The sequence below is a fragment of the Gorilla gorilla genome, chromosome 15, assembly GCF_029281585.2.
Source record: "Gorilla gorilla gorilla isolate KB3781 chromosome 15, NHGRI_mGorGor1-v2.1_pri, whole genome shotgun sequence".
NCBI classification, from domain to species: domain Eukaryota; kingdom Metazoa; phylum Chordata; class Mammalia; order Primates; family Hominidae; genus Gorilla; species Gorilla gorilla.
The window spans coordinates 117,246,181-117,814,159 of NC_073239.2; the positions used below are offsets into that span (position 1 = coordinate 117,246,181).

The 567,979-nt window shown below is 51.6% G+C and overlaps 6 protein-coding genes, 1 long non-coding RNA gene, 1 other non-coding gene and 2 pseudogenes across 43 annotated transcripts; 7 read left to right on the forward strand and 3 right to left on the reverse strand.

Annotated features, from left to right (window-relative positions):
- Positions 1-1,796: 1,796 nt before the first annotated feature.
- On the reverse strand, positions 1,797-17,281 carry SLC25A29 (solute carrier family 25 member 29). 17 transcript variants are annotated; one of them, XM_055361552.2, is made up of 6 exons: positions 16,936-17,277; positions 15,873-16,059; positions 6,499-9,569; positions 6,305-6,376; positions 3,972-4,055; positions 1,797-3,710 (listed from the first exon to the last, which is right to left on the reverse strand). In XM_055361552.2, the coding sequence occupies exon 6, from the start codon at positions 3,672-3,674 to the stop codon at positions 2,961-2,963; it is 714 nt and encodes a 237-aa protein (XP_055217527.1). In that variant the 5' UTR covers positions 3,675-3,710; positions 3,972-4,055; positions 6,305-6,376; positions 6,499-9,569; positions 15,873-16,059; positions 16,936-17,277; the 3' UTR covers positions 1,797-2,960. The 17 variants fall into 17 exon arrangements, with proteins under 17 accessions (XP_055217527.1, XP_055217522.1, XP_055217521.1 ...); XM_055361547.2 differs by having other exon boundaries at positions 3,972-5,814; XM_055361546.2 differs by having other exon boundaries at positions 5,596-6,376.
- Positions 17,282-18,606: 1,325 nt separating this feature from the next.
- On the forward strand, positions 18,607-18,716 carry MIR345 (microRNA mir-345). Its single transcript, NR_106420.1, has one exon. It is a non-coding gene; the product is annotated as a microRNA mir-345 (primary transcript).
- A 15,430-nt stretch (positions 18,717-34,146) lies between these two features.
- Positions 34,147-41,256, forward strand: SLC25A47 (solute carrier family 25 member 47). Its single transcript, XM_004055692.5, has 6 exons — positions 34,147-34,250; positions 36,617-36,660; positions 36,985-37,056; positions 38,064-38,246; positions 39,600-39,924; positions 40,246-41,256. Exons 1-6 carry the CDS (start codon positions 34,223-34,225, stop codon positions 40,524-40,526), a joined length of 933 nt encoding a protein of 310 aa, XP_004055740.1. The 5' UTR covers positions 34,147-34,222; the 3' UTR covers positions 40,527-41,256.
- A 3,396-nt stretch (positions 41,257-44,652) lies between these two features.
- WARS1 (tryptophanyl-tRNA synthetase 1) lies at positions 44,653-87,408 on the reverse strand. Of its 4 annotated transcripts, none has more exons than XM_004055685.5 (11): positions 87,267-87,408; positions 80,153-80,317; positions 71,044-71,257; positions 69,892-70,000; positions 63,785-63,904; positions 63,024-63,206; positions 55,973-56,073; positions 54,140-54,252; positions 53,260-53,433; positions 47,930-48,070; positions 44,653-45,899 (listed from the first exon to the last, which is right to left on the reverse strand). In XM_004055685.5, the coding sequence occupies exons 2-11, from the start codon at positions 80,249-80,251 to the stop codon at positions 45,738-45,740; spliced, it is 1,416 nt and encodes a 471-aa protein (XP_004055733.2). In that variant the 5' UTR covers positions 80,252-80,317; positions 87,267-87,408; the 3' UTR covers positions 44,653-45,737. The 4 variants fall into 4 exon arrangements, with proteins under 4 accessions (XP_004055733.2, XP_004055732.2, XP_063554254.1 ...); XM_004055684.5 differs by having other exon boundaries at positions 86,298-87,298; XM_063698184.1 differs by having other exon boundaries at positions 86,520-87,281.
- Positions 77,728-78,147, forward strand: LOC109023236 (NADH dehydrogenase [ubiquinone] 1 beta subcomplex subunit 3-like; annotated as a pseudogene).
- Positions 87,409-87,412: 4 nt separating the features above from the next.
- WDR25 (WD repeat domain 25) lies at positions 87,413-251,305 on the forward strand. Of its 5 annotated transcripts, none has more exons than XM_019009629.4 (7): positions 87,413-87,511; positions 91,588-92,424; positions 179,398-179,545; positions 195,384-195,514; positions 235,618-235,788; positions 239,879-240,019; positions 240,631-241,105. In XM_019009629.4, exons 2-7 carry the CDS (start codon positions 91,603-91,605, stop codon positions 240,850-240,852), a joined length of 1,635 nt encoding a protein of 544 aa, XP_018865174.2. In that variant the 5' UTR covers positions 87,413-87,511; positions 91,588-91,602; the 3' UTR covers positions 240,853-241,105. The 5 variants fall into 5 exon arrangements, with proteins under 5 accessions (XP_018865174.2, XP_018865172.2, XP_055217544.1 ...); XM_019009627.4 differs by having other exon boundaries at positions 87,414-87,502; XM_055361569.2 differs by lacking the exon at positions 240,631-241,105 and adding an exon at positions 250,933-251,305 and having other exon boundaries at positions 87,489-87,816.
- Positions 192,360-193,027, forward strand: LOC109023128 (non-histone chromosomal protein HMG-14-like; annotated as a pseudogene).
- On the reverse strand, positions 247,959-298,946 carry BEGAIN (brain enriched guanylate kinase associated). 13 transcript variants are annotated; one of them, XM_055361556.2, is made up of 8 exons: positions 298,729-298,946; positions 279,162-279,190; positions 261,223-261,312; positions 257,264-257,425; positions 255,799-255,865; positions 254,653-254,760; positions 251,299-251,382; positions 247,959-250,109 (listed from the first exon to the last, which is right to left on the reverse strand). In XM_055361556.2, exons 1-8 carry the CDS (start codon positions 298,768-298,770, stop codon positions 248,781-248,783), a joined length of 1,911 nt encoding a protein of 636 aa, XP_055217531.1. In that variant the 5' UTR covers positions 298,771-298,946; the 3' UTR covers positions 247,959-248,780. The 13 variants fall into 13 exon arrangements, with proteins under 13 accessions (XP_055217531.1, XP_055217530.1, XP_055217532.1 ...); XM_055361555.2 differs by having other exon boundaries at positions 247,959-250,127; positions 298,729-298,945; XM_055361557.2 differs by lacking the exon at positions 298,729-298,946 and adding an exon at positions 280,150-280,229 and having other exon boundaries at positions 247,959-250,127.
- LOC109023281 (uncharacterized) lies at positions 286,595-291,408 on the forward strand. Its single transcript, XR_002002680.4, has 3 exons — positions 286,595-286,641; positions 290,137-290,300; positions 291,087-291,408. It is a non-coding gene; the product is annotated as an uncharacterized lncRNA (long non-coding RNA).
- A 141,748-nt stretch (positions 298,947-440,694) lies between the features above and the next one.
- DLK1 (delta like non-canonical Notch ligand 1) lies at positions 440,695-448,958 on the forward strand. The gene is made up of 5 exons (XM_004055696.4): positions 440,695-440,981; positions 442,245-442,308; positions 442,790-442,920; positions 445,889-446,030; positions 447,989-448,958. The coding sequence occupies exons 1-5, from the start codon at positions 440,915-440,917 to the stop codon at positions 448,734-448,736; spliced, it is 1,152 nt and encodes a 383-aa protein (XP_004055744.1). The 5' UTR covers positions 440,695-440,914; the 3' UTR covers positions 448,737-448,958.
- Positions 448,959-567,979: the final 119,021 nt, after the last annotated feature.

A 567,979-nucleotide genomic window follows, 5' to 3' on the forward strand; every position in this document is an offset into this window, starting at 1 on the left:
AGGACCTCGGCCACACTTTGTAGGGGGTGCAGATGTCCTTCCGCCGCTCCATGCTGGCACTTGCCCAAGATGTGTTGGATGCCCTCCGGGAACTGGAGACTGTCCTCGACTCAGGAGGAGAGGCTGGCCCCTGGGAGGTGGAAGGAGGTTTTCCTCTTCACTGCACAAGCCTGGGTTCTGGTAGTATTTTTAGTTTTTAGCACCTTCATATATCACTTATTCCAAATAAATTCAAATCAGAGGCCGGGCGCAGTGGCTCACACCTGCAATCCCAGCACTTTGGGAGGCTGAGGCGGGTGGATCACTTGAGGTCAGGAGTTTGAGACCAGCCTGGTCAAGATGGTGAAACCCTGTCTCTAATAAAAATAGAAACATTAGCCAGGTGTGGTGGTGCACGCCTGTAATCCCAGTTACTTGGAGGCTGAGGCAGAAGAATCACTTGAACCCGGGAGGTAGAGGTTGCAGTGAGCTGAAAGAGCACCACTGCACTCCAGCCTGGGCAACAGAGCAAGACTCCATCTCAAAAAAAAAAAAAAGTTCAAATCAGGGAGAAAAGAAAATGTAAAATAAATTCATTAAAAACAACAACTCCACTCCCTGCCTGGCAGATGTGTTGGTCATGTGAGGCCGCTGAACTGGGAAGTGGGAGGGAGCTGGAAGCCCCCCGCCCCTTCACCTTGCTCCTTGCCGCACCACTCCTCACTTCTGAAGGGCTGGCCTGTCTGTGTGCTGTCCCCAGAGGGCAGGCAGCCGCAGGGTTCGTGGAGAAGCCCCAGGGTGAGCAGGGCTCAAATCAGTTCCTGACAAGGGTCACGTTGGGGCCTTTCTAGAGAGTGCAGATGTGTGGAGAGATCCAGGGTGATGGGCACCACAGCCACGGGCCACACTCAAGCTGCCCTGAGAGATTCAGCCACCCAGGCCTAGACAGGCAAAGGGGCTGCCAAAGCTGGACATGGAGGAGCTAGGGAAGGGGCCCCTCTCTGTGCCCATGGCCAGGGTGTGTCCCCCACCCCTGGGAGCTTCCCCTGGTTTATTTCAGAGTAAAGAGAAGCGAGAGAGGCCAGGAGACCCCAGGGGTCAACAGCCAGCTTCCTCCCCGCCTCCTGCCTCCCTGTAAAGCCCAACTTCCCAGGCTAGCACTAGGGTTAAACAGGCACAGGAACTGGGGCCCCTCCCCGACTCCCCCTTGTCAGTGGGCAGAGCTTCTTGGCTCAGCACTTGGGAGGGAAAGCCTCCAGGGCTGGTGGCTGCAGAGGCTCAGGATGCCAAGGGCTGACTCCAGGAGGCTGAACAGAACTGCAGGTGAGGTGGGCAGTGAGACTCCCACACCACACCTTTGGCAAAGCTCCAGGATGCCCTCTTCCAGGAAGCCCTCTCTGACCTCCTAGGCTGGGTTAAGTACAGTTGTGCCCAAGTTGCCCGGGTGGCTGAAATGGTCAGCTCCACTCAGACCTCCCCTCTTCCAGGAAGCTGTTTTGGGGACACGCCCTGCCCCTGCTGCCCCGCCCGCCAGTGCCCCTCACCACAGGCCTCTCTCTCTCATTGCTGGGATGATGATAGCAGAGGGGCATCTGCTGAATGGCCAGGCTGCACCAGCGTGTTCACGCCCTTCATTAGCTTGCCTTGCAGATGAGAAAACAGCCTCTCAGATGTATCCACAACTGCCCAGGTCACATGGCCAAGGCTGCTGTCAGGGTCCAAGGGCACACGCACCCCTGAGCTGGCCCCTTCGACTCCAGGGCAAGGGTGCTGAATGAAGCCCTTTCCTCCACCATATGCAAAGGCAGCCTCGCCACTTAAAAAACAAAGAACACTTTATTCCCTTGACAGTTTCTGTACAGCGACACCAGGCTGTGCAAAGCCCAGTGTCGTCTTCACTGAGCACATTCCCCAGGACGCCTGGTGCAGCCCTCTTCTGCCCCAGGCCCCAACTAGCCACCCCTGTGCCCACTAGCGGGCCCTGTGCCTTCACAGGGATGAAGCCCTGGCACTGAGAATGCCTGGGAGGCACCGTTTGCTGGGGAGCAGAGGGACTGACCTTTGGCTTCTTTGTGGCTGGAGGTGTTCCAGGCCTGGTGAGGGGGTCCCATACTGTTCTCTGCTGAGCCCTCTGAACGCTTTGGGGGATCCTGGCTGGCGGTGGTAGGTGGGCCGGAGACTCAGTTGTCCGTCAGCTGGCCATGTCCCCATTTTATGGACAGGCAGCCTGAGGCCCAGAGGCGGAAGGATTTCTCCTTGCCACAGCTGCATCACACTTGGTCTAGACCTCCACCGCTGGCCTGTTTGCTCCCCACCCTAGTCCCGCAGGCTGATATGGTGCCTCCAGCAGACTCCATGGCTTCCCGGAGGGTGCAGGGTCCCCAGTTCACCCTCCAGCAGGAGTGGCAGCAGCTGGGGTACCCCTAGCAGTGGCATGTGGAGAAGCTGGGGTATGCAGAGGATCCAGTTCTGTGACACCAGGAGGCACACCAAGTTTTCCTCTGTCCCTAACACAGACCAGAGGGGTGGCCCACCACCCCCCCGGCTGGAGGATGTGTGGAGTTAGCAGGTCCCTGGGTGGCCCCTTGGTTGGCCATCAGAGACCCCTGGGAGCCAGTCTGCAGGGCAGGAGCACAATGACGTGGCCAGGATCCCAGAAAGGGGCTGGAGTGTCTGCCTCAGTTTCCAGGATAACGGTGCAATGGCCTCAGCCAGGCCAGGTGCTGGCTGCTGCTGGGAATAATCTCTGACCTTCGTGACTCTACATTGTGGGTGTGAGGGTCCTTATTTCATAGACGAGAATACTGAGGCAAGTGCAGTTCTCGGCCAAAACTACCCAGCTGATCAGCAAAATTCAGCCCACGTCTGATAGACTCCACAGCCCGCAGCATCCGAGCAGGAAGCAGGGCAATCGACTCAGGGGCCAATTTATGTCCCAGGTTTCTGAGAAGGAGCCCTGGGGAAGGAGGGCGGGGTGAGCGTCACAGGCTGGAGGGCTGCGCCAGGGCAGGCCCCGCAGGGGCGGCGGGCACAGCCTCGCCCTCGGGCCCGGCCTCCTCGCCGCGCGCGTAGGTGAGCACCACCGTGACGGTGGCGAAGGTGGCAGCGTTGACGGGGAAGGCGCGCAGTAGCGTGGACGCCAGCCCCCGTGTGAAGACGCGCCAGCCCTCGGCGCGGTAGCTCTGGTGCACGCAGTCCAGGATGCCGCGGTAGCGTGGGGCGCCCCGCAGTCCGTCCGCCTGCAGCCGCGACTTGACCACGTCCACAGGGTAGGTGGAGAGCCAGGACACGATGCCCGACGTACCGCCCGCCAACAGCAGCTTGGGCACCAGCAGGCGGTCGCCCGGCTCGCAGCCCAGCGCCCGCGTGAGAGCGTCATAGGTGAGGAAGTAGACGCCGAAGCTGGGCGTCTCACGCAGCAGCGTGGACACCATGCCCCGGTTGACGCCACGCAGACCCTCGTGCCCGTAGATCTGCGCGAGGCAGTCCAGCGAGCCCTTGTAGGTGCGCGCTGGGCCCGCGTCCTGCAGCTGCAGCCGCGTCTTGGCCAGCTCCATGGGGCAGCAGATGACGCACTGGATGGCGCCCGCCGCCGCACCTGCCAGGAACTGGTTGAGGGGAGAGTCGTGGCCCAGGGCCCGGAGGGTGTTGCCCTGCACCCCGAACACCAGCGCGTTGATGAAGGTGAGCCCCATGAGTGGCGAGCCCAGGCCCTTGTACAGGCCCAGCACCTGCGGGGACAGAGATGCCATCAGAGCCGGCAACGCGCACCTCCCGGGCCCTCCACGCGGAAGGGGGTCGGGGGATGGCAGCCCCAGCCCACCCCAGGGGCTCCTGAGGACCAAGCAGAATTTCGTTAGAACCTAGGTCCTGATTGGCCTCCTGGTCGTCCTGACACCTTCCTTCCTGGCTCTCTGGTCTGGGGTGGTGGCAGCCCGGAGGCTAGTTCCCCATCCTGTGCCTCCCGAGCCCCACCAGCCCAGGCCACTCACGCTCTCTTGCTTGATGATGGACTTGAAGCAGTGCAACGTCCCGCGGTACTGAGGCTTCTCCACGCTCTGGACCTGAAGCCGCACCTGGAAGGAGAGGGTCCAGTGAGAAGCAGGCAGGCAGGACCAGAGCACCCAGCTCCCGGGTCTGGTGCTTAGGCTGCCTGGGAGGGTCTCCCAAGGAGGCCGGGCACTCAGGCACAGTCTAAGACTTTTGTAATTCCAGGGCAGGGTGGGCCGGGTATCTATGCCTTCTCAGGATGGGGTGCCAGTAGGCCAACAGCTACAGGGACAGGCTGCTGGAGACAGGGTAGGGGGTCCCCGAGATCTCAGACCAGTTTAGGTTAAGCCTCTTGTTTACACTATGGCTGCACAGTGCACTGCCGGTGGGGCATGAACGACCTCCTGAGACCGGCCCGTTCTCCAGGTGATGCTTGTCATACTGCTGAGTGAGCGGCCCATGTCCCAGACTAGGCTGAAGGGCCCCTGCCCTAATGTCCCATCAGAGACTGGCTTCGAGGCAATAGGCACAAAAAGTGATGAGCCTGGCCAGGTGCAGTGGCTCACGCCTCTAATCCCAACACTTTGGGAGGCTGAGGCGGGTGGATCACTTGAGGTCAGGAGTTCAAGACCAGCCTGGCCAACGTGGCGAAATTGTGTCTGTAAAAAAAATTAGCCTAGTGTGGTGGCATACGCCTGTAATCCCTGCTACTCAGGAGGCTGAGGTGGGAGAATTGCTTGAACCCGTGAGGCAGAGGATGCAGTGAGGTCATGCCACTGCACTCCAGCCTGGGCGAGAAAGGAAGACTCCGTCTCAATCAATAAATAAATAAAAATAAAAGCAATGACCTTGGCTCCGGGAGCTCCTGCCTGGTCTCTGCCAGTAGCCTCTCGTGAGAACAGCAGTTATGAGTTAATAAAGTGGTGGCAAGAGAACAGCCAACAACCTCCTTGGGGACCCACGTCAGCAGCTCTGGGGCCTGGGACGCTGGTCAGGCCCCGCTGCCTCCGAGCCCAGTGGCCCAGAACCTCTTCCATGTCAAAGCGCTCTTTGTTGCCTATGAGCTTATCTTTGTTCAATGGGAGGCTCAGAGTTGCAGAGCGGGCGGTGGGAGTAAACTAGGTCAAGTCACATTCTCAGGGGCTGGTTCCCTAGGTCTGACTCAGAAATGATCATTCTTAACAGCCAGGGCCACAGAGCAAGTGCCTTCGGTACTAGGCAGCATGGGACAGGGGAGGGCTTCACACTCAATTATCTCAGCATTGGGACAACTGCCCCCATTTCCAAGATGGGAAGACAGGCTCAGAGATGTTTAACAACTTGGCCAAAGCTGTCCTCTCCAGGGACATGAGCAGCTGTGTTGCTCAGAGTGAGGGTGGGAGGGAGTGCTGGCAAGGGAGAGCCCTCACCGGGAACAGCCAGGCTTCTGCCCGGATTCTGGAACCTTTTCCAATTCTCTCCACCAGAATAGGTGGGCCCTCTATTGGTGAATGCACTTACAAAAAATGTTTTGTTAGGAAACAAGTACCATTTCAGTACCCCCAGGACTTCAACAGCTGGAAGCCAATGCTTCAAGATTGGCCCGAAGCACCCTCCCACCCTGGAGGCCCAGTTCTTGGCCAGCACCTTGATGCGAGGTTTGCTGCTCTCCCTTCAATGTTCTGGGGCCTCTGGGGGGATCTCTGTTCCTCCTGCAGCCCCAACACTGGCACTAAGAGGGCTGTGTGAGTAGAACTGATGTGACATGGAGCTGTCCCTTCCCAGGTTGGATACTCAGTGCCACCTGGGTAGTGTTGTGAAGTCTTTGCAGGTCACAGACACTGGTGAATGCCCAAGTCCAGCCGGCTGGGGAATGTCAGGCTTAGGTCAACTCAGCTTCTCCCACCAATGTGGGCAGAGGCCTCTCCCCACTTTGTTTCTGACCCCTCAGTACCCCTCAGTCTGTGACGAGGCCTTGCTCTCTGGGAGAGGAACTGTGGCCCAGTGTCCCAAGTCTTGTCATTTACAGCTCAGGCTCTTAAAATCTTGGGGTGCCAGGCTCTCCTTTGAGGATTGATGGGAACGGACCCACCCCTGGGAAACTAGTCATTTGGACACAAGTTTAGGAAGCTCCCAGCTCCCCATAGGGCCGAGAGACCCCCACGTGAGGACCCCCAATCCAGAGGGGGCTGGTTTTTTTTGGCCAGCCCGAGCCCCCACCCCAGGACCTGTGCTGAGCCCAAGCTTGCCTCACACCCTCCCTGTCCCCTGCTACGGAGGGAACTCTGGGGTTGGGGAGATGGGCATGACAGGGTGGGGTCCAGGCTGGGATCTGGTTCACCTGGTCTGTACTTACTAGCGCTCTCCAGGGTGAGGCTTACGCCCATCTACAACAAAGTTACACTTTTGCTATGGATGGAGACAGCCCCTAGCTCAGAAAGTAAAGGCGGTTAAAGCAACACAAAATTTCAACATCACATCCAGGCGCGGAGCCCCCACAGCCAGCCCCCACCCACCCTCCCCATCCCATGCCCAGGGATGGCCGGTCACCCCCTCATCATAGGTCAAGACGACTGCTCCCTGATTATTGCTGTGTCCAAGGAAGCAGGACAGAAAACTCCCTTCATGCAGAAACACGTGTGAAGGCCGTGTGCTTCAGGACGGCGGCTGTGGTTCTGGGCGCTATAGAGGAGATCCAGATCTTGGATTCTTTCAGTCCCAAGGGCCTGGGGGAATAGACTGTGACTGTCCCAGCCATGAGATAGTCTGTGGCCATGTGACAGTACAGACTGACACAGACGTGGGTGGCCCCTGATGATCCTAGGGTACAGCTGCAATTATATTTAACCAGGCAAAAGGGACCCGTGGTGTTGGAAGTGAGGACAGTGGGTCAGGCCTGTCATCCCAGCACTTTGGAAGGCCAAGGCAGGAGGATCACTTGAGCCCAGGAGTTTGAGACCAGCTGGGCAACATATCAAGACCCCATCTCTACTAATAACTTCAAAAAAAAATGAGCTAGGCATGGTGGTGTGTGCCTGTAGTTTCAGCTACTTGAGAGGCTGCGGTGGGAGGATTGCTTGAGCCTGGGAAATCAAGGCTGCAGCGGGCTATGATTGCACCACTGCACTCCACCTGGGGTGACAGAGCAAGACCATATCTCAAAAAAAAAGAAGGAAGTTAGGCCAGTGGAAGCCTCAGAAGAAGGGGAGGGAGGAGTTGATAGGAGCAGGAGGGAAGACTTCCAGAGGGCTGGCCATGTTCTGTTTCTCCTGGGTGGCAGCTCCCCACGCATGTGTTTTGCGATGACTTGTACACCTAGGATGTGTGCACTTTCCTTCTTTTTTCTTTTTTGAGACGGAGTCTCATTCCGTTGCCCAGGCTGGAGTGCAGTGACGCGATCTTGGCTCACTGCAAGCTCCGCCTCCCAGATTCACGCCATTCTCCTGCCTCAGCCTCCCGAGTAGCTGGGACTACAGGTACCCGCCACCACGCCCGGCTAATTTTTTGTATGTTTAGTAGAGACAGAGTTTCACCGTGTTAGCCAGGATGGTCTTGATCTCCTGACCTTGTGATCCGCCCACCTCAGCCTCCAGAAGTGCTGGGATTACAGGCATGAGCTACTCGCCTGGCCAGGATGTGTGCACTTTCTATATGTGCTGGACCTCAACTAAAAACAAACAGTAGCCAGGCGTGCTGGCACATGCCTGTAATCCCAGCTACCCAGGGGGTTGGGGGGGGGAACTGAGGCGGGAGAATCACTTGAACCCAGGAGGAGGAAGTTGCAGTGAGCCAAGGTTGTGCCACTGCACTCCAAACTGAGTGACAGACACAGACTCCATCTCAAAGAAAAGAAGTTCAGCTTTTTAAGGTAGGTATGTCCAGATGTGATGCTGCTGGAGCCACAGAGTGGCAAAAACAAAAACAAAACAAAACAAAAGGATCACATATAGATCTTCTCAAAGACCACCCTCCAGACGCCAGTGAAGTAGGGTCTGGGGAGTAAAATCTCATGGGCTGGAGAAACTCCTGTCCCTGAGTCACTTCAGGGGTGCTGCTCGCGGGCTCAGTGGCTCAGGACAGCAAAGCACCAGAACGAAAGTGCTCCCAGGCCTGCCAGGGGCTGCCTGAGGGGGCCAGGCAGGAGCCCAGCAGGTCTGGCCAATTCATAGCTCAGAGAGCCCAGGCCTCCACGGAGCTGGAAAGAGGAAGTGAATATGAAGCACTTCTTGGCTGCGAGAGGCGTTCACAACACATGACCACGAGACATAAACACAGTGCAACGTGGACACTGCCAGGCTGTCCTGGGCTGCTCCGGCCTGGGGGAGGCTTCACGGGTGGCCTGGCTAGGCAGCGCGTGGGCATGGCTGGGGCCGGGGGCTGTGTGGGCAGGCTCTGCACAGCCTCACTCTCGGCAGGCCGGTGCAGCAAACGTGGGGCCACTGCCTGCCAAGAAAGCCTGGCCCTTCAGCATCCTCCCCAAATTGGCCTACAGTAGATAGAAGAGTTGTGCTTTTCAGAGCTAGCATTTAATCCAACATAAATTATGCTGTTGAGCACTGGCACGACGACAACATTTGAGCCCAAAGATACAGGGACCTGCCCAAGGTCATGCAGAAAACCGGCTGGCAGAGGGGCCCGGACCTGCACAAGGCCCAAGGACAGAGCTTTTTAAGGTCACAGCCAATGCAAAGGCCAGGCCCTCACTCTTGTGCTGGATGCAATCCACCCCTTATGGTAAGTCACTGTCTCTGCCAACACACACCTGGGCTCACCGGAAAAGGAGACCAGAAGTCTCCCGCAAACCCAGCTCAGGGTGCGCATCCTGCCTTGCCGTCAGCTGTGCCTTCCCTCAGTGGGAAGAGGGGCCACGTGTAGCGCTGCCAGCAAGCACAAGGCTGGTCTGGTGCCTGCCACTCACAGCTTGCCCTGGGGCCAAGGAAAAAGAGCGAGGAAGGGCCCCACTGGGCTACTTTCAGAACACACAGCCCAACTGCAAGTGGAGGGTGGGGGGTTTATTGGGGAATTTCCAGCTGGAGGACATAGATTTCCTTGGTTTCCGTTCTAGGGGTCTGAGAACCTGGAACTCCGGTTCATGGAGGTGTGGGGTGTTATCAAGGAACCGGCTAACAGGGCCCCTCCTCAGGCCTCTGGCACGTGGGAAACCATCACTCGGATTCTCTGTAAGGATGATCACCACTCCGTGAAGATCATGTTCATGGGAGATACGAGTTTTGTTTTTTTTGTATTTTCTCTCTGAACTTTTCTTTCTTTCAAGGAACTGTTTGGGAGAGTTCTGCATGGGAACATGTGGGTGCCCTTGCTCTGGGTGGGAGAAAACCTCAGCACCTCGGTTCCAGCTGGCCAAGCCCAGGATGGACTTGGCCATGAACCCAGCATGCGGATCAGCCCCAGCTGGGAGATGCCAGGACAAAGCAGTGAGGAAGGTTCAACCCGGCCTGGTGTAAAAGCAGCTGCCCACCTGGGGCTGTACACGGAAACAGGCTTCCAGCCACCCCAACCCTGTGAGCCTCTCTCCAATGTACGCGCTGAGGAAAAAAAAGCAGCGATGAGACTCACCTTGACCGTGTCAAACGGGTGTCCCACAAGCACGCCTGCCACACCTGGAGGAGGAGAGGGGGGACTTGTGACCCACATACCTCAGAAACGCAGTGCAGGGTGCTGGGCAGGAGGGGGTTCTGACAAGGAAGACTGGCAGGAGCTGCTGCCGGGGAAAGGACATTGACCAAGCACCTGTGGGTGCAGCAGGCAGATCCCATGAGCCCCTGGAATCCTCACGTCCAGTGGGAGGGTATGCATGTGACATCCCAAGGCCAAGCCAGCACCTGTCCCACTCAGCACTGGTGTCCCATCTGCGGGCTGCTGCTCTCCACGGCTGACTGGTCTGGGTGGCTGACAGCAGAAGTTGTCCCCTGGGAGGCTGCACACACTATTTCTGGGATGTCCCATTAATCCAAACACCTGACATGGGCAGGAGGCTCCAGAGATGTTGGACTTTGGGGTCAGACCCTCCCCAGATTTGAATATTCCCCCTGCCGCTCATCAGCCTGGCGTGCTCACAAATGACTCTGTCTCTCGGCCTCACTCTGGGCCTTACCTGTAAAGGTTTACCTCCCTCCCCCAGAGTGGCCATGGAGACTGAACAGGGTAATGGCCCCTTGGGAGTGACGACCCCAGGTCCTGATGCACTGGCTGATACCTCCGTCCCCTTCCCTCAGTGGGAGCCACCTTGAGCCCAGGGAGACAGCTTGTGACTGTGCGGTCATCCTTGGTTCTTCAGGTCCTGCCAAAAATCCAGCCCCTCTTGAAGGACAAAGGTTCACCCCTCCAAAATGGCTCACAAACACTTCTCAAGAGTCCTAAACGCTGTGCAGGTGGTAACCATCTCTGAGTCTTGCCACCACTGTGAGTAAGCAGCCTCATTACCCATTTCACAGGAGAAACAGGCTCAGTGAGGTCAGGTAACTGACTCTGACTCCCATGCTCCTCTCCCTGGAGTTTCACGTGGACATCTGTTCAAGCTCTCCCTTTACTGCCAGTAGCATTTATGTATAATTAAAACAGCTGGCATCTGCTGAGTAACAAACTAACACTATGACCCATTCTCACTCTTCCACTGGATGCCTGTGGAAGTTACTATGCATCTCCACAAACTGAACTTTGCATCTTTACCTATAACGTCCTCTCCATCCTTTAATACTTTGGACCTGGCCAGGTGTGGTGGCTCACGCCTGTAATCCCAGCACTTTGGGAGGCCAAGGTGGGCAGATCACTTGAGGTCAGGAGTTCAAAACCAGCCTGGCCAACATGGTGAAACCCCGTTTCTACTAAAAATACAAAAATTAGCCAGGTGTGGTGGCAGGTGCCTGTAGTCCCAGCTACTCAGGAGGCTGAGGTGGGAGAATTGCTTGAATCCAGGAGGCAGAAGTTGCAGTGAGCTGAGATCGCGCTATTGCACTCCAGCGACCCACAGAGCAAGACTCCGTTTCAAAAAAAAAAAAAAAAGTAATGGACCCTAAAACCCACTTGATACTAACTTTAACTTTGCCAATTCTGCTTTCTCTTTGGTTACATGGGACTGGTATGGTTTTGTCCAACTTGTAATTTTGGTGTTTTTGTTTTTTGAGACAAGATCTCACTCTGTCACCCAAACTGGAGTGCAGTGGCATAATCTTGGCTCACTGCAACCTCCACCTCTTGGGCTCAATCGACCCTCCTGCCTTAGCCTCCCAAGTAGCTGAGACAACAGGCATGAGCCACCACACCCAGCTAATTTTTGTAATTTTGGCAGGACGGGTCTTGCCATGCTGCCCAGGCTGTGTTCAAGAAAACTCCTGACTTCAAAAAAAGCCAAGCCTCCCAAAGTGCTGGGATTACAGACATGAGCCACTGTGCCCAATGTGTAGTTTTGAACCTTTTCTACTATCTTGTTTTGGATGTTTGTTGTAAACAACTATATCTGGATTTTGTTTTCTAACCCAGTCTAAAGCAGTCTGATTTTGCTGGAACAACCGAGGGATCTGACATTTTTATGCCACTTTATTTTAGGTAAATGGTTTATTTTACTCCTTTTTCCATACTTTTTGATGGTTTGGGAAAATTACTACTTATTCCCTTTCTTTTATTTATTTTTTATTTTTTGAGACAGAGTCTCGCTCTGTCGCCCAGGCTGGAGTGTAGTGTTGCGGTCTCGGCTCACTGCAAACTCCACCTCCCGGGTTCATGCCATTCTCCTGCCTCAGCCTCCCGAGTAGCTGAGACTACAGGCGCCCGCCACCACGCCCGGCTAATTTTTTGTATTTTTAGGGGTTTCACCGTGTTAGCCAGGATGGTGTCGATCTCCTGACCTTGTGACCCGCCCGCTTTGGCCTCCCAAAGTGCTGGGATTACAGACTTTAGCCACCACGCCCAGCCTATTCCCTTTCTTTTTTTGAGAGTCTTGCTGTGTCACTCAGGCTGGAGTGCAGTTGCACGATCTGGGCTGACTGCAACCTCTGCCTCCCAGGTTCAAGTGATTCTCCTGCCTCAGCAGGACTACAGGCCCGCCCCACCACACCCGGTTAATTTTTGTATTTTTAGTAGAGAAGGGGTTTTGCCATGTTGGCCAGGCTGGTCTAAAACTCATGACCTCATTGATCTACCTGCCTCGTCCTCCCAAAGTGCTGGAATTACAGGCGTGAGCCACCACGCCCAGCTATTTATTCCCTTTCTAATTGTTAATTTGTAATTTCAGCAAAGGTTTACTTCCTGCTTTTTATTTTTATTTATTTATTTTTTGAGACAGAGTCTTGCTCTGTTGCCTAAGCTGGAGTGCAGTGGCACGATCTCTACTCACTGCAAGCTCCGCCTCCCAGGTTCACGCCATTCTCCTGCCTCAGCCTCCTGAGTAGATGGGAATACAGGCGCCTGCCACCACGCCCGGCTAATTTTTTGTATATTTAGTAGAGACGGGGTTTCACCTTTGTTAGCCAGGATGGTCTCTATCTCCTATCTCCTGATCCACCCGCCTCGGCCACCCAAAGTGCTGGGATTACAGGTGTGAGCCACCGCGCCCGGCACTTCCTGCTTCTAATAAGTCTAATCATTATATAGAAACAGGGTAAGCACCGCCTCCCCCACGACTCTCTGCCTCCTTCTGCCCCACCTACCCCAGTAAGAGCTACCCAAAGAAGACTCCCATCCCTGCCACCTTCCACTGACATTTTCCTCATTGAGACCGTGAGACTTAATGCAGAACGATGCCCTCTCCTTCAATCTTGGGGTCTCTACTCATCAACTGCCATTCCATTAGAGCATTTCTTTTTTTTTTTGAGACAGAGTCTCACTCTGTCGCCCAGGCTGGAATGCAATGGCGCAATCTCAGTTCACTGAAACCTCCACCTCCCAGGTTCAAGTGATTTTTGTGTTTCAGCCTCCCGAATAGCTGGAATTACAGGCTCCTGCCACCACACCCGGCTGATTTTTGTATTTTTAGTAGAGGCGGGGTTTTGCCATGTTGGCCAGGCTGGTCTTGAACTCCTGACCTCAAGTAAGCCACCTGCCTCAGCCTCCCAAAGTGCTGGGATTACAGGCTTGAGCCACCAAGCTCGGCCCAAAATCTCTTTCTTTCTTTTTTTTTTTTGAGATAGTCTTGCTCTGTCACCCAGGCCGGAGTGCAATGGCGCGATCTCCGCTCACTGCAACCTCTGTCTCCCGGGTTTAAGTGATTCTCCTGCCTCAGCCTCCTGTGTAGCTGGGACTACAGGTGTGTGCCACCACACCCAGTTAATTTTTATATTTTTAGAGACGGGGTTTCACCATGTTGGCTAGGAGGGTCTCAATCTCTTGACCTCGTGATCCACCCATCTCAGCCTCCCGAAGTGCTGGGATTACAGGTGTAAGCCACTGAGCCCGGCTCAAAATCTATTTCTTAATCTGGTTGGGGAACAGTATGAATGCTTTGGGTGAGAATCCTGGGCCCAGGCCAGCCTTGGTCCTCTGGCTTTCAGTGCTGCAGATGAGAAATCTGCTGCCAATGTTTTTTTTTTTTTTTTCCTCCTTTGTCAATGATTTATTTATTCTGTGGGAGGTCGCTGAGATTTTATCTGTGGATTTCAAAAATGTCACCAGGAGATGCCAAGGGTGTGTCTTTTTCTTTAAAGTAACCCTGCCTGGAGCTCTACCAACACTTTCACTGTGCAGACTCATGCCCTCTTCTGATCAGGGAAAATTTCCACTATTATTTATTCATCATATTAATCATCTCCAGACCTGTTCCTTCTTCTTTCAGAGCCTCTAACATTCACAGGTGAATGAAGAAGCAACCACCAAGCCTATCTTTTCTTTCATGACTTCCATTTGGGTTTCTGGTTTTCTGGGAGGCCTTTGTATCCTGGAAACAGGAAATCCATCCTCTTTTCCACTTCAGCTTTTTAATTTTCTAAAGCTGAAAATCCTCATTCTAGAACCTCTTTTCTTGGGAAGTATCTGGATTTCCCTGGGTTTTGGAAACTGAACACCTGCCCAGGATGTGCCACTGGACTTTACTTCTCCCTCCAGCAGGGGGCCCCTCGAGGCCCCTCCATGTCCCTTGAAGCTAGGTCCAGCTGTGGGGTCCCCTTCCTGTGGGTGCATGGTCACGCCTCTGGCCCCAGACCTGCCCAGGTGACAGCAACAGCAGCAAGGCATGGGAGGGAGAGAGCAGAAAGACCCTCACGCCACTTGCCTCTGTTGGGAGGCCCCACTCCCACAAGGCCCCACTCAAGTCTCCCAGGAGAGGCACTGGTTCCCACTTTCTCTTCTGACTTGTTTCAGTACCCTTCAGCGAGGGGCTTGGTCTCCTTCACCCAGAAGAACCCATCCTCAGGAACAGCGTGGGCTGTGGGGACGGCCTCCATTGGAGGAGCCTCCTCACCACCTTTCTGAGCGCACGAGGAGGCCTCCAGTCACACCAGCAGAAGCGGAACCCTGTCTCCCAACTCCAAAGCCTACTGTCTACTGTCCTCCCTAAGCTGGGCTCCGGGGGCAATCCCCACCCAATAGTCCTCAGGGCTGGGCGGGGTGGGGAGGAACCACTGTCCTGGGGATGGCTGGTAGCAGAGGTGGTGGAAGAGGCAACCTTCCCTCTCGGGGTTTACCTCTCCTCCCGGGTTCTCCCACCCCTGGCTGAGCTTTTCTCTCTGTGCCTGCTTCTGTCCATCCAGAGCCCAGTGTCTATGTGGCCTCAAGATTCGGGTTGATCCCCCAGTAGGGGAGACGGGGAAGCATTCCAAACCTTCCACCACGCAAGGCCTCAAGGATGCTGTCAGTCAAGATGCTGGCCCCGCCTCCCTGAGAAGTTGAAACACGTGACCCACGCTAAGCGAATAGTAGAGGGTGGACAGTGCCCCTCCCCAGCCACCAAGGAGAAGCACTGGCATTATCTGCCCTGAGCCTGTAGGTTGGGGGCACCCCAAGAAGGAGCCAGGCAGGGGCTGCTGGGGTACAGGTCCCAAGGTGGGGTGCCTCTGGGCAGGCTGTCAGTGTGACCCCAGCTGTGCCAGGGACCTGGAGCCTGGGACACAGTCAGTTCACTGTCCTGAGGGGCCACCCCAGCACCCTGGAGGAAGGGGGAGAGGAGAGGACTGCAGGCTCACCCTGGCCATCAGAGGAGCATGTGGTGTGACTTTGCTCTAGTACCCCCACCTCTCTGGGCCTAGGTTTCTCCGATGAGACCAGGAGTGAGTCCCCAGGTGACTTCTGTCCTTGTCCACCTGGGAAGCTCAGGCTTACGCTTGTAGAGCCTTAGCTGGGCGTCCATTATGTGCCTGGGGGTTGCACGAAAAGCAGGGCCTGGGGGCAGGGGGGTGGCCTGTGGCCCAGTGCTACAGCACCAGACAGTGCCAGTGCTTCACCCACAAACCTGGGGCAGGGGGCATGGATATGATCTCTCCCAGGTGGGCCTATGAGGATGGGCAGCGAAGGACATTCCAGGCAAGGAGGCTGCGCGAGCGACGTGCAGAGAAGACCACGGATGTGCCGGGAGGCGCCAAGCAGGCCTGCCTTCAGAGGAAGTGTTCCTGCCCCAAACCCTGGTGTTTCCAGGAGAGCAGCACCGACCGTAGCGCCACTGCAGAAGGAACTCTGCCCATCCGGGGAAAGAATCCCCACTCCCCAAAGCCTGGAAGGAGGTGTTGGCCTGGGGACAGCCCTTCACCCCCACCCGCTGGAGCTGATATTGGGTGGGGAGCAAGGGTGGAGCAAACAGCGAGATCAGAAGCGGGAGGGGAAGGTGAGAATGGAATCCGCAGAGGACACGCCCCCTCTGTCCCCAGGGCACCCAGCGCTAGGGACAAACCCCCCAGCGATTAGCAGCAAACTCCGGGCTTTGTGCCCCGCAGCTTCCCACTGGGTAACCAACCGGGAAGTTCTAACTCCCCTCAGCGCACATCACCTCCCCAACACACTCCCTTTTCAACGAGTCTCTCGCCCAAGAAGCAGGCTCCGACGCCACAGGTTTAATACTTAAGGCCACCGCTAGCCACTCTTCCGCCAGGGCTCTCAGCGCTGGCCGGGAGCTGAGGGTTTATTCGAGCCAAATCCAAGTAGATGAAGAGCGGTGAACAAGGGCAGGTGCTGGGAGAAAAGTGGGACCAAACAGGGATAAGCGGCCGGCCCTCTCTGCAACTCCCGCCGCCAACCACCCTCCCCCGCCCCCGACATCTAAGTCCTGGTGAATAAATTAACCCTCAAGGTAAAAGCAGAGAAGCCACAGGCCCAACAGGGAAGTGCCGTGCCCGACGCCCACGGTCGGGGCATGGGAGAGCCTGGACTGCACGCCCGCCCGGGCCCTCCCGGGGACAACTGCATGGGAGGAACCCCAGAGCCGCGACCGCGCCTCGGAGAAGGTGCCCCACACCGGCTCGCCCGACCCACCCACCACCCCCCTTCCGCCCCCAACAGCTCACAAAACCGCGTAGGAAGGGGCGGCGTTCCAAGGCGTGACTCGGCGCCAGAGCGGTTCAGTGCCCTCCAAGGCCAGCCGAGTAGGGGGGTCGGCCCCGTAGCCCCAACCCCGCTGGACGGCTGCGCGGGACGGGGTGGAGTCACTCCCGAAATATACGGCCGGGGAGGGGGCCCTGCTCCCAGTGCGCAACGGATGGGGATGGGGGAGGGGAAGGAGATGAGCCCGGGACCTCGGCGCGGGGGGCAGTGGGGCATCCTCCCGGCAGTCCTGGCCTCCGCTCAGCCACGGTGCTGCCCCGGCGCCCCAGACCTCCCGTCCGAGCGTGACCAGAGAGAATAAAGACACCTGCCCTCGCGGACAGCCCGGGCCTGAAGTCAATTTACGCCCACGAGACCCGCCCGAGGCAAGAGAACTGTGGTCCCCATTCACAGACGCGGCGACCCCTGCCAGCGGGAAGCCGCGAGGCCAGGGCTTGCTGGTGGGCCGACCTCCCTCCCCGGACGCCTCGCCCCGGCCCGGCCCGGCCCGGCCCGCCGCCTCCTTACCCCCCGCGCATCCAGCCAAGAAGTCCAGCGCCATGGCCGGGTCCCCGGCGAGGCCGCCTTTCCTCCTCGTCCTCCCCCTGAGGCCCCTCGCCGGGCTGGGCGCCGTCGGGGTCCCCGAGCTTGCGGTGCCGGGGCTGGGCCTGGCTGCTCCTCCTGGCGCGGAGCCCGGGCAGGCGCGGTCAGGGATGGTGGGGATGGCGGCAGCGGCGAGACCCGCGCTGGTCCCTCGGCGGCGGCTGACTCGCTGGATCCCCTCGGGCCCGCGGTCCCTCACCTCGGGCCGCGCGCCCCGCCCCTTGTGCCTGCCGGCAGGGCCCGGGCGGGGGCGCCGAGCGAGGCCAATGGGCGGGCACGGCGCGGACAACACCCCGGGCACTGCGCTTCGCCGCCGCGCCTCATTGGCCGGGCGTGCGCGGGAGGCGGGGCGCGGGGGACGTGGTGGGCGCGCGGGCGGGGCGCGGGGGCGCATCAGACAAAGAGCGCGCTGGGTGCGCTGGGTGCGCAGGTCCGGCGGGAGGGGACGCGCGGGGTGGCGGGGTTGAGCCGAGGATCCCCCCATCTCGGAGTACGCGGGGTGGCTCTGGTCTGGACCGGGCCGGGAACCGGACCCTGGGTTCGGAGTCCGGCGCCGCCGCAGAACCTCAGCGCCCTAGTCTGTGCCGTGCGGACCCTGCGGCGATAACGGCCGTGGAGCGCCGGGACCTTCCGAGGCCCGCAGGCTGGGACGCCGCTAGTTGCGAAACTCCGCGAGCGGGAATCGCCCGTGGGGAGCCTCTGCCCGTCCCGCCTGCGCTCCCGCGGCGGCGGTGGCCTCCGGGGCTTCCGGCCTCCTGGCCGAACCCGCCGAGTTCTGGGGGTCGGACGCGCACGGGCGCTTCCTGCGGGGCCTGAGGCTGGGATTCGGGCGGAGAGCAGGGAACCTTAAAAGGGAAAGGGGCCATGGGGCAAAGGGCGCACCAGGCCTTCGGGCCACAGCTCCTTCCCGAGGACTGCGGGTCGCGGGAGCCACGGAAGGTTGTGGAGAGAGGGAGGTTCCTGGACTGGGCTGCGGAGTGGAGTCGGGCCAGATCGCAGCGCCTCCGTCAGCGGCGGCCGGACGGGGCGAGACCGGAGGGGCTCGGTAGGGGCCGCGCTCAGGCGCTGAAGTCGGAGGGCGCTTGGCTCTGGGTCACCAGGGTATCCATGGGCTGCGGGGATGAATGAGAGCCGAGTCTGACTCGGCCCCCCCAGGAGTCCCTGACATTCGCAGTGGCAATGGACTGCCCTGGTCCCTGTGGAGGATCCCATTCGGTGACTTCCCACCAGCCCTTCCCCAGCGCCTCTGGAGGTCCAGACTGTCAGGTTGGAGCCTGGGAGCAGGGACGGGCCAGGCGCTTTCTCTTCGCTGTAGGAGTCAGATCACAGCCTTAGGCCGGGCCCAGCTTCCTTCTTCAGGGCCTGCAGGCAGGCAGGGCCACACCGTGTGCCACGTTTCCAGGTTTAGGGTCACATGGTTCTTTTATCCAAATTCCAGTGGGTACCTACCTCCTGGAGGTGCAGGTCGAAAGGTTCTGTGTGTTTGGTACTAGGACACACAGGTAGGTGTTGTCAGTAGTGCAGCCTGGTGCTAGGGGCAGGGGTCCCCAGTGCTCATGTTAGTTTCCTTTTAGAGTCTAAGTAGAATGTTAAGCAGAGACCCAAACCCTAGGTCTGCTGACTCCTAGTCCAGGGCTCGTGATGGCTGGTGGGCCCTGAACGAGGGGTCTGGAGGCCTGGGTTTGAATATCGCCAGCCTCTCTGACCCACCTGGTTGCCTCAGGGAGGCAGGTGTGGGGATGGGGGAGAGTGGCCCATGGGCCAGAAAAGCAGTGGTATGGGGGCCCCAAGAGAAGCCCAGACCCAAAAGGGCAGGAGCTGGCTGTGGGGCTACTCAGGTGGCTGGAGGCCTCCTGCAGACACGGTGATTACACTGGACTACCTACATGTAGTCACTTACCTTAGGAACAGGGTGTCCTTGGGATGCTGGAGGGCTCATGAGGTAAAGCACAAATCCCTGCACATACATTCCTGGTTGAGGAGGTTTGGGAGGAAAATCCAGTACCTTAACAGCATGTGGCAGTAGTGAGAAAATGATGGAAACCGATAAGGAGACAAGCATGACCTGTTTTGCTTTGTTATTGAGAGAATGCACATGCCTTGAAAGTTATGCTTGGGGCAGGTTGCACTGATCTCTCAGTCCCTGGGGTCCTTGGGAAGGGGCCTAGTAGCCTGGTAAACAGTAGGTATTCCATAGTTGAGCTTCAGAAACCTCCTTGAGGCTGGGTTCAGTGGCTCATGCCTGTAATCCAGGCACTTTGGGAGGCTGAGGCAGGAGGATCGCTCGAAGCCAGGAGTTTGAGGCCAGCCTGGGCAACATAGTGAGGCCCCATCTCTAAAAAAAAAAAAATCGGCAGGATGTGGTGGTGCATGCCTGCAGGCCTGTAGTCCTAGCTACTCAGGAGGCTGAGGCAGGAGGGTCACTTGAGCCCAGGAGGTCAAGGCTGCAATGAGCTATGATCGAACCATTGTGCTCCAGCCTGGATGACAGAGCAAGACCCTATTTCAAAAAGAAAAACCTCCTTGCAGGGAGGGTCCTTTGGTGAGAGAGCTGAGGCAGGCTGTGTGAGGGCAGCAGTGGGATCGTGCCAGGCCTGGGAGATGAGGAGTGCGGGCCCTTAGCTGTGCACTTTGCAAGGAGAGGGCAGGGTTCTGGGTGTGTGTGTGTGGTCGGGGGAGGGCTGTTGGATTTGGGGACTAAGGTCAACATGTGGGGGACAGTGGAGGACTGGGCTCTGGGACAGATCTGCCTGACCTGACCCGCCAAGGGAGCCTCAGCTCCCTTGTGGGTGCCGGGGGGCTGCCTTCAGCTGGAAGTACCCTGGGGGCAGGTCCCAGGTCTGTCCCCTTCATCTTGGTGTGCCCAGGGCTGTCCCCTTCATCTTGGTGTGCCCAGGGCCTGCACAGTTGACACTGGGTGGGGGACATTGGGGAGGGGGTGAGGACAGGCACTGGAAAGGGATGGGGTCACACGGGTGTGCTGCTGGGTTACTAAACTTTGCAAAGCCACGTCTTCCTGAGCACCCTGTTTCCCTGCTGCCTGGGAATCATGCACTCAGTCGGCGCACTGCCCTGTGCCCTGTGCTGGGGACAAGACAGACACAAATCCCTGACCTCCATGTCAGGGCTGAGGAGAGACCAGAAAGGAGGAGTGAAAAAGTTGGTGCCAAGTAAATGAATCCCTATGCCTACATCTTGGACACTTGGGTTCAGTGTCTATTGTTTTATTTCATTGCCTGAGGAGAAGGTTACAGCGCAGAATGTGCTTTCTCAAACTGCCATGTTCCACAGAGCCCTGGACCTCCCATCCCAGAGGAGGGAGGGCTCTGTGCAGCCCTGAGGACCCCAGCCTTTTAAGGGACAGGGCAGGCCCAAGGCCAGCACAGGAGGACAGCAAGGCCGGAGGGACTGTCACGGGGCACCGAGGGTCAAGCCAGCTCACTGGAAAGGGTGTGTTGGAGTTTTCCCTGTGTGCAGCTTTTATTCTCACACAAGACAGGTTCAGTGTGGAGAAATCAGAAACGCCAGAAAGTAAAAAGGAAACGCAAGTCTGTGTCCCCACCCTGGAATCTTGGAGCTGAATGACCCCCTGCAGGAGCTGTTTGGGCCAGGATTGGGGGGGCGGGTGGCTGCAACTCAGGCTGCCAGAGGGCACGTTGAGGGGGAGAGGATGAGGCACCAGCTGTGTAGACCTTCCCAGGAGTTAGGCTGTGCAGGGGAGAGTGCACAGAAGGGCTCTGTCAGCAAGCACAGGTGTAGACTCGGGATGGGAGCCACCTGAGCAGGTTGCAAACTCCTGGCCAAAGATTGGTGGGGCCGGCACGCTGTCAGTCGCCTCCTGTCTCATACTGGAATACTCGAGCTAGCTCAGTGCCATGGTGTGAGGCCCAGGGTAACCAGACTACAACCTCACCTCCTACCTTTCATGCCCTCTGGCCCTCTTATTGGAGCCCACCCTCTAAGCTTGTGCCCCTCTCAGGGCCTTGGCACTGGCAGCTCCTCGGAGTCCCTGGGGTCCTTGGGAAGGGGCCTAGTAGCCTGGGATTACAGGCACCCGACACCATGCCTGGCCAATTTTCTGTATTTTTAGTAGAGATGGGGTTTTGCCATGTTGGAAGCTTCTGCCTGTCCTGGCGTCGTTACCTCTAGAACTTGGGTTCCAGCCGGGCGTGGTGGCTCACGCCTGTAATCCCAGCACTTTGGGAGGCCGAGGCGGGTGGATCATGAGGTCAGGAGTTCAAGACGAGCCTGGCCAAGATGCTGAAACCCCGTCTCTGCTAAAAATACAAAAAAATTAGGCGTGGTGGCAGGCACCTATAATCCCACCTACTCGGGAGGCTGAGGCAGGAGAATCGCTTGAACTCAGGTGGCGGAGGTTGCAGTGAGCCGAGATCTTGCCACTGCACTCCAGCCTGGGCGACAAGAGTAAGACTCCATCTCAAAAAAAAAAAAAAAATACAAAAATTAGCTGGGCGTGGTGGTGCATGCCTGTAATCCCAGCTAATTGGGAGGCTGAGGCAGGAGAATTGCTTGAACCTGGGAGTCAGAGGTTGCAGTGAGCCGAGATCACGCCACTGCCCTCCAGCCTGGCAACAGAGGGAGACTCTGTCTCAAAATAAATAACTAAATAAACAAACAAACAGGATTTGGGTTTCTGCTCAATGTTTACCTCTTCAGAAGGGGCTTGGCTGACTGCCATGGTCTGAACGTGTGTGTCCCCCCCCAAATTCATATGTTGAAGTCCTTTTTTTTAACTTTTAAGTTGAGGGGTACATGTGCAGGTTTGTCGTATAGGTAAACCCATGTCATGGGGGTGTGTTGTGCAGATTATTTTGTCATCTAGGTATTAAGCCTAATGCCCACTGATCCTCTCTCTCCTCCCCTCCACCCTCAGGTAGGCCCCAGTGTGTTTTGTTCCTCATATGCTGAAGTCTTAACTCCGGAGGTGATGGTGTTAGAAGCAGGGCCTTTGGGAGGTGATTAGGTTATGAGGGAATGGGATTGGTGCCGTGTGTGTGTGTGTGTGTGTGTGTGTGTGAGAGAGAGAGAGAGAGAGAGAGAGAGAGACAGGGTCTCTCTCTGTTGCCCAGCCAGAGTACAGTGGTGCAGTCACAGCTCACAGCTGCCTCAACCTCCTGGGCTCAAGCCATCCTCCCACCTCAGCCTCTTGAATAGCTGGAACCACAGGGGGCAGGTCGCCACGCCCTGCCCCACCAGTTTGCCTCCTCCCAACCCGAGCAAGGGTGGAGCAGGCAGCCTTGGAGCCCAGCCTGGTGAGAGGACCCAGACTCTGCTCTGTCCTGCTGTGTGGCCTTGGCCACAGGTTTTCCCTCTCTAGACCTCTGGGGTTGGAGTTGGCCAGTGGGTCCCTGTGGGGCTGAGTTGCCACCACCTTGGCAAACAGCTAGGAAGGCAGATTTCGAGGCCCTGCCCCAGACCTAAGAAGTCAGCCCCAGGGAGCAGGTAGAGACAAAAGCTGCGTTTAAACCAGGCTCTTTAGTGGTTCTGAGGTGGCTGTGAAACTGTGGGTTGAGACCATCTCTAAGGATAGATTCAGGAAGATCCAACTTGAAGGGGTGGGTTGCCCCTCCACACCTATGGGTGTTTCTCGTTAGGTGGAACGAGAGACTTGGAAAAGAAAGAGACACAGAGACAAAGTATAGAGAAAGAAAAAAAGGGGGCCCAGGGGACCGGCGTTCAGCATACGGAGAATCCCGCCGGCCTCTGAGTTCCCTTAGTATTTATTGATCATTATTGGGTGTTTCTCGGAGAGGGGGATGTGGCGGGGTCATAGGATAACAGTGGAGAGAAGGTCAGCAGGTAAACACGTGAACAAAGGTCTCTGCATCATGAACAAGGTAAAGAATTAAGTGCTGTGCTTTAGATATGTATACACGTAAACATCTCAATGCCTTACAGAGCAGTATTGCTGCCCGCATGTCCCACCTCCAGCCCTAAGGCGGTTTTCCCCTATCTCAGTAGATGGAACATACAATCGGGTTTTACACCCAGACATTCCATTGCCCAGGGACGAGCAGGAGACAGATGCCTTCCTCTTGTCTCAACTGCAAAGAGGCATGCTTTCCTCTTTTACTAATCCTCCTCAGCACAGACCCTTTACGGGTGTCCGGCTGGGGGACGGTCAGGTCTTTCCCTTCACACGAGGCCGTATCTCAGGCTATCACATGGGGAGAAACCTTGGACAATATCTGGCTTTCCTAGGCGGAGGTCCCTGCGGCCTTCCGCGGTGTTTTGTGTCCCTGGGTACTTGAGATTAGGGAGTGGTGATGACTCTTAACAAGCATGCTGCCTTCAAGCATTTGTTTAACAAAGCACACCTTGCACGGCCCTGAATCCATTTAACCCTGAGTGGACATAGCACATGTTTCTGTGAGCACAGGGTTGGGGGTGGGGTTACAGGTTAACAGCATCTCAAGGCAGAAGAATTTGTCTTAGTACAGAACAAAATGGAGTCGCCTATGTCTACTTCTTTCTACGCAGACACAGTAACAATCTGATCTCTCTCTCTTTTCCCCACACCAACTCAGATAGTTCTGCTTTTGAGTCTCAGCTGGGACTCCTCCTGGCTGCGCTGACTCATGAGCCTTCCTGCCTCAGGTTTGTCATCTGTGAACCGGGCTGGGGAGAATTCTAGGGGCTGGTCTATGCACGTGGGGGCCTCACACCAAGCTGGCACAGAGCAGGGAGAGTGTCTGCCGTGCTGTTCTAGGGCAAGATGCTCTGGCTCTCTGCCCACAACTGTCCACACCTTTGCAGGAAGTGGAAGATAAGTGTGAATGTAATTAATCAGCTGAAGTCCTGAAGGCTTCCTAAGGGCATCTTCAACGGTCTGGATGGGTTGGGGGAAATCGGGGCCCCCGCAGTGAGGCTCCTGGCCCCAGCTAGCAAAGGTCCCAAACAGCTGCTGAAGACCCAGGAACAGGTCAGGTGGCGTTGTGGCCAGGGGCTGGGGCCCGAGCTGTTGGTTTGAGGCCTGGCACTGGCGAGTCATGACTCTGCCCAACTGGTCTCTTTCTTGCTGTGAATAAACATTTGCCGTCTGGATAAATCTCCAGCTCTCAGCCACTCAGTGGGAGTGACCCCTCTTTGCCAGGGGGTGCCCTCTGGGCCTCAGAGGGTGAAGGGCTTGGGGCCTCTTGGCACAACACATTCAGTGCCACAGTTGCCACCAAGGTGTGTGGGTTTCTTGTATTGCCATTGGTTGCAAACATTTAGTTTCCCAGGGCTACTGTTCAGGCGAGCTGTGGGCTCTGGGCAGGCTGGGTGCCATTCAGAACCCACTTGGCCTTCAAGGGGGCCACGAAGCCTGAGGAGGCTTGGGCCAGATTATGAGAGGACCAGAAACTCAAGATGGGAAGTGACATAAATAAATAACACATGGCGAGTGCTTCTTGGATAAAAATAGAGCTGAAGGGGGCAGGAGTGGGGGCGGGGTATGCTCCAGAGGCAGAAGGCCAGAGGGATGGTGCGGCCACCTGGTCAGGACACAGAGGGGCCGGCAAGAGGAGCTCAGCCAGGCGTCTGTGGAGACAGCGTGGGCTTGCGGCCCTTGGCCTTCCTACATTGCCCAGGGCTCACAGAATTTAGCCTCGGGGGCAGCCCTGGGACGCTGCGGGGGCCTGGCTGTGCCCTCTCTCAGGTTCCCATTGTCACAGTGGGTATGGCTGGGTGAGCAGGCAGTCCCAGGCCTCCAGTCAGGGCAAACTGGGTTGGAGTGGTAGGGTGAGCTGGAGATGGCACCTGGAGGCAGGAGTGGGCGGGAGAGGGCGGGGAGGCTGGCAGAGAAGACAACGTGTACTGAGCCCGAGGTGTGTTGGGACCAGTTACCTGCCCAGCACGTGCTGGCATCGGGCAGGGCTGCGTCTTCCTGGGGCAGCTGCGTAGGGCTCTGCTACCTGCCCCTGCTTCGGGCTCTGTCCTCTGGAGTTCCCACCGCAGCCCCATTATTGAGCTCCTCTGCCGCTTGGCCCTCCAGTGTCTGCGCCACACGTGAGAGCGTGAAGGCCAGCTGGGAGCCGGGTTCACCTCCAAAGTCACTCCTTCACAGGCCTTGCTGTCCAAACGGAGGGTGGCAGGCAGCTTCCCGTTCACCCTGTCCATGTGTGGATTTTTTTCTTTTCCTTTTTTTTTTTTTGTTTTAGAGACAGAGTCTCTGTCACCCAGGCTGGAGTTCCGAGGCCGCAATCACGGCTCACTTCAACTCTGACTTCCTGGGCTCAAGGATCCTCCTACCCTAGCCTTTCAAGTAATTGGGGCTACAGCATGCACTACCATGCCCAGCTATTTTTTCTTTTTCTTTTTCTTTCTTTTTTTTTTTTTTAGAGACAGAGTCTTGCTAAGTTGCCCAGGCTGGTCTCGACCTCCTTGACCTCAAAGCAATCCTCATGCCTTGGCCTCCCAAAGTGCCAAGATTACAGGTGTGAGCCACTGTGCCCATGCGTTTACTGAGCATCTTTGTGTGCCAGGCGTGGCTAGCAGGGGCTCCTGGTGAGCCTGCCTGCAGGAGGCTTCCCTTCGAAGCTGCCTCTCTTTTCCCCTCCAAGGCACCTCCTGCCTGGCATTCTGTCCTGTCTCCCCTCCTTCATCTGCCACTGCCCCACCAGGCTCACTGCCTTCCCTGGATGTGCTGTGCTGCTCCAGCCTGGGAGCTCCAAGCCCTTCCCAGTCCTTGCTGGCCTGCCAGCCTCACCCCAGCCACTCCCTGCCAAGCACGTCCAGGCCGGTGTGCCCATTAGGCATGCACTCCTACTGCTGCCTGCGAGGATGTCTCCATCTGCTTTCCAGAGGGCTCATCTCTCTTCTCTTTGCTGAAACCTCCACAACAGCCAAGACTGAGACAGGCTTCTGGGGTCCTTGCAGGGGCCTGCCACATTCATCTGTTTCCATTACTGGCTCTTTGTGGTGGCTTGAAAATATGTCCACAAGTCTTTAGTGCTCCCCCATTTCAAGAGGCGAAACCTCACTTCCCTCCCAGCAAGTGTGGGCTGGACTTAGTGACTCGCTTCCAGTGAATAGAAAATGGTGGCAAAGACAATGCATTGCCTCTGAAACTGGGTCCTAAAAGGCACTACAGCCCCTCCTTGCTCTCCTGGATCACTCGTGCTGGGGGACATTGGTGCCATGTTGTGAGGGTGCCCAAGCAGTGCTGTGGGGAGGTCGGCAGTGTGGTGAGGAGCTGAAGCATCCAGCCCACAGCCGTGTGAGTGGGTCACTTCGGCAGGGCTCCTCCCAACCTAGCCTAGCCTCCAGATGACTGCAGCCTCATGAGAGCCCCTCATCCAGAGCCACCCAGCCAGTTTATTCCTGGCTTCTGGACCCTCAGGAGTTATGAGATCATAAATGTCGATTTTTGTTGTTTTGTTTTTGTTTGTTTGTTTGTTTTGTTTTGTTTTTTAGAAGGAGTCTCGCTCTGTCGCCCAGGCTGGAGTGTAGTGTTGCGGTCTCGGCTCACTGCAAGCTCCACCTCCCGGGTTCATGCCATTCTCCTGCCTCAGCCTCCCGAGTAGCTGGGACTACAGGCGCCCGCCACCACGCCCGGCTAATTTTTTTGTATTTTTAGTAGAGACGGGGTTTCACCATGATGGCCAGGATGGTCTCGATCTCCTGACCTCGTGATCTGCCCGCCTTGGCCTCCCAAAGTGCTGGGATTACAGGCGTGAGCCACGACGCCCTGCCAATGTCTGATGTTTAAAGCAGCTAAATTTTGGGGCAATTTGTTGCGCAGTAATAGATTACACACTCTCCAGCCAGGCTGGGGCCACAGGTGGACGGAGGTGGCATCTCTGTCTCCCCTGCCCAGCGTGGGGCCTGGCATGAGAAGGTGCACACGAGTGAATGAATGAAGGAATAACAGACAGAAGTCAATCCCTTCCTTTGCCCACATGAGCTGATATGATAGGCCCCAGGCCCTGCTCTGGAGAGGGCCTCCCTTTCCTCAGTCCAACCTCCCTGTGCCTTGGATCCAGGTGAGAACCCTGAGGTCCAGGACAAGTGGCCTTCTCAGCCCTTGCAGCCAGTGGACTCCAGGTCTAAGGATGCCTCCTGGTCAGGGCACAAAGGGCTGGAAAGCAGGGAGAAATGTGGGCAGCAGGAGGTGCTGCAAGAAGCAGCCCCCCAAAAGGCTTACGGGTCTGGGGACTCTGAAGGGACAGAGCCAAGGTGTGGTGGGGGCTCAGGAACGCCAGCAGCAGGGCCTGACCTGACCTGCGTGGTCAGCCCTCTGACTTCACTTCTGCCTCTGATTACTAATACCTGTTAACCCTGCTGCAGCTGGCTGTTGTCCCTGTTCACAGATAGGGAAACCGAGGCACAGGAGTTAAGTCCATTGGCTACGGTGTCATCTGTGGCAGAGCTGGGCCTGAAATTCCAGGTCTTTTCTTGGACCTTTTTTTTTTTTTTTTTTTTTTGAGAGTCTCACTCTGTTGCCCAGGCTGGTGTGCAGCAGTGTGAACTAGGCTTGCTGCAACCTCCACCTCCTGGTTCAAGAGATTCTCCTGCCTCAGCCTCCCAAGTAGCTAGGATTACAGGCACCCGCCACCATGCTCAGCTGTTTTTTTGTGTTTTCAGTTGAGACAGGGTTTATGTTGGCCAGGCTGGTCTTGAACTCCTGACCTCGTGATCTGCCGACCCCGGCCTCCCAAAGTGCTGGGATTACAGGCTTGAGCCACCGCGCCTGGCCATTTTTTTTTTTTTTTCCAGACAGAGTCTCGCTCTGTTGGCCAGGCTGGAGTACAGTGGCACCATCTCATCTCACTGCAACCTCGGTCTCCCAGGCTCAAGCAATTCTCCTACCTCAGCCTCCCAAGTAGCTGGGATTACAGGTGGGTGCCACCACGCCCGGCTAATTTTTGTATTCTTAGTAGAGACGAGGTTTCACCATGTTGGCCAGGCTGGTCTTGAACTCCTGATCTCAGGTGATCCGCCTGCCTCGGCCTCCCAAAGTGGTGGGATTACAGGTGTGAGCCACTGTGCCCACCCTTTTCCCGAACTCTCATCAGCTGCTTCTGTCTGGGCTGTGGTGTCCTTATCGGTAACAGGAGCAGTGGCAGTGGGCCCACGGGGTGGGGTTTGACACCTGTGATGAGCTCAGTGGGAAAGGTAGCAGCTAGTGCCTCTTCCTGCAGGAGTGGGAGCTGGAGTTGGGAGGCAGCCCTACCTCTACACCCTGTTTCCAGGGAGGGGAGGCAGCACAAATGCCCTGTGATAGGCTTTGTAGCTTGAAGGTCTGTCCCAGGGGCCGCACAGGCTCAGAGACCCCAGGCCCAGGGCCCTAGCTTTCAGGATTTCAGAGGGAGGCTAGAGTGTCTGGGAGGACTGAGCGGGGGCTCATCCCGCTCCACACACCAATCTCACCCCAAAGGCACACCCACTCCCTTCCAGAGTGGGTGAGACTGCACCCACCCACTGCCTGGGGTCGTGTGGTCTGCAGCAGCCAGCTGGGCATTGTATACACCCAAACAGACACGGGCCAAGCCTGGAGCATATAGGCTCTCATATCCTGGGCACAGGGCTGGCTTGTTTCATTTTACTTATTTATTTTGGGGATCAAGGTCTCACTGTTGGCAGACTGGAGTGCAGTGGTGTGATCATGGCTAGGGTCCTGGGCCTGGGGTGAGAAAATGCCTATATTTCTCAGAGATTTTGGGAGGCTGACGCAGGTGGATCACCCGAAGTCAGGAGTTCAAAACCAGCCTGGCCAACATGGTGAAACCCCGTCTCCACTAAAAATACAAAAATTACCTGGGCGTGTTGGTGGGCGCCTGTAATCCCAGCTACTCAGGAGGCTGAGGCAGGAGAATCGCTTGAAACCGGAAGGCGGAGTTTGCAGTGAGCCCGAGATAGCACCACTGCACTCCCGCCTGGGCAACAGATCGAGACTGTCTCAAAAAAAAGAAAGAGGAAGATAAAGGAAAGGCTAGTGCTGGCCGGATCGCTGCAGGCGGGTCCTCAGGCTGGGTGGTGAGACTTTCACTTTCCATGCTGGTTCCATCAGTTCTGTGTGGGTTAAAAATAATCATAACCTGTAGTTATTCCTTTCGTTATAAAAATAAAAAGGTATTTTAGAATGTGTGGCCCGGCCAGCAGGGCCTGCAAGCTCCCTCCCGAAGCCCTCTGCGGTGCCCGGGTTGGTTGCTTGGGCAACGTCTGCCGCCCCCTAGGGGACAACGCAGCCTTCCCGCAAGGGCAGCCCGGGCAGCGCACAGCGTGGGCTCGGGCACCGGTGGAGGAGGCCTGAAGGCAGCCTGGATCTCCTAGCAGTCACCCTGCCTGTCGGAGGGGCAGCCGGCTGGCTCCAGTGGACTCTCCCAGGCTCTGCCTCCTGCCGTCCGCAGAAGACCCCAGGTCCATCGCCTGCTGGAAAAATCAAGACCCGGAGAGGTCACGCCACCAGCCCAGGGTAGCACAGCTGGGAGAGGCAGAGCCCCGGGCCAGACCCTAGGCTGAGGGCTCCTCCCCTCGAACAGGCAGGAACGATGAGGCCTGGAAGGAGGCTGGACAGGGTACAAACAGCTTCATTCCTGTTCACTGTTCTTTTACTACTTTTTTTTTTTTCCAATGAGACCTAGGCTGGAGTGCAGTGGCATGATCTCAGCTCACTGCAACCTCCGCCTCCTGGCTTCAAGCGATTCTCATGCCTCAGCCTCCTGAGTAGCTGGGATTACAGACACCCGCCACCACACCCAGCTAATTTTTGTATTTTTAGTAGAGATGGGGTTTCACCATGTTGGCCAGCCTGGTCTCAAACTCCTGACCTTAGGTGATCCGCCCACCTCAGCCTCCCAAAGTGCTGGGATTATAGGCATGACCCACCACCCTTGGCCCTTTTACTACTTTTTAAATTTTTTTAGGTGGGGTCTCACTCGCCATGTTGCCCAGGCTGGAGTGCGGTGGCTATTCACAGGCATAATCCCACTACTGATTGGCACAGGAGTTTTGCCTTGCTCCATTTCCAGCCTGGGCGGGTTCACCCCTCCTTAAGCAACCTGGTGGTCTCCCACTCCTGGGAGGTCACTGTATGGATGCTGACTGTAGTGTATTGGACAATCAGCACAGTACGCTACAGCCCAGAACTCCCGGGCTCAAGTCGTCCTCTCACCCCAGACTCCTGAATAGCTGGGACTACAGGCATGCGCCACCACACCCGGCTACTCCTTTTTATCACGGACTACGACAAATGCCATATACTCATCATCTTTCTCCTTTTCTTCCTTTCTTTTTTTGCCAGACAATGTTAAAGTAAATTTCAGCTATCGTGCCATTTCACCACCCTGTACTTCTGTTTGTATCTCTAAGAAATATAGGCATTTTCTCACAGAACTTTGGTGTCATTATTGCACCTAACAAGAATAATAATGATTGTTTAAAGTCGTCTAATGCCACTGGGTGCGGTGGCTCATTCCTGTAATTCTAGCACTTTGGGAGGCTGAGATGGGTGGATCACTTGAGGTCAGGAGTTTGAGAGCAGCCTAGCCAACATGGTGAAACCCCATCTCTACCAAAAATACAACAAAATTAGCTGGGCATGGTAGCACGTGCCTGTAATCCCAGCTACTCAGGAAGCAACTCACTGCAACCTCCACCTCCTTGGTTCAAGGAGAATCGCTTGAACCCAGGAGATGGAGGTTGCAGTGAGCCAAGATTGCACCACTGTACTCCAGCCTGAGCGACAGAACGAGACTCCATCTAAAACAATAAAAATTAAAAATAAAAAAGTAAATAAAGTGATCTAATGCCATTGGCTATCTCCAGCTGAGGACACCCAGGAGGGCAGGGCCTCCAGGTGCACACCTTCAGGGAGGAGAAGGTGCTCGGTGGAAAGGATGGATGGGGTGATGCGGGCCGGTGAGTGACATCCTTTTGAGGTCCCTTTGATCATTAGGGCCCAGCACAGTGTGGGTGCTGAGGATGTGGACTGACTGACGGCCTGTCTCAGATTCTGCAACACTGTCTCACCCCTTTCTTGTGGGGCCCCTGCCATCCTTCCATCCATCTTTCTGTCCATGCCTTCATCGCTCTACCCCTTCATCCATCCACTCGTCCCTCCATCCATCATCCACTCATCCATCCGTCTGTCCAGCCCTCCTCCCATCCATCCATTTGTCCACCTGCCCATCTCTCCCTCCTCCGTTTGTCTTCCATACATCCATCTGTCTGCCCAGCCCTCCTCCATCCGTCCCTCCATCCCTCTGTCCATCCATCCATCCTTCCATCTGTTCACTGACTCATTTTCTCACATACTTATTTACGTGGCCTCCCCAGGGTGCCAGCCTATTCTGGGTGCCATGGGTGTGGAGACAAACCCAGCACCACCCTGCCTGCCTGAAGCCCACAGCTGAGTGGGGGAATGTTTAGACCTGCACGAAGCAGCCTAAATGGTGGGGTGGCCTGTTTTCTATTTCTGCCTCAGAGAAGAGGGTCAAGTTAGGGCATGTTTGTTCAGGAGACAAAGGGCAGGTAAAACTTGGCTGCGATGACTGAGAACATGCTTGTCTCAAATGTCACCTTCTGGGGCCTCCCTAACACCTCCTGCAAGTCTCCCTCTCCCCGACACCTTATTTCTCTCCTGGCACTTGCCGCCATTGCGGGTACTCTGTATTTTGGCTATTCATCTGTTGGCTGGCTGTCCTCCTCCCTGAACATAATTATGGTCCACCAGGGCAAGGGCTTTTTTTTTTTTGGAGACAGAGTCTCGGTCTGTCTCCCAGGCTGGAGTGCAGTGGCCCAATCTCGGCTCACTGCAACCTCAGCCTCCCGGGTTCAAGCAATTCTCCTGCCTCAGCCTCCCAAGTAGCCGAGACTACAGGTGTCCACCACCACGCCTGGCTAATTTTTGTATTTTTAGTAGAGACAGGGTTTCACCATGTTGGCCAGGCTGGTCTCGAACTCCTGACCTTGTGATCTGCCCGCCTCAGCCTCCCAAAGTGCCGGGATTACAGGCGTGAGCCACTGCGCCCAGCCCAGGGCAAGGGCTTTTATCCGTTGTGTTTACTGATGTGTCCCAGTGCCTAAAACTCGACAGGCAGCCTTGGTTTCATGAGTAGAGGGCATGGGCGGGGCGGGCTGCAGTCCATGGGATGATGACACGGCTGGGGCCGTGCAGATGGACAGTGGTGAAGGGATCTGAACGTGAATTTAAGAGGTTGACACACAGGACTGGGGACTCTGGATGTGGGGTGGAGAGAGAGAGGTGACCAGGGCAATTCCTGGGCTTCTGGCTCAGGGTGCTATGGGTGGGTGGCACTTGCTGCATTGGATGCTCTACAGGAAACATGGATCTGAATGGTCCCTGTTCTTTCAGTTAGACACAGTGCTTCAAACTGCCTCAGCACCCAAGGTACTGGCTTCTTGAGTGCAGCATCAGCAATCGAACCCAAGTCTCAGCTGTATTTGCCCTGCCCAGAACAGGCCAGCCACCTCCTTCCTTCCAGACTCTATGCTTCTGTTAATGCAGCCTTAGCATTTAGCTGGCCACTCTCACAGGGACACGCCTGGACTTTGCCCTGCGTGGTCGCAGATATGAGGCAGGTGCTCTCTTCATTTCATGGACGCAGAAGCGGAGGCACAGAGTGGTCAACGGGCTGACCCACGGTCTCAGCTGTGAGTGGCAGAGCTGGGCTTTAAAGGCAGGCAGCCAGCTTCTAACCAGATGCTAAGCTTCATCCCCTTGAGGGCCAGGACTAGCATTGGGACTGGCCTTGGATGGGCCACTTCCCGCCCTTTGCCCTCTGCCGTGGCAGCTGGCACTGCTCATCCTGTGTCTCCCACTTGCCTATAAATAGCCGGGCTGGCAGGGGGGCTGTCCCTCCATCGGCTCTCAGCCTGCTCAAGGCCAGCCTGCAGGTCCGGCCATTAGAGGACAGGAAAACAGGTAGACAAACAGCCTCCTGGCCTTGCCACCTGTCCCGAGGGCTGCCCAGACCGGCTGCCTGGGCCTCATGCATCAACGCCTGCCCCTCCCCTATCCTGCTGGCATTCCAGTCTGTGAGGCACTCACTTAGATTCTGTTGCTCAGCAGCTGTGTGGCCGAGGTACCTGCACAGCCTCCCTGAGCCTTGGTGTCTCCCGTGGAGATCTCACAGGGCTGCAGTGCAGGTCACATGGGGCATGCACTGAGTCCCCTTGAGAGCCCTCTGGGGCCTCCCCAGGCGGGCCTGGATATCCCAGAGGTTGGGTTGTATGAGAGCGTCTGGGGATCACATCCAGCCCTGCCGCCCTCGTGGCCTTGGACAAGCCCCCTTTCTGGGCCTCAATGGCCCCATCTGTGAAATGGGGAGCACTAACGCTGCGCTGTCTCCCTCCCGGGGCGGTGAGGAGGATCCTAGAGCCTGAGAGTGAGGGGAGCTTGGTGAACTGTAAGGTGGGGTGCACGGGCAAGGAGGTCCCTGTTTTTACAGTGCCCAGCAGACAGAAGTAGCGTCTTAGTGGACAGGTCTCCCCTTCAGGAGGGCCCCAGCCGCTGGTTCAGAGGCTGAATCGGCAGCCTCTGTCCCTGGTTCATGTGGGCAGAGGGACTTGGTGGAGGCAGCCCTGGCCTTGGCCTCTGGGTCCAGGGAGACGCATTCCCATGGAGCAGAGAGCAGGGAACCAGGGCAGCAGGAAGGGTGAGAGCAGATGGTGGGTGATGTTCCTGGGTTCAGGCCTGTCCTCGCCACCCCCTCCCTCCCTGCCAACTGGAGCACCTTGAGGACAGGGACTGGCTCTCATTTGCCTGGGTGTAGCATCAGCAAAGTAAGTGTTTTTTGAGTGAGTAAGAGAGGAAGCTTTGCAGGTTTCCCAGGCAGGGGTCCTGAGCAAATCCAGGGGAGTCGGGAAAGCCCAGGGGACACAGTGAAGGCCTGAGCTTGGACCTGGAGGGCGAGAGCTGTCACAGCCCCATCTCTGGACCTCCCCAGGAGGTGTTTGGATGTGATGGGGGCAGTGCCCCTGCCCTCTGGTGCCTGCCACCTCCTCTGCTCTCTCCTGTGTTTTCCTGACACCTGGGTCCCGAGGGCACTGGGACAAGGGTCCCGGGGGCAGGGAGGGAGTCCAGCTGTGTGCCGCGTGGCCTCAGCAGGCTCTGCTTCCGGTCCCCTCCCCTGCCGCAGGTATTTAAGGTCTGAGAGGGGCCTGCTGGGAGCTGTTGAGGCCACCCTGGTGGCACCAAAGCCCTCTCAGGCAGGCAGACCCAGGGCCTCCCCGCCACACCTTGTTCATGGATTTTGTCGCTGGAGCCATCGGAGGTAACAGACAGGATGGTGGGCTGTGCAGACACTGCTGCTCCTGGGGGTAACAGGAGGAACTGAGGTCCAGGAAGGTGCTGGGCAGCAGGGGGGGCTTTGAGGAGCCCCTCACTCCCCAGGATCTGCCAGGAGCAGAGAGCGGGTTCCTGGGAGGCTAAGGCTGGGTGAGGGGTGCTGCAGGGCCTGGGGGGCTGCACTGGCCTGGTAGGCTCAGACAGGAGGCTGAGGGCAGGCTGGGGATGGGGCTGTGGTCTAGGCATGGGGGCCGCCCGAGAGGCAGAGTCAGGGAGGCTGGGAGTCCTTGGTGTGGGGAGGGGTGATTGAGTCACTGGAAGGGAAAGAAGACCCCAGGAGAGGATCGGGAGGGTGGGGAGATGGGTAGGGAAAATGGGGCCTGGTCCTGCAGCAGGGACTGGAAGGGGCGGGCAGAGGACGGTAAGGGGCCTGGCGAGGTGGCTCCACCTGCCCTGCTGGGTGTGTGCACCTGGCTAGGCCTCCAGAACCTGCTTCTCAGGCCAGACTCTGCTGGAGAAACCGTTCTCCCTCCTGGGGAAGGGCTCCTGGTGAAAGACTGATTCAGGGAGATAACCAGGCCCTGGGACACGGGCTCAGCTCCATCCCGTGGGCTGTGGGGGCTGTTCTGAGTGGGCACTCCTGGCCTTGCTGGTCTTGTGAAACATCAGTGGGTGGCGTCAGTACTTCTGGAAACAGCATGGGGGTTGGGAGAACGGCCCAGCTCTGGCCCTGGGAGAAGGCAGAGTACCTGCCCCATTAACAGGCTTTTTCTTTTTTTTTTCCTTGAGATGAAGTCTTGTTCTGTCGCCTAGGCTGAAATGCACTGGCGTGATCTTGGCTCACTGCAACCTCTGCCTCCTGGGTTCAAGTGATTCTCCTGCCTCAGCTGCCCAAGTAGCTGGGATTACAGACATGCACCACAATGTCTGGCTAATTTTTGGGTTTTTAGTAGAGGCAGGGTTTTACCATGTTGATCAGGCTGGTCTCAAACTCTTGACCTCAAGCGATCTGCCCGCCTCAGCATCCCAAAGTGCTGGGATTATAGGCGTGAGCCACTGCGCCCGGCCTCCATTAGCAGGCTTTCTCAGCCCCAGCTAGGTGCCAGCCTGAGGCCAGCCGCTCCCTTCCTCAGGGAAGCTACTGGACTTGCCTGACGTCACACAGCTGGAAAGGGCTCCTGAGTCTGGCATCTTTCCTCTGGAGCCATGAGGAGGCCTAGGTAAAGGGCTCTCACTCTGTGCCTGGCCCTGGGTCATGGGGTGTCGGCCCTGGGTCATGGGGTGTCAGCCCTGGGCCGTGTCCTTGGAGAACTCCAGTTCTGGAGGTGGCGGTGGCATAAAACAGCAAGGCCATATGACAAGGGCTCTGCTCAACATGTTCCAGGCGCAGAGGCAGCCCAGAGTACAGAGGCCAGAGAGGGCTCCAGAGAGGAGGTAGTGTCGTGGCAGGGCTTTGATGGATGAGTAGGAGCCTGGTGAGGTGTGTGAGGTGTATGGGAGCGTTAAGAAGGGTCGTTCTCTCCAAGCCACTTGGTCTTTTGCCTTACATTTATTCACTTCCTTCTTTCATCCCACATATTTACTGAGTCCTGGGCTACAGTGAATAGGGTACAGTCCCCATGTGCCTATTGTCTTCCATTGGCCTTTACCACCTCCCCTCAGGGGAGAGAATGGTCCTCCCAGGGACCACCCTGTTTCCTCTCTGACTTTCCTGTGGCAGTGCTGGGGCTTGGATGTTGAGGCCTGGCACCCGAGGCCTCTCTGCAAGGTGTGGACTCCCGGCCCTCTCTCTTCCACACACACTTGTGGTTCCAGGCAGTCCTGGCTCTTCACGAACCCCGGTTTCGGCTTCGGCTTCCCTCCTCCTGGCCTTTGCCCAGGCTGTGCCTCCCCCTCCTTCCACCCACTCAGCCAAAACACAGTTACCGCCTGGCTCACAGGCAAACTCTCCATGGGCTGACGGCTTGAGGGCAAGGTCTGCCTGGCTCAGAGACAGGGCCCAGCTAGGGTAGGATCAAACGTTCTCTCAGAGCATGACGCCTGTGGGGAGGCAGGGGAATGTCGGCATGTCTTTAGCCCAAGGCAGCGAGGACGAGGCAGTCCCAGGCCAGGACTCAGGGAAGGGGAACTCGCTTGCAAAGGGTAGAAGTCACTCGGAGGCTCAGTTTCCTCATCTCTAAAACGGGGGTGCCCTCAGGATTGATGAGACGTGGTGCAGACCAGAAGGGCCAAATGTGGGTCTGCCCTTGGGGAAGCCCAGTCAGCGTGCACTCTGCTTCTGCTTCCCTGCAATGGGGTTGAACTGCTCGCCGGCCCCACTCTTCTCACCGTGGGCCTCTTCTTTCCTTGCAGGTGTCTGCGGTGTTGCTGTGGGCTACCCCCTGGACACGGTGAAGGTGCGGCAATAGCCAGCCCCCCAACCATCCTAAGGCCCCTGCACCTGTCCATGGCCAGGAGACTTTCTAGAATGCTAAACAGACCCACCCCTTTCCTGCTCAAATGCCTTCAATGGCTCCCCATAGCCCCTGGGACTATGTCAGTCCCACTTTCTCACCCCTGTGCCCCAGGTTTCTCGTCTAACACAAGGCTCCCTGTCCCTGCTGTGCCACCATCCAGCATGGCTGGGACAATCAAGAGTGTGACTCTGCCCCTTCCCCAGGGCCTGCTGGCCTTGCCCTAGGCCTGGAGCCGCTCGTGCCTGAAGCCCACTTCTCCTGCAGGTCAGGATCCAGACGGAGCCAAAGTACACAGGTCTCTGGCACTGCGTCCGGGATACGTATCACCGAGAGCGCGTAGGTCTGGGGCCAGGGGCTGGGTAGGGAGACAGGGAGGGGATGCTGGGCCTGCCTCTGCTGCCCAGCAGGTGATGCCAGGCTCCCCGCTGGGTCTCAGCTCTCTCACCTTCCACATGGGAATAGTTCTGCCAATCTCATGGGTTCCTCTGAGGTCTGGAGCCAGGACATTTGGCAGCTAGAGGGGCCTCAGAAGGAGGTTCCCACCTCCAGCAGAGGGTCTAGAGGTAGCGTTCAGGTCTTTGAAAGTCGGAGGAGGGACCCATGCACTGCATTTCTGTCTCCTCCAGGCCAGGCACCCCTTGAAGGCGGTGTTGGGTGGAGTCTTTAGGGTCTAGCTCAGAGACCTGTCCGGAGCAGTACTTGGCGACATTCTCCTATGTGGACTTGGGGCTTGGTGCAGGCCAGGGGCTAGTTTGTGAAAGCAGCAGTGGCAGAACATGCTGTTACTAGTTCATTGTCAGGCCAGGCGCGGTGGCTTACGCCTGTAATCCCAGCACTTTGGGAGGCCGAAGCAGGCGGATCACCTGTGGTCAGGAGTTCGAGACAAGCCTTGCCAACATGGTGAAGCCCTGTCTCTACTAAAAATACAAAAATTAGCTGGAGGTGGTGGCAGGCACCTGTAATCACAGTGGCTCAGGAGGCTGAGGCAGGAGAATCGCTTGAACCTGGGATGCGGAGGTTGCAGTGAGTTAAGATCGTGCCACTGCACTCCAGTCTGGGCAAAAGAGCGAGAGCAAGAGTCTATCTCCAAAAAAAAAAAAAAAAAAAAAAAAAAAAAAAGTTCATCCTCATCAAGCAGCTGGGCTGGGTTGGGCCTGGTCCTCTGGCTCTTCAGGTCCCCCCTTGTGACCTCCATCTTACAGCAGAGGAAACTGAGGCCCTGAGGCCGTGAATGACCTTCCCGAGGTCCGACAGCGGAGTGCGGAGCAGGGCTGAGTGTGGGCTCCCTCGGGTGGCTCCTCCTCCTGGCGGGGCCCTGGCCTGACCTGGATCCTGTCTGTTAGGTGTGGGGCTTCTACCGGGGCCTCTCGCTGCCCGTGTGCACGGTGTCCCTGGTATCTTCCGTGTCTTTTGGCACCTACCGCCACTGCCTGGCGCACATCTGCCAGCTCCGGTACGGCAGCCCTGACGCCAAGCCCGCCAAGGCCGACATCACGCTCTCGGGATGCGCCTCCGGCCTCGTCCGTGTGAGTAGGGGCAGCCAGGGTGGGGAAGGCCCAAGAGAGACTGCGGGGTCTGAGAGGTTATCCATCCTGACAGGTGGGGAAACTGAGGCTTGATGAGGGCAGACACTGGAGGCCATGCATGGAGCCAGGGGCCGTGGGAGAAGAACTCGCATCCCGCCTAGGCTGGGCCTGGAACCCCTCAGCAGCACACAGATGAGGGGGTCGCTGCTGTCCTGCCCAGCACGGCCCCCTCAGGAAAGGGGCTGTGACCAAAGGGACTCTCCCTGTCACGGTCAGAAGGTCACCTAGAAGCCACCACGGGGAGCTGAATAGGCAGGCCCCGGGCACTCATGGCTCCAGGCACGGAGATGCCTGAACACAGTCGGCCATTGCTGGATGCAGGCATTTCTCCATCCTCAACTGTGCATGGAGCACCTGCAGTGCCCGCCTGCCCTCAGGGAGCCCTTGCTCCCGCAGGGGAGACAGATTTCCGCACTTGGTGACAGCACGGAGCCAGCTGGAGCAGCCCAGCAGCTGAAGGCCTGGCCCAGGGGTCCAGACCACCAGGCCCAGCTCTCAGCTCTGACTCTCATGAGCTGAGCAACCTTGGGCAAGCAAGGGAGACTCTTGGAGCTTCTGTCTCTCCATCTGTAAGAGCCATGATGAGAATTTAGTGAAATCATGAGGGTAAAGCCCCCAGCGCACATATGTGGAGTCCGACATGAATGAGTACCCACAAAGTGGCAGCCAGTATGTCTAGTGATTTTTTTTTTTTTTTTGAGACAGAGTCTTGCTCGGTTACCAGGCCAGTGTTTAGTGGCACCATCTCCGCTCACTACAACCTCTGCGTCCCAGGTTCAAGCAATTCTCCTGCCTCAGCCTCCTGAGTAGCTGGGACTACAGGCGCGCGCCACCAAGCCCGGCTAATTTTTGTATTTTTAGTAGAGATGGGGTTTCACCCATATTGGCCAGGCTGGTCTCAAACTCCTGATCTCGTGATCCGCCTGCCTTGACCTCCCAAAGTGCTGGGATTACAGGCATGAGCTGCTGCGCCTGGCCATGGTATTATTTTATTGCTGATATGTTATTAAATACGTTCTTGAACCTGGGTCATGGAAATTTTCTTACACGTCCCAGGAGAAGCCTGGCAGGCTGGCCTGGGAGAGATGTGGCTGCCGAGGAAGCATGGGCTTTGGCATTGGGTGGGCGGAGCTGGCTTTGGGCCCCGTGGCCCCCCAGCCCTGGGCCAGCCTGCAGGGTCTCGGGGCCCAACCTCCTGAGGTCACCGTGAGCAACATGAGGCCGGTGGGAGGCCAGGTCCAGGCTGTGGGCAGAGCCACAGGTGGCTGACCCCTGCTTCCTTCTCTGCTCCAGGTGTTCCTGACGTCGCCCACTGAGGTGGCCAAAGTCCGCTTGCAGACACAGACGCAGACACAGGCGCAGAAGCAGCAGCGGCGGCTCTCGGCCTCGGGGCCGTCGGCTGTGCCCCCCATGTGTCCTGCGCCCCCAGCCTGCCCAGAGCCTAAGTACCGCGGGCCACTGCACTGCCTGGCCACGGTAGCCCGTGAGGAGGGGCTGCGCGGCCTCTACAAGGGCAGCTCGGCCCTGCTCTTAAGGGACGGCCACTCCTTTGCCACCTACTTCCTTTCCTACGCTGTCCTCTGCGAGTGGCTCAGCTCCGCTGGCCACAGCCGGCCAGGTGAGCAGGGGCTGGAACCTGGCAGGGCGGGGAGCCCAGAAGGATGAGGAGGCCAAGGTGAGGTCGTGCTGCCTGCCAGTACCCGAGTGGGGGGCTTGAACTTGGCCTCCTGCCTCCCAGAGTGGGCTCCTCAGTTCTCCCAACACCAAGAGTCAGGACAGACTTGCTGTGTCACAGAGTCAGTGTGTGGTCGTGGACAAGTCCCGTTCCCCTCTCCCAAGCCTGTTGCAAATGAGGAAGGGCCGGAAGAGTGAGTCCAGGGCGCACTGCCCTGGGCGCCCCGATCGGGCTCCCAGTCAAGGCACTGTGGTCTCTCTGCAGATGTCCTGGGCGTGCTGGTGGCCGGGGGCTGTGCAGGAGTCCTGGCCTGGGCTGTGGCCACCCCCATGGACGTGATCAAGTCGAGACTGCAGGCAGACGGGCAGGGCCAGAGGCGCTACCGGGGTCTCCTGCACTGTATGGTGACCAGCGTGCGAGAGGAGGGACCCCGGGTCCTTTTCAAGGGGCTGGTGCTCAATTGCTGCCGCGCCTTCCCTGTCAACATGGTGGTCTTTGTCGCCTATGAGGCAGTGCTGAGGCTCACCCGGGGTCTGCTCACATAGCCGGTCCCCACGCCCAGCGGCCCACCCACCGGCAGCTGCTGGAGGTTGTAGTGGCTGGAGGAGGCAAGGGGTAGTGTGGCTGGGTTCGGGACCCCACAGGGCCGTTGCCCAGGAAAATGAGGAGCCTCCCTGCAGTGTTGTCGGCCAAGGCCTGAGCTCGCCCTGCCCAGCTACTGACCTCAGGTCGAGGGGCCTGCCAGCCATCAGCCAGGGTTGGCCTAGGGTGGCAGGAGCCAGGGAGGAGTGGGTGTCTTTGATGAGAGCGTTGAGTCGCATGGAGTCAGTTGTTCATCCCAGCTTCCCCATGGCCCTCGCCTCCCATGTCTTTGAAGCACCCCTCCAGGGAGTCAGGTGTGTGCTCAGCCACCCTCTGCCCCATTCCTAGACCCTCGCCTCCACCACTGTTCCTGTGTCTTCACGAGCCGTCCCTTACAGGCAGGGGCTTCCCACAGGCTGGGGGCCTCGGGCGGGGAGCTTGAGCTGGGCTGGCACCACGACTGAGGGCTCCCGGCCCGGCTTCTTCCCCACAGTAGGCTGCTCAGAGGGGGTGCTGCCGGGACTGCCATGCCCACCTGACAGGGGCCCGGGGTGGCCGTCCTCGCCCGGTTAGGGAATTTGGGGTGAGGTTCCTCAGGAGCCCTCACTCTGCCTGTGGACGCTGCACCTGCCACTTAAAGACCCCAAAGACTCTGTTGGGAACTGTTGTCAATAAAATGTTTCTGAGGATGTTCAGGGCTGTGGCTCCATGGCCGTGGGCTGACTGTTCCCTGCCCCCAGCAGCTTTGCACCCCGTGAGGCCTGCCCACCCGTCCTGGGAGGTGCGGGGCTGTGGCCCTGTCCCGCTCCCTTCCTGCTGGATGAGCCCTCGAAACCTGAGCTGCTGGTGCTCCCACTGTGCAGATGGCCACACTGAAACCCCGCCTGGCACTCTGGCGGGCTCCACTCTTGGCCTTCTGGGCTGTGGGGCCTAGCCTATGGTGCTGAGTCTGGCCGCAGGGGGCTGTTTAGCAGGGTACTTACTGTCCTCACCACCCTATCCCAAACCCACCCGCTTTCTGAGCGAAAGCTGGTTCCAGCCAGGCCCTCCCACCTGCCCTGAATGTGAGCTCCCCTTCCAGAGGGGGCTGCCCGTGGGAGGGCGCCGGGTGCCTTGCACAGCTCACCACAGCCACCTGACAGCTCCAAGAGGGAGGGGGCCTTGCCTGCAGTCACGCATCAGGGAGGGGTGGGTGGACTGCAGCCAGTGCTTCTGAGGCTCCAGCACCCCTCTCCTGGCATCATGTGGCTTCCAATGATGGGGGCTATCAGGGGCTAGGGCTGGCAGGTCCAGCGTGAAGCCACCGGGTCTCCACCACAGCAGCCCTCTGGCAGGGCCAGAGGCCACCTGCATTGACTATATTCACTCATGGACACTGACCTTGACTGTGTCTGTGGACTGAACGCTGTCCTGTGTTCTGCCGAACAAAATTCTTCTGCTCCCAGAGTAAGGGGTGGAACCCCTCTTGTTACGCCAGTCCCCATATGTGTGGTGCTGTGGGCACCTGACCTTATGCCCTGTGCCCTCTGCCAGGAACACCCTCCCACTGCTCTGCCTGGCTGGCTCCACACCCCAGGCGCCACCTCCTCCAGGAAGCTCTCCTTGCCTGACCACTGGGCTGCTCCCAAGCATCTCTTGCTCTGCTCCCTTGGGGACCTGGTTGGGTGTGTGGTCACTCATCTGCCTCTCCCCGGCCACAAGAGCCTGCGGGCTGCGCAAGGACTCCATCTAGCTCCAGGGCTGCTGCACAGTAGGGGGTGTGGGATGAATGAGCGAGTGAATGAATGAATAAGTCCTGCAGTAGATTCCGGGAAGTGTGTCCAGCTTAGGAGTTGCAGAGGCTGAGATGTTGTGGCCAAATGCTGGGAAAGGGCAGGCGCTAACAGGTTTCCATGGCTCATCAAACACTGACCCCGGGACCATTTTTGTCGAGAAGACCCCACCTGTCCGGCCTTGGCAGGAGGGTTCCTGGCAGCACTCCTGGCCCGGCTCTGGCAGTGGCTGCACTCTGGGAGGTGGGGGCCTTTGGCTCTCCCTGAGCCTGTGTCACTGAGCAGCTGGCTCTGCGTGTCACTGGGGAGGGGTTTGCAGGAAAGGCTTCTGTCCTCACTGTTTTTTTTTTTTTTTTTTTTTGAGACGGAGTCTCGCTCTGTTGCCCAGGCTGGAGTGCAGTGGCGCGATCTCGGCTTGGCTCACTGCAAGCTCCGCCTCCTGTGTTCACGCCATTCTCCTGTCTCAGCCTCCCGAGTAGCTGGGACTACGGGTGCCCACCACCACGCCCAGCTAATTTCTTTTTGTATTTTTAGTAGAGATGGGGTTTCGCCGTGTTAGCCAGGATGGTCTCGATCTCCTGACCTCGTGATCTGCCCGCCTCAGCTTGGGATTACAGGTGTGAGCCACCGCGTCTGGCTGTCCTGTCTTTACAACCTCTATGGTAATGACCAGAGAGTCCTGGGCCTCAAGGCCCAGCCAGTGTGACCCTGGGGAGGGCACATCTGCTGGTGCTGCAGGCGGGCACTGGGGGCCAGAGGCAGGCCTGTTGCTTGCCAAGTGCCGTCCTGGAGCAACGAGCTGTTCCATAGCCACCCGTGTGCTCAGCCACCCTCCTTCCTGTCCCTGCTTCCCCACCCAGTGCTGTTTTGTGTGCTTCTCAGGCACCATCTCCTTTCAGGCAGGCTCAGCTGGTCTCTCCTCCAGGCTGGGGGCCACGGGACAGAGAGACTGAGCTGGGTTGGCCCCACATCTGCCTGACAAGTGGACATTACCAGCCAGAGCAGGAGTGCTCTTCTGGCAGAGCCTTTGGCACCACGGTGGTGCAGGCACCCGGCCTCATGCCTCATCCCCAAACACCCATGGGGCCACTGCAACCTGTCCATCCTAATCCAGACACCCATGTCTTTCAGGGAACATTTCTCTCAGAAACCACTGGTTTTTAGCAAAATCGGGGAGGCTTGGGAGACATGTGGCTCCCCTGTGTCCTGACCAGCAGTGGCCTTGGGCAAGTCACCTGAGTATTGGACCCAGGGCACCCCTCCTAAGACCCTAAACAGGAGGCATCACTGCTTTTTACAGGGGAGGAGATGGAGGTCCTGGGAGGTTAAGTGACCTGGCCAGAGTCACACAGCCGGTGAGGGGAGAAGCTGCTTGGTGTTGGCTCACTCCTCCCTGGGGCCAGGGTCTCACCAGGGCCTTGCCAATAGATGCTGTGGCTGGGTGGACAATGACAGCAGCAGCTGTCACTGACTCCATTTGTCACCCCTCATTGCACTTGTGTCACAGGTGCAGTAGAGCTACAAGGAGTCATATTAGTTGCCCAAGGCAACAGGCTAGTGAGCTACGTGGCCTCTGTGGGTGGCTCACCCCCACTGGCCATAGCCAGCCAGGTGAGCAGGGGAGGGCAGGGGTGGGGCCCAGGCCAGCAGGAGTCGAGACCGGGAGAGGAAGCCTATTTGAGGTCATGGTGCACACGGGTACCTGAGTGGGACTCGAGCCCAGGCCTCCAGCCTCCAGGGTGGGAACCGTAGTTCCCTCATTTGTAAAATGGTCCCTCTGTATGTTTGTGGAAAGCACCAAGAGTCAGGACAGACTCGCTGTATCAGAGTCACCCTATGGCCTCGGACAAGTCATGTTCTCCTCTCCTAAGCCTCAGTTTCCCTACTTGCAAAATGAGGATGGGCCGGTAGAATGAGCCCAGGGCTCCCTTGCAGCTTGGCCTCTGCCCTGGGCCTCATGTGAATGGGGCCCGACCTGGCTCCCAGCCTGTGCTCCCCATCACTACATAGCACCACTAAGCACCCCACGGCCAGCCCCTCCTCTGAAAAGCGAGGACAACCTCTGCTTGCGTTCTCCATCAGCTGCTGGAAATGAGAAATGTGGTGTGAGAGGGAGCCCGCACCAGGATGCTGCTAAGGGCTCTCCCAGCACAAGCCCATTCCTGGGAGCTGTGGCACAACACCATGGGGTTCCTGGGACTGTGCGCTTTCATCCCCAAATTTTGACTCCAGCAGACTCAAGGTCATCCACAGAAGGGTGAGGGAAGGGGTCTCTGCTCCCTCCTCAGACCTCCCAGACAGAGCACAATGACAAGAGCAGGAGCCAAGGAAGTTTATTTACTCTACTGGGTGACAGGAGGGCAGAGTGCTCCAGAAGAGACCCAGATACATCAACCAAGGGCTTCCCTGAGATCTGGCTTTGCTCTTCCAGGCCTGCACATGCTGCGTGATGAAATGAGGCCTGCCTAGACATCTGTGAGGGCCTCCAGGGCTGCTGCCTGGACTTTCTCCCTAGCTAAGTCCACCCGTCCAGGGACACAGCCAGGGCACTGCTCTGTGCTGACTTCCACTGCAGCCAAGGGTCAAAATGAAGCATCTGTGTAGGCCAGGACTCCTTGGCATCGGACACGGTCAGGGGAAAAGCCACCCTGACTCTGCAGGACAGAGGGTCTAGGGTCATTTGGCGGGAGAACACTGGTGTGCCAAGGGAAGCGAGCATGATTTCTGGAGTGGACTACATGCATGGTCTGGAGTTCAGTAAACTGGAAAGCTTCACCCCCAAGTCTTAATTTAATCAAAACTGCCGAACTCTGTTCAATCTTCATTGTTAAAAGCAGCTTTAAAGCTGGGTAATTTCTTAGTCAAATGTATAACAAAGCTTTTACTTATCAATTTCTTTTTGGGAGGGGGCATGGGCTGAAATACATCTTGTGCTCAATAAACCTCCCCACATCAATATTTCAAAGCACTTTCTAGGTTACAATAATGACATTTCAATTCCATATATGCATACATAGAATATATATTTTTAAACAGAGTGGGTCTTAAGAGTATACTTGGAACCCTCGGACTCCTCCACGGACCAGAACAGGGTGGCCCATGGACTTCCAGCCAAAGGTTCCACTCTGGGGCTGCCTTGGGGAGAGACTCACAGCTGGACTTCTCTATCCGACCATGCAATGTTAGCCAGCACCAATTACCCACAATGCTTTGCCCATAAGAGATAGAAATAATGGAACTCACAGGAAGAAACAGTATTGATAACATACACAGGCTTACAGAGGCCAGGCCCAGTAATTACCATGAGACAGAAGCCTACAGGTGGCGGTGCTTTGACTGGGCTGGGATTATTGATACATTACTGATACATCACTTCTTTTATAAGCATATGTAAAACGAGTGCTACTGAAAGTCGAAGGACAGCTTCCGGGGAGTCATGAACTCTTTCACTATCTCATCCGTGACCTCCTTGCGCCGGGCCTGGTGCTCTGCGATCAAGGGCTGCAGAACCTCTATGAGTGCCTTCTTGAGCTCACCGGTGAGCATGGCTCCGCTGGTGTAATCCTGCCCGGAGGGAGAGAGCCACGTGAGAGATGGCTCCACATGTCCTGAGCGGCTCCTTCCTGCCTCGGGCACCAGCTCAGCCCACACCACCCATGCAGAGCCTGGCACGTGGGTGGCACTCAGAAGTGAGATCTGTTGTTACCACAACAATAACCTATACCTTCAGCTACACTTTTCCTAAAACGGCTAGAAACCTGGCTCTGACAGTAGCCATGACTTGGCCTCTCACAGTGAAAGGGCCAATGGGGAGGGCAGTCCCCACCCCTATCGATGCTAGGGGCCATTCCCCCAGGCACTAAACAACAACAATTCCTGGCAGCCCCTTATGGCTTCTGTAAAATCTTGCTAATTTTTTTTTTTTGAGACGGAGTCTCACTCTGTTGCCAGGTTGGAGTGCAGTGGCACGATCTTGGCTCACTGCAACCTCCGCCTCCCAGGTTCAAGTGATTCTCCTGCCTCAGCCTCCTGAGTAGCTGGGATTACAGGTGCCTGCCACCACGCCTGGCTAATTTTTGTATTTTTAGTAGAGATGGGATTTCACCATATTGGCCAGGCTGGTCTTGATCTCCTGACCTCGTGATCCACCCCCCCCACCCGCCTCGGCCTCCCAAAGTGCTAGGATTACAGGCGTGAGCCACTGCGCCCAGCCAAATCTTGCTAATTTTTTCTTTTTCTGATTGTACTGCATGCTCATTAAGCAAATTTAATAAAGTACCCAAACCACAAAGCAGCAGCAAAGTAAAGAAAAATCACCTACAAATTGCCCGCCTAAAAAATGCCCAGAGGTGGGGTCTGCCACTAACATTTGGTAAATTTTCTTTACATTTCTTTCCCTGTGCATTTCATTTAAACATAGTTAACTCCTCCCTGAGTTTTCATTTGGTATCCTTTTTTCACTATCATAGGCATATTTTCCTGTGTCACTAAAACTTTTTTTTTTTTTTAAAGAAATGAGGGTCTTGGCTGGACGCGGTGGTCACACCTGTAATCCAAGCACTTTGGGAGGCCAAGGCGGGTGGATCACGAGGTCGGGAGATCGAGACCATCTTGACTAAGACGGTGAAACCCTGTCTCTACTAAAAATACAAAAAAATTAGCCGGGCGTGGTGGCGGGCGCCTGTAGTCCCAGCTACTCGGGAGGCTGAGGCAGGAGAATGGCATGAATCCGGAAGGCAGAGCCTGCAGTGAGCCGAGATCGCGCCACTGCACTCCAGCCTGGGTGACAGGGCAGGACTCTGTCTCAAAAAAAAAAAAAAAAAAAAAAGAAATGAGGGTCTTGCTATGTCGCCCAGGCTGGATTTGAACTCCCGGGCTCAAGGGATCCTCCTGTCTCAGCTTCCCAAGTAGCAGGGGCTACAGATGTGTGCCACCATGCCCTGCATATGAACACTTAAAATAGTTCATGCCTGCATAATAATCCACCCTGTAACAATTCTAATTTAACGTTTCCTCTGCTGTACTGAGTCTGTGTTGAACTTTTTGCTATTATCATTTTTAACATCTTTGTGTGGAAAGCTTTCTCTTACTCAGGATTATTTCCTTGGAAAAAATCTAAGAATGAGAAAACCTGAGGAGAAGCTCTGAACATTTTTGGGCTCTTTGTACCCAGTACCAAACTGCTTCCTGAGGCTGTGCTGATAAACACTCTGCTCACTTGAGTGTGCCTTGAAGCGTCTGCTTCATAATCACTGAAAATAGTCAATGGCAACACAAAAGCCCCTGCTAATTCTATACTCAACTGTCTTAGTTTTGATCACATTAACTTATATTTCTCTGATGACTAATAAAGCAAGACTGTTTTGTGTGGCTTCTAAATGAATAGTGATTTGTGTCTGCTCTTTCGTGATTTGTTCATGAGGCTTCTGAGCCCAGGTCTAAAAACCATGAGGGCGACTCTACTCAGTTTTCACCTTGTTTCAGTTGAGCACCTCCGACCAAGCCTTCATGCCTGGCTGTTGGAGCCTTCTAGGCCCCATGGGCAGGAGTGGGTGGCTGGAGGCGGCTGTGGGCCCTTGGGGTTCCCTGCTCACCTTCCTGATCTGCTCGAGCTTGTCGTCGTCCTCGAGGAAGAAGGTCAGGTACATGAAAGACACGTCCACATCACAGTTGCCCCCAAACTGCCTGTGCTCCTCGATGGTGTCTCTCCCTCCAGAAAACGCATGCTTATTGACCTGCACCAGAAGAGGACACAGACACGCTCCTCAGTCCTGCTCATCCTGTGCCTGGACACTGGCTAGAAGCCCAAGTGTGGAAGTCAAAGGTGTGAGTGCTGTCAGATTCTGGACCAGGGAAAGGCCAAGGCGCACAGCCGGTGGGGGGCGCACAGCCGGTGGGGGGCGCACAGCCGGTGGGGGACCCACTGCTGTTCTTCCTGTGAGGCTTGGGTGTGAGCTACCGTGGGGCTCACTGCAGGAGAGGTGGGGGCAGATGAGCTTTGAACACCCCATCCTCGGAGACACAGGAGAATAGAGTTGGGAAAGCCAAGGCACTGATTGAACTGAAACCTGGGACAGACAAGTTCCTCAGGTGACAAGCTTCAGAAAAAGGAGGGGTAAGGCCAGACATGGTAGCTTGTGCCAGTAATCTCAGCATTTTGGGAGGCTGAGGGGGGAGGATCGATTGAGGCCAGGAGGTCAAGACCAGTCTGGGTAACTTAGTGAGCCCTCCTCTCTGCCAAAAAAAAAAAAAAAAAAAAAGGGAATTAGCTGGTGTGGTGACGTGCGCCTGTAGTCCTAGCGACTCGGGAGGCTGAGGTGGAAGGATCGCTCAGACTCAGGAGTTTGAGGTTATAGTGGACTGTGATTGCATCACTGCATGCCAGCCTCGGCGACAGAGCAAGACCTTGTTTCTAAAATAATAAAAACTAAAAAAATAAATAAATAAAAGAAAAAGGATGAGTAAGTCATCCTCAGAGTAAGGGAGATGGCAGGAAGGGCAGCCTCTCTTAGGGATAGGTACTGCAGTGTTAACGGGGACAGGAAAGCAGTGGCCAGCTCCACACAGAAAGCATAACAAGAAGGCACAGGGTAAGGCAGTAAGGGAAGGCAAACCCACGAGAAGTGCGCAGGGAGAGGGGCCTGCAGGCAGGTCTTCACTTACAAACAGGCAACACTGTCAGAGCTGAAAAACTCAGAAACACAATGACTTTTAGGAATTGTTAAAGATAATCACGGGGTAATTAAGGCTAATAAAAGCCAGAACAAATAGGCGAAACTCCTTCAACATTCTTTCAGTGAGCATCTGAGAAAATGTCACCCTAATTTTTTTTTTTTAGATAGGATCTCTAGTCTGTTGCCCAGGCTGAAGTGCAGTGGTGTGATCATGGCTCACTGCAGCCTTGACCTCCTGGTCTCAGGTTACCTTCCTGCCTCAGCCTCCTGAGTAGCTAGGAGTACAGGTGTGTGCCACCAGCCTGGCTAATTTTTTGGTATCTTTTGTAGAGACCAGGTTTTGTCATGTAGCCCATTCTGGTCTTGAACTCCTGGGCTCTAGTGATCTGCCTGCCTTGGCCTCCCGAAGTGCTGGGATTACAGGTGTGAGTCACTGTGCTTGGCCCCTTAACTTTTTTTTTGCCACCATGCCTGGCTAATTTTGTATTTTTAGTAGAGACAGGGTTTCACCATGTTGGCCAGGCTGGTCTTGAACTCCCAGCCTCAGGTGATTCGCCTGCCTTGGCCTCCCAAAGTGCTGGAACTGCAGGCATGAGCCACTGTGCCCAGTCTTAACTTTTTTTTAATGGGAAAAAAGGTGGGCAGAGTCAATAAATTCTAAGTTGTTATGTTTAGTAAGTCTCCTTAAAAGAATTCCAGAGCAGCCGGGTGCAGTGGCTCACACCTGTAATCCCAGCACTTTGGGAGGCTGAGGCAGGCAGATCACCGGAGGTAAGGAGTTTGAGACCAGCCTGACCAACATGAAGAAACCCCATCTCTACTGAAAATACAAAATTAGCTGGGCGTGGTGTCATGTGCCTGTAATCCCAGCTATTTGGGAGGTTGAGGCAGGAGAATCGCTTGAACCCGGGAGGCGGAGGTTGCGGTGAGCCGAGATTGTGCAGCCTGGGCAACAAGAGTGAAACTCCATCACACACACACACACACACACACACACACACACACACACACACAATTCTAGAGCAGAGTCCTAACTAGATAAGTTGGGATCGTGCAAAAGGAGCAGATGAGTGTTGGGGCAAAGGCGCCCGTCTCCATTTTGGCAGGGCATTGCTGAGAGGCTGGGCAGGGAAAGCAGCAGTCACACGAGAGGCTCAGGCAAGGCCCATGCGAGGGGCTGGCACAGTGGCTCACGCCTGTAATCCCAGCACTTTGGGAGGCCAAGGCGGGCGGATTACGAGGTCAGGAGACCAAGACCATCCTGGCTAACACGGTGAAACCCCGTCTCTACTAAAATACAAAAAATTAGCTGGGCGTGGTGGCGGGCGCCTGTAGGCCCAGCTACTCGGGATACTGAGGCAGGAGAATGGCGTGAACCTGGGAGGCAGAGCTTGCAGTGAGCAGAGACTGCGCCACTGCACTCCAGCCTGGGCGACAGAGTGAGACTCCGTCTCAAAAAAAAAAAAAAAAAAAGGAAAAAAAAGTTATAGAATGAAAAACTATGGAAAATACCAATAAACAGGAGGAAGAAAAAAACCACCTAGTAGTGGTGTCTCCTAGTATCTAAGTGATGGAGTCACTGCTATGTGGAGGCCATAGCCCTCCCTGCTGGGCCTTGGGGAAGAAGCTTCAGTGTCAGGAAGAAAGTCTGAGAACACAGGTCCTGGGTTCCAGGGGCAGTTTGAAGAGGATATTGAAAGGCCAGTTCCCAGACCTTTATCTGAGAGGAGAACAAGGAAACTGGTGTCTGCTGCATGTTTTTCAAGATGTGCTGGCGTCACCACCACCTGCACACTCCCCTTCCCCAGGCTTTTCCCACAGTAGGCACACAGCAGATGTGCCATCCGTGGAGGCTGTTAGGGTTGTGACATACATTTTATCCCCAACAACCCAATAACCTCTGTAGTGCTGTCTCTATCTTACAGGTGAAGGAAATCAGGCCCAGAGTGTCAGGAACCTGCCATATGTGACAGGGATTGGCAGGACCAGGCTGGCTCCTGGGACACCAGGCTTCTGGGTGGAGCTCGAGAACTGAGGGGCTCAGTTCTGCCTCCTTGACGTGATCGGTCCTCAGTGATGCAGGAACCAGCCTACCAGGCCTGACTTACAGGAAAACAGATGGAGGGCTGACTTGGGAGTGGGTATGGAGCACTGCTGCCAGCAACTAAGATGATGGAAGTGGGTGACCAGTGCGACTCTGTGTGACAGGAAATGATGCCGAATGGACACAGCCGGCTAGGGTGGTAGTTGGGATAAAGTTAGATAACTCAGGCTTACTGTGTGCAGGTGGCAGGTACTCACTCAGCAAAGCCACCTGAGTCGTCAGCACTGTGCTACTATTTTGATTTTTTTAATTTGAGAGATGGGGCCTCACTGTGCCACCCCAGCTGGGGTGCAGTGGCTATTCACAGGCACAATAGTAGCTCACTGCAGCCTTGAATCCCTGGGCTCAAGCCATCCTCCTGAGTAGCTGGGACTACAGGCATGTGCCCCTGCCCTGCCTGAACCTGTTATTTTTAGGAGGCTGGAGCAGATGTGCCCTTTCTTTTCTAGTGTGGAGATTCTGATTTTGGAGCTGAAGTCGGGCACGGGGATTTAGAGTGAGGGCCTGGGCGGGCCCTGTTCTGCCCCACAAGAAGCCTGTAGGCCCAGTGACCGTCTGTAGGCCTCTGTTTTTCCTGACCTCATGCTAACTGCTCACCTCGAGGGCTCTACTGGTCCCTAAGTGAATGATAAATGTCCCAGATCCATAAACAAGTTTTTCTTTTCTTTTTTTTTTTTTTTTGAGCTGGAGTCTCACTCTGTTGCCCAGGCTGGAGAACAGTGGTGCGATCTCGGCTCACTGCAACCTCTGTCTTCCAGGGTCAAACAATTCTCCTGCCTCAGCCTCCCGAGTAGCTGGGATTATAGGTGCCTGCCACCAAGCCTGGTTAAGTTTTGTATTTTTAGTAGAGACAGGGGTTTCACCATGTTGGCCAGGCTGGTCTCGAACTCCTGACCTCAGGTGATCCACCTGCCTCGGCCTCTCAAAGTGCTAGAATTATAGGTGTGAGCTATCGCACCTGGCCATAAACAACTTTTTCCAAACAACTTCTCAGAAGCAAAATAAAACAGTGGACTTTTCCAATGGCACTTCCCTCCCCACTCTGCACCCTGTGCTCCGGAAGTTTTGGCCAGAAGTGAAAGGGAAAGAAAAGTCTTCAATTATACCAGCTTCCAACTGAGTGGGGAGAGTTGGTGGAGGGCATGTCTTAGGAAGTTTTGATATGAAAGGCTTCCCCATTGTCAACCAGAACCTGCTTGGGACTTTCCAGAACGGTCAGGGGCAGTGACTCAGAGGGCATGTGACATGCCTCAAATACAGTTCCCAGCATTCCCACTGCAATCTTCTAGCCTGCAAACACACACTTGATTCCAAAGAAAATGTCAACTGCTTTGTGTAACAGTGAGGCAATTATATATACACTGGCTGTTGAGGAACCAGGCAACAGAACTGGGGCCATGCAAAATAAGGAAGCTCAAACTAACGTCTCCTTTTAGTTTCTCTAGTGATTTGTCAAATGTTTGCTGAATGCCTGCTGCATGCATCCCTCCTGGGGCCAGCAGGACTGTCCCATGGATGGACGTTTCTCAGTTCTGTGTCTCTCAGTGAGAACGCTCTCTGGGAGAAAACCAGCTCATAACCCCTGCTTGGTAATGGCTGCTCAGGGCCAGGAGAGCAGTGCTGCTGATTCCTGGTGGTGGAAACTTGGTCAAGTGGCTGGGCTTCTCTAAGCCTCATCATCTCATCTTTAAAGGGAATAGCACCACCACCTCCCAGTGAGAATGAAACATGAGAAAACATAAATAAGGCACCGGGTCCAGCCCCTGGAACACAGCTGATGATGAGAAATATACACAAATCTTTTCCATTATTTAATAACATCCACACTAATTATAACTTTAAGGAAATTGCCATGACTTTGCCTGCAGAACAGTGCTGGTAAGAAAAGCAGAAAAGGAAAAAAAGAAAAAAAAATTCAAAATTTTACCTAAATGAAAGGACACAAAACAAATTCACCTGATTCATGTGGGAAGGACAGGCTGCCTGAGTTCTGCAGGGAGCAAAGTTGGCAATCCTGGAGTTTAGCGTTGCTACGGTGGCTGGGTGGCTGAGGCCCAAAGCACTGCGCAGTGGTGTGTGTGTGCATGTGCCCCCCAGGGCATGTTTCTGATCCCGCTGGCTGCCCTCTGCCTGGGCCACTGCTCACCTTGGTTTTGATCTGCTTGGCCGTGTCGGTGAGGAAGATGGAGGAGTTGGGGTCGCTGGCACTCATTTTGGTCTGGGCGCCCTGCAGGGCGGGGAAGAAGGTGGAGTGCAGCAGGGCTGGTTTAGGATAGCCGATCCTGGGGGCGACGTCCCTTGTCATTCTAAAGTAAGGATCCTGTGGGGAGAGTAAGGACCCTGATGAGGGCGGCCAGAAAACATGCCAGCTTTCAGCCATGAGCAGTCCCTGTGAGTATCTTCCCAGAAGGCTCTCATGCTTCCAACCAAAGAAATTCACTCCCTCCTCCCTTTCCTATCTTTTCCTTTTTTTTTTTAAATTTTACTTCCAGTTCTGGGATACATGTACAGAACATGCAGGTTTGTTACATAGGTATACATGTGCCATGGTGGTTTGCTGCACCCATCAACCCGTCATCTAGGTTTTAAGCCCCGCGTGCATTAGGTATTTGTCCTAATGCTCTCCCTCCCCTTGCCCCCCAATCCCCAACTTTCTTTCCTTTTTTCTGAGACAGAGCCTTGCTCTGTCGCCCAGGCTGGAGTGCAGTGATGCGCTCTCGCTGCAACCTCCGCCTCTGGGGTTCAAGCGAGGCGAGTAGCTGGGATTACAGGCGGCTGCCACCACATCTGGCTAAATTTTGTATTTTTAGTAGAGACGGGGTTTCGCCATGTTGGCCAGGCTGGTCTTGAACTCCTGGCCTCAAGTGATCCGCCTGCCTTGGCCTCCCAGAGTGCTGGTATTACAGGCGTGAGCCACCCTGCCTGGCTGCCCATCATATCTTTCAATACCTCTCCCCGCTGAAGAGTAAGAGGAACCTGCTGTCAATGCCCCAGACTTAGAGAGCCTTGCTTTTCTGCCTGCTGACCTGGTCAATGGCACATGGGATAAGGCACTGGATATCCGTCCTGTCTCGGAAGATCTGTGGGAATGAGTTGCTGAAGGAGGGAGCAGCCTGGATGGCAGGAAAACTGATCTTCCCTGAAAATGAGAAAAAGTATTTTTACACGTGAGATGAGTTCCTGTTCTGCTTAGTTAATAAAGCAATGAACAAAAACAGGTTTTCTCCCATTATAAAACAATCATTAAAATAAATCTAAAAAACACAGAAAAGTAGAAAGAACATGCTGTACAGCTGCAATGTGTCTCATTTCATCCATTTTCTTTATATATTTTACTCTATGCATTTTTGTTGTGATTACACTATATTTGGTCTTTCCTTGGCTTTTTCTTTTCCTTTTTTTTTTTTCTCAGAAGGAGTCTCGCTTTGTTGCCAGGCTGGAGTGTGGTGGCTCGATCTCAGCTCACCGCTACCTCCGCCTCCTGGAGTTCAAGTGATTCTCCTGCCTCAGGCTCCTGAGTAGCTGGGACTACAGGTGCGTACCACACCCAGCTGATTTTTGTATTTTTAGTAGAGATGAGGTTTCATCATGTTGGCCAGCATGGTCTCAATCTCTTGACCTCGTGATCTGCCCACCTCGGCCTCCCAAAGTGCTGGGATTACAGGCGTGAGCCACCGCGCCCGGCCTTCCTTGCCTTTTTCATTGTAATGACTACCCATGTTGTTACTAAGTATATTCTATCCTGTCAATGTATCATATTATTTAACCATTCTCTAGCCACCTTCCACCTTTAATTATCAGAAGTTATGATGAATGTATTTTGATATTTAAAAGTGTTTAGTGTTTTGGATGTTGTTGCTGTTATTACTGTCATTAGTATTTGCTTAGACCTGCAGAAGCAGAACTTTTGACCTCTCTATGGCCCCTGACAGGTGGTGCCACGCCAGCCCCCACCAAGTGGCGGCACCCAGACCCTTGGGTGAGCTCAGATGTTTCCGGGCCCTGGGCACGCGGCTGGCCCAGTGTGACCCCGACGCCGTGGAGCACACGCCGCTGCGGCTCTGGCTCCAAGCAGGGTGAATGCTCCTCATGGAGAGCCCCGGCAGCACATCCCAGGGAGCTGGCTTGGCTGGCAGCTGACTGAAGGCCTCAGGGGCCTGCTAGGCCTGAAGCCATGCACCAAACATCAAGTAGAGGAGGGGATCAGAAGGCCCAGCCACAAGTCTCAAGGACCAAAAGTCTAAAAGTGTACGAAGCCAATGCATCTGAAAGACACATGGAAATTTATGGAGAGGGCCATGAAGGCATGCAGGTGGGAGGCAAACCATTTGCACATCTGCTGGGGTGGAGCCATGGAAGGAGAGCAGGGCAGGGGTGGGAAGGCTCCAGAAGACCTCAAGTCAAGCCCCTCATCTTACATGTGGAGACACTGAGGCCCAGGGAGACAAAGACTCAAAGGCCCTCTCATGGACAGCAGACCCAGCTGTTCTTCTTCATCACCCCTGGGTTCCATCCAAGGCCACCCTACACTGACTGGGGTCCCACCAGAGCTGTTGGAACTCCAAAGTCATCCTTAGATTTTTCTTTCTTCTAAACCTTAAGACGGGTGACAAGAGAGGGACAGACTCACATCCTGAAGTGCAGCTTCACCCAACCCAGAGAAGCTGCTCAATGCATTACACTAGCTAGTCAGATTCCAGGACAACGATGACCCACCCACGCCTGGGCGTCCTACTTAAAGAGACAGTTGCAAACGCTAACATCTCAGAGATATTTAAACCAGGCATGTGTCTCCTCCAGAACTCTGCTCCTTTTTGAAGGGTGCAGGGAGTGGTCCACAGCAGCAGTGGGCCCCTTACCAATGCAGTCGCTGTCAGTGAAGCCGAAAATGCCTTTCACTTGGTTGAAGGTAACATGCTTTTGAATCTTCACCACATTTTTGTAGAAACCTGAGCTCATCCTGCAAAGACAATGAGAATGAAATCCCAAACGGGAGGGCGGCCTTCACTGAAGGCAAAGTCACAGTTATTAAAATTGGATGCCAATGAGTAGTGGCATGGGCCAGACTCGGGGCCACATTGTGGTCAACACATAAGCACCGGGAAGGTACCAGGAAGTCATCTGTAGGCAAAGATACCTTCATCAGGCAAAGCAGACACACGTTTACCTGTGGAGTTGACTGGGAAAGGCAGAAACCAGTGTGAAACCAACGTGAAGCAGACATACAAACAAGGCAAGAACACAAGCAGATTCAGAGACTTGCAGCTAGCATGAAAAATTTAAATTCTGCCAGGGTCAGCAGTTCAGTGGGCTGTGGAGCTCAAGTCTGGGAGCCCCCAGGAGCTTCTTAGTTGAGAAATACTGTGTTGTGGGAGACCATCTGCTTGTTGTCGGATGAGCGTATGGATAGAAACCCACGGCCCGAGAAGGAGGAAGGCCTGTTTCAGTGCAGCTGGTCCTCCTAGTCTCTGGCCACTGCTCCCCACTGCTGTTTGGGCAGAACTGACCCTATCCACAGCAACAGGGCTAGGCCACAGTGGCTGATTCAAGCAACCCAACTCTCTCTTCTGGATGGTGAGGGGTGTGGGTACCAGGCCTGAATCTGTGGCAGCCATTCCGCTACCAGAAGGAACTAGGCTGAAGAAGAAGCAAACACAGTGGGGTGTAGGGGTTTGGCAGAACCCAGAGTGGCTTCTTTTTTTTTGTTTTGAGACAGAGTCTCACTCTGTAGCCCAGGCTGGAGTGCAGTGGCATGATCTTGACTCACTGCAACCTCCATCTCTTGGGTTCAAGCAATTCTCCTGCCTCAGCCTCCTGAGTAGCTGGGATTACAGCTGCTCACCACCATGCCTGGCTAATTTTTGTATTTTTAGTAGAGATGGGGTTTCACCATGTTGTCCAGGCTGGTCTCAAACTCCTGACCTCAGGTGATCCACCTGCCTTGGCCTCCCAAAGTGCTGGGATTACAGGTGTGAGCCATCACGCCCAGCCAAGTGGCTTCTTATATTTCAAGTGGCTTCTTATATTGCATCTTTGTATTACTATATTCAGTAGTTTTTTCTCTAGGCCCTACCATGTGTTAGACACTACGAGGGAAAAGGGGGAAGGCTGGTGTCTTTTAAGTGTTTGCACCATGTGGCAGGAGCTGTGCTAGATGCTGCATATGTGTCAATACTCCTAAAATCCCCTTCAAAGTAGTAGCATTGCCTCCACCTTACAGTTAAAGACTAGGCTCAAAGAAGTTCAGGGTCATAGTCACAGGCCCAGTGAGTACAGGGGCTGGGATCCCAACACAGATTCACCTGGCCCCAAAGCCTATGCTTTTCTCACCACATCTTATCCTTTAGAAGAGTTTAGACTTTTGGGGCAGGGCGGAGAACTACTGAATGTCTTTGTGCAGGTGGGGTGGGGTGTCAGGAGTGCAGGGACACTGGCCGTTTGTGCTGGGCGAAGCACAATGCTGGGAGGCCTGTAACGGTCAAGGTCAGTGCCAAGGTCTGTCCAGGTTGAGCAGAGGCAGCACAGGAGGGATGGACTGTGTCTTTCACCTAGCAGCCGGCTGAGTTTCAGGCCCTGGGGGGCACTGGAGAGGGCGGGCGCAGTACTGTGAAGGGGCATGCCAGGAGAACCCAGCATCTGTGTCACCCACTCAGCACAATGGAAACAACAGAGAGCAAGAGCACAGCCAACAGCAGCACTGCCTGGGAAGATGCGGCCTTTGTCCTCCTGCCAAGCAAGCCAAGAATACCGCAGGCAGGGAGGGTCCCTCCTCGGCACCGCAGCAGGCCTCACAGCCAGTAAGGACAGCAGCTGTCTGTCACCTGGGGAGATGGGCTGCAGCAAAGACTTGATGCGCCCTTGGGATTGAGGCACCTGGGACACCCTAACCCCTACAAGGAGGGAAAGTCTCCAGTACCCCCAAACTGTGGCAGGACTGTAGCTTTGCGGCGTCTGACTGGTATTTCTGAGTTAGAGCACGCTGCCCTTTCTTAGAAGACTGGTCATTACTTGCTGCAAGCTGCTGCCACTGTGCTGGCTGCAGGGTGAATGCAGGTGCTGCACCGTGAGCACGCGTGATCCTCCCCTCAAGGGACGGCTGTCCCCCTGCACAGCTGGGACGGACCCATCACGCAAAGCAGCCATGCCAGTGCCGGCACATGGAGGCTTCTCACTGGCTGCAGTGAACACACTTAACTGTATATCACATGTGGCTGAACCACCAGTTACCCCAGGGAGGGCACCTGCTTTTCACTCTCAGACAGGGTTTAAAGTGGGAAGAGATTTTAGATTACAACATTTACTGAGCACTCCCCAGGTGCCAGGCGTGGCTTGAAGCACTTTACATGCAGTGCAGGCACTATCATCTCCTGACCACAGTCTTCTCTACCCCTGCCCTTTGTCCCTATTATCACCATAGAACTTATTATCACCTGATTGATCACCTGTTAGCTGATTCTCCCCATTAGAAGAGAGGCTTTACACAGCTGCTGAGATAATGGTTTTGCTCCCTGCTGTACCCCCAGCATGAGTCTGGCATATAGCAGATGTCCAATAAATATTTGTAGAACAAAGGAGCAGAGTGGAGAAAGCAGGCAGACAGGAGCTCCTCCCATGCCCGGGCCACACAGTGGATGGCTCCTCCCATGCCCGGGCCACACAGTGGACGGCTCCTCCCATGCCCGGGCCACACAGTGGACGGCTCCTCCCATGCCCGGGCCACACAGTGGACGGCCATCAAGCAGAGCACTTGCAACCTCTGCTATGCTGCCCCCCACTAGCACCCAGCTCCCTTCCTCACAGGAACATGGAAGCTCAGAGATTTAAGGACTTGCCCAAGGGAACAAGACCAGGCAGGGGCAGAGCTGGGTCTGGAACACAAGTTTTCAGACTCCCAGCTCAGTGCCTTTGCATCCCTCAGGGCCCTGGGCAGGAAGGCCGTTCTGGGGCCATGTGCAATGTGCAGGGGGAACTGCACTGGCCTCCTCCCTCATGGAGGCCTCACCACCTCCCTCCCACTCAAAAGAGGGCGATGGCTGGCTTTGTTGAATTTCCAGCTCCTAAACACCAGGAAGGAGCTTTATTAAGCCAAAGATACAGATTTTGAGTTAAATTCAAGAAAGAAAAGTAAAATGCTCAAATGTTTAGAAGAAACTCTTAAAGTAAAATGTTTGAATAGAGGATTTACCCTTTAAAATGTCTCTCCTCACTTTAGGTTCAATATAAAATGCCTTTCAAGAAAAGATATCATCGACTCTTTTGTTGACATACTGTGTGGGTTCCATCTTTACTCCATGTTTGTAAAGAAAAAGGAAGTTCCTGACCAGGTGCAGTGGCTCACGCATCCCAGCACTTTGGGTGGTCGAGGCGGGTGGATCACTTGAGGTCAGGAGTTGGAGACCAGCCTGGCCAACATGGTGAAACTCCGTTTCTACTAAAAATACAAAAATTAGCTGGGTGTGGTGGCGGGCGCCTGTAATCCCAGCTACTCAGGAGGCTGAGGCATGAGAATTGCTTGAACCCAGGAGGCAGATATTGCAGTAAGCCGAGATCATGCCACTGCTCTCCAGTTTGGGCGACAGAGCAAGACTCCATCTCAAAAAAAAAAAAAAAAAAAAAAAAAGGAAGTTCTTATTTAGCAAAGGTGGAGGCTGGTCAGGAGCTGCAACCGCAGTTGCCAAAGAGACAGCACGGGGAACGGCGGCCTCACTCCACGTTCAGAGAGCGCTGAAAGTGGGGTTGCTCAGGTGGTGGTCTTTTCACATGGACTGTTCAAAAGTTCATCTACCCTATCGTGCATCTATTGGCTGAATCAGCTTCATGGACTATTATAGGCACTTGCTCTTGTCTCACCACCAGCATTTATATCTATCGACGAAGGGGCTCAGCTTTGCTTCTGCTGTGTCTGTGGGGCCCAGGAGGGGATGGGCCACAGACAGCACAAATTCAGGAACTATGTGTCTTACTCAGCTAGTGGGGAGAGGGCCACACTGTACCAGATGTGGCAGAGGTAAGGCCCAGTGTGATGGAGGACCAGAGAGGGGCATCGAAATTTGGCTGTGGGGAGGGAAAGCTCCTAGGAAAAGGTGATGCTTGATCATGCCTTTGGAAGAAAGTGTAGGAATTAGCTAAGCTGGGAGTGGCAGGGTCAGGAGAGTGGGTGGGAATTCTGGGCAGCACAGAGCATGTACAAAGGAGAAGGATGTGGAACTGCAAGCTGTTCCACTGAGCTGGAGGTAGCAGTGACGCTGGAGAGGAACACAGGGCCGATCACGAAAGGGCTCGTGTGCCAAGTGAAAGGTGAGAATTCTCAATGTCATCTAAGGAGGAGAACTGGGAAAGACCCGCAAGTGGAAGATGAGATTAGCTCTGAGTTTTAGGGAGATCACTGGCTGGTGGGGGCAGTGGTGGTGTGGGAAGAGGATAGCAGCTACTGAGCAATGCCAGCAGCACTGCCTGACTGGAAAAGGAGAAGCAGAACCCACAGTTGTCTCTGCAGAGGTTCAATCAGTTGAATCATTGTATGGAATGGGGTGAGAATAAGGAAATAAAGTGCCATGAAAATTATACTAACAAGGCTGGGCATGGTGGCTCACACCTGTAATTGCAGCACTTAGGGAGGCTGAGGCGGGGAGGATCACTTGAGGTCAGGAGTTCAAGACCAGCCTGGCCAACATGGCAAAACCCATGAGTGAGACTCTGTCTCAAAAAAAAAAAAAAAAAAAAAAAAAAGAAAATTATGCTAATGATGACATCTATGTTCTTGTTTGATCCCATTTCATGGACACGGCTGCTATGACACACAGCCACTAAACCCAGGTGCCAGGATCTGGATCCATGTCTATTTTCCTTCCTTCAAGGATGCCACAGGGCCTCCATGCTCACATGGCTGAACCAAGAGAAGTAATTTTAAAAGATCTAATAGGTGCTGGGCGTGGTGGCTCATGCCTGTAATCCCAGTGCTTTGGGAGGCTGAGGCAGGCAGATCACGAGGTCAGAAGATCGAGACCATCCTGGCTAACACAGTGAAACCCCGTCTCTACTAAAAATACAAAAAATTAGCCAGACATGGTGGCGGGCACCTGTAGTCCCAGCTACTTGGGAGGCTGAGGCAAGAGAATGGTGTGAACCTGAGAGGCGGAGCTTGCAGTGAGCCGAGATTGCGCCACTGCACTCCAGCCTGGGTGACAGAGCGAGACTCCATCTCAAAAACAAAAAGAAAAAGAAAAAACTAACAGTTTTACTGGCTGATAGAAGGGCGAGATTTCCTATCAGGGTATACATTGCTCTCAATGGATATAAAACCACTACTCAGTTTTTTTTTTTTTTTTTTTTTTTTTTTTTTTTTTTTTTTGAGACAGAGTCTCACCCTGTTGCCCAGGCTGGAATGCAGTGGCACGATCTCGGCTCACTGCAACCTCCGCCTCCCAGGTTCAAGCGATTCTTCTGCCTTAGCCTCCCAAGTAGCTGCAACTACAGGAGCACGCCACCACACCCGGCTAATTCTTGTGTTTTTAGTAGAGATGGGGTTTCACCATATTGGCCAGGCTGGTCTCGAACTCCTGACCTCCTGACCTTTTGATCCACCCACCTCAGCCTCCCAAAGTGCTGGGATTACAGGCATGAGCCACCACGCCTGGCTGCCACTACTCAGTTTTAAGGTCTTATAAGAGGGAACATTCTGGGGATGCGGCTCTAAGCAAGTCCTCCTGTGCTCACTGCTCACCTGCCCCTTTAGTGTCCCTCTTATCCTGCCTCGGCATGGTCCCTGATGGTGAGCTAACATGGGAGGGCCTGCTCAGAGCCCAACCTGGGCTGCAGGGGCATAGCAATGAACCCACTCCTCCTGGGGAATCACTTTAGGGGAGGAGTAACACGTCTTTGGGGAGTGGAGTAACACGCCTTAGGGGAGTACCATGCCTTAGGAGAGACCACGCCTTAGGGAAGTACTATGACTTAGAAGAGTATCTCACCTTAGGGGAGTACCACAACTCAGGTGCTCAAGAAATATTTGTTGAGCTAGATAGTATCCTTCTTGTGATGGTTGACCAAAGTCTTATTTTTCTAACACATTTCTTGGTAATCATTTGGGATGAAACTTGAAGGATTTTCAGAATGAAATATTTTGGTTTATTAAATGGCTGATTAAAAGAACTAGACTGAGGAAACTGTGTAACCACTGAGTCTTTTCTCTGTGAGGAAAAGGTGTGTTGAAAAGGAGGAAGACATAACTCTGGAAGACTGACTATCCTTGGTGAGAAACTGCAAGGCAGGACTTCCTGGCACAGCTGAGGATGAAAATCTGAGATGCCATCATGCTGTGGCTGAGCCCATATTTTAAATTTCTGTAAATGTAATTATGGAGACAATAATCGAGTCTTTAAGATACTGATATCACTTAATCCTTTCTATGTACATACACAGCTTTTCACTTTCAAAATTATTGGTAAATAAAACCAATAAACCAGCTCATAGCATTTTTTTTTTCCTTTTTGAGATGGAGTCTTGCTCTGTTGCCCAGGCTGGAGTGCAATGGCACGATCTCAAGTCACTGTAACCTCCACCTCCGGGGTTCAAGCTATTCTCCTGCTTCAGCCTCCTGAGTAGCTGGGCTTATAGGTGCGCACCACCACACCCAACTAATTTTTGTATTTTCAATACAGATGGGGTTTCACCATGTTGGTCAGGCTGGTCTTGAACTCCTGATCTCGTGACCCGCCCACCTTGGCCTCCCAAAGTGCTGGCATTACAGGTGTGAGCCACCATGGCTGGCCACTCATAGCATTTAATAAAGGAAGAAGAACATTTACTAGGCCTTAAGACCATTTCAGTTGTTTCGAATTTAGCTGTGGTCATGACAACTTGACATCCTCCTCTACCTATTGAAAAGGCAGCCAGACGTTTTCTCCTTACCCCATGTAGTCCAGGTCAGAGAATATGAAAGTCTTGTTGATGTCAAAGCCACAGGCGATGATGTCCTTGGCATTCTCCACAGCATAGCTATAGGCCTGGTCCAGGGTCAGGTCCTTCCACAGATACTTCTCGTCATCCGTCATCTGGATGACCAAGGGCACGTTAAATACATCCTGGAGCCACCTAAAGAAACACAGGGGGAGAAAGCTGACGTCTCATCTCCCCTGTGGAGGAACGCCATCGTGCATCTGAAAACACAGCTCCTACTTACAATGCATGTTAAAACTTCCTTGCCTACAAAATCACAATTTGAATTGTGATATGAATTTGACTATGGATAATGATAAGGTCTACTACCATTTATTGACCAAGATGGCCCTGTGTGCTCTGTGTTAGCTGCTCTACACACTTTGTTTTGAAGCTTTACGGTAGTTTTATGAGGTAGGTATCTTCACTCTCATCTTGCAGATGTGGAAACTTAGGCTCAGAGAAGTAGCCGGCCCATGGCCATGCGGACGGGGAGCGGGATGAGAAGAGGAGCAGGCCTGGCTGACTCCAAAGCTGCGCTCTCCCCATCACTCCATGGTCCTCTAAAGTGAGCCCAGGAACAAAGTGAATGGAAGCCAAAAAAGTGCCAACTCTTGACATCTTGGTTGCTCAGCAAATGAACTAGCATGATCTTGTCAGTTCTAAACATGGTTTATAAGCAACATTCTCAATTCACTAAGAGAGTAAGAAAAGCCATAAGATCCAATACTTACTTTGTGAAAATAAATGGAATGAGGTGACCTACATGCATTGCTTCAGAAGAGGGGCCCCGGCCCGTGTACAGATAAAATGGCTTCTTATTTTCATAGGCATCAAGAACCTGATTCATATCTCTAAAGGAAAAAGAAGAGGAAGAGTATGATTTTCTGAGAAAAATATCAAGGCACTAATGCACTTTTGGAAATGAAAAATATAGACAGAGACGAAACAACATGGATAATAACTAGAATTTGTTACCTTTGGTGCTTATGATATAAATATAGACAGGAAACTTCTACTGAAATGGTTTCTCCTGTGAGTGTTTTAAAAGACAAGATGTGTAGGTTTGGAATAATGTGTTTAAAAGATGGATCCAGCTGTGCAGTTACTGGGACTCTTGGAATCCCTCCAAACATCAGTGCCGACATACTGTGAGCTTGGTACACTTCCCTGGGGATACCAGGCCAACGCCATATGATCCTTGCTCAGAATCACCCAGCCCCGAGGACTCTCAGACCAATACCAGGCAAACTGCATGGGACCAGACAGTCCTGGCTTGGCAGGGAAAGTAAGAATTGTCCTCTGGGAGTTCAGAGGTCAAGTCCCCAGTTGGAGATCTATCTGGGCCCCTCAGCCAGCTTGGGACTAGGTATCTTCATCTGCAAGTCACTCTAGAGTCATCCCCCTCCCTACCAGGCTGCTTCCAATCACAGCTGCCTGCGCCCCACCTCCAGAGACTGATTCAATGGATCTGAGGCGCTCTCTGGGAATGTGTTTGTTTGTTTGTTTATTTATTTATTTCTTTTTGAGACAGAGTCTCACTCTGTCACCCAGGCTGGAGTGCAGTGGTGTGATCTCTGCTCACTGCAACCTCCGCCTCCTGGGTTCAAGCGATTCTCCTGCCTCAGCCTCCCGAGTAGCTGGGCATAGTAGGCACCTGCCACTACGCCCAGCTAATTTTTTGTGTTTTTAATAGAGACGGGGTTTCACCATGTTGGCCAGGCTAGTCTCGAACTCCTGACTGCGTGATTTGCCTGCCTCGGCCTCCCAAAGTGCTGGGATTACAGGTGTGAGCCACTGCGCCTGGCCGGGAATTTGTATTTTTAAAAAGCTCCGTGAGGAGTTCCAATGTTCAGCAGGGTGGGAAACCAACACTCCAGGATGAATGTCCTTTGTTTCTGGGTAAAGTGTCCCCAAATACAAGAGGAATAACTACCTTTTCCAGAGGTCTGGATAGGAGAATCTAGAGAACAGTATTCTGAAAGTAACTTCTCCTTATATTCCCCAAGCCAAGGGTCAACATTGCTTATCTCTGGACAGATACAATTGTGGGTGTTCTGGTTTTTGGGCTTAGTTTTCATTTTTTTTCCCCATGAAATGCTCACATACTGCTTTTGAAATAAGGAAAGAAAATAACCCATAATTTTGGAAGGAAAGAATCCTTCTTTGGTTCTCACAACTAACCATATGGGCTTACAGAAGAGAAAAAAATGTAACTGTGCCACGAGCTGCTTTTCTTGTGTTTATATGGAGCATCTGAGAACTCACTGTGTGCTTGGTCCTGGGGTGAGGTGCTCCTGACAAGCGTGCAGAAATTTACTGGGTTCCAATTTTGAGATCATGTTTTATGAGGATGGATTCCAGCAGAGACTCATTCAGCTACTAAGGGAACTCAGTTACCTGCCCACCACTTGAAGCTTGACTGTGCATAGTAGATCTCATTTAATCCCCAATTTTACAGATGACAAAATTAGACAGAGGGGCAGTTTGAAATCTGAGAATGGGCAAATGACTCAGGTCCTATGCTTTCCTAAGCCAAGAGGCTACAGGATTACTATACTGCAGTTAATAAATAAGTCACAAAGGCAGTGAGAAGAACCATGCCATGCTAAGATAAAAAATGCTGACTACAAACCAATAAAATTAGTAAACTTTGAACCAAAGTGACTGGGTGTGTGTGTGTGGGGGGGGGGGGGGTGGGTGGAATAAAAGAGAAGACTCAAATGGCCAAAATCAGGAATATAAGAGGGGGTATTACTACTGACCTTATAGGAATAAAAAGGATTACTACATAAGGGAATACTATGAATAACTGTATACCAATACATTAGATAACCTTGATGAAATAGACAAATTCCTAGAAACAAACTACTGAAACGAACCCAAGAAGAAACAGAAAATATACACAGATCTGGAACAAACAAAAAGACTGAATTAGTAATCAAAAAACTTCCTACAAAGAAAAGCCCAAAACCCCATTTTCACTGGTAAAGTCTATCAAATGTTCAAAAAAGAATACCAATCCTTCCCAAGCTTTTCCAAAAAAAATTGAATAAGAAATACTTCCCAACTCATTCTATGAGGCCAGTATTACCCTGATACCAAACCAAAGACATTAAAAGAAAACTATAGACCAATATCCTTTATGAACACAGATGTAAAAATCCTCAGCAACTCACAAACCAAATCCAGCAACATATAAAAAAGATTATACACCATGATTGAAAATAAATTGATTTTCAACACCATGATTAAGCAGAATTTGTTGCAGGAATGCAAGGTTGATTAAACACACAAAAACCTATCAATGTGATACACCATACTAATAAAATAGAGGCCAAAACCCACATGATCATATCAATAAACACAGAAAATGCATTTGATAAAATCTAACATCTTTTCATAATAAAAACACATGTTGAAGGGTATATAGAAAGCTCACAGCTAACATTATACTAAATGGTGTATATTCAGTCTTTACTGAAAGTTTTTCCCCTAAGATCAGGAATAAGACAAGGATGCTCACTTTCACCACTACTATTCAACATCCTATTGAAAGTTGAAGTCAGAGAAATTAGGAACGAAAAAAAAATCCAAATTGGAAAGGAGGAAGTAAAACTGTCTCTAATCATAGGAGATACAATCCTATATGTAGGAAATCCTATCAAATCTGCAAAAAGAAAAAAAGCATTAGAGCTAATAAACTCAGCAAAATTTCAGGATATAAGATTAATACACAAACATCAACTGTATTTTTTTTTTTTTTTTTGAGACGGAGTTTTGCTCTTGTTGCCCAGGCTGGAGTGCAATGGCACGATCTCGGGTCACTGCCACCTCTGCCTCCTGGGTTCAAGTGATTCTCCTGCCTCAGCCTCTTGGGTAGCTGGGATTACAGGCGCCCGCCACCATGCCTGCCCAATTTTGTATTTTTAGTAGAGACGGGGTTTCACCATGTTGGTCAGGCTGGTCTTGAACTCCTGACCTCAAGTGATCCACCTGCCTCAGCCTTCCAAAGTGTTGGGATTACAGGTGTAAGCCACCGTGCCTGGCCATCAGTTGTATTTCTATATAGTAGCAATGAACAATCAAAATGAGATTAAGAAAATGCCATTTACAATAGCATTAAAAAGATAAAATTCTAATGAATAAATCTAAGCAAAGAAGTGCAAAACCTATACACTGAAAATTACAAAACATCAATCAAAGAAATCAAAGAAGTGAAAAGACATCCCATGTTCATGGATTAGATGAATTAATATTTTAAGATGGCAATACTCCACAAATGAATCTACAGATCCAGTGCAATCCCTATCAAAATCCCAGCTGCTGCTTTTGCAGAAATGGAAAAGCCGAAATTCATATGGAAATGCAAGGGGCCCAGAATACCTAAACAATCTTGAAAAAAAACCATGTTTGAGTACTCACATTTTCTTATTTTTTTTTGAGACGGAGTCTCGCTGTCACCCAGGCTGGAGTGCAGTGGTGCGATCTCGGCTCACTGCAAGCTCCGCCTCCCGGGTTCACGCCATTCTCCTGCCTCAGCCTCCCGAGTAGCTGGGACTACAGGCGCCCATCACCACACCTGGCTAATTTTTTGTATTTTTAGTAGAGATGGGGTTTCACCGTGTTAGCCAGGGTGGTCTCGATCTCCTGACCTCGTGATCCGCCCGCCTTGGCCTCCCAAAGTGCTGGGATTACAGGTGTGAGCCACTGCGCCCAGCCAAGAATAGTCTTTTCAAAAAACAGTGCTGGGACAATTGGATACCCACAAGCAAAAGAATGAAGTTGGAGCTGTACCTCACAAATATACAAAAATTAACTCAAAAAGGATCAGAAACTGAAATGTAAGAGCTAAAACCACAAAACTCTGAGAAGAAACCATAGGTGTAAATCTTCACAACCTTCGATTAGTCAGTGGTTTCTCAGATATGACACCAAAAACACAATCAATCAAAGATAAAATAAACTGGACTTCATCAAAATTAAAAACTTTCATACTTCAAAGGACTATCAGTAGAGTGAAGAGACAACCTATATAATGGGAGCAAATATTTGCAAGTAATATTTGAATAAGAAACTAGTATCCAGAATATAGAAAGAACTATTATAACTAACAATAAAAAGACAACCCAATTAAAAAGTAGGCAAAGGATCTGAATAGACATTTCTCTAAAGATATAAAAATTGTTAATAAGCACATGAAAAGATTCTCAACATCCTTGTCATTAGGGAAATACAATCAAAACCACAATGAGATACTACTTCACACCTATTAGGATGGCTATAAAACACAACAACATGGAAAATAACAAGAGTGGGTGAAGATGTGGAGAAATGGGAAGCTTCCTATGTTGCTGGTGGGAAAGTAAAATGATACAGTTCCTGTAGAAAAGTCTGTCAGTTCCTCAAAGAGTTAAACATGGAATTACTATATAAGCCATTAATTCTATTTCGAGGTATATGCCCAAGAGAATTGAAAACATATATCCACCCAAAAACTTGTATACAAATGGTCAGAGCAGCATTGTTGATAACCAAAAAGTGAAAATAACTCAAACGTCCATCAACTAATGAATGAATAAACAAAATGTGAGGTATATCCATTCAATGGAATATTATTTGGCAATAAAAAGGAATCCAGTATGGATACATGCTACAACATGGAGGAACCTTGAAAATGTTATGCCAAGTAAAAGAAGCCAGACACAAAAGGCCACATGTTACATGATCCCATTTATATAAAATGCCTAAATCTAGATATAGAGAAAGCAGACTAATGGTTGCCAGTGGGGAGGGAGAAATGGGGGATGACTGTTAACCCATTTATGCCTACTGTTCCAAAATTGGAATGCTAAACTTGTGGGAGTTATTGATATCTTACTGCTCAAGGTGATCGCCAAGGTCTGATTTTTCACAAAAAATTTTTACAACTTCTGGCATAAATGGGTTAATGGGTAGAAGTTTCCTTTTGGGGTGATGAAATGTTTTGGAATTAGATAGTCATGATGGTCTCACAACCTTGTGAATATACTAAAACCCACTTAACTGTACACTTAAAAAAAAAAAGTTTTATAGTATGTGAATTAAGGAAAATTTTTTATTATATTCCGCCCAGAAAGTGGGTTGAGCAAGGCCTGGAGTTCTTTGCAGGTAGAATTTGAAGTGTTTGGGCAGACTGCTGGGCTCTGTCCTGGGGTTGTTCTCCTGTAACCGTGAAGTGCCAGTAGAACGGTACAACCCTACATCAGATCATAAATTCCATGGACACAGCTTCAAAAATGGGGCTGCCTCAGCCCAGATAACTGTAGGTTGGGAGAGGCAGAAACTCTTTCAGAACCTGCCCATATCTTGATGTTATCTGCATGGAATTTACGGCCTAAGGTACAGATAATCTGTTCCATGCATTCTCTGTTGGTTTGTCTGTTGGTATTGTTTATGAGCAAGTCAATACAATAGGAGGAAGAGGGTTTGGAATCTCAGGAAGCCTACTGTTTGTCGGGTGGGAAATGCTGATCTTGGATATATTATTCTCTTTTGTTTTCATGACATTTTATAATTTATTTACAGCCTGTAATCTGGGAAGAATCTCACCTGCTATTAATATGATTCCCACCTTGTGAGGTGGGCAGTCTACAAATGAAAAAACTAAGAGCCTGAGGGTGATGGACAAGCATGATCCCACAGTGGGTTACTGACAGGACAGAGGATGGATCTCAGTCTTCCGACAGCTGGCCATCACTTTTCCCACAGTACCAGGTGGCTTATGAAGACAGTGTCTTATGATTTTTTTGAACTGAAAGAAGAGGACAGGTGAGAAGGCCTGTGGTGAAGAGCCCCTGACCTGTGTGAGAAGAAGATGCCTCTGCGCAGGAAGTGGTGTGGTCTTTGGCCGGTGGCTCTCTCTATTCGGTTTATTAGCTCTTTGTCAATTTTACTACTTCCAAACCGAACTGGAAAAAAAGAAGAGATGACTTTCTTAGGTGGCAGGAGGTTTAGTGATCAGATATTACTGAAATGAAGGTGAAAAGTGAGTGATCCATGCACAATCTTAATGAACACAAACCTCTTTAGGCCTTCTGCTAAAGGTCCTTACCCCCAACATGAAGTAAAAGGTCTTTGGATTAAAACAACAGCTGAGATCAACACAACCAACAAAACAGGAAATAAATTACAACACAAAATGCTGTTTTGCCTGAGACTGGGTTCTGATGGGAAACATATTCAGAATGCGGTCCAGCTAGCAACTTTCGACAATAAAATATAAACATATACATATATAAATATGTATATATATATATTTGTTTATTAAGGTAAAATTTATATTCATTGACAACCATGATTTCTCACATTCTTTATTTGTTGAACTGAATTAATGTCTGTCTTCAAGTGAATTTTCCCTCATTGATAGTCTATACTGAAATCATGGAAAATGGCTTTGACTTAGATGAAAACATTTTAGTTCTGTTTCTTCTCTGATAATTAGCAATGATCTCAGAGTAAAGACTTCAATGGAATGGCAACAGTCTTTCCTGAGCAGGAAGGCCTTCAAGGAAGGGCATGACAGTAAGAACTTGCCCGATGTAAGAAGTCACTGCTCTTAAGCTGACTTCCAGCCTTCTAGGTCCGTAGTCAGTATCACTGGAGGTGAAACCTAAGTAATCTATGATTGACTTGTAGCCACTAAATGTTATAAACGGCCATTTCAATAGACCTTTCCCAAGTTCTGAAGTGCTCAAAAAAAGGGAAAAGCTTCTATTAAGCTGTCTACTATAGATCATTATTTTGAAATATATTTTATATTGTTATTTTATTTTAAAATAATCCTCTGGGAATATAATGCACAACCAAAAGATTTTAGTATCCATTTTTTCTTGGCATTGAAGCTTCACTGAATTTATGATTAATTCAAAATTTAAAAACATCAATGGAATCAACTCAATGGGACCACTTCTAAAAGTTGCAGCTTTTTCTGGGAAGAAAGCAGAGGACGTACCAATGAGCTTATCGTAGTCTATGCCTTTTGCACTGCTTGTCTGTACTGTCCATGGGTCCACAAAATCCTCTTCAGCTTCTGTGGCATCTGGGCCATGATTACTGGTAGGTGCTGGGTTCCCTGGAGGACAGTCAGCCTTGTAATCCTCCCCCGTGGCAGCTTTGTAGCTCATTTTTAACGACACCAACATCTTTACTGCAGAATCAATTTCATCCTGAGAGAGGAAATAAAAGTGATGGCTAAAAGTATTACTAATAGCTGATATTTGCTGAATGCCTATTCTGTGGCAGGCACTATGTTAAATGCTTTTACACGTGTTACCTTAGTTAGTGTCACAACCCTATAAGGCAGGCATTGTTGTCACTGTCCTTTTCCAGCTCAAGAATCTGAGACTCAGAGAGGTAGAGGAGCTTACCCATAGAATCACAGCAAGTCATTGGCTCGAAAACACTTCATTTTTATCTGTTATTCTAGTGCTACCATGAACACTTTGGGACAGTAGCAGTGACACAATATACACTGTCATTTATGACAAAGTTCGTATGCTAAAGATTTCTCAAAGACCACTGATGACAGAGAACGTGTGTGACAAGCTCCTTTAATTGAGATTCCTGGAGTTCTGCGTTGGAACTAGTTTTTACATACCACACAGGTTGAGATGAATATTTACGTTAACTTAACCAATGATGCCACTAAGGATAGTAAGAGCAACTAAAACAGATAAAAGCAAGGACAAAAAATGTAGGCTCTCAGGTTATAAATTAAAGAGGGATTCATTGGGAAATAGTTACATCATCACATTTTGGAGTCTTATCAAACTATCTTGGAGAAAAAAAAAAAACAAGGTAAAATGTACCCTTGGGTAGTCTGGAAATGTATTAAAGACTCTTTTGCAGGAGTCCATAGCGGCCACCCCTGGAAGCCTGGTGTTTAGAAAAGCAGGCCTAATTAAGCTGATTAGTCATGCTATGCCCTAAAGCTCTATTCTGGTAATTGGCCTTGCTGGATTAGATCGCAAACAAAGAATAGACACAGCCCAATTTGCTTACCAAGGGAAATACAAACATTTCCACTTACAGTTTATACAGAACATTCTTTCTTTTAAATCTCCTTAAATTCCTTTTACCATATACAGAATGTTCTATAAACACCAACCTCCATTCAGAGATAACTGTTCCATCAGATATAGCACTTGGGCCATAAAGGACTGCAATTCTGGAGTGATCTCTGTTTCAAACTACAAAATTATCTGAGACTCATCATTAAAATAAGCCAGATTTGTGGAATCAGTAACCCAATGGATACGATTCATAGATGAGATGTTTGCCCAGGTTAGATAGTTAAGTATGTTCCACCCATCTCATTTCTGTAGTACCTAGGCTCAGTACTTGCAAAAAATAACAGTTTAGTACGTATAATCTATCCAATTATCTATGGGAAGGCTTACCTTGCTTTGAAGTACACTGCAGTCAATATCACTTAATAACTAGCTTTGTTGACATTTCATACTCTATCTGGTCTAATTCTGCTTGTAACTAGGAGGCTCTGCGAAAGTCAAACATTTAACCAATGTCCCTGCTCAAGGACCATCTGCATTTTGGAACAGCACCAAAATAAGACAAGCAGGCTTACCTTGTCTATTTTCTTATAATCAGTCTTAATCAGTGTCTGAACCAGGACACTGAAACAGGATTCAAAAGCTGATGTTAGCTGGGTGCAGTGGCTCACACCTGTAATCCCAGCACTTTGGGAGGCCAAGGCGGGCGGATCGCCTGAGCTCATGAGTTCGAGACCACCCTAGGCAACATGGCAAAACCCTGTCTCTACCAAAAATAGAAAAAATTAGCCAGGTGTGGTGGCACACACCTGTGTTCCTAGCTCATCGGGAGGCTGAAGTGAGAGGATTGCTTGAGCCAGGGAGGCAGAGGTTGCAGTGAGCCGAGATTGCGCCACTGCACTCCAACCTGGGTGATGAAGTGAGATCCCCACCCCACAAAAAACCCAGAACATCAGTTTTTTTTAGACAGGGTCTCACTTCAGTCTCCTGAGTAGCTGGGACTGCAGGTGTGTGCCACCATGTCTGGCTAATTTTTAAATTTTTTGTAGAGACAGGGTCTCACTATGTTATCCAGGCTGGTCCCAAACTCTTGGCCTCAAGCGATCCTCCTGCCTTGGCCTCCTAAGTGCTGGGATTATAGGCATGAGCCACGGAGCCTAGCCAAAAGCTGATGTTCAGAAAAAAAAGCCAGACACAAGACTGTATACTACCTGATTACATACAGTTCAAACCCAGGTAGAGCTACCCCTGGTGGGAGGAGTCATGGCAGAGGCTGAGGGGCATGAGGGTGGCTTCTAGGTGCTCTCTGCTTGCTCTTGATTTGGGTGCTGGTTACACAGGTGTGGTCATTTTGTGAAAATTCAGTGAGGTGCCTGCTTGTGCTTATGATCAGCATGTTTTTCTATATGAATGGTATATTTTGATTTTAGAAGTTACTTAAACAAAAAGGAGAAGAAGAAAAAGGCTCTGCTCTCTTTCTTAATACCTAAGACCTAGCATTGCTTCTTCAGTCCTGCTCAAACTATTTCCCCTCACAGCCCTCAGATTCTGACTTATTTCCCCCTAGGAAACTTGCCGCTTTAATGAGCTGCTGCTACTGAAGGATGTGGATCTTATTCTTTAGATACATTGGAGCAGAAAAGACCTTCAAGGTCCATGGCCTAGATAAATGGCAGGAGAAGAAAGAGCTCAAGGTGCCCTCTCTTAGAACTGGCGCTCCCAATGTGGTTCAAACTATTTTGCTAAAAGTTAATTTTTAAAATTTCCAAAACATCAAGTGCTTCTACTACCAAGACATTTCAGGGTCAGATACAAATGTACTTCTGAATTTTTCACCACTTAACTCTGGTCTCATTGTGCAACCTCTGATGTCTTCAACGTGTGCCAGCCAATTGCATTAGTCAAATAATACACTTGGAAGAGTTATTATAAAATGTATTAAGTTGACTAAAATAATGAACATAACTGCAGTGACTAAGAATTACTAACTAAAAACATTTACTAAATGTCATTCAAATTTAATATTAAATGGACAAAAATACCACTGTCAACTTCCCAAAATGATGGGCTTATATAACCCCACTGGCTCTTTTATTTATTTTATAATTTTGTTTTAAAACAACTTGGTTTAATCGTTTGAGCCCTACCTGGTGAGTAAATCTCTTTCTGTAAAAAAGTAACTTTTTTTTTTTTGACATTACTTTCTTTCAGTACTATTTATTTCCTTTAAAATATGAGCTGGGTGCAGTGGCTTGTATAATTCCAGCAACTTGGTAGGCTAAGGTGGGAGCCCAGGAGTTTGAGGGTGCACTGAGCTAGGATTGCACCACTGCACTCCAACGTGGAAAGAGCGAGACCCTGTCTCAAAAAATACACACACACACACACACACACACACACACACACACACACACAAATAATGGTTTAAATCAGGGTCCCAAATAGTCAAAGTAAACTACTGGGGAATGTGAGATGGTTGACACCATCTGGTGACAAGCAAGGTGTTTGAAAAGATAACAGATAACAGGAGTTAAAAGTGTCGGAAGTTGGGCCGGGCGTGGTGGCTCACACCTGTCATCCCAGTACTTTGGGAGGCTGAGGCGCGCGGATCACCTGAGATCAGGAGTTCAAGATTAGCCTGGCCAACATGGCGAGACCCCCTCTCTACTAAAAATACAAAAATTAGCCAGGTGTGGTGGCGGGCGCCTGTAGTCCCAGCTACTTACGAGGCCAGGGCAGGAGAATTGCTTGAACTCAGGAGGCAGAGGTTGCAGTGAGCCAAGACTGTGCCAGTGCACTCCAGCCTGGGCGACAGAGTGAGACTCAGCCTCAAAAAAAAAAAAAAAAAAGTGATGGAAGTCATGGAGAAGCTGGAGTGGAGTCACCCCAGAAGGAAATGAAATGCTTATGTTCTAGTTAAAGATGCGTATTGATGATGATATTTCTGAAATCTACTACAACAAAAGCAGAGATCTCCTTTTTTTTTTTTTTTAAAGCATAATCCCACAAGGACAAAGGAAACAAGAAGAGGATGACAGCAACAAGGTTTCAGAAGCCAGAAAGCTGATGAATGATCAGTGCCTAACAGCATGAGAGAAAAACAAATGCTAAGACATCGTGGAAATACTGGAAAGTGACCGAGTGTACACTGTTATGGAATCACCCAAAGGTTCAGGCCTTAGTGACCTTGGGCACTTACAGGAGTGGGGGCAGGAAAGCGGGTTATGAAAACAGGAGCGCTGGTTGAAGTCTCTTCAAGAAGCAGTTATTGAGAATCCCTCTCCCCTCGGCCAAGGGAGTGTCACAGTTTCCCCTCCATTCCAAGGTTTCATGTCAAGAGAGGACAGAGTTACAGGTGCCTAGACTGGGGGCAATCTGCACAGTTGGGGCACTGGCAGCACACAGAGAATAGGGAGCTTCGGGGAAGGATCCCACAGCCCAGCCCTTCTCTCCCACTCAGCCGTAGAACTCTGGCAGCGGGACTCACCCCCTCTGAACAGTGGACTGGGGGAGCTTTCTCTGGGGAATCTCACTTAACTTTAAAGAAAAGATCTTCTCCCTCTCCGTCTCCCTCTCCGTCTCCCTCTCCGTCTCCCTCTCCCTCTCCCTCTCCCCACAGTCTCCCTCTCCGTCTCCCTCTCCGTCTCCGTCTCCCTCTCCCTCTCCCTCTCCCTCTCCCCACAGTCTCCCTCTGATGCCCAGCCGAAGCTGGACGGTACTGCTGCCATCTCAGCTCACTGCAACCTCCCTGCCTGACTCTCCTGCCTCAGCCTGCCGAGTTCCTGCGATTGCAGGCGCGCGCCGCCACGCCTGACTGGTTTTCGTATTTTTTTGGTGGAGACGGGGTTTCGCTGTGTTGGCCAGGCTGGTCTCCAGCTCCTAACCGCGAGTGATCGGCCAGCCTCGGCCTCCCGAGGTGCCGGGATTGCAGACGGAGTCTCGTTCACTCGGTGCTCAATGGTGCCCAGGCTGGAGTGCAGTGGCGTGATCTCGGCCCGCTACAACCACCTCCCAGCCGCCTGCCTTGGCCTCCCAAAATGCCGAGATTGCAGCCTCTGCCCGGCTGCCGCCCTGTCTGGGAAGTGAGGAGCGTCTCCGCCTGGCCGCCCATCGTCCGGGATGTGAGGAGCCCCTCTGCCTGGCTGCCCAGTCTGGAAAGTGAGGAGCGTCTCTTCCCGGCCGCCATCACATCTGGGAAGTGAGGAGCGTCTCTGCCCAGCCGCCCATCGTCTGAGATGTGGGGAGCACCTCTGCCCTGCCACCCCGTCCGGGATGTGAGGAGCGTCTCTGCCCGGCTGCCCCGTCTGAGAAGTGAGGAGCCCCTCCGCCTGGCAGCCGCCCCGCCCGAGAAGTGAGGAGCCCCTCCGCCCAGCAGCCACCCTGTCTGGGAAGTGAGGAGCGTCTCCGCCCGGCAGCCACCTCGTTCGGGAGGGAGGTGGGGGGGTCAGCCCCCCGCCCGGCCGGCCGCCCTGTCCGGGAGGGAGGTGGGGGGGTCAGCCCCCTGCCTGGCCAGCCGCCCTGTCCGGGAGGTGAGGGGCGCCTCTGCCCGGCCGCCCCTACTGGGAAGTGAGGAGCCCCTCTGCCCGGCCAGCCGCTCCGTCCGGGAGGGAGGTGGGGGGGTCAGCCCCCTGCCCGGCCAGCCACCCCGTCCGGGAGGTGAGGGGCGCCTCTGCCCGGCCGCCCCTGCTGGGAAGTGAGGAGCCCCTCAGCCCGGCCAGCCGCCCCGTCCGCGAGGGAGGTGGGGGGGTTAGCCCACCGCCCAGCCTGCCGCCCTGTCCGGGAGGGAGGTGGGGGGTCAGCCCCCCGCCTGGCCAGCCGCCCCGTCCGGGAGGGAGGTGGGGGGGTCAGCCCCCCGCCGGCCAGCCGCCCCGTCCGGGAGGGAGGTGGGGGTTCAGCCCCCCACCTGGCCAGCCGCTTCATCCGGGAGGTGAGGGGCGCCTCTGCCCGGCCACCCCTACTGGGAAGTGAGGAGCCCCTCTGCCCGGCCACCACCCAGTCTGGGAGGTGTACCCAACAGCTCATTGAGAACGGGCCATGATGACAATGGCGGTTTTGTGGAATAGAAAGGGGGGAAAGGTGGGGAAAAGATTGAGAAATCGGATGGTTGCCGTGTCTGTGTAGAAAGAGGTAGACATGGGAGACTTTTCATTTTGATCTGTACTAAGAAAAAATTCTTCTGCCTTGGGATCCTGTTGATCTGTGACCCTACCCCCAACCCTGTGCTCTCTGAAACATGTGCTGTATCCACTCAGGGTTGAATGGATTAAGGGCGTTGCAAGATGTGCTTTGTTAAACAGATGCTTGAAGGCAAAAAAAAAAAAAAAAAAAAAGAAAAGATCTAAAGACCTTGACACGAAAGATTCCCCAACAAAAGGGGAGCAGCCTGGTCGCTCTCCAGGAAGTGGAACCTATGTTGATAAGCTCCTCCCCAATGAAGAGTGCATCCAGCAGCTTTTAGTGCACCCCCCAAAACACCAGCAAATAGCCAAGAAACACCAAACAGTTGAGAATTGCCTCTAATATGAAAGGCAGGTAGAAAACAAATTAAGATGGAAGAAACTGAGATTATAAAGGATGTAGAGGACATATGGAAAACTACCATTAAGATCTCAGAGAGAGAGAGTTGAGTGTCCTGAGAGGTCAGATTGCTGTCAGACATGGCCCATGGACATGGACATGGGCATGGACATCGTAAAATGGAACTTCTAGATTACAGACAATGGAAGATAGAAGGGACACCATTAGAAACTATCTAGAAGAAGCTGGATGCAAAAGGGCTAAGGGATCCGTGGGGCCACAGTGAAGCTTGGAGATACATGGGCGGCTTTGCAAAGAGTGTTTCCTTTTTTGATGTATTGTTTAAAGGATTCAAATGGGGATTTGCTGCATTTGTGGTAGCTGTAGGAGCTGAATATTACCTGGAGTCCCTGAATAAAGATAACAAGCATCACTGAAGATAATACCTGGAAGTATCATAGTGGTTTCTTAACTCTCCAAAATAAGATTTCTTCACTGTAGCCTACTCGTCTGGTTTGTCCCTTACAGAATATTAGTAAGATTTAATACAGTAAAATAAAATTAAAAAAAAAATCTCAGAGAGAAAAGGGTGGTACTGTACCTATGAGTCAGGGCAGAGTGCTGTGAGGAAACTTCAGGGAGCATACATGCTCCTGGAAGTTAAAAATGATAGCAGAAATGGAAAACAATAGGAGGGTTAGAAAATCAGAGAACCAGTCTCTGAATTAAAAAAAAAAAAAAGTCTGTGAAGAGAGAAAACAGAAGAGATCAAAGAAATCATGATTTCTGAGAATTAACGGTCATGAGTTTCTAGTCTAAAAGGCAGGCTGAGTGTGGTGGCTCACGTCTGTAATCCCAGCACTTTCGGAGGCCGAGGCGGGCAGATCACGAGGTCAGGAGTTTGAGATCAGCCTGGCTAATATAGTGAAACCCCGTCTCTACTAAAAATACAAAAATTAGCCGGGTATGGTGGCGGATGCCTGTAATCCCAGCTACTTGGGAGGCTAAGACAAGAGAACTGCTTGAACCCAGGAGGCGGAGGTTGCGGTGAGTCGAGATTGTGCCACCGCACTCCAGCCTAGGTGAAAGAGCGAGATTCCATCTCGGGGGGCGGGGGCGGGGTGGCAAAAAAAAAAAAAAAGGCATACTGAACCCGCATCCCATGAAATTTCAGAACACTGGAACAAAGAAGATCCTGCTAACTTCCAAAAAGAAAAAACAAAGGAATGGCAACTGACTTCTCTGCAGCAAGCCCAGAAGCTAGGTGCCAATAGAGCAGTGGCTTCAGCATTTCCAGGGGAAATCACTTCCATGCTAGAACTCTACACCCAGCCTGGCTATCAATCATGTTTTAGGTAAAATAAATACGCTTTCAGATGGGCAAGATCCCCCTAGAAATATTTCCTTTGCAATATTTTTTTCAGAAACAATTGGAATATTTGCTCTGCCCAAAGAGTAAAGCAAAGAGGAATAAGACGCAGGAGCAGGAAACGGGGCACCCAATCGACAGGGGTGAAAGAACCCCTTGGGTCGACAGTGAAGAAAGACGCCAAGATGGGCAGTGTAGGAAGCAAGAGCCCCCAGTTCAGAGGGAAGCAGGCAGAAGGTTTTGGGAGAGATCGCCTCAAGAAGATGAACTTGATAGACTAGCTGATGTGTGTTGAAAGGAGATTCACTGGACAGGGAAAGGGCTTGGAGATACATTATCATTAGTATCATTGACATAAAAAAGTCAAGCAAACAGATATTAAGACAAATATTAACTCCAGAGAAAACAAAAGCTGGGCGAGAAAGTTAGAGTACTCATTCTGTCCGTGATGGTTCAGCCGTCCACGTCTATTTCCATGGTCATAATAATGTCAGTGTACAGATACTGACCTAACTACAACTGCAATACAGACGGGGAGACTGCCTGGATGGGAAGTGGTTGTGAAGGTACGAATGCTTCATTTCCACCTGAAAGACCCCAACTTGAAAATCAACAAGGAACAATATGATAAGCAGAATATTTACAGATATGGGGAGTACATAACCAAAAGATCGGCTAAAAGAATTGAGCAGGAAATAGGGAGAGGTGGGCTGGAGGGCCACTGTATTTCACAAAGGCTTTGAGAACCCCTGACTCTTTAGACCACAGGCATCCCAATGTTGATAATCCCAGCACTTTGGGAGGCCAAGGTGGACAGATCACCTGAGGTCAGGGGTTTGAGACCAGCCTGACCAACATGGTGAAACCCCCATCTCTACTAAAAATACAAAATTAGCTGGGTGTGGTGGTGCATGCCTGTAATCCCAGCTACTTGGGAGGCTGAGGCAGGAGAGTCACTTGAACCCGGGAGGCAGAGGTTGCAGCAAGCTTAGATTGCACCATTGCACTCCAGCCTGGGAAACAAGAGTGAAATTCCCTCTCAAAAAAAAAAAAATTATAACCAAAACACCTCAGTCATTGAGGAAACCATCTATTCTAGAGGAACACAACCCTACAGACTTGGGAGGCTCAGCTGCCTTCGTGGAGAACCCAGCAAAATCATGTACCTTTGACGCACTTCCCGCTTTGAGGGACCTCACGAGCTCCCCTTGTGTGGCGATGCTGTTGAACAGCTCCAGCAGAGATGCGGGCTCACTGTTGGGCATGTTTGCTATCTCTCAGGAACACAGCCGGCCTGAGGTCAGAGGCTTTGTTCAGCAGACGAGTCAAGACTGGGGTGGGGGCGGGGAAGGAGAGAGAGGAAAAACCAGAGGTTAACACAACATCGCAGCTGTTTTTCCTTTCCTGTATTGAGTCCTTTTTTCCGAAAAGGTTGTGAGGTGAGTTAGATAAAGGACATAGATAATATAATAAAAAGAGAACAAGAAATCTGGGGCCATGAAGAAGAGGAAAACCATCAAATGCCAGTGATGAAGACTAAAGGAGTGGCTAGGATTTACTGACTTAAGGTGTGAATCTACTTGACTAGGAGGGGCCCTCCTAGTCAAGATCAAGTTTGCATCTGGTGATGCCCCTGTGCCCCCACCCAGTGCCCAGAACACAGGAGGACTCCTGTTTGCTCAGGGTATAAATACCAATGTGTTTTAATGAACCTAAGTTCATTGCTAAAAACTTTTGGCAAATTACTATTTGATTTTTTTTTTTTTTTGAGATGGAGTCTCGCTCTGCCACCCAGGCTGGAGTGCAATGGTGTGATCTTGGCTCACTGCAACCTCCACCTCTGGGGTTCAAGCGATTCTTCTGTCTCAGCCTCCTGAGGCTGCCTGCCACCATGCCCAGCGAATTTTTGTATTTTTAGTAGAGGGAGGGTTTCACCATGTTGTCCAGGCTGGTCTTGAACTTCTGACCTCAGGCGATCCTCCCACTTCAGCCTCCCGAAAGTGTTGGGAATATAGGTGTGAGCCAAGGCACCCATCCGCTATTTGTGGTTTATCTTAATTGCCTTGGGGATGAATTCTTGGGCTTTTGCAGCCATAACTAATATATTGCTGAGCAAATGTCTTCCACTGCTGGTCAGCTGCTCTCAAGTGAGCTCTGGGGTGGAGGACAGGGCCTTACCTGTCCTAGGTTCCACATGAGGTAAGGACTGTCTCCAGTCTGTCCATTCCACGTGCTGCCTTATTTAACTACAAGCCTTTGGAGAAGGTGTGTCTGCACCTCCTATTAGTCATGATTCACTATAACCCTTGCAGAAAGTGCGGACATGGCAGACAGAGACTGTACCGCCATCAAACCCTTCTTGGCTCAATCACTTCCTCTTTCTAAGAGTCAAGTTTCCTAACCTATAAAATGGCGCCGCCAGGAACTTCATCTACCCCAGGCTCTTATGAGAACAAAATGAGAAAAAAAAGGCATGGTAGCACTTTGTAAACTGTAAAGCAAGATGTAACTACGTTATGAGTGCTGTTATTAAATTTCTTGTGTTTCTTAGGATTCCAAAGATTGGCTGAACTCCAGCTTCATTTTAACTTGCTGTAAAACCTTGGAGAAGGAAAATGACAAGGCTAGTGCCTGAGCTGCTAACTTTGAACACTTCTGTACCTGTTATTGTTCTAAGCACCGTATATGTATCAATTCACTTAAGCCTTGCAGCAGTCCTGTGAAATAGATTTGTTATCTCCATTTTATAGATGAGGCACAGAGGGGTTAAAAAAAACTTGCCCATGGCTGGGCATGGTGGCTCATACCTGCAACCCTGGCACTTTGGGCAGTATAGTGAGACTCTACAAAAAAATGAAAAAAAAAAAAAAAAAATTAGCTGGGCATGGTGGTGGGCCTGTAATCCCAGCTACTTGGGAGGCTATAGTGGGAAGATCACTTGAGCCCAGGAGTTCGAGGCTTCAGTGAGCTATGTTTGCGCCACTGTACTCCAGCCTGGGTGACAGAGTAAGACCCTGTCTCTAAAAATAAACATAAAATAAAATAAAACTTGCCCACGTTAACATCACAAGGAAACGGCAGGAAATGCGCTATAGACTCTAGTAGTTTGACTCTAGAGCCTACACTTTCAACCATTATCTTACAAATGACTTATCTTTATGAACCAAACATATATATTTGTGGTTTCATTTATTTTACTCTATCCTATCCATTTGTTAAATATTTGCTTTAAAAGTATGTAAATTGGCTGGGTGTGGTGGCTCACGCCTATAATCCCAGCACTTTGGGAGGTTGAGGTGGGTGGATCACCTGAGGTCAGGAGTTTGTGACCAGCCTGGCCAATGTGGTGAAACCCCGTCTCAACTAAAAATAGAGAAAAATTAGCTGGCCATGGTGGCGCACACCTGTAGTTCCAAATACTTGGGAGGCTGAGGTGGGAGAATTGCTTGAAACCAGGAGGTGGAGGTTTCAGTGAGCTGAGATCATGCCACTGCACCCCAGCCTGGGTGACAGAAAGGTTCTGTCTCAAAAAAAAAAAAAAAAAAAAAAAAAAAAAAAAGTAGGCCAGGTGTGGTGACTCATGCCTGTAATCCCAGCACTTTGGGAGGCCAAGGAGGGTGGATCACTTGAGGTCAGGAGTTCAAGACCAGCCTGGCCCACATGGTGAAACCCCATCTTTACTAAAAATACAAAAATTAGCCGGGCATGGTGGCATGTACCTGTAGTCCCAGCTACTTGGGAGGCTGAGGCATGAGAATCACTTGAACCTGGGAGGCAGAGGTTGCAGTGAGCTGAGACCATGCCACTGCACTCCAACCTGGGCAACAGAGAGAGACTCTGTCTCAAAACAAAAAAAATTCCAAAAAGTATGTAAATCACGGGTGCTGTAAGCGGTGGCTCACAACTGCAGTCCAGGTGCTTTGGGAAGCAGAGGCGACTGCTTGAGCTCAGGAGTTCAAGAGCAGCTTGGGTAATGTCAGGCCTCTGAGCCCAAGCTAAGTCATCATATCCCCTGTGACCTGCACGTACACATCCAGATGGCCTTAACTGATGACATTCCTTCATAAAAGAAGTGAAAATGGCCTGTTCCTGCCTTAACTGATGACATTCCCTTGTGAAATTCCTTCTCCTTGCTCATTCTGGCTCAAAAGCTCCCCTGCTGAGCACCTTGTAACCCCTGCCACCTGCCCGCCAGAGAACAACCCCCTTTGACTATAATCATCCTTTACCTACCCAAATCCTATAAAACGGCCCCACTCCTATCTCCCTTCCATGACTCTCTTTTTGGACTCAGCCCGCCTGCAGCCAGGTGAAATAAACAAACTTGTTGCTCACACAAACCCTGTTTGGTGGTCTCTTCACACGGACACGAGTGACACGAGTGAAAGGTAACATGGATAGTGAGACCCTGTCTCTCCAAAAAATTTTTATAAAATAAAAAAACAAAAATTGAAAAAAAAGTATGTAAATCAAAATTTATTTAATTCAATGAAACTATAATACTGAAAAATGGGACAGGACAGCAGCCAGTTTCTTTCTCCTCCTTGATGAGAACCACCTCAGTTCCCAGAAAGGGAGGTTTGGTGAGATAACTGACTCAGATAAGAAAGCATCCAGTTTAGGGAGGAATGCCGGAGTACCCTCTGCCTAGGGCTAGAGAGAACTCTCAGGCTCTCCCATTCCCTCCCCAGCAAGAAGCTGAGCAAATTAGTCGAAATCCATTTCTCTCTAAGGTCTTTGCCCATATCAAATAACGATCAAACTCATGAAAATTACTTCAAGCCACAAATCATCAATCATCATGTCCAGAAACCTATCCTGAATTCTCCCAACTCTCAAAGCTGGGTGTTACTCTATGTGCCCTGCAATAGCAGACAAGAGGCTGACGGCTCCATTACCAGGGAGTAGCTAAGCCAGAATCTGATTCCCAAGCCCCCTTGCTCATGTGCTCTCTCAGAATCCCTGCTGCTCCCTGCTGCCTGCCTGCCTGCCTGAAATGTCTCACACCCTTCTCTGCCTGAACTCTGCTGATTGATTATCTTTCCAATTTGAACCTCAGCTCTTCACAGCCTCTCCTGACACCTATGCTTCTGGGAACAAGTTGGTTGCTCCATCCTCTGTGATCCCCAAACACTCCTTTAGTAACTTCATGAAAGCACTCACACTGCAGTTTAGTTATTCATGTCTTCCCCAGCAGACAGCAAAGGTAAGCACTGGGTTTATTCTTCCATGTACCTCTAGTACCTGGCACACAGCTTATCAAAAAATATTTACCTAATGAATGAATCTCCTTAGTCATCTAATTCAACTTTTTCCTCTAAGGTTTATCCTTAAAATGTCTTTACTTGTTCCAGTTGAAGACTGATTCCCCCAGCTGGACTTTAGATGGCCTCTTGTTTAATGTCCTGGTACTGAGTTGAGCTTTCCCAGATCTGCGGAGAGCCAGGCTAGTCTCCTGGGGTCTTCTCCAGGTCTCCCAACCTTAGTCTGGTTTCTTCACCCTCTGCTAACATCTGCCCACCATCCTGGTCACTATTTTTGGAATTCCTTTTGGTTTACCCTGTCCTTCCAAAAAATGTGGTGCCCAGCGTGAAGGCAACAAGGCAGCAGCAGTAAACCCCAGGACAGCCAATCTCCCACTGCAATAGAATAGATAACTGTTTCTTTGCTAGAGGATCAGCTAGATAAACAGGACTTGCATTTAGGGTCCATGTTGCAGGGAAAAACATGTGTCTATAAATATCAGAACTCCATTTAAGAAGCACATGGGAATGAAATTAGACTGAGGAAATAGCAGATGATCATGATCACAAGGCATATACTTTGCGTGGGAATCATCCACACTATTGAAATCTTGTGTGTGTGTGTGTGTGTGTGTGTGTGTGTGTGTGTGTATGATGCAACTTTCTGTGTGGTCAGAGACAAGGAGAATGGAACTACCATCTTCCTCATTTCACGCATTTATGAGTTTACCCCATTTCTTGTGTAAATGTTCTTCTTCCCCCTACCTATTGACATCCTCCTTTATTTCTTTGTTGACTTTCAGAATTGAGTTGAACTTCAGAGGTTTTTCAACTTGGAGTTCAGGAACATCTGAAATTACATTAATGCTTGCAAGTACATAGGTATGTGCATGATTTTGAGCAGTCTCCTGGCTTTCTTACCTTTCGAAAGGAGGCTGAGATGCCAAAAGGTTAAGGACCATTGTCTTCAGTGTTTACCACATAAATTGCAAATAGGACATTGAGACTTTGTTAAGAGAAGTAGATTCACCTGTTTAACAAATACTACACTCTGAAACAAAGAAATGCAGTTATAACCAGTGAAGTACTCTATTATCTTCCCTAAACAAAAGTACTGGGCGTGTAAAGAGCAAAACTGCCTACTCCACAGCAGCTCACAGCAGACCTTCAAGGAGAAAGCTAAAAAGGCTCTTGAAAATTAACCCCCAGTTCCCCCTTTTCAAGAACTTGAATTTTGTGCTCATTCTGAAAGTTTCCACTGTTGTGGAGGAGCATAATAGGCACTTAAAGAAACTGGGTATTGTATTGGGATGAGGAGTGGAAAGAATTATAGAACTGTTTAACAGAACAACATGATAAAGACTTGGGTTGCATCAAAATCATCTCACAGAGATCAGGACACACTGATTCTGCAATCTGGGGAAGGGTGGCATCAAGACAGCCAATTCTGGAGCAGCTGAGAAGAGAATGTGGCCCAGGAGTGTTTCTGGATCCCTGGAGTACCACCAGGAGGTAGAATACCATCCTTTCTATCTTGGCCCCAGAGTGTAGGTGACAATACCTTTGGACTGGCAAGTTCCCAGAGGACAAGAAAAGGACTTCTTTAGAGCAAGGATTTCTTGACACATTTTGGGACCCATCATGTTCCATTTTTTTTAAACACTAAAAGAAAGATTGCTTTCCCTGCCAAATAACAGAATGAACATTATCTTAAAAGGCAAAGACATTAATTTACATGAAGCCAGGCACGAGACACTTTTGGGTGTCACAATAAGAATGACAATACGTTCTGATGTTGAGCACAGAAGGAGGGTGCATCAGTGAAAATTATGACAGACAGCATGACGGTGCTGAGAGGCAAGCTACGGATCCAAGCCCGCGACTGCTCAGCCAGGATCTCTGTCCCCTATGGGAGCAGTGAATCACCTGAACTTTGGGTCAATGGAAGAAGTAAAATGCATAACACCCTAATCCTAAGACACAAGTCCTGACCCCCTAAACCAAGGTTTTCAGCACTTTGGTAAAAACACTAACAAGCTCTAAGCCTGGCAAAGATGGCAATACATACCCAGGAAGACACTGCAGAGGTGGCCACTGGTCACGCTGGGCAGTTGAGCTGCTGAGAGTGCCCTGCCCAGCCAGAAATGGTCTTTAATACTCTTCCCCTCTTTCTTTCAGTTTCCCTTCTGAATAAAGATGCTTTTGTCTTTCGTTCTCCCCACCCTGCATTCAGCTAAGGGTTTCTTATAAATCACCCAGATTCTCAGAAACACTTGAGCTCTTGACCAACCTTCTTGATGAGACTGTCCAATCAGGGGTGGGTTGCCTGGGGCCAGGTTGAGACCAATGAAACCCTCTTGAGAATCGAGCCATTAGCTGGTCATTGCATCAGCCACCCCTCAACCCCCGCTGGCCTCCAAATAACCTCCCCACCCTCTTCCCGTTCCCCACCCTCAGCGTCAGTGTGACTGATTTTGTGTAGTCGTGGGCGGTGGAAAGAGAAACTGTAAATTCCCCGCATCTGTTCACCGAGGCGGCACAGTGTAGTGGAAAGATCAGGAGTTCTGGGGTCACAGACGCCTGGGTTTCAATCCCAGCTTGGACTTATTCGAAACCTTGGGCAAGGGTCGCATTACTTTTCTGCTTCCCCTTCGGTTTCCTCATCTGTGGAATGGGCATGGAGAAGCCTGCTAACATTACGGTTGAGGGGACTAAGTGCAACACTACGCAAAGCCTCTGGCACATGGCAGGCGCTAAATAAAAATGGGGGCCTCTCTCCTCGGGAAAAGCGAACAGGTGGAGACGATGAAGGGTGCCAGTGGGAAAGGGAGACGGGGTGGGTCGGCGGCGCTCAGAGGAAAGGGGCGAGGGGTCGGTGGCAGGCTCCGCGCCTCACAGTGCCAGAACGCGGCGGGCAGCAAGCCGGGCTCTAAGGCTACTCCCGGGAGGGCCAGGCCACTGGGCGCCGCGCCAGCGTCCCTCCATCACTCCCTCCCTTGTTTCCTCACTCCGCCCCGGCCTTACTCCCCTCGCTTACCCTGCCCAGCCGGGCCCGTCAGCGCTCCCGGCTCAGCAACGGGTTGTCTCCTGGGCGTCCGTGGAAACGCCGTCCGGACGGAACAACTTCCGGCCCGACGGCGCCGTCATTGGCTGTTCGCGCGGGGGCGGGGCAGAGGCCGCCACTGATTGGCTGGCGGCCGCGGCGTCGCGTCGGAACGTGACTGGACGGTAGTGTGCTGGCCGGTCTGCCTCCGGGAGAACCGAGCGCTTCCGGTGCGTGTGGTGAGCGGCGGGCCCCGGGCTGGAGGGGCCGGGACTGGGCAGCGCCCAAAGCGCCCCGTGCCTCTTAACGCGGTCTCTCATAGCCGCTCGCCTTCCTTTCACTTCCTTTTCCTTCAGAAAGCGCTGTGCCTTGGACCAACCTTACTTCTTACTATTGACAGCTCAGCTAACTCCTATTCATCCTTCAAAACCCATCTCTGGTCGTATCTTGTTTGTTGCTTTCATCGCTCTGGGGCCTCCGGGGGGACCTGTGTTTTGTGTTTGATTTCCACCCACACCAGACCCAGCATAGGGCTTGACAAAGAGTACGTAATCAGGAAATGTTTGTTGAATGGGAATATCCTATTTCTTTTACTTCCTAGCATCTCCCCCTCCCACCCGTTTGCATTCCAGAAATATTTTTAGACGCTGGGCATTGAATAGTGAACAAAACACAGAAAGTCCTATCCTCATGGGGCTGACATGCTGATAGTGACTGTCAGAGTCACTCGCTCCTTCCTTAGACTCTTCTCCAGTGTCCCTGCCTTCCCTTCCATCTTACTGTCTGTTCCTCTTCGTTTAATCCCTCATCTCCTTCCAGAAGGAGCACGGGCACCCTGGTGGTAGGAATCTGGGTGCATGGTGGGTGGTGCCTGGGCAGAGGAGTTGAGAGTGGCCTCGGGACCAGGCTTAGCATTTAGAGAACAGAAATGCCAAATTATTTGCAGTGCACGGTTCCATTAGTTTATAATTAGTCTTTCATATTATATTAGTTCCATTGGAGATGAGCTGGCTGGCTGGCTTTAGAAGTTGTTGTTGTTGTTGTTTTTTGAGACGAAGTCTCGCTCTGTAGCCCAGGCTGGAGTGCAGTGGCGTGATCTCCACTCACCGCAACCTCCGCCTCCCGGGTTCAAGCAATTCTGCGGCCTCAGCCTCCAGAGTAGCTGGGATTACAGGCGCGCGCCACTGCGCCCGGCTAAATTTTTTTTTTTTTTTTTTTTTTTTTTTGTATTTTTAGTAGAGACGGGGTTTCACCATGTTGGCCAGGCTGGTCTTGAACTCCCGACCTCAGGTAATCCGCCCTCCTCGGCCTCCTACAGTGCTAGGATTACAGGCGTGAGCCACCGCGCCCGGTCGTTTTATTTAAACTCTGGCTTTGCGTGTGGAAGTTGTTACCTGCCTGGAATGGGCTGCGAACGGGGGCGGCATTACTAGAGGAGGCTGACTACAGACATTTATGGAATGATGACCTGACTTGTAGACCAGTGGAACCCTCAGGCGAATGGTGCCACTTGGGGGAAAGGTGTGGAAGAGGTTGGGTGGTTGATTCCAGGGGACATAGAAACCCATTATCTAGAAGAAGAGATGGGTAATAGGCTGTCTGGAATGACTTAGAAAAGGACTTGGAGGGAATCTGTTGATGCTGACCTGACTCCACCCGTTGGGGGATGGAGGCGGAGCTTGGCGTGTTTGATTAAGGTTGGGTGCACTGGGTTTTCTTGGAAGTTGGTCTATTGCCTGAGCGTTCTGTGCTGTTCCACCGCGCCCTCTGCTGTCCTAGGAGTGCCTAGCACCCTTCTTTTTCTCTGGATTGTGCTTGGTGCTAACAGCACAGAAGTAAAAAATTACCAAAGCACTTCTTTCTGGGAACTAATTGATAACCATGCATTGTGTATGATGGTTCAGAATTTCAGAAAGAATTTTTTTTTTTTGAGACGAAGTTTCACTCTTGTCGCCCAGGCTGGGGTGCAATGGCGCGATCTTGGCTCACTGCAACCTCTGCCTCCCGGGTTTAAATGATTCTCCTGCCTCAGCCTCCCGAGTAGCTGGGATTACAGGCGTGTGCCACCACGCCTGGCTAATTTTTGTATTTTAGTAGAGACAGGGTTTCACCATGTTGGCCAGGCTGGTCTCGAACTCGACCTCAGGTGATCCGCCCACCTCGGCCTCCCAAAGTGCTGGGATTACAGGCATGAGCCACTATGCCCTGCCCAGAAAGAATTTTTTTTAACAAGTAGAAATTCATTGCAGCGTGAATCTGTGTGTTGGGAGTGAAACAGGTGGATTTGGATCATGCCCTCAGAATTGCTCCCTGCACACTTGGGTAGACGGACACCTCAGGACCTTAGCCTTGTGCTATGGGCCTGTCTGTCCAGCTGGCTGCTACAGAGATGGGATATCTGGGGGAAGAATGTTCCAGGCAGAGAGAAAAGAGGGAAGGGCTGGAGCACAGGGAAAGGCTGCAGGGGAAAGTGGCAGGCCTTTCCCACCATGGATCCTGGACATCTTTTGATTTCAGTATTTTCAGACCTAACCTCGTTCATGATGATGAGCATATGTTCTCACTTGTTGCTAATAAGCAGTGCGGCAGGTTTTCTTTATACATTTATCTTCATGGATTTATACATCTAGCAAACATATGCTAGTATTTGTGTAGGATAGAGTTCTACAGTGGGGTTGCTGGGGTGAAAATGATGTTTAAACTTGTAACACATATGACCAAAATGGACCTTCCAAAGGCATTTTTAAAGTCCTGTCTCTTTCTCTGTAGGCATTGTCTCTTCAGGTCTTTTTTTTTTTTTGAGATGGAGTCTTGCTCTGTCACTCAGGCTAGAGTGCAGTGGCATGATCTCAGCTCACTGCAACCTCCACCTCCCGGGAAGCAATTCTTCTGTCTCAGCCTCTCGAGTAGCTGGGACTACAGGTGCCTGCCACCATGTCCAGCTAATTTTTGTATTTTTAGTAGAGACGGGGCTTTGCCATATTGGTCAGGCTAGTCTTGAACTCCTGACCTCAGGTGATCCACCAACCTTGGCCTTCCAAAGTGCTGGGATTTCAGGTGTGAGCCATCACGCCCAGCCTAGGTCTTCTTTTATGTCCTTCAATAAAAGTTTTAGTTTTCTTTCCTTTTTTTTTTTTTTTTAATTTTACTTTTTTGAGACAGAGTCTCACTCTGTCACCTAGTCTGGAGTGCAGTGGCACAATCTCGGTTCACTGCAACTTCCGCCTCCTGGGTTCAAGTGATTCTCCTGCTTCAGCCTCCCGAGTAGCTGGGACTACAGGTGCATGCCACCACGCCTGGCTAATTTTTGTATTTTTAGTAGAGATGGGCTTTCACTATGTTGGCCAGGCTGCTCTTGAGCTCCTGACCTTGTGATCCCCCCCGCCTTGGCCTCCCAAAGTGCTGGGATTACAGGCATGAGCCACCGCACCCAGTGCTTTTTTCTTTTCTTTTCTTTTCTTTTTTTGAGATGGAGTCTCCCTCTGTCACCCAGGCTGGAGTGCAGTGGTGCAATCTCAGGTCATTGCAACCTCCACCTCCCGAGTTCAAGAGATTCTCCTGCCTCAGCCTCCCAAGTAGCTGGGATTACAGTTGTGTGCCACCAGGCCTGGCTAATTTTTGTATTTTTACTTAAGATGGGGTGTCACTATGTTGGCCAGGCTGGTCTCGAACTCCTCACCTCAAGTGATCCGCCCACCTCAGCCTCCCAAGATGCTGGGATTACAGGTGTGAACCACTGCACCCAGACTTACTACAAGTCTTCATGTAGGTCTTGCTTATTTTTTACAGATTTACCCCCAGCTATTCCATAGTTTTAATTTCAAAAATTTTATCTTCTAACTAATTGGGCCTGTTATATAGAAAAGCCTTTTTTTTTTGTATTTATTCTTTTTCTTTCTCTTTTTTTTTTTTTTTTTGAGTCAGAGTCTCGCTCTTGTTGACCAGGCTGGAGTGCAGTGGCACAATTTCTGCTCACTGCAACCTCCGCCTCCCAGGTTCAAGTGATCTCCTGCCTCAGCCTCCCGAGTAGCTGGGACTACAGGTGCCTGCCACCCTGCCTCGCTACTTTTTGTATTTTTAGTAGAGACGGGGTTTCACCATGTCGGCCAGGCTGGTCTCGAACTCCTGATCTCAGGTTATCCACCCACCTCAGCCTCCTGAAGTGCTGGGATTACAGGCGTGAGCCACCACGCCTGGCCTGTGTTTATTCTTATGAGTGTTGAGTTATTGGATTTCCTAGGTGACATGGTTTCTTATAACTACATACATATTCTTCCATGCACATTTTCTGACGGTTGACTTTGTTTGATCTTAGGTGGTTTGGCCTTGAATGACAGCAAGAACTCTGTCTTTAATGGCTTCATTGGTAGCGTATGATGATTCGGACTCGGAGGCTGAGACAGAGCATGCAGGAAGTTTTAATGCCACCGGCCAGCAGAAAGACACTTCTGGTGTGGCCAGACCACCTGGGCAGGATTTTGCATCTGGTACACTGGATGTGCCCAAAGCAGGGGCACAGCCCACAAAGCATGGCTCCTGTGAACACCCAGGGGGCCATCGCCTTCCATTGGCTCAGCTTGGGAGAAGCGATCGGGGATCTTGCCCCAGCCAGAGGCTACAGTGGCCCGGGAAGGAGCCTCAAGTCACCTTCCCCATCAAAGAGCCTTCTTGTTCTTCTCTGTGGACGAGCCATGTTCCAGCCATCCACATGCCCCTGGCAGCTGCCCGCTTGAAGCAAGTAAAACTCTCCAGGACCTTTCCCAAGTCATCTTTCCGTGCTCAAAGTGAGTCTGAAACCGTAGGTAAAAATGGCAGCTCTTTTCAGAAGAAAAAATGTGAGGACTGTGTGGTACCCTATACTCCCAGAAGACTAAGACAGCGGCAGGCATTAAGCACGGAGACAGGCAAGGGTAAAGAGTTGGAGCCGCAGGGGCCCCCTGCAGGGCGTGCCCCAGCCCCTCTCTACGTGGGCCCGGGAGTGTCTGAGTTCATTCAGCCGTATTTGAATAGCCATTATAAAGAAACCACAGTTCCCCGGAAAGTGCTTTTCCACCTGAGAGGCCACAGGGGCCCTGTCAACACCATTCAGTGGTGTCCAGTCCTTTCTAAGAGCCACATGCTTCTCTCCACTTCTATGGATAAAACTTTCAAGGTAAGACTTGAATGAAAACTTCTGCTTTCAGATGCTCTTAGGAATACACTGCTGGAATAATAGTGAAGTGGAGGGAGGTTACAGGCTGAACTTTTTTGTGTGTGCAGATTTCTGTAATTCTCTTTGTTGCATTCGAGAAAGGGTCATCTGTGGTCAGCTCCGGGTTGTGGGTTCCTTCTGCCCCAACCCTTCCCTGATGCTGCCTTGCTCAGGTTACCAGAGGATACTGTTCCTTATCCCTCTCGGAGGCCGTGAGGGAGGAGGTGAGAGTGATTAGTGGGAGAAGAAAAGCAGGCCCAGGACCAAGCCCTGGGGACTGGGGACATCCTCGGTGACCCTGTGGAGCATTGAGCCATGCCAGCTCTGTGCCTGGTGCTGTGCTGGTTTCAAGGGCTGTTGGGAGAGGTAGGCAGACCCAGCCCCTGGTGTCAGGGCTTGCACAGTGAGGTGGGAGCCGTGGACAAGTACACAGACTCAACCCTGAGCTGTGAGGACGGCCCCCAGTAGGACATACAGGTGCTCTGGGAGCCCAGCGGGAGGGTTACCAGCCCAGCCCCGCAGGGCTCGGCGAAGGCCTCATGAGGAAGGGGAAGGTTCGCTTGGGGATGGGGGCAGAAGGGCGTGCTTGGCTGCAGGAGCCCTGTGTATGTGCTGGCTCCAAGCATGAGGGCCTGGGAGCTGGCTTCAAGCATGTGTGGGTGAGGGACTTGAGGCTGGGGAAGCAAGGTCAGGGAAGGTTGCACGTGCCTTTCTGGGGACTTCTGGTTTTACATGGAAACTCTTTTTTGCATTGTCTTATTTATTTTACAGGCTACTGAAGTGATAGTAATGCAGTCCCCCAGTATGCAGGTACAGTGTGATAGGTCGTTGTGCCCACCTGGGACCTGTCTCCAGCCCTTCGAGCTGTGCACTGCATCCCTCCTCTCTCTCCTCGCAGCTAGCAAAGCACCTGATATGTAGCGGGTGCCAACTAAATGCTAGCTGAACAGAAAGCTCTTGGAAAGGAAATAACTTCAAGGGACCTGGCTTCACATCCAGCTTTGCTGCAGAGTAGCTAGCTGGTCGACCACTGGCCGCCTGCCTTCCTGTGGAGTCTAGTGTCTCATTTGTAAAAGGGCAAAATCATACCTGGGTCATGTGCTCATGTGAGAAAAATGCTGAAAAAGTGCCTTGCACAGAGCCAGGTACCTCATAGGCGCTCAGTAAATGGTGGTTCCCTTGCCCTTGTTTCCTCAGAGTTCTGGAACCAACTTTCCTACATCTTTTCTCTTGCAAATTACATTTTGAGCTTTTCTCCCTCGGAAACATCTTCTTAAGTGAAGAAAGGAAGCTCCAAGTATAGAGATGTCTTTGAAATGAGCTGAATTGATGGGTGGCATTTTTAAGTGGCGAACTGAAGTCCTGAAGTGGCTTGTCTGTGCTCTTTTCTAGCAAGACTCAGAGTCCTGTGGGAGAGAACGTCATATTCTCTCTTCAGCCTGGAGTTTCAGGATTTTCCACTTAGGTCTTTGGTGCTTTTCCTGCCATTCCGGGGGTTGTGAAGTGTGCGCGGAGGCTTCTGGCATCCCTGGCGTGGATCACAGCATGCTGGGATTGATCCTGTGGCCCCGGGGCTTCTCCGCTCTCCTTCCCAAGTCTGCGCTGCAAGGGCTGGAGGGTGGGAAGCCCATCTGGAGGGTTGCTGGTGGGCCTGGGCAGTGTCTGGCTGGCCCTGGAGTTCAAGTGGTGGCCCTTGTCCTCCCTGTGCTCACCTTCCTGTTGAGGCCTTCTTTCCTCCATGCTTTTCTCACGCCCCACCCTCTCGAGGGTCCCCTCCCTTTGCTTTCCTGCCTGTTAGGTTCCTGACAGCCGAGGCCCAGCCTGGAAAGTCTGAAAAGCTCCCTGTTGGGTCCACTGAATACATGTTTAGTGGGCTCTAGCTTTGTGCAACGTCCTGTTTTAGGGGCTAGAGAAATAGCATTGATCAAGACACACAGATCCCCCCACTTGAGAAGCTGGCAGGTTGGCAGGGTGTCTTCATGTCCAGCCTCTCACCTCTGGGCATCCCCCATGACTGTCTGCTGTTTGAATGTTCTGCTCCCCACTGCTGCCCGGGGGCCCTGGGAGCAGGGCCAGGGGCCTCCCGCCCTTGTCTCTTGTTGTAGGGGTGACTGCAGCCTCGCTTCCTGGGGCAGTGCCATGGTGCAGCGGACGGGCTGGAGTTGGGGTGAACAGTGGCGTCCAAGGCACCCAGTCTAGGGGCTGGCACGTGGCAGGGGCTTTGTGGAAGATAGCCCTGGCTGTGGGGTGAGTCACTTGAGGGGCACAGGCAATCCTCTCTGAGGGACCCGGAGGGAGAGAGAGGGCAGCCTGGCTGAAGGCAGCACAGGCTGGAGGAGGAGAGGGATGCTATGGGCAGAGATGGGCAGCGTGCCCTTCAGTCAGGGCACTGGCTCCTGGAGAGATGTGGGGGCAGCAGGTGTGTCCTGGTGTATGCCTACCTGCCCGCTCACCTCTGGAGTTCTCTCTCCTGATGGTGAGGGGCAGACCTGGGGCCCTGCGGGACTGGCCTTCGCCTGGTGGCGTGAAGTGCTCCCTGGGCCCTGCTGGCAGAGTGGCAGCTTGGGTCACTTTTGCCTGGGAAATTTAGATTTCCTAAACAGAAGCATCCCCATGTTAGTTTTTGAGCAGAGAGCACCTGAGTAGAGGCATTGATTTCCGGCCTTGTGGAGTAGACAAATGTGCCAGGCACGGTGCCACTGGGGACGTGGGGGGAGAGATGTTTCTGCTCCCATGGAGGGGAAACTGTGAGCAGCCAACGAACTGTGACACCTCATGACCAGAAGAGGGCGCAGTGGGCCCAGCTTGGAATGGCAGTGAGGGTGGCTCAGACTGAGGGACTGTGGTAGGAATGCCCTGCTCCTGGGCGATTCAGAGACCTGGGTCCAGGTCTGTGGGGCTGCCCTGGGTGGGGCCAGGCACCGCAGCTGTGCCCGCCTGTCCTGAGGAGCCTGTGTGTGCTGGAGGTGATGACACTGGCACGGGCCCCTTGGGCTGCCAGGCAGCTTCTGGGGAGCCCCACCCACTGCACTGTGCACCCTGGGTTCCTTCCCAGGGCAGAGCACATTTGCTGTCATGAGGTTGGGCCAGGGTCAGCATGGCTGCTAGGGTTGGCATCTCCTGACCCTCTTTTTTTACTGTGGTGTCGTGAACATTAGGTCTTTTATAAGCCATAGATACAAATGGTGGGCCAGGGCCCTCTCTGTTTTAAGATATTTGTCAGTTTTCAGTGATGGGGTTATTTGGCAAATTGGTTTTGGGCAAACTGACTTTGAACAACTTTTCAGTGTGAAGAGTGTATGGCAGGGGCTGGAGGAGCCAGGATGGGAAGACAGATTGGGAACCGGCGGGGAGCCAGGCAGGAGCTGTGGCCAGAAGTCCCGGCTGAGGCCTCAGGCTTGCTGGGCCACCAGGTTTGTGCGTGGCCTGGCTGGGAGGCACGTGGTGTTCTTTTCCCTCCTTGGTGTCAGAGGTGGGGCAGCATGGCAGATCTTGGGGACCTGGTGATCTGGGGAAGGCAGTGTGTGGGTGTGGGTGGTGGGTCTGGAGTGGGGATAGGGCCTCGGGCACAGGCAGGAGTCCCGGCTGGCTGCAGCCCAGTCCCTGGAGGAGAGGAAATGGTGGGTGCAGCATGGAATGAGCTCAAAGAGGCGGGTGCAGCAGTGTACCCTTCCCAGGGTGCTTTCCCCCTGCTTTTTGGTTAAAATCTGCCAGTGTCTTCTGGGCCCCTGCTGGATCAGGAAGGAGGGAAGAGCTTGAGGGCTGGGTGACAAGACCTGCTTGGGTCCTTCCTCTACGGCCAGCCCCTTGGTTGCGTGGTCTCTGGCAAGTTACGTCACTTCTGAGCCTTCATTTGAGTTATCTATAAAGTGGAGAGAATTAAACATGCCTCGCTGGGTTTTTGTGAAAAGTAAACGATATTAGTTGTGAATGACCAAGTGCAGTGCCTGGCATATAGCAGGCACTTAGTGTGTGCTCGAGTTCCTGCTTTTCCCCAAGAATTTTCTCCTTTCCTTGACTTGTGCTCATGTCTTATTTTACGTAAGTAGCCATGGAAGCATATCAGCTTCACCTAGCTAGACTTTAAGCTTCCTGAGCCAGAACCCATTTTTATATTCCCCAGCATCTGGCACAAAATTGTGTACATGTTAAGTGATCGATAAAGATTAAAACAAATTTTTTGGATTTTATCGCAAGCCTTTGGGAAGGGATTGTCTTTTGAGTGGATAAATCATATTCGCCACTAGGGGGCACAGTAAGACTTAATATAAGCAGCTCATCCAAGCTTCTAGAATGTGGAAGAATCCTTGATTCAAGGTAACATTTACTGAAAAATGATTTCTTTCTGATCAGGAGAAAAACAACACAGTCCAACTTATTAATCTAAAGAACATGGAGTGCCAGTTCCTTCATATCCTTAAAACGTAGCTTCGGAATTCATACATTTCAATTGGACACATTACAGTGGAAAGATACTTATTTTAATATGTTCTAAATGTTCTGTGAGCTGTAAAATATGCTTTTATTAGTTTTGAAAAATTTACAGCTAGAGAAATTAAGTAAAATAAAACAATGACTCATAATTCTGCACCGCTGCTCTTTCCTGACGATCCCTTCCTCCCCTTGTCTGTGAACGTACTTGTTTTTTTCATAGCTGTGATCCCAGCACGGATACCCTTTTATATACTCTTTTCATCTCCCAGTGAACTCGTTTGGCTTAACGTGTTTGAACACCCACTGCACGTAAAGGTAAAAATTCAGACTTTGATGCCTTTTTTTGAAGGAAAACATGTACGTGGCCTGCTTTAACCAAAAACACAACCAGCCTTTATTGAATGCTCCCATGTACAGAACCCTCTGCCAGGCACTGAGAGGGAGTCCCAAAGGAATAAGACCTTTGGGTGGGTGACAGAAGACCCACCAGGGACCTTCTGTACCTGTATGAAAACCTGCAGTTCTGAAACACAGAAGGTTTTTAAAGAAAATGTATGAATTAGATGTTGTTTATTTGCTTTACAGAATAATTTGCTCTAGAAATTCTTTCAGTAACAAGCTTCCTTAAAATACTTTGAAAAAAAACCTTTTAATTTTTGACCATGAATGTAACAGATGCTTATTGTGAAAAACTTTAATGATGCAGGAAATATGAAGTATGAAGGAGAAACAGAAATCATTGATAACTCCCAACCCCAAGTCAGTGCCTCATTAACATGAGGGGCCTCCCTGGTCTGGGGCCCTACATTCCTATCTGTTTACATAATTGGGCTTATTGCATAGTATGTGCAGTTTTGAATTCTTCCTCTGCTGCCCAATCTTCTGTAACGTGTAAGGGGAATTTTTCTACCTTATTAAAAACTTTTCCCCAAATATATTTTTATAACTGTCTCAAGTTTCATACTTTGCTTCATCATTTCCATGTTGTTTCCTATAATTTCCTGCTTTTGTTTAAAAAAAATCAGTATTACAGTGAATATGGCTATACATAAATGTTGTCTTTTTTTGCTGCCTTAATGCAGTTAAGATGGGCTTTGAGGCCGGGCGCGGTGGCTCATGCCTGTAATCCCAGCACTTTGGGAGGCCGAGGCAGGCGGATCACGAGGTCAGGAGATTGAGACCATCCTGGCTAACACGGTGAAACCCCGTCTCTACTAAAAATACAAAAAATTAGCCGGGCGCGGTGGCGGGCGGCTGTAGTCCCAGCTGCTCGGGAGGCTGAGGCAGGAGAATGGCATGAACCCAGGAGGCGGAGCTTGCAGTGAGCCGAGATCGCACCACTGCACTCCAGCCTGGGTGAAAGAGCGAGACTCCGTCTCAGAAAAAAAAAGAAAAAGATGGGCTTTGATTTACACCCAGGCATTAGCTAAAGCCCTTGTGTGTGGTGAGAGTGGGACCTGATTAGATTGGCAAACCTTCAGTACCACTGTTGTACTCCTTGGCTCCCATGCCAAATCTTCTTCTTGGAGCTGTGTGACTTTGGGAAAATCTCTTAGCCTCTCTGATCCCCTAGTTCCTCACTGGTAAAATGGGGATAATTGGTAAATGGCCACCAATTAAGGTTGTTGCTGTAGAGCTGAAATGAGAAGATCCAGCCTAGTGCCTGACAAGGGAGAGGCTGAGGAAGCATGTTTCCGATTCCCCTGTACCTGTCTTGATTAGTTATAAAACAAAGTGTAGAAAAGACAAATCACCCAGAATTCTCCAACTTACTGTAACTCTTGTTTTTTGTGAATCTTTTCATTGCCTCTATGCACACGTTTTTAAAGCGTTTCAATCTCAGTGTTCTTGAGATAAATACTTTTAGAATCTAAAGAGTTTGAGGATTGTCTGTGCCAAGCCATTCATGCACTCCCTTTTCATGTACTGAACACTTGGCAGGTCCATGTTGGAGAGCTGGGTCCCTGTCCCCAAAGTGGTCACATTTAAAGCATGGATGAGAGGATGGAGAGAGCTAGCCATTGCTGAGCCCTTACCATGTACTAGGTATGTTCTAAACGCTCTGTCTCCTCTTCATTACAGGCCTGAGAGGCCACTTCTGTCCTCATTCCCATTTTACAGATGAGGAAATTGAGGCACAGAGAGGAGAGACTTGTCCGTGGTCACACAGCTAGTAAATGATAGAGGCAAGCAGGGAAGCTTCAGACTCAGAGCCTGAGCAGAAAGAGCTACCACCACTCACGCTGCCCTCCCGCCTCTGAGAATAAGGGATGGAAAAGCGCATCCCCTTCACCCAGGTGGTGTCCAAGCTCTATCCCAGCTTCCAAATTTTGTGGTTCTGTTAAGGGACATACAGAGAAGAGATGATTTCTGGGGTGGTTTGGATTTGCATTTTTATGTATTACAGGATCCTGTTGATTTATCATTGTTAGTGAATCTGATTACATTAAGGTATCTTAGATGTGCTTTGTAGAAAGTGATCTATTTCACATTCAAAGACAAGGGATTCATGGCTCTAAGTGCCAGAGTGAGGGTTTATTTCAGTTTTGAAAGAATTATTCTTGATGGATTTTACAAAATGAGATTGAGAAATGATTTGATGTGTGGAGTGAGGAGTCGTGGAGCATTATGCGGATGATTGGCAATTTATTCTAAGCACGAGGCAAATCTATTGGCAATGAGAGGCGCAGCTCTCATTGGGAAGGAGGTTTGGGTGGTGCTAGTGGGCCTTTGGTATTTGGGGAGTGAATGATTAACAGTGCATCCAGGGTAATTAGATGAAGGTGAGGAGAGAATGGGTGATGTGTGTGTGCGCATGTGCGTGCATGCATAGTGTTCATCTGGTTCATTTGATAGAGGCCCATAGAGGGGAAGACACTTGCCCGAGGACACACAATAGGTGTTTGGATGCTTCCTAGCCTGGACACTATATTTGCTTCTCTTCTTTCCCACCTTCCAGAGGACTTTCAGAATCATCTGAATTACCCCAGGATTGGGAGTGTGGGGCTTTAGACTGGTTGGCAGCAGGGCTGCCGAGCCTCTGGGAAGAGCCATGAGATTCTGAGCTGGAATCTTCTCTTCGTGGGAAGTGAAGTTTTTTTGACACTCCTCCTCCCCCGTGTGAAAGCCGCGACATTTCTGAGGCCAACAAATGAGACATTTCCCAGTTCCAGTTGCCTTACAATCTTGTATCTTACAGAAAAAACCTTGGGTTGAAGAGGAATAAGAAAAGGAAAGTGTAGCAGAACCCAAGCTGTGTTTTCTGCTTTTTAATAACTTCATTCCATTTAACTTAAACAGTTCAGTGTACCAAGGGCAGGGCCTTGTGCTCGCCAGATGCTGACAGGAAGAAAACAGCCGTGTGAAGGTGCAGCCTCTGTCCTCGAGAAGCAAGCCTCATTCACTCTCACCCTATGTCATTAAGGGAAGGATAGAGCAATTTGGAAAAATGCTTTTAATGTAATTGAAAAATGCAGATTGCAAAATTGGCGCACTTAGGAGTCGAGACAGTCTAGTAAATTATTTCTTGTTGCTTTTAAAACTCGGAGACAGTAGACTCTTAAAGGTGCCTGTCTAATGCCCAGTGATGGCCTGTGTCCAAATGAGTTGTTGTAGATTTAATTTGTTTTATCATAAAAGTGGTAAAATTTTGGAAAAAAATGCAAGAAAATGGCAGAAATTAAAAGATAAACCATAGACCCTTCATTCAAGCCTAATGACCATGAACATTTTGCAAGCAGCGTTTCCTTCTAGTCTTTTTTCCCTGTATATATCAACTAGTTTTAATCATATGGTAGGTACTTTGTTTTTGTAGCCTGCATTTAAAATCATAGGGTGGTCATTTCTCCCCCAGATTGTTAGTATTTTTTCCTCTTAAGAGAAGGGTTAGGTAAGTCATTCCAACCTTTTAAGGTTTCCTTCTAGCTTCTGCTGTTTCTTGTCAGGTGTTTTCTTTTGTCTATTCTCCCAGATGAACACAGCTCTCATGCAGACCCCTCATATACTGGGGGGAGTGGAGCAAGCCGGGGGACAGAAGCACTGAGGGGCAGTCAGAAGGTACATGTGAGTGAGACCAACTGTGTCAGCCCAGGATACCTGGAAGCCTGCCTTCACCTGGCTTCCCCTCTGGCAAGCTTCCTGAAGTTTCCTGAACTTGGCAGAGGACAGCGTACCTTGATCTTCTACGTGGAATACTGTGATACTGGCTGAAATGCAGGGAGGACCAGAAGGGCTTTAGAAACCTACAACCAAAGCCGCCCTAGAACTCTGCTTTGCCAGGGCTTGTGGGGCTGTTCCAGGCCTGCCTTTCCTCGCCAGGATTGGGGCACTGGGGAGCTCGGCCCCCCCATAGAACGAGGGCCATACAGAGATGTGCGGCACCCCCTGGGGCTGCTGCTGCTGAAGGTCGTTGACTTTGCGACTCTGATTGCTTGGGCATCCTGGATGTCCCTGGATTGAGCGTCTCGGTTTCTCCTCTTTATTTCTTGGCCTTTCTGTTTTATTTTTCTGGGGAATTTCTTCCACTTTATCTGTCTTTCAATGCTTTTTTTGAATTTGTACTTCTGCTGTCTTAAACTTTTAAATTGAAGAATAATATATATTCAGGGAAGTGTTCTGTCATGTTTTTACATTCCAAGAGCTGTTTCGTATTTTCTGAATGTTCCTTTTTTTAATATAGCATATTGTTTTTTATTGTATATTTACAAGGTCTTTTCTTAGCTCTTTGAGTTCTTTGAAAGTTTTCCTGTTTTCTGAAATGTTTGTCTCTTTCTTATCTCCTTTGGTCTTTTTTTGTTTTGGTGTCTGTGTTCCATGTTAGAGATTTCCTGCTGCTCATTCCAATTAGAGAGGGAGGACCTAAAAAGCTGACCTGACCAAAAGCTGTGTCTGTGTGTGTGTGTGTGTGTGTGTGTGTGTGTGTGTGCATGCACGCGCCCTTGTGTGGGGACAAAGGGACTTTGTTTGCAGTGGGCCGGATGTAGGGTTATGAGGCAGCAGGCTGGCGCTCATCATAGGAACCCACTTGTGATTATTTTTATGTATTTCCTTGAGCCTGGTCAGCTTCTCAGGGAGGTGTCTTCTCTGGGTGGGCTCTTGGCCTGCTGCCAGCCTTCCGGCATCTGAGCTGGGGAAGAGGGTCAAGGTCTCTGTGTTTAGTGTGCAGACTGCACTCTCCATCCTGTCCTCCAGCTTGGTTTTCTCACTGTCCAGCATGTCTTTTCCCACCAGTGTGCAGATCTGTGCCGCTCTTTTTGGGGGCTGTGTAGCGCTCAGTGTCTGACACACACCATCATTTATGTGTAAAAGTGGCTGTGTCTTCTCACCCTCCACAGCGGCAGAATTATTACCTTTTGAAAATGTCTGCTAATTTAATGGTGTCTTGTTTGAGAACCAAGTGAGTTCATTTACGTACAGCTCTTTTAGAACGGGCCCGGCACTTCGTTCATTCTAAACAAGCATTTGTTATCCTGGTTCTTGTCCATTCATCTCCTGTAGTCTTAGCGTTTCTCTTATCTGGGCAATTTACATACTAACAATATTGACCTTTCATCATATTTCACCTTCTTCTCCCCCAAGGGTGTTGTGTGATGTTGAGTTTTGGTATTTCATGTATTTTTTTTAACAGAGAAAACCTGACATTTTTCGCCGTCAAGTCTCTGGCCCTTTCCCTTTGTAATTGTCCGTGGCTCTAGAGCATGGCTTGTCCTCCCCCACCCTGAGAACTGATAAATCCTCACCTATATTTGACCTTCATCTAGTAGTGATTAGCTTGAGCCAGTTTCAATTCTCGTCAGTGGGTCCGAGGCAGGCCCTGCGCCACCATGATGAATGTGTGCGTGGTGCCAGGGATCGATGGGCATATTAAGGAGCAGCGCCGCGGTCCCCGGCAGCCAGTTTCGTGATGCTCTCCCACACTGACGCTGGCTATTCATGATTTAAAATGACCTTCTTCCCATCCGGCTTATTCCGCAGGGCATGGGTACGCCACAGCTTCCTCAACCTTTCCTCAAAAAAGAAATGTTGTTTTTGACCATAAAAGAAATGCAATCTGGAAAGAACAGAAAGGTATAAAGAAGAAACAAATTACCCATTTTCTCTCCGCCCAGAGGCAATGACTGCAGACTTTTTGGTATATTTTCATCCAGCCTTAAAAAAAAAAGATTCAACATAGTTGAGCTCCAACTATACATCTAATTTAAACCCTTCTTTCCCTCCACATACTGCAGTAGCAGTTTTTAATGCTGTAATTTATTGCTTTGGTTTTTAGTGTGGTCTCCAAATCCCGGGGGGGCCTCAAGACCCTTTCAGGGGGTCAAAACTATTTTCGTAATAATACCTAGGAGTTATTTGCCTTTTCCATTCTCCTTCTCTCCTGAGTGTACATGGAGTTTTCCAGAGGCTATGGGGCGTGTGCTTTTGCAGTGGATTAAATACAGACACAGCTTTGAGGACCCAGCTGTCTTGTATTAAGCCAGACATTAATGAGATCTGCAAAAATGTAAACAATGCCTTCTTACTAATTTTTCTTGGTCTTGGAAAATAGAGTTATTTTTATAAGAATGTGCTATTTCTGTTAACGTGGTGGGTTTGTTACTGTTACTTTTACATAAATTAATACATATTTTTAAATTTCCTCAGTTTTCACTTCTAATATGCTAAGTACCCATAGCTATAATCCGAAAAAACAACAGCTCTTTGGGGTCCTCAGTCATTTTAGACAGTGTAATTGAGGACCACAGTTTTCTTTACATCTGTAATTACATTTTGGGGGATCTCACTATTGTGTTGGTAAAAACGTCAGCACATCCCAGCTCTGGGATAAGTGAGTGGGTTCTTTTCCAGCCACGTCTCTGTCTTCTTCTGCTTGGTTAGCTCTCCAAACTGTGTGATGAAAACGTGATCCCAGGGGTCCAAGCCTCTGTCACCCTCTTGCCCCTTCTCCTCTGCCCTTCCTTTGGCCCTTTGTGGAGATGACTCAGCAGCATTACAAAACCATAAGCAAAATCCACCAACTCGACCATACACTGAAATTATCATTATCCTTTGAACACCCTCGCATCCATTTCTGGTCCATACGGGCTGTGTTTGTCAGAGTGTGCGTGCAGCTCTGCAGCCTGTCTTTCCATTTAACATTCTCTCCCAGCCCTGCCCGCGCCACACTGTGCCACCAGCCGCCTCTGCGTCTTTGGAGGGCCGTCAATTTTCACTGGTTCCATGACGCTCTATCGAGTTGATTAACTGTAATTTACTTAGCCGCCCTTGGACACTTAGGTGGTTTCTAATTTTTGCTATTATAGATAATGCTGAAGTGGTTATCTTCATGCATGAAACCCTTTTCTGTTGGATTATTTCTTTCGGATTGATTCCCAGAAGTGGGACTGCTGGGTCAAAGGGTTGTACATTTTCATGGGTCCAGATACGTCTCTTGTCAGATTGCTTTCCAAAAGGATTATACCAATTTGCACTGCTACCGCAAAGCTTGCGGTGTTGGTAATAACCAAGTATTTTGCTTAACTATCGTGCCTAGAATTTTCCCTTGAAGCCCCAAGGGGGCAAAGGCCCTTATCTAAGTGAATGTGATCTATAATTATTTAGACTAACACCAAAATTGCTTTCAGAACATTCTTAACCTGCTGAGTTTAGAATTCTAATTCGCATACATGCTAGCATTAAAAGTTTCACAAGTAGCAATTTCTCTCTCCCTACTCACAGTGTGTTTACACAGCCTGACAACTGTACGGAAAATGAAAGAGATTTTATAAACAGAAGTGCTCTCTTTCTGAACTAGTTGAAATGTTATTTTGAAAGGTACAAAAACACAAATTAAAACAGATTTTCATAGTCACCTTTGCTTAGAAAAGTTGTTTGTTTTCATCCTGGGCTTCTTTTCATGTTCTTTTCTCTCATTCAAGTGTGTTCTGATATGGTTCTGATACGGTTCCGGTACCTGGGTGTCCTGCTGTGTTGCTGTTAGCCTGGGGGCGGAGGATTGGTGGCTGTCATCAGGTGCTGGCAGGGCTGCTGTGGGAGGGGAACGAGGTGTAAGGTGTATTTGGGTTTGCTCCCAGGGCAGAAGTAGGACAGATGGTGGAAGGTGTGTCTGTGGGGGGAAGAGGTCAGCACATGGTGAAGAACTTTCCGGTGCTCAGAGCTGGGCAACTTGGGCAGTAGACTACTTGGAAAGGGAGCGAGGGCTGTTTTGCCTGGAGGGGTGTAGTGCAGGTTGGAGCCCATGTTGCTGGAGGGCTGGGAAGTAGATGCAGGCATTGGGTCAGCCACTCAGGCCTCGGGCTCCAAGGCCGTTAATGGCTTGAGTGTCCTGTGGTCAGGGCCAAGATGGTGGCTGTGAGCTGCTCTACCCTGAAATACTGCACGTGGGTCCCCGCCTGAGCGGAGCACAGCGCTCCACACACTGTGTATTCAAAAGAGAGTCAGGCACATTCCTCCTCTAATTTCTCTGAGCTTCAGCATTCTCATCTGTGAAATAATTATCTTGCAGGGCTGTGAGGATCAGAGGAGGTTAGATGTGTGAAACCACTCTGTAAATGATAACGCTCTTACAAACGGAAGGTATTATCAAGAACTCCAAGCCGGGGTTTATTCTGTGATTGCCTCCTAAGCCGTGTTCCTAAGCGTGTGAGGCTTGCAATCCAATTTGCCTCCAGTTGCCTTGATTCGTTGATCAAATAATCCGGTGCGCACCCAGTGACCCCAGCAGACTCTTGAGGAGCTCAGGTCCCTCTAGGTGTGGCTTCTTGTCTTCCAGTCCAGCAGTGTGACATGGCTGGCAGTGGTTGAGGTGGTGGACTTGCGGGATGGCTCAGCTGATGGGCCTTGTGACGTCTCCATGAGCCAGGCTTCTGGACTTGCTGCTGTGTGGCCTGTGAATTCCTCGGGCCTTGCTTTATGCTGTCTCTGCTGTGAGCAGAGAAGGCGCTCAGTGTCAGTGTCAGCAGGGCTGTTCCTCACTTCTTTCTTCATTTGGTCATCTGTATGGCTGTCCAGCCATCAGTTAAATTCTGGCTCTTTGCCAGTCCCTGGGATCAGAGGGGACCAGACCCACTCTTGCTGATAAAAGGTGAATGAGGCACAGACATCAAAGCAGACTTGAGAGGGATGATGAGAAAGGCCCTCCAGAGCTATCTGTGCTGGGAACAGGAATATACGGGAGAGTGTGCTAGGTCTGTCAGTGCTGGAGGCAGAGGACGAGAAAAGCCTCAGGGAAGGGGAAGGATGAGTTGGGTCTTAGAAGATGAGGAGCCAGGATTTCGGGGCCAGCCTGGACAAAATAGGGAGGCCTATCTCCACAAAAAATTAAAAAATTGTCTGGGTATGGTGGCACATGCCTGTAGTCCCAGCTACTTGGGAGGCTGAGGCAGGAGGATTGCTTGAGCCCAGGAAGTTAAGGCCACAGTGAGCCATGATTGTGCCACTGCACTCAAGCCTGTATCTCAAAAAAAAACAACAACAATGAAATCGATGAGGGGCAGCCAGGTGGGTGGGGAGGACAGCCCTGTACTGTGCATGCTGTGGGGCGGGGACAGTGAGGACGGCCAGGTGAAGTGCTTGGGCTGGTCATCAGCTTTAGCCCTGGATGGTCAGTGGCCCAAGGCCAGATGGCGCTTCCTGTACTTGTGCTGGGTCAGGCACCACACAGGGGTTTACATCTCATTTGCCCTCAGCTGGGTAATCATCAGAGCTCAGGGAGTCTTATTTCGGGGTTCAGTCCCAGCCCCTGTGCTTTCTGTGTGGCTTAGGGTAAGTTACTTAACTCTCTGGACCTTAGTTTCCCCATCGTAAGTCAAGGACAATAACAGCATCCACCTCAGTCTTCTGAGGATTAAACAAGAGAACCCACGGCAGACTCTCAGGAGAGTACCAGGCGTATGGCAGGCACTCCATAATGCAAGCTGGCAGCAGCATCAGCATCCGTATGCCCCCTTTACAGATGACAAAACTGAGGAACAGAGGGGCGTATTGAAGGACATGTAGCTCCTAAGCACGGGGCTGGCATTTGAACTCACCTTTGCTGCCTCTGCTTTCTGGGATTGTTCTAGTCACTTCCCTGCTTGGGGGCTCCAAAAGGGTAGTTGTGTAACTGTGGCAAGGCCTTTAATCTTTTTGTGTCTTAATGAGCTCGTCTGTAAAATGGCAGGAGCTCTGATATAAGTTCCATGAGGGCAGGGAATTTGTTTTCTTCCCTTGTTTTATCTCCAGTTTGAATGAATAGCACCTGCTCAGTCGACCATGCTCTTTGCGGGCCTACTTGAATTTTGGGATGTAGAGAATCTTGGAGGGGTCCAACTGCACTCCCCCACCCACCCCTCACCTCCAGTCTGTGCAGGAGGCATCCCTGTGGGGGATTCGGGATTGGTTAAACGTGGCCAGGTTTGTGAAAGGGCTTTGGAAACTTTGCTGGGAGCTAAATCAAAGTGATGATTGTTCCACATCTGTGAAATGTTTTTTGTTTTTTTTTTTTTTTGAGACGGAGTCTCGCTCTGTCGCCCAGGTTGGAGTGCAGTGGTGCAATCTCGACTCACTGCAAGCTCCGCCTTCCGGGTTCACGCCATTCTCCTGCCTCAGCCTCCCGAGGAGCTGGGACTACAGGCGCCCACCACCACGCCCGGCTAATTTGTTGTATTTGTAGTAGAGATGGGGTTTCACCATGTTAGCCAGGATGGTCTCGATCTCCTGACCTCGTGATCCACCTGCCTCAGCCTCCCAAAGTGCTGGGATTACAGGCGTGAACCACTGCGCCCGGCCGAAATGTTTGTATTTACACTGTCAGGTAATGGTCATGGGCTTGCAGCTTGTACGTTTGTTTATTATTTATTTATAAATCTTAAATTCAGAAAGGACTTGAGGAAGCCTACAATAAAAGATACAAACACAGTGAAGCTATTAAAGCAAGACAGACCATGAAAAGCCACCCCAAAAGGAGAAGGAAGCCTGTCAATCAAGCGCAGAGCTGACCGCTGTTCCCAGCTGGTGCCTTGCGTCTTGTTCTGTGTGCTGTGTTCTCGCAGACCCAAGGCAGGTGGCACAAGGTTGCCCAGTTCTTGCTGTCCAAGAGAAGCCAACACAAGTGGCCTCACAAAGGCATGTGGGATGGCAGGACAGTAGTGCTCAGAGGAAAGGCAGTTAGCTTCTTGTCTCAGCTGCCCAGGGAGGAGATGAAGATCATAGGAGAGGCCAGGGGAAATCTCTGTCCGAATCAAGCTAAGGAGAGGTCACATGTTCTTTCTAGGGTGGGCTGTGGCAGGGCCACAGGTCCCTGGGCCAGACTGCCAGAGTTGTTTTGCTCTTTTCTGTGCTTTGGTTTCTCTCCTGCCAAGTGGCTGTAACAATACCTATCTCACAGACCTGTTGTGAGGATAAATGTTGTGGTTTTGGCCAGGGACCTGGACCTTGCAAAGTGCTTTTGTTAACCTGACCTGTATGGTCTGTGTTTCTCATGGTGAATGTTGTATTTCTCAAATGGCTCAAGTCCTTCAACTCAGGTCCCCGAGTTCAGAGGAGGTGCTGCTGGAGGGGTGGCAAGGTGGGGTCTCCCCTCATGCCCTTGGCTCTGTCCATACTGACGTTGTCAAGTGTGACCTGTTTGTTATTGCCTAAAAACACTTAACGAGTTCAAAGCAAAGGGAACATACTTTTTAATTATTTCTCTGCTTGTCTCCAGCAATGCTGTTGTCAAGGAAACCAAAACCTTTGGAAAGCTTTTCAGCTTCTCGGTCGGAAGAGGATACTTGTACAGTGCTTATATTGTCGGTGGAAATGGACCTGTCGTTCTGTAACAAAATCTGTTTCTTTTAAAAGGGCTTACTTCCTTCACTTCTTACAAATGGACTCTTTTTGGCCTTTTAACAGAAGATGGAAAGTTGTTACTGGTATTTTCTCTTTTAAAGAATTGCCTGCATTCTTGACATAGTATTTCATTCATTCAACATCTGTTGTGAGACTTGGGTGCTAGGGATGGGAGTGTGATACAGAGATGAATATAGCCTTTCTGGAAAGGCTCCTGGCTCATTGAAAGAAACAGGTGGACAGATCATTATAGCGCAGCATCATGACTGCTCAGAAGGGTGTTGGGTAAGGTGCTCTGGGGCATAAAGAACAGCCTGGGAGGGGCAGTGTCAGCAAGTCACAGGAGTCCTAGAGGATGGGTAGCCATTGCTCAGCAGCAAAGCGATAGAAGAGCATTCCAGGCCAAGGGAACAGAGTGTGCAAAGGCAGGGAGGTGTACAAGAGCATGCTGCCATCAGCAAACTGCAAGGTAGCTGGACGAGGCTGGGCATTGGATGCATAAGGCATGAGGAGCAAGACAGGCTGGAGAAAACTTTTTTTGTTTTTGAGACGGAGTCTTGCTCTGTCGCCTAGGCTGGAGTGCAGTGGTGTGGTCTTGGCTCACTGCAACCTCTGCCTCGCAGGCTCAAGCAATTCTCCTGCCTCAGCCTCCTGAGTAGCTGGGATTACAGGTGTGCACCACCACACCTGGCTGATTTTTGTATTTTTGGTAGAGACAGGGTTTCACCATGTTGGCCAGGCTGTCTCCAACTCCTTACCTCAAGTGATCCACCCGCCTTGGCCTCCCAAAGTGCTGGGATTACAGGCATGAACCACCACGCCCGGCCTGGAGAAGACTTCTGATCAGGAGTGGGGAGTGTGAAGAGGTTGCAATGCATGCTCTTCGAAGTGCATTCCATTTCCGCCTGACAGAGCCTTGCTTCTTGACATGCAGAGGCATGTCACTCCTTTTGTTCTTGCTTCAGAGGGAAGGGACACTGCTAACACGCTGGAGTTTAATAATTTACTTTTGCTGCAGGAGTATGGCCTTCCCTGTAATGTTTCAGCCAGCATTCCAGTAAAATTTTATGATAGTTAAGCCCTATCGGAGCATTGGTTTTATATGAAAAAGATAAATCATTGTTAGAAAAACAGGAGTCTTAACTTTTAAACACTCCTTGTTATTTTTCTTGTAAAACTTAAAATAATTTCAGATTTATGGAAGAGTTATAAAAATAATACAGAGAGTTCCTATGTACCCTTCACCCAACTTCTTCGAATGGTAACATCTTGCATAACCTGGTGCATTTATCAAACTAAGAAATTAACATTGGTACAACTCTGTTAATTAAACTATGGACTTTATTTGCATTTCACCAGGTTTTCCACTAATGTCCTTTTTCTGTTTCAGGGTCCAATCTAGGATGCCATATTGCATTTAGAGAGCTCTTGCTATTTAATAAGTAATTTGTTTTTTTGGGGGGTGGACTGGGCAGTAAGGAATGGACTGGAGCTTGTCCTGGCCACTAATTTTGAGTTCCCTGTTCTGAGCAAACCCTGCACATCCTGGCTGATGTCCCATATCAGACCAGAGCCTTGAAGCTACAGTTAAGCTCGTACTGGATGTCTTTTGGTTTTCAAGACTTGCTTCCTAGTTCGATCATGAACAAGACAAGCAGAAGGTTTGCACCTTAATGAGGCTTAAAGAGCACTCACTTATAAAGTGCCATTAGTGACTTGTCCTTAATGGTAGCTGTTTAGTGATAACAGGTTTCTCATTCCTTTTTTCTTTTTTTTTTTTCTTCCTTTTTTCCTCCTTCTGGATTTAACCCAGCCAGCCTTTTGGGCTAATGTTGACATTAGCTAGAATTCGAATTTAGACTGCTTACCACATTGATGTTTTTACACAACCTTCCTGTGGTTTATCGGATAATTGAGTGTGTCTTGAGGCAGTAACTGAGTTGAAATGTGTTGCATTTAATGAGTGAAACTAGAGCATTCTTTGCATACCGATAGATGCACATCTGTAGGTGATTTTTCCGACAAAAGTCCCAGCTTAGGATGTTTCCTTCCATTCCTTTCCCTTCCTTCTCTTGCATTTCCCCCCTTTTCCTTTCTCTCTCATCCTTTCTCTCATGTCTTTTTCGGTACTTTTTTCACTATGCTCTCCTTTGGCCTTGCACCTGGTCCTGTCTCTGCCTGCCTTTTCTCCTTTGCATTTCCTCCTTTCCGTCCCCCTGTGCCCCTCTCGCTCTCTCTTGCCAATTCCCATCTTCTATGCCTTTCCCTGCAACAGGCCAGTGAAACTGTTGCCACGGAAACAGAAGCCCAGCAGAAGCTCTGTTCTGCTTTCCGGATGCTTCTAATGATGATGACGCAGATAATATTGATTTCTAGAATCAGCTAAGCCCTGGCCTGTGGCCTCTGGAGTCCCTTCATTTTCCAAAGGCCAAGCTGATGCCACAGCTCATCATTCTGTTCAGTAGATGGTCATTTTTGATTTCAAAATTGAAACTTCAAAATTTTGAGTAATCTACTTCCCTGTGGCTCCAGAAGACTGGTTGCAACCATGTGAAAAAGACTTACTTGAATTTACTTATATTAACTGAGGGAAAAATACCAGATGAGGAGGGTACAGGTGCTGCAGGTTCCAGGAATAACTTAAGTTACACATGGGAGAGGGTTAGATGCATTTGTTGAATTACTGGGCTGAATGACTGCTTTTAAAGGACTTGGGGGAAAGAGAAGTACAGTTGAGGCCTTAAAAAAGATACTTAATTCAATGAATGTTCAGTGAGGACTGGCCATTTCTGAGACATGGGGTCAGGTGCTGTGGGGCACCAGGAGTGTGAAAAGCACATTTCCTCCTCTGGAGGAGTGACTTTTTAAGTGACAGAGCTGGGGCATGTGTGTCCTGTACCGCAGTGACATTCCTTGATACTTGTCATGGTGATCCAGTGAGTGCAGCTGTTGTCAGTTCTGCCGTACTACCCACATGCCTGCACATTAACTGGGCTTTGTGGTCCCCTCGGAGGGCTGTTGGTGCCTGGTCCTCAGTGGAGCTGGTTTATGATGGTGGCAGCCTTGCTGCTCCTTTCCGGGTTTGACTCAGGCCCAGCTTGTTGGCATTAGCTAGGATTTGGAGTTTTGCCATTCAGCCAGCACCAGCTAATAGCCCAGCAAGGAAGAGTTAGTTCATGGATTATATTTAAGTTAGTACTTATTCCCAAAGGTAACTTTGTTTAATAAAAACCTTAAGCCCTTATTACTGTGCTTCTGGGTATCCTGGCTCCAGTGTGTAAAAATAAGACTTATAAAATTCAAACATTATTTGTGAAAATGCAAAAACATTTTCATTAATATAGGGCATGATAAAAAGCAAAAGGCACTTTCCATCTGTGGCTAAGTGGTCTTTCTGCACTCGGGTCTTTTTGTTTTCATAATCACTTTGCGCTTATTTAAATATTGCCCTTTCAGTCGTGAATTTTAAAGGGAGGAAGCTTTGGTGTGTGAATAACTTTACAACTACCCACAGTATTTCCATCCAGTTTCTATGACTTAAGTTGATAATGGACCCCACACAGTAGACACTAATGGATGATAATCTAGGAGTGTTTTTGTTATTGTTTTTATTTTAGAAGAAAGGTTTGAAATTAGCATAGTAAATCTCTGTGGGATCTTTGCAAATAAAAGAATGTTCACGTTAAAAACAATTTTCAAGAAAGATGTATGGTAATGAATAAAACATCAGTGAGTGAAAATAAGCGTGTTTAATTATTCAAGTAGAAGTAGTAATTTAAACTAATTATTGCTTGCGGATTTCATAATTCAGTTTTTGTCTCACAATAATATTTCCTCTGGGCCTCCGGGGCGCGTCGGCGGCTGCTCGCTGTTCCTGGGGCGGGAGAGACCTCCCTCTCCCCGTGGCTGCAGCCTCTGCCCCACCGAGCCAGAGCCAGAGAGGCCCAGTTTCTGCTTCTGCCGGTCTCCTCGTGGTCTCAGTCCACATCGATCCCCCTTGCACTGCCTCATTAGGCATTTCCTTGCTTATCACCTTCTCTGGTTGATTCGGGCATTTCAGACCAGTTCTGTCCATTGAGGTCTGAGTGTCGTGGGGGCTGGTCCCCTGTCTCCTCCCCAGTGTCTTAGACTTCCTTGGCAGGGGTGGCCCTGAGCACCCTGCCCATGTCCCCAGGAGGCAAGTCCTTGCCGTTCAGGGCTGCCTCAGGTTGGATCCCCTCCGGAGGCTCCCCTGCCTGGGGATTGATCACTTTTTCCTCCCCAGTGCTTTGTACCAGCAGGTTCTGGTGGTAGTAAGAGAATTACAGAGAGAATTTGTTGGTTGACATTTTTCTTTTTTGGGCTTCTTTTTACTTTGTTTCTGATCCTAAAGGAAGAAAAACATATTCATACAGAGGAATGGAAAAGTACCAGAGAGCCTGAGAGGCAGTGGGGAGGACACTTCATCCCCTGGAACTTGCACCTGGCTTCTCTGCTCCTGGGTGGCTCTGCACGTGTCTTAGTTCTGCTCGTTCTATGTATGCAGGCACTTGCCATTTTCTCTGTGGAATTTGAGGGCTTGGATGTGATTTTTAGCATGGACACTTTGGAGGGGCTCAGTTACATTCTCCTTGGTGCACCTCCTGGGGTACAACTGGCATTAGCAGGTGCTGATGAAGGAGTAGGAAGTGCTGAAAAGCACTTTTGCTCAATCGTGCGAGGCTTTTAAAACCCAGTTATTACTGCTACTCCCATGAATGCCCATAATGGCACAGGAGGTTTTCTGAACCTTTCTTTATTGCACAAATGCTTCTGGAACAGATCTTGACAATTCAGGTGAATTATTATTCTACCCCTCAGAAGGTAAAGGGAAAGCTTTCTGTTTGTAACTTTTTCTTCCCAAGTGTCCTCTGTCAAAAGGTAGTGACATCTTCTCTCCTGATATGTGACGTCCATTATTACCTCGGTATAATCATAAAGCTCACACCCAAAAGCTTTCCATCCAGCACGTCAGAGGGACAATCTTTATTTAAGACACACTCCCCCACTTTTCTTTGTTATTGCTTTCTCCTAAAAAAAAAAAAAAACAAAACCAAAAAATCAAAAAATTCCCTTGGCTTTAAAGGCATGATCTGGGCTAGGAGTGACTCATTCTTTTGCAAGGTTATTGTCGTAGGCAGGAACAAGACAGGTGGGACATGGGGGTGGACAGAGTGATGCGCTGTCAGCCAGGGGCCAGGGGTCCAAATGGGGTTCTGTCATTTTCCAGCTGAGCCCTCGGCAGGCCAGGCAATTTCTGGGTGTTGGTTTTCTCTCTTGGCAAACATAGAGGCTCAACTGTGTTCTCTGAGGCCCTTTTAAGCTCAGTAGTTTTGTGATCTCCAAACTAACTGTAGCTAAATGAGGTAATGAGAGAATTACAGGTGTCCCCCAAACTCTTCCTGCAGAGTAGTTGAAATGAGCATTCATGATTCTGAATCGGTTTTCTCTCCCTGTGAGCTCCAGAGGAAGTCATTAAGCAGAGAAATTACTAACACCTCGTGACCACCGTGGAGCAGAGCCAGGGGCACGAAATAAAATGCCATAGGGATGAGACCCGTGCAGCCAGCCAGCACTTAGGGAGATCTGCTAGGAGGACACCCTTAGGTTGTCCTCCTGAGGGTCCAGCCCTCTCTGAGGGGTTGACAGCTGAGCTTCATTACGTTCTTGACCCTGTCTCGCTGACCTCAGGGCTTCTGTATTAGCAGTGTCCAACAAATGGTTGTTGGGGTGAATTAAATTTTCTCTTACAGATAGTGTCCTATTCTTTCTACCAAGTAAGCTTCCTCTCGGGGAAGAGACCATTCTTCTTTATTTCTTTGAAAACTGATTTTTTAATAATAGAAATACAAACTGGTATTTGACGTACAGAGAAAAATGAGTCGTCCTCCCATGCTCTGGATCTGGAGAGGCCACATCTGGCTCATCTCTGGATCCTAGGGAGCATCAGCCTTGCTGTGGGAAGCAAAGCGGGCCTGGGCTGCCTTGAATTAGAATGACCTGGCTGCCTTTCCAACCAAAGCACATATGGCCAAATGTTGGGGGAGTGAATTGGAGGCAAAAGCCTTTGGAATTATTGGGATCGTTGGGACTCCTGGGAAGGAACTGGGCAGACTTGTGTTTGAGCCATGGCTCTTTCTACCCTAGGTCTGGGGAAGGTCCTCTGCTTCTCCCCCACTGTTTCTTGTAAAGTGGTGCTGGCATGCTTAGCCTGCAGGGCTGTTGTGTATGGTCAGGAGATAGCAGCCCTGAGTAGTGCCCAGAGCTTAGCACAGACACAGCAACTCTGGTTCCTTTGAAGATGGAAAATGAATATGTATCATTTTGCAATGATAATGTAAAATCAATGTGGAGGTGTGATTCCATTAATAGATTGCTGATGAACTCAACTTTTTAGGAGCCCGTTTGTTGCTTAAAGTGAAGCTGGCTGGAATGAGGCAGAATTAGAATGACAGGCCCACTCTTCTAATTGAAATGCACATGAGGTGCTTGGCCCTCAGACTTCCATCGAGATGATTGCAGTGATCAATATTCCAGTTTGCTTGGCTGGCAGCTTCCGGGGAATAAGAATGGATGATGGACCCAGGGAAAGTACTGCCAAACAGAGCATTAAGTTAATTCCTGTTTGCCTGGGTTCTGGCCTGCCTGATGAAGTGCCTTGAGTAGGATGAGGCAATGTTGGTGCGGACTTTATCATGGGCTGTACCCAGTATCACAAGAGCTCAAGGCGGCTGCTCCCTGACATTCACTTTTGGTAGCAATTAGAACTTCCATTTGCTGAGATCCTACCATGTGTCCAGCCCAGTGCTGGGCCCCATACGCACATGATTGGTCCCCCTGAAACCTCTGAGGTGCCGATGGCATGCCCCAACCTGCGTCCAAGGACCTGGGGCTGAGAGGGCCTCAGGGCACGGTGCTGCAAGGTGCGGAGCTGGGAATGGAGTCCAGGGCTGTTTGCTCCCAAAGTCTACGTTCGTTCCACTCTCCCACGCCAGCCCGTAAGTGTAAAGCAGATGTTTGGAACCTGGGTTCTCATTTTCCTGTAGAATCAGTGTTATTCATGGCAGTGAGGGCCTGGTCCCAAAAGCTGGGTTTACCACTGACAGTGTCATTTCTCATGTGGTTTTCACCTTGACCTTACCACCGTGGGAGGCAGAGCGCACACCCCTCTGGTGTTCCTGGCTGGGAAACAGGGGCCCCTACCTGTGGGCTGCGTGGGCCAGGAGGGTCAGCAGGCCCTTGGTGGAAGTGCAAATGCATCCTTATCTCTGTAGTGCTTCCTCTCAGGCATAGGGTCCGCTGGAGGCCTGGCGTTCCCATGGGGCTCATTGTGTGTGCAAATGTTCTGTCCCAGTTCAGTCTGCTGACTGGGAGATGCTGACCTGACTCTGTTTCTCTAGGGCCATGATCCTGACTCTGAAATGCCAAGTGTACACCCCTCCCTCCTCCTGCCTGCATTCTCCCTCTGCTGTTACATGGGGGCATGCACCCCTCTCCCCTGCAGCTCTGGCCTCTGCTGGGCCCATCCCTCCTGTGAGTGACATGGTTATTCCTTGTATCATTGTCTGAACTTGGCACTGGTGTGTTTGGGCCCTTCCTCTTAACCCTCCTACCTTGTGTCCCCATGCTAGTTCTGTCTTTCCTGTGCTCGCAGAATCTGTCTGTCCTCTTGCCCCCACCTCAGAGGCTTCTTCCAGTCTCACCCCCTCATTCTCAGAATTGAATTTTTTATCTGTGGAAGGTGGCAGCTGGCAGCCAAACCAGGAGCCTAAGTCTTGGGCAAAGCTTCAACAAGGATGCTGAGCTCAGGGGCCTAGGAATCCTCTCCCTGCCCCATCTTTTTTTTTTTTTTTTGAGATGGAGTTTTGCTCTTGTTACCCGGGCTGGAGTGCAATGGTATGATCTCAGCTCACCGCAGCCTCTGCCTCCCGGGTTCAAAGGATTCTCCTGCCTCAGCCTCCCGAGTAGCTGGGATTACAGGCATGCACCACCACGCCTGGCTAATTTTGTATTTTTAGTAGAGACGGGGTTTGCCCATGTAGGCCAGGCTGGTCTCCAACTCCCGACCTCAGGTGATCCACCCGCCTCAGCCTCCCAAAGTGCTGGGATTACAGGCATGAGCCACCGTGCCTGGCCTCTCTGCCCCATCTTATAGGCACCCTGGGGCCTAGGATGGGGCTGGGGTGCAGGGGATGGGGAGGGAGGCTGGGCCCCCTGGAGGATCAGTAACTCTGTTATATGTCTTCACTATAATCTCATTTTGGGCTGCACTCTGCTTTTGTTTTCGTTTGGGAGCCTGCTTGGAGGCCAGCACTAACAGAAACATGCAAGGGCAGAAGCAGAGCTGGCCATCGGGAGGTGGGTGGCCTGCAGGGCCTAGCTCTGTGGCGCATGGATTGGTGTGTCAGTCGCCCTTCCTGGCAGCAGCTCTCAGTGACTAGGCTTGGAGGAGCCTTGGCTTTAAGTTCTCTTTGGGGAAGGGTGGATATTAGTGCTTAAGAAACGCCACTCCTGAGGAAACCCACCTGGATGTTTTTCTCTGTAACTGGCCATTTGGAGACAGGGCCAGGCTGTGCATAGGCTTTTGAGTTTCTCAGGTGCTTACATGGGGCTCAAAATGATGATGCAATCAATCTGTTTCTTGACTTTTGGGCCTGGGTCCAGCTCAGAATGGAGGTGTGCTCCATGGGCTTGCCTTCAGAGAAGATGGTTAGCAGGGCTGTGGGAAGGGATGTGTGGTGGACAGAGGTACAGGCTCCCCAAGGCTTAGAGGCTTCAGAAGCCCATGTCAGGCACGTGGGGCCCAGGTTCAAAGCAGAGGATGGAGAAGGGAGGGTTAAAGCCTTCCTTCTGACGTTGATATGTGTGTCTCAGCACTGGGACCTGAAGCAGTTGGCTTCGGAGGCCCATTGGACTGTTGAATATTGATGGTGTGGGTTTGGCTGAGGAGCATAGGCAGGTGTGTTTGCCATTCTTATGTACTCAGGAGGGGTATGAAGGGCAAGTCAGTGGCACAATTCAAGCAAAGTGCTGCTGTTACCCGAGCATTTGCTGTGTGCCAGGATCTTCACACGGACAGCCTCAGTTTTCATAGGAGTTACTTTTAGGCATTTTATCTCCATTTTGCAGTTGAAGCAATTGATACTTAAGATGGTAGTATCTTTGTTTAGTGTGAAGAGCCAGGAATTGAGTGGGGAATGCCCTTATGGCAGCAAGACAGTGGCACCAAGTCCTGCCTAGGTGGCTTGTCCAAGGATCAGAGTCCAAGGCCACATTGCTACCAAGTGGCAGAGCTGGAATCAGTGCTACCCAGCCTCACACATTTTGCTCCCTGTGCCTCCTCAGAACTTCGGCCTGTCACATGTGTGCAGCTGTGGGAGCCCAGATTGTGAGTTGGTCAAGGTCAGGGCCACACCCTGCACTTCCTGCCTGACACAGAGCACACCCCGCGCTTCCTGCCTGACACAGAGTAGGTGCTGGACAGACATTTGTGTCATGAAAGAGTGAGTGAGTGAATGAAAGACACACCATGGGGATAGAAAAATAAGGGGCAGGCCCCAGGGCGGTTGGCAGATATGAAATGTGGTTTAAAGACTTGGCAGTAAATCTGTGGCTAGGCCCCCCTTCTCCTTTCATTCCCTTCTTCCTTCCTTCTTGGGATTCAGAATTGCTCTCTGGGCGGAGGGCTGCGGAGCAGGAGCGAGGCTGCAGGTGTGAGAAGGACCCCGCCGTGCCAGGGCAGCCTCAAGGAGCTGTTGAGCGAGTTGAGCCCAGAAGACAAAGGTTGCTGAAGTCCTTCCAGGAGAAGAAGATCAATGCCTGGGCTGAGCCTGCGGTTAACATCTTAATAGTAACCGGAGAGTTTCTGAGAGATTAGGTGATGATATATACTCAGAGCTCAGACAGTTAATTTGCATTGTGTCCTATATTCCTGAAAAGTTGCTTTCAGATTCTTATTGATGTGCTCACATTTTTTGGGGTAATTGTCCTCCTTTGACATTAATAACCTCCCTGTTTACTCTCAGGCTCACATTACCTCTCAGAGTCCAGGAGGCAGTGAGGGAAAGCTTTTAATTCAAAGCCCTATCCATCTTCCCAACTTAGGTGAGATGGGGACTAGAAAGTCGGTCTGGCTGAAGCTAAGTGAGGCCAGCCTTCTGGGTGTTGGGTATCAGGTTCTGGATGGGGCTGGCAGTTATGTATGGGGCTCATGGATGGTTTTAGGCTCTTCTGCCCCCTTTGTCAGTGTGCCCTTGTGGGAAGCCGGTGCGTTTCCAGGGGAGCTGCTGGAGGCTTCTTATGGCATGCAGATCAAGGAAGACCTGTAGACTACATGCACCCTGGTGCTCTGGGTATGTTGTTTCTGCAGGTTTGGGAGGCAGCTGTCCCCCAAAGCATACAATTATTAAGAGCAGGGACCATAGTTTCACACTTCAGTGCCTAAACAGGCCCTGACACCCAGTTTGGCTAGGTTGAGTCTGGGTGCCAGAGATTAGAGCTGGGATTGGAGATGTAGCCCGTCCCCGCTCAGGAGCCTCTCACGTGTATTGCCTCTCACGTGTATTGTCTGTGAGTGTGCTAGGCTCCCAGACACATATGTCACGGTGAGCTGTGGGAATGACCCTTGACTCCTATCCTGATGGGAGTGGGAGAGGGTGCAAGAACTGGCCCTGGAGACAGGGGAGGGGTTGTGAGAGCCAGAGCACAGATGCCTGCACACCAGGTACTGGGGGCGGGGGTTGGGATGGAGAGTGTGGTGATGGTAATGGCCTATAGTCGTGGGGGCTTGGGGACTTCTGAGGGATGTGGGTAAATCTGGAGTTTTTCCCATAGGAACGGGGAGCCATGGAACGTGCGTGAAGCGGTGTGCAAAATTGGAGAGAAAAACCCTAAGGAGACCTCATCGGACGTTCCTGTGATAATCTAGGCCTCAGGACAGGCAGACTGGGATGCTTGTCTTACCCCTAACTTTAGATTACTCTCCCACTGCTCCCCTCCTTCACTGTAGATTCCCACAATTTCAGTATCAATGTAATTACAATTTAGGGGCTTAGAAACTCCTGTATTTATTGAGAACCCACTTAATTTACATATATTGAGTTTCAATATTGCACAACTCTGTGTGGAGGGGTTAGGGTGGAGGAGACCTGAGATGACAGAAGGCCATGTTCTCTAGGGATGGTCTGCAGCCCTCAGTGCTGTCTCTTTTCCCTCCCCCGCCCCCTCCGTGCCCCCCTCCAATCCCTGCTCCCCCCAGTCTCTATAGCTGAAGGCTAGGACGAACTGTGGGGTTGTGAATATTTACGCAGGCAGGCATAGGACTCGGTGACGCAGCTGAGAGCCACGCAAGTGTTTGGTGACTCATCAGACCTTCTCCAAACGCTTGTGATATTTTTCTCCTCTGAAGGGCCGAAAGCAATTTGCAGTTAATGATAGTATATGACGCCAGAAGAGTACGCAAACCTTCCGGCTCATCTTTTCTGTGCCTTGGGTGTTTTGTTTTTGAAAAAACCTATGTGAATTATTTTCCCTTTAGTAATGTTTATTTTATTCTGATTATTAAAATAATGTATGCTCATTGTAGAAAATACATAAATGCATTAAATAGGAAATAAAATGCATGAATTATTTTTCCATTACAGAGTTATTAGGAATGTTTGGCCTGTGCAAAGGAGATTTGGAGCGCTAGACTTATTTTATTTGACGTGCTTGTCGAGATAACTGAGATCAGTGGGTTGCAGCCTGTGCTCTGGGGACTCCAAGGGCTTCATAGAAATTTCTAGAGGCTGCCTCCAGGGTGGGGGATCCGGGGAGCTTGAGACCCACTCCCAGGTTCCTCCCTCCAAACAACTCTGCCGTTTTCTGTCTCATGACTGGGCCTTCTCACATGGCTGCCTTTGAGCTTATCAAATTGGAGACCCAGTGATCCGGCTCCAGCCTCTCATTTTACAAGTGAGGAGTTGCAGGCCACTGGTTAAGCGTGTCTGGCGCAAGGTGATGTGGTAGCTTAGGGCTAGTCTTCATGCTTTGTAGGCCTGCATTGCCTTTTAGTATATGAATCAGTTAGAAATATTGGCATTTTAACTTTAATGCCATTGTCACAAGCTATGTCACCATGCAGAGGACCCCCCCCCCCCATCCCAGGAAGCTGATCAAGGGTCTTTAAAGGGCTCTCTTTTGAGGGAAGGGGACACCTCAGAGCAGCTGGCACTTGAAAAGATGAAAAGTGAAAGCCCCATCATTGCTGTTAGGCACACAAAGGAGGAGAAATTGCTGTGGGTGATCCCTGGTTGTATGAATATTGAGAAGAAATTAAGTAAAGGCTGTGTTTCCTGACACTGATGTATTAGAACATGGAGTAACTTTCTACAGGAAATTGGAACAGGGATCCCTTTAAATTGAATTTGAAGCTGTGAATAGCAAACCTGCACTTGGCCCTGTGTGTCCTAATGCAAGTTAAGTAAGCAGTTTCCTGGGTAAGAGTTAAGTACTTTAGGGATATGGGTTAATGTTGAGGCCAATGTGGCTCAAGTTAATAAATTGCCTCTCGCGTGTATTGTCTGTGAAGATGCAGAAGAGTAATTTGCTTCCTGCAGAGCTGCTCCAGAATTCTCATACTTAATTTATTAGATTTTTGGCCCAATACATTTGTTCCCTCTCATTGGTTTTGTTGATAATAATTACTCACCCCCTTCCATCTCTCTATGGATTTCTCTTGGTTTTAATTGTTTTCAGTAGCCACAAAAGTTTACCATTTCAGAAAATAAGTGTTTTAAAATAAGAACAGTCTTGGCCAAACCCCATCTGAGTTTCCAGAGGGAGATAGTCAAAGCTCTATTGTTAAAGTGATTCTGGGGGCAGTGGCCACTGAGATTAGGAAAAAGCCAGTGCTCCCTTCGTCAAACACGTCAGTGCTCGTCCCTGGCCTAGGGAGCTCTCTGGGAACTGGCTTCCTGAGGTTTACGTATGCTCTGGAATCTGGAGTGAGGGTGTATGTGGCAAGGGCCTCCCAGGGAGACGGTGGAGGATACAGAGGACCGGCTTCCCCATGCTGCTGGTGTTTGGTTCTTGACCCTGTGGGCTCAGGGGGCAGAGAGAACATCGAGAATTGTACCCACCACTAGGCACCATGTGAGGGGCCAGCAATACCTAGCTCACAGTCTAATAAATCAGTTAATTAACAGGGTAATTATAAGTTGCACAGTGGTATTTCCTGGGAAATGGAGAAAAATGGCTGGGTACGTAGGGGAGAAGACAGCATGCAAGCTGAGGTTGGAAGCCTGAGGAAGACATGGGTCCGTCCTTGCACAGAGGACAGCCCGTGCCGAGGCTGAGAAGAGCTTGGTGTGTGGCAGGAGGTGGAATGCAAGGCAAGATTTGTCTTCAGATTATTCCTTATAAAGAGAGTGTTGACTTTATACTTGAGTCTTTTAGAATTTTCTTAAACTACAGGACACTCACTTTTGGATGCGAAGTTTAAGCAGATTTTTTTTTTTTTTTTGATACAGAGTCTCACGCTGTCGCCCACACTGGAGTGCAGTGGTGCAATCATGGCTCACTGCAGTCTCTACCTCCTGGGCTCAAGCGATCCTCCTACCTTAGCCTCCTGAGTAGCTGGGACTACAGGTGTGCACCACCACGCCTGGCTAATTTTTGTATTTTTGGTAGCAATGGAGTCTCGTCATGTTGCCCAGGCTGGTGTGGAACTCCTGAGCTCAAGCAATCCGCCCGCCTCAGCTTCCCAAAGTACTGGGATTATAGGTGTGAGCCACCCTGCCTGGCAAAGCAGGTCTTTTGATACTTTGTCCAGAACATAATTGGTTTCAAATATTTACCCATCACACATTTAAATAGTCTCTGGTAAGCCATTTAATGGTAGATCCATTCCTGAAGGCCATGTTGCTTTGTGCTAGGCTCAGACCCCAGCTTCCTAGCTCTGTGATGCTGGGCAAGCAACCCCAAGGTGCCTCTGTTTCCCCATGTGTAAAACAGAGAAAATAGTACAGAGGGTCTCATGCTCTTGGGTCACAATTCCCTTAGTGCCACTGTCACATTTTTCACAGCACTCCTAGGCCAAAACAAACAACTTAATTAACAGTCCTGTTTACTAAGGAGTGAGGACCAAACAACTTAAATACTTATGTTGTAACAACACCTGTTGGTTCTCAAACATTGGAAGTAGGTTGGATGCTGCCACCCTCATGGTCTGTTCCACATTGATTTTCACTTGCTTTTTGCTTTTTTTTTTTTTTTTCTCGAGATAGAGTCTTGCTCTGTCACCCAGGCTGGAGTGCAATGGTGCAGTCTTGGCTCACTGCAACTGCTGCCTCCCAGGTTCAAGCCATTCTCCTACCTCAGCCTCCCTAGTAGCTGGGACTACAGGCGCCTGCCACCACACCCAGCAAATTTTTGTATTTTTAGTAAGACAGGGTTTCACCATGTTGGCCAGGCTGGTCTCAAACTCCGGACCTCAGGTGATCCACTCGCCTTGGCCTCCCAAAGTGTTGGGATTACAGGTGTGAGCCACCATGCCCTGCCTGGTTTTTGCTTTTTATCACGGCAACTATTGAAAACTCAGCTTTGCAGAGATATGATGTCATCTAAAGAAATGCAAAAAGATCTAATGTTGAATGTAATGTTGAAACCTCAGCTAGCAGTCTGCATGTTGTCTAGCAGATATTGCTGTTTCCCTTAAAATGTTAAAATATCCCAGTCTGGGCAACATGGGTGAAACCCCATCTCTACAAAAAATAGAAAAAATTTGCCTGGTGTGGTTGTGGGCTCCTGTAGTCTCAGTTACTCAGGAGGCTGAGGTGGGAGGATCACTCGAGTCCAGGAGTTCAAGGCTGCAGTGAGCCTTGATTTTGCCATCGCACTCCAGCCTGGGTGACAGAGTGAGACCCTGTCTCACACACACACACACACAAAAAAAAAAGGTAAACTATCCCTTGGTGCATTATTCGGGAACTGTGGTGATAGTATTGACGTGTTTGGTTTAGTGAAGATGAAGGAAATGGTGCACGGAAAGTGCTGAGGGCAGTGCTCGGTATTAGGTGCTCAGGAATCATTGTTGCCCTCAATCTCAAGGGTTCCCTTTAGTAGACCTAGGAACGTGTCTTTAGGAGTGATGAAAACACGGCTCTTGGAGATGTCTAGGGAGAGGTGCATTTAGTTGCTTCATGAGATGACAGTGGAAATATACAGTATTTCTGCGTTTTGTAGTAAGTGATTGTAAGTATGCATGTGCATCTACGTTAATAAGTTAAACATAAATACAGACATCCAGTTGTTTCTTCAACATCTCTACATGTATATGTGTTTAGGTATTTGTCTCTAACCTTTCAGTTGTGTTTTTAATCTTCTTGTTGGGAAAATGGGTAACGTCTCTGTGGTTTGCCTTATATTTGGGATATTAGCAAAGGGGAGAGTGTTTTGAGATGGGGTTGATGCTACAGGCAAGCCAGATCACGAAAGGCCCTTGTAGGACACAATAAGCCTTAAGGTTTTATTCAGAATGAAATGGAAAGCTGCTGAATGGTTTTGTTGTTGTCGTTTTTGAGACAGTCTTGCTCTGTTGCCCAGGCTGGAGTACAGTGGCGCGATCGTGGCTCACTGCAACCTCCACCTCCTGAGTTCAAGTGAACCTCCTGCCTCAGCTTCCCAAGTAGCTGGGATTACAGGCACCCACCACCAGGCCCGGCTAATTTTTGTATTTTTGGTAGAGACGGAGTTTCACCATTTTGGCCAGGCTGGTCTCAGACTCCTAACCTCAAGTGATCCCCCCGCCTTGGCCTCCCAAAGTTCTGGGATTACAGGCATGAGTCACCACAACTGGCCTGAATGTTTTTAATTTTTAAAAAGGTAAATTAACTCTATGGAGATATAACTTACAATAAAATGCAGCCCTTTAAGTACACTGTCAGATGAGTTTTGACAAACCTGTATACTTATGCAACCATCGCTCCAATCAAGGCACAGAACCTTTCCCCTGGCCCACAGTGTTCTGGGTATCCTTTATCAGCCCATCTTTTAGTTCCACCCTCAACCTCAGCCCCAGGCAACCACAGATCTGCTTCTCTCATTGTAGGTTGGTACAAAAGTAATTGCGGTTTTTGCCATTACTTTTTTTTTTTTTTTTTGAGACGGAGTCTCGCTCTGTCGCCCAGGCTGGAGTGCAGTGCCACGATCTTGGCTCACTGCGACCTCCGCCTCCTGGGTTTACGCCAGTCTCCTGCCTCAGCCTCCTGAGTAGCTGGGACTACAGGCGCCCACCACCACGCCCAGCTAATTTTTTGTATTTTTAGTAGAGATGGGGTTTCACCGTGTTAGCCAGGATGGTCTCGATCTCCTGACCTCGTGATCCGCCCACCTCGGCCTCCCAAAGTGTTGGGGTTACAGGCGTGAGCCACCGCGCCTGGCCTTGCCATTACTTTGAATGGCAAAAACCGCAATTACTTTTGCACCAACCCAATAGTTTTTCGTGTTCTAGAATGAAATCTATAAATGGAATCATGCAGGGCGTAGCCTTTAGTGTCTGACTTCTTTCACTTAACAGAATGTTTTTGAGATTCATCCACGTTCAGCCATTTATCCCTTTTTATTGCTGAGTAGTATTCCATTGTATGAAAATACCAGAATTTGTTTATCCATTCTTCTGTTGATGGACACATTTGATTTGTTTCTAGTGAGCCGTTAGAGGTAGTTCATTTTTTTTTTTTTTTGAGATAGAGTCTCACTCTGTCACTCAGGCTGGAGTGCAGTGGCGCAATCTTGGCTCACTGCAATCTCTGCCTCCTGGGTTCAAGTGATTCTTCTGCCTCAGCCTCCCTAGTAGCTGGGACTACAGGTGTGCACCACCATGCCTGGCTAATATTTTTGTATTTTTAGTAGAGATTTCACTATGTTGGCCAGGCTCGTCTTGAACTCCTGACCTCGTGATCCGCCTGCCTTGGCCTCCCAAAGTGCTAGGATTACAGGCATGAGCCACCGCGCCCAGCCTAGAGGTAGTTCTTTTTTTTTTTTTTTTTTTTTGGAGACAGAGTCTTGCTCTGTCACCCAGGCTGGAGTGCAGTGGTGCAATCTCGGCTCACTGCAACCTCCGCCTCCCAGGCTCAAGCAATTCTCCTGTCTCAGCCTCCCGAGTAGCTGGGATTATAGACGTATGCCACCATGCCCGGCTAATTTTTGTATTTTTGGTAGAGATAGGGTTTCCCCATGTTGGCCAGGCTGGTCTCGAACTCCTGACCTCAGGTAATCTGCCCGCCTTGGCCTCCCAAAGTGCTGGAATTACAGGCATGAGCCACCGCACCCGGCCGCCTAGAGGTAGTTCTTAAATGAACGTTGGTGTGGACTGGACATGTTTTCATCTCTCTTAGGTACATATTTGGGAGTGGAACTGCAGGCTCATATGGTAATTGTGTATTCAGCTTTGTAAGAAACCACCTGCTTTGAGCAACGGGGTGACACCATCTTATTTACATCTTTAAAAGTTCCCTTTATTGAGGCTGAGGCAGGAGAATCGCGTGAACCCGGGAGGCGGAGCTTGCAGTGAGCCAAGATCGCGCCACTGCACTCCAGCCTGGGTGACAGAGCAAGACTCCGTCTCAAAAAAAAAAAAAGAAAAAAAAAGGTCCCTTTATTTCTAGATGGAGAATGGGTCACGAGGGGCTGGGGTGAGAGCAGGGAGAGCAGCAAGAGGGCAGAGGCAGCTGTCAGGTGAGCAAGGCCAGTGCTTGCTGAGGATGATGGGGACAGTGAAGGGGCTAGCTCTCATGGCTGGTTGGGGACAGGATGACTGAAGCTTGGTGATGAACTGGATGATGTTGGGAGTCAAAGATGATTTCAGGTTTTGGCTTAAGCTACTAAGGATGAGATGGTGCTACTCACGGAAAAGAGAAGACCCAGGAAGCTTTGAGCATGTTAACTTAATTTCTCTGAGGCTCACTTCTATTCTGTCCAGCAAGACAGGCAAAGAAATATTAGTTTTATTCCTAAACTAACCAGAGAAGGGGAGGAAATGGCTCAGATGGGCAATAGGCAGTCTAAAGTCATACGCGTATGGGAGGTACGTAGGCATGCTGGTCGTATGTGCACAGTACCTGCACAATTCTCCATGGGTCTGTCATATTTCTGCACAGTCTTCTGAGCAAGCCACGAACAGCTGATTTGCTCTGGCCTGTCTTTTCAAGGATGTTTGAATAGCAAGCAGCCTTGGAGAGTAGAGATAGCATCTCTATCTGGAACAGATTTATTTATATTCCAGGTTAACAAAGACAATGTCTCCCTTAGGAGCAGAGGTTGGGCAGGTTTACCAGCAGCTGCTTATATAAGATTGGGGCATCCTAATGTCAGGACTCCTCTCTGTAATGCATCCCACTGTGTGTACAGGTAACACCTTGCCTTCATGGGATCGCTATGGGAACTGGGGCTTAGGGAACTGGTGCAGCAGTGTTACCCGTGGCTACTACTACTGCTGTGAGTAATAAAATGTTTTCAGTCTCTGATCCAGGGATCTCATGCCTTCTGCTAGTATGTATGAAGCTGTGGCAGGCTAACTTGGTAGTTTGCTAGCAGAGTACTGTCTCAAAGCCCACACGGTTCATGACAGTGCCTCTGGTTGCCAAGCACAATTGGCACAGCTGGTGTCCTCCCTGCTCTGCCGCTGTCCTTCTTTTCTTCTGCATCTCTGTCAGTGCACTGCCACCTGAATCTTTACTGAGCACCTAGTAGGTGTCAGGTCCAGGGGCAGCAGATAGAGTGGGAAGCCAGATATGGTTCTAGCCCTCACAGAGCACATGTCATTCAGCCTCTGCTGTCCAATCAGCCACTGAGTTGTGACTTCTCTACTTAGAGGTAGTTCTTTATCAAATTCACCTCATTCCTTGCTGCCGTTTGGTTTCTCCCTGTGAAGGGTATTCATTTTCATGGTTGTTTTAAGAGTAAGAGGCAGTACAAGGGAAGTGCCTGGTATAGTTCCTGGTAAATAGTAGATGCCCAAATTGTGACTACTGCTGTTGTAATTTCTATTATTACTTATTCTCAACTCTGATTGTCATTCCTTAATGTAAAAACTTTGCTGTTTGCCCTCATACTACAATACAGGTTGCAGCCCAAACAGTACGGGATGCAAACCAACCCATGTCACCGGCCCATTCACCCTGCCCCGATTTCTGTTCCTATCACAAACTGCCTGCTGTGTGCCTTGAATTCTTTCCAGCTCTTTCCCAAACATGACACACCCTTTTAGGCCTTTTCCCTTTCCTTGCTTCTTTTCAGGCAAAGGCTTCCTTATCCCCCTGGACTTGGCTCAAGGGTCCCCTTCTCTCTGTACCCATTCCTTGAGGTTGCCTTTCTCCCTTGTCTCCAGACTGCATAAATGGCAGTGTGGCCTGTGTTGCTGTAGCACCATGTGCACCTGGGCTGTGCCCCGGCAGTGTTCTGTCTTTGGGCTCACTGGGGAGGGAGCACTGGACCATCGTCCCCAGATGCCCAGGGAGAAGCTTGGTGCTCGTTACTGACTGTAGGGTACTTTTCTGTAGCAGGCACTTGGGGCTCACTTATGGGACCCAGTAACTTCACAGTCATGAGGTACTTGATTTGAACTGAGGAGAAAATGTGTCAATACCTTTCCCAGGGAGAGTCACCCTCACAAACCTTGGTCTGGAAGGCCCATCTTAGCCCAGGGGTGAGATCTTGGGTGGATGATTCAGAAGTCACAGTATTCCCGAAAACTAGTGACTCAACAGAATTATATGGCTTTGGGAGAAAGAGTCCCTCCAGGGGCAATCCAACTACCACAGGCCAGGGGCCAAGCTTTGGTGAGCCGAGCCTGGGCCCTGCCCCTCCCTTCTCCATGGGCCTAGGGTTGCTGTGCTGTGTGTGGCATGGCCAGAGTCCTCCTCTCATCTCCTCACCATCTGTTACTTGTGCGTGTCTCCTGTGCCAGGCCTGGTGCTGACACTAGCTCAGGGAGAGAGGCAGCCATACCTGGAGGAGCTGCTTAGTAGGACACTTGGCACATGCCACATGCTTTGCAGACTTCTCAGTCTCCCAGCCACTCAGGGATTTGTGGGACTGAGTATCTCAGGTCCAAGGTGGTCAGGCGAGGGCGCAGGGAGATGGAGCCATGTGTGGGGCCAGGCTCTTTCCCATGACCTAGGTGCCCCTTCCAACCCCCACCATCCTGTTAAGACCCTGAGCAGCCAGGCTGATTGCTCCAGCCACTCTTCCCTGGTGGCTCCCTTTTCCAGTTCTGAGGCTACTGCGAGTCACCTTCCTCCTCCAGGGAGGGAGAGAGCTGCCTGAGCATTACCTCTGCTTGCGGATGGGGGTGCTAGAGACCAAACCTTTTCCTTGTTGTCTCTGCCAGTGAGGCTCTGGAGAGTGAGTCAGGAATACAGCTGCACAAATTGCCCTTTGATACTGTGTGATTGGTCTGCAAGACAGACACAGGGCTGACATCGCATTTTCTGCCTGACTTATTCCTGGCTGCAGTGACCCTGAGCTGTTCCTAGCCTTCCATCGTTTCTGTTGTGGACAGGCGTGTCATGCTGCCCCTGTTCCTCCTGCCCTGGCCTGGCTACTTAGGCTCTTGTGCATGTGCTTATAGTTCTCATGAAGGTTGTTCTTAGTTTTCTTATGTCTTTTTCTTTTTTTATTATTTTTTTTGAGATGGAGGCTCGCTCTGTCACCCAGGCTGGAGTGCAGTGGCACCATCTCGGCTCACTGCAACCTCTGCCTCCTGGGTTCAAGCAATTCTCTTGCTTCAGCCTCCTGAGTAGCTGGGATTACAGGCACCAACCACCACGCCTGGCTAATTTTTGTACTTTTAGTAGAGATGTGGTTTCACCATGTTGATCAGACTGCTTTTGAACTCCTGACCTCGTGATCCACACCCCCCACTCAGCCTCCCAAAGTGCTGGGATTACAGGCATGAGCCACTGCGCCCTGCCTTCTTACGTCTTATATCCACACTGCCTGTGATTTTGTACATGATACACACAATCTCACCTAGCACTGGCCTTTCTGACTTTCATGCAACTATTGAAAGTGAAAAATTTGGCCAGGCACCGTGGCTCACGCCTGTAATCCCAGCACTTTGGGAGGCCGAGGTGGGCGGATCACGAGGTCAAGAGATGGAGACCATCCTGGCCAACATGGTGAAACCCCTTCTCTACTAAAAATACAAAAATTAGCTGGGCGTGGTGGTGCACACCTGTACAAGTCCCAGCTACTTTTGGGAGGCTGAGGCAGGAGAATCGCTTGAACCTGGGAGGTAGAAGTTGCAGTGAGCCAAGATCGTGCCACTGCACTCTAGCCTGGCGACTGAGCGAGACTCCGTCTCAAAAAAAAAAAAAAAAAAAAAGTGAAAAATTTGCGCAACAGCACAGTAGTGCAGCCTGCCAGTCTCAGCCACAACGGTCAGGGTCTATATGCTAAGGTGAGTTTATGGGACATCCCTGGGAGTTTGGGGTGGCGGTGGGGGGGGTGGTCCTACTCAGGCCACACCTACTCCGGGAGGGACCTGGCATTGGACTCAGGTTGCCAGGCAGGGGTGTGGAGTGGTCCCTACACCCACAATTCCTGTGACTCCCATTGTCTCACCTGAGACCCTGGCCTTGAAATGATGGGCTCTAAGAAAGTTCTATTTCTAGGCCGGGCGTGGTGGCTCACGCCTGTAATCCTAGCACTTTGGGAGTCCAAGGCGGGCGATCACCTGATGTCAGGAGTTTGAGACCAGTCTGGCGAACATGGGGAAACCCCATCTCTACTAAAAATACAAAAAAATTAGCTGGGTGTGGTGGTGCACACCTGTAATCACAGCTACTTGGGAGGCTGAGGCAGGATAATCGCTTGAACTCTGGAGGCGGAGATTGCAGTGAGCCGAGATCACACCACTGCACTCCATCCTGGGCGACAGAACAAGACTCCATCACAAAAAAAAAAAAAAAAAAAATTTATTTCCCGCCTCCACAGGGGTCTCTCTGCGGCTTCCTGGGGCCTCGCTCCTTCCGCCTACCTCTTTCTTCCTTCTCCTGCTGTCTACCCTGTGATGTGATAGCTTTCTCGGGGAGTGTTCAGATGAACAGTGTTTAGAATTGTTGAATGCTCTGTTGGAAAACAGAAAAGGCTATTTCATGAGCAGATGATGACCTTATTAACTATAATTAGGCAATTCACAGAGGCTTCCAATATAGTCCAGCATCTTTTCTTGTTGAAATGGGGGGAAAATGCTATGGTAATGTCTTTGGAGATGCAATAGTCTTTATCACATTACTAGCTTAAATTATTCTAGAAGGTTTGGCAGCCTGGTGTTTTCATTTAGAAAGCCGAGGTATAGTTTTACAGTTAGCCACATTAATATAATAATTATAATTTTGAGCAAGTAATTTCAGACACTGACATCGAGTTGTTTTTATAGCAGAGAAAGATCACAGGTAGGGAGGTGGAACCTCACGTCTAATCTATCTAATCTGTCACAAATAGGATGACGTTGTGAACACAGGCAGTTCGTGCCCCTGGCCCATGCTTTATATTATGGGACAGAGATGCAAATGCTTAGAAACTCCCCCTGTATTAAACCCTCAGAGAACACGCACATTTGAAATTAATGGGAAATTGTCTTTTCTAAAGAATTTGGTATGCAGGAGCACATGATCTAGAATTTCCCCTGGGTTCTTTGTATCAGGTTGCCCCATTGCCTTGGGCTTGTGTGAGAGTGGACCTGGGAGTGAACGGGTGCTTGCAGGGCCCACCTGGTGGTCAGTCTGTAACTGTGGCTATGAGCAGCCTCCCACCCTGTAGGCCCCTCACAAGGCCTAGTTGCCTGGATCTCCAGGGGCATCTGGAAGCCTGGAAGCTGCTGTCTCCTGGGCAAGGAGGCCTTCACTGCCTCCACAGCCCCAATCTGCACATGGGCCGCAGGCCCTGGCAACCCCTTCCCCCACTTCCCTCCACTGGCTTGGACCTCCAGGCCCACAGCAAGTAACTTTTGGTTTGTGTTTTACCTTTCACTTGTGAACACATTTTTTTTTTATCGTTCTATAGGGATTTTTCATATATCATTTTGGATCCTGTTTTTAAAGCTCAGTATCCCTGTTTTTACAGCCTTCAGGATAGTCATCTTCTATCATGTGGTTGTACCACAATTTTCTAGTTGTATCCCTGTTGCTGAACATTGAGCTTTTTATTTCAGCAGGTTTTTTATTGTTGTTTTATAGGCAGTGCTGCAGTGATCATCTTTATGTACATAATATTTAGCTTCTGTGCAGTTAGTTTCTTAGGCTCTGTTGCTAGGGTTGGAATTGCTAGCCAAGACTAAGAACAACTTTTTAAAAATATATTAAAATCTTCTTATAGTAATAATATTTGAAGAACAGAAAAAGGTAGAAAAAGGAAAATAAAGATGCCCAGCTGTCCCATCATGCGGTGTTCACCACTGTATTAGCTAGGAGTGTATGAGGCTGCAGATAACAGGAAACCCAACTCGAGTGGCTTCAACAGGTGGAGAGAGACTCATTTGTCTCAGGGAACAGGAGGCTTGAGAGAGAGTCCAGGGCTGGACCCAGGTGAAGCCATGCTGTGAGCGACCCTGGCTGTTTGCATCTTTCTGTCCCACTGTCCTGGATGTTGTTGGCCTTTGTCTACGCTATGCTTTCCTCATCTCAGTCTTCCTTTCTTACCTCTGGCTGGATGAGTCTTTTTATTTCTGTCTGCTGAAACAGTGTATCTCCTGCATTTGGGTCATTATAAGAAGAAATATGATTATTTTTCCTGCATGTCCCTCGTCTGCAACTGCCTGTGTTTGTGACATTCCATTCGGCCAAAACTGGAATTTTAACAGTGTCCAGACAGAGAAGAGGAAGAGTATGCATCAGGACTAGGAAAGAGCTCCTCTTTCTTATTAATGGGATAGTCTTTCATCCCTGTGTTTCAAGTTCGCAGAGTCCCTTGGGTTAGAAAATATCCTTTGCTCTCTCCTTGATTCCTATGAACCGGAGAAGGGGACAGAATCTTCCTGGGCTTATTGGTCCCCCAGTCAGTCTTGCAAAGGGAGGTTTATTGAGCACTTACCGTATGCAGCAGGGGGTTGTGAGCCACAGTCGTGGCCTTCGGGAAGCTCACAGAAGAGGGGAGGAAGCAGGCTGACTTACCCCTGCCCTATCACACTGTTACCCTTGTGTCAACCAAGCTGAACCTTGGCTGAGTAGAAATGAGTGATTTGTGACCTATGTTAATCCTACAGAAAAGAACAAAAAAAAAAAAAATAAACTTCCATAGATGCACCACCAGGTTTTAGTTATTAGCATTTTTCCGTATTTATACTGGGTACCTCTTTTTTGTTTTGTAAGGAATGAAATACGGCAGATAGAGCTAAAACCCTACTTCATTCCCTTTCCATTAGTGGCCACTCTCCTGACGTTGGTGGGCATGCTTTTAAATGTTTCCTGCATATGTTATGAATGACATAAATCATATGTAATACTTTTGTATTTTAAAGGTTTATGTACATGTTATTACACTCTGTGGTTTTTTGCAATTTGCAAAACAGTCAACATTATGTTTTCTGTTATCTCTCTATGCATCCATCCATCTATCCATCTGGTTCATTCAATTTTCATTGGTGTGTGGGATTCCACTGTATAAATAAGCTGAAGTTTATTTATTCATTCTCCTACTCCTGGAAGGTTGTTTTTACTTTTTGTCTCTTGCATACAATATTGTAGTGAACGTGCGTTCCAGTTTTTTATTGCTGTTTAATAAGCCACCTCTAAACTTAGTAGCTTAAAACAATAATGTTTATTTTGCTTCTGAATCTGCAGTTTGGGCAGGGCTTGGTGTGAGCAGCTCATCTCTGCTCCACTTGGTATCACGTGGGGCAGCTCAAAGGCTAGAAATGGAAGCATCTGCAGGTCTGTTCGCTCAGCATCCGATGAGTGATTCTGGCTGTCTGCTGGGACCCTGGCTGTGCTGTTTGCTGGAGTATTGCGTGTGGCCTCTCCATGTGGCCTGGGCTTCCTCATCCCATGGCAGCTGGGTTCTAGGGGCTAGTGTCCTGAGAGGTCCCTATACTGAAACCAGATTGCTCTGTGACCCAGCCTCAAAGGCAGGCAGCATCTGTTGACTTCATTCTGTTCTTTGGAAGCAAGTCATTGAGGCTGCCTCCCATTCAGGGCAAGGGAGATTGGACTCCACCTTCAATGGGACGAGCCTCACAGAGTTGGTAGACCTGTTTTCATACCGGCATTTATAGATGTACATCCTTGTACACCCCTGTGAAAGCTTCTGGGGCTGGGACCCCTCATGGTGACTTGATGGGCCTTCATGATGGCCCTCTTTGACGCGACCACATGTTGCCAGCTTCCCCTCCTGAGTATTTGTTCCGTGGACGCCCACCAGTGTACTGAGCATTCCCATTTCTTCACACCCTCTCCATCATTTGCTGTTAGGGATTTTGATTTTTTGCCCCTCTGGTGGGTGTGAAATAGGATCTTATTGTTTTAATTTGCCTGCCCACTGGCGAGGCCAGGCCCTGTGCTCCATCCTGGGGGTGGTGTTTTATTTCCTTTCCCAGCTGGGTGCCCTAAAGAAGACAGAAACGTCAAAGTGCTATTTTTTGGCTTATGATGTCAATTTTTCAGGATTGAAGTGGCGAGCATCCCACAGAGTTTATTGCAAACTATTATGAAGGTCTTGGAGTTACTGTTGGTATGACTCATTTATGAAAAAAATATGATTTCAGTAACTGCAGGCTGTATTTGTAATGTGATAGATTTTCATTTAATCTCTCACCTCTCTATAATTTGCCCAATTTAAAAATGCCCTGAAGCTTGCTTTCTCTTTGTCTGGGAGCCCTGTTCTTAGTATGTGTTATTACAATAATAGTAATAAGAAATGGTGCCAATATGTGTCTCTCTTCCAGCTCTTGCTGTCTCCTTGGTCATTTAATTACTTCTGGTACTGATTTCCCCCAGCCTGATCTCCCCTGTTATAGTAGCGTGGGCATGAAGCTTCTGTGGAGAATGCCACTGAGGATGGAAGCTGTCGGTGGTTGGCAGGCCCCAGTGTGGGCATACCTGGACCCACGGGCTGGCTGTGGGCTTCCTCCTTGGGCCACATAGCACCCCATTAGTCAGACACACCTTATTCCGATCATACTGTGAGGTTGTAGAGGAAAGTCGCTTCAGATCCTGGCACAAAGGCTGGCACTGGGGAGTGTTTAGGAGACGTGTTGAACCAAATAATTCAAAATGTTCGGTTATTATAATGATCAAGGTAACCTGCTGACTTCTCTCAAAAACATCTGGAAAATAGCCATGTCAGATCAAGAATTTTATGATGAATTTCCTCGAAAACGGAACTTTTGACTACTTTTAATTTAATCTGGTTCCATCTGAACACTCTGAACACTATTTGCAGCGTGCTGGAGAACATTATCTTCTCTGCTTCCCTCCTAAGGGGCGTTTGGATTCTTATCTGTTTTGAGAACCAGAGCCTGTGCTGCGGAAATGAGATCTTGTCTGTGCACTGAGAGTCAGCCCAGGTCTTTTGCAGGCACTCACGAAGCAGCATCTGCATCTTGGGCTACTTTTCTGGATTGTGTGGGTGCAGCGTGTCCTGAAAACATCACTGGGCACTGCTGTCCATACCTTATGATGGGGCACGGGCCACTCCAGGAGTCTCAGGTGGCACAGCTGCCCAGGATGGGCTTGGTGCTGGTCCCAGGGAGGCAGATGACACGTGTTGCCTCTCAGAACAGTGGGGACAGCCAGGTGTGCCACAGGCCATCTCACAGGGCCTCCCTGTACCAACCAGACTGGGTATAAAGAAGGCATTAATTACCTGTTGTTTTAAGGGGAGGAAGGCACCACGGGCGAGGCCTCCCAGGCTGGCTGGGTGAGTGTTCCTGAGCCCAGGCACTTCGATGCCCACACTGCTTCCAGGGAGCTGAGTTTCAGAGCCTGTGGCGTTTTCACACCACGTTCTAGGTGCCAGCAGAAGTCTAACAAGGGGCAGGGCATTAGCCTCTGTTTCCATGACAGACTGTTCACAGCCTCACAGTTTGCATCCCGTGTAAACAAACATCAGCACCTGTTATCCTAATTAAACCTCAGACCTTGTTTGCATGTTAAGAGTTAGCAGGACAATGCTTTGCTACTGGGGACCCACCACTGACCCCAGGGCTTTCTTGTATCAAGAGGAACAAAATGGCATGAGGTTGGGACCTGGGAGCAGGCCCCACACCAGGTGTGACATGCCTGTGCTCAGCCAAGGGGTTTAACTGCCTGTGGAGTCTGGGGCCTGGGGCCCTGCTGCCTGTCCAGTGTTTGGGTGGGAATGTCTTGGGCCTGGGGATCTAGAGCCCAGGTTCTGGGACCAGCCCTTCCTGCCCTGGTGTCTTGGTTTCCTAGAATCTTGGTGCGATTCGGTAGTTAGGCTGATCTCAGGGTTCCTTTCAGCAGCAGTGGCACCCGTGACCACCTACTATGGACCAGCTTCTGCCAGGTACCCTGTAGTCTAGCAGAGTAAGTTTGATCATTCCATTCCACTGACAGGGAAACTCAGGCTCAACAAGGTGATGCCTTTCCCAGGACACGTGCTCCTGTTGCCCTGCCCCTCCTGGCATAATATCCCACTTCCTGCTTGGTGGCTCAGGCCTGTCAGTCACACAGCTCGTGGCTTCCCCATGAAGCATCTCTTGGGTCTGTCTGTTTCTCTCTTCATCCACACCTTCCTGGCCCAGGCTACCATCATATCTTGCCAAGACAAGTGCAGCAGCCTCAGAAATGTTCTCCCCTGCCTCCCCTTCATGCCCCCAGGCAGCCAGGATTTTTCTAAAAACTGTGCACCTGGGTGTGTCCCTTGCTGGCCCCATGGCCTGCAGGGCTCAGGATCAAGTTCCTCTTCCTTGATGTGGGTCCTGGGTCCTTGGAGGCTGGTTGTGTCAGCCCTTCTCCATCCTACCTCCCTTAATGTGCACATCCTGTCACCCCATGGGCCTAAGCTATGACGGGGCAGGGCTGTCACTTGCACTGACTCATTCCAGTGCCTAGCACAGGGGTGGCACACACCCAGGAGTAGCTGTTGGGTGGATATACAAATGTTGCCATAGGTTGCAGAGCTAAAAATTAGGGAGGCTAGGATTTGGACCTACATTTGCTATATTCCAAAGCCCCTGCTCTTTCTACTCCTCCCCCTAGACTGTGAAATATGTTTGATGGGGAAAGATACCCGGGACAGAACCCGACTTTTGCACATTACAGTAGAGGTCCCTGGCAGCCCAGCTCTCCTAAACATGAAGCTCATCAGGCAGCACTGTCGGACGCTGATGGTGGGGGCCGGGCCCTGTGCTGACACAGGCTCAGCAGGCTGTTGATGAGGTCCTGACAAGCTTTCGTTTTGAAGGAGTTCTCGAAAATGACAGGTTTTATTTCAAGGGTCTTTGTTAATCTAATAGTGTTCCCTGGCTGAAATTTGGGGACTGTTTACCAAAGCTATGGCATGTGATGACCTAGGAACAGAATAAAAGCAATTTCAGCTTGGTTTCAGGCACAGATATGCAGCCAGGGAAATCATCTGGGGCAAGCTGACCCTCAACATGAGGCAAGGGGTATTCAGTGGGGCCAGGGCGAGACCCTGGGCCTTGCGAGGACGCCGTCCTGACATTTCCACCCCAAATGGGATTTGCATAAGCCCAGATGAGTGCAGGGTTATTCTCCGCACGCCGTCATCGTGAATATGCATTCCACAGCTTCACATGGGGTAGTTTAAAAAATTAATAGATATGTCCTTTATTTCTCTCTCTACAAGCCAAAGCTTGGAATTAATTTTTTCTGGCCCACTAACTCTTGTGGTTAAAAGTACAAATTAAGTTTTCTGGGATAATCCATCACAAAATTATTGAAAAGTCAGTGTAGAGAAGATAATGGGCTCTATATTGGGTTATGTCTATAGGGTTATTGTTTTCTGCAATTACACTTTTCTTTGTTTTTCTTTTTTTGTGCTTTGGGAAATCAACCTGAGAATGGGCTTCCAACTCGGAAGAGTTATTGGCTGCTTTTCCCAAATGGGATTGCCCTTCCAAAGAACTGTGGGCATCTGTTTGACAACAAGTTATAAATTTGTGCTCCAAGTTCTCTGAAGAAAGCATGAATCTTCGACAATGGCACTGTGGCACTGTATTTCAGGCAGGTGTGTAGAGCTGTCAAAAGTCAATAAAGTACTCAGACGCCTGCTTGCGCCTAGCCCACATTTGTCAAGTGTTCTCCGCGTATTTTGCGCAGGATTGGAAGGCGGATTAGAGCCGAGTTCTCCAGAGCTCTTCACTCTGCCCCTTCCCTGGGCCCCACAGCTATCCTAGAATGGGATCTGTCGGAGCCTCTGGAGCAAGTTTCCTGGTCCCAGAGTCCGGCTGTCCATCTTTCCCATGGAAGAGGAAGACTGCTGCCCCCCAGCCCCACCCCATTTACTGAGAACCTGCTAGGTGCCAGGCATTGTGCAAGGCAACCGGGCACACAGAAGCAAAAGATACGCCCCTGCCCCAGCAATGCCGCCTGGTGTGGGTGCTGCCCTGCCATTAGCTATCCCAGCCCTAGGAAACTGCCAGCTGGGGTCCAGTGTCTATTACTTGTGTGGTGGTCTCTCTAGTGGCAGCTAGTGAAATCACAGGCAGAGGGGTTTCATACATGAGCTGATCACTCGGGGGCTTGCTTAAAACCCTTCAGCAACTCCCCCTTGGTCTCCAGATAAAAGCCCGGTCCATCAGTGTGTTTTCCAAGGCCTTCTGGAACCTGTCCCTGCCACCTTGGGGCCCTCCTCCTCCTCTCTGCTGCTCTGGCTATGTGGAGCCGTGCTGTCCTTCACCCTGCCTGGCCGGCCTTCACCTGTGCCTGTCCTCTGCCTGGGACATTCCTTCCTCCTACTCTCTTCTTCAGCTTCATTCTTCCTGACTTTGTGAGACAGCCCTTTTCCCACGAAGCCCTCCATGCCCTCCAGCTGCATTAGATGCGTCCACCAGTGTGTTCCCACTGCCTCTTAGTCTCCTCTCTTGCAGCACTTATCTGTCCCGCTCCAAATGTATCCCGTTCACCATGGGGCAGGGGCCTTTGTGTCTTGCTCACTGCATTGTATCCCCAGCTTGATCACAGTCAGCAGGGTGCCGTAGGCACTTTGAAACATTTGCAAAGTGACACACGGTGCCTTGGAGGAAGGTGCCATCTCTGTGAGGCAAGAGTCCCGGTGCCGAGTAGGTGCTGGCCTTGGAGGCCACCAGTGTGCTAATGGCAGGTGTCCAGGCAGGAGCCGGGGGTGACGTGTGGGTGAAGGATGTGCTGTGGGGTCCCGTCATCACTTGCTTTATTAAGCTGGTTGTATCACTTGACATCTTTCACCACTGAAGGAAAAAGAGTTTGTTTTAAGGTACAAATTCAGGGGTGTCTGGGCTGTGAGAGAAATAGCTTCTGGCAGGAGTGCTGGGTTGATGGGCACCTTTGCCACCACCCCACCCATTGCCCAGGCAGGGACAGGAGGCCAGAGCTGGGGAGGGGGCTGGAGCCCTGGCCTCCTGGCTCTCAGTGGCTCTCAGTGTCAGGAGATGACTCCCTCTGCACCCCTGCTGTTTCTCCTGGTGATATGGTGCTGGAGTGGGTTTCTCTGGCCAGGTCAGCCAGTGGAGGCCTTGCAGCGACTGCCGTGCCCTCAGGCTGAGGCTCCTTCTACGAGGCTGGAAGCCTTTTCCTCCTGAGACCCTAACACGCTCCCTTTCCTTTCCTTTTTGAGGGAAGCCAGGTTCCCTGCAGCAGGGCCTCATCACAATTCCCCTTGGAGCATTCACGCAAGGTCACTTTTCCCATCTGAGGAAACGTTTGTCGTGTGCTCCGACCGAAGCATAGGCACTGACACGTCTAGAATTCTGTGTGCGGAGTGGAGGTGAGATGCTGAGGCTGTGCCTCAGCCTATCTTAGGTCCCCCTCTGCCTACAGGCAGTGAGTGTGGCCTGGGAGGCAGGTGGCCCTGTGGGGTGACTGAGCTGGGCATTGTCCTTTCCTCTTCCTGGTGTGTGTAGCGAGCCTGGTCAGAGCATGGCGTCTGGAGTCAGGCGGCCTGGCTACGGGTCTTGGGTCTGCCACTCACCAGCCTGGTGTGGGCAGCCATTTTAGCCTTTCTGGGCCTCAGCGTCCTCCTCTGTGGATGCGGGACAGTGCCTGAGCTCCGGGGGCTGCACACAGTGCCTGTCTCTCTGCGTTCTTAGTGGAGGTGGCCCTTGTGGTGGTCCCTGTTGATGCCGACCTGCTAGGCTCCTGCTCCGTGCTGTCCAGGAGAGTACTGGGGCCTTGCCAGTGGAGCCCCCTCTTCCCTGGTCTTATCCCTTGGAGGTGCTCTGCTGAGAGCTGCCCCTGTGAGGGGCCATTTCACTTCTTTCTTCAAGTGGATGTATTTTTGAACATTTGATACCTTCTTTCAAAAGTGCTGTACCTTCGCTTTTATTCTACTTTGAATGTAATTTAGTTGCACATTCATATTTAAAATCTCATATGAATTAATTTCATGAAATTGGTTTGTTTTTCTTCTTCCATTTCATGAAGCAATATCACTCAAGCTCCTCTTGCGTCTTTGGCACCAGAGGCGTCATCCCCCGAGCCACTCTGAGTCATCTAATATGGTTTCCCGAGCGTGTCAGCTTCACTTCACATAAGTCATTTCAGATCCTGCACTTATTGAATCAGTGCATACTGCTGTCACTGGGAAGTTTCCACTGTGCCGTAGATACTCGTTTGTAACATTTTAGAACATTTTCTTCCATTTGGCACTTTGTGTTTTGTCCCCCAGGTTTTGATCTAGGCTGCAGAACAGGACCTGTCCTGACTCCGTGCTCAAAGTGCTGAGTGACCCTGTGCTCCACTGAAGTTGCTCCATCCACCTTCTAGAACTCTGACTCCAGCTTGTCATCAGCTTCTCCTTTCCTTGGGAGATGGGGTGGTGCAGCAGAGGCCAGCCTGCCGTGGGGAGGTGGGCTGTGTGTGCTCCCATCCCTATGGGGCTAACAGGAGACTTACCTATAAGCAGGCATGCAGGACCTGGAGTGAAAGAAAGAGGAGAAGAAGTTGCCTCCTTGGGCCAAGGGGCTGAGGTGGTTCAGGATATGTCTGTTCATCTTATATCGGAGCCCACTGTTCATCTGCCCTGAGGCCTTTAATAAACAAGACCCCAGTGGCTGGGGGAAGGCCTAGGCAGTCCTATACATACAGCTTCTGAGAACTTCAGAAAATCAAGGATTCAACCCCATAATGTAGGTGACACTGCTTGTCTTAGTCTGCTTGGACTGCCATAACAAAATACTCTAGACTGAGTGGCCCACACAGTAGATAGTTTATATTCTCCCAGTTCTGTAGACTGGAAGTCCAAGGTCCAGGATCAGCCAGCAGCATTGGTGTCAGGTGTGGGCTTTCCCCTTGGGTTGCACACAGCCACCTTCTCCACTATGTGCACACATGGCCTTTCCTTGGTGTGTGCATGCTGCTGGGGTGGGGCGGTGGGGGCAGGGAATTGGGGCAGGGAGAGAGAGGGCTCTTATGTCTCTTCCTGTAAAGATATTAATCCTGTTGAATCAGGGCCTAACTTATATGACCTCATTTAGCCTTCCTTCCTTCCTTAGAAGTCCCATCTCCAAGTGCAGCCACCTGGGGAGTTAGGGCTTCAACATATGAATTTTGGGGAAGACACATCCATGACACCCCTAGTATGCTGCCTGACACATGGCAAGTGCTCAGTGAATGTTTGTTATATTTGAATCTGAAAGGTTCCAGAAAGATGAGATGGACTTGGCCCCAGAGGCTCTAGGCAAATCTTGCAGACCAAGGGGGCCTGGTGTGTGCACGCGCGTGTGTGTGTGTGTTTGTGTGTGTGTGTGTGTGTGTGTGTGTGTGTGTTCCCGGGAAGGCACATCCTAAGCTTGGCCTGCTGGCTCTGGCTGGTATGTTGGGTATAGACTGGAGATGAGCTCCACCTCTGCCCAGCCAGTCAGAGTCACCTCCGGACCTCCTGCTTCCTGATCTCCTCAGCCCTTTGGGGAAATGGAGGAATTGTGACATTTGCCCTAGGTGATGGGGTGCTGCTACTGGGGCCATATACCATGAAGCTGAAATTCCTAGTCTGCTTATTCATAATAATACCTTATAGCTGAGTAATGAAAGCTGCATGAGAGCAGGGAGAGTGTTTTATCATCAGCACGTCAGATGGCGCCTGGCACAAAGTAGGTGCTCACTCATTGGGTGTTGGATTTAATTAAAATAATGGCTAGTCTTGATGTGCAAAATGGCTTCATGTACTGATAACCTTGTACCTTATGCCAGGCAGGACTATGGTCCCTGTTTGCAGATGAGGACACTGAGGCACAGTGGGAACCAGCGGCTGTTATAGGTGACCCAGTGAGGGAGGCTGCATCTCGATAGGCTGTGGGGAAGGGATGGTGGAGATGCAGGAGGCCCATGCTGACGTGCCGAGTGGGCCTGCACAGATGAGGCTTGCTCCGTGCTCCCCAACCTGGCAACCTGGACATTTCTGGCTGTCGAGAAGGGGCCTAAGAGGTGCCCACTCCCCTCCTTGTGGGTCATTTCATCCATCAACTCCTGCGGTGCCAGAGGTGTCCTCTGGCCTCAGCCTGCAGGAATAAATCGCTGGTGAAGGGCTTCCTTCTGGCCTCATCGTTGGCTTCTATGTGGCCGGCCTTCAGTAGGTGTTTCCTGAGTGAGTCGATGGAAGGACACATTAACCACACTTACAGATTGAAATCAATGCCCTTTCTGCTCAGCTAGCTAACCTATCACTCTCTTTGGCCCCTGACATTTATTATGAAGTGTGTTCTTATTTTATTAGTATGGCTAATTAATGGATGACATTAAAATATTGACATGAATTGATTTGAGTATCTGTATCCTTGGAGCTTCAGTTAATAAAATAACTTTTGATAAGACTAGTGGTTTTAGAACATTGAGACTTAATTATATTTTCTAAAGGATTTCTCTAGAATCATATAACTGCTTGGCAAGGTACTTTAATTCCCTAGTTAACCGAAAGAAATTGGTTTTTCGTTTGATTTTGCTAAATACAAATTAAAAGTAATATACATTTGATAAAAGCAGTTAAAGGATTATTTATAAAAGCCTCCTTCTTTATATATTGGGAAATAATCCATAAGAGCTGAATTAATATTGAGGATGATATGCAGAGAATATGACAGTTGGAGAGCCTATTTGGCCTAGAGAAATACGCATGCATTTCTGTTGGTAATTTCTTTTTTTTTTTTTTTTTGAGACAGAGTCTTGCTCTGTTGCTCAGGCTGGAGTGCAATGGGACGATCTCTGCTCACTGCAACCTCCGACTCTGGGGTTCAAGTGATTCTCCTGCCTTAGCCTCCCAAGTAGCTGGGATTACAGGTGCCTGCCACCATGCCCAACTAATTTTTTTTTTTTTTTGAGATGGAGTCTTGCTCTGTTGCCCAGGCTGGAGTGCAGTGGCATGATCTCGGCTCACTGCAACCTCTGCCTCCCAAGTTCAAGTGATTCTCTTGCCTCAGCCTCCTGAGTAGCTGGGATTACAGGTGCCCGCCACCAAGCCCAGCTAATTTTTGTATTTTTAGTAGAGATGGGGTTTCACCAGATTGATCAGGCTGGTCTCCAACTACTGACCTCAGGTGATCCACCCGCCTCAGCCTCCCAAAGTGCTGGGATTACAGGCGTGAGCCACCGCACCCAGCCTTGTTGGTAACTTATTTTGCCATTCTTCCTCAAAGATGAGTGCCTTTCTTCCTTGGGTTTCTTCTGTGCAGTTGATGTGTTACACTTGTACATCCCAGTTTCAGCATCAGCAAGTTGTGAATTATGACAATGGTTGAAATAGGAGCACTAAGGAGAATTCAGGTGTTTCATTCTCATCTTACTTAGGTTAGGAAGTCTGCCAAAGCTAGCAATTTGAAAAGAAAGAAAATAAACAAAATGAAAGGAAGATATCTTGCAGAAACACTCACTATAAAAATATAATAAGTCAATGGGTATTATCCCACTTGTAAGAGAGTCAACTCCTTTCATTCGTTATTTTTAGAAAGCTTACTGTCACGATGCCTGAATCTTCCAAAAATGTAGCATGCTGAAAGAGACCTTGCAAATAACTCCATCAAGTTTACTAGCCTACAAAAAATCCATCTTCTCACCTTTCTTCCCCTTTTAAAAAATGTTGATGTAATTTCAGGCTTACGGAAGAGTTGCAAGAACAGTATCAAGAATCCCCAGACACCCTTCACCCAGTTTCTCCAAATGTTAACATCATTTTATAACCCATTCCACATATATAAGCATGCATATATACATATTTTTTGGTACCATATAAGAGTAAGACTGATAGTCCTTTACTCCCAAATATTTCAGTGTGTGTTTCCTAAAACAAGAAATTCTCTTATATAGTCACAGTGTAATCGTCAACATCAGGAAAATAACATTGAAGCACTAGTCATGTGTTGCTTAACAATGGAGATATGTTCTGAGAAATGCGTTGTTAGACGGTGTTGTGGTGGGAACATATAGTGTACCTACATGAACCTAGATGGTACAGCCTACTACACACCCAGGCTATATGGTATAACCCATTGCTCCTAGGCTACACAGCTGTACAGCATGTGGCTGTGCTGAATACTGTAGGCAATTGGAACACAATGGGGCATATCTGAACTTAGAAGAGGTACAGTAAAAATACAGTCTAATCTTATGGGACCACTGCCGTGCATGTGGATCGTCATTGACTGAAATGTTGTTATGCAGCACATGACCGTATTATCTACTGTACATACCTTATTGATATTTTGTCAACTGTCCCAAAAATATCCTTTATAGCAAAAGAGAATTCATGGTCATGTGTTCCCTTCATCATTCTATCTCTTTAGTCTCCGTTAGTTTGAAACAGTTCCTCAGTTTCACAACACTCACATTTAGAGTACAAGCCAGTTATTTTGTAGACTTTCAATGTAGGTCTGTCTAGTCTTTCCTTGTGATTAGGTTCAGGTGATGCCCTTTGGCAGGAGTGTTCCAGGTGATGCTGTGTCTCTCAGTGCTTCCTACCAGGAGGCACATGTTGTTGGTTAGTCCTGTTGCTGGCAGTGTTAACTTTGATCACTTGGCTAAGATGCCAGGTTTCTTCAGTGTAGTTAATATTTTGCCTTTTGCAATTAAAAAATATAATATGGAGAGGCACTTCGAGACAACATAAATATCCTGTTATTCCTCAACCTCTCATCAACTCGTTTTAGCATCCATCCATGATTCTTACCTGAGTCAGTCCCTATGATCACGCTTATCAATTTCTCATCCTAACTAGAAAGAAGAGTTTTCATTCCCCCCCCATTAGTCTGTTTATTTTGTATCCATGTGGACTCATGGACTCCTAGTTTCTTAGTTTAACAGTAAGTTATAATAATACATTTTTATCATTTGATAAGAGAAATCTCTTCACGCTAGCTCCTGTCTCCATATTCTTTGAACATGACTTGACTTTTTGGCACAGCAAGATATTCTGGGCTCACTTATTCTTTTCCTGCCCCAGGACTAGAATCAGCCATCTCCAAGGAGCTCTGGTTCCTTTTAGTGGAGAAAGGCATTTAGAAACCAAGATTTTGGCCAGGCATAGTGGCTCATGCCTATAATCCCAGTGTTTTGGGAGGCTGAGGCAGGAGGGTCACGTGAGGCCGGGAGTTTGAGACCAGCCTGGGCAACATAGTGAAAAGCCGTTTCTACAAACAAACAAACAAACAAACAAAAAAACCAGAGAGAGAAACCAAGATTTGGGATTTGAGTATTAGATGTGCTCATTGCTTCATTGCTACTGGGGGTCACTGCTTCTCAGAAGACAGATCTTGGCGATAGATGTCTGCTTATACATGCACACATGCCTCTATTCAGTTATTTCCAGGAGAACCCGTGAGTTTACACTGATGTCTCTAATCCTGATCTAGTGCTGTGGGGTTCATTCTGCCCTTTTCCATTTCTATATTTGTCACTCCCCCCTCCAACAGTGAAACCTGGCTTCCTGGTTTTCACAATGTATTTATGTATTTGCTCAATTCTAGAATGTCAGAAAGTAGTTTCAAAATTGCTAACCTCGCAAAAGAGGTCTAGTGATTAGAATTCAGTATTAGAGCTCTTTTCGACTTTAGACTGAGAGCATATAGTCCACATTTCAGGTGTTTTTTGGGTTTGTTCCCTGCTGCCCCCTTTCAGTGTGGTTATGTCATTCATTTGAAATACAATTTGGTTCCTTTGTTTCTCTTTGTATTCTATTTGAGAGATTTCCCCAATCTTAGGGATTTTCTCTTCCCTCCCTTTTGTGTGAACCACGGACATTTCCAAAAGGCAGGTCTGTACAAAAAGTTCTATTCAGAGAGGTGCTCCCCCTCCTTTCCACTCCAATCCCTTTTTCCTCTCTACCCAGCTCCCACCCTGCCCTGTAGGGAACCAGTTTCATTAGTCTGTGTTTTTTCCTTCTATGTTTCTTTTTGCTTTAATGGGTAGTTTCTTATTCCGCTCTTTTTCTTCATAAAAAGTAGAATATTCTGAATCCTCTTTCACAGTTTGCTGTTTCTCATTTAACTGTGCGCCTGAGCAGGCTACATTAGTCCTGAGGGGTCCCTGATCCTTCCTTCTGCTCCTGAGGGGTCTGTTGTGGTCTCCATTTTGGCTGTTATGTAGGTGCATGAGAACTGTGCAGTGTGCGTCTAGGTGCTAATGACAGCACAGCCCCCACCAGGCGTTGTGTCTTTTCCACCTGACTCTGGAAGAGTGGTAACGTGGGCAGAGGAGGAAACTGAGGCTCAAAGTAGTCCCATGACCACACGTCACACAGATGTGAGCTGGTCCTAGAGGTTGAGGCCAGACTGTCTGGTGCCAGAACTGAAACTTGTGAATGACGGGTGTACTTGCTCCTCCTGCTGGGGTTCATTGCATGCCTGAGATGCCAAGAGCAGGGCTCGCATCACCCTGGGTGCTAAGTAAAAAGGCCCCAGGGAGGGAAGGATAACCCAGGAGAAAGGAGGAGCTATTCCCCTTATAATTGCTTTCCTTATCATTCTTTTAAAATTTGTTGTGTGTACATGTTTTGTAATGAGTATAACACATCAATAGAATAGGGTTTATGTACTCAAAGTTGTGTGCTCAGAAAAATTTTAAAAAATGATAGTGATATGTGATCAAAAAAGTTTGGAGATCACGGAAAGAGAAGCTCACTCAGCTGTCTTGAAGTGGAGAGAGCCCTGGCCTGGCCTTAACATCCAGAGATGAGGGCTTGTGATCCCACCTGCTCCTGCTATGGGGGCAACAAGACATTCATTCACTCACTCATTCATTCATTCATTCATTCATTCATTCATTCAGTATGGCTGAGCAGTGAGGTTAACACAGTGAGCAGGAGGGTGCTGTCCTGACTTCGGAGAGCATCTGCAAGTCCAGACAGGGATCTTCATGGCTGGAAGGACAGTGAGGCCTGTCAGGGAAGGACACGGTGCTGTGGATCACCTAGGAGGGGCTTGTAAGTGAGGTTTGGGGGTTAGATGTGACTTCCAGGGAGAAGAGTGACGCCTAAGTGTGTATGAGAGTCCTCTGGTGTAAGGCTTGGAGGGGAGGGAGTGTAGCTGCTGGCCAGCACTGTGGAAGAGTTGACTCTGAGGAAATCATTAATCTTTTTGGGCCTTAATTGTCTTCTCTGTAATGGGGAAGGATAGTACCACTGGCCTCTCCAGCAAGTTCTTTGCATCTGCTGAGGCCAGATTCAGGTGTCAAATTCTCAGCTCTTCTGTTGACTAGCCACGTGTCTTTGGGGTGTGTTATGTCTGGAGCTTTGCTAACAAAGCTTTCTCACCTTATCTCATTGAATCCTCCCATCCAGCATTTTCCATATGAGTGCTTTGAGTTTCAGAGAAGTGAAGCGCTTATGGAGGGTCCCACAAGCAGTGGGAGCCGGGACGCAGGGCTGACTGCTACACCTGGGCCCACCTTTTCACCACAGACTGTGTGTGCTTGTCATACTTAGACTTTGCTTGTACTTGGGAAAGGAGTTCAGTTTGCTTTAATGTCACTTTAATGCTTTTTAGAATTCATTTCCTTTGTTTATTTTGCAGCGGTATAATTTGCAATGAAATAGTTTCACATTGAGCTTACATGTTTTGATGGCATCTTAATGTTGGCTCCATGGATTTGCAGCCAGATACTTTTGTCATTCTAACTTTCCTATATGATGGCACTATGTGGCAGTGTGGCCATGAACTATGGCCTGGGTTTCCCTTTAGGCCGGCCAGGTAGCCTCTGAGTCAGGTGTTCGGTGTCTCTTGGGTCGTGGAGGACTCTGCATACTGGGGACAAGTGTCCTGTGTGTCAGTCTCCTGTGTAGCTTGGTTTTACTTTGCCATGTCATTGGGTCCTTCCTGGGGTTGGGTTTCACCTAGGAACATCTGGCTGGGCATCATATGTGCAGAAGAGAGCGTCTCTTCCCTCTCGCCCCCTGAGCTGTGGAGGGCACGTGCACACCCCAGAAGCAAAAGCTCTGGCTCCCAGAGGGCCTTGGTTTGCTAGGTTGGCCCTGCTTTCAGTTGCTGTCCTTGTGCCACAGCATATGCTGAGCCATCTGTTCTGCCTTTTTGTTTTGGAAAATGTGGCACAACAGTTAGAGTCTTGCCTAGAAGAGCACTGAAGGCCTTTTAGCACTGGGGCTGTGCCTTAGCCATTTGGGTCCCTGCAGTGCTTGGTGAGGGGCTGGAGCTGGAGTAAGGGCCTGGTACTTGTGTGTTGAATGCTTGTATGCATGTTTGATTATTGTGGCTGAGGGCTCAGGAGAGTGGCAGGAAAGGAGGAGGTGGAGCCCAGAGCAGGGACTTCTTTCCAGGGCCCAGCCCACACGTTGGTCTTGCTCCTGGAAGAGCACCTGCCTGTAGAAAGCAGGTCCCTTCTGCCCAGCCCCCCACGGCCCAGCCTTAGCCCCATCCTCTCCTCAAGAGACCCCACAGCTTGGCTTTAGCAAGACCCAGACCCACATCTGAGATTCCAGTCTGAGCCCGCTGAGTGTTGAGTCTCACTGTTTCAGCTCTTGGGTTTCAGTGCCCAAGAAGTGGTACTATAGTGGCATAAAAAAGCCACCCGAAGCTGGGCTCATACCTTAGCTTTGGCACTTACTAGCTGTGTGGCCTTGGGCAAGGTGGGTTGCTTAACTTCTGGCAGCCTTGATTTCCTTACTGTGAAGCAGAGACATACCTCTAAGCAGAGAGTGGTTGTAGGGATTTGGGATGACATGTGTCCAGCACCCAGACACTTGGGCATTGGTTGCCATTATTATTATTAGTATTATTACTAGTATTATTAGTATTAGTAGTATTACTGTTACTACTACTGATGTTACTGTCACCACCACTGTTAACCCCCTTTCTCTCCCTCTACCTCTCCTACCCTACGTTCACCCACAGCACTGGTGTTATACGCCCCCTTAGTGAAGAAGAGAAGACAGGAGCCGGCTCAGAGCATTTATCTGCCCAGCTGCTATGAGCCCTGAGCTGACCACCAAGGATGCTAAGGGGTTCAAGGAGGACTGCACCTCCCTCTGTCCTTGCCTTCTCATCCTTTTTTCTCCTGACACACCATTGTTTTCGCAAAAGAAAGAAGTAGTTGGAGTCTGGGAAAGAAATCCCCAGGGCCCTGTTTCAGATGATTGTCCCATTTCTAAACTTGAGTTAATAAGAGTAAACAAAGTAGTAGGTAGATTTGCACAGGAGAATATTATTATTCTCATGATTATGTAAATATTTATCTGTTCTGGCTTTCTTATTTTGTTGCTGGTGTCTAGTTTCCAAGTCTTGTAATGAAGTGTAATTTGGAGAAGATTTGCAAAGACAGGCACGTAGCGAAATAATTTGATTTGTTCAGTAAACTTGGTTTCAGTTATTCCTTTTCATGAGTTGTTTTAGAACCCCTTCAAGTTCTTTGTGATTTGACAACAGCTTTCAGCCCAGTGAAGATATGACTCTTAGGCATTGCCAGGAATTCAGAATTGGTTTATAATATTGTCGCTTAATAAGAAAATGCGTTCATTGGCAGGATATAAAATTTATGGGCTTCAAATGGATTTCTGTTTGTAGTTTTAGCCCTCTGTGCTCCTGCCATTCTCGAGGCTATGAGTAAGGTTTTTTAATTAAGTCAAATTGAATTGAATGAGCTTTTATTGAACGCCCACTCTGTGCCAGACACCGGCTCCTTAACCCTTGCACTGCCCTGTAGGTGGCTGTGGGGAGCTGAGCCAGAGGAGGTTTTGCCCCATGCTCATGATCATTCAGCTGGCAAACCTGGGAGGTGGGATTTGAAGTTAGGTTTGATTATCTGGCTTTTTCATCCAAAGCTGATTATAGGCAGACTTGATTAAGGAGAAGAGAGAGGTTGAGTGGCTTTCATGTTATTTCATTGAATCTTGTTTAGTCTTCTCAGCCACCCTGTGAGGTTCATTACATTTTCCCTATTGTATATCTGAGGAAAGTAAGGCTCAGAGAGGTACAGTGATATGCTCAGGATCACACAGCTGGTAAGAGGCAGAGCTGGGATTTGAACTCAGAACTGCCTGGCTGCAAGGCCAGAGTTCCTTCTAGAACCCCTCTAGGGGTCTGCACTTCCTTTAGCACATGGCCAATTGACCACCTGCCCACAAGAAATGGCCTGGCCCTGGTGGCTAGGGCACCCTCCTGCAGATGGAGGCAAGGAGCAGTGGGGAGTGGGGCTGGGCATCAGTTTCCCAGGTACTTCCTAGCTCTATGCCCTGGGCAAGTGAAGTCCTCCTTTCTGACCCTCCCTGCACCCACTGGTGACTGGTGGCAGAATACCCTCCTGGGTTATTGTTAGGATCACAGACAACATGTGTGAGGCACCTGGCACTTGGTGGGCACTCAGGAAGTGAAGGACCCTGCCCTTTGGCATCTGTTGCTTGTCAGAATGCGTGGTGGATGGCTCTGGCCTCGGTGACGAAGCTGCTGTTGCTTCAGCCCCCGGACTCCTGTGCATCACAGAGCTGATTCAGTGCAGACAGGTGACTCATCTGATGGCATTTTGTGTGGCGTTGTGCAGTTCAGCCTGGTACAGCACGGCCCGCCCACAGCAGGTATTCAAGAGCCATTAGTGTTTATGAAGGTGATAAAATTGGCTAGATGGAGGGAAGCCGTCAAAATAAGAGCCTTTGCCTGTCTTGTGAAAGTTAACTTGCAAACCTAATGCCTGTGGGGCTTCTGGAAAAGCGTCACCTGGATTTCTCCTTGGAGACAGAACTCTCTGGAAGGACAGCTGGGCAGCCCCTGATTGCCATGTAGGGGTGGACGCTTTTTATGTGACAGTGAGTTGGAGAAACTAACAGTGGTCTTCAAGGCATTGTGCTCAGCTTAACTCTTTGAATTGCCATAGCTTTAAAATGAATACTAGAAACAGTTATATATTTTTCACACTCTCCATATTTTCTCCATTCAATATAATAAATGTTATCTTGAATGTTTGAGGGTTTTATAGCAAAAATTCCTCCCATTTGTAAAGCATGCTGCAGTGGATGGGAGTGAACTAGCTGGCAGCGCTCTCGTGCGATGTGGCAGAGGCTGAGGGAGTTGCCCAAACCCCACTTCCAGTTGGAGGAAGCCTGGACCCTGACTTCCAGTGCATGTTCAGGTCCACTTGTCAAGGAAAGGATCCATTGTTAAGAAACAAACATGGGAAACTGTCATGTGAGCGTCCCTAAAAGCAGCATAGTCATTTTCGAGTCACTCTCTGATAAAGATAGAACACTTCATTTAGGCACATTTCAGGATTTCAGAACATTTGGAGTAGTCCTGGGGTGGAAAGCAGCGTTTTCCTTTTTCAATTTCAACCTGCCTCCATTCCTCTCTTTATGTGTGTCAGTCATAGCAGGGGAGTGTTTTCCTCTTGGATGCGTTTGCACCTGGCAAATGAATGTGCAGGAATTCCTTGATTGCAAAATAGCTACTCTCAAAATGCAGACAGGCAGCCACACTCAGGGAGCCCTTCGGCCACGGCAGCGGGGTGGCGCCAGACACCTGGCTTTGAGTCCCGTGGAGGCATGCCACTTAGTCTGTTCTGAGCGGCTGTTTACAGGCGGATAGAAAGGGCTGTAGGATGGGACCCTCAAGGTTTTGGGGCGTGGGAGGGGCTGGCCGTCATGATTCAGTATGCTAGCTCTCTGGGGGCTGTGCTGAGCACTGAGGGACACTGGGAGAAAAACACAGGCCCCTGCTTTGTCCATGTGGAAGGAGCCCAGGCTGCCCTGGCTGCTATACGCATCCTTCCAGGCAACCTTCACCTTCTGGTCTATTTAGTCTCATTCCCTGTTTTTATTCCCTTCTTTTATTTAGGGAGAGCCAGAGCAGCAGTTCTCAGGTCAGGATTATTTGGGAGATCCATATTACTTCTGATTATTTACGAAGGGACAGGCCGGGGGAGGTAACTAACTCGATAAATTCGTCAGCGAGGCAGCTGGAGGGATGTGTGACAAACAGACCAGGCTGTCATTTGGCCAGAGATTGTCTGCACTGGGATTGTTCCCCCAGGATAGTCCTGATGACAAATGTAATTGACATTTTTTATTAACCCTGAAATGATTAAAGATGCTGCTGCTGAATTTGTGTCAAAGTACCCGGTCCCTGGCATTTTGAGAAAGGGATTCTCTGTGGAGCCAATAAACAGCCTGTGTTTTCTTCCTGTTCATCACTTTAATCAACTAAGACATACAGAGCCCTGTCTGGTTTGGTCTTGAAACTGGGCCAGGGAGATAAGACTCTGCTTCCTGGCTTAGGTTTCCAGAACACTCTGGTATGGACATCATGAGGGACACATAGGAGGCACTCTGTTCATTTACCACGTAGTCATCAAACGTTTGCTGAGCTCCTTCTGTGTGCCAGGTCTTGTGTGTGATATTGGGCGCTGTCTCCTTGAAGGGTGGTCGCTGTAGAATGGGGGCTAGAAAGATGTTTATGGGGATGATTGTGAGAACTGAGCATTGTAGGGGAAGACTGGGCCGCCCTCACTGCCCAGGGGGTGGGGTGGGGCAGGGAAGGCAGTGCAGGGGGTGGTTTGCGTCTTACAGGAAGGGAGTCTCCTCTCCAGACAGGTCTTACCTCTGGAGCTTTCCAGGCAGATGCTGGAAGTGGCAGTGCCCAGAGTGTGTGGGTCTTGGAGTGCCAGAGTGTGGGAACACAGAGGGGCAGCAGGGGAGGGTGGAAGACACACAGGAGAGCTTGGCTGGGCCCTGCAGACGGGCTGGGGGCCACATAGAGCTCAGCGTGGACTTTGCTGCTTCCTAGCCTGCCTGCTGAGTTACTGAAGCTCTTGGTCTTGGTTTCCTTATCTGTGAAATGGGACAATCCTACTTTCGCTTCTGTCATAGGGCTGCTGCAGGATGAAATGACAGTAGGAGGAAAGCCCCTGATTGGTGCTTGGCATACAGAGCCTAGTCAACAAGCCTCTGCCATGGTGATGGGATGGAGGAAGCAGAGGGAGGTTCCTTCCTAGATGCAGTCTCAGTAGCAGTGGCCAGGTATTGAGCACCTACTGCATGCCAAGCGCTGGGCTGAAGGCCTTGCACTGACTCTCTGTTAGGTATTTTTATTCCCATTTTATAGCTGAGAAACTTCTTAGAGGGTAAAGCAGTTGCTCAGGGTCACACATAGAGAGAGGCAGAGAGAAGATCTGACACCAGGCTGTTGCTCCCAAGGGCTTCCTTTCAGCAGTGCAGGGGCTGGGAGGTGCCAGGAGGAGCAGGAACATGGGGAGGGCCAGCTTTGACTGTGGCCAGAGCCATGCTTGAGCTCTTCTTTTGGAGGGATGGGCTTGGGTTGCAGAGGGTCTTACAGGGAGAGTGTGCTTGTCACACTGCTCCTGGATGGACTGATGAATTGAACACTTCCTGAGCACCTGTTTTGTGGCTAGCCCTCTGCTGAGGGTGCACACATTCCCTCAGCCACAAAGCCAGTATTTAGTGAGCACCTACTGCATGCCATGTGGTCCACCAGGCCTTGGGTAGATGGTGGTGTACCAGAGGCAGGGGTCTTCACCCTGGGGGAGCTCCCAGGCTGGCAGGGAAAGAAGGAAAGAAAAAGATCACACATCTAGCATTGTGGATAAGCAACATTTCAGCAGTGAAATAGTGGGTCTATGTTATTAACATTTTATATGCTAGGCTCTCCCACACAAAACCAGATCAGAACCCTCTCTCTTGCCCCTGAACTGCATAGGTTTCAAAGGTGATCTGTCCCCTTGTATCTCGACCTGTTGCTCAGGAACCATTCCCATCAGTTTAATTTCTTTTTCCTTTTAATCCTGTGGCTGGCAGGATGTTGCAGGGGCAGTAATTTAATAAAAGTATGCAGTTTGTAAAGCAGCTGCTATTCTGTGTACTAAGCACATTTGCCAACCTTTTCAGGGAAACCTCCAAGCTGTTCTTGGAACTTAGCGATATTGCAGGAAAAAAAACGTTCTATTTAATAACATTTCATCCTTTGGATTCTGCAGCTAATAGAAGCATAAATGGAGGCCATGTCTGAAAGCCATTTCTTTATGTGATTCAGAGAATCAGGACATAGCAATTACACAGTGTATGGGATTTATGGAAACATTCATGCCTAACAAGAAGAAAACAGCTCAGTAAGTTATTTAATTTGAAGTCACAGGCCTGCTGGCTGGTTCCCCACCCAGACCTACCGCACTGCTCAGCAGGCCCCAGGTGCTCGCACACAGGTGCCCACTGCTCCCTGTCTCTCTGAGTCCTGCCCAGCTGCAGGTGGAAACCTGGGCCTGCTCTGTGGGGTGTGTTCACACCTTAGGCCAGGGCCAGGTGGAGCTGGGTTTGAATCTTGCTCTTCTGACTCCAAGCCTGTCTTTCCTCACCACTGCATATAACAGCCTCGTTAGGTTTGTAATACGTGGCAGCTGCATGATCTGCTGGGTAAGAGACACACATTTAGAAAAATTTATGTGCCACATGCTTTTCCTTTCTTTATTTCTCTTTCCCCTGAACTGAGATAAAAAGGAGAGTCACACACAAGCAGATGTCAGAATGACTGCCTTGCTTCGCCCCATCTACTGGAAAAGCCACCGAATGAATTCTTCCTAACACCGTTTCTGTTTATGGCAGATATAGGGTGGGGGTGGGGGGCAGGGCCCTCCATTCTCTGCTTTCCGCGCTAGCCGAAGCCTTAATTCAAAAACAAATTGAGTCCTTCAGCTGTCACTCGATTGTTCCCTCTGATTTTGGGGGATAAATATCATTGCTGCAGCCTCATGTCTCCTCTCTCTCCTTTTCCCCAAAGCTTTTCCCCTTTTATTTTCTCTCTCTGCCCAGAACTCAACATATCTCTGACAAAAGCATGCATTATTTAGAGCCTGTCGCCTCTTGAAGTTCTTTAATTACAGAATTAAACCAAAGTAATGACAGTTTAATTTGTTCTTTCATTAATTGGGAGCGCTCCGGGCTGATGTGAAATGAGCGCATTTGGAAGGCATGAGGAATATGTGCTGAGTGATTGGAGCATGAGTAATAATAATTGCTGTCGTTTAGTGCCGGGTGCTGGCTAGGTGCTCCTCATGCGTATTCTCTGTTAATGCTCCCCGCAACCTTGAGGAGGAGATACCACCTTCTCTGTTTTGCGGCTTAGGATCTTGAGGCTCAGAGAGGTGAACCAACAGCCACCTGTCAGCCAGAGGAAGAGCCAGGCCTAGACACCAGGAGCCCAGCCCCAGAGCCCTGTCCTGTCCATAGCCCCACTTGGCCTTGAGACCACCAGCTGTGGCCTCAGGATTCTGCAAGGGGTGGCCCACAGGAAGATGGGCACACCTGGCGGGGCATGCCTGAGAAGGACTAAGTTGTGTCTGGCTGAATTTGAGGCTGAGAGGAAACATTTGAACCCGTGAAAATGGAAGGAAATTGGCGGTCAGAGGGAGCTGAAGCCTCACTGGTGCTGATGGAAATTTTGCTACTTCAAAGGTAGCAGTTTGTCCTCCCGGGAGCCGTGCAGCCACTGAGGGGCATGCCTGCGAGCGCATCCGTGCCACTTAGTTGTGGGTCAGGGAGGCTGCTGCAGGGCACCGCAGGATGGACATCTCTAAAGCATGTAGTGAAGGGTAGAATCCAGGTGTATGGGGCCCCGTCAGGCCTGCTGGTCCCCCTTACCCTAGCTAAGGCCCATGCCAGAGCTGCTACCTTTCCATGGACATGTCTGGGTCCAGGTGACTTCCTTCTTGCACTGGCCCCAGGCCCCACCGTACCTGGCAGATGAAGTGCCTCTGATGCCCCTCCATGGCCTGCAGAAGTTCTGGGTTGGGCCTTTGGTTTCAGGCCCCTGGGACTATACAGAGGGTGGATGGTTGGTGCATTCACAGTACTAGTGGCTCATCTGGAGGGCTGTGTCTAGAAGGAGGCAGCGGCGAAACAGCTCATCGTCCTCCTCACGTCCCTAGGGACTTGAGCCTGATGTGTACCGACACTGCGCTCTCTTGGCAGCAGGCAGTGAGGGACAGGAGAAGAACCAAAGTTGATAGTGCCTTCTGTGGCACCTTCTACTTCGTCACTTTAATTCCCTTTAAGCTTCCCCACCACTCTGGAAAGTGGGAAGATTAGCCCCATTTTCTAGCTGTTGAAATGAAAGCTCAGAGACAATGGTCATTTACCCAGGCCACATGGATTGAAGGGGCAGAACAGAGTTAGGATTCAGGGGTGTCTGACCCTGAAGTCCCCCATAGAACTGGGCCTCCGTGTTCTTGCTGTCACCCCATATCCCCACCAGGCACCCTCTCACTCACTCTGTTCACATCTCCCAGCAACCTCAGAGTTTTACCCTATGAGTTTTCAGACAAAACTTTAAAATTTATTATCAATGCATTTCTCTGCAGCAAAGTCTGGATGAATTTAAGATTAGAGGATTCGGTTACACTTTATTACTGTTTGTCATTAAAAATCATGCAAATAAGCCATGGAATAAAGTAACTTGTGTTGTTTTGGACACCAGATTTACATGTTTACTGGAAGAAAAATGATGCTGAACTCCTTCAAGGTGGTAATAAAATTTTGCCTCAGAGCCTTAGCTTTGTTGGTCTTTTTCTATAATTTACTCCACAACTTCCAAAAAATATTTTAAACCAGTTTATCATAAAAACTCACACCAAGGGTTTCAAAACATCCTTTTGTAAAGGTGAAAAGAAGACTGAGAAGCTGCATAGGCTGCAGACTGGGAGTGGAGAAGGAAAGACCTGCTGCAGCCATGTGACTCAGGGGCCTGAGAGGTGAATCAAAGCCTCCTTGTTGCCAGGGCTGAGAGGGGGACAGGATGGCTTCTAGGCTTCCTGTCTTTGGATTTTAGTAGGAAGTTTCCAGGCTTTTGTTCTGAAACCCCCAGGTTGCTTCATTTAGCTTCCGACCTCCCTGTAGGAGGAGGTGGGCACAGAACCTGTTCGGAAGCGTCTGGGAGAGTAAGGACCAGGCTAGAAAGAACCTTTGTTATACCCTGACTCAGGCATCGGCTATCCTGTTGGAGCCCATTTCCACCACAGTTGGAAGAAGTAGTTGGGGTTTAGAACCCTGTGATTCCAACCCACGCTGCCCCTCCAAGAAGACACGGGGCGAGGCCCGGCCATACCAGTGTTGAGGTAAAGGATCTGAGGCTGGCCATCCTGGTAGATGAAAAGAGGGTTCAACCCAGGATGACCCCAAGCCTTTGGGTTAACTGCTGAGTTTGGTGTTTGCCCCAGATATTATACCCCCTGACTGTTTCAGTGCTGTGCTCCACCTTCCTCCTGGCGTGGTGGGGAAGGGTAGCCATGAAGCTCAGTTGGAGTATAGAGGAGGAGCCTTCTGGCTTTGTGAGCTCCTGCCCCTGGGGTCCTGAGGTGGTGGTCACAAGTGACACAGAGCCATGACAAGTAGCATTGTTGATGTTGGTGATCAGAATTAGTAAAAATGGGCTGGTCGTGGTGGCTCATGCCTGTAATCCTAGCACTTTGGGAGGCCAAGGCAGGTGGATCACTTGAGGTCAGGAGTTTGAGACCAGCCTGGCCCACATGGTTAGGCCATCTACTAAAAATACAAAAATTAGCCAGGCATGGTGGTGGGTGCCTGTAATCGCAGCTACTTGGGAGGCTGTGGCAGGAGAATCACTTGAACCTGGGAAGCAGAGGTTACAGTGAGCTGAGATCATGCCACTGCACTCTAGCCTGGGTGACAGAGGAAGACTCCGTCTCAAAAAAAAAAAAAAAAAAAAGTAAAAATGTATAAATCACAACACATGGTAAGCAACAAAATACCAATCATAATTCACTTCAAAAACAGCAGCTTGAAATTAATCAGCAGTTGTGTTGTTTCTTAGAAATATCAGAAGCCACACGCTGTGTCTGAAAGCTTGTGAGTAAGAATGAGGAGAAGTGACAGGCAGATCAGCCAACGGATAGAGGGGCTTCTGTGATCTGGGCAGGTGTCGCTGGTCACTCCTGGCTCTGTGGGCGTGGTTATGTCCTAACCCTGTGAGTTCTTGCTGCTGTCAGCACCGCATGGATGCAGTGATTCCTGGCTGTTAGTTACATGGCCAAGCAGCTTCTGAAAATTATCGGCTGTGGCCACAGAAATCCTTGACTAAGTGCTACAGAGTCATCATTATTATCCCATCACATTATTCTTCTTAATCCTTTAGAATCACTTGTTAAGCTTTAATAGGTAAGATAATTTCATGCTCATTGAAGTAATGTAATTATACAGACTAATTCAACGCTATTAGAAAATTTCTGGGCTCCATTTATAATAACAGCTAATGCATTCTAAGTACAGTTTGTTAGGGAACCTTGCATATTCAACCCAAAAGAACCCCAGGTTCGCGCGTGAGCTTGGATGCCGAGCAGTGTTGAGTGAACTGGAGCCTACTGGAAGCTGTTCCGTTTGTCCTTAGGTGGCTTTTTTAGAAGTGATTAGACTTGGGGATTGTTTCTCAGAAATGGACTGGAGACCCATAAATCTACTCCGATTTTATTTTTGGACACCAACCTGGAGCCCACAAAGACAACTTCCCGCGAGTTAGCAGCAGTGCTGGGCAGTAGGGGGGCACGTGTGCTGAGGCGTGGGCGTGCCAGCCTTGCAGTGGAGGAGGGGCTGCTCTTTGCCACGTGTCTGCAGCTCTCTTCCGGTCTCTGGCTTGAACAGACTGGGGAGCCTGAGGTCACATTTTACTTGTCTTTTGGGAGGGAGGTTGGGGTAATCTGGGCCAAGGGGCTCAGCCAGCTGCCACCCAGACTTGAGTGCTCTGTTTGGTGGCACCAGACATGGTGAGGTGGGTGGTATTGAGCAGGGTGGGGGAGGCAGCAAAAGCCAGGCCTACAGAATTACACTTCTGTGGCCTAATGATTTTCAAAAACCATTTGCGAGATTGAGGTAATGTATTTCCCAGGCTTAAGCAATTTACTCCTTCCCACCGTGCCGAATCAGGCTGTTAAATCCTCTTGCTGTGTGCGTAGAGCTATTGGCACCAGGGAAAAATGGTCAAGTTCAAGGCCCCTGCCAAATCTGTGCTCTTTTCTTTGGAAAGTGATGAGTAACTGCACTTTAAAAAAAACGGACTGGGCGTGGTGGCTCACGCCTGTAATCCCAGCACTTTGGGAGGCCGAGGTGGGTGAATCACCTAAGGTCGGGAGTTCGAGACCAGCCTGACCAACATGGAGAAACCCTGTCTCTACTGAAAATACAAAAAATTAACCAGGCGTGGTGGCATTTGCCTGTAATCCCAGCTACTCTGGAGGCTGAGGCAGGAGAATCACTTGAACCAGGGAGGTGGAGGTTGTGGTGAGCCGAGATCGTGCCATTGCACTCCAGCCTGGAAAACGAGCAAAACTCCATCTCAAAAAAAAAAAAAAAAAAAAGAAGATTTTAGGAACATTGGAAAATGTTAAGTGAAGAAAGCAGGATGCCAGATTGTACATTCAGTAGGATCTCAGGAGAAACAATGTCTGCATAGAAAAATACTGTGGAAACTGCCAGCAGGTTGCAGGGCTTACCTGTGCTTGAGTGCAAGGATTAGATCCAGTGTCCCCTCTGTTCCTTTTCAGCATCTTACCCGTTGCCCAGGGTGGTGACACCTGGGCCCCAGGTGAGAAGCGCCCCAGAAAGAGAAGCACATGCATGCTGGCCGTGAGTCATGGGCCTGCTAACTTGCTTGTTGTGTAACCTTGGGCAACTTCCTTCCTACTGGGAGCCCCAGTCTCTTCATCTGTATAGTGGCCCAGTTACAGTATCTCAGAGGACTGAGGGGCACTGCCAGGACTCCGTCACCTGCGTAAACACCTGGCAATGTGGGCATGTGGCAGTCTAGATAAACCATAGCCTTGTGGTGGTGATGGGGTCATTATAAAAATGCATTGTTTCTTTCACAACCAGAAAAACATTACACATAAAAGAACAGGGCAATGACTGGAGGTGGAAAAACAACGCAGCCTACCTAGCTGCATGGAGACCTATGGGAACATCCACTGGACCTTAACTTGGCTTATGGGAGTCAGGAGGGCTTCCTGGAGGAAGGAGTGTCTCGTGGGAGACAGGAGTGAAGAGTAGGAGCCAACCAGGTGGAGACAGAGGAATGTACTTCAAACAGAGAGAAGGCATATGTAAGGCTGGAGGTTCAAGGAACAGAGTGAGTTTGGGAAACGCGCCTAGAAAGTGGCGTGCAAGGAAGATCGTGATGGGAGATGAGGCTGGGCAGGTGAGTGGGGCCTCCGGAGTCAGCCACCGACTTTCCCACTGTAGCTGTTTACAACCCCCCTAAGCCCCTGGGATGTGCTTGGCAAGATAAGGCCTTATGGCTAGAAGGCTTGGAGAGCATCCTTTACTGGGCTTCTGGATGGAATTTCTGGAGCAAAGGGTTAGTACTCATTTTTACGCAAATTGAGAAATCTTGATGAAAATGATCACTTCCATCCCAGCCCCATCAGGGAGGGCCAGGGAGAACTGTGGCTTCGATAGTGGTATGGGCCTGTTGGAGCCTGGCTACAGGGCTGCCCCGGGAGGCCTCCTTTGGGAGCAGAGACAGCCTGGCGCTGGCCAGTGGCGGTTGCCATGGCAGCAGGACATGAGCAACCTGACTTTCTGAGAGTGGTCACCTCTATTCCGGGGCCCTGCCCTTGCTGGCTATTGCATTGGGGTGGGAGAGGCTGTCTCAGCTGGGTCTCTGGAAAAGCTGAGGTCAGGAGGCCTGTGCCCTGGGACATGGCTATGTATGACAGCCAGGACACTCTGCCTCCACCCAGACTGGGCCTTCAGAAGGAATTAAGTTGGAGGCCATTAAAACTAAATCACATGATGCTTCCAGGAGCCCCCACTCAGTAACTGCTGAGAGCATCCCTGAGTCCCCGCACGTGCATGAAGCAGACGGAGTGATTTTAGCGCAGCTCCTTGTCCTGGCTTAGGTGACGCCTGCCCTCACTTGTAGAGGTGGCACCATCATGCGGTCATAGGATGAGACGTCCCAGGTTCTGGCTCTCCCTGCCTCTGCTATGGTGTGATCAGAAGGGGGCTGTCTCCTGCTGTTACGCCATGTGCCACGACACCCTGCCTTCTCCCCTGCTCCCCTTCTGCCTCACTCCCCTCTAATCTACCTGTAAGTCCCAGTGATTCTTCTCTAAACTGGGCATTCAGTGCGTCCACAGTCCGGCGGCCCAGGCCTGCTCTCTCCCCTCTGCACACCCTCTTCACTTGTCTCCTTGTGTTATTCTGGCCTTTCCTATAGCAGCTGGTATGCTCTTTAAAAACAAAAATCTGCTTATCACTTTGCTCCAATGCTTAAAAAACCATCCATTTTACACGGAGGGAAAAATTCCAAACTTTTGCAAGTGTCTGCCGAGCCCTGGGTAATCTGCGTTTTGCCCACTCTTGTTGCTCTCCTCCTTCACGTAGGGCTCCAGCCACACTGGCCGCCAGTCCCCCAGGCTGTGTGACTATGCCTTGCTCAGGCCCCCCCCACCTCACCCCTTCCTCTGGAGAAGGCTGCTGACCTCCCCAGTGGAAATCAAGGTGAATCCGTTCCACCTGCTGTTGTCATCTCCTAGAGCCAGTTCTGTTCTCTTCACAGCACTGATCTGAGTGAGAAGAGCTGTTTGTTGCTTAATATCTTTCTCTTCCACTAGACTCTCATGAGCTATTTTGTTCTCTAGCAGTTCCAGCAGTGAGCAAATTTCTTGGCAGATAGCAGACTGGCGTAAATATCTGTTGAACAAACCCAGCGAGTGAATGAGAGTCACCCAGTCACTCCAAGCCTCTCTTTGCCCATCTGTAAAATGGAGATGACAGTTTCCCTGACAACCTTGTGGGCTTGTGTGAGGGGCACATGAATGTGGAAAGTGATACACAAAAATAAAGGTATAACATTATTACTACTCATTCTAACCAGGTCACAACCTCTTCTTCCCCGCAGTTATTGAGAGGGAGTATGTCTTAGGATAAGAGAGTAGGAGCAGTCCAGAGCCCCTCTTACTGTGTGCAGATTAAGCACACTGAGGAGGGAAGAGGCCTGTGGCTTGAGGAAAGATGTGACATGCAACCCCAAAAGCACTTCACAGTCCCTACAGGTGGGGCAGGTGTGAAAGAGCATCTAACAACGTCAAAGCAGCTTAGGCTTTAGACCTCGGGTTCCAGCTGTGCGGGTCCACAAGAGAGTGCTGAGAAATTACAGAGAATGGGAGGGAGCTGGGAGACTAGAGGTGCCCAAGTGGAAAACCCATTTTCCAAGAGTGAAAAAAGGTAGTTTTGGAAGCCCCATGTACCATAGTGACTGAGTCAGGGAGGCACGCTTATACTAGAGAAAGAGAAAATAGACGCCAGGCAGGCAGTAGAATTCATGGCCTTGCAGGATTAAAAGACAGACATGCTTGCCAGGAGCCAGCGTTCATTCGCCAAAGCATTCTTTTTTTTTTTTTTTTTTTTTTGAGACAAGGTCTCACTTTGTCACCCAGCCTGGAGTGCAGTGGTGCAATCATGGCTTACTGCAGCCTCGACTTCCTGGGCTCAGGTGATCCTCCCACCTCAGACACCCAAGTAGCTGGGTCTAGAGTTGTGTGCCACCGTAGTAGAGACAGGGTTTCTCCATGTTGCCCCAGGCTGGTCTCGAACTCCTGGGCTCAAACGATCTGCCCGCGTCAGCCACCCAAAGTATTGGGATTACAGGCATCAGCCGCCTTGCCTGGCTCATTCATTCTTACGTGAGCTGTTAGACTTATAGGATCTGTGTGTGTTGAGGCCAGAGGCTGAGTGTGTCTTGATTTGGAAAGGGGCTGACATTCAGAGCCTCAGGCCTTTAGAGCCTTGGTGATTCCATCCCATCCTTGTTTTACAGAAGAGCAGGAACCAGCCTAAGGTTCTTGTGGTGCCAGAGAGGTTCAGACTGTTCTTGAGAAGGTAAGAGAGATAAAGAGGTATCTACCAGGTCATACAGTCCAACTGGATGACCTATGGCTTGTTGAACAAGAGCACTCAACTCTGAGAATTAATTATTTACTCTCAGAATGGAGGAGGTCTCTCATGACTAAAGGGTACTATACTTAGCATTCTTTTCCACAGCCTAATAATAAATAAATTGGGTAATGTTACAGAAGGGAGGTCCGCTTTCCAATCTGCTGATGACCCAAAGCTAGGATAGCCATTCTTTTGTCCACATGTTTGTCCATCTGTCCTTCTGTCTGTCTGTCCATCATCCATCCAACCATCCATCCTCCATTAATCACCCATCCCTCCATCTCATTCATTTATCCATCTATTTCATTCCATTCATTCATCCATCCATCCGTCTATCATCCATTCATAACCCATCCCTCCATGCCATTCATTCATTCATCCATTCCATTCTGTTCCATTCCATTCATTCATGTATCCATGCATTCCATCCATCCATCCATCCATCCATTTATTCTATCTATGCCATCACTCACTCAAGAGACATTGGGCTTCTAGTATATGCCAGACTCTGTTCAAGACACTGGGGGATATAGAAGCGAACAAAACAGATAATGAAGAGATAGTGTCCTTACCCCCATGGAACTTACATTTTAGTGGGAGAAATAAACAACAAATAAGCAAATAAATAAATATGTTAGGAAGTAACATAATGCTTTGAAGAAAAGTAGAGCTGGCTAAGATGAAGGGGAGTGATGAGAGCAGTGTTTAGATTGTGTGGTTCAGGGAACATCTTTCTGAGTAGAGACTTGAGGGAACCCAGCAGCTGGGTAGAGAAGAGCACCTGGACAGAGGAGTAGCAGGTGTCCAGGCCTTGAGGGGGAAGATGCTGGAGTGTGAGAGGCCAGGAGGCCAGTGCTGTTACAGTGGAGTCAGGGCAGGTGACACAAGATTTATTCCAGGTGTGATGGGAAGCCACTGGATAGTTTGTGGGGTGGGGGGCTATAACTTGACTCTGATGCAGAGGTCCCGTCTGGCTGCTGTGTGGCAGTAGATTGTAGGGCAAGAGTGGAAGCTGAGATACCAGTTTTTTGTTTTTTTCTAAAATGTTTTTACTGTGGTAAAATACACATAAAATGTACCATCTTAGACATTTTCAGCATACGGTTGAGTGGTATTAGATACATTCATAGTGTTGTGTGGCCATCACCACCATCCTCTCCATAATGCTTTCATCCTGTGAAACTTGAGACGTCGGTTTTGAGGCTGTTGCAGTGGTGCTGGGGAGAGAGGATGGTGCTCAGAGGATGGAGCCACAGAGGCGAGGAGAAGTGGTTGGGTTGACAGAGCTGACGAGTGAGGGGGAAGGGCATAAAGGAGGACCTCAGCACTTTGGACCGTCAAATTAGGAGACAGGGATTCAGTGGAGAACTCACCACGAGACAACCTAAAGGCTGGCAGTAGGAAGAGGGGTTAGTCTGGCTTTGCATTGTATTTCTCCGGAGTGCAGGACTAGGGCAGTGGGTTGGACCTTGAGGGGTATTGCAGGTGGGAGGTAGAAGACCACTAGTGGTGCTGAAACCTGCACACTCTCGAGCCAGAGTGCCTTGGTCCAGGTGCCTGCCCCACCTCTCACAGTATGGCCTGGGACAGGCAACCTCTCTATGCTTCAGTTTCCTCATCTGTAAAACAGACCTAATTTTCTACTTCATAGGGCTGTGGTGAGGATTGAGTTAATTCAGTTAACTCAGTTCACTCAACTAACTCAATTGTAAAGTGCTGAAAAGCATGTGTGGCATGTAGTAACATGCTCAATACATGATTATTGCTACCTGGAGGCGGTCCCAGAATAATGCCCTGGATTATGATGCTTTCAAATGTCCTGGATATGAAGTTCCAGATTATGATGCTTTCAAAAGGTGCACTGGCTCCTCCTGAGACCATTGTACTCCCACCATTGGACAGGCTGTGCACCTGCTGGGGGACTGGGCAGGCTGTGGAGGGATCTTCCCACTCTGCGAAACGGGTGTAGCTGATGGCCCCCAGAAGCCCCAGCCTCCAGCTCTCCACACTCTCTTCAGCCCCCTCTGTGATATGTCTCGCTCTTAATCCTTTTTGCTTTAAGAAAACTCTTCTTTGCCCTTTTACATCTTCTGTTGACATTTAAAATTCCTTCCCTTTGTTCTGACCTTATTGAATAGAGAGAATAATTTCTTGGAATTCTCTGTATAATGAATGTTCATGTACTTGCAGATGCTGATCGAGTTTCTCCTCAACCTTTCCTTCCAGAGACCTTGCATCATTTGGTGTAGAAACACTTTAGGAAGCACTTAGGAAGATGGTGTAAAATGAAAATGCTGCTGCTGTTCTTGCTATTGCTGCAAATGTGAGCCCTTTGTAACCCAGATATCAGCTTGGGTACCCTGCCGTTAGAGATGCAAATGAAATTGGCTCAAACTCCCATACCATGTATCCTACAAACCCTGAAGTGTTCCCAGGTTCTCTGCAAATTTTTGTGAAGCTGGTGGTGGTGGTGTTCAGTGGCTCACCCATAGAATAAATACTCTGATCCCCTCACTCTCCTAAACATTCCTACCAGAAGGCTGGGTGTGGAGAAGATTTTGACTGAGGTAATGGGGTAATGGAGTATGTGTATGGCAGGTGTGAGGGTGGAGGTGAGGAGGTGGGGTGAAGTGTTACTTTTTAATTACTGCAAAACAGATGCTTAAAATTGAAAATTATGTTTGGCTTCCAGTAATGAAGCATTAGTTCTGGCAGACTAACCCTCCCACAGCTAACAACTATAAACTGTACAACAGCAACAACAACAAAACTACCTGAAGGTATTGGAGAGCAAAAAAAAGCAGGCAGAGACTGGACAGAAGTCTACCCTCCAAAGAAGGAAATGGTACTGGATGAGTTTCTGACTTTTATGATTTTGTCTGTTTGTTTTGCCTAAGCATAGGCTCCAGTCTGTGCCAGACAGGCTGCTAAAAATTTGTATAGAAAATCTGTAGTGTTACTGGCTTGAAGAACCAGAGGACAGAGTTTGGGGTAACCACAGCAGCTGGGAAGTGTCTATAAACTCTACCCAAATCTTTGAATGCAGACTCTAAGCAGCTCAACTAAGGCAAAGAGAACTGAATAGAAATTTCTGCTGCTGCACACCGCAAGGGAAACAGAGTTTGAAATTTGAGTAGAGCCAGGTTAGCTGCGTGTTTTTTTTTTTTTAAATCAATATTCTTCAGAGGAGCATAAAAAAATTTAGAGATAACATACATTTTGTAATGTTCAGTATTCCACCCAAAATTCCTAGATAAAGCAAAAAGCAGGAAGAGGGGGCCTATATTCAAGAGAAAGGCCATCAAAGGAGCTTATTGCCAAGATGATCCCAATGTTGAAATTAGCAGACAAGTATTTTAAAACAGTTATTATAGATGTGCTGAAGGACACAAAGGAAAATATCCTTGCAACAAGTAAAACAACGGGGAATCTCAGTAGAGAAATAGAAGCTACAAGAAAAACAAGTGTTAAATTCTGGAACTGAAAAATACAGTATCTGAAATGAATAATTCACCATTTCGATTCCATAACAGAGGGAAATGACAGAGCCAGTGAACTTGGAGATAGATCAACAGAAAGTATTCAGCCTTAAAACAGAAAAATGATGGAGGAGAAGAAGGACAGATACTCAGAGAACTGTGGACAATATCAGAAAATCTATTATACAAGTAATTGAGCTCCAGAGGAGAGGAGGGAGAGAATGGGGAAGAAAAAAATATTTTCAATAAATAATATCAGGAAATGCCCCATATTTGGTGAGTTTCTTTTTTAAAAGAAAAAAAAATCCCAAACATGTAAATTGCAAACAGGACAAATACAAAGAAAACCACACCTAGGCATATGGTAGTCAAACCAAAGATGAAGAGAAAATCTTGAAAGCAGTCGGAGAAAAATGAGTGTCATGTGGAGGAGAATAATCATATGAAAAACTACTCACTCTTCACCAGAAATAGTGGAGTCTAGAGACAATGGAGTGGTATCTTTAAAGATAGAAAACTAAAAATGGTATCTTTAAAGTTCATACTTATAGTGAATGAGATCAGTTTGTAGATCACTGCTGGCCTTCTTGTTATCTATGACACAGTGGCTCACCCACAAAACAAATATTCGGGTCTCCTCACTCTCCTAAATATTCCTATCAGGAGGCTGGGTGTGGGGAAGATTTGACTGAAATGGAGTAATGGAGTATGTGTATGGCAGGTGTGAGGTGGAGGTGAGGAGGTGGGGTATCTTTGATGGCATCTTTAAAGATTGGAAACTAGGAACATGTCAACTCATGATTCTGTATCCTTCAAGAATGAATGTGAAGCCAGGCATGGTGGTGCATGCCTGTAATCCCAGCTACTTGCGAGGGTGAGGTGGGAGGATCACTTGAAGCCAGGAGTTCAAGACCAGTCTGGGCAATGTAGTGAGACCTTGTCTCAAAAAATTAGGTAGGCATGGTGACATGCACCTGTAGTCCCAGCCACTCAGGCTGAGACGGGAGGATTGCTTGAGCCCAGGAGTTCAAGGCTGCAGTGAGCTGTGATTGTGCCACCCAGGCTGGAGTACTCAGCCTCCTGAATTTACTGTGTCTAGTATCCAAATAAAGATTACAAAACATGCAAAGAAGTAAAAAAAATATGAACCATGATGAGAAGAAAAATCAGTCAATAGATACAGATCCAGAAATGGCACAGATGATACAATTAGTAGACAAGAACTATTCAACCAACTATTATAAACATATTACATATGTGCAAAAAGGTAGAGACTAGCATGAGCTTATTAAGAAGAGACATGGGCGATACAAAAAAGATCCAAACTGGACTTCTAGAGATGAAACAAAGTCTTCAGTGAAAAACACAGTACATGGAATTAACAGCAGATCAGAAACTATAAAAGAGGTTAGCGAACTTGAAGTCATAGAAGCTATCCAAAGTGAAATACAGGGAGCAAAAAGCTTGGGGGAAAAATGAACAGATCATCAGTGAGCTGTGGGACAACTTCAGGTTCACCCAATATATGTGAAAGTGGAGTCCTCAAAGAAGGGGAGAACAGAAAAAATATTTAAAGAAATAATGGCTGAAAGTTTTCTAAATTTGATGAAAATCATAAACCCATAGATTCAAGAATCTCAGTGAACCCCTGGCACAGGAAACATGAAGAAAAAAGTTCACCAAGGTATATTACAATGAAGTTTCTTTTCTTTTCTTTTCTTTTTTTTTGAGACGGAGTCACACTCTGTTGCCCAGGCTGAAATGCAGTGGTGTGATCTCGGGTCACTGCAACCTCCGCCTCCCAGATTCAAGCAAATCTTCTGCCTAAGCCCCCAGGTAGCTGGGATTACAGTTGCCTGTCACCACGCCTAGCTAATTTGTATTTTTAATAGAGACGGGGTTTCACCATATAGGCCAGGCTGGTCTCGAACCTCTGACTTCAAGTGATACACCCACCTTGGCCTCCCAAAGTGCTGGGATTACAGGCGTGAGTCACCGCACTTGGCCTGAAATTTCTTATAACTACTGTTAAGGGGAAAAAAAACTTAAAAGTAACCAGAAGGGGGAACAAGGCACATTACATACAGAGGAGCAAAGATGAGAGTGACCTGAACTTCTCATTGGAAATACTGCCAGAAGACAGTGGAACACCATTTGAAAGTACTGAAAGGAAAAGCCAAAACCAAAACCACTGTCAACCCCAAATTTAATATCCAGTGAAATATCTTTTAAAAAAGAAAGGCAGATTACTTTTTCAGGCATTTTAAAACCGAAGTGATTCGCCGTCAGCAAACTTGTGCTATAAGACATGTTAATAAAGGGAGTCCTTGACACAGAAGGAAAATGATGCTAGAGAGAAATCTACATTTGCAGAGAGGAATAATGAGCACTAGAAATGGTAAATATGTGGGAAAATGTAAGATGTTTTTTGTTCTTATTTAAAAATCACTTTCAATGATGATTGACTGTTTAGAGTAAAAACATAATAATGTGCCGTTTGTAACATATGTAGATGTAAAATACACAATAACAATAACACAAAGGCTAGGATGGAGGAGATTGTGTATATTATTGTTACAGTTCTTATAGGGGAAGTGATAATATTACTTGCAAGTAGTCTGTGATAAGCTAAAGATGTACGCTGTAAACCTTAAAGCAACTAGTAATAAAACAAAACAGATTTATGGTTATAAGTCTAACAATGGGAGATAAAATGACAAAAGATATTCAATGCAAAAGAAGGCAAAAAAATTAGGAAAGAGGGAACAAGGTACAGATGGGATAAAAACAAATAACAAGATTTAAACCCAAACCATATCAATTATGGATGAAATGGTCTACCCATCCCATTTGAAAGACAAAGATTGTTAGGTTGGATAAAAAGTCAAGACTCAGTGCCTATAAGAAACCCACTTTATAAAGACACAAAAAGGTTAAATATAAAGGGATAGAAAAAGATATATCATACTAATAGTAATAAAAGAAAGCTGGAGTTAGCATAGACAAGAGCAGATTTCAGAGCAAAGAATAGTACCAGGATAAAGAGACTCATAACAACAAGGGGGTCAGTTCATCAAAGGACATAACATTAGGTGTGTAATGTCAGCTGCTTAAACATTAGGTGCATATTTATATAAATAATAAGCGAGCTCTAAAATACATGAAGCAATACTGACAGAAGCTGAATGGAGAAATAGTAAAATCCACAATTATAGTTGGAGATTTCAACACCCTGCTCTCAATAATCAATAGATCAAGTAGACAGAAAACCAGTTAAGATTTATAAGACTGGGACAACACTGTCACCCAATTTGGCTTAATTGACGTTTATGGAACACTCCATGTAACAACAGCAGAATATACATTCTTTTCAATTGCCCATGGAATGTCCACCAAGAGAGACCATATAAAACAAGTCTCAGTATATCTAAAAAGATTGGAATCATTCAAAGTATATTCTCTGACTACTATGGGATTAAATTAAAAATCAGTAACAAAAATATATGGACAATTTCTAAATATTTGGAAACTAGCACACTTCTAAATAGCCCGTGGGTCAATGAAGAAACAGATAGAGACATTAGAAAGTATTTGGAATGGAATGCAAATGAAAACACAATATAAAAAATTTGTGCAGTGTTACTAGAAGAGTTCTCAGATAGTAATTTATAGCACTAAATATCTATATTAGTTGGGAAGAAATTTTCAAATCTGTGATCTCAGCTTCTACTGTAAGACACCAGAAAAAGAAAAGCAAATTCAACCCAAATAAGCCAATAAAAATAAGAGCAGAAATAACTGAAATAGCAAATAGAAAAATAGTAGAGGAAAATCAGTGAAACAAAAAGTTGGTTCTTTGAGACCAATGAAAGGTATATTTAGCCCGACTCATGGGAGATAACAGAGAAAAATTGCAAATTACTAATATTAGGAATGAGAGAAGTGACCTAATTATAGATACTGCAGACATTTGAAAGACACTAAGGTAATGTTATGACCACCTTTATGCCAATGAATTCTACAACTTAGATGATATGGAAAAATTCCTTGAAAGACGCAAACAATAAAAGCTCATTCAAGAAGAAATAGATAACCCCCAAAGCCTCATGTTTATTTAAAAAATTGAATTCATGATTAAAAATTTTCCCACAAAGAAAAGTCCAGTTGAATACTCGCTAGTGAATTGTACCACTTAAAGAAGAAATTATACCAATTTATCATGGGATGAATTGTACCTACCCCAACTCCAAATTTATATTTTGAAATCTTAACCCCCAGTGCCTCAAAATGTAGCTTTATTTGGAGATGGGGTCATGACTGAGGTAATCAAGTTAAAATGAGGTCATTAGGGGTGCATCCTATCCAATTCTCCCTCTATGCATATCTATCTCCGAATCTCCCCTTTCTATAAGGGAGAAGCTATGTGAATACAAAGACAGCCATCTACAAGTCAAGGAGAGAGGTCTGGAACAGATTCTTCCTTCAGAGCCCTCAGAAGGAACCAACCCTGCCAACAGCTTGATTTCAGACTTCTAGCTTCTGGAACTGTGAGACAACAAAATTCTGTTGTTTAAGGCACTCAGTTTATGGTACTCTAGTTATGGCAGCCCTGGGAAACGGATATATATATATCCGTATATATATATATACATGTATATATATATACACACACACATATACACACAAACTCTTCTAGAATAGCAAAGAAGGGGGACACTTCCCAACTCATTCTATGAGGCCATTATTACCCTGGTATCAAACCAAGAAAAGGACATCATAAGAGAAGAAAGCAAGAGACCAATATCTCTCATGAACATAGATACAACATTTTTTTTTTTTTTTTTTGAGACAGAGTCTCGCTCTGTCGCCCAGGCTGGAGTGCAGTGGCGCGATCTCGGCTCACTGCAAGCTCCACCTCCTGGGTTCATGCCATTCTCCTGCCTCAGCCTCCTGAGTAACTGGGACTACAGGCGCCCGCCACCACGCCCTGCTAATTTTTTGTATTTTTAGTAGAGACGGGGTTTCATTGCGTTAGCCAGGATGGTCTTGATCTCCTGACCACATGATCTGCCTGCCTCGGCCTCCCAAAGTGCTGGGATTACAGGTGTGAGCCACCACACCCGGCTGATACAAAATTTTTAAATAAAATTTTAGCAAATCAATCCAACTACATATATGTGCATATCATGACCAAGTAGGATTTGTCCCAGGAATGTAAGCTTGCCTTAACATTTGAAAATCAATGTAACTCAGCATTAATGACTGAACTATAATATTAATGACTAATTATGAAAGAAAAACCATATGAACATTTCAATAGATGCCAAAAGAGCTTTTGACAATATCCAACATTCATTAGTGATTAAAAAAAAAAAAACTTCCAGCAAACTAGAAATAGAAGAGAACTCCTTTAAACTGATAAGAGGCACCAAAGAAAACATTAGCTCTAATGTCGTTCTTAACTGTGTAAGACTGACCACCTTCCCAGTGAGATCAGGAATAGGCAAGGGTGTCACGGAGAGTTATTTAGCATTCTACTGGAGATTGCCAGTGTGATAAGACAAGACAAGAAAAGGATCCAGATTGGAAAGGAGGAAGTAACACTGCCTCTATGTGCAGATAACATGATCATCTATATGCAATTCCAGGCTGCGCACAGTGGCTCATGCTGTAATCCAGCCTTTGGGAAGCTGTAGCTGGAGGATCATTTGAGGCCAGGAGTTTGAGACCAGCTTGGGCAACATAGTGAGACCCCAGCTCTACAAAAATAAAAATAAAAACATTTAGAAGGGTGATGTGTGCCTGCAGTCCCAGCTCCTCGGAAGGCTGAGGTGGGAGGATTGTTTGAGCCCAGGAGTTCAAAAGTTTTACAGTGAACTATGATCGCACCACTTCACTCCAGCCTGGGTAACAGAGCGAGACCCTGACTTGGAAAGAAAAGAAAAGAAAAGAAAATTCCACTGTGTCTATTTTAAAAAGCTTCTAGTACTAAAAAGTGAGTTTAGTAAGGTTGCGGAATCCAAGGTCAATATACAAAATTAATTGTATTTCTACATACGAGAAATCAACAATCTGAAAATAAAAGTTAAAAATACCATTTATATTATCAAACTATGAAATAATTAGAGATAAATTTGACAAAAGACATTCAAGATCTTTTCATTTAAAAAACCACAAACTGTTCCTTAGGGAAATTAAAGAAGACCTAAATAAATGGAGAGAGACATCCTGTTCATGGATTGGGAGACTCAATATTATTAAGGTGTTTCCCCAAATATTTTAGAATCAGTGCAACTCCAGCTGTAGAACACAAACATCATGAAGGGCTTCTCAAGGATTTGGCAAATGGGCTGATCCCATCCGTTTGGTAAAGGGTTAGGCACCGGTTGCACAGGCTTGTGCTGAGCTGTGTGAGTTTGAGAATGGTCTCTAAAATTATTTTCTGGGGCAACAGGGACTGTCAAGAGGTGGGATGAGGCCAGGAACCAGGCCTGACTAGGAGGGTCTCCGAGATAAGAGTGAGTAGGATAGGGCCACGAGGGAGGCAAAGGCTTGCCCAGAAGTTTGACAGCCAGGTGATGGGGTTATGGATGACTCTTATTTTCGTTGTATTTTTCTGGTTTTTGTTTTGTTTTGTTTTGTTTGCTTTTTTTTTTTTGGGCAGAGCACACATATTTCCAATGAAATCAGAGAAACAACAATCCTATAGCTGTTTCCTTTGGGATTTTGTTTTTGCACTTCTGTATAGTTTGAATAATTTACAAGAAGACTGTATTTTTTGTAACCAAAAACGAAAGGCAGGCAGGCAGAAAGAACATGACCTGTGGCTAGATCAATACTTGTTCAATCTTTGGAGACTGTGAGGAACTCCTGGTGGGGCCATGTCTTGGTAACGAGGACACAGAAACTGTGGTAAATATGGCACCGACAAGTGACTGCACCATATTTTACTTGTCATATTCTTTTCAAATCTGTTACTTTTGTCGGACACAAAGAATGTCTCTAGTTAATACATGAAATCATCTTGGAACATTTGACAGAAGATTTAACTCCTTAATTCTATGAAGGCAGTTTGGGATCTCTGATTACTTAATTGAAAAAAGCACGCGCTTCAGTCTGCTGCAATGTTGGGGAATTAATCTTTAAAACCTGACAGTGAACATTAAATTCAATTAAGGAGACCAATTGGCAAAGATTCTTCCCTCCTTCACCCTGGATAGCTTTGAGAGGTAGCTGACTGGTCTGCATTGATTCAGATGCTGTCATTGTCTGTGCATCTACTAGGAGAGCCGAGTGTGCATTTTTCACTTCAGGGGGAACTTGTCAGACGATTTACAGATTGATGGATCTCCTTACATGTTTCCGTGGCTGATTCGGGAGTTCCCCTGGACAAGAATTCAAACATTCCAGTTTGCTGCTTTTGGCCTTGGACTTCATAGAGTTCAAGTTTTTTGTAATTTCTTCTTTCTTGCATGACTACCATGTTCTTCCTCCTCCCTCCGTCCTCTCCTCCTCTCCATCCTCTCTTCCCCTCCCTTCTCTTCTCTTCTTCCCCCTTCCTCTCTGCCCCCCTTCCTTTTTCCCTTCTCTTTCCCTCTCCCCGCTTTCTCTCCCCCTGCTCCTTCCTTTTTCCCTTCTCCCCTTCTCTTCTGCTCTCCCCTCTTCCTCTCCCCCTTGCTCCTTCCTTTTTCCCTTCTCTTCTTCTTTCACCCCTTCCTCTCCCCCTGCTCCTTCTTTCCTTTTTCCCTTCTCTTTTCCTCCCTTTCCGTTTCCCATGCTGTGTTTCTTTTTTCTCTCCTCTCCCCAATTCCTCCATCACTCCTTCTCTCCCTTCCTTTTTTCTTCTGCTCCTCCTCCTCTCCGTCTTGGTTAATTTAACTTTTTATTTTAAATATGAAGTGTTTTAAACATACTCAAAATTGTAGAAGGTAACAGATACCTATACACCTGTCACTGAGACTGTCAAATCCCCAGGTGTGTCTGTTCTCATTCTCAGCAGACCCACCCATCAGCATTTGACATGGTGACCAGTCTCTTTGTCAAAACACTCTCTTCTCTATGCTTCCAGGACTTTCCTCTTCTGTTTTTTTCCCACACTTCACTGGCCTCTTCTTAGACTCCTTTCTGGTTTCTCCCTCTCCTCCCCTGGCTCCCAGCCTGTGAAACTTGGAGGCCTGGGGCTGAGATGTGGGACTCCTCTCTGTCCTGTCTGCACTTGCTCCCCAGGAGAGCTCATCCAGCTCAAGGCTGCGGCACCATTTCCACAATGGCATCCACAGCTCAGCCTCTGCCCTGGGCCTCTCTTTTGAACATCACACTGGTACGGGAATGAGTCTTTATACTGTCTGCTGTCTGTCATTCAAAACTGAGCTCCAGGTCCTCCTTCCCTCAAACTTACCCCTTCTGCAGGCTGACCCATCCCTGCAACTCCACCCCTTTCAGTGCTTGGGCCAGGAACTGCGAATGTGTCCTGGGCTTTTCCCTTGTCCTCATATCCTACCTCCAGTCCAGGGAAGTCCTGTTGGTTCTACCCTCCAAGGCAGGCCACTTCTCTACTGCCTCCCACTGGTCCAAGCCATTTCCTCTCTCCCTGGATTCTTGCAGAAGCCTCCTGATTGTCTTCCTTCATCTCTCTTGCCCTTCATTCACCTCCCTGCATGGCAGCTGGAGTGGTCCTACTGGAGTGGAACCAGCCCTCATTCCCCTCCGTTCCACATGCAGAACCCTGGGATGCCCCAACAGCTTGTGGTTTTCCGACTTCGTCCCTTTCTTACCACCTCCCTGCCAACCCCCAGCCTTGTTCACTTCTCTAGCTGCAGTGGCCCTTCTTGCTGTTGCTTGACCATGCCAGGCATACTCCTGTCACTGCCTGGAAGCTTCTTCCCTCAATTTCTACGTAGCTGGCTTTCTCACCCCTTCAGGACTTCCTCCAAAGTCACCTCCTCAGAGAGGTCCTCCTTGGCCACCATTTCAGCCCCTTCCCTTGACCTTATAGAGCCCTTTCCTGGTTACTTTTTAATACTTCAGTCTTCACCTCTGCCTTAAGGACTGTGGATTTTTATTTGTTCAGTGTCTGTCTCCCTCACTAGAGTATAAACTCTTTGAAGGCAGAGATTTTTGTCTTATTTGTTTCCTGTTACACAATGCCTGGCTAATAGCAGGTCCTCAGGAAATCTTTGTTGAATGAATGAATAAATGAATGAGTTTCAGAGGAAACATTTGGGCATGTTTTCTTCGGAGCATTTTCCATCTCTCCCTCTCCTCATCTCCCACACCCCATTGCATCACCCCAGTGCATTTCATCTCCCCCACCCCATCTCATCTCCCCTACCTCATCTCCCCTCCCCTCCCCATCTCATCCTCCCCTACCCCATCTCATCTCCCCTACTCCATCTCATCTCATCTCATCTCATCTCATCTCATCTCATCTCATCTTCTTTTACCCCATCTGCTCTCCCCTATGCCATCTACTCTTTCCTACCCCATCTACTCTCCCCTACCCCATCTCATCTCCTTTACCTCATTTCATCTCCTCTACTGATCTGCTCTCCTCTACCCCATCTCAAGTCCCCTACTCCATCTCCTCTCCCCTACCCCATCTTATCTCCCCTGCCTTATCTACTCTCCCCTACATGCTCCACCCTCTCTTTGGAAGAGCTCCTGCTTAGTGTTCATAGCTTTTCCCTCTAGCCCTGCCCCTTTCCCTCCCTTCCTAGGAGTGATGGCCCTCCTCATGCATGTTTTTATAGCCTGGCTACAAATTCATGTATAAATGAGATCTGCTTTTTTTTTTTTTTTTTTTTTTTGGTGTGTGTGTGTGTGTGTGTATTTTTAAAAACTGTGGCAGAATAATACACAGCATAAAATTGACCATCTTCACCGTTATTAAGCATACAGGTCAGTGGCATTAAGCACATTCACAGTGTTGTGCAGTCTGCACCCCATCTGTCTGCAGAACTCTTTATCTTGGAAAACTGAAACTCTGTCCCCATTAAACAACTCCCCATTCCCCCTCCCCCAGCCCTGGCCACCACCATTCTATTTTGTATCTATCTCTATGATTTTGACTACTCTGGGTACCTCATATAAGTGCAGTTATATAGTATTTGTCCTTATGTGTCTGGCTTATTTTACTTAGCATAATATCTTCAAGTTTCATCCATGTTGTAGCAAGTGCCAAGATTTCTTTCCATTCTAAGGCTGAATACTATTCCACTGTGTGGATAGAACACATTTTTACAATTCATTCATCCATCCATAGACACTTGGATTACTCCCCTCTTTTGGCTATTATTAATAATGCTGCTATGAACATGGATGTACAGTATCTTTTTGAGACCCTGGTTTCAGCTTTTTGGGCATTTATCCAGAAGTGGAATGGCTGGATCATGTCGTAATTCTACATTTAATTTTTTGAGGAACCATCATGCTGTTTTTCACAGTGGCTGCACCATTTGACATGCCCACCAGCAGTGGACAGGGGTTCCAGTTTTTCCACATCCTTGTCAATGCTTGTTATTTTCTGTTTTTTGATAGCAGCCATCCTAATGGGTACAAGGTGGTGTTTCATGTAAAAACTTAAATGGCATTGTACTTTGTATATGCAGCTTGACTTATGTACTTAATATTAACTTTTTTACCATTTAACCATGTAAGCCCTGTAGATCTCGTTTATTTTACTATTTAAATAAAATTAAACTCATATTCATACATATTTTTGGAAAACAGCAGTTCCCTGTGCCCCGTCTCCCTCCCGTGAATTCTTATTCCACTTTGAAGTCTTCTGGCTGTGTCTTCTGGCTGTGTCGTGTTTCTAAATGTAAATACTGCTGTTTCTTGATTTTTTCAGTTTGAGACCCCAGCTATTGACCCTTAGTGAGGAAGAAAGGAACTGAGCTCTCTTCACATTTTTTGAAGGCTACTCTTGACCTTTTGTTTTCTTAAGTGTAGACATTTACATAAACCCAGGAAACAAGGTTTCAGAGCTCTGATCCTTTGCATTCTGAGAACATTCGGGACTTGGCAGGTTGAATTTTCTTGTCTTTAATGAGAAGGTTATCCCTGGGATCAGGTTGGTAGAAGTGCATGGGTGTACTTTGTTTGGGTTTTTCTTTTATTAAAGAAAATGAAGCTTGGTTTTCCTAATGGAACAGGTCTGGAATCCACATCCAGTTGTGTGCCAGCCATTATGCCATGTGCTGTGTAGCCATTACCTCCTCAGCCTTCACCACTGCCCTCGGGGTGACGCTCTTCTTATTCCCACTTCAGGGAGGAGAGGACTGAGGCCCAGAGAGGCAAAGCCACTCAGCCAAGGCCCGAGGCCTGCCAGCAGCCGTATCAGGTGGGAGGCACTCCGTGCTGACTCCCACGCGCTGGCTGCAAGTGCTCCTCTGCTTCTCTGGTTCAGCCTCTGAGCCACCTGCGTGGTAGGTGAGAGCACTGCCCTCATCCTGCAGTGACAAGAAGGTAGGGGACTAGCACTGCTGAGTACCTCTGTGTGTCAGGCCCTGGGCCTACCCTGACATATTCCAAACTCTCTGGCTGTTTCCCTGGGCTGCACGGTGTGTTTGGCGGCATTTGCTGGGAGAGCTGGTGGAAAGCTAAGCTCAGGGGCTCTCACGTGGTGTGGCCCTGGCTCTGGGAATGTGCAGTTTTATACTTGATATCTTAGATCATTTTTCAGAAGTCATTGAGTGTAACAGGGTTTTCTCTCATGAGCCTCATACCCTCATGAAAGGCCAGCGTGGAAAGGAGGGAAAGCACCTTCTCTCCTCCAACAAAAGGACAGCTGCCCCTACGGCAGATATTTGTACTTTGACTGGTTGTAAATACGAGTGTAGCACATTCCTTTTTGGATCTCAGTCTTACAGCAGAACCCATGAAAGTAGCCTGGACTTGGGCAGTGTCCATGGCAGGACAGATGCCAGGGATGCAGGTGAGCCTGGGATAAGATGCCAGGGATGCAGGCGAGCCTGGGATAAGATGCCAGGGATGCAGGCGAGCCTGGGATAAGATGCCAGGGACGCAGGTGAGCCTGGGATAGGGTTGTGAATGCTGAGGGCGCAGGACTCCCACCCGGCTTCAGGGATGAAGCAGGTGTGAAGGGCTGGGTAGGTGACCGGCAGACACAGGAATGCTGTTTTCTTTTTTCTTTTATTTTGAGACAGTCTCGCTGTGTCACCCAGGTTGGAGGGCAGTGGTGCAATCATGATTCACTGCAACCTCTGCCTCCTGGGCTCAAACAATTCTCCTGCCTCAGCCTCCTGAGTAGTTGGGACTAGAGGCATGTGTCACTATGCCCAACTAATTTTATGTAGAGAAAAGGTTTCACCATGTTGCCTGGGCTGGTCTTGAACTCCTGAGCTCAAATAGTCTGCCCACCTTGGCCTCCCAAAGTGCTGGGACTACAGATGTGAGCTGCCGTACCCGTCCAGAATGCAGTTTTCTTAACCCCAGAAAAAATTTGGGGAAATGATCCTCCCAACTTACCAATCCCAAGCCTTTACATTTCTGCAGTGAAAAGTTTAACATCTAGATATAGATTTGATGGTAAAATAATGAGAATCTAATTCCACCGGGACCTTTTTCCTTCTACAGGGGGGTCGAGCTGAGCCCTGGAGATCAGGCCCTTGTGACGCCTGGTGCTGTCTGTGTTTGCCTGCAGGTATGGAACGCCGTCGACTCCGGGCACTGCCTGCAGACCTACTCCCTGCACACAGAGGCAGTGCGGGCCGCCCGGTGGGCTCCCTGTGGCCGCCGCATCCTCAGTGGTGGCTTTGACTTCGCGCTGCACCTAACAGACCTTGAAACAGGTGCGTTTCTTGTATCACCTCCCTGAGGTGAGCTGGCAGCTCTCTCCCTGGGGAAGGTTCTCTGGTGGGCACGCAGCCACAAGCTGTATACGCTTGCGTGGCAGAGGGAGAGGGGCCTCAGGGTGGGCTTGTGCTCGGTGAGAGGGCTTCCAGACTGCTTGCCCATTGGAACTGCGACTCCCCACAGAGGGTGGGCCTCTGCCAGCCAACACAGAGGACAGAGCCCCAAGGTTGTCTCAGCCTCAAGCCATGGGGCTGGATAAAGAGGTGGCTTTTTAATCTACTTCTGACATGCAATTTGTGCGGAAATAGATTTAACTTTATCATTGTGTCCTTTGGTTGGAATCAGGTTAGAATTCCTGTCAATTCATTATCGTTGAAAGGCTGTGAGAAATGATTCCAGCTCATAAGGAAAGTCTTCAAACAAGTTCTGCTTTAATGCCCACACTGAAAAGGCACTTGGGTAGGATGGATTCGTGCCGGGTAAATCCTGAGAGGGCTCTTGACAAGCAGGGCGAGAAGGAGAGAGAAGTCAGTGGAAGGAGCTTTCCTTACTCAGCGCTCCTGTGCAACAGGCACTGTCAACACCCACCGCAGCCACGGCCCCCAGGTGGGCTCTCTCCGGGGTTTACAGTGAGGACTGCCAGGGAGTGACAGAGCTGGGATTCGCACCTCTGCCATCTACCTCCCAGTCCGAGCTCCTTCCTCTTTCTCCTTTCCCCTCCCCTCCCCTTTTCTTTCCTTTCCTTTCCCTCTCTGTTCTCTTTCTTTTCTTTCTTTCCTTTTTAAAAATGTTTTTATCCCCCTCCATGAGCAGGATCCAGCTTCTTTCAGCACCACACTACCTCCTCCCCAGAGCTCCTCCTCGGTCTCGTTTCTGCTGGGCTCCACTGCCAGGAGCCCAGGGAGAGGCCAGACTTCACACCAGTCCCTGGGGCTCCCCTTGAACCCTCAGGCCAGCATCTTGCCTGCCTAGCCCCACAGTGGTGGTGGCTCTGGGGCCTGCCTCTCCTAGGGTCTGGCAAGAAGGAGATGATAACTTGCTGGTCCAACCCCTGCCGCTCATGCCCAGTAGCCCCCAGGAGACGCAGAGGGAAAATGGAGAAGGTGGTTTGTTTCCACCTTCAGTGTGGGCGGCCTTGCAGCTCCTTGCATGCTCAGTAGGGGAGGGGACAGTACTAATGGTCACAGGGCCCCTGCCACGTGCTATAGGCTTTGCACACAGCATGTCTAATCCTCACTGCAGCTGCCGGCAGTGATTATTTCCATTTTAAAGGAGAGGAAACTGAGGCTCAGAGGGGCAAAACAGCTTGCTCAGTGCCTCCCAGTGGTGCATAGCCAGCAGGGATTTGAAGCCATGTCTGTACAACTACAGATTCTGTGCCCCTCCCACCGTGCCGTGTGTGGCGGTTTCTTCTCACAAAGCACTTCCCTGGTCTTACTGATTCTCTTAACCCCTTGCAGAGTGGCCAGACTCAGGGAGTTTGATGCCAGTTGATGATGGTGATGACTGGGCTGATGACGGCAGCACTTACTACTGAGCACGCACTGTGTGCTGGGCATTCTTCCACAGCCTCTATACAGCATCTTATTTAGGCCCCACTCACCCTTTGAGACAGGCACCATCAGAATCAGCTGTACACACACTGGCAAGGGGCACAAACCAGCAAGTGACAGAGCCAGGATGCACGCAGGTCTGCTAGGCCCCAAAGCCTGCTGCCTGACTGTTACACTCTGTTGTCTGCATGTCCCATAAGATATGCTTGATAGGCAAGACAGAGCTGAACAAGAACCAGTGCCTACCCTGGAGAAGCTCCTGTCTGCTGGAGAAGACAGAAGTGCAGAGTCAATCCCAAATTGCAGTGATGGAGAAAGACACAGGAATTGCAAGAACATCTAGATTGGAAAATCAAGGAAGACTTCCTGGAGGAAGTGAAACCTGAGCTGAGCCACAGATTAGGTGGACAGAGAATTAGGATGGAAGAGGTATGGTTGATGAGGAGGAAAGTAGGTTCTTGCAGATGGAACAAGGACAGAGCTGACACAGGAACAGGGTTCCATGTAGTATGCATGGAAACCAAAGCAGGATGTAATATGGGGTGCAGGGGCTGGGGCAGATGAGTCTGAGGAGTGCAGGAGGGGAAACCCCAGCCTGTGGGTCAGGTGAGCACATGTGGGTAGCACACCACTCACAGAGTGACAAGCTCACTCACACACACCGTCGGATTACTCAAATCAAATTCATTTGATGGCATTGATGGGTTCATAGTGGCCCTTAAGCATTATTCTCACAATCAACAGATGTTAAACAAATGCATGCAATTGTATGTGTGGGTGGGTGTGAGTGGGTGTGTCTTGACAGGCGGTTCTGAAATTTTTAGACATTCAAAGAGGGTCCTCCTGTCTGATGAGTCAGAGACTGCCATAGCAGCTGGCGAGTGGAGGCCATTGCTGAGTTTGAAGCAGGCAAGAGTCAGGGCTTGGTCTGTTTTTTGAGTAGGCCTCCTTGGTAGCTCCCACTGGTCCTGTGTGACCTGCAGCCCCTGGTGGAGAGTTGGAGGAGTGGGAGGTAGAATGCCTTGCCCGGTTGGTGATAGGACTGCGTTTGGAGAACAGCTTGTCTGGCCCCAGGCCCAATGTGCCCCTCTAGCTGTGGTGTGTTGGGTGTGTAAAGAAAAGCATGGCCCTGCCCCCAGGGCATTACCATCCAGTGGGGGAGGTGATTGAGGACTTCTTCACTCCATCCCTCTGCTAGGAATGGCGCTCACCACTGGGTTCATTCAACTGTTGAATGAACTGTTGAATTCAACTCTTGAAGGCCCCGTTTCGTTCACTCCGCAGTTACTTATTGTGCACCCACTGCGTGTAGGACTTGGTGCTGAGGCCACAGTGGAGAGTGTGGTGGGCCCCTGGGAGAGAATGGTTGAGGGATTTGGACCTTACCCTTGGGGAAGCGCTGCACACTCAGACAGGGCCTCTGCTGCTGAGGGTGGTTGGTTTCCATGTCCCTCTCCCTGGCTGGCTTGGGAGCTCCATGAGGATGGGAGTCTGTCCTGGTGGTCTTTGTGTCTCTATCCTCTGGCCAGGGCTGGCTTGGAGCAGCTGCTCAGTACCTGTGTGGGTAAGATGCACTGAGTTTGTCCTTGCCAGGTCCTCCTATCTGGGCAGTGAAGCCCAACAGGGACTGCCAGGGCTGGTCGGGGGGCCTCCACCTATGTCTCCCCCTGTGTCTCCTACCTTGTCTCTGCACATCCCACCTCCAGCTTTTGGTAAGTGCTCTCTTTAGCCATTGGGGTGGGCTCTGCAGGCCCTGTGGCTTTCGTCCCGCTTTGACTTATCTTGTCCTTTCTCTTTGCTGAGTCTGATCTCCCTTTCTACTGGATCTGCCTTTTTCCGCCCTTGGTGATTTGGCTTTTTCATTTCAATCTAATTAGGGCACCCTGCCAGGAGAAGGCAGTGCAGGGCGTTCTCACTGCAGCGCTTTGGGAATTAGTCACTCGGTGCCCATTGTCATTAGTTTGGCGCCAAGGCCATTTATCCTGGTGTCCTCAATCAATACAGTTAAAAATCTGTGGATTCTGAAATGTCAATACCTGACCTGAAATACGGGGGGCCAGCAACATTTTTTCTCATTAATTTATAGTTCTGACAGGCTGTTGGCTTATAGAACAACCATGAATCAACACTTAAATAAAACTTGCTCACAATTATTTTTGGTGCTCTTGTTTCAGTCTGTAATCTTCCTAACAAAACGTCTGTGGCACGTTAGGCTGAGGTGGCCTCAGGGAACGCTGGCCGACTCCACCAGGGCCCTGAGTGTCGCCTGTCTTATGAGTCAGCTGTGCGACACGCCAGCTCAGCCAGTCTCCTCAGAATCCCCCGGAGAGCTCGCTCAGTTGTAAGCGGTCCTGTCATGTTTCTTGCAGACTCCAGGCCCTGAGGCAGGTGTCCCAGCCTGACCCTCGAGGCTGCAGCTGTAGAGGCATGCAGGGCCTCTGTCCTTTACCTTTGATGGCTGCAAAGGAGATTCCTCTTCCTGGAGCCCTGGGGCCCTGGCTGGGCAGGGAACCCTGTCCTCCTTCCTGTGCATGGGCCAACTCTCCTGATGTGCGCTGGCTCCTCTGAGCCATCTGTGCAGTGCCACCTGGGTCTACCTCCCAGATCCTGGAGGCAGCACGCGTGAGAGGGCACATGGACAGGGTACAGGTGTTGGCTCTTCTGCCTCCCCGAACCAGGCCTCTTCACCTGTTTCTACCACACCACCTGGTGCTGGGGCTGTTGAAGGGAGGAGCTGTGATAACACATATAGGGCGCTTTGCAGAATGCCTGGCGCGTGGTAGGTCCTCAGCAAGGAACTCCTCTCCTCCTTCGTCATGGCCCATGAGGCCCTTGTTCCTGCTAAGTTGTCCAGATGGCCCTTGTTGGCAGGCCATTTCCCCACATGGGGCCACTTTTTAATCATCATCCAGAAGCCCCTGCTGGTCCCCTCAGTGAGCTTACAGATGTGCTGTTGGTCCCCTGCGTGGGTCTTGGGGGCAGACTGGGAGGAGGCCTTGGGCCATCATGGGTTCTCCCAGCATCTCCTCCACATTCCCCTTCCTCCTGGTAATGGGACAACACGCGCTCTTCATTAGGGCTCTCGAGTGGGTATACAGACCCCCAGCCTGCCCGGCCTGACCCTCTCCAGAGCCCCAGGCACTCATGGCTGCAGGAGGCCTATGGCCATCTTCCTTCAGATGCCCACAGCCTGCAGCTCTGCTGTCCCCAGCTTTTGGCTGGCTCCTCCTGCCCTGGGTGTCCCAGTGTCTTTTGGTGGGAGTCATGGTGTGTGGAAGTGAGCAGCCAACTGGGACTGGGCTCATAAATGACCATTTCTCCTTGCTTTCCAAGAGGTGTCTTCTTGTCTCTCCCTTGTTTTCGATCTATGACTGGGGCTTCCATCACAGAAATGCTACAGGGAAAAAGAGAATGACAGGTTATCGAGCCCTTGCTGTGGGCTGGGCCCTGGGCTGTGTGCCCTGGGTTCCAGCACGCTGCCTGGCCTGTGTGGAGGTGGAATGAGTGAGTGGATGGTAGACTCATTGCTTATGTGACTCCTCCTGTGAGAGGAGTGTTTTCAATCCCATTTCATGGACCCAGAAACTGAGGCTTAGCGTTGTCAGTGACTTTCTTGAGGTGACAGAGGTGGGATCCAGTGCTGGCCTGTGACTAGTAGAGCTCCTGCTGTTGAGGTATGGTGTGGCATGCCCTCCCCACGTCTGTTTCCCTGCTGTGAACAAACAGGGAAACAATGGGGAACCCAACTTAACCTGACTCCTGGGGAGCCCGCTGGGCAGCAGCTGGCCACCTGCAGAGGATAACATGGGGCCTCTGGGAAGAAGGAGTGCTCCAGACTCATGGGGACTGATTCCTCTGATTAAGTGGGCCACTGAGGGAAAGATGCCTCTTCAGTGATGGATGGCCACGCTCCAATGACGACTTTAGACCACTTGGCATGGGAAGGGTGAGAAGTGTCCAAATGAAAACCATGGCAAAGAGCCCCAAGAGCTCCTGGGCTTTGCAGAAGGGGCCACAGAAGGAGGCTCCTTGTTGTGCTAAGCCTTTGAGGTGGTGCTGGCTCCTGCCGGTCCTTGGAAGAAGTGCCGTGGAGGGGCCTGGGCTTCTCTGTTCTTTGGCTTTCTGGCACTGTGGCTGGAGTTTCCCTAGCGTAGCTTAGGAGGACTTGATTAGGTATCCCTCAGGTGCCCACAGACCCAAAGGAAGTAGAAGAAAGCTTGTGGGCACATTTACAAAGCATCTGATACTTATATGTACATGCTCCTTGAGTCCTAGGGACTGTTGCCACTGATCCAGAAGTGAAGGCTCAGAGGGGCTCCACAGCCTAGCGAGGTCTGAGCTGATGAGGGTTCCCTGGCTGCCGCCCTTTAAGTGCCTCCTTGTCCAGTTAGCAGCCGCCTACTTTCTTGCCCACTTGTGAGTGGGTCTGTTTTCCAAGGCCAGTCTCTGTTGCCACAAATATCCTTCCTTTCTCACTCTGAAAGTGCTTCTCCTCTGGCTCAATCTTGTTTTCTCTTTCCTTACTTCTTTGGAGTGAGAAGCTGACCCTAGTTACGGATATTAAATCAAATGTTATTAAACTTCATTACAACACCATGCCAGCCCTTAACTGCCACTTGGAAAAGTGCCTAGAGATCCTTCACATCTCCACAAACACAGCTCACGCCAGCCCTCTAGGCAAAGAAAAGATGGTTTCTAATTCAAATTCTTGTTTTGTTCATGACCGTGACTGCACAGTGGTGATGTCTGGCGTGTGTGTGTTTGGTTGCAGCTGCATCACAGTTTGGTGCCCTTGTTAGGTAAGGCTGCCATTATTGACTGACTCTGGAGCCCAAATGTGATTACGGCATGTTTGCTATTGGAATGGCGAGTTCCGAGTTTCAGAAAACCAACTTACTAGTAAAGCACTGGGATACACCTTGTTTGAAAGTTGAGAACTCTTATTATTATTTTTTAAATTTTGGAACATTCGGTCTTGTCCAGAGAATTAAAAAGCAGTGGCTGACATTGGTCTGGGCAATGATTTTTTGGATAGGACTTAAAGCACTGGCAGCAAAAGCAAATATAGGCAAAAGAATTGCATCAAACTAAACAGCTTCTGCACAGCAAAGGAAACAGTTAACAGAGTGAAGAGACACCCCGTGGATTGGAAGAGAAAGTTTGCAAATCATACATCTGATGAGGGGCTAATATGGAAAATGCATGAGGAACTTAAACAACTCAACAGCAAGAAGCCAAATAACCTGATTTTTAAAATGAGCAAAGGATCTGAACAGACTTTTCTCAAAAGAAGAGATATGAATGGCCAACAGATATTAGAAAAAATGCTCAACATCTGTAATCATCGGGGAAATGCAAATTAAAACCACAATGAGATATCACCTCAAACCTGCTGGAATGCCTATTTTCAAAAAGACAAATGATAGCAAGTGTTGGTGAGGATGTGGAGAAAAGGGAATCCTTGTACAATGTAAATGAGTACAGCTATTTTGGAAAATAGCGTGGAGGTTCTTCAAAAGACTAAAAATAGAATTACCGTATGATCCTGCAATCCCACTTCTGGGTGTATCTCCAAAGGAATTGAAATCGGTGTGTGGAAGGGATCTCTGCACCCCCGTATTCATTGCAGCACTGTTCACAGTAGCCAAGATATGGAAGCCACCTCGGTGTCCATCAGCGGATGAGTGGATAAAGAAAATGCAGTGAATATTCACAATGGAATACTCTACAGCCTTAAAAAAGAAGAATATTCTGTCATTTTTGACAACATGGGTGAACCTGGAGGACATTAAAATAAGTGGGATAAGCGAAGGCACAGAAAGACAAATACTGCATGATCTCACTTATATGTGGAAGCTTAAAAAGTTGATCTCGTAGAAGCGTTGAGTAGAAAGGTGTTACCAGGGGTTTGGGGGTAGGGGTGGATATGGAAAGTGGAGATGTTGATGAAAGGGTATAAAGTTTCAGTTAGAATGAAGGAATAAGTTTTGGTGATCTATTGCACTGCATGATGACCACAGTTAATAATGTGTATTTCATAACTGCCAAAAGAATGCACTTTTAACATTCTCTCCACAAAAAATAAATTAGTGAGGTGATAGATATGTTAATTATCTTGATTAAATCTTTCTACAATGTATATACAGATCAAAACATCACATTGTACCCCCAAATATATATATATAATTATTTATCAATTAAAATTAATTTAAAATGAAACAAAAAAGAATGGGAAGGAAAGAGCTGGTGTAAGTATGTTATTAGAAGACAAATTTTAAAAAATGACTGCAACTACTACTATTTCTTCTGTTACTACTATTGTTACAATGCTACAGCTACTGTTTATTGGGCCCTATCAGTTGTCTGGGGCTTAGCTCTCCTACATACATTATTTCTAATTCTCACAACCACCTTTTGTGGTCCTGAGTCTACAGATGAGGATACCAGGGCTGGAGAGGATTGCTGGCCGATGCAGGGCCACAGCTGATGGGGAATGTTCAGATGCAGGCCCAGCTGGCTCTCAGGCCAGACCCTTCCCAGGCCTTTGCCCGGATTGCCAAGATGGCCCCTGTTTCTGATGCATAAAGTTTGATTTGAAAGTTAGTAAGTTTCTTTTCTCGTTAACTTTGAGTCAGGATGGCTAAATTTATAGCTGGCTGAATACTTCCCAGAGGATGAGTGTAACGATATTGATTTTAGCAAAGTGAGTCATATGCCTACTGCCTGGAAACACAAGCTCAATTACCACAAGCCAACAGCATAAGCTTTCCCTTGTCAACATTTTTCCTACATGTTCATGGGTCTGTGGATGTGAACAAAGCACTAGGAGAAGGAAAGGTCACGAATAACTGGCGGCGATGCAAGGTAGGGTGCCGAGAGCTGGCCTTGAGATTAGACGGGGCCAGTCTCCGTCTCAGCGTGGCTGACTCATGTGGCTCTGAGCGAGTCTCTCACCTCGCTGAGCTTCCATTTCCCTGGCTGTGAGAGATGGGTTAATTACACCTACCACCCAGGGTGCCGTGTGATGCGTGCAAGCTCCAGACAGGCCTGGAGGTAACAGGCTCCTGATAAATGTCGTTCCCCTTCCTTGACTGTGAACTGCTTTGCCAGGGCTGCCTCTGAGCTCCCTGGAGAGGGGGGCATGAGCTTCTCTTTTCTCTCCTGGAGACCTATACTTGGGTTTCATGTGACCTGGACGAAATACCTATTATGTGCCAGGAACTAGGCTGGGAGTCAGTCATGCTGAATGGAAGAGGAAGGCCCTCACAGGCCTGGAGCCCTGCATGATGATAGGATTCCTAGCATAGATGTTTGCAACTTCTGTGTTAACTAAGAACTTCTTAGTTAGCAAGATGGACAGGTGGTGCTGCCCCGGCCACATGGTTGGTCACTTTGGGAAGCTGGATATCTCCACCTGAGAAAGGAAGAGGGGCAGCTTGGAGGAGCCACTGTTCCAGAGTTCCCAGGTGCCTTATCACAGTCATACGGGGGTGGAAGCACTGGTCATAGAGTCAGTAGAACAAATGGAATTTCTGCATTGTGTTTTAAACATGTTTTTGCTTTAACAGTTTTTTTATTTGTATCATTATTGATTCAAGGAGAAAATAAGTGATTTTTCCTAGCTCCAAGAAGATCCAAACAGTTTTTATACTGGTTGAGCTCATTATAATGAGATCAATAAAGTCAGTGCTAGTGGATTAAATATTTTAAAATTCAGTTTCCTATAATAAGCATACGAATAAACAGAATTTTCTATAACAAACAGGTAAGCAAGCAAGATGGTCTTAAGGTGAAAGGTTATATAACAGCTAACCATTGCGCTGAAAGTAACATTGCCCAGGAGAGGACATGATAAACAAGCTCCTTGATTTATGAAAAAGTAGAGAGGAAGAGCCCGTCTGACAAGTTAAGACCTTCTCCTCTGGCACAGCTAGTGTTCATGTTCAAGATATTTCACTGATGAATATTTTCCAGACTTTACCCATATCTCTTTAACAAATGTAAAGGGCAGCCCAGGGCGTTGTATTTTCAAAGCCTCATGAGAAAAGCTGAAAAAGCATTAATCTGTGGAGGTTATTGCTATTTAAAAACCTGTATCCCAGCCGGGCGCCGTGGCTCACGCCTGAAATCCCAGCAATTTGGGAGGCCGAGGTGGGTGGATCACAAGGTCAGGAGATCGAGACCATCCTGGCTAACACGGTGAAACCCCATCTCTACTAAAAATACAAAAAAATTAGCTGGGTGTGGTAGCAGGCACCTGTAGTCCCAGCTACTAGGGAGGCTGAGGCAGGAGAATGGCGTGAACCTGGGAGACAGAGCTTGCAGTGAGCCGGATAGCACCACTGCACTCCAGCCTGGGCGACAGAGCAAGACTCTGTCTCAAAAAAACAAAACAAAACAAAACAAAACAAAAACAAACAAAAAAACCTGTATCCCTTGGTTTTAGTTTGTAATTGAACCAATTGTGAATTCAATAATTTGGGGTTTAATTTTGTAAACTATAATAGCTCCCTTTTGTTGGTTGCTGTTTGCCATGCTCTTTGGAAGGCTTCATGCACCGCGTTACATTTAGCTCTCATGACGACCTTACATTTCTAAGAGTGTGAGACAGAGCAGTGCAAGGTCCTGCCCAAGGCCCCTCCACTGGAAGTGACAGAGCTGGGATGGGATCTGGGTCTGCGTGGCTCTGAACTCCTCAGCTATACCATCTCCTGCTTCCAACATTGTGCCAGATAATGATGGCTATGGTCCTAATTTCTGAAACAAAGTCTTATTTGAGAACTTCTTAGTTAGCAAGATTTCTACCTTAGTCTTTTCACTAGGTATCCAGAAACTTACTAAAAAATTTAAAAATCTTGTAGTTTTGAACCCTTTTAACAAAGAAAAGCAGTAAGGGTCTAGTTATTATAAGTACAAATAGGAAAAATGTATAAACTACAGCTTATCTTCTAAATGGAAATACTTAAAAGACAGATTTTCAATCTCTTTAGGGGGTTGAGGAAAAATAACATTCAGATTTTTTGTTTGTTTGTTTTAGCAGAAAAAGTTCGATCATTGTCTTTTAGCAATTCAGCTTTGACATTTTCTCTCATCTTTCTTCCCCATTGTTGGCAACACTGTGTCACTGCACTTTTGAAAAAAACATATGGATAATTCACTGCCATTTCTGAAATTAAGCATATGGTTATATGCTATGGTCTAAAAAATAAGGAACATTTTTTCTCCAGGCAGAGAGAGTTTGTGTTTCCTTTTGGATTTAAGGATTGGCAATGAATTCCAAGTGAGCAAGAAGCCGGCCACTGAATGTTCTCAGCAATAAGCGCAGTTGTCCCTGTGGGGAGAAAGAGTTTGGCAGTCCTGGACCTTCTCGGTGGTGTGGGGACTGCAGTGGTATCCGTGTCCTCCTTTTCTGTCTAGGGATTGTGATGGTGGTCCCTGCCTGCAGTCTCCAGATGACCCCCAGCCGCTTGGCTGAAGCGAGTGTCCTGGGGCCTCTGTGCTACCACATTGCTGCTCTGAGTCCCTGGCATAGGCACATGGGGACCAAGGGGGCAGCCCTCTGCCTGTGCTCCCTGAGCAGGGGGACTTGCTAATTGGGCGTATCACGGTTGGTTTCTGATCACCAATTGTAGCTTAAAAGGTGGGGTTTGCCATGCTCTGTAGAAGGCTTTATGTACCACCTTGAGTTCCAGGAAAGGAAAAGAAGAGTACGTTTTTTTTTTTTTTTTTTTAGGAATACCAGATTTCCAATTAGATCAATTAACCAAGAAGCAGTTTTTTGGTTTACTTGAGAGAGTCGTTTGTCTGCTGATCTAATGAGAGGGACATAGCACAAAGACCATCATCTTACAAGTCTGCTCATCTCTTTGATGACTTAAAAAATCTTTATTTATTAGAAAAACAGCATTACAACAAATCTGTTAGTATAATTTAAAAAGTTATCTTACTACCCCTAGAACAATTCATTTCATTTCAGTGAATCTCTTCCCAGTCTTTGTCCATATCAACAGGGATCCCCAACCCCTGGGCCACAGACTGGTACCTGTCCATAGCCTATTAGGAACCAGACCACACAGCAGGAGGTGAGCAGTGGGTGAGTGAACATTCCTGCCTGAGTTCCTTCTCCTGTCAGATCAGCAGCAGCGTCAGATTCTCATACGAGCAGAGCCCTATTGTGAACTGCGCATACGAGGGATCTAGGTTGTGCTCTTCTTATGAGAATCTAACTAATGCCTGGTGATCTGAGGTGGGACAGTTTCATCCCGAAAGCACCCCCATCCCAACCCCTGGTTCATGGAAGAATTGTCTTCCACAAAACCTGTCCCTGGTGCCAAAAAGGTCGGGGACTGCTTCGTATCAATTCCCATTTTATACTCTTGTAGTTGAAGAATAGGAATCAAGCATTGTCCATCTTGCCAAAGACTGCTGTTTGTGATTCCAGTTTTCAGTGGCTTTTCAGCATCCCATCAGGCAGAAAACCACATTTGTCTGCACTACTCCACTCAGGCTGGACAGTTAGGGTGTTGTTTACAGTCCCTTCTCCATACGGGTTGGATGGCCTAAAGCAGCCAGTTCTTGACAACATTGTGATGACACAGAGTGACCATGAAAATCTCTTGTGCTATCTGCACTGCATCTTGTAGCAAAATAGTCAAGGGGCTTGTGGAGCTCAAAGAGGTATAGATTCTTCATTTACAAAAAATCAAGTATTTCTAAAATTTTCTCTGTTGATAAGTGACTACCAGTTTTAGGCCCCTAGAAGATACTAGAAAAAAAAGATCAACACACTTTATTATCCATCATGGCAAATGTGATGCTTGAACAAAGGATGAAAGAGTAACTACTTTCTAAAAAATTTCTACTATGGAGAGAACATTTTGAAAACAGATGTTTTTGTTTCCATTGTTATGTGATTTTTGTTGCCAAAAATGATCTGTCACCTATTAAAATCTTGAATATCTTCACCCTTAACCTGGGAACAGTGTTTTTCTAATCTGTTTTAAAATCCTTTAAGTGAAAATTTCAGTGGATTTTGAGCTGGCTGGTTACAAATATGATAATGCAATTATTAACCTGATTAGTTGCAGGAGCCATTATTTGACATTAGGGAAATGGGGCTTTACTAGCAAAATGTTCACAAAATCCTTTGCTTCGATGGTGGATAAAAGTGGAAAATGTCCAGGCAGCCCAGCTTTGCAAAGGCTCTCGGTGCCCCGTGGCCTGCAGGCACCTGGCATGCGCTCTCCCCGTTGCCAGGATGCCCAAGAGGAAGGTCAGCTCTGCTGAAGGGGCCACCAAGGAAGAGCCCAAGAGGAGATTGGTGCAGTTGTCAGCTAAACCTGCTCCTGCAAAAGTGGAAGTGAAGCTGAAAAAGGCAGCAGCGAAGGATAAATCTTCAGACAAAAAAGTGCAAAAAAAAAAAAAAAAAAAAAGGGAAAGAGGGAGCAAAGGGAAAACAGGCCAAAGTGGTTAACCAAGAAACTAAAGTAGAGTTACCTGCAGAAAATGGGGAAACGAAAACTGAGGAGAGTCCAGCCTCTGATGAAGCAGGAGAGAAAGAAACCAAGTCTGATAGAATACCATATACCATGTCTTATCAGTGGTCCCTGTCTCCCTTCTTGTACAATCCAGAGGAATATTTTTATCAACTATTTTGTAAATGCAAGTTTTTTAGTAGCTCTAGAAACATTTTTAAGAAGGAGGGAATCCCACCTCATCCCATTTTTTAAGTGTAAATGCTTTTTTTTTTTTAAAGAGGTGAAATCATTTGCTGGTTGTTTATTTTTTGGTACAACCAGAAAATAGTGTGGGATATTGAATTATGGGAGGCTTTGCCTGTCTCGGGTGTCAGCTTAACATTCCATAGATGGGGGGTTAGTTTTTATATCCTATAATACAAAGCATGTTAAATGGCCATATGGAGTCAGTCCTGCATTTAATGTCTTGAATGTTTTAAATTACTTCTATTCCCTTGTTGTTTTTTAGTAGAATTGTTTCCTAAAGAAAACCACTCCTTGGTCATTGCTCTCCCTGTCAGAATTGTGTGGACTCTGTAAATCTTTGGTTGTGGTAGTCCTGTTTTCCTAATAACTTTGTTACTGTGCTGTGAAAGATTACAGATTGGAATATGTAGTGTAGGTGCTCTTCAGTTGTGAACTGGTGGGACGTCTGTAACAGCTGATCGGCATGTGAAGATACTGGTACTTGATAGCCTCTTAAGGACAATTTGCTTCCAAAGTTTGAGCTGGAAAGTCACTGGAATAACTTTCAAAAATAATTACAATACATGGCTTTTTAGATTTTTGTTACATGTGTTAAGAATTGTGTACAAATTGAAATGTCTGCATGATCCTCAACCAATAAAATCTCAATTATGAAAGAGAAAAAAAAAAAAAGAAGTGGAAAATGTCTCCCATGTGGCCAGTGGTGAATATCTTCCATCTAGGTCCGGGCATCTCTGCGTGCAAGAAACTTTGTCGGCTTTGATAGGGTTCAGTGGATAAACTGAACCTACCTGCAACCAGACTACATTCAAATAACTGAATCACAAAAAGTTCCCTACATTAAGAAAAATGGAAGCATATTCAATTCTGTTGCTCTCACTAAAAATAGTATTACATAACTCAGATGATTTCAGAGAGGTTCATTGATTCTCTTAATAAGGGTATATTAAAATATATTTTAAAATATTGACTTTTATCCTTGCATCATCCTTTAAAGAGTTCTATTTTTGGTTTTTAAAAAATATTTATAATATGTTGGTACAGAAGCACATTATTCAACTTAAAACAAATATCTATATATTGGTGGTATGTGCCTTAGGTTTTTCATGGATGGGGCGTACTGTCAAACTATATAATAGCTTGGAGACCATGGATCTAGGCAGACTGGGTCTGTGAAAGCCTTCTGCTGTGACTGTCATGAGTACTGATTGATGACTTTCATTTCCACACCTGGTGAGCTGGTAGAGCCCTTCACTAATGTGTGGGGGTCACAGAACACAAAGCAGGGCAACCTTTTGTGCTTTCTGAATTGAATGAGCAAGTGCTGCTTCCTGGGTTCCCGTGAGTGGAAATGATGCTTGAGACCTCGGTGTCTTCATGGTCTTCTTCGCCACCAGCTTCCCGTGTCCCTAAGTAGCCCACTGCTCAGTCCCATGGGGGAGTTTCTACGGGTACAAGGCAGTCAAGGTTCTTCCTCCTGCGCTGTGGGAGCCCTTGTGGCACCTCTGAGCGAAGCCTCCTCCACGTTTCTGGCTGGGTGGCGTGGGGCAGCTGCTGTGCCTAGTGTGTGAGCCCTGCCTGTGGGGGACATATACGGGGGTGGCACTCAGAGACTCCCACAGTGAGAACACCAAGGCCAGTCTGCCTTCTTGATGCAGTTTCAGATGGATGAGGTGTGGACAGACAAGAATGACAGCCAGTGCTCTGGGACATGGGGGCTGCACTGGGCAGTGGAAGGAGGACCAGCTTTGACCTGCTCCAAATGATTGATGTTTTTGAAGTTTATATAGCTTACCTCTAAAAGATCATAGTGATAAAAAAGACATTTTCCACACCATATGTATATATATGTACATACACAGACACTTACCTAATGCACATAAATGCTTGACAACAGTTTATGATGTATTTATAAAGGACAAGGACTGCCTCATGTCCTGTAGAGCCAGTGAGACCCCCAATGGCCCACACCACCCTGTCCAATCTGTGCTTGGGCCACCATGATGGCCACTCTCATTTATCGCCCAGCGTCTCAGGCCACCCCACCTGCCATGCTCCATAGCAAACCATTCATCCATTATTATAAAGTGGCTGATCCTGAAAAGTATCACCTTAGAACAATCCTGTTTTTGGTTTTTAGACTCCCAGATAAATGATCTACTGTATTAACTGTAGAGCCTTGGAAATGTTCCATGACCTCCCTGGGCTTGGTTTTTGGCTGTTAGGTGGGCATAGGGTCGTTGCATGGTTTATATGAGCTAATGCATGTCATGCTTACAGCAAATGTGAAAGGTGCACTCATCGATCCACCCATCTAAGCTCAGCCCAGGGGGAGGGGATGTTCAGCTAGTCAAGGGTGGGCTGGCCAGAGAAACAGAGAATAAGGGCAAATCTTGCTGCCGCAGCTGTCATATTTCCAAAAAGTGTCCATTGGGCTACATCGGGCCCAGGGGAGCTGTGCTTGCTATGAGCCCCATACCAGATGGCATCTTAGTTTTAAGATATTTGTTTTGTGACCTAAGTACTTTCTAACTCTCTCTTCTCTTTTTGTGTTGTAGGAACCCAGCTATTTAGTGGTCGAAGTGACTTTAGAATCACTACCTTGAAATTCCATCCAAAAGACCACAACATCTTTTTATGTGGAGGCTTCAGCTCTGAAATGAAAGCTTGGGATATAAGGACTGGCAAGGTAATAGCCATATTCCTAACTTGGCCTTTCCACAGGAGAGCTTGCTTCAACAATTTGAATAATTGGGGGCAGGTCAGCATCTATATATAGGACCCTTGAGGTGGAATAATTACCACTTAATATTTAATCAGTGCTAAGCATAATTTTTAGATGTTTTGAAAGAACATTCTTGAGTTGTCAGACTTAAAATATCAAAGGTGCAATTTTATGCAGCATATTACTAAAAATATTTGTTGAACACCTACTGTGCACAAATGCTTCCAGATGATATAAAATGAATCTGCTGGGTTACTCAAGGGAATAATGTGCGGGTACAGATAACTTTGGTACAGAGAATTGGTGTGTGTGTGTGTGTGTGTGTGTGTGTGTGCGCGCACTTGTTTGCATGCTTGCGAGAGAGAGGAAGGGAGGGGGTAAGTGCTTTTAGCTGGCTGTGGGAAGACTTCTTAGAGGAATCACTTTTCCTCCGTCTTAAAGGCTGGTTGTGATTTCCATCCCCATCCTTTATTACAACCTGCTGTGCCTTTTACCGTCACCACTTACTAGATGGCAGCTCCACCCTAGTTGTTCAGGCCAAAAACATCAGAATCAGCCCTGTCTCTGCTCTTTGCATCACGTTCCCATACCTAAACCATTAGCAAATTCTCCAAAACTTGGACATTTTTCCCCACATCAGCTGTTGTAGCTCTGCTATTGTCTCTCACTGGGATGGTTGCAGGAGTTTCCCATCTGATCTCTCACTTTCCCCCTTGCCCCTTGCAGGCTGTTCTCAACACAGCTGCTAGACTGGTCTGTTACAGTGTGACTCAGACATGTCACTCCTCTCGTCAGAATCCTCCAGGCTCTGATTTTACAGTAAAAGCCAATGTCTCTGATGATCCACGAGGCCTAAATGATCCTCCTTGGCCTGGGGGTAGGTCAGCATTTCTCATCAGTGCCAGCCCCACTAGGCTCCTTGCCTTCCCTGAACATACCAGCACATTCCTGCCTCAGGGCCTTTGCACCTGCTGCTCCCTCTGCCTGGAAGGCTCTTCTGCCTGTTTCCTAAGTAGAGGCTTGCTGCCCCCTGTCATGGGGCTCTGCTCACATATTACCTCTCGGTGAGGTGCCCCCTGCCCAAAACCCACTAGCATCCACTAGTCCCCTCTGCTATCTCATTTCTCTCCATAGCATTTACCATCACCTGACATATTATGGATTTTATGTGTTCATTCATCTGCCTGTTTCCCTCCTCTAGAATGTAAGCTCTTTGAAGGCAGAGAGTTTTGTTTGCTGCTGACATCTAGCTTCTAAAACAGTGCCTGGCACATAGTTGGCACTGTGTGAATCATGATTGACTGAGTAAATGATGGAGGAAGGCAGTCATGCAGACAGTACAGATACAGGAGGTGGGAACACAGGATGTCTGTGGGGACTTGGCTAGGCGTGGGCTTCACACAGCGAGGTGGCCTGGGCAGAGAGTCTTTCAACGCTGTGTGTCTTGGTCTCAACAGTGGGGAGCCACAGGAGGTTTGTGAACATCTGCCTTGGTCCTAGACAGGTGCAGCGTCCAAGCAGATATGTCCTGAGTAGAGGCTGTCCATGTGTTCCAGAGGGTGGAGGGTGAGACAGAGCCCCCAAGGCCTAGATTCCAAATTTGCCTTCTTGCTTCAGACTGGCTGGCACCGGAAGACCCTTTCCTGACAGGCAGTTGGAAGGGGCTGCTGGTTTGTTGAGGAGAGCCTAAATGCAGAGACTTTTCTTGACAGAGAATGGGAAGTTTTGTCTGTACATGAGATCTTGCTTAAAGTACTCACAAGTGGGAGCATAGATAGATGTAGTCTTTAAAAAAAAAATCACACATTTTTCTTTTACAAAGGAACTTTCTTATAAAAATATTTGGAAAAGAGAGGAAATTACCCATAAAGAAGTGGACACAGTGGCATTAAAAAAAAACCCGCCAAAACACTTTATATTTAGGATCTAAATACATGACAAGTGAAAGAAAACATTTGAACGTGCCTTGTGAACTGGAAACTCTTAGTCATACCGTTTGAAGTGGGACCTCCTGAGCACCCAGCCACTCCTGACAACCACGTCCCTTATGGGTGCGCTTACTGTTTTTAGCCTCAAAGACCAAACACGTAAGAAATTACTCACCAAGGACGCCATCTGATTTAAGCATTTGTTAAAAATACCGGATTTTTTCCCAGGGCAGATGCCAGCTGACGAGCTCTGAAAATGCTGGGGGAGAAGCAATTAGAAGCAGATGTTGCTGTGACTGGTGTTGGCATGTTTGCGAGTCTCTCCCAAGATAGTAATGTGGCTAAGGGATCTGTGCAGTATTTGTTTTTACTTCCTTTCTACCAACAATCCTCCCCCACTGGGTCACGGGGCTCGTTCCATTTGCATCATTTGGGCTCAGGGGACAACACTCTTTCCTGCTTAGACAGGTGTTGCCCATGTGTCTCAAATGGACTCGGCAGGAGGACTAGGGAGGAGGAACAGCCCCCTGCCCTCCAGGGACTCCCGCCTGGGGCTGCTCACTTCTTATCCCTGTGGGCTCCTGTGGCGCTGTCCCAGGTGCTGAACCTTCTGGCTCAGCCTGGGCGTGTATGTGAACATCCTGAAGTGAGCAGCTTGGCTTTTTCCAGCTGCTTTCAGGGACCGCGGTGGGAATCGCAGGTGTAAGTAGGAGGGACACAGACCTTAGCTTAAACCAAGACAGGCCTTCCCTTTTAAATACAGTGGGGAAGGAATGTTTTGTTGTAAAAGTAATACAGAATCATATGATAACATTGGGAAATTCAGGTAAAGAGAGGAGGGGGAGTCCAAGCAGCCAAAGGTAAACATTAGCAACATTTTGATATTCTTCTTTCTGTTTTTTTTCCCCTTGTGGTTTTTAAAAAAATTATAAAAGCACTATTTGGTTTTATTTGTATACGCAATTTTGTGTTTTGCTTTTCATGTAGCATTAGAAGGATATTCTTTGTTAGTGCAGACCCTCGTAAGGTCGTCAGTCATATTCCTTTGACTCAGGGTGTTCCTGACTCACTGCCTTGCTTCTCCCCAGGACTCAGAACAATGTCTGGCATAGGCAGGAACTCAGTAAGTATCTATGGATCAAATGAATCAGATGAATGCTTTAACATATTAAACCATTTCCCTGCATTAGACATGTAGGAGATTTAAAAAACTTTTGCCATTTAAAATTAATAGATGTGAGGACAGAGACCGGCAGTCAGCAAACTATAGCCTGAGGCTAGTCCAGCTTGCTGCCAGTTTTTGTAAATAAAGGTTTATTGGAACACAGCTATACTCATTTATGTATCATCTGTGGCTGCTTTTATACTACAGTAGCAGAGTGGACTCGTTGCAACAGAGACCACATAGCCCACAAAACCAAAGATATTTAAGATCTGGCTGACCTTGGTAAAGAGAGATGTGATTCTGACATCTGTCACCCTATTGATTGTAGGACTAATCCTCCTGAGCTGGCTGACAAGGTGGGTGTCTTACCCCATTCTGTGTTCCTTGCAGAAACCAGGTGCTCAGAGAATGTGTTTTCCAGGTGGGAACTGTTCCTTCAGTCAGGGGTGTATAAGTTGTTTCTCTCTCTTGTTACAATCTCCAAACAAACTATCAAGGTTGACTTTATTACACATTCCACTGTAAGAAACATCTTTTTGCATATAGCTTTTTCCACATTTGGGATTTATTTTCTTAAGTTTGAATCTCAGAATGAAAATTTCTGGGTCAAAGCAAGCCTACATTGTGAAGGTAAGGAGTAGGTTTCTGCCAACAGAACTGAGGGGAGTGAGGCCAGACAACCTCTCCCTGGGATCTTAGGGCACAGTGAGTAGTTGGAACATACAACTTTTTAGTTACTTTCCAGTCATGAGATTTTATGATTCCTTAAACGTAGCCAAGTGCTAAGTGTCAAGATTCTGGACTTCTCTAGTCTAGCCCAATTCATTACAGCAAATGGGCTGTTTGGCTCCCTGTCTCCTCTTCTTGGCTGATCTTGGGTGATCTCTCCGCCTCGGGTTTGATGTTTGTAGCACATCTCATTACTGCAAAGTGCCTGACTTCATCTCCAGAGGTCGGCAGGATGTGTTCTGCACAAGCCAGCTGTGCGTACTTACTTGAAACTGGCTTCCTGCCGCTGCTGCAGCATCCTCTGACCCCTCTTCCTCCCAGCAGTCTGCTTGAACATGGGTGTGGTCTGGAACCCAGGATGCCTGTGGTCTGACCTTTACAGTATTGTGAGGGTCAATTTCTGCAGAAGTCCCTGAGCCTCTAGTGCCGTTGGCCTGAGCTGCAGGAGACCTGGGCTCACGTCCTCCCTCTGCTACTTGCTTGGCTGGGTGATTTCGGGCACATTCCTTAAGCAAAAGCGTCTCTGATTCACAATTTTTAAATTGGTATCATAAAGTGGCAGGCCAAGCCACACCTCCAAAGTAGCGTTTCTCAAACTCACCTGTGTAGGAGAGCACCTGGGCTCTTGTTAGGATGCAGATTCTGTTTCAGCAGGTCCGGGTTGGGATAAGACCCTGCATTTCTAACAAGCTCCCAGGAAATGAAGGGGAGGATAGTATATGGACCACATTTTGAGAAGCTAGGGACCAAAGGGCCTCTGAACTTAAAAGTCCCTTGCTTCTCTCATTTGAACCTTATCCTCAATTAGCCTTCACCATCTGTGACCTATCTCAGGGACAACGATCACTCTTGATCTGTGGGCACTTTTATCCACAGGTGTTTATTTACAGCCCCTTGGTGTGGGAGCCTGAGTCACCTCTGTGCCTGGCATCCCCGACAGGGCCTGGACCAGAGCAGGTGTTCAGGATAACCTGGAGTGAGCTGATGGGGTCAGCCGCCACTGTCATTGTGATAGAGGCCTGCAGGAGCACCCACCTGCCCACAACCTCAGGGGCAGTGGCCACCCTGGGATCGACATAGAGGGCATGGCCCCTCTGACAAATGGGATATGAAGGCTAGCTGGAATTCAGCTGTAGTGAGTCATTCCAGAAGTGTGGACAGAGGCAGGAGGACTTGGGAGACCCTGTGTCAGATGAGATATGGTGTGGCCATCGAAGCACTGTAGTTCTCCACTGAGGCTGAGCTCCTCTGCTCCCCGGTGTTTGGTGGATAACAGAGTTATGAGTCTCTTGCATTTCTAGCTTTGCGGTGCTGTGGCTCTGTGCCCAGCACAGAATGGAAGCTGTAGAATTGCAGGAGAAGCCTGTGACACGGACTCAGCTGTACTGGGCCCTTTAGCAGTGTGCGGAATGTTCCAAGGTAGAGCCACTTTCAAGTTCACTTTAAGATGACTATGTATTTTGAACCAAAAGTTAGGATAAGTAATAAAAATAAATTCTCCTTTTGTAATATGAATCAGATTTGTTAAGAAAGCTTATATAGCAAATTTGGTGAATCACCTTTTTTGCAGGACTACGTTATGGAACCCCAACCTCAGCAAATTACCTCTCAGTTAAGGCAAGATTGAACACTGGAAATTAGAGCAGCCCTGGAAAATCTAGGACATGTGGCTCCTGCAGCTGGCAGCCTGGACTCTGCCCCAGTTCCTCCTCTCTTTCTATGTGCAGGGTGACATTGGGCAGGCTAGGGGTCGAGTGGTTCTTTTGTTGTCTAGCTCCTACTCTGCGCCTGAGAAAAAGAGTTGCCGATGCGTTCAGATCTGCCAACTTTACTCCTCCAGAGAAGGCTGCACCTCTAAAACCCCGATTCTCTGCTCGCTCTGGGACTCTCATGATAAAACCAGCTCTGACAGGCCAGCTCACTTTCTCCAGCACACCCTGGTGTCACATTGACACTAATCGTCAATATTTCATGCTTGTTCTACATCTTTTCTTCCTACTTTTATTATTATTTTTAAATTTGTAAAGGGACATTTTGACTTCCAGATCTTGACTTGGTTTCTTGACCTCCTTCTCTAGCTTTGTCCCACACCCCTCTGCAGGCACGTGTCCTAACATGCAGGTGACAGGGGAGTGGGTGGCTCACCCTTGGGCCTGTGTGGGCCCTCAGCTCAGCTTCCTATGATCCCAGCCCATCGCTAGTATGCTGTAGCATTCTGGTAGCATGTGGACTCCCTGAGGGAAAGAGTTGTGCCTCATTTATCGTGGTATTCCCAGCATCCAGCATAGTGCTAAGCACATAGTAGGGAGGGAGGGGAGGCAGGAAGGGCGCAAACTGTCGCACGAATGACTGATAGCTCTAATCAAGACCAATTCTTAAAATCACAAGTAATTATCCGGGCCAGTTGAACGGAGGCTGAGCCACTGTCATTAATTTGCTTATCTCCTTCCCCTCCTGTGGGCATCCTTCCTTGGATAGGAGTAATCTCAAGATGATAGTAATAGGAACTGGTAAAGCAGCGGGTGGTGGCTGGGCTGGCCTGACCTGACTGATCTAGGGCACAGGCCAGAGCTACCCAGGGAGCATTAGAAACTATTGCTGCCCAGGGTGGCCTAGGCATCCAGGTTTTTGAAAACTCTGCAGGTGATTCTAATGTATAGCCAGATTTGGGGGCCATGGTATGGGTGCCTAGTGAAAATTCAGAGTGGTTTCTGTGGGGCTTCTGCCCCAGTGGGTGAGACTGTCTTTGAGATTTGCACTCCTGTGATGGTGGCCATCTGAGAGATGGCTTCGTCTACTTGGCTCAAAGTGCCATCAGTTTTGTGGCATTGTAGGCAAGTTGCTTATTTGCCCTAATGAGATTTTGATTACTCTCCATTTGTCTCTTTCATCTGTTTTATATTAAAAAGGCTTTTTATTTGGACTTTTTGTGCTTTCCACAGTCCTGACTAAGCTTTGCTGCAAGCTAAACTTTGAATGCAGATGAGAGTAGGAGCCTAATGGAGGCAAAGATGTAGGACCCGAGGCTGTTCCTTGTCTTTCCTGGCTCCCATTTCCTCATCTGTCAACTGGGGGTATGGTGGAGCCCCTGATGATCTCGAGAGCCCCTTTCAGCAGCCAGTGCTGACCACAGTGTGCCTCCTGCAGGCATCACGCTGTGCACGCTGTGTGCGCGATGGCTCATTTCCTCGTGGCCTCTCGGGAGGTGGACTGGGTGCTGCCACCATCCCCTTCCTCTGTCAGGGCCCTGAGGCTTGGAAGGGCTCAGTTACACACCACAAGCACACGGCCAGTTGGTAGTGGGGTAAGACTGTGAACTGGGGGTGGTTTGATGCCCAAACCCTTACAGATCCTCTTGTTCACAGTGTGAATTCAGCTTTAGTCTTGAATGAACATACAGTCATGCACCACATAATGAAGTTTCGGTCAATGCCAGACCATATATAAGACAATGGTCCTGTAAGATTATAGTGAAGCTGAAAAATTCCTGTCACCTAGTGATCACCTGCAGTGTTCAGTACAGTCACATGCTGTCCAAATGTATAGCCTAGGAGCCATAGGCTAGACCTCTAGCTTAGATGTGTTGCAGGCTATAACGTCGAGGTTTGTGTAAGCGCATGATGTTCACGCAATGACAAAATCGCCTGAGACGCATTTCCCAGACTGTATCCCTGTCGTTAAGCAACACATGACTAAATATTTATCAGTGAGGGCTGTGCGTTTTGTTCTTGGAGAAGCCTGCATGGACAGCCCTGGCATTCACATGCTCACTGAGAACTGCCATGTGCAGCTCCGTGCCTGGTGTCAGGACCTGGCCATGGATGGGACAGTGGTGGGTTTTGTTCTGAGGGACCACAGCCCTGTAACCTCAGGCCTGAAAACAGAACCCAACATATCTGTGAGAGCAGCCTTCCTGCCCCCAAAATATTGGCAAGGAAACTGGTTCTGAAAGGTTCAGCTGTCTGTGCAGGGTAGGCAGCGATTGACGGGATTGGATCTGAACCCAGGTCTTCCTCTAATTTCTGCTTCTCCCTATTGCAGGAAGAGGACACATTTCATTTATCCATGTCACAAACATTTTCTGAGCCCCCACCAGAAACCAGGCATTGTCCCAGGGCATGGGGCAACAAAATCCAGTTAGACAGTCCATGTCTTAAAGCTGTAGAAGGGACTGCTGAAAACATCTGTTTCTTTCAATATTCAATGGATCCATCAGCTTCACTGGCTGCCTTCACAATTGGCTGGGGAGTCCATGTGTGTCCCCTGGGTTGTCTAAAGTCTTAGGCAGAAGTGGGCAATTGGTTCCGAGAATCTGGAACCTCAGAGACCTGCCCTGCAACCCAGTCCTCCTCTTCAGCCTCCCTCTGCACCACTTTCACTGGGACTGTGTAAGAAGACCCCTGTTTAAAACCCATACATGAGTTGCCAACAAGCTCAGTGGATGACAGTGGGAGGCCCATGGCACTCAAGAGGGCGATGTTCCAAGACTTTCATTAACACCCACCCCACTTGATAATTTTTGCCCTTAAAAATGCAGCAGGCAGTTTCAGAAAATATAAAGCAGGTTCTTTGGACCTGTGCTGATTCTATAAATATGATGTTTCTGTAATTCTAATTTATAAATCTTCTATAATACATATTGCCACTAAAATAAGCTCTGTGCTGCACCGAACATGCTTCTTCTTAAGGTTTTTAAAAATTTATTTTTTTTTTACTATTGATTTACAATTCTTGTACTTGAAAACTTATTTTAGCCTTGCCATAACTAATAGTGTCCAAAAATGTCATGGGCTTGATGCCCTAGTTATTTTTTTGTCTTAATATACTTTAACTAAAAAAATTTCTTTAGAGACATGGTCTCATTCTGTCACCCAGGCTGGAGTGCAGTGGCATTATCATATCTCACGGCATCCTCGAACTCCTGGGCTCAAGGTATCCTCCAGCCTCAGCTTCTCTAGTAGCTGGGACTACAGGCGCCTGCCACCATGCCTGGCTAATTTTTAAATTTTCTGTAGAGAAGGGTCTCACTATGTTGCACAGGCTGGTCTTGAACTCCTGGCCTCAAGCGATTCTCCTGCGTCAGCCCAAAGTGCTGGGATTACAAGTGTGAGCCACCACATTGGGCCTAAAGTAAATACTCATTAAATGTTTTTTGGTAACAGATTTATTCTGTATTGTACAACTCACTCATTCACTCATTCACTCAGTTCTTAGTGTGTTTGCAGGGTTATGCAGCCACAGCAGTCGGTTGAGAACATTTTCCTCACCCCAAAAAGAAACCACGTTTTTTAGCAGCCATGCCTATCCCCCCAGTGCCCCAGCCCCTGGCAACCATAAATCTACTCTGTCTGTATAGATTTGTCTGTTATGGACATTTTATATAAATGGTCTTTTGTAACTGGCTTCTTTCACTTAACATAATGTTTTCAAGATTCATTCACGTTGTAGCCTATATCAGGACTTCACTCCTTTATGTTTTTTTAAAATTAGACTTTATTTTTTAGAGGAGTTTTATGTTCACAGAAAAAATTTAGCAGAAGGGCCAGAGATTTCCCATTTGCCCTCTGCCCGTTCTTATGCACAACCTCCCCATAATCATTCTGCATCAGAGTGGCCCATCTGTTACAGATGGTGAACCCACAGTGACACATCGTTGTCATTCAGAGTTTATAGTTTACGTTAGGGTTCACTTTTGATGTTGTACATTCTATGGGTTTGGACAAATGTTTAATGACATGTACAATAGACTGACTGTTTGTGTCCTCCCCAAAATTCATATGTTGAGGCCCTAATCCCTAATGTGATGATATTAGGAGGCGGAGTCATTGGGTGGTAATTAGGACATGAGGGTGGAGCCCATAGAACTGGGGATGGTGCCCCTGTAAGAAGAGACACGAGAGAGATGAATCTCTCTCCACCACGTGAGGATACGGTGAGAAGACAGATGACTGTTTGCAAACCTGCAAGAGTGCCTTCACCAGACACCAGATCTGTTTCTGTTGAGATATCCTCAAGCTCAAAGATTCTTTCCTCAGCTGTATCCATGCTACTAAACTCATAAAAAGCATTCTTCAGTTTTTATTTCTTGTTTTTGGAGACAGGGTCTCACACTCTCTCCCAGGCTGGAATGCAATGCTGTGATCACAGCTTACTGCAGCCTCAATGTCCTGAGCTCAAGGGATCCTCCCACCTTGGCCTCCTAAAAGTGTTAGGATTATAGGCGTGAGCCACTGCACCCAGCAGTGCAGTGTTCTTTATTTTTGTTACAGTGCTTTTGATCTCAAGCAGTTATTTTTGGTCTTTTCTTAGAATTTCTATCTGTTTGCTTACAGTTCCCTTCTGTTCTTGCGTATTGTCTACTTTTTCCATTAGAGCCCTTAGCATGTTGATTATAGTTGTTTTAAATTTGCAGCCTGATAATTCCGTCATCACTGCCATATTTGAGTCTAGTTCTGATACCTGCTCTTCAAGCTATGTTTTTTGCCTTTTATTATGCCTTACAATTCTTTCTTGCTAGCCAGACAAGATGAGCTAGGTAAAAGGAACTGCTATATAAAAAGGACTTTAGTAATGTGGTGTAGTGTCGGGGTGGTGGGGAAGTGTCTTGTGGCTAGGTTAGTCTTTTAGAGAGTCTGCTTCTGGACTGTGAGCTCACATGTACTTCTTAGTCCCCTCTCCCCTTTAGATAGGACAGGACAGCTAGAATGGGCTGGAGCTGGGTGTTTTCTTCCTCCACATAGAAGGCTAGAGGGGAAGGAATTGGGCGTTTCCCTTCTCCCATGTGGAAGGCGGGAGCCAGTGGCGGTTGGGTATTCCCCTTCCCCCAGGTCAGCTAGGCTGTGATAAACCCAGCAGGTTAGACTCTAGCTAACTAATTTCTCTGCAGTACAGACCTCATTAAGAGCAGAATGCACTTTAGGAGGCTGAGGCAGGAGGATTGCTTGAGGCCAGGAGTTAGAGAGCAGCCTGGGCAATATAGCGAGATCATGACTCTACAAAAACAAACAAACAAACAACATAGCAAGATCCTGACTCTACAAAGATAAATACATAAAAGAAGAACAGAATGCTCTGTTATATTTTAAAGTAGTTCTGGCTGGGCGCGGTGGCTCACGCCTGTAATCCCAGCACTTTGGGAGGCCGAGGAGGGCGGATCACAAGGTCAGGAGTTTGAGACCAGCCTGGTCAACATGGTGAAACTCTGTCTCTCTACTAAAAATATGAAAATTAGCTGGGAGTGGTGGCAGGTGCCTATAATCCCAGCTACTTGAGAGGCTAAGGCAGGATAATGGTTTGAACCCTGGAAGCGCAGGTTGCAGTGAGCTGAGACCGTGTCATTGTATCCAGTCTGGGTGACAGGGTGAGACTCTGTCTCAAAAACAAACAAACAAACAAAAAAACCAAAAAACCCAGAGTAGTTCTTTTTCTCCTTCTGCTGGAAACATAAGGGGATTTTCTCCAGTCTTCACTGTGAGAACCTGGTAGCTCCTGGAGGTAAAATGCACAAAATTTTGGGGGCCACTGATGACCAGGTCTTCCAGAGTTTTTAATCTCTCTGACTTGTCCACAATGAGCCTCTAGCAATTTGTCAATTATAATTCAGTTTCCTGGCCCTGGTTCCTGTGGAAATTTCTGCTCCAATGCATTGTGATTGTTTATTCACCTATCTATGTCTCCAGTTTTGGGGGCAGTGGTTTGCCCTGCGATCTCACTTCTTTTGTGGATCTGAGAAGAGTTTTACAGTTTGTTTAGCTTTTTACTTGCTAGGACAGAGTTTTGATTTATAAGCTCCTTACATGCCAGACCATTAACAGGAAGTCTTCTGCTTCTTTTTATGACCAAATAATATTCCATTGTATGGATATACACATTTTGTTTCTCCATTCTCTAGGTGATGGACGTTTGCATTGTTTCCATTTTTGGACATTTGTTTGTAAGTTTTTGTGTGGATATATGTTTTCATTTCTCATGGTTCTTCCTAGAAGTAGAATTGCAAAGTCATATGGTTGGTAGCTGTTTTTATGTGTAATCTTTTGAGAAACTGCTAGACTGTTTTCCAAAGTGGTTGCACCATTATGTATTCCCACCAACAATGTATGAGGGTTCTGATTTTTCCATATCCTCACCAACACTTGTTCTTACTTGTCTTTTATATTATACCTATCCTAGTGGGTACAAAGTGGTCTCTTGTTTGATCTCTTTGAGGTCTGATATAGAACTATTCAGATTGTATATGTCTTCATGAGTGAGACTTGGTAGTTGCATGCCTCAAAGAATTGGTTCATTTTATCTAAGTTGTGAAACTTAATGTACATAAACTGATTTGTAATATTCTCTTTTTCTTTTGATATTTTTAGAGCCTGTAGTGATGTCTCCTCTTTCATTCCTGATAATGGTATTTGTGTCTTTTTACTCAGTCATTGTGACTAGAGTTTTATCAATCTTACTGATCATTTCAAAGAAATACTGATTTTCTCTATTGTTTTTCTACTTCCTTAATTTCTGCTCCAATTTTTATTTCCTTCTGTCTGCTTGCTTTGGATTTAATTTGCCCTTCTTTTTCTGATTTCTTAAGGAGGCAAGTTAGGCCATTGATTTGAGATCTTTTTTAATATAAACATTTTAATGCTACACATTTTCCTCTCAGCACTACTTCATCTATATCCCACAAATTTTAGTTATAATATACTGGCTGTATTTTAACTTTAATCCAATTACAAATACTTTCTAATTTTCTGTAGACTTTCTGTTTGACATGTGGGCTGTTTAGAAGTGTATTGTTCAGTTTCCAAGCATGTGGAAACATCTGGAGATTTGCCAGATTTTTCTCTTTTTCTTTTTTTCTTTAATTCTTTTTTTTTTTTTTTTTTTGGAGACAGAGTCTTGCTCTGTCCCTTAGGCTGGAGTGTAGTGGTGTGATTTTGGCTTACTGCAAAGTCTGCCTCCTGGATTCAAGCAGTTCTCGTGCCTCAGTCTCCAGAATAGCTGGGACTACAGGCATGTGCCACCACGCCTGGCTAATTTTTGTATTTAATAGAGATGGGGTTTCACCGTGTTGGTCAGGCTGGAAGATAGCTTTCTATCATTAATTTCTAGTTTAATCCTGTTGTAGTCAGAAAACATACTTTGTATTTCAGTTCTTCTAAATTTGCTAAGGTTAGCTTTATGGCCCAGAATATAGCCTGCTGTGTTGAATGTTCCATATGCTCCGTGCATTTTGCTGTTGTTGGGTGGAGTGTTCTATAAATGGCAATTTGGTCAATTGGTTGATGATGGTGTCCGTTCTTTTACATCCTTGCTGTTTTTTAATCTACTTGTTCTTTCAGTGACTGAGAGAGGAGTGTTGACATCTCCAGCTATAGTTGTGAATTTGTGTATTTTTCTCTTCAGTTCTGTGACTTTTTTTGCTTCATATACTTTGAAGCTGCCAGCACAGCTCCACTACAGTCCTCCTCTCAGGTCAAAGCTGTTAGAAAAAATAAGAAAAAAGAAACAAAACAAAAACAAAAACAAACAAACAAAAAAAGAAATCGGGTTCCCACCTCTATAGTAGTCACTTCTCTGTGTTTCTGTCTCTCTCTCACAAGCCACCTGCTCTTGTTTACTTTTCGAGTCCTCAGGGAATTGCTTTTTGTATTTTGTCCAGAATTTCAGTTGTCATCAGTGGAGAGGTGGGCTGCAGGAGGTGTGCTCCAATTTAGCCTCAGGTCGATTTTGAACATATTTTTCTTTTTCCCTTGAATTTCCCTTCTTTTTGGCTAAATGTCACCTGTCCTCCAACTCTCTAGTGATGTCTCCTCTCCAGGAAATTCTCCCAAGCCTGACTGGATTGGGTGTCCCCCTCCCCCCGCCAGGTGATGCTGCTTCCACAGCTCGATAGCCTGGGTTGTAGCCCCTGGTTGTCCCCCGGTGGGATGCGAGCCCTGTGAGGGCTGGGAGACATGATGGTCTTTTCCAACTTGGTATCCCCAGACCGTATGTGTGCTGGCACCTGGTCAGCAGTTCATTCACTGTTTCTTGAATAAGTGATTGTGCCAGCCTCCATGGACCTGCAGTATAATTCTGCAAAGATTGTATGACTTTAGGAAAGTTTGTGCAATTCAATTTGTGCCCCAACAAATAGATTCCCAGTTTCAGGAGTGTGTTGATGGCTGTGTGATTTTAAGCACACGGATGTTCCATGTACCCTGTCAGTGGGCAGGCTTTCCTGGCAGCCACAGCCTTTTCTCACACCCCTGAGGGAAGACTGCTTGGTGCTTCTCTGCAAATCTGGCGCGGAGGCTGCGGAGGGAGATGGATGTGCTGAGAGGAGACTGAGGGCCACGTTCCGTAACAAGCGGGCCATTGCCACACCCAGTTCAGAAGGGAGATGAGGAGTGGATAGCTCTCCTTCCCCTCTGCATGCCCCTTTTCCACCAAACAGATTTCTTGGTTTTTAATTACAGTCTTTGTCTTGAATTTTTTCTTTTTTTTCAAAAAGGTCGGTTTTCTGGCTCACCTCACTCATTTGCTCATTGAACACTGCGGAGCACCTGCTGTTTATAGGGTGTCTTCCTAGTTTAGAGGATTCAGAGAAGCTGCAGGAAATGTCTCTTGCCCTGCTGCTGGCACCACCTCCACCCAGTTGCTGGCCCAGCCAGAAACCTCTGCAGCAGCTTTAGGGTCTCCCTTCTCCACCACCCCAGTCCCTGCGTCCTCCTCTTCCAGGGCCAACATGTGAGGTTATGCAGTCTGTACAGTGCAGAGAGGCACCTTGCTGAGGGGTAGGTGGGGTCTGGATTCCATTCCAAGCCCTGCTGGCCAGGCCACGCCCCTGATTTGGAATGGTTTCTACTCGAAGGGGTATCTTTCTCTAATAGGAACCAAGGTGCCATGCGGGCCAGTGGCAGCCCTGTCCCTCCCCTTCTGTCTCTTACTTGGCCTGAGTGGGGCTGTGAGCCGATGAGAGGGCTTGTCGTGGGGTCCCCCTGTGACTTGGGTGTAAGCAGGGTGTAGGGGTAGAGGCAAAAAAGGGCCTTGGAGACCTGGAGACCCAAGTGCTGCCCATGACTTCAGAATGGAGGGTGAGGTGGTTGTTCTCTAGATGTTCGTTTTGATTAGAAAAGGAATACATGGTCTTTGTTGGCTACTTGGGAAATGGAAAAATATAAAGAAGATAACCCATTAAACTTCAACCCAGCCATAACCACCATTGACAGTTGGTATCCTTCATTCAATTGTTTTATGCATATGTATTTACATTCTTATGTAATTGTCTTTCAGCTTATTATGATATCATTAGCATTTCCCATATTGTTAAAAAGTTTTTGGATGCTATAATTTTTAATAATTACTCAATATATTATACCAAGATGTATTTAACCAGCCCTCTATTGTTGGGTGTTTATAAGATTTCCAGTGGTTCCCTTATTACAACACTAAGGCAAACTTCTCTGCACAATAATTCTTAAACGCAGAATTAGTCAAAAGGTAAGCATGGTTTTTAGGTTCTGGAAACCACTGCCTGCTTCCTTCCAGAAGTGGAAGTGCCAGCTAACCCTGAAGAATGGGGTTCATTTGTTAGTTTGCTTGTTTTCAGCGTAGGTGAGACTTATGCATGTTCACCTGCATCCTGGAGGAAGGCACTGGTGCAGAGAGATGGGCTGGAGGTTGGGTGGTGGCTGAGGGAGCAGGGTGGGTATAGGGAAGAAAGCCACCTCCTTCTTGAGACAGGAAGGAAGTGGGGCTGGGAGATAGAGCAGACGGGCCACAGGAGGCCTCCTTCCTTCCAGAGCTCCTGTCTTGGGCTGTGGAATGGGTCCCAGTGGGTGAAGTTCGCTGTGTTCTGCTTTGCTCCCAGTCCTTGCTAATCAGCCCAGCCAAGCACCTCAGAACTCAAAGGGGTGGCCAGGATTCTCTGCACGCCTGGTGAATGTAGAATTCAGTGTTTGGAGTCAGGTGGGATACAAGGACTGGAAATTGACACCAGACAGCTCTGTCTGGTGGGGAGACAGAGCTGTCCCTGAGATGGGGGATGGTACAAGCATTGGGAAATGGTCTTGCAGCCTGCCTGGCCCCGCTCCACCCAGAGGTTCCCTGGGACCTGGTTGCTGTCTTCCTAGAGGTGCCACAACCCTCCTCCCCTACTTCTCTCTTACCTGCTGCATCCTCTCTGTGCACCAAGGAGGAGGGCCAGCCTGACTGGATGGGGCGGCTCCCTCCTAGTGCATTGTGTGTGCCCCTGGTGTGGACACTGGAGGGGCCCGAGAGTGGGGTGGCTTGCTCACTCTCACTTCTCTCCTGCTGCGGTTCTGGGTGGTTCAGGACCTGCGGGGGCTGCGGGGGAGGCCCTGCCCTAATTCAGTGGCCTAGAGGCAGGCCAGCTCGCCTCTTCTGCTCCTTCTTCCAGGGACCCGAGGAGGGTGAAGTGGCTCTGGCTGTGGAGGGTGGAGAAGGAGGGGTGGGGATGGTCAGATGGAGGCATGCTGGGCACGGGGCATTCTCTGTGGCCCAGCCCAAGGCCAGTGCACCACGAAGTGGCCTTTTTTGGTCCCTGTTGACCCTGTGCCTCATTAGAGAGATAGACCCCTCCCCTCAGTGCCCTAGTTAGTTTCTCTGGGGCTAAGCAGGGCCTGGGGTTTTGGGGCCCCCCACAGTTTTGACGCTGGCTCAGCCAAGCGAGCCTCACCATCTCCATCTCTGTTCAGAGTAGGCCTGAGCCTCTGTCCATTGTCCTATGTGGCTTCTTTGGGGTTGAGGGTGTGTGGAGGAGGCAGCTGCAGGTGGTACTGCGAGGCAGGGGCCTGGGCTTTTCAGAGTTGGGCTGCCTTTGGGGGTGGCTGCATTGTTAGAGCCTAGTTTTAATTCGTGGCTCCACTATAAAGTAAGGGAAACCAATTTTTCACTTGAGAGGATCAACACACAAATACATGTGTAATTGTCTATTTCTGCTTTTCTTCCTTTCCCTTGTGTTTTGTATCTGTAATTTAAAATTTCACAGTCTTCAACATGCCAGTTTCTCTGTGGGTATGTTTAGATTCAATTCAAATTCAGCAAACACTAATTGAGCAGCTACTGTGTGCACCGGGCGACCTGGTGTAGTGCATGGTACAGAGGGGTCCGGCTCGAATGTCAGGCCATGGAGTAGGTGTGACAGTGGCTCTGCCTGAACCTCGCTTCATGATTGTGGGCAGGGCACTTCACCTGTCTGACCTCAGTGTCCTCAACTGTACAGTGCAGCTGGCGAGCCCAACTTTCCCAAGTGGTCACGAGGATTAAGGAGGTCACATGTAAGGCACCTAGCAAGACGGATGGCACTTAGAGTGTTCAATAAATGCTCCTGGCCATCTTGATGTCTTCAGATGATGATCACAACAGGGTTGTGCCCTCCACGAGCTCATGATAATTGGCCATCATGAGCTGTCTTCAGTTTTGCTAAAAGTGGAGCAGAGATTGTACCTTCCCCCCAGCCAGGCAGCATACCTGGCCAAAACGTCAAGTGCCTGTGCTTTCGGCTGAAGATGTTCTAACCCAGTGCGATAACACCGGTCATCTCAGGCTGATCAGAAGCTCAGATACACATTCTCCCATGTCTTTGATTAATTTTTTAAAGGGAGAAGTGAATTAATTATTGCTGAATAAGTGTGGACACTCAGGATGTGGGGGGAAGAACCTAAAATGGGAACTTAGGAGCTGTCACTGTGGGAACCCCTGTGTAAGGCACCCCAGGAGCTGTCAGAGGCCCTGTGATTCCCACATGGCAACAAGCCAGTAAATACCCTCCAAGACAGAGGAAGGTACAGCTCAGCCCTTCCTGACGGATGGAGAACTTGAGGACCGGAGAATGGGGGCACTGAATGTGGGGGCTCACAAGGGCCATTTGGGCCTTTTCCTTGGAGGAGGATGCTGGGAAATGGTCCCTCAGGCAATGCAGAGAAGAGGACGGTGCAGTCTGCCTGGAGCTGTGCAGCAGACAAGGGCCAGCTTCATCTCACTCTCCAGGAGCCCCAGGGAGCCCTCCTCCCCTGTCCGCTCCTACCACCCTTTGGTGGATCCTGTTCCCCATCCCTCCCCGGGTCCCGTGACCTGTCCCCAGACAGCTCTTTGGGCTGTTTGATGGGGCTCACACCTAGGAAGGCTGTCCTTGGAGGATATGTTCTGCTTCTGTTGGAAGTGCCTCAGGCATGGCCCCTTGATAGTTGTGGGAGGTGCAGGCAGAGCCCCCCCACTGTGCTGGCCCTTGCCCTCCCACTCAGCTCTGAGCCTGATGTCATCTACCTCTGTACATTGTCCGAGGGACAGTTTCATAACTTCCCTGCTTAAGGGGAAAGGCCTTAAGGCTCTCATGAGCCCCCCACATTCAGTGCCCTCATTCCCTGGTCCTCAGTTTCCCTATCTGCCAGGAATAGGCTGAACTCCATGACCTAGCCTGTGTAGAGCACAACCCCCAGTTGTTAGCTGGGAATGGCTCTGACGAGGCCTTCCTGCTGCGAGTAGTCAGCTCCCTCTCCTGGAGCTGGGGGAGCTGGGGGACCCAAGACACTCACAGGCTGCTCCCCACCTGCCAGCTCCAGTTCCACCAGTGTCCTGGAGCTGCTCACTTTAGAGTTCTTCATTAGGGGTCTCATAGACACTTGCTGAATTAACCACTGCATGGCCAAGTGGCCACGGCGTGGGGGAACATGAGGTCCCTCCCTGCATGGCGAGGGGAGGAGTCAGTCTCCACAGAGTACATCGTGATGGGAACTGCTTGGGGGCTAATGAAAGACCCACAGAAGAAGGAGCTAATGATTTTGCTTGCCACATTGGGAGGCTTGGCTGGCAGAGGGTTTCAAAGGATACATAGGAGTTTTCTAGGCAGCAAGTCAAGGTAGGGTATTTTAGGCATAAGGAATGTATAAAGGCACATAGGCACTAAAGGGCACAACACATGAGGGAATGGTGAGGGTTTTGTTGCTGGAGAATATGCAGTGTGTGTCTGTGAGTGTGTCTGTCTGTATGTGTGTCCGTGCATGTGTGTGTGTCCATCCATGCATGTGTGTGTGTGTGTGTGTGTGTGTGTGTGTGTGTGTGTGTGTGCATGCGCATTCAGAGGAGAGTTAGGAAACAAGGTCAGCTTGGCTGCCTATGGTGGCCAGTGCAGGGCCTCCACCCTGGCCATTTTGAGGTTGTGACCCAGAGCTGAACACCCCAAGGGAGGCTTTAGAGATAAGGGAGACCTCCCAAGTCACGCCCAGCATGCTGTCACCATTGCCTTTAAAGCGTGTCCCCTGGGAGCCTGAGCCAGCTCATCAGTTACACCTGAATATAAAAGGGAAAGGTGTCCTCCCCCTGCCCCCCGCATGTGGTTATTAAAGCACGCCATCTTTAAGCCTCATTAAGGAGTGTTAAATGCTAATGAATTTAGAGAGAGGGGTGTCTTGGGGCCTCTGTTTCCTTGGAAACATTTGAAAGCAGGTGCTTTATAATGAGCTGTACCTATTTAAAAGTGAGCCGTGAGGGCCACTTTGATAAGCTGGATCTCAGCTGCAGATGGGCAAGTGTGAACAAAGCCAGTGGAGGCCAGTGGAGATGCTTTGTGCTCTGTGAAATATCATTTCTCTGGTGGTTTCTATAGAAACCACTGGCACCTAGGTAGGAGAATTGCCGGGCTCCCCGGCTTCACTTACACATCACAACCTTGTCCCCAGCCCTGGCCACCTCAGCCCCAGTCCCCGAAGACTGCTGGATTCCCGTTGGCAGAGCGGGGTTGGGTTCTGGACAGATGGGACAGATTCATGCTACCACAGGTGTAATTCGCTTTAATTATGCCTGTTCTGTGCCCACTGCTTGATTTCAGTTGGTCCCAACTCTGCTTATGATTTCAGGCCCAGCTGATAAGAAGAACTAACATTTGTGGAGCTAATTCCTCCCCTCAGAGCACTTTAAAGAAACTTTTTATTATTGAAAAATGTAAATATATACCAAAGTAGAAAGACTAATTAATGAACCTTTATGCAACCAGCATCCTGTTTTAACAATTATAAAATTATGGCCATGCTTATTTTATCCATAATCCTACCCATTTCCCAATAGTCTCCACCCTCCTCACCCTCACCACTGATTATTTTGAAGCAAATCCCAGACATCCTGTCATTTTATTTGTAAATACTTTTGTTTCTTTAAAAGGTGTGGGCTTAAAAAACTGTTATCCCATCTAGTAATTTGGCAATAATTCCTTAATATCATCAACTCTCTAATCCATGTTCAGATTTCCCTGGTTGTCTCATAATTTGCTTTAAACAGTGCCTTGTTCAAATCAGGACCCTAACATTTGATTTCTAAGTCTCTTAAGTCTATAGATTTCTTTCCTACTTTCTTTTTCTTATAACTTATTTATTGGGTAATAAATCAGTTATTTTTCCTGTATCTTTCTTACTGTATCCCTCTGATGTAATTTAACACATTCCTCTGTTCCTTCTGTATGTCTTATGAACTGCTGGTTTCATCTTAAAGCAGGTCACTGGGGGAGCTTGTGAGTCTGCTGCTGCTTCCAAGGCTCATCCCTATTGTATGTATCAGCATTCCTTGTTGCTGAGTCATAGTCCATTGTATGGACATACCGCAGTTTGTTTATCCAGTCACCTGTGGATGGATGTTTTGAGTTGTCTCCAGTTTTTGGCTGTTATGAGTAAAGCTGCTGAGAACGTTCATGAACAGGTCTGTATGTGAATATGCATTTTCCTTTCTTTGGGTAAATAACTGAGAGTGGAATTGCTAAGTGGTGTAGTATATATATATTTAAATTTTTAATAAGTCACCAAACTGTTTCCAAAGTGGTTGTACCATTTTGCATTTCCATCAGCAGTGTGGGATAGTGTCAGTTGCCTCACATTCTCACCAACACTTGGTGTTGTCGGTCTTTTTCATTTTAGTTATTTTAGTGGGTGTGTAGTAGTATCTGATTGTGGCTTTAATTTCTTCTCCCTGATGACTAATGATGGTGAACATCTTTTTGTGGGCTTATTGACCATTTGAATGCTTGTTTTGTGAAGGATCTGTTCAAAGTTTTTGCCTATATAAATTTATTATTATTGAGTTCTAAGAATATATATTCTGGAATTATTTTCTCCTATTACATAGGTTTTTGTGTTCTAAGAAATCTTTACCTATCCTAATGTTGCAAAGATTTTCTCCTATGTCTTCTTCTAGAAGTTTCATAGTTTTTGCCATACATTTATTCAGGGCTATGGTATATTTTCAGTTAATTTTTGTTTATGGTGTGAGGTAAAGTCAACGATTATTTATTTCTTTTGCTATGTGGGATACCCAGTTGTTTTGGCAGCATTTGTTGAAATGACATTATTTTCCTCATTAGATTGTTTTTGGAGCCTTGGTGGAAAATCAGTTTGCCACATGAGGTTCTCTTTCTGGCTTGTCAGTTCTGTTCTATTGATTGATGTGTCTATCATTTTACCAATACCATACTCTTTTGGTTACTGTAGCTTTATAATAATTTTTGAGATTGAGAAGTTTAAGCCTCAAACTTTGCTTTTCTTTTTCAAGATTTTTCTGGCTATTCTAGGTTCTTTACATTCCTATTTCAATTTTACAATCAACTTATCTTTTTCTACAAAGATACCGATTGGGTCCAATCTGTAGATCAGTTTGGGGATAATTGACATCTTAATAATGTTGAATCTTCTTATCCATGAACATAGTACATCTCTTCATTTATTTAGCTCTTTAGTTTCTGTCAGCTGTGTTTTGTAGTTTTCAGTGTTTGATGTTACACATGTTGTATTAACTTATTCCTCAGTTTCTCATGTTTTTGGATACTAATGTGAGTGGAATTCTATTTTTTATTTCATTTTCCAGTTGTTTGGTATTAGTATATGGAAATACTATTAACTTTCTTTTTTAAAAAATAATTTCAACTTTTATTTTAGATCCAGGGGATACATGTGCAGGTTTGTTACCTGGGTATAATGCGTGATGTTGAGGTTTCGGGTATGATTGATCCCTTCACCCAGGTACTGAGCATAGTACTCAATAGTTAGTTTTTCAACCCTTGCCCGCTCCCTCCCTCCACCCTCTAGACCACAGTGTCTATTGTGCCATCTTTATTTCCACAAGTACCCAAAGTTTAGCTTCCACTTATAAGTGAGAACATGGAGTATTTTTGTTTTCTGTTCCTGCATTAATTTGCTTAGGAAAATGGTCTCCAACTTCATCCATGTTGCTGCAAAGGACATGATTTCATCCTTTTTTATGGCTGCATAGTATTCCATGGTGTATATTTGCCACATTTTCTGTATTCAATCTACTGTTGATGGGCACCTAGATTGATTCCATGTCTTTGCTATTGTGAATAGTGCTGTGATGAACATGTGAGTGCATGTGTCTCTTTGGTAGAATAACATTTTCTTTTGGATATATACCCAGTAATGGGATTGCTGGGATAAATGGTAGTTCTGTTTTACGTTCTTTGAGAAACCTCCAAACTGCTTTCCACAATGGCTGAAATAACTTACATTCCCACCAACAGAGTATAAGTGTTCTTTTTTCTCTGCAGCCTTGCTAGCACCTGTTATTTTTTTGACTTTTTAGTAATAGCCATGCTGTCTGGTGTGAGAAGTTATCTCATTGTGATTTTGATTTGCATTTCTCTGCTGACTAGTGATGTTGAACATTTTTTCATATTTGCTGGCTGCCTGTATGTCTTCTTTTGAGAAGTGTCTATTCATGTCTTTGTTCCATTTTTTAATAGGGTTATTTGTTTTTTTGCTTGTTCAATTGTTTAAGTTTCTTATAGATTCTGGATATTACAGCTTTGTCAGATGCATAGTTTGCAAATATTTCTCCTATTCTGTAGGTTGTCTGTTTACTCTCTGGATAGTTTATTTTGCTGTGCAGAAGCTCTTTGGTTTAATTAGGTCCTGCTTGTTAATTTTTGTTTTTATTGCAGTTGCTTTTGAGGACTTAGCAATAAATTCTTTCCTAAGGCTGATGTCCAAAATGATGTTTCCTAGGTTTTATTTTTATAGGATTCTTAAAGTTTGAGGTCTTACATTTAAATGTTGAGTTAATTTTTGTATATGGTGAAAGGCAGGGGCCAGTTTCATTTTTTTGTATATGGCTAGCCATCTATCCCAGCACCATTTATTGCAAAGGGAATCCTTTCCCCATTGCTTATTTTGGTTGACTTTGTTGAAGATCAGATGGCTGCAGGTGTGCAGCTTTATTCTGGGTTCTCTATTCTGTTTGATTGGGCTATGTGTCTGTGTTTGTACAGTACTATGTTGTTTTGGTTACTGTAGCCTTATAGTATAGTTTGAGGTCAAGTAATATGATGTCTCCAGCTTTGTTCTTTTTGCTTAAGATTGCTTTGGCTATTTGGGCTCTTTTTGGGTTTCATATGAATTTTAGAGCAGTTTTGTCTAGTTCTGTGAAAAATGATATTGGTAGTTTGATAGGAATAGCATTGGATCTATAGAGTGCTTTGGGCAGTATGGTCATTTTAATGATATTGATTCTTCGAATCCATGAGCATGGAATGGTTTTCTATTTGTTTGTGTTGTTTATGATTTCTTTCAGCAGTATTTTGTAGTTCTCCTTGTAGAGATCTTTCACCTTCTTGGTTAGATGTATTCCTAGGTATTTGTGTTTTTTTTTTATGGCTATTGCAAATGATATTGCAAATGGGATTGTATTCTTGATTTGTTCTCAGCTTGAATGTTATTGGTGTATAGAAATGCTACAGATTTTTACACACTGAATTTTTATCTTGAAACTTTACTGAAGTCATTTATTAGTTCCAGGAGCTCTTTGGCATAGTCTTTAGGGTTTTCTAGATATTGAATAATATCATCTGTGAAGAGAGATAGTTTGACTTATTTTTTCCTATCTCAATGCCCTTTATTTCTCTTGCCTGACTCATTCTACAAAGCCAACATTTCATACCAAAACTTGGCAAGAAAAAAGAAAACTACAAGCCAATATCCCTGATGAACATGGATGCAGAAATCCTCAACAAAATACTAGTGAACCAAATCTAGCAGCACATCAAAAAGTTAATTCACCATGATCAAGTAGGCTTCATTCCTCGGATGCAAAGTTGGTTCAATATATGTGAATCAACAAATGTGATTCACCACATAAACAGAATTGAAAACAAAAATAATATGATTATCTCAATAAACAGAAAAAGCTTTCAATAAAATCCAACATCCTTTCGTGATAAAAACCCTCAAGAAACTAGGCCTTGAAGGAACATCCCTTAAAATAAAAAGAGCTGTCTATGACAAACCCACAGCCAACTTCATACTGAATGGGCAAAAACTGGAAGCATTCCCCTTGAGAACTGGAATAAGACAAGGGTGCCTACTCTCACCATTCCTAATTCAACGTAGTACTGGAAGTCCTAGCCAGAACAATCAGGCAAGATACAGGACTCTTTTATATGGACTGTGTATCATGTGACCTTACTAAAATTCACTTCTTAGTCCTTGTAGCTTTTTCCTAGATTACTTAGAAATTTTAATTTACATGATCATGTAGTCTGTATTATTTTACAGCTTTCTTTCTAATGCATGTGCAATTATTTATTTTTCTTGCTGTATTACAATGACTAGAACTTTCGGTACAATACTGAATAGAAATTGTGAAAATGGACATTTTTGTCTTGTTTCTCATTTTGTAGGGAAAACAATCAGTCTTTTACCATTAAGTATGATGTTAGATGTTGGTTTTTCATAGATACCTTAAGTCAGTTTAAGAAAGCTACCTTCTATTCTTAGTTGTCTGAATTTTTTAAAAATCATATATTGGTGTTGAATTTTGTCAAAAATGATTTTACTACATCTGTATGTTTTCCTATGTTCTGCTAATATGTTGAATTACATTGATTTTTTTTAAAGTTAAACCATATCTTTCCTATTTGGTTTTATGATATATTGTCCTTATATAGAGTTTAATTCAAGTTGCTAATAATTTGTTAAGGATTTTTAAAATCTATGTTAATGAGGATTATTGATCTATACATTTTTTCCTATATTCTTTGTCTCATTTTGATGTAAGATTAATATTGACCTCAGAAAAGCGAATTGAGAAATGTTCTCTACTTATGTTTTTGAATGTTTGTGTAAGATTGGTATTATTTCTTCGTTAAATGTTTGATAGAATTCAGCAGTGAAGACATCTGGACACAAGACTTTCTTTGTAGGTAGATATTGAATCACAAAAAAAATTAAGTATGTGTAACGTGGGCCATTCAGGTGTCCTATTTCTCCTTTAGTTGTTTTTGTTATCTTTTATCTTCTAAGGAATTTTTCCATTTTATCTAAATTTTCAAATTTATTGCTCTAAAATTGTTCTTAACTTTATTTTTTAATGGCTGGAGTGTCTTCATTTCTTCTTGTTGATCTGAGTGCCAATCTGGTATCACTACCCCCCAGGCTGCAGAACTTCCTTTAGCATTTCTTATAATACAGGTTTGTGGTGGGGAATTCTCTGTTTTTGTTTATCAAAAATGTCTTTATTTTTCCTTCATTTTTGTCATGTCCTGCCCTTTTTATACTTTTATGGAAATATAACTGACATACAATAAGCTGCACATATTCAAAATGTACAGTTTAAGTTTTGATATATGTATACATCCATGAAATAGTTACCACAATCAAGATAAATAATGCATCCATTACCTTCAAAAGTTTTTGTGCCCCTGTGTTTACTTCTAGAAGTTGTATAGTTTTGGGCTTCATATTAAAGTCTGTGATCTATTTAGTATTAATTTTTTGTGTATGGTACAGGTATGGATGTAGTTTTATGTTTTTGCCTGTGGATAATCAAATTTCTGCAGCATTTGTTGAAAACAATATCCGTGCCTTTACCTCTCTGTGGAAATCAATTGGCTAAATAGATTTAGGTCTATTGTTGTACTCTCTCTTCTGTTCCATTGATTTCTTTTTTTTTTTAATTAAAAAAAGTTTTTTGTAGGCTGGTTATGGTGGCTCACACCTGTAACCCCAGCACTTTGGGAGGCTGAGGTGGGTGGATCACTTGAGGTCAGGAGGTCGAGACCAGCCTGGCCAAAATGGCAAAACCTGTCTCTACTAAAAGTACACAAAATAGCTGGGCGTGGTGGCGCGTGTCTGTAGTCCTAGCTACTCAGGAGGCTGAGGCAAGAGAATTGCTTGAACCTGGGAGGCGGAGGTTGCAGTGAGCTGAGATTGCACCACTGCACTCCAGCCTGGGTGACAGAACGAGACTCCATGTCAAAAAAAAAAATTAATTTTTAGAGACAAGGGTTTCACTGTGTCATCCAGGCAGTGGCACGATCATGGCTCCTGCAGCCTCGAACTTCTGGGCTCAAGCGATCCTTCTGCCTCAATCTCCTGAGTAGCTGGCACTATAGATGTGCACCACCACACTCGGCTAATTTAAAAAAAATTTCTTTCGGCCGGGCACAGTGGTTCACGCCTGTAATCCCAGCACTTTGGGAGGTCAAGGTGGGCGGATCACCTGAGGTCAGGAGTTCAAGACCAGCCTGGCCAACATGGTGAAACCCCGTCTCTACTAAAAATACAGAAATTAGCTGGGCATGATGGTGGGTGCCTGTAATCCCAGCTACTCGGGAGGCTGAGGCAGGAGAATCACTTGAACCCGGGAGCTGGAGGTTGCAGTGAGCCGAGATCGCGTCATTGCACTCCAGCCTGGGTGACAGAGCGAGACACCATCTCAAAATAATAATAATAATAATAATGTAAATTTTTTTTTTTTTTTGTAGAGACAGGGTCTCGCCATGTTGCCCAGGCTGATCTCAAACTCCTGGCTTCAAGTGATTCTCTTTCTTTGGCCTCCCAAAGGCTGGGATTACTGGTGTGAGCCACTGCACTGGCCCCATTGATTTATTTGTCTATCTTTATACCATTGTTTTCATCATTGTAATATTATAATGAGTCTTGAAATCAGCCAGTATAAGTCTTCCACCTTTGTTCTCTTTCAAAGTTGTTCTGACTACTGTAGGTTCTTTGCATTTACATTTCAATTTTACAATTGCTTTGCCAATTTATGCAAAAAAAAAAAAACTGGCTTGAACTTTAAATGGTATTGCATCTCATCTGTAGAGCAATTTGGGAAAGAATTGTACTGTCAACAATTTTGTTTCTTTCAACCCATAAGCATAGTATACTTCTCTATTTACTTAAATCTTTAATTTTTCTCACCAATGTTTTGTAGTTTTCATAGTGTAGGTCTTTCACATTTTTTTGTCAGAATTTATCCCCAAGTATTTATATTTTGATGCTATTGTAAGTGGTATTTTAAAATTTCAACTTCTTGTTGCTCATGGTTAGTATATAGAAAAATTGTGGCTATGTGAATTTTCACCTTGAATTCTGTAACTCTTCTAAACTCATTTATTAGTTCTGGTTGTTTCTTTGTAGATTCTATTGGATTTTCTATATAGATAATCATGTTGTCTGTTAATAAAGTCAGGTTTAGTTATTCTTTGCCAATCTGGACACTATCTGTCTATCTCTATCCTCTCTCTCTCTCATCTATTTTCTCTCTTCATCCCTCCCTCCCTTCCTCCTTTTCTCCTTCCCTTCCTTCCTTTCTTGTTTCCTTATTGCACTGGCTCAAACCTCTAGAACAGTGTTGTCTAGAAGTGGTGAGAGTGTGCATCCTTGCCTTGTTTCTGATCATAGAGGGAAAGTATTCTCTTTCAGTTACATATGATGTCAACTAATTGTTTTGTACATGTCCCTATCAGTTTGAATGTACTCCCTTTTATTCATAGTTTGCTGAGAGTTTTTTAAAAATCATGAATGAATGTTAGATTTTGTCAAATGCCTTCTCACATTTATTGAAATGATCATGTGTGGTTTTTTTATTCTGTTAATAGTAGATTTTGTCAATTGATTTTCAAATATTAGAACAGGCTTGCATTCCTGGGATAAACTTCACTTGATCATAATATATTATTCCCTTTGTATAATTTGGAATTATATCAGCTAAAGTTGTGTTAGGAATTTTTGCATCTATGTTTATGAGGGTTATTGATCTGAACTTTTTTTATTGTAATATCTTTGTATGGGTTTGATATCAGGGTAATTCTGGCTTCATAGAACGAATTGGGAAATGTTCATTTCTCATCAATTTTCTGGAAGACTTCGTGTAAAAATTGACATTATTCCTTAAATGTTTGCTAGAATTGACTAGTGAAGCTGTCTTGGCCTGAAATTTTCTTTGTGGGAAGATTTGAAATTTTAAATAAAATCTACTTAGTAAATATAGGGCTATTCTGATTTTCTATTAATCTTTGAGTGACTTTTGATAGCTTGTGCCTTTCAAGAAATTTGTCCATTTCATCAAAGTTGTCCAATTTTTTGGCATAAAGTTTTTTGTAATGTTATTTTTAAAAATCTGTATAATCTGTGGTGATACCACCTCATTTCTCTCAGTGCTGATATTGGTGATTTTTGTCTTCTCTGTTTTTTACTCTGATCAGTCTAGCTAGAGGCTTATAAATTTTATTGATCAAGTATCAGATTTTCGTTTTATTGTCTTTTACTCTCTTTCTTTTCTTTTTACAGAACTCATTGATTTCTTTTCCTATCTTATTTCCTTTCTTTCACAAAAACCTTGAATTTAATTTTCTTTTTCTAGTTTCTTAAAGTGGAAGCTGAGGTCATAGTTTTGAGACTTTTATTCTTTTCCAATTATAGATATTCAATACTATTGATTTTTCTCTAGGTATTTCAGCTGCACTACCCAAGCTGTTGATATATTGCATTTTCATTTTCATTCAGTTCAAAATACTTTCTGATTTCCTTTTGGTTTCTTCCTGATCCATGATTTATTTAGAAGTGTGCTCGTTAGGTTCCAAACACTTGGGAACTTTTCAGATGCCTCTTTGTTATTTTTTCTAATTCAATTCCATTGTGGTCACAGTACATACATTGTATATTTGAATTCTTTTAAATTTATTTAGATTTTTTTGATGTTTTAAAATATGGTCTATCTTGGTAAATGTTCTGTGTGCACTGAAAAGAACGTGTGTTCTGTGGTTGTTGGGTGCAGTGTTCTATAAATGTCAATTACATCAAGTTGGTTGATAGTGTTATTTAAATTTTCTATATCCTTTCTGATTTTTCTGTCTATTCTATAAGAGCTGTGCTATACTTTGAACGTATGTATCCCTCCAAAATTTATATGTTGGAACTTAAACCCCAAAGGGATGGTATTAGGGGGTGGGGGCACATAAGGGGTAGATTACGTCATGAGGGCTCCACCTTCCTTAGTGTAGTTAATGCCCTTATAAAAGGGCTGGAGGGAACAAGGTGGGCCCTTTTTTACTCTTCCATCTCTTCTGCCATGTGAAGACAAGCAAGAAGGTGCAAGCCCTCACCAGACACTGAGTCTGCTGGCACCTCAATCTTGGACTTCCCACCATCCAGAAATGGGAGAAGTAAATATCTATTATTTATAAATTGCCCAGTCTAAGGTATTTTGTCCTAGCAGCAGGAATGCACTAAGACAAGGCTTGCAATTTGTGTCTATAAGAGTGGATTTGTCTACTTCCTTTTTCAGTTCTGTTAGTTTTCCTGCATTTATTTTGAAGTTGTTACCAGGTGCATACACAGTTAGGATTATCATGTTCTCCTAATGAATTGATTCTTTTATCATTGTGAAAGGACCCTCTTTTTTTTTTTTTTTCTTTTTTTTGAAACAGAGTCTCACTGGGTTGCCCAGGCTGGTCTCAAATTCCTGAGCTCAAGTGATCCTCCTGCCTCGGCCTCCTAAAGTGCTAGGATTACAGGCATGAGCCACTGCGCCCAGCCATGAAAAGACCCTCTTTATCCCTTTATTCTTTACTTTGAAATCTACTTTGGTATTAATATAGACATTCCTGGCTTATTTTAATTATTGTTAGCATGGCATATCTTTTTTACTTTTAACCTATTTGTATCTTTATATTTAAAGTTTGTTTATTTTAGGCAGCATATAGCTGGATCTTGCTTCTTTATTTTAAACCTGTCTAACAATCTCTTCTTTCGAACTAGGTCATTTGTCCTGTTTTAATTTATTATGCTTATTGATATGGTTGGGTTTAAATCTGCCACCTTGCTATTTTTTTTTTATTTGTTCCATCTCTTCTCCCCCATCCATTTTTTTCACTTGGATTAATTTAGTATTTTTATGATTTCATCTTAATCTTTTTTGTTGCTTTATCATCTGTGGCATTGTGCTGTTGGGTTTGTTTTTTTAAAATGATTGTCTGCCTTTAAGTCATATTATATCTCTTTTTCTGTAAGAACCTTAGAGCAGTATTCAGATTTTCAATTTCTCCCCTCAGGGTCTTTGTGCTATTACTGTCATACATTTTTCACTCTTACATATGTTACAATCTCCAACATTGTTATTATTTTTGCTGGAAGTAGCCAATAATTTTAAAAATATTTTAATAATAAAAAGATTATCTATTTTCCTACATATGTATTATTTCTATTGCTTTTCATTTTGGGGTGTAAATTTAGATCTGGTATCATTTTCTTTGTGCCTTAAGGACTTCCTTTAACATTTCCTGTATTTTTGGTCTGCTAGTGATAAATTATTTCAGCTTTTATTTGCCCAAAAAAATCTTTAGTTTGTCTTTTGTCTAAAAGATATTTATGCTAGGTAAAGAATTTGGGGTTGATGATTTTTTTCTCTTCCAGTACTTTAAACATGTCACTCAATTGTCACTAGTTTGCTCTGTTTCCAATGAGAAGTCTGCTGTATTTCTCATCTTTGCTTTTCTGTATATAATGCATCTTTTCTCTGTCTGCTTTTTAAGATTTTTCTCTTTACCATTGGCTTCAAGCAATTTAAACAATGGGGCTTGGTGTAATTTTTCTCTGTGTTTCTTAGGCTTTGTTTAGTTTCTTTTATCTGTGAGTTTATAGTTTTAATCAATGTATTATAGTCTTTTATCTGTGGGTTTACAGTTTAATCAAATTTGGAAAATTTTTGTTCGTAGTTTTTTCAATTTTGTTTGTCCCCGAAACCCCACCCCTCATCTCCCTGTCTCACTTACATTCATATTCGGGTTTTTTGGATTTATTCCATAGCTCACTGATCCTCTGTTCTTCCATATCTTCAAATTTAGTAATCATATCTTATGCGATTTTTAATCTATTAATAGCGGGGCATTGTTTTATATCACTTCTACATGTTTGATTTGGGTCTTTAAAAGATATCTTTCATGTGTATTATCCTTAACATTCTCATACTGTCCGCTACCTTCTTGAGCATACAGTATATAGTCATAACTGATTTATTGTTCTTTTCTATTTATTATTATTATTATTTTTGAGACTGAGTCTGACTCTGTCACCCAGGCTGGAGTGCAGTGGCCTAATCTTGGCTCACTGCAACCTCTGCCTCCTGGGTTCAAGCAATTTTGCCTCAGCATCCTTAGTAGCTGGAATTACAGGCGCATGCCACCACACCTTGCTTTTTTTTTTTTTTTTTTTTGTATTTTTAGTAGAAATGGGGCTTCATCATGTTTGCCAGGCTGTTCTTGAGCTTCTGACCTCAGGTGATCCACCTGCCTCAGCCTCCCAAAGTTCCGGTATTACAGATGTGAGCCACCACGCCCAACCTCTTTTCTATTTATTCTATCATTTGTGTCACTCATGGGTCTGTTTCTATTGACAGATTTTTTTTTTTCATTATGGGAAGCATTTTCTTACCTCTTTCCAGGTCTGGTAACTTTTGATTGGATGCCAGACATTGTGAATTTTACTTGTTGGGTATTCAATATTTTGTTGTGCTTTACATATTTTGAGAGATTTTTTGGATGCGGTTGTATTGCTTGATAACGGTTTGATTTTTCTGAGGCTTGCTGTTAGGCTTTGTTTGGTGGAACAAAAACAGCCTTTAGACTAGGGCTAATTTTGCCTCATTTATGAGGTGATACTCTTGTGAGTACTCTATCCAATGCCCTGTGTATTTCAAGGTGTTCCCCCTCTGACTGGTGGGAAAATGAACGATTCCTAGCTCTGTGTGAAACTTGGCAATTGTTTTGCTTATTCTCTTTTGGTGGTTCCTTTCCCGGTTTGTGTAGTTTCCTCACATGAATGCACTGATTAATATTTGTGTTACTTATTATAAAGAAAGGAGTGTTAATATCTCCAGGTAAAACCGTGGACTTGTATGGTTTCTCCTTTCAATTCCATCAGTTTTTGCTTCATGTATTTTGAAAGTCTGTTATTAGGTATATACATATTTAAGGTTGTTATGTCTGCTAGATGAATTGACACTTGTACGTTTTCATTGTATTCCTCTTATTCCTGGCGGTTTTCCTTGTTCTGAAGTCTACTTTGCCTGCTATTAATATGGTCACTTCAGCCCTCATTTGGTTATTTTTAATATGGTATATTTTTTCATCCTTTTACTTATAAGCTATATATTTTATTATATTTAAGGTGGCTGTCTTGTAGATTAGATACAGTTGGATCTTTTTAAATGTTAATCTGAAAGCCAATTGGACAATCTGTCTTTTAGTTGGAGATTTTAGACAATTTATATTTAATGTAATTACTGCTATGGTTGACTTTGGCCTATTATTTTATTATTTGTCTCTGTTTTTTTTTTTTTTTAAGGAGATGGGATCTCACTCTGTCACCCAGGCTGAAGTGCAGTTGTATGATCATAGATCACTGCAGCCTTGACCTTCTGGGCTCAAGCAGTCCTCCCACTTCAGCTTCCCAAGTAGCCAGGACCACAGGCATGAGCCACTGCACCTGACATATCTCCTCTGTTTTTTTTTTTTTTTTTTTTTTTTTGAGACGGAGTCTCGCTCTGTCACCCAGGCTGGAGTGCAGTGGCACAATCTCGGCTCACTGCAAGTTCCGCCTCCCGGATTCACGCCATTCTCCTGCCTCACGCCTGGCTAATTTTTTGTATTTTTAGTAGAGATGGGGTTTCACTGTGTTAGCCAGGATGGTCTGGATCTCCTGACCTCGTGATCCACCCGCCTCGGCCTCCCAAAGCTCCTCTGTTTTTATTCCACTTGCTCTTTTCCTGCCTTCTTTGGATTATTTTAACATTTTTATTATATCATATTATTTTATCTATTAGCTTTTTGGCTATGTCTCTTTGTATTATACCTTTAAATTGTTGCTGTAAGGACTACAATACACATGCCTAATTTTTCACAATTCTACTTATTGTTAATATTTTACCACTTCAAGTAAAACATATGATTCTTCTAGGCCAGGTGTGGTGGCTCACGCCTGTAATCCTAGCACTTTGGGAGGCCAAGGCAGGAGGATCACCTGAGGTCAGAAGTTCGAGAGCAGCCTGACCAACATGGAGAAACCCCATCTCTACTAAAAATACAAAAATTAGCTGGGCGTGGTGGCACGCGCCTGTAGTCCCAGCTGCTCCTGGGGCTGAGGCAGGAGAATCACTTGGACCCAGGAAGGGGAGGTTGCAGTGAGCTGAGGTTGCACCACTGCACTCCAGCCTGGGCAACAGAGCAAGACTCCGTCTCAAACAAACAAACAAAACAAACATGATTCTTCTAACCAGATAAGCCTTTTTACCCCCTACCCTGTAAGTTAAAATTGTGTTATGGATTACATCTACATACATTGAAGATCCCCTTCCCAGACAACGCTATATATTTTTTTCAAGAGTCATACTTATTTCATATAACTTAAGTGAAAAAATGATTTTTTATATCTACCTAATCATTTACCGTTTTTTGTTGCTGTTCCTTCATCCCTGAAGCTCCAAGTTTTCCTCTGGCATTATTTCCTGTCAGCCTGAGGAACTTCCTTTAGCATTTGTTTTAGATAGATTAGGTCTGTTCATGACAAATTCGCTTAGTTCTTCTTCATTTGTAAAGGCCTTCATTTCCTCTTTATTCCTGAAAGATATTTTTGCTGTCTGTAAAATTTTGGGTTGACGCTAATTTACCACTTTCAGTATGTTCCGCTGTTTTCTGGTCTCCATAGTTTCTGATGATAAATTTATGATATTTCAAATTGTTCTCCTCTGTGTAATTCTTCATTTTTTTTTTCCTGGGCACTGTCAAGGTTTTTTCTTTGAGGTTTTTAGCAGTTTGATTGGGATATGCAGAACATGGTTTGTATTGTGTTTTTTCTTTTTAATTTATCCTCTTTGTGGTTGCAGAGTCTCTTGACTTTTTAACCAATTTGGGAACAGTTTACTCAATATTTCCTTAAATATTCTTTCTTTTGGGTACTGCTGTCTTCACCTTCTCCTTTAAGAACTCTGTTGATGGCCAGCTGCGGTGGCTCACACCTGTAATCCTAGCACTTTGGGAGGCCAAGGCGGGCAGATTGTCTGAGCTCAGGAGTTCGAGACCAGCCTGGGCAACATGGTGACACCCCGTCTCTACTAAAATACAAAAAATTAGCTGGGCGTTGCAACGTGCGCCTGTAGTCCCAGCTAGAGGATGGGAGGCTGAGGCAGGAGAATCGCTTGAACCTGGGAGGCGGAAGTTGCAGTGAGCCAAGATCGTGCCACTGCATGCCAGCCTGGGGGACAGAGCGAGACTTCATCTCTAAAAAAAAAAAAAGGACTCTGTTGACAAAAATATTTAAGCTTTTGATATTATCTCATAGATCCCCAAAGCTTTGTTTATTTTTTTCTTCAGCTTGATCATTTGGGAAGAATGAGGGATTTATTTCAGAATGTTTGCTGTCCATGCCCACTATGTACTGCCTTAATCCAGTCAGTCTTTGGGTCAACAGCAGGAGTTAAAACACAAAAGTGAATACCAACTGGGAACCTCATCTGCCATACTGGTCTTTATTCAAATTTTGACTTCCTTTCCCAACCCACCTGCTGTTATTGACTTTTCAGAGTCTTCGGGTAGTTGCTTTTAAAATTTTGTCCAGAGTTTTTTTTTTTTGTGTGTGTGTAATTTATAGTGGGGGGAGAGAGAGAGAGAGAGATATGCATAGTGGGTTTACTCCATTTCAGGTTTACATTAGATTTGTTCATTTTAAAATTTAGAATTTTTTTCTATCTGGTACATGTTGCATAATTTTAATTGCTATGTCTTCTAGTTTACTAACGGTTTCTTTTGCAGTGTCTCACCTGCTGTTAATCCCATTTAATGTATTTTTCATCTCAAACATTGCATACTTCATCTCTTGAAGTGTGATTTGGATCATATATGTATATATGATTCATTAAAAGTTATAACTCCATAACATATGTTTAAGAAGGTAGAGGAGAGACTGACTATGGTAAGTAGAGATATGGAAGACTATCTCTATATCTATATATAGTCTTTGTATCATATATGTAGCCTATATATATACATATAGTCTATATATAACATATATAATCATCTATATATAGTATATATAGTGTATATATAGTATATATATAGTGTGTATATATAGTATATATACTATATATACTATAAATACTATATGTATATATGTATATATGTATATATGTATACTATATGTATATATAGTATATATACTATATATACTATATGTATATATAGTGTATAGATAGTATATATACACTATATATACACTATATATAGTGTATATATACTATATGTATATATGTATATATGTATACTAGATGTATATATAGTATATATACTATATATACACTATATATATACTGTATATAGTATATGGTATATATAGTATATACAGTATATATACTATATACTGTATATACTATATATACTATACAGTATATATACCATATACTGTATATATAGTATATATACTATATACTATATATAGTATATATATAGTATATATACCATATACTATATATACAGTATATAGTATATATAGTATATAGTATATAGTATATATACTATATATAGTATATATAGTATATATAGTATATATAGTATATAGTATATATAGTATATATAGTATATAGTATATAGTGTATATATATAGTATATAGTATATAGTGTATATATAGTGTATATATAGTATATATATAGTGTGTATATATATGTACACTATATATACACATTGATCATATATGATATACTATCATATATGTAGTCTATATATACATATAGTCTATATATAACATATATAATCTATATACATATAGTCTATATATAACACATATAATCTATATATAGTATATATAGTGTATATATAGTATATATAGTATATATAGTGTATATATAGTATATATAGTGTATATAGTGTATATATATAGTATATATAGTATATATATAGTGTGTATATATAGTATACATATATGTACACTATATATATACACATTGATCATTTGGGCATGTACATATATATGTACATATATATGTGTGTGTGTGTGCATATATATATGTAGTGTATATATATATATATATAGTCTTGGTCTATTATCTATGTCACTTCTGGCCAGTTTAGCTGGGTTTAAGAACCATAATCCAGGTGTTGAGTTTGCTGATTGTTTCCACACTCCTTCTGTGGACAGAGCTGGGAAATATTTTTCTTGTGGAGACAAAATATATTATTGTTTATACTGATTTTTCCAATTCAAATTTAGGATTACAGAATTTTCTTTACTTTTTTGTTTTTATATTTTAAAAATCTCTTTTATGCTAAAATTTTTAAACTTCCATCTGCCTTACCTTAACACATTTCTTTTATATATATTGACACTAACAATGAAACGACTGAAAACACTTTAAGATTTCTTGCAGTTCTCTTTGTTCACAATGTATATCTAATTAGGATTTACCACCATATTGCCAGTTTTCAATTAATAATGTATATTCAACTAAGGATTGACCATGTAAATGTCAGTTGCTTTTGATAGCCACCATCCTATGTGATTGGCGACTTCTGCTTTTGCGACTTTAAACCAAAGCAGTGGGCCCTGTGCTACCTTTCCACTTTGCCTTGCATCTTGGCACTGGAAGAAGACAATGCATTTATTATTGAGAGTTGCCCAAGAACTCACAGCTCCATCCTAGGGACTCTAGCTCTGGCTGGCCGGGGAGGAGAAGGTTTACAAGCATCGGGCTCGTATGTGTCAGGCATTTAGCTGGGCACAACACCCTTAGTTCCTCAGCTGGAGGTCCTGTTGTTACCCCTACTTTACAGGTATGGAGACTGAAGAACAGACGGAAGTTACTTGCCCAAAATTATGCAGCCAGTAATAGGCTGCCAGGCTCAGGTCCCCAGGGTGTCTGCCTAAGTGCTTGGGCCCTCCCACTTGGCATCTCACCCCTGCTCATCCAAGGGCCAGGAGAGGCCCCACCCACCTCTGGGCTCTTGTGAGGCTGCAGCGTGGAGCACAGTCCTGCTGTGCTCCCACCTCCCACCAAGGTCTTGGAGCAGCTTTCCTTTGTCTCCATGTCTGAGGCACAGGGCAGGGGCTGGCTCAATCAGGGCCAGGGGAAGGACCTGTGAGTGAATGTCATCTCACCCGGGGGTCCTGGGAGAGCCAGTGGCAAAGGCTTTTGTGTGTTGCCTCAGCCCTGCGTGCCAGGATGTTGCTGGGAGCCGGAGGACCCTGGATTGCTACTTTTAAAGTAGTCGACCTTTTGTTCATTCACTCATTCGTTTATGCATTTACTCACTTATCCAGCATCAATTTGACACACCTTACTGACGCCTGCAGGGGCAGACCCAGTGCTAGCCAAGGGTGACCCAGAAATGTGGGCAGCAGGGCATCTGTGCCAGGAGCTCACAGTCCTGTGGCGTAGGCAGGTGGCTGACGTGGGCAGCTAAGGGAGCACAGGGTTGCGTGTGAGCCCAAAGCAGTGCCACCCCACCCCCTGTCCTTCAGGTCTGGGTGCAGAGGACTGGCAGCATGGGGTGAGGGATAGCTGGGTGCATCCGCCAGTCCTTCTTCTTTCTGAGGACCAGGAGTACTTAGAGGCTCAGAGGTGTGGTTGGGCCCCTCGTGTTGATGACTCAAAAACTAGACCTAGGAAGGGAACAAACCTTCCCCAGGCACATAGTAAATCTGTAGTGGGCCAAGATTGGAGCCCAGTGACCACCCCCAACCCCGTGTACTCTGGAAGTGGCAGGAACCCAAGGCTGCTCTGGACGAGTTGGCAGCAGCCCAGCATCCCCCAGGTTTGCTGGCGGGCCGAGTGGTGGGCAGATTGTAGGGACATAACCCCTGCATGTGTCATGATCGATCTTCTGCTTTCCCCAAGACCATGTCCCTGCATCTCTACCAGGGGCCCGCAGTTGCCAGAAGAGTCTGAGTGAGACTCCCTTTTGGATCCAGCTTGTTAGACTCGGGTAGCAGCGTCCCATGCCAGCTGTTGGTGTAATTAAGGTTGCCATAAAACCCACCAGCTAGACACACAAATGGCTCCTTTGCTCTTTCCTGGGGCATGAGCAGTTGTGAAGGCAAGTAAATCATGTTCGGTGGCGATCACTTCAAAGGCCAGCCTTCCACTTGCAGCCACATTATTGGCAGGGATCACCCATAACACGGCTTGTTTCCCAGCCATTCACTTTTATGACACCCTAATGAATTGGGCCATTTCCATCCATTCTCAGAAAATGTACGGAACAACTGTTTTGGTTCTCCTCAAAAAGTTTGTCTTGGGAGGCAGGTGGTGTGTTGGCAGGGGCATGCAGGTAGTTCTTGGCTCCTGGGCAAGTTGCCTGTCTCTGAGACTTCATGCCCACCGAGAGAAGCTACCTATGGGGCTCTTGTCATGAGATAACTTATGTGAACCCCCCAGCCAAGGCCCAGCACCTAACGGGCACTCAGCGAGTGGCAGGGAGGGCCGTCATCTTCCTCATCCTTTCCCTGGGTCAGCCTCTTAGGGATCAAAGTGTTGAGGCTGGTGGGGGCTGTGATATCAAGGCCACGCGGGAGGATAGACCAGGCACAGGCATGCAGAATCCAGTGCGCGGAGGAAGGCAGGCAGCCGTGCCGTGAGGAGCAGCTTGTCTCCCTGTTCTGCATTCAGAAGACTGTTTTTTCCACCCCTGGATCATTCTTTAGGCTTCAGGGGGCCCACTCTGAAATCTCCCTGGTTGAGGGTTGCTTTGGAAGAGGCTCAGAGAAGAGAGGTCATCTGTTGCCTACCCTCCCCCAGGAATTACAGAGGCAGGAATTGACCAGCAGGAGAATGAACTGTGGGTCCCAGGGAAGCCGTGGGAGTCGGAAGAGGCTCCACCATGCCCTGGCCATGTGACCTTGAGCAAATCCCTACCTCTTCCTGGGCCTCAGTGAACCTCATCCAGAGAATGGGTCTCAATCTCCTTCTCCTCTAACCTAAACTGAAATTATGGAGTGACACATTTAATGTGAATTTGACATATACATTTTAAGGAGGATGACAGAAAATATGTCTGCAAAATTTGAAAGGTATGAACTCCAATTAAAAAGTCAAGATGGCTCATTTTGAGCTGGCGGGGCCAGGGACTGAACTGTTTATGCTGCAGCCACATGGTGGCGCCCCAGGAACTGGTAAAGGGACCGGCCGGCCCCTGCGACCAACTTGAGACCTTGCTGCGCTTCCATGGCTGCGCGTGGGTGCCCAGCATGTTATTTCCATATTGTAATTAAAGTCCTGTCCTCTGTGAGTTTGTTAAGTGGAGCTACTTGCTAGTCCTGGTACTGGGACCCTTCTCCACCCCCCACCAGAGCTGGATACTTGAGAGCAGAAGCTGAATGTGATAAAATCCTCTAAGAAAGCAAAACAACTGCTCAATACTTAATAAAGTCAGTTTATGAGACAGGAGACTGTGAAGTATCGGTGATGATGCTAAAACAATACAAAGTGTCGTTAAAGCTAAAATATGTCCTGTGATTCTGGCTTTATGGTCTGTCCCCAAGCACACTTGCTCCTGCATTACTGTGGCTCCTCTGGGACAACAATCTGGGACTTTGCAAGCTGTGAATTATGTGACGTCTTCAGAAGCAAGACCCACTCAAAGCATGACCCCAGTGTTGATGGATGTCAATATGCTCTCGAGGTGCCCTTGGCGAGTCAAGGCCCTTCCCTTAGCGCTTTCCCTGGGATCCTGCTGCTCTCAAGGGGTGATAGGGATGCCTCTCTGGACCCATGTGGCAATAGAGCAGGGGGGCTGAGAAGTTGACAGACACTGAACTGGGCGTGGGGCAGGAGGGTCCATGATTCCATATATGGCCTGCGGGTGCTGCTCAGCCTGGGTGTGTGTGGCCCAGCATGAACTTCACTAATCCTGCCTGCCCCCTCGGTCCTTGGCCTTCCCTGCATAGGCGCCTGTCCATGCTGCCAGGCCTGCCAGCATGACCGGTGTCCGCTCTTGCAGGTGATGAGAAGCTACAAGGCGACCATCCAGCAGACCTTGGACATCCTGTTCCTCCGGGAAGGCTCCGAGTTCCTGAGCAGCACAGATGCTTCCACCCGGGACTCAGCTGACCGCACCATTATTGCCTGGGATTTCCGGACCTCTGCCAAAATCTCCAACCAGATTTTTCACGTAAGAAATCCCATTTGGCATTGCTGTCAGTTTCAGCCACAGAGCGTATCCATGTAGTTCTGGTCTGTCTGAGATCCCAGGTCCCTTCTGTGGGAGAAGGCTCACTGGACTGAAATCTCCAGGATGAGGGTAGTCAGGTCTCAGCCTGCCGCACACATGGAGAGCTTGCTGTGGGCTTCCAGATGCAACCTCCTTCTGCTCTTCTTGTGCCAGCACAGCCACCCCACAGGGTAAGGGTCTGGGGGGGGGGCAGTTCAGTCCAGATCAATGGGGAACGTGGCAGTGCAACCTGAGAAACCCCACCCTCCCACTGCCACCACAACCAGCTACTCAGAAGGGGTTTCTGACCCTCAGTGGCCCAGGAGTTCAGAGCAGGGGCCCCACAGTTAGAACACCTGCATTAAGGTTCTGGATTCACTAGGACCTTATAAGGCGGAGAGCCTTGGGCCTGCTATTTAGCCTCTTTGATTCTCACTTTCTTCATTAGAAAATAGTTTTGAGAATTAAGAGAGAGAGAGAATGTTTGTAAAGGGTATAGCACAGTGTCAGGCACAGGGAATGCTTCTGTGCTTTAACTGTCATTACCACCACCACCATCAACATCACTACCACCACCAGTGTCATCACTGCCACCATCATCGTCACCATCAGTACCACCATCAGCATCACTGTCTCTATACCCACCACAACCACTGTTGTCATTGTCACTACCACCACTACTATCATCACCACCATCACCACTACCACCACCATTATCACCAGCACCAGCACCATCAGCATCACTACCACCACCAGTGTCATCACTGCCACCATCATCATCACCATCAGTACCACCATCAGCATCACTGTGTCTATAGCCACCACAACCACTGTTGTCATTGTCACTACCACCACTACTATCATCACCACCATCACCACCAGCACCAGCACCATCAGCATCACTACCACCACCAGTGTCATCACTGCCACCATCACCAGTACCACCATCAGCATCACTATCTTTATACCCACCACCTCCACTGTCATCATTGTCACTACCACCACTCCAGTCATCACCACCACCACCACCATTATCACCAGGACCAGCACCATCAGCATCACTATCTCTATACCCACCACCACCAACACTGTCATCATTGTCACTACTACCACTACTGTCATCACCACCACCACCACCATTATCACCAGCACCACCGCCACCATTATCACCAGGACCAGCACCATCAGCATCACTATCTTTATACCCATCACCACCACTGTCATCATTGTCACTACCACCACTACTATCGTCACCACCATCATCACCACTACCACCACCATTATCACCAGCACCAGCACCATTGGCATCACTACCACCACCAGTGTCATCACTGCCACCACCACCAGTACCACCATCAGCATCACTATCTCTATACCCACCACCTCCACTGTCATCATTGTCACTACCACCACTACTGTCATCATCACCATTATCACCAGCACCAGCACCATCAGCATCACTATCTCTATAACCACCACCACCACTGTCATCATTGTCACTACCACCACTCCTGTCATCACCACCACCACCACCGTCATCACCGGCACCACCGCCATTATCACCAGCACCACTGCCATCAGCATCACTATCTCTATACCCACCACCACCACAGTCATCATTGTCACTACTACCACTCCTGTCATCACCAGCACCACCGCCATTATCACCAGCACCACCGCCATCAGCATCACCATCACCATCTTTGTACTCATCACCATCATCGTCACCACCGCACCACCACCATCACTGCTACCACTATTATCACTAGCACTACCACCATCAGCATCGGCATCACCATCTGTATACTCACCACCATTACCATCATCGTCATCACTGCCACCACCATCACCACCGTCCTCTTTATCTCCAGCACCATCATCGTCACTGTCACCATACCACTCTCATCTTCACCACCACACCATCTCTATCACCACCACCATCACCATCATCACCACTGCCATCTCTGTCAACTTCACTGTCACCAGCATCTTTATTGCTGCACCACCACCATCACCACTCTATCACCACCACCGTCTCCGTCACTACCACCAACTGTATCACCACCACGATCACTGCCGTCATTACACCACCCCATCTCTGTCACCACTACCATCTCTCATCAGTACCACCACCACCATCAGCACCACGCTCTCTCTATCACCACCACTGTCACCAGCATGTCTAGCACCACCACCACCATTACCACCATCATCACCACCGTCATCTCTGTCACACCACCATCACCACCGTGATTGTCACCACCACCATCTCTATTATATTGTTATCATCACCACCACCACCACCGCTGCCGTCATTGTCACCACTACCACCGCCATCATCATCATCATCTTTTGAGATTTCAACTAACCCAAGACTAATCTCTGAATTTAAAACTGTATGTCATGTGTATATGATATATGTGGGTGTACATGAAATATCTATCCTGTGTACACCTTCTTTTCCTCCCTGCCTTTTCCTTGTTCTCAGTGGGTTCTAAGTGGCTCTGAGCAAACCCACTTCTAGACCTCCACTGCAGGATGTCCCAGGGCAACCCACTGGGCAGGACAGGCCCTTGTGGGGAGCTGGAGGGGCACGTCTGGCCTCTGAGGGTGTCCTGCCTCCAGGAGCCCAGGGGAAGTGAGGCAGATGAAGGTGCCTTGCGCCTGAACTATAGTTACACTCCACACTGTCTGTGCGGAGGGAGCAGGTGCTCAGCCTGGCACCATCACACTGGGAGCTTGTTATCTAGCCATGACAGCCTCTGCCTCTGATGGCCACATCAGCCTGCAGCTGTGCTTCCTGCTGCTCCCCACTTTGACCTCTGAGTTTGGGCTCACTTAGAGAGTGTGGCCTAGGGACAATAGTTAGAACAATGTAAAGCCAGCTTGAGGGGGTAGTTTTTAGGGGTGCTTCCTGTCAATGAAGCAGTGAGATCTCGCACCCCCTGTGTTTTGAGGTTTGTGCCTGCATTTCTTTTCTCATTTGGCCACTTACCTCCTCACTTACTGTGCATTTTGGCTGTGTGGGTCCCTGGGCTGGGCTGGGCTGTCCCTGAGGGCTCACTGTGGAGGTGGGGAGATGGGCATGTAGATTCCTTTTCTATCCTTGTGTGATAAATTACACAAACTTGGTGGCTGGAAGAACACAAACTTATTCCCTCACAGTTCTGGAGGCCCGAAGTTCGTAATCAATATTAAGTATGATTGGGCTGAAATCAAGGTGTTGGCAGGGTGTGCTCCCTCTGGAGTGTCAAGGGGAGAATCCTTCCTGCCCTCTTCTGGCTTTTGGTGACAGCCAGCATTCCTGACTTGTGGCTGCATCTCTCCAGCCCTCCAAGCCAGCATCTTCACACCACCTTCACTGTTTGTCACATCTCTGCGCCTTCCCTTTGTTTCCTTCTTTCTTTCTTTCTTTTTTTTTTTTTTTTTTTTTTTGTAGAGATGGGGTTTTGCCATGTTGCCCAGGCTGGTCTCGAACTCCTGGGTTCAAGAGATCCGCCCGCCTCAGCATCCCAGAGTGCTGGGATACAGGCGTGAGCCACCACACCCAGCCTTGGCTTTCTTTCTATGAGGCTGCACGTGACTGCATTTAGTGTAATATAGGATCATCTCCTTATCTCAGAATCCTTAGTTATGTCTGCAGAGACCCTTGGTTTTGACCCTGTAGGGTAACATTCACAGGTTTCAGGAATTAGAACAAGGGTATATTTTGGGGGGCATTTTCCTGCCTGCCACAGGGACACAGGCAGGTTGTAGAAGCTGGGAAACATGGAGGAAACTGGATTCCCCTCCAGCCTCCAGAAAGAAGTGCAGCTCTGCCAACATCTTGAGTTCAGCCCAGCGAGGCCTTTTTCAGACTTCTGACTCGCAGGACTGTGTGATGTGAAATGTGTGTGTCTTGAGCCACCAAGGTTGTGGTGATTTGTCACAGCAGTGATAGGAAACCAATGGAGACACCCAGCTAGGGTCTGGGAGCAGGCCCCAGGCCCCAGAGCAGAGTGCCAGGTGGGGGGTGTCTTTTCTGATCCATTTGTGGCTCTGCTGTTCTCAGGAGAGGTTCACCTGCCCCAGCCTCGCCTTGCACCCGAGAGAGCCCGTGTTCCTGGCACAGACCAATGGCAACTACCTGGCCCTTTTCTCCACTGTGTGGCCCTACCGGATGAGCAGACGGCGGCGCTATGAAGGGCACAAGGTACTTCTGTCCTTGTCCCCCAGGCGAATGCTGAGCCCCAGCCCCAAGCCTCCTGGCAGTCCTGGACATGGGCCCTGGGGTGCATGGAGCCTCTGTCTGGGTGGATCCTGCTTTCTGTTTCCTGGGTGAGCACATGCCATGTGGCTCACTGTCTCTTCAAGTCCCTGAGCCACATCTGGTCCTCACACCAGGCCCCACGTACTGGGCAGGAAGCAGTAGTTGGCTCACACAGACAGGTCTCAGAAGTGGGGGGCAGGAACAGGACAGAATGGTCATGGGTGTCATTTCTGCATCCTTCCCTTTCCGCACTGAGGCCAAGCCTTGCCGGGGTGGAAGGGGCTGGGTGCTTAGTGACTGTCACTGAGGCCAGACCCCTCAGCTGGGCTGGAGCTGGTCCCGCTGGATCTGCTGAACTGGCCTTGGGATGTGGGCCCGCATCAGGGCTCTACAGCCTCATGGGCAGGACCTGGGCTTTGGCCTCAGGGACACGGGGTGCGAAGCCCAGCTCTGCTCCGTCGGCTCGGGGCTTCAGCCTGCTCCTCTGTAGAATGGGCATACTCACCCCGGCTTGACAGGTGCGGCCTGCTCACCCGCTGTGTCCCTCTCTGCAGGTGGAGGGCTACTCAGTGGGCTGCGAGTGCTCCCCAGGCGGTGACTTGCTGGTGACGGGCAGCGCCGATGGCCGGGTCCTGATGTACAGCTTCCGCACAGCCAGCCGAGCATGCACACTGCAGGGGCACACACAGGCCTGTGTCGGCACCACCTACCACCCCGTGCTGCCCTCCGTCCTCGCCACCTGCTCCTGGGGAGGGGACATGAAGATCTGGCACTGAGCTTTTTGTCACTGAACCTTCCCGATGCCAGCTGGGCTCTAGGACTCCCCTCTTCCTCAAGGGTAGATGAGAGGAATGAGCACAGAGGTTGGCTGTGGGTCCTGGGTACCACCTTCTGAGCCTCAGTTTCCTCATCTGTAAAGTGGGGAGAAAAGTCTGTTTGCCTCAGGAGTGTGAGGACTACACTAGTGAAAGCGCCTGGCGGGCAGCCGGTGATGCCCAATAAATGTGTGTTTTGCTGTTTGTTAAGTAATTTCAGCAACAAGTGTGCATTAGCAGCTTCTTCTCGCCTCCCTCCTCCCAGGCCTGCTGGACCTCTGGAGACTGAGTGAACTGTGCGAGCTTGAGATGGGGTCAGCCCCGCTCTGCGGGTCCCAGCAAGGGAGTCCTGAAGTGGGGGTGGTCTGGGTCTTTGGTCTGCCCTCAGGGATTCTGTTGGAGCTTAGCGCCCCACCAGCCTCACAGGCCCCAGCCGCTTGCACTCCCCAGGACTGTGGCCAGCTGGGCCCCTGGTTGGCCCAAGCCTTGGGCCCCTTGGGCAACCTCTTGCCCCGCCAGTGTGCATGCTGCCCATGCAGGTGTGCCCACCTGGTGAGGGAGCCATGTGGAGAAGTGAGGGAGCCACGTGGAGAAGTGAGGGACCCTTGAGGAGCCTGGAGGAGCTGGGCTGGGAGGAGGCCTGGCTCCTCAGGTGCCTGTACAGGCTGATTAGATGGAACCCCCACCAGAATTGCAACTGAGGGGCTACTCCAGGAGCCCAGGGATCTGCTGACAGGCGAGGGTGGGGCCCACCGGTACCTTGGAAGGCTTCCTGGAGGAGGCAGACCTCAACTTGGTGAAGACAGTGTCCCTGGCAGGGGAGTCAGTGGAGAAGGGCAGAGAATGTGAGGAGGCTGCCCATGGGCCAAAGCAGTGGGGGACGCAGGAGGAGGTAGGCACTTGGCTCCCCCTCCCCACTATTCTGTCCCTGCTCCACTGTCGCCGTAGCTGAGGCGAGGCAAGGCACCACTCCTCTCCCAGGTTCATCTCCGCATCTATAAAGCCAGGCATTGGAAGAGCCAGCCTGTAGGCTCACAGCTAGGGTCAGAGAAGGTCAAGTCTGTGGGGGTGTCCTGGAGGGGGCTGGAGCTGGCCTGGGGCTGGTGGGTGAAGACCTGTGTGTCAGTGTGTCCAGGGGGTCATTGGGATCCCTGGGCTCCGTGGGAGGGGTATCCCAGACAGAGGGAGGAGCTGTGCAAAGGCCCCAAGGTGGGGCTTCTGAGGGCTGAGTCTTCCTGCCCCACAGTCACTGCAGAGCCTGACACATGGCAGGCATCTGGTCTACAGCACCTACTGTGTGCCTGTCTGTGGGTGGGGAAGCTGGAGTTGAGCACTGAGGGTGCTGAGTGCACGGCCCCAGTGTCCCCCTACTGTGTCCTGAGGACAGGGTGAGTGGGATCCCCTGGCCCATGTGGGGGCAGGGTCCTCATGACCCACAGTGGGAGCACCTTCTATGTATTTCTTTTAGGCTCAAGAATGGCTGTTTTGGTGAAAAGAGTTGCACCCCGTGCCCGGCGAGCTTGGTCACTGTCGAAAGTGAAGATTGCCACTGGCCTGAGCAAGGCGGTTGGGGGTGGTGGTGCTGAGGCTGGCGCGGAAGATGGGCAGTCCCCACCCTCTGCCCCATGTGGCTGCTGGGGCCTCCCTCTTGTCACGCCTCTGGCCTTTGCCCTTTCTCCTCCTGCTCTGAGAGGGGAGCTCCTATGACCTCTGGGGCCCACCCCATCACCCCCACCCAGCAGGCTGATGGTGCTTCAGGGCCCTTTGCGCCCACCATCCCCCTCCCCCAGCCTCCTTCCCTCAGGGCTTGCTTGGATGGTATCTTCGTGGAAGCTCCTCTCACCCTCAGCCCCCTTTCCCCACAGATCCCCCGGCCCCACCGATGCCCCACACCTGCATTTGTGGTGGAGCACATGCCCCAGGCTGGGGTTCCTGCTCCCTGCTGGTGCCTGGCCCTGGCACAGAGTGGGCCTTCCACAAGTGACTGCAGGCGTGGCCTGGTGACAGGATGTGGGCCTGTCTGTGTCCTTCATTGCTGTGTGACTTTCGGCAAGCTGCCTAGCTCCCTGTTCCTCAGTTTCTCCTTCTGTGAAATGAGAACACATAATGCCCATCTCGTGGGGATCATGAGGCTGGGTGTGTGTGTCTCCCGGTAGGGCCCGTGTGTCATAGGCACTCAGGAAGTGATGCTGGGACTTAGTGTCAGGCTGACCACTTGATGCAGGAGCTGAGCCAATTTAGGGCAGAGTGCGAATGTGGCTCCCTTCTCAGACCTCGCCTCAGTGGGCCATGGGATGGTGGGCCTTGCTCCTACCCTTGCTGTCCCTGTCACTCTCTGGGCATTGGCCTTTTCCAGGTTCAATCTCACGGCAGAAGCCACCAGCTGGGGCTGCCGCCCTCATTCATTCCCACTGGACAAGTCCAGAACTCAGATTGACTGACTTCTGTCACACGCATGCTCCACACCCAGGCTCCTTGGGCAGGTGTGGTGGGAACTGTGATTTGTAGCAGGGAAAGTGATCTCCTCCCCAAGTGCAGGACCCTCCTACAAGTATTTTCATGAGGGTGTGTCTCCCCAGCTCCAGGCCTGAGCAGACCTCAGCACCTGTTTGTGGAATGAATGGATGCTGTGCGAATGAACCCAGACACATGGGGGAGGGAAAGCTGCAGTGGTCGGGGTGGAGGGAGGCCCGGGCTTCTCAGGCCATTTCTCATTTGCCTTTCCCATTCCCACACCTCACTGCCAGCCCCAGACCTTGGAGTCCAGATGCTCTGCTTCCTGACCCAGTACAAACCCCAGTGGTTTTCCACCTTCCTGATGGTGATTTTGTGATGGAGAATTTCATCGCAGCGTTTGCTGATTGTTCCCTACCGTGTGATATATTCGTGTTACCACTGATTTAACATGAGCATCAGTCACAGATGACACTGTGTCAGGCTTCCGAGGGCTGGGATATAGCTGTTGAAAGGCTTCCTGTCTACCTGGGCTCCTGGCCCCACTCCTGTGCTGGGCACACATCACTGGCTGCCACCTGTGGGACTCGGAGCCAGGAGACCAGCTCATGTCCCAGGGCCATTTCCTGCTGGTCTGAGGCCTTTGCCGGGGCCTTGCTTCTCTGAGCCTTGTTTTCTCATCTGTAAAGTGGGCCTGTGGGGATAAGGAGAGACGAGGCAAAGGAAAGGACTTTGCAGATTGTCACCCAACTTCACTTGGGACAAACGCCATCCACTTCTGTGCGCCTGAAGTCCATTTATTTTCCAAGTTGGTGGCCTTGAACCAACCCAAAGCTCTGACCCTTCTGGGGCGGGGGGCCACCCAGGGCTCCACAGAAAACCCACTGTGGCGGTTACTTAGCTCCACCCTCTGTGGGTTTGATTTCTCAACACAGGCCCCTGTGGGAGCCAGCTGGCTGCCAGCCCCTTCCCTTTTTAGGTCATTTTATTGGGAAGAATGGCAGGTGTGCACCATGCTTTTATCTATTTCTTTTTCCAAACACTTTCTTCCAAAGAACATTCTTAAAGACTGACTTTGATCCTTGGCAAGGTGTCAGGGAGTTCACCGTTTGCAGTTTTAAAATAAGAAAGCTAAATTTAGAAAATGTGGAGCAGGAATGAAAAAGGAGTATGGTCTCTTCCCTCCACCCACCTTCCTGGGGCTGAGTGTTCACCTTCATCCTCTCCTAGAAAATCTGGGATGCCAGATCCGAAGCCATCGTGGAGAAAAACGGCTTCACCTCCAGATGCTGTGCAGGCTGTGTGTGCTGGCTGCAGTGCCGTGTGCCGGGCGTGGCCGTGACTTTTTTCTGAGTGCAGCTGATGCTCGCAGCTTCTGACAGGGTGTCCATGATCCCCACTGTCCAGCAGAGGAAACTGCTGCCCTGAGGGCAGGGAGCCATGCCCAAGGCCCTCTGACCCCAAGCCTGAGCTCTTTTTGCACCTGGGACCCCTTCCCAAATGGCCTCCTGTAGGCGCCACCTCCACCTCACTTTGGCTGTCTGTACAGTGGGAGACCCAGCTGCCTAGAGGGTCCCTGGAAATTGCATTGATGAATGTCCTCAGGCTCCAGCAAGGGAAGCTGGCCAGGGGGCCTGGGTCTTGCCCAAGGTGACACTGTCAACTGGTGGCAGAGCCCAACCCTGCGCTGCCCTGCCGAGAGCTGAGGAGAAACATACATGGATGTGTGGGCGGGTGGCGGATGTGCAGACAGGGCCTCCCTGATGGCAAGGCCGGATCTCAGTGCAGGGAGAGGGCAGGGGTGGAGCAGGGAACACTGTGCCAAGGCCAGCTGCCTGGGTAGATGGGGACTGTCCAGGACTTCCCGTTCAGCTGTGGGGACAGTCCAAGTGCAGAAGATCGAAGGGCAGATCCAGAGGGAAACTGCCAGCTCCAGAGCTCAGCCCCTTGGGAGCCCCACAGGAGCACTGAACAGTTTCTAGAACTCTCCAGCTGTCACAGATCTGTGCCTTTTCATGGCTGTGTTCCATTTGCCTAAAATACCTGTTGAACTCCTATTCATCCTTCAACACCCAGTGTGATCCTCTCCTCTGACCCCTTTCATTCGTCCTCCTGGAGCAGTGAGGGCCCTCCCCTCTGAGAGGCCCACAGGCCCTGTGTTCTGGAAGCCCTGAGCTGAGCGTTACACTGTCTGCCTTCCTCCCCCACCTCTGAGTTCCTTGTGGGCAGGGCCAGGTCCCTGAGGCCAGCATGAGGCTGCCAGCTGACAACAGCACCAGGGAAAGGAGGGGGGCACCGAGACCCAGCCCAAGGGATCCTGTGAGAGAAGAGTCACCGGTCAGAGCCACAGGTGCTCCTAAGTCTCAGGGCCCTGCTGAGCCAGCTTTGAGCCATGAGAATTGGGGATAGTGAACCAAGGTTCCCCAGCCTCAGCACCACAAGGAGCAGTGTCCTGACTGCCGTGCACAGCAGGCAGGCCCCCACCCCGGGGGTGTCAGCCTGACCCTGCTGCTGCGAGCCATGTGGACCCTCTCCTTCCTCTTCTCTCCTGCGCCTGAAGGCTGCCTGGCTCTGTAGCCAAAGTCCTAGGCAGGGACCTAATGGTCCTGGCTGCTCCGGGAACAGGACACCTTGGAGGCCCGGCTGTGGCAGGCATTGCAGCCAGGCAGGAGAGCCCTGTGAGGTGTGGAGGCCATCTTCGGGGCCGCAGGCTCTGAGGTGGCAATTTGGGGCCAACACCCTGGGTCTGGCCCCCCAGATCTGGGCCAAGGCTGCCGCCCAGGGCAGGTATGTCTGATTCGGTAGCCCCCAGGAGTGAGACCTGTGTGGGGCCTTTGTCACCTAGAAGTGGGAGAGCCAGGGCGCCCCTCTTTTTGGCCTCAGCTTTCCCATGTCTGGGTGACAGAAATCTCACAGTTGACACTGGGGTAGCTGAAGCTTGGGTTCCCCTCTGGGAATGCCTCTGCCCACCGGGTGCCAGTTATTTCTCTCTCCCACCCTCTTGGCTGCCCCCAGCTCAGTGAGGGCTGTAGCCCCTGTTCTGCCCACAGGCCCCAGAGAGGAGAACAGAATCCCAAACCTCTCCAAGCTTCCCCCGGCTCAGGGAGGCTGCTTCCTGGGACGGCACCTATGGCTGGAGAAGACACAGCCTGGCTGGCTCTGGCTTCTTCTGCAGAGGAAGGGGGAGGGCAGGGATGCAGGGAGCCACGGCTGATGCCCACTCTCCTTGGAGTGGTCTGACCATAGGCAGAGCCACGCTAGAGCTACGCACAAAGCCAGGCGTGCCAGGGAACCTCCAGACACGAACCTGGGTGAGGTGCTCCCCACTGGGACATGCCCCAGGCACCTACAGGGACAGCTATAAAGGCCCTCTTAGGGAGGGGCCTCCATCCTCAGCCTTGAACCCACACATGCACCTCTTCAAGGGCAGGGATGAGCGTGTGTCCAAGATGAGCAGGCGTCCAGAGAAACAGGGCCGCCGGAGCGGGAACCACAAGGAGGCCTGCATAGACCACATGGTCCGGTCCCAGACCAGCTTGTGAAATGGTTGTGCCCACTGTTTTGATAGAAATAAGAGACGAGCTGGAAAATATCTCCAGGGAATGGGAAGCTAAGAAAGTGGCACTGTGGATTTGTAAAACAACCAAGTAGAACCTCCAGAAATGAAAAACATGAATAACTGAAATGAAAACCTCAGCGGCTGTGCGTGGCGGCTGAATAGACACAGGAGGGAATTAGTGAGTTGGAAGAAAGATGATGTGCAGTGTAGCAGGGAGAGCGCAGCAACCACGGAGGGTGTGGGGAGGGGCGGCAGGGCCCGCTGCAGGCCTGGGATGGCACAGGGTGTGGGGAGGGGTGACAGGGACCGTTGCAGGCCTGGAGGGGCACAGTGCATGGTGGGGGGTGACAGGGCCACTGCAGGCCTGAGGTAGGAAACAGGTCTGGGAAACAAACCCGGAGGAAGAAAACAGAATGGGCAAAGAAATGTTTTTAAAAAAATAATAGTTGAGAATTTTTCAGAACTGGTGAAGTCCACCAATCCACAGATGTGACTCCCTGAGGATCCTCAGAAGGATTCCTAAGAAGGAACTCCACACCCAGACACACCTCAGGGAAACTGCAGAAAGCAAAGTCAAAGAGAAAATCTTAAAGAACCGGGGAAAAGAAAGCAATTTTTTTTTTCTAACCAGTGGAGCGGCTCCGGGACTGACAGCCAGTTCCCAATACCAACAGGAAGACAGAGCAGAGCGGCAGCATCCCGTGTGCCCGGGAAAAGGCCAGCTGCCGACATTCCATCCGTGGCCCCAGTACATCTCAAGGAGCAGAAGCCAAGTCTGAGACACGAGGATTAGGGGCCAGGAAATCGGTGGGGCAGCGCGCAGGAGAATGAGATGAAAGAGCTGTTGTCTCCAGTGGGTTGGGAGAAGCAGGAGAATCCACACCCTAGATAGGAACTTGGATGGCGGGGTGGGGACGGGGTGTTATGGGGATGGGGTGTGAAGTGGGGTTAAGGGGCCCAACTTGGCTGCAGAGAGCAAGGCTGGGGAGGGACACCAGGGACCCCAGGTTGCTGAGACCAAAAGGCAGGAGGAGGAGAAACAGCCCAACCCAGATTCTTTCCACCGGTGTCTTTTATTAATGAATGCAAAATACAGTACTAACTGACAGGGCATGCATCAGAGACAACAAGAATGCAAGCTACAGAAACCAGGAATGGAGGGCCTCATCATGTCTGAGGTAGAGTAAGACGGTGTCAGGGTGTGGACCCGGGGGCGGAGATGAGCACCGGCCGCACTGGGGCATCATCCCGGCCCACCTGGGACTATGGGCCGTGGGAGGGCTCAGGGCGGTGTGGTGGTCACACTGCGAAAAATGGATTTTTAAAACACTTCATAGCCCCGAATTTGTTTCAGCTCCCTCTTCGTGGACACAACTTCAGGGTTCCCTTGTCACTGGCTTGCGGGGGTGGTCTCCCCACTTGCAGAGTCTGGTCTCCACAGGACACTGTCCTTCCCTTCCCTTCCAAGGGGCAGGCCCCACGCACCCTCACCCAAAAAATAAAGGAGCTTTGTGTTGAAAACGCCAAGGCAGCCGTCCAGGGAGCTGGAGGCCAAGCGCGTTAAGAAAGACCCTTTTTCTCTATAAAAATAGTTTCGCTTTATAAAAGGGGGGATGCTCCTCTCACATGGGGGAAGGACGTGTGAAAAACGTTCTAAGTGGAGTTCCACGGGGCGGGGCTGGGTGGACACCGTGGTGTGGGGGATCCTCCTCTCAGGCCTACAGGGTTGGGGAGGAGAGGAGGTGCGGGGAGGAACAGACTCCTCGTTGTTGGCAGGGGCGGGGGAACAGCGGGGGCTGGGGAGAGGTGAGGCCGGCCCTTCTGGGGCACGTGGGCTGGCGGGGAGCGGCCCACGGCCAGGCCTGCACGCAGGCGCTCAGTTGAGCAAGGTTCCGTAGAGCTGGGCCTTGGTGAGGCTGTCCTTGCGGCTCAGCCCCGAGCCACCAGTCCGCGGAAAGGCCTGCTGGGGGCTGAGGCGGGCGGCAGGATGCATTTCCGGGGAGGCCTCCATGGAGCTTGGCTCCAAGGAGTCCCTGGAACCCTGCTCGGGCTCAGGGCTGCTGGCGGTCCCACACAGCTGCACCCCGAGCCTGTCCCCGTCCCCCCCCTCGCTGGGTGCATAGCCGGGCAGTGGGTCAGCCGAGCGGCCGGGGCTGAGGCTCAGGTCGCCGCCCGCCCGCAGGAAGCAGGGCTCTGCCAGGTGGCCCTGGGAGAGGTCGTCCCCCTCGGAGAAGCTGTCGGCCTTGTAGCTGGCGTAGAGCGGGCTGGCGCGGCCGTCGGCCTTCTTGCCCGGGCTGCCCCCGGCCCCGCCGTAGTAGCGTTCAGAGAAGCTGCAGGGTGAGGCGCGGCCGGCAGCGCTCACGGGGTAGGAGTAGGCGCCGATGTCCTCCACGCTCAGGGGACGCCACTGGCCCCTCATGTCCTCCCCAGGGAGCCGGGCGGTCCCCGGCTTGGCCCGCAGGCTCCACAGGTTTGGGGGCATCAGGGCCTGCTGGGGACCCGGAGAGGCCGGGAAGCGGAAGGTCTCGGCCGGGTACGGTGACATGGTCCGCCCGAAGCCTGGGGCCACTTCGGCCTCCAGCGGGGCCGCCACCGCGGCCGTGGCCTTGGCAAAGCGAGGGCTGCCCTCGTAGGTGGTGGCGGGTGGCTTGCGGTCGAAGAGCTCGTCGCGGCTGTTCAGGTAGATGGCCTGCTGCGACGCGGTCAGCGTGCTGGCCTGCGCGTGCTCCTTCTCCTCCGACGTGGCGCTGAAGCTGGAGTAGGAGCTGGACGTGGGCAGTGAGCCCGCGTAGCTGGGGAAGGCCTCGTGCTGGAAGCCCGCCGGGAAGGCCGCCGCCTCGGCCTCCTCCTCCTCCTCGGCCGCACTGTCAGTGGAGTTCTGGGCCCGCAGGAAGCCCACGTCGGTCACGGGCGCGTCCACGCTAGGCCGCCGGTCTCGCCGCCGCTCCTCCGGGCAGTAGAGGGCTGTGTCACTGCAGTAGATGTCTCCCTTGTAGGGGGGCCGCGGGCCTGGTTTCTCCACCCCGTCGCAGAAGGCCAGGTCGCGGGCGGAGGCATCGGACAGGTGGGAGGACAGGCTGGTGGGGTCCGGCTTCTCCAGCACCTTGGCAATGACGCAGGTGGGGACGCTGTCGGCATAGGCCGGGTGGCAGAGCGGGGATGGCAGGCTGCAGCCGTGCTTCTCCATGTGCAGGCTCACGCGCTCCTGGAAATCCGAGGGCAGCTGGAGCGGGTGCGAGGAGGGGGACGGCGGGTACAGGGTCACTGTTAGCATGGCAGCCCAGCCCTGGCCCTGAAGCTGAGGACTGATGTTAGCCATGACCGACAGGCAGACAGACGAATGGGGGCCTCCCGGCTTCTCAAATCACACCAGGGGGAGCCTGGATCCAGGACGCTGTACTGAACAAGCTCCCAGGGGTGTGGGTGCTGTGACTGCCTGGGGATCCTGGGTCACCTCTCCCCACCCCACTCTGATTGGGCCCAGGAGAGCCCAGAAGCTGCAGTCGCCTGGAGAAGCCGGAACCCGGGTCTGATTCAGGCCCCACTCAAGGCTCCACCCCCCGCCACCCCCAACCCACCCATTTAGTGCCCAGCGAGGGGTTGACTTGCTCTCCCAGGCCCGTGGGTTCTATGGGTTCTACTGGGGGCATGACCCACTCCCCAGCCCCCCAGTCATGCTGCTGGAGCGCTCCTGAAGAAGACAGACTCAGATGCAACAAAGATTGAGGGCCAGGGCTGAGAGCGCCTGGTGCCATGTGGGGGTGTCCCGCTACTGTTTGATCTATTTTGTGAGTGTCTCAGGCATGGCCCAGGACCAGGGGAAAGGAACACACAGGCCTGGCTGGGAGATTGCATGTGAGGGGAGGGTCGGGGGACGGGGTGCGGCGACCATAGGCGGGCAGGGGTGGGCCTCTGGCCCATCTGCCCTTGGCATCAGACAGGCCTGGTTCTGGGTCCTGGCTCTGCTACCTGCCTGCCATGTGGCCTCAGCCACGCCCTCTTTCCTGAATGTTTTCTTTCTGAAATAGGCACTGTCGGTCATCGTGCCCAGCCACAGGCTCCTGCGAAGCTCCACAAAGATCACTCTGCCGTGTCAGCGCTCAGTGGAAGCAAGGACCTGGAGCAGCCCCCCAAAGGAAACAGAGGGCAACCAGCAGCCGGGGTGGGCCAAAGGGACTCTGGTGAGGGCCAGGGGCTGCCCGGCTGCGTGAGGTGGGGTGCCTTTGGCGGCCCCTCCAATGTCATGACCCCACAGGAGCGAGGGGGACAGAGGAGGCTCAGGCTCAGCTGGCATCTTCCTCCTCAAAGATGGGAAATGGCTTTGGGGTAGCACTGGCACAAAAGGAGCCCGGTGGTCCCGGGGCGGGGCGGGCCTGGCTGCGGGGCCACGTTACCTCAGACACCTTGTGGACCCTGCCGTAGGTCTGGCTGCACTGCAGCAGCTGGGCCGCTAGATTGCAGTCCTTCCTATAGAGCTCCTAAAAGACAAGAGAAGGCGTTTGGCGCCACTCACCCCAGCCAAGGCCCCGCCGCCCTGACCAGCGCCGAGTGGCCAGCGGGGGCAGTGGTGTGCACAGGGCCTGCTGTGCGCTCAGCAGGACAAGGACCCACTGCTGGCTCCGGCCCTGTCTGGGCTCCACACTCTTGCCTGCAAAATGAGAGCCTCTTTCTGACCTGGGGCTGCCGGAGCATGGAGGGCCCTGCTGCTGCCCTAGCTGGTGCCCTTGAGCCCTGCCAAGATGGGAACCTCCCACAAGGTGGGGGGCAGTGGTAGAAGAAGGAGCCCCAATGGCCCTGAGCTCCCCCAGGCTCGTAGAGCAGGCCTGGTCTCCCTGTCCCTGTCCCTCAGGCTCCTGGCGTCCTTCCAAAGATGACGGGGTGGGAGTGCCAGGGAGGAATGGGAGGCAGGATGAACCCCCAGCACCTTCCACCCCGCACTTCAGACTTGCTGCTCACAACCCTCTTCCCAGAGTGTGGTTTGGAAACAGTGTGGCTGCAGGGCTGGGCAGGGACTGGGCAGGTGTGTGACCCCAGGCCCAGGCGGGCGCTGGCTCAGCCTCCTGAGCTGAAAACAGATGCAAACAGTAGGACTCAAGGGGTGTGGCTTCGCCACTGAAAATCTCTGTTGCATGTGCCTGTGTTTGGGGCTTGCATTCCCGCCCCTCCGGGGTCCCCACTGCGAGGGCTCTGACAGCTAGCCCTGGGGTGGCCCGGAGGCCCAGTGACCCACCTGAGCTGCCCCATGGCTGCTGCTGGCAAGGGCTGGCCACAGTCCCAACCCAGCCAGCACCAGGCATCCTGCTGTCCAGGCAAGGCTGTCTCTGACACAGGCACCTTTCTGTCCCCCCACCACGGCCCTGGAGCCTCCCTCACTGAAGGCTGGTGCCCCCAACTTGGCCTACACGGTGGAGGGCGTCGGAGTCGCCAAACCCCTCTCAGTGCCTCCCTGGGCCTCCTAGGAACAGAACAGCATGGCTGCCTGAGAGCTGAGAACTGACCCCTTGTGTGACCCCAGTCGACCGGCTGCCCCTGGCACCAGAGGGCTGCAGGCACTGCCCAGCCAGCCCAGGTCTGCCACTGAGCCCCACCAGCCACAGCCAGGAGCGGCTGCCACTGGGAAGCCGGTGCCATGCCCATAGCCCCTGGGGCACCTAGCTGAGTACCCAAGCCCCTGGGCTGTCCATGTCTGAGGTGGCCAGCTCTGGGACAGCTGGGAGCCTTTCCTGAGCAGCCGTAGCTGCTGGCTCGGGGAGGAAATGCTCACGGGACACTCTGGCAGAGCGAACAGGTGGAGGCAAGCACTCTGGCCACCCAGGGCCCAGGGCTGCTGGAGTCGGAGTCCCGAGGTTGAGTTCTGGCTCCGTCTGCGAGATACCACCTGGGTCACCTGGGAAACCACTCAAGCTGGCCATGCCTTAGTTTCCTCATGTGCACCAACCCTGCAGAGAGGCCCCCAGGACTAGTGTCCACTTACGTAAGGGGCCTGGCCTTGTCACGTTAAGAAGCACCTCCTGTCCCGAGCCCATGTCCTCCTGTCCTCCTGTTAGAGCCACACTCCTTAGAAGGGTGGCCTGTGTCTGGAACCACCGCTCCACTCCACCACCGACCTCCAGGTCCCCAAATCCCAATGCCTCTCCTTGGCCCTCTGACCTGGTCTCTCAGCAGCTGGCAAGCCAGCCGGCCAGGGCATTGACTGCAGCCCCCTTCTCAAGTGGTTGTTGGGCCACCATACTCGCCTGGTGTCCCCCAGCCTACTGGCCACTCCCTCCCAGGCATCCTTGCTGGTCCCTACTCTGTCCTGGGGCCTCCCCGCTTCTCATCTGCATGCTGCCTCGGCAGTCTCCGCTGGCATGCGGGCCTTCACGCTCAACTCCAGACCCGGGCCTCCTGCTGCCCTGGTGACAGCTCCGCTCCAAGGGGTCCTGTGCATCTCCCACCCAGCTCCTGTCCCTCCCCAGCTGTCCCCAGCCAGGAAATGGCAGGCAACTCCTTTTGTTTGGGCTCTGAATCCTGTAGCTGGGTTGGACTCAGCTCTTCTTCTAACAACCCACATCCTAAATCTTGGTTAGTCCTGTTGATTCTATTTTCAAAACACAACCAGAATCCCAGCCCTCTGCCCGGTTCCACCGTCATCTGAGCCACCATCATCTTTTGGACTATGGTCCTGGCCTCCTCCTGATCTTCCTGCTCCTGTCCTCGTCCCTACAGCCTGTTTCCAGCATGGCAGCCACGTGAGCCCTGGGAAGCTGCACGTGCAATCACGTTGCTCCTCTGTTTTCAGAACCCTCCATGGCTCCCCACTGCACTCAGAATAAAGCTCAGGTTTCTGGGAGGAGCCTCTACAACATTGCCTCCTATGGTCTTTCTGACCTCAGACCCTGGCTCCCCCTCCCCCTGGGCGCTCCTTGGCCCCTTTGGGATCCTCCAAGTTAACCAGGTACAGCTGCACACCACGGTTGCTTCTGCCTGGAAGCAATGCTTCTCCCACGGATGTCTGCATGGCTGGCTCCTTCACTCCCTCAGGTCCTGGCGCAGCAGCCCCTTCCAGAAGCACCCTCTTGAAATCTGCAGGCCCTGCAGCTGGCGACACCCTGGTACCGTTCTTCGCTTTCTGTTTCTCTATAGCATTTCACACTTCTAACATACCCCAGAGTTTGCCCCACTCAGATGTGAACTCCACGTGGCCAGAGGTGTTTGTTTTTGTTTTTGCCTGTGTTGTTCACACCATCATCTTGGAGCCTAGTAGGGTCTGGCAAGGTAGAAGCTAATTTGTGAATGCAGAGGCAGCTGTCCAGGGTCTGTGGAGGGCAACTGGGCCCATCTGACAGGGTCCCTGAAATTAGGCCCCATGGGCAGCCACACAGCTGTGATGCGACACTGGGACTGGCCAAGGGCAGGAGTCCTGAGTGGCCATGACCCCGCCTTGGGATCAGGAAGCCTTGCCTTGAATGGGATAATATGGCCCCGCATCCCCTAGCTCAAGTCCTTACAGCAGAGGGTCTGTTTAAAGAGACCCTTGGCGTCCTCAGTGAGACAGCCCCATCTTTCCCTAACTGCACCAGGTCCTTCTCAAAGCCCTGACCAGCCTGTCCATCCACCTGTACCCTGCACCAGCCCCTTGAGGCTGGGGCCGAAGCAGCTGAGCTCAGGACCCTTCTGAGTCAGAATGTGACTCCCAGTGCATCCTGGGAAGCCCTCGCCTGGGCCCACCGGCAGTCTTCCATGGGCCAAGTGTGCGCGGCACTCACATTGTCCTCCGACAGCTTGTCGATGGTCACCTTGGCTTCTAGCAGGTGGCTGTTGAGGGCAACAATCTCGTGGCTCAGCGCACGCTTCTCCTCCTCATAGTGCTGGCCCTGGGGGTGGGACAGTGGGAGGAGGAGGCCCGTGATTGGCTCCTGGCGGGCGAACCCAGTCGCTCGATTGCACCCCCTGGTTTGTCCCTTGTAGCCATGAGTGACAAGACACTTAGAGGGCCAAGGGTGTGGGGTTTATGAGCACAGACAGACCCTGGTTCAATTCCTGGGTCCAACACTGCCAAGCCACACAGCCTTGGGGACGTCACTGCCTCTGAGCCTCAGTTTCTCATGTGCAACACAGAGGTGACAGCGTCCTGCCTCAGGAGCTGGGAGTGGGGACGGAGGACAGATGACTTGTGCCTGGCATAGAGCCCAGCCCACCTCACTGGACAGATTGGGAAACTGAGGTTCAGAAAGGAAAGGGCCGGTGTCCAGGCACCCAGGCAGAGCCAGGCCCAGCCCCCAGGCCTGCCACCCCCCGTCTCTGACAGCACCACAAAGGTTGGCAGGTTGTTGCTTTCAAAACCAAAATGAGCTGGTCACCAAAGTAGAAAGAAAGGAAACCTCTTCATCCTAGTGAGGGAGTGGCACCAGAAACCCACACCCTGCCCCTCTTGGACATGTCCCAGCAGTGTGTTCACAGAGAAAACGGCGACCCCACTGAGGTCATCTGCAGGTGGTGTGAGGGTCCCCACAGAGGGGTCCCCATGAGAGGCGGAGCTGGGGCTCAAACCTGCCTCTGGCTCACCCAGGGCCTGAATTCGGGCCTCCCTATTCTCCTGGGCCCAGGTCCTTGGACTGGCAGGCTGAGCTGGGGGGCCCGTTCCCAGTTTATGTCCTCCGTCCACAGCCCCTCTTCCACACCCCCAGGCTGGAGTGCTCGCACCCGCCACTCAGGCAGCACAGGGCAGCCCTGGCCCCAAGTACTTCCTTAGCCTGAGAGCACACACCCTGCTCCACATGTTCCGTGGAGAAAGGGGTGGGACCAGCAAGACCTGTGTCCCAGCTCCTGAGTGGCCCAGGGGTGTCAGCTGGGTGGCTCCCCCAGGGAAGGAGGTGTGGGGTGGGGGAGTGGGTGCTGCGTGGTGGCCTCACCATGCGGTACAGCTTGTCCTCCAGCTCCTGGTTGATCCTCTGCAGTGCCATGTAGTTGCTCTGAATCCTGGTGCAGGAGGCAAGGGGGTCACTGCCATGCAAGGCCTGTCCCTCCCACGACCCTTATGGCCGCACAGCCTGCTGAGCAGGGTGGGGCTGAATTTGGACCTCCTGAGCTCACCCCACCAGCTTCACCCTGGTGGAATGTGTGCCCCTCTGCACACAGCAGAAAACATCCCATTAAAGCAAACTTTTGTAGAAGCCTTTCCTAGGCCAGGGCCCAGGACTGTATTTCCCCCTCCACCCCGGGACCCCCTGAAGATGGGAAGGGAAGGCTTGTTATTCACAAGAGACTCTGTCCCATCCACACGTGGAGCCAGTTTACTCACATTTGACCCACAATTCTTACAAACCTGTTATGGGGTTGACAGTTCAAATGCAAATGAGCAGGGAAGAAACTTAACACTAACTATGTGATGGGCCCCGGGGTGAGGCTGGAGACATCACAGTGAACAAGACTCGGTTCTGCCGGGAAGGAGGAGTGGAGCTGAGTGTCAGGTGGGAATCAGGTGCTTGGAGATTCCATTGCTGGTGGGAGGGGGCTTGGGGATGATGTCCAGCCTCAGACAACCTATGTGTCGTGTTATGTCCCCTGTCTTGCCAATAGGGAAACTGACGTGAAACTTTAATTACTTAAAGCAGTAACTGGCAGGGCCCAGATTTTAACTGAGGTCTGACTGCACTGCCCAAGCTTGGTTTCCACATGAATGGAGGGTGACATTCAGAACACTCAGGAGGTGGGGCTGTTCGGAGAGGGACAAACCCTCTCCCTATGGCAAGTCCTCCCTAGGGGCAACACCAGCCGATTCTCTACAAATACCTAAAACAAATCAAGCCAACAGCAAAGGTTGCATGCTTCTTGCATTTTCTGTTTAAGAAGACGAGAAAGTGCATATTACATTTCAGAAAAACATCCATTTTAAATGTGCACAAGAAAACTGCTTTTAGAAAAGTTTGGTGTTTGAGGGAGTCCGGCACACCTGGATCGACACTTCATTAGCCCGTACGCGCTCAAGGGAATGGTCCCTAAACTGGTTCATCTCCGGGCTAGACACAGCTTTTCCCATCAGGACCCAGGGGACCATGGCTGGGCCCCGGGTGGACCAGTCTGGGTCTGGAGATATGCCGGGTTCAAATCCTGGCTCAGCTGCTCCAAAGTGTGACTTTGGAGAGAGAGCTTCCCCTACCAGAACCTCTGGACTCCCCATCTGAGTGGGGTCAACAGCCAGGGTGAGAGGGGAGCACCGCGTGCGGCTTTCCGGGCCTCGGGCCCTGCCCCACCCCGGCCCTCGCCCCGCCCCGGCCCTCGCCCCGCCCCGGCCCTCGCCCCGCCCCGCCCCGGCCCTCGCCCCGCCCCGCCCCGGCCCTCGCCCCGCCCCGCCCCGGCCCTCGCCCCGCCCCTCACCTGCGCAGCTTCTCCGTGACCTTCTCCAGTTCCTCCTGCGCGCGCCGCAGCTCGATCTCCAGGTAGTGGCGCGTGGAGTCGAACTCGGTCTCGAGCTTCTCGAGCTTGTGTGTGGTGTAGGACAGCCGCTTGCGCAGCTCGCCCTTCTGCTCCTGCAGCGCGCTGCAACGACATGGCGGCGGCGGGCCGGGCCGCGGCGCTGAGCGGGGGAAACTAAGGCCCGCAGGCCAGCCGGGGCGTGCCGCACTAACACGCGAGTACCTGCGCGCGCGCGCACACACACACACACACAGCCTCCCGGGCGTCACTGAAGACCCGCGGCGCCCCAGAGTCAGGGACTCTGACCCTGAGCCAGTCTGGCCTGGGCGGTTCCTCAGACTCCACCAGTGTCCCTCTCACAGGTAAATCCCTGGTGGTGGCTGGAGGAGTCGTTGACCCCAGAACCTGGCCAGTGTGTTGGGGGTGCTTTAAAGGACCCAGGTACAAAGAGCACCCATCAGCACCCAGGCTATCACAGAGCTGGCCCTGGGTGGCACAGGTGACTGGGGCCCTCACTCCTGCTTCTCCACAGTGCTAGGTTGGGATCGCTGAGGCCCAGAGTCAGCAGTGCCACGCCCAAGACCAGACCTGCTTTCCCCAAAATGGCTGTGTGGCCCTGGGACCCTGGGTCACTTCTCTGGGCCAGAGAGATGTTTGGTGGCAATGGCCCATGCCCAGGCAGTGTCCGCCACCATGGCCAGTGAGGCTGCATGCAGGACGGGAAACCTGGCAAGGTCCCGGCCTGCTCAAGTTCCCCTTCCTCCAGGAAGCCTTCCAGAAACCCAGACAATTCTTGAGGCTCTATTTTCTTCCCCCAGAATGGGGTCTCCTGGAGGGTAGGACCCCAGGATGCAGAGCCCCACATGCTCAGGAAACAGAGACCCACTATGACCCACTCTTCCGAGCCACCTGCCAACAATTCACCTGAACTAAAGCTGTGCAAAGGCAGGAGGGTAGTGTGGGGGCATCCAACAGGGATGGCTCGGAGCTCCCCAAGGCAGGGGCTGCACTTCCTGTTGTCTGGGTCAGAGTGGGGTCAGCAGCCAGCAGTTCTTTCCTTGCAATGGGTGCACAGCCCAGGGGCTATCTGGGACCAACATCTTTTGGATTGTGTTGCTGTGAGATGGGGACGGGACAGGCAGAAGTCCCGGGTGTCACGCAGGAAACTTGAGGTGTGGGAGAGGGCCTGGAACCCTGACTCTGCCCAGATGTGCTGTGGGACCTCGGGCAAGAGCCCGCGTTCTTGTGATATTCCCCACCCAAACCCAAGCGAGGGGAGTAGAGGGCAGGCAGGAGGCTCCCAGTTCCCCTGGGGCCACCACTGTCCCCCCAGCCCCGAGCAGAGGCATCTTCTGTCTGGGCCCTGTGAGTAAACCGCATGTGGCACTGCGGACACACACCCAGCAAGCCTCCAGGAAGCACTCTTGGATTCCTGCCCAGGGCTATATTTTTAAAAACAAATAAAAATAAAGCGTCGCTTACGTTTTTGAGAACCTCAGAGAAGGGCAGGGCGGGTCGTCCCAAGAGTCAGTCACCACAAGAGGAAGTAGAGTAACGAGCAAAGAGGGAAGCCCTAAGGCAAAGTGCCACAGCTGCCCACGTGGGTCTGCCTCCAGGAGCGCTCTCTGGGACAGTGCTCAGGCCTCCTTCCACCTCCTCCAGGCAGCCTTCTGTGGCTGCCCCACTTCTAGCACTCTATAGCTACAGGTCCCAGGCTGCTTCCCAGCACAGACCTGTCCTCCCCAGGGAGGTAGTGAGCTTCCCGGGGACTCCTATGCCATCCTGGGCTCCTAGGGCAGGCACAATGGGCTGCGCAGCAGCCCCTGAAGTCGACTGTTCCCTGCAGGGGCTCCTGGTGTACCCACAGCCCTCGGGAAGAGGTGAGGGCGTCGTCCATCCACCCACGTGGCCACCTCAGCCCCGAGTCCTCACCCCTTCTCCAGCCACACCCCAGGCCTCACTGACCAGCCTTAGGTCCTTGCTATTCTGAGACCTGCAACCCCAGCTCACTGTGCCCCCTCACCCAGCCCTGCCCCTTCTGGGCACCCTGAGGTCCCTACCCTCACCTCTCAGAGCCAGCAACCTGTCTGAGACCTCACAGCCAGGAGTAAGACAAACCCTGCCCCTGCCCCGGGAGCCTGCGGTCCAGAGGGGAGGCAGACAATGAGCTAGGCAGGGATTCTCCACGGGGCAGGTGTGGGAGGGGAGGACGAAGGGGCTGTGGGGTGGGCTCGGGGCAGACATCTCACAAGTCAGGCAGCTTCACAGAGCCTAAGTTTACCCCTGGCCTTTGGATGGCCTTCCAGATACAGCAGTCAACTCCCTGTTCCACCAGCCCTTAAATACTGCTCCCCCTCCCCAAGTCCTTCACACCCAACCACCTGCTACACCCAACCAATCTTTGGGCTAGCAGTGCCCCCAGCCCCTGACTCTCGCACCCCTCTCTGCCTCAGTGCCCGCTTGCTGCAGGCACCGGGCCATGGACACGCACCCCGTCCCCAGGCATAGCTGATGCCCCGCACTTGGCCGCCCCAGGGTTCCTGCCACGTCTTTCCCCACCTCTGCTGGTCCGGCGGTCACACCACAGGCCCCTCCCGACCTCGCCCGGGCTGTTCCCTGGGGCCCCGGTTTGCACCTGCACCCCTGCCCTGCATGCTCAGACCAAATCCCCTCCAAGCCAGCTGCACAAGGACCCCTCCCAGGTTTCCATCTGACTCCAGCGGGGTGTCTGTCAGGCTCCATACCCTCACCACGTCCAGCCACCCACCTATGGCCCTCAGGCATCTCCACACCCAACCCGTCCAATGCAGCCACATCCACCACACCTTCACTGCCCTCCACGTTCCCCACCCGGGGGGTGGGCATGGTGACCCCTCTTTACCCCTCACAGCCCTGTCACTAAGTCCTGGGGGTTCAGCTTCTCACACCTCTGAATGTGTCCCCTCTGCCCAGTCCAGGCTGTGTACCTAGGGTCTGCGGTCACCCAGATAGTACCTCCCTCCCTGTCCAGTGTCCCCCACACCAGGCAATAACCCGAGCCCTGCCACAGCAGCCTCAGTCTCCACATCTGCAGAACTGGATGGTGCCCCCAGACACGGGGGCAGGGCTGTTGCTGGTCCACATTCTACATAGTAGCACCCTCCACACAGTGGACAATGTCAGAGGTGGCACTGTGTGGGGTGGGGCCACCAGGCCACTGGGAATCTGGGGGAAACTGCTGGAGGCCTGTGGCTCAGAGGCCTCTGTCCCCTGCCCTGGGTGAAAAGGTGTCCTGGCAAGGGCCAAGATGGGTCAGGGAGTCCCCAGCGTCTGGAAACAGCTCCTTAGCAGACATACAGGGAGGGGTGTGGTGCTCAGAGCAGCCAGGGCCATGCCCTCCAGGCTGGGGCCACCCTTCCAGGTCTGGGGGCCTGGGGGACCCTGCTGGGCTTGCTGCCTGGTGAGTTACACCAGGATCTGGGGCTAACCGGCAGCGTGTGTGTGCGTGTGCATGTGTGTGCGTGCGTGTGTGTGCCCGTGTGCGTGTGTGTGCACGTGTGTGTGCGTGTGTGTGTGTGTGTGCGCGCGTGTGCGTGCGCACGTGATTCTTGGCTCCCTCCTTGCCTGTGGGAATTCCCTGGACTGGGGTGAGTGCCCAGCTCCCCTGGCACATGGTGAGGCCTCGAGGGATCTCCCTTCTGCCTTCCACCGAGAGCCCCTTCTGGCCACTTGCAGGGGGTCCAAGCCCAAGGAAGGAGCCCTTGGCTGGGATGCTGGGATGCTGGGCTGAGGGCTGTGAGGCTGTGCTGCCGGCCCACGCCTTCACCTTCACCTTCTGGGCCTCTGCATCTGTCTCGGGGAGTTGGACACACACACGGGACAGATGTCTGGGGACAGACGCAGAGACACCAGGGAGCCAGGGGAGACAACAGGTATGTTACCTGTCCCAGATCGAGGGCGAGGACCTGGCCAGCCGGCCCTGCAGTACTCGGGGCTGCCCGAGGCACAAGGGCACCCAGGGGCTGCGCAGCCTGTGGGCAAAGAGGACAGAGCTGCTCAGAACAGGTCGGGGTGGGCAGGGCTAGGGGCCATGCATGGCCCACCATCAGGGGCACAGCCACAGCCCCTTGGCTGAGACCGAGAGAGATGGGGAGTTGGTCCCCACCCCCTGCCAGGAAAACTTGTCATCTGCAAAGTAGCAGGGGTTGGGGATGTGGGTACCAGAGAAGGGAACCCAGCCTTGCACCTGCCAGCCCTCACTCCTCACTCTGAAGGGTCCCAGCTCAGCGGTGGCACTGAGTCCCACCATGGCAGGGTCACTGGTCACTCGCTCAGTGCCTCTTTTGAGCAGCCTGTCCCATCACTGGGCGGGGGGCGCAGCAGCAGCCCCTGAAGTCAGTTGTTCCCTGCAGAGCGGCAGGTCTACCCTCAGCCCTGCCTCACAGGACACAGGTGGGGTCTGGTCCATTGTCTCAGCCTCAGAGGGGAGTGATGGGTGCAAGCCCCCCCTCCCTACTAGCTCTGCATCTGTCGGGTGCCTGCCTGTTGCAGGGCTGGGTTCCTGGCGTGCAGGATTGGCGGGTCAGGAGGAGGCCCTCATGGCTGATGTATGGTCTCCTGTAGGCTGTGGGACCTGGCAGATGTTAGGGATCCGGGGTCCACTTCACCCTGCCCTGGGGCCCCTGCTCCCCTGCCCCTGCCTGTGGCCTATGTGAGGGGCATGGTGTGAGGAAGGACATGGGCCCGCCCCGGCCCTGCTAGGGTGTTGGCCTGCTGGAGGACACAGCGCCCAGACGAGTGCCCTCTTGGTTGTCCCCCTCCTGGGTTCTCTCTGGGGATCAGCTGGAGGGCTCGCAGAGATGCCCGGGCAGCCCTGCTCACCCTGCGCCAAAGCGGGAGATCCAACCTCTGCCTAGAGGGGCTGGTTCCATCAATAAGGCTCTGATGCTGCCCCAGAAATCAGGCTTTCAAAGAGTGCTTCAAGATTCAGGCAGATGGGCGTGCTCAGAAAAAGAGCCGTATAATCCCACTGAAAAAATAACTGCATACGGACAGCCACGGACAATAAGGCAAGCAAAGAAATGTTAATGTAGTTATACCTGGGTGGTGAAATGCTGGATAATTTAACATTTTTCTTTTATACTTTTCTGAATTTGTCATATTTTCTACAGTGAGGATGAAAAATCAGAGAAAAAAATTGCTAAAGATCAAATTTTGGTACCCCTACCCCAAAAGTCACCATTAGCACCCATGGGTCAGGCCGAGGGGGCAGCAGAGGTCAGGAAAAGCTCTTGGCACTGGCCACGAGTCGCACATTGCTCACTGGATTCCTGAGCTGCTCAGCAGAAGTGGGCGGGGGTCTGATGCCCCAGCGCATGGTGGGGAAGGGGAAGTGGGTCGGGGCGGTGGGCTTGGCCTCTGGCTGGACTGGACTTTGGAATTCCGGTCCCAGGTCTACCCTCAGCAAATGACCCCAGTGCTGCTGAGCGAACAGAAAACAGGATGGGATGAGTGCGTTCGCTCGAGGCTGCCAGAAACAACTGCCCTCATGGCCCGACCAAGGCCAGCGATTCCCATGGGCGTCCTCCTCCCAGCCCTTGCCAAGGAGACCCCACCCCAACAGGTCCCATCTGTAGGGGGCCTTATGGTAGGTGGGATTACTGAAGAATGAAGGCGCTCAGAGTAGAAAGGCTAGGACCCAGGGGAAACTGGGACCCAGGGGAAACTGAGGCCCAGGGAAGGGGTGGGGCTTGCCTGCAGGTGCAGTGAGTGGGGGGCATGGTTGTGACTTGACCCAGGCTCTGACTCTGGTCTCTCACAGGACATTTACTGAGCATCACTGGTGACCCGCTCTGGTTCTGAGCCAGGTAACAACACTTGGATGGAAATTCTCATTCTCAGTCGGTGGCGTGGAGGGCATCCCATCCTAGAGATGAGAAAACTGGGACCCAGAGAAGTTAAGCAACAGGCCCAAGATCACAAAGCAAGCCTCGGTGAGGACCAGGCAAGAACCAGGGCTGTTGGGCCCTCCCCTTTCTTGGACTCCCCTTCGAAGGAAAGGTGGGCAGGGGCATGTTGCTGAGAGCCTGGCACAGGAGGGCTGCCCTGCTGAGAGGCCTGCCTAAGTGTTTTGAGAGCAGGGGAGCCGTGACCTGTGGGACCGCAGAAGGGGGAATGAGCCGCCTCCCACTGGTTTCCTGGCCCAGCTGTCAGCAGAGCCAGCGATGGCCCCAGCGGGAGCCAGTAGAGCACGTGGTCCCTAGGGACGACCTGTCACAGTGTCACTTCCAGCTGGGTGCATGGAACCACGTTCCTGCTCCTACCAGCAGAAGGACCTGGTGACTGCTGGGCAGACAGATGGACTGGGGGTTGGCCTGGGCCACCGAGGCTGACCTGCCAAGAGACCTTGCCTTGGTGCTTCTTGGCAACCTTTGTGGACATAGGTGTAGTCACGTGGGGAGCAGTTGCCACCTGGGCCCTGTGTGTCTCAGGATGAGATGACTCCAGGAGGCCTGGAGCCCTACAGGAGACTGGGCAGGTTTTATCCGTGCCTCCAGGGCACACCCCCTCTCAGGACTTGGACCCTGGGGGTAGCACTGTCAACAGACGCCTGTTTTCCTCCCCCAGGGAAGGGCTTGAAGGGGCTGCACAACCAGCTGCAGGTCCTTGACGGGTGGGGAAGGAGAACGGGATGCTCAGGATGCACCAGGCATGGACCACAAGGTGCACCTGTGTCCCGTTCTCACTGGTGAGATGCCCCTCCCGCCGCCTCTCAGCCCTAAGAGGGATGCCACAATTGCTGCCATCCTACAGATGCAGAAAAGCCTGTGGCCACCTGTGGGACGCTGTGACTGCTCCCACCCCATTCCAGGGCAGAAAGGGGAGGAAGATGGTGACAGCCAGGTCTGGCCACACCCCAACACCATACTCCTGGCCCCCAGGAAAAATGACAGGACATTTTGCCTCAAGCCAGCTAGGCCTGATGCCTCTTCTCGCCCCTGCTAAGAGGGACAACTGTCCCATACAGGCCTTCAGATTTCCCCCAAATGTGGCTGCCCCCACACCCATCCAGACCCTTATCCATGCTGTCCTCTCCCCTGGACATGTCCTCGTCTCCCTTCTCTGTGTGTCCCCAGGTCCTCTCCTCTCTTGTGAGGCTTTGCTCAGATGCTGCCTCTTCCAGGAAGTCTTTCTCGGTTCCCCCTGCTGAAGGTCCCTCTCTTCCTCTCCAGGTGCCTCCCCTCACCTTGGACTGCCTGTGCTGGACAACCCTTCTGCTGGGATACTGCTTCCCTTCTCTGCTGGGCTCTCTGCTGGCCCTGCCTCCAGCAAGCCCACTCCACAAGACAGCCAGAGGACGCGTCCAAACAGGTGAGATGTTCCCTGGCTCCCCACTGCCCTACAAGTCTTGGTGCAGCTGATGGAGTTCAGACAGGGTGACTTCAGTGGAGCAGGTAAGCGTCCACTTAGGGTCAGGGCTGGAGCCCCAGGGCCCTGCCTCTGTCATCCTGCTGTCCTTCCTCCATCACGGGAGGCCACCGGGCCCATGCCCTTCCTGCTCCCCTGAAGCCCATGGGGCCCTGCTGGGCTGGGGGAGGACGGTCACATGAGCTCCAGGGCCCCTGGTGTCAGGAGGAAACCCTTTCTAGCTCCATGGTGTGCTGAGGACATGGGAGCCCGGAGCTCAGAGGGCGCTGAGCAGGTTCCTGGAGGCTGCGGGGGAGGCCTGGCTCCCATCCTCCCACTTGATGTCACGACAGTGGGGTAGGGCTGGGCTGCGGCTGTCACTGTTGCACAGTCAGCCGAGGGCCCGAGAGCCGCTCCCACCCTGTGCCCCTGGCGTGTTGTGGGATCCCGCAACGCCCTGGGCACAGCCTCTGTCTTCCCTCTTCGGTCGTGGCTCTCAGCCTGGCCCCACAGTGTCATGCTCCGGCAACACTAAATTGCTCCTCCTCCCTTCCAGGCTGTAGGCAGCCAGGCTCTCATCTCTGTGACTTTGTCCCCGTGTCCCCTCTGCCAGGATCTCACTCCTCCCTCCTGCTCCAGGTTAACTCCTCTCCACATAGCACCTGAGGGGGCCTGAAACCCCAGCTCACCCCACCCTGCCCTGGATGAGGTCAATTGCTGCCCCTCACTCCCCACCAGCCCACTCCCCACCAGCCCTGTCCTTGAGTGTTGCAGTGCCAGGTCTCCTGTTCCCACCCTGGCCCCCCAAACTGTAGTTCCCCCCAGATGGCTCATTTCTAGACCCAGACTATGTTCTACCCTGGCTCAGAGCTCCCCCAACTCCTCTCTGTACCAAGACTAAAAGGCCAGTTCCTCACCCCAAATTCCTGTCCCCAGGGACCCGCCACAGCCCCAGCCTCGCCATTCCTGGCACCCCCCACCTTCCCGCCAGGCACGCTGGCCTTCGGGCTGTGCACATGCCCCTGAGAGCCTGCCTTTGCACCCCTCAGTGCCTAGAGCAGGACCAGGCTGAGCAGGGGGGTCACACACTCACCCTCTCAGCCTCCAGTGAGTTGATATCAGCCCTGGGAGAAGGTCTTTGTCCCCAAAGCTGCTCGGACCTCGCCTGGTCTTTCCCAGCAGAACCTACAGTTGGCCCCTGGAGGAAGCCCACATCAGACCCTTGGGATGCCTCTGACGGGCCCAGGGCCGAGTCCTCACAGAGCTGCTTTTGCCCCCCGCCAGGGCCATCTGGGGTCTTCCTGCAGAAGGCCTTGTGCCCCAAGCCTTCCATCAAAGGAGCAGCAACAAGCCCTGTGGAAACCCGGGCTGGGTGGGCAGAATCGCCTCGCCTGGCGGAGCCTCTCCTGTGCCGGTGGTCTGTGTTCCCTGTGCCCGTGGCCACCCTCGTTCCTCATGGCTCAGAAGAGCCTCTCTGTCCCCTCCAACTTGCTCCTGCTGTGCTGACTCTGTCCTTTGTGTGGCCTGGAAGCCGACAGCAGACCACTTCCAACAGAAGGTGGGGGGCACCCCAGTCCCTGCCCACCGTGTGCACCCATTCAGTCCTCAGACCCCCGAAAGGGAGGTGTGTACCCCACCCCGTTTTCCAGATGAGGAAACAGGTTCACAGCGCTCAAGGAACAGGGCCTGTCTGAGGTCACACAGCCCGGCTGGGGTTCCATTCTAGGCCAGCCTCACACTGAGATGCCAGATTTTAACGTAAATAGTAGTGCTTTAGCCATCCTGGTGCGTGTCTCCCGCACAGCGAGACAACTATGATGAGCTGCCCTCTGCCTCCGTGTGGCTAGAGGGTCGACCACGGTGGCCCCGGAGTCCAACAGGACAACTGGTCACTGCTGGCACTGCTCTGGGCTTAGCCGTGCCCGCCCAGGCCTGGGCAATCCCGTGGCTGACCTCTACAGTGATACCGGGACTCCACCTGCACAGAGAGAAGGACTCTGAATGTCATCACCATGGCCGCTGGCTGTTGTGCAACTGCCCCTGGGGGAAAGACACGTGCATGCATGTGCATGTGTGTGTACGTGGTGTGTAGGCCTATGTGTATGTAGTGAGGGAGGGGACTGTCACGGTGCTGAGCTAGGTCCCTCAGCCAGGAGGGGTGGCCTGGAGAGCAGTGAGCTTTGGTCATCGCCAGCTCAATTGGGGCCACCCTGACGGTGTGGATTTGGGCTCAAGGCCTCCCGTCTTGCTCCCCTGCTCTCCCCTCCCCCTCCTTCACTGGCCACACCTCTCCATTTGGATCCTTGACTCCGGGATGACCTGGCTGGCCACGCCACTGCTCCCTCCTGCCTGGAGACTGGAGTCAGGATGCAGCAGGGAATGTTTCATCTCACCTCATCTTATCAGGCAGCTGCAGCCCTGCCCCGCTGCCCCCCTCTTTCTGCAGAACCTCGTGCTGGGAGCTGGTACACCATGTCCTGGGGAGCCCTCGGAGGGTGGGCAGACCCAGCGCGTGCCCAGGGCCAGGGCAAAGCGGGCCAACCCAGGCAGGTTGATGGGGCGGCTGTAGTCACTCCTGGACCTTGGCACAGGCTGCCCCCCTGCTCAGAGCGTGCCCTTCCCTGAACTTTGGTTCACTCTGTTCACCCCCTCCAGGAAGGGCTCCCTGACATCCCCCCTGGGTCAGGAGCCCTCTTCTCCATCCTCACCCCAGCCCTACAGTGCAAGGGCACGAGGGCTGTCTCCTCCTCATCAGGGCACAAGGGCTGTCTCCTCCCAGTCAGGGACCCAGTGCCTGCTGCAGGACTGGAGGTGCCTGAGGAGAGCGCAGCCAGCTCTGAGCTCCCAGATGCGATTTCAGGAAAGGCCTGCAGGGTGAAGGCCTGGGGACTCTGTCCCCTAATAAGGGGACAGCTGGGTTTCTGACGAGGGTGGGTGGGGCAGAGCCGCCCGGGGCAGCAGGCTATGTCCCTGGGCATCCCTCCATGCCCCCTCTCTGCAGGTCACAGTCCGCTGCTGTCCCCACTGATCTCCATCCAACCTGGATTTTAGAGGAAGAGCCCAGGCCCTGGGTAGCTGCATGGCTGAAAGCACCACATGCGAGTCAGGGCGGGCCAAACCCAGGCCCCTAGTCCCAGCGCGGGCTCTGCCAGCCTTTTCCAGCCACACCCAAGTCAGGGCGGGCCAAAGCCAGGCCCCCAGTCCCAGCGCGGGCTCTGCCGGCCTCTTCCAGCCACACCTGAGTCAGGGCGGGCCAAACCCAGGCCCCCAATCCCAGCGCGGGCTCTGCCTGCCTCTTCCAGCCACAGAACCTACAGAGAGGAGATGGTCAGGGAGCGCATTGGCCTCCAGAGCCCAGGACTGGAAGGAGGAATCGGGGCAGGGAATGTGAGACTCTAGCTCTGAGCCTAGTGGGCAGACGCACACAAGCCATGCTTGCTGAGAGATGACTGCCATGGCGGGGGTTGCCCTGCTAGAGGCGGGAGGGGAGTCAGGCCCAGATCCCAGACCCTCTGTGATGCCCGATGTACTCCATCCATGGGGACCCCATGCGGTCCCACTTCTGACACCCACTCTCTTTCCAGCTCAGGCCCGAGGACGCCCCTCACTCCATCACTGCCACCGGGGGTTCTCACAGCCCCTCACTGGCCTTGCCCTCACTTGGCAGCCAATGACGGCATTATGGCCTCCTCCCCATCACTCTCCTCATTGTACTAAGGGTACAATCTCTCCATCCACTGGGCTCCTGCACCCACATGGATGGCAGGAGACAGCAGCGGGCGGATGGCCTCGCTCTCCATTCATCCACAGACTGACAGGGATCCTAGGCGTGCCTGTGCCATTCCCTTCGACTTTCCTGGAAAGTGACTTCATGCCTTCCCCTCCTGCCTCCCAACTCCCAACACCTCCTCCCCATCCCCACTCAGGCTGATGACCTCGCTTCCTTTTCTTCCCTTTCTGCTGAGAAGTGAAACCATCCAAAGGGCACTTTCGCAGATGTCATCTCCACATGCCCCACCTACCAGCATCTGCCCCGACACCTGGTGCCGCCCACTGTTACTTACAGACCAACCAGGCAGCTCTCAGCTGGGCTGGACCGTGGCCGCTGGCCTCCCCCAGCTGCAGGTGGGGCTCCAGCTAGTCTCCCTCGCTCCTGAACCATCCATTTCTCCCTCGCTTCCCGGTCATTCTCTGGCAGACAAACTCGTGGTTGCTCTTCCCATATTGAGAACAACCCTCTCTTCACCCTCCAGGTACAGTCCCTGTTCCCTGATCAATGGAAGTGTCTGACCTTGCTGCCTCTGCCTCCTTACTCCTAGCCTGCCGGGACGGGACCAATGCCCACCAGGATCTTGTCCCCTCCATGTCACCGAACTGGTCCTGTCGCAGCCTTCACCTGAGCTGCGCCCTCAGCAGCCAGGCACATGCCGCCTCTCCCTGCTCCCGCACCTCCCACCCTCACTGCACTCTCCGGCTGCCCCTTCTCAGGCTCCTCTGTGGGGTGCTCCTCATCTCCTGGCCTCCTGGCACCAGCGCGTCCCAGGGATCTGGCCTCTGGCATTTCCTTCCCTGGGTGCACTCACCAGTGGCAACCCTAGCCAGCAAATACCATCTCTCTGCTGAGGCCCCCACATTGGCTGCTCCCCAACTCCACTGCCTCACCTTTGTCTCATGGGCAGCACGGATCTGCTGGGCGCAGCTGAGCTCCCATCGCCCCTACAAATCCACAGTCTACCCCCCCACCCTGCAGCAAGACAAGTCCTCTCCTGTGCCTCGATGCATCCTTGACTCCTCTCTCTCTCTCCCCATCCTTCCCGGGGTATACCAGGAGCCTTGACTCCTCTCTTTCTCTCCCCATCCTTCCCAGGGTATACCAGGAGCCTTGACTCCTCTCTCTCTCCCCATCCTTCCTGGGGTATACCAGGAGCCTTGACTCCTCTCTCTCTCCCCATCCTTCCCGGGGTATACCAGGAGCCTTGACTCCTCTCTCTCTCCCCCCCATCCTTCCCGGGGTATACCAGGAGCCTTGACTCCTCTCTCTCTCTCCCCATCCTTCCCAGGGTATACCAGGAGCCTCACCTTCTAGGCCCACCCGCCACACCAGGCCCACTCCTTTCAAGTGACTGCTGCGCAGCCCCATGGCAGTCTCAGCTACTCTCATCTGCTCTCAGCCCGAGACCCCCTTGAAACAAATGTCAGACCCATCCGTGGGGAGGTGGGCCATCGTGTGCGGGACACACAGCTGGGAGCATGCCGGTGGGGCCAGGGCGCGTCCTGGAGATTGGTGTGGCCGGAGCATGGGGCCTGGGGGTTGTTGGGGGGAGCAGACAAGGGGTGGGCCTGGGGTCAGCTGGCAGAAGGCCCTGAGCATGTGCTGAAGTATCTGATCCTCTTCCTGGGGGCCCCAGAGATGCTCACACCAAGGAGCTCAGGAAGTTGGCTTGGGCTTGGGGCCGTCCCTCTGCTGGGAGAGCAGGGCTAGAGCAGGGAGCCTCAGTGGGGCTGTCTCCGAGAGCCAAGGGGAGCTGTGCGGTGGGCCCAGGAGGCTCCTGGGCACCCCTGCCTGGGCTCCTCTTTCCCAGCACCAGCCTGTCACCACTGATCACTACTCCCTCCTCTCTCCCTCTGGAGAAGATGGGGTTGGCAAGAGGGTGGGGCTGTGCGCACCTTGGCCCTGGAACCCCTGCCTCACCCTTCCACACACAGTCAATGTGCAGGGGCAGGACTGGCAGACAGATGGCCATGGGCCGGCCCCGCAGCCAGGAACGAGCTCCTCGTGGGACTCCCAAATTGACCTTTCAACGCCTGCCACCCGCCCTGGTGCCCAGGAGAGAAGAGGTCACAATTCAGCATTTCGATTACTGGCTTCATTACTGGCCACCAAGGAACCCACGCTGGCTTTGCTAATTTGACCACCCCACCAGCCTGCTCACCACTGCAAACAGATGTGGGCAAACTTATTAATTGGATCAGCAGGAGGCCTGTTTTCTGGAATTCCAGGGATCACAGAGCTGATCAGAGCAGTGGACACTTATCAGTAATCGTGGACTGCAGGACCTGGGCCCCCTCCACGCCCTGGGTCTCTCTGGGATGCTCTTGGTCCCTGGCTGGTCCCACTCCACGTTCACCTCTGCATAGGTGCGCACACAGACACTCACACTCAAGAGGCAAGACCCAGTCTCCAAGAAAAGCCTGCAGCTACGGGGAGGGTTGTCAGCAGCAGCAAGGTTTGGAGGGAGGCGCCAGGGCCGAGGAGAGAGCTGGGGTCACTGGTGGCATCTGCCCTCCCTCCTGAAGCCAGGCCCGGGGCTCCCTAAGCCTCCCTTTGGCGGTGTCTAGGATCCCCCAATCCCTGCAGCAGCCCCGGGAGGCTGAGAGGGTCATGTGGACTATTTACTCTGCTGAATGGTGTGGGCAGGAGAGGGTGGGTGGCTGAGCAGGCCCAACCTCAGCAGTCTCTGCTCTGCCACAGGCCACTGGGGCCACTAAGCTTGGCACTCAAGCTCTCAGAGCCTCAGTTTCCTCAAGGAGGAATGGGGGCAGAAGCCCCAGCCAGCCCCCAGATGCTCCTGAGATCCGGGGATCATCCCGGCGGCCCTACCGCACTCTGAGCTGACAACCTCAGAGCTGCTCCAGATGAAGGGTGATTTGGGCCCAGCTCTGTGTCTTGGGTCCTCCTGTGTCCCCAGCAGCACCACCTGCCCCTGCCTCTCTTTTCCTTCTCTCTTGCTCAGCAAAGCCCTGCCCAGGGAAGCCCAGCCATGTGCCTCCTCTGGCCCTCACTGGGGATCCCCCAGACACATGGCTGGGGCCTGTGGGGTGTCCAACCTCAGCAGCCTGGGGTGGTGTGCGGCCAGGGCAGCCTCCCCTCCCTGGGATGGCCATTCCAAATGCCACCACCGGCCCCTCACACTCCAGCCAGACCCCCAGGACACAGAGACCCAGCAGTGGCTGCTTCCCTCGTCCGGTCAGACCCCCAGGACACAGAGACATGGCACTGGCCACTTCCTGGCAAACCCGGACCATCACCCATGCTAGTGGCCATGAGGGGCAGAGGAAGTGGGGCTGAGAAGCCCAGAAGACCTGGTCCCAGGCCCTGCTGCATTCACCTGACAAGCATCCCCTGCCCCATCTCCTGCTTCCCGTCTCATGTCCTGCAACTCTGTCCTGCTGCTGCTCAGGACAGACACCTCAGCTGCCCTCAACACGAGCCCCAGAGCCTCGGTGGGTCCATCAGGGGATGGAGCATGAGGCCTCTCTCAGGTTGCTTTGCAGACACAGGGGGGACCTTTAAGAGACAGGCACTCCCCACTGCAGAGCGCAGGCCCAGAGGCCTCCAGCCCTCGGAAGGATTTTCTGCCTGTGGTAGTTGGGGGTGGGGAGGGGGAGCCCCATTCGGGCCTGACATGGAGCCTTGAGAAACAGGCACGTGGCATTGCCTCCTCTGAGGCGCTGCCCCAACCATCGACGGCCCCTGGGGAAAAGTGCAGACAGCTTAGGGTGCAGAAGAGCTGGCCCGCCCCCAGCTCAGAGACCCTCAGAGGGCCCCACGCTGCCGGGCCCTCTCCTTCATGGGAATGATGTCACCACTCAAGGGGTGGGCAGCAAGGCCCAAGCAGAGCAGAGCCACCCGAAACAGGCAGGCCACAACAGCAAGGCCCGGCCCACAAGCCAGATGCATGACCCCAGCGTGCACGGAGTCTCCTGAGCCGCCTTCTCAGGTAGGTGCTATTACTACCCCCATTTACAGATGTGGCACTGAGAGTCAGAAAGCTTCCGAAATCTGCCCAAGACCAGGTGTGGTGGCTCATGTCTGTAATCCCAGCACTTTGGGAGGCCGAGGCAGGAGGATCACTTGAGCCCAAGAGTTGGAGACCAGCCTGGGTGACATGGTGACACCCCGTCTCTACCAAAAATACAAAATTAGCCCAGTGTGGTGGCACATGACTGTCTGTAGTCCAGGCTATTTGGGAGGCTGAGGTGAGAGGATTGCTTGAGCCCTGGACTGCACTCCAGCCTGGTAGACAGAGCAAGACTGTCAAAAAAAAAAAAAAAAAAAAAAAAATTTGCCGAAGGCCACACAGCCAGTAAGTGATGACAGACTTGGGATTGAAACCTAGGTGCGTCTACCTTCTTAACCACATACCCCATCAGGGAGACAGGCCTTGCAGAGGAGTGGGAACTCAACTGGGCTGTGGGGACAAAGGCACCCTGGCCCCACCTGTAACCCCAACCCCCCAAGTTGATACCATCAGAGCTGCTCCAGATTAGGAGTGACTCCCAGACTCATACCCCAGCTGTCAGTGTCTTGGTTCTTCACCCCCTGAGCCCCTAGCTGCAAAGGGAGAAATCAAAGTGAGGCAGTCATTCACACCTTAGTGAGAATTAGTCCATAAGACTTCCTCTAGTAGGATCAAGTTTAGAAGTGGGGTAGAGAGCCTTGAAGGATCACACTCCGGGAGGGGTGTGGCCTGCTGGGGTAGTGGGTGGGTTGGAGGAGACAAGAGATGGAGAGCAGGGGGCCTGGGGGAAAGGGACAAGGAAATTCAACAGCCATCCTGAAGGTGGGTGCCGCCAGGTGGCCAGCCCCACCCCCAGGACATCTCTTCCTGAGTTGTCGGGGCCCAGACCACAATGCAATTAGTTCCCCACCCTCAATGAGCACCTACTGCATGCCCAGAGAACCCAACTTGGATGCTGTCTAGGACAGGGGCCTGCCGGAAGCAGGTGTGCAGCGGGAGTTTGCTAAATAATGGGACACCTCAAGCCTGTGTGCCCCCAAACCCGCTCCTCCCCCACAGCTGTCCCCACCTCAGGGGAAGAAAGTCCATCCTTTCAGCTGCTCGTGCCCAATGCCCTGGAGTTGTCTTTGACACCCCCTTTTCCCCCACACCCCATGTCACCCCCATCAGCAGACCCCGTCGCTCGAGCCTCCAACACATCCAGAACGCAGCACCTCTGCCCTCCTCCATGGCCACCAGCCCTTGCTGTTTCCTGCAGGCCTCCGGTACACCTGCTGCTCCCTCTGCCTGGACCTCCTGGTGCCTTGACCCGGTGGCGCCCACTCAGGGCCTTCCCTGAGCCACGCTGTAGAGGTCACCTGCTCCCCGTCCCCCACTCACTGCCTTCCTTTCTTTTTGTCCCCGCAGCACTTGTCACTGTGATATTTATTTAACTTAAAAAGTTTTCTGTTCCCGCCAACTAGGAGATTGGCCTGTGCAGTCATTGCGGCGTCCTCAGCGCCAACAGCAGCCTCTGGTGCTCAGTGAATGCGTGTGGAATCCATGATCAGTGAACAATGAGAGCAGCAGGGCCGGCTCGCAGGGCCCACGCGGGAGACTTGGGTGGGAGAGGGTGCCCTTTGGCGGGGGGCGTGGAGGGGCAGGGCAGGACAGGGTCAGGACCTTCGACGCCACCTGCTCTCCATCTGTCTCCATCCCTGGGACATCAGCCTGGCACTTCTGCAGAGTGTCTCAGCCTGGACAAGTGTCCGACATGGACAGGACCACAAGCACCGGTCATAGGAGTGAAGGAGAGAGTGTGGCCGGAACACCTAGGTGTCCTTGTGCAAAACTGAAACCAAAACCAAAAAGGAGCTCAACCTTGACCCCTAACCACTGCAAACCCAAGTTCAAGTGGATGAAAAGCCAATAGCCTCAATTCTTCAGGAGGGTTCCTTAAACAAGACACAAACACTTTAATCAGAAAGTGAAAAAACCTGACACATTCAGCAAAATTAAAATTAAGAACTTTTGTCTATAGAAGGACCATGTGAACAGCGAGACGCGGCGTCCCCCAGGAGGTGTGGCTGCTGCATGTGTAACTGACAATGTGAAGAGCTCCCACAAATCAATGAGAAAAACACCTTGGTAGAAAGTGCGCACGGCCTTCGCCGGTGAGGAAACCCAGCGGGCAGCAACCCAGGGCAGCCCACCCCAACAACGCTGGAGGGACAGTGATGGGGAGAAGCGGTTTCAAGAGTCTGTTCCGATCTTCCAGAGCTGACCCTATGCGCACCCTGTGCCCCGGAGGTTCCACTGAGGGTGCACACCCAGAATCGCAGCCCACATCCCCAGACACCCGCACAGGAGTTTCCTAAGGTGGCCCAGGCTGCACAGTGCCCGGCAGTCTGCCAGGGAACAAACGGATCTCAGGGAAGCCACCATGACAACAGCAACTGGTAGCTCCACCTACCACCACAAGGGACCCTCACAAACAGAATAGTTTTGGTGAAAAAAAGCCACCCCCGAAACACAGGCTGAAGGAATCCAGGTATGAGGTCCCAAAGCAGGCAACATACAACCATCTCTGCTGGGGATGCCCTCTCAGGTGGCAGAACCACGAGGACAGCAAGGAACCACTGAGCACAAGGTCGGCATCCCGGTGACCGCTCGGAGTAGGATGGGGCTGTCTGTGGGGAAGGGTCTCGGGGGATCCCAGGGGCTGGCTGGGAGCAGAAAGGGGCTGTCTATGGGGAAGGGTCTCGGGGGATCCCAGGGGCTGGCTGGGAGCAGAAAGGGGCTGTCTATGGGGAAGGGTCTCGGGGGATCCCAGGGGCTGGCTGGGAGCAGAAAGGGGCTGTCTATGGGGAAGGGTCTCGGGGGATCCCAGGGCCTGGCTGGGAGCAGGATGGGGCTGTCTGTGGGGAAGGGTCTCGGGGGATCCCAGGGGCTGGCCGGGAGCAGGATGGGGCTGTCTGTGGGGAAGGGTCTCGGGGGATCTCAGGGGCTGGCCATGTTGAACTCCTTGACACAGGTGGTGGTCGCCAGGTGGTCGTTCTAAACTTAACCACTGAACTGTGTGGATATTTATTAATGTCTCTGCAGGCCTATCACAGTTCACGACTTTGAAAAATTCTATTTTGGGGGGAAAACGTGGACACCAAACAGGAGTAGCTCTGGGCACCCCAGGAGCCATGAGAGGCAACTGACCCACTTCTCTGTTTGACAGAGGAGGGAACCGAAGCTCAAATAGAAAAAGGGGCTGCCCAGCAGCACGCTGCAGGAGGCAGGCAGGAGGGACCCTGTTTGGAGGGAGAGGAGGGGATTAATTTGAGGGATTAGAGGCACAGAGGCTCTGAGCACACGGAGAGCCAACCGGGACTTGGTAATATCTATAAATATTTGAGAGTCACAAGAATAGTTTTTCCAAGCAGTCGAAGACAAGATAGCTGAGTGTGGCTGAGCAAGGGTCAAAGGACAAGAGCCAAGGTGGCCAGGCCATCAAATGGTGTGGCTGCATATCTACCGTGTGGCCCCCCTGGCCTGTGGGAGCCCTACTGTGCGCCAGCCTCTGCCAGGCACTGTGGCTGTCAGAACACCAGGGGCCAGACCCAGGCTCTGTTCTCTGGGGTGCCCATCTGGGGCCCTGGGGAAGACAGAAGACACCCCAGATGTCAGTGGGAGCCCCACTGACCTCCACTCCCCACCCCTTACCTGTCTTCCCTAAACACATCTGCTCTGGGCAGCCCCCAGGCCTTTGCACCTCTTGGAGGGTGGCCTGTCTGTCCTTGGAAACTCCTACCCATTCTTCATGCCTCGGCTCAAGTGTCCCTGCTTCCCGGAAGCTCTTCCCAATACCCCAGGCCAGGGTTCACAACCTGGGACCCCAGAGCATTCTGGGCAAACCCCTTCTGTATTCTGTCCGCTGGCCTAGGAGGATCTGTTGTGGGCCTCTGTCCCCGGCACTGGAGGGCCAACCTGGCTCTTTTCACAGAGCTGGTACCCAGAGGGGGCCGGAGTCCACTTGGGAGGGAGGGGCAAGAGTGTCATGAAAACCCCAGGGAAAAGGCGACAGGGAAGACACAGAGTTTGTCATGTGGACAAGAAGGCAGGGAAGGGCATTCTTTACAGCAGGGACTGCGTGGGCAAAGGCAGGGGCACGAAGGTGGCAGCTTGTGGGGAACTCGGAAGCAGGGCGACAGCATGGGGGGGCAGCCAGCGGGAGGGACCAGGGAAGAGAGACCCCTCAATGTACACCTGCCCACCAAAGGGAGCCATTGAGGGCCACAGTGCCACCAGGTGACATGGTCCTTTTGCTCTTCAGCAAATATTTACAGGACTGTCCCATGAGTCAGTCCTGGCTCCAGGCCCTGGGGGGTGTGGGAGAGAAGGGGGCCAGGACCAGCACTCTCAGAGCTCAATCCAGACCCACAGACCCAGCCTGTGATGTGCAGACTCCACAGTCCAGGGGCCAGGAGGCAGGACCGACCATAGGGTCATCCCTCTGGACACTCCAGGACCCCTTCACTGTGACCACCGTGTGGTCTGAGGTTCCCCAGAGACCCTCTACCTGGGCCTGCTCTGGGCCAGGTCCCAGGAGAGATGCTTCCACCACAGGGGCTCACGGCACCCAACATCCCTGCAACCTGGTTGTGGTTAGGACACCCACTTTACAGATGAGAAAACTGAGGCCCAACCAGGGCCAGGACTTTGTCAGTGACTGGGTCTGTGGGACCCCAAACCCTGTGCCCTTCTGTGCAGGAAGCCATGCTGACCAACTTCCCTTCCACTCCCCTGGGCTTTTGGTTCTGAATCCCAGGCACCAAATGCAGCACAGAAACCCACTGGGGCAGCCCCGACACTGGCCAGAAGGGAAGATTCTGGAAAAGCCCTTCAGGCAACTCTGAGAACACTAATTGGGTGAGAGGGAGAGGAGGGCAGGACTCCTCCCCAGTTCTAGGAGTCCTTGCCCCACGCCACCCCTGGCAACTCCAGAAAGGCCACATGGCCTGATGCAGCCCAGGAGCCCAGGCCCTGGCCACTGCCTCCAGCCTTTATGGCTTAGCCCAGGGAAGCCTCAGCCCGCCTGGGACAGCAACGCTGACGCCATCAGCAGCTCAGGCAGCAGATCCGCCCACCTGGCACACCTGCCTACCTGTGCACCCAGCTGGGCGGGGTCATGCCTCTGTTCTCAGTGCCTGGCACACTGGAGTAGGTGCCGGAGAGCCTTGGCCGGGCACAGGGAAGGAGGGAAAGAGAAAGAGAACCACCGCAGGGAACCCCCAGGCTGGCCTCAGGGCACCCCATGAATGCTAAGTTTTTCCTCAAGTCTCAGCTGAGTTAAGCAGTGTTTCCTCCCCCCCACAGGCGGTACAACCCAGGTGGTGAAATGACAGCCGATGTGGGGCACCAGGAAAGGGCCCTGGCCTGGGCCAGAACCTGAGTTTGGGCCTGAGGTCATCTGTGTGACCACAGCCAGGGCTGTCGCTCTTTGTGCCTCACCGCCCCCACCTGGACCTTGGCCACGACAAGGTGGGCCTGGCTGATGGGTATCAGGTATTTGGGGTCTGAGATTGAACCACCTCAGAGACTGGACCCCTCCTCCCAGCACAAGACATGTTGGTCCTGTCCCTGTGGGACCCACAGTGGGGGCTGCACATCAGCTCCATGGCCCAGGAGATGGCCCTGCTCTGAGAGTCCACCCTGGGTCTCTGTGTGAGCCCACCTGCCCCCAGGCTCCCACCTGGGTGTTTCCAAGCCACTCACCCACGGCACTAAGGGTCAGCTGGCAGGGCCCAGGGCCCCTCTGCCCTAGACCTGGGCCCAGGCTGGGCTCTGCTCCTTGGGGGAGGGGTGCTCCTCTACCCGGCCTCCTCCCCAGGATGCCAATTCTGGCCTCGGGAGGGAGTGGCGAGGACGGAGACCCTGTGGGCCAGGGGAGACAGTGCTGAAACCCAGCAGCCAGAGCTGGGCCTGCCGCCCACACAACGCCTCGGCTCAGGCTCCGGAAGGAAAACACGGGAGGCGTGTTCCCAAAGTAGGGGTCAGGGTGCCAGGGGAAGTCGTGGAGGAAGTGGCAAATATTCAAACTGGGTGATCCCAGGCCTGCCGCGCAGGTGGCCCCGTGAAGTCTACCAAGGCTTAAAGTTTGGCACCGGGAGGGAGGCCGCGGGGGACACTCCCCAGAAGCTGTCGCGGGATTCCCCCAAAATGGCTCCAAGACGCGGCTGCCTGGTCCAGCCGCGAGGACTCCATCCCCCACCCCCGCCCCCCAGAGGCGGACACTTAAAAGCTCAGAGCCAAGCAACTGGCAGCCCGGGGGCTGGGGCGGGGGGTGGTTGGGGGTGGGGTGGGGTGGGGGGAGAGAGCGCCGGGGCAGTGCGGAACGGCACGAACGGAACCCGGAGGGTCCCCGGGGACCAGCGAGAGTCCAGGGCAGGGAGCCAGAGGGGCGCTGAGGACCGCACAGGACCAGGCGGCCACGGGTAGGGGGCAGCCCGGCCCTCAGTGGCGCTAGCCCCAGCCCCCGCCGCAGCGGCCCGGGCCGGCGGAGGAGCCCCGCGCGAGGCTCCCCAGCGCCTCGCGGCGCGCACACACGCACCACACACACGCACCTGGCCCGCAGCCCCGCCGAGGCCGCCCGCGGGCCCTGGGGGATGCGCTCGGGTGGAGCCCCCTTCCCCCGCCTTCCCCAGCGCCCTCACCCCCGACCCGGCCCCCGCGAGCCGCGGCACGGGAGACGCTCCACTCACCTGAGTTTCTCCATGTCTGCGGCAGAGGCCTGCGAGAAACCAAACGAGAGGGTCAGCAGGCAGGAGGCGTGCGCTCCGCGGCCGCGCCGGGCAGAGCCGGGCACAGCGGGCACGGCCGGGCAACCCCGCGGGGCCCCGTCCGTGGGAAGCCCGGCGCCGCGCGTCCCCAGCCCCAAGTCCCGGCCGCGGCCCCCGTGACTCAGTGGGCGCGCCGGGCCGCGGCCGAGTAACAGGTGAGCCCGCCCGGGCCGCCGCGCTCCCCGCACCGAGTTACGCCCCCCGGGGCGAAGAAGGGGCCGGCCCGGGATGGCCCGGCCAGGGGCGATCTCTGCCTCGTCCGGAGGAGGGGGACTCGGCCTGTCCCCGTTAACTCTCCGGCGGCCGCGGCCCCGCTGCTCCCCCCGCCCCGCCCGTTAACCCTTCCTGCCCCGCGCTCCCTCCCGGAGGAAGCCGAGCCCCGGAATCGCAGAACCTCCGAGTCGGAGAATGTTGGGGAATTCGGGGCCGTGCAGGATTGCAGAACCTGACACTCACACAATCCGAGGGCGATGGCATTTGGAGCCTCGACTCCTCAATCAGGGACCCGCTGCCCTCAGATTCTGGGGTTCTGGGCCTGGCTTGCCCCTCCCGGGCCCCAGGGATTAACCCGTGAGCGCCCGGCTCGCCGGCGGGGCTCCCTGCCTTGCTTGCGCAGACCCGCCCGCGCGCGGCTTGGAGACCCTCCCTGCCCAGCCCAACTCAGCCGGGCAGCCCCTCCGCGCGCCGGGCAGGGGGATCCACCCGCCGCCGTTAACCTTGTGGGCGCGGGCGAGCGACGGGGACCGCGAGCGGCCCGGGCGGGATCGCACTTCCTGCGTGGAGCTGGGGGCTCCGGGCGGGCTCTCCATCACCCGGGAGAGGCCGCTCCCCGGGGCTTTCCCCGTCTTTCTGTGCCGTGACTGGCACTCAAGGGGGACGGGGGTCCGAGCTCAGGGACCACGCGACAGACCTGGGAAGACTGATGACTGCCCATCCCGGCCCCTCGCGCCGGGCGCCGCCGCCGCGTCCGCCGGGAGCGCGCTCCGCTCGGGTCCGGGCCCCACGCCGCCTCCCCCACCGCCCCGCCGGGCGAGGGCGCAGCCCGGCCGCAGCGCCAAGCTAGAAGACCCGGCCCCGGGGCCTCGGCCAGGCTCGGCCAGGCTCGGCCACCAACTTCCCGGGTGCTCGGGCCGGCCTTCCGGCGCTCTCCCGGCCTCAGTTTCCTCACCTGAAAGCTGGGGGGAAGGGGGAGGCAGCTGGACGAGGCGCTCCACTGCCCTTCCGCACCCGCGGGCTGCGGAGCGGCTGGGGTGGGGGAAGGAATTTCAGGGGAAGGGATCCCTAAGGCGCCCGGATGGCGGTTCTCCTCCCCAGACGTTCTAAAAGTTGTCCAAGACCACGAGCCTGGACCCCTCCATAAACCCTCCTCCTGCAAGACAAGGAGTTTGCCGGGAAGACTTTGCCGCCGGCCAGCGCGACCCCCACACCGCTCTCTTCCCCAGGCCCACCTTTCCGGGTCCCCATGACAGCGCTTCTCATGCTAGGTCCCAGCATACAGCAGGCGCTCAATAAACACGGACAGTGCATGCCTGGATCCCACGGCACTGGAGCCTGTCTTTCCTGGCCCTTTCCCCTCCTGGCTGTGAGCTCCTGGGCAGGAGCCCTGTGTTCTCACCAGGACACCCCCAGCACCCAGCAGGCTTGGCCTGCGCTGAGCCAGCGCAGGGTGGGAGGAGCCGTCCACTCAGAGGGTCAGACCTGAACCAGGATCAAACCAAACCCAAGAAATCCAAGTGTTCCTCCATCCACGGACACCCACTCGTTCACTAGCTCTGGGCTAAGTTCTCCAGCAGAGAGGGGACAGCAGACAAAGCAGAGAGGGGACAGCAGAGGAAGCAAGCTCTGCTCTCCAGGGGCTAATGAGGAAAACCCCCTCCGCCCCCCTCCGGTCCTGGGAGGCCACCCTCAGCAGAATGGCCACGGTAGTCATAAGAATAACGTCCACCGCCCCTTACACATCATAGCGCTTCCCACGGCTCCTCACCACAGCTCTGCCATGGAAGCCCCGGACCCCCTATGCGGGAGCAAAGCTCCAAGAGAGAAGAGGCTTGCTGGAGATCCCGCAGCTCAAAGCTGCGCCTGGACCCCACTGCTCAGGAGCCTTTCCCACCCAAAGGCTGTCTCTGGTTGCCAACCTCAATCACTCACGGCGAATGACCTGCCAGGGAGTTTGTCTAAAATTAATAAGAATGTATTAAAATTTAATTTTAAAAATCTAGCATTATTTACATTGAATGTTTCAGCCCTTCTAAAAGGCCTGGATGGGAATTCCCCCCACCCCCAGAAGGGAACTGGGGGGAAAGGCAGGGGAGGTTGCTGAGCTGCCCTGGTGGAGCGGTGGGGGCTGGGCAGGGCAAGAGACAGGCAGGGAACAGGCAGCCCCTGCCCTTCAAGCCTATTCTAGAGCCTGAAGCCTGGCTTTGATGCTGCTGTAGCTCAAATCCTCCTCTGACCCACTGCCTTCGGGGCAACCACTGCCCTCCCCGTTGGAGGCTGTGTCCTCCATGCGGCCCTCTGTGGGAACTCAGTGGAGTCACTGAGTTTACCCCCACACCAGATGAGACAGGACTCTGTGTCCCAGCTCTGTGTCCCTGGACCAGCCCAGCACCTGGCAGGGGCAGGGGGACTAAAAGATGGGTTGTGCCTGACGCTCTCCATGCAGGAGTGACGCAGGCATCTTTATGGATGGCTAGGGAGGAGATAGCAGGGAAGCTTCCCTGGCTGAGGTGCTACGCCCTCGGGGACAGTCTCCCATGAGGCTCCTGCACGGGACCAGCACCCCGGGTGCAAGTTTTGATTCAGCCATTCATTGACCACAGGACTCGGTGATTTTCGTGAGACCCTTGCTATGGGTGAGGAAACGGAGGCTAGCGCATGAAGTGGCTTGCTCAAGTCCCCTGAGGTTAGCCGAGGCCTGCCTGATGGGCTGGAGAACCGCGGCGCTGCCTGGGTCTTGGGCCAGTGGGTGGGGGCCATGAGGATGAGGAGTCTGTGGGGTGCCCCAGGGTTCCCATTGTGAAGTGAGGGGGCGGGATCTCCCTTAGGGAGGCTGGGACCCCAGGGTGCACACTGGGTGCTCTCGGAGGACAGTCCTCATGGCACAGTCCTTCCCCGCCTCTGGGCGCTGTCCAGCCCCATTCACACCCGCTGCCTCTTCCTCCAACACACCTCTCCCCACCGTCTGCCTTAAGTCTCTACCTCTTTCTGGTGGTCCAGCCCAGCAGCCACCTTTATCTTCTGACCCCTCACAGGAGCCCTGCCTGTTGGCCACTGGCCCCTGCTCTCTCCTCACTCCCACCTGTGGCCATCTGGGTCCTGATGATATCCCCATCCCTGCATGGGCTGAGGCCTGTGGAGCTCCCAGCTGCCTCCCTCCCACCTACTACTTCCTTTTCTTACCAGCGTTGGGAGGGCCGCCCGGGTCAGAAACATGCCCGTCCACCCTTTCCTCTGCTGCTCTGTCCCCAGGGTGGCCTTGGGCCCGGTTACAGAAATCAGTTCCATTGAAGTGTCACGGCAGCTTTGCTGGGTGGGTCTCATCAGCTGTGCATTTGCAGTTTATAGGCAAGAGCTTGGGGATTTGGGGCCAGGGCCCTTGCCATCTTCCCTGTGGCACCCAGGCACAGAGACTGGCACACAGTAGTGCCTCCCCAGACAAGGTGGAGGGGGTGACTCTGTGCCACCTGTCAGGCCTCCATGAGGGGTTGGTAAATACTGACCTGGCTCTGCCTAACCATCCGACCCCCATGCCCAGCAGCCTCCCCTCGCTAGGCACACACTGGCCACACTGGCTGCCTTGCTGGCTCCAGGCTCACCTGGCCCATCCCTGTCTTAGGGCCTTTGCACTGGTTCCTTGCACCTGGAATGTTCTGCCCTGACTCTGCACGGCCGGGGCCTCCCTTCCCTGACTACCCATCTAAAGCATCGGTGACGCCCCGACAGCAGAGCTCCTCCATTCTGCCGCTGCATCTCCCTGTGTCCAGGGCCTGGCGTGGAAGCCCTGCGGTGACAGGTGGTGTTGGCCTGAACGAATGCAGTGCGTCTTAATCCCCAGCCAGAGGCACCTGCTCCTCAGCCCTGGGCAGCATCCTTCCTGCTCTCACAGCAGGGTCCTCGTCATTCTAACACCATCCGCGTCCCTTCTTCAAGCCTGCCCCTGCGCGGGAGGGCACAGAGCCCCTTGGTACCGGACATCGTATCTTCGCAGAGCTCTGCCCTGGGAAACCCCTCTGCAGAGGGGTGGTGTACTGATTCCTCTCTTGGGGTCCGTCTTCCTGCATGAGAATATCAGCACAGTGAGAGCAGAGAATTTCATCCAGTCTGACCAGTGCTGAATCCCCCAGAACAGGGCTCTGCACACAGTCAGTGTTTGCCAAATGAATGTCACAAGGCAGGGTACCATGTAAAACATCTTAGAAAGCTGTCCACTCCAAGTGATCAGTTAGAAGGCTAGCTCTCCAGAACAGCCACACCCAGTCCCCAGGACGGTCCCTTACACACAGCCGCCTTGTTGCTCCCAGTGAGCAACAAGGCCCCCATAATGGAGCACATAAATCCTCTGCCGGACCATCTGGCCCCATTGCACGGCTGCCCACTGCCCCCTAAATCCAGCTGATTTCTGACACCATGAAGAGGAGAGTGAGCCCACCTCTGCAGGGGGCCTGCCAGGTGAGGAGCGCCATGCCAAGGACAGAGGCCTGGGTTCCTGTCCCAGCTTTGCCTCTGACTCAGGCCAGCCCCACCGTCCCTCAGGGCATGGGGCTGGCCTCTCCGACCCCAACCCCAGTGCTTGGCCCCCCAGGACTCCTTACACCCATGCTGGGCTCTAGCTTCCTCAGTTTCCCTGAATCTTGTTGCCCTTACCCCTCCTCGAGGGGAGGAAATGAGGCTAACATGTGGAGGGCAGAGATGAGCCCTGGGGGGTTGGGCCTTCTCCGCAGCTGTGGGACCTTGGGCAGGGCTCTCAACCTCCCTGACCCTCAGTTACTCATCTAGGAAGGAAAGATGGAAAATCCTTCACAGGGAGCAACAAGGCGGCTGTGTGTAAGGGACCGTCCTGGGGACTGGGTGTGGCTGTTCTGGAGAGCCAGCCTTCTAACTGATCACTTGGAGTGGACAGCTTTCTAAGATGTTTTACATGGCACCCTGCCTTGTGACATTCATTTGGCAAACACTGACTGTGTGCAGAGCCCTGTTCTGGGGGATTCAGCACTGGTCAGACTGGATGAAATTCTCTGCTCTCACTGTGCTGATATTCTCATGCAGGAAGACAGACCCCAAGAGAGGAATCAGTACACCACCCCTCCCACCCTGTATGTCCGACGGGGATACGTGTACAGAGAAGGATGGGAGGCAGGGTGGGGCAGGAAAGAGGTGCAGTGATGAACACAGAGGCCCGGATGAAGTGAGCTGAGCCCAGTAGCAGATGAATCCCAAGGGGCCACTGGAGGAGGGGGCGGGTGAGTCTGGGGGGAGGGGCTTCCGGAGGAGGGGGCGGGTTAGTCCCGAAGGGGCCGCCAGAGGAGGGGCGGGTGAGTCCTGGGAGGTCGCTAGAGGAGCAGCCCTGCGGCTGTGCCTGGTGAGTTGGGAAGCATCCCAGTCACCGTGCGAAGGAGCAGCTGGGGTGCGGGGCCTCGTGCACCCTCATCAGGACCTTGGCTTCTGCCATGAGGTGGATGGGAGCCCCTGGAGGGATGAATGGGGGCGTCTCCGGCACACTGCTGTGTGGAGAGGGGCAAGTGCAGGACCCCAGGGCATCCAGCCAGGCCCACGGGGCCTGGGGTGGAGGTGGGAGGGATTCTCAGATTCCCAGGCAGTCTAGAAGCAGACATGGAAGGAAGAGAACCCCTGAAGTGACAGAAGCATTGTGACCTCATGTTGAGCAGGGAAACATGGGGAATTCAGGGCTGGTGGTGCCCCTTGGCCATCCCAGGGGAGACACCAAGGGCGGGGAAATGGGCTTGGAGTTCAGGGGAGGCTCCAGGAGATGTGAACCTGGAAATGGCCAGATCAGAGGTGACACAGCCGCAGCACTGGGGAGGCCGCCAGGGCAACCACGGTGGAAGGCGACAGGGGCTGGGACGGAGCCCGGGACTCTGCCACTGTTGGGGGTCAGGAGGCGAGCAGGACTGGCCAAGGAGACTGGGAAAGGGTGGGTGGGAGGTGGGAGAAGAGTCTGCATTAAGGGTGGAGGTGGTCCTTCGGGGGCTGTCTCGAGGAGGAGAGCGGGATCATTGGTGTCACGGGCTGACCCACAGGTAGGACAAGGACAGAGAGCCGCCTGGGTCTCGTGAACCCCAGGCATCCCCAAGGGCCTTGCTGGTGCTGGGCGCATGGTGGGGTTCCCCAGAGCCTCCGCTGCAGTCCCAAATGAGCCGTGGGCTTTCCTGGCCTTATCTGATCAATGGGAGAGGGAAGAGTGCTTGCCCTGGGTTACCCGGCAAGTTGAGGATCTGAACCCAGGCCCTGGCTTGGGGCTGTCCCCAGATGGGGCCAAGAATGTCCTTCCCCTGGGGAATTCGGGCACCTGGCCTCGGCTGCAGAGGTGACCCTGTCCCACCTGTGACCTGAGCCCTGGGTCTTGTCTAGGCTCTGTGTGACTTCATACAGGGCCTCCCTTTTCCCAGCTGTGCCCCGGTGCCGCCAGGCTAGGCTGGTGACTGCGAACTGGCCTCCCGGAGCTAAATCTGGCCCACCAGCATGTTGTATTTGGCCTGCACAAAGGTTTTTTTTTTTTTTTTTAAACATTTGAGCCAACATTTAAAAATTGGGAGTTTACATTTTAAAATCCGTATTTTTGGCTTCTACTGAAAATTTTGGAAGATCTGGCAACGTCGGCCCACATTCCCACATGGCAACAGTCAGCGGGGCTGGGAAGCAGCTGCCCCCTCTCCAGGCACCTTGGGGGTCCCCCATTCAGGAAGGGGACCATCCACATCTGAGCTTTCCCTATTATCGGGAGGCTGAGGCCAGGAGGGCAGAGTGACTTAGTCAAGGTCACTCAGCTGGAAAGCCTCTCAGACAGGATCCAACTGCAGCCTTGGGGACTTGCATTGGGGGTGCTGTCATGACCCCCCCACCCAGGGCCATGCCCCTGGCCCTGTGTTTCCTGCTCCTTCTTGACTTTTGTTCTCAGATAAACATTGGATCGAGTCATTCACACTAGTATAAATGAGGCTCAGTCCCAAGTCTGTGATAACCGGCGGTCCTAGAGACCTTCTACAGTAGCCTCTTGTTTGCTGACCAATGAAGAGGAGGACCAGAGACTCACCCATGGCCACTCAGCCAGGCAGGACAGCACAGGACAGGACTGAAACCCAGGGCCCTCCTGGGGCAGCAGCTTCCTCCCAGAAGTGGTTCATGGTGGAGCCCCAGGCATTGTCTCTCAAGAAACGGTCTGCAGGTTGGTGACTGGAAGCCAGGGATCTGCCTTGCTTCCCTAGAGCCACCCCCTCCAGAAAGCATTCTGGGGACACAGGCTTGTCCAGGCCAGGAAGGTACGAGGCACACAGTGGGTGCTCAAATTAACAGACAAGCCCCTGTGAAGGGCTGGCATCACTATCTTTATCACCACTATCATCCCGGCAGCTGAATCCCTACCTTGGGCCAGGGTCCTTCCCCAGTTATCTCTAATGTCCCCATGGAGACACTGGGAGGAGTGTGACTTGAGCCAGGACACAGCCCAACCAGGACTCTGCTGGACTCAGCCTTCCGGGCCTCAGTGCCTGGTTTATAGAATGAGCCTGACCCTAGGATCACTTTCTCAGGCTTGCTGTATTTGATCTGAGGCTGGAGCTGGGGGGCTCAGAGTTGGCGCCCATCATGAGATACGATCCTGGGGGGCTGGTGGGGGAAGGTGGGGTGCAGCAGGAGTTAGGCCTGGAGACCGGGGCCTCCAAGGCCAGGTATGGTCCAGCCCCTCCTGCTGGGGCTGATGCCACCTCCCACTTCAAGGAGTCAAGCTGGGCTCCTGGGTGGGGCCACTCTGGCCAGGCCCCAGGGTGCAGCCTCGCCCCCTGAACACACTGTTGGGCCCCAACAGGGCCTGAGGCCCCAAGAGATATGTGCAAGAAGCCCTGGGATGGAATCCTCCAGGGCCTGGGTGGCACCAGGACTCCCCCGGGGCCCAGCAGTCCCCAGAGCACGGTCTGCGTGGTAAGCGGAGCCAAGAGCAGCAGAGAAGTGGGGCTCCCAGCTCACCACCCCTGGAGGAGCAGGCGGGGAAACAATGCTTATTAGGTGCCTGTGGTCATGACTGACTTTTCACTGCTGGGGAAACTGAGGCATGATGAGGATGGGTGACCTGTCCAGAGTCACACAGAAGGCCACTGACCCTCAAGATGCACTTCCACCCAGAGCTGCCTGGCCCCAGCTGGCCATGCAGACCTACAGGAAAAGGGCTGGCAGGGCTTCAAATCATCAGAACTTCCCACCCACCTGCCTGTCCCTGGTCATCCCTGGACAGAGCAGGCCACCTGAGGGCCAGCAGCACACAGGTGGCAGAGGTGCAGAGGTGGAGGGCAAAGTGCCTGGGCCCAACCCGGCTCCTCCACCTCCCTCCTCCTCCTCTGTGCACTGGGGACATAACGATGGCGCCGACCTCCTGGGGTTGCGCCCAAGCTGGGGGTCAGAAGCTGAGAACACTAGTCAATGCTCGGCGAGTATCACTCGGCGAGAGTCACCGTGCTCACCCGGAATTCGTCCTCAGAACAGGCCCCCTCCCGGCAGGAAAGCCTTCCTGGGTGGCTACAGGTTGATATCCCACAAACCCATCCCATGGCCTCCGTCTCCATCCTGTGTTGGGAGAAGGTGGAACTGGGGCACGAGCAACATCCGGGCAGCCCAGGAGGACCCTCCCCGGCCCAGGGGACACAGATGGTACAGGGCAGGAAAGGTCAGCACCAAGGTGGGGGTGCCAGCCCCTGGATGAGGTCCCATTTGCCCGACGCTCTGCACAGCTCCATCACCAGGACAGCCAAGGAAATCTCACCACATCTTTTGCCCATCCACCTGTCCATCTGTCTGAGGCCAGAGTGCATGTGTGGATGGGGTACGAGGAAAGAGCTCTACAGCCCAAGCCCGGACTACCTGTGTCACCCGGGACAAGTGGCAGCCCCTCACAACCTCAGTTTCCAACTCCATATAATGGGGGCAGCTATGAAAGCTGCCTGACAGGCCTATGGGACAGTCTGCCTCATGTGGGGTTGTCTCAGGTTCAAAAATGTAAAAGGATAATCACGGGAAAGCCCGAGGTAAACCACCAAGGCTCTGCCGCAGTGGGGAGGGGATTATTATAATTGTTATCATTACTGTTCATGCATGTGCCTTCCGTGAAGAAATAGTCTGCCTGCCCCAAAGCCAGAAATTTCACCTTAGAGATTCATTCTTTTGGCAATTAAGGTCTTTCCCGTTACAAATATTATAAAAGGGGTGTGGGGAGGGAACTCGGAGTAGGTCAGCCAGGACCTGTGGGGAAGCGGCACATGCGGAGGGAAGAGACCTCTGGGGTTGAGACTCACCCGACCTGGAGGCCTCCAAGGGGAGGCAGTCCGGCCTCCACGCTTGCCACTGCCCAAGCAAGGCCCACTAGTTCCCACGGCCTGGCCTGGCCCCACTCTGCTTGCAGCCTCAGTGGCCGCCTCCGAAGAAAGCTGGGAGCTCAGGGCTGGGTCCTTCTCCCCTGGGGCTGCAGCTCTTGTAAGGGCCTCCTGGGCTAGGCCTTGGCCTCGATCCACTGCAGAGGGCTCTGGGCTGCGGCCTCTGGGCACCCTGAAGGCCTCCAGGGTCCCAGGGTCCAGAACCCGCACAGTGACCTCATCCAAGAACCTGGAGAAGGGCAGTCTGGCCTCCCGCCAGCGGCCCAGGCGTGCGAGGGAGCCAGTGACAGCCCGGCTGCCTGTGTTCAGGGACTCTGGGGAGGATGGCCGGGCTGGCGACACCCGGGCCATCTCCTGGCTGGACCGAGCTGCCCAGCTGTGGCAAGATGCTTTGCCCTCGGGGTTCCGACCTTGGCTGGGGCTTGGCATGTGGCTTCGAAGGTCCTGTCTGTGCGCTTCCTTGATGGGGGCTTCTGTCCCGGGCTCCAGGAGGGAGCTGTAGCCGTCCTGCCTGGGACAGGTAGGGTTAGAGCCCCGTGCCTGGGAGCTGGCCCCTGAGAGCATCCTCCTGAGTCAGTCCAAGGTCCGGGCTCCCCAAGAGCACCGTCACCCACTCCTCTCCTCCCATGGGGCTGGGATCCCTGTGCCCTCTTGGGGGCTGTGCCTCCCATCCTCACAGGCCAGGGCTGCCAGCCAGATGCCCGCCTGCCCATTGATCCAGTGGCAGGGCCTCTCAGCCTCCCACCCCCAAATCGATTCTCACTAAATCAGAGCTGAGCTTCAGGGCTTAGAAAGTGCTAGAGAGGGGAAGGTCGTGTCCTGGGCTCTGCCTGGGGAGGCAGCCCGCCCTGAGTGAGCTCCCATGGTGCACAGGGCCCTAGGCTGGGCCTCCCCCTCTCCTACTCTCACATCTCCTCTGCCAGGTGCGGTGCAGGGTGCAGGGGCACAGAGGACAGGCAGTGGACAGATGGCCGCGGTGGCCACCATGATGGCGTGAGCGCTGGGCCTGAAGCAGGGCAAACTGGAACTGCAGCAAACCAGCAAATGGAAGGGGGTGGCAGAGGCTGCGGGCAGCCCACAGTCCTCTCATGCATCCTTATTACAGAGCCTTCATTTTCTTTTGAGATACAGGGTAGTCGGCTAAAAGACCACCTTTCCTGGGCTCCTATAAGCCAGGCCAGGAGGTAGCCAATGAACTATAAACAGAAGTTGGGTGTGACTGCTGGCAGAGCTCTGCAGAAAAGATCAGACAGCCAGCCTGTGTCTTTTTCCCATTCACCAACCTCCTGCTTCTTCTCTAGAACATGGAAGTGATGGCTGGAGCTGTGGCAGCCATTTTGCACCATGAGACAAACTTGTGGCAGCAGCCATATATAAAAGATGGAGGAGCAGAAAGACAAAAGGAATCCGGATATCTCACGACCACTGAATCATCATCACACCAGCCCTGCATCATCTGCCTCTGGTACTTTTTTTTTTTTGAGATGGAGTTTCGCTCTTGTTGCCCAGGCTGGATTACAATGGCATGATCTCGGCTTACTGCAACTTCCGCCTCCCAGATTCAAGCAATTCTCCTGCCTCAGCTTCCAAAGTAGTTGAGACTACAGGCGCCTGCTACCATGCCTGGCTAATTTTTGTATTTTTAGTAGACACAGAGTTTCACCATGTTGGTCAGGCTAGTCTCAAACTCCTGACCTCAGGTGATCCACCTGCCTTGGCCTCCCAAAGTGCTGGGATTACAGGCGTGAGCCACTGTGCCTGGCCTGCTTCTGGTACTTCTTTAACTTGAAAGAAAAATAACCTCTTGTCTTTAAGCTATGGTTATTTCATCTCTGTTGGTAGCAGCTATGTGCAATTCTCCAATGATATACAGGGTTAGGGTGAGAAAAAGCAGTTGTTAACGCTATGAGCAAGAGCCTTTGGCACATGGAGGCCTCGGGTGTAGTTAGGTGGGAGTGGGGTCAGGGAGATAAACTTAGAGAAGGGTTAGAGCCAGACCTGGACCCTCCATGACTTGTGTGAAGGGAGACACGCCTGCCCACTGCACCCCACACAGAGATCCTTCCTAGGATGCGGCTTTAGGGTGCTAGACTGAAGGGAGGCTTTCCAGGGGTGGCAGCCCAGGCCCTTGGCCTGGTGGGCATTACCACCATCCCTGGCCTGGCCTCTGGTGCTGCTTGGAGCGAGGCTGAGGCCCTGTGTGGCATGCTCATAGCTGTACATCTGGGCTCTGTCTGGATGCCTCCATCAGGTGCTGAGGACCCCTGCTTTTCTGAGCTCCGCTGGACACCTCTCTGAATGCCCAAAGCACCCCTGACTGAGTCTGCAAAACTCAGTGCGTGGCCTCACCATGGCCTCAGCCACCCAAGACAGGAACAGGGGCCGCTTCAACTCTTTCCTTCCCTCTTCCCTGTCCCCGCCCCTGGCTGCCAGGCCCCGGAGATTCAGCCTTTCTCAGGCCTGGCCACCTCCCTGCATCCTCACCATCACTTTGCTGGTACCAGACACTACCATGTCTCACTTGGACACCTGCGATCATCCCTTCCTGTGGCTCCTGAGTCATTGCGGATCCAGCCCGGCCTATCCCACAAACACGGTGAGTGTGACCTTTTCAAATCACAGACCAGGCCGGGTGCAGTGGCTCACGCCTGTAATCCCAGCACTTTGGGAGGCTGAGGCAGGCAGATCACCTGAGGTCAGGAGTTCGAGACTAGCCTAACCAACATGGTGAAACCCCATCTCTACTAAAAATACAAAAATTAGCTGGGTGTGGTGGCGCCTGCCTGTAGTCCCAGCTACTTGGGAGGCTGAGGCAGAAGAATCACTTGAACCTGGGAGGCAGAGGTTGCAGTGAGCTGAGATCACACCACTGTACTCCAGCCTGGGTGACAGGGCAAGACTCTATCTAAAAAATAAATACATAAATAAAGAAAAAATAAATAAAATCACAAGCCAGGTGACTAGACAACGTCACACCTTCATATACACTGCAAGGCCCTGACAATTGCTGGTGCCTTCTCTCTCTCTCTGCTACCCTCCCGCCCCGTGCTCCCCCCTGCCAAGGAACGCCTCTCAGGTCCTGAATGTGCTAAGCTCTATCTGACCTCAGGGCCTTTGCACTTGCTTTCCCTCTACCAGAAACACTCTCACTCTCTCCCTTCCCCTCCTTCCCATCATCTAATTCCCAGCTGACCTTCAGGGTCCCAGTTTCACAGCCTGTCCCCCTCTGTCCCTCAGATTAGATCAAGTACCCCTGCGGCAGCCCCTTATAGCCCTGGCCCCCAACTGTAACTCATGTTTGCAATTACTTATTATCTGTGTGTGTGTCCCCCCGTAGAATGTAAGTTCCACTGTATCCCAGCTCTTTGCATAGGGCCTGGCACATAGCAGGTGCTCAATGCGTAGTTCTTGAATGACTGACTGAATGAATGGCATAGCAGGTTCAGGCTGTCAGTTCACAAACATCCCCAGCCTGGTGTGGGCCTACTGTGACTGGAAACAGGATGAGAATATAGGGGAGGGATCTCAGGCTCTCGGGAGGCCACAGTGTCCTCCTCCCACCCTATGGTCCCCGACTGTCGCCCCTCTACACCTGGACAGCCCTTCCCCAGCAGCAGCCATTCAGCCCCTGCCCTATCACCAGTGGGAAAGAGACTTGGAGGCTGGCAGATCCAAGTTCAAATCCCTTCTCCAACACTCCAACAGGCCTGCGGGCAAGCCACATCGCCTCCTCATCTGTCAGGTGGGCATGGGGCAGTACTCAGCCCATGGCAGTGCTGGGAAGTGGCGTGAGCAAGGGACTTCAGGACTCCTTAGCACTGGGGCTCTGATGTGGCCGTTTCACTAGCACGCATGGTTGCAGGAGTGTTCTGGGGGCTCTGGCCAACCAGTCCTCTGAGCTGCTTCCAGAGTTTCAGGCCGCATCAGGCAAGTTTCCGTTGTCATAACAACCTGCTGGCTCTCAGGCGCCTGGGCCTGAGGCTCTGAGGATGCTGCCGGCTGCCATGGGCTCACGGCCTGGGCCTGCTCACCTACCAGCAGCCTGGACAACCTCTCCTGGAGGGGCTTCCGGCTCCTGGCACCGCAGCCCCTGCCTCTTGACTCATCTGATTCAGTCCTGCTTCCCAAGCCCCTCCTGCGTGCCAAGCTCCGTGCTGGGCATGCGTCATCACCCCAAATCCCCACCCGCCTCTGTGCATCAGGACAGCCAAAGGCTCTATTTTCTGCTAAAAGAAGCAGGGTCTCAGAAAGGTGCAGTGACCCGTCGGAGGTCACATGGCTTGGGCATGTCAGGCCCAGGACAGAACCCCAAAGGTCAGGCACTCACACCGGCTTCCTCTCCAGATGCCCAAGCCCCTCTCCTGCTGCCTGGCACACACTGCCCCTGTGGTTGGAAAGCTGGCCCCTGCCAGCTCGGAGAGAAGGGGCATGAGGCTGCCCGCTGTCTGCTGGGATTGGAGCAGGAAGACCAGGCCACAGGATGTTGGGAGGACCCTGCCGAGTGGGCAGGCATGCCGGGCTTCTGCTAACAGTGCCAAACATCACCTCGCTTCATTCTTACAGCAGGCCTGAAAGCTAGGAACAGCTACCCCACTTCACGGAGGAGGAAACTGGGCTCTGCGGGGTCTTGGGTAAACCCCCATGGTGCGGGCATGCGCCAGGGGCTGCAGCATAGGCCAGCAGGGGTGTGGTCACCTTCACCAACCTTCCCCTCGTCCCAGCACAGAAGTTTATTTTTTTTCCTTTCTTTCTTTTTTCTCTTTTGTTTTTGAGACAGGTCTCGCTCTGCTGCCAGGCTAGAGTGCAGTGGCGCGATCTCAGCTCACTGCAACCTCTGACTCCATGGTTTAAGCGATTCTCCTGCCTCAGCCTCCCAAGTAGCTGGGATTACAGGCACGCACCACCATGCCCAGCTAATTTTTGTATTTTTAGTAGAGATGGGGTTTCTCCATGTTGGCCAGGATGGTCTTGATCTCCTGACCTCGTGATCGGCCCACCTCCGCCTCCCAAAGTGCTGGGATTACAGGCGTGAGCCACCACGCCCGGTCAGAAGTTTCTATTATTATCCCCCTTTTGCTGTTGAGGACACTGAGGCTCTGGGAATCCGCACACTTGTGCTCCTAATCACCTGCCCCGCTGTCCCTGGATTTTCCACGCTGGCCTCAGAATCTCCAAGGGCAGCCATGGTCTTGATGTCTCCTAGTCCCCAGCACCCAACACAGGTTGTGCCGTCAGCACATGAATTCTGCCCCAGTTCTCTTCCTCAGAGAGGACATGTACATAGCTGTCCAGGTCTTCCAGGGAGATCCCTGGGCAAGGACGCCCCTGTAGGAACCCCGGCTGGCCGCTGACCTTTAGAAGAGGTCTCACTGCTTCTTCCTTATTTCCTGAGTGGGTCTTCCAGGGCAACGCGGGCCTGGAAAGGCCAAATAGCTGTTAGTTTGGGTTGGCTTTTCTCCCACCAAAGTCAAGGTGGGGTTAAGTCTCCCTGTCTGATCAGCCCCCTCCTGACCCTGCGCCTGCGTAGTATATGTCTCTGAAGCAGAGGGACATGGGGGTCTGTGAGCAAAACACTGGCATCTGGGAAATCAAGGCATGAGTGACCTGAAGCTTCACCCATTCAACCAACCATCCTTCACCATCCACCCCTGCGACCGCTCACCCATTTACAGGTGCCATCCACGCACCAACACATCCCTCTGTGTCTGTGTCCATCACCCGCTGATGGGCACTCATCTGTTCACTGGTCCTCTCACTCCCGTCTCCATCTGTCCTCCTGCCCATCCCTCCATGTCTGTCCATTCCTCTGTTACTTGTGTCTCGTATCCATGCATCCATTGCTTTGTACTCATTTGTGCACTGAGCTGCCTTCTCAGGCCTCTATCCACACATCCGTCAATATACACTCATCACCTATCCATGCACTCACTCTTCCAGTGTCCATTCATTCCTCTATCCATCATTCATGGACATGTATTCAAGTGTTCATCCACCCATCCCAGCATCCAGGCACTACCTGTATCCATTTATGTATCCATCCCTTCATCCATCCATCCAAAGATCCTCCCATCCATTCATCTACCAATCTTGCCTTGTGTATCAGAAGTCTCCCTCCCTCCACCCATGTATCACCCATTGATATTTTGTTCTATCAATCCAGTCCTGTATCCATATCAACTTTTCCATCTGTCCACCCATCCATCCCTATCTTGCTACTTACATCCATCAACCTCTCCTCCCGTCCATCTATCCCTTTCTCTCTTTCTTTCTTTCCTTTCCCTTTCTTTCTTTTCTTTTTCTTTCTTTCTTTCTTTCTTTCTCTCTCTCTTTCGTTTTTCTTCCTTTTTTTTTTTTTTTTTGATGGAGTCTCACTCTGTTGCCCAGGGGCTGGAGTGTAGTGGCACGATCTCGGCTCACTGCAACCTCACCTCTGCCTCCTGGGTTCAAGCAATTCTCCTGTCTCAGCCTCCCAAATAGCTGGAACTACAGGTGCACACCACCACACCCAGCTAATTTTTTTTGTATTTTTATAGAGACGGGGTTTCACCATATTGGTCAGGCTGGTCTTGAACTCCTGACCTCAGGTGGTCCACTCACCTCGGCCTCCCAAAGTGCTGGGATTACAGGCGTGAGCCGCTGCACCCAGCCTATCCCTCTAGGTTTCTACCCATCCATCCGCTGCTCTATCCTGCTAGTGCTTCCCTTCCATACAGTATCATCCACCCATGCATCCCCTTCAGCATGCCTGCGTTGCTTCTCCACCTCATGCACCTCTTAATCCCAGCATGCACCCACTGTGGGATGACCAGGCTTCCATGTCTGGCTTCCCCAGGCAAAGCCCAGGCCTGACCCATCTCCATCCCTGACTTGGGCTCAGGGCTTGCTGATTGAACCAATGACTGCAATTCCCCTGCTTGGCTCAGAGCTGGGCCCTGGCTGATCCCCACCCCAGGCAGACCACAGAGGCTGCTGTACTGTCCTCCAGACTCAAGGCCTGCTGAGGCAAGGGCCACTTTTGAGTGCCCTTCCTGGCTAGAGGGGAGAGAAGAGCCCCAGCAGCTCCTGACTCCTGCCGTACTGGCCAAGGTCCATGTCTCCCAGCAAACTGTGGACTCGTGGAGGGCAAGGTCTGTGTCAGACTCACCTAAGTGACCCCAATGAGCAGTGCAGAGTGGGTGCTTAGGTACAGCATGTTAGGTGAGTGTAGAATTCACACACTTAGTCATTCATCATTCATTCATTCATTCATTCATTCCTATAATGATTAAAGCAATAGAGACACCTCTGGCCAGCTTCTCCCACCACAGGCTACAATCTGATGCCTGCTCTCAGGCCACAGAAGTCACTCCCCTGACTGTAATGGGTGTTAAGGTTCTGATACGGAGCCCTAGAGAGGAGACAGTGAGTCAGCGGCAGAGGAGGAACCAGAACCCAGGGCTGCAGACCTCCGTCCAGGCCTCTCCACTAAGGCTAGCGACCAGCTCTGCGGCAGAAGGGGGAGCCAGAAGAGAACTATGCGGGGTGATTCTAGACCAACACGGCGAGTCCTAGGGTCACCCACCCATCTGTCCCAGGGATCCTTACCTCCCTTAGGGGGAGGAGCCACACCTCCCCACCGCCACGGCTTCCACACTCCAGCAGGACACAGCCTCTCTAAGTCTTGAGACTTAAACACTCTACACTCTCCCCATCACCTTCAGGCCTTGGGCCAGGCTCCTGTAACACGCCTTGACCCCTTCATCTGTTCAGCAACTACTCAGCCCTTGGGCCCCACCTCCTGGGACCCTGGGTAACGATTTGTGGACTGTGTCCAATAGCCATGGACTCATGGGCTTCAGTCAATCCCTCCCATCCATCCATCCATCCATCCATCCATCCATCCATCCCTCCCTCCCTCCCTCCCTCCCTCCCTCCCTCCCTCCCTACCATCCATCCATCTATCCCATCCCATCCATCCATCCCTCCCATCCCTCCCATCCATCCCTCCTTCCCTCCCTCCCATCCATCCATCCCTCCCTCCCATCCATCCATCCCTCCCATCCATCCATCCCTCCCTCCCTCCCATCCATCCATCCATCCATCCATCCATCCATCCATCCATCCATTCATCCATCCATCCACTCTTCAACATCAGGAGTGCCTGCAGGAGTAGGGAAGCTCCTTCAAAGTGTTGCCGTGGAGATGATGCGTGGAAATGCTGATCCAGGGCCCAGTACATAGCAAGCGTTCCATAAATGGCAGCTATGTGGGCCAGACCCTGCGCCCAAGTCTTGGGAGAGTGGATGGAAGATCTTCCAGATTGCTTAGGGCTCATTTCCTCTCTCCAGCCCTGGGCTCTGACAGGTGTCCCCCTACTCCACCCCAGCCCATGGAAAACTCATCCTCCAGGCTGAGGTTCTAGGCAGCCCTCCCCTCCCCACTCAGCTCCCAGGTGCGAACAGCTCCAGGTTTTGATGACAAACGGAACGCGGAGCCTTGGAATCTATAAATATGAGACAAAAGCTGGGGAGGGCCCTTGGCGGCAGCGCAGCCGCCCATCGCCCAGAGCCCGCATGCTGAGCCCGGGCAGAGCCGCATCTGCCACAGTGCTTGCTTTTCCAAGCCGCCCTGATTATAGTGAGAGTCGGGAAAATTAAGGGTTTGCAGGATGCTGCTGGGGCCCTCGCTGCCGTCTCCCCGCCCTGCGTGTCACAGATGCCAGGCAGAGACACCCCCAACGGCCAGTTGCCCCTGCTGGCAAGACCAAGCCCAGCCTGGCAGGGCTGCACACCGCAGTTTGTTAGGGGCTTCTGCCCACAGTCCTCGTGGGAGCCTGGCCCTGGGAGTAGTGGGGGTCTCTGCTGCTCTTGGCAGGCAGAGGAACTAGGGCCCAGAGAAGGAAAAGAACCTGTCCATGGCCTCCAGAGAGCCAGAGCACTGGGGCCTCCGACGGAGCCTGGCTGTGGAGACCCCGCCCCACCCATACCCCCAGGCCTGGACCCCCAGTCTGCACTGGCGGCCGACCTTGGCCATGCGGACTTTGCACGTGCAGTGCTCCCTATCCATCCGGCCCCGCTCCCGGGTGCCCACTCTGCTCCCATTCTGCCGGCTCAGGAGACTCCAGCGCGTCGCCCACGCTGTTTCTGCCCTGAGGAAACCACATTGGGGATGGGGTGGGGCACAGACGAGGAAGGAAACACCTCTAAACCAAGCAGGAAGCGGAAACGCTGGGGCAGAAATTCCCATCCAACGTGCTGGGGCTCAGGGAGGGTGAGCGCGCCGGCTGAGCCGCTCTGGGCGAGGCCCTGGCCTCCCTGAGCCTCAGTTTCCTCGCCTGTAAAGGGGCAGGAGGATAGTACCTGCAGCAAGGTACTGAATGGGTTGGTGGTGTCCGAGGCTCGTGCGCGCCCACGCGCTGCAAACGCTCAATGAGGCGGCCCCGGGTCCAGCCTCCTTCCGGCTCCCGGGCCTTTCTCCGGCCTCCCAAGCAGGGGCTGGCCCTGCCCCCAGACGCAGGCGGGTCCAGGCCTGCCCGCATCCTCGCCACCCGCTCGGGACAGCGGCGGGTCCCCAGTCCTCCGGCCGCGCCCTGGGTCACCCGTCCCTCCTTTCCTCCCGCCGCGGGGGCGCGCGTGTCAGGGCGCAAGGACCCCGCGATAGGACCCGGGTGCTCCCAGCGGCGCGCGGAGGCTGGGCATCCCCGCCCCACCCGAGAGTGCCCAGTTCCCAGGAGACCCGGCCCGGCTCCTCCCGGGCCAGTGAAGCCTCCACGGCGGGGGCACAGCGCGGAGGGGAGCAGGGCGGGGGGCCGGCCACCTCCCGCGCTGAGCAGGGACCGCCCCAGGCGTGGGTGGCGCCCGCCCCGCCTCCGCGCCCGCGCCCGCGCTCTGCCCTCCCGGCTCGCAGGTACTCACCGCCCGGCGCAGCCGGCCCGGCCGGCGACCGCCAGTCCACATGGCCCCAGGGCAGCCGCGCCGCTCACCGCCGCCGCCGCGCTCGGGTCCCACCGCCGCCGCCGCTACCGCCGCCCCCTCCCCTCCGAGGCCGAGCGCGCCGGGAGCCGGCGCGGCCGGGGCTCCCCCACCCCGCCCGGCTTCCCGCAGGGAGCGCCCGCCCCCCGCCCCCAGCCCGGCTCCCCGCCAGCCCCGGCCCCGCGCAGCCGCGGCTGAGCCCGCGCGTCCTCCCGGCAGCGCCCGGCCGGGGCGCAAGTGGTGGGCGCAGGGCCGGGCAGGGGCGCGGGGGTGCGGCGTGCGCGGGGGCCAGGCGAGGAATGGCAGAGGGGCAGGGAATGAATGAACCCGCGCGAGCTTGAATGGCTGAGCGCGTGAATGAATGAGTGCGGTAGAGCATGCGGGGCTGGGGGGGCGGGGGGAATGAATAAATGAGAGAACTAATGCACGGGCGCGAAGGTGAGTGACAGAGTGAATGGGCCCTTGAAACCCAGAGGCTGTCAGTAACGACCTGACCAACCTTTTCATCGGTCCATCCATTCAATCCCTCAACATTTATTAGACACCTACTGTGTACCAACCAGCCCTGCTGTAGGCCCCAGGGGGTACAGTAGCGAGTGAAAACAAGCTCCTGCCCTCGCAGAGTCACATTTTACAGATGAGGAAACCCTGGCTCCCAAGGGTGCCTCCTGGCCAAGGTGCCCCTTACCCTGCCCTTGCTCTGCCGGAGCCCCCAGTCGGTGGCTTCCAGGGCCTGCCTTCTCCCCAAGGAGCTCTCAGGAAGGGAAGGTGGCTTCAGGAGGACCAGTGTTGCCCCCTGCCTATCCCTCCAGTCTGAAGCATCCCACCGACCTGCCCGGTAGAGCCCAGGCTGGCCCAGTCCTACCCTGGTAAAGGTGCAGCGTGAACCCTCCTCTCTCCTCCCAGAGCAGGCAAGGGGCAGCCCTGAGGGTGCCAGCTACATGAGGGCCTTCCATCCCAGCCAGCCCAGCAGCAGCCAGCGTGGGAACCCGGGGAGGAGCACTGGCAGCCAGGGAGGGTCCTGCATGGTGGAAACAGAGCTGGCAAAGCCCGTGTGCTTCGCTCATATCCTCCCTCGGGACCTATGGGCTCATGGTTCACACATGCTTATATCATTTCCAAGTACATGGCAGATTAGAAGATGCTGCGAATGAGGACCTTGTATATTTTTGTTTTTTAATTGTGGAAAACATGGAAAACATAAAATTTACCATTTTAACCACTTTTAAAGTGTACAGTTTGGGGACACTGAGTTCCCACTGTTGAGCTACCATCACCACCATCCTTATATGCTGTATGTTGTATGCTTTGCAGTTTCTACGCTCTCTCATTTAATCTGGGGAGTAGGTTGCTACATTCAGGCAGTGTCAGTGCTGAGAAAAGGCACTGATAGCAAGGCAAGAGGGGAAACCCAGAAAAAAAGGAGACAAGAAAAAGAACCAGCAGCTGACTGGAGCCACTTAGTGTCAAGCAAAGTCCTGTCTCTGCTCCCTCTCAGGTCCCAGGGACATGATTGGGTAACCAATGGACAGAGGGAGGCGCCTCCAAGTGCACCCCACCACAGTCAAGACAAAATGAGAGGCGGCAGCTCAGGGCGGGGCTCTCCCAGTCCTTCGAAGCGTGGACAGACTTCGCCCAAACCGTCGCTGCTGTGCACCACGGGACCAGCCTCTTTGCTCAGGGGGCCTTAGTCTCCCCAGCAGGAGTAGGGACAGGCTCCCTGACCTCCGCTCTGGCCTCTCAGGTTCGGACACCATTCAGGCAGCACACAGCAATGGAGGCATCCTGTGAGAGGTAGTGAGGCCCAGCCTGCCAGCTCTAGTGTCCCTTCCCTCCCCAGTCCCTAAGGGGACAAACACCATTGGGGGATGTGGAACCTGGGGTACAGGCAGGGCTCTGCCCACATTGCCTCCTCCTGGGCTGCGGCCCTTCCCCAGAGGCTGGTCCTGCTCAGATGGTGCCAGAATGTTCACCGCCCGCCCTGGCACTGCTGCTGCCAACGCCACAGATGGCTGGGGAGGCGGGGGAGGGGCGGGTGGGTGGGGGCGGCTCCTGCTTCAGCTCCAGCAGCTTGCAGGCTTCAGCTCAGGCCTGCCTGGGAAGGCCCCAGGAGAGCCCCTCCCCCATGCTGCACGCACCTCCCGTCCCCACCCTCCCTGCCCTCTCTTCTATCCTTCCCACTCCAGCCCCCTTATGCTAGGAAGGTGGAGAGAAAGCAGGCATTGGTTGCGGGTCTGGGAGCATCCCTGCAATGCCCCTTACAGGGGAAGTGGTACTAGCCCCTTTTCGCAGATGGGGAAACTACAGTCAGTGCAGCAGAGCCTGGGGCATCAGGCAGGCTTCCTGGAGGAGGCAAGGTTTCAGCCGGGTTGGGAAGAAGGGATGAAAGTGGCAGGACTTGGAGGTGATGCCCTGGGGCCATGGAGGACCATCTCCTCAGGCCCCTGCCCTCATTCAGACCTCTACGGACCACTCTGTTTGACATCACCACCCCCATGGCTCAATCCCATTGCCCTATTTTGTTTTTTGCGTGTCTCTTACTGCGTTCCAGGGCTATCTGATCTGTCTGTTGATGTGGACATCAATCTCCCCGCTGGGATGCGTGGTCCTCTACCATGGTCAGGGAGCAGGGCAGGAAGTGGCACCACACTGGGGCTCATGGTTAAATGTGCCAAAGAATGCATGGATGGATGGGGGGGGGGGGGATAGGAATAGCCTGGTGTGATGCCAGGCTTCTGGCCCTGGTGGCTGAGTATAAAAGAAAGGACAGCACATCAGGGAAGTCATTGACAGTGAGGCACCCGCAGACAGCCACATACAGGGGCTCCAGCATCAGCTAGCCATGCTGACCAGTTCCCTGCCTCATCTTCCAATCCCCACCCACAAGAACAGATTGAGCAAGGGTTCTGACTATGAGCCCTGGAGAATGGGAAGGTGAGAGGTATCTTCCCACTCTCCCACAAACAACAGGTGCTCCAGCTGAAACTCTGGAGTCCCCTGCAGAATCGGGCTACAGCTGCCCTCCACAGGCGGTGAGAAGGCCCTGAATTGGCCCAAGTGTGTATCTAACAATGACCCTAACTGCAATATTAACCCAAATTCCAACCTATATCAAATGCTAAACCTAACTCTAATGGGACCCAAAACCAAAGCAAACTTTAACCCTACCCCAATGCTAGCCTGAACAGTAACAGTAACATGAACCCTAAACCCGACTCTAACCCCAACACTGTCCTGCCAGAAAACAATAACCTCAACCCACACCACACGCTAAAGTTAACCCAGACGCCAACCCAGAACCAAATCCCAAAAGGAACATTAAACCAAACCCCAACCCAGCCCTAACCCTAACACTAAACACTGCCAAAAACACCCCAAGCACTAGCCCAAATCCTAACCGTAATCCCAGCCCCAAACCTAAGCCTAATCCCAACCTGACCCTAACCCTAATCCCAAACCAAATCCTAACCCTAATCCTAACCCCAGCCCTAACCCTAACCCTAACACCAACCCCAAACCTAACCCTAACCATACCCTGCTGCCCTGTTCCTTCACCTGCTTGTCCTGGGAGCATTTTCTAAAATAAATCGAGCAACTATGAGGGGGGCCTGGGACCGTAGGAAGCGGGCACGGGCAGCTGGGAGCCTCATAGGTGCTCTGTCCGAGGCAGGTCCCAGGCCCAGGGGTCTGGCCCACTGCTCCTCCTGGGGTGGTGCTGTGAGCCCCTTGGCCTCCACCCCACTGCCTGCCCTGCTCTGTCTCCATGGGAAGCAGCAGTGGCCTCCCTGGGCCTCTGCCCCTGTCAGGCCTTTCCAGCAGGTGGAGGTGATTTGGGTGCTGTGGCTTGGGCTTCAAAACTGTAAATAGGGGAAAGCATTTGCAAACAAATATTTATCAAGCAAAATCCCATCTCATCTCAGTGTGACTGGGCTTGTCTCTTTATGCACTGGGCCTGGGTACGGAGGGCACCATCCTGGGCCTCCCATGCTTGAGCCTGGGCAAGGGGAGCGGACACAGAGCAGGGGATGGCACCGAGGTGGCCTCACTAAGACAGAAACTGCCACTGGGTGTGCGTGCTGCTGCAAACAGTCAGCAGGGGTTCACCAAGGCCACCTGGGGGCCTGGGCTCCTTCAGGGGCCCACCTGCTAGGTCTTGGGCCAGGCTCAGCCCTGCTGCCGCTGTGGTGCCCTCCCCAGCCAGGCTGAGCTCCGGCTGCATCATCCCTGTCCATACCTTCTGTTTCCGGGTCCTTGCACAGGGAGTTCCCTCATCCTGAGATGCCCTTTTGTGGAGTGTCCATGTGGAAACCTCCTCATCTCAGCTCCCAAAGTTGCTTCTTCTTGCAAGCTTTCCCAGGTTGCTCCCAGCTAGGCCCCTCCCACCTATCCCACTGCTGATGCCTGGCAAGGCTCATAGTCAAAACCATACATCAGGCTAAAAGAGGCATCTAGCCCCTCCTTGCACCCCTCAGGTGATGAGAAATTCCCCCCAAGAAGTCTCTACCATTTAACAGTGGCCCAGAAAGTTCTGAGCTACAATTGTGGCCCCACAGGGGCAGGGCTAACCCCCTCTGCCGAGGCAGGACAGTGTTTCAGGGGGTTGGAAACCACCAGCACCCTCCTGTCTTCTCCCAGCCATTTCTCCTAGTCCCTTCTCCAGGACACACATCAGCTCCTCCAGAGGCCCAGACTGGGGTCCCAACCCAGGTGCTGTTCAATCCCAACAGCCCTGGCCGGGAGGCAGAACATGGACCCCTTCCTCGGCAGGATCTTCGCCAAGCTTGCAAGCGACAGCTACAGCAAAGGACCCCCAGGGGACATTGGCACATGATGTTCCTCAGCATGGAGCAGCCTTCCTTGCCCTTTCATCTCCTGCATTGCAGCTAGGCTTTTTGGTCTCCATTCAGGCACCCCCTCCTCCAGGAAGCCCTCCCTGATCCCTAGTTGGTGTGTTTCTCTGTGTGCCCTTGAGCTTGGTTCTGACCTCAGTGACTGTCCCTGCCCAGGGATGTCCTTCTCTGCCCCACCATGGGCCCTCCAGGCAGGACTGGCCCTCGTTCCCGGTGCCTCCCCAAACCTGCAGAGGCTTGTCGCCCAAAGCTAAGACCACTGAAGGTGCAGGCAGAGATGAGCTGAATGAATGAATGAATGAGGGAGGGACGGAGTGATCGTGGGAACACCAGAGGGCTGAACCCCAATGTGAGGGGGAGTCAGCAGGCAGGGCTGAAGAAGTTTCCCCAATGGCCTTGGCACACGGGCTGGCCATACCAGAGCGTGGAGCCAGAGGCTGGCACCGATCAGCTCCTCTGTGGTTAATGCAGTAGGACCACAAGGAGAACACACCTGCCTCTGCACTCTACACATGCCGATGTATGTGGCATCCGGACAGCGGCAGTGTGGCCAGTGCCCCTGGGCAGGACTCCAGGCCTGGGGGAGCCTTGCCAAGCTGGTGGAAGGAGGAGTGTCTTGCAGGGGCCTGGACTCCAGGGCAGCGAGACGGAGCCCAGACCTCTGAGAGCCTTAGGTGGCAGGAACACGGCAAGAAGCAGTGCCTGAGGTCAGGGATGGCCACAAGCCAGGCTGCCTGGAGGCTGGGCACCAACTCCTGCTGTGCTCGCCTGACACTGCCCTGAGTGGTATGGATTGGAGGTGGAGACCAAGGCAATGTGGAGTTGGGATGCTGGCCTGAAAGATGGAAGCCGAGGGTGCCCAGAGCCCGGCAGGCCCCCACATCCCCCATTCCCAGCCAAGAAACTCCCTCCTCCTTCTGGGGAGTCCCTGTAGTCTCCTGCCTGGCCCTGTCTCTGAAACCTGCCTTGTGTCTGTTCCAGTATCCTCTCACCCTGCTCCTTCTCTGCTCAAGAACCTGCCGTGATTCTCACCTGCCTGCCTGCTGCATCCCATCCAGGCACTCAAGGCCTTCCATGGGCTCACTGGTGTCTCTGATGTGACTCATCCTCTTGGCAGATGCTGAGGCTCTCCTGCTCCCTCACTCCCCTTGCAGGCTGCCCTCCACCCCGACCACCTACAGGCACACACACTCAGCCTCCTTTCCCCTTGTCCCTGCTCAAAACAGGAGGCAACATTCCCGTAAAAAAAAGAGGCTCCATCGGGTCTGGTGCCTCACGCCTGTAATCCTAGCACTTTGGGTAGCCGAGGTGGGAGGATCACTTGAGCCCAGGAGTTCGAGACCAGCCTGAGCAACATAGGGAGGCGCCATCTCTACAAAAAGTAAAAATTAAAAAATTAGCCTGGCATGGTAGCGGGTGCCTGTGGGCCCAGCTACTGAGGAGGCTGAGGTGGGAGGATCACTTGAGCCTGGGAGGTCAAGGCTTCAGAGAATTGTGATTGCACACTGCGCTCCAGGCTGGGTGACAGAGAAAGACCCTGTCTCTTATGCACTCCAGGCTGGGTGACAGCGCACGACCCTGTCTCTTAAAAAAAGGAAGAAAAAAAGAGACTCATGTGATCCAGGGCCCCTGGAATGGTGGGGGGAGGAGCTCGTTCTGTGCAACCCCACCTCTGTCCAGACCACCATTTCCTGGCCCAGAAGACGCACCTGTCTTCGCTACTCCATCCTTTAATGGCCCCACATGGGCTCCTCCCAGCCTCACGGCGGCTCCTCGAGGGTATGCCCGCATCTGCTGCTCTTCTGGCTCCTACACAGGACGGTGCCAGTCAGGGCATGGGTGACCCGTACGTCCCCCAGATGTCCACACGGCCACTGGTCAGGCCTCCTGCCCGGGCCCCAGGAAACCTCGGGCCTGGTCCTGCCTGCCCACGACTGCCCTGGGCAAGACATTCTCTTCTCTGAGCTCAGTTTCCTTGTCTCTTCTTCTGTGGACTGGAAACGCACCCCCAGCCCCGGTCCACTTCTCATGTGACTATTCAGAAGATCTTCCCTGTGAGCGGGGGATAAGGCGGCAAACAAGAGGCTTGTCCAGGAGGCATTTGCAGTTTCAGTCCTGGGGGCAAATAACTGGGAGACTCTGATGCTGGGGCACCCTCTGTGCCAGGCACTGAGCTCCTTGTAAAGGGACGCGAGGTGGCGGGAGGGCTGCGGCTGCGGGATGCCCCATGCTGCCCTTGTTGGAAATGGGGCCACAGAGGCGGCCACAAATTTGCCTCACTCCACTGGGCAGGAAAATTATTTCCGCCATTCTTCTGTGTTCCAGCCGCTTCCAGTGCCTGCAAGGGATCTAGGGGCTGCTCAGCTCATGGAACAGTGGCTGTGGCCAGCCTCAAAGGCACAGTGTGGACAGGGACATCCCGCTCCAGCCAGGATTGGGGGGCAGGAGGCAGGAGCCATCCTGGCCCAGGGCTGTGGACCGAGTCTTCTTCCACCAACATCTCTGGCCACCTCTGGCCTTCTCAGGTGACAGGGCTCTTCCCAGCAGCCCCCCATCCCATGATCACCTTGCTCTGGGCTTTGTGCTGGTGACCCCCAAATCAGGCCGGTGTGTTCCCTCTGGGCTGCACACACGGAAAGTGAGGGGCAGGAAGGAGAAGTTCATGGAGCAGCTTCACGTGGCCCCCGGAGCCCTTTATGCATCACCGTGGGTCCAGCTCCCCTGGGATCTCAACCCCACCTTGCAGGTGGGGAACCAAGGTGTGGGACCACAGGGTAAGTGTGCTCCATGGCAGTCAGGGGCTGGGGTTTGAACCGGGATCTGCTGTCACAACAGGAAGGCAGAGGCCGGACAGGCCCCCATTGTGCCTCTGATCTCAGAGCCTGGGGAGTGTCAGGTGCCTCCCCATCCATCTGGGCTCCTTCCTCACCAATGGAACCCCTGTAAGCCTAGTGGAGGAATGCGGCCAGCCAGAGGGTGCATTTCCCAGCCTCCCTTGCAGCCAGGCACAACCAGGATCCTGTGGAAGAAGGTCGTTGAAAGAGGTTCTTTTTGTTGTTTTTTTACAGCTTTATGGAGGCATAATTGACTTACAGTAAACTGCTCATAGTTAAAGCGCATCATTGGATAAGTTTTGACATGTGCACACTCTTGAAGCCATCACCACCATCAAGATAATGGATATTTCCATCAAATGCAAACGTTTCCTGGTGTCTCTTGGTAAACCATCCCTCCCTCCACCCCTGTTCCTAGGTAATCACTGAACTGCTGTCTGTCATTAGAGATTAGTTTGCATTTTTCTGGATTTTATATGAGTGGTATCCTACGGTATGTACTTTTTTTTTTTGGCCGGGGGGTGGTCTGCCTCCTTCCACTCCGAAGAATGATTTTTGAGTTTCACCCATGTTGCTGTGTGTATCAATAGCTCATTCCTTTTTATTGTTGAGTAATACTCCACCAAATGAATATGCTATAATTTGTTTAACCATTCTTCTACTAATGGATATCAGGGATTTTCCAGTTTTGGTTGTTATAAACAGATTCTCTGAACATTTGTTTACAAGTCTTTGTGTTAAGACATAGTGCTTTAATTTCTCTTGGGTAAATACCTCAGAGTGGAATGGTTGAGTTGTATGGGAGATGGTGGGTCTATCTTGATAAGAAACTGCCAGACTGTTTGCAAAGTGGTCGCACCATTTTATATTCCACCAGCAGAGTATGAGAGATTCAGTCACTCCACATCTTTGCTGACACTTGGTATGGTGCATCTTGTTAATTTTAGCCATTCTAATAGGTGTGTAGTGACAGCTTGCTGTGGTTTTAATTCTAATTTTCTTAATGACAGATGATGCTAAAAACCTACTTTAGTGAACTGTCTGTTCAAATCTTTTGCCTGTTTCTTCCTTTTTTTTTCTGAGACAGAGGAAAAAAAAAGAAAAGAAAAAAGAAACGTTTTCGACCTGATAAAGGACATCTAAGAGAAGTTTAACAGCTTAGTAGTACATTGCACTTCATAGTAATGGACCCAGAGCTTGCTTTCTAAGATAGGGAATAAGGCAAGGATGTCTGTTCTCACTGCTGCTTGCTGTTCAATATCGCACTGGAGGTCCCAGATATGCAGTAAGGCAAGAAAATAAAACAACATAAGATGAAAATCTGTCGCCTAGGCTGGAGTACAGTGGAGCCATCTCAGCTCACTGCAACCTCCGCCTCCCGGGTTCAAGCTATTCTCCCTGCCTCAGCCTCCTAAGTAGCTGAGATTACAGGCGCCCACCACCACACCCATCTAATTTTTGTATTTTTATTAGAGATGGGTTTCACCATGTTGGCAAGGCTGGTCTCAAACTCCTGACCTCAGGTGATCCACCCACCTGGGCCTCCCAAACTGCTGGGACTACAGGCCTGAGCCACCACACCCAGCCTGCCCATTTCTTAATTGGATTGTTTGTGTTACTGTTATCCAGTTGTAAGTGTTCTTCGTCTGTTCTGGATATAAGTTATTTGTCAGATAAATGTTTGATAACCTACAGGTCACATTTGGCAGGCTTCTAAATTAACTGCCAGGGAAATTCTTAACGATTCACGGCTTACACTCTGTTCCTGAGTGAAGAATTTTAACTTGAGTCCTTCCAACTGTTGACGTACCAATTAATATGTAAGCCACTGGCAGTAATAAGGACACTGATTTGTTCCTGAATCATGAAGTTTTACTGATTGTCTTGCACATAGAACATGTTAGTCTATATGTTGTCATCTGTAGCCAATGATTGTAACCTCTGTATTAATATACCCACCAACGGAAAAGGACAACTCCGGCCAGGCACGATGGCTCACAACTGTAATCCCAGCACTTTGGGAAGCCAAGGCAGGCAGATCGCTTGAGCCCAGGAGTTCAAGACCAGTCTGAGCAATATGGCAAAACCCTGTCTCTAAAAAAAAAAAAAAAAAAAATACAAAAATTAGCTAAGTGTGATGGCGCACGCCTATAGTCCAAGCTACTCAGAAGGCTGAGGTGGGAGGATCCCTTGAGCCTGGGAGGCGAAGGTTGCAATGAGCTGAGATCGTGCCACTGCACTCCAGCCTGAGCAACAGAGTGAGACTCTGTCTCAAAAAAAAAAAACAAAAAAGAGCATCTCCAATATGAGGAGCCCGTCTTCCTGCTGCTACATTTCTTATAAAAGCATTCCAACTAGTAACAGACTTTGGAATATGCCCAACTTTGTTGGTGAGTCTTCCTGGGTTGAGCCTTACATTTGGATTCCAACAAACCTTGATCAAATTATTTCTGCCTCAACAGCCTTAATTTCAGTTGATGTGTTTTATAAATATTTTCTCCCAGCCTTTTACTTGCCTTTTAATTTTCTTAAAAGTGACTTTCAAAGAGAAAAAAAGGTCTTAATTTTGTTAAAGTCCACTTCATTGATTTTTCTTTCATAGTTCGTGTTTATTGTGTGAAGACATCTTTCCTCACCAGTTACTTGTTACTAGTATACAGAAATCAATGGACCCTGTATCTGGCAATCTTGTGAGTCCTAATGTATTAGTACCAGTAGATTTTTTTGCAAATTCCTTAGAAATCTTCACACAGATGACCATGTCATCTTCATGTGAGGACAGCTGTGCTTCTTGGGTTACAATCTGAATTACTTTCATCTTGTTTTGTTTTGTTTTGTTTTCTTGCCTTACTGCACGTCTGGGACCTCCAGTGCAATATTGAACAACAGCAGTGAGAACAGACATCCTTGTCTTTTTCCCTATCTTAGAAAGCAAGCTCTGGGTCCGTTACTATGAAGTGTAATGTTCTACTAAGCTGTTAAACTTCTCTTAGATGCCCTTTATCAGGTCGAGAACATTTCTTTTTTCTTTCCTTTCCTTTTCTTTTTTCTTTTTCTTTCTTTCTTTTTTTTTTTTTCGTGACAGAGTCTTACTCCAAGGAGCAGGCTGCAGTGCAGTGGTGCAATCTCAGATCACTGCAGCCTCAACCTCCGGGGCTCAGGTGATTCTCCCACCTCAGCCTCCTGAGTAGCTGGGACTATGGGTGCATACCACCATGCCTGGCCTCAGAAAAGCCCAAGATTAAAAAAAATTGTGATGGGGGTCTTGCTATGTTGCCCAGGCTGGTCTCGAACCCCTAGGCTCGAGACCACTCACCTTGGCCTCCCAAAGAGTTGGGATTACAGGTGTGAGCCACTGTGCCCAGCTGAGAAAGTTTCTGTATGTTCCTAGTCTACTGAGTCTTTACTAGAAATGGAAGTTGGAGTTTATAAAAAATGGTTTTTTTGCATCTACCAAGATGATCGTATGTGTTTTTCTTTTTAGCCTGTTAAGATGCTGAATTATAATGATTGATTTTCAACTGTTAAACCAACATTTGAATTGGTGAGACAAACCCCATTTTGACATAATGTCATTCTGTTTATATTTAGTTGGATTCAACTTGCAAATATTTTGTTAAGAATTATTGTGTCCATGTTCATGAGAAATATTGGTCTGTAGCTTTCTTCTGTGATGTTGTTTTCCAGTTTTGGTATCAGGGTAATGGCAGCCTCAGAAAATGAGTTGAAAAATTCTCTTCACTTCTATCTTTGGGAAGAGTTTCTGTAGAATGGATACAATATCTTCCTTAAGTGCTTTGGTGGAATTTTCCAGAAAAGCCATCTGGGTCTGGAATTTTCCTTGTGAAAGGTTTTTAAACTACAAATGCAATTTCTTTAACAAATGTGTGGCTATTCAGAGACCGATTAATTCTTGAGAGAGCCTCAGGGGTTTGCATGCTTCAAAGAATTTTTCAGTTCACCTAGGTCGTCAAATTTGTTGGCAAAAAGTTGTTCAGAATATTCACTTGTTATCCTTTTCATGTCTGTGGGATCCATAATGATGCCTCTCATCCTCGACATTAGTTATATGTGTTTTCTCTCTTTTTCTCCTGATCAATCTGGCCAGAGGTTTAGTCATTCTGTTGATTTCTTAAAAAAGCAACTTTTGTTTTCATTGATTTTTCTAGTGTTTTAATGTTTTCATTTCACTAATTTCTGTTCTTATCATTCTCTTTCTTCTGCTTAATTTGGATTTTTCTCTTTTTTTTTTCTTGTTCCGTAAGGTAAAGCCTGAGGTTATTGATTTGAGACTTTCTTCCTTATAACATAAGCATTTCATGCTATAAATTCCCTTGAACCATCACTTTAGCTGCATTTTTGTATGCCATGTTTTCACTGTATTCAACTTAAAACATTTACCAATTTCCATTGTGATTTCTTCTTTAACTCATGGAGTACTTAGGAGTTTGTTGTTTAGTGTCCAAAGTTTGGTGATTTTCTTGGCATATTTCTGTTATTGACTTCTAATTTAATTCCATTGTGGTCAAAAAATATATTTGGTAGGATTTCAGTTCTTTAAAAATTGACCGAGACTTGTTGATTGCCCAAAACATATTTTCTTTTGATAACTGTTTGGTGTTCTCTTAAGAAGCGTGTGTATTCTGCTGTTGTTGGGTGGTGTATTGTATAAATGTCAAGTTCATTGTTACTGTCATTCAGATCTTCTATATCCTTACTGATTTTCTGTCTGCTTCTGTCAATTATTGGGAAAGTAGTGTTGAACTCTCCAACTACAGTTATGTATTTGTTAATTTCTCTTTGCAGTTCTATTGGTTTTTGTATCACACATTAAGATTATTATGAACTCTTGAATAATTGACCTCTTTATCATTACAAAACTACCCACTTTATTCCTGGTAATATTCTTTTCTCTTAAATCTATTTTGCCTGATATTAGTCTGATCATAGACACTCCAGCTTTCTTTTAGTTAGTTTTAATGTAGTTCATCTTTTTCTATGTTTTTTACTGTTTGTCTATCTGTGCCTTTATAGTTATGTGTAATGGGTTTCATGAAAGTATAGTGGGTTTCTTGTAGGCACTGTATAATTGGGTCTTGCTTTGTCTTCTGTTTGACCATTTCTGCCTTATAATTGGTGAATTTGCACAATTTACATTTTGATTATTAATTTTGTTCAGTTTAATTCGATTGTCTTAATACTTATTTTCTATTTGGCCTGTCTGTTTTTAGTTCCCCTTTTCTCTTTTCCTTCCTTCTTTTCGGATAGAGTAATATTTATGATTACATTTTACCCTTGTGTTGGCTCATCAGCTATACTTCTTTGTTTTATGTGTATATGTGTGCTGTTATTGTTGTTTGGTGATTACTTTAGGTATACATATTTAACTTAGGTGTATATATTTAACTCACTTTGGTGGTATATGTATTTAACTTATCATGCTCTCCCTTCAAATAATATTAGATTATTTCATGAGTTAATATAAGAACCTCATCACAATACACTTCCACTTTCCCCTACCCTAGATTTTGGGGTTTTTTAAATACATTTTATTTCTACATGTAAGTCCCAAAATACATTGTTATTATTTTTGCTTTAGAAAGTTACATATCTTGTAAAGAGTTTTTTTTTTTTTTTTTGAGACAGAGTCTGGCACTGTGGCCTAGGCTGGAGTGCAATGGCACGATCTCGGCTCACTGCAACCTCTACCTCCTGGGTTCAAGCGATTCTCCTGCCTCAGCCTCCCAAGTAGCTGGGATCACTGATGCATGCCACCATTCCTGGCTATTTTTTTGTGTTTTTAGTAGAGACTGGGTTTCACTATGTTGGCCAGGCTGGTCTTGAACTCCTAACCTCGTGATCTGCCCAGCAAAGCCTTTTATATTTTCCTACATGATAGCCATTTTCAGTGTTCTTCATTCTTTGGAGTAGATACAGATTCCTTCTGGTATAATTTTCCTTCTACTTGAAGGACTCCCTTTAACATTTCAATCTGGACTGCTGGTGATCAATTCCCTCTGATTTAAAAGGTCTGAAAAAGCCTCTATTTCACCTCCATGTTTGAAAGATATTTTCATTGAGTGTTACTTTTTAGGTTGACTTTTTTTTCCCCTTTCAATAAAGATGTTGCGCCATTTTCTTTTGGCTTGGGTTATTTCCAACATGAAGCCTGTTGTCATTCTTTTCTTTGTTTCTCTACATAATGTGTCTCTTTACTCTGCTTTTATGAGTTTTCAGCATTTGGTTATTATGCAGCTTGGTGTAGTTTTCTTCCTGTTTCTTTTTTTCTGCTTAGGGTTCACTGAGACTCTTGGATCTGTAGATTTATCATTTTTATCGAATTTGGAAGAAAATTTGCTTATGAAGTCTTCAATTTTTTTTTTCTGTTCCATTTCTTTCTCCCCACTCCCTAGGACTCAGTTACACATGTGTTAGGCCACTTGATGTTGTCCCACAACTCAATTATCCTCTGTTCATTTTTTTCCCCAGCAATTTTCCACTGTTACATTTTGCATAGTTTCAATTGCCATACCTTTATATTCACTAATCTTTCCTTTTGCAGTGTTTAATCTTCCGTTAATCCCATTTAATCTGCTGTTAATCTTATCTAATCTAGTGTATTTTTTATCTTACACATTTTATTTTTTAACTCTTAAAAGCTCAATTTGGGCCTTTTAAAATATATTCTACTTGTTTCTTTTTCTTTTCTTTTTTTTTTAAATTTTGAGATGGATTCTCACTCCATCACCCAGGCTGGAGTGCAGTGGTGTGATCTCGGCTCACTGCAACTTCCACCTCCTGGGTTCAAGCAATTCTCATGCCTCAGCCACCCAAGTAGCTGGGATTACAAGCATGCACCACCCTGCCCAGTTAATTTTTGCATTTTTAGCAGAGAGAGGGTTTCATCGTCTTGGCCAGGTTGGTCTTGAACTCCTGACCTCAGGTGATCCACCTGTCTCAGCCTCCCAAAGTGCTGGGATTAAAGGTGTGAGCCACCATGCCTGGCCCATTTGTTTCTTTTTCATACTTATGATTTCTGCTACCTTCTCGAACATATACCTATTTTACCACCTATTTTACTCATTCTAACATCAGATCATTTCTAGATTTGTTTCTATTGATTTATTTTTCTTCTTCTTATGGGCCATGTTTTCTTCCTTCTTTGTATGCCCAGTAATTTTTGATTGGATGCCAGATATTGTAATTTTACTTTGTTAGGTGTTGGAGGTTTCCTTTTCCTTTAAATGTTTTTTGGCCTTGTTCTAAGACACAGTTAAGTTGCTCAGAGACAGTTTGGTCCACTCAAGGCTTACTTTAAGCTTTGGAGGCAGATCCAGGTCAAATTTATTCTAGAGCTAATTTGACCCCACGACTGAGGCAACACCCGTCTGAAGACTCTATGTTCTGTCAATAGGAGGTCTTTCTACTCTGGCTAGTGGGAAGGTAAACTATTTTCATTCCTCAGTAAGGTTGTTCTGCCTCTTCTTTTCTGATTGCCCTTTCCTCAGTCTTGGCAGTTTCCTCAAGCTCATGCACTCAGTCCTTAGCTAAAGATTGGAGTAGAAAACCTCTGCAGATCTCTAAAAGTGTTTCTGTCTGTGCAGTATTCTCACCTCTGGTGTTCTCCACTGTGAATTGTAGGTGTCTTTTGTTCCCTGAGCTCTGTGTTCCAACTCAGAGAGATTGTTGGGCTCGCTTTGGATTTTCCTTCCTGGGAATACAGCCTGGAAATTCTCTCCAGGGGCTGTCAGAGGGCTCACTTGACTTGCTTATGTTTGCTTTGAGCTCATTCCTCTGAGCTACCTTTCATCCAGTGTCTGAAAACCATAATTTCGTGTGTGTATGTGGGTGTGTGGGTGTGTAGTGTAAGGTTGGGTGTGTGTGTGTGCATATGTGTGCATGTGTGTGTAGTGTAAGGTTGGGGGTGTGTGTGTAATGTAAGTTTGGGTGTGTGTATGTGTGCGTGTGTGTGTGTGCATGCGTGCGTGTGTGTGTGTGTGTGTAGTGTAAGGTTGGAGGGTAAATCTGATCCCTGTTACTCAATTTGCCAGGCAATGGAAGTTCTTAGCTTGACTTCTCAGAAGGGAACAGACAAACAGGCCAAGCCTTCTTTGGCCTTTCCCCTTTTCTCCTTCCTGCTATCTTGAATGAAGATGTAATAGCTGGAGTTCCAGGATCTTTCTTAGACCAGGAGGTTTTCTGAGGGATGGAAATTACATGCTGAAGATGTGGGAAAAGACAGACGGGTGGAAGGATCAGGGTCCTTGATGATTCACCACCCCAGCCCTGGATGGCTGATCTCCCAAGTTATTTTACTGGAGAAAATAAATCCTTGTGTGTTGAATCCTGTGCTATTCTACCCTCTTGTTTTGCAGCGAAACCTAGTTCTAATGGACGCAGAAGCCCCCACCCCAAAACATCCTAATTTCTCTCCCCGGTGTCCAGCCAGAGAGTGCCCAGAGGATGACGACCCACAGCAGGGAGTGACAAAGCTGGCTCAGTTTCTGTGATGACCCCTTCCCCTGCTCAGCCAGGACTCGATGCCAGCAGGCGGCAGCTGCCACTGCTCTCCAGGACCCCTCCCACCCCTGCTGTGCCCGGCTTTCTTCCTCCCTGTTGCTTCCCACCTCTTGTTCCGGCTTCCTCCTCTCTGAGTGGCGGCCCCTCCCCTGGCCAATCTCCCTGGCTGAGGTCTTGGCATCCTTCCTCTAACCCATGATGCTGGCCCACAAGTGGCCTTTGTTCCCAGTCCTGCCTCTCTATCCTGCCCTTGCTCCTCAAATACCATCTCCAGCCTTCGTCCAGCCCTCCTGGGCCCACACACCTTGCAAGGAGCAGAGGTGGGGACAGTGCAGTCTGTAGCCCTGTGGAATGCAGTCGTGGGTGGGGGCAGTGGCATGACTGGTGCAGGGGTGGAGCCATGGGGGTGGTTTGGCAGTTTGGTGGGTAGTAGAGGCAGTGCAGGGAGTCCCGGTGATGGGGTAGGGTGCAGTGCAAGAGTGTGACTTTGGCATGGACGATGTGACTTCCCTCTCACTCCTGCCTCCCACAGGCTGCTGCCCCCTGGCAAGGGTGGCCAACATGTGGGGTGTTGCCACCTGATACCCTTCCCCTCACCCCCTTGCCCGTCCTTCCATCTGGCTAAGAGAACCCTGATTTGCTCTGATCACCTTGTTTCTTGCACATGGCCACCAAGCCAGTCATGGTGCCATTGGTCTTGCCAGCGACGGTTCAGGATGGGTACGGAGGTGGCTGGGGCAGGCCCAACGAGATGGGAGGAAAATGCGCTGGCGAACTTCCCCCATCAAAGAGACTCATAGGACAGACACTGTCACTGCTCCCTGAGGTGTGTTAACACGTGCAGGCGAGGTCTGGAACCAAGGGCCACCTTGGGACATGTGGGATGGAGCCACCAAGGCTGGGAGAGCAGATTGGGGAAGGACCCAGTCCCCGATGAAGCCACCGAGGTGCTGAGATATCCCATCTGCACGCCTTCCTTAGAAAGCAGGCCCTCCTCATCGCTGTGATGTGGGGACGAGAGTCACCACCTGCCTGCGTCATCAGGAGGAGCAAAGGGCTCACGGAGGGGGCTCCCGGGACAGGCTGTGGACACACTATGTGCCCCAGAAGGACTTGTTTTCCTTCCTTGAAGTGGGGGTGGCGGTGGCAAGATAATATGGGTCCTAGATGGTCCCCACCTCACCCCGGGGCACAGAGACTTCAATATTATTTGTAGTGTTTCTATATTTTGCTCTAAAAAAGGGAAAGAGTTGAAACAATCAGGACAGAATGCTAGTGATTGTCCTTTCTGTGTGGCGGGCGCACAGCTGTGCGCGCTTTGTTCAGCGGACTGTTCCGAAATGAAATAAAACGAAACGCAGAGCCGCCCTCCCCCCACCCCCCGTGCCCGGTCTGCAGGCCTGCGGGTGCTGCGTGGCGCGGCGGAGTGTCCCCTGCTCTGGTTTCAGGATGGCTCAGCCCAGCGTCCTCCCCGTCCCTGTCCTTGCCAGCGTTGCCAGCTCACGCTCCTCCCTGCAGCCCTCGTGCTTGGAGCAGAGGAGCAGATGGCGGCTCCGAGGGCCACCTGGGTGCCCTAGACACTTCTCTTTTGCCTGCACCATGCAGGGCCTGTGGCCTGCCAGCAGCTCCGGGTGAGGCTGTGGAAGCTGCTATGGGCTGAGAGATGGAGAGACCCTGGTCTCCACAGGGAGGAGGGAGTCAAGGGGAAGGTTCACCCTCTTTGCTTCTCTCCCGCAAGCAGCTTTGCAGCCCCCTGGCTCTGTGGGTGTTGGGGAAGGGGGGTGCTATCAAGAAATCCAGTGTAACTAGGGGTTCTGTCTTACTGTTTGGGCTTCAAGGGATGTCCCCAGCAGGGCCCCAAAGAGCAGCTGTCAGGCCCAACACATGAGCAGTGTCAGGAGGCCTCAACCCACCTCTGCCCAGTAGGTGCCCCCATTCCAACCAGCGTCCTGGGTCTCCCTCGGGCCTTGCTGCTTGTCTCTGCCATTGTCAGAGCCCGGGGAGTTCCCACCCCTCCTGGGTGCTGGGTCCACGAGGGGACTCAGCAAGGGGTGACTTTGAGCCAACTCAGAGCAGAGGGGCTTGGGGCTGGGGGTATGGAGGGAAGGGGTCTGCAGGGCAGGGGGCGGGTGGCCCAGAGTGTGGGTGGGAGCAGGTTTGAGGAAGGTGGGTGCATGTCCAAGGGGGAAAAGGAGAGCTGGGTTTGTCCTGCTCTGGGTCTCAGAAAGTCTGAATGACTTGGATGAACCACCCTGTCTTCCAGCCTCAGGTTTAGCCTTTTGTAAAATGGTCCTGTTATGGAGGACTTGGGGTTACTGAAAGAACACAAGACGCCCTGGTGCTTTATTCAATAAGTGCTGCCCCTTCCTGCCTCTGGGGCAGGCTGGTCACTGGCTCTGAGCACCAGGCATTCAAGACGCCTTGCTGCTGGCTCTGGCCATTTACTTGGTCTCTGTTTGGGCTTATCTGGGGCCTTGTGGCCACCAGGCCACCCACACGCTGAGCAGCCCGCCACCCTGAAAGCTGGGCTCTGGTGTCCCATGTATACCTTCTTTGTCCTGAACCGCCTGCACCAACCTGTCAGGAGCGCCGGGTGATGTACCGGTTAGGTGCTGAATGCAGGATGGCTATTTCACTGTTGTTACAGAGGAAAACCCAACAGTCCTCACCCCCATCCTCCTTGCCAACGTCTCTGGAGGCATGAACGTGTTAACTGTGTTAGGCAAAGTTGGAGATTTCTAAGCTCCACAAGCCCCATGCCGCCCAGCCTCCACCTTCCTCCCACACACCTCTCTCCCCCGCCGCAGCTCCCCGGCGAAGAGCGACTCCCAAGGTCTCCAGGCTTTGCAAAGTGATCATCGTGGGCTGCGTTGCCGGAGGTTTTCTTCACACTGAAATTATCCAGAGGGAAGGCGAGAGCCCCTGCGTGTCCTCTGTGGGCGTGCTTGTCAAACGGATGCTGACGGAGTGGGCCCATGTGTGTGGATAACGCCCACCTTTTTGCTGCCCCCACCTTGCCTCTGGGGCCTGTGGTTATAAGTGAAGGCCCCTGCCTGCCTAGCTGACCACTTGGTCATTCAAGGCGCCTCTGTGGTGTCCTCAGGGCATCATAGTAGCTGAGCCAAGAGTGACTTTGCTGCAGCAAGAAGCAGGAAGCCAGCCGAGCTTCTCAGCCTCCTCTCCACCCACCCACTGGCTCCAGACTGGAAAGCGCGTGTTCTTCCCGTCCATTCAGTGAATCTCATATTTCACATTCCCGCTCTTGGGTCTCAGGCAACCAGAGAGATGCCCTATTTGTCAGGACTCTTTAGGTTGCAAAGAACAAAGAATACAACTCCTGGTGGCTTCAACATAAAGGAAATATATTGGCTTATGTAAATGAAGAGTTAGAAGCTTCAGGTAAGGCTTGATCCAGCACCTCAAAAGATTGTCACCACAGACGCAGCTGTACTCTGTCTCTCTTCATCCTTGGGATCCAAATGGTGCCCCCAGCATGCCCAGACACTCCCCTCTTGGGAGTAAAATGTCTGCCCAGACTGCAAGCTCATACCCTTAGGTCTCCTCACCACTCCATTCTGGGGAAGAAAGGATCAATTTCAGTAACACCAGACAGTCCTGAAATTGCCTCTTTTATTGGCTAAAAGTAGGTCACATGCCCGTTCCTAACCAATCCCTGTACCCAGGGGTGGGAGGTGCTGATTGACTTAAGCCAATGGTGGCCACGTTTAGAGTGGAGTTAGAGTCAGTTGTGGAGAGTCAAGTCTCAGTTGGCCAGAGAAAGGAGAGGTGACCAATGATTGTCCACTAGAGTCACCTAGCCTGGGCAGCACAGGCAATACACTGTCATTTATTGAGCACCTGTGACATACAGGAGCTATCTGCTGCCCTCATGGGTACAGTCCCATTTAATCCTCATGACAGCCCTGAGAGAGGAGCACTTGGACTTCATTTTACCAGCAAGGAGGCTAAAGCTCTGAAGGGTGCAGCCACTTCACCACAGCCACGCAGCCACGTCACCACAGCCACGCAGCCATGGCCCCACAACTCAAAGGAACAGAATCGAGGTTGGTGCCTAGGTCTGGTTTTCCATTAACAGCAGGGGCTTTGTGCAAGTCCGGAGCTAAAAGCCAGCATGAACTAGATCCTCTGCGTTTCCTGAGCTATGTCCCCTGCCCACCCTGGAGGGTACCGGGGCTTGTGGGCTTCTAATGCAAGCACCTACGTTGTCCTGCTAAGGGCTTCTCTGGCCATGGTCCTGCACTTTGGCCGGCAGGCACTGGGAAGGCTGGAAGTGCCAGAGGTAACAGCTCTGGAGCAAACCCTCAACTCAGAAGGGGCGGGAGTGGTGGACAAATACCCTAGCCTCCTTGCCCTGCAGTGGGACAACTCCGAGGTGCGTTCTGTACCACTGCTTGGAGGGTCCCCAGCAGGCTAAGCCCCGGTCGCCACGGAGTCAACCTGCTCACTAACACCCCCACCCTGTCTCGCTTCCCCAGTTTTGCACGTGCTTCCTGGAATCACCTCCCACATAAGCCACTGGTACCCAAATGCTCGTCTCAGGGTTGGCTTTGGGACTTCCAACTAAGACAGCAACATTTGGGGCCTGACCCTCCTGTGTCCAGGTACCATGTGCTACCAGGCACACTGGGCATCGACTTTTTATTTAACTTCTGTGTGAGTGTTCCCTGTACTGGCTCAGGATCTGTGGGCAGGGCAAGGGGAGGAAGAGAGGGCCTGGCCCTCCAGGTCTAGTTGAGGCCATAGGTCAGCACACAATACCTGATCTGGTGTTTGATGGACACTTCCTTACACTCCCTACCTGATGCCTAAATACTCCCTACAACTTTCCTACCCCAGTGATTCCACTCTGCTTGCGTGCCCCTAGAGATGGAGAGCTCACTACCATTGCGGCAACCAGCACCATCTATAGATGCCCCTGACTGCTTGAAATGTATTAGCTACTTAACAAATACTGCATGTTGAGTAAATGACTAAACAAAATAATTATTTTAATATCAAATCTCCAAGTGGAAGACTGGGACAGCCAGAAACACAATAATGCTGGGAATGAAGGGAAGGCTTGCATTTAGGCTTCCGTAATCTAATTCAGTGGGCCAAATCCGGGCCACTGTCTGTTTTTGTCCATCCTGCAAACTAAGAATGGTTTCTACATTTTTAAATGGTTGGAAAAAAAGAATATTTCATGTAAAATTATATGAAAATTATATAAAATTATATACAATATATGTAAAATTATATGAAATCCAAGTGTCCACAAATCGAGTGCTCCTGGAGCCCAGCCAAGCTCACTGGTTCCTGTCCCGTCTGTGGCTGCTCTGACATCCCAGCGGCAGAGTTGAGGTGACAGAGGCGGCTTGGCCTGTTTAGACAGAGCCTAAAATATTTACTATCTGTCCCTGAAAAAGTGTGCTGACCCCGGTCTGGCTCAGCCTCACCAGCAGTGGGACCACCCCCTTTACATCTGAGGAAACCGAGGCTCAGCAAGATCAGAAACTCAGGCAAGGATTTGAGGGGCTCAACGCCCAGGATGGGAAGACTGACCCCAGAGCCAGGGGACCTCCCTCAGCCCGGCGCTCAGACCCTCTGAGAGGCGGGTCCTCCCTCCCATGTCCTCGCTGGTCCTGCTGGGTGGCTCTGTGCTGCACAGGGTGGGTGCAATCAGAGGCTCATTGATGCGCCGGCTTTGCGCGTCAGAGAATCAACGTTGCTTCCCTGAGCAGCTGGTGAAGGCTGGAAAGTGGGTCAGGTCCCAGGAGGGGCAGGTCCGTTTTTAGCTTTCATTAGGGCTTCATTCATTAATTCCTTCGTTTAGTATTTACTGAGCAGCTACTCAGTTCCAGCCCCTGCCATGGGGACTGAGAACACGGGCAGGGCTCGATGGAGTCGGGGTGGGGGTCCCAGCCCTGAAGGGGCCCGCAGTCTGGCGTGTGGGGGGCAATTATAGAAACAAGCGTGAAGTGGGGGTGTGATCAGGTGGAGAAGTAGCCCCCCAGCACTCACGTTCAGCGGGGCAGATGAGTGGAAGATGAGAAGGGCTCCTGACATCTGAGTGTTTGCAGGATGGAGGGGCAGGGAAGGCTTGCCAGGCAGAAGGACCTGCGCTTGCAAAGGTGTGGAGGGGTTAGGGTGGCGGTGGGGGGGGGGTGGGGCTTGGGCCAGCTGACGCCTATGTGGTGTGCGGGGCTGGGGCTGTGAGGGGTGAGGAGGCTGCAGAGTGGGTGGACATGGGGGCTCCTGGGGGAAGAAAGCAGGCCCCATGTGCGGTAGCGGAAAGGGCCCAGTGACAGCTTTGGGATGGGGTCCGGGGCCAGGCCTGCCACTTAGGAAGGTGATCTTGGAGCCACAATGTGGAGGGGGTCCTGGCAAGGCAGCAGGGACAGAAGGCACAGAGGGGATGAGGGAGAGAGAAGCCTGAGTAGAGTGGGTGAGCTGGGGCTGGGGCAGCAGCAGGTCGCAGGCTGGGAGGCTCCTGGGGCCCCTTGGAGTGGTTTGATGGCCTCCGAACCCAAGCACCCCTGCTCTCTGCTCCTGCCCCAGGGCTGGGGGAGGGCACGGGTGGGGACAGAGGTGGTGGTGCTGGGGTCCTCCAAAGGTGCATCGCCAACAGCCACGCACCCTCAGCCTCCCCACCAGGGCCCTCCTCTGCCAGGACCCGCTGTCCCAGCCCTGCCACCTTGGAGAGGCTGCCCTGCTGTGCCCTGTTTTCTGACCCGAAGTATCCATGCCTTCCCAAGACCTTGCCCCTGGGGACCGGGCAGGCTCATGGATCTCCCATCTGATTCTAAACCAAGGCCAGATGCAGGCCCCATCAGAGGACAGCCTGGTATGGTCACTGCCATAGCCTTCACCGTGGCACCGGCTGGCAGAGGAGCATGGGGCGCTCGGGGTGGGCCTTTGGGCCTCTGGGGCTCTGGGCATCACAGAGCATGTCCTTGGAGCCTCCCTAGAGCCCTGGGCGCGTTTGTACCTTCTCTGCTCCACAATTCAGTCCATGCTGCTGTCCGCAGTCCTCATGCCCCTGATGGTGATTAATGGTTGATGTGTGCGTTCTCTCCGGAGGCTGGGCCCTTGGGCGCAGTTAGTACCCTCAGCCCTGTGGACCACCCCTCCTGTGTGCCCAGAAGCCGGTAATGGGGTTACCAGATAGCCAGGGTCACATGGACTTGGGTGACAGGCATTCTGGGGTGACCAGCTGGGCAGAAAATGGGCCTCCTGGAGCCAGGCCAAGGAAGCAACCACCCCATTGGCTATGGGGTGAACCCACCCCAAGGCAGGGCCCAGGGAGCCAGGTGCATGGATGGAGCAGGCAGGGATGGGTAGAGCAGTGCAGAGGCCACGATTAGTGGCTGAGGAGGGGGTACTGAGGGGAGGAGGGGGTACTGAGGGGAGCAGGGGCCTGGTGGGGATGGGTGCGGTTGAACTATGGTCACTCTCTCAGATGACAAACAGCACCAGCTCCTGCCATGTCTCAAAGCTCCTCCTCACAATCCTGGGTCCCAGGTGGACTTTCCAGACCCCTCAGACTGTGCATGGCCCCCTCAGAGGCCATGAGCCCCGGTTCCTGACACCGTGGTGCAGGTCCTATTGTGCAGGGTGGTGGCCCTCAGCTACCTGCTGCGTCCGTCCTCGAACCAGCCTCCCTCTCCCAGCCCTCTCCGCCAGGCTGTCCCTCCTGGGTGTGGCCCAGTGCCTTATTGGTGAGAAATCACCGTTGTTCCAGCTGTGAACATACGGTTGAGCCTGAATCATCACTGCCAGCTGCCGTTGGGGGGTAATAAGGGAGCGTGTGTCAGGGTTTCTAAGTTCTGCTGGGCAGGTGCACCTCAAGGAGGAGACACAAAAGCCTTGGGGAAGGCCCGCTCTTTTCTACCTGGCCCGCCTGGGGTAGGCAGGGTCCTTCTGGCACAGGAGGGGCAGCGTGGAGCCTCCACTTTCACTTCCAGTTGCAGTCAAAGCATCTGGTTTGGGGGCCAGGCGCAGTGGCTCACGCCTGTAATCCCAGCACTTTGTGAGGCTGAGGTGGGCAGATCATGAGGTCAGGAGATCGAGACCTTCTTGGCTAACATGGTGAAACCCTGTCTCTACTAAAAATACAAAAAATTAGCTGGGCATGGTGGCGGGCGCCTGTAGTCCCGGCTACTCGGGAGGCTGAGGCATGAGAATGGCTGAACCTGGGAGATGGAGCTTGCAGTGAGCCGAGATCGTGCCGCTGCACTCCAGCCTGGGTGACAGAGTGAGACTCTGTCTCAAAAAAAAAAAAAAAAAAAAGAAAGAAAGAAAGAAATTGAGCATATTGTTCTCTTTGTAAAGGAATAGAATTTCCTGCTATAAAGAGTGAAAGTGACTTTAAGGATACCGCTGCCCCAGTTCATTTTACAAAGATCCCAAGGTCAGTCCCCTCTAGAGAGGAAATATGATCTGGTTTTGGGGAGACATTCGTCAGACCATGGGGTGAGCCTCAATGTCGCCTTGAAGAGTGAGGCAGGTGCTAATCCCAGGGATCCCCCAGAGGTGTCTAGGCCCTCTAAGGTGCATGCCTCCGGAAGACCCTGCCTCGGTTTCCCTCCAGCCACAGGCTGGTGGATGTCTCAAGAAGTGTCTTGGACAGGCTGGCTCGCGCCTGTAATCCCAGCACTTTGGAAGGCCAGGGCAGGAAGATTGCTTGAACTCGGGGGTTCGAGACCAACCTGGGCAACATACCAAGACCTCATCTCTCTCTTAAAACAGAAATGTGTCTGAAAGAGTCAGCCTCTTAGAGGAACTGCCCAAAGTCCTCACCCTCCCGGGTCTTTGTGCCAAACCAGCACCGCGGCTGGGGCTTCTCCTAGGCCGGGTCCTTCTCTGGGGCTTCCAGGAGTCTAAGGTGCTCTGAGGTTGAGACACAGGGCTGCGCAACCCCTTCCCTCTTCCCCCAGAAGCCTCCAGATGCTCCTGTCCTCATTCATGCATCCTGTGGATTCAATCATTCATTCAACAATGATTTTTTTGCATACTTACTGTGTGCCAGGCTTTGCTATGAGGGCTGGGAACACAACAAAAGCCCTTGCCCTCACAGAGCTCACGTTCTAGTGGGGAAGAAAGACAGTAAATCAACAAACAAGCTGGGGCGCGGTGGCTCACGCCTATAATCCCAGCACTTTGGGAGGAGGTCAGGAGTTCGAGACCAGTTCACTTGAGGTCAGGAGTTCGAGACCAGCCTGGGCAACGTGGTGAAACCCCATCTCTACTAAAAATACAAAAATTAGCCAGGTGTGGTGGCGGGCACCATAATCCCAGCTACTTGGGAGGCTGAGGCACGAGAATCACTTGAATCTGGGAGGCAGAGGTTGCAGTGAGCCAAGATCACGCCATTGCACTCCAGCCTGGGCAACAAGAGTGAAACTCCGTCTCAAAAAAAAAAAAAAAAAAAACAACAAACAAAGCAATAATATGTCCGGGCATGGGGGTGTCTCTCCTGCCACTGTATTTGGACAAGGAGACTGCGGTTAGGGGAGGCGTCCAACACAGTAGCCACCAACCACACGTGCCTGCTGAGTCCTTGAGATGTGGCGAGTGCCACTGAGAATGGAATCGTACATTTTATTAAATTAATTTGACTTTACATAGCCACATGTGGCTGGCAGCTGCCGTATTGGACAGTGTGGCTCTAGAGGAGCACATGGACAGGAAAAGCTGTCACAGCCAGTTGGAAAGTACGATCTGTGGTCCTCAGTAGTAAGGGGTGGAGCCCGAAGTGACCCTGAGGCTGCAGACTCCAAGGTCCCCCCACCCCCGCCACCCCGTTCACTGTGGCGGAGGCCCTGAGTCAGATCAGCCCCTGGCTCCATCTGGAAGCTTTGGATTGGAAGATAGCTCTGCAGTAGGGCATTTGACTGCAGAAGCTTCCGATGCCCCAGTACAGGCCAGGGGCAGGAGCAGGTCTGGGGCAGAACAGGGGCTGCCATCACTTTGGCTTGGAAGGAGGGGAACAGGAGCCGACTCCACCTGCATCCAGGTAGCTTAACTCTCAGCACTCAGAACTAAGACCACTCATCAACATGCTGTAACCCTTTGTTCTAGGAGATTCTGGTCCAGGAAGACGAGACTGTAAATCAGCGACTTGCTTCCTTGTTTGCTCTGGACACTGTTTTCGCTGTAGTCTATCCTTTTCAAAATGATTGATTGATCGATTGATTGATTGATTGAGATGGGGTCAGTCTCTGTTGCCCAGCTGGAGTTCAGTGGCATGATTTTGGCTCACTGCAACCTCTGCCTCCTAGGCTCAAGCAATCCTCCCACCTCAGCCTCCTGAGCAGATGGGACCACAGGTGGGCGCCACCACACCTGGCTAATTTGTTTGTATTTTTAGTAGAGACAGGGTTTCACTATGTTGTCCAGGCTGGTCTCAAACTCCTGAGCTCAGGCAATCCAACCCCTTCAGCCTCCCAATGTGCTAGGATTACAGGCTTGAGCCACTGTGCCCGGCCTATCCTTTTTGAGACAGGGTTTTGCTCTGTTGTCCAGGCTGGAGTGCAATGGCACGATCACAGCTCATTGGGACCTAGAACACCTGGCCTCAAGCAATCCTCTGACCTCAGCCTCCTGAATAATGGGGACTACAGGTGTGTATCACCATGCCCAGCTAATTTTTGTATTTTTTGTAGAGACGGGATTTCTTTATGTTACCCAGGCTGGTCTTGAACTCCTGTCTTGAAGAGATCCTCCTGCCTCAGTCTCTAGCCTGTCCTTTATAAGCAAGTCATGGTGCCACCCACACTTGAGGGGTGGGCATGACACAATAACGCAAATACCAAAAGCCACAGGGTGATGTATAAAAATCAAGTTATCAGCCAGGTGCAGTGGCTCATGCCTGTAATCCCAGCACTTTGGCAGGCCGAGGCAGGTGGATTGCTTGAGGTCAGGAGTTTGAGACCAGCCTGGTCAACATGATGAGACCCCGTTTCTACTAAAAATACAAAAATAAGCTGGGAGTGGTGTTGGCACCCATGGTCCCAGCTACTTGGGAGGCTGAAGCACGAGAATCGCTTGAACCTGGGAGGTGGAGGTTGCAGTGAGCCGAGATCACTCCAGCCTGGCGACAGAGCGAGATTCTGTCTAAAAAAAAATTTTTTTAAATCAAATTATCTCTGCAGTAGGTTGCTCGAACTGTCCCCTTCACAGGACAGTGAGTGCCCATGGGGACCAGCCTCTCAGGTCAGTGGGTCCCTCAATGGGGTAACTGCTCATTATCAAATGGGACTCACTTTAAGACTTACCCTTGGCACTGAGTCTACCCATCCTAAGCTGTTGTATATCAAAACCTGTGTCAAAAAAAGAAACAGAATTACCATTTGGTCCAGCAATTCCACTTCCAGGTATATATACACAAAAGAAGTGAAAGCAGGCATGCACCAACAGATACTGGTACATCTGGGTTCACAGCAGCATTATTCACAATAGCTAAGAGGCAGAAACAAATGAGTGTCTGTTGAGGGATGGGTGGGTAAACAAAATGTGGTCCATCCATACAATGGAATATTATTCAGCCTTGAAAAGGAAGGAGATTCCAACACAGGCTACAGGGTGGACAAACCTTGAGGACATTGTGCTAAGTGAACTGAGCCAGTAACATAAGAACAAATCCTGTATGATCCCACTCGTAGGAGGTACCCAAAGTGGTCAAATGCATTGAGACAGAAAGTAGAATAGTGATTTCCAGGGGCTGGAGGGAGAGGGTAGAGGGGGCATTGCTTTACAGAGACAGAGGTCCCTCAGCTTGAGGAAACTGAAAAAGTTGAGGGTGATGATGTTTGCACAATATGAATGTACTTTTTTGTTTTGTTTTGTTTTGAGACGGAGTCTCGCTCTTTAACCAGGCTGGAGTGCAGTGGCGCAATCTCGGCTCACTGCAACCTCCACCTCCCAGGTTCAAGCGATTCTCCTGCCTCAGCCTCCTGAGTAGCTGGGACTATGGGCACACGCCACCACACCCAGCTAATTTTTGTATTTTTAGTAGAGACGGGGTTTCACCATGTTGGCCAGGATGGTCTTGATCTCTTGACCTCATGATCCACCCGCCTTGGTCTCCCAAAGGCTGGCATTACAGGCGTGAGCCACTGCACCTGGCCTCAGTGTGAACGTACTTAATGTCACTGAACTGTACACTTAAAAGTGGTTAAAACGGTATCTTTTATGTTATATATATATATATTACCACAATTTAAAACAATTCTTTATTTTTATTTTTATTTTTTTGAGATGGACTCTCAATCTGGCACCCAGGCTAAAGTGCCGTGGTACCATCTTGGCTCACTGCAACCTCTGCCTCCCGGGTTCAAGCAATTCTCCTGCCTCAACCTCCCGAGTAGCTTGGATTACAGGCGCCCACCACCACACCCGGCTAATTTTTGTATTTTCAGTAGAGACAGGGTTTCACCATTGTTGGCCAGGCTGGTCTTGAAATCCTGACCTCAGGTGATCTGCCGCCTTGGCCTTCCAAAGCGCTGGGATTACAGGCATGAGCCATTGTGCCCGGCCAATTTTTAAAAATTCTAAGAGAAAAAAACAAAACAAAAAACCTTTGGCAATCTCTATATTGAAAGGCCTGCTTTGAACTCCTCCAGCCCAGGCCCCCAAGCCCTGTAAGTGTTAGCCCTGCCCTCCTCTCCTGGGACCTGACCCAGATCCTTAAGCAGCAGCTGGTAGGAGGTAGTCAGCTCCGCCTCGCCTCAGAGCAATGGTTCTGTTGGTCTTTTTGGGGAATAAGCAGCAGTCACATGGCTACATTGCTGCTGAGGAGTTTGAGACCAGCCTGGGCAACATAGTGAAACCCTGTCTCTACTAAAAAATACAAATACAATACTGAGATATTGTGGCCCGGGATTTCCATGTGGAAGCTGCTCTCTGAATGAAGACGGCCCAGGAGGTCGCCTGTCTGCCCTAGGGTATTGGACACCACATCCCCAAAGAAATCTGCGATTGTGCCGGCCAGTCCGCAATGCAGTCGCTCCACGTGGAGGCTGGGCCAGACATATGGGAGGACACAGGATTGAAGAGCGGCCAGAGTGGACAAGGCAGCAGAAGAAAGATGGGGTGCACAATGTTGGGGGACCCTGGACAGCACCTGTGGATGTAGCCGCTGCTCCTGACAACTTCTGGAAGCTTCCATAGACCCACGGAATGATGGCCAGCAGCACACGTGGATGTGGCTGTGCCGGTTGGTTGATTGGTAGGTTGTAGAAAAGAATTTTGCTTCGCCCAAAAAGAGTTCAGGTCTTTGCTTTCAACTCCTGGGAGGTGACCTCTAGGTCCTTGGAATGTCCTGCCAAAGAGTGTCTTCTCCCTGCAGGCTTTGGGCCAGACCAGCAAGTCTAACAAGGTGATTTGAGGTGGGCAGTTTGAGTCACACGGTAACACGGTATCAGCTGGACGTCTAGGGGGTGCTTTTGACTGGGGTCTCCCAGGTAGATGATTGACGGTAGAGGCCCCAGAGAAGATCCTGAGCTGAATGCCAAAGCTTGGGCGAGCTTCCCTAGTTGACAAAACCCCATGTCACAGGAAGTAACACTGTCCATGACCCCACAGGGAGAAGACAACGGGAAGCCCCGAGTCTGGAACTTTCCTGAACTCTGCCCCATGTACCTCCTCCCTCGGCAGAGTCTAATCTGTCCCTTTCATAAGCTCACTGTGAGCATAGCAGCTTTCAGTGAGTTCTGTGAGTCCTTCCATCAAATTTTGAAAACGAAGCGTGGTCTTGGGAACCTCCAAACCCTCAGCTGGTGTCAGAAGTGAGGGTGAACTTGTGGACTGTCCCTTATGTCACAGCGACTCTCTGATTGGCAGATGTCCATGCAGAATAGAGTCCTGGATATGTTAGCTGTCACCTTGGTGAGCAGGATTTTGAGAAAGAGCAGTTGATGTCGGTTCCCTCTTATAGGTTATCCTAGAGTAGTTGAGAGAGAGCGAGAGAGAGAGAGAGAGAGAGAGAGAGGAGACTTCCTGCCTCAGCTCAGAGCTCCCCGGGTAGCTGCTTCCTGGTGGATCTGTGTTAGGGTGCCACCCCGGAAAGTTGGAGTGAGGGAAAAGGGGAGTGGGGGAGGCTGTGCACAGGAGAGCGCAGGAGAAGCACAGCCTTTGTTCTGTCTCCTGGGATGACTTCAGAGGCTGCCTGAAAATTCTTATGTGGAGCATGGAGCATGTGTATGGGCGGTGGGAGGGAGAAGAAATGATCCCAAACTCTTGTCTCCTATTGGTCAAAGCAACTGGGGAGATCCCTAACCTCTAGAGAAACTGGAGTGACAGATGCTAGTTCCCCTCGGTGTGCGTGGGAGGGAGGCAGCCTGGGTTAGAAGCTGCGTTTTGCGGGAGACCTGGCAGGCTGGCCTGGGCAGGGCTTCCTGGGCAAGAACTCCTGGGGGCATCTGGCTTCCTTCCGGCTGTCGAACTTCCTAAATGAACATCCAACATATCCTTCTTATGAGGAAGAGAGAAGCCTTAAGGACTTTGGTCCCTGGGATGGGACCAGAAGCAGTAGAGTTTGAGCTAAAAACAAAGACCGCCTTAAGGAGGGCCGGCTTTCAGAAAGCCTCGCTTGTTTAGGAACCTTCCTAAAATAACACTGTTCGAAAGCTAAGACAAGAGCTCAGTTGTGCAAACCATAGGGAGTTTTAATCTGTGTGCCTGCTTGCGCATGCCAGCTCGGCACGTGCTCGGAATTGGAGGCCAGTCTCTGGAGGGTTCTCTACTGGAGTGGCTTGAATGAGGCCTTCATGCAGAAGCAGATCCCACCCTCACTTCTCTGAAGGATGATAGCAGGCTCCAGGGCCCTGAGTGGGGCACTGATCAAATGCGTGGGTCCTTCTTAGGATCTTTTTAATGGGTTGCTCCTTTTTAAATGATGCTCAGTTCTCAGTGGGCGTCTCTGCCCTTCTGAAAGACGAGGCTGCCTCCTGCCCACCCTCGTCGTACGCAGCCAGGGTCCTGGCACGGGGAGGGAGCTGCCACTGCCGAGGAGTGTCTCTTCCTGTGAGCAGCTGCGGCTGGCTGCCCAGAGCTTTCTGGGGAAGTAGGATCAGAGCTGTGGCTCTGATGGGGTTTTCTCTGCCCTGGAGGGAGGGGTGAGAAAAATGAAGAAGTCAGGTCACTGCTACTCTTCCTGGAAGGAAGACTGGGGGAAACGTTATAATGTTTTGGCTCAAATCCTCTTTGTGAGAAGGTTCTGTGAGTCCAGAAAGGATAGGGTCACCATCTGACTTCTAAGGGTGATTGGACATTGGGTGCCAGTAGAGCCTCCCAAGATTCTGCTGCCAGGGGAGGGTGGTGGGGGTCGGTCACAGCAGGAGCTGACATTTTCTGGCAAATGCTGCCTTGCTTGTCATTGCACCCAGAAAATTAATGGTGGTAGCAGGAGCAGTTTCTGCCAGCCAGGCTCGCTGCTAAGCACACGAGCGCCTTTAAGCCTCACCGCAGCCCTTATCCTCACTTCCAAATGCACCGTGCTCGAAACATTGAGAACGTTTTCCTAAGCTTGGCAGCACAGCCAGATGTGATTCGACACAAGGCTATTTGTGATCTTTATTGATCCCTTGGAGTGAATATGCACACATCACACTGGGAGATATGGATGTTTGATTAGGAAGTGCTATCCCGGCCCCTGGGGGTTGTTATGTAATAGATGGTATAAGTGCCCTGTGACCTGTCTGAGAGCCGCACAACTTGAATTTCTAGTAGACATCTGGCCTTGAGGCTTCTGGAGAAGGGACTTGGGACCTATATTCGCCTTATTTTATAGACATGTCATTTGAAGCGTTGGAGTCAGGAAGAGAAGCTGAAGCTGGGATTTGCTCCCAGCTCCGTGAGACCTGAAGCTGGGGCACTTTGCAAGCCTTCCATGCAAAACCCAGTCTGGCTCTGAGGTACAGGCTCAGTTTGCTCAAAGGAAAGATTTCTCCAGTGTTGTCTGGATTTGTGTGGCCGTCAGAAGAGCACAAGGCGTGTCAAGTTCATGCAATGCCACTGACAATGAGTGAACACTGCCATCACCGTCACAGTTGCCATGATGATCTTGCCTGAGCCTCACAGCCCTGGGAGTGGGCGGCATCACCCCCATTTGACAGGGATACTCAGGACCCTGGTGACAGGCTCACAGGTCACCCGACTGGGAGGGGAAGTCGGGGATCCAGGCTTTGCCCAACATTTGCAGCAGTTTCCCCTACACTCCTGGAGGCAGGGGTGACTTATGAAATGAGACTAATTTGGAAGCTGCTGGATAACTAGAGATAGGAGTGACTTGGGCCCTGCCGCCAGGGAGCCCAGTCTAGTTCAGGAGCAGAGCTGCAGCAAGCTGAGGGCAGAGATCACCTAAGACAGCACATCTCCAGGGACCCTTCAAGGGCTGTGAGCCCAAGGGACCCTGGCTGGAGGCTGGGGGCGCCTGTGGCCTCTCTCCTGTGCACTCTCCCTGTGGCCCTGAGCCCTGAGGGAAAGGCTGGTCCAGGGAGGCCTTGCCTGGGAGGGGTGGAGAAGAAGCAGCTAAGGTTGGTGCTCTCCTGCCAGGAGCTGTCAGCACCTCTGGCTTCCAGGCACCCCCTGCAATTTAGGGGAATGGCTGGGACTGGCTTTCTGCAAGTGCTAATTTTCAGCTGTTGCGTTCATGTGGAACCTAAAATTAATTAGCTCCTACATGAGCTCCAGCCTGAGTGCATAAAAAAGGACCTCATTAGGAAAACTTCACCCTTTGGTTGACAGGAGGCTGGCAGCTGGAAGTCAGATCTATAGAGCAGTAATGGTGCAGCGGCTCGGCCAGGAGAAGTCCCACTTGCCCCTAACCCTTCAGGTCATGCCTGCCTCCTCGAGAAAACTGGGTGCTTCCAAAGCCCATTACCACCCTGCAGGTGTTCCTGAGTGTGGACCTAATCGCAGGCTTTGAGGAGCCCTGGCCTATGCGGTAGGAAGCCCTAGAGGATGTCATTTAGACAGGATGTCAGAGAAGGCCCACTTCAGGTGACTTAGGTAGTGACATTTAAGGAGGAACCCCCAGTAGGAGTTAGCCAAGCAGGGGACAGAGGGAACAGCTTTCTAGGTGGGGGAACAACCCTTGCAAATACCATGAGTTGAAAAAGAGCTTGGCAGAGAGCCAGGGTGTCTGGAGCCTAGAGAATGCAGCGGAGTGTGGTGGAGACCTGAAGGTGGCAAGGGACAGTCTAGACCGGGCTTTGGAGGCCAGCAGGAGCGTTTGATCTTTATTCTAAGAACTGTAGGGATCTAGAAGGGTTTGGGCAGGGAGAAGACTGGCCCAGGCACCTTCCAAAAAGACTCCCTCCCCCAATGCTCTCTCCAAAGAGGGAAGAATCCCCCCAGCCCCTTCCCCACCCCCCGACAGCATCTAGCGCCACTGCCATCGTCACTGTGGGTAATTGCTAGGTGTGCCGGGCAAGTGTTTTCTTTTCTGCTGAGCCAGCGGCGGGCAGGCGATAATCACAGCTTTCACCATTCTCCCTCCAGCCAGCCTCCACCTCCCTATCCCCCGTCCTCATATCCTTTATTTGGCAGAGCCCTGAGGAGGCTGCAGAAAGGCTCAGGACCCAAGAACTGAGAGGGTCCTTGGAGGCTGCTGAAGAGGTGAAAGGCATCAGGCCAGTCTTTCCAAACATAATAATAAATAATGTTGCTGTCGTTTGTAATAAGAATGATGAGGAGCCAGCATTTGCCAAGCCTTTCCTATGCTCAGGCATAATTGCTTGAATTTCCTCATTGAATCTTATCTCTCTCTCTCTCTCTCTCTCTCTCTGTGTGTGTGTGTGTGTGTGTGTGTGTGTGTGTGTGTGTGTGTGACGGAGTTTCACTCTTGTTGCCGACGCTGGAGTGCAGTGTGTGTGTGTGTGTGTGTGTGTGTGTGTGTGACGGAGTTTCGCTCTTGTTGCCGACGCTGGAGTGCAGTGGCGCGATCTTGGCTCGCTACAACCTCCACCTCCTGGTTCAAGCGATTCTCCTGCCTCAGCCTCCCAAGTAGTTGGGATTACAGGCATGCGTCACCACGCCTGGCTAATTTGAACTCCTGACTTCAGGTGATCCACCTGCCTTGGTCTCCCAAAGTGCTGAGATTATAGGCATGAGCCATCACGCGTGGTCTAATCTCCTTTTTTAATTTGTAATTTTTTGGGTTCATAGTAGGTGTATATATTTATGGGGTACATGAGATGTTTTGATACAGGCATGCAATGCGTGATAATCACATCAACCTCATTCAATCTTTTACTTCAACCTTATGAGATGGAGACGGTTTTGAGCCCGTTTTACAGAGCAAGAAATGAAGGTGTGGAGAGGCAGAGTGACTTGCCCAAGATCCCGCAGCCCCGTGGCATATGTTACTACACTGGGGCATATACCTCAGCGTGACCTCCCTTCACCCTCTCAGTCCGCGAGGGTTTCTTGGTACCCACTAGCACTAGGTTGGGAGTCTGTCCCATCATGTTGGCCACACCTCCAGCCCCGACTAGGGGCGGCCCTAAGAAGGCCGTGTGACCTCACCCCCCACAGCCCCAGCTGATTGGTCCAAGGTAGACACACCCCTGGAGGGCAGCCAATCCACGTGCCGGGGTGTGGCGTGCAAAGATGAGTGGGACCAATCCCCGGGACAGTGAAGCAGAGAGAAGGAACCTGGCCTAGGACTGTGCCTCCGAGAGAGCCAATGCGCAGACAGTGGCCGAGAGGGAGTGATGTCCAAGGAGGCCCAAGGCACAAAGCAGAAACCAGATTTCAAGGGAGAAGGGAGGAGAGGAAGAGGCTGACCCAGAGGGGGCCCATCATCGTGGACCCAGAATGACTCCCCTCCTGCTCCCTCCCTGGCTGGGCTGTCCAGCTCGAGCAGGTCCTGTGTGGGTCTCCCCTTCCCGAAGGTGGGGCCGACAGGATGTGAGAAGAAGTCCCAGAACAGCTCCTGAAAGGGACCGGTCCAGCTGGCAGGCACCAACTTGCCCTTCCTCTTTCCCCCTCCTCCTGCCGGAAGGAGGAAGTGGCAGCTGGAGTCATCCTGGGAGCATGAGGTCACTTCAGGGACAGAGATCATGCCCCGTTGATGAACAAGGAGGCCTCCTGCTGCAGGCCCACCAGCCCTGCCTCCTGGCCTGTAGACTGCTCGTGAGGTGAGAGACCACTGTGTCGAGGGTCGTCTCCCTGTGACGCTTATCTCTGGATCCGCATAACTGGCCACTGAAGGCAGCTCCTAGCTGAATGCTGTGTCTGATGTCTCTATGATAGCTCCCTTTATACACAGCAACTATAGATTCTACCCCTACGCTCCCAAGAGTAGCACCAGGACCCTTGTAACAGTGCCGTGAGGAAGGGATGGTCAGCCTCATCTTCAGGACCCATCACCCGCGAGTCTTTCCCTCAGTCTGAAAAGGGAGATAAGAACGAGTCCTCAAGGGCGCGGATCAAATGCAGAATGTGGGTGGGGCTCCTGGCACAGAGCAAGCAAACTGGAGGTTGTTCACAACTGAACCCTAATGCATCCATCTGTGACCCGCAGACCTCACTGTCCCCTTCCCTGCCCGACCTCCCACCACCAGCTGTACCACATCTGAGTGGTGGGGGCGCCGGTTTCTGTTTGGGGGATTCATGCATATTTTAAACTTTGCCTTCACACCGATCAAGAAAAATCAGCCCACTGAATAAATGATCACTTGCCTTCCAGAGCTGGTGAGAAGGGGCAAACAGATCGATTATCTGCTGCCGGGTGTTGTGTGTGTGGGGGGGTCCTCTGTGCCGCTGCGGTGTGTCTATTGATGCCAGGTCGGCAGAAGCACCGGGTGGCTAGGGCAGCCATGGGGCGGAGGCTGTGATGCCCCCGACCCAGGTGGGGGATGTTCGATTGCAGGTCTGGCTGGTTGTATTGCTTTTGGCCAAAGGCCTTCTCGAGACCACCGGGGAGGGTTGGAGTTCAGGGCAGTGAAAATTTTTGGTCTTTCAGGGGCAATTTAATAAGAGAAAACTCGATGCATCTTGGGTTCATTTAACCGTGAAGCCAACAAGGACAGCGGACCTACTTCCCTGATCCCCCACATCAAGCATAAATGGACCACGCTGGGGACCAGCTGTAGCTCACCCCATCATGACCCTGAGGCTATGACAGCATATAAGTTCCCAGGAAAAGGGGGACCTCAAAGAGAGACTATTTGGAATTATAGAAAATAAAGGCACCTGTATGTTTTTCATGCCAAGTTTGTGTCTGCCTTTTCTACATCACTGTGGGGAGGTGTCCTGGTGGGCCACAGCAGCTGCCTCTTCCAGGAAGCCCTCCCTGATGTGCCTTCCAAGACTCCTGTGGCTCACTCCTTCCCTGCCCTTTCTGCTCAGTCCCAGCTTCTGGATGTTGGGTGCCTGCATTTCTGGCTCAGCCTCTCACAGCAAACTATGAGCCCCTACTGTACAGTTAAGTTCTGTATCCCCAAAACCTGCTTACATACAAACCTGCTGGAGCAACCAAACTTGACCACTCATGGCTCCCAGGAAACCCCCTGCTTCCAGCCTCCATGCTTTTGCTCCAGCTGTAGCCTCCACCTGGGATGCTGTTCCTGAGTCTTGCCCTCCTCAAATCGAACTCATTTTCAAGGACTGCGTAGGTCATCTCCTCCTTAAGGTTGACTTCCTCGCTGCTGTAGGGGAATGGCTCCACCGTGGTGCTCTGGCAACCTGTACTTCTCCATGTCGGCCACATACACATAACCCACCTGGTCTGAGCCTTGGCAGAAAGCCAGAAGAGCACCAGGGCTTGTGAGGAGCTGCTTCACGGCCATTTCTCTTCCTCTTCCCTTCTTCCAGGCTGGTGGGCAGGAGCCTGGGTCCCATGCCCTCCAGGTTTCCAATGAAGCATGAGGCCTTCTGCCTTGCCCCGTGGGGTAGAGCGACAGGCTACAAAACTGCTTCCCTGCACAGGAAACAGGCTCCTTAGCAATGGGCTGTCCGGCATCCACGTGGCAGTCACCCAGCCCCTTTTATTTTTGTGTTGCCCTGCTTCAGGGAGACCCGGTGCCACTGCTTTTGTGATGTAAGCAATTGGTTGTCTGAATCTAAGAAAGATCCCTTTGATTCTTTGCCTGCTAGGTCTCTTAGCTTCACCTCTCGACACATTCTGCTCCCTCTTCTGGGATCCCAGGACACAGCACTTGTGTCTGCTCCTAAGTTTGTGACACCCCACATCTAGGAACCCTGATGACATAATCATGGTGAACCACAGAGGCTCCAAGGCTAGGATGGTGGTGGTGGCGACAGTCATATTGACAGCCACGTGGGAGAGCTGAGGATGTGCCAAGTGCTAGAGGCCCTGAAGTGCAACCCTGGGGTTTGGTACCATTGTCATTTCCATTTCTCTAACATGGCAACAGAGGTGCAGAGGGGCTTGATAGCTTGCCCAGGGCCATGCAGCGGTGAGTGAGTGAGTGAGTCAGTGAGTGAGTGTGTAAGTGAGTGTGTGAGTGAGTGTGTGAGTGAGTGAGTGTGTGAGTGAGTGAGTGAGTGATGGAGAAGGGATTCAGGCTCAAGAGATGTGGCTTTGAACCCACACTTGACTGGCATGTGTGTCCATTGTATGCACTCATTTTGGCTGATTCTGAATTCCTCTTTCTTGAAACCTGAATGTTGACCCTTGTCTTAGTCTACCTGGGCTGTCATAACAAAATGCCATAGGCTGGGGTACATAACAGACATTTGTTCCTTCTGGTACTGGAGGCTGGAAGTCCAAGATCAAGTTGCCAGCTGATTTGGCTCCTGGCAAGGACTGTCTTGCAGATGACCACTGCCTTCTTGCTGTAACCTCAAATAGCAGATATATATATATATAAAGAGAGAGAGAGAGAGAGAGAATGAGAGACAGAATGAGAGAGACAGAATGAGTGAGAGAGAGGGAGAGAGGGAGGGAGGAGAGAGTTTCTCTGGTCTGTGGTCTCGTCATCTAAGGACACTAATCCCATCATGGGGCCCCACCTTCATGACTGCATTTGACCCTAATCACCTCTTTTCTCAGTATGGGCTGCCACAGCAGCCATCTTCTCCTTGTATCCTCTCTCTCCTGACTTTTCTTCTAAGGGCACTAATCCCATTTGTGAGGGCTCCACCCTTACGACCTAGTTCCTCCCAAAGGTGGTTATGGTTTGAATGATGGTGTCCCCTCCAAAATTCATGTTGAAACTCAATTCCCAATGCAACAGTATTATGATATGTGGCCTTTGGGAGGTGATTAAGCCATGGGGGGTCTGCCCTCATGGATGGGATTGGCACCCTTATAAAAATGTCTCGAGGTTGAAAGGAGCACTCTTTTGCCCTTCCATCCCTTCTGCCCTGTGAGGACACAGCGTTCCTCCCCTCCAGAGATGCAGCCACAAGGCACCATCTTGGAAGGAGAGAGCAGCCCTTGCCAGACACTGAACCTGCCAGCACCTTAATCTTGGATTTCCCAGTCTCCAGAGCCATGAGAAAATAAAATCTAATTTTTATCAATTACCAGTCTCTGGTATTTTGTTACAGAAGCACAAGTTGACTGAGACAGACCCTGTCTCCAAATACCATCACACTGGAGATTAGAACTTCAAAATATGAACTTTGGGGGGACACAAACATTCAGTCCACAGCATCCCACCTTTGGCCCCCCAGATTCCTGTCCTTCTCACATACAAATACATTTATTCCATCCCACAGCTCCAGAAGTCTTCACTTTTTCCAGGATCAACTCTAAAGTCTCTCATTCAAAGTCTTACCTGAATAGCATCTAAATCACATATGGGGGAGACTTGAGGTACAGTCTACCCTGAGGCAAAATTCCCTTCCAGCTGTGACATTGTAAAACTAGACAAATTGTGTGCTTCCAAAATGCAGTGGTGAGACAGGGATGGGATAGATATTCCCATTCCAAAAAGGAGAGACAGGAAAGGAGGAAGGAGTAAATGCAAAATCCAAGTAAATGCAAAACCTAGCACAGCAAATTCCATTAGACTTTAAAGCTCGAGAATCATCCTGTCTGGCTAGATGCTCTGCCCTCCAGGCCTACTGGAGTGGCAGTTTCACGTCCATAGCTCAGTGGGGTGATGCCCACAGCTTTGGTTGGGGGCTGCCTGACCTGCTGAGATGGAAGTACTGGCTCTGATGATCTCTGAATGGCCTTCAGGGCCATTCTTCCATTTTCTTGAAGAACGGTGCAAGTTTGCCACCAAATAGCTTTATCACCCTGTCCTATAAAAGCCAAAAAGTCCCACAGCCTTTCTTCATTCCATCCAGTCTCTGTCTCCTTCAGTTCAAACTGGTAGTGTTTCTGCTGGATGGCTGATAAAGTCTGTGGTTCATACTTGCACTAATCTTCTTATCAAATGGTCAGTCAGCCACACACTTAGTATTCTCTTCCAAACATACTTTCTCATTTTTTGCACTATGAATAGCCTGAGAATTTCCCAAATATTTAAGTTCTGCTTCCTTTCTGCTTAACACCTCTTCCTTCATTTCTGTCTTCTTATATTTTACTAGAAGCAATGAGGAGAAACCAAGCCACTCCTTCCACACTTAGCTTAGAGAGCTCCTCATGTAAATATCTAATTCATTGCTCATGGCAATTTCATCACTCACAAGTTCTGCCTTCCACAAAGCAATAGGCCATGAACACAATTCTGCCAAATTCTTTGCTGCTTTGTAACAAGGGTCATCTTTTCTCCACTGTTAGATAATTTCTTCCACATTCCTGTCCAAGACCTCATGCAGAATCTCCCTTAAATTTCATATTTTTACCTACATCCTGTACATGCTTAATTATGTATTCTCTAAGAAGATAGGTATTTTCTCTACAGCTCTCCTCCTTTTTCTTTTCTTTTTTCTTTTTTTTCTTTGAGATGGAGTCTTGCTCTGTCACTCAGGCTGTAGTGCAGTGGTGTGATTTTGGCTCACTGCATCCTCTGCCTCCTGGGTTCAAGAGATTCTCATGCCTCAGCCTCCCGAGTAGCTGGGATTATAGGCATGCACCACCACACCCAGCTAATTTTTGTATTTTTAGTAGAGATGGGGTTTCACCATATTGGCCAGACTGGTCTTGAACTCCTGACCTCAAGTGATCTGCCCACCTCAGCCTCTGAGAGTGCTGGGATTACAGGTGTGAGCCACAGCACCCTGCCTCCTCTTCTCTTTGAGCTCTCACTAGAGTCACCTTTAACAGTCCTTTCATGGCAATAGTAGCTTTTTCTAGCCTCTCAAAGCTCTTCCAGTCTCTACCCATTACCCAGTTCCAAAGTTGCTTTCATGTTTTTACGTGTTTATTACAGCAGCACCCTGCTTCATGGTATCCATTTCTGTCTTGGTCCGCTTGAGCTGCTATAACCAAATACCATCGACTGGGTGACTGAAACAATAGGTATTTATTTCTCACAGTTTTGGAGGTTGAGAAGTCCAAGACCAAGGTGCTGGCAGATTTGGTTCCTGGTGAGGCTGCCTTTAGGGTATGCCCCTTTGCTGTATTTTCAAATGGTGGACACACACACATCCACACACATGCCCCCCGCCTCCACACACACACGGGGTGGTGGGGTTCGGGGGGGGGGAGAGAGAGAGTGCTTTCTGATCTCTTTTTCTGAGGGCACTGATCCTCCTATAAAAGCTTCACCCTCATGATTTCATCTAAACCTAATGACTACCAAAAGACCCCATCTCCAAATCCTATCACATTCAGGATTAGGGCTTCAACATATGAATTTGGGGGGACACAGCTGTTCAGTTCACAGCAGCCCCATCGCCAATGCTTTGTCCTGCCTGACTTTGAATTTTGGCTTGGATTGGCTCCCAGATGTTCCCCAAGAAGGACACAAAAGACACACGTGAAAAAATGTACGTGATAGGCATCGTTACTCCATCGTATGGATGAGGAGCTGAGGCTCAGAGAGGCTGGGAAACCTGCTCGGAGTCACAGAGCAGGTGTGTAAAAAGACAAGAAGCAAAGCCCAAGGCCCACCGCCTCTCATCTCCCTGGATGCCGCTGGAGTTCTCCACGGTGGCCCACTCGCCGCATTCTTGATTTGAGGACGGAGCCACAGAGAAGAGGTGGCTTGGCTGGCTGTCGGTATCTACTGGCCTTGGAAGAGGTGCTAAAAATCTCCTTGGATCTTTCAGAATTGAGGCCCTGTGAAGGCAGGGGGGAACGCTCACACCTTTCTCTTTATCCAGCCTGGAAGGAAGAGCAAGGTGAAAGTGACCACCGTCAAGCAGGTCAGCCAGTGACACTCAGCAGAAGAGGCCATGGCTCCTGCACAGAGGTTGAGTCCCAGACCACACAATCAAGGAAAAGCCCCTGGGTTACTCTCCCTACCCCATCTCCCATTGTCCCCACTGGCTGGAGGGCCACTCGAGTTTGGAGCCTGTCCTCAGAGGCCAAGTCCCTGATGCCCGCCAGTCTCTGGCCCCTTTACTCCCTTCTGTACCCCTCCTGGTGTCTCCTTTGCATGGAGGTTGGGTCTTCATCCGGAAGCTCATGTCTCATGCGTTTTAGGACAGGTTCTCCAGGAAACCCTGAATTGAGCCCCATGGGTGAGTGCTCTGTGAAGGGGGTACTCCGCGGAGAAACTGGTGAGGGAGCAGGAAGCAGAACAGGGGAGGAGAGGAGGCCAAGCGAAGAGCGATGGCAGGACATCCCTCCAGGACAGCTCCAGCCTGATTCCACAGGGAGCCCTGGGGCATAAGGTGCACCCCAGCCCGCCCTGACCCGGCCGGAGCTTTCACACTCCTGCGCTGGACAGTTGGTGGCAAAGTGCTGCGCCGGGAGGCTGTAATTGCCCAGCCATCCGGCTGTCTGGGACCACAGCCAACACAGCTTCAGGAGCTGAAGCAGAACCCCTGGGGGAGGCCACTGAAGCAGAAACTCGCTGAGGCTGGGGACGGGGTACGTAGGATGGAAGGGATCTGCCGGGACACCGACTGGCCGGGTCTGCTCCAGGGTCCTGTGGTCCCACAGCCCCACGGTCCCACAGATGTTCTGCAGGGGTTGGCCAGTCACTTGGAGGCAGTGGGTGTCTGCAATCACGGCCCTCTAGGGTCTGATACTAACTGCAAAGATGAATAGCAACCCTCCCACTGGCCGGGCCCTGGGGCATCTGCTGCCACATCTGCAGCCAAAGGTGTAGGGACAGGCACCTTTCCGCCCCCTCTCAGCAGCACAAGAATGGGCGTTGGGCCTGGAACTCTTCCTTCCCCAAGATAAAGGGGCCCTCACAGCCTAAGTGGGGTTTGTTGCTGTGTGTGGGAAGACTTTTCCCTGATTCAGGCTCTGTGCCTTCCTTTGCCCTCCTTAAACCTGTGCGTCATACGGCATCTGGCCAACCCCCCACTGCGGGGAGCAGGGTAGGGCTCTCTTGCTGCCACACAAGAGAGATGACTGCTGGCCAATGGCCCTGCCTCAGCTGCCGGGAGGGATGCGCTGGCCGCGGGGACCAGTGCCCGCCGCTGCAGCTGATCCTGACCTGTCCCTTCTCCATGTGAATAAAGCCTTGTTCCAGCCAGTGCCTCACTGCGTGTATTCCTTGGCGACTCGGAGACCAAGATCCAGGGGTACCCGGACTTCTACTCCCAATAGCAGGCAACGGATGCCTCCTGCTCGATGAAAGGGTCATATCAGACACCAGGACTTGGACAGACACCAGGACACCCCTTCCCCAGCCCTCACTGCATGCTCATCCCCAGGGTCAGCATCTCCCACCCTGCATCACAGTTCCCCCTCCCCACATATCACTGAGGGTGTGGGGCATGTGACCTGACAGTCAGGTTCGACAGCTCTCCCAAGACCTTTGGCCACACCCTGGGAGCTCCTGGCTTGTTGCGGCCTCTGCCCTTGAGCCCTAAAAGAGCTGGGCCTTGGTGCTTTAGCCGCACCCAATGCACTGCCAACGCAGCAAACATCGGATTTACTCAGAGCCTTGTGAGCAACTGGAGCGGGTCCCCAGATCAGACACTTGTGAAATATGCAGACCCCTGGCCCCACCCTCTGAGACCCAAATTCCAAAGGCTGTTGGTGGGCAGGCACCCCAGGTGATTCCAGCTCAGGGGTCTACGGGCCTCACTTTGAGAAACACTGAACTGGAGCAAAATGGAAAAGTAGCTGAAGACAAAGAAAATGGAGGTGGCCACCAGAAGGCCTGATCATAGGTGAGGAAATGCAACCCGGAAGACCAGGACCTTCCAGGGGCGACTTTCAGAGGACCCCAGGAGTCTGGAATTCTCCCCCAAGCCCTACTGAGATGACCTTATGAACTTGGATACCTCTCAAAGTCTGCACCCTGTAACAGGAGCTTATCCTTCCTTTTCTGTCCTGATGGGGTATTTATGATCATTGACCACGTATAAGGCCACAGAGTAGACCTTAATTAATATCAACATGCAGATGCTGCCAGTGCCTTACTGGCCACCCATGACACAACAATAGAAATAACAAAACCAAAGACAATGAAAAAAACTCTAACACTCCACTACATACATCTTGAGTCAAAGAAGATGTGAGCATTTCAGCTGCAGAATACTTAAAAAATAATGATCTTGAGAATAATACTTACAGGGTATAAACAAAGCAGTATTACCACTGGCAAATTCGTGACACCAAATATTTTCAACTGCTGGGTGCAATGGCTCACACGTGTAATCACGAGTGCTTTGGGAGGCCAAGGTGGGAGGACCACTTGAGGCCAGGAGTTCAAGATCAGCCTTGGCAATGTAGTGAGACATTGTCTCTACAAAAAAATTTAAAAATTACCTGGGCATGGCGGTGTGCACCAGGAGTCCCAGCTACTCTGGAGGCTGAGGCAGGAGAATTGCTTTGAGCCCAGGAGTTAGAGGCTGCAGTGAGTCGTAATTGCGCCACTGCACTCCAGCCTAGGTGACAGAGAAAGACCGTGATAAAATAAAATAAAATAAAATAAAGTAAAAAAGGCCGGGCATGTTGGCTCATGCCTGTAATCCTTGCACTTTGGGAGGCCGAGGTGGGCGGATTGCTTGCGCTCAGGATTTTGAGACCAGCCTGGGCAACATGGTGAAACCCTGTCTCTACTAAAATACAAAAATTAGCTTGGTGTGCTGGCGGGCACCTGTAATCCCAGCTACTTGGGAGGCTGAGGCAGGAGAACTGCATGAACCTGGGAGGCAGAGGTTGCAGTGAGCTGAGATGGCTCCACTGCACTCCAGCCTGGATGACAGAGCGAGACTCTGCCTCAAAAAAACAAAAAACACCAGAATCTACAAAGAACTTAAACAAACTTACAAGAAAAAAAATCAAACAACCCCATCAAAAAGTGGGCAAAGGATATGAACAGACACTTCTCAAAAGAAGACATTTATGCAGCCAACAGACACATGAAAAAATGCTCAACATCCCTGGCCATCAGAGAAATGCAAATCAAAACCACAATGAGATACCATGTCACACCAGTTAGAATGGCGATCATTAAAAAGTCAGGAAACAACAGGTGCTGGAGAGGATGTGGAGGGAACAGGAACACTTTTACACTGTTGGTGGGAGTGTAAACTAGTTCAACCATTGTGGAGGACAGTGTGGTGATTCCTCAAGGATCTAGAACTAGAAATACCATTTGACCCAGCTATCTCTTACTGGGTATATACCCAAAGGATTATAAATCATGCTGCTGTAAAGACCCATGCACACGTATGTTTATTGCGGCACTATTCACAATAGCAAAGACTTGTAACCAACCCAAATGTCCATCAATGATAGACTGGATTAAGAAAATTTGGCACATATACACCATGGAATACTATGCAGCCATAAAAAAGGATGAGTTCACGTCCTTTGTAGGGACATGGATGAAGCTGGAGACCATCATTCTGAGCAAACTATCACAAGGACAGAAAACCAAACACCACATGTTCTCACTCATAGGTGGGAACTGAACAATGAGAACACATGGACACAGGAAGGGGAACATCACACACTGGGGCCTGTTGTGGGGTGGGGGGAGAGGGGAGGGATAGCATTAGGAGATATACCTAATGTAAATGACGAGTTAATGGGTGCAGCCACCAACATGGCACATGTATACATATGTAACAAACCTGCACGCTGTGCACATGTACCCTAGAACTTAAAGTATAATAATAAAACAAAAACAAAAACAAAAAAGCATAAAGGAAATAAACGAACTATGTACAAAACTCAAAAGATAGAAGAAGACACAAAAAGAGAAATTCAGTTGGAAAATAGGGAGAAAAAGTAGATTTGATAAACACATTTGAGAATTAACTCTTCCAAAAACTGGATACTCATTCAATACCTATTTGGACCATTTCAACAGCTCTATTTCACAGATGAGTCCACGGAGGGTCACAGAAGGGAAACTGGGCTGCTGAGGGAGGTTTTGGGGAGCCGGGATGGGAAGGCAGGTCTTTCCGACTCTCACCCTTGCAGTTTCTCCTTACAGCTCAACACCTCCCTCCCAGCCTGTTTTAGTTTCCTGGGGCTGCCATAAAAAATGACCACAAACTGGGAGGCTTAAAGGAACACGCATTTAGTCTGTGGCCGTTCTGGAGGCTAGAAGTGCAGAATCAAGGTGCCAGCAGGGCCACGCTCCCTCGGGGGCTGCGTAGGACCCTCCCTGCCTCTTTGTCTTCCTGAGGCTCATGGCCTTCCCTGGCACGTGACTGCACGGCTCCAATCTTTCTCTGCATTGTCACATGCGCTTCTTCCCAGTGTGTCTCTCTCTGTGCCCCCTCCTTGTCTTATAAGGATGCCCGTCATCAGAATGTAGGCCCATTCAAGTCCAGCAGGACCTCAACGAACCGCATCTGTAAGGACCCTACTTCCAAATAAGAGCTCAGTCGGAGGTTCCAGAGGACGTGAGTTTTGCAGGGCGCACTATTCAAGTCGATACACAACTTGATCAGCATTTGGGACCGAAAACCACCTCTTCCTTTCACAACCCAAACTGACTCCTGGGCAGGGCAAACCTGTGGATGCTGACGCATCTCCTGGTGCCCTCCCACCCCATCCCTCACTGCTCATCTCTGTAGTAGGGGGGGTCATGCGACACCCACTCCAGTGCGGGGGATCACCCCGGGCAGGCGCCTCCCTGGCTGTGTGTGTGTGCTTCCCTGCTCCCAGGAGGAGGCAGCCCCCACCTCCTTGCCAGCTTCGAGGTGAGTCCACCACGCTGAGGCTCCACAGTGCCAGCGTTAACTCAGCAAGGTGGATTTTTAAACTAAATTGGCCAAAAATTTTGATGACCTAAAGACAGACTGTAATTATAAGTCTAGAATCCGGTGATGAGCACATGGGTGCATTTTATTGTCTATGTCATATATGTCTATGCTTTTTGGGGTACTTTCTGAGTGCCCATTTGGGGCTAGGATCTTTTCTTGCCATGTGTAATTGAACTCCCTAATAATCCGGTACAGGGGACGTCACTATCCTCGTTTAATAGATGAGGAAGCAGGGCCCAGGCAGGGTAATTGGCTCCCTCAGGCTTTGTAGCTATGAAGTAGAGTTCAGCTTCGAACCCAGGACTTTGTGACTTCAACACTTGTGTTTTTGCCCTCATCCTACAGGCAGGGCAGGCTGCAGAGGATTTATTTATCAGACAGCGAGAGCATAAGTTTAGATTAGCAAGCTAAGCGAGGTGAGCCGTGTTCTTGATGAGCTGTGCTCTGATTTCACCTGGGGACAATGCTTTGATCCTGCCCGCCCACCGGCAGCTGCTCCTCATTAGCTAGTCCCCACAGCTGGACGCAGCCGAGTCAAAGCGTTGTTGCAAGAGCTACCTGGGCAGGCCAACTCTTGCCCAGGGCTGGCATCTCAGCAGCCAGGTGGCTGCTCTGAGCCTGGCAGAGGCTTTCTGGAAGCTGGTGCTCAGGAGTACAGATTACAGCACCAGAACCAAACAGGTGAGCTGGCCGTGGGCTGCAAGACCCCCAGGAGCCCTCCATGAACTAGTGATATGCTTCTTTCCATCCTGCCTCTGCCGTTCAGTGCTCAAGCCTACAGAGAGGATGCTGGGGCCTCCATATGACAGGGACAGGGCAGCCAGCAGCAAAGCAATGGTCCCCTCTGAGGGCAGCTCAGGGACAAGCAGTCTTCACAGGGGACCCCAGGCTTCCCTAGCAAGTGAACTGGGCTGACCTCTGTTTCCCTGGGCTTGTCCAAGGCCCACCTGTAGCAGCAGGTGTTGGAGGTCAAGAAGCAGTTCCTGAGGGAAGTGGGATTTACAATGAGGAAACTCTGACTTCATCTTTTCCCCATGAATTGGAAAATAAACTCCCATTCTTCCATTTTCAATGTTGGCCAAACCCCAACATTCCGCACGAATATGGTTATAACCTGGGGCGCATCCTCTCCCCGCTGCTGACCGAGGGTCAGCAAGGGACAGAGACACCTTCAAAATCCCGTGCGTTTGGTTTACATCTTGGTACATCAGAAAATGCTTCTCGCCTGGTCTCCATCTGTGATCTCTCTTGACTCCTGTTTTGAACTTTTGGGGTCAAGCCTATATTAAAGTCCAGGGTTGGGTCAACAGATGGCCCTGGGAAGAAGCAGAAAAGAAGCTGGTGGCCTCGGCCTCTTGATGCTCATTGTCTTGGAAACAGAGACATCCTCTCTGGGTCTCTGCAGGGGCTGAAAGGCACCTGGGGCTGGCTGTTCATTCTCTGGCATGGGCTGTCCATTCTGTGGTCCCAAACCATCTTGCTGCAATCAAACGAGGCCAGCGGATCTGTTTGGGGTCACTGGGGGAGAGGTGCCAGCTCTTCCTAAAGTGTGGACTGTTATCCAAATGTGCCAGCAGCCACCAGGGGTGGGCCAGATATCACCTCCCCTAACACAGATGGAGAGGCTCTGGAAACTCACGTTGCAATTAGTAGCTCCTCTGTAGGGCAGCAGGCTCTAGGGTTACTGCCCTGCCCTGATCATACAAACACCCCGGCCTGACCTGGAGGTATCTGCAGTGAGCCTTCCACAGAAACCACCCTCTGTCCCCTTTTGTCAGGTGCTGGCTGGGAAGCTCGAGCAGGTTATTTGGGGGAGAGTCAGGAGACATGGGAGAGTCATTTATTTCAAAGAGTGGGAGCTGCTGTTCTGCAGGCGCCTGAGTGACAGGGGCTGTACTTTGCCGATCACCATGATGAAAGGCTACAATTGGCCTCTTGGCTTCTGAAGGTGCGGACAACTCAGCCAGAGCTGGGTGGATTCTCCAGTGAAATCATCCGCTCATCATCTCTGCTCTTGACACCATGTGCCCAAAGACACCCCGCAACACACACACACACACACACACACACACACACACACACACACACACACACACTGCATCCCCTAAGCTGGGGCTTTCTCCTGGTCATGAGCCCTGGAACCGGAATGAGGCAAGCCCATCATTCCATAGTGGGAAACTGAGGACCAGAGAGGGAAGATGACTTGCCCAACGCTGGGGCCAGAAGGGGCACAGTGCCTGCCCCCAACCCAGGGTGCCTGCTCCAGGCTCAGGGGGTGGTGGCTGCAGGGATAACCTTCCGTCTTCGGAGAGGGCTGTGGGTGGGGGCTGGAGGCTGCTGGCCTCCCCTCCTGGTGTTTCCTTGAGGGTCTTCCAGGACTCTTTTGAGCCTGGAGAGAAGGGGAATGGGGGTCGACAAAGTGCACCAAGCTCCGCAATCCCCCGACCAAGCCTATCTGCCCCGTCATTCAGGAATGAATTGTATGGGAATGAATGAATACAAGTAAAACTAACAACAATAGCTAGCTCCTCAAGCTTTCCCTGCGTGCTGGGGGCCACAGTGACCCGGGGTGGCCCTTGGCTCCCCTCCTTCCCACTCACATCCAGGCAGGAAGTGGCCCCGTTGGCTCTGTGGATCCTACAGTGGTCGGTAGGACGTGTTTTCTGTCTGTGTCCCTAGCATGGCCACCGAGCGCTCAGAATACGGCTAGTGTGACTGAGGAACTCACGTTGCTTTCTCATTTAATTTTAATTAATTTAAATTAAAAGGGCCACCTGGGGCTAGTGGCTCCCATATTGGACAGTGCAGTTCTAGGCTATCCAGAAGCTGACTGCCTCTCCTGGCCTCTGTGATGCCTGCCCTGTCCCGGCATGGTCCTCTGCCCTGTGGACCACTGCGGTGGTGTCCTGCGCTCCCGTCTTCTCGCTTTGGCCTTTGCCAGAGGAGGCTGATAAAAGTACGTCTGCTCAGAGGCTGCACGGGGCCCTGGCCAGGTTGTCACACAGCCTGTGGGCCCCGCTGCAACTCCAATCCCACTCCCTGCTCCTTCCCCTGCCCTGCTCCACTGCCCGAGCCTCCACGCTCCTCCCACGTGCACTTGTGCCCCTGCCTCAGGGCCTTTGCACTGGCTGTGCCCTCTGCTCAATGCCCTTTACTTAGACGCCACGTGGCTCACTGCTTCTCTTCCTTCCGACTCTGCCTAAATTCCACTTTCTCAGAGAGGCCTTTGCTGACAACGCGTAAGAGGACGTACATTAGCAATGCAGCCCCTTCTGTGTCCCCTTTTCAGCAGATGTATTTTCTTGAAAACATTTGCCACCACCTGGCATCATATTGCTTTTGAATTGGTTGTTTATTTTCTGCCTCCCCTGACTCGAATGTAAATTCCACGAGGACAGACACTTTTTTTCTTTTGTTTTGTTCGCGGATGCATCCCAAGCTCCTGGGATAGCCCCTGGCTCGCAGTAGGTGCTCAGTCAATGCTGATGGATTGGGGGAAAGATTATCTCAATCAATCGTCACTGTCATCCAAGGGGAAAGTATCCTTATCGCCAAGCTACAGGTGAGAAATCTGAGGCTGAGGGTGAGCTTTCAGTGAGGTGCACTCAACTTGGAAACTCACAGGCATAATCACCACCACGTCTCAGCCATGAGACTGCCTCAAAGCCTCCGTTTCCTCGTCTATAGAATGAGGGTAAGAACCACCTACCTCATGGTGGTGTTGTGAGCATTCAGTGCCAGCTGCTGGGCAGTCAGTGAACTTGACCCCCCCTTCCCCTTCTGACAGCACCTATCTCTGGGTGTCTCTGTGTAATGTGGCAGGGTCTACATGGGCTCTGGGCCCAGAGGAGACCAACCATAGCCATGGATTAGGGGGAAGGTTTGCCTGACAGTGCAGGACAAGGATGTCCTGGCAAACTCCTCTCTGGACACATGAGAGGAGGGAGGTATGGGGTGTGGCCAGTGGCAGGGCTCAGGGGCTGGTCCAAGGAGCTGGGAGGCATCCTGGGGTTCCCACAAAGCACAGCTTCCTCGCTGCCCCTAACTTCCAAGCCCCAGCAGCTTCCCTCGTCTTACGCTGCCATGTGTCTGTGGAGGGCAGCACTGATAAGCCCGGGGCCAGGGCAGATTTCCTGGCAATGTTGCCTGGCGTATGCTTAGGAGCTGGATCTTTGGAGGTGGCTGGATGGCGGGTGGCAGGGAGGAGTGGCACCTCACATACGTCCCAGAATTCTCAGCTTGGCCTTCGAGGCCTGGCCCCAAGCTCCTGGCTTTGGACACCAAGCTGAGTTCTAGAGAACGGAACAGAGAGGGGCTGGCTTCAACTCTGCACCAGCTGTGTGTGATGCCTGACACGTGAAGCCTTTTGTGGGCCCTCTCACTTAGTTTTCACAACTTCCCTGCAACCTGGCGTTATTACTGTCATTCCCTCACTCACTCACTATGTGCCAGCCTGTGCCAGCTGTTAGTGGCTGAACCAGTCCTCATATCTGAGACGTGTGCAGAGGCGGGAGGTGTGAGGACACAGGGCTGCAGGGGTGGCTGATTTAGACAGAAAGACACCCAGGCTCAGAGGGCTGAGGGGATGGACTTGGGTCCCATCTTGGAGAAGCAGAGCCAGGCCCCAAGCCCACACTGGGGGCTCCCAGCCTGTGCCTTCCCACCCCATGGGCTGGGTGGATGCGGCCTTGGCGTCGATGCCCCTCAGTGCCCCGGAGCCCCAGGTACCAACAGCCCTGTCTTGTCCCAGCAGAAGGCCTGGCCTGCCCCTTCCCTCTCCAGGTTTCATCCGAGGGTGTGGGCGCTCCTGTTGGGGAATGGTGTGTGTTTGTAGCAGGAGCCCTCTGCCTGGTTCACCTGCGGGGAATTCCCCATTGCCCACGACTCCTCCGCTCAGGGAGGCCTGTGGGTTCAGGAGAGGCCCAGGCCTCCAGGGCACGTGGCCTGCTGTGTTTAGGGGCGTGGTGCCTGCTGTCAGGGCCCGCTGAGGTCCCCAGGCTGGCCCCACCCACCCACTCAGCCCTCCTCCCAGCCAGGTCTGACTGAAGGCAGGGTGTCCCTGCTGTCCCCTGTTCCCCTGGGCCTGACCCCAGTCCTGGGCACACAGCCCCCGCTGCCTGCTGGGCCTCAGCCTTGGTCACTGTTTGTCTCCAGCCCCTTGAGGCAGGGCCCTGCTCTTGTCTGACTTGCCCCCTGAAGGCCTTAGATCTCAGGAAGATGCCCCTTCCCTGACAATTGTCTCCCCCATTGGGCTTCTGGGTGTCAGCCCAGCTCAGTGTTTGGAGTGAGGCAGGCTTGAATTACAGTCCTAAATGGTGGGCCAGGTATTGCCCCTCTCCAAGCCTGGCTCCCCCACCTGTTCAGGGAGTGCAGCCGTCCCTTCACCACAAGGTCATTCCAAGGACGCTCAGAGAAAGCTCACCTCTAGCATCTGGCACAACAGGGGGCCTGGCACCTTCCCTGGAATGCCTCTCACAGGGCAAGGCTCCTGCCTGACCTGGGCCTGGCTCACAGAAATGCGCTAAGTGTGGATGAATGGATGAGAGGACGCCAGGGGAGATAGGGGCAGCAATACCAGGGGAGACAGGGGCAGCAATGCCAGGGGAGACAGGGGCAGCAATGCCAGGGGAGACAGGGGCAGCAATGCCAGGGGAGACAGGGGCAGCAATGCCAGGGGAGACAGGGGCAGCAGTGCTAGGAGAGACAAGGCAGCAACGGCCCCTGCCCCTGAGAAACTGAAAGTCCAAGGGGGAGATAATGTGGAGCGAGACAGGTCCTATTCCCTGAGCTCTGGGCTGGAGCAGAGCTGAGCACAAGGGACTGTGGTTTGCTAGGAAGGAAGTCAGGGAGGGCTTCCCAGAGGAGGGCACCCCAGAGGAGGGCATATTGAGAGGGCCTTTGGGGGATGCAGAGGAGTCTAAGACAGACGAGGTGGAAATGAGCCTTCCAGGGAGGGTGAAGCATGTGAGGTTGGGACAGGAGAAGGGCCCAGGAATTTTGGGAGTTGGCCTCTTTGCTGGGAGCAGTCGGGATCCATGAAGACTTTTAAGCAGGGGCATAACGTAGTGGGAGCTGGCTTTTTATACCTCACTGGCTTCAGGGTAGAGGATGCACTGCCCAGGCTGGTGGTGGAGTGGTGAGGATCTGCTGCCAGCTGTAAGGCCTAACGTGCAGGGTCTGCCCGAGACGCCTCCCTCTGCCATCCTGTAGACCCCACCTGAGTAGCTCCAAGGGGACTTCCCAGGGCTTGGCCAAGTTTCCAGAACACTCTGGAGGCTTCTAGGTCAGAGGCTCCATCTCCCAACCCCAACGATGCCCTCGTTTCTCAGTGGTACCCACCCCCCCAGAGCAAGAATCCTCAAGGCTGAGCCATATGGCAGATGGGGCACTGCGAGAAAGGGAGCGGGAGGGAGAACGCGTTGGGGGCAGTCTTGGAAGGCAGGTCGTGGCTTCTACCTGCATGTCCCCGAGCCCATGCAGAGCCTGACATGGAGGAGCCCCTCAACCAACTTGTGAACGTCAGGGTGAGCACACCTGGTGACGGGCACTGTCAGGGCGCGGGCCGACATCCAGAGAGGAAAAAACATCAGGGCTGCCCCCTCTGCCCTGCAGAGCCCCCTCCACTGCCCGGCTATCTCCTCCTCTCATTGGTCACCCTCTTTCTAGCTGTTTCTGCCTCCAGGGAGCCTTCTAGAGCCCCCGTGCTGTGGGCTTCTTGTGCCCCACATCTCCCCGGCTGGCTTCGCACGTCATGAATGAACGAATGGGGCAATGACTTGCTTATTTCTGTCTCACCCACCGGACCTGGGTCTGTCTGTTCACTTCTGTGTCCCAGTGTGTGGAGGGATGCCTGCCCTACATAGGCCCTTGACAAACTTTTGTTGCATAAAGGAATGAGTGTTCAACAAAGATGTAGATACAAACAGACTGTGGCTCACGCCTGCACTGTGGTTAAAATCGCCAGGTGACACCCCGGTGGTGGGAGACCACATCCTGCCTCGCACAGGCTCCCAGCCACCAAGCCGACGCTCTGGGTTAAGTGGATCCTGGCCTACAGGAGGCCATCGCAGCTGCCACCGCAGGCTCCCCAGGTCTCCCTGATCCCTTCTCTGAGGGTCCTGGCCGCTTCCCAGGGAAGTGGGGATGACGGAAATACAAATCCCTCATGGAGGATGCTCAGTCAGTCCTGGGCTGTCCTGATACACGCATTCTTCCAATGTGGGCCCCGGAGAATTGTGCTGATCCTGCAATAGGGTGTCTTCAGAACATGAATCATGAGTATGAAAGAAAACAAGCCACGGACCCTGCTGAGGAAGCCTCTGGAGTCAGGATGTGGTGGGCCCTGGCAGGCTGGGCATTAAGAGCATAGGCTCTGCCGTCGGGGGATCTGGGTTGAAGTGTCCGCCCTGCCACTGCCTCCTGGCAGTCTGGGCTGTCTCAAGCTTCTGTTTCTAGTCTGGTTCGTGGGGACCGGAATCCTGGTCCTGCTCTGGAATCCTGGGCAGAGAGGACACAGTCCTTGTCGTGCTCTGGAAGCCTGGGCGGAGAGGACACAGTCCTTGTCCTGCTCTGGAAGCCTGGGTGGAGAGGACACAGTCCTTGTCCTGCTCTGCAATCCTGGGCGGAGAGGACACAGTCCTTGTCCTGCTCTGCAATCCTGGGCGGAGAGGACACAGTCCTTGTCCTGCTCTGCAATCCTGGGCAGAGAGGACACAGTCCTTGTCCTGCTCTGGAAGCCTGGGCGGAGAGGACACAGTCGTTGTTCTGCTCTGGAAGCCTGGGCGGAGAGGACACAGTCCTTGTCCTGCTCTGCAATCCTGGGCAGAGAGGACACAGTCCTTGTCCTGCTCTGGAAGCCTGGGGGAAGAGGACACAGTCCTGTGGCTGGCATGAAGGAAATGCTCAGCACTCCCAGGGACTCTGGGCAACTCACTCCCTCTGCTAGTCAGTCTCCTCAACTGTAGATGGGGCTAATGAGGGCTACTCCCACGGGTTGCTGGGAGGATTTAATAAGGTAATTAATAACAAGCAGTAAGGGAAGTTGGTAACACTTGTTAAGAACTTAACAAGCACCAGGTGTCATTCAAACGGCTTCTTTATCCCCATTTTACAGATAAGAAAACTGAGGCATGAGGCGTTAGTGATCTGCACAGGATCCCATGCCAGAGATGTATGGCTGCTGACCTTGGCTTCTGGCCAGTTTGGCTCTGAGGCTAAGCTCCTGGTGGCCACACCACTGCGACTTGCTGGGCCTCAGCTCTCCTCCCCCTGCATCTTCTGCTTCCAGTCCCCGCTGCATCTCAGCTGCCTGACAGCGCTGCCTCTATTTGGATGTAGTGCAGATCTGGCCAGGCCCTGCCTGCTGGGCATGGGGGCTCCCCTGGACCGCCCTGCTCCCTCCCCAGCCTGACTTCAAGGCCCTCAGTGCTGCAGACAGACACACCTGACTATTGGCAGCGGTTCTGTCTCCAGCCATTGCTCCCGGACACCCTCCTTGCTCCTGGCTATGTCCAGCCCTCCCATGAAGCCTCAGGGAGGCCTTCTTTGACCACCCCACGCTGTACTCCTCAGGCTCCCTTGGCCCCGCAGCGCCCTGTGCTGTCTCTTTACAGATCAGCTGCTCCCACTGGCCTCTGGACAGCTCCAGACTCATCCCTGTATCCTCCTCACCAAGTCACCAGCCCAGGCCAGGGGAGAAGGGGACTAGGGAGGAGGGAGGAGATGAGGGTGTGGAAGGTGTCATTATTTAGAAGCCAGGGGGCATTGAGGTCATGGGCCTGGGCTCAGGATGAATGAGGACCAGAGGGGGAGGACTGAGGGGGCAGGGGCCGGCTCAAGGTGGAGGGGCATGAGGACGGTGTGGGGGGCCCAGGGCAGAAGAGGAAGGGCTAGGAAGCAAACTGATCTTGATAACAGCTTACACTGTTGGAGCCCCTACCTGGGCTGAAGCTGGTGATAGAGAGCTGGGCCCCACTCCAGGGAGGTGACCCTGAGTGGCAGGCACCTGAGTAGGTAACTCCAATCCAGGGGACCTGGGACATGGAGAGACAGGCCTGGGGGAAACAGGGGCATTGCAGATGTCATTCAGTTAGACGAGGTCATATCAGAATAAGGTGGGCCCTAATCCAAGGACTGGTGTTCTTATAAGAGGAGAGAGGCCCAGTGCAGTGGCTCACACCTGTAATCCCACCACTCTGGGAGGCTGAGGAGGAAGGATCACCTGAGGTCGGGAGTTCAAGACCAGCCTGGCCAACATGGTGAAACCCCATCTCTACTAAAAATACAAAAATTAGCCAGGCATTCTGATGGGCACCTGTAATCCCAGCTACTCGGGAGGCTGAGGCAAGAGAATCACTTGAACCTGGGAGGCGGAGGTCGCAGTGAGCTGAGATTGCGCCACTGCACTCCAGCCTGGGTGACAGAGCAAGAGCAAGAGTCCATCTCAAAAAAAAAAAAAAAAAAAGAAAAGAAAAGAAAAGAAGAGGAGAGGCCACAGGGGCACACCTGGGGAGGAGAAGCCATATGAAGACAGAGGCAGAAATGGGGATGACCTGTCCATAGTCAAAGGTTGCCAGCAGTTACCAGGCTTCAGAGAGTACAGTTACCAGACTTGGATGCCAGACAGCATCCTCCCCTAGTGCCTCCAGAGAAGCATGACCCTGGTAACACCTCAATCTCAGACTTCTAGCCTCCAGAACCTCGAGAGAATAGATTTATGTTGCTTGAGCCCCTCAGTCTGTGGCACTTTGTTAAGGCAGCTGCGGGAAACTAGTACAGACCCCAGGGCTCCTCTGATCCTTAGCCCCGGGAAGGACCAGGGGTAGAGACAGGGACCCCAAACCAAGACTGAGAACAGTGTGCAAAATCAACATGAAACTCCATTTTAGGAAAACAAAGTAAGTAGCATTTCCGGTGCGCCTGAGGTTATGGACTGAGGTTTGAGGCTGTCGCATGGGGGCCTTGTGATTTGGGCTGGAGGAAAGTTGTGCCCTCTTGGGCCCTGCTGGCCACGTCTCTGGTTCCTGGTTTGGCGTCATCTGTGACTGCTGGGGCAGTGTTGAAGGGCCAGTATGTGAGTGGCCACCGTGTCTGCCGCCCCAAATTAATATTTGATGGTGTTGAATCACTTTCTTCTGAGACAGAGAAAGAGGCCATCACACATGGGTAATAAGATGCGCTGGGCTGTTCAGCGCAGTCGGGGCCTGAGGAGGTTGACGGCACTGTGAATAATTCATCCGCCTGTAATGATTTTCTAGCCCTTGCGTCCCTCTTGGCCAGAGACAGCCTGACCTGCCCTTCCCCGCCCTTGCATCCCTCTTGGCCAGAGACAGCCTGACCTGCCCTCCCCTGCCCTGGCAATCCAGCCCGGTGCCTGGTCACTCTCAGTCACACCAACCTGAGTGTGAGAGGCACACGCTCCCCCTAGCTGAGTGGTCTGGGATTTGGCCTCGGTTTCCCCAGCTGCACCAGCAAGAGAGCTGTGTGCCTTGCTCCTACACAGGAGGTACAGAGAGGCCAAGTGCTGTGGCACTGACCCTGGAGTTGGCACCACCCATGTGCTGTGTGACCCTGAGCACCTCTCTGGACCTTGGTCTTGTTACTCTGTACAATGGGGACAGGAGCACTTGCCACCCTGCCTGTCTCACAGGGTCTTATTTCTGCTGTTTTGGTTGGACATTCCTGGTATGAGGTATGGTGTCAGCTGTATTCATTTAGTCTGTTTTTGTTTTTTTGAGATGGAGTCTCTCTCTGTCGCCTAGGCTGCAATGGCACAATCTCGGCTCACTGCAACATCCGCCTCCCAGGTTCAAGCGATTCTCCTGCCTCAGCTTCCCGAGTAGCTGGGATTACAGATGCCCACCACCATGCCCGGCTAATTTTTGTATTTTTAGTAGGGATGGGGTTTCACCACGTTGGCCAGTCTGGTCTCGAAATCCTGACTTCAAGTGATCCACCTGCCTCCACCTCCCAAAATGCTGGGATTACAGGCGTGAGCCACTGTGCCCGGCCTCATTTAGCTTGACCTCAGTGTGCTGGTCGATGCTGTCCTCACTGAGTGGGTGGCATCCCAGTGGCAGAGACAGGAAGGGGCAGGGAACTGACCAGGAAACAGATGTCTACACTGTGAATGAGTGAGAGCAGCCAGGGAGAGCACAAGAGGCTTGGGGTGGAACTGCAGAGCAAAGAGGAGGCGATGAGCTTGGCCAGCGAAGGTCTGAGAAGACTGCCTGGAGGAGGGAGCTGTAAAGCTGATGACTGTGGGAACAAAACACGCACAAGGTGTTCACCATAACAGCAATAGCCACGGTAACATGCTGCAATACAGCACTAATGGGGCGCAATGTCTCCCAATTTCCCCCCATCCTGCTAAAGGGAACCTTCACATTTAAAAAATCGTTCTTTATGCATATTTGGATTAAACCCCTCCAGGGACTTTCTACTGACTTCAAATAACATCTGCTCTGGCCTGCAAGGCCCCCATCCTCTGTCCCTTGTCTTATCTCAGACCTATTCTCTACCACTTCCTCCTCCTGTTTTCCTGGAACTCCTGGTCTTCTTTCTGTTGCACAAAAATGCCAGATCAATGCTCACCTCGGGGCCTTTGCAATCGCTATTTCTGCACCAGAAATGATCCCTCCGCCCCGGTCTCTCCTTGCACTTCTTCAGTCTCAGTTCAAATGTCACCTCCACACAGAGGCCTTCCTTGAACACGCCCCAGAGTTGCTGCCCACTCCCAGCCATGGCCACTGCGTTGAATTGCCCTTTGAACTTTGCTTCACAGTTCTTAACACTATAGGACATTTTCTAGTGCAGCCACATCTTTGCCTGTGACACTTTGCCTAGTGACTGTCTATCCCCCTTGGTTGTAAACTTGCCAGGACAGAGACCATGCCCCTTTGATGGCTGTAACTGGGGGTGTGGTGACCGGCACACGGTGACCTCTTAAGGAGAACTTATTGCAGTTGAAATCATTCTAAGCCATGCCCTAACTTCCTGGTTTTCAGCTCAGTGTAGCAGCCAGACTCCAGACAGCAGACAGAATCCACACAGTAATCTGATCAAGGCAAGTTGATAGATTATTGATTATAACAGGGCTCTGCCGTAATGAGGGATGGGGTAGTAAGGAGTGAAGGGAACTTGAAAGAACCTAGCGGTTGCAGGTATAAGGAGCAGTTGCTACCCCAGTTCTGAGATACAGCAGCCAAGGAAGACCCTCCCCCGACCAGGGCTCAGTGGGGAGGGCACAGCTGTGGCTTAGTGGATGTGGCTGTGGGCTGCACCAACAGAGCTTGCTGGAAATCCACCCTTTAGGGTGCTGGGGAGGCTGTTCATGAGGAGGTATCTGCTACAAACCCACCCTAGAGAGAGCAGAGGGAAGCTGCCAACTGCGTTCACCGCACTGCTGGAGAGGCCGCCCACACTAAAGGAGGCTGCCCAGCCACCGCCCAGTACCAGGAGGGAAAATCCCTGCCTCCTGTCCTGTCTCTCCAGCGCCCTCTGCTGACAAAGCTTAACGTGGTGTCGGCAGGCAAAGAAAATCACAAAGGCACCAGCTCATTTTTTAATACAACAGCCAATGCAGGGCAGATTCGGAGCTGGGAGACAATACATTGATAACTGGCACGGTCCACCCCTTTGGCTACTCACCTTCCATGTGTACTACACACATTTGGACTCCTGTACAGCAGCAAAACAACTTTATATCTCCACCTAACAAGATGCAGCTACAGATCTTACACATGACAGTTTCTGCCCTCTCTCTGAAACGAGGAGGCATGCAGTCCAGCAGCCAGTGTTTCTGTCACTGACTATGTGAATTACTTCTCAAATTCATTTGCATTTCCACTAAATATTTTATTACCTACACACTAAACTGTGAAGTTAACTTCCGACAGTTTGGATATAAAATAAAAATGGAAAGGAGGGGGAAGAAAATAATTAGTCTAGGCTGGGTGTGGTGGCTCACGCCTGTAATCCCAGCACTTTGGGAGGCTGGACCAGGTGGATCACTTGAGCCCAGGAGTTCGAGCCCAGCCTGGGCAACATAAGAAGACCCCACCTCTACATAAAGTTTAAAAAATTAGCCAGGCATGGTGGGTACTTGCCTGTGGTCCCAGCTACTTGGGAGGCTGAGGTGGGAGGATCACTTGAGCCTGGGAGGTTGAGGCTGTAGTGAGCGGTAATCATGCCACTGCACTCCAGCCTGGGCAACAAAGTGAGGCCCTGTTTCAAAAAAAATGATTAGCCTATACAGATAAGTATGTACATAAAACAAACAAGTAGAAAATAGCTACTATGGGACTCATTTCTGTAAGGTAGTTGTGAGGTTAGAATTGATATCAATGGCTTCCTTCTTCAACTACCCATTCTACACTTCCCCTGTCCTTAGCCAGAACCTCAGCTGGCCTCTAACTAGTGGAGTGAGCCTAGTCTCCCTTCGTGAAGGCTGTGAGTCCTCTGTCACCATGCACGTTTTTGGTTGCTGTACTTTTCCATTAACCATTTGCTAGGATCTGAATGTTTGCAAAATCCATACTTTAAAATCCGAAACCCCTAGGTGATGGTATTAGGAGGTGGGACCTTTGAGAGGTGAGTGCTTCTCACGGGTATTAGTGCCCTTACAAATGAAATCCAGAGAGCTAGTTTCCCACTCCCACCACGTGAGGATACGGCAAGAAGATGTTGTCTAGGAGGAATCAGATCTTTACCAAACACCAAATCTGCCAGCCCCTTGATCTTGTACTTATCAGCCTCTAGAGCAATGGGAAATACATTTCTGTTATTTATAAGACACTTAGTTTATGGTATTTTGTTATAGCAGCCAAGATGGGCTAAGACAGAAAATTGTTATGGAGAAGTAGAGGTGCTGCTGTAACACATACCTAAAAATGTGGAAGTGGCTTTGAAACTGGGTAATGGGTACAGACTGCCAAGCGTTTTGAGATGCATTCTAGGAAAAGCCTACATTGCTGTGAGTGGACCATAAGGCAAATTCTAGTGAGGGCCCAGATGGGGAGGAGCAGAGCTGCAGAAAAAGCCTCCAGCTTCTTAGAGAATACCTAAGCAGTCATTAACAGAAGGTTGGTAGAAATATGGATGGTACAGGCCATTCTGATGAACTCAGACAGAAGGTGAAATGTATCATTGGACAAGGAAGGAAAGGCCACCCTTGTTACAAAGTACAAAGAACTTGGCTGAATTGTGTTCATGTTCTAGTGTTTTGCGGAAGGTAGAGCCTGTGAGCAAAGAAATTGGATATTTGATAGAGGAGATTTCTAAGCAAAGTGTTGAAGGTGTAGCCTGGTTTCTCTTGACTGCTTATAGTAAAACGTGAGAAAACAGAAATGATTCAAAGACAGAATTGTCAATCAAAGGAGAAGCAGAACTTAAACAGTTGGAAAATTTTCAGCCTATCCATATTGGAAAAAATGACAAAACATATTGGAGAGAGAACAAGGATGTGGCTAAATGACTGATAAATAGATAAGTATGGGCTGGGCACGGTGGCTCATACCTGTAATCCCAGCACTTTGGGAGGCCAAGGCAGGTGGATCACCTGAGGTCAGGAGTTCGAGATCAGCCCAGCCAACATGGCGAAATCCTGTCTCTCCTAAAAATACAAAACTTCGCCAGACGTAGTGGCACATGCCTGTAGTCCCAGCTACTCAGGAGGCTGAGGCAGGAGAATCACTTGAACCCAGGAGGCGGAGGTTGCAGTGAGCCAAGATTGTACCATTGCACCCCAGCCTTGGTGACAGGAGAGAAACTCCATCTCAAAAAAAAAAAAAAAAAGAGATAAGTATGGGTTGGCCATCTCAACAGAAGCCAGGATCTATTCATTAAGACAACAGGAGAGATTAGTCAACCATCTAACCCAGGGGTGTCCAATCTTTTCGTTTCCCTGAGCCACATTGGAAGAAGAACTGTTTTGGGCCACACATAAAATGCACTAACACTAACCATTGCTGATGTACTAAAAAAAATTGCAAAAAAAAAAAAATCTCATAATGTCTTAGGAAAGTTTATGAATTTGTGTTGGGCTTCAAAGCTGTCCTGGGCCACATGAGGCCCATGGGCCATGGGTTGGACAAGCTTGATCTGAACAGAAGCCAGAACTTGTTGTCCAAAATGATGGAAGAATTGGGGTCTGTCCTTTCCCTCACAGGCCCAGAGTACTAGGCCCTGGAGGGCAGAATGATATCAAAGGAGGGGCCACCGCCACTGCCATACTGTATTGCAGCTTCCATTTCCCTCCATGCATTCCATTGCTGAGCTCCTTATCCACCCCAGCTGTGGCTTCTGCAGGCCCTAGTGTGGCATACACCATGCCCAGCAAAGCTGTAGAGGCTTGGCTGCCTCCCTCTAGATTTCAAAGGATGCCCCAAAGGGCCTCAGGGCCCAGAGAGAGAAACACTGCAGGGACAAGACCATCATAGACAGCCTCTACTAGAATAATACCCACCACAGCCAGGGGGTGGGAACATCTCCACAAACCCAGATCAGCAGAGCCATTGGAATGTGATTCTAACCTGGGAGTGTCACAGGCATGAAATCCCAACCTGTGAGAGCTGTAGTATGGGGTGTGCCCAGCACAGCCATGGGGGCAGGGCCACCACCACTGTGTGTCCAACAGGCAGGATCCCCACCCCAGTGAGTCTGGAGGGCAGATCACCAAGCCAAAGCAGATTATTTTTGAGCCTTAAGGTTCCTGGTCTTGGCCGGGACCCGTCACTCCTTCCTTCTTTCCTATTTTTCCATTTGGGAATGAGAATGTCTAGCCTATGCCTGTTCTACCATTGTATTTAGGAAGCATATAACATGTTTGATATCACAGGCTCCCAGCTGGAGAGCAATTTGCCTCAGAATGAATCATACCTTGGGTCTCATCCATATCTGATACAGATGATATTTACATGAGACTTTGAACTTTAGACTTTTGAGTTGATGCTGGAACAAGTTAAGATGTTTTGGGCAATTGGGATGGAATGAATGCATTTTGCATGCAAAAAGCACATTAAATTTGGGAGGCCAAGAGAAAAATGCTATGAAGTGAAAGTTTATGTCCCTCCAAAATTCATATGCTGAAATCTTAGCCCCCATGGTGGCGGTGTTAGGTGATGAGACCTTTGGGAGATGCTATGGTTTAAATGTGTCTCCCAAAGTTTGTGTCTTGGGAACTTAATACCCAATACAACAATGTTGGGAGACAGGGTCTGATAAAAGGTGATTAGGTCATGAGGACTCTGCCTTCATGAATGGATTAATGTCATTATTGTGGGAGTGAGTTAGCTATCATGAGAGTGGGCGTGTTATAAAAGTGAGTCTGGATCCCCTTCCTCCCTCACTCTTGCCCTTGCTCTTCTGCATTCCACCATGGGATGACATAGCACGAAGGCCATCACCAGATGCTGGCGCCATGCTGTTGGACTTCTCAGCCTTTAGAACCTTGAGCCAAATACCTTTCTGTTTATAATAAATTACCCAGTCTGTGACAGTCTGTTATAGCAACACAAAATGGACTAAAACAGGAGATTAGATGATGAGGGCAGAGCCCTCATGACTGTGATTAGTGCCTTTATTTAAAAAAAAAAAACCCAGAGTGTTCTTTACCCCTCCCACCATGTGAGAACACAACGAGAAGGTGCTGTCTATGAGGAAGCAGGCCCTCACCAGACACTGAATCTGCTGGTGCTTTAATCTTGGACTTTCCAGGCTCCAGAACTGTGAGAAATCAATTTTGGTTGTTTATAAGCCATTCAATTTGTGGTATTTTGTTATAGCAAACAGGCTAACACACCATCACTATTGGTCACAGGAGAACTAAGAGAGGTGTCCTGGAGAATCCTCTGCATTTCAGATACGTTCATCCCTGTCCTCATTGTGCAGCAGCAGCCCAGTTTCCCCTTGCTAATCAGGATCAATCACTCCAGCGAGTAGTCATTTCTTTCCTTTTCTTTTTGTGTTGATTCAGTGGCTTAAGGAGTCCAAAGCAGCCAGGTGATAGCCTCATCTTCCAATTCAGAGAAACCATTGCTGTGTCTGATGGTGGCAGGGTTCCACCTGACTTCTGAACAGTACAAACTGGGAAGTTCCATGGAGTGTGGTAGGTATGAACACCTCTGCTTCTTGTAAGTGACATTAATCTCTCAAATTCCCCTGGGATACAGTATAGCTTCTGGTTCACTCACTTGGATGGAAGTGGAAATTTCAGGGATTTCCACTAAGTCCTTCTTGTGATAATGGCCCTCACCACATGGGTCACAGAGCCAATGCAGGGATGCTGACAGTTGCTAAGCATGTCTCCTCCAATTATACATTTAAGAGCTGGACAGATAACCACTGGTGGGGATGGGGTCCATGGACCAACTGGGCCTACTGTGAACCAGACCTGAGTTAAGACTCCATCTATCATCTTCCCACTGTCCACCTCCTTTTAGATTGCTGGGGCATAGTGGAATTTTGGGCCCTCAGGAATTAGTGTTAGTTCAGAACCACTGTCTAGCAATCCTCAAACCATCTAGGCATTTCCTTCCCCTGTTGCACACTCCCTGTAGTAAAAGGCCACAGGTCCCCCTGGAAATGGCTTGGAGGAAGGTTGACAGTGTGCACAGCCATGCTGGCCTCCGTTCAACCAAGTCGCTCAGGGTCTGTGCATTTGCTGAGATCTGGAAGTCGGGTAAGAAGCCATGATTCTTCATCGCAACAACTCAAGTCAGACTTGAGGCTACCAGGCCTTGCGCTCTCCCGGTTGTGTTTCCTGTTTAGACTAAGGCTGTAGCAGGCTGCCCATCTCTTTCCTCCCGGGGACACCATGATGAATTAGCCACCACCAAAGATCTGTGTGGGCCAAGGCATGTTGATTGCTTGTGCGTCCCTGCTGTCCGTGATGCTGGATGTACCCACTTTGTCTTTGGCAGTGAAGTGATGATGCCACTTGGCTTCTGCCGCTCTGCAATCTCATCATTCCCACTGAAATCAGGGCATGCAGCTCGGTGGCAGCATCCCCTGCTGTCATGCCTGGTCTAGAAAGGACTGCAACCACAGAGATTTTCAGGGATGCGGGCGTGCCGCTCACCACTGTATTTTTCAGTTCCTCAGTGAAGGAAGTGTCTCCTGGGCCCTCTTGCAGAACATAGTAGAGGGATGGGTGTGCAGGTTTCACTTGATAGATCCAGCCCGGCATTCCTATCCTCTAAGCCTTTCGGTTCCCTCCTCCGCCTCATGCCAGGGAAGCTCTGCCATCTCAATCTCATTACCTGAAGGTCATGGGTGAGTCCAAGCTTTAGTCAAGAACCAGCCAAATAATCTGTTAGATCCACCTTCTGCTGGTGGCAGGAAAACTTCCAATGATCCCTGTCTCCTGCTGTTCATTCCTTTACGTAACTCCCTTCCTTTGAGTATAGGTGGGCTTGTGACATGCTTCGAACCAACAGAATATGACCAAGCTGATGGGCGGTCACTGCTGTGATTAGCTTCTGTAAGGTGGTAGCAGGCTCTCAGTTGCCTTCTCAGCATGCAGGCTTTGATAAAGTAAGTGACCATGCTGAAGAGGTCCATGAGGGCAGCCTTCAGCCAGGGCCACCTAGTAACTGAGGCCTTCAGCCCAACAGCCTGCAGGGAACTGACTCCTGCAACAACCTCGTGTGCCTGGAAGTGGATGGTTTCCCAGGGAACCCTTCCGATGAGACTGCAGCTCTGGCTGACACCTGGATTGCTGCCCTGTGAGAATCCTGGCCCAGAGGAGCCACGTCAGCCATGCCCAGGTTCCTACCCCATAGAAGCCGTGAGATTAAAAGTGTGTGCTGTTGTAAGCCTTGAAGTTTGTGGTAATCTGATACATGGCAATAGATGATTAATGCATAGTTACACAAACTAGCACATTGGATTCAGATTTTCTAGTAAGTGCAGCTACGCCAAAACATTTGGCCTGGTCTAATGTTGTATTAATATTTCTCCCTCTGTGATCTAACACCCTTAGAATCCACTCTGCACGTGGTACCCAGGTTTCTGCCCACATATATAAGCAAAGTCTTGTAATTCTTTTGGTGGTAAAGTGTGTACTTGCCCCTGCAGCATGCTGGGATTGGAGCCCAGCTGTGGGTCTAGTGGCAACAGGGTGGCTGTGATGGATCCCGAGATGAATGGGCACCTCCTTCCAGGGCATCTGCCCTGGGTGAGTTTATCCCATGGTTTTCAAGCAGAGGAGAGCCAGTCTCTTCTGACATGAGATGGGTAGCTGCCTCCACTTGCAAAGGAGGCTCCGTGTGACTTGGGGACTCAAGATTGACGGTCTTATTTGGATCCAATCAGATGTTTTCATTCCAAGTTTTGAGATCTGATTCTTCACTAATCAGAGCTCTAACTTTCATATGAGAAACTTGTTGGGCGCATGAATTCAATTGTTATACCTCAGCAGCCTGCACAATTAAAGCTTGTGTCTGATTTTCATCAGCATCACCCCTGCAGCTAAATGAAATAAGAGCCTCTTTTACAGCTGTCACTGAAGCTCGCTGGTTCTCAGACTGTGACTTGAGCTGAAGGCTAACGGATCCAAGCTTTTCATTTTCTCTTTGTAAGAGCTTGCGTACACTCAAAAGAATCCACACCTCACCAAAATGTTTATAGTCATCGTTACTGCCAGAATGGTCAAGTTCAGGAGCCACGTGGGTTCCTTAGGAGCCACTTCCTCGCAATCAACGGCAGGTGATAGTTGATTAATGGCAATGCTGTTGCATATGGGGGTCACTAACATCCCGTTTCCCATTGGCAAGGAGCTCAGCTTTATGTTCAAGCCCAAAGGCATGACCAAACCAATCCCCACATCCCATCCATCACCTGGAACCACTCTTGGTACCAATTTTGTGTCAGTCAGGGTACATCTGCCCACTTCCCACAGCCTTTAGCTGTGGTCCCCACACAGCCTGTGGGGCGTGCAGGAGATGATGCGGCTCCCTGTGGATGAGAAAATGGAGGCTTGGGGAGGGGAAATAGTCTCCAAGATCACCCAGTGAAGACACCTCTGAGTCGGAGCTTGAACCCAGGTCTCTGGGCTACAAATTTGGCACCCTGGCTGCTGGGAGACACTGCCTCCTGGTGGCCGCCCCGGCCACAAACAGCTGGGGATGGAGTTCTCCGGTGGCTTCAAGCAAATTTCCCCGGGGGCGGCCACATCCCACGCAGCACACACACCAGCGAGCCTCTTCTCACCCTGGCTCCCCGCTCCTCTAGGAGCAACTTGGGGAATTCCTACACGTTTAATCTCTACTGTGCGCTAAGTAGCGAAGATCGTCGTTCCATGTCACCCTCCCTGCAACCTTGCAAGGTGGGTGCTATCACCCCCAACTAAGCAGGGTGGAGGCGACGGGAGAAAACAAGGCTCAGAGAGGCAGAGACTTGTCCAAGGCCACATAGTTGGAAGGCACCAATGTGGGGGCTTGAATCAAAACCAGAGGAAAGATATGCCCAACATTCCTGTCCCTTGGCTCTGGGAGCCCCCGTGGAGGAAGAGATGAGTGCAGGAGTGGGTGCAGAGGTTGGCTCCTCAACAGAATGCCAGCCCAGGCTGGGTAAACGATGGGTGCTCTGAGCGGTGGGGGGTTTCCCTCCTGCTGTGGGGCTTCCTGAAGGAATCGTGGTGGGAAGCAGGGGTTTCCCTTCAAGGGGGCAGGGGAGACACTCTGGAGTGACATTTGCCACCCACCACTCTGTAATGATCAGAGTGGGAGTAAATGGAGCTGGGCCTCAGAGTAATTGGCCGGGGAACCCTGAGTCTCGGCTCGGCCCAGGGTCACAAAGGTCCCCGAGTTAATGAAGCAAACTCTCCCCACAGTGTCAGAGGCCACCTTCAGCACCCCTACAGAGGACGAAACTTTCAGCAGCAGCTTTTCAAGGTTCCAAAAAGAAAGTGGGGGGGTGGGCGGGGGGCAGAAAGGGAAGGCGTTGTTTTCATGCCTCTTGCTTCATTTGCATAAGGTGAAAAAATGTTTCCATAGAAACAACTAGAGTCTGTAATTTTTGAATAACGATTTCTGCACACAGCACAACCTGTCTTTTCCAAAGGGGAATTAAGAAATTCTCAACAGCATTTCTTACCACAACAAAAGGCAAAGTTTCCCAATTCTAGGATTGCTGCTCCAGAAGGGAGGGCCTTGGCTCCAGCCCCTGCCCTCTCTCGGCCTCAGTTTACTCCTTCTGTGAAACGGGGCGAATGAGGGTGGAATTAGACTCAGCAGGGATGAAGCCGCCTGCACCATGGAAGGGGAGGGCGGGCGCTGGAGTGAGATGGGATTCCTGTGTCGGGGCTGGGAGGCAGCCGGGCCGGGCAGCGTTGTGAGGAGCTTTCCAGAAGAGGCGGGGGCAGGGGCTGAGGACCCGAGGACCACCCAGGCCACACGTAGAGGCCCCCGCCCGACCCTGCCCCGCGGGGTCTCCTCTGCGGCGAAGAGCGTGGGTGCAGGACCCCGGCGCGCAGCGCAGCGGACCCGGCTCACCTGAGCGAAGGCTGCGGCCTCGCTGGCCGCCTCTGCCCCCTTGTGGCCCGAGGCCACCGCAGCACCCACTTGCCCGGGGCACTGACCTACGTCGCTGGCTCCGCCAGGGCCTGACCTCCCTCCTGGTGCCTTTACAGAGGGGGAGCAGCCACAGGGCCTGGGGGTGGGGTTGGGCTGGGAGAGGGACCCCAGGATCCTCTGGCCACCTGCCCTCCTCCCAGGCGTTGGCACACGTGGTTCCACGGAGGGGCTCCCTGGGGCATCTCGGGAAATGCAGATTCCCGGGCCTGCCTCTGCAGGTCTGACTCAGGAGGCCAAGAGGTGACGGCTAAAGTGGAGAGGACCACAGCGAGGCCTGCAGAGGGTAACGTGGCGGACTTGTCTGCTCCCCCATATTACAGACGAGAAAACTGAGGCCCTGCGTGGGGGGCCCCACCTGTCCGTGGCTTCCCACCAAGGAGGCCCTGCATGTTCTGTCCATCCTCTGACCGCTCAGCGACCAAGGCAGCTGGGTGGTGGTCCGGGTCTGTGGAGGACGGTAACCGGGGGCTGTTGTCCTTGGAGTCCCGGTCTGCCTGTATTTATCCTCCTCATTTAACTGAGGGCTGATTACTGTGCTGGGACTGGAGCTGGGCAGGCAGCTGTGCCTGGTGTCTCTGGCTTAATTACAGCTGGAGGAGAGGGGAGCAATGAGGCGTGAGCTGCTGGTGACTCCAACACAGGAAACGCGCCTGCAGACGTCCTTCCCTCCTCATTTTTAAGAAATACATGTACAAAGCCTCCCCAACTGAAAAATAACGACCCCACTGGATGGTGACTTTTTGGGGGGCGGCAGGGTCTGCCCTCAGCCTAGCTTCTGGAGCCCCTCCTCACTCTGGTGCTCTCCCCTTTAGCCTCCATCTCCTGACCTCCTCCCTCAGCAGGCTTCCGACTGTCCCCTGGGCTCCAGATGGCAGGGATGGGTTTGGAGAGGTGGCACTGTGAGGTGTGGGGAGGCCTGGCTCGTGCTGGTGGTCCTGAACAGAGGCTGCCATTAGGGTTACAGGTGAGACAGATGGGCACAGATGGGCAGAGCCAATGGCTCTGGAAGTTCAGGGGGTGGCCCAGGGCAGTCCATCTTGCTGGGGCTGCAGTTTCCCTGGGCAGCTGGATGTTGGCTGGCAGCACTGGGCAAAGAGGAGACAGAAGCACAGAAACGGAACCAGGCAGCCCAGCCCAGCCCTCTGCGTCCTGCTGCAGGATAGCCTCCAGTCAGGTAAAACAGGTGGTGGCTTCAGGGCTTGCACAGACAGAGCATGTGCTATGTCATTGGGAGGGAGCTCACTGGGAGACAGATGGGGCCTTGGGAAAGCGGGTTCCTGCTGTAGAGCCTCAGTTTCCTCATCTGTGACATGGGGCTTTGGTGAGGGTTGCTGTGAGAATGAAGAGTGAGTGATTTGTGAACAGCCAGCTCATGGCTGAGAGGTGGAGAAAGAAGATGGGGCTGTTCTCTTCCCCAGCTGGAGGCTTGGAGGACAGCAGCTGCCCAGGGGAAATGGAAAGTTAGGTCCGAAGGCTGCTTTGAAATGGTTGGAGGCTGGTTACCCTGAACCCAGCTCTGGTTTGGCTGCTATCAGCTGGCTCACTGGTGAAAACCTCAGTGCTTTATTTTTTTGGTGGGAATTAGAGCCTATGAGGGGTGCATGTATTTGGAAACTAACACTCCATCGGCACATGCGAGAGTGGTTTGCAATGGAACTCAGTCCTCACAACACTGAGGAAACACAGTTGGGAGACTGAGGCACACAGAGAAGGTGGCTCACCAAGGGCCACACGGCAGGGAGATGTGGCAGCTCTGATGGGGACGTCCAGCCTGGTGGCATCTCAGCATACACAGTTAGGGGGTTCCTCTTAGAGAGAAGGAATACAAAATCCTGCGGCGGTGGATATTCAGACAGGTGTGGAGTCCCAGCAAGTGGTCCATTTTATATTAGGCAAATATTAGAGACGGCAACGCAGCCAGGCCCTCCCTGCCAGGAAGTGTGGAAACCCTGAGGAATCAGCACCCGCTGTCACTCGAACCCAGGCCCGGACTCCTGCCCCAGTGCTCTTTCCACCAAAGCAGCTTCCTCGAATGCACCCGGTTTCCTGGGAGTGAGCTTCTTTGACACTGGAATGAACGAAAAATCCAGATGAGGATTTCAGGGTGGCTCTACCCTGCCTGCCTCACAGCGCCCTTTCCAGAACAGGCGGGGGAGCGCGAGGCAGGGCGGTTCTCGCCTGGAGACGGGTGGGTGGACTGGAGGGCAGAGGCAGGCTCTGGGTTCTGCACCCATTTACATATCCCCTGCGCACTGTCCGGAGCACTCCTTCCCTTCCCTGGCTCCTCAAGGCACGGCTCCCCCAGGCAGATGAAAGCTTAATGGAGTTTTGCGACATGAAAGCCAGTCGGAGGAAAGAGCCTTGAACAGTTGTGCGTGAGAGAGAGGCAAGCGCCCAAAATTATTTTACGACAAAGGCAGCGCTCTCTGCCACAAAGGCACAGAGGAGAAAGGAGCCCAGGAAACGGGTCATTTCTTTCGTGGAAAAATGGAAACTGCTCTGAAGCATTTTGGGAGACGTGCTGTGAAGCAGGTGACACCAGAAGACAAGGACACTGGGGGCTCCCTGCCAGGAGGTGCAAAAAGCAACTCCCGTTCGAGGGTCAGAGGAGCCTGGATGCTAATGTCTCTCCAAGGTGACTTGGAGCCAACTGCCGGAAAGGCCATGCCCTTAGGAACACAGGCAGGTCCCAGCTCAGGTGAGCCTGAACCTTCTGCCCCATCAGGAGGTTCCCGTGGGAGGAGCTCAGGTGGGGAGGAGTCGGAAGTCAGGATTTCATGCCTCCCTCATTGGCTCTGGGGTTCCCTTTAAGGTGGACACCCGGTGTGGGCAGTGGGAGGCAAGAGTGAAGCAGAGGAGAGCAAGCGTGGTGGTTTAGCAAAGTAAAGCAAAGTAAACCTGGAGGGAGCAAATGCCTTTGTCCTGGGTGTGAAAGGGTAAGGCCCCATTGTAGGTCATTTATTCATTCAACAAACACGGGTTGAACTGTGTCTTGGGCTGCCCTCAGAGAAGTTCAAGAAAAGAAAGATGCTGTCATTGCCCCGAGGAGCCACTGTCTGGCATGCAGGCCAAATGTGACAAGCTGTGGTCCAGGTGAGGTGGGGTCTGGACAAGCCAGGCGGGGGTTCACTGTGGATGAGCCAGGGAATGGGGAGAGGCCCCAGAGACAGGCTATCAAGACCAGTCTTGGGGCAAGAACAGTAGGTGGGGAGGGGAGGGAGAACCTTCCAGCAGGAGGATGCACCTGTGGCTAAAGCTTGGAGGTGCAGGGAACGCCCCCAAGCACCTGGGGCCACGGTGCAGGGTGTGGCCAGGACAGGAGTCCTGGAGCTGGACAGCATGAGGGGCCACATGGTGCTGGGCTCTGTTCCCGGTGGGGAGGGGTGGGACTGTCCCTGTGGACGGCAGGGGGCTACTAGGGGCCCTGGGGAGTGGCAGTGAGGGCAGATACAGGATGTGGCCAGGTGGCGCTGGCTCAGGCAAGTGGGATGGGGAGGGGAGCAGAGGCTGCAGCCAGGAGGGCAAAGGGGAGGTGGCTAGGCCATGGAGGGGAGGAGGAGCATGGGGAGAAGAGCATTGGGGGAGCTCCAGAAGGCTCCTGGTGTCAGAACAGAGGGCAGACCTGCTCCTCCTCCTCCCTCCCTCTCTGCAGCTGCAGCCGGAAGGGCCTTGTCCCTGGGAGGGCTGCCTTGACTCCTCCCCTCCAGCCCAGGTGACTTCCGTGCCTCTCTGTGTCCTCCAGGGGGCTGGGCCCCTGGCCAGCCTGTGGCTCCTCCATGCCCCTGAGTGTGTGGGCAGCTCTGCGGGATGAGAGGGTGTCAGGGCAGGGCCCACCCTGAGCTAAGTCCAGTTGTCATGGATTTTCCTTTGTTTATTCCATCTTGGGGTCAGACCTAGCCCAGTGCTGGCCAACCCAGCAGCTGTGCTAGCCCAGGACATATACAGGAGGTCTCAGGTGTGGCCCGAGCCCACCCTGTCTCGGTCCAGGACTAGGAGGCTGAGGGTCTGGCTGGGGGCAGCATCCCTGGACAGTGGGTGTGGCCAGGGGGCTCCTTGCCGGGGGATATGCCACAGAGCCCCGCTTCACCACTCAGGGCTGTCCCCGTCCAGTTGCAGGGGGACCTGCAAAGTTTGCTCCCCCATGGGGACCTGCAAAGTTTGATGGGTCTGGGTGGGAGTCACTTGGCAAAAAGGGGGCTGGCTCCTACGAGAATTCCCAAGAGGATTCGAAATCCCTGGAGCTTGCCAGACTTCTGCTAGCTGGGGCCAGGGCACTGCCGCGACTCCTCAGTTCTCCCGCTAGGGAGATGGGGCTAAAAGTCTTGCTCTGCCCACCGCAGGGGCTTCTTGGAGAATAAAACGAGGCCAAGCGTCTCCAGAAAGCTTGGGGCTTCTGCGATCAGGGGGTTGGGATGGAGGCCCCACAGAGCCAGTATCAGCAGAGCAGGGCAATAACCCACATTTCATAATCCTTGAACTTGGACAAACAGACACTGGGTCCCATGTCAGCAGGCCTAAGGCCGGAAGGGTGGCTCGCCACCTTCTGAAGACAGGGCTCAGAGGCCCAGACAGGGATTCTGGGGCCTTGGGGCCCCAGCACCATGCCCGAGCTCCACGTGAGAAGATGAGCTCAGGCCTCCGCTCCCTCTAAGCTGGTGGGTGGGAATTTGGGATGGGATTTTTGCGAGGTAAGGAAAATTGTTTCTAGTTTCCTTCTTATGGGGCCTGAGCTGGGCCCCTGTGTCTACCACTGGGGCAGGCCTGGGCCCAGATGTGGATAGCTGCCATGCTGGCCACTTCACCTCTGGCTCTGCCAAGCCTTGTCCCTGTGGGGCCGCCCTCCACCCCGGCTCTACTGTGCCAGAAAGGAGGCCCCAGAGGCCAGGAGGCACCTGGTCAGCCCACACCTACACCGGCCAAGCAGCAGGGTGGACTTTTCATGTGGGAAGCCAGACCAAATCTCTGGGCTCCATTTTCCTGCTAAAGGGAAACAGAAAACCTGGAACCCATCAGTTGTCATTGGGGATGGAGGGGACAGAAGGGACAGGGCCACCTCAATCCTGTCCCTCGAGACCTGAGACAAAGATGTACAAGGTGTGGAGCAGGCAGCGGGACCAGGTTCACTCCCAGAAACCAGGGCTTGGTGAACTAGGGGAGCCTGAGGCTTCGGGGTAACCGGAGAGAACGAAACACCGTAAGAGAGCTTCCGCACAGTGAGGCTCGCGGCAAGTGCGCAGTAAATGTTAGCCCTGTGGCTGCCCTCCCCGGGACTCAGTTGACCCGTCTCGTCAAACGAAGAAGTCACTCAGAGCATTGGTTCACCCAGGTCCAGGGTGCTGAGAGGGCTGTTCTAGGGGTCTCTGTGTCCCCCATGCCTCCCTTCAACCAGGGAAACTCCCTGAAAATCTATTCTACATTTTGGGCTTCTGGATAAGAATTCACGGGAATAAAGGATCCCACAACTAAAATACATTTTGTAAAAAGGCTGGTTTGGAGACCCATGTGCGTACAAAGGGCAGCCTGCAGCCCTCCTGCTCCAAGTCTGTTGGCGGAACTTAAGCCCAGGCAGCCTGTGTGCAAGGGGAGGGCAGCCTGGCTCTGTAGGAGATGGCTGGTTTCAGGGTGACCTTGACCTTGCTATCACGGAGTTCAGTGACCTCTTTGCAGACCTGCTCTGGGCTCAGCTGGGATTCCAGGGACTATCAGCAACTGGAGGAGAGTGTCCCTCCCCACTGAGAGAGGTGGAGAAGGACAGGAGCAGACAGCCCTGCAAATGACTCATCCCTGCCCTCCGTGCCTCAGTGCCCTCATCTGTGAAATGGGTATAATAGGAGTGTCCCTCTTCATAGCGTTGCATGGATGAAATGAGATAATGCATCTAGAGCTCTTAGTGTGGGCGGCCTGGCATGTAGTAAGTGATCAATTAATGGTGGCATGAGTCACTGTTACTCATATTATTATTCACATCGCCAGAGCCTCACCAGATGCCCTTCGGCTTCTTCAAGAATGTATACTGAGCTGGCCTCACTCCAGAGTTGTTTACTTGTACTTGTCTTCACAAAGTAATTGAGAAGAGGCCCAAAGAGAGCAAGGGCCAGCCCTCCGGCCGCCTGCTTCCCAGGCCGGACTGTTTCCTTCTCCGGGGCCACCTCTGCAAACTCTTCAAAAGAAGCAAGGTCATACTCCCTAGTCTAAGCAAAGGAGGAAACCAAAGGCAGCTTTGATATGTTAGCTTAGGGAACAAGCTGACGGCACGGATCACGAGCGCTGCTTTCTGCCTGAGCAAATGGCTCTAAATGACGTACTTCAGGCTCTCCTCTTAATGTGCTGGGTGTTTATGATTTTTTAAAAAGTGCCTCATCAAAAAAAATGCAATAATGATGCTCCTAACTTAACAGCAGCACTTTAGAAGAGATGAATTATTCACATCAGAGATGAAACAGGGACTCTACAAACTGGGCCAGCTGAAGCAGTCCCTTTCCCGGGAACTATTTTTATCTTTTTTTTTACAGTCTTTCATCTTGGGAGACACGCGGTTCGCAATGTACAGGGAGCCCATTGCTTGGAGCCCAAGCTGGCAGGATGTCAAACCTGAAGTACTAGGCGTCTTGGAGCTTCTGCCTGGAGTACGAAATCCGAGGAAACTGAAGTGTGGAAAACGGGGCAGTAGCAATGTGAATAAGGATGATTGAGGGGTGCTGGGGACTCCCTGTTTCTTAACCTTGAAGGGCTCTCAGAGGCATGCTTCTCCATCGTCGACCCAGGGCACCATGGAGCTATCTTGCCCTTTCTTTTCCTGACATCCAATGATTCCCCGCCTAATAATGCATGGAGCTCTTGGAAAAGAGCGTATAGATTCTATATGGTGTGCATGGAGCAGCTGGCCCTGAGGAAGGAAGGGATTTCATTATTGCAAGGCTCAGGGGCAAGTGTGGACTAGCAGGGTCCCAGACTCTACAGGCCTTGACAGTCCAACATTGTCACACTCAACACTCGCCCATTTGCTTTAAAAAGCACCCTAGACCTGCACTGTCTGATATAGCAGCCATGAGCCACATGGGTACTGAACACTTGAAATGCAGTTCGACCAAATTGAAAGGTGCTGTGAGTGCAAGCAGCATACGGGACTTCAGAGACTTAGAACAAAAGGAGAATGTAAACGATCTCATGAATATTTCTATATCGATTACACATTGAGATGATAATATTTTGAATACATTGGGTTAAATTAAATATATTGTTAAAATTAATTTCACCTGGTTAAGAGCCAGGTGAAATTTACTTTTCAAAACATGTTGCTAGAAATTGTGAAATTACTTATGTGGCTCACTTTACATTTTTTTTTTTTTTTTTTTTTTTTTTTGCCCAGGCTGAATGGAGTGCAGTGGCGTGATCTCGGCTCACTGCAACCTCCGCCTCCAAGGTTCAAGCGATTCTTCTGCCTCAGCCTCCTGAGTCGCTGGGATTCTAGGCACATGCCACCACACCCGGCTAATTTTTGTATTTTTGGTAGAGACAGGGTTTCGCCATGTTGGCCAGGCTGGTCTCGAACTCTTGACCTCAGGTGATCTTCCCACCTCGGCCTCCCAAAGTGCTGGGATTACAGGTGTGAGCCACTGCACCCGGCCTCACTTTACATTTTTATTGGACAGCACTGCTCTAGAAAGGGAGCTAGGAAGATAGTAAGTAGTGGCTGACTCTTGGTGGTGGAATTACAAAAGCCTTTTCCCCCTCCTTTTTTAAAAATAATTTTTCTGTGTTTTTTAAGCTTTGCAGAAGTGCCACAACTAGCCATTCTTGCTTTATATCTGCAAAGGCACAGCTATTATTATTTTTAATGACTCTCAGAGCTTGTTGGGAAATGGGACTAAGTTAAGCAGCTTCCTGGAAGGATCAGTGTCAGCAACCATGCTATGGGGAGAGTCAGGGAACAGCAAGAGTGTCGGGGGCTTTGAGGACTCCAGAGATTTGAACTGGGCTCAGGGTTCAAGAGCTCAGGTAGGAACCAGAACCCCAGTGAGGGGTGATGGGGAAGCTTATTAGTGAGACACAGGAAGTGGCTCCAGTGATGGCTTCATGGCTTTGGCCTGGTGGGGCCTCTTCCGGTGTACACGGCAGGAAGCTGTGCTCTTCCTGATGGACGTCAGCTCCTATCTCTCCTGGGGAGTGGAGGCTGCTCTGGAGTGGGGCCAAGATCGGGAGGCCCAGGAGAGAAAAGGGCCTGCAATCTACCTCCCAGTCAACAAGATGCTATAATAAAAACATAGCCAACAGTCACTCAGCGTTTATTACGGTGCCAGGTGCTGCTTCACATACTTTCCATATTTTAACTCATCTATTCCTGAATTGCAATCTATGAGATAGGAACTATTATTGTCCCCATTTCACAGATGAGGAAACAGGCGCAGAACCGTGGAGTAACCTGCGCAGGGTCTCCAGTGGAAAAACAGGCCCTTGGTCAGATGAATTTACCCACTTCGGCCACCAGGGGCGCTGTTGGCACAGCTTGAACTCGAGACCAGCGCTGTCCAACGGAAACCGAACATAAGCCACATTTCTAAAAAGTACACAAGAAAAGTGAAATTAGTGTTATATTTTCTTTAACTCGGTATATCCAAAATAGTATCATCTTGGCATGTAATCAACACGACATTTATTAGATACTTTACTTTTTTTTTGTTAGACTGTGTCTCGAAATCCAACATGCTGTTTGTACTTAAATGCACTTTAGATGTGAGTTCCATTTTAGGCACCCCGTAACGATATGTGGCTCGTGGCTGCTGCATTGAACAGTTCAGCCACTAAAATCAAAGAACTAGCCCAGGATGGCGAATTGGTCCGTCCAGTCTACCAACCCTGATTGTTGGTGTTGGTGCTTGGAGGCATGCTGTGATTGATTAGCAATGTCTGCTGTGAACATGGAAGGGGCACTGTGGGAGGGTCTGTGTCTCCTGTATACTGACTGATGATGAGCCATGCCAGCACAGTGAAAAGAGACCTCTGTATTCCTGTGGGTGGGCGCGCACCAAGGGTTGTGGTGACCTCCCCCTCCTCTGCCCTCCTGTGGTTTTTACTGTGTGCGGTGGGCCAGGCTCCAGGTATACTGATCCTGGGTCCTGTGTTCACATTCCTGTGCCTCTGTTTTCTGGCTGTGACTCCAGATGAGCCACTATACTTCTGCGAGCCTCAGCTTCCACATCTGAAAAATAGGCGTAATAACCACTACTTAGCAGGACTGCTACATATATGAAGAATTGGCACACAATAGACGTAGAGTAAGTGGTGGCTCCCCATTCTTCCTCCTGCTTCCCCCCCACTCTCCTCAAGACAGACTCAAAGTCTGTCCTCACCCAAAACCCTCTCGGGAGGCAGACAGCTCCTTACTGCGCCTTCTTGGCGATCTCTCTGCCCCATCCAAGGCTGAGTGAGGCCTCCTGCTTGCTGGCTTCCTGCAGTGCCCCTCTGCCGGCCCCTTCTGTCAAGGCCAAGGACCGACTCAGCCCTCAGCAAGCTAGCACAATAGCCCTCCCCATCTCTGGCTCCAAGTGGGCTCTCACCTATCAGACAGCTGATGATGCCGAGACACTCTGCTGGTTCCATGGTTTTTTTGTTTTAGTTTTTTTGAGACAGAGCCTTGCTCTGTCACCCAGGCTGGAGTGCAGTGGCTTGATCTCTGCTCACTGCAACCTCCACCTCCCGGGTTCAAGCGATTCTCCTGCCTCAGCCTCCTGAGTAGCTGGGATTACAGGTGTGTGCCACTACTCCCGGCTAATTTTTTTGTGTTTTTAGTAGAGACAGGGTTTCACCATACTGGCCAGGCTGGTCTCGAACTCCTGACCTTGTGATCCACCAGCCTCGGCCTCCCAAAGTGCTGGGGTTACAGGCATGAGCCACCGCACCTGGCCCTGGTCCCATGTTTTTTAATAACCACTCCCCTCGGCCACTGTAGACAAGGACGTTCTCTTCCCGGCCTCCAGTTAGGACACTGGCTCTCCTCCAGCTCAGCATGCAGAGGCCTCCCATGGCCTGTGCCAGTTAGCACCTCTCCCAAGACACCTGGGGCCCCCTTCTGGGGAGGAATTTACAATCAAGCAACATCTGGCAGAGAGTGAACTGTAAATGGTGAACACGCTGGCGAGGCAGCGACTCCAATTAGGAAACAACTAGATTTCTCTAAGTATGACGGGAAAGTAATTCTCTGGCCAACAGAGTTTAATCAGAATGTTTTATGCAAGACGTATCCCTGACCCTGACAAATCTTCCCCTTCTTGCTGGAAATTAAACAAATACATTGTCAGCGCGGATTCCGATGAGCGCATAAACAGATGCGGGCTGGTACAATCATGAAATTGAGGAGTTTCAACGACTGAGACGAGCAAGAAACAGGCTGGAAGCTCTGCTGTGTCCTCTAGGCTTTTAGCCATTCCTGCTGTGTGCTGGGGGCCCCAGGAAAACAAAGACTTTCTGCCTTGTCTGTGGCGTCTCTGCATACCCCACCCCCAAAGAGACATCCTTTTCCTCCTTGTGACCCTGTAGTCTAAATGGCATCCTGAATTCCCTTTGGTTCCAGCTCCTGCCACCCTGCCCTGGGAGCATTTGCCCCAGCATCTGTCTCCCCTGGCAGGCCGTTCTGATGTGTCTTCACAGCCCTGGCATCCGGGACAATGCCTGGCACACAGCAGACCTTGAACAACTGTTTGCAAGAGGAAGAGAGGGAGGGCGGGAGGGCGAAGTCCGGGGACTCTGCCTTCCGGGAGGTTCCGTGATCAAAAGCTGACTTGCTTCTGAGTCTGTGGAGCTGAGCTGCAACTCAGCCAGGTTGCAACTCTGTGTGAGGCACTGTTTACTGACCAGGAAAGTGGGCAGAATGGCAGGTGGTTGCTGTGAGAATTACTTAAGGCAGTTGACTCATCTGGCACAGAAGAGGCATGAGCTGGTGGTGGTGGCAGTCGGTGGCTCACACTCCATGGGAAGCAACACTCACTGTACCGAGTGCCTTGGTGGCAGTGTCGGGGCAAAGACAGAGGGAAGGCGGGAGAAAGACCAATGGTTCCATCCCAGAGGAGGGTGCTACTGGGCTGGCTCTTGAAGTCCCAGAGAGGTGACTCACCTAAAATCTCTCAGAGGGGACGTTCTCGGGGCAGCCCGGCTTCCTCAGCGCCTTCGGAACCTAACACCTGGGCTTTCCCCTTTGCGCTTTCCCAGGCGCTTTTGGTAGCGTGTAGACTCACGGACCCTTACCCAGGTCTTCTCATTGACTGTGGAAAAATCACCTGGAAAACTTTAGAAGATTCTATCCCCCCAGACCAGCCTTGGAAGTTCTCGTTCAGGAACAGCAGGATGAACCCTGCCTCAGGGTTTGGGACAAACTGCCCAGGTGTGGACCATCCATTTAGCAAATGACCGTAAACGGTAGTGCTTTAGTGACTTGAGCACTCAATGGGATCCAGACAGACAGAGCAGGTGAGGGAGGACTGAGTGGGTCAGAGCCAGCCTGGCCGAGTCCCTGCTCTCCACTCTCCAGCCCCTCCCACTGTGTTCACCTGGGGGCAGGGATTTCCATTGCACAGGGAAGGAATGTGCTGTGCCCAGGGACACCTCCCCCATGGATCCCCATCCAAGGACTAGAATGCTGCCTGGCCCCTTGCTACAGCGATCCCATGCTTTCTTTTTGAGTTGGTACTGTTATCTCAACAGCCTTGGCTTTCTGGGTGAAGATCAGCAGCCATCCAGGCAGGCATTGCAGAGTGATAGATTCTAGGGTCAGACAGGCTGGTGCCCTCCTTATATTATTGACAAAGAAGAAAAAGAGCTCAGGGTCAGAGTGGACCCCCTCATCATTCTGGCTTTGGAGATGTGAGACTGTGCCTCTGCTTCTCATGAGACACAGGGAAGAATTCAGGGGGATAAGTACAGACTATGCCACTAGCTCAGACAGTCTTGGCCTGCATCTCCAGGCGTCCAGGGGGTTGTGAGGTGGGTGGAGCTGGTGAAAAGTGCTGAGGTCGCCCTCATGCCTCCCAAGCCTACCTCAGGCATCTTGGAGAGGGGCTGCAGAGAGCTGACGCCTCAGCAGAACACCCGCGGTAGTCCCCCAGCCCTCAGCCTTCACTCCCCTGGCCCTACCTCTCCCAGGCTCTTGGCCCCCGCTCTCCAGCCGCCTGTGTGACTGTAGCCACCATCACGGGTCTGAATAGCACATGGCCTTCTGGGAGGCGAGTGGGGTTTGAGTCTCTTCATTTTACAGGTGAGGAACGTGAGCTTGGGGAGGCAAAGGACAAAGCCTGGCTTGCAAGACACTGAACTTCACCTCTTCCAGGAGGATGACATCATCCCCATTTCTCAGATGAGGAAACTGAGGCTCAGAGAGATGCAGTGACCCACCAAGGCTGAGTGCAGGAATGTTGGCCCTCAGCATCCACCCTGGGCCCTGCATTGCCCTGGTTGCCTATGTGGCCCCAGCCCTCCTGGGCCATTTTGATCTCTTTTGTGCATTTGGGGCACGTGTATGAGAGCATGTTTGGAGAACTATGCTTTACAGCAAGAAGGTTTGAAATCACCAGACTCAGCCTTCAGCGTAGGAGGGAGACCGAGGCTGGAGAGGGCAAGGCAGGAGCCTGGCCCACATGCAGGGCCGGGAGTCTCCCTGGGCAGCAGAGGGTCTGGGCAGAACATGGATGTCCATACGGTTATTAAGAAGGGGTGGCTGGGCACCCTGCCCGAAATGTCCTCGGTCACCCACTCACGTTCCAGGAGGCAACTGGGCCCCGGGAAGCGAATTCTCCAGGCCTCCTGAGGAGCATTCATTAGCCACGCACACAGATGGAGAGCAGCGGCGCCCGGGAGGCCGGAAGCGGCCCCTCGCTGCTCGCCAGTGGATCAAATGTTCCCTGGCTGGGTGGACATGGGTATTAGCCCTCTCTTGTCCCCTAAACGCTGATGCCTGGTCTCATCTCGAAAAAACAGTCCCTGTGGCAGTGCCAGGCAGCTGGGCTCTCACGGAGGGGGCCGCTTGGCCTCAGGACCCAGAGCAGCCGTGGCCAGATCTTCCTGTAGTCCATGCAGCCTGCCCTGGCCACCTGGCCAGTTGTGACCACACCTGGGACACCAGGCACGCACAGTGGGCCTGGCCTGGTGGCTCGCCCCAATGCTAACTCAGCGGCTGGCTGGGGTCGGAGGCATGAGAAGGGGCAGTGGTCTCTGGCTTCCTGGATGGAGTCTGAGAGGCAAGGAGTGCCAAGAGCCCTGTCCAGTGCAGGGGGAGATGCGCACAGAAGACAAAGAGGAGGCAGACCAAGATGGACAGGGGCAGCGGTGAGGGGTGGGCATGAAGGAAGCTTCTGGAATCAGGCTGAGGAAGGGAGAGGGGTCAACTGCTGGCTCTTCAAGAAACCCTGCTATAGCTGATCTGTAAGCTACGGACCACCCAGCAGCCTCACACATGCACACAGGTGCACATGTACTCACACCATCTACCCTCACACACACCTGCGCACACACTCATACGTTCCCCCATGTACACACAGGCCCAGGCCATGCCCTGAGAGGAATGGGCTGTGTCCAGAGCCACTGGGGGCAGAGTCCAGTCAGCACATGTCGGGGAGGCAGGCAGGCGTCCTGGTGCACAGCCATGGAGGCAGCCTTCCCTGGGCTAGAATGCCTTGGAAACACCGCCCTGCACCCAGGCATGATGAGGCCTTCCCCTGGCACAGCACAGGCTGGGCCCAGCAGAGCTGAGCTGGGCAAAAGTGATGCCCAGTTCTCTGTGCTCTGCTCCATTCGTCTGGGCTGGGTCTCAGGATGCCCCATCCCCCAAGTTCCCCTGTGTCTGGGGTTCCTAGGTTTGGGTTCTTGCCCACCTGCCTCTCTGCCTCAGGGGGACGGAGTGGCCCCATGAGGAGGGGGCTTTGATTGGGGGTCTGGCTGTGACCGGTGCTTTGCTTGGTTACTGATCATGGGACCGCCAGCCTCAGCCTACTTGTCCTTCTGCGCAGGCATCTCCTCAGCACCCAGTTCCTGGCAATTCAGTCTGGTGAACTGGCTGCAGAGGCTGGGCTGAGGCCTCTGTGCCCCCGTCTGTTTTAATGACTTGCTCTAAGGAGGTTCAGGCTGGCTGCAGGCTGGCTTCCTCTGACATGAAGGCGTGTCCTTCTAGCAGGAGGTCACTGGGGGGCTGTGTGTTCCCGGGGTCTTCATTCCCACATGGGGCCCATCCCTCGAAACAGTTAATGGAGGCCTGCCAGGTGCTGGTGCTGGGCTGGTGTTGGGGCCTTCACACAGGAGGGCGAGCCTGGGACCCTCTGACGCACTCCTCCTTGCCTCGGCACAGCTCCAGCCAGGGGGACTGAGGGAAGGCTTCCCAGAGGAGGTGACCCTGACATTGGGTTCCCAGGAGTGAAGAACATTTTGACAATCAGCAAGGAGAGCGTTCCAGACGAGGAAGCTGCATGTTGAGGTGAGGAGGAAGGCACGGCCCGCAGCCCTGGAACTCTGGGAGCTGGGGCTCTTCTTAGGAGGCTCCTTGAGCGCTTTTAAACCTGATAAGAGCTATGATTCCTGAGGGCTGAGAGCACTTAGCTTTTACTCCCGCGTCCTCCTACTGAGCACAGTGCTGATACCAGTATCAGTTGAATACGTGAACATGCAAACTGCCCTACCCCCGCCTTGCTCCAACACACACACACACAGACACTCTTGCAGAAACAAATGTTCAATGCTGGCTGACATACAGTGACAGAAGAACAATTGGGGGAAAACACTCCTTCCACCTCAGGATCTTCGCACACGCTGTCTGCCTGACGGGGACACTGTGCCATGCCCGCCCCCAGTCCGTTCTCAGGGCGTGCTGTGTCTATCTTGTTCCTGCGGCGTCCCTCCTGCCATGCACAGAGCTGTCCATTGGTAAATATTTATTGCTTGAATTCATGTGCTCCAAACACAGAAATATGTGCTGCATACCATTTAGTAAATGAAGTTGCTAAAGTGAATGTCCACACGGGGCTCCTGGCTGATGACAGAAGACTAAGACAAGAAAAGGGGAAAAGTGGGGCAAAAACGCACCAGGCTTCTGTTCAGCAATGTGTCTCCACTTAGAGAAACGGCCCCTGGCTGCCTGTCTAAGCCACTACTCCTTGCTCAGAGAACAAGAAGTTCCTTGCCTCTCTGCACATGCGGAGCAACCCTGAAGCCTCAGTTTCCCCATCTGCAGCATGGGGACAGTGAGGAGCCTACAGGGTTATTGTGAGGATGGGTCATAATAACATGGACAAAACACTCAGCGTGGTGCCTGGCACAGAGCAGAGTCCTGGAAGTGGTGATGGTCGTGGTGGTAAGGGCCACCCACTTAGAACCCAGAATGTGGCTCTTCCAGGGATGGTGGCAAACCTTTGGCCACCTTGGCAGTGATAAAACACCAGCCTTTGGTCTCTGGCCAAAATCTGCCTCTCCGGGGGCCCACCCCATGCCTGGCATCCTGAACTTGCTCTTGGGCTATTTAGAATCAACCTGATCCCTCTTATCCACCCAGACTCAGTTTCCCCACCTGGTAAATTGGGGCCAGTTGAACAGGCTGACATTCCCTGACAAACAGCCTGTCGTTCTATTGCCGCCTGCTACAAGTGCACCTTTCACTTTCTGCAAACAAAACAAAACAAAACAAAACAAAAAACAAAAGAAAACCTCTGCTGCTTCCTGGCATTCTTGGGGCTCGCTCATCCGGGGGTGGACCAAGGGTGGGCCTCTTTTCAGGGATGCGGGCGCTGTGACCTCCCCGAGGGCCCATCTCCATTGGGGCAGCTAGAAGGGGAGAAGCCGGCTTGAGTTCCCACTCCCCACGCGCCTGCCACTTCCAGCGCAGAAGCAATTTGCTTTCATTATGAAGGCCATGGCAGAGTCTGTTTGCAGAAGGACTAAGCTTCTCAGCTGCCTGTACTGCGGGGAAAATTTTCCTTAATTATTTTTTTATAGCCTAACTTTTGTGTGAGAGGGTTTGTTATTATCCCTGCCTCGCTTGAGAGTCATAAGCCCGCAAGAAGAACCATAAATAAAACTTTACTTAATATTCAAAGTCCGCACGATGAGATGATGGATGGGGGCTGGGCAGGCGGCCCCCCCACGTTGGCGGAGGTGCACCCGGCTTTCTGCCGGAAGGCAATTACTTTCAGCTCCTTGTAATCAGAACCGCTTCCTACCTCTGCATTTTGTTTTTCCAACTTTCTCATTTAAAACCGGGATGGGTGACATTGTATCCCATTTGTATTGTGTTGAGGGAGATTACTTGGGGCGCTGCTGTGCCCAGGGCCACTGGGATGGCAATACTTTACCTGAGAATCCACCTCTGAAACATTGAAGCACGGCGGCAGCAAAGGCAGGGCCATGATTTGAACCCCAGATTCTGAAGCGTGGGGGACAAATGCCTGGCAGTGGAATTAATTTTTCTTGAGGAATAGAAGAGCTATAACGTTTCCCTCTATTATTTCCAAACCTGAAAGCTGACTCTCTAGGGGCCTGAACTACCACGGGTAAAGTGGAAATGGAGGGGGCTGTCCTGGAATACACCAGCGTTCTTGATTCCTCTTCTGCAGGGATCAAGAGGTCTGCTGTGTGACCTTCTTCAAGTTCCCGACCCTCTCTGGGCTGCAGTCACCTTATTCAGAAAATGGAGAGGCTAGACAAGAAAATGATGCTAATCTCACCCTTTTCTGGGCTGGCATTTTATTGAGCACCTACTAGGCACTGGGCATTTTGCTAGGCCCTTCGTGCACACTGCCATGAGAAATCCACAGCAACCCCAGAGATGGGTTCATCAATAACTCACCAGCAAACACTTCCTGAGGCCCCACTGTGTGCCGAGCATGGGCATAGGTACTGGGCACACCTCGATGAACAAGGGAGGTAAGGATGTGACTCTCCTAGACCTTTCTGTCTAGAAGAGGAGATGGAGAATAAACATGGAAACAAGCAAGATCATTCTGGAGAAAATGCAATCAGATGATGTGCTAGATGGTAACAGAGAGAGGTCAAATGAGAGAGAGGGCCGTGACAGCCTCTCTGAGAAGCTGAAATCCAAGCAGAACCTGAAAGACGAGGAGAAACTCAGATACATAAAGACTGGGAAAAGCATTCAAGTAGAGGGAACAGTGCGTGCAAAGGCCCTGAGGTGGGTGCAGTAGATACCACAGGCCCCCTCACTCGAGACCACTCCAAGCACCTCCTGCCCTCTTGTGCCACAGAGCTCAGAAAGCTAAAGCAATGTTCCCCAGAGGTCCTGTGGCCAAGGTCCTGCATGGGCCTGGGTGACCCCTGCAGAAGCTTCTGAGCAAGACTGAGCAGGGAAAGAAAGGCCATGTCAGAAAACCACCCTCCAGTGAGCATAGAGGCAGAGAGTCTCATCCTGGCATCCCAGGTGCTGAGCAGAGCAGACAGCAGCAGAGGGGCTCCCTAGAGCAGCTGGGGGCCCTGCCTGTGCCGTCGCTCTTTCCCCTCCCTGCCCTCTGGTCTGACATCCCATTGACATCACACACGATGCCTCCCGGAGGTGCTCTTGTGCACACAGCAGGTCAAAGTGCCAGAGAATTAGATCCTGTCCTCTTGGGAACAGCCCTCAGCCAGCAGTGAGCCCTTAGGAGGATGCTCCAAGTTCTGTCCTCCCCGGGTCCAGAGGCCCTGGGACCGAGCGCCATTGTGGAAGCAGTGACAGCTTGATGAAGCTCCCCGGGCTGGCCCCTTCCTCTCTGCCTTGTTCCCCGTGCCCTGCAGTCCTGCAATCACCTCCCAAATAAACCACGTGCCCTTGCTGGAATACTTGTCTCTGGGTCTGCGTCTGGGCACCTGCACGGCACGTGCTTGTGTGTTTCTCTCAGCTGATTTTGTTCCCACATGGGCAGAGTCAAGCTTGGTTTCCTGGAGATCTCAAAAGGCTTCGGGCACCCCCGACCAGCCCCATTCTGATGAAATTCATGAGAAGGGATCCCGATGACGACAACTAAGACCTGCTGGATACTCTAGGTGTCTACTCTCATCAGCCCCTTTCTCCAGGCAAGCTCATGAGACTTGGGGATGGTGCTGTCCTGGCTCTTGGGGTGATGGATTCTCAGGCTCCTGCCTTGGTCCTGGGCTGGCCCTCATCCTTTGGTAAGCGTGCTCTTTGCAGGAACTGAAAAGGTTAATGGGGCTTCCACAGGCTCCCAGCCAGCTGCTAGGTAGCAGCTTGGACAGCCTGACGATGTAGCTCATTAGGTAGCTGATTACAGATGAGGACGGCAGCATTATCTCACTCCTCAGGCAGAGATGGGGCCACGAGCCGGCTGCCCTGCCAGCCCTCTGACAATAGCGTCGCGTTGTTTGCTTAGCTCAGGCAAACATGCTGCTCTGTACCTGGCCGGGGGTTGGGGGTTGGGCTCAGGGACTCAGAGGAGGAAGCAGCTCAGCTTCTCTCCAGGGGCACCCAGCAGACAGTGAAAGCACCAGCCAAAGCCCCTGGTAACAGGAGACAGAGGGCTCCTGCTGCCCTGACTGCTCTCGACCCGCCCTCGACCCGCAGATGCAGGGGTGGGAGCCCACTAACATCCTGTGACCGACACCGGCAGGCAGCGAGAGATGGGAGGGAGAAGAGCGAGCCGAGGGTCCCCAGGGCTGCGTGAAGCTGTGGAACCAACACCAGCAACTGTCCACCTCCAGGTTTCTCTCTAAGTGAGAAAAAAAAAAAGCCTCGTGTGTTTAAGCCGACACAGATTGAGTTTGCTGTAACTTGCCTCCAATACCATTCATAATTTATAAGCTCATGTGCTGGCCCGCAGAACAAATCTGAACAAATTCTGAAAGTTTAAATCACTTGAGTCATGTTAAAAACAGTGCGGGGTCTCCTTTATGTCCTCAGGAAACAACCTCCTCCAGGCCTCCACCCCAACCTTGGCCATCCCTTGGTGAAAGCACTTTACCACATTGTCATATACATAAGTAGCATGTGCTTTGGAGTGTGAGCTCTTGAGGCCAGCCCAGGGTCTGGCACAGAGCCCGACTTGGGGAGATGGTCAGATGGTGTTTGTTGAATGACTGAATGGTGTGCATGAATGAGTGAAATGGGATTCTCATGAGAAGGGCTGATTCAAGACCCTTTCCGATTCTGTGAGTCCGCAATTCCTCGCTGAATTTGGGGCTAGTGAGGGAAAAACTGGGAGTTGAGTTGGTGCTGAACTAAAGCCCTGGTTTGTGGTGTTTGCCAATTTCCCTGGTGTAAATACTCCCACCATGGCTGGTTCAAGCTGCCAAATGTTTAAAAAACAGCTCACAAGATCTCTTGAAAATTTAACAACGGGTTCTTACGAGCCAGTCAAGCCATCTCCAGCCCCGCGTTTATTTCTACTCATTTTCCTTCCTTCCGAGCAGGAGGCGCGAGGGAGTCCATCTCTGCAATGGAGACTGAGGGGGAAAGGGGCCAGAGGGTGGGTATGCAGATGTCATAAGGGGCTTGGAGTTTGTCCTAAGGGCAGTGTTATTTATTTTTGAGTGTGTTCAGATTGGCATTTTACTGTGCTTCTGAGTAGTGCAGAGAGGAGGGGATTAGAGCCAAGTTGCCATAGGCAGGCAGGGGAGCTGGGAGGCTGCTGGTCCCGTCCCAGTGGAGAAGGAGTAGGGGGTTAGGAATTGCTGAGAAGTGGCAGTGCTGCAGCCTCATGCTGGCCTGACCGTGGCTGGCCCGACCGTGGCTGGCCCAGGGGCTGTTACAGGAGGGTGACCCAGCGGGGCCACTGCATGAGTGCTGGTGCCATTTTCTGAGATGGGAAAAAAAATGGGAGGAGGAGTAAGATTTAGGGGAAAGAAGAGGAAACTCTTGCCTGCCTGCCCATTTTCCTCCTGAATTCTCCCCTTTGGGGAGGTCTGGTCTGGGGCCTGGAGGGCTCTTGCATAAGGCACAGCCTGCCATTTGGTTAGTAGGGGAAGGGGTGGAGGGATGGATGAGAGGTTAAGCAGACAGATACTGACTATGGCTGTGTGTGTACAGGGACTTCTGGAGGGTCCTGACATGAGGGGATGCAGTGAGGACACTCCACAGTGCCCGCTGCGGAAACAAGGGACCCAGCTTGAGATGTGCAAAGGACTTTGAACACCAGGGAGCAAAATGGGTGTGACAGCAAGCAACCTGTGGTCCTCTGGCTGGGACCCTGGCTGGGCTCTGAGATGCTCCCCATTGGGTTTGGGGGGCTGCACGGGCAGCCAGAAGGCCAGCTCAGGGCTTTTTCTGGGGGCACACGACACAGTCGTTTCCCAGGCCAGACAGGTACACAGGATTAATAAGGCCAACACGCTCTCCCGGGGGTGTGCAGCTGAGCTAGCCTTGCTCCAACTGAACCATCAATCACTCCCCCCTAATAGCTCTGCAGGCTGCCACTCTCCCCACCAAATTTAAAGCGAGAATCCGGGCTGCTGGGAGGAAGATGCTGCAGCCCCTAACCACCGTAATTATGAAGTCTTGGTGGGGAGAGATGCTTATCTTTAATGTTAAGTGAACAGAGCAGGAGACCAAATGTCCTGCCTGCGTGTGTGCGGCCATGTGCAGAAACGTCTGCCTGGAAACAGGGCTGCCTGAGACCCTGTCACTTTCAAAGTGGGGATGGAGAAATGGGCTGGGGGCACTTCTTACCATTAAAACTGCAATTAATGATATTGATACCTTATTCTTTTATTTTAAAATGTTATCTTTTCTCTTTACCTTAAAAGGAATCAGTTCACTGTGAAATAGGTGGGAAATATATGAACACAAAGAAGGAAATTGAGACCCCATAAGGCCCTGCCACAGGCCGATGACCAGGGTGGGGGTTTTTGTTATGGGTTTTGCCCCATGGCTACGTGCATGCACATTTTGTTGTTTTTACATAGTGGAGATGATTCACTGCATTTTTAATATGTATTTTTAAGTAAGTGACTAGTCCCAGGGGTGGGGCTGAACTGAGAATGCACATTCTGTTAATTTAACCAGTAAATCCAATTTTCAAATTCCCCTTACAGGGAGAGAAAGGAGAATATTTTGCTCACTTTCAATCGTTATCGACTCATTCCCCCAAAGCCGGCAATATCGACCCTGCCTTCCAACACACTTCTGGAGCTTGTCCGGCACACGGGGTTGATGCCGGGCGCTCCACGGGGGCTGGAGCCCTCACCCCGGCTCACACTGGCCTGAGATGAAGAGGCAGCTACAAAGTGCTGAGGCTCAGGTGGTGTCCCTGGAGGAGGCCTCTCTGTGGTTCTCTGTGACTTAGAAAGTCAGAACTAAGGTTGGTGAAGCTCTGTCTTGGAAAGGCATTCTGGGTGGGGGAATGGCCTAAACAAAGGTGGGGAGGCAGGAACGCAGATGAGGAGGAGGCAGGCGGCCCACAGTTCAGCTGGCTGGGAACGCAGCCAGCTTTTCTTTGGGTGTAGTCTTTTGCGCCCGGGTCATTCTGAAGAGTGACTTGGACTCTGAAGAGGCTCCCTGGTTACTCCCCACTTTTCCTCAAGGCTCCAGCGCTGCTTCCTCTGGGAAGCCTTCCATGGTTTCTCTGACAGAGACACTCCCCTACTCCAGGCCTGCAGCACTCACCTGCATCTCACACTGTGATGCAAAATTTGTGTGATTAATGGGTTCAAATGTGCCCCCCTCCCCTGGACTTTACAGGGTGCTGGAGCTGCTGGCTTGCTGTTCCCAGTGCCAAGCTCAGGGCATGGGTGCTCAGCCATATGGAAGGAAGGTGCTCACAGTTCCCACAATCTATCAACCCACCCTGCGGGTGGAGGGACTGTGACTGTGGCCCCTACACCCCTGCCCCTCAAGCTCCTGCCTGGCTGGAGTGCCCGCCTGGACCTGCCTGGCCTCTCAGCTACTTTGTTGTGAGGTTCTAGGCATGCAGATGAGTTTCTAGTGACTGTGGCTTGTTTTCTTCCCTTTTTTCCTGGTGATCTTTCCATGTAATTAAAAGACAGCTATTTGGCTGGGTGCGGTGGCTCATGCCTGTAATCCCAGCACTTTGGGAGGCTGAGGCGGGCGGATCACCTGAGGTCGGGAGTTCGAGACCAGCCTGACTAACATGGAGAAACCCTGTCTCTACTAAAAATACAAAAGTAGCTGGGCATGGTGGCAGGCGCCTGTAATCCCAGCTACTTGGGAGGCTGAGGCAGGAGAATCGCTTGAACCCAGGAGTGGAGGTTAAGGTAAGCCAAGATCGCGCCACTGCACTCCAGCCTGGGCAACAAGAGTGAAACTCCCTCTAAAAAAAAAAAAAGACAGCTATTCTAGGAGACGAGGCAGCTGGAAGCAGAAACGCTGCTCTCTGCTTATGTGTGTGGAAATTTATTGTCTACAGTACAGAATTCCGCTCGAGGCTCCAGTGTCAAAACAGATGCTAGGATGAAGACCCGGCCCAGCCTCCCTCCTCAAGCCTGCTCTGCGCCCACCCTTATCCACATGGTGGCTTCCTGGAGCTCTTGCCGCCCCACTGGGTGAGGTGACAGCCTCCATTTCTTGAGGAGCACTAACTCTGCCAGTCTGATGACATCCACAGAACCTGTGAGCCTCACGCCAGGGGGCAACCCAGGCTGACAGCTGTGGTGTCCACCTGGAACCTGCCCTGGAGGCCTTGGAAGTTGTGAAGCCCATACTCCTTCCACCGGGCATGCTGCTGGTGCTGGGTGCCCCAGGGAGCGTAGCGGCACAGCTCCCACCTCCCTGACACAGAAGCCCAAGCCTGTGCTCCTGCCTGGCCTGGCCGTTTGAGAGGCCCCTTCCTTCCCCCAGAACCGGAAACTCCAGGCAATGTCAAGGTCATGCCTAGCCTGGAGGAAGTGCCTTTAAGCAGCCTAGCCCAGAGCACGGTGGGTGCAGCCCCCAGTGGAGACAGCGGGGTCCAACTTCCAGTACCCATTCATTGGCCGCGTGCCTCTAGCACAAAGCTGTCTTTCACCCCACTCTGGTCTACAGAATCCTGGGAAATATATTTTCTGGTTGGAAATCCTTTGTTAGTTGGGCCTCCATGGTACTGGCATCTGTGAGCCCCTTTCGGCACCTCTGGGAATGGCCCCCCGCAAACTCGCTGGGTCCCAGGGTGGAGGGTTAGGAGGCCTGGCTGGCCTCGGAGCCTCTGCCTGGCCAGGCCTCCGCCCCTTGGCTCGCCACAGCCCGCAGCTGCTGAGGATAATGCATGCGCTGGCCCGGGCCCAGCTCCCCTAAGCCATGGAGAATTGCAGTTTAGCAAGTTCGTCAAATCCGCCTGAGGCAGGAGCCCAGAGCCACATCTGCAGCATCCAGGCATCCCAGCGGCTTCCTTATCACGTCCGCCTCCACCCAGGGCCTCTTCCCACAGGCCTGGATTAGGCCCCCAGCAGCTGGGCAGGGGTGGGGGCCAGGGGAGCAGGGGACGCTGAGCTGGGGGCCCAGGGCCCCAGCCAGAGGGGCCCCGGTCTGCTCCGCCCCAACTTCCTTGTGTGGCCCTGAGGAGGGAGATGCAGCCTTCTGGGTAGATGGATCCTCCTGCCCATCCATGGGGTCCTGGAGGTGGCAGCCACAGCTGGGCAAACACATACCCCCAGGCCAGGAAAGAGCGGCTGGGCAAGGCTTACGCCGAGGGACCCAGGGGTGGCTTGAAGGGTGCTGGGAGAGCTCAGACTCCTCGGGAAGGGGGTGGGTAGAGGGAGCATGGACAGTGGGCCCTGTGCCAGCAAAGCACAGCATCTGGAGGAGGGTGGAGGCAGGAATGCTGTAGGGAGGTGGCCGGCAAGGTCTTAAGAGCCACGCTATGTTGGTGACGCTGGGTCTGGTGAGCTGCTGGGCTGGAGCAGGAAAGCCAGGAGGGATCTGAGGCCTGGACAGGGGGCAAGAAGTCCCCTCCCCTGCATTCTCAGCCTGGAGCCCAAGGATGTGGCATTCAGAGGCACCTGTTTGGACCATCAAAGCATCTGTGAGGTCTACCAGGCACTTCCATGGCTGGGAAACATCAGTGGCCCCTTCCCCAAGAGGAACACTACAGGCTTCATGAACCACGGGGCTGAAGGGCCCAACCACTCCCTTTAGCCCCTCAGGGTAAGCCCAGCCAGGCTGCTGGGGCATCCACAAGGTCCCAGATGCCACCCAGCGACTTGCTTACCTCCGGGACTAGAGAGCTCACTACCTCATTGAACGTCCATTCCTTTGTGGAGGAGGTCTCATAGCTAGGAAAGGGCTTTCCAGTACTTCTCCGGGGCCACAGCGCACCTGGAGGTGGCAGTCATGACCTTCTGGGCCTCTTTCCTCCAAACCGAGTCTCAGGGCTTCTCCTATCTGTTCCTTGCAAGGCCCACCTCAGTGCCCTCTCCTGAACAGGCATCAGTTGTCATTTTCTCCCAGAACTGAGTGTTAGTGCCTAGGTACAGTCTGCAGCCGACTCTCACCTCCCCAGCTATGAATACCATGCTCCTGTTAATTAAGCCCTAGGCGATCTGTGTTTTTTTGTTGTTTTTTTTTTTTCTGATTGATCCATCACCCCATTGAGTCTTGCAGGGTGGTGTTGGTCCTTCTGGTGGTAATTGTGAATGAAGCAGGGGGACGACACATCCAGCTTGGGGAAACTGAGGCCCAGAGGGACAAGGCCTGGCTCAAAGTTACACAGTTCATGGATGGCAGGGCTCAGGGAAGAGCCCTCCTGACCTCTGCCAGCAGCCTGCCCAGCCAGCACACAGTTCCTCCATCTAGGCCGAAAGACGGGCCTATACCCATTCTCCCTCCTCCCTCCACCCTTCCTGAGGCCCTCTCAACCCTCAGCCAAGCCAGGGAAGGTAGAATGTGAACGCCCCATGGGTCCTCAGATGGTCTTGATTACCGACAGAAGGAGAAAGGCCTTTGCCCTGTGTCCTGCTAACTGTTCCAGGGAATCCAGTGCGTCCAGAGGCCTGGGGGCCAAGGTCTCACACAGCTGACCGCGTCCAGCACGTTCTGCAGACTCCGGGTGTTTCCAGAGATCGCTGGGCCTGCACATTCCTTCCTGCTGAGGGAACTCCCCAGCAAGGCAGAGGGGGCGGCCAGCTCCAGGAGGGCCTTGTGGTGGGAAAGGAAAGAGCTTGTGTCCACAGGCGGCTAATGTGCACCAGGTGCTGACGAGTGTCTCTCTTGTGACACGAGAAAGTGGGCGCCACACTCTTCTCTTGCAGAGGAGAATGTGACTTAGAGAGGAGATGATAATGGTGGTCCCCTTCCAGGCTGTTGACAACTGACTTGGTTCATGTGAGAGCTCAGCTCAGAGCCTGGGACCAGTGGGTATTTACCAGGTATTCTACTGCCGTTGTCCCAAGCCACATGGCTAGGTGGCTGCAGACCAGGGATTTGAACCCGTGTCCAGGAGACAACCCAGGGTGGCTCCTTTGTGGTAAAGGCCACGCTGTTTGGGGATGGCCCTCCCTTCTTGCACTGCCACCAGCCTGATCTCCAACCCAGAGGCTCCCAAGTGGTCACAACCCTGGTTTGAGTGTCCTGAGGACCGGTGGGTGCGAGGCGACAGCCCCTCCCTCCAGTACCTGCTGAGAACGCCTGGCTGTGGGAAGCCGAGGATGACCACCCCTGAACTGGGGTCCCCTTCCCTCCGCCTCCCCGCATTGTCACAGGCCACGTGGGTGTCCTGCGGGCAGGGTTCTGCCACCACCACAGAGGGCTGGCCGGCAGCCCGCAAGTTTCCACCAACTAATAAGTTTTACAAACCTCCAGCCTCATAAAAAAGCTCACAGTGGCCTGAACAACCATGGCCAAGAGTCTTGTGGGAAAGCGGATGGCCTTGAGGCCAGGCAAAGGCGATCTCGGCCAGAGGCCACTTCCTGCCTCTACTCAGACCTTTCCTAAGGCTTCAGACGTGACCATGCCCCTGTGGCCCCCTGGATAAAGACTATGCTCCTCCCTCGAGGGACCGGAAGAGGCCCTCAGCCCCAGCTACCATGCCCCAGCAGCCCCACGCCCTCCTGCTGCCAGTGAGCTGTCTCTGCACTCCTGCTGCTGAGCGCAGGCCTTTGCGTGGGCCTGAATGCCCTTCCTGTCCCACCATTAGGGACACAGAGATAACTGACACTTCCGTATCCCAGAGGGCCCCCGGGGGGACACGGCATGTGATTGGACAGTGATATCACAGGCTCTGACTGGGACCTGAGAGGGAGCAACACGGAGTCCGCATCTGGCTTCTCGTCCGAACGTGGGCCAGGGTAGCAAGGGGGCACCCCAGCTGCAGGAAACAGCAGGCTCCAGGCAGAAGGGTCCATGATGCAAACACGTCCCTGAGCAGCCCGCTGGGGACCGGAGGGGCTGATGCGGAGAGTGCCTGGAGCAGAAGCGAGGGGGCATGGGTGGGGCAGTGGGCTGAAGGAGTGCGTGGGTTGTGGCAGAATTTTCAAGAAGGTGGGAGATGGGGGACACATACGTGGAGGCTGATGCTTTCAGGAGAGAAGGACGTTGGGTTTGTGATTCTGGGGTGGGCCTCTGGGTATGAGCTGGGATTTGGGCACGTAAGAGCCTTGGGCACATGGGGTCTTCAGCGGTAGGAGGATGAGGCCACCAGTAGCATGGCAGGAGGGGAGGGCATGGAGCCAGGACTGGCCCTCAGAGTGGCAGCTTTAGGAGGCGAGGGCAAGAGCCAGGCCTTTGGAGAAAGTCTGGGAAGGGGTCTTCAAAGAGGAGGGGACTCGGGTCCCAAAGCCACAGGAAGAGGTGTTTCAGCAGGAGGGACCAGTCGGCTGCCTGGGGTGGCCACGACAGGAGCCGGGAGGGGTGTCATCGGCCTGGTAACCTGGGTCCTTGGCATCCTTGGGAGGGGGGGTAGAAGCTGGCGGGGGGCAGTGGCATTGGGTGTGAGCAGCTATGAGAAGATGGGGAGGACAGGCTGAGCTGAGGGGAGGGCGGGCGGGGAACTTCCTCCTGCCCCGTAACCCTGATGCTCACAGGGGCACTCCAAGGGGGGAAGGTTCACTCCGTCCCCTGCCAGGGATTGTCTGTGGGGGGCTCCGGGGGCTCTGCAGGACTTTGATGGACTCCTGGGGTGGCAGCTGGGGTTGTGGAGGGGACGCTGCTGCCCCCCGGAGCTGAGTTCAGTCCCCATACCCTGCTCATCATGGTGCAAGCTGTCTGGGCCCTGGCTTGCTCATCTGCACTGTGAAAGCGCCAATGGGAACGTGCCGTGTGCTCCGGGTTGTGAAGAGGACTGGACGCCAAAGGTCCCCGCAGGCAGGTTTTTCTGTCCCCGAAGTAGGTGGCCGGAGTCTCATAGCTTCTGATGGAGACTTAGCACTCAGTCTGGACGAGCCTTGGGGAGTTGAAGTATGGGCCCGCCCCTTGGCAGACTCAGAGCTGGCCCTTCTGTAAGTGCGCATTCAATCACATGAAAAGTGCTCAGGTCTGAGGAATCATCTGTTACCCGAGTCTCTTGGCAGCTGTCTCTGCTCAACGTGCTGGAGGGGCTGGGAACCACAGAGGGGCTGGCAGGGGCGGGCCAGCCTCCAGGAGGACCGCGGCTTTGGTTTTCCATCTGTAAGTGGGGCTGTGGCTATGTGAAAGTGAGCCTGGAGGCCCGCGCCCCCTGAATCCTGATGAAAGGGTCTTCTGCTGCCTGACTGTGGGAGGGAGGGGCCACATGGACCTGGAGCATGTTGACGCTGCCAGGATCTTCCAGCTGGACACAGAGGCCAGTCTCTCCCTTTGCAAGGGTCTTCCTTCGGCTGGCCTCAAAGAGAGGCTTCCAGGACCAGAGGGAGGGAACAGAGAGAGCCAGAGCCCACCTCCTCCTAACTCTGCCCACATTGCCCACGGCAGCTCCGTTTCTCCTCTGGAAGCCTCTCCCAAGGGTTGAAGAGAAGCTGGACCCTCCCAACTCCACACACACTCTGAAGATATGCTTCCTATCTGTGCACACATGATCATAGCAGCATCACACACAGTAGCCAGAAGGTGGACGCAGCTGAGTGGCTGCTGAAGGGTGGATGGAGAAACAAAATGTGGTCAGTCCACACGATGGAATACTATTCAGCCCTGAAAAGGAAGGAAATTCTGGCCCAGGCTACAACATGGGTGAACTTGAGGACATTATGTTGGGTGAAATAAGCCTGTCACAAAAAGTTAAATATGATTCCCTTTATGTGAAGGAGTCAAAATCATAGAGACAGAAAGTAGGATGGAGGCTGCCAGGGCTGAGGGACGGGGAATAGGGAGTTAGTGTTTAATCTTTTGGGGTTTCAGTTTTGCAGGACGAAAGGAGTTCTGGAGACAGACAGTGGTGACGATTGCACACCAGTGGAAATGTACTTAATACCACTGAAATGTACACTTAAAAATGGTGAAGATGGTAAAGATTCTTTTACTACAATTAAAAAATCAAGATTTAGGCTGGGTGCGGTGGTTCACACCTGTAATCCCAGCACTTTGGGAGGCCGAGGCGGGCGGATCACCTGATGTCGGGAGTTCGAGACCAGCCTGACCAACATGGTGAAACCCCAACCCTACTAAAAATACAAAATTAGCCAGGCGTGGTGGTGCATGCCTGTAATCCCAGCTACTCAGGAGGCTGAGGCGGAAGAATCGCTTGAACCTGGGAGGTGGAGGTTGCAGTGAGCCAAGATCGTGCCATTGCACTCCAACCTGGGCAACAAGAGTGAAACTCCATCTCAAAAAAAAAAAAATAAAATCAAGATTTGTATTTCATTAAGAGTTCATTAAATCAGTATGGTTCACAATAACTGTGCTTTGCTGTCAAGCTATCACGAAAGATCTCATCAGAAGCCTGCATGTCACTCTCCTTCTCTTCCTTCCTTCCTCACCCTCACGCTTGTTGGTCAGAGCCCTCTCTTAAGGGAAGAAAGCCCAGGGCTCCTGGCCTCCAGCCTAGAGCTCCAGGGAAGGGGCCAGCCATGTCTGAGCCGGGGAAGAGGCTGCAGAAGATAAAGGTTCTGGGGACATGCTCCAAGCTAGAAAGCCAGGTAAGGCTCCCTGACGTCCGCCCAGCAGGACAAAAGCAGACAATTATGGGATGCACCAGAGTCGTGCAGCCCCTTTGGCCCCTGCAATATCGGATGCTTCAGAGACCTGACTGTCTTGCTGTTTGGCTGACACCGGCCTTAGAAGAACAAGCAGGTCGGAGGATGGAATTAATTTCCTAAAATTGAATGTCATGTTGAAAAGTCATCTCAGGATTTCTTGCCAGAGGGAAGGAGAAATGGCCATTTGGTCTTTGCTCTCTCAATAGCCTGTTGTAGCCTGCCACTTACATCTTTAGTTTTGGGTTGAACCGCATGAAAGTGCCATGTGTTAGGGCAGGAATCATAGAAATAAGCACGTTTATGTAGCGTAATTGAATAAAAATAACCGTGAAAAGGTGGTTCCAGAGATGAAGGGAAGAAACAAAACAGACCTCGGCTCTCTGTTTTCTGGGGAAGTACCGGTACTGAGATATCAGATCATTTTGCACGTAATGACACCCCAGTGCTGTGATGAAATTGTCACCAATGCATTAGAGGACTTGAAAATGATATAGCCTCTTTGGAAATGAATAGGCAAGCACGTAGGAAGAGTTATCAAAGGCCAGATGCCCCTTGTTAAGCAGTCCTCCTCCTCCTGGAGATATGCTTCTAAGAAAACCACCTCCAAAGAAGGGAAAAATCATTTTCCTGAAGGTGTTCCACGCGGTGTGAATTTGACCCTGAAAATCGGAGGTGGCCTCTGCCCTGGGTAACACCAGGACTGCTAAACCCGTAATAGATGCCAGAGAGGGGGCAACAGGAACCCTTCCACAGAGAAGGGAAAATCAGACCAGTATGGCGCCGAAGCCCCCTGGTGAAAATGCCACTCATGTTGACCCTGTCCCCAGAAGTTTCCTCTAGGGAATTTTACCTGGTTACTCTCATGGTAGCTAAAATCTGTCAGTTTCATCACTTGGAAGTGGAAGCTTCAGGGGTGAGACCTCTGTGTGTGTGTGTGTGTGTGTGTGTGTGTATTTGTGCATGCTTAAAAAACCTCCAACAGGCTGGGCGCGGTGGCTCACACCTGGAATCCCAGAACTTTGGGAGGCCGAGTCAGGATTGCTTGAGCCTGGGAGCTCAAGGTCAGTCTGGGCAACATAGTAAGAGACCATCATTAGCAAAAAAAAAAAAAAAAAAATTAGCTGGGCATGGTGGACCTGTAGTCCCAGCTACTCTGGAGGCTGAGGTGGAAGGATCACTTGAGCCCAGGAATTCAAGGTTTCAGTGAGCTATGATCGCACCACTGCACTCCAGCCTGGGTGGCAGAGCGAGACCCTGTTTGAAAAAAAAACAACAAACAAACTCAAAAACAATAAAACCCTCAAACACAGAGTCAGCTAATGAAACAAGACAGAGAAGCAGGCAGAGATCAAATCCGGCCGTGCCTCAGGCTGCCGCAACGGAACTGGGGGCGGCTGGGTGGGGCGTGGGGTCAGACAGGTGCTTCCCCACTTTTATCAGAATGGGCTTTAATGCTTAAGGCTCTCATCCTTTTTTTAAAGATAAAACAACAACAACAACAACAAGAAAGCTGGACCCAATCTGTGCTCAGACTTGCGGGGTTGGCTCACATTTCCTACTCGGCCAGGTGTCCTCTGTTACTTTTTGCGCCCTCCCAGAACCTCGAGGGAACCAAACCTTGCTACCCCTCCACCTCAGCCCCCTCTCCACCTCAGCCCCCTCCACCTCAGCCCCCTCTCCACCTCAGCCCCCTCCACCTCAGCCCCCTCCACCTCAGCCCCCTCCACCTCAGCCCCCTCCACCTCAGCCCCCCCTCCACCTCAGCCCCCTCCACCTCAGCCCCCCCTCCACTTCAGCCCCCTCCACCTCAGCCCCCTCCACCTCAGCCCCCCTCCACCTCAGCCCCCTCCACCTCAGCCCCCTCTCCACCTCTGCCCCCTCCACCTCAGCCCCTCTCCACCTCAGCCCCTCCACCTCAGCCCCCTCTCCACCTCAGCCCCTCCACCTCAGCCCCCTCTCCACCTCAGCCCCCTCCACCTCAGCCCCTCTCCACCTCAGCCCCTCCACCTCAGCCCCCTCTCCACCTCAGCCCCCTCCACCTCAGCCCCCTCTCCACCTCAGCCCCCTCCACCTCAGCCCCCTCCACCTCAGCCCCTCCACCTCAGCCCCTCTCCACCTCAGCCCCTCCACCTCAGCCCCCTCTCCACCTCAGCCCCCTCCACCTCAGCCCCCTCCACCTCAGCCCCCTCTCCACCTCAGCCCCTCCACCTCAGCCCCCTCTCCACCTCAGCCCCTCCACCTCAGCCCCCTCTCCAACTCTGCCTCCCCACCTCAGCCCCCCTCCACCTCAGCCCCCTCCACCTCAGCCCCCCTCCACCTCAGCCCCCTCCACCTCAGCCCCCTCCACCTCAGCCCCCTCTCCACCTCAGCCCCCTCCACCTCAGCCCCCTCCACCTCAGCCCCCCCTCCACCTCAGCCCCTCCACCTCAGCCCCCTCCACCTCAGCCCCCTCCACCTCAGCCCCCTCCACCTCAGCCCCCACTCCACCTCAGCCCCCTCCACCTCAGCCCCCTCCACCTCAGCCACCGCTCCACCTCAGCCCCCTCCACCTCAGCCCCCTCCACCTCAGCCCCCTCCACCTCAGCCCCCCCTCCACCTCAGCCCCCTCTCCACCTCTGCCTCCCCACCTCAGCCCCCCCTCCACCTCAGCCCCCTCCACCTCAGCCCCCCCTCCACCTCAGCCCCCTCCACCTCAGCCCCCTCCACCTCAGCCCCCTCTCCACCTCAGCCCCCTCTCCACCTCAGCCCCCTCCACCTCAGCCCCCTCTCCACCTCAGCCCTCTCTCCACCTCAGCCCCCTCTCCACCTCAGCCCCTCCACCTCCGCCCCCTCCACCTCAGCCCCCTCTCCACCTCAGCCCCCTCTCCACCTCAGCCCCTCCACCTCAGCCCCCTCCACCTCAGCCCCCTCCACCTCAGCCCCCGCTCCACCTCAGCCCCCTCCACCTCAGCCCCCTCCACCTCAGCCCCCTCTCCACCTCAGCCCCCTCTCCACCTCAGCCCCCTCCACCTCAGCCCCCTCCACCTCAGCCCCCTCTCCACCTCAGCCCCCTCCACCTCAACCCCCTCCACCTCAGCCCCCTCTCCACCTCAGCCCCTCCACCTCAGCCCCCTCTCCACCTCAGCCCCCTCCACCTCAGCCCCCCCTCCACCTCAGCCCCTCCACCTCAGCCCTCTCCACCTCAGCCCCCCCTCCACCTCAGCCCCCTCTCCACCTCAGCCCCCTCCACCTCAGCCCCCTCCACCTCAGCCCCCTCTCCACCTCAGCCCCCTCCACCTCAACCCCCTCCACCTCAGCCCCCTCTCCACCTCAGCCCCTCCACCTCAGCCCCCTCTCCACCTCAGCCCCCTCCACCTCAGCCCCCCCTCCACCTCAGCCCCTCCACCTCAGCCCTCTCCACCTCAGCCCCCCCTCCACCTCAGCCCCCCCTCCACCTCAGCCGCTCCACCTCAGCCCCCTCTCCACCTCAGCCCCCTCTCCACCTCTGCCTCCCCACCTCAGCCCCCCCTCCACCTCAGCCCCCTCCACCTCAGCCCCCCCTCCACCTCAGCCCCCTCCACCTCAGCCCCCTCCACCTCAGCCCCCCCTCCACCTCAGCCCCTCCACCTCAGCCCCAACTCCACCTCCGCCCCCCCTCCACCTCAGCCCCCTCCACCTCAGCCCCCTCCACCTCAGCCCCCTCTCCACCTCAGCCCCCTCTCCACCTCAGCCCCCTCCACCTCAGCCCCCTCCACCTCAGCCCGCTCTCCACCTCAGCCCCCTCCACCTCAGCCCCCTCCACCTCAGCCCCCTCCACCTCAGCCCCTCTCCACCTCAGCCCCCTCCACCTCAGCCCCCTCCACCTCAGCCCCCTCTCCACCTCAGCCCCCTCCACCTCAGCCCCCCCTCCACCTCAGCCCCTCCACCTCAGCCCCCTCTCCACCTCTGCCCCCCCTCTACCTCTGCCCCCCCTCTACCTCTGCCCCCCCTCCACCTCTGCCCCCCCTCCACCTCAGCCCCCTCCACCTCAGCCACCTCCACCTCAGCCCCCTCCACCTCAGCCCCCGCTCCACCTCAGCCCCCTCCACCTCAGCCCCCTCCACCTCAGCCCCCCCTCCACCTCAGCCCCCCCTCCACCTCAGCCCCCCCTCCACCTCAGCCCCCTCTCCACCTCAGCCCCCTCCACCTCAGCCCCCTATCCACCTCAGCCCCGTCCACCTCAGCCCCCTCCACCTCAGCCCCCTCCACCTCAGCCCCCGCTCCACCTCAGCCCCCCTCCACCTCAGCCCCCTCCACCTCAGCCCCCTCTCCACCTCAGCCCCCTCTCCACCTCAGCCCCCTCCACCTCAGCCCCCTCTCCACCTCAGCCCCCTCTCCACCTCAGCCCCCTCCACCTCAGCCCCCTCTCCACCTCAGCCCCTCCACCTCCGCCCCCTCCACCTCAGCCCCCTCTCCACCTCAGCCCCCTCTCCACCTCAGCCCCTCCACCTCAGCCCCCTCCACCTCAGCCCCCTCCACCTCAGCCCCCGCTCCACCTCAGCCCCCTCCACCTCAGCCCCCTCCACCTCAGCCCCCTCTCCACCTCAGCCCCCTCTCCACCTCAGCCCCCTCCACCTCAGCCCCCTCCACCTCAGCCCCCTCCACCTCAGCCCCCTCCACCTCAGCCCCCCCTCCACCTCAGCCCCCCCTCCACCTCAGCCCCCTCTCCACCTCAGCCCCCTCCACTTCAGCCCCCTCCACTTCAGCCCCCTCTCCACCTCAGCCCCCTCTCCACCTCAGCCCCTCCACCTCAGCCCCCTCTCCACCTCAGCCCCCTCCACCTCAGCCCCCCCTCCACCTCAGCCCCTCCACCTCAGCCCTCTCCACCTCAGCCCCCCCTCCACCTCAGCCCCTCCACCTCAGCCCCCTCTCCACCTCAGCCCCCTCTCCACCTCTGCCTCCCCACCTCAGCCCCCCCTCCACCTCAGCCCCCTCCACCTCAGCCCCCCCTCCACCTCAGCCCCCTCCACCTCAGCCCCCTCCACCTCAGCCCCCCCTCCACCTCAGCCCCTCCACCTCAGCCCCTCCACCTCAGCCCCCACTCCACCTCCGCCCCCCCTCCACCTCAGCCCCCTCCACCTCAGCCCCCTCTCCACCTCAGCCCCCTCTCCACCTCAGCCCCCTCCACCTCAGCCCCCTCCACCTCAGCCCCCTCTCCACCTCAGCCCCCTCCACCTCAGCCCCCTCCACCTCAGCCCCTCCACCTCAGCCCCTCTCCACCTCTGCCCCCCCTCCACCTCTGCCCCCCCTCCACCTCTGCCCCCCCTCCACCTCAGCCCCCGCTCCACCTCAGCCCCCTCCACCTCAGCCCCCCCTCCACCTCAGCCCCCCCTCCACCTCAGCCCCCCCTCCACCTCAGCCCCCTCTCCACCTCAGCCCCCTCCACCTCAGCCCCCTATCCACCTCAGCCCCGTCCACCTCAGCCCCCTCCACCTCAGCCCCCTCCACCTCAGCCCCCTCCACCTCAGCCCCCCTCCACCTCAGCCCCCTCCACCTCAGCCCCCTCTCCACCTCAGCCCCCTCCACCTCAGCCCCCTCTGCTGCCACAGTCCCTTCAGGGTCCCAGGCAGCTTCACCAGGAGTCGGTTGGGGGGTGGAGAGGCAGGAGGGGGAGGGGAAGAGGGGAATCCTCCCAGCAGGAAAGAGCCACTCAGCTGAAGGGGCCTGGGGGCTGCCGGGGGCTCACTCCCATCTGACTGCGCCCACCATCCCACTCTCTCTCCACCACCCTCCCCAGGGCTACAAACTCCTTGAACAGAGGAGGAGGGAGAGCCTCCAGACGGAGCCCCTCTTCCTGGGCCCGGGGTCCCAGGCCTCCTCCTCTCTCCCTGGTTTACTAGGACCAGTCATTGTTCTGAAGCCCCAGAGCAAAGGGGATCTCAAGCAAATGCTCCATCCTGGGGCCTTCCTGCTGGATCTGACATTTGGGATGTTTTTAATTCCTGGAGAGACAGATTTGCCACAGGGGAGAAATGACCTCTGTGTGGGCCGCTCCTGGTTAGGCTGCCTAGGATGCAAGGGAGCGAGGCAGGAGAGACCATCTCTGTTTTACGGGGCTCTCCTGGTATCTTCAGAGAGTCCAGGTAAAGGCCTGCCTTGGTGCCAATGGCAGAAACCTTAGTGGCCCAGACCAGGCCTGGGATTCCTGTGGTGCCCTCGGCTCACTGCTAGCATGGTCTCAGAGGACTCATGTTGCCCCCATGATGGGAGCCCATGCAGAGTGGGTGGGTGGAGAGGCCGGGAGGCGGCAGGTGCAGATGCGTGTTTGAGGATTGCGTGCAGGGAGGGCGAGGCGGGGGCCCGTGGTCAGTTAGGATCTGTCCGTTGTCAAATGCAGAGAATGAAGTGGCTCTCTCTCTTTCAGGCCAGCGCCAGGCAGGTGGAAAGTGTTTCCAGTGGCCTTCCTGTGGCCTCGACGTGGCCAGCTCCCAGGCTGCCTCTGTGGCTAGCTCCAGGACCTCCCCAGGTGCCACATCCCTGGCTCCATGGGACCCTCTCCAGGCCTGGGGCCAGTAGGACCCCTGGAGATGTGCCCCTCTTTCTCTGGTTCACACAGCACCATCAACTTGGCCCCCAGCATGTCCTCAGCCACCGTCATCATCTCTCCACCCCTCAGCCACCGTCATCATCTCTCCACCCCTCAGGCACGATCCCAGTTGAGGGCACACCCTACCCATAGGGGCCCTACTGTGCCCCAGGTCCCTCGGCGACCAAGCTCCGGTCCTCATCTCACGTTCACTCTGAACCAAGGCAAGCTGTCTGGACTTCCACCCTGACCATGCCACCGCCCTGCTCACAGCTGGGGCCTGCCGGCCTCGGGATACAGTCCTTGGTCCCCCATTCCAGCCTCTCCACCAGGCCTGCCTCCCTCCAGTCATGTGGCAGCTGAGCATGTGGCCCCTCACTCCGGCCTTGGCATGCCTGTTCCCTGTGCTGGGATGGCCCCATCGTCCCCACCTCACCCTCTGCTTCCTGGCTACCTCCCTCCTCCTGAAGCTCCGCTTACTCCTCCTCTCCTCCAGGAAGCCCTCCCTCTCTACCTCCCTCCCGGAACTTCTCCTCCACTTTGGGGCTAACTCTCCCTTCCCGGCCCCCCACCCCCAGCCCAGTCTAATTGGAGTGTGGCTGGAGCTTCAGTCAGGGCAGTGCAGGTTAGCAAATGGTTGTGGATGAGTGCCTGTGGGCATGTATGGGCTTCCAGTTGCCTCTGCAGGACTGGGTGGGGGAGGAGGTACAGCCCCCCGGGTGCCCCCGTCCACTCCCCTTACCGTAACACCGACCTTCACCAGCCCTCCACTTCCTGGTGAAAAGCAGACCTGTGGCCTTGGGCGTCTGCAGCAAGGCCTCAGCTTGGGTCGCTTCTCTCCTGTCAGCGTGGGCCAGCGTGGGCTGCTGTGGCCCCGGCTGCTCCAGGTTGCGGGGATTAATTGGCCTGTTGCTGGAGGCAGGCAGAGGCTGGACAGCAGGTAGGCAGAGCAGGCGAGGGGGACCCAAGGCCTGAGCCCCTGTGTTTGCGGGGTGAGGGTGGCGTCCCTGGAGGGAGGGGGTACTTCTGGCCCTGGGCGAGGGTCCCTGGTGAGCGCCTCTGCAGGGACCCATCCACAGGGCAGCCCACATTAGTATTCTCTGCACAAGAGTTTGCAAAGGAATGACTCACACACTGGCTGACTAATTTGAAAGTAAGCTGCTTTTGCTGCAAGAAGGTTCAGTGAATCTTAAAAACTGTGTGATGGAGATTTTATTCCTTGTTCTAGATCTTTCCTTCTGCCAGGAAGGTGGCTCTGCCTCAGTTTATGCCTTTGGTTTGCTCACCTGGGGAAGTGGTTGGGGGATTGCGGGAAAACTGAGACTCCCAGGCTTGGCTTGCTTAGTGCTCACAGGTCGCATGCCCTCGGCAAGTGACTGAACCTCACCGGACAGCAGGGCGCACCCACGGCACAACACACACATTTGGTGGAATGGGGACCCAAGCCCTGCTGAACCAGGATGAGGACCTCCTCCCACACGGGGTGGTGGGCTTCACAGAGAGAGGTACACGAGGGGAAGGATTATTTTCCCGTTTTACAGACAGGTAGCCCAACAGTGCAGAGAGGTTAAATCATCCATCTGAGGTCACACAACTGCTAGGTACAGAAGGTGGGATCACCCCACTGGGCTGGTCACTGCCCTCAGCCTTCCCAGATTAGTTCCCCACCCTGAGTTAGAGCAGAGCCTCAAGCTTGAGGAGATGACTTCTTTTCTTTCTTTCCTTCCTTCCCTTCCCCTCCCCTCCCCTCCCCTTTCATCCCCTCCCTTTCCTTCCTTCCTTCCTTCCTTCCTTCCTTCCTTCCTTCCTTCCTTCCTTCCTTCCTTCCTTCCTTCCTTCCTTCTTTTTCTTTCTTTCTTTCTTCCTTTCTTTCTTTCTTTCTTTCTTTCTTTCTTTCTTTCTTTCTTTCTTTCTTTCTTTCTTTCTTTCCTTCTTTCCTTCTTTCCTTCTTTCTTTTTTTTGATGGAGTTTCGTTGTTGTTGCCCAGGCTGGAGCACAATGGCGCGATCTCAGCTCACCGCAACCTCCGCCTTCCGGGGTTCAACTGATTCTCCTGCCTTAGCCTCCTTAGTAGCTGTGATTAGAGGCATGCGCCACCATGCCCGGCTAATTTTATACTTTTAGTAGAGACGGGGTTTCTCCATGTTGGTTAGGCTGGTCTTGAACTCCCGACCTCAGGTGATCTGCCCAGCTTGGCCTCCCAAATTGCTGGGATTACAGACATGAGCCACCGCGTCCGGCCGAGGGGATGACTTTTATCTGTGTCCTACAGGAGGCGAGTTGCTCTGGAAGAGTCTCAAGCTGGGAAGTGGGAAATCGGGTCTGAGCATCCGTCACGAAGGGAGGGAGCCCTCCAGGAGGTGCTGCAGGTGGGAGGCTGAGAGTGAAAGGTGGCCTGAGCTGTGTGGGGATAAAGGATGCAGCTCGGAGGTGGACCCTACCTCTGGTGTTGACGGGGGAGCGGATGAGGGAAGGAGAATCCTAAAGCGAACTCCTGAGACCCTGAATTGAACAATTCATCTCCTCTAGGGCCTGACCTCACTTGACCGCCTACTTTCTTTCTTTCTTTTTTGAGACAGGGTCTCGCTCTATCGCTCAGGCTGGAGTGCAGTGGAACCATCTTGGCTCACTGCAGCCTTGACCTCCTGGGCTCAAGCAATCCTCCTACCTCAGACTCCCAGGTAGCTGGGACTAGAGACGTGCACCACCATGCCTGGCTAAGTTTTCAATTTTTTCTAGAGACAGGTTCTTGTGATGTTTCCCAGGCCGGTCTCAAACTCCTGAGCTCAACTGATCCTCCTGCCTTGGCCTCCCAAAGTGCTGGGATTACAAGCGTGAGCCACCGGACTTGGCTGGTCCCTGCTTTAAATTGTCCATACTGCATGGACTGGCCCCCTCCCCTCCCTAGCTTTGGTTTTCTCCTGAGCCCTTATCACCATCTGACACACTCTCTAGGTGTATTGTCCATCTGCAGCACAGACAGAGGACACTCTGGGGCTGGGTGAACAGTGTCCTCCTTCCTGCAGCAAAGCGTTGCCCCCAAGTCTCCTCTTGGGCAGCTGCTCAGGGTGAGGGGGTGTGCTGAAGTCTTGAGGGAGAGTGACCTCTGCAGCATCCCCTGCGCCTTTGCCCAACTGACCTCAGGAAGGGAGGGGATGGAGGTGGTGGAGGCCACAGCATGAATTCCCTGCACCCTGAGCCCTCAGGCTGCTGAGTGCGATGGCTTGTTGGCTACATGGCTTTGGGAAAGCTAGTTGCACATCCTGTGCCTCAGTTTCCTCAGCTGCACATGGGAATCATCATACGGGCTGGTCATCACATGGTTCTTACCCGGCTGCGCTCGCAGTAGCCCGCTTTAAAGATGGACGTGATGAATGAATGGATTAGTACACACTGGGGACCTGGGATGGGCACAGAGGGAGTGCTGGATAAAGTTTTGCTGTGATGCCTCTGTTTTTTTACTTGCTGTGTTTCTCTGGGCAAGTGGCTTGGTGTCTCTGAGACCCAGCTGCTTCATCTGCAAAGTTGTGATAACGATGGTGCCTGTTTCCCAGGGTATTCGGGAGGTCTTGATGAGGTGGCTCATAGAAGACGCTTGGCATGAGGCCTGGCACCTTTTAAGTGCTCCATTAGAGCTCACTGTGATGATTATGAAGTGGCAGCGCTGGGACTGGCGCCCAGCCCGGGCGGGCTTACCCGCCTCGCTGCGCCGACCTCCTCGGCAGCGACCTCACCTTCCATGGGAAGCTGTTTCTTTCTGGCAGCAGATGATGGGCAGAAAATTGAAAAACCTAGTCAAAGTAGCATATTCGTTTCCTAGAGCCCCCCTCCTTTCCATCACCGTAATACAAGCCAGAGATAATATCCTCCCAAATAGGTTTACTGAAGTCAACCCATTACAAGTGCGGACATGCTTGGAGATAACAGAAGCCTGCGAGTTCTTAATATCCTGCCTGGCATGCGGGAGGAATAAATGAGCGGTGAGGCCAGACAGCCCCGGCTGCAAATACGCTGCCACGTCCCTCGGCCATCCATCAGCCCGCGTGTCAGGTGGTGTCTTTGGCCCCGGGTTTGGGAAATATTGTCACCATAGGGATGGAGTCAAGTGCCTCCTTTCAAAAATAGATCTGCTTAAAATTTATTAACTTAGACAACTGCACCAGAAGAAACAATCAATTCCTTGAACTCTATAATCACGCACCTCACATGGCTCCCTTCCTTAGTGTCAGTTCTGGTGATAAAGGTGGTTTGGGTCCAATGGGGAGGTGAATGGCCTGGAAGGGGAGGTACGAGAGGGTGCGAGGCGAGGTGTCTGGCTGTGATGTTCCGCAGCGAGCTGAGACCCAATTACTTTTTGACCCACTAGTCTCCAGAGCCAGTCATTCATCATGCTAGCTGGGGCCAGGGGCCTCCTCAGTCCCTGCCCGGCACCTGGCTGGGGCCAAGAGTGTAGAGAAAGCAAAAAGTGGTCCTGCTCCCAAGAAGCTGCCATTAATTGAGAAGAGACATTGACAAGCGTCTGGGATCACTCTTGGTGATCTCATCCTGTCCATGGCTGTAAATTCCACTCATGCTCTGATGAGTCCTGAATTTATGTTGGCAGCCAGGACCTCGGCCTTGAACCCTGAACCCTGCCATCCAAAAATCCTCTCCATACCTTCACTGGGATGTCTAATGGGCATCCTCAACATGCCCCTGCCCCAGGCGGAGTCCCCAATCCTCCCGGCGGCCTGCTGTCCTGCAGCCAGCCCCATCTCCTGCAGCCAAGGTGGGGGTCCTCTTTGACTCCTGCCCTTCCCCAACACCCCACAGCCAACCTGTGAAGAAGGCCTGTGAGACCTGCCCTCTGAGACTAGCAGGTTCCAGCCACGCCAAATGGCCTCCGTGGATGGCTGGGGCAGCTCCCACCTGGCCCCGTGCTTCCACGCGTGCTGTGCCTTCCCATTCATCTCGACCTAGCGGCTGGAGGAATCCAGCACAGGCATGAGCTGCACCAAGCCCTCCTCTGTCCACAGCCCGCCAAAGGCTCCTGGGTCACCCGGCCAAACATGAGTCCCTGCCAAAACCTCTGAAGCCCTGGCGCCCTCCAGTCCCTGTGCCTCCCTGAGCTCATTTCCTACCACTCGCCACCTCTCACTCCGCCACAGCCACACGCACTTCCCATGTACTCTGCAAACACGCCGGCCACACTCTTGCCCCAGGGCCCTTGCGCTCGCTGGCGCCTGGGCGTTCTTCTCCGGGTCTGCTCCCTGGGCCTGAAACTGCACCTTCCCCTGAGCACACTCTAATACTGGCTCGCTTGCCTTGTTCGAGGTCTGTCTCCACCAGCAGAAAGTGAGGCTGGGGTGGGTGAGGTCTGTGCGGTCATTGCCGAGTGCCCAAGGCCTTGCTGGGCACATGCTGAGCATTCAGGAAGTGCGTGCTGAATGAGTAAACGAGTGAATCACTGATCGAATGACACATAGCTCTCCCTGAGAGGGCTGCCCACCCTCCCTGCCACTTCAGAGACTTCCGCTGCGGCTCTTTCACGGAGGCGGCGTCCTCTCCCAGTGGACAAGCTGGAGCCTGCCCCTGCCTGGCTCTGCTCTTGTCATGGATGGTGTGGATACAGGCTCAACCCCCACCTGCCCCCGCCTGAGTCTACAGCGACAGTGATATCTCTCGAGGTCACTTCATCTCTGAAAAGACCTTCCTCCCTCCCTCTCCATGGCCGGAACATCTTCCTCCCTCCCTCTCCATGGCTGCACCATGTCAGCCTCTCCCCTATGTTTCCCTTCTGGAATATTCCATTCAATAATTCCTCTTCCAACCGCCTGTCCCTCTGGAAACCTCAATTCACAATTAAAATCTCCCACACTCTTGACCACCCCTACCTGGCTCCTCCAGCATCGGTCCCTACCCCACGACCCGAGTGGAAACCTGGGGTTCCTGGTGCCTCCCCGGCCACCCCCTGCTCCCCTCTCCCCCAGCCCCCTTCTCTGCAGCTCCTGAGTCTCCACGCCCCGTCCACCCCTCCTGTGTACCCACCCCTCCCAAGCACTGGATGGTGAGGCCAGGACTCGGCCCTGCAGCTTGTGGGGCACAGCAGGCCCCCAAGAGAGGGTGAGGCTGGGCAGGGCAGCGGCCAGCCCTCATGCTGGAGTAAAGAGGTGCCACTTATGCATGCGACGAACCCCTTGAAGATGAGCCGCACAGCCTCGGGCCTCTCGGAAGCTTCCAGGCTGTGTGCCCTGTGTTCTCTGTTGATACAGTTCAGTTCGATCCACTTAACAAACATTTACCCAGGGCACACGGAGCGGGGGCGGCCCTTGGGAGGTGCCCTTCCGCCCACCCCTCGGAGCCGACTGCCTCTGCCCCTTCTCCCCTCCTTCTGTCTCCTCCTCCTCCTCTGAGCCCTCTCCTTCTCCTCTCTCCTTCCTCTCCCTCCTCCCCATCTCTTTCTTCTCCTCCTCTGCCCCTTCTGGAGGCTCCTCCAGAGACCCCTTCCCCCCACCCGACTCTCAGGGTCTCACACTCTGCCTCAGCCCCGAGCTCCTGGCTGCCCGAGCCCGGCTGGCTCTGAAGGAGGGATGGGGCGGGGAAGCGGGCTTCGTTGGGTCCATTTTGCAGATGGCTGCTAAGATGGCCAAGGAAAGGGAGACCCAGGCAGGGGGAACTGCCTGGGCAAAAGCACACGGGTGGGAGGCAGGTGGCCTTCCCCGGGACCAGAACACACGGCGGTCAGAAGGCAGCAGCAACCATGCCTACACAGCAACAGCAGCTGCGGCCAGTGCCGCGTTACACTCGCGCCTTCTTGACGGAGCATGACTAGGGCTGCTCCTTGGTGGAGGGGCCGGGGACATCTGAGTGGGCTTGCAGAGATAAGCCTGCCATGGGGGCTAAGGACTGGGCCTGGTTTGGGACTGGCTGTAGGCGCTACTTCAGGGAGGATCCTGTCCACTCACCTTTGTGTCCCCCAGTTGGGCCTGGGTCGTGGAAACGCTAGCAGTGGTCAGCTCCAGCCTGCGCTTACTATGTGTCTGGTGTAGATCCAGCACATTTGCATGGATGTAAACTCCCAAGCCCTCCCAGGGTCCCTCAGAGGAAGGCACTGCTATTATTCCTATTTTACAGATAGGGGAATGAAGGCACAGAGAGGTTTAGTAGCCTGGCCAAGGACACACAGCACAGCAGGGATTCAAACTGTGGGAGTAGGTGACCTGCAAATGCTTGTGGCATTGACGAGTGAACAGACAAGCTGAAACTGTCACCACATGCCTCTGACAAGATGGAGGGTGACCACAGCCAGGCTCTGGGCCAGCTGTGCCAGGGCAGAGACAGATGGATTTCTTCTCCCAGCTTGTCCCTTGGCCTGGTGATGGGGAGAAGTGAATTCTCTTAGCTGACTATGTTCATTCATTTGCTCATCTGCTGATTCATTCATTCATTTATTCATCAAGTACTAATCAAACACTCAGGCCTTGGGGAATCAGGGGTGACACAGACCCAGCTCCTGTCCTCCCTGGTGTAGCCGCCTGGCCAGCAGGAAGACACTTAGATGGGGCTCCACAGGAGGCAGCATGGTGTGGTCAGAGAGTGGTCCCCGAGGGGCCTCTGGGGATGAGGAGCTTGCAGGCTGAGCTCATGCAAGGAAAACAGGCTGGGTCTCCTCTGCTCCGTCTGGGAGGCTCAGTGCTCTCCCGCTCGCTTGGCGGGGCACCGACCTCCTGCCGCCCGGAGCCCTCCTGTCTCTGACTTTGTTTTCCTTCCTCTCATCTTTCTCGCCCACTTCTAATTTATCTGTCTGCACCGGTGTCACTTCCTAAGCCCCCCTAAAGCCTGTGCAGAATGAAGTGGGGATAAATAACATGAACGCCGCCAGCGATGGCATGTTGGGACGGCCAGATCCGCCCAGAAGGTGATCAGAAAAACTTCAAGGACTTAATTGTTCCGATTGCCTTGATTTTTCTATTCTAGCCAAGAGCCTCTAAGGCCAAAATGGTGTCCCTGTCTACACCTCCCCTCTTCCATCCCCTGATATTCTCTAAACCAAATTAAAAAAAAAATGTCTGTGTGGGTCAGGGAGGAGGGGTTCCTCTGAAATTGTTGAATGCGAGTATTCGGCCTTGAGAAAGTGGCCTCCAAGTCAACCGGCTTTGTAAGTCACTCTTCATTTAAGATAAAAAGTGAATTTGTTCATCTTATCCATATTTTGTCCTTTGTTCTAAGACATTTTTTTCCCCTCAACTCTCTCTGAACAAAAATAGCCATTTGACCATGAGTTAGAAAGCCGGGGGCCCTTCCGGCCCCTGCTAGCCGCCCCCACTTACATCTGGAGAGCACAGCCACTTTCAGCACCCCTCCCTGTTTTCATCTGGGTTTCTCTAAAAGATGAGGGTTCTAAATGCTGTTGACAAAACCGATCACCTGCTCACCCTTCCTAATGGGGCTAAGCGCTCTGGGGTGAGGTGTCTCGGAGCACCGCACTGTGGCTGCTGACAGATTCAGCACGAGCCAGGCCAGGGAGAGGGTCTCATCTTTTATGGACCTATCTCGTCCATATTCTTTTACAAAAATCTCACTCTGTTGAAAATTCCTTTCCTAGTTATTTTATCATCAGATAAACATGTCTTCAAAATCACAGCCATAAACATGACATCCAAAGACCTAAAAAAAAAAAAAAAAAAAAAAAAGAATCCAAATCTCCAGCCTCCCTGTTAATCCAACATAAAGGAGCCAACCGACGTCACCACTGAACTGGTTGGTGAGGAGTTGAATGGAGGTACTCTTAGCTCTGTTCTTCTCACTGACAAATTCAGCCTTATCTGATACTGAAGGCTTGAGGCAAGTTCCCTGGCTGCACCATCTTCCCCCGAGATTGTGGGAAGGCAGCTGGTCTTTGATCTGCCCGTGTGATTGTGCACAGACTGTGCTTTCCACAGGACTGATCCGAGCCAGGCGCGCTCTCCACTCAGTAGCAAAACCCTCTGGTGCTGCTCCTTTGGAACACGCATGACCAGCATGTAAATATTGCTGCCAGGGGCTGGTTTCTTGCAGCGGCGGCTCAGAGTCTTCTTGTCTGGTTCAGTGGCCTGCCAAACCCTTGTGGAGCTGGAGAGTTTGGGTGTTGTGGTAACCATGGAGACAGGGAGAGTGTTGGACTTAGTGGGCACTGGACGGTAAACCGGGGAAGTGGTGGACTTCCTAAATCCAGTCTTGTCAGTGCCCCATGTTATTTGCATGTGTCTTGTGGACAGGGAGGGGTAATGCCTGCAGCACTACTCTTTTAAATGTAGTAACCTGGGCCATGCACAGTGGCTCACGACTGTAATCCCAGCACTTTGGGAGGTAGAGGCAGGCGGATGACTTGAGGTCAAGAGTTCGAGACCAGCCTGGCCAACATGGTGAAACCCCATCTCTATTAAAATACAAAAAGTAGCTGGGCATGGTGGTGGGCACCTGTAATCCAAGCTACTCAGGAGGCTGAGGCAGGAGAATTGCTTGAATCTGGGAGGCGGAGGTTGCTGTGAGCTGAGATGGTGCCACTGCACTCCAGCCTGGGTGACAGAGCAAGACTCCGCCTCAAAAAAAAAAAAAAAAAAATGTAGTAACCTACCTAATCCTCCCAGTAGCCCTGTGAGAGGGTGTCTCCAATGGGTTCCCACAACAGACCGTTAGCCTGGGATTGGTGTGCAAGCTGATGATTGAGGAAGGGCTTCTGGGGCCCGCCAGGGACCGGGAAGAAACCAGGCAGGGCTGTCCCAGACACACCTGGGCTCAGGGGCATGGCTCACCTGGGGGATCCACACGCCTTAGACAGGGGCTGTGGGGGACTTAACTTCCCAGGGTCTTCAGCTCCTTCCTGGGTGGGCACAGCAGGGAGTGGTCTCTGAGGAATGCTGCAGGTGCTGCCTATTAGGAGAACAGGTTGCTGGAGGGGCGGGGGAGGGTGGTAGGAGAGCCTTTGCCATCACCCCAGCACGGGTTACACAGCTCATCCGAGGTCACACAGCTGCTGGGGGGCAGGGCTGGGAGGGGGCAGGTAAGGCTGGAATTGAGGGGCTTCGTGGAAGCCAGGGGCTTTAATGGGGAACCCCAAGTCCTAAAGACACAGGATCAGAAGATGACAATATTGCTTTTCAGGAGCCATGTGAGCCGTACAGTACTGGGGAGAGGACCGAAGGCTGGGTCCCAGTTGAAGCCCTACCGGCCACTGGAGCACTGGGCACCAGGGCTTCACCCCTCAATGCCTGGCCACATGCACATCATCCGATCCCAAAAGCCCAGGAGCTCCTAGGCCTCAACCCTTAGAAAGGCAGCATTTCACAACCTCCCTCCCCACCATGAGTCTTCATGGGTGTGGCTCCGGCTCACCCCTCGGCTCTGGGCTGCCCACCGCATGGCCCCGTGGCCCCTGGCAGTGTTTCTCTCTTCTCCTGGGCTGCAGAGGGCCAGGGTCTCCCAGAAAACCTTTTCCGTCCCTGCTAGTTAAATTTGTTTTTTTCAACAGCTTTTACAGAGATGGAGTTTATACATCATAAAGATCACTCCTTTTAAGTAACTAATTCAATAGTGTTTAGTGAATTTGCAGAATTGTACAACCATTACCACAATCTAATTTTAGAACGTTTCCATCACCAAAAAGAAACCTTGCGCTCTGCTGATTGGTTTTTTCATATCTTCACTGTGGGGCCTCCCCTCTCCACTCTATGAACAGTAATGGATACCTGTGCACTGTGTCTCCTGCCAGGTTCTGATCCAGTGCTTTCTAAGCACGTATTCACTTACCATCCGGGCAGCCAGGTGGGGCAGGTCCTTCTATGATCCGAGGCCAAAAGTGTCAAAGTACCTGCTGTAGTGGGTGAATGGTGGCCCCCAAAATCCACGTCCACCTCCTAATTCCCAGAATCTGTGGCTGTGACCTTATTTGGAAAGAGGGTTTTTGCAGATGAAATTAAGTGAAGGATCTCAAGCTGAGATCATCCCGGATTATCTGGGAGGGCCCTAAATACAGTGACAAGTGTGGAAATAAACAAGGGCCGCTCAAACAAGAGAAGCAGAGGCCATTTATCCAGAGCTTTCTGCAGACTGGGCTCAGCGACCACTACTTGTGTTGGGCAGAGACTCAAAGGTGGGAAGAGGAGCGGAGAAGCTTCGCAGGGAAAGCTGGAGCTGCTTTGGGTGTGCTCTGACCGGAGGCTGTTGGTGTGGGGGAGCCAGAGGTGCCTACCTAGCATCGGGGCATCACCTGGGATGGGTTAGGGTGCATATTTGGCTTTCTCTGGTTGGCCATTAGTCAGAAGTGGGACAAAAATAGGAAGCTGTCAGTTAGGAGTCAAGTCCTGGCCATTTGGGGCCAATTGTCACAGAAGCCACGGTTTAGCTTCCTGCATTGTCACTAGAGATGGCTATCGGGCCTCCTGCAAGCCTGGTTCACTGCAGGCTGGCTTCCTCCACTGTTTATGGTGGATGTGGGGTCAGTTTCCCGGCAGGTTGCTGCAGGTGTGGGTCAGCGTTCTGTTTTCAGAACAGACCCCTATGGGAGGGGCACTAAGCTTCCTGGTGGCCAGTGGGAAGAGGGGGTCATGGCAGAGTGAGATAGAAGCAGAGTGTGGGCTTGGGGTCTGTCCAGGAGCAGGCAAGAGCACCGCTGGGTAAGAACTACTTGAAAAGGGACAGCAAACCTCAGTGGTATGGCCACTGTCCCTTTGGATATTTAGTCCCTTGCAGGTGTCCTTTGACACACAGAGAAGGGACGCAGGTTGTGTGGAGACAGAGGCAGGGGTTGGAAGGAGGCTGCCACAAGCCAACGAATACCTGGAGGACCAGAAGCTGCAAGAGGCCTCAGAGGACCCTCCCTTAGAGCCTCTGGAGAGAGCACGGCCCTGCCCACACCTGAGCTGTGGACTTGTGGCCTCCGGAACAATGAAAGAATAAGTTTCTGTTGTTTTTAGCCACCAAGATGTGGAAATTTGTAATGGCAGCTGACAGAAGTTTGCCCAAGGTGACACCATTGGTGGATGGAAGGACTAGGATTGGAGCCCAGGCAAGGTTCTGGTAGGGAGTGGGAGCAGGGCTTGCCCATTCCACCACAGCAAGGCAGGTGGATGGGGGCTGCGGGAGGGCAAGAAGGGCTCTGTGGTTACCAGTTTGCAGCCCCAGGAGGATCCACGCTCCTAGTGAAAGCCAGGCCATGAGGCTCTGTGCTGGTTGGAAGTGGGAAAGCTCAGGTCTCATTCATTCATCCAATCATTCATTCATTCATTCCACCTTCACCCAGATCTGAAGATGGCCTTGGTGGCTTGTGACATAGTTCTGAGCAGTGCTCTGGACCAAGCTTGTTCTTCAGATCCATCCTTGGCCTCATCAGGGGCCGGGCAGGTTAATGCCCTCTGCCTATACACCTGCAGGATCCCCTTGCAGGCTGTCAATCCCGAAGCCCCAGAACCACGCAGATTTCCTTCTGTGTTAATACCTTAAAAATTGAAGAAAAATCCAGCTGTCACACAATGTCACTGTTGAAGGCCTTGATGCTATTCTTCCTTCACTCTGCTCCAGAATGGCTTTAAAGTGGCTTATCTAGTGACACCCACATAGCAAGCAGAGGGAGGCTGGGATGAGGGCAAACTGGGCAGGGGGAAGGGAGCTGGTGAGGCACAGAGAGGCCAGCACGAAGCTGTGCAGACCCTGTGGGCAGGCCACAGGGAGGGGCACTGAGCTTCCTAGTGGCCAGCAGGAAGAGGGGGTCATGGTAGTGTGAGATAGAAGCAGAGCGTGGGCTAGGGCTCTGTCCGGGGCAGGTGAAAGCACTGTCGAGTAAGAACAACTTGAGAAGGGACAGCAAACACCAGGCTGAGCCCCTGTCTCTGCTGGGCTGGCCCTAGTCTGGCTGGGAGGTGGGAGGCGTATGTTCTGATTTTGTTTTCTGGCATTTTCCCCTTTGAGAAGCTCTTGCTGTCTTGTTTGGGCACACAGTCCAGCCGACCGCAGTACCCCACCTCATCCACAATGTGGGACGTGGCGTGGAGCTGGGGGTGGGGTGGATGGGTGGCGGTCAGAGTCCGTTTTGGGAATTGCTATGAGCTGGAACAGAGAGATGAGCTGCCGTGCGCTGGGGGATTGTGAGCTATGGTGACAATGTGAGCGGGAAGGGGCTGTCCCATCTTTCATGACATCGTAGAGATGGTCATCTGCTTCAAGAAGGAATGAGGCCAGGGCCCAAGGGAGAGCAGGATTGAGCAGAAAGAAAAGGTGGTTAGGTGAAGAGGGAACCCTGATAAGATCCATCTGCTCCTGGATCCACCCATGCCTGACATCCTGATACTTTCCCCAGACCCTTCAGTTAAGTGAGTCCACAAAGTACTAACAGATTGCTTTAAACAAATTGCTTTTGCCAGGAACGCCTCAATCACATAGGTATCTAATCTGAAAAGGACAGAGTGGGAAGGGCCTGGGGAGGAGGAAGACAGGAAGACTCGTTAGCTGGCTTTAAATCCTCTCCTCCATGCCTTTGGTGGCCTTTGGGCTGGGGGGGAGGGGGCCCGACTGTACTCCCTGAAAGTGGGATTCAGTGCGCAGGGATAACAGGGCTGGCCTTGGCGGTCCTATGCAGGCCATTCGCTGTGGCTGGCACTGTGGAGGTGCATTTTGGGGAGGGGGTGTAATGAGGACAGACAGGTACTGAGCCACAGAGCTCACAGTCTACTGGGCAGGGGTCATCAGAGGCCCCCAAAAGAACATTGCACACCTCTTGCCCCTGGAGTCCGGCCACAGGATGCCAGATAATGCAGGAATAAGACTTTTTTTTCCCCCTTAGAAAGTATTTTGTTTCTTCACCAAGACACAGAAGGAGCCGCTCCTGGTATTTCTGAAGCAAGAATGCTTTGCTTTTAGTCATCTGGGGTCCTTCTCCTGGGGCAGGGCTTCTGACCTTGGCCTTTGGGGCCGGAGGATTCTTCGTGGGGGCCTGTCCTGTGCATCGTGGGGTGTTTAGCAGCAACTCTGGTCTCTACCCACTGGGCTCCAGCGGCCTTTTCTCAATTCCGATTGAAACAACCAGAAATGCCCCCAGGCATTGCTAAATGTCCCCTGGAGGGGGACAAAAATCACCTCGATTGAGCACCAGTTTCCTGGGAACATCTACCTTCATGCTTTGGACACAGGAAGGTACAGCAGAAAAGAGTAAACAAAGAAGTTAATTCTTCTTTTTTTTTTTTTGGTGATTTAAAAAATTGTAACCTTTATATAACATAAAATTGATGATTGTAACCATTTTATAGTGGCACTAAGTACACTGACATTGTTGTAAAACCACCATTATCTATTTCCAGAATGTTTTCATCATCCTAAACAGCAACTCTGTGCCCATTAAACAACAGCTCCCTCATCTCCCCTCTCTCCAGCCCCTGGCAACTACCGCTTCTACTTTCTGTCTATGAGTTTGACTACTCTGGGAACCTTGTATACTCATACGGTATTTGTCCTTTTGTGTCTGGCTGATGTCACTGAGAATAAGATCTCCGAGGTTCATCCATTTGCAGCATGTGTCAGAATGTCCTTCCTCTTCCAGTCTGAGTAATACTTCACTGTGTGCACACACCACATTTTGTTAACCCATTCATCCATCGATGGACATTTGGGTGGTTTCCACCTTTTGGTTTTCATGAATTATGCTGCATTGAATGTCTACGTTGTGAAAGGTGTACAAGTATCCACTGGAGACCCTGCTTCCCGTTCTTCTGAGTGCATACTCAGCAGTGGAATTGCTGGGTCATATGGCAATTTGGTGTTTAACTTTTTGAGGAGCCTCCATACTGTTTAGAAGTTAATTCTTGATGGTTTAGTTTCAAAATAGGCTTGTGAGCTCCTGTGCTGAGGTGGAAGGAGTGCCATGGGTGGGTGAGGAGGGCACGGGTACCCTGGGTCTCTGAGATAACACCAAGAGCCTGTTGCCCCCAGCAGCTGCCTGCTGTGCTAGCCCAATGCCGGGAAGAGGAGTGTGGGGAGTGAGGACAGGGGACCAAGAGTCAGCTCTTGCCACCCCCAGGATGGTCCTTAGAGGAGCTGAGTCGTAGAAAAACAAAGTCATGTATCCGGCACCTGAGGCTCTGCTCGAGACTGGTCCTGTTTGCTGGGCCCCAGCACTCCTCACCATGGAGTGTGACCACGGTAGTTTTAGCCTGGAAATATCAGCAGGATGGGAGTGGCCCAGCACCTACACGGACCATAAAATTATTTCCATAAAGCAGCCATAGAACACCTCTCTGGGAACACCACGAGGGCCTGTGAGCCTTCCAAGATCAACACAGCCCCCCGCACCAGCCAAGGCCCCAAACAAGGAGGGCTGCTGTTGAGGCCAGACGGGGCAGCCATTCGGAGCTGTGCGTGTCTACCTGGAACAAGGCCTGCAGTCTCAGCCTGTCCATCTGCAGCCTTCTGTCCTGGGGCTGGTCAGTAGCAGGACCAGGTGTCGGGGAGGGGTTGATAAAGGCCATCTGTCTGTCTGTTTCGGCCCGTGTTGACCATGACTGGACTTCAGTAGTGCCCGAATAAGGGATCTGGTCTCGAATACTCTTGAGTCTCCCTCAAGGGTGGGGCCTGCACAGTCTATGCTCCTTCCCAGAACCCTCCTTGCCTGCGTCTCTCGACAGCTGGGCACAGAAGGCAGTACGCTGCCCAGTTTATGGATGAGGAGTCTGGGCTTAGAGGCCAAGACTGAGGCAGCAGTACCCGTGATCTGAATCCTGAATCTCCAGACCCAGCTCAGCTCCCGGCCCTCCCCAGCTCGGTTCCTGAACTCGGGGATCCTGTTTGCTTACTTCTGGGTTGATTTCTATCAGTGTCACCACTGCACAAAGAGGACAGGGCAGACCAGGATGGAGGAACAGGCGACTAAGGCTGTGGAGGGGTGGACGCCAGCTCCTGAAGACCACAGGCCACCTGACCTCTTAGGCGGGTGGGTGTGTGGTGAGAATCGGCTGTCTTCCTCCTGGCAGCATGACTTGAAAGGGAGATGTCGATGCAGGAATAACTCCCCTGCAGCTGTGGGTTTTAGTCTGGGCTCCCCACTGGACTGGCCCGCGTACCCTTGGGCAAGGTCCTTAACCCCTCTGAGCCTTTTGCCTTTGGACAAATGGGGACGAGTCATAAGGTGGAGTGGTTGTGAGATAAAATATGGTAATACAGGTACAGTCCATAGCACAGTGCCTGGCGCAAGGTTCAAGTGTGCAATAAATGTTCACTGCTGCTGGTGGAGGTGGCAGCCACTGTCAACATCGAGGGTGTGAGTCTGGTGCTGGGTTGACAAAGGGCGGAAAGGATTCTGTGTGGCTCACCAAGAGGAGAAGTAAGACCCTCAACAGTTTTCCAGAGCCAGACCTCACCAGAGAGAAGGGACAGGATGTGGAGTGGGCACTCTGAATCCCAGTGGGGGCCCTGACATTGTGGCTCCTGTCCCATGTGGGTGCCCCCTCCAGTCACCCTCTTCTGATGGCATCTGGTGGGTATTGAGCTACCCGAGCTGGTCCAAGGGACAATGGGAGCAGGAGTGGCGAGCACATGTCCACCCTGGAGCCCAGATGTGAGACAGCTGGAGGCTGTGTGCCAACTAGAGGCAGAGCCAGTCTTGGTCCAAGTGAGTGAATCCAACCCACGTGAGCACTGACCCGGCTGAGGAGCTAAAAATTCCAAAGTGGACTGGAGATGCAGAGGGCTGGCTGGGTGTGGTGACGGAGGTGCTTGGTCTGGATGGATTTCAGGGGTCCAGGCCAATGTCCGTGGCAGGGCTTTCCTCACCACAGGGTGAAGCCACATGGTTGGGTCGAGTCTGTTTAAAAAGGCGAGGTGGGGACCTCAGGGAGCCGGAGGTACATAACAGTTTCCTGCCAGTCCCTGGCTCTCAGATGCCCACACAGTTCCTGGCACCTATACCAGGGTAGGGAAGGAGGAGGTTTTGAAATAGCATTTGCAGGGCTGATTGGGGTGTGGCTACCCTGGCCTTCTGGAATGCCCCCAGCTACTACAGAGTCTCTGGGAAACAGACTCAGTGACAGAATCTCTTTCTTCTTATACAAAATGGACCAGCCTGGACAACAAAGAGAGACCCCATCTCTACAAAAAACGAAAACCTTAGTGGGCGTGGTGGTGCTTGCCTGTGGTCCCAGCTCCTCCAGAGCCTGAGGCTTGGGGGTCACTCAAGCCCAGGAAGTTGAGGCTGCAGTGAGCCTTGGTCATGCCACTGCACTCCACTCCAGCCTAGGTGACAGAGCGATACTGTTTTAAAACAAAGCCAAACCAAACAAAATGGGGACCAAGAGAGGACCTGGCACATGGCGGGCACCCACTCCGAGCCGGATCCGTCCCTCCTTCCTGGGAAGTGAGGACAACCCACTGCTATGCCCGCTAATAGAGGGTTACGGGCATCGACTAGTGCAGAGGCTTTATTAGCGGTCAAGTGCTATTAATAAATAAATCCCTAAATCATTTTATAAGCTACAAGTGCTTGAAGAAAAATAAAGCAGGAATGGGGATAGGGATACAGGGATGGGCTGGCGGGAGGGGAGGGCAGTAGAAGACCTCCCTGAGAAGGTGAATTTGACCAAGACCTGAAGGAGGTGAAGGAGTGAGCCCTGGGCCACTGGAGAGGACTGAGCAGGCTGTGCACTGGGCTCGGGCCAGCAGCAAGGGGGCCAGAGGACTGAGCAGGCTGTGCATCGGGCTCAGGCCAGCAGCAAGGGGGCCAGTGTGGCTACTAGGGAGGCACCGGAGAGTGAGCGAGGAGAGAAGGGGCGTCAGGCAACAGCCAGGGGCTCGGGGGCAAGATAAGGAAGAGGGAGGCTCCATGGCAAAGGCCCCATGGTGAGGCGTGAGGTGGCCTGGCTTGGAAAGGCTTGCCCTGCACAGGAGAAGCAGGGCGGCCAGCTGCAAGATGGTCGCCACGATCCAGGCTAGAGCAGCTGTGGGCCTCGAGGGTGGTGGCATGGAGAGACGAAGTGGTGGGATTCCAAACACGTTTTGAAGATAAAATCAGCAAGTCCTGCGGGAGAAGGAGAGTGCTCCGGAGGCCTCCAAGGTTTCTGGCCTGAGCCACGGACACACTGAGGGGGATGCTCTCCTCCTGGGCCTGTGAAGGTGATGGGGCTTGGGGGAGCAGGGTGTGGAGACACAGTGTCAGTAGGGACCGGGGCCCAGGTGACCTCCAGCTTTGGGGGCAACAGCAGCTCTCACGGCTGCAGTCGGCGTGTCCCTCCACCTCCAAACCAGGAGGCACTGTCAGGCTTGGGGAAGGAGAGCTGCTTCCGGGCCAGAAGTGAAAGAGGGCAGGGTCGACTTTCGGGCACACAGAGGGCAGCTGGGTCCCGGGGAGCACTTAAGAAATGTTGGCGAATGAAGCTTGAGACAGTTTCCTGTCTCCATAGATGCGTGTGTGCACACACTGATACACACACTGACACACACTCTGTCACACCCTCACACACTGACACACACTCACCCTCACACACACACTCACACCCTCACACACTCACTGACACACACACTGACACACCTACACTCTCACACCCTCACACACTGACACACACATTCACACCCTCACACACTGACACACACGTTCACACCCTCACACGCACAATGACACATACACACCCTCATACAGTCACAGTCACTGTCACACATACCCTCATACAGACACAGTCACTGACTCACACCCTCATACACACACACTCACTGGCACAATGACATACACTCTCACACTCTCATACACACAGTCACTGACACACACACTCTCATACACACACTGACACACTCGCACACTCACACACACCCTCATACACACTCACTGACACACACTCTCATACACACACTGACACACTCGCACACTCACACACACCCTCATACACACTCACTGACACACACACAGACACTGACTCTTATACACTCTCACATCTGGATCATAAATATACCCATATTCATGAGTTTATTGGCAACTTGTGTTTTTCTCTTTATACTTGTCTCTAAGTTTTCTAAAATAAATACATATTACTTATGTTTAACAAACAAAATCCCTTTTTTCTGTTATAAGATTTCTATTATCTTAGAAACAGAGATTCTACTTTTAAAAAGCTGTTGAAGGGCCAGGTGCAGTGGCTCACACCTGTAGTCCCAGCACTTTGGGAGGCCGAGGCGGGCGGATCACAAGGTCAGGAAATCGAGACCATCCTGGCGAACACAGTGAAACCCAGTCTCTACTAAAAATACAAAAAATTAGCCGGGCATGGTGGCGGGCGCCTGTAGTCCTAGCTACTCAGGAGGCTGAGGCAGGAGAATAGTGTGAACCCGGGAGGCAGAGCTTGCAGTGAGCCAAGATTGTGCCGCTGCATTCTAGCATGGGCGACACAGCGAAACGCCGTCTCAAAAAAAAACTGTTGAAAAGCGATTAACCTGAAATATGGGAAAATCGTTAGACAACAATGACACCATGACAGACCTGCTTCTCCTAATCAAAAGTAAAATTTTAAATCCTAAATATTCCAAGTAAAAGATTAGCAGCCAGCTGTGGTACTAACCACTCCACGAACTGTTATGCAGCCATTTATACTTTGTCTCTTCTGAATTTAGATAAACATAGGGAATGTCTTCTGTATAAGAACCAACAAGAAACAAGATCACAGAGACAGCATGATCTCTGGCATGTAAAACAAAACTGAAGGGAAATGAACAGAAAAAAGACTGGAAGGAAATACCTCCATGTCAATGTTTCCTATGCAGAGGAACGATGGATGATTTATTATTTGGATTTTTCAGCCTCCCCTACATTTTCTTTAAATAGCATCTATTGTTTTCAGAAAGAAAAACAACTCCATTTACTTTTCATTTTTAAAAATTCTACCCAGCCTTAAAATCCCACTTGAAAGACCAGCAGCTTGGCAGGATGTCTTCACCCCCTGCTCAGGGGCACCCCTTAGCCAGCAGGCGCTGCTCACCTCCCTCAAGGGGCTTTGGGTTCAGATGGGCAGCCAGGGGAAGCGCATGCAATACCACCCTGGGCTTCCTCTGACGGCCATGGACCTGCTGGGCATAGACAGGAGGTGGGAGGGGCAGAGTTGGCCTCACCTGGCCCACCAGGTGAGGGCTGGCATCAGTTACCGGCCAAGGCCTCTGGGTGGCTCCTGCTGCCCTTGGCTGGGACACCACCCCTCTCCTGCCCCACACCCTCCCTGCTCCTTCTCAAATGTCCACCTTCCTGGCAGCTGAGGGCCAGCGAGCAACTGGGCAAGGAGGGCCTGGAAACGCCTCTTCTCCTCATTCTACTCAAGATGGCTCTGGGGACAGAAAAGGACCCCTCTGTGCCCCAAATGTTGGGAACAAGGGCAATGCTGGTAATAGGCTCACATTTGCACAGGGCGGGTCAAAGTTCCAGGCCGTGTGTCACCTGGGGGCTGGGCCAAGGGGGGCACATCTTGCTGTGACATGGTGAAGGTGGGCAGGGTAGACCCGACGCTGAGGTAGGGGAGCGGGGCAGTGGGCTCCTCCTTCCTCACGTCCCATACTGTGCGGCGGCCCCTGACTTGGCCCCCTCTCCCTGGCTCTGTACTCCCAAACGTCACGATGCGCCCCTCCCGTGCGCCCTCCAGCCAGGGTGGCCCGGCCTTGGCCGTTATGACGCCAGGGGAGCCGTTTGGCCGGCTCGGCCTCGGGTGATGGGAAGTTTCACTGCCCGGCCCTGTGGCCTGCGTTCTGTCTAACGCAGCTGTCTGTGCAGCTCCCGGGAGGGGTGAGAACAGCCAGCCACCTGGCTGAACTTGCTGGGAACCGACGTCAGGAGCAGGAGCTACGCTGCAGTGGGCCTCACGGGGGCCTGGACGGGGAGAGCGGCTCCGTGGGCTCTGGGGCCTTCCCTCTCCACGCAATTGCGATCCCAGTGATGGGTGGGACAGAGGTCCCCGTTGTCCCTGGCACCGCTCCCGCCTCCACTTGCCGGGCCTGAGGACAATTGAGGGGCTCTGCGAGCCCTGGGCGCCCCCCCAGCCCAACCCTCCTCCCTGGGGCCCCGCCGGCCCCCAGGCCTCCCCTGGCCTGGCCTTCCTTGCTGAGGGGACGGGCCAGCGGGAGGAAGTCATCCGCTGTATTGTCGTCTTAATGCCTGTGCGATGAGGTGTGAAATTCTATGTTCCCAAAATTTGTTATCAGCCTCGCTCCTGTTCTCCGGAGCGGGCTGTGCGGAGGCAGCCGGGAGAACAGTCGGCTCCGAGGACAAGAGTGATGGGAGCACCCCGGCCCCGCGGAATCCATCATTCCGGAGGGAGCCTTCGGCAGACTTCATTAGGCTCGAAACGATCATGAATATCCTCCCCTCACCTGTTCTCATTAATAATGGCTCCCCTCTTATCTTTTTTTTGCCACACGTATCATTCTTTTAAGAAACATACACAACCCAGGGAGAAAGCCCGGCGCCTGCCCGGGAGCCCAGCCGCAGCCTCTGCGTCCCGCCCCTCCTCCCCAACGCGCGCCGGCAGGGGGCGCGGCGGGCTCGCCACGGAGAGCGGGAGCTGGGGCCGCGCAGGGCGGGAGTCCTGCCCCTGGGTCGGGGGGACATGGGGCTGGGACTGCGGGCCGGGTAGACCACCAGGTGGGGAAAGTCAAGCCTTCTGGAACCTTCCAGCCCCGCGAAGCCTTCCCGATCCCCTCTGGCTGTGCTTTCCCCTGAGACAAATGCTGGCCTTCTCTAACCGTTTGCCTGTTTCGGTTCGTTTTATATTTTATTTTATTTTAATTAATTAATTTATTTATTTTTGAGATGGAGTCTCTCTCTTTCACCCAGGTTGGAGTGCAGTGGTGCAATCTTAACTCACTGCAACCTCCGCCTCCCGGGTTCAAGCGATTCTCCTGCCTCAATATCCCAAGTAGCTGGGATTACAGGTGCCGGCCACCATGTGTGGATAATTTTTGTATTTTCAGTAGAGACGGGGTTTCCTCATGTTGGCCAGGCTGGTCTCAAACTCCTGACCTCAGGGGATCCACCTGCCTCTGCCTCCCAAAGTGCTGGGATTACATGCGTGAACCACTGCGCCCCGGCCAGTTTCTTTTTATGTTAAAAGTGGTTTCAATTATAAAATAGATGGCCCTCTCTTTTGAAGTGCAAAGCAGGTAGTCCTCCGGTTGGGGTTCCCCAGCCACTCCCAAAGCCCAGCGCTAGTCAGTTTCTCCTGTGATCCCCGGAAGCGTCTAGGCATGTGCAAACAGATCAATAGGAAAGAGGATCTTGTATATATTCTTTTTCACTTTACATACATGAGTTCGTTTTACACACACTGTTCTGCAACTCCTTTTTGTTAACCTCACGATGTAGGAGATATTCCAAGCGTAATTTTCCCTGTTTGATACGAGAGCCTAGGGGAGTGAGGCTTTGGGGAGCTTCTCCTCCTGGCTTCTTCTCCTGGCTTTCTTCCTCCTGCCCCTCCTCCATGTCCCCAGCCCCCCATTTCTGCCTTCCTTGCTGCTCCACTTGGCCTAGCCATGACCTCTGTGTGGTCGTCACTGTCTTGTGTTCTTGCTTCTGTCATGGCCGCCAGAGTGACCGCACTGCAGCTTTTTAAAGCTCTGACCTTGTCTTTCGTCTTCTCAGAGCCTGTTTGAGGCTCCCCAAAGACATTGCCCAGTGGCCTGGCATTCAGGACCCCAGCTGGGCAGCCCTGCCGACCTTCGGCCTCCTCAGGGACAGCTGCTCCCCTCACTCTGCTGGGCCTTGGACTCATCTCCCAGAATAGCCAGGCACACTGGCGCCCTAGCCTTCCCTGGCTCAAGCTTGTCCTACTGCCGGGAAGGCCTCCCCCTCCCCTGCATTTGGCAAACTCATGTGTACCCTTCAAGGCCCATCCCCAAGGTCACCTCCACTGGGAAGCCTTCCAAGGGCTCTCAGGCCCTGCCTGGTTCGCCTTAGCACTCCTGCAGCTCGGCTGGAAGGAGAGGCCCCCTGGGACCTGCCTGGGCTCTGTCCGGCTCTGGGCAGCTGTGCTTGGACCTGGGGCTTTTGGTCAGATGTGCTGTCCCGTCCTTCCTCCTGTGCCTGCTAGCTTCCACCGGGCACTTACTAGGGCCTGGTGGACCTAGGAAGCTGGTCCTATATAATTCCCATGCTACAGGCACCACTCCAAAGCTCAGAGAGGCGTAGGCAGTGTGCCCTGGGCCCACAGGCCATCTGACCGTCTGCTCTTCCACATTAGCCTCCTTTCACTAAATCCCAGCTTCCTCCAGCAGCAAGAAGCCCGCTCGCTCCCCAGGGGCAGTACTGAAGGAAGGCATGCCTGCCTGAAATCTGTCCTCAAGGTCCCAGGCCGGCTGGGGCCCCAGGGAGAAGTCTCGGGTTTGGTAATCATGTTCCGGCCTTGAGCTGCCGCTCTTCCTGTGAGCGTGCCAAGGGGCCTCTGCCTTCCTGAGGAGAAAGAGGTGGCCTGGACCTCTCGGTACCCAGACCGCCCTGGAGGACAGGCTTGTGTTTTGACAAGTGACAGGGCTGAGGAAGCTCCTTGGGTAGAGGGAACAGTAGGAACTGAGGCCTTGAGGCCTAGAGGGGAGTGGGAAATTGGGGAGTGATCAGCCCCAGAGGCAGGAGGGCTCTGAGACTGAGAGAGCACATGGAGAGGGGATGGAGGTCCTCACTGCAGGACGCTTGGCTTGGGCAGACAGGGAGTGGGCATATGTGACCCAGGTGTTAGAACTGGGTTGTGGGAGGGGAGCAGGCACCAGGATCCAGGCCGCCTTTAGGTTTGTGATAATCACCTCCAGAGCCAGAGAGGGAAACCGAGGCCTGGGCGGGAGGGAGGTGCAGTGATGTCCCCAGCAGTGGGCCAGAGCATCTGGGTGTCCCACAGGCCTGCTCCCTGCTGGCCCATGGGTTCCTGGTGGGCTGTCCCCAGACTTCGTCCCCTGCCTCAGGGCCACAGAGGCAATGTGCCGGAACGCAACAGCATCTGGGCCCTCCAGGGCCCTCGTGTCACTTGTTCCGCAGTCGTGGTCTCCAGACTTGCTAATTAGTTGGTAACTACACACCCCGAAAAATGTGCCTGTCTCGATGACACGGTCCGCCCTCCAGCACTCCGTGTTGCCTCTTTCCCGGCAAAGCTGGGGGAAGAAAAAACCAGCGGCCTCCCTTTTCTGGAGGAAGAGTCACCTGCAGGTGTTTTTACAAAGTCGGGGCCAGAGAACATAGGAATAAATGCCATGATTCATGTTTGCAAACCCCTCCTGCCAGCTTCTGTCTTGACAAGCCAGGAGGGCTGGGGAGGAGGCAGGCAGAGGTGGAACCTGGGAATGCGGCCAAGGGCTTGCTTCGAGGCAGTGTTCCCTATCACAGGTAGAACCGTGCAGGCCTCATGACAATCGGGTGGACGGGGAGGGGCTCCGGATAGCCACAGGTGGTCCAACTGGCCACTCATCGCCTGGCCACCCCCAAGTAGGTGGTCTGGGTCGCCAGGGCCACCCAGCAGGGAGGCACCTCTACCCTTGAGAGAGGCTTGGTGACCTTAAAGGCCAGCGAGAACGTTCCTAATTCTTGTAATAACCACCACTGGGACAAATGGTGATAACTGAGGTGTCGCTGCTCTGCTCCCAGGCTCTTCTTCCAGTCCCAGCTCACCACGGCCATGCCAGAGCTCTGAGGGGGTTCTTCTCAGGGCAAGAGTCCTTAACCCCATCTTACAAATGTGCTCACCGCAGTCGGGAGAAGTTCAAGACACCCCTTCAATCAAAGGCACCAGCCAGGTGGCGTGGGCAGGACTGGGTACTGGGTTTCCCACCGCTGACTTGGACTGAGGCTTGGCATGGGGGTCGGTGGGACAGGGAGTAGGTATTTTTAGGGTTGGGGGATCTCTGAGGTCACATGTAGAGGATAATCGTCTCCTCTGGTTTCTGGCAAAACCCAACCCTGTCCAAGGAGGTCTACCCACCTCCCCTCCTGTGTGTGTGTGTGTGTGTGTGTGTGTGTGTGTGTGTGTGTGTGTGTGTGTGTGGAGTCTCTCTGATATTTATTAAGTATCTACTGCTTGCCCTGTGGAATACTCTGCAGCTCCTCCCCCACAGACTCCTGCTGAGGAGAGGAGCACTCATCCTCGGGAGCACCCAGCCGCCTCCAGGGACCCTCCCAGGGCAGAGGCAGGAGGAACAGTGCAGGTCCAGGAGGGGCTGGATGGAGCCTGGGGGGTTGCGGAGAAGTGAGGGCAGAAGGCAGGCCTGGGGCGCGATTTTCTCACGACCTTCTCCGGGATGAGGAGCCGATGGAGAGGTTCATGCTGCGGCTCCGAAGGGGGACCAAGATGATGGAGAAAAGACAGGACTGATGGGGAGACGGAGGGAGATGCAGAGGGAGAGCCTGCTGACCCCTCCCAGGGCCCCGGATGAATGGCCGCAGTGCCCTCGGTACAGGGGCAGGAGAGAGAGAAAGTGGAGCTGGGCATGTGGAAGCAGGAGAGAGAGGACGGAGCAAGGGACAGGTGGAGATCCAGGCTGAGCAGCTGTCCCTGGGGGCGGGCAGGAAAGGACCCTGGCCTGCTCCCAGGCACCACAAGGAGCACAGTGCTGCACATCTGTGAGGGGGACTTCCTGGAGGCGGTGGCAGGGTCTGGGGTGGGGCCAGGCTCCGGGGAGGTGCTTGTGGGGTCCCTGCTGCAGCTCCTCCATGCTGCGTCATGGATTCCCTCGTTTCCAGGTCTGGATGCGTTGCTGCGCTTGGCTTGCAGCGTGGAGCCTGCTAGTGGCCCGAGGGGGAAGGGCCCTCCCTCGGGATGGAGCCAGCTTCCCTCTGCAACCTCAGAGTGGTGTTTTAATTAGTCAAGTCTTCAAATCATTGTTTACTGCTCTCCACACAGGAAGGGTTTATTAAAAGCGGGGCCAAGTTAAAAATACTGGCAACAGGGACATGCAGGCCATCGGAGCCGCCGAAACAGGCGCCCTGAACCACGAGGAAGCCGTGGTGGCTCCTCCCCAGGGAATCCCTGCCCACGTCCTGTCGGTGGCCCAGCTGGCAGACAACCCGTCAGCCATGTGGAGGGAGACAGGGTGGCCCCTTGCAGCTGTGCCAGCACTGCTCAGCCTGTGCCAAGCACCAGCGCGTGACCAGGTCTCACATCCCTGGGTGTTGAAAAGGCCTGGCAGGGTGGAGGTGGGGCCCCTCCTCACTCCACTCCACCCCTCCAGGAGCTTCCAGTCCCTGGGAAGCGTGTGTGGTTAGCCACACCCAATCACCCAGCTACCAGCCTCAGAAGCCCTTGGGGCCTGACAGCAGCAAGGATCGTGGTGGACGGCTCTGCCTGGCAGGGGTGTTCAGGGAAGCCCTCCAGGAGGAGGTGGCACTCAGCATGGGGTGGGCTCGCCATTGGTGGACAGGGGAGATGGCATTTCAGGTGAGTCACAGAAAGGTCGCCTAGGCCTTGGAGGCAGGGAGGTGCTGTCCTTCATGCTAGGGTTGTGAGGAGGGTGGTGGAGTCAGGGAGCCCTGTGGGAGGAGCCTTCGGTACCCTGCCTGGAAATGAGCCCTGCAGACCTGCTCTGCCCGGATCTCCAAGAAGACTCTAGAGTCAACAGGTCCATAGGGAAGGGTGGGCCACAGAGCCCACAGCCACCAGCCGCCACTGCCTTTCTCAGAAGGAGCCAGGGGGAGGGCTGCTGTGACTCTTGTGGGGGCCCTCAATGTTTGAACAGTGGCAAAAACTGAACTGCGACAAGCATTAGGGCTTCCAAAGATCAGCTGTCATACACAGCTCTGGGTAAGAGTCCTTTGCTGGGCCTCAGTTTACCCATATGTACAACAATGAGAGAGACAGCTTTCCTACAGCACCATGTCCATCCATCCATCACATACTGACTCAGCAAACACTCCCTGGACCCTTACTGCACAGCTGGGGCACAGAGGGGAGCCCGACATAAGCTGGGGCCTTCAGAGTCCTCCTTCCACTCTGCACAGTGCAGAGTGTCTCCCTGGCCACTAAGGGCAGAGCCTGATGAATTTGGGGTTCTGAGGAGTAAATAAAATCAATGTGAAATCACTTTGAAAGTTTAAAGGCACAATTAAGGCCTGTGCTCCTCCTGTGAGGACAGTGGCGTCATCCTACGGCCTGGGCTGCTCAGAGCCTTTCTCTTTGCTGACGTGCAGGAAGGGGAAGCAGAGTCACAGAGCACCTGCTGTGTCCCAGACGGCTGCAGGCCACCTCACCCACATGGGCGCAGCTAACTCAATTTTATGCATACAGATTAGTGGAGGTGTCGGTTCAAATCCTTGTCTCCCTAGCAGACCAGGAACCACAGAGGATGGAGACTGTGTTCTCCTCATTCAATTAATCAATTATGCTCTCGCTCAGCATCTGCAGCCTCTCAGGCTGTAAACACCCTAGAGTCGCTCCTATATTTAAATGAAGACACACGCACATACTCACACTCACACACTCACACTCATACACACTCTCACACACACATATACACAGACACACTCACCCATATACACACAATCATACACAAACACACACACACTGTCTCTCTCACTTTTGCATCCTGAAGCCATTTGCTAGTGAACGACCCCTCTCCTTGTTGCTTCCAACCCAGGCCCCCTGCTCACTCCCTGGCCTGTCACTTTGCCTGTGACTCCTCCTCCCACTTGCCCCGGGGGCATCCCGCTAAGGCCCCAGTGACTAACCTCAATCTTTATCTTAACTGATGTCCCTGTGGGCATTTTGGACCCCTGGCCACTCCCTCACTCTTTCTTTCTTGGAGTCTGGGATTCCTTTCTGTTTCTATAAAGACAAAAGTTTTCAGAGTGTTTATGGGCATCGAGGAAGGAGCCATGCAGTGACGGGCTGGAAATGCAGGACCTAGAGAGGACAATGGGGCAGTAGACTGAGAGGAGATCCCCCAAACTCTGCACCCACCTGTCTCCGGGCAGCTTCTTCTGTCTCCCTTGTGCATTCTTCTTCTGTTTGCTTTGTGCATTCTTCTTTCCCAGTCCCATTGCCGTTGCATTGCAGGGTTTCATTCCCTCAGTCTCTCGACTCACCATCTTCCTGGTCACCCTTCCATCACCACCATCGTGGTCTCACCCTAAATCGTGGTCTTCTGACTGCAGACTGTCCCCCAGTCTTTCTCCCACCTGGTCCAGGGCTACCCCACCCACTAAGGCCATTACAGCAACAAGCCTATGTCTCTGCCCCATCCCAGCAGCCAGGTGTTGGGCACGGGTAAGAAGTCAGAGTCAAGGAAGATTAAGTGGGGAAACTGAGGCCCAGAGATGGGAAAGGCTTTGCCCAAAATTACCCAGGACTTTACCTAAATCCTGACATGGGGCCTATAGTGGTTCTTCTGCCCACTTTTAGCTCTTGCAGATGTCACCCCCCACTGAGTGTGGATCTCTGTTGTCTAGTGGCTGGGGTGCTACCCACCTTCATGGTCCAGTAAGGTTCCTCTCATCACAGGAGGCCGTGTGGCTGTGGCCACACCTGGCACTCAGCAGCCCTGGCTCCTGGCAGGCCTGCCTGAGAGAGGCCCTGGAGGAGAAAGGAGCCCCCACCCCAGACTGGCAGCCTCCTGGCTGAGCAGTTCATCAGCACAGCTAACTCTGGCTGCCCACCCAGTGTGAATGTCACTAAGCCAACCGGTGCCGAGGGGGGAGCTGGAACCTCTTCCACAGCCCGGCACTGCCTCAAACTGCCATACACACGAGAGCAGTGAGGGTCAGGAGCCTGAGGCCTGGGCTCAAATCCCAGCTCTGCCATGGAAAGGCTTCTGTAGCTTCAGTTTCCCCTACTGAGAAGGAGGCCACTGGATTCAGTGAAGCTCTGGGTTGCTCATGTGCTTTTCCTCGGGTCCCTTGCAGAACCACCCTCTGTCTTCCACCCCTGTCTGTGCATGGGGTGGCCTGCCTAGATGGTCTGTATCAGCTGGCTCCAGCCAGGTGGGGCCACAGGATCCCCAACAGATCAGGGGAGGGAGGAGAGCAAGGTCAGATTCCCTGCACAGAGACTGGGGGCTCCCCAACCAAAGGCCACACTCATCCACCCTCTCGACCTGACTCTCGTGGTTTCTGGTTCAGGTAATTCCACTCTTCTCTCTAGCTGCAGGCCTATGGGGTAACGGGGCCTGCTGTTACCCCTCCGGCTTCCTTACACCCTGCCCACATCTCTGTAAATAGGCCCTTTATTCAACGTTCTTCAAATTAACCATCTTTGTGCACCATCTGTTTCCTGCGGGGACCCTGTCTGAATCACATAGGCCTCACCGTTCCTGGTCTCCTTGTTAACTCAAGCTGTCAAGGGGGGAGAGAAGAGGCTGGGTGCAGCTCCCCAGGAGCAGTCCATGACGAACTGTGGAAACCATTCCTGCCCAGGGCAGCAGCAAGGCCTCGGGCAAGCCTAACGGGCTGCAGCTACAAGCCCCAGATCCAGACAGCAGCTGGCCTGAGCACCCCTCTGCAGGTCTCCCAGCCCTTCCCCATCCTGCCAGTGTCACCAGCGTCCTTGTCAGGACCAGGAGCAGATCCTGAACACATACGAAGCAACTAGGACCGGGCAGGAGTGTCCCGTCCAGGCTCTCAGCTCCCCTGCATAGCTCCTCCAGGCCAGGTGGTCGTCCCACAGGGAAAGAAGCCGAGAGTTTGAACCATTTCCCCAAACCCACCTGCCACCCACCTACTCCCCCGCTTCACCCGCCCTTACTCCTTCTCTTGCTACCCTGCCTTGCACAGAAAAAAATACTGAATATACTGAAAATACTTCTCTAGTGAGTAGAACTCCCCCACCCAAAGAAACCACGGTGAAGATGTGCTAGCAGGGTTTCCACCGTGGCATGTGTGGATCAACTGGGACCTTGTTGCTGGCCACAGACAGCTAAGGCTGTTGCCCAGCACTCATGGAGAGAGGGAAGAATTAGGTAAAACACAATCAGAGATAATTGGCTCATCCGAGAGAGGCAGGAAAAAGCCACTGAAAAGGAGCAGGGTCTAAAGGCTGAGGGCAAATCTTTGCAAGGAAGAGCATCTCCCCAGGCTTTAAGAGACCATTTCCGATCTCCATGTCCCTATCTCGGCCAAATGCTTCCTTATCGATTCCTTGATAGGACGGTGCAATTCAATCCCACGAATACTTAATGAGAACCTACTGTGCACCTAATTCTGAGCTTGGAGGCCAGGGAGAGCTGAAGTGAATTTGAGAAGGCACCCTTCCCTGCTCTTCTTTCCTCTCCCCTCCCCTTCCTTCCTTCTTTCCTGCCCCCTTTCTCTCTCTTTTCCTTCTGCGAAGGGTTTAAGTAGCAGGTTGCTCGGGATAGTCGTGCATCTAGGAAACCTCCCTCTGACCCCTGGCCTGTAGCCGAGAGGATGGGGGAGACAGGTAGGCCCAGGGTTGATACAGCCATTAGGGAGAGAGGCTTGGACCAGGGTGGTGGTGAAAAGAATGGGGCTATGGAGATGGACTGGAGAGCGACTGGGGAGTGACAGTCCCTGGAGATTGGGGCCTGTTTGCACAGAGAAAGGGCAAAGCTACAGGAGCCAGGAGTCTAAGCCCTCACTCGCTGGGCCGACTGCAGGGTGGCGGAGGCCCTGGAGGAGGTTTGAGGGGGACAAATGGGAGATGCTCATTCCAGAGAGACCTCCAGAGGGGACACCTGGGAGGCTGTGGGGCTCTAACCCCGGCCCCAGCTCTGGAGCGATGAAGGTAGAGAGAGCTGGACCTTAGTGTGCACATCTGCAGGCGGACTGGCAGACCAGCATCCAGTGCAGGGAGAAGGAAGGAAGGAGAAAATGAAGGTGGGGAGAGGATGTGACCAGCCCAGGAGACAGTCCTGCTGTTTCCCCAAATTCTCTGAAGCAGTGAAGTGACAGCACCCGCTGGGGTCCAACTGGACCTCTATTCTTGTGACGCGGTTTCTTCTGTTTTCAGTCTGTGGGCTTTTTGGCCAGACCTTGGAGAGACCCATTTAAATGAAGGAACCTGAGGGTTCCTCAAAGGACATTTTATGGTTAACTTTTATAGTCCTCCCGCCTGGGCACCACTCCCCAACATTCTAGTCTTGCTCTGCCAATTCCTTGCTCTGTGACCCATGGAGAATTGCTCAGCCTCTCTGCGCTCCAGCATCCAGCTCTCTGGCTGAGAGGAGAGCCCCCACTGCTAGAGGGGGAGGAGAAACACACACACCTGGGCAGGGATCAAACTAAGGCTCATTACAAACAGAGCAAACTTGAATTTGGGTACTAAGCAACCCCAGGTGGGGTGAGGAGGCGAGGGGGTGAGGGGAATGGGGTTCCACTCACACTGGGCATCCCCTGCGCTCCGTCCCTAGCTGGATCCTGGCTGCAGACAGCCAGCTTGGGCCTCTGGAGGTGCAGTGTTGCCATAGGAACAGGCTCATGGAGAGCGTCTCAGAGGAACCAGGTGCTTGCGGGTGGTGGGCAGGGGCAGGTGGCAGCAGGGGGTGCTGGAGATGGTCTCGACACAGCTACTCCCCACATTCGTAGTGAAGGAACTGAGGGCTCTGGTGGGGAAAGAACCAGGTGGAAGCATCGCTGCAACCCTGAGGGCTCTCCTGTTTGCAAGTCCAAGGGGGTCAGTAACCCCCCGGAACCCAGAGATCAGAGGTGGCAAGAGGACTGGTGGTTGGGGAGGGCCACCAGGCCGTGGACAGTTGCTAGGACACAGGATCTTTCCGAGGGGCCCATGGTAACCTTCAGAGAACACTTTGTGCCTCATTCATTTATTCATTAATTCACTTAATCCATAAACACCTCGAGGGCAGCGCCGCAGGCCTCTGGCTGCGGGGTGCCTGGCTGAGCAAGAAGCATCTGGCCTTGCTGGGGTCAGACACACGTGCAAAATCCATTAACACCAGGCAGGAAGACGTGTTCAGGGCTGAGATGATGCCCAGGGTGGCTGGGAGGGCCAGGACCCTCGGTGGGCGGGTGAGTGGGTGGGAGCCAGGGGACTTGGCAGGCATGGGATTGGGGGAAAGGCCTTGGAGGAGGAGGTGAGACAGGAACAAACCTCTGTCCCTCTCACCTCCCACTTGTGCCTGCCCCCTCCTTGGGGACTGGGCAATGCCTTCCTTCGCAGGAAATCCCTAACGCCTGGAACACAGTAGGATACCAAAATCTTTTTTTAAAAAAATATAATTGAATGAAAATGCTAATGCTTCCTTACAAATAAAAGAATAAATATAGTACGGGAACATCTTAAATTCCTCGAGAGCTATGTGTTTTCACGTCCCTAAACTTGACAGAGCTGCCTGCAAACAGGTGCGGAGGGCTGTGCCGCGCCGCTCATCCTCCCTTTCGCAGGCGCAGCACGCAGTGAGGTTATGATTCCGCCACAGTGACCCCACAAACCCTTAAGTAGGGGCTGGGATGAGGGCTCTCCCCAGGGGATCCAGGCTTGAGAAAAGGATTTCTTCTGTGGCTAAAGGAAGTATCCTCTTTATATGTCATCACAGGGCGTGTTGCCTGCGCCTCTGAAGGTCTCCACGAGCTGGGCCCTATTGGGGAGGTAGGTGGTGGGGGCTGGTGCCTCACTGGATGGGAAGGGTCGGGTGGCCCAGCCTGATTCCCAAGACTTAGCATCAAGTCTGGGCATGACATGTGCGAAGGTCGACTCTGGTATGACAAAAGAGGGCTTCTTGTTCCGTGGACTGTTTGCCAGGGCAAAGGAGGCTGCAGAATGTTGGAGAATAGTTAAGAGATTTATGTCCGAAATGTTGAAAGTTTTGCAACATTCTGCCTCATTCTTCACCATGCTAACTTTGCCCTCACTAACAGAACAGCCAATGCTTCCTTGCCATCTCATGTGCGTGCATACACACACTCATGTCTCGTTCACACATCTGTGCCTGTACAGCTCTCTCTGCCTGGAAGGGCCTCCCCATACCCTCCTGGAGAACTTCTGTGTACTCTGCACACACAGCTGAGGACTAACCCTCTAAGAGATGCATGATCGCCCTTCCCATGTGTGGCCAGTCCCAGTATCCACGACCGTGCATCTCAGAGGGTGTCTAAGCACGGGGTCCGCACTTGAACTCTCTGAGATGAGAAACCACCTTCAAATCCATCATTGCACCCTCCCTCCAGGGACCCCGCCGAGCCTTGGCACCCAGTAGGAGCTCAGTCAATACCAGGCAGATGAAAGGCTACATTTAAAGAGGTGAGCCTCTGTTTTATGGAAAATTAACTTCTGGGAATTTTTGATGAACGAAGAATTCCTGCATTTTTGGCCAAAGCCTGCATGGACAAGCTGAGTGATGAAAAGGCTCCTTTTTCCTCCGGCCCCTGATTTCCTTCCTCCTGAGTGGGAGTGAGTCTATCTACAAGCTCTGGGGTGGGGTGGGGAGTTGTTATTAACCCCTCCAAGCCCCTGGGAGCACCCCACGCACAGCATGACTCAGTGGTGCTCTGTAAGAGGATCATGTGATTGATGATGCGGACAATTACATTGTGGACTTACATCCCTGTTGATTCCAATGGCAAGGAAGGAAACGAGAAGTCTGTTTTTAAATCCTATCAGCAATGACAAGAAATTGGTTCTGTCTGGGGGAGAGGTGAGACCCCACAGAAGCCAACTCTAAATATAGACCCAAACCAATGAGTCCCCTCTGCACCCCAGCTCTCTGGTATTTTTCCTTCCCAGAAGCTTGCTGTGGGGCCTGGGGGAGTGATACGCAGGCCTGTTTCGGGGACTCGGGGATACGGGCTGGCTCTGCGCCCCCACCCACAGCACCCTGCCGCCCTGGAGAACCCTGGAGTGGGCCTGGAACTGTCATACGCCTCTTCAGGCCGCGAGCACAAGGCCAGGCTCAGCATGTGTCCCTCTGCAGCCGTACTCCCAGCTTGGCTGAGCACGATGCCACTTCACACTGAAGACCTTTTCTCTGATTAAACTTGAAACCAAACCTTCATGTTCTGGAAAGTGTACCAGGGTATGTCTTTCATTTCCCTCCACCCTCTGCCCCCAGGTCCCCTCTCCTCAGTAGAAGAAAAGAGAATTTGTCTCCAAAGATGAGCTTTAGGTTTAGAAAAATACTCCGAAAGGTGGCAGCTGCGTGTCTCCTTGGTGTTTGCATGAAACCCTCACAGCCTCCTAGGTTGTGAAGCTTCCCCCTCCCACCCAAAGAGGGGAGGGCAGGCTTCTGGGGGAGCCCACTTTCCTCCAGGCTCCATGCACTCTAACCACCCCGCTGGGCTGGGCAGAGAGCCTTGCACTGGGATTTTGAGTAGACCCGGGTTCAAATTCCAGCTCTGCCACTGGTTAGCCATGCACCTCTCTTGGGGTCCCCCAGCCTCAGTGTGCTCATCCACTGCCCAGTGGACTCTGGGCAGTCCCCACCTAGCCCAGGCCGTGAGGAGGCTCTGATGAGACAGGGTTAAATTAGAGTCTAAATCCGAGGGAGAAGTGAGGGAGATGCAGAAAGGGCAATGCCTGCTTGCCTGTAAGCCCTCAACCCGGGCATGGTGGCTTCTTGGCGGGGGAGCCTCCTGCCCAGCTGTCTCCTGGATGTTCCGGTTCTAGGACTCTAACTAGGCCACCTGAGTCTCTGGGCACTGGTCCTCACCTTGGTCAGTCCCTTGGGGAGGAAGAGCAGGCAGATCTGGGGGAGCCCACCCTCCTTCTCTCTTGGAAGGAGGATGGAGAACGTTGGGTGTGGGGACAGGGGACAAAGGCATCTCTTGTCTGTAGGATGCCCACTAGGACTGGATCAGTGGGGGCTCAGATCCCCCCACCCCGGCAAAAACAAACAAACAAACAAACCTAGTCTAGGCAGAAGCAAAGCCTCAAGGCATGGAGATCCCCACCGAGGCTGTGGGGGTGGTGTGCAGAGCAGAACGTGAAGGTGGGGTGAAGCCCCCTCGCCGGCCACCCCTGCTCTTGCCCTCCCATCCCCGCTGGTGCCCAGGACTAGTGAGTCTCAGAGGCCCCTCTAGCTCCACCCAGCTGAGCTGCCCTGATCAGTGTTTCTGCCTTTAATCAGGGGCGAAGTGGTCTGGGGCTGGCTGGAGGAGGAGTTAGTGTTTAGAAAAGGAGGAGGGGGAGCAGACAGGAGGGGAGAGCAGAGGAGCGGTGAGGAAAAAGGGCTGGAGACAACACTTCTTTCCTTCCCTCGGAAAACTTTTGCTCATCACCAGCTCCTCTGCTGCCCCGGCAAAGCCCAGCAACACTGCCTCCGGACAGGTTCCCCTTGCTTTTGGCTCTTGCCTGCGGGGTGTGGGGCCATAGGCAGAGCCTTCGGCTTGGCTACAGGGAGGGATTTCCAGCTCATGCATCTCGATCTGGCCCCAGAGTTGGCAGGTCCAGTCCCTGCAACCTGTGTAGATCGCCTGCCACGCCATGCTATGAGGACCTGCGGGCTGCTGGCCTCATCTCTGTAATCCCGGGGGCCTGTACACGGAGCATGACTCTCGAGAGAAGAGGAGGGGGGAGGAGGGGAGGGATACGCAGATAGAGGAGGGGGCGTCCAGCTCCTCCAGACTGCCGTTCCGCAGCCCCCAGGGTTTGCTTGCAAACGGCAGACTGTACCGCTTCTCCCCAAGGGACTACATTGGCATTTTCGCGCCTTCTGTGCAGACTTAAAGTCTGTGACAGTCACCAACCTCCCCTCCCCACCGCTCCTAAGCTACCCTTTCTCAGTGTCTGCTTGCTGAAAAGAAAGCTCCGGCCTCCTGAATTTACAAACGCTTTATTAAGATTAGAGCAAGCCAACAGAAATCTTCCTGGCTTGTAGGTCCTGTGAGACAAGAAAGTCCCCTCCCATCCCTCAAGTGTCCCTGCAGGGGGCTCTTGAAGAGGGCCCGGGTCCAGTGGAGCCTGGGTGCCCGCCTTGGAGATCCTCTAGCTGGCGGGGGCAAGGGCTCTGGGGTGCAGCTGTTGGAGGAATGGCTGGAAGGGGTTGTGACCAGGCCCTGTCAGCACAGTGCTTTTCTGCTTACAAAAACCGGAGTTCCTTTCAGAGACAGGTGGGACATCCCTGTTTATGGGCTAAGAAACAGGGCTCACAGATGGAAGAGACTGGCCCAGGGCCCAGGGCCCTTGGTGGGCACGAAATGGAGATAGGATTAGAGAGCAGGTGCCCCCCAAGCCAAGGCAGTGCCCTTTCAGCGTAAGCCTGCGACATTTTGACAGACTCCCTTGGGCGAGAATACCCTCCTCTGGCCTCCCTCCCTTTCCTAAACTGGGGAGGGCTGTGGTGGGGCTGGGGGCGGGGGTGGGGAGGGGGAAGAACCTGGATGGGGAAGGGAGGAGTCTAGGTGCGTGTGGGGGTGGGGACACTGGGGCCCCCTAAGTGATCCATGCTGTCCAGGGATTCTCCTCTCTGCGGGACTTTGGCAAGAGCTTGGGAGGCCCTTGCCCCAGGGCTACCCAGCCCTGAGATCCTCTGCCCCTCCTTGGCTTCTGGCTGAGAACTCAGCTCTTCCAGGTCTGCCTGCTGTTGGGATAATTTTGGAGGGTTGGGCCTGTCAGCCAGACACTCTCGTTCTAGGCCAAGGGCCTTGGGCAAAGGACCTTCCATCACTGAAGTTGGTTTCTTGACTTGAGGAAAGAGTCCACGGAAGAGAGTAGGGTCACAGGAATGCAAGGTCATGTGGCAGGCACACAGTGGGCACCCCAACTACTCCCTACAGCCTGTCCCCAAAGCCGTTCCCAGCAGCCTCTACCTATCTGGGCATTCTGCAGATAACATCAGGGAAGGGATACCTTCCACCAGGGGCTGGGAGTTTCCCTCCAGCCTCCTTGGAGCCAGCCCAGAGCAGCTCTGGTCTCTGTCCATCCCTGTACCCATCCCGAGTGCCTTACTGGAGCACTGACTTAGGGGTGGTGGGCCTGGGGATGCCCATGGGCCTGCCTTCCCACATCTATGGCTAAGATGGGAAATCTGCGCTCAGACCTGCCAGGGCTGGACTAGAGGGCCAGGAGGTCAAAGCTTCCAGCCTCCAGGTTCACAGTGGTGAGATCACACCTCCCTGCAGCACTGCGAGGAAGGGGAGGCCGCGAGCTGGGTGGGCACCCACTCCCTGCATCTAGGATATGTATGCAAATTAATATATGCAAATTAAGTATCCTAAACGACCCACCCAAAGATTGGGACGCCTGGGACCCTTCCCCCAGGAGGTGAAATATCTTTAATCCCCTCCTACCCCTCTCCCTCCCTATCTTTCTGAGCCTCCCCCATCCAGACTGGGTGCAGGGGTGCAGAGCTTTCCTCTCCAGCAGGGCTCTAAGCCTAAGCCGGGGGCAATGGGGAGGAGGGGTGCCTGAGGAGCACTCCCTCTCCCTGGGAGCTCTGCAGAGGAAGAGGGTCTCTGGCAATCAGCATCCTCTACCTCCACCTCTCCGGCGGGCGACCCCTCAGAGAAGGTCTCCCAGTGAGTCTGGAATACGTGCCGAGTGCCTGGAGTGCTATTGTGTGTATGTGAGAGCACATTGGTGAGGCTGCCCACGCATGCCACTGTGGACAAAGACAGATACGATCGTGTGTGTGTGGGGACTGCGTATATGTTTTTGTCAGTGTGTGTGACCACGAGTCAGCTGGGTATGTGTGCTTGTGGGTATCAGGTGCGTGGCTGTGCGTACACGTGTGCGTAAGAGTCGGTGCATTTGTGTTTCAGCGCGGCTAAGGCCCTGACTGAGATGCTGTGTGTGCGGGGGTGGGTGTGACTGAATGCGGGCACGGGTGTCCGTCTGTTTATACGTGTGTTTGCGTGTTTGGGTGTGCAGGTGGCTCTGCGTAAGCGTCTGTGTGCAGGGGGTCGGCACATGGGGGAGGATGCCCATGGTTGGGTAACCGCAGGTCCGCTTGACCCTCTGCCACCTAGGACTGTGTCTATACGGCGTCTGGGCTACAGTGTGTTTGAGTTGCCGTGTGCGTTTCCGTTGCGGGGTGTGGGTTGCCACGGGGCAACTGCATTTTTCTGCGTCTTCATGGCCAGGGGTACAGGGGGCGTCGAGCTTTTCCTGGGGGTTTTTCTGTGTGCGTGTGTAATTATGTGCTTAGTTCACATCTTCATAGTGCGCCTTTGTGTTTTCCTGGGTATCTAACCATTGCACGTGTGCCCTGGACGTCAGCGATAAGTGTTTCGGTGTTCCTGCGTGCGGATTTGTGCTCTCCGGGGAGGTCTGCGGCCCAGGTTCGATTCCTGCGACTTGTCCTAGGCAGGCCTGTATGTGCGCGGCGGCCGCGTGCTGTACTGTGTGAGGGAACGTGTGCCAAACGCTCGCGGGATACCTGTGCCCGTCTAGCCAAGAGTGCACCCGTGTGCGCGAGCGGGCTTCCGGGACGCCGCAGTGGTCGGGGGCGGCCCTGCGAGGGGAGGGGGTCACAGGGACTGGCCGGCGCCGGCCCCGTGCGCACGGAGGCGGGGGCGGGGGGCGGGGGCCGCGGGGGGGGAGGCGGTACGAAAAGGGCGGCGCGCGCGGCGGCGGCGGCAGCTCCCCGGCAGCGGCGGTGGAGAGCGCAGCGCGCAGCCCGGTGCAGCCCTGGCTTTCCCCTCGCTGCGCGCCCGCGCCCCCTTTCGCGTCCGCAACCAGAAGCCCAGTGCGGCGCCAGGAGCCGGACCCGCGCCCGCACCGCTCCCGGGACCGCGACCCCGGCCGCCCAGAGATGACCGCGACCGAAGCCCTCCTGCGCGTCCTCTTGCTCCTGCTGGCTTTCGGCCACAGCACCTATGGTGAGTCCCACGGCGGCCCGGCTCGCGCCCCCTCTGGGGAAGCCTGCGACGCCCCGCCGGCCGCCCGGTGCCCCGCACGCCCCGTCTCGTGAGCCCCAACTCCGCCCGTCCCGCCTAGCCCTAAGCCCCGCGCTGTGCCTGTCTCGCCCTACCCACCACGCTCGCATGCCAAGGCCCGTCCCAGGGGTCCCAGGGCGCAGGGGATGTGTGAGACCCCCAGCCCCTTCCCGCCCTGCAGAAGTGGCGCCAGAGGGGTGTCGGTGCGCTGAGCAAGGAGGTATGGAAAAATGAGGTGCTGTTGTGGAGTCTTCTATGAAAATACTCTGGGGTGCAACTTTGGGGTGTCCCTGTGTGAGCGTTCTGGAACAGGTCTCGGGGCGGGAGTGGGGGGCGACTTTGCCGTCTTAGCCCCCAATTCCCAGAGAAGCCCAGCCTGAGCCCTTCCTGCGTGGCGCGTTTCTGTAGGTGAGGGGCTGCGACACTTCTGTCTGCAGCGGCCATCTGTCTCTGACAGCGAGAGAGTTGCCCCCTTCCTGCAGCGCCCCCCCACTCATTGCGCCGGTGGTTGTAAGGGGGCTTTCTAGAAAGCTGGGGAGCTGGTTGAGTAAATGCACACAGTAGGTGCCTGTTAAAGTGTCAGAATCTCTAAGCAGTGTTGTTGCAACCTCAGCCCGCTAAGCAAAACCCTGTGTCGTCATCGTTTTTTTTTTAATGCGAAGAGTCTGGGGTAGGGGAAAGAGGGAAGATTTGACCTGGGTGCCCGGCTTAATAGGGATGAACCTTAAAAAGAATGCAGACGCCTTACTGGGGCGCCCACCAGGTGAACCTGTCTGGGCTTTCCCGGAGCTGAACACCTCAAAATCTGCTCCCCTTTTCAGCTCAGGTTGCAAAAGTGACGGTCAGGCTGCATGCCCAGGGCTCAACATATTTCCCTCCACGGTCCCCGTCCCCGCTGTTAGGAGGACTTGAGGTGTCGTATTTGCTTTTGGGAGTCCGGGGAGAAGGTGTTTCTCCTGCTCCTAAGAACTAGGGAGAGTGTACTGTGGTCATTTCATTGCTGGGAACGTGGCAGAGATGTTTTTCCTGAGTGCACTGAGCCCCATCCATGCTCGGATAGGAAGTGCCTACTGTGTGCCAGGCTGGTAGGACCCAAGAGGGCTGTTGGTGCCCTCGAGGGCAGTGGTGGGCTGTGTGGGCGAAGACAGCCTTGGCCTTGGCCTGGGGCCTGGTGGGGTGAATTGTATAACCTTTCTTGTACCTCAGGGGCTGAATGCTTCCCGGCCTGCAACCCCCAAAATGGATTCTGCGAGGATGACAATGTTTGCAGGTAATAGAGTGGCTCCTCAGAGGCAGCTTGTGGGGGCCACGCAGAAGCCTGGGGAGTCGTGAAGTCAGACAGAAAAAATAGGGGGCTTGGCCACTACGCTGCAGCAAACAGCTTCCGGGCCCCTGCAGAAAACTGGTGGGGCGAGCGGGGGAGATGAGGGTGGGGGCGGCGGGGGGGGCAGCCACAGTTCTTGTCTGCTTTCTCAGAGGTGGGGGGGGACAGGTGGGACCACTGCAGGCCACTGCGGCAAAACTCAGCACTCCCCCGGGATCTCGGGGCCCCTCCAAGTTGGCCCCCTCAGCTTGGCATGTTTTCTCTTTAAGTTTTCCCATTCAGGTGGCTGGTGTTTACTTCCCAGGACCACCGGCTGCCACTGTGCAAAGACGCCCAAGGGTCCTTGGTTCCACAGAAAGTAGCCTGAGCTGCCTCTCTACCCCTGCCCTCTTCATATGTCCCCACCTTTCTCTCCCACCCATTGCAGGTGCCAGCCTGGCTGGCAGGGTCCCCTTTGTGACCAGTGCGTGACCTCTCCCGGCTGCCTTCACGGACTCTGTGAAGAACCCGGGCAGTGCATTTGCACCGACGGCTGGGACGGGGAACTCTGTGATAGAGGTTGGCACTCGCCTTTGTTCACCTCAGCCCTGCGTCCTTACCTGCCTGCCCTAGCCCCTGCCACCTCCTCCCAGTCTCCTGTTGCTGGTGTTCCTCACTTCCTCATTCCTGCACACTTCGTGCCCTGTATTCTAAAGATCTGTTTATAAATTTCCTGCGGGTACCGAATGCCTCCTCAGAGGTAGGGACTTTATTTTGCTCTTCTCTGCGCCATCAGCACCCAGCACCTAGAGGGAACATGGGGTGGGGGCCAGGGAGCTGCCTGTTGAATAAAGAGTCACAAAATACACATACAGCTGGGCCGGTGGGACCACAGACCCCAGGCCGCCTGTCCAGGTCATGGAAGCCCAGTGATGGACAGGGCTCTGGGGATCTCGGAGCTAAGACTCCCTAGAAAAGCACACGCAAGACTGTAAAGAGGCTGCAAACAAACAAATGGGGTGGGGGGTGGCCAGCACCGCTCAGTGGTTGAGGGGCAGGTGCTGAGTCAGGGCCAGGAGGACAGGGCTGGGGGGCCTGGACTGAGTGGGTCAGGTATAGGGGGAGGCTGCAGTTGGGAAAAGCTGAGAAAGGGTTAAAGTGAAGATGGGTGTTATCTGTTGATTTCATTAATTTATGCAATCTTTGCCTCCATTACCCCAAGCAATTGAGAGTTGGCTGTCACTGCATTTTCAGGCTGCGAAATGTTCGTCTAAGCCCATTTTCATTTGGCAAAACCCGCCCTAACGTTCGAGCAAACTGAAGTCCACAAAAAAACTCCCAGCTGCGTAGCAGCCTGCCCTCAGGGCCCCTGTCCCTCAGTCCCCAACATTAGTAAAGACGGTACAGATAGGGAAACTGAGGATCAGAGAAGCACAAGTGTCTGCTAAGGAATATGAAAGAAGTTGGGCGAAAAGCCAGCTACAACCCTTTCCCCCAGCCCCAGAAAGAGAGTTAATTTTTATCTTCCATTGCATCTAACATCCTTCCTTAAGGAACACCTAAGAGCATTTTGTTGTGGCCCCTGCCCTGTACAGCCAGGGCAGCCGTGGTTCTGAAGCTGAGCTCCCTCCCACCCCAAATTGTCTCTGGTCCTTAATTCCAGCCCCCCAAATATGGTGCAAGGTTTACCCGCAGCTGACTCATGCTTTGGCCAGCATCTCTGCTGCCCCTCACAGAAGCAGCGGCAGCAGCTCTGAGTCGTTTGGGGATCTGGGGGATTCCAGCAAAGCCACCATTTGGGATCAGGGTTAGGCTTTTAGCTTGGAGCCCATCTTTTTGGTATCTAAATGCAGTACACCCTTGCTGAAATTTTCCAGACAAATGCCTCCCTTCTCATGGGCCCTTGGTATATCCCCTCCCCACCAAGTTGACAAAGGCAGCCAGCTTGGGGATGGCCGGACAGTCTAGGGTCCCAGAGAAGACATAGCCCTCCCTCTCCCTTTTTGCCCATCTTTGAGGCTGTCGTGGCCACAGCTGCTGTCCTGGCAGAGACCCCCAAGCAGCCTTCTCCTCAGAGCAGCTTAATTCACCCGTCTTGGGGTTGGAGGCTCAGGAGGGCTGATCCAGGATTGGCGTAGCAGGGAGAGCTGCAGGGACAAGCTGGGGGTGGTCGCCAGCTTTTTAGCTTAAATTTAAGATTCTGAGTGACAGGAGAGTCGGGTGCAGAGAATAAGGAGCCTGACGCGGAGGCGCCACGTGCTAATGCCTTGCCGGTGCTGTCCCGTAAAGATAAATCCTCTTTATGTGTCCTTGCACCAAGCCGGGCTTCCATGGAACACCACAGGGTAGTCCATCAACGCAGCATTCAGGCTCTTCCTCCTTGATTGATTGCAATCTCCCCTCCACGAAGGTGTGGGTCTCTCTGAGAGGGGGAAGAAATACGCACATGTGTGGCCTCAGCACGGGGGATTTCCCCCCCACCCCCACCAGCCTGCCTTAGCTTGCTGTGTCTCTCACTGGCCCTGGCTTTCTGTTTGGCAGGTGCAGCAGCTCAAATTATAGAAAATCAAAGCTGAAGAGTCCCTCAGAGATTGGCCAGGGAAAGACCCTCTTTTTATAAGTAGGGAAACTGAGGCCCAGAATGGGGAGGAGCTGAACTCTGCTGCCACATGGCAGCAGGCTGGATACAGGGCAGGACAGGGGTCCCTTCCTGGCCCCACTGGGGAGCTGGGGTCTCCATCGTCAGAGAGCCCCTGACTCAGGCCCTTGTGTTCAGCTCGTCCCTGGCTTGCTGAACCTGAATAATGAAGTGTGCATGATGGAAGGTGTTAGAAGATGGTGGGAATATACCAGTGCTCATGGAAACCTGTGCTGATAGGACAGCGCTCAATAGTTCTAATTTCCCTGGCTTTAAAAGATGAAGCCTTTTTACCAGGGACCCCTTGAGTTCAGAGCCTGAGTGCAGAAAGAGAGACCACAGGGACACGTGGTAGTGCTGGGGTTAACAGGTTTCTTGATTCCTGACTGAGGGGGGTCGTTACATCTCCATCCCCCCACTGCCCCTCTTTGATGGAAAAGTATGAAGAGCTGGTGGTTTTTCTGAGGGTTGGGCTGTATTCATCCCCCAGCTGGCCAGGACCCCTCCCCTAACAGGAGAGGGTGGAGGTGCAGTCTTGTCTGGTGGAGACAGGCCTTAGGGAATCTCAGCTAGGCACGCTGTTGCAGGGAGGGGCATGATGTCCACAGTGAACGTCACGGACATGTTGCTGGATATGGGGTGACCTGGTGCCAGGCAAAGGGAACAGCTATCCTGGCTTGAATATCAGTGGCCACGACTTTCTGATCTGTGACCTTAGGCAAGGAAACCCCTTCAGCTTCCTGAGCCTCAGCTTACTCACTTCATGGGTTTTTTTGAGGGGGCTCCCTAAACCCTCTTACTCCAGACCCCACTTGGTGGCCATAGAGCCATTTTAAAGCCCACTGGGGTCTGCATCACGCTTGTGTATGGAGAGGAAGCTAAGTTCTCGTCTTCTCCGTCACCCCGCAGATGTTCGGGCCTGCTCCTCGACCCCCTGTGCCAACAACGGGACCTGCGTGAGCCTGGACGATGGCCTCTATGAATGCTCCTGTGCCCCCGGGTACTCGGGAAAGGACTGCCAGAAAAAGGACGGGCCCTGTGTGATCAACGGGTAAATATCCTTCCTGTGTGTGATCTAATGAATGCTGCTTTTCATGCAGCCACTAAAGACCCTTTCAGCCTAACCCTGTTGGACCTGTCGTCTGACAAAAGATGAAGTAAGCGCTCATCCTGGCAGCCCCGTAGGGGACCGCCCTGGATGGGGGTATTTACGGGGGAATGTGTCATTGCCATAATTTTTTCAAATGATCCTGAAGGCGATTTCATATTCCCCTGATGTTCTCAAGTCCCGATGCGTGTGAGTGACAGTCGATCGGAATGATGAACTGACACTCGGAGCTGCATAATTTTCTAAAGGCAACATAATAAAAGATTGGAGCTCCGCGGGGCTGAGGCTGTTTGTGAAACCCACTTGCTGTATCTCAGGGGGTGGTTTTGGCGAACTGGTGGGCTCTGCAATTGGATTTTCTGGGATGTCTGTGGAGGGAGTTGCCAGGCTGAGAGGTGAAGAGATTGGGCTTCTGCCAGCACGAGAGGAGGTGGGCCAGCTGTTGGCTATCCTCAGTGGGGAAGGGGGCTTTGGGACTCCTGGGCAGCGGATGTAACAGACAGAGTGGCCACTGTCTTCACTTGGACTTCCCTGAACAATCCTTCCCAGCAGCTCAGCCTCTGTCCACCCATTATCTCTTTGGCAGCCCTGAGCCATCCCTCCCCGCTGGATGGGGCTTAGCCTGAAGCCAAGGGAGATCTTGACAGAGGCAGGGTCCGAATATAAGAATCCAAATTTGAACCCAGTCCTGGGCCTGTAGTTGGGGGGCAGGGGTGTCCCTTTCCTCTGAAGAAACAGAAGCTGACATGCAAATAAGCTTATCTTGACCGGACACTGCAGGGTGGCACAGAGACCCCAGTAGTCTGTAAGAGCTGTAAGCGGACATTAACGGGGCTTCCAAAGATCAGTCTTCAGATGGGGTCAGAGTGGGGGCTGGTGAAAACTGAACTCCATTTCTGCTTATTAGCAAGAAGGAGAAAAACAGAGCGAGACCTTTAAAATATTTTGCTTTTCTCGCGAATGGACTTAAACCAGTGTGTCAAAATAGAGCCTAAGGCCCTTGAAATTCCTTCAGAGCCCAGCTCCCATGCAGCCCACACCCTGAAGCAGCAATGCTGATTTCTTGTGTTTATTGCCCCTTCTTCCCCGGAGTTTTGGCATTTATCAGATGACAAAGGGCTTGCTCGTTTAAAAGCACTTACATTAAATGCTCCTTGTACTCCACTTTGAGCAAACAGCTTTGGTTTGCAAGCTGCACTTGGGTGAATGGACCACTATTAAACAGCCTGGCACAGACGCTGGCTTGTGCCACCATAGACAGACCTCGTATTGCTTTCTCTTTGAGAGTCCCCAAGCGCTTCCTGCACAATAGCCTGTGGATCCACACCGCTAATAATAATAATAATAATAATGAGGGTGGGCGGCAACAGTGGACATAGGCATGAAGGACGACAGCGGGTCCCGGGATAGAGTGAGGGGCGCCCCTTGCTTGGTTCTTCTGCCCCAGCAGCCCAGGGATGGAGCTAAGGGAAGGGGGCTTGCTCCAGTCCTGGGCTGTCACTGACTTTTCCTCTCCTAGCCTCAGTTTCCCCAGTTGGCTAGTGACTAACCAACAGTCCTCTGGTTGGAGAGGTGCAGTAAGAGGTGGGAGAGGACGTGGGCATCCTGGCATGGGAGGTCGGGTGTGTCCCAGGTTAGCATCGAGATGGGGGTGAGGTGGGCACCCACCCACCCACCCCCAGAGCTACTGGTGAGCTTCTTGCAGACAGGGGTCACGGCCCCGGGCACCTCTCTGTGCCTCCCTGGCTGGCGTTCCCTCCCTCACTCCCTCATTCACCTGATGTGTTTTAAGCACCTGCCCCTTAGTCAGGCCAGGGACCTTCTGCCCTGAGCCCCGTGCCCTGCAGCGCTGTTGTAGCCCAGCCCCTGAGGCCGTTTACTGTGTCCCCGTTGTGTTGCAGCTCCCCCTGCCAGCACGGAGGCACCTGCGTGGATGATGAGGGCTGGGCCTCCCATGCCTCCTGCCTGTGCCCACCTGGCTTCTCAGGCAATTTCTGCGAGATCGTGGCCAACAGCTGCACCCCCAACCCATGCGAGAACGACGGCGTCTGCACTGACATCGGGGGCGACTTCCGCTGCCGGTGCCCAGCCGGCTTCATCGACAAGACCTGCAGCCGCCCGGTGACCAACTGCGCCAGCAGCCCGTGCCAGAACGGGGGCACCTGCCTGCAGCACACCCAGGTGAGCTACGAGTGTCTGTGCAAGCCCGAGTTCACAGGTCTCACCTGTGTCAAGAAGCGCGCGCTGAGCCCCCAGCAGGTCACCCGTCTGCCCAGCGGCTACGGGCTGGCCTACCGCCTGACCCCTGGGGTGCACGAGCTGCCGGTGCAGCAGCCCGAGCACCGCATCCTGAAGGTGTCCATGAAAGAGCTCAACAAGAAAACCCCTCTCCTCACCGAGGGCCAGGCCATCTGCTTCACCATCCTGGGCGTGCTCACCAGCCTGGTGGTGCTGGGCACTGTGGGTATCGTCTTCCTCAACAAGTGCGAGACCTGGGTGTCCAACCTGCGCTACAACCACATGCTGCGGAAGAAGAAGAACCTGCTGCTTCAGTACAACAGCGGGGAGGACCTGGCCGTCAACATCATCTTCCCCGAGAAGATCGGCATGACCACCTTCAGCAAGGAGGCCGGCGACGAGGAGATCTAAGCAGCGTTCCCACAGCCCCCCCTAGATTCTTGGAGTTCCACAGAGCTTACTATACGCGGTCTGTCCTAATCTTTGTGGTGTTCGCTATCTCTCGTGTCAAATCTGGTGAACGCTACGCTTACATATATTGTCTTTGTGCTGCTGTGTGACAAACGCAATGCTAAAACAATCCTCTTTCTCTTAATGCATGATACAGAATAATAATAAGAATTTCATCTTTAAATGAGTAAGAGAAATAAGTATGTTATTCTAAAATCTAAACTCAAATGAAATTTCAAAAAAGACCAAAAAAAAACAAGGCAACAGAACCAGGGCTCAGTGCCGACGCCCCTACCCTGGGGGTCTCGGCCACAGGGTCCTCGTGAAACCGTTACGAGTGCTGTACATGACCACCCACTGTGCAAAGAGCTACGATTGCTTTCGTTCGTTAATTCTCACACACCACATCCGACTCGCACTCACATCCAGCTCAACATCGCTACCTTTAGATCTTTCCGATTGATTTGAGATTTAGCGGAGTGCAGCGGCTGTGTGTCAGTCAGAGAGAGCCCCAGGTTGGCTGCTGGGGGGCCGGGCCTCTGTCCCAGCCCTGCCACTAACTCGCTGTGTGATCCTTGGCGAGTCCCTATCCCAATCCTGGGCCCACTTTCTCGCCCCTCTCGAGGGAGGGGTTTGAACACCGACCACCACGGTCCTCTCTGGCTCTAAAACTCTGAATTAGGAACGAGGGGGTATGAACCAAAACACTTCCTGACCCCAACAATTGGGATCTGATGAAGACGAAGTCTCATCCTGGGATCCGAAAGGTTTTGGCCTATCCTGGATGAACGCTTGATGTTGAAATTTATCCTAACTGTGTTTCTCAAAGTGGGGAGCCTCCTGGCCCACTTCCCTTTTGGGAAAAAATAGCCCCTTTGAGTCATAATGTGCCATCTGGAGTTGCCACTTAGGCAGCCAGCCCTCCCCCACGCCTCTTTGCCCACCCAGGACCCCAACACTATACCTGCCTCTACCCTATAGAGACATCCCTTGAGACTTGAATGTACTTTGAGCCGCAAGTGCCCCTGGCAGAATCTGAGCAGCAACACAGCCCTCACCAAGGTTTTCACAGGGATTAGTGGAAATTGTCACTTGTGGGGCGCTTACTAGTTTTGTGGCAAATGTGGTCCAAGACGTGGCCCACACAGCCATGGGTTTACATTTGTGTTGCTGAGTTAATAATCCTCAGATCTCAAAAGACCTAGCCAGCTTCTGAATTTTGAATTTGACTTTTTTTTTTTTTTAACAAAGAGCATCTATCTTTTTTGCAAAAATAGAAAGAAATGGGACAGAGCTCTGTTTAGCTTTTCAGCTTTTGGGATCGGACAGCTAAACAGCCCTTGGGTACCAGATAGGAATATTTTGCTTCTTAGATTATTTGGATAAGAATCTATACTCTTAGCTTTATTGAGCATTGCCTGCCGTGTTTACCTTGCTCCAGGTGTTTATTTCTAAGTCATCATCACCTTCGTCATCTACAGTCACTCACATCAGTCACCCACATACAACTCACAGTCACCCATCCATTGGTCACCTGCGCCATCGTCATGACACAATATCGACCTCATCACCTCATCGTCCTCCAGCCACCACCCAAGCCCCCTCATCCTGACTCAAAGCCCGACCAGCACCTGCCCAAACTCCCAACACCCCACTCTCCCCACCAAGCCATTGGTCTTTTCACTCCCGGTCCTTTGTCATCCTGATTCCAAGCCCCGCCCCACCCTCACCGCCTCCTCCGCATCATCTGCACTCTGCAGAGCCCCTCCTACCCGCCTCTGTCCCCACCAGGCCCCTCCCTACTGTCAGCCCTGAGTCCCACAGCACGCGTCCCCAGCCCCTCCCAGCCTCACCCCTAAAACCGTCACCCCACCGACCACCATCATCACTGCCAAGCCCCTTCCCCTTCTCCAGCTCCCGTCCCCCAATCCTTCCCCTCCTCTTAGCCCACCCCTCCTTTCCTATCACCCCCACCTTTCCCTTCCCATTCTCCCCACCCTTCCCCTCCGATCCCACCACCCTTCCCTTCCGATCCCTGTCATCCTTCCCCTCTGATCCCCCACCCTTCCCCTCCTGTCTCCACCAGCCCTCCCTTCCTATCACCCCCACCCTTCTCCTCCCTTCCCTCACCCCAAACCCCTGGGTCCTCCACCCCAATCTCTGACAACCGCCCCAAGTCCCTCTTCCTCCCCCACGAAGTCATTCATAAGTCACCATCTCATCTCATTTTGAGTTTGTTTTAAGAAATAAAAAAATTAAAAAGACAAAAAAAAAGAATTGTTGGCATGTGTCAGGCGGGCGTCTGGTACCCCGCCTGGCCTCTCTCAGCGTGAGACCTGGACTGAGCCTGCTAACGATTCTGTTCCTCAGTTTCCCCAAATAGAAAATTCTAAGATTGGCGAGACGATCAAATTATCTATGTTTTCGATCTTGATGCTATAGAGAATTGCCATGTTCCCCTGATAACAAGAAAAAGACGTCCCACGGTCGAGGCATCCTTGACCAACTCCCCGTCCATTCATTTGTTCACCGTCCACAACTCATCTGATCAGGAAGCATTTCCAGGCACCTGCGGAGCACTAGGCAGTGTGCGGGAGCTGCAGGGCAGGCAGGACGAGGGGGCAGTCTGGAGGGGGGTGGACACACAGCTGTCCCCAGGGAGCCCAGCGCGGTGCCGGTCACATGCCGTGGGAGTGGAGGGTCCTGAGCAGACGCCTCCCTTGGAGAAGAGCCACCATCTCACCTTCCCACGCAACAAATTATCTATTACCAGCACGCGATGAGGCCGTCCCTCCCAAATTCCACAGTGCCCACCACTCGCACTACCCCCCCTCCCCGTGCCACAGAAGCAGTGTCAGCAGCCTCGCCACGGTCTTCACGTCATGCAGAAATGGTCATTCCATGTTCTATGGCCACCAGATTCTGCTGAGAGTGTCGGGATCCTTGACTGCCCAGCCACACCTTGTGTGTGTCTGGTGTAGCGTGTAGTTTACGAAACAAACGGAAAAGCTCAAAGACAGCGATCCAAGACATGATCAGCAATTCGGTTCCAAATTAGGAGAGGAGGAAGAGGAGTATCAATTTTGTCACCAAAATGTTAAAAAAAAAAATGTCCTTGGCGCTCTTTTTAGCTTTCCCGTTTACTACCAGTCCAGACATGCAAAAAAACCTTGTTTATTGAAAAATAAACAACAAGGGCTAGACTTGTGTCTGCGTCTTTGATTTTGTGTGTGCCAGGCTACACTGGTCCCCTCCCATAGGGGCCTCAGGCCCCGGGCAGGGCGGGCAGGGGTTCATGCTTTCCAGGGCCCTGCTTTGGCCTAACACCCAGCACCTCTCATGTGGCCAGGAGGCCGCAGGGCTAAGGGGTGAGCCCGCCCAGGCCTGTGCACACCCCTTCTAGACCACACTATTGGAACCTGGGAGTCTCCTGTCCAGAGGGTCCTGAGATGACCTCCAAGGCCCACATGGACCTTGTCCCTGTCTGTTTCCCAAGGTGGCTCTTTGTGGGTGGCCTGGATGGAGCTGGGACATGAAGGTGACAGGTGCAGGGAGGGGGGTCCATGTGGGAGCATGAGAGTTACCGTGCTCAGGGCCAGTTCCCCCCATGCTCCGAGGTCCAGCACAGAACTCGGGAGTCAAAGTCTCCCACGCTGGTGTGGGGCCTTCTGGGGCTTAGTGAAGGGGCAGTCGCCCAAGAGAGGGGCTAGGACACAGTCTATGTGCTACTTAGTGAGGGGACTTGCAGCCTTTCAGCACTTCCCGTGGCAGGTGGACGGGCTTCCCTGGGCTCCTCAGGCAGGCCCTGCACATCCCTCCCAGGCCCAGCCCCGGCCACACGCAAGTGCGCTCAGCCCAGGATTCCAGTCCCAGAATGCCAGAGTCAGAGCGGCCAGCTGAACCCAGGACAGAGGAGCCCAGGTCTTATTCCTTGGCCCTGGTGACCTGGGAGGCAGCCTTTGGTTTGGGTCCCCTCTCCCCTTCCGCAGGGCCCATCCTTCCTCTCTCAGACTTTCCCTGGCCAGGCTGCTACCACCCCTTCCAGCTCTCCAACCTCAGGTCCTGGGAACCCCTGATACCCGCCTCCTCCCTCGGCCACCACAGCAGCCACGGTTCTGCCTCCTCCCCATCTCCTTCCACCCTCAGCCCTCACAGCTGGGGCTCAGGCCCACTCAGTCCCTCGGTGTCCCTCTGGTCTCCCCACCCAAGGTCCTCTCTGGCTCTAAAATCCTGAATTAGGAACCAGGAGGTATGACCCAAAACACCTCCTGACCCCAACAATTAGGACTGATGAAGACGAAGTCTCATCCTGGGATCCGAAAGGTTTGGTCTCTCCTGGATGAACACTGGACATTGAAATTCATCCTAACTGCATTTCTCAAAGTGGGGGGCTTCCTGGCCCACCTCCTGTTTCAGAAAAATCAGCCCATTTGAGTCATAATGAGCCATCTGGAGTTGCCACTTAGGCAGTCAGCCCCATAGCCCTCGATCTCACCCACCTACCCTCACCCACCCGGGGCCCCGACTCCACACCTGCCTGCTGCCCTCAATGCGGCAGAGCACACAAGACGGACAGGCAGGAGCTAAATACCAGACATGGAAGCTGTCCTGAAACCTCTAGGGAAATAACATGACCACACTGAAGGTTCCCAAGTTAATAAATGCAGAAACGTTGATGAAAGGGGCGAGTTTTCTAGGAAAATATTAATCCTCCAAATTCCTCAATGCAGCCAGCAGGAACAGAGTGATCCTCTGGGGGAAGACCCCATGGCAGGCAAGGCTGACCTGGTTTGGAGGCCACATTTGACCCTTCCAGGGAGGGGGAAGGCTCAGGCTAGAGGAACTGTTCCACAGCAGAGAAAAAGAAAAGATGAAGGCTTTCCAATTCCATTTCCAGAGCTAGGAGAACCTCTAGGCTGAAACCTGACAAAGGTCACAAAACTTGAAAAGAAAAGTCACTGTCCTCACCCCTGAACAGAGAAACAAAATTTCCAATGAAATAACAACACAGCAAAGCAGCCACATTTTTTGTTTGTTTGTTTGTGGGTTTTTTTTTGTTTTGTTTTGTTTGAGACAGAGTCTCACTTTGTCACCCAGGCTGGAGTGCAGTGGGGCGATATCGGCTCACTGCAAGCTCCACCTCCCGGCTTCAAGCAATTCTTGTGCCTCAGCTGGGCGCCACCATGCCCAGCTAATTTTTGAATTTCCAGTAGAGGTGGGGTTTTGCCATGTTGCCCAAGCTGGTCTCGAACTCCTGACCTCAGGTGATCCGCCTGCCTCAGCCTCCCAAAGTGCTGAGATTACAGATGTAAGCCACCATGTGTGGCCTGCATCACACACACCTGCATCACACACCTGGCCTGCAGCCAGGGTTTTTTTTTTTTTTTTTTTTAATGTGTGATCATGTGTAGCATTTTCTAGAAAAGCAGGTTTAATTTAACATTAGGAAATGCAGCAGTTGTGTTGAGCCTGGAATGGTCGTAGAAGGAGGGGAGAGTGATGGTCACCTAGAGTCCCTACTAGACAACCCTGGAACCAGGCTTGGACCTGGGAGAGGAAACCCCGATTATAGGCCCAGTGGCCAAAAAGAGCCCAGGGGTGGGGATGGTCCAGAGGCAGAGGGTGGGCTGGGGGCCTCAGGGATTACTGCTGTGAGCAGCCTTTGCACAGTGCTCTGGGCTAGGGAGCAGCAGCAGAAAAATCCCCAGTGAACTCCACGTAGAGGAAGAGGCCCCGTGCAGCACCTGGAGCAGGTGCATGGAAGCTTCCTGAAGGAGATCTGAGAAGGAGGGAGTGGGGAGGGGCTGTGGAGACTGGGGATAAGACAGAGAGGGGGCTCTGTGGGCAGCCTATGTGGTCAGGACCCAGTCCAGGACCCTGACACAGGCTAACAGCTGGGCAGCTTAAGGAAGGAGATCAACCAACTGGGCCCCTGGGCCTGGAGGTGATAGGCTTTGGGTCTTAGGCCCTGTGGCTTTCTTTCTTCAGTGACTCTCTCCCACAGCTGAGGAAGAAGAAAGCCTTGGCTCTCCACGTCACCCAGCCAAGACCCTCACTCAGGGAATCCCACATATCCTGTTCACAGGAAGGAGAGGGCCCAGCCCCGACTCACAGCTGGGGAGGAGACATGAAGATCCCAGCTCATTCAGACTGGCAGGTGGCTCAGCTGCACCCGGAAGTGCGTCTGGCTGTGGTCACTGGGGCGCCATGGCCATGACAAAGATGCGAACACTGGAGTTGACCAAATTTCAACTTCAGCACAGGTCATAGGAAAAAATATATGATACCAATGCAGTAGGTTCCAGAGGGAATCTGATAAAATCAAAATAAATCCCAGCAAACTAGGAAAAAAGTACGTAACTCCTTAATGTCAGAAAGAACATCTGTCTTAAACTAATGTTTACTATCCTATCAGTCAGTAAAACCTAAAGGCAAGTAAGGCCATGGGTTATACAGCAGTTAAGGGCACTGGCTTTACCTTTTGGCTCTGTCCCTTGGGCCCATAATATCTTCATGTTTGCTTCCTCACCTGCAAACGAGTAGTCATGGACAGCAATGAGTATCACTGTTGCTCTAGGACTTGTAGCCCATGTAATAAGACAAGAAAAGGCAAAACATGGAAAGGAGATTAAATGATGATGATTATTGTCTACCGAAAACCTCAAGAGAATGACCTGAAGGAAAAATATGAGAAGTCAGTTAGTAGGACACATATGCTACCTACACAAAAACCTAAATATCAATAGCAACTCATTGCTAAAAAAATAAGGATTTGAGTAATTAAAACTTACTATTATAAAGTTGTCAATTATCCCCAACATTAATTTATAAAAGTTTAATGCTATCTATTTGCATTAGGTCCTTAGACAATATAATTCTGAAGTTTATCTGAACAAATAAGATAGCGAGAACAAGCAAGGAAAAAAAGTAACCAAGGGGCAACTTGCACCATTGGATATTAAAACAGAGAACTAAAAAAAAATATTGTGTGTCTCAGGACTGATACAGAGTTAATATTGGTTTTCTAGGAATGAGGGGATAAATGAAGGAATGCAAGAGTGATAGCTTTTGAAGTCATCTAGATCCCCTGCTTCAACTACTTATTTACAAATGTGGAAACTGAAACCAAAAGAATGACCAGCCTAAGCTTCCCAACTGAGGACAATTTTTCCCCCCAGGAGACATTTGGCAATTTCTGGAGACATTTTTCTTTTCTTTTTTCTTTTTTCTTTCTTTCTTTCTTTCTTTTTTGACATGGAGTCAAAAACTCCATGACACAGAGTCAGAGACTCACTCTGTCACCCAGGCTGGAGTGCAGTGGCACAATCTCAGCTCACTGCAACCTCCATCTCCTGGGTTCGAGTGATTCTCCCGCCTCAGCCTTTCAAGTAGCTGGGATTACAGGCACACGCCATCATGCCCGGCTAATTTTTGTATTTTTTAGTAGAGATGGGGTTTCGCCATGTTGGCCAGGCTGGTCTCGAACTCCTGACCTCAAGTGATCTGCCCGCCTCAGCCTCCCAGAGTGCTGGGATTACAGGCATGAGCCACCACGCCCATCCTTGGAGACATTTTTCATTGTAAAAACTGGGTGGCATCCAAAGGATAGAGGCCAGGGATGCTGCTAACCAGCCTGCAAAGCACAGGACGTCTCTGCAACAAAGAATTATTTGGCCCCAAATGTCAGTAACGCCCAGGTTGCAAAACCCTGGTGTAAGGTGGGTGATAGGGCAGAAGTGGAGCCGTTAAGAACAACAGTACACAACTGTGTCAGGCTCTGTGCCAAGTACTCCAAATGCATAATCTCAGGCAGTTCATTCAATAACCTACGGGGTGAATAATATCATCTTCTACTGTTACCGATGATGAAATTGAGGCTCAGAGAAGTGAAACACATGTTCACGCTCACCTGGCTAGAGAGTGGTAGGGCTGAGCCCAGTGTCCAGACCTCCAGAAGGTACATGCCAATTTTCTCTCCACTACCTGACGCTGCCTTCTGATTTTTAAACATACCTTATTCCAAATTTTCTTAGAATTAGCAACCATGCTTCACTGGGAGCTTCAGGGAAACAGACCATCTCAGGCCACATCACTTCCGGCAGGTCACCAGTAAGAATCCCAGGAGAATGAGGTTGCTTCCTTGGCCACTTCAGGGTGGAGCTTCTGTGAGTACTTCCTTTTCCATCCATCCACTCACTGTGGAATAAACCACTCTACCCCGAATGCCCCCATCCCCTGCCTAGGGGAGTTAAGATGTCACTTTGCCAAGTTGAAGATAAGGATGGAATCAAGACCCTTTGCTGCAATTAATATCAATCATAACAATACCCAGTTTTGTTTTGTTTTTTTGAGATGAGATCTGGCTCTGTCACCCAGGCTGGAGTACAGTGGCACCATCACAGCTCACTGCAACCTCCACTTCCCAGGCTCAGGTGATCCTCCTCATCTCAGTCTCCCCAGTAGCTGGGACTACAGGTGCATGCCACCACATGTGGCTAATTTTTGTATTTTTTGTAGAGACAGGGTTTCACTATGTTGTCCAAGCTCGTCTCAAACTCGCAGGCTCAAGCAATCCACCTGCCTTGGCCTCCCAAAGCGCTGGGATTACAACCACGAGCCACCGCACCTGGCCCCAGTATTTTTTTTTTAATGCCAAGGCACTGCAATTAGCACTTTGTTTTTATTTTATTTTATTTTATTTTATTTTATTTTATTTTATTTTATTTTGTTTATTTTTGAGACGGAGTCTCGCTCTGTCACCCAGGCTGGAGTGCAGTGGCGTGATCTTGGCTCACTGCAAGCTCCTCCTCCTGGGCCCACGCCGTTCTCCTGCCTCAGCCTCCCGAGTAGCTGGGACTATAGGCGCCCGCCACCATGCCCGGCTAACGTTTTGTATTTTCAGCAGAGAAGGGGTTTCACCGCGTTAGCCAGGATGGTCTCCATCTCCTGACCTCATGATCCGCCCGCCTCAGCCTCCCAAAGTGCTGGGATTACAGGCATGAGCCACTGTGTGCCGCCAGCACTTTATTTTTATCTTTTCAGACTTTTCAGGGATTATTAGGTACTGGCTCTGAATTAACATACTGATTTCTGAAGACCTAAAGCATCACTGTGGTCCAGCAGTCAGAAAATGGGCTTTTGGAAGTCATCAGTGGAGTGACCAATAGAGTTTTAATCCGATCTCTCTCACCATGGGCCTGGTGGGTCCCTAAACCCACCCTGTGGTTGTCTCCCCAGCTCTAGAATTCAAAATTAGGATAGACACACTCAACAGCTGGCAGAATCTTCACATTGACTCTTTAACCCATGGAGTGGGGGCTATTATGATAGGAAAGGCCAAATGGAAGAAGCTACTAGAACTGCTCGACCTATGAAAATAGTACACCTGAAGTAATACTGTATTCTTGGAGGGATGGCAGAGATTAGTGCCCTCATCAAGGAACTTGAAAAATGAAAGGGTGGTGATTCCTGTAATATCTTCATCCAACCCACCTATTTGGGCTGAGTAGAAAACAGATGGATCATAGAGAAATTAGAGTCAATTATTATAAATTTAATCAGATGGCAATTCCAATTTGCAGCTGCTGTTCCAGATGTGGTTCCGTTGCTGGAGCAAATCAACACATCATCAGACACTGGGAAGGCAGCTGTTGAGTTGGTGGGTGTCTCTTTTTCTCTACACCTGTTAGTAAAGAACAGTAAAATAAGTTTGCTTCCCAGTTGTATTGTTGGTAAGGCCAGCAGCTCATCATCACCATCCTACCTGAGGGGCAAACCATCTCTCCAACTCTATGGCATAATCTACTCCCCAGGAACTTTGATTGTCTTTCCTTTACAAGAGCATCACACTGCTTCATTTCTTTGAAGTTATTCTGCCGACTGGACCTGGTTAGCAAGACGCATTGGTAAGACACTTGCATGCCAGAGGGTGGGAAATAAATCTCACAAAAATTTGGGGACTTTCCAGCTTAGGGAAAATTCTAGGAGTCCAGTAGTTTTGGAGCATGTTGAAAGATTCTTTCCAAGGTGAAAGGAAAGTTGCTTCATCTGGTATCTCCTATCAGCATGAAAGAGACACAGCTTCCAGTGCAGCTCTCTGGATTTCGGAGGCGGCATATACATAGCCATGCATCGCATGATGATGTCTCCGTCAGCCACAGACTGTGCATATGAAGGTGGTCCCATAAGATTAGAATGGAGCTGAAACGTTCTCTTGCCTAGTGACATCATAGCTGTCATAATGAGGTCGTGCTGTAATGCATTACTCGCATGTTTGTGTGATGCTGGTGTAAACAAACCTACTGCACCGTCAGTTCTATCAGTCTACCACATGCAGCTATGGACGGTACAAAATACTTGATAATGAGAATAAATAACTATGTTATGGGTTTATGCATTTACTCTATTATACTTCAATTTTTATTTATTTATTTTTCTCGAGACTGAGTCTTGCTCTGTCACCCAGGCTGGAGTACAGTGGCGCGATTTTGGCTCACTGCAACCTCCACCTCCCAGGTTCAAGCGATTCTCCTGCTTCAGCCTCTTGAGTAGCTGGGATTACAGGTGACCGCCACAGTGCCTGGCTAATTTTTTGTGTTTTTAGTAAAGACGGGGTTTCATCATGTTGGCCAAGCTGGTCACGAACTCCTGACCTCATGATCCTCTCAACTTGGCCTCCCAAAGTGTTGGGATTACAGGCATGAGCCACCACACCCGGCTCTACTATACTTTTAACTGTTTAGAGTGTACTACTTTTACTTATAAAAAAACAAAGTGGGGCCAGGCACAGTGGCTCAGTCCTGTAATCCCAGCACTTTGGGAGGCCAAGGCGGGCAGATCATGAGGTCAGGAGATCGAGACCAGCCTGGCTAACACGGTGAAACCCCGTCTCTACTAAAAATACAAAAAATTAGCCAGCCATGGTGGCGTGCACCTGTAGTCCCAGCTACTTGGGAGGCTGAGGCAGGAGGATCCCTTGAACCCAGGAGGTGGAGCTTGCAGTGAGCGGAGATCACACCATTGCACTCAAGTCTGGGCGACACAGCGAGATTCCATCTCAAAAAAAAAAACACAAAACAACAACAAAACAAAAAACAAAAAAAAACCAAAGTGAACGGTGAAACATCCTCAGGCAGGTCCTTCAGGAGGCATCCAGAAGAAGGCATAGTTATCACAGGAGATGGCAGCTCCATGCTTTCCGCCCCTGAGGATCTTCCAGGGGGAAAAGCTGCGGAGGTGGAAGGCAGTGATACTGATGATCCCGACCCTGGGTAGTCCTATGCTTATGTGTGTGTTTGGGGTTTTAGTTTTTAAGAAAAAAGTTTAAAAAGTAAGAAAAAAATTTAATAGAAAAAAGCTTATAGAATAAGGATATAAAGAAAGAAATATTTTTGTACAGCTGTACAATGTTTGTGTTTCAAGCTAAGTGTTAGTACTAAAGAGTCAAGAAGTTAAAAGTGACTAAAACGTTTACAAAGTTAAAGAGTTACAGTAAGCTAAGGCTGATTTATTATTGAAGGAAAAAAGCATTTTAAAATAAATTTAGTGTGGCCTAAGTGCACAGTGTGTATAAAGTCTACAGTAGTGTGCAGGAATGTCCTAGGCCTTCCCATTCACTCACCCAGAGCAACTTCCAGTGCTGCAAGCTCCAGTTACGGTAAGTGCTCTAGACAGGTGGACCAGGTTTTATTTTATTTTATTTTATTTATTTATTTATTTATTTATTTATTTACTTAATTAGAGACAGGGTCTCGCTCTGTTGTTGCCCAGGCTGGAATGCAGTGGCGTGATCTTGGCTCACTGCAACCTCCACCTCCCAGGTTCAAGTGATTCTCCTGTCTCAGCCTCCCGAGTAGCTGGGATTACAGGCATGTACCACCAGGCCTGCCTAATTTTTGTATTTTTAATAGAGGTGGGGTTTTGCCAAGTTGGCCAGGCTGGTCTCAAACTCCTGACGTCAGGTGGTCCACCCGCCTCGGCCTCCCAAAGTGCTGGGATTACAGGCATGAGCCACCCCGCCTGGCCAGTTTTTATTTTTTTATACTGTGTTTTTACTGTACCTTTTCTATGTTTAGATACACAGATACTTACATTTTGTTACAATTGCCTGTAGTGGTCAGTACAGTCACATGCAGTACAGGTCTGTAGCCTAGGAGCAATAGACCATACCACCTCGCTCCGGTGTGCAGTAGGCTGTACCATTTAAGTGTCTGTGAGTACACTCTATGATGTTTGCACAACAACGCAATTGCCTAATGATGCGTTTCTCAGAACATACCTCTTTGGTTAAGTGAGGTATGACCGTGCTTCACTGGGGCGTGCTATTCTGACTCATTTACTGAGTGATGTGAAAATCTGCCAATTTTGAGAGAGACCCAGAACAAGAGAAGGCTGCACAGCAGATCCAGGCTGCCGTGCCAGTGGCTCTGCCTCTTGGGCCATATGAACCAGCAGATCCAGTGGTGTCTGCAGTGTCAGAGACACTTCCCTGGGGGGTTGTTCCAAGCTTTTGGCACCCCCTCCCAGGTGAATCACAGCACAGACCATTCACATTTTGGAGTGAGGTGCTGCCCTCCTTTGTGCAGAACCACTCTCCGCTCGGGTGTCATTGAGAAACCGCCTTTGACTTGCTCCTGGGCTTCCATAGAGATTGAACTCTTTCTTTCTTTCTTTTTTTTTTTTTTTTAAGACAAAGTCTTGCTCTGTTTCCCAGGCTGGAGTGCGGTAGCGTGATCACAGCTCACTGCAACCAACTCCCCAGTTCAAGCAATTCTCCTACCTCAGCCTTCCAAGTAGCTGGGATTACAGGTTCCCAACACCATGCCTAGCTAATTTTTGTATTTTTAGTAGAGATGAGGTTTCACCATGTTGGCCAGGCTGGTCTTGAACTCCTGACCTCAAGTGATGTCCCCATCTTGGCCTCCCAAAGTGCCGGGATTACAGACATGAGCCAGTGCGTCCAGCTGAGAATGCGCTCTTGACCATGGGCAGCCAAGTTACCAGGTGACCCGAGACACCCACTGTGGACTAAGTACAGTCAGACCCACACAGCCCAAAGGTTGGTCGTGCACAGTGGTGCTCCTGTGTCATATGGAAACGAATGTATAGGCTCAGGCGGGAGCAAATGCTTTAGGCAAAAGCAAGTTGAGTGAGAAGCAACTCAAGGCCCTGCGTGGTGGCTCACTCCTGTAATCCCAGCACTTTGGGAGGCCAAGGTAGGTGGATCATCTGAGGTCAGGAGTACGAGACCAGCCTGGGCAACATGGTGAAACCCCATCTCTACTAAAAATAGAAGAATTAGCCGGGAGTGGTGGTGGGCGCCTGTAATCCCAGCTACTCAGGAGGCTGCGGCAGGAGAATCACTTGAACCTGGGAGGCAGAGGTTGCAGTGAGCTGAGATAGCACAACTGCACTCCAGCTTGGGTGACAGAGTGAGACTTTGTCTCAAAAAAGGAAAAAAAAAAAAAAGAAGAAGAAGTGACTCTGATACTCTGAAGCCTGCAGCCCCTATTCTCAGCTGTGCCACCTTCTCTCTATCGATCTGTATTGATGGCCTCAGGGGAGGTCCCCATGATCAGGTCACTGAGGAAGACATTTCCATCCTGGTTTATAGATGGTTCTGTGTGACACACAGATACTACCCCAGCGCAGACAGCTGCAACAGGTGGCCCCGCTCTGAAATGGCCCTGAAGGCCTGTGGTGAGGGGACATCCTACCAATTCGCAGAATCTGGGTTGTTCATTTTGTTGGAAAAGAGCTGGCCAGAGATACAGGTCTGTATTGATTTGTGGGCTCTGGCTAATGGTTTGGCTAAGCGGTTAGAGAATTGGAATTGGAATACAATTGAGAAACCGGTGAGAAGAAGGTCTGAGGAAGTGGGTAAGTGGATAGACCTCTCCAAATCAGCACAGAGTGTGAAGATATTTGTGTCTCATGCGAAAGTTCAGTGAAAGTAGTCAAAGGGTGATCTCAGCAGAGGAAGATTTTATTAACCAGGTGGATGGGATGACCTGTTTTGGGGATGGCAGACAGTCTCCTCTCTGGCCTATGCTTGGGTTTGTCATACAGGCTCCTGAGCAAAGCAGGAAGGAGTGGAGGTTGCACACTCTCAGCCACGTCTGCTTCCATCGCACAAAGCCAATCATCTACAGCCACTGCTGAGAGCCCGATGGGCCACCAGCAGAGACTGGCACTGAATCCTGCCATGGTCCACCTCCCAGGGACCGGCCAGCCACCTAGAGGCAGACGACTGCACTGGGCCACTTCATCATGGAAAGGGGTAGCACTTTGTTCTCGCTGGAACAGATATTGACTCTGGATGAAATTTGCCTTCCCTGACCTCAATGCTTCTGCCAAAATGCACACCCGTGGGCCTACCAAGTCCTTTCGGCATTGACACAGCAATGACTACCTTGAGCTTGTCTCAGTCCATTTAGCATTCCCATGAGGACTATGAGAGACTGGATAATTTATAAAGCAAGAGATTTATTTGGCTTATAATTCTGCACACCATACAAGAAGCATGGTGCTGGCCAGGCACGGTGGCTCAAGCCTGTAATCCCAACACTTTGGGAGGCTGAGGTGGGTGGATCACCTGAGGTCAGGAGTTCGAGATCAGCCTGGCCAACATGGCGAAAGCCCCCCCTTTACTAAAAATACAAAAATTAGCTGGACGTGGTGGCATGTGCCTGTAATCCCAGCTCCTCAGGAGGCTGAGGCAGGAGAATCACTTGAACCCGGGAGGCGGAGGTTGCAGTGAGCTGAGATTGCACCACTGCACTCCAGCCTGGGCGACAGAGCAAGACTCCACCTCAAAAAATAAATAAATAAATAAAAATAGAAGCATGGTGCTGGCACCTGCATCTGGTGAGGGCCTCACGGTTCTTCCACTCCTGGTGGAAGGTGAGGGGGAGCCAGCATGTGCAGAGATCACACAGCAGCAAGTAAGGCAGAAGGAAGGTGCCAGCCAGATGTAGTGGCTCACGCCTATAATCCCAGCACTTTGGGACGTCAAGGTGGGAGGTTCACTTGACCCCAGGACTTTAAGACCAGCCTGGGCAACATGGTGAAACTTTGTCTTTATAAAAAAAAATAAAAAATTCAGCCAGGCATGGGAGCCGTGCCTGTGGTTCCCGCTACTTGGGAGGCTGAGGCAGGAGGATCGCCTGAGCTGGGGAGATTGAAGCAGCAGTGAGGTGAGCCGTGATCACGCCACTGCACCCCAGCCTGGGCAACAGAGCAAGACACTCTCTCGAAAGAATGAGAAATAAAATAAAAAATAAAAAAGAAGGAGGATGCCAGGCTCTTTTCAACCACCAGTTCCCGTGGAAACTAAGAGCCTGTTCATGAGGGATCTGCTCCTCTGAGCAAAACACCCCCCACCAGGTCTCCATAGCTAACACCCAGGGCCAAATTTCAAGAAGAGACTTGATGGAGCCAAACAAACCCTATGCAAACTATAGCAAAGCTGGATGTTGAAATTGCCATCCGGTCACTTTGAGCTCCTCATACCGCTGAGTCAACAAGCGAAGAAGGGGGGTCACTGTACTGGCTGGGGTGATTGATCCTGATCAATCCCAATCAAGGAGAGATTGGATTGCCAATGCACCCATGAATTGCAGGAGACCCTTGGGTGTTTTCTATTCCTCCCCTGCCCTGTGATTAAAACCAGTGAAAATCTTTACCAGCCCAATTCAGGCAGAACCTCCAATGGCCCAAAGTCTTCATGAATCAATGCTTGGGGCACTCTACAAAGCAAAGAACCAGGAGTAGCTGGAATGCTCACTAAAGCCAAAGGGAATATGAAATGGCCGTTGGAAGGAGTTGGTTATCAATGCCTGTTAGGACGATGTAACCAGTGGCAGAAATGAGGACTGTAATAACTATGGGTCTTTCTTCCTTATTTTGAATATGTTTATATGTATGTGTATTTTTTGTTTTCTTTTCTTACCTCATCATCTAGCATAAGATGCAAAACCAGTAGTTAGCTTCGTATCTCAGTATCTAGGCTGCAGAATTTAAAACAGGGAGCGTGAATGAGCTAGAAGAATCAACCTTGTCCAAAGGGGAAAAAAGGACTTTCTATCCTCTTCTGGGGAAAGGTTAGTGTATTTGTAAGTATAGGCAGTGCTGTTGTGTAATGTGTAGCTGTAAGATAGTTGTGTAATCCAGAAGGATGACTTTGTGAGTCTCATTCATACTTTGGAGAGGAGATGGGGCCTGGGTGTCAAGTTGACAAGAGGTGGACTTTGGTGTATGGGTAATGTATCAGCTTAGCGAGGCTGAGTTATGTTACCCAGAACTTCCTTTCCTGTGTATTTTTGGTGAGAGTGGGCCACAGTATTGACTCTGGGGAGACTGGGAAGGCAGGGTGAAGGAACAGCCGTTGTGTAACTCACCTATGAGGTTGCTGATATTCCGATCACCTCATTGACATGAGACTGGCTGGGCCCATGGCTGCGCCACACCCCCGGATCCTCCTTCTGGTTCCCTGGCTCCTGGGTCAGGCATGTGTGTTTCGCTCTGCGATGAAAGCCCTGGGATCCTGTGGGCTACTCATACCAATTTTAGAGGCAAAAAGAATTGAGCCGGGTGTGCTTGTCCTTGTGGGGCCGGCTCTGCTATGGACCCCGGCTCGCTCTTCATCTGCCCACTTTACATTTCTCTTGCCTTCCCCACTGCCTTCTGTTCTCCAAGCTCCAGCCTCGGATGCAAAGACAACAGACTTACAGAGACTGCCTAGCCAGGCCCCACAGATGTGTGAGGTCAACTCCCTGCAATGGATCCCTTTCTCTCCCTCTCTGTCTGAGTGGCTCGGCTCCGCTGATGGGGTCCTGGCTCGTACAGTTTCCAAGCCATGGCTCTCAACTACTATGTGACTCAAACCCACCATTGCAGTGGGTGTTGGAAGAGACCAGTGCGACAAGACACATGCAAAAGGGTTTTCACCTTCGTTCACTTAGGAAATGTGTCCCAGCCTCTACCAGGAGCAGTGCCCAATGTGGGTACTGCGGACACATCAGACTCAGTCCATCATTTGAAGTTGTTTCCAGCTTAGGCCTTGTAAATTCTATATAATTGTCAGAAGTTATTATAAAAATCCCAGAGGTGGCAGTTCTTGTGCAAGCAACATTTTTCTTCATTGGTATACAATGATGAGACATTGGCATACAAAAAGATTTAATTACCTATTCATAAAACAGTTGCCCTCAATTTTAGCATCTGTCAATTAGACTTTTTTGTGTGTGCCACCCTTTTCTCCCTGTCTGCTGCCAGAAAAATAGAGGAGGAGGATTCATTCATGTTAATTGTTGGGCTTAATTATGTATTTTTTTTTTTTTTTTGAGACAGGGCTTCATTCTGTTGTCCAGGCTAGAGCGCAGTGGCACGATCATAACTTACTGCAGCCTCAAACTTCTGGGCTCAAGTGATCTTGTCTCAGCCTCCTGAGTAGCTAGGACTACAGGTGTGTGCCACCATACCTGGCTAATGTTTAAAATTTCTTTTTTTTTTTTTTTGTAGAGGCAGAGGTCTAACTATGTTGCCCAGGCTGGTCTCAAACTCCTGGCCTCAAGGGATCCTCTTGCCTCAACCTCCAAGTAGCTGGCACAACAAGTGTGTGCCACCACGCCTGACTAATTTTTACATTTTTTGTGGAGATGAGTTATCGCTGTGTTGCCTGGACTTTATTATGCATGATTGAAACAAGAGAGTGAGATTGTTGCAGGTTGCAGGTTGGGTTCCCCTGGAAGTATACGCTGAGTGGAAATTTATATACAAGAGATTTTTTGAGAAATGTTCTCCTGATCAACACCTCCCGAAGAGGGTGGGGGTCAAGGAACCAAGAAGGGCGGTGGGATGAGTTTAATTGCTCTGCAGTTGCGACAAAGTCTCAGACAATCCTCATGGAGCTTTAGACATCCTCTCAGAGTTGTCCCACATTGGGGTGGGGGTTGGGGAGGAGTCTTTGTATCTCCATATTGACCTATCATTGGATACGGATTGCCACAGGAGATGGCCTTTGACCGTGGGCAGTGAGGCTTTCTTCAGCCAAAGGCACGGCACCAGGGAGAGGTGGACCCAGCTGAGTGCTGTCAGCCACCAACCATTCCAGCAGCTGGGGAAATTAATGCTTCAGTCCCAAATAGCACAGGTTACAGTCCACACCTCATGCCACTTGACTCCCCTTATTTCATATGATAATTCCTGAGAGCGACTCCTCCTGGATTCTATGGGCCTCTTTTCCTGGGGACAAGTCGCGAGAGGCGCATTGCTGGGATGAACCGACTGCCCCGACCACAGCAGCTGGTCTTCAGGCCGTGACTGACGCTCATTGTCTCCCACCTCCACCACCCATTCCAGGTTGTTCTCATCCCAACGTAGTACCTGTAATGATCTAGGCGGCTCGTAGGGTTGAGTGACTCAGACCCTCATTTCTGAGGGGTCTGAAACCTTGGTCACCATGCACTGGCTCTGGTCATGACGGTGGCACTTGCCCACTTATGATCAAATTGGGCCAAACTGTGCCAAGAAATGCCCAGAAAATAACCTGGGTGCCAAATGTGTTCCTTCCTGGCTCCATAATGTAATAGAAACCCTATCTCTTTCTGATGATCAGGGTTGATTTCTCCTGCCAGAATGGTGACCCCTTTCCTTGCCTACCGGTCTCTTGACAGGAGGAGCCTGAAGTGACTGGCAGTAGTGGAGCTTGAAGTTAAATGGGAAGAAAGGTGGGAGGAGGACCACAGCCAATCCTGTCCCCATAAGAACAATGATGAAATTGGACAAAACTGCCAAAAACAACCATTTCGGAACTCTGGACATTAACCAAAGACAAATAACAAATGGAAAGACATTTATTTAATAAAAACAGCTGAGCCTTTGTTGACAGTGGCGGGGTCTGTGCCATTTCAACACGGGGCTGCTCCCACCCACCTCTCTCTGAACTCTGTGGTGTGGCAACCATAAACCCAGAAGTCTTGCTGCTGCTAGACGGGGCTGATCTAATTTGGAGCTCCATAGCAAAGCACCATGTCCAGAAACACTGTCAAAACAAAGGCCATCTCTATAGCAGACAATCAAAGAAGGCCAATGTCACAGCTACCTAAGTCTGTGATACTGACTTGGGAAAGCAGCAACCAGCCAAAAATTTACAAGAAAGGGCTGGGAAATAAGACAACCATAGGGGCTTTGATAAACCTGACACATTTCTAAGAATCTGGAATGCTGTGCACTTGCCCAAGGTGTAGGAATGTGCAGGAGAGAGTGGAGAGGGCCCAGTTATCTGTTTGTTCCTGGCTGACCACGAGGCCCTGCACAAACAGCAAGTGAAGGTGGGCACACTTGTAAACTGCCTGCCCTCTGAGTGTGTGCCTCACCACACCAAAGGGCAGAAATCTTACTGGCTGAAGGTGTTTAAGCAAAACCTCTGACCAATCATTGGCTGCCTATTAAGGATGCTTACCCAGATTATGCTTAATCTATAGAAAAGGTTTAAAATGAAGGCAGGAATTAAGCAAACAAACAAATAAGATTTCCATGTTTGTGCACTGGAGGGGAGACCGGCTCTAAATAATTTATCCAGGCAAGTCACTAAACACACAAATAAATGCAGCAATAGCCTCTAGGGGAGACAAATCAGAACTCAGATTTGTTATAATATTTATCCAAAGCTTCCAGTTTCCAAAAACATGGTGAAACATACAAATAAATAGAAAAATGTGGTCATACACAGAAAAGAAGCAGTGCATACAAGCTATCTCTGAGCAAGCTCAGATATTGGACTTGGTAGACAATGACTTAAAATAATTTACTATAAACATGTTCAAAGGTCTAAAGGAATCTAAGTTTAAATAATTAAAGCAGCTGGGTGTGGTGGTACATGCCTGTAATCCTTGCTCCTCAGGAGGCTGAGGTGGGAGGATCACCTGAGGCCAGGAGTTTGAGACAAGGCTGGACAACATAGCAAAACCCCATTTCAAAAAAAAAAACAAAAAACAGAAAACAAAGAAATAAAGCAAAGTATGAGACAACAATGTCTAACCAATAGAGAAAGTCAACAAAAAGATACAAAGTATTAATGAGAACTATATAGAAACTTTGGAATTGAAAAGTATAATACCTGAAATGAAAATTTACTAGAGGTGCTCAACAGCAGGTTTGAGCTAGAGGAAGAAGGACTCAGCAAACTTGAAGACAAAGCAATAGAAACCATTTAGTCTAAAGAACAGAAAGAAAAAAGAACAGAATAAAATGAATAGCACTTCTCAGAGACCTGTGGGACACCATCAAGTGAAAGGGGTAAAACCTTCTTTTTTTTTTTTAAAGAATAGCTGAAAATGTCCCAAATTTGCTTAAAAATATTAGTATGTAAATACAATAAGCTTAACAAACTCCAAGTGGAATGTCTTAGTCTGTTTGGACTGCTTTAACAAAATTCCATCAACTAGGTGGCTTAGATACAACAGAAATTTATTTCTTACAGTTCCAGAGACTGGGAAGTCTAAGATCAAGGTGCCAGCAGATTCAGTATCTTGTGAGGGCTGGCTTTCTGGTTCACAGATGGTGCCTTCTCACTGTGTCCTCATGTGGCAGAAGGGGTGAAGAAGCTCTCTTGGGCCTATTTTATAAGGACACTGATCCCATTCACAAAGGCTCTGCCCTCGTAGCCTAATCTACAAAAGGCCCACCTCCTACTACCATTGGGGTTAGGATTTCAGCATATGAATTTCAGCATATAAATTTTGTGACACAAATCTTCAGATCACAGCATAGAATAAACTCAAAGAAATCCACACCTAGACACACCATAGGCAAAGACTGTGACTATAACATATGTCATCAAAGACAAAGTGTTCAAGGGAACAACAGTAAAATGACTCATCATGTATAAGAGAACCACAATCAGATTACAGCTAATTTATCTTCAGAAACAATGGAAGCTGGAAGGTAGTAGGATATTCAAAGTGTTGAAAGAAGAAACCAATCAATCAAGAATTTATATCCATCAAAATTATCTTTCAAACCTGAAGGCAAAATAAGGACATCCCAAGATAAACAGACGGGAAGGATTCTTTGCTAGCAGACGTGCCTTACAAAAAATGCTAAAGGAAGTCCTTCAGGCTAAAGAAAATCACATCATACGATAACTTGAATCTCCATGAAGAAATAAAGAGCACTTGTGAAGGTAAATGTAAATGTTAGCATAAATATGTTTTTTTACTTGTTTATTCTCTTAATTGATGTAAAACATAACTGAATAAAGCAATAATTATAAAACTGTATTGTTAGGCTTGTAATATATCAAGATGCATTTTATATGACAGTATTAGCACAAAGAAATGAGAAAAGAAGGAAGATATATTGGAGCAAAATGTCTATATCTTATTGGAATAAAGTTAGTTTTAATCCCATACAGATTATTTTAAATTAAAGTGCATATCATAATGTTCAGAATAACTTTTAAGAAAATAAAATTTAAAATATAGTGAAAATAAGGAATTAAAATGGTGCACTGTGAAATATCTACTTAACACAAAAGAATGCACTAACAGGAAGAGAGAAGCAAAAGACATCAGAAATATAGAAAACAAATAGCAAAATGTCAGATGTAAATTAAACTATATCAATAATTACACCAAATACAAACACTCAGATCCAAAGACAGATTGTCACATTGTACAAATAGCAAAATGTCAGATGTAAATTAAACCATATCAATAATTACATCAAATATAAACACTCAAAAGATAGAGATTGTCAGATTGTACAAAAAACCAGAATCCAACTATATACTATTTATAAAAAAAAGACACTTTATTAGATTCAGAAAATAGGTTGAAAGTAAAAGAATAGAAAAAACATACCAAGAAAACAGTAACTATAAGAGAACTGGGGTGGCTATATATATGTGTATATATATAAATGTATATATATTTTTTTGAGGTGGAGTCTCGCTCTGTCGCCCAGGCTGGAGTGCAGTGGTGTGATCTCGGCTCACTGCAACCTCCGCCTCCTGGGTTCAAGCGATTCTCCTGCCTCAGCCTCCTGAGGAGCTGGGATTACACATGTGCCACCACACCCGGCTAATTTTTGTATTTTCAGTAGAGACAGGGTTTCACCATGTTGATCAGGCTGGTCTTGAACTCCTGACCTCATGATCCATGAGTGGCTATATTAATATCAGGAAAATAGACCTTTAAGACAAAAAGAAGTTACCAAAAAAAAAAAGGAGGAGACGTTTTGTAATGATGAAAGAGTCAGTCAAGAGGACATAAAAATCCTAAACCTTTATGTGCCTCATAAGGAGTTTCAAAATACATGAAACAAAAACTGATATAAATACAAAGAGAAATAGATAACTTTCCACTTGTAGAAGATTTCAATACTCCTTTGCTATGGTCTGAATGCATCCCCCCAAAATTCATGTTAAAACTTAATTGCCTAGCCGGGTGCGGTGGCTCACGCCTGTAATCCCAGCACTTTGGGAGGCCGAGGTGGGCGGATCACAAGGTCAGGAGATCGAGACCATCCTGGCTAACACGGTGAAACCCCGTCTCTACTAAAAATACAAAAAATTAGCCGGGTGCGGTGGTGGGCGCCTGTAGTCCCAGCTACTCAGGAGGCTGAGGCAGGAGAATGGCGCAAACCCGGAAGGTGGAGCTTGCAGTGAGCCGAGATTTCGCCACTGCACTACAGCCTGGGCGACAGAGCGAGACTCCATCTCAAAAAAAAAAACCAAAAAAAAAACACAAAACAAACTTAATTGCCAATGTGATATTAAGAGGTGGATCCTGTTGGAGGTGATTAAATCATGGGAGTGGAGCTGTTAGGAACGGGATTAGTGACCTTACGAAAAAGAGGCTGCCCCTTTGGCCATGTGAGGACCCCCCAGCCCACAGGAGAGGATGCCACCTATGGAACAGGCCCTTGACAGACACCAAATCTGTGGCTCCGTAATCTTGGACTTCCCAGCCTCCAAAACTGTGAGAAACAAATTTCCATTGTTTATAAATTACCCTGTCTAAGGTATTTTGTTAATAGGGCAGGTATACAGAAAATTAGTAAGGTTATAGAAGCCTTGAACCACCCTATCAATCAGCTTCCCCAAACTGATCTCTATAGAACACTCCACTCAGCAGCAGCAGAACAGCCACTCTTTCCAAGGGTACATGATACATTCTCCAGGGTGGACCAAAGTCTAGGTCACAAAACATGTCTCAGCAAATTAAAAAAAATGAAATCATAAAAAGTATGTGCTTCAATCACAACAGAATTAAATAAGAAAACAACAACAGAAAGAAATTTAGGGAATCCAAAGTATTTTGAACTGAATGAGAACAAAAACACAACATATCAAAATTTCTTGATTCGGCTAATGGGGTGCTTAAAAGAGAATACACAGTCTATGTTAGGAAAGAAGGAGGATCTCAAATCAGCAGTCTAACCTTTCACCTTACCAATTTACGTAAGAAAGAACACACTAAATCCAAGGCAAGCAGAATGAAGGAAATAAAGATAAGAATGGAAAGCAAGTTTGTAGAAAAGGGATAGACCACAGAGAAAACCAAAGAAACCAAAAGTATGTTTTTTGGAAAAGATCAACAAAATTAAAAAAAAAACCTTTAGCTAACGTGATCAAGAAAAGCAGGAGACTACTCAGATAACCAAAATCAGTAATGAAAGAGAGACATAACCTCTGACCCCATAGAATTCATAAAAAATTACAACGGAATACTGTGGACAACTTTATCCCAACAAATTAGGCAATTGAGTAAATGGATAAACTTCTAGCAAAACATAAATCCCCAAATTCACTCTAGAAGAAGTAGAAAATCTGAATATACTTAGAACAAGCCAAAAAATTGATACTTTTAAAAGTCTGTCCACAAAGGAAAGCCTGAGCCTAGGGAGCCTCACTAATGAATTCTACCAAATGTTTAAAGAAGAAATAATGTCAGGCCAGGCGTGGTGGCTCACGCCTGTAATCCCAGCACTTTGGGAGGCCAAGGTGGGCAGATCACGAGGTCAGGAGTTTGAGACCAGCCTCACCAACATGGTGAAACCCCGTCTGTACTAAAAATACAAAAGTTAGCTGGGCATGGTGGTGCATGTCTGTAATCCCAGCTACTCAGGAGGATGAGGCAGGAGGATTCCTTGAACCCGGGAGGAGGAGCTTGCAGTGAGCCGAGATGGTGCCACTGCACTCCAGCCTGGGCAAAAGAGCGAGACTCTGTCTCAAAAAATTAAAAAAGAAGTTAAAAAAAAGAAGAATTAATGTCACTATTCCACAAACTCTTCCCAAAGATAGAGGACAAAGGGATACTTTTGTCCTTCTTTGAGGCTGGTATTACCCTGGTCCCAAAGCTAGACAAAGACATCACAAAAAAATAATATTACGGACCAATCCCCTCATGAATATAGAGGAAAAAAACCCTCAATGAAATATCAAAGTGAATTCACTACTATAGAAACAGGATTACATATCATGACCAAATGGAATTTGTCTGAAAAATAAAAGGCTGGATTAACATCCAAAAATCAATTCGTGTAATGCACTGTGTTAATACAATAAGGAGCAAAACTCACAAGACCATCTCAATAGACAGAGAAAAACTCATTTGACAAAATTCAGCGAGTACTCACAATTAAAAAAGAAAAAAAAAACCCTCCCAGCAAACCTGGAATAGATGGGAACTTTATTAACCTGATAAAGAGAGGCTATAAAAATCCTATACCTAACGTCAGACTTAATGGTGACAGACTAAATGCTTTCTCCTTAACAGGAGTTGCAAGGCAAAGATTTTCACTCTTGCGTCTTCTATTTAATGCTGCACTGGAGGTTTTAGACAGTGCAGTCAGATGTAATAAATAAAGACATCCAGATTGGAAAGGAAACTCTCTTTATTTAGATGACATGATCTTGTATGGAGAAAATCCTAAGGAATTCACAAAAATACTATGACAATAAAGAAACTCAGCAAGGACACAAGATCAATATACAAAAATCAACTGCATTTCTTTATATTAGCAATGAACAATTGCTAATCTGGAAATGAAATTGAGAAAGTGACTCCATTCAACAGCATCACAAAGAATAAAAGCCTTAGGAATAAATTTAATAAAAGAAGTGTAAGATTTGTACACCGAAAACTATAAAACATTGCCGAGGGAAATGAAAGAATATCTAAATAAATGGAGACATTTCATATTCATGGATTAGAAGAATCAATATTGTTAAGATGGCAATTCTCCCCAAATTGATCTGTAGAGTCAACACAATCCCTATCAAAATCCCAGAAGGCTTTTTCACAGAAATTGACAAGCTGATTTTAAAATTTATATGGAAATGAAAAGACCAAGAATAGCAAAAACAATTTAAAAAAAACAAAACAAAACAAGAGGGCTTTCATTTCCCACTTCCAAAATGCATTTTACAGCTTTGGTAACGGAGGCAGCGTTACCTGGTGTAAGAGTGGGCATGCTGCGTAGATAAATGAAACAAAGCTGAGAGTCCAGTGAGAAGCTGTTACATTTACGGTCAATTGAGTTTTGATAAAGGTGTCAATGTCTTTCAATGGGAAAGGCTAAGTTTTTAACAAATGGTGCTGGGACAGCTGAATATCCACATGCAGAAAGGCAAACTTCATACCATTCACAAAAGAAATCGCCCAAAACGACTGTAGTGTAGGCCAAAATATAAGTGCTTACACTATAAAACTTTCCTTTTAATTTTAATGTTTTTGAGACAGGGTGTCACTCTGTCACCCAAGCTGGAGCACAGTGGCATGAACACGGCTCACTGCAGCCTCAACATCCTGGACTGAAGTGATCCTCCCACCTCAGCCTCCTGAGTAGCTGGACCACAGGTATGTGCCACTATGCCCAGCTAATTTTTTAATTTTTTTTTTTTTTTTTTTAGATGGAGTTTTGCTCTTGTTGCCCAGGCTGGAGTGCAATGGCACGATCTCAGCTCACTGCAACCTCTGCTTCCCCAGTTCAAGTGATTCTCCTGCCTCAGCCTCCCGGGTAGCTGGGATTACAGGCATGTGCCACCACGTCCGGCTAATTTTGTATTTTTAGCAGAGAAGGGGTTTCTCCATGTTGGTCAGGCTAGTCTCGAACTCCTGACCTCAAGTGATCTGTCCGCCTCGGCTTCCCAAAGTGTTGGGATTACAGGCGTGAGCCACTGTGCCCAGCCATTTTTTAATTTTTTGTAGAGACAGGATCTCACTATGCTGCCCAGGCTGGTATCGAACTCCTGGGCTCAAGTAATCCCCCTTCATCGGCTTACCACAAGTGCTAGGATTACAGGCGTGAGCAACCACACCAGGCCTATAAAAGTTCTAGAGGAACACACAGCAGAAAATCATTATAATCTTCGGTTAACAAAGCTTTCTCAGATTCAACATTAAAAGCATACTGTGTAAAGTAAAAAATTGATGAATCGGTCTTCACCAAAATAATAAAATGTTTGCAATTCAAAAGACATCATTAGGAAAATGAAAAGACAAGTCATAGACTGAAAAATATTTGTAAATCATATATTTGATAAAGGACTTGTGTCCAGAACATACAGATAACTCAACAAGAAGACAAACATCCAATTAAAAAATGGGGAAAGGATTTTAATAGACATTTCACCAAGAAGATAAACAAATGACTAATAAGCGCTTGAAGAGATGCTCAACACCATTAGTCATGAGGGAAATGCAAATATGAGCCACAATGAGATACCACTTCATACACACTAGAATGGCTATAATTAAATAGGCAGACAATAATAAATGCTAGTTAGAGTGTGTGGAAATGGGCTTTCTCATACATGGCTGGAGGAAATGTAAAACAGTACAGCTACTTGGGAAAGTGGTTTGGCTTTTTCTTTAAAAGTTAAACATTTACCTATTGGGTACAATATTCAATATTTGGGCTATGTGTACATGAAAAGCCCAGTCTTCACCACTGCGCAATATATCCATGGACCAAAACTGCACTCATACCCCCTGAATCTATGCAAAAAAAAGTTAAACATGAATTTGCTAAATGACCCAACTGTTCCTCTCCAAAATAGCTACTCAAGAGAAATGAAAACATAAGTTCACACAAAACTTGCATGTAAATGTTCATGGTAGCTTAATTTCTAATAGCCAAAAAAAAAAAAAAGGTAGAAATAACTCAAATGTCCGTCAACTGGTGAACTGACAAACGAAATGTGGTCTATCCATCCAGTGGAATACTCTTCATCAAGAGAAAGGGAGGAAGTGCTGATGCAGGCTACAACACGGAGGAACCTCCGAAGACCACATACTATATGATGCAATGTGTATGAAATGTCCAGAAAGAGCAAATAGAGACAGACGGAAAGTACATAGGCATTTGCCTCCGGCTGGGGGTTGAATGAAGATTAACTGTAAATGGGGCTGAGGGATCTTCTTGAGGTGATGGAAAGGTTCTAAATCTGGATTACAAGGATGGTTGTAAAACACAGCAAATTTATTGAAAATCATTGACTTGCATACTTAAAATGGGTGAACTTTATGATGCAATGAAGCTGTAAAAATAAAGTTTAATGAGACTATTTCTGTGTTCCCTGGCAGAAGAATTTCCCCTTTGAGAACCAGGACCTCCCTGATCACAGGGCTTTGAGTTGCAGGAATAAGAATAACAAACTCTTCAAATAGGTTGTAGGAGGGATTATTACAAGCAGGGCCATTCCTGCTTCTGCCCCTTGGTTCCTGGACCTATATAGGTATACAGGTTAACATTTCTATTTGATCTACCAGGGGCAGAACACCATATCATGGCCATTCATTTAGGGAATTTGCACCTTGGAGGACGTGGGCTCATCTTCAGACTGGCATCTCAGCTTTGCCTAAAACAAACAATTCTGCTTCCTATCAGTCCACAGCATTTGGATGGCAGGGTCTGTAACTGATGGTGTGTCCTGTGGTTATGTGCACATGGTCACACCTCTTTTGCTGTGATTTTATGTGGGAGTCCATACTGGTGGATCAAGCACTGTAAATCTTCAGATGGGGTGAGGTGGGTGGGGGGATGGGGTTGGGGGTGAGGTGGGAGCTCTCTGTGACTTTCTGGCCAGGAAAAGCAAACCACTTCCTGGGTGTGATGGGGAATTTTATGTGTCAGCTTGGAAGAGGTTAACATTCCAGCCGGGGGCCTTGGGTACAGCGGATTGCCTTCCGCAATGCGGTGAGTGGCATCCTATAGGTGAAGGCTTGAGTAGGGAGAGCCTGAGCAAGGGGAATCCTCCAGAACAGCGGTCCCTAGACTTTTTGGCACCAGGGACCGGTTTCATGGAAGACAGTTTTTCCATGGACCAGGGTTGGGGGTTGGTTTTAGGATGATTCAATCTCATTACATCTATTGTGCACTTCATTTTTATTATTATTACATTGTAATATACAATGAACTAATTATACAACTCACCATAATGTAGAATCAGTGGGAGCCCTGAGCTTGTTTTCCTGCAGCTAGACAGTCCCATCTGGGGGTGATGGGAGACAGTGACAGATCATCAGGCATTAGATTCTCATAAGCAGCACTCAACCTAGATCCCTCCCATGCACAGTTCACAATAGGGTTTGTGCTCCTAAGAGAATCTGATGCCATTGCTGATCTGACAGGAGGCGGAGCTCAGCAGGTAATGCAAGCCATGGGGAAAAGCTTGCTCACCTGCCCGCCGCTCTCACCCCTGCTCCAGAAGGCTGCCTTCAGACTCCATCTGCACCGGCAGCTCTCCTGGGACTCCAGGCTGTCAGCCTCCTGAGCACATGAGCCAATTCCATATACTAAATCTCTCTGTCCATACAGTTGGCCCTTGAATAACATGGGGGTTTGGTACACCGACCCCACCCCTCCGTGTGGTAGAAAATCCACTTGTAACTTTTGACTCCCCCCAAAACTTAATTACCAATAAACAACATACTGTTGACGGGCAGCCTTCCTGATAACACAGTCAATTATCACATACTTTGTATGTTATATGTATTATATACTGTATTCTTACAATAAAGTAAGCTAGAGGAAAGAAAATGGTATTAAGAAAAATCATAAGAAAGAGAAAATATATTTACTATTCGTTAAGTGGAAGTGGTCATCAGGATCTTCATTTTCATCTTCATGTTGGGTAGGCTGAGGGGGAGGAGGAAGGGGTGGGATTGGTCTTGCTGTCTCAGAGAGGGCAGAGGCAGGAGAAAATCTTCATAGGAGTGAACCCTTGGGCTGGGTGTGGTGGCTCACCCTGGAATTCTAATGCTTTGGGAGTCCGAAGTGAGAGGATTGCTTGAGGCCAGGATTTTGAGACCAGCCTGGGCAACACAGCAAGATCTCATTTCTACAAAATAATAATAATAATAACAATAATTAGCTGGGTGTGGTTGCATGCACCTGTAGTCCCAGCTACTCAGCAGACTGAGGTGGGAGGATTGCTTGAGTCCAGGAGTTTGAGGCTGCTGTGAGCTGTGATGGTGCCACTGCACTCCAGCCTGGGTGATAGAGGGAGACCCTGTCTCTAAAAACAACAACAACAAAAACCCCCAAAACCCAAAAGCGGACCCATGCAGTTCAGCCCCTTGCTGTTCAAGGATGAACCGTATATACTCGTCCTATTGGTTCTGTTTCTCTAGAGAACTGACTAGTCCCCTGGGTATGTGTCAATTCTGGTCATGATGAATGGCTGCCTTTTCCAGGGTGGAAGGGTGCAGTGTAGGCTCTGCTGTTGCTGGGAGCTCTGGGAGCTCACAATAGGGTTTGTGCTCCTAAGAGAATCTGATGCCATCACTGATCTGACAGGAGGCAGAGCTCAGCAGGTAATGCAAGCCATGGGGAAAGGCTGTAAATATGGATGAAGCTCAAAGGCTCTGCTGCTGCTGGGAGCTCACTGTTGGTTTCTGTTGCTGGCAGGTGGGACATTCAGCCTCAGGAGCTCCTGGGGCTGTAGCAGCCTACGTCAATGGGAGGCCATGTGGCCAGGCCCACGGCTATGGTCACAGCACGGGGTGGCCGATGACAGAGGCTGGCTGACATCAGCTGGCCAAGTCATTCTGTCTCCTAAGGTCTGCATTGCCTCTTCCTTTGTAGAGTGCTCAGCGGGCATTCACATGAATAGACCTTCCTCTGGCCACATGATACCCCTTCTCAAAGCACTCCCACCTGCCTCTTCCACAGACCTCCCCCTCCCTGATCTGCCACTCTTTTCTTTCTAGTCTCTGAGAAGTCAATCAAACTATTCTTCACCGGTCAAGAATCCTATATGCGCCATCCTTGAGCCAGGATGCTTTTCATACAAAGTGGATCACGGGGAGCCCCACCTGAAGCTCTGCCCAGTGGGAAGATTTGCCCTCACCATTGCATTCATAGAGCATGGTTCAGTCAAAAAGGCTGCACTCACTTCTGCTCCCTCTCTCTTGGGACACTTGGTTTGGATCCTGGGCCCACCATGGAGAAAATCCAGCTGCTCTGAAGCTTCCTCCTTGGACAGACCCACAGAGACACCCACATAGAGACAGATGTCCAAGGAGCACCGGCTCTTCCAGCTCCCAGCTGCTTGCCTTCCCTTCGCAGGTGCTAATAGGCATCTGAGTGAGTGAGCTTTCAGGTGATTCCAGCCCCAGCCCTAACCCAGATATGTCAGATTTGCCTAGGTTTTGGGAATCCAACCTCTTTGCCAGCTCTGTAATACTTAGAATTAAGTCCTGGGCCAGATCCTCAGCTTTTCTGCCCTCCAGCTGCAGGAGATGAGAGTCTCTAATTTATATGATACTAAGGAGACCCTCTGGTTATCGTAATTGGCCTTTAATTGGTGATTAACCACCCTCAGTCTTTGATTGTCTTTCTCCGATGCTGCAGTTGCCCCCAGCAACGGCCATCCAACTCCGCAGCCCTGTGATGAGTATTTCCCTCCTTCTCCTCAGATACTTGATCCATTGTGTTAGCTGTGCATTCCTTTCTGCTGGTCTTAATTGCACCTCTACCCCACGCCACGGACCATCAATGCTCCCCTATCGCTGATGATAGAGTCCTCATTGTCAGCCATCTGGTGACTAAGCCAGCTCCAAAATCCCATTTCAGAGATTCTTGGACCACTCCTGGTACCATCTGTTGCAGGTTGGGTTCCCTGGCATTTGGTCTCCGAGGTGAAATTTGCAGGCAGTGTCCTTTGGACCAACCTACTGGGACAGGGGCTAAAGTAATGAGGATAGAGCAGAAGCAGCTGAGTTGCGGGGCCATCACAACAAGGGCCTGGTCAATCCCACGGGGCCTCTGAACGGGATGGTCCACCAGAGTCGGCCCCCCTGGGGGAAAGGGTGCAGAGCTTTTTGACCCCCATACCTACTGGTCATTATATGTGGACTGCCCTGGCAAGGGGGTGTGACCTTGGGTGAGGCAAGTCTGTTAGGATGAGGGCAACCCCCAGAGAAGACTCAGCTGAGAGCTATAAGCTATAAGCCAACTGCACACTTAGCATCTGGGAGTGGGCGCCTCCATCCTGGGTGGCGAGCGTGAAGCTGGGCAGTGTGTCACAGCATCAAACACATCAGCAGAAGCTTTCTCAGTCCATCTGATATTGGGTTAGAACCCAAGCTTGGAATCCGGCATAGAGACTTAAGATACATTTGGGTAACTTCCAGGAAATCCTAGAGAAACAGTCATGAGATCACCATTTTGGTAATCAAAATTTTTTTAGAGACGGGGTCTTGCTATGTCACCCAAGCTGGTCTTGAACTCCTGGGCTCAAGGGATCCTCCCACCTCAGCCTCCTGAGTAGTTGGGATTACAGGCACGTACCACTATCCCTTGCTTTGGTCATCAGTTTTAATGGGCTTTGTATGCCATGTTCTGAAAGAATGAAGTTTGCAGTGGTAAAGGTGGTAACTTTGTTTTAATGCTGGGAAAATAAGATGCCTCAAAGCCGCACAAAGACACACATAAAGTTACACATCCAGGTGTAACTAAGCGGAAAGAAGCAGGAATGTTCTTTTTAAAAATAGCACTGTATACTGTATAAAAATAGCATTTATCAAACTCTATGTTCATTGATTTGTTTATTAGCAAACTCTCGTGAGCACCCTCTCATGTGCCAGACCCTGTACTAAGAGTTGAAAATCCGCTCATCAGGGTGTTGTTTGGACAATCTAACGTCCTTGCTTTGGAGATCCACTCGGTGAGGTCTCGGGAGGGCTCAAGTGCAGACCTCTGCTTCCTCTTCGTCTAGCCAATCACAGAACACTCCCCACCAGAGGTGGCTCAAGGGGTGGGCATGTGTCCTAAACTGGAGTAATCCATGCGCATATGTTGACATATGGATGTAGAGAGGAAACACACCCTTTCCATTGGCGCTGTGAAACTGGTGGTACATTCTCAGCACAGAGATCCTAGAGGAAGGATCTAGGGCAGGAGGGAAAATGAGGTCAGCCAAGAGGGAAGCAGAGATAAAAAGGAGGCAGAGAAAGGATAGAAAGAGAGAGAAGAAAAGAGGAGAAAAGAGAAACAGTGTTTGAGCCCCTTTATGTTACTATTCTCAATTCTTACATTCTCTTTCTATCTGCAGCTAGTCTGAGTTGTGTTTCTGTCGCTTGCAACCCCAAGGACCCTCACTGAAGTTCCACACTGGGGTCTGCAGCGGGTAGCGGCTGTTGGTTCCCTGCAAGGCAAACATGTTCCGATTTACCAAGAGCGCCCAGGCACATGGTCCCTTCAGCCTGTGGCTAGGGCTATAGTGCCTTTGTCTCCTTTTACAGAGGATACAGGCTCCATGAGTTTTGGCGAGATTTTTTAAATGTGACAGATGGGAAAGTGTGTTGTAAGCTAAAAAGTACTGTTCTTATGGGACCTTTTATTGCTACTGATGGTGACTCCCCAACGTCACCTGCAAAACTGGGCACCTCACTCAAGATGCCCTCGAGTCTTTAAGAGCATGGCATTGGGTGCCCTGCAAAGGCAGGGGTAGGTTTTTCACTTGCCAGATTCCAAGAGCCCAGCACAGGGATGGCACAGAGCAGGTGCCCATCAAAATCTTTCTGACTGTCGTAAGTAGTTGGAGTCCAGTCCCTGCCCAGAGGAGACTGCAGTTTAGTAGCGGTCACCAAATTTGCAGAGATGCAGGCAAGAAGGAGAATGCTGCATGCTGGGGTGTCAGCCAGGATGCCTGGTCTGGATCCGGGGCTGCCATGAATCCTCTGTGTGACTGCGTGTCCTTTTGCTGTCCTGGGCCTTTGTTGCTCCCCCTGTAAAATGAAAAGGGTGACCAATGATGCTGGTTCTGCCCAGATCCCCTGGGCTCTCACCACTTCCATGGACACTGAGCGGAAGGCTCTTGACTCTGCTGGACATGTTTTCTGGCTGGTGGAGAGTGTGGCAGGTTGGACGTGCGGGGAGTTAACGCCCTCAGAGCCGCCCTCCTTGCTCCTCTGGCAGGACACCACCGAGGCGATTCCAGGCTGTCTCCCATGGGTCTGCAGTGGGATTGAGCCCCAGTTCCCCACAGGGGAAACTGTTCCGTAGCTCTCCCTATGCCGGCTCCTTCCCTTACCAGGCTCAGGTCTCCACACCCCTCCAGTGCTTCTGGGAATCGCTTCCTAAATAAACCAGCCCTGCTTGTTCAAGGCGGTTTGTAATGGTGAGGACCCCCTCACTAGCTGATAAAGGAACCCAACCCAAATGGCTTCAGTAGAAAGAAAGGGAGGGCTGGGCATGGTGGCTCACACCTGTAATCCCAGCACTTCGGGAAGCAGAGGTGGGCAGATCGCCTGAGCCCAGGAGTTCGAAACCAGCTTGGCCAACATGGTGAAACCCCATCTCTCCTAAAAATACAAAAAATTAGCCGGGTGTGGTGGCATGCACCTGTAGTCCTAGCTACTCGGGAGGCTGAGGCAGGAGGATCACTTGAGCCTGGGAGGCGGAGGTTGCCGTGAGCCAAGATCACACCACTGTGCTCCAGCCTGGGTGACAGAGTGAGACTCTGTCTCAAGATAAATACATAGATAAAAGAAAGACGATTGACCGACTCCTGTGCAGAGGAGCACAGGAATGGCCACACCAGTTTTTCTCTCCCATCTTGTTTGCTCTTCCTGGCTTCATTCCCAGGCAGAGCCTCTCCACTCCCTGTCCCAGCAGCTCTGGCCTCAGGTCCTTCTAGCATCAAGGTTTGATGACAGACACTCGCGTCTGTGTCCCAGGGATAACAACACAAGTCCTAGCATCAACAGTGGTTGGCTTGGCTTGGGTTCTGACCCTCTCCCATGGTGGGCACAGGGGCAGGGCGTGCTCTGGTCAGCTGGGGATAGGGTTCTGCCACTCAAACCCCAAGGACTCATCGGGGGGAGGGTTGGGATGGAAGCACTGCCTGCTGAACCAAGGGGGCAAAGGTTGAGTATGCAAAGCCATCCATGGCCACTGCAGACTCTTCCAGCTTGAACATTCTTCCCCCACTCCTTCCCTGAAGAGTTCACTCGGCAAACATTTACCCAGCACCTACGGGGCGCCGGACGGTAGAGACACAAAGCACACACAATCGAGTTGAAGACGGATGTCTCTCTGGGGCAGACACGTGGCACAACAGGACACAGTCTTTGGAGCCCCACCACTTCCTGGGCATCAGCCCTCTGGCCCTCAGTTCTCCTAACGGTCAAATGGAGCAGCAGTGACAGGATCACGGTGACGCCCTGGCTTCCGTGCTGGGCCCCTCGGTGGATGCTCAGCCACTGCTTGTCTTTCTTTCTTTCAAGCATTTAGAGAACAGAGGCAAGATGTAAGTGAGATTTCCAAACGAGCTGCTTACGTGCATCCCCTTCGGGGACTTGCAAATGCTTTCCGCCCGTCAGCCTGGACTGTGCCCGGCGTGCGAGGTGCCACGTCCTCCTTCCTGTTGACAGGCGGCTGACGATCAATCGGTGCTAATGAAGCTCTGGTTGTGAGCTCCAGCGTGAGGACAGGCCTCCTGAGCACTCTCCAGACCCACTCTCCAGGCCCACTCTCCTCCCTGTTGAAAACAATCAGTGCTGAGATGTTCCATGTGTGGTAGAAGAAAATGAGACAGTCTCACATCCAGGCTTTTTGCAGGGTGCAGGGCGTGCCTGCCCAGACACCCTTGAGTAAAAGGGAAAAATGAAATTGGTGAAATGTGGAATAATTTGAAGAAATTAGACCTAGTTTGTCCAAGATTAAGGGTGTTCTTCATTAAGTGGCCCAATCTTTCTTGCTGGGGAAAAAGCAATCATTTCAGCCCTTTAATTTCCTTAAGCCTCCCTGTAAGGACGGGTGTGCAAAGCCTTCTGGGGGTGGTTATGAGGTTGTCATATTTTAATCACCCACGACTGGGCTTGCCAGGAGACACTGCAGACATTTCATAGAATTCTCAATCAGCCACTTTAAAAGCTCACCGAGAACTTTCTCTGGAAGTCCACCCGATTTTCCACAGGGGAGGAAATTTCCATTCTCCTTGGTACCTTTGGATATGCTAATCCCAGGTAGCTTCAGAATGGGGGTCCTGGACCTTCACTGGCTGGACCCTCACATTGGGGTCCAGGTTCCTCAGAGACCCTCTTAGCTCCCCACAGGGTATATTTGCTTCACAGGTCCATGGGAAAACCACGAGAGGGCAGACGGGGGCTCTGGAGGTGGCTGAGAGCAGGAAGAAGGAAAGAACTTTCTAGAAGTTCCCACAGAAAGGAACAGGGGGCTTCAGAGTGGATGTGGGGTTGGGACAGGCACCTCTAAAGAGGGCCTATGTTCTCAGACATGGAAGGTGGGAGGAGTGGTCTGGGGACTGGGCAATGGCCCAGCAAGGTCACCATGGCAGCCCTGGGGCCCACTGAGAAGCACAGGCAAGGAAAGCAAGATTAGGATGAGTCCCTGGGGCCAGGTCTCACAGGGTCTTGGCAGCCTCTGTCCAGACCTGAGATTTGATTCCTGGGGTTTGAAGCAGAGGAGCGACAAGCTCTGATGGATGGTTCTTATAGGTGCACTCACAGCTGGTGGGAGCTGGATTGTGAAAAGAGGGAGCCCCATGGCCTGGGCTGTGGCGGGAAGCGGCTGCTCAGCCAGGGTGGGTGAGGTTTGGTGGGAGGCAGTGAGGAGCCGCTAGACTTGAGAGTGGCCAGGCCCAGCCCTGTGGAGTTGCCGCGTTTGAAGGCAGTATTGGGGTGGAGGGGAATTTTTGCACCCTCCACCCCTTCAAGGGTTTTTGGTGTGAGAATTAAAGTGATACAAGACAGATCAGCAGGAGAAACGCACGCAATTGACAGACCACACGACTCACAGGCATGGGAGCCTTCCTGAGGCCCGGAGGCGCAGTTACAGTTTGAACACGTAGGCACTGCCTGAGACAAAGAGCAGGACGCTTGAAAATGGGCCAAGGCCCAGGGGCCCAGGCTGGGGGCTGGCTGGGTGGAGAAGTGGCTGGGAGGATGAGGATTAGTTTAACGAGGTTTGTTTGCACAGAGTTCCGTTGGCCCCAGCTTCCTGTCCTTGGAGATAAGAGTGGCAGTTTCCTTTCAGTATGGGGAGGGCATCTTTCACATGGGAATTTCATCTCCTGCTTTTGAGAACGAAAATGAAGATCAGAGGGATCTTCCAGCACCTCTTGCTTTTCAGGTCCCTTTAACTCAAAATAATCAACATGCCAGAGTGGCATATTTTGGGGTGCAGATTCTTAATATTGGTTGAACCAACATTTGGGACATAGAAGGAAAATGTTGTGGTGATGGATAGATGTGTGTGTGTGTGTGTGTGTGTTGGTATGCGTGTTTGAAGATGACCAGAATCCTCATGGAAAACAGCAAGTGTTAGGGACTTGAATGTAGAATGATTGGCGAGGTGTGTGTCGCAGGGAGGGTGGGTGGTAAGATGACCCACAACAGCCAGGTGAGGTGGTGTGCAACTGTAGTCCTAGTTACTTGGGAGGCTGAGGTGGGAGGATTGCTTGAGCCCAGGAGTTTGAGTCCAGCCTGGGCAACATAGGGACCCTGTCTCTTAAAAAATAAAGATAAGAAAGATAACCTGCAAGGGTGTTGTAACACCTGGAGATGAACAACAGCAGGAAGCTGTAATGCACACACACACACACACACACACACACACACCCCAAGGCCTGAAGGGGCAGGGGGATCCTAGAGTCCAGAGAGAGCTGGGGCCACAGTGAGGACAGAAGGGACCCAGCCACTGGCAGGACCAGGGCACCCAAGGAAAGGGAGCAGGGAAGAAATCCCAGCCTCCCTGTCCTCCCACTCCTCACTTGGAGCCTCTCTTGGCCAAAGCCAATGAACAGATGCCAGGAGCCCAGAGGACCTCGTGCCCGGACCAGCCTCCAGGGCGCAGAGTGGGTGGTGCAGGGCCAAGCACAGAGGGGTCATTCTCTTGTTTATCTGTGATTGTGCTTCGATCTTCTCTTTTCTTCTTTGATCAGCGCTCTTCACAGTGCCTCTCCGAAATGAAGAGCTTCTCTTCGGGCAGAAACCAACACGCTGCTCCCTTCTAGGAGAAAGTCTCACTCTGGGAGAAATGTTCACTGAGCCTCAAGGTGTGTTCCCAGATGGTCCCATGGGTTTACACGCCGCCGGCACCAGGTGCTAAAGCAGCTCAGACCCCACTTTGAGGAGCTCTGTGTCCCTGGGAGGGAGAGCAGGTGTCTTGGGAGGCTGACCCACGTATTCCCTCCCTGCGGCCGTCCCTCCACAGAACGCCACTGCTTCTGTGTGTGGCAGGGGCTGGAGGGCTCTCCACATACCTGTGGCCCTCTCAGCCCAGAACTGTTCCCTTTGCTGGCCCTTCCGACAGAACCCACGCCCTGCAACCGCCCAAGCCTTCCCCTATCCATGCCTTCCTAAATTGTCCCTTTAGTATTCGACTCTTGGAGTGTGCCTCTGCTTCCCACAGGCCCCTGAGCAATCCAACTACTGGCCTTTTGGATGAGGCTGTGGATGCTGAGAGAGGGGCTGTGGCTGATGTGAGAGGGGAGGGGCAGCCCTGGTCAGGGGGTGAGGGATGGGAAGAGGCCAAGGAGAAGCGGCTGTGCAGACAGGGTGGCAGGTCTGGGGCTAAGGCAGGGTTCTGCTCTCCCTGTGACACAAGACACCCCAGGGAGGAGAAGGGGAGAGGAGAAGGTGAGACGCTGGCTGACAGAGTCCGCCAGGGAGAGCATCCTTCTAGGTCCATGGGGCCTGGAGAGACACAGCAGAGGCTTGGGTTGTGTCTGGGCTCCGGGCCTGGCTGCTCGCTTCCCACACTGTCAGTCCTCTTTGAAAGGCCCTGGGATTAGGTTTGCCTGTTCAAACCACCCACCCTCCCATCCCTGGCAAGCTGAGCCCCAACTCTGGGGCCCCTGGAGGCAGCAGCCCAGCCAGCCCATTCTGCCAACACCATCTGGGCCCACTTAGGCCTGTGGTTGGGGCAGGGGGGCAGAGATGCCCTGGCCAGGCAGGGTTCCCAGCATGGGGGGCCGGGGGTGTCCCACAGCTGGAGGGCCGCCAGGGCCGGGCTCCACACGATGGCAGCATGTACGCACTGAAGCTCGCCGGGACCAACTCGGCTGGGCTGGGACCCAGCACTGCCCTCGGCTCTCTGGCCCTGCTCCCCACTTTTGGAGGCGGCTGCTGCTGAGTCGTCCCAAGTGCTGTCTGGGAAACCTTTGCATCTCTCCTGGCCACCTGCTTCCCCTGGGGCCCATGAGGACCCCTCAGGCCCCAGGTCCTTCACGCGCAGCTCATCCACAGGGAGGATCCTCCCAGGATGGGCAGGGGCAGGGTGCAGGTGACTGGGGACCTCTGGTGCCTCCTCGCATGGGCTGGCATCCTCTCCACACCACGCAGAGCCTCTCCCAGCCCCTAGCTGGCCTGATCTTTCTTCTTTGGCCTGAGGGTGCTGGCAGGCGCTGCCCAAGGAGCAGGTGTTTCTCTGAGAGGGGTAGTGTGCTGGAAGGTGCAGTGTGGGGGGCCTGGCCCAGGAAAAATGGACAGATCCACCTGTAGGGCAGACAGGGAGGACCCAGACCTAGAGCTCCACCTGCAAGGTGAAAATAAAACCAGGCAGCACTTCGCCCACCTAAGACAGTCTGGGCCCTTGGCTGGGTATGGGGTCCTGCCCTAGGTACTTCTCCACCTTCCTTCTCCCTGCCGGCTTCAGCATCTTCTCCTGTGCCCCAGACAATTGCACACTGTCCCCACTTTGTTTCTCTGCCTTCCGCTTTTCTGCTCCAAATGTTCTCTGCTGTGAGCTTGGTCATACCCTACAGGACCCAGCGCCAAGGCCGGGAGCTGTGGCAGCCTTGGCCTCGGTGTCCCACTGCCCCAGGAGCTGTTGGAAGGAAGGCTCAGCCTCTGGGGGAGGCAGGGAGCTCTCCCCCGTGCCTGTGAGGTGTTCTAGGGGTCTTGGTGACTTCAGCTGAACAGTGGCCACAGCGCGGGCTGGTGGGTGGCAGGTGTAGGCTCCATGTCCCCAGTTGGCAGTGAGAGGGTGAGGAGGAAAGTGACGGGGCCCTGCAGGCTCCTTGCCTGTATCAGGAGAGGTTTCATTTCTCCACAGCAGGGTGCTCAGAGAGGGTCGATTTTGCCCCCAGGGGACAGTAGGCAATGCCTGGAGACATATTTTTACAGTTTAATTATTTAATTATTTTCTTAATTGAAAAATGTACTTTAATATTAATTTTTATTTTTTATTGACATATAATAATTGTACATGTATATGGGGTACATGTGGCTTTGTTTTATTTGGAGACAGGGTCTCACTATGTTGCCCAAGTTGCTTCAAGCCATCCTCCCGCCTCAGCCTCACAAAGTGCTGGGATTACCAGTGTGAACCACCGTGCCCAGCCCCTGCGATATTTTGATACAAGCATACAAGGTGTGATGATCAAATCGGGATATTTAGGACCTCCATCACTTCAGACATGTATCATTTCTTTGTGTTGGGAACATTTCAACTCTTCTAGTTATTTTGAAATATACAGTAAATTACTGTTAACTATAGTAACCCTACTGTGCTATTATTGAACATTAGAACTCACTCCTTCCATCGAATTGGATTTCTGCGCCCATTAATTAAACTCCCTTCATCTCCCACCCTCATTCCCAGCCTCCTCTCTACCCCCATGAGACCCACTTTCGCAGCTCCCACATGGAAGTGAGAACATGCGGTATTTGTCTCTCTCTGCCTGGTTTATTTCACTTAATGTCCTCTGGTTCTATCCATGTTGCTGCAAAGATAGGATTTCATTCTTTTTGTGGCTGAATATTATTCCACTGCACGTATATACCACATTTTCTTTATCCTTCATTTGCTGATGCACACTTAGGTTGAATCCATATGTTGGCCTTTGTGAATCTGCTGTAATAAACATGGGAGTGCGGCTATCTCTTTGATAGGCTGAGTTCCTTTAACTGGAGACATTTTTGATTGTCACAACTTGGGGCGGACACGGTGCTACCAACATCTGGTGAGCAGAGGCCAGGAACACTGCTAAGCATCGGCAGTGCACGGGCAGTCACCAGGGCAAAGAACGAGCCAGCCCCAAACGTCCACAGGTCTAGGACTGGAGGCTGGGAGAGGGGGGAGAGGGTTGTCCCAGGCTTCCCGGCAGGTACGTGGGAGTCTTTCTGAGGACCTTTCCTGTGCTCAGAGCCTCTTTTTCCTCTTCAGAGTCCAATCTCAAGAACCAAAGACCTGAACTGCAGATGAAGCTTCCTTCCCACCTCCTGGGCTTTGAGGAGCCTGCATTCCCTGCCCACTCTTCTCCTGCTGTGCCCACAGCAGGGCTGGTGAGCACGATGGGAGGGCACCTGGGTCCCCACCTGCCGGTACAGCTCCTGCGACTTCTCTGGGCTCAGTTTCCCTCTCCATAGGGGGAAATGGCCAGGGTCAAGACCCTGGAGCTGGGCTCCTGCCAGCCCTGTTGCCAGGCTATAATGGCAGATGTCAGCCTGGGTGGAGGCAGTCCGTCACGCTCAGGCCCACGCAGGCACTGACATCAGCTCCCAGCCATGGGAGACATGTGCACTGTTGATCCGGGGGCCCCTCGCAGGAATGAGCGCTGTGAGTCCCGCCTGCCTTATTGATAACTACCAAGCATAAACAAGACGCCTGGAATGTTTAAATGACCGGGCCAGTCTGTTCCAGAAGATGCCTTACATATATCAAGGCTATTTTAGGGTGCGGCAGGCCCGGCAAGAGGAGGGTGAGGGGCTCTGTGCTGATCTAGTTACGACCATGTGCAGGGACAGCGAATGCCAGCGTATCTGTCCAGTGACCTCACAGGAGTGGCAGACGGCTCATGACCCCTGTGCAAAGTGTCCGTGCTGGAGGCCCAGGACAGGAATGGCGGGAATGGGTGGGAGGAAGGGAAGTGGCGACTGGCAGAGGAAGGCCTGGGCTCTTAGGGGCTGTTTGGCAATCCCTCTTGAGCTGAGCATGCCCACCCTGAGAGCCAAACCCAATAGCTAGGGGAAGGACACCCAGACAGCCTCGGGGGGCTCAGGCTTGGGGGAATGAGAAGCAGGAGGGAGAGGGGTACAGGACCTTGCCTGCAGGAGTTCCCAGGGACAGGCTGCTTCCTGGCCAGGGGCCTGGCTTAGGTACCTTGCTCTCTGCTGCTTCTTAGTGACAGCAAAAAGGAGGAGGAAAACGCTGATCCTCTGGTGGGTTCTGGAAGGAGGCTATGTTTGAGAAATTTCATGGGGTGGTGTCAGTGCCGCAGGAGTTCTGGCCCTGGTGTGTGCCACCCCGCCCGCCCCCCCCCACCCCCCGCCCACACACAGGTTCTGAGCTTCCTGGAGCCTGCCCCAGCCCCTCCTGCACCTGCCTCTGTCCCCGCTTCGGCTCTCCTTCTCACTGGGGCGCTCCCACTTTCCCCCTCTTACAAAGAGACTAGGCCCAAATGAGGCTGGCCAGCCTCTCCCATGCCCAACCCCTGTGCCAAGGAGTTGTGCTGGGGTTGGGGTCCCAGATGAGAAGGCTCCCCCCACCGTGGGCTGAAGGAGGCCCCTGGAGAGGCTGCAGAGCTGGCTCATTCCTGTGTGGGGGTAGGACGGACGGGACATCAGGTATGACAGGCATACCCGGAGGTAGGCTGGGGTCCTGAGGCAGACAAGGCTCATCCTGACCTCCGAAAAGTCCGTGTCCCTTCATCCTCTTTCCTGCAGGATTTCAGTTTTCCTAAGGGCTCCACGGGGAAGGCTGGCAGGGCAGCAGCATGGAGGACTCCTTGCCATTTTATAGGATCCTCGTCCCTATGGAGGGGCAATGTGGACATGGGGTCAGCAGTGTTCAAACGGTGACCCCGGGGCTGACACTTCAGAGGCCCTCGTGTTGGGGGGGTCAGGGCTTGTGGGGGCCCTTCCGGCCTTTCCTGGCATGGCCTTTCTTTCCCATGCTGCCTGGGCTGCCTGGTGGTGTCTTCTTTCCCAACAAAGTGGTCCTGATTTTTTCATTTCTCCGCATGACCTGCTGTCCTTCCCTCTCTTCAATCTCAGAGTGCCAAATGGGCCATTTTCCTCTTCCCCAGCAAGCAGGGCCTGGACGGGGTGGAACTAAGGCAAGGCTGTGCAGGTCTGGCCCCTTCCTTATCTGTTCAGGGCGCTTTACCCTATTCCTGCCACCCAGAGTGGAGCAGCCCTCTCCATGGAGCCGTGCCCCCAGGACCACCCGAAACTCACTGTTCCTAAAAACACCGGTGCTCCATGCACCCACCACTCTGCCTTGGAAGGCTTGCATTTCCCCCTCAATTTTTTTGTCTTTGCTTCCAAAGCACTTTGGGTCACCCCAACAGTGTCCTGCTGTGTTCCCTGTGTGGGCAGGGCGTGGGGAGAATGAGAGGATTGGACTCCATATCTGTTTTCCACCCTGGAGATGCAATCAATTAGGGAAGCAGCTCAGAGCGAGGTCACTCGAACCCAACACGAAGGCTGTGCCTCTTCTCCACCCAGAGACGTAGTTGGGGCCCGTTTTCATCTATTTTAATTTGGTTGACAGACATCAGACCTAAAACAGACCTGCAGTTGGGAGAGGAAAATTCCTAAATGTTTTAATTTGCTCCCTCCGACTCGAGCCAAAGAAGCCATGGGCTTACTTTTTCCACCTCCCGCCCCCCTGGAAGAGAGCGTACGTTCAAGTTCATCTCTGATACAGATCACCGCCTGCTCTCGGCGGCCCCTGGAATGGCCTTGCTCAGCACATAAAAAAAAAAGATCCTGACATTCTCTCTGTCCTCTTGACTCTTCCCAAAGTAGCATCTCTCGGTGGGCAGTATTGCCTTGTAAGGCAGGCAGCAGGCACGAGCCAATGAGTGTGCAGTCAGATCCTGGAGGACAGGGACAGGGACAGTCGTAAACGGCACCGGGGATTAGCTCTGGCTTGCCGAGCGTTTGGGAGTGGGGAGGAATGAGGAGATGGCGCCAAAGGAGGGAGAGGTGTTCGTGTGCTTTTCGAATGCCAGAACTATAATTAAGGGGTGAGAAGATTCATGCTAACCCGTAACCAAGGCTGCAAGAGAAATCATGAAATCCAATAGCCCCAGGAGTCCGGATTTGGAATTGCATGTGGCACTAGCTTTGAAGCCTATTTCAGAGTTCAGCACATTTATCACGGGGTGCTCAGGCTCTGACAGCGTCAGGTGGCGAGTGGCCGTCTCGTGGTGCCCAAAGTAGCTCTCACTCTCTCTCAAGCCACCTGTTTCGGGACTATCTCAAAAGACTTGAAGGGGCTTTCCAGAGAGCCCTGTGTGCATGGGTGTGTGCGCGGATGGGGGGTCTCATCCGGACGGAGGGCTTTCCAAGGGCATGGGCCTGGGGTACAGAGGAAGTTTCTAGGAGAGCCGACTGACATGGAGAAAACTTCTGTTCAGTTGAGCCCAGGGCGTGAGGGCAGTGGGTGCTCTCGTCCCTGGCCATGGGTTTGAAATGTGGTTTCCAAGTGGCATAAACTCAGGTCACTGCAGAATCTGGTGAAAGGTACCTGGAGGCTCATTCCTCCTTCTCCCTGCCTGTGTATGTGCTGCGCATGTTTCTGTATTATTAAAAGCAGTAAATAAAAAGGTTGGCCCTGTCTTCTCAACCCACGTGGATGTCCACAGCTACCCTCGGAACACAGGGAGTCAGGCCTCCCGCTCCTCCCTCCCTCTCCTACCACAATCTCCGAGAGAGACGATTCCTGGAGGATCCACACAGACACACTCGGCTGTGGCCAAGCCATGTGGTCATGCTGTTGCCACAGGCATTGGCCAAAATCCTTTCTTAGAAAGCCCGGGGCTTGGTGTTCCCCCTGCCATGGGAGGGTGTGGCCCTACCCAGCACAGTGGCTCCGCTGCTCGCTTCCAGCTTGTTTCTGAGAGAAATGGGGTCCTGGTCCCCCCCTGGAAGGCCAGAGCAGGAACCCACCCGAGAGGGTCTCGTGCTTTTTAATGACTCCACATTGGTCAGCAGATGCTCAGCCAAGTCGGATGAGACCGGGTTCTGCCTTGGTGTCCGTGTTGCTAGCTGGGGCAGGCAAAGGCATGAACTTGCAAAGTCTGGGCTTAGTTCCTGGCACTCTGAGGTCCACCTCCTTCCTGAGGCTGGTGGTTACCGTGCTAATGAGCTAGGCCGCAGCGGCTATTAGACATGGCTGCGTGGGGTGTCCTGCCAGCCCAGCCCCGTCACCACGGGCTGCCTCGAGCCGCTCCCCCAGCACCAGGCACTCCAGATGCTGAGCAGCAGAGTCTGCCCATGAAGGGTGGATGCACTACCCCTGCCTCCATATTCAGGGGTCTCAGGCAAGGAGCCCGTCCTCACTACACCACACATGGAGGGAATGAGGCTGGACCACACCAGAACGTCCCTCCCCCTGGAGCCTGGAGCTGCAGGTCTTGATGCGGAGAGGAGGTTTCCATCTGGTAAGTTTGCACCGTGCCTTCTTTACCCTGGCCTTTGCCTCTCCTGGCCTCAAGTTCCCCTTGCACCATCCACCCGAGGCCTGCTCCGGGCTGCGCTCACTCCCTGCACTGTGCCGCTCTGGGCGCCGTTGCCAGGGCAGTCGCCCTCCCTCCCAAGCTGCCTCTCCAAACGAGCAGTGGCCAGCCCCTCTGCAGCCCACCCAAGTCCTCCCTAGGCTTTCCTTTGGAAGTCAGAGATTCTGGGCTCAAAAAGTACTCACTGCATCAGACGCGTTTCCAGCAAGAAGGCACCACTCTGCAGAAGGCCACGCGACCACCTTCCAGCACCTTCTCCCGCTGCTCCTCATGACTCCTCCTGGGAGCAACCTCCCTGTCCTCATCCTCAGCCAGACCCTTTCGGATGGGCTGCTGTGTGTTTCAGTGGGTTTTCTCTTCTCTTCTCCTGTTTTCTTTCTTCTTTTATTGAGGCATAATAGACATATGGAAAAACACACATATTATAAAGGCACCAACTGGTGAACTGTCAGAAAATGAACACACCTGTGCCATGCACCCCGATGCAGACACTGGGGACCCCAGCACCTGGCAGCTCCCTCCTGCTCCTTCCATCACTGCCGGGCCACCCTGAGGGTGACCCCCATTCTGATGTCTGATGCAGAACCAGTCAGACCCACAGCTGGGCTCCGCTTGTGCATATTCCTGCTATAAGTGGAGTCGTGTTGTGGGGGAGTGGATGCGGTGCCCTCAGACTCGTCACTCCATGGTGACCTGCCATGGGACTATGCCAGGGTGCATTTCTCCTGTCTCCCCCGACAGATGTATGGGTTGTCAATGGGGACCCAGCTTTATAAAGGACGAAACTGAGGCTCAGTCCATCCAACCTCAAAGTCTTTACCCCTCTGCCTAACAAACAAGTGGAAGATCAGGAACACGGGGTGCCACCAGCCCAGCACATGAGTCCTGTTCTTGATGACATGAGAGATCCCAAGAATCAGGGACCTGCTGATTCGTGTGTGGCCCAGGCCTGGGAGTGCTGCCCCTCAGGACTTACTACCAGAGCTCTGTGCTGCTCTCCCACTGCCCAGAGCACACGGCCCTGGGGGGCTGCTCAGAGGACCTCCAGGGGGTCTAGTCTCCCCTCTGGGGTTGCACCTGCCCCCTCCCCTTGGGAGATTCAGTGGGGTGGAGATGGCAAATTCTGGGGGGCTGGAAGTAACAGAAACAGGGAAGACCACGTGGAAGTTGTGGTGGCAGGGGCCAGCAAAGAGCCAAGCATTCCTTCCTTCCTTCATTAGTTCACCAGATATTTACAGAGCGTTGTCCTGTTGTCAGGCGTCTCCAGGCCTGTGCAGGAAAAGACAGAACAGGTTCCAGCCCTGGAAAGGTGCTGAGCAGGCACAAATGGGTGGGGACCAGAGAGCAAATTGGGCAGCAACAAGGACCTCGACGAAGGGGGAGGCTGCACCCAGAGGGGAGGGTGTGAGGCTGGGGGCGGAGGGGGTCAGTGGCACGCGGAACCCCTGCAGGACAAGGCTTCCAAGGAGGGCTGCGGAGGAGTGTGCTGAGGGCGTTTGGAGCCAACTGAACTTTTTTTCTTTTAGGATTTTATTTATTTATTTATTTTTAGACGGAGTCTTGTTCTGTCGCCCAGGCTGGAGTGCGGTGGCGTGATCTCAGCTCACTGCAACCTCCACCTCCTGGGTTCAAGCAATTCTCCTGTCTCAGCCTCCCGAGTAGCTGGGATTACGGGCTCCTGTCACCACGACTGGCTAATTTTTGTATTTTTAGTAGAAACGGGGTTTCCCCATGTTGGCCAGGCTGGTCTCGAACTCCTGACCTCAGGTGATCCGCCCGCCTTGGCATCCCAAAGTGCTGGGATTACAGGCATGAGCCATGGCACCCAGCGTTCTTTTAGGATTTTAAAAAATATTTGTAAAATATACATAACAGAAAATCTGCCATTTTGACCATTTTCAAGTGTACGGTTCAGTGGCGCTAAGTATATTCACATTGTTGTACCAACCGTCACCGCCATTTGTCTTTAAAACCTTTTCATTATCCCAAACAGAAACTCTGTCCCCATTGAACACCCCTCCTCCCCCAGCCCCTGGCAAGCACCATTCAGCTTTCTGTCCCTGTGAATGTGACTGCTCCAGGTCCCTCATATATGTGGAATCGTAGTGTTTGGCCTTTTGTGACTGGCTTATTTCACCCTACATCGTGTCCTCATCGTTCATCCATAAAGTTAGCCGGGTGTGGTGGTGCATGCCTGTGGCCCCAGCTACTCAGAGGCTGAGGCAGGAGGATTGCTTGAGCCCAGGAGGTGGAGGCTGCAGTGAGCCTCGATCACGCCACTGCACTTCAGCCTGGGTGACAGAGTGAGGCCCCAACTCAAACAAACAAACAAACAAACAACTGCTCATCCATGAAGTAGCATGAAGTAGCATGTGTCAACATTTTCTTCCTCTTTAAGGCTGAATGACACTCCCTTGTATGGATTTCCCACATTTTGTTTGTGGGTGGACGAGGTTTGATTCCATGTTTGGGCTATTGTGAATGATGCTGCTCTGACCACGGGTGTGCAAATATCTGTGTAAGTCTCTGCTTTCAGTCCTTTTGGGTGTATTCCTGGAAGTGGAATTGCTGGGCCACCTGAGCATTTTAAAGCCAGAAGTTTCATGCCCAAGTTTGCATTTCAGAAAGCCCATTTAGGGGCCTATTTGGAGGGTGGGCTGGAGGAATGATGTTGGAGGCAAGGTCCCCAGGTGGGGGTGAGGCCCTGGTAAGAGACAATGAGGCTTGGACTAGGCCAGGGAAATGGGTGGGAAGGTGACACAGGAATGGGGGTCTTTTTCTGAGCCTGCCTGGTAACTCGTTGGCTGTGGACAGTAAGGAGATGAGAGGGTGGAAACGGCCCAGTTGCAGCTGGGAGGGCTGAGGCTGCTAATGACACCATTATCCCAGTTGCAGGGTCCAGGGTTTCCCTCTCGGGCATGGAGGAAGGGGGGAGATAATGAGTTCAATTTGGCTGATTTAATCATTTTTTCCTTCATGAATTCAACAAACATTGCTGGAGGGCCCATTATGTACTAAGCGCTGTGCTGGGTGCCCCACACACAGCCGAGGGAGAGAGGCAGCTGCCCCCACTCCTGCACAAGCTGCAGCCGTTATGCAAACACACGCTTCGTTTCAGATGCATTGAGATAAGGGGAGCATCAGGGCAGGGCTCTGAGTGCTGTGGGCACCCAGAGGGGCTGCAGGCACCAGAGGAGGGACAGACAGGTTTCCAAGGAAAGTGAGGGGCAGGATAGGGGTTTGTGGGGCTGGCAGAGGTGGGCCACTGAGGCCTGGAAGGACCATTCTAAGCCTCAAAGGCCAGGGACGGACATGGAGGGAATGGAGCCTGTGTAAGGCAGGATCGGGGAGAAAGAGGGTCAGGAGAAAGGCAGGGTGGAGGCCCCGGGGCCTCACAGCAGGGCTGAGGGTTTGCAAGGGAGCAAGGTAACAGGGAACCATGGATGGTTCAGGAGAGAATGTTGTCACTTTGGGCAGACACCTGAACTGGGGTCCAGTTAGGGAGGTGAGAGGGGGTGGACCCAGGCCACAGCAGAGGAGGACAGGAGGAGTGGGGGAAGGAGAGCCCCCAGAAGCTCTCTGGGCTCAGCAGCACAGATCAAGGTGGATTAAGGGACCTTCTATTCTCACTACTTCCCCTTGAAAGACTCAAGGAGGTGAGCCTCTGGCCTGCTCATGCCCCTGCCTACACCCCAGGGTGAGGGCCCTGTGTGGGAGAGAAGGCACGACAGGAAGCCCCAGTCTATCTGCCGTACCTGGGGCTGGGGCAGAGCCGTGACCACAGTAGAAAGGCCTGTATCATTCCTCCAAAAGCTGCGCCAGGGCTAGGATTTCGGGCTCTTGGGGAGGGACAGCAGAGCAGGCTTGAGAGAGTGTGGTTGAGGAGAGGAGCTGGGGTGGCGACCCATGAATTAGGGTCCATTGACCCGGAGGTCGAGGCTCCCAGAGCGGGCCAGCCGGCAGCCCCAACGTGTGAGGCTGTGCACCTGCTGGGGAGGGTTTTTTTGATGGCGACGGCGTGAGGTGAGCGGGTTTGCTCTGGGCGGTCGAGGATTAGTGCCGACTGAGAGGGTCAGGTGCACCGGGGCTTTGTTCAGACCTGTTTGCCTTTTGTCCCCCGCCTGCAGAAAGCCCAGGCTGCATGATGTCATTTCAGATGCATTAAGCTGGAACAGCTCAAAATTGAATAATTAATTACACTCAGCTTCAATCGCAGTGACTAATTGATCAGGGGCTGCCAGCAGACACCTGGACAGGATTAACTGTGCACAATGAGGGCTGCGGGCAGGTGGTGGCCCCACTGGACCCCCAGTCCCTGTGTGTGACTTAATTAAGGCTGACTTGATTTCTCTATTCTCACTGGAGATCTCAGGCAGGCCCCATCCAGGCCCAGGGGCTACGTGCGGGCCAGGCACCGAGTGTGGACACGTGCAAACGGCTGCGATCTGGAAGGATGCTAGCCCCTGACCACCGGGCCATCCTGTTCTAGGCCCGGATCCCAATGCTGCCTCCAACTATGATTATTTCTGTGGCCTTGGGCAAGTGTTTAATCTCATGGAGCCTTAGTCTCCTTGTCTGTCAAATGGGGGTTGTCATTGTTGTGTCCAGAGCTGTGTTCGGCCCTGGGTGTAAACTGCTTTTGTCACTGGGATTTTTGGTTCCCTCTGGGGAGGCTGTCCTTGTTCTCACCTCCCTTGCTTGTCTCTGGCTGGAGCAGCTGGCATTCCCAGACCTGTCCACCAGCCCTGACGCTCCTTATTTATTCCCTGGAGCCACCTTTCTGTGTACACAACAGCATTCGGGGACCTGGCTTACAATCCTGCTCTCTCAATGCACAGCCATCATGCTGGGGGATTCACAACCACATGGATGGCACATCCAGCTCCTGAAAGGGCCAGCAAGTACAGTTGCACATGCCGTGCACTGCACAATTCAGACTTTGCTGTGAGTGGTATAATGTGCAACTACACAATGGGGCATACCAGCCTTATTGTCACATTGCAGAGTCTCTTTTCTGTCTGCCTCCTCACTGTTTCCTGGTCTTCTGGAGTTCAGTAACCTCTGTCTCCATGTCTCCTCAACCCCACTCCTGGAGTCATATCACAGGGGGCACTGTCATGTGGAAATGGCAAACCCCAACGCCTTCTGCCCTGCCGGCTCCCAGCACATCTGCCGGTGGGTGTGGAGAGCACTTGTCTCTTTGTTTCTGCTCTCCCCATTCCCTGCCCATCTGGTGGCTCCTCTTCCTTGGTCTGCAGACACACATGAGACTCTCCCCTGCTGGCATGCAAGCACCCTGGGGTGACTCGGGCTGCCCCTCCCAGCCTCGTCTCTCAAGTGGGTCTCCACTGACCCAACTCTACTTCATATCAAATGCACTTCGCCCCCTGCCTTCTGCTCCCCTGCAGAATCCCACGGCATGGCATTCTCACTCCCCGTGACCAATCCAAGGGGCACTCTCTGTCCTCATCACACTGCAGAGTCTGCAGCCTTGATCGCTGCAGCCTCTCTGGCCCCTCCGCATCCTTGGAGCTCCCTCCTTCCTGACTCTGCCCAGCAGTCTCCTTGCTGTCCCTCTGCTTCATGTCCCTGGGCACTGTGCTCTGTACCCCTTTAACTGTTGCAATCGCCCGGGTCTCTGGCCTTGGCCTTTGGCTCTTCCCGGCTGAGCAGCCACACAGACAACCATGATGAGCCCATTTTGTTTCTTGCCTGTTCTTTGTCTTTTTCCTCTAGAAAATGAGGCAGTCATCTTTTGCTCTCCTAAGTGGAGCAGACTAAAATGAGCCAACAGGCCCCCCCATTGGCATGTGGGTGGGGGGCCTCAGCCATGATGGAGGAGGACTGTGTGGTGACTGAGCAGTGAGGGCTTGAGCTCCCAGATGCATGGCCCCAGGACCTTCCTCAACCTCCTCCTGAGCCTTCCTTGGAGCACGGCGAGTCCCTGGTGCTCCTGGGCCTGCCATTCCCTTGTTCTTCCCTGTTCTTGCCTTTGCATCTGGCACATTTGCCAGCCTTATGATCCCAGCACTGGCGTGTCCTGTCCATTGGAGCACAGGGCTGTGTCAAGTCCCCGCAGATGAAGTCACTCAGAACTCAGGTCCCTTCTCAGCCACTTGGGCCTAAGGTGCCCTGTGTCCTGGCGCCATAGTGCCAAGGTTCGAATCCTCCTCTGGTCTCGGCCATTGTGCAGTGCAGGGAGTATGTTGGTACAACTTTCCCTCGCTTTTTTGGCAAAATTTAGAGGTGGCTGAATGTGAATTTCTTAAGACGGAGGTGGGAGGAGACCAAAGAAAGTGTGCCCTCCTTCAACTCTCTGTCTCCGTCACAACTGGACGCTGCTCTGGATCGTGGGATGAGAGGAAACAGGAAGGGGCAGGCATCCTCCTCTTCCCAGACAATGGGGCCCATTATCCCTCTGGGGGGACGTTCGGAGGCATCTGGCCCTGCTGTCCACCCACTTCCAAAGAAGGGAGGAGCTCGGCCAGTCTAACCAGAAGCTGTCACTGGGTGATGTCCTCCCTGGTGCCCAGCCAGCCCAGAGAGGGGCCGCTGAGCCCCGAGCCTGTGTCCTGCATGCCAGGGATGTGGGATGGGGGACCTCCAAGCATCCAGTGGCAGTGGCCCCGGGCATGAGACCGGAGCCACAGGGTAGATAGGGTGTATTTCCCCAGAGCCATGATTTTATCCAAACGTAAGGAATTTCTTGTAAATCTTTATTATGTGACAGAAGTGACTTCTTGTCACAGATTCAAATACAGAAGAATGTATGCTCCCCACCAAAATAATCACTGTTAACTGGTTGCTGTGGCTCCTTCCAAATATTTTTAGGCATATACAGCCATTTAAATAAATATGTACATATGCACATTTATTTAAACAGATGGAATCATCCCCCCCCCGCCCCACACACACATGGTTCTTCAACTTGCCTTTGCTTTTGGCGAGGCGCTCACTCCTCCCCATGCCCATACACGCCGTTCCGCTTCTCCCTGTCTATCAGCAGGATAGTGAATAGTATTCCTTAAATGGGTGTCACCACGGTTCATCCAGCCATTTTTCTAATGATGGACACAGAGGTCCCTGCAATTTTTTATAATTACAAATAGTGCTGGAAGAAAAAAGCCCCAAACACCTCATCCATTTTAGCAGAACTCAGCAAAAGGGCATTTGAAATGTTGCATCTGAAAGGTTACACCAATCTACACCCTCAATAATGGCATGTGATTTAAAAAAATTATACTGAAACTAGTGAGGCTGCAGAATGGCACAGGAAGCAAAGCCCACACGTTTTTTGAACATAATATCAGATGCAGAGGGAGGCGCGCTGTCACTTTCCTTCTCCGTGGCCCTTTGAGGCCCTTTGAGGGGAGTGGAGCCCTGCTCCGTGGTGTAATAATTCTTGGAGTGGCTGTGACCACCCATCTGTCTGTCAGAGGGTCCTGCCTGACCCATCTGACTTCTCATTTATCACCCCATTGGGCGGAGTTGACCCCACTGGGGGTTTATGCATTTCTTAAAAGACCCCTTTCAAGTGAGGTAACTGTAAAGTGCCTGAGGTTTTGGGAGATGGGGGCTCGTCAACAAAACCCCATTTCCAAGGGGAAATCTGCTAACTCTCCCGAAAAGAGACCAAAACTTTCCCCCACATTTCTTCCCCGTCCCTGAGGCATGACCTTCTGGGTGGCAGGATTGCAGAGTGTCCTAGCTTTTCCAAAACCTCTCTCTTTGGAAGCGTCTGGCTTTTGGAACCCAGAACCATCAAGGGAGACAGGAACAATGTTTGCAATTCTTCAGTTGCCAGACCCCATCGCAAAGCTTCCCCCAGGCCCTAGGAGAGGGAGCTGGTATGGCCAGCGGCGTGCCGGGCCGGGCCCACCATCTTTGCTCTCTTGCCATTCTCAGAGCCTTTAAAACGGCCGGGCGCGGTGGCTCACGCCTGTAATCCCAGCACTTTGGGAGGCCGAGGCGGGCGGATCACGAGGTCAGGAGATCGAGACCATCCTGGCTAACACGGTGAAACCCCGTCTCTACTAAAAATACAAAAAAAAATTAGCCGGGCGTGGTAGTGGGCGCCTGTAGTCCCAGCTACTCGGGAGGCTGAGGCAGGAGAATGGCGTGAACCCGGGAGGTGGAACTTGCAGTGAGCCGAGATCGCGCCACTGCACTCCAGCCTGGGCGACAAAGCAAGACTCCGTCTCAAAAAAAAAAAAAAAAAAAAAAAAAAAAAGAGCCTTTAAAACTACAGACTCTGCTTCAAGCAAAGAGTCACTGGGCCCCCGGCCCTGGACTATGCCATTCAGAAGTCAAAGGTCATTCTAACGCCTTTCCTGCAGTTTTGGGCTGGCTTAGCGGGGTGAAGATCTGGAGGCAGCGCCCCGCATGACAGCGGAGGGTTCAGGACCCCTCCCGCAGCCCCACAAGCCCCAAGAATGCACCTCCTCCAGGACGCAGCACTTAGCTTCCATTTCCTAATGCAAGTCTCTGCCTCGGTTTCCCCATCTGCAAAGCAGAGCTGAGAATCTGTTTCACTCACCCCAATGCCTGCACGAGCTAGGCTCTGGGGCTGACTCTTGGCGTCTCCTTTTCTAATTGTTTGTCCCCACTGTGACTTGAATGAGAGCGGAGTGTGTCTCGGAGTCCCCTCGTCCCAGCAACCCCAATACTTAATAGTGCCCTCAGCCCAGTCACTCTTTGTAAAGGAATAAACAGGTGAATCCCAGGACCTACTACCCACCTTATAGTCTTGAGTAACATCCAGTCTGTGCCTGACCTATGGAGACTACCCAGTAAATGGTCAGCCACTAGAGCTATCCACAAACACAAATCCTTCACGACTCTCACTGAATGGGGGTGCACGGGAGTTCCCCATTAACTGACATGGAAGAAACATTTTTTTACTAATTTTGCACAAAGTTGGGTGTGCATGGGAGGGGCACCCTCTCTCTCTCTCGGCCTTCACAGCACCCACCGCCCTGTGCAAGCTCAGTCTGGCCCAGGATCCAACCTTCTTATGTATTTATTTAAACCCTGCCTCATTCCGGAGAGAATTTAAGGCCTCACCATGAATACCATCTTTGTATGGCCTTCCAGCGCCAAAGGCCAGGAAACCCAGGCCAGGCACGTCTGGAGGTGGGGCCCCCCCTACGGCCTCAAGGCCTGGGCCAATCCTGCCTGGCGGCCTGTCCCTATTTCCTGCCATCTGTGGGGAGAGACCTCCCCAGCCGGCTACCTCCCGCTGTCCTCTGACTCTCCCCCTGCAGGGCCACCCAGACCTTGCTCTGAGGCTCTCCCGATCCTGGAACAAGCAGATCTTGCCAAGTTCCCTGTATTGGAAGATAAATCAAATTGAAATTCTCTTTAAAACCCATACATGAAGCAGCACCTTGGTGTTCGTGTATTTGCGCACACAAAGCTTCCCTCCCGTGATGGTGCTGGGAGACCAGCAGCCTGCAAGAGAGAGGGTTTGGGGGAGGACGTCCTGTCCAGAGCTCCGTGCATGTCTCAGGTCACTGGAGGGAGGGCATAGCCCCGTCCTCACCTAGCACAGGGCGGGGCAAGGCCGGGAATGTCTGTACTGTGGGTCTCTGCCTAAAATCTGTCCCTGGTTCCTGGAAGGCATCACTTGATCTGGGACGGCCACCCCTCCCAACTCATCAAGATGTTACATCACCCTAACCTCTTGGCTGCCCCCTGGAATCCAGAGGATGGCTTTGAAGTCCAAGGGATATCTGGAGCTGATGAATTCAGAGGCCTCTTAAGTAGGGCTTGGGGTGCACATCCAGGATTAGGCCATCTCCTCAAATTTAAGGGCAGGTTTGAATGTAGATGTTTCTGTAGTGAGGTTGAGCATAGCTCCAGAAAGCTGTGGCCACGGAGGACTTCTGCAGGGTGGTGTCAGGAGCCTGAGTGGCCTGCACTCAGGGGAGGCCCTCATCCCAGCTGGATGAAGGGGCTGTGAGCTCAGGAAAGACCGAGTGGCCTTCCCTTCCGTGCGTGGTCTCAAATCCCTGAAATGCTTTGACTCCCAGGCCTGCAGCCCTCCAGGAGAATTGTTCAGACTTTAAGGACTTGTTCTAAATGGAAAGAAAACCTCCGCACACCATGGGGCTCAGGAAACTTCTCCTAAAGATCTCTTGCACCCCTGAAGCTTCTGATTGAAGAATGGGAAGAAGTCTGCAAAAACCAGAGTTGCTGTTGAGCCTGGTGCTGGTCAGTTATTAATAAAAAGACCAATAAATGTAGGTCCCACACGGAGGCAAAGCTGAAACCAGACTCCAGGCACTTAAACATTCTGGTCTGCACGGGCTCTGTCCTCCTCCCAGTGGCGCCTGCTCCACTTGTGGCTGGGGGACTTTTGGGTGGTCCTACCACCTGTTGGAAGTGCTCAGATGCCTGTAACCAAACCAGGTCCTGAACATAGGTTGGGACATGGCACTTCATGTTGGTGCCACCCTTGACTGTCTGCTAGGGAGGTAGCCTGGGCATAGGATTTGAAAGGTGAACATTTCTGAACCTCCCAAAAAGATATGCTGTGAATTTCAGAAAAAAAACAGACCTGAATTCAAAGACTGTGGGCTCAAGCTGTCTCCTCTGGCCCTTGGCATTCTCTTCCCACGGGTGGCTAAAAGCATTCAGGATGACGCATGTCAAGGCAGTCTGCACATGGCTGCTCGCTGCCGATGCGCACACAGTCCTGCAGGCCAAGGCCCTGCCCTCGGCTCCTACCACCCCTGCCTGAGAACCAGGACAAATGAGATCCTGTTAAGAAACTGCAGATTGATGATGTTTGTCCAAATTGTTGCAGGAAGGCAGGTTACAGCCATCAGGCTTTCCAGACAGGGGATCAGCTAGTTGGCCAGCTTCTATGGTCTAACAGAGGCAACCACTTTAGAGAAACCTTTCAGGGTGGTCCAGAGGTTACAGGCACGGACAGAAGGTCAGAAAGTGTCCACAGGACCTGGGCTTCAAGCCACCAGAGTTTCTTCAGGGGTAGGAGTTGTCAGGTGAAGACCCTATCCTCCTCCATCTGCCGCCTAGCAGGGAATGGAAGAGGGTCTTGGGGTGGGCTGAGGAGCACAGGCAGGGCAGGAGGGATACTCCAGTGGTCCTGGCCACATGCTAAATGTGCATGAATTTCTGACACCCAAAATAGCCCCAGACATGGGACACAGTGCCAGGAAGCTCCTGTTCAACATCTCAGCAATTGGTAGCTTCAGGGCTGAGAATAAGAAACCATCATTTGCAGTTTCTATAGCCCGAGAGGGGACAAACATGATTCCAGATTGAGACACTGGGAGAAATTGTAATAAATCTGGTCATTACTGGTTGTGTGAACTTGAGTGTGCTATTTCTTAGCTCTGTGTCTCTGTCTCCTTAGCCATGAAACAAGGACAGCGAGCTCTCTTGTAGGATTCCTGTAAGAATCGGCCACAACAGACTGCGCAGTCTGCAATCAGCAGAAGTTGGGCCCTGCCTCCCACCAGATGAAGGCCCTGCCCGGCCCCCTGATCCCCAAGTCTGAAAATGATGAATCATGTACTCCGCTAGGAAATGCAGGCAGCCGCGGCTCTGCCCTGTGTGCGTCAGCTGGCTTTAGGCAGAAGTAAATTGCAGGCTTCAGAGGATATTGTGAATTTGCTCATAGCGGAATTCCGGGTATTCTGTGTCGATGGAAGAATTAAGTCCTGTCTGTGGGATTTTTGGAATGAGGAAGATGGCAAATAATTAAGGCACTTAATTGGGAGAAAGGCATGTCTCCAGGCCCTAAAGAGGGAAAGGCAGAGAGCAACAGGAATGAACAAGAAACATGAGGCTCAGAGGACTTAGGTGACTTGCCCTCAAACCCACAGGGAACAGGCAGCTGAACAGAAACACAGGGCCAGGCCCGCCCGGCACCCAGGCTCCCCTGATCCGCCACAGGCTTGGGGAAGAGCAGGGATTAGCCCCTGTGACTCCAGGCGGAAACCGCGCCGCTCCTCACGGAGAGGCAGGGCACTGTGGACATGGTGTATAATGTCCTGGTCTATTTTAGGGCCTCTGCTGTGAGCACAGGAATCCAGGCATATGGGCCCAGGGGCTGGGACCACCTGTCAGGTCCTTCCCGGCCGAAGGCGCGGGATGGGTGAACCAAGGTTGGAAAAAGTCAACGCCACCTCCGCTCCTCCAATTTTAGATCCACACCTGTCTTACTCCAGGACACAGAGCTATCCTGCTGGGCACTCGACATGTCCTATTTAGGACAGACCCTCACCCATGGCCAGGCCAGCATCCTCTCAATCTATCATTAACCGGTGCAGATGGCATGAGGGAAGCGCAGCTGGGTTTTACTTATAAGGCCCGAAGGGAGACGGAAAGGTCTTCCATGCTCCCTCTCTGAGTGGGCACACGGCAATGGGCCAGAAGTCAGGGGCTGGGGGCCAGGATGCCTCTAGAGGCTACCCAGCCTGGGAATTTCGGGAGTAGGGATTTTGAGATCTCAAGGACAGTGAAGTGGAGGCCCACGGCTGGAGCACAGACCGGCTTCAGGTCGGCCCTTTGGTTTGTCGCCATCTGTCAGCTGAGCAGCTTGGGAAATCTGGCCCCTAATCTGTAAAATGGGGCCAAGAACCCACCCTCGCCAGCCTCTTATGGAGATTAACTGATACCCTGCTGGCGCCATGGCTGGGGCCCTGCCTAGGTACGTGCTGCCTGAGGCCCAGCCTGCCCTGCCTCAGCCCTGGGTTGGCCGCGCTGTCCTGACCTGGTCCCGCGGGGTGAAGCCAGGGGGTTTCAGGCCTCGCTGCCGCTCCGCAGGACGAGAGACATTCAGGAATAGATTTTGCCTAGGGAGCCCGGCCCCACCCTGCCCCTCTCCAGAGCCGGTCCCCTTTTTCTACCTAGAAAAAAAGAGCAATTGGTAGAAACTTTCATCCTGCAAGGCAGACCACCCTCCACGTCTCTGTCATTCTCCCCACGAGTCTGTGCCCTCAGAGCTGCTGCCTTCTGCACTGTGCAAAGCCTCTTCTCAGGGACTGCATCTGCCCCGCAGTCTTGCCACTCAGTGTCTTCCTAGTCCTGTCCCATCCCCACACTTCTCACATCCACCCCGTGGTGAATGCCCTCACGATTTGCTGGAGTCCTGGCAGTTTTGCTGAGCTGGGGCTCGAGTGCTTGTGACCCTCCAAACCACCTTAGATGCCATGTCTGGACTGTTCCTTGGTTTTCTGGAGAAAGTCAGGGGGCTGTTTTTACAGCCAAACAATGGGGGTCCCCCCACTGGCAGGTTCCATCCTTTTTGTCAGGCTAAACGGAATGCAGATAATTAAAGCTGGCAGGTGGGGGGCAGGGGTGCTGGTCAGGGTGGGCACTGGGGAGGTGAGAAGATGTCTCAGCAATGTGGCTGCTGAATTCCCATTTCTGGTTGGGACAGAGTCTCAGGGAACAGCTACGTGTGTGAGAAGCAACCACCAACACTAGATGGAACAGATGGACCTGGCTCAGGACACTGGACATTATGGAAAGGTGAAAAACACGAATGTGTCCTACCACTGCCCCAGCTTACTTCCCTGGGTGCGATGTGAGGCTGTGGCTCAGGGATGGAAAACGCAGGCAGTAGCCTGAGGATTTCCTGAGTTCAGGAGACAGAGCTGAGCATCTCCGGAGACCGAAGCAGTTACTGCTCTCAGGACAGAGCCCTGGGGAGGAAAGAGCTACACAGAGAGAAGCCCTGGGGAATGACAGGGGTGCCCCTCAAGGATCCAGCAGAGGCCTGATCAGTTCATGCACAGAAGGAAACTACACGAGGCTGCTCAAATCCAGCGATAAAGAAAAGAATCTTAGCCACGTGTGGTGGTTCACGCTTGTAATCCCAGCATTTTGGGAGGCTGAGGCGGGTGGATCACCTGAGGTCAGGAGTTCAAGATCAGCCTGGCCAAAAAGGCAAAACCCTGTCTCAACAAAAATACAAAAATTAGCTGGACATGGTGGCGTGCGCCTGTAATCCCAGCTACTTGGGAGGCTGAGGCAGGAGAATCACTTGAACCTGGGAGACAGGTTGCACTGAGCCTAGATCATGCCACTGCACTCCAACCTGAGCAACAGAGTAAGACTCTGTCTCAAACAAAAAAAAAAAAAAAAGAAAGAAAGAAAGAAAAAATTTTAAACTGTCCAAAAAGATTAGGGAGACCAGTGCCCAGCGTTCATGTAGGGCGGGGATTAGTGTCCATTTCCACCAAGCAGCCTGGAAATGCTCATCCTTACAGGGCATTGGAGAGGTTTCTCAAGAAGCGAGTGCCTCCATGGGGGAAATAATTAACCCCAGATTAAATGCTGCTTCAGACCTAATGAATGGTAAAAACAAGATCCAAAAGGATCAAACTCTTTCCAGGTAAATTAACTGCATCCCAGAACAAAGCTCAAGGACATTTTTAGAAATACATATACCTCCAGCACACAAGCAGGGTAAAATTCACAACATCTGCAAATTTACCAGGCATTCAAAGGGGCAAAAAATACACAACCACAATTAAGAGACTAATGAATTAATCAAAACCAACCCAGAACTTATCCAGATGTGAGAATTAGCAGAAAAGGACATTGAAGTAGTTATTAGAACTGTCTCCCTGGCTGGGCGTGGTGGCTCACGCCTGTAATCCCAGCACTTTGGGAGGCCGAGGTGGGTGGATCACCTGAGGTCAGGAGTTCGAGAGCAGCCTGGCCAACATGGCGAAACCCCAACTCTACTAAAAATACAAAAAACTGGCCGGGTGTGGTGGTGCATGCCTGTAATCCCTTCGGAGGCTGAGGCATGAGAATCGCTTGAATCCAGGAGGTGGAGATTGCAGTGAGCCAAGATTGCACCACTGCACTCCAGCCTGGGTGACAGAGTCAGCTCCACCTCAAAAGAAAGAAAGAAAGGAAAAAAAGAACCGTCTCTCATATGTTCAAAAAGTTAAGCAGAGACACAGACGATATTACAAAAGAACTGAATTGGACTTCTAGAAATGAAATGTGTGAGGTGAAAATTACATGGAGCGAGACCATTGGCAGAGTACACACTGCAGAAGGAAAGCTTAGTGAGCTTGAAGATTTATCAACAGAAACTATACAAAATAAAACATACAGAGAGGGAGAACAATCCAAAAAAGTTAACATGGCATTGAGAGTTGTGGGACAATTTCAAGCAGCCTAATATGGAGGTAATTCCAGAGCCTGAAACGGAGGAGAGAGAGCGGTGGGGGGCGGCGGGGGGCGGGGGGTACAGAAAAAATATTTGAAAGAGTAGTGGCTAAAATTTTTCCAAATTTGATGAAAACTGTAAACCCTCAGATCCAAGGAACTCAATGAACCCTAAGCACAAGAACAAGAAAAAAAATGACCAAGGCTCAAAACCAGTAGTAAAGAAAAGAAAAGTCTTAAATGCAGCCAGAAGAAAAAAGACATGGTACAAACAGAGAAACAAAGATAAGGATTAAGGCAGATTTCTTGTTTGAAACAACACAAACAAGAAGATAGAGGGGCAGCAATCTTTGAAGCACTTAAAGAAAAGAACTGTCAACCTAGAATTCTAGCCCCAGTGAAAATATCGTGTAAAAACAAAGGTGAAATAAACCCAGACCAACGAAAGCTGAAAGAGTTCATCACCAACAGATCCACACCTCAAGAAATGTCAAAGAAATCCGTCAAGCATAAACAAAATGATATTAGAACTACGGATCTACACAAAGAAAGAACACCAAAAATGGTAACTATATGGGTAAGTATTCAATTTTTTTCTTTAAGTTTCTTAAAAGATAATTGATAGTTAAAAATGTTGATAGTGCATCGTAGGGTTTACAATATATAAGTAAAATGTGTAACAGTAGCATAGAGATTGGGAGTGGAGAAACGGAAGGTTCTTATACTACAGGTGAAGCAGTATATGACTTGGAGGTAGACTGTAAATGTTAAAGCAATGGCAAAAATAATGAAACAGAGTTCTAGCTAATAAGCCCACAAAAAGATAAACTGGTATAATAAAAAATATAAAGTAGTCCTAAGAATGCAGAAAAAGAGGAGAAAGAAAACAAAGAATGGTGGGATAGAAAACAAATAGTAAGACAATAGGCTTAAACTTACCTAAGTTTATAATCACATTAAATTGATAAACGCTCCCATTCACAGATAAGCAAGACCCAATGCAGCCTACAGTAAATGCCCCTCTGGGATAAAGACACAAATAGGTTAAAAGTAAAAGGATGAGGCCAGGTGCAGTGGCTCATGCTTGTAATCCCAGCATTTTGGGAGCTCAAGGAGGGTGGATCACCTGAGGTCAGGAGCTTCAGAACACCCTGGCTGGCCAGGCGCGGTGGCTCACGCCTGTAATCCCAGTACTTTGGGAGGCCGAGGCAGGTGGATCACGAGGTCAGGAGATCGAGACCATCCTGGCTAACATGGTGAAACCCCGTCTCTACTAAAAATACAAAAAATTAGCTGGGCGTGGTGGCGGGCGCCTGTAGTCCCAGCTACTCGGGAGGCTGAGGCAGGAGAATGCTGTGAACCTGGGAGGTGGAGCTTGCAGTGAGCCGAGATCACGCCACTGCACTCCAGCCTGGGCGACAGAGAGAGACTCCGTCTCGAAAAAAAAAAAAAAAGAAAAAGAACACCCTGGCCAACATGGAGAAACCTGTCTCTACTAAAAATACAAAAATTTTAGCTGGGCGCAGTGGCATGAGCCTGTAATCCCAGCTACTCGGGAGGCTGAGGCAGGAGAATTGCTTGAACCCAAGAGGCGGAGGTTGCAGTGAGCCGAGAACATGCCATTGCACTCCAGCCTGGGCAACAGAGCGAGACTCCATCTTAAAAAAAAAAAAAAAAAAAGGTAAAAGGATGGAAAAAGATACACCATGATAATGCACATCCAAAGAAAGTTGGAGTGGCTATATCAATGTTAGACTGGTAGATTTCAGTGCAAAGAGTATCACCAGTGCTATAAAAGTTCATTTTATAATGATAAAGAGGTCATTAATCCAGAGGACAGAGCAATCCTAAATAGCTCTGTTTCTTTCTTTCTTTTTTTTTTTTTTAGACAAGTCTCGCTCTGTCACCCAGGCTGGAGTGCAGTGGCGCCATCTCGGCTCACTGCAAGCTCCACCTTCCGGGTTCACGCCGTTTTCCTGCCTCAGCCTCCTGAGTAGCTGGGACCACAGGTGCCCACCACCATGCCCGGCCAATTTTTTGTATTTTTGGTAGAGACAGGGTTTCACCGTGTTAGCCAGGATGGTCTCGATCTCCTGACCTCGTGATCTGCCCGCTTCGGCCTCCCGAAGCACTGGGATTACAGGCGTGAGCCACTGCGCCCGGCCCCAGATAGCTCTGTTTCTAATAACAGAGCTGCAAAATACATGAAATAAAGTCTGGGAGAGCTGCAAGGAGAAATTGCCAGGTCTGCAAATAGAGTTGGATATTTCAATATCCCTTTTTCAAAACTTGATGGAACAAGGATATAGCACACTTGAATAACACTATCAGCCAACTTGACCTGACTGACATTTATAGAACACTCCTCCCAACAACAGCAGAATACAAATTCCGTTCAAGCGTACATGGAACATTTATAAAGATAGATCATATTCTGCATCAGAAAATAAGTCTCAGTATGTTTAAAAGGATACAAGTCACACAAAGTATATTCTCTGACCACAGTGGAATGAAATTAGAAATCAATAACAGACAGATGTCTGGGAAATTCCCAAGCACTTGGAAACTAAATAACACATTTCTAAATAACTCATGAGTCAAAGAGGAATAAAAAGAGAAAGCAGAAAGTATTTTGCACTGAATGAAAGTTAAAATACAACATAGAGGCCGGTTGCCGTGGCTCACACCTGTAATCCCTGCACTTTGGGAGGCCCAGGCAGGCGAACCACCTGAGGTCAGGAGTTCAAGACGAGCCTGATCAACATGAAGAAACCCTATCTCTATTAAAAATACAAAATTAGCCAGGCGTGGTGGCGCATGCCTGTAATCCCAGCTACTCGGGAGGCTGAGGCAGGAGAATTGCTTGAACCCGGGAGGGAGAGGTTGCAGTGAGCCGAGATTGTGCCATTGCACTCCAGCCTAGGTGACAGAGAGAGACTCCATCTCAAAACAAAACAAACAAAAAACATAGAATTTCTGGGATGTCTCTTAAGTTGTACAAAGGCAGAAATTCTTAAATTCCTTTTAAAAAAAACACACTATAGGCTGGGCACAGTGGCTCACACCTGTAATCCCAGCACTTTAGGAGGCTGAGGTGGGTGGATCACCTGAGGTTGGGAGTTCGAGACCAGCCCGACCAACATGGAGAAACTCCATCTCTACTAAAACTACAAAATTAGCTGGGTGTGGTGGTACATGCCTGTAATCCCAGCTACTTGGGAGGTTGAGGCAGGAGACACTTGAACCTGGGAGGCGGAGGTTGCAGTGAGTCGAGATGGTGCCATTGCACTCCAGCCTGGACAACAAGAGTGAAACTCTGTCTCAAAAAAAAAAAAAAACAAAAACAACACACACACACACACACACACACACACACACACACACACACAATGAAAGCTCATTCAAGTAGACACAGATCACCTAAATAGTTGTATGTACATGAAAAAAGTTGTTGTTAGAAACTTTCCACCAGAAGTCCTGGCATAGTGGCTCACGCCTGTAATCCAAACATTTTGGGAGGCCCAGGTGGGAGGATTGCTTGAGGCCAGGAGTTCAAGACCAGCCTGGAGAACACAGCAAGACTCCTTCTATACAAAAAAAAAAAAAAATTAGCCTGGCACTATGGCACATGCATGTGGTCCTAACTACTTGGTATACTGTGGCAGGGGAATCACTTGAACCCAACAGGTTGAGGCTGCAATGAACTATGATTGTGCCACTACACTCCAGCCTGGGCAAGAGGGCAAGAGTCTGTCCCTAAAAATAAAAATTAAATTAAAAAAGAAACTTTCCCACAGAGAAAATTGCAGGCCCAGATGTCTTTGATAGTAAATTCTACCAAACATTTAAGGAAGAAATAATTCCAATTCTACAAAAACTGTTTAGAGGATTCAAAAGGAGGGAATGCATCCTAACTTATTCTAAGAGACCAGCATTAACTTGGTTTTATGAAAACCAGATAAAGTTATTATGAGAAAAGAAAACTGTAGCCCAAGATCTCTTATTAACATAGACACAAAAATCTTTAGCAAATTTTAACAAATTGAATCAAACAATATGTAACATGAAAAATATTTATTATCAAATGCGGTAATTGTATTTTAAGAATATAGAATTGGTTTAACATTTGAAAATCCATCATCAATGTGGCCAGGTGCAGTGGCTCACTCCTGTAATCGCAGCACTTTGGGAGGCCGAGGTGGGAGGATTGCTTGAGCACAGGAGTTCAAGACCGGCGTGGGCAACATAGTGAGACCCTGTCTCTACTAAAAATAGAAAAAATTAGCCAGGTGTGGTGGTACCTGCCTGTGTTCCCAGCTACTCGGGAGGCTGAGATGGGAGGATTGCTTGAGCCCAGGCAGGAGGCGGAGGTTGCAGCGAGCCGAGATTGTGTCACTGCATCACTGGGTGATGGAGTGAGATCTTGTCTCAAAAAAGAAGAAAGAAGAATATCCATCAATGTAATTCACCATGTTAATACATTAAAAAAGAAAAACCATGTGATCATCTTAACCGACATAGAAAATGCATTTCATGAAATTCAACATTCATTTCTAAGAAACACCCTCTGCAACTGGGAATAAAAGAGAACTTCCTCAATGTGCAAAAATCTTATAGCTTCCATCAGACTTAGTGGTGAAAGATTGAATTCTCTCCCTTTGAGAAAAGTAACGAGACAAGGATGTGTGTTCTCACCACTTATGTTCAACATTGTTCTGGTACAATGACACCAACGAGACAGATGAGAAAACAGGCAAAAGGAAAAAAAGATAAAGAAATAAATGAAGGCACTCAGATTGAAAAGAAAGCAGTAAAACTTTATTTGCAGATGGCATGATCATCTATGTTGGAAATCTCATGGAATCTATTACAACAAAGCTCCTAGAATCAATAAGTGAGTTTAGCAAGATTGCAGGATACAAGATCAATATAAAAAAATCAATTGCATTTCTACATACTAGCAACTAATAATCAGAAATTGAAACAAAAAAATGCCAATAACACCAAAATACATGAAATTTAGGGATAAATCTGATGGGAGATATGAAAGGTCTGTACAAGAAAAACTACAAAACATTGCTGAGAGAAATTAAAGATGTAAATAGAGAGATACACTTTGTTCATGGGCTGGATGACTTAGTAAGATGTCATTTCTCCTCAAACTATTCTACACAGCAACACAATTCCAAGCGAAATCCCAGCAGGGCTTTTAAAAATAAAAATTTATAAACTCATTCTAAGTTGGTTCTAGAATTCATATGGAAATTCAAAAAGACCCAGAATAGTCAAAGCAATTCTGAAAAAGAATTTTCATTATTTATTAGGATAATGCCACTTAAAGCAATTCTGAAGAAGAATAAAATTGGTAGGCTGATACAGCCTGATTTCCAGGCTCATTATAAAGCTATGGTAATTTTTTAAAGTGTGGTCTTGGTAAGAAGAGAGACAAACAGATCAATGGGACAGGACAGAGAACACAGAGATAGATCTACACACATAAAGACTCCTAATTTTTGACAAACACGCAAAGGCAATTCCGAAAAGAATGGATAGTCTTTTCAACAAATGATACTCATATGCAAAAAAAAAAAAAAAAAAACCCCACAGTCTTGTGTGGTGGCTCATGCCTGTAATCCTAGCACTTTGGGAAGCTGAGGAGGGCAGATCACTTTGAGCTCAGGAGCTTGAGACCGGCCTAGGCAAAATGGCAAAAAATACAAAAAAATTAGCTAGGTGGATGATGTGTGCCTGTAGTTTCAGCTACTTGTGGGGCTGAGGTGGGAAAATCACTGGAGCCCAGGAGGTCGAGGCTGCAGTGAGCCGAGATCATATCAATGCACTCCAGCCTGGGTGACAAAGCAAAACCCTGTCTCAAAAAACAAAACAAAACCACCACAACAAAAAAACCCCCAAAACAAAACTCCAATTCATACCATACAACAAATACAAAACTTACCTCAAAATACATCATAGACCCGAATGTAAAACCTAAGACGGTTAAACTTCTATATGAACATACAGGAGAAAATCTTTGTGACACTGGTTTAAGATTTCTTAATGATGGGCCGGGCGCGGTGGCTCACGCCTGTAATCCCCGCACTTTGAGAGGCTGAGGCAGGTGGATCACGAGGTCAGGAGATCGAGACCATCCTAGCTAACACGGTGAAACTCCGTCTCTACTAAAAATACAAAAAAGCTGGGCGTGGTAGCCGGCGCCTGTAGTCCCAGCTACTCGGGAGGCTGAGGCAGGAGAATGGCGTGAACCTGGGAGGCAGAGCTTGTAGTGAGCCGAGATGGCACCACTGCACTCCAGCCTGGGCGGCAGAGTGAGACTCCGTCTCAAAAAAATAAAATAAAATAAATAAAAATAATAATTCTTAATGATGATATCATAAAATAATAAATTGATAAATACAACGTCATTAAAATCAAAACTTCTCTTCCTGCAACACTTTTAAGAGAATGAAAAGATAAGCCATAGACCTCAGAAAATATTTGCAATGTATGTATTTGAAAAAGAACTTTCATCCAGAATATATAGACTCTTAAAACTTAATAATAAGAAAATTAACAGGCTGGGCACAGTGGCTAACACCTTGAATCCCAGCACTTTGGGAGGCTGAGGTGGGCAGATCACTTGAGTCTAGGAGTTCAAGACCAGCCTGGGCAACATGGTGAAACCCTGTCCCCCAAAAATACAAAAATTAACTGGGCCTGGTGGTGTGCACCTGTAGTTCCAGCTACTTGGGAGGGAGAGGCAGGAAGATCATTTGAGCCCGGAAGGTTGAGGATGCAGTGAGCCATGTTTTTGTTTTGGTTTTTTCTTTTTTTTGAGACAGGGTCTCACTCTGTCGCTCAGGCTGGAGTGCAGTTGCGCGATCTCCGCTTAAGTGAATCTCGTGCCTCAGCCTCCTGAGTAGCTGAGGTTACAGACTTGCATCACCACGCTCGGCTAACTTTTGTATTTTTAGTAGAGTCGGGGTTTTGCCATGTTGGCCAAGCTGGTCTTGAACTCCTGGCCTCATGTGATCTGCCCACCTTGGCCTCCCAAAGTGCTGGGATTATAGGCATGAGCCACTGTGCCAAGCCTTCAGTGAGCCATGATCATGCCACTGCACTCCAGCCTGGGTGACAAAGTGAGACCCTGTGTCAAAAATAAAAAAGAAAGAAAGAAAACAAACACCTCGATTTAAAAAATAGGCAGAAGATTGGAGCATATGCTACACCAGTGAAGATCTGTGGATGGCAAATCAGTACACAAAAACCTGTTCAACATCATTATTTAATAGGAAAATGTCAATTAAAACCATGATAAGATCCCATCACACAGCTATTAAACTGACACAGATTTCAAAGATTGACCCTATCAAGTGTGGGTGAAGACGTGCAGGAACTGAAACTGTAATATATCACTGAGGGGGTTGTAAAATGGTGAAACACTTTAGAAAATAATTTGGCAGTTTTTTTTAAATAAAGAACGATACACGATAGTCCTTCCACCCCTAAAGATTACCCATGAGACATGAAAGCAGATATCCAAGCAAAGATTGAGACCCGAAGGTCACCCCGGCTTTATTTGTAATAGCTCCAAACTGGAAACAGCCTTAATGTCCATCAACAGGTAAACAGATCAACAGATGGCATTTTCCAACAAGGGAGTTCTCGGGAATGGAAAGGAATGAACTGCTCATATAGGCAGCAATGTAGATGCGTCTCAGAATAATTAATGTGCGGGGAGAGAAGCCAGGCTCAAAAGAGTACATTTTTATAAAACTCTGGAAAATTCCAAGGAGTTTATAGAGACAGCACACCAGGGGTTGCTGGGGAACAGTGCGGCAGGGCGGTCAACTGAGGAAAGGGGGCCAGCTTCTGGGGATGATGATCTGTTCCCTGTCCTGACCATGGTGATGGTGTTACGGTTGTATACCTAAGCTAAAATGGACCCCTTAGTACAGTTTAAATATAAGCAGTTTATTGTATGCCAAGTCTACCTCCATCAAGTTAAAAAATACAGCTACAAACCCTAGTCCTTTTGGTACCACGGGGATGGAGTTAAACAGGTCTCCAGGTTTCCAGTGAGAAAGCACCTTCTGGAGAGTTAGGCTTGGAGGAGTCTTCCTTGCCCTCAGTAATTACATGATGGGACTGAAAACCTCGGCTTGGCTGCTGCGTTGTCCTGCCCTGCTGGAGGGAGAACACAGCTGGCTGAGTGTGGGTTTGCCAGGAGATGGAAGAATGAGGGCTATAGTCCCTTTTATTCTCTCTGGGGCTATCTCAGTGGGGCCCACAGGGTGAGCAAGAGAAGGTTGAGATGAGGCTGATGGCATGTGTTGTGGGGCACGGAAGTGCCCAGAAGTACCAATAGATAACTCCACGCCCAGTTTCCATCCTCCACCCACATCACTTTGACATTCATTCGTGCCTGAAAATGCTCTGGAAGGCTCTTACAGAGCCTACCCAAGAGAATCTTATTGGCAGAGAATGTCTCCGTGGGAAAGGGAAACTGGGGGGCGGCCCCATGGCTGGCTACAGGGCTGAAGGTTATGCCCTGGAGCCACCAACAAATGAGAAAACAGCAGAGTTTGCTGGACCCAGAAGCCCATTCCCCTCCCACATCCCTCTGGTGTGGACCAGTAAGCACCTGTTACTGTCAGTAGTTCCAGCTGGAGTGTCCTGATCACGGAGGAAGCTACCTTCACTTTTTACTCACAGGATTCTCTGCGGTCCAACTCTCTGATAGCCAGGACGAAGCACATGAGAAAATGAAATTAAAATAGCAGAGGCTGGCACGGTGACTCACGCCTGTAATCCCAGCACTTTGACAGGCCAAGGTGGGAGGATGGCTTGAGCGTAGGAGTTTGAGACTAGCCTGGGCAACATGGCAAAACCCCTTCTCTATACAAAAGTAACTAAGTACATAATTAATTAATTAAAAATAAATAAAATTGCAGCACTATTGTGAGGCCTGAAGGAGAGATGTTTCCGTCCAGAGCTTGTGCCTGGCCTGTGGGGAGGATTGGCAGGGAGGGCCCTGGCCGGGAGGCTGTGGGAAGAGGACGTCGCAGCCGAGCTGTCTTTCTATGGGTATGAGGACAGTGCGGAGGGCATCCGGGGAAGTGGCTTCTTGGGAAGTGGCTTCCTGGCTTCCTGACTTTTGCTTGCTCCGCATCTCCTGTCCTCATGGTTGGCTGTGCTGACCTAGGACTGGGGAAGCCCCTGGCCCAGGCAGGAAACAAAATGGAGCTGCACGCAGCGGCCCGCACTGCTAGACCCAAGCTATCCCCCTGCACAGGGCTTGGGACGAAGGTGCTTGCTCAGCCATCTCTGGGCTGCCCTCAGTGCGCTCTCCTTCTGAGGGTCTTTCTCCTTGACACCTCCCTCAGGGGCTGCTCCTACCCTGCACAGAGAGAGCCCCAACAAGCGTTCCCTCTGTTACCTTCTCCTTCTGGTCTTGAGGACACTGGCCAGCGCTGTCTGTGGGCCACACCACCGGGTGGTGTCAGGCATTGTGTTCCAGTGTCCACCACCTGCTGCCCATGCCCACCCTGACCCCTGGGTGCTGGCCCTGGCATGGCTGCCAACCTTGCCCCGGGGACCCAAGGAAAGCCGTGAGGCCCAGCTCAGCCCTGCGCTCTGCAGGTCTCCCTGGTAAATGGCTTCCTGGTCCTCCTCGGAAGGCAGGGGCCGCCCGGCGCTCCCCTGGACCTGACGGGGAGGCTGTCTTGCTCGTGTCCGTGGACCATCCACCCACAGTGGAGCCCTAGGGATGAGGAGGGACATGAAGTTGAGTGGTGAAGGGGAGACCCCGTGGGAGGTGAGAAGCCAGCCCAGGGAGGAGGGTGAACAAAGTCTCATTTTTTTTTTCCAGACCTCTTCCAGCCCATGCTACATGACCCATGAGAAAGAGCGGAGCTGGGACGCAGGTCCCCGGGACTGGCATCTTCACGCTGTATCACACAGCGGCCTTTCATCGCCTCCTCTGTTCAAGGGAAACCAGCAAACCTGCTCCCTGGACTTTGTGGGACTGAGGCTGCCGCTCTGGGGAAACATCCCATCCAGTTCTGGACCCAGGAGGGCTCATCAATTATTCATCTCACCCCTTTGCATTTCAAAAGGGAAGGTTTTCAGGCAAGGTGAGCTTGCATTCAAAGGAAAATGCATCTCTCAAAGTCAGCAAAGGCCCCCAATCCTTTCTGGGGTTCAGCTTTTACCCCATGCTGTATGTAATCTACCTGGTCAGAGAGGGATGGCTTCACAAGACACAAAGGTGAATCTGCCCGCATCCTCCCTGGTCCTCCCCTGAGGCCACAAGGACACCCCTGGGCCTGTTAGAGCTAGGGGCACCTTAAAACTGAGCATGTCTCCCGGCCCTCCAGGGGTGACATTGAGCTCTATGGAGAAGCCCTTTCCTCCAGGACTGTCTTCTGAAATGCCAGGAACCCAACTGTGTGTGACAGGGCTCCCCCAGGGAAGCAGAATGGGGAGGGAGTTTAGAAAAGGGCTGAGAAACCACACTCTGCACAGCCACAGACCATTGCATTCTTCGGTTTTTGTTTTGTGTTTTCTCTTTTCTTCTTCTCTCTCTCTTTTTTAAATAAGAAACAAGAATTACTCCTGTAATTGTCTTAAAGGTTAAAATATTATGACAGTTCCCTGATTGGGCTGTTGGGAGAATTAAATGCGATGAGGCTCCAGGGAACGTCAGTGTGGCTTTGGGGACCGTTGCGGCTGTGTACGAAAAAGGACGGCACTTCTGCCACCAGGATCCTTTCCCTCAGTCGTCCACGGGGAGCTGTTTGGGCCCCTCAGTTTGTCACTCATCAAATCCTGGCTCCTGGCATCTTCCACGTGTCAGAATCCCTTACCAGTCCTCCAGGGAGACCCTGCCTGCATCCTAATGGCACACTTAAGTCTTTGAGAGGAATTTTCAGTCATCAGGAACTTTCGGGGCCAAATTCTTACTAGAATATTTAAGCGCTCTGGATCTGCCAAGCCCCTGCCTCCAAACTCCTCTCTCCAGCAAGGGCTTGTGGCCCCTGAGCCCCCAACCTCCACGTCAAATGTTGAGAAGCTCCTCATGGCTGCCCTCCCCAGCCCTGTCTCCATGGTTCTGTGATGGGGGATTTTGCACCCCGAAAGTTGCCTTTTCAGCAGCACACAGAGGCCTGGGACTGTTACAGGACTGGGATCTAACCTTAGTGCTGCCAGTGGAAAAAGTCAAGTGACTTCACTTTTCTTTTCTTTTCTTTTCTTTTCTTTTTTGAGACTGAGTCTCGCTCTGTCACCCAGGCTGGAGTGCAGTGGTGCGATCTCGGTTGACTGCAATCTTCGCCTCGCAGGTTCAAGTGATTCTCCTGCTTCAGCCTCTGGAGTAGCTGGGATTATAGGCATGTGCCACCACACGCCTATTTTTTGTATTTTTAGTAGAGACAGGGTTTCACCATGTTGGCCAGTCTGGTCTCAAACTCCTGACCTCGGGTGATCCTCCTGCCTCGGCCTCCCAAAGTGCTGGGATTACAGGTGTGAGCCACTGCACCCGGCCGCTTTTCTAGTTAGGCACCTATAATATTAGAGAATAACAAAAATACACCTCCAGGAATTCATGTGAGGATGCAGCGAAATAAATGTCCGGTCAATCCCCCCTGAGATCTCAGCAAATTAAAGAGTTGGCAGCGATCTGGCAGCCTGGGGGTCCCTGAAGAGCCCTCCTCACAGTGGAGTTGGGTGGACGTCTCCCCAGCCCCTAGGAGACAGTGATGAGCCGGCCCAGCTCCCAGCCTGAGCTATCCAATCCTCTGAGCTTCTCTCCCCGCCTGGGGCAGGGGTGGTGCTGGCTCAGCAGGAAGCGAATGGAAGCAAACTGCCCTGGGGGTGGTGGTGTTTGGTCTGAGGAGCGGCTCCTGGCTGTTGTTTTAAGGAGAGAAGCACTGGCTGGGAGCGGTAGCTCATGCCTGTAATCCTAGCACTTTTGGGAGGCTGAGGCGGGTAGATCACCTGGAGGTCAAGAGTTCAAGACCAGCTTGGCCAATATGGAGGAACCCCGTTTCTGCAAAAATACAAAAATTAGTCTGGGCGCGGTGGCTCACGCCTGTGATCCCAGCACTTCAGGAGGCTGAGGCAGGTGGATCACCTGAGGTCAGGAGTTTGAGACCAGCCTGGCTAAATGGTGAAACCCCATCTCTACCAAAAAATACAAAAACTAGCTGGACATGGTGGTGGGCACGTGTAATCCCAGCTACTTGGGAGGTGAGGCAAAAGAATCTCTCGAACCTGGGAGGAGGCGGCCGCAGTGAGCTGAGATGGCGCCACTGCACTCCAGCCTGAGTGACAGAGCGAGACTCTGTCTCAAAAATAAAAAAAATAATAATAAAAGAAGAGAAGATCGGCTGTGGTGGCTCATGCTTGTAATCCCAGCACTTTGGGAAGCCCAGGGGGGCAGATCACCTGAGGTTGGGCGTTCGAGACCAGCCTGACCAACATGGAGAAACCCCGTCTCTACTAAAAATACAAAATTAGCTGGGCGTGGTAGTGCACGCCTATAATCCCAGCTACTTGGGAGGCTGAGACAGTATAATCACTTGAACCCAGGAGGCAGAGGTTGCAGTGAGCTGAGATCACGCTATTGCACTTTAGCCTGTGCAACAAGAGCAAAATTCCGTCTCAGAAAAAAAAAAAAGACGAAGAGAAACAAAGCAGAATTCATTTTCCACCACTCTAACCTGGTCATGCTAGCTTGAAAATGTCCAAAGGTGGTGGATTTGAGAAGGTAGGTGATCATGACGGGAGGCCTGCCCAGCCCCAACCCCTTCTTAAGTGCAACCCTGGGGACTTTGGAGTCAGGCTTTAGGGTCACCCTAAGGCTGCTGAGATTGAGAGCAGGGACCCAACCAGCGGTGTTGCGGTTTGCCCTGCATCATGCCGCTGAGTGCCAGGCTCGCTCGGCCCACCGGTCACTGGCACGCTTGCTTCCCACCACTACTAACGGTGTTGTGGTCTCCTGGTTCCCATGACTGGAGGGGCTTTGGTACCCCGTGACCTCAAGTTGCCATATGCCTTGACTCTCTGCATCAGCTCACTGCAGGAGGGTCCCCATGCCCCTTACAGTGCTGGCGCCAATATCGTAGAAGCTGCATTGTGTTTCATTCATTTGCTTACTGGCTGGGGATGGGGTTTGGGATTGCTGGAAGACTTTGCCCATGCTTAGGGAAATGTTCCTCCACGACCCCAAAGAGCTTTGCCCTTCAGGCCCCGGGCGAGAACAAGATAAATATGCTTAGTACTTGCTCTCACTTTGAACTTGGTAAATTTCAATCCCAAACCACCCCTGAGAGCCTGTCTGGAGACACTTGGCTCCTTTAAGAAGAGAGGCCCCACAGGGTTGGAGAAGATCAACAGCCCAAGGAATTACCTTCTGCTCTCCTGCTGTCTCACAAATAGCTCTGTCAGCTGGAGGCCTGAGCACTGGAACTGGCAAAGCACCCCTATGGAATGAGAATGGACTCCTTCCTTGGGGTAGAGTACACTCCTCTTTTGTTTTTTTGGCCCTAGGGACTATAGAATCGAGTTCCGCATTTTTGATGTAATTTGACATTTGCAGGGTTCTCAAGACCTCCAACCGCGCTGAGCCCAGGAGTTGGACTGGGCTACTGGCTACTAGGTGATTAGGAAGTGAGGATTTCATGCCCCAGATCCTAAATAGGGGATCACAAACTTTGCAGGTCTGTGAGAGGCTATTTTCCTCTTGCCACGATTCGCCAGTGGCGCGTGGTTCGCCAGTGGTGCGTGGTTCGCCAGTGGCCCGCGGTCTGGAACACCATAACTGGCGGGTACAATGACATTCCCTGGGTTCTTCTTTCTCCCTTCTCCACTGCTGCCAGATTGTGTTTTGCTGCTGCTTTTTTTTTTCCCCAAGACGGGGTCTTGTACTGTTGCTCAGGCTGGCCTTGAACTCCTGGCCTCAATGGATCCCTCTGTGTCAGCCTTTTGAGTAGCTAGGATCACAGGCGCAAGCCACCACATCTGGCTCAGGCTGTGGTTTGTGCCCTCAGTTTACCATGAATTGCCAGGCATTCATTCATCTCTGATCCTTGGAGTGGTGTGTGGCTGTTCCCTGATCTAGGGGACTGGTGTCACCAGAACGGCTTTCCTCACCCACACCAGACTGTCCAGGGTTCGCTCTGTGCTTCTCCTACCTGGGATGAGAGAACTAGAACAGCAACAACAACCCTTCCCTGGGATGACTTTGGTAAATTTCACCCTTTGAGCAGCTCTGTAAAGCCTGCTGGGGATGTTCCTTTAAGAAGAGGAATACTAAAAAGCCCACCGAATTTCAGATGAGGCTTCCCATTCCTCTTACTGTTTTGCAAATGTCTTTCTCTGCCTGAAGCCTCCGCTTTGGGGCTAGCAAAGCGCCCTCCTGGCCCCCTGCGCCCTGAGGGAGACTTGCTGTCCTCTTCTTTTCATCTCTGGGGGCCAAGGAATTGAATTTTGGGGTATTTGAGGAGATTTGGCATCTGCAGCTTCATGCCAAGATGCTAACTACTCCTTGGACAAGAGAGCACATAGTCCTACCACCGAACTGGGTTTGCCAGTAGCCCGCGGTTCGCCATTTGCCCGCGGTTCTCTGATACACTTTAATTTGCTACAAAGGAACTGAGCTGCCCTGACCTGTTAGGCTTCCTGGCCCTTCCCTGCACCATCGTTCCCTGTGATTCACCACACTTCACCCTGGTTTGCAACTTAATGCGTCTCTGAGATTCTCAGATCCGCAGGTTATCATTGCGGGGTATCTGCGTGAAATAATGCCAGCCACTAATCCCAGGTAACTTTTTGCACCCTTTCGAGTATTTGCTGAAATTCTGCAGTAGGAATTGCCCCAGACCTTCATCCTGGCTTAGGGAAACCGTTCTGAGGGTCCCAAAGACCCAGTTCTCCCGTCGAAAACCCACCTGTGACCCCAGTTCTTTTCCTTGACGGTTTTTGCAACCCTGACCTCCTCAGTGAGTGAGAGGTGCCAGCCAGTCTGGTGTTCTGTAAAACTGGAGAACGGAAGACCCATTTCCTAGCATTGTTGTACTGAATAAATGGAATGAATTTCATGGTATAGTTACTGAAAACACTACGAATTGTATAAGCGTTTTGGTACCCATTCCCCTTCAGAATCACAAAATCCCTGATCTGCAGCTGGGGCTTGGGCGACCACACTACACTAGCTTTTCTTCATGTGTGGGGCGGACAGGTGAACCAGGTGAACTTTGCTCGGGTAGCTCCTTAATGTCTTGTGTCCACTCTGAGGTCATCCCATGTGGGATAAGGCAGGATAAGAAAAGCAACAACCATCTTCCCTCCCACCCCAAGATGAACCCTGTAAATTCTGTTCCTTACAGCCTGCCTAGGGACACCCTGTTTTTTTTTTTTTTTTTTAATGGAGTCTCACTCTGTTGCCCAGGCTGCAGTGCAGTGGCACGATCTCGGCTCACTGCAAGCTCCACCTCCTGGGTTCATGCCATTCTCCTGCCTCAGCCTCCCGAGTAGCTGGGACTACAGGCACCATGCCTGGATAATTTTTTGTATTTTTAGTAGGGACGGGGTTTCACCGTGTTAGCCAGGATGGTCTCGATCTCCTGACCTCGTGATCCGCCCACCTCAGCCTCCCAAAGTGCTGGGATTACAGGCGTGAGCCACCGCACCTTGGCCTGGACACCCTGTTTTTTAAGAAGAGTAAGATAGGGTAGAATTTAAAAGACTAAATAAAGAAAAAAAAAGAAAGAAAAGAAAGAAAAGAAAGAAGGAAAAAACCAACTTGAACACTCTCGAACATCAGGGATGGGGCTACCCACACCTGGCGCTGCTTGTTATGTAAATGACTCTCACCCGAGGAGGCCGGCAGATGCACCTGGCAGCTGGCTTGATCTTCCCTGAGAATGAAACCTGTTTTAGGTCTGAGTCTGAGTTATTGAATTTTGGGGTCTCTGAGGAGATTGACACCTTTAGCTTCACCCCAAGACTGCTAGCTCCTCCGCGTCCCCAAGTAGAGGGTGGGCAGCTGGGCATCCTGGGAACTGGGGCATTGTTAACACCCCAGGCTGGAATTGCTAAGAGTTTGTGGATCTGTGAGAAATGACTTCGCTCACTGGGCTGGGCCTTGCCAGTTGCTTGTGGTTCACCAGTTGCCCGCGGCTCACCAGTTGCCCGCGACTCACCAGTTGCCTGTGGCTCACCAGTTGCCCGTGGCTCACCAGTTGCCTGTGGCTCACCAGCTGCCCGTGGCTCACAGTTGCCCGAGGCTCACAGTTGCCCACGGCTTGCTAATTGCCAGTGATTTGCCAATTGTGAGTGGTTCGCCAGTTGCCCGCGGTCCGCTGAACCCGTAATCCTGTGGTACTGTAACTGGCCACAAGGGACTCGCCCTCTAGGCTTCCCGGCCCTCTTTTGCCCAAATGCAGTTCTCAGCAGTGCAGTTCACTGTGATTCACCACAATTCGCCATGGTTTGTGATTTCATGGGTCTTGGTGATTCTCAGACCACAGGTTATCTACGGTCCTCAGGCAACTTCCTGCTTGCCCGTTTGGAGGAAAGCTGCTGCCAAATTGCTCCAGGCTTGTGTCCTGCACCTCCCCCATCCGAAACTCTACATTTCAAGAGAAATGGAATCTTGATGCTTAGGCAACCCTCCCCCAATGCTCTTGGTTACAGTGAATTAGCCAGAACTCAGCCCAAGGAATCCCTGCTGGAGGCCAATGGTGGGGGATGGTGGAGTCAGAAGTGGGAAGGGCGGCACCTCCCATGCCCAGGTCCGCTTCTGCGCTCTCTGAGCTGTTTGAGCAGAGGTGGTGGAGACTGGGGGTCCTATCATTGAGGCCTAGGTGGGTGTGGTACTTCTGCAGGCGCAACCCTGAACTATCATAAACTGCAGCCCCAGCCTCATTCTCATTCCAACACACAAGAGCACGCCATGGCCACACGCACACTCACACGTATAACGCACATGCACACTTTTGTCTGGAGCAGCTCCATCGCCATGAGATACATATTGATTGTTTCCTGGATCAAAAGGTGCAGGGGCTCAAGCTGTGTGTTGTCTGAGGAGGAGAATGAGTTATTCCTGTTCCCCGCCGCTGGACAGAGCTGTGGATCTTGCTTTTCCAAAGGGGAGAGTAGCAAGGCTGTCAGGAGACAGAAGAGGCTGGGAAGACCCGAGCTCACTGGGCAGAGGACCCCTTGGTTCTGTGGCCCCTGAAGCAACTGTCTCAGTGGGATGAGGTTTTTGGGACAGTGGTGTCTCTCTCGGGGAGAAGTCATAGCTTGAAGAATTCTCCTCCGCCCTTGACTTGCCCTACCTTCCCTGGGCTCTTTGTCATCTTGTTTCTGTCAAAAAGGGTGGATCTTGTCCTCTGTTTGAAGCAAGAAAAGGAAGTATCTGAGTGGTTAGCCCTGAGGGAACCTTTTCCTTTTGACCTTTGACATTTGATCTGTTGCCAGTGATGGCAGGAGAGAGATGACGCTACAGGACCTGGCATGGCAGGGCCCCGGCGCTGGGCCTACTTGTCCTCTTAATGTCTCCTTCTCAAGCTGGTCACTTCCCTTGGGGCAGTGGAAGGAGGAGAATGACCTGGATGGCCAGATTGGCACTATCTCAGTGCTCCCATACAGAGCTGGGGCAAGTCTCTGGGCCTCTGTAAACCTCGCTTGAGGCATCTGTAAAAGTGGAGGATGGAAGCTCTGTTGGGGAGGATTTGGTGGTAAAAATAAATTTTAAGAGGAGTCCCGAACTAGTAGCATGGGGAACCCTAAAGAGCCCTGCTCTCCACTGGATGGAGAGCTGGCTCTTCCCAGGTCCCAGGAGGCAACACCGACTTTGCTGAGTCCCAAGCCTATCATGGGCTTTCCCACCCAGCCTGGGGCAAGGAGTGGAATACGCTTAGCCCAGGCGGTGGATGGAAGCAAACTCCCCCAAGGAAGGTGGTATTACTCTCCCTGGCCATTCCCAGTTGGAGTTGATTTGTTCCTTTAAGAAGGGGAAGGATTCTCGAGCACTGGAGTTTTCAGGTCCCCTCCCAGTCTTGAAAGTTTGCAAATGACTCTGTTTTGGGGGAGGGCTGAGGCTGAAGTCCTGTCCATCTCCATCCTCTGACTCTGAGGACTGAAGACTAGGCTTTAGGATCTCTGGGTCTTGAGGAGGCTTGGCACCTGCAGAATCCACTCCAAGACTGCCTGAAGCCTCTCGAGCACTTCTTGCCAGCCACATGTACTCTTTGAGCAAATGAAAAGGGGACTTGGGGATGCAAACTTTCAAGACTGGGAGGGGACCTGAAAACTCCAGTGCTCGAGAATCCTTCCCCTTCTTAAAGGAACAAATCAACTCCAACTGGGAATGGCCAGGGAGACTAATACCACCTTCCTTGGGGGAGTTTGCTTCCATCCACTGCCTGGGCTAAGCGTATTCCACTCCTTGCCCCAGGCTGGGTGGGAAAGCCCATGATAGGCTTGGGACTCAGCAAAGTCGGTGTTGCCTCCTGGGACCTGGGAAGAGTCAGCTCTCCATCCAGTGGAGAGCAGGGCTCTTTAGGGTTCCCCATGCTACTAGTTCGGGACACCTCTTAAAATTTATTTTTACCACCTATCAGTGATTTCAAGCCAGCGGTGGGCCACGGCCGGTGCACCGGGGCTTGCCAGTCTGCTCTGCTGTGGCTCAGCAGGATTCACTGTTGCTGCCCCGTGGCCCCGAGGTCCCATGGTTGGTAGTGCACAGGCACCCTATGGCCCTCACTGTGGAGTTGATGTTGATGATCTTTGTGCTGTGATTTGCGGTGTCCCACCATGATTCCTGTGGCAGTGGGTCTGGAATGACATGTTCCCCCTGGGTGTTTGATGAGGAGTTTGAATGGAAGCTGCCAAAAGACTTTCTCCCGAGTTAGGGAAACTGAGAGGCTGCAAGACCCAGCTCCTCTGCGGAGAGTCAACTCGAACTGTGATTTCTGCTTTGAGCCGTGTACACCAGAGAGCGGCTAGGATACGGTGATGCCCCTTTCCTGGGCCAAGTGTGTGTGTGTGTTTTGGGGGGGGGGGGCTTATGAGCCTTCTCACAACTGAAGGGAGAATGCTAACTTTCCAATCGGGAGGCTGTGCGCAGATGACACCCCAGCTTCCTTTAGGGTTCTCTGTTATCCGTGTGGCCAAGAACTCAGTTCAACATCCTGAACTTTCCAGTGTCCCTGCCCTCCCAGCGGGCAAAGGGGATGGAAGGATTGTGAATCCAATTCAGCAGGGTGATGCCTCCTGGCGCAGATGCCAGGCCTGCTTCTTGCTGGGTAGATCTGTGCCTCAGTTTCCTCATCTGTAAAGCGGGCATGGTCAAGGACCTACCTCTTGGGTGAAGATTAAATGAGCTATTAATAAGGATAAAAAGCTCTTCAAACCCTGCCTGGCGCATACTAAGTGCATGCTAAATGCTGTGCTCGGTTTGCAGACTGATAACGCTGTGCCGGATGTCCTTGTCGCTCTGTGTCTCTTTGCGCTGTGCAAGTATTTCTGCAGGGACAATTTCTAGGAGTGAATGTCTGGGCTGAGACTCGTGTGCATTGAAATGCTGGGTACATATTGCCAGAATGCCAACCGAGAAGTCACACCTAGTTAGACTGCAGACATAGTGTAAAGTTGATGAGAGAAGCTTCCTGGGATGGGGTGGACTTCCAATGGTATCTTAAGGAACTAACAGTAGTCCCGCAGGAATATTTTGATATGGTCCCTCCCAATCCAGCCATTCCTCGGACCAGGTGGCTCCCGAGCCACCCCCAGGCTGTAGGATGGGGGTGAGAGGTGCTAGATAGTCACAAAACTGAACTAGCCTGAGCTGGGGGCCTAAAGCAAACACAGCCTCAGCACACGGTCATGCTGGGGGGATTTGAATCTTGGTGTAGAGTTGGAGGGATGGGGAGTTTCCACTTTATTTAAAGGGAACGTGAGTTCAAGTGTGAAAATCTTGATCTAAGGGAACACAGCTCGGCTTCTGTGCTCTGTTCAGCATCAACTTTTACTTGGGGGCTTCCTGGCCAGGCTGATCTCAGATCTCTGGCCCAGGGATCCCTGACCCAGCCTGCCAGGAATGTGGGCTGTGGGGATGAGGCCATCTCGACTTGGCACAAAGGGCTCCTAGAAGTCATTCAAACCCCGTTTCTGCTGTGCATTGCCTTCCCCCGGGTTTGGGACCTAGGTACGGCACAGACTTCACTATGCAAATGAGTGATGATTTCCGCCCAGTGCCCAACCCCCTTCCCCAGAGGTCTAAGCTGTAAAGCAGAGGGTGGCCCAGGAGGTGCCCCAGAAGGGTTGTAGGCTAAGCTGCTTCCTTCCTGCCTTCTGGTCAAACGCATACCCTCCCACGGTTCTTGTGCCTTCAAGCTCCCAATTCACAGAATACACAAGGACTTGGGATGAAGCCGGAGTGACCATGGGCTGCCCTGCGTCTCCCAGGTTTCTGGAGCTGTGTGGCTAGGGGCTCCTTGGAGCCAAAATAGTTTCTCATTGCGGTGTCTGACCCATAGGCCTAGGACCCCCATTTCTCCTGGCCCAATCACTCACCAGGGAGGACATGGCACACGCAGAGTCAGCATGGCCGCCAGGTTCCAGGCCCTTGTTACATCTTTGCCTTGTTCATTTGGGGTTGCTTATTTCAAGCCTTTCCCTCCAGGAAGTACTACCTTATGTTCTAAACAAGCCCCATGATGCTACATGTATAATTTGAGATGCTATGATTGGGATGTGGGAGATGGAGCTAGCGCCTGCCTTCTTACCCCTTCCTGGTCCACATTTCTGTGGCCCTGGAATGGGCAGGAGGGAGCTTTCCCATTCCAGGTGGACGTGCTCTTCCCCTTTGGTCAGGATGGGAGGCCTGCGGAAACCCCTGCCAGAGAAGCGGTTACCGAGACGGGAGTTGGAGAGGTCTCACCAGGGAGCGCTGGAGACCTTAGCCCGTTCACCTTCTCCCCTCATCTTCCTCCCTCTACCTCCTGCCGCCACACTCACCCTAGCCTCCTGCCCAGCCTGGTGGGAGAGGTCAGCTTATATAAGGTCCGCTGGCCGCTTCCTGACCTCCTCAGGGGGGATCTTCAGCCTAGGTCCACTCAGATTTCTCCAAATTAGGGCCGCGGTATGGGCTGTGGAAACCAGCCTTAAGTCTGGGCCTGAGTCATGCCTGCTGTTCAGGGCTTACGGGAGGGCCCTTTGTGTAACTCCAAAGCAGGGGACCGGGATTGCACACTCAAGCCTTTCAGGAACAGCTCAGGCTGGGCAACCAGACAGTTTTGCTTGGATCTCTGGGGTGGCCACGTGGCCATACATTCAATGCTCTGAGATGCCTGTGCCCTAAGCTAGGCAGGAAGTGACTTACAGCTGAAAACAGGATTTGAATGACTTCTGCTCTGGGGAGGCCCCTCAGTATAAACAGTGAGAATTTCTGGGAAATGTACATAAGGCCAGACTCTCGGGAGGGGATATGGGCCCAGATTGCCGATGCTCCCACAGAAGTGAGAGGTGCCAGCTCTTCCTGGGCATCCCAAACCTCCACGGGCTCTCTCTTGTGGTTAAATGACAGCGTCTTACTTCTCATTTCATCCTCCCAGGGAGAGCGTTCACTCACTCTCAAGGCCTGGGCTGAGCAAGCTAGCCATCAAACACCTAAGCAGAGGCATGCAGAGTGCAGCCTGAACACAGTAGGTGTGCAGCTCAGCTCCCTTGTTGGCTCTGAGCTCAGTGAGGCAGGGAGCTTGTCCCACCACTTGTCATTTTATCCCTAGCCATTGGCATGTAAAATAATGCCAGCCCTAGGCACCCAGGAAGTACTTCCTGAATGGAATGAATGAATGGATAAGTAAAACAATCTGGAATTGTCTTTTAAAGTTGCCAGAACTCAGGCTAAAGATGCAAATGCTCTGCTGGTGTATTTTGAAGCAGCCCCTTCCGAGTGTGCCTGGCCTGGCCTCCCTGCCTATGTTCCCTGTGCTCCCTACTCCAGAGTTCCACCTCCCCAGCCCTGGACCTTGACCCTCAACATCCCTATTTAGTTGGGTAATGTGTGAGGCTTTTAGAAAATAGTCTGTCACCAGGCATGGTGGCTCATGCCTGTAATCTCAGCACTTTGGGAGGTTGAGGTAGGAGGATCTCTTGAATCTGAGAGTTCCAGACCAGCCTGGGCAACATAGAGAGACCCTGTCTCTTAAAAAACAAACAAACAAACAAAAAAACTTGATGTAGTGGGAAGTGCCTGTAGTCCCAGCTACTTGGGGTGCCGAGGCAGGAAGATTGCTTGAGCCCAGGAGTTTGAAGCTGCAATGAACCATGATTGCACTACTGTACTCCAGCCTGGGCAACAAAGTGAGATCTCGTCCCAAAAAAAGATAAATAAAAAGAAAATAGTCTGTTTTAGTCTGTATTCAGAGCAAGCCTGTGGCACGAATATCAACTTTCCTATTTTTGCAGGGGGGAAACCGAGGCCTGGCAGGGCAAAGCGGGTAGGACCCTTCTCCAAGGGCCAGGGTGCTAGTGGCCACTGTCCTTCCCCCACCACCTCCAGGCCCCCATCCCCCCACAGTTCACGACTGCAAAGGCAGCTTTAGGTTGGGAGCTGGTGGAGCAAAAAGGCCGTTCAAAGGCAGCCTTCGTTTGCTTTTCCTTATCATCACATGTGCAAGGGCAGCTCCGTTTACCTAGAGGCAGGCGTCTTTGAGCTCATCCTTTCCGCAAACACCTAAAGGGTATGTTGAACATTTGAGCCCCTGTCTCAGAGGGCGCAGCGTTTGCACAACATAAGCCCCGGCGGCTCGGTAGACGGGTATGGGGGGTAGACTCAGGTTTCTGGATGAAGCACTGAGAGCCAAGGTGACCTGTGGTGTTCTGGGATGACCTTTGGTGACCTTCGGTCCTGTCCAGTGACCTGGGGTGGTGAAGTTACCCCAAATGGGAGGAAATGGACTCTGGGTGGGCGAAGGCTGCAGGACGTGTTGGCATGATGGCTGTAGAAAGTGCACACCGGGGCTGGTGTGGAGGGCGCCTCGGCTGCTCTGAGAATCTTCCACTGCCCCGGCCTGGGATTCCCAGGAAGGGCTGGTGGTGGAGGCCAGAGAGGCTCACAGCCCTTGTCAGCCAGGCCTGGAGCCATTCCTGCAAACAGGAGACCGATGTAAAGGTTCTGAGCTCTGCATTCTTGTGGAGCGGGTGGCACTGTGAGGCCTGCTCTCCTTGGGGCAGCGGGGGCTCTCTGCAGGAGGAGGGAGGATGCCATTTGGGTTACTGAGCACCTACTGTCTCATTTAACCTTCTCAACACCCGGGGGGGTGGGGGTAGGTACTATTATCCCTATTTTACAGGTGGAGAAATTGAGGAGAGGTGAAAGGATCCCAGCCAAAGTCAAGTGGTGGTATCAGAATTCAAGCCAGGCTGTCTGAGTTGGGAGCCTGTGTTCTTACCCACCTTGCCTCATGGCCTCCTCACTGCCAAATGTCCCATGCCAGGCTGCAGAGTCCCCACCCCAACCAGGAACAAGAGAGCCACAGGAAAGACAGCAGGGGCAGGCCAAGTGTCCTGGGAATATTTTTATCTGGAATATTTGTTTTCCCACTGAGCTTGTAAATGACATCTCAGATCCCACACTCTGAGACAGGAAGTCCCAAGTAGGAAGAGAGCACCCTATCCAGCCCTTGTTGGCCACAAGGAGGGAGGGCAAGGGGCCAGGCGGCTGTGTTAGGGTGACCAGCCTGGGCTGCTGATGGCCAGTGAGGCTCAGCCAAAAGGCTGGGAGTGGGGATGCTTGTTTCTCTTTTCCCTCTGACCGATTATGGGGACTGGCAGAGCCCATCCCCAAAACCTCAGAGGGGCGCAGCTGTTTTGCAAGGCATTTCAGAGGAAGCATTCAAGGCTGTCCCAGACTGTCCCACATCCGTGGGAAGGGAAGGGCAGCAGGGCACCCATGGCACAGGCCTTTGCTCATGGACCTAGCTGATAGATTGGATTAACTATTTAAATTTAAATTTTTTTTTTTTTTTGAGACGGAGTTTCACTCTTGTTGCCCAGGCTGGAGTGCAATGGCACGATCTCGGCTTACTGCAACCTCCGCCTCCCAGGTTCAAGCGATTCTCCTGCCTCAGCCTCCAGAGTAGCTGGGATTACAGGCATGTGCCACCATGCCTGGCTAATTTTGTATTTTTATTAGAGACGGGGTTTCTCCATGTTGGTCAGGCTGGTTTGGAACTCCTGACCTCAGGTGATCCGCCTGCTTTGGCCTCCTAAAGTGCTGGGATTACAGACGTGAGCCACCATGCCCGGCCAAACTTTATTTATTTATTTGTTTATTTATTTATTTATTTTTGAGATGAAGTCTCGCTCTGCCACCCAGGCTGGAGTGCAGTGGCACCACCTCGGCTCACTGCAACCTCTGCCTCCTGGGTTCAAGTGATTCTCCTGCCTCAGCCTCCCGATTAGCTGGGACTACAGTCACCTGCCACCATGCCTGGCTAATTTTCGTATTTTTAGTAGAGACGGGGTTTCACTACATTGACCAAGCTGGTCTCAAACTCCTAATCTCAAGTGATCTGCCCGCGTCAGCCTCCCAAAGTGCTGGGATTACAGGCATGAGCCACTGTGCCCAGCCAGATTAACTTTTACAAAATTACAAAATAAAATTTTTCTTCTTACAAAATCAATGCAAACTACATGGAAGACAAGAAGGTCTCTTCATCCTCCCTCCATGTCATATGGCTAGGGCCTGCCATGAGTACAGCACACATTTTTCCCCAATTTAATCTTCTCAACTGAAGAAGGTATTTTGTCCCCATTGTACAGATCATGACAATGAGGTTCAGAGAGGTTAAGCAACCAACCCAAGACCACACAGGTAGCAAGTGGACTAGCACCTGCAGTCTGATGTTGGGGCCCAAACCTTCAATCACCAGGCAAGACTGCCGGTCACCCTGCAAGCTGCACTCAATGGTTTGAAAGAAAGGCTGCAATCAGCATTTGCGACATTGTGCTTATGGGGTGGTCAGCCCTCCCGCCAGGTGCACAACGTGTGGCTCGGTAGACTCTGGGCAGCACAAGCCACTGCATGGAGTGGCACTCACCCTGCACTGCCATGTGCTGCCCTCTGTTTGATTCTCATCTCCTTTCAGCGTCAGACAGCGGTGGCAGGCAGCGGTGGCAGGCAGCGGTGGCAGGCAGCGGAGGCAGGCAGCGGTGGCAGGCAGCGGTAGTAGACTGATGTGGTAGGCAGCGGTGGTAGGCAGCAGTGGTAGGCAGCAGTGGTAGGCAGCAGTGGTAGGCAGTGGTGGTAGGCAGCGGTGGAAGGCAGCGGTGGTAGGCAGCGGTGGTAGGCAGTGGTGGCAGTGGTGGCAGGTAGTGGTGGTAGGCAGTGGTGGCAGGCAGCGGTGGTAGGCAGCGGTGGCAGTGGTGGCAGCAGTGGTGGCAGCAGTGGTGGCAGGCAGTGGTGGAAGGCAGCGGTGGCAGTGGTGACAGCAGTGGTGGTAGGCAGTGGTGGTAGGCAGTGGTGGCAGTGGTGACAGCAGTGGTGCCAGGCAGCGGTGCCAGGCAGCGGTGGTAGGCAGCGGTGGCAGTGGTGACAGCAGTGGTGCCAGGCAGCGGTGCCAGGCAGCGGTGGTAGGCAGCGGTGGCAGGCAGCGGTGGCAGGCAGTGGTGGTAGGCAGCTGTGGCAGTGGTGGTACACTGCCGTGGTAGGTGGAACTCATCATCCTATCTCCCAGGGATTGCCACTTTCCCCTGAGCCCTCATGAGCTTCTGAACGGCTCTACGAAGCAAGAGTCACACGGATTTGGGCTTTCTGAAGAAAGTTCAAGGAGATTCCTACCTTTGCTGGTACCCTCCTCTGGGCGTGGGCTGCGACATGGACATCAGCAAACTTAAGCTCAACGAGGGAAGATTGTGTGCCCTCTGGAACCTCTGACTGCTGCCTCTATGTGCACAGGCCCCTAATCACAGTGCGTCTCCTACGCACCCTTGGCTCCCCCAGGAGCTGGTGGCTTCTGGGTGAGCTCTGAGACAGAGGTATCACCAGGCTTGGCTCAGGGAGGCCAACTGTGTGCTCTGAAACCATCCAGACCCTCAATGTTTAAATTGAAAGTGCGCCCAGCCTCGGCCCCCTTCCCTTTGACATTAAGACTTAAGAAGTTTCTAGTCCTTGTTGAAACCTAGTACAAATGCCTCCTCTAGGAGCCTCTTGGGTGGGGTGGGAGTTTTTCAACTGTCAGCAATCTTTTAGTTAAAAAAAAAAAAAAAGAAAAAAAGAGCAAACTTTCCAGTCCTGTTCTACCTGGAACACAGTTTCTCCTCTGGGGCCCCTCCCCAGGCCTCTGCAGTTCTCTGTCAACACAGCAAAAGCCACCCCCTCCCTAGCCGCAGGCAGTTGAATGGAGCAGTTCTTTGCTCCACCGAAGGAAATATTTCCATGGAGTGGGGCCAAGAAAACCCCTTGCTTGAATCTGGGGCTGGCCCACACCCAAAGCCGGGGGGCCCCGGGTGGGGGTGGGGTGGGCAATGTGGCTATCTTTTCCTAGTGTCAGGATGTGACTTCTAAAATCCAACCCATGGCAGTGGTCTGCTTCACCAAGACCCCGTTCTTGGCCTGCTTTGTCTTCTCGTAAATGGATTTCTCTAGGTCCCCCCAGTAGGAATGAAATCATTGAAGTGCAGTTTTTTTGCTTTTACCAGCTTGGAATTTGTTCACCTCTGTGGCAGGTTCAGGAGAGTCCTTCCAAAGATTGGGCGCAGCTAGGTGACTGCCACTGGCACCCACCTCTGTGCCCACCCCACAGCTACCACTCATGCATGAATGCCTCTGTCCAGGAATGGGGACTTATGCTATGCAGGACATGAATCTTGGGTCTCTTGATTTTTATTTACTTAACAGGAAAAGATTTTTTAATTGAGGTCAATAAAGAAGAGGCTAAAATGGTCACTTTTCTTGTACCGTTACATTAAAAAGAATTTTTTTTTTAACAGTTGGGGTCTTATTATGTTGCCCAGGCTGGCCTTGAACTCCTAGGCTCAAGTGATCCTCCCCGCTTCAGCCTTCTGAGTAGCTACGACTATAGGCACGTGCCACTGTGCCTGGCTTTGGACTGCAGCATTAAAACACACAAACACACACACACTGTAAGAGGAATACATGCCAGTAAAGGAATTCATAAAAGTAGAAAGGAAGAAGAAAATTCACTCAGAATCTATCCATCCAGCACAACTAATGGTACCATTTGGGGGCATTACCCTCCAGCTCTTTTCCCAAAGAGCAATGTCCCCTGCCTGTCCACATACCACGCTCCTCCAGAGGCTGATGAGGAAAAGGGCAACTCTGTGTTTGAACATTTACTCTTGGGTTACTGTTAGTCAATGGGGAATGGCTGGAAGTCTAGCTAACTCAAATATACAGATGCGCTGCCTTGAAACCCAGCAGTCTACCTGGAATTAAACTTCATCCTTGGCCGTCTGTGAAAGGCGTTGAACTTTATTTGTCTTTTAGTATCTACAATTTGGCAAACTCTTCCATGCAAGGTTGGGGCTGTGCCCAGAACTCTGGTTTTAAGGGGAGCAGCGTGTTCCCGGCACTGGGAGCTGGGGTCGGTGTGTTTTCTAGAAGAGCTGCTGTCAATTTCAAGATCCCAGAAGATAGGCCTGGTGTGTTTGATCATTTCCTCCAAATCCTTGACTACTTGATGTCAAGCCTCACCTCTTATGGGAGGCAGACGTTGTATTTGACAATGACAGGCTTCCCCTTGTCCCACAAGAAGGAAAAACTCAGCCCCATGGAAGACCGCCCATGTGCTCAACTGCTTCTCTGACTTGATCTGAGGTCTATGGCAGAATGGGAGGGGGTTCAGTGATGTTCAGAGGTTTGAAGGGCCAGAGGCTGGCACTAGAACTGGGGATTGGGACTGCAGTGGCAGCTCATATAGGAAGAAGCCAAAGCAGTCTCCCTGTCCCTGCAGCCCCCCGGGGGGAGTGCAGAAGAGGAACTCAAGAGATCTCTGGTGCATGCTAAATTTCAGGGGTACGGGGAAAACTGGGACGTTGGCTTAGAGGGGGAGGCACTTGGGGTTTGCTGTTTGTAAACGTTCAGAGTACGCTTTTTGAGAAGAGAGTATATTTACCCATGCCTGGGAGATGGGTATAGGAGGACCTTGTCTTCATTTCCTGGCCGGCTCTTAGGAGGTTTGTCCCCTTGCCCATAAGTATGTACATGTGGATAGGAGACTGCTCACACGGCTTTTGAGGGTTCTCAAGTATGAATTAAAAAAAGAAGAAAAATGTGTGCTTTGAGTTAGATCTGAGAAAAAAAAAAAAAGGCAGCAAGCTAAGCCATGCGTCTGGGACACTGGCTCGCCTCCAGGATTTCAGGAGAGTTGGGTTTCAGCATGCACAGAGAGAAAGTGCTCCATTTCTCAAACCTGGATTTCCTTGTCTGTTTTAACCTATAGATACAAATCTGAGCCCTTGAATGGCCTTTTTGAGGGAGGAAAGCATGTATAGCATTGCTCAGATTGAGAAATAGTTCAGATCCAAATATTACTATAGGTTTGGCTCCTTCAAGAATTTCTTCCATTGCTTTGGACCAATAAATATTTAAAAAGTTAGGTTCTGAGCTCCAGAAAAGCCAACAAAAACATTTAAACATGTGGATTTTTTTTTTAAATTGTGGTTAAACCATGTTCAGTGGAGATTAGTTTGCAGCAGTCTTTTCTTTCTCTCTTTGCCTCGCATTCCTGCTCCCCCCCCTCATCATTTTCTTTCTTTCTTTTAGGAAGCCAGAAGGGTAAACATGTTGCCATGGAGTTCTGTTTAAAATAAAATACAATGGAAAGAAAAGCAGCATGATGAAGTAACCACATGGACTGCAGGATACACCTGATACTAATTACTGTCATGCAGAATGTTCTGGAAGACATTTGACTCGCCTGATGTATACATTCAAATCAAGCAAAGTAGGACTGGAAGGCTCCTTAGGGACCATCTTGTCCAAGTCTTTCCTTTTTCCAGATGAGGAAGTAGGGGCCCACAGAGAGGGAGGGCCTGGACCTCAGCCTCCCAGCGCGGAGGGAGTAGAGCCGGGATTCAAACCCGTGGTGCTTTGTAGGAAACCCATAATTTCCACAGTCTTTTTCCTTGGGCTGTCAGTAAGACCCTGAAACAGGAGAGTGGGGTTTACTGTGAACCTCGAAGGAGCAGGCTCGAGAGCCAGGGGGCCCAGAATAGGGCAGAGGCTGGCTTCTCACTGGGAGGCTCAACTTCCCGCAGGGGCGCCAGGCCCTGACAGGAGAGACTGGACATTAGGTGTCTGGAAGTTTCTCCTTCTAGGGGCTCCAGGAGCATCCCAACTGAGGCCTGGGGCTCCCACCGGAACGTCAACTCATGCCCTTGTGGGGCTGCAGGGCTGACGCGGACTGGCACTGTGTCTACGACAGCATCCCGGGCCCCCGGGTGCGTGGCTGCGGATGCTCTCTGGCGGCCACCACAGTTCCCACGCGCGGCGGGTGAATGCGAGCCCCTTGTCAATGCGTGCCCCTCGCCTCTGCCCCCGAGAGGCTAGCAACCGGGCCTGCTGGCGTCTGATTGGCCGTGGGGGCCTGACGACAGGGGCTCCTGGTTGCTGATTGGCCCCGGCCAGCTCTGGCTGTTTCCTAGCTATTAATACTGTGGCTAATAAACGTTCTCCTGTTGACGCGGGTGCTCGGAGCCATGATTTTTTGAAGCGTTCTTGACGTCTGTGGCTGGTGCGGGCGTTTCTGCTGTGCAAGGCCTGCTTCCGGGGCTCTAGTCCCTGGGGCTCCTGGCAAGCTCCACAGGCTGTAAAGGGGGTGTTTTCTTTCTCCTTCGTGTTACCTGACATATTAAAGCAGCGCCCCATGAGGACCCCAACGTCCCACGTCTCTATCTCCCCAACAGTGCGCCTGTTTATGCAAAAACGAGCCGCCCACACGCCGTCCCAAGGCTCGGCGCCTCTAGTGACCTGACGGTCAATGTTCACCTCCCTAGTCATTAGCTGTGGACGTAGAAATAGCCTTTCTCCCTTCTTTTCAGCCATGGAATCTCCCGTCTGATTTACAGTCACCTCGTGGGATCGTTGGGCATGGGGGGCTCCCTCTGACGCCGCTTAAACCCCCCAAAGAAGTGCGGGGGAGCGATTCTGACTTGATGCCCTCGGCGGGGCCTCTCTGCTGTCCTCTTTGGGGCCCCTTGCTCATCCTCACCTGCTTTCTGTCACCGAGCACTCCATCCTTGTCCTCCTGGCTGCCACCCACCTGTCACCCTAAGATAGATCCTCGGTCCCTTTCAACAGCATTTTGACCTTTGCGAGAGGACATTTGATTGACGGCCCTGCACGCTCTGCCACTCAGAGCCGCCGGGCAGAGCTGCCGAGGGCTCCCACCTGTTAGGGATTAACTCCCATGTGCCAGCTCCGGAGCCGAGGCAGAGGCAGGGCTCGGCGCAACATGTGTCGCTGCCTGTTTTTCGGGGCGGTGGGTTTCTTTCAAAGGGCATGTGTGTGGGGATCACCCCAACTTTGAGGGGTAGCTCAGGCATCTCCACATGGGACACAGTCCGCCCTCTAAAAGTACTTTCCTTAGAGGGCACGGCTCCTGTCTGGATTCTTATTACAACCCTGGTGTGTGTGTGGGGGTACCCCTCGTTAAGGTGGAGGAAGCGGACCCAGTGGAAGAGGAAGGGGCATAGCGGGTTCCGCGAACATGAGTTGTAAGCGGCAGAGCCCGGGACTCACAGCCAGGGTTTTCTGACTCGGAGACGCGGAACTCTGTCTCCCATGTCAAAGAGAACTAGTCGGAAACGCACGGGTGGGCTGGGAGGGGGTGACAGCCTCTGGCTTACATCTGGGAACCAGTTATGTCGCCCGGGCATTTTATTTTCCTGAACAATAAGAGAAAGCATGATTTTCTTTCGCTAAGCCCGCATCCTCCGATGGATGTTCCGAAACCGCCAGGTGTGGGATCTGCGCCCCGACAGCCCCACCTTGGCCATCGGCCGCCCGAGGACGGCCAGCCATCGGGGCGATTCCCCCCACACATTGTGCCTGAATTCACCCTGCCTGGCTAGCCGGGCTCACGCAGGGAAAAAGCACCCGCGACCACAGGGTGTTGGTCATGGCGGCCAGGGGCACTGCGGCAGAATTTTTTCCTCCCTTCTTTGCTGCAATCTGGGTGCGGCTAGAGCAATTTGTCATAGAATCTGGGGGGCTCATTTTTCCGGCCAATCACTTTTAGAGAAATGAGCGCATTGCAGCAGAATGCGCTGACGTCAGAGACCACCCCTTCTGCGCCTCCATATAAACCCCACCCAGCCAGCCCCTAGCGCAGACGGCGGAGAGCAGAGAGGGAGCGCGCCTTGGCTCGCTGGCCTTGGCTGCGGCTCCTCGGGAGAGCTGGGGCGCCCACGAGAGGATCCCTCACCTGGTGAGTGGTTGGCCATCCTTGCCGCAAAGGATGTGCGAAAGGAAGACGGCATCCGCTTCTGGGATGGGCTCTGTCCTCCTGGACATGCCGAGAGCCTGCCTGATCCTGGGTCCTGCTGCTGGAGGCGACCACTTCGCCTGGTCCCCGAGCGTCCGCAGCAAAATTTGTCAGAAAGAAAATCCTGAGGCACATTTCCCTGGGGGGAAGTCAGGGCTCCTCTCTGGAGGGTCCAGTCCTTAAGGGTGGGCTGGGTGTTAGGGACTTCAGTTCAGAGGAGCGGGAGGAATCAGATGGAACTCCTCTTGGATTCGGGTATACGGCAGTCACTGGGGGGCGAACCCCGGATTTCCTGTATTGGAAGCCGCCTCTAGAATCGCGTTAATAGTGGGAGATATGGCGGCGATGCCTTCTGCATGCCCCATGAATTAGGGGGGGAAGCACCCGAATAGAAGGGTCTCCCGGGCATATTTGCCTCGCCAGCTGTTGGCCAGGTTTTTGGTGGATCGTGGGCGGGAGGAGTGGAGGTTCCTCTTCGCGAGGTTTTCCGAATCCAAATACACAGGTTTAGTGCAGTGTGGACCCCAGGCAAAATGTAGAGTAAAATTTCTACCCGATATCATCTGGTTCTGCCCTGATCAGCCACTTTCACAGTGGAGAGAGATGGCGCCCAAGTGCAAACCTGCCAGTAGCCCCCTAGGATCAGTCCTTGCCGAAGGGGGGTCGTGGGATTGGGGGCACTGGGAGAATAGATGCAGGGGGTGGGTTGGGGAGGAGAGAAGGCCGTGTCCTTGGGTCTGGGAAGAGGGAGGAGAGAAATGCAGAAAAGGGGGTGTGTTGCTGGGGTCTGGACGCTGGGAGCTGGGGATGGGGTGCCGCGGGGGTCTTCAGAGCGTTGCGTGGTGGTCGCTCGAAAATCCTGACATGTTGCAGTCTTGGACTTTTGGTCAAATCGCCTTTTGCCATTTCCTTTGTCCGAGTCAAGCCCCCCCAGGCCGCCCCCTCCCACCCTGGGCCGGCGGGCCTGGTGGGGGCGCAGGCGGGTGGCTACGTGGCAGGTTTCTGGAAGGTTTCCTGGCTGGCCGCGAGAGGGCGCTGGCGGCACTGCGGAATTTTGGGGGGCGGGGTGGGGAGGGGAGGTGGCCTTTGTTCTCCTGATGGAGGGGGTCGGGCGCGGGATCTCCTGGAGGATCCTGGATTCATTTACCCAAGAGGGAACAGTTTTGAGACCCCCGGATTCACTGCGGAGTGGCCGCAGAGGCCGGGGTCGGCCTTTGCGCCGTGGCTTCGGGTGTTGTGGAGGCGCACAGAGGCACGTTAGTTGATTTCCAGTGGTTTTTGGTTTCGGGGGTCTTAGGAAGGTGTGGCTCATTTGAGCAGGATGGAGAGAGAGGCTGTGACAAGGTCAGTGAGGGGCCATCGTGCGGGGGCTAGAAATTGTTGCTGTGGCGAAGGAGGGAGGCACGACTTTGGAGGCGTGACGTTGATGCCTGGGGGCGAAGGCGGGGAGCGGCGTGGTGGCCCCCTTTGCGTTACTTTCCAGCGATGTCACAGGTTCTGTCTCTCGTTCCGAGACCACCCACATGCGTGACAGCGGTGTCTGGAGGACTGGGTCTTTCTGACTTTAGTGAACGTGTGTTTAATGGGATTGACGAAGGTGGGAGTCGGGATTTCTGCTTTTCCCTGTAGCAGCCGGAGCGGCGCTCCAGAGGGGCCTGGCGCAGGTCCGCTGGGTGGCCCACCTTCCTCTGGGGCTGGGGCCCGGTGGCTGGGGGCGCAGGAGCCGCCTGGTGCGGGCGGGAGGCGCTGCGCCGCAGCCACAGGTGGGCTCTGGCTGGTGGTGGCTGGAGAGGCGTCGAGGGGGCGTAGCGACCTGGCGCGGTGGCCTGGGGTGGGCTGTGGAGCCCTTTCTAGCCTGAGACCTGTTGGGCACCCCCTGTCCATCCAGGCCCGCCGGGCGCGGGCCGGGGCGCCGCAGGTGGCTGCACTCCTGGGTTACGGGTGCGGGCCACGCGCCCCCTAGCGGTGTGTGCCAGCCCCGCTACCTTGGGTTTTGAGTTGCGCACACGCACACAGCTAACACTTGTGACCTGTCAGTCAAATCATCCTTACCCCCTCCCACTCCTCTCCTCCACCTCCCATTTCTCCTCTCCCTCCACCCTTTCTCATTTCCTCGTCCCTCCTTCCCCTCCTATTTTTCTTCTCCCTCCTCCCTCTTTCCTCTTCCCTCCTCCCTCTTCCCCCCTCATTTTCCTCATCTCTCTTTTCCCCTCCCCTTCTCTCCTCCCCTCTCCCTGCCCCCCTCCTTCCTCCCTCCATACCCCTCCCTCTTCCCTCCCAGCCCCTCCCTACTGCCTTCCTCAGTCCTCCCCTTTGCCACTCCTCCCTGCCTTTCCCTCTGCCTGCCCCCTTTCGCTCTCTGCTGTTCCGGTGCTGGCCGTTAGAGGTCACGAAGATGGTTTCTAACCTGCCCCCCTCCCATGCCATAGGGTCTCTCCTCAGGGATGACATCATCCGTCCACCTCCTTGTCTTCAAGGACCACCTCCCCTCCATGCTGAGCTGCTGCCAAGGGGCCTGCTGCCCATCTACACCTCACGGTACTTCAACCCTCCTGCTATCATTTCATAACCAACGTGGCGGGCAGAATCTCCCAACCCCACCACCATCCTTGCACCACCCCCAGACCCACTAGCAATTAAAAGACAATTTTAAATTTTAACTAATCAGCTTTAATTGTAATTAATTAACTTAAACTGTAATTATGATCTAGGCTTGGGCTTTTAAGCAGGTTCTCTAACCTTTGATCAATTGCAGAGGGCACTAGGAGCACGGATTCCTGGATCCCACCAACATACAAAGCAGCCACTCACTGACCCCCAGGACCAGGATGGCAAAGGATGAAGAGGACCGGAACTGACCAGCCAGCTGTCCCTCTTACCTAAAGACTTAAACCAATGCCCTAGTGAGGGGGCATTGGGCATTAAGCCCTGACCTTTGCTATGCTTATACATTGACTCTATGAGTACTTTCCTATAAGTCTTTGCTTGTGTTCACCTGCTAGCAAACTGGAGGGTTTCCCTCCCCAAGGGGGTGTCAGTCTTTGTCGACTGACTCTATCATCACCCTTATGATGTCCTGAATGGAAGGATCCCTTTGGGAAATTCTCAGGAGGGGGACCTGGGCCAAGGGCTTGGCCAGCATCCTGCTGGCAACTCCAAGGCCCTGGGTGGGCTTCTGGAATGAGCATGCTACTGAATCACCAAAGGCATGCCCCACCTCTCTGAAGATCTTCCTATCCTTTTCTGGGGAATGGGGTTGATGAGAGCAACCTCCTAGGGTTGTTGTGAGAATTAAATGAGATAAAAGAGGCCTCAGGCAGGATCTGGCATAGAGGAGGTGATCAGCAAATGTTTGTTGAAAAGGTTTGACAGGTCAGTCCTTTCCCACCCCTCTTGCTTGTCTTACTTGTCTTATTTATTCTCCAACAGCACTCCAGGCAGCCCTTGTCCACGGGCTCTCCTTGCATCAGGTAGGGGCTTTGCAGAGACCATCGACGGGCTGACTTGAGTAAGAACACGAATTATGCATGTGGCCATTTCCAGAGCACTTTCTATGTGATATGAACATGTGATTTTTATGTAATATGTGTATGTAAACGAGGCAGCCTCATTTCCAGGTGAGGATGCATTTGGTAGTGTTGATTTTTGTAATTTAAAAAAGCTGAAAGGGAGAGAGGACCCGTGAGGACTGAACTCTCTGTCCCATGGGGTAGGGCTTACATTTACATTAAAGAAACAGAAACTTGCTGGGAGGTGTGAGTATTTGGTCACATTGCTGGCAACAGAAGGGGTTGGAGTTGGACCCAGGGTGCCACGCTAGCTGCCCTCACCCCTTTTTCCCCTCTGGCCCAGAGTTATACTAAGAGTCCTTTTATTTCAAACCAAATGTTTGACAATGGGACAGTCTGTTTGAAATCCCAGCTGCCTGGGGTGGTCTTGGGGGGTCTGGGTGGCCCCAGTGCTGGTACCATGTGCTGGCTTCACCTTTTAATAACGGTGTGACCTTAAACAAGTTGCTTAACTACTCTAAGTTTCAGTTTCTTTCATGGTCTAAATGGAGATTAAAACACACACACACACACACACACACACACACACACACACACTCGTGTATCTACCCCACAGGGCGCTTTTGAAGACCAAATGCTGTAACTACTATGAAAGTGCTTTGTAAATTGCTGTGGAAAGTGCGAGCTGCTTAAGCACCCGAGGCTGTCCCTCCTTGCTCACATGTCCAGCCCAATTCTCCCTTAGTGAGAACAGCACTCAGTAGCTGCTGTGTGTGTTTGTGTTCAATTAAGAAATTCCAGAATAAATAAAAATGAATTAATTCAACAAACATTTTCTGGAGCACCGACAATCTGCCCAGTGCACCAGGCTAGGTATCTGATACAAAGATAATGAAAAGTCTCTTGGAACCTAATTGGGGTCCTCATTTGACCAGGAATTTCTTTCGTCCCCTTTTAAGCCAACCAGTTTTGTCCGGACAAGACAAAAACAACTTGGGCTGCTTTAGAGAAGCCCAGCTCAGTGTAGACAATAGCTGCCCAGCCTCTGAAAGGGGCTGATTGGATTATGTGGCAAATGGAGGTGCAAGGATGACTTGGACGGTGACAAATGAAGTGGGCGGAGACCTGCTTTGAGTTAATCCAGGCTATTAGGAGGGGACCTTTTGTCTTCCAGAGACTGGCAGGAGCTTTTACCAGTGGTTTTTACATCCTTAATGTTCAGGACGAATAATTTATGGTCAGTGAAAATCCAGGCCCCAGTGAGATTCGAGTGGGCTGTAAAATTGAGAGTCCTGCTCCCAGTGAGTAATGGTAGTGAATGTTTCTGTCACTTTTTGCAAACGTCCATTCATTTGATCCTCACAACTCCCTGTCCTGAGCCAGGGCCGGCCACTGCCACTCCCAGGGAAACAGAGGCTGTCAAGAGGCTCCACAGATTGGGCCCCACTGGATCATTGAACCCCTGTTCCCTGAGTTCTAGAGGAAGAATTGTACCTGTCTCAGTCCCGGCCACCTCCAGAAGGCCTCCCTCTGCATTTCCGACTTTGCTGTGCCGGCAGCCTGGAGCCTCCCAGGTCCCTGCTGTCATCTTTTCTAGCCACTACAGTCTCTGTCTTTCCTTTCACAGCCAAGCTTCTTGAAAGGCCTGTCTACACTTGCTGTCTTCCTTCCTCACCTCCAATTTCCTCTTCAACCCACTGCTTCCTGACTCGCTCTACTCCGTGGAAGCACGCTCACAAAGGTAAAGACTTTTCTGTAGCTTAATCCTTGTCATGTTTTCGGCTCATGGACACAAGGACACATTTTCATGCCTTCTCTCACAGGGCTCTGCGGCTCCGGTTCACTTCTGTGTCTTTACACTCCCTTCACAGAGACACTTGCTCCCCCTTCTCTCGTTCTTAGCATCCCCTAGGAACTTGCACACCCGGGTCTCTCGACTTCTGGACCTGCTTCTTACCATGCCGTCTTAAGCAGTCAGGAGTCGCTGCCTGGGTTCGAGTCCTAGTTAAATTACTTAGTGCTGAGACCTTGGGGTAGGTAAACTTTTCCAAGCCAGGTTTATCTCAGTTTCAAAATAGGGTTAATCATCTTTATCTGGCAGGTCAGGTGGGATGTCTCACAGGTAAGCACCAGATGCCATTTGAAGGGCTTGAAGCAAAGTCAATAAAGCATTCATGGGAAAATACAACTGGAGGCACCACTAGATTTTCGTATACATTAGGTTCCCACGGGGAGGACCAAAGAGAGAAGAAAGAAGTGGAAAGGGAGGGGCGTGCAGGAGAGACAGGAGAAGAGAATAACTAAACAAAGGCATTAAAGACAAAAAAAAAGTAGGGAAGGGAGACTTAGAAAATATTAAAAGCCACCAAAAACACATCCAAAGACGGTTTCCGCTTACGTTAGTTGGGCTAAAAGAAAGCAAATGGGAAGAAGGTTTTAAATTGATTATCCCAGTGACAAATCCCAGGAAGCTTTCACATCAAATCACCCTATTCTGGGTTTTTAACTCCTTCCATCGAGTTTAACCTCTTTACCTCCCACATCCTGGTAAACCCTGCCCCCTCCCTACCCTCCCCTTTGCTGGTGATTAAATCCTGAAGGTACACGAAGTATTTCAGTGAATGAATGGCTAACAGAAAAGGGCCTCCCCTCCCCCTTACCCTGGCAGTGTTTTTCAGTTTTATTCCACTTTCCGCCCTTTTCCCTTAATGAACACAGGGCTAATCTCGGGCCTTGTCGAAGGAAGAGGCTGCAGACGTTAATGAGGTTAGCTGCTGGATTCCAGTATTCGTCGCATAAGGATCCTTCTTTGTCTGCGAAGGAAAAACACACTGATTATCATAATGAGGTGAACTGGCCACCGCCGGGCCGGGGCGATGTGGCTTCTTAAGCCACACTTCTAATTTTGGTGATGGAGCCGACATTTCTTTTGCTCCTCATTTAAGTCTTTGCCTCTGTCCCAGTGCGAAGTCCATTCAGCGGGGTTGAAAGTTGCAGGCAGCTTTGGGAAGGGGGGCGTCGGACAGGGTTGCATTGTAGAAAGTGGCTTTGTTCGATCCTTCGCACGGATGCAAATGGCCAGAGCATTCATTCCCTTTCTTCAAGAGCTGAGGGCTGGGGGGGGCCACTGGTGATCAGTTCCCAACTCTAGCTCCCCTCTGACTCATCTCAGGACCCATTGAGGACATCCAAAACTCACTCAAGATCACCAAGTGGTAGGAAAGTACTAACTCCTAGGCATAGCCCTAGGGGAGTGACTACAATGTGAATACTCATGGAATGCCTAGCCAGGTGAAGAAGTGAATGCATGTTGGCATCCCAGAGGGACCCCCATAAGAGGGCATAGTTTGGGGTTCAGATTTGACTCCAGCATACTGTTGAAATTGGGGCACAGGGGCTAGTGATTAGTCAGGATCAATCAGTGGAGAGGAGATTAAAACTCACATCTGGGAATCTGGAATCAGAACTTGTAGTTCTTTTTTTCGAAATGGAGTCTCGCTCTGTCGCCCAGGCTGGAGTGCAGTGGCATGATCTCGGCTCACTGCAACCTCTGCCTTCCGGGTTCAAGCAATTCTCCCACCTCAGCCTCCTGAGTAGCTGGGATTACAGGCGCCCACCACCACAGCCGGCTACTTTTTGTATTTTTAGGAGAGACGGGGTTTCACCATGTTGGTCAGGCTGGTCTTGAACTCCTGACCTCATCATCCACCTGCCTTAGCCTCCCAAAGTGCTGGAATTACAGGCGTGAGCCACCATGCCCAGCCCTATAGTAGTTCTTCTTTTGCCCCTTAATATCCTCACCCACATGTCCTGTACCCTGCCTGAACCCTCCTCCTCTTTTTGTTCTGATCTTTGAGCTCCCTAGAGCCTATAATTCTTTAGAGCAGGTATGTCCCGAGTCTGAAACATGCCCTTATTTGTCCCAAGCTCACCCCAAGGCGAGCTTTGTCCCAACATTTCTCACCCCAAGGCGGATCAATCATGATTAAATCACTCCAATTAAACTTTAGGCTCCAGTCAGACCTTCAGCCAAATGGAAAAAAAAACTAGGGGATAAGGGAGATAGTTGGAGCAAGAAAATGTTATTAGTTGAAACCTTATCGGACCTTCCTCCCTTAGTGAGTCTGTTGGCTAAAGGTTCTCTGGCTTCGTGAATTAGAATTGGATACTGTTTCCGAGTTAGCAAAACCAACTCTACCCCAGCACCCCAGGAGGAAGAATGTGGAAGGATCCCATTGGCCGGTTGGGGCAAAAGCCTGAGGCAATCTTTCATCCCCTTTTGCCAAGGCGAGACTTACCCAGTGACGGTGATGTAGTTGGCCACTCTGTCTAGGGGAGCGCTGAGACTAGGTGGACTCGGGTGTAGACATCTGAAGCTGAGATCACACGAAAACCTGGCCTCCCCGCCATGTAGCTGTTGGAGAGTAGAAAAATAGAGCACGCCTGATGTTTCTAAATGAGAAGACTTTCAATAGTAATGGAGAATCCATGGCACTCTCCTCACCCTCAAACACATGGCAGTCATTCACATACAGGCCCCAAAGCCACTGTTAGTGCTGCAGTAGCTCCTGTGGACATTGGAAAGCCTGGAGAGGGCGTGGAAGAAATCAGTTGGCCCCCGGCAGGTTCTCTGGGGTTTTGTGCCCAAGGCTCCTGGAGCCCTAAAAACTTTCAAAAGTTAACTCCCCACGTCCCCATCCTGCTTGGGTTTCTGGACTTTGCTGAGGCACCGGCAGAGGGGTCTCATTGCTCCCTTGAGTGTAGGGGCAGCCCTTTAACCTGGCTCCTTGAGTCCCTGCTCTTTCTGCTTCTGTTGCCTTCTTCCTCGTCTTCCTCTCTCTCAATATCTCCCTCTCTTTGTCCCTCCCCAATTCCTGACCTGGCCCTCCCGGGGTGCCCTTGGCCAGCCCCGTGCCTCCTCAGGGTGTCCCAGCACCAGCCTGGCACAGAGTGGGGCTCAGTTAGAGTATGTGGGATGTTGGTTTCGCCAGGTGAGTGAATGAAAGGACTCGACCACCACAGCTGAGCCACTAGCTGGGCCATGCGAAGAGTTCTAGGTGCAAAGGCTGGAGGGTGGAATTCATTTTTCAGAGGTGTGTGAGCAGCTTCCGACCCCTGCCCCATTTGAACGGGGGCCTTGCTGGTCGCGTCCCTGCATTCACCCGCGCGGCCATCCCGTCATCCAACAGTTGATCCTAACTGAGCACGCCCACGGACCTGGCTCTGGCCTGGGCACCGGCCACCGTAGCCCGTCCCTTGATGGCCTCTGTGTCCCCAGGAGGGCGGGCCGGGGGGTTGCCCAGGGGCTGGAGCAGTGGACTGTGGCTCCATAGAGGTAGGCCGGAGGGTGTGAGGGCAGATTCAAGCTATCCCCAGGGCTCTGCTCTGGTCGGAGCCAGCCCCTTCTCCCTCTCTGCCTTCCCTGCCCCATTTCCGACGCTGAACTGTTCTGGACCCCTGGCCCTGAGTCTCTCAGGACCAAAGTGGGCACGGGAACAGCTGTAGTGTGTGCCCCCGGGCTTTGGCCACAGGTCTCCCTCTCGAGGTGTGGTTGTGACTGCGACCCTTCCCTTGCCGTGATGCCTTCCTCCCCCGGGGCCTGGTCCAGCTCCTTCACTCTCTAGCAGCTGCTGGGGCCCACCTCCCATGCCGAGGACCAGCAGGGGAAACCTCCAGGGAGCATCTGCAGGCTCTGCTTCTGCCCGGCTGCTGGCTTGCTCTCCCTGGTGGCTCTCCAGCGGCCAGCTTCCTCACCCACCCGGCACTCCGCTTTGCTCTGTCTCCTGAGGTGGGCCTGACCAACCTCCCCTTCTCTGCCTCAATCCCTGGGCTCCAGGGCTCATCTCCACAGCCCTCTGCCTAGCAGGCTGGTTCTCCCTGCCAAGCCCATACCTGTGGTCACCTGGCCCTCCTGTGGTCTGAGTACCACTCCCCTGCCCCAGGAGCCACTCCCACTCCAGCTGCCTGTTTCCAGCAGGTTCCCAGTGCCCCCGACAAGCCCCTGCTGGTGTCTCCATCTCCTGCCAAGCATCCTCCAATGCCTCCTCCTGTGGGCCTGGCCTCAGGGCTATGGACGGACTCCTGTCCCATCCCAGAGACCCCTCGTGATCGTGCCCTGGTGGGTGTTGCCCCCGCCTGCCTTTGCCTCCGCCGTGGCCCTGAGAGTCCTGGGCTCTGCCCCGCCCGGTCCCTTGCTCCCCACTCAGTTCTGGGTTTGGGGCTGCCCCTAACCCAGCCCGTTGCTGCTTTGCACCTTTTCCTGTCATTGGGCATCCCCCACTAGTCACCCCACTCCACCGAAAAGCAAACTGCAGGTGAGGCCGTGCCCCGTGTCTTTCTTGGGTGTGTTTGGCTTTTCCGGGGCGCTTGCCTTGCCATGATTCTAACTCTCTGCCCTTCCCCAAGGCACATGGGCCGTGGCCCGGCTGGGTCGGCTGAAGAACTGCGGATGGAAGCTGCGGAAGAGGCCCTGATGGGGCCCACCATCCCGGACCCAAGTCTTCTTCCTGGTGGGCCTCTCGTCTCCTTCCTGGTTTGGGGTGAGTTTCTTGCTTTCTTGAGACCCAGGATTTTATTAGGGTCAGCTCATGTCTCTCCTCTCTGATCAACAAGAGTGTCAACATTTAATTTGGGGAGGAGGCACCCTGCCAAGGTGAATTCTCTTCACATCAGCCCCAGGGGTCTGGGGGCCGGAGAGCTGCCTGGAGTGGAGACCCTTGCTATACCCAGCAAGCATGTGTGGGGGTCCACCCTGGCTGATGGCATGCTGTGGGCCGGCGACGGTAGGTGGGGAGTGTCCACCTCCACTCTAGACCCCCGAGAGCGGCTCGGGCCAGGCACTCAGGAGCCCTCAGTACGGCTTTGCTGAACACATTGCAAAAGGGATCCAGGGGGCACTTGCCCTGCCCACACCCGGCCCAAGGACCCCTTCGGAGAGGAGGAAATGGGAATGCTTGCCTGCTCCTCAGCTAGGAAGACATTTCTTTCCACCAGCCATGGTAGCGTCACTCCTTGTGAGAACCGTGGTTTCTCACACATGAGGCTTCGATAATGTCCTTTAATCAAATAGTGGTTTTTGAGGAAGTTCTTCTCTTTCCTCCTTTCCTCACCCCTGAAATTGCAATGAGACGGGAATGTTTTTGTTTGTTTAAATAAAATCAGCAATGGTAGAGAAGAAGAAAGCAGGGGATTGGAGCCACACAATTCACTCGAGGACTCATTTGTTTATTTGTGTTTTACTAATTCAAGATGCAGCCGGGAGCCGTCCAGGGCTCGGGCTTGGGGTTGTTCTGGGACGCCTAAGGCTGGGCTTTGCACTAAGGACCAGAGGGTCTACTTGGGTGCCCTGGAGCACCCATGCAGCAAGGTGGCTTGCACAGCAGCCAAGCAAGGTGTCGTCGAGGGCGGGGGCTCAGGGTTGCATGTTGGACGGCCATGCCAGGCTGAAGTCTGGGCTGGCAGGAAGACAGGAGGCTCAGCTGAGGCCACTTTCCTTTCTGGGGGTCCCAGGGACTGAGTCTGTGGCTCACTCAGGGCGATGGGGTGTTTTTAGAGCCAGCTGCCCTGGGAGGCAGTGTCAGGATCCTGGCACCCCTCATATATGACGCCCCTGGGGTGGCCATTGTGGTGAATGAGTGTAGTTAGACTTCCCAGAGAAGCTGGGTGGGCGCTGAGAAAGGTCTGAACCGTGGGGTGAGGCTGGCTCCATTCCCCCAGACATTTATGGAGGCTTGAAGGGGCCCTAGCACTGTCCTTGGCCCAGATGCCAATACTCCCCTCTGGACACCCACGAATGGGGTCTCTGAGAAGGAAGTGGATGAACACAGCTGCGCGCTGGGTGGGGCCCAGCACGCTGGGAGTAGTCTTCAGCCATGTGCACGCATCAGCCCTTGTGCAGGCCTCCGCCCCCCGCCACCCCCCACCCCCGGAGTGTCTCTGGTTTCCAACGCAGCCTCCGTAATGCTCTTTAATCAAACAGAGGATTTGGAGACAGCTCTTCTGCAGCCCTGCCCTTCTCCCCTGAAATTGAAATGGGATGGGGATATTATTTTTAAACAAAATCTGGCAGCGTAGGCAGAGGGGGCAGAGGCGCTCTAACCTGGGGCTGTTGCCTTTGTCTGCTTGTTTCTGCTCTCAGGAGAGCCCCAGAGCCTGGAGAGACGGGGAGGGGAGTGTGTGCCCAGGGCTAAACCCAGGGAGGGGGCCCAGGAAGGCTCTGCCCCGTGACATTTACTCCAAGGCTAGCATTTGCTGAGCCACCTGCAAACACAGTGATGTGGAGAAGAGGCCTGGGAGGGGAGGTTTGCACAGGGCCAGGCTGCTGGGGTCCTGAGGGGATCCTGTCCCAAGCTTACTAGAATGCATTCGAGTAACTGGTCTGAGCCAGATGCCCTCAGCTCTTGGACTGGTTTCTCACGGACATCTCAGGACTTTCCCAAGGTGGACTAAGCCCAGGGACAAAGTCAAAGTGAAGGCCAGGGGCACACAAGAGAGGCCCAGATAGGACCAAGCTTTGGCAGCCCCTGGCTCTCAGGGGTTGAAATGGAACCCTCTTTGCACTGAGTTGTATTTCAGGTACTCATGAGTGTTTTGGTCTCAGGCAAACACGTATTTGGGGTTTTGTGTGTCATTAGGTATAAAATAGGTAAAATATACCACGTTCTCAATGAAAGAAGTTGAAACGTGACTTGCTATGTCAGCCTTGCTGGTGATCTTCTCGGGAACTGCCGAAAGGCCATTAGTAAGTGCTGAAAGACATGATCATTTTCAGGAAAATTCTATTTTGATGGATCGGCCAATGCCTGAGCCATAGCGGGTGGAGATGAGACCCTGACTGACTAGGCAGTGAGCCACAGAGGACCCTGTCACATCAGCGGAGGGCGGTGAGGGGTCTCTGGCCATTTGTCATCGTGCTAAGTGATTCCTAGGGGGCTGCCTCTAGTGGGACTCTTCTGGGTGGGTGCAAGTGTCAGGGTAAAGATGGTGGTCTGGTCTGGAAACTGGCTCTCCTCTTGCACCTGCCCGCCCTGGGTGGCTGGGAAAGGAAACCAAGAGGGTAGCTCAGGCCTGAGCTCGTGGAAAGGAAGAAAATGACCCCTCCTCATTCGCTCACTCGCCCCCACATTCTCTCACCTGCGAGTTGCTCATTGCTGCTTTCAGGGCCCCTGACCTCATGCCTCCTGAGTTGTGATTCAAACCCCAAATGAATTTCCAAGTACATTTCTCCAAATAATGTCAAAACCTGGCAAGACTTAAGGGCAACAGGATGCATGTGTTTCTTATTCATTCATTTACATAAAATAACTTAAGTGTGTTTTTTATGAGCAATCTGACTTCCAAAAAGAATGAAAAGGAAAATCTACCCATCTTTAATGAGCTTGCTAATGAATTTTTCCTTGCAAAGAGGAAGGGAGCTTTCTACAGAAGGGGGTGTGGAGGGAGACAGATTCAGGTCCCAAAGGGTTAAAGGGCAGTGGACAATGCGGAAGCCAGCATTGTGAGCTGCAGTGGAAAAGCCCTGGGTCGCTGGGAGTGGCTTCTTTTTAGGAGACTGGAATTAATGAGTTGTGAAGTGTCCCAAGGACTGGTTCCCCCTCCCTGCTGTTTCTCTGAGCCCTGTCCCCTCTTCCAAAGGAGGAATAAGGAAGTCTAGCTTCGTCTCCCATCCCCGATTTGAGCAGATGGAAAAGTCTAGAAAAGAGGTGTACCTTTTGAAACGAGGCCTCAAATGTGGGGTTCCTGGTCTGGAAAGGGGAAGGATGAATCTGGGGTAGGAGAGGGTCTCGTATGGAGCCCCATTCAGACAGGGCAGTCCCACACCTGGGCTGCCCACCGGTTCTTGGGGGAGTCTAAGGAAAGGGGAGCCACAGAACAGGCTTGCCTCCTTAGCATGGATTGGGTGAGTGTTTCAGAGCCAGGAAAGGTGGGAGTGTGGGGGGCCCTCGGGCCTGATGAGGGTGTGCGGCCCCTCCCCTTCCACCTCCCCTCCCAGGAGCCCTGCAGGCACTGCAGCAGGAGGGCACTCTGCCAGAAGAGGGGTTCCAGGTCCAGCCGGATCCAGCAGACATGGAGAGACCCCTTATCTTTGCCAAGACGAGCTCTGCGGTGCCTGAGAGGCCCGTAGGTCTGGAATTCTAGGGCCTTCTGGGTTTGAGTCAGGTCCTGAGGCCAGGGCCTGGGCCCTGATCCTCACCATGGAAAACTGTGGTCACTTTACTCAGGATAAACTGTGATGAGGACTTGGGACATATCTCTGTCTGTCCTCTCAGCTCCCGTCACCCCCGAGCCCTTGGCGATTGTGGGCGGCCCGTGTACAGAGCAGGTGCTGGGTCACTGGGGCTGCCGTGGGCCTCCCAACATGAGGGACTGTGTGTGAGAGAGGAGTTCATTAAGGGAGAGGATGGTGGTGAAGGGTGTAGCCATGACTTTCTTAATTGCTCTCCAATTTCTTTGAGCTTAAAAATAAATCCAGATGGAGAGTTCTTAAGTCCCCTATCCTGGGAGAAAGGAAGGCTGCCCACCACCTTCGGCTTGCCTCGACTCTGAGCGGTGAATAGGGTCTTTGGCAGGGGCTTAAGGAGGAGACTCTTAGCCTGGGAGCTCCCAGGGCCGTTTCAGATGGAAACAAAGGCTCAGGCCGAGAGGAATGTGGGGGAGCCCCCCGTGGGGAACAGCCACCTGGGGATAATTGGGAGGGCTGAGCGCAGATGAGTTTTCCCAGGTTCTGTGAATGCGCCCTTTCAATGGAAGGTGCCTTTTCTTCAGATGAAAAGAAGAAAACGTCAATTACCTTCCCCTGAAACGGAGTGTGTGTGTGTTCCCTCCCAGGGGTTGTGTGGGGCCCCTTGCCCTTGTGTGTGTGTCAGGAGCTCCAAGGCTGCACAATGACGCACTTAACCAGCCACCGGGTTCGCGCGACCCTGGGATGCTCACGCTCTTAGATTCTAGGGCTTGATTTTGAAAGTTTCTTAGCAAAGGGGAATCAGAGTGATTGAGCCTGTAAACAAAAATTTGATCAACCTGGGCCTGATGCCCGAAATATAGCCAAAGAGACAGAATGGGGCTGCGGGGAGAGAGGTCCAGGATGGAAAGTTGGGGAAGGAGGACAGTCGGGGGCCAAAGGCTGACCGCATGTCTGCGCCGGCCTCCGCGCTCACAGCTGGGCTGCTCCTTCTGCCACTCCAGCCCTTTCTCTGGGCCCTCCTGGCAGTGGACATAGAGTGATTCCCTACTCAGGAAGTTGGCAGTAGGGGGCTCAGAAATCCACAGGGCTGTTCTTTCACAGTTAGCCAGGAGAGGAGGGGGTCATGATGGCCCGCAGGGATGGTGGGCAGCTGCGAGAGAGGGGACGCTTCAGGTTAGAGCGAAGCTGTTTGCACCACCACTGCCCCAGACTGCCGTAAGGGTAGGGCCACTCCAGAGGCACCAGGGACAAAGTCCCTGCCATGACAGGAGGGGGGCCCAGGTCTCAGTCTTGGCTGGTCACTGACTTTGCTGCTGCTGGCTTCCGAGCCTCAGAGAGGTCAGCAGTCTTCCAGAGACCTGGTTACAGCCTGTGCTCAGCCCTGACTATGGGTGTGACCTTGGCCCCTGTCTCCAGCCCCTTAGGCCTCAGTTTTCCCATCTACGAAATGGGCGAGTGCAGGCCCATGGACGTCCGAGTGGCTCGGGGTTTCTTCAGGCCTCCCTGGAGGTCATCTGTCGTTTGTTTGCTGGGTCTTTGGAGTTGATGGGACTTTGGGGGTCACTGGTCCACTGCCCCCTCTGCTTTAGAGGTGGGGAAACCAGTGGTCCCAGAGGCCCGGAGCCTTGCCCGAGGTTGCACGGTGAGCTGGCAGCAGGCCCTGGAGGTGAAGCCCCTGCCAGTTGCCAGCTCCTGTGTGACCTGTGTGGTCAGTCACCGGTCATTAGTGTGGGTCAGAGCTCTTGCCTGAAGAAGGTTCCAAGGGGCTGCCCCATGAGCTGGGATGCAGGGATCATGTTTTATGGGGCATTATTCCGAACAGGCAGGCTGCTGGGCTGGTCTGGAACACCTTTTTGGTCTATAGAGTGACTCTTGTTTAATGAGACTGGACTTGTGGCTTCAGAACCAGGAGATGTTCGTTCCCCCACCCCCGTGGCTCACCTTGTGCCTTTTGGGTCCTGAGACCCTCGCCAGCGCCTCTGTTGGCACGGTGGCCCAGTCAGCTGAGAACTTCCTGAAAAAGCCAACAAGATGACAACTTCTGGAAAAGTGATCATCACCCGCCTGCACTGGCTGCCCATCTTAGACTCAGCTTTGCAAACATTTCCAGCTATCTCTTTGTGCTGCAGTGTGTAGTAATGAACAGCTCACAAAACCTCCGGTCGGGCCTGCACCTGGTTATTACCATGGTGGGCTGCAGCTTTTGTTTTGTGACCTTGGTTGCTACAATACCTGCGAGCTGAAATGAGGAATCGAAAAATTGCCAGCTTCAATTAGACGGGCAGACTGCTTTCCCAAGGCTGCCTCCGCCACTCCATCCATTAACGGTAAACAGGCACCAAATAGGCCCTAATTCTCTCTAATTGCCCACTCCTGAAGCAAAGAGGTGAAATTCCAGGAAGAGGCGTATGTAAACATCCTCTGTAACCTGACCAAGTAAAATTAGAGGGCTGATGGAGGCCTGTGAGAGAGAGGGGACATGATTTCAAAAGATGTCCCAATTACCTCTCCTATTTTCATAAATGGGTCTGTAATGTCCAGGGCCCCGGCCTCACAAAGGTACAGGAAATTAGCTCTGCAAAGAGCTTACATTTGTCAGGAGAAGTTGTAAGGGGGTGGTATTTACTCAACAGGTAGGAAGTACGAGATCTGAGGCAAGACTGATTATTTGTGTAACGACAGGCTCTATTTCTTGAGATCAACATTTTAATAAAAATCATCCTTTTAGGTCCTTTTGTGTTTGAAACAGCCATAAGTTGTTTATACCAAAGACATGCCAGATCAATTAGGTGCTGTTTGCCTCCAGAAAAGAGTAACTTTTAAAATCCTAAGATGCAGAGCTAGAGTTTTCTAATCCCATTAAGCTGTGGAAGATGTTTTTGGAGTGTTCACCAATGCTTTCTGCGTGGGTCATGAGCTCACTGCACGCACTTATGAAGTCTTCCATCAAATGCTTGTGACAATTACTCCTCTGGACTCTATAAGGAGGCCTCGTGTTTTTCTCTGGTTCCAGACAGTGACTCATCTCTGCAGCTTTTCTGACATTTGTTAAGATTCTAGCCCAGCACTGCGTTATTAACACATCACAGCAAGCCCAGAGCTGGCACACACAGCTTTTAAACCAAGGCACGAATTTGCTGGGGCTTCTCTGTAGCAGAGCAGCCTGGGGTCTGCACACAAGAGTTAATTAAGGACGGTCAGGGACTCTGAGGTTTCATGGGGTCCCTGGAGCAGAAGCAGGAAAAAACCCAGATGCTCCTTCCTGCTTCTGATTTCTCCGCTCCTATTAAAAACACAAAAAAGAACAAAACAAAAACAGCAAAACAAAGCACCCGCCTCTGATTCCTGCGGGAAATGGCAGCTCCTTTGGTCGCGCTGTGTGTTCTTGGCCTGAGTCTCGTTGCCACCTTAGGACGTGGCGATGGTGAGAGGCCACCCCAGCCACGCGCAGTCTCGGAGGGAGGGTGGGAAACGGTCTTGAGTGGTGGTCAGTAGATAATGGGTGGTCTGGCAGCCTTTAGGTAACCGAAGTCAGCCCCTCAGTCACCCATGCACTGATCATTGCTTCACTAACAAAAAATGACTTGTTGTTTCTTGGTTATCCAATTAACCAGTTATGGCAGAACAGGGTTTATGAAGGGCAAGGCCAGGGAAGGAGATTTTAGGAAGATTTGGAGGCAAGAAGTGTCCCCAGTGCCCTGGCCGGGTCTTGGACATCCTGGCTGGAGACATGACTAGGAACAGAGAGGCAGAGGCAGCAGGGGTGGCCCAGATGGCAGGGGTGGGTTGGAGAGATCCCTGAGAGGCCTGAGGACAGGCAGTCTTGGGAGTCCCTGAAGACCTGCAGTGGGGCAGGCAGCTGGAGTCAGGTGTCTCCCGGGACCTGTTTTTTTTTTTTTTTTTTGAGACAGAGTCTTGTTCTGTTGTCCAGGCTGGAGGGTAGTGGCGCAATCTTGGCTCACTGTAATCTCTGCCTCCCACGTTCAAGCGATTCTCCTGTCTCAGCCTCCTGAGTAGCTGAGACCATAGGCACGTACCACCACGCCGAGCTAGTTTTTAGTAGAGACGGGGTTTCATCATGTTGGTCAGGCTGGTCTCGAACTCCTGACCTCAGGCGATCCACCTGCCTTGGCCTCCCAAAGCGCTGGGATGACAGGCATGAGCCACCCCCCTGGGGCTGGGACCTGTGGTCTGTGGCTTCTGCCTGCCCTGGTGCCCCCACATCTCTCTCATGGCCTTTCTGTTTCCTGGGTGGCTTTGTGGGGGTGTCCCATGGTCTCCCCCTGGCTTCCTGTCTCCACCTGTGCCTAATCCAGGAAACGGTCCCTAGAGACGGTGTTTTCAAACAGACCTTGGCCCTGTCCTCCTGGCCCAGCCCCTGGCTGCCCCATCACCTAGCTTGCTGCGGTGGTGGGACCTCAGCCGTCACAGGCTACCTTTCTATGACGCCTCCTCACCTTAAGTAGACTCTGAACAGATTTTAAAAGCCATTCATTCAACACATTTTTTAAATGAATAAACTGTTTTTTTCTGTGTAGTTTTCAGTTTACAGAAACATTGGTGGGAAAGTACAAAGAATTCCCAGACCCCGTCCCCACCACCTCCCCTGTCATTCACACGTTGCCTCCGTGTGGTGTGGTCTGTTTGTTCCGATCGATGGAACGACTCTGATACATGATTAACTAAAGGCCTTGGTTCACATCATTAGGGCTCCCTCTTTGTGGCGCACATCCTGTGGGTCTTGACAAATGTGTCATGATACGTGTCTGACATTGCTGAAGTCACCTTTTCTTAAAGCTTAACATTTTGGGAGTATTCTGAACTACGTTTGGCCCAGCCTGCTGCCCGATTAAAAAAGAAAAAACAAAACGAAACAAAAAAACAAGTTAAAACGTAAGGCAGATCTTGACACTGAAGACTCGATGTGCCTGGCCGTGGTGCTTCCCAGGGCCTACTGCACTGTGAACAAAATTGCCACAGTGGAGTTGTCTGTCCAGGCACACAACGTGTGTGCCATGGTTTTGGGAAACGCTGCCCATTAATAGCCCTGCAGCCCTCTGTGGGCTGCCCTCCCGGCTGCACCCCGCTTCCCTGGTCTCCTCCAGGGCCAGCCATCCTGCTCGCCGACCTGGGCACCTTGCTTCTGCCAGAGCACAGGTTCATGCCCTGTCTTCAGGGCCTGGGCCACCCCCATTTCTCATCTATGCAGGGTCCTGAGCCTTTGGGTCCCACAGAGCACAACTTCGCTCCGTGAACAGCACCAACCCAAGCCTGTTCCATGTCTCCACACCTGCCCCTTCCGCTCCATAGGCAGCTGGTAGGTGAGTGGAGTCAGGAGAGAAATGCGTGGCTTCTCCAATTCCACACTTGCTGGAGGTTGGGGAGTCTCTGCTCCAGGCCACCCCTGCCCCACCCCAGAGCTGTTGTCCTCATCCGCCCTCCTCCTCCTCGCCGGCCTGAGTGAGGTTCTACTCTGTGACCTAGTGCCTTCTTCTTACAGCGGAAGCCATCACCTGGATGCCTACGTGGGAAGGGACCTCGAATGTGGGACCCCAGCCCCTCTCCAACTCGAAATCGTAAGTGGCTGGAGTGTAAAGAACACACACGTGGCCTTGCTGCTGAGGGTGGGGCCAGCTGCCCGGAGCACACTGCCAGGCGGACCTCGTGGAGGGGCTGGCGGGCACTGGCCAGGGGGTCTGTGCACCGGGAGGTGGGTGCCCATCAAGTCAAGCCAAGTGCAGACCTGGGGGCTCCTGTTTTCTAAGACAGGAGCCCCCAGCCTCCTTGTGTTGTCTCTGTGGCAAAAGAATTCTATAGGCGGGCTTCAAATGTCGGACCCCAAAAGAATTTCTTCTTTTTCACTCTTCTAAATGAATGGCTCTTTCATTATTGAGTCTCCCTTTGGCTCTTGTGCCGCAGGGCAGACTAGGATGGAAGTGCCCTGCGAGCTGGGGGGCCCTTCAAAGGGCCAAGGAGAAAACGCGGGCCGAGGGACCAGCCTTCCAAATGGGCTTCAAGCTCCAATGACCTCCACTCGCCCCCTCGAAATGTCTGGAAAACATAATGGGCAGATTTTCTGTCTTCAAAGTTTCCGGCTAAACCTCTTCAAGTTCTTTATTGTTTGGGACTGAGACACTCAGCCATGGTAATGGGTAGTTTCTTTTGTATTTGCCTTGAAAGGCCAAAATATTTTTATATTACCACAGACAAAGCCATCTATTTAAAAATGAACTCCATGTCCGTCGTTTCCCACCAGGAGACTATGTACCATGTGTGTGTCTCTATGTATTCTGGGGTCTTGAAACAGGTTTCTCATGGGGATGGTCATTCACCACGGTCCAGAGGGGCAGAACAGGCGGCGCTTGCCTTGCCCAGGGGGCCTGGGGAACGTGGGCCCTCATCTCAGATCTGCCCCCAGTATGTCTAGGACACGAGCCCCAGAAGGATCTGGGAGTAAACTTAACATTCACTGTGTCTCTGCTCTGCATCCGCCATTTGTGTGTGTTTCTGGACTGTGGGCTCTGTGTACCTTGGTTGGTGACTCAGTGAGAAGAAGCAGGAATGCCAAAGATATTGTGAATGTTCGAGTTTTGTTGTTGTTGTTGAGAGGTTGTTTCACTGGTATCTACTGCATTATATAATAAATGACCAGATGAATGAATGAGTGAAGCAAGAGAGAATGAATAAACAAGTAAATAGGTAAAGAAGTAAGCAAGCCAGGATGAGAGTGTGTGTACACAAGACCGTGGTTCATCTGCTCTGATGCCTAGAAAATCAATATATAAATAGAAAAAACCCAGTGAATCACTAAGTAATAAGGCAACACGCAAAGCGATATCAGGTGATTATGGACTAAGGGGTATGTGTAATTCAAATATATGCCTCTGACATTTGACAATGAAAAAGAACCAAAATGAAAGAAAGAATGGATGTATGAGTAGGGAAGTGCAGAATGAGACATAGATTTTGAGGCCCGTCAAAATGAAAAGATGTAAGTTAGGGAACAAGTGATCAAAAGGGAGAAGGGAAAGGTTTTTTTTAAAAAACCAAAACAACAAATAAAAGAAAGGTTAAAAAAAACAAACAAACTAGAGGACGAGTAATGAGTAACTCTGTAAGGAGGACCATGTCAGGCTATTGTAAGCTAAGCATTAGGACTGATACAAATAATATATGCTCCTGGCATAGAAAAATAAACCACAGAGAACGAGTTCAAAGAACAGCAAAGAAAGAAAGAGGACCCAGTGGGCGAAAGATGAGAGTGTACTTTTACCAAAAGTTATCTAAGCCTGAGCACTTGAAGTCTGCACATAAATAAATAAATGACAAAAGAAAGAAAAAAAGGCCAAAAAGTCTACATTGCGTGTGTGGATGGATGAATGAGCAGTGGGAGTGCAGTGCCAGGTGACAAGATGTTGTGAGGGGTTTTGAGTCATCCAGTCTTGGGCACTGAGGTCTGTTAGATGAGAGGATATGAGAAAGGTAATATTGGTAAATAAAGAAATAGGAAAAAATGTAACAAATGTTAAGTACAGAAATACATTAATGGGTGGTAAATAAAGATGTAAAACAAGGCAATGCGATCGATGGTGGCAAAAGATCATCACAAATTAAGGGCTATGGCTGATCCACTTCTAGAAAACCACAGGCTGTCCATTAAATAATGAACATCTAAGTGAACAAGTCAGTGAGTATCTAAATAGACAAGGATGAGGTGAATGAGAAGACGTGGCCCCATGGGTCCTCCTGATGAGGGTGTTGGGGTCCCCCCTGGGCACCCCAGCTGCATGAAAATGAAGGACAGGAGGTATGGAAAGCTATGACAGAAGAGAGAAAGGAACGGTAAAAAGAAATAACAACCAAATGGATAAATGGGTAGATCCACGAGAAGAGTTAGGCTAGGACTTGTCATAAGGGCACCTGACTCCACTAATAGAGGAATAAGTGCCTAATAAAAAGAGAGCAAGCAGGAAGGAAGGATGCTGTGAATGCAGGAAGGAAGTAATGAGTGAGACGTGGAACCGCGCGGCCAAGGATGGGCGTTTGCGGGTGGCTGTTTGATGCGTACAGCCAAGCCACTCCATGGCAATGAGCTCCGAAGACAAAGTGCAAGAGAGAACGAGTGAGAGAGTGAGAGAGAGAGAAACAATAAAAAATGGGAAGAAATGTAAAAAGGAAGAAAGGAAGAGAGGTAATATATTAAGGAATAAATACATGCATGCAGATTTAAGACAGAGCCATGCTAGAACAGGAATGAAAGGCTGTGTGAACCAAGCAGACTGCTTAATTGGCATCAGTGCTGCTGGTATGGTCAATCACCTACTCAACTAAGGAACGACTCAAAGCATACACATGGGAGGGAGGAGTGGGGCCACAGAGAGAGGGCCCATTAGTTGCGGATTATGATGTATCCAGTTAGGTGCACCTGCCTTCGAGAAGTGTAAAAATAAGTATTTACATAGAAGGAAAGACTGAATGGATGCATGGTGAATGCATGAATGATTGAACGACAGAAAAGATTTGCATTGACCGATGAGCAGGGCATTGTAGAGAGGGATGAGGGTCATTGATCCTGGGTGCAGATCTCCAAAAGAATGACAGAAAGAAAGAGGGAGTGGTGGAAAGAAACAATAGGATGGGAAAAAATGAAAATAGGAAAAAAGGAAGTGAAAGAGATAATAAATAATTAGATCAAATAAGTTGATGAAAGGGGACTGGTTTAGCACAAGCCATCCACATTAATTCAAATCTGTGGCTCTGAAGTTTGTTTTTTAAATGACCACAAGTGTAAGACTGAATGAAAGAATAAATGCATGCATTCCGTAGGATGCAAGAAAAGGAGTGAGGAATGGGAAAATTGGAAGAACGAGAGAGGGAGAGATGTAAGAAAAGAAAGGAAAAGTGAAGTAGGCCTATGAAAGAAAAGGCACTTCTTGGACAAGCACTGAAATATAATGAGACAGTTTTATCCATTAAATATAATAAACAGTAAACGTTGAGGTTCATCAATAAAAGCACAGGTACCTGAATAGAGGAGTGACTGGCTGAACGAATGAGAATGGATGATTTTCACTATCCTGTGCACTCAAGGCCCAAAAGAGAAAGCAAGAGAGGAAAGAATATGGAAACGTATGACAGGATGTATATAAGCAATACAAACATATTGAATGAATAAATAAAGACATAAATATGTGGGAGAGTGGACCACGCAAGGACAAAAAGAGGAGAGAAGGCAGCAAGAATTATGACTAATTCAAAACTGGGTTCCTGAGATAGTTAAATAAATCCTGCACCAAATCCCCGGGGGGAGGAATTAACGAACAAAAGACAGCCCCACACGGACCAGTGTGCAGAAGGCTCCGGGAACCACAGATTATGGTTAATCCAATTCTGTGCACCTGAGGTCCATAAATAAAAGAATAAGTATTGAAATGAAAGAATGACAGAAAGAATGAATGGACACATGAACGACTGAATTAGAAATGGAAATGCCTGGCACAGCCAGGAAGGAGCTGCCCATGGGATTGTCATTCATCTCACTCTGGGCACCTGAGGTCCATAAGCGTGAAAAGAGGCAGGAAGAGAAGTGTCAGGGAGTCAAAGATAGAGCTAAGGAAAGGCAAAAATGAAACTAAATGAAAGCGAAAGGGAAAATAAAGAAAAACCAATAAAAAAGAGAACGAATACGTGGGTGTATCTGTAAGAGTAGGATCTGTTAGGATTAGTCATAAGACTGTCAGTAATCCTGAAGATGGATGAGATAATCCAGGCCCAGGTTCCCAGGGGGAGGGAAAATGGAGAAAATATAAAAAGAAGTGAAAAAGGAAAAAGGAAAGGTAATAAACAAACAACCAAAGTGATAAATGGATAGTTAAGGGAGGTTGTCTGAACAGGGATTATAATTAGTTTACATACGTACTCCTTAAATAGATAAATACATTACACCTTTCAAAGAATAAATGAAAAATAGAGAGACATACCTGGCTCCAAAACAAGGCTGTATCTTCTGCCACTGTAATAAAATAGATGCAATTGAGGTTCATAAATAAAAGAATAAATACTTAAACGTGAAAGGTGACTAAATGCGGGGAAGAAAGATTGCAAATAAATACATGGGCCAAAGATGTTTGGTTTGCCCATGCAGTTTTAATTAAAACAATTAATAAGGAAAACAAATACCCAAAATAAGGAAGACTGACAGATGAGTGAGTGGATGAGAGAGTGAATGGTGCTTGACGTAGGAGCGGTAGTGCTTTAGGGACCAGCATGAAGGTGGTGACCGGGAGCCCTGATTCATGGGATTCTGTCCACCTGACTTTATAAGAACCAAGAATGGCTGGGAATGGTGGCTCACGCCTGTAATCCCAGCACTTTGGGAGGCCTTGGTGGGCGGATCATGAGGTCAGGAGTTTGAGACCAGCCAGTTTGAGATCAGCCTGGCCAACATGGTGAAATTCCATCTCTACTAAAAAAATACAAAAATTATGGGCGTGGTGGCACCTGTCTGTAATCCCAGCTACTTGAGAGGCTGAGGGAGGAGAATTGCTTGAACCTGGGAGGTGGAGGTTGTAGTGAGCCAAGATTGCACCACTGCACTCCAGCCTGGGCTACAGAGCAAGACGCTATCTTAGATTAAAAAAAAAAAAGAAGGAGAAAGAACCAGAGAAACATAAGGAAGAGTGAGAGAAAGAAAGAAAGATGCAATTTGGGAAGAAATGAAAAAGAAATGAATAAAGAATAAAATAATGTAACGGTCAATAAATAGGACTTGTGCATGGAGGCCTTTAGGCCAAAGGCTATGATTAATTTCAAGCTATGTTACTGAAGTCCATAAACAAAGGACTCAGATCTAAATGGATGAACGAATGAGTGGAAGAAAGGGTGGTAGGAAGGTTGGAAGAAAGGAAGGAGGGAAAAAGGGAAGAGAGGAAGGAACCTTCTTTCCAGTCCTGTGTCCTAGACAGTGGAATGAAGTGGTCCCCAGGGAGGGTGGCTGTTGGCATGTCATGTGCTTGTCACATGCACTTGCCCTGGCAGGGAGGAGCTGGCTTAGGAAGACCCTGGTCTTGGGGTGCTGTTGCCCTATCTTGGCTGTGTGGGCCATTTCACTGCATCTGTCTCTTCCTCAGTTTCCCCATCTGTAAACCTGGAGTGGCACCAGCTGCCTACTAGGGTTGATCTTACGTGTCTCTGTTGATGGTACCCCATCTATGGCCTGGATAGGCAGGAAGGGCTTGGACCCTGGGCCCCGCAGAAGGTTGCATGAACAAGTGGTGTGAAGCCTGTTGGGTAGCTTGGCCACTCCCGCAGCATGGGTCACCTGCACAGGAGGTTTTGCCCACCAGGGGGCAGCAGAGGGTCAGGGAGCAATAGGCCCTGGGTGGAGCATGGGCCCCGCCTGCTGTGTGCCACCCTGGGTGTGGCACCTACTCACATCCAGGGCTTGGTGTAGGGAAAGGCCAGAAGGTGGCCAGGCGCACCTGAGAAGGGGGACCCAGAAGCCCCGGGACCCAGGAGCCCTGGGCAAGCCACCAGAAACCTTGTTCTTGCAACTCTCTGCAGTGTGCCCAGGCCACCCTCTGGCCTGGTCTTCCATGGGGCAGGGCGCCCACCCTTCTCAACTCAGGTTTCCCTGGGCAGCAGGTGCACCTCAGCACCCCTGGGGTTGCAGAAGTGGTCCGGGGACCCTGGCTTCCTTGACATGCCATCCCCAGAGCCTGTTTCAAAGCCTCTCTGTCTTCTCGGCTGTTTCACGATGTGTTTTGTAACTTGGCGGGATTGCGTTTCGCTGTGTCGAGGTTGTCTCTTCTCTGACTCGCCCTCCGGGGGACTGCCGGGGTAAATCTGGAGAGTTGCTCGTGCTGACAGTCCTCCCCCAGGGCCTCCCCGGTTCTGTTGAGTCTCCTTTCTCTGTAGTGGAGGAAATGTGTGTAGTTTTGTGTTGTGTGCCTGTGTTTGTCTGTAAAAGCAAGGACCAAAGTCTCCCTTGTTGACCTCTCAATTCCTATTTGGGACATTTAAAAACACTGGATTCTTAACAAGTGCCCGGAGCAGTAAGAGCACAGCTTGGATGGACTCAGGACTCGTGGCAGGGAGCACGTGGGAGGCAGGGGAGTGGGGTGGGGCCAGGCCGTCTGGAGTGGGAGGCGTCATGCTCAGAGTGACTCTGTAGACACTGGGTGGGATGGGGAGTGCGGGCGCAGGCATGGGCGCAGGCTGTTAGCTAGTGTGATGCTTGAGGTCTGAGCTGATGGCAGCAAAGTGGGGTGCTCAGGAATCAAAGCTATGGGGTTATAGACAGGATATGAAGGAGGGAGGGAGGCAAGAAGAAGGGGGTGGTTCCCACGCTTCTAGCTCCGGCCGAGTGGATGGCAACAGCATTTGGAAGGCGGAGGACATGGAATTCATGTGTCAGGAGCCACCTTCCGAGCCTCCAGTACCACGTGTCAGGGCCACATGAGCTGGGCCTCGTGGGCCTGATGTGGTGCTGGGGCCTCAGGGGTCTGCTCTTCTTCTCTTTCAGAATCTGGGGCTCCAGGCTATGCCTTGGCTGGACTGAGGTCTGGGGGTGCACTTATTATCCCTGGGGACACCTGCTGAAGCTTCTCCCTGACAAGCTGTGTCACTGTTGGATGAGGATGGGGCGGGAGGGGTTCAGGGCAGAAGAAGACCGGGAGGGTCTTTCAAAAGAACTCATGTACGGCTGTTAAAAAAAGTCAGCAGAGCCTCAGGAAGACTTAAAGTGTGCAGAAGATGGGGAAGGGAGGGCCCATTGCATGCAGCAAGAGGAAATTGGAAGGAACAAGTGACGTTGGCTGCTAGGAGAGCCTGCTGCCAACATCTAGGGGCTGTCCTGACGGGTCACAGTGGGTCGAACTGAGCCAATGAGAGCAGCTCTGGGGAGACCCACTGGTGCCCTGGAGGCTGGGTGGGTTTGGGTTGGATGAATTCTGTGTGTCCTTTTGGAAATGCGGAGGCCATGAGGGGGGATCAGGTCTCTTAGGGTTTTGACCCTTAAGAGTTTTGTATCTGGAATTCAAAGCGTCTTTAGTTCCGGGATGCTGAGATTCGGGATAGGGTTCCTAATGGCACAAAAGCCAGAGATAAAACGTCCTTCACGTGCTCCCTACCCGGTTCTTTCTGTACCAGACCCACAAGGTCCGAGTTGGGATCCTAGTGCTCCTGTCTGGTCAGGGCCTATCTTTATGTGTTCGTTAAACTTTTAACAATGAGAATAAATTCTGTCTCTTGACATTGTCATTTGCATGCTCCCCACACACAAATCCTTTCCTGGTGACACCAGGAGCTACAACTCTCCTTGGCCTCCTCTTGTGACTCCCAACTCCCTCCCTGGGAAGCTTGGCCTCAGGACCTCTGGGATAGACAGGCCACGAATCCTGCTGTGTCTCATTGTGTTCCTAATATAAATGCTGTGGATGGCACTTGACCTAGAGCAGTGGGAAATGCATCCACCACTCAACATTCTGACGTGTCACCCATTTTACATTCTTACAGGCATACTTTTTTTAAAAAAAGAGTGTCTATTCTTTAATGAGCATCCCTTCTTTAAAAAAACCTAATTGCCATTATTCACCACATACACTTTTTTTTTTTGCATCCTGCCTCTTCTATTTAATTTTCTGTCATCAACATTTTCCCTTGTTCCATGCATCTTCATAACCTCACTGGCTGCGTTGTGCCTTGTTGAGTGGCTATGGCGTCATTCACAGAACCATTCTGTTATTCTTATGTATAACCACCTTTTAAAAATATTATGAATAATGCCACAACTAACTGCTTAAAACACCCTTTTTTTCATTCTTAAGAATTATGTTCTTCCACCCAGAAATTATCATTGTTTCATTAGAGATCAGTTTCTCCTGCTA

Coding starts and splice junctions, on each gene's coding strand:
- WDR25 (XM_019009629.4), top strand. CDS start 91,603: ATGACAGCAAGAACTCTGTCTTTAATGGCTTCATTGGTAGCGTATGAT. Junction 179,546..195,383: donor CCTAACAGACCTTGAAACAG/GTGCGTTTCTTG, acceptor TTTGTGTTGTAG/GAACCCAGCTATTTAGTGGT. Junction 235,789..239,878: donor TCTCCAACCAGATTTTTCAC/GTAAGAAATCCC, acceptor TGCTGTTCTCAG/GAGAGGTTCACCTGCCCCAG.
- BEGAIN (XM_055361555.2), bottom strand. CDS start 298,770: ATGTGGACTGGCGGTCGCCGGCCGGGCCGGCTGCGCCGGGCG. Junction 254,761..255,798: donor AGGACAAGCTGTACCGCATG/GTGAGGCCACCA, acceptor TCCCACCCCCAG/GGCCAGCACTATGAGGAGGA. Junction 250,128..251,298: donor GGGTCCACAAGGTGTCTGAG/GTAACGTGGCCC, acceptor CACCCGCTCCAG/CTGCCCTCGGATTTCCAGGA.
- WARS1 (XM_004055685.5), bottom strand. CDS start 80,251: ATGCCCAACAGTGAGCCCGCATCTCTGCTGGAGCTGTTCAACAGCATC. Junction 54,253..55,972: donor CACTGACAGCGACTGCATTG/GTAAGGGGCCCA, acceptor TCTCATTTTCAG/GGAAGATCAGTTTTCCTGCC. Junction 53,434..54,139: donor TCCCATGTGCCATTGACCAG/GTCAGCAGGCAG, acceptor CTCTCCCCACAG/GATCCTTACTTTAGAATGAC.
- SLC25A29 (XM_019009698.4), bottom strand. CDS start 9,772: ATGTCACATGCATACCCTCCCACTGGACGTGAGGATTCCAGGGGCTCA. Junction 4,056..9,525: donor ACCCGTTTGACACGGTCAAG/GTGAGTCTCATC, acceptor CTCTCCTTCCAG/GTGCGGCTTCAGGTCCAGAG. Junction 3,711..3,971: donor CCATCATCAAGCAAGAGAGC/GTGAGTGGCCTG, acceptor CTGTCCCCGCAG/GTGCTGGGCCTGTACAAGGG.
- DLK1 (XM_004055696.4), top strand. CDS start 440,915: ATGACCGCGACCGAAGCCCTCCTGCGCGTCCTCTTGCTCCTGCTGGCT. Junction 440,982..442,244: donor TTTCGGCCACAGCACCTATG/GTGAGTCCCACG, acceptor CTTGTACCTCAG/GGGCTGAATGCTTCCCGGCC. Junction 446,031..447,988: donor GGGCCCTGTGTGATCAACGG/GTAAATATCCTT, acceptor GTTGTGTTGCAG/CTCCCCCTGCCAGCACGGAG.
- SLC25A47 (XM_004055692.5), top strand. CDS start 34,223: ATGGATTTTGTCGCTGGAGCCATCGGAG. Junction 37,057..38,063: donor ATACGTATCACCGAGAGCGC/GTAGGTCTGGGG, acceptor CCTGTCTGTTAG/GTGTGGGGCTTCTACCGGGG. Junction 39,925..40,245: donor CGCTGGCCACAGCCGGCCAG/GTGAGCAGGGGC, acceptor GTCTCTCTGCAG/ATGTCCTGGGCGTGCTGGTG.